This window comes from Meleagris gallopavo, chromosome 1 (assembly GCF_905368555.1).
Source record: "Meleagris gallopavo chromosome 1, MGAL_WU_HG_1.1, whole genome shotgun sequence".
Taxonomy (NCBI): domain Eukaryota; kingdom Metazoa; phylum Chordata; class Aves; order Galliformes; family Phasianidae; genus Meleagris; species Meleagris gallopavo.
Genome location: NC_139404.1, coordinates 51,963,493 through 52,540,208, shown reverse-complemented (window position 1 = coordinate 52,540,208; position 576,716 = coordinate 51,963,493). Strand labels below are relative to the sequence as shown.

Sequence of the window (576,716 nt, the reverse complement as noted above, 5' to 3'; positions counted from 1 at the left end):
ACAAGGACATCTACAGCTACTTCAGGTTGCTCAAAGCCCCTCCAGCCTGACATTGGCTGTCTTCAGGGATGGGGCATCCACCTCACCTCTGGACAGCCTGTTCCAGTGCCTCACTACCTTTATCATAGAAAACTTTTTTCTTATATCCAGTCTAAATCTCCCTCTATCAATTTGAAACCATCTCCCCTTCTCTTATCACAACTGATCCTGCTAAAGAGTCTGTCCTCTTCTTTCCTGCAGCCTCCTTTCAGATATTAGAAGGCCGCTGTCAGGTCCCCCTGGATCCTTCTCTTCTCCAGGCTGAACAGCCCCAGCTCTCTCAGCCTGTTTTTGTAGGAGAGGTGTTCCATCCCTTGGGTCATTTTTGTGGCCCTCTTCTGGATGGACTCCAACAGGTCCATGTCTCTTCTATACTGAGAACTCCACATCTAGAGACAGTACTGTAGGTGAAGTCTCACCAGTCAGTCAGTTTGCCTGAGGCTGTGAATTAGACTCTTGCATATCAGTGAACCAGAGCTTGGAGGAGACAAATAGGCACCCTAGAGCAGTGACTGCTGGACCTCACATGTTGGTGTGAGTGAGCATATTGGTGCATATAAACTCTGAGGGAAAGTGTTTGCAGATACAGTTCCCCAAGGTTCCCCTTGCTCTCACCTCAATGATATAGTCTTTTCCATCTTTGCTGTGGACAGCTTTGACAGCACAAATATCAAGACCTCCAAACATTTCCGCACAGGCATCCACCCACAGTTTGTACCTGCAGAAAGCACAGAGGCATGGCCTACGATTAGCTGCCTTGGTGATACACCAATACAGTTACCCATCCCAATGCCCGCACAAAGAGATTCTGGAGCCACTTTAATCGTAAGGCATTCCTGATATGCTCTGCCTTCATTTTTTGCACCAAAAAAAAACCCAAGAGAATTTTGTCTGAAGCTTCCTGTTAGTTCAGATTGCCTCAATTCTGCCCTCAAAGCCACCTTAAAACATTTCTTTCCCTCCTTGGTATTTACATCAGATATCCAGTCGGTTGTCATTTAGCCAAGCTATAAATATTTAGCTCATTTTATCTCCCAGAAGATTTGGCCCCTTAGAATTTGTACTGGCTTTGCCTGAAAGCCCTCCATTATGCAGAAAACTTTTCTCCTGATAAGACGTTCAGGACACTGGGGCTTCATTATGATGGGAAAGCGAGTGCAGAACTTTGCAGAGTAGCCATCTCCTCTGTGATCTGTTACCCAGCGGCTCCTCTTTTTACAATTCACCCTTTCAATGCCATCCTTCCACAGCTCCTCACCCTCCCATCCCTTGGACATTGCTTCTGGACAGGTGGTCTCATCACACAGACTAGGCCACAGCCCCTTTCTCTGGCCATCCCAGAACAGAACTATCAGCTGCTCTGAGCTGAGGCCATCTTTGTCGGGTGCCCCTTTAGCTGTCCTGGTGTCAGAGGAGGAGAGGGAATGAAAGAGGCATATTATGAGTGGACTGCATCCCATATGACTGTTCCTGCATCCCTGAGTGGAAACGAGGAGGGAACGAGGCGTCCTGGTTTTATTTCCTGTGCAGCTGCTTTGCAGTCCTGAGCATTTCAATAAAAATAATAATCTCCGAACAGCAGATCTGTAAGCAGGACTGTGACAAGATGCGGGGAGGGGAGGCCACAGCCTCTTGAAAACACTGACATTTTGCAGGCCCTGAGGGGACTGGGAAAAGAGCTGTTTTGGCCAAAGATCAAGTTTACATCCTTGAAGCCAGCCAGAGTCCCCATGGCTTGACAACATAATGATCAACTTGTGTGAACGCAATGTCTGAGGGAAAATGGCTCCTAATGAGGAGACCAAGCATGTTCATCCCAGCCCCTGTGAGGAGGGCAGAGCCTGAGAAGAACTAACCAGCATGAGGAGGAGAGCTGCGCATCCTCTGAGCTCTGAAGCACTGCTTGCAGCATTTTATGCCTACAAATCATCATCAGCACTTGTGGAGTTTCACTATCATTTTGCCCAGTATGACTTGGACATGTCAATCCTTTGGGCTACTGTTGAGTACAGTATGTACTTCAGATTGTTTCCACTTGGCAAAGCATTTTGGCATGCTTCTGCCTTGTATACACTGAATGACTTAGATTTCAATGGGATTTCTTGTATTTGTGGATAGATAAGGCTCAGTGAGTTGTGGTAGTACTATAATCTGAACCTTCAAAATTCAGCGTGGTCTGTTGGCAGGAATCTGGGCTTTAAAATCAGAATCATGCAATCACAGAATGGCTTGGGTTGGAAGTGACCTCAAATCATCTAGTTCCAACCCCATGCTGTGGGCAAGGTTGCCAACCACTAAAGCAGACAGCAGGTGCAATTAGAAATGTCTACCCATCATCTCTCTAGCTACAATTGTGTTGTGAACAACCAGGATACATATTAATATCCAGCTTCCACAGTTATAGTAGGGTCTTGAAGGATCACCTTTGGCATCAAATAAGGAGCTTGGTTTGGTTTCCCTGTTTCACAGAACTGAATCTACAGAAGGGACCTTACATGATCACCTGCACAACTCTTCTACTTCAAAGAGGAGGCATTTCTCTCATCTAACCTGAAAGAGGACAGAGATCCCCCATCCCCTCCAGGTAATTCATTTTTGTGCTGTTATCCTTACTATTAGGAAATATTTACTAAGCCCAAGTGAACCTTTTCTGTTGCAGTTTAAGTTTATTATTTCTTACAACATTACACTAGCAATATAAAGGTGGCTAATGTCTTTTATATATTTCAAGACTTTATGCTCTTTAATTTTTATCCTCTAGGATGAAGCACTGTTCAGCTTGTGGACAACTTCTTCCTGCTCTGTGAAAACTAATGAAGAAAACTGAACATTAGAACTGAAGGCATACATTCACTGTGCACGAGAGCACACCTCTCCTGAAAAAATATCAGCGGTCTGCTAGCTGGAAAAGGTAGAATACTACATAAGCAATTGTTACATCCTCTACTCTGAGCATCCCCTTTATTTTCCTTTGACATCTCTCCAGCTCACTGTTATCTCTCTTCAAATGTGGTGCCCAAACCTGGGCAGAGTCAGAATTAACCACGACCTTAAGATCATGGGGAATGGGAGAGACAAACTGAAAAAAAAAAAAATAAAAATCTTAGATTCACAAGGCCTGACTGAGTACACATATTTATGGATTCTTTAAATCTATGAATAACCTACTTTAAAAAAGCAAGATGGAGAACAAGTAATTTGACAGAAGTTCTATAGAAAAGCATATGGAAAATACATCAAAGCAAAAGTTACCATGAGTCAACAATACCATGCAGTTTCAATATTAGCAAATATCACAGTGATTTGAATATATGGAAGTACCATCTGCAAAGTTTAGAGTGCAAGGTGCATGAAGCAATTCCTTCTGCACTGTTGAGCAGCGTGACTTTCACTAAAACAGCGTCCACTTTTGAGAGACTAATGCTTTCAACACTCCAACTGGCAGATTTTTCCTTCTATTGGCCAGAAGAAAAACGCTTTTTCTATGTCTGCCTCTCATTTGTAATGTGCTTAGAATAACTTCTTGTTCTTGTTTTATGCTGTGACCTTGCTGATTTTGTACATATATGTTTGTTACTTGTGTGCTTGACCTTACTATGCTGGTCTTGCTTCCTGTCTCTAAATTCACTAAAGATCTAATGACCTGGCAACGCTGATTTCTAGCTGTCCTTCCAGTCCGTTCTCCAAAATAGGACAGTTTGCCTTTGTGCCCTTAGTATTTTTTTAAGGAAATACTTGGTCTTTTAAACTCCTTTATCCAGCCTCCCAGGAGAGCTCGCTTACCAGTTCTCTCAGTTAACTGAGGTCTAAAATACAATTCCTCCCTTCTAACCCAAGAATAGTTAGTACTCTCTTGAAACCCTCTTCCTTACCTCTCTGTCATTGCAATCTGTTCCAGCATTGCAGAACCTGTGTTTGCCTTCCAGTTTCCAGAGATAGACGTCCTCCTAGAAAAACAAACCAGAACCAGAACCAGAACATGAAAATGCATACATTCCTGTCCCATCCTCCCTCATACTGCAGTTCTCGTCCTTGACTTAGTGCTTGTACAGAAGAGGGTGAGGTGAGGTTCTTTCTTGTAGAAATTTTTCCAAATCCTGCCTCAGCAACACTCCATACAGGATATGTTGTTCAAACTCATGAAAGGCTGAATGAGGAATTAGGCAAGCAAATCTCCAAGGAATCTTGAGCACACATCAAGCCCTGTGAATACTTTCTTTCTTTACACCTCAGGCCTAGGAGAGCTGAAATGTCAGGCAAAGGTCTCTGGGATAATCACCCTTGTGTTCTGCAATGGTAGCATCCTCCATCTGTGGAAGAACAACACTCCATGCAAACATCTGACTAAGCAGTTCCACAAATGTCAGCTCTAACACTCTGGGTCTCCGTAAATTTTACTTCAGTGGTACTGGTGTCATAGAAAATACGATTATACACTCTTTTTCCACTGACTTTCCATTGACCTTTCTGTGGCTTACTATGTTTTGGTTTTGGAGAATTTATAATTGCAAAATGGTTACAGTCTCATTAGCTGCAAGTGATGGTTAATTTCCAAAAAAAGGTAGTGTTGCTGGGTTTCACCATCATCCATGACAAGGTGACAATTTTCCTTTCCTTGACCTTAGGCACAGGGCAGACCTTGGACAGCCTGCTGTGACAGCACTATGCAGATAACCCTAGCAGAATTACCTGCTAGAGCAAATCAACAAGCTTACAGGTACACCCAGGGAGAATCTCCACAGTGAAAGAGATTTAGGAGAGAAGTGTGCTGTGTGATCCAGCGCTCTCAACATGTCATTTTGGAAACCCTCTCTCCCAGTGTTCTCACCTCTGTAACATGATGTAGAAAAGACTTTGAACTCGTAAGATTATATAGAGCAATCGTAATACTGATGTCCTGCTCTATAGTAAATCTGAATCATTATAGTCGGCTACCTAGGGTTTCCCTTCACTCTGGTGAGGGACAGCCTGGTGTCCATTTCCATTTATTTTCTGAAGTGGTATGTACAGTTGCTGTGAAATTTAAACGGTCTTTTTAACCCATATTTTAAAAGAGAGGGAGAGGGGCAAAAATTACTCTTGAATAATTGTGTTTTTATACTGTTAGCTCTTGCCTTTTGTTACCTTCACCCAACAACCATCTTCCTACCCTACATTCTAAGCAAAAATATATATTCCTCCTTGAGCTTTGATCATTTTGAGTCCTTTGATGGCTTGTGTTCACCCCTCAGCCTCTCATTTTCTATTGACACGTGAGTCTTTGATTTTGTTCTTCAGTTCTGTAATGGGAAGAGCTATTCTTTACTATCATATAGGTTCAGAAAGTTTCCCTGCACTGGCAGCTGGCATCCAGAATTCCATTATTACTGAGAACTCCTGGAGTGTGATTAGTAACAAAATGACTGAATATCAATGCTCAGAAAATGTACCCAGCGTACCAAATGTAAGCGGTTGATTCACTGGAGAGAAAACCAAACCATAGCCATAGTTTTACAAGGAAATTTGAAATCTTAACTGGGGATGAACCCTCGATCCTGAGCTGAGGAAAGGGTGGAGTGTATAATCTCTCCCCCACTTTCTGCTGCCACATGAGAAGTATTCATGTTTTCTCTTCACCAGTATTACAATGTCAGTCAAATACATTTGGTGGAATTTTAGGCACGTATCACATGCTGCTTATCTGCTGTTTTGTGGTTGGCCCGAGCCACGAGCTAAGTAGGTGTTTGTTAGTAGTGTAAATCTGGAGTCACTGCACTGAAGTCAATGGGAAACTGAACTCAAGCCTTGGGTCATGGGCTGGAAGGAAGTGCATTGAACATCTGGGGCGGGAAGGAATGCATGAGTCACCCTCAGCATCCTCCCTCTGGCAGATGCTCGGTGCAAAGTAAACATAATATGCAGAAATTCTGGTACGCTGTCTGTTGTCAGAAGGAAGAAGTTTTTAAAGCTTATATGTGTGGGTGTAGGTATGGAAAGCCTGGGTAGATTCCATGGCTCACAGATCAAAGAAATTCACTTCATCTGACACATGTGTATTACTTTTGAGGCCGAGATTTGCTATCATAACTAACGATTTTGAGACACCAGTGCGAGTTCTGATATTTTGGGTGCTTTTACCTCTGCCCTCTGACATCATAAGGACTTATTTATACCATAGAAATAATCTATTCAGTCTGATGCCCTGAAGGAAGAGTCCATGATCAGACTGGTTATACCAACCTCCCAAGCTCACTTCCATAAATGGCTCTCTAAATTTAAACAAATACTCTGGCTTAGCAAGTCACTTGGTGGATTTTGCTGTTTTGTGAAGAAGCTTAATTTCTCATTAAGGTGTTTCTTGTTCATGGCTGTTTTTGTATGGAAACATACCTCATTTACCAAACAATTACTTGCACAGCTATATTCCCCAGTGAGATTAGCTTTTAGTGTGACTGCTTTCTTTCCTCAATTATCCCATATTATTTCTGATCACTGCCTGGATGAGAGTGTGGTGGGTGTGAATAATAAACAGGGACAGGGCATGGTCAGCCTAACTGGGTCCTTGTTTCACACAGGGACAGGCTGGGAGCAGACTAAGGACCCAAGGCTGAGTAGGTTGGCAGGAACAGGGAATTTTAATGGACATTTAATACCTTCTTTCCTTTGGCCAATTCGAACTGTTGTTGACCTGATCAGATTTAAAACAACATTTCTCTCACTGGGTTCATATAAGTAGCTGAGTGTCCCACAAGTCCTTCCCAAGAAGTCATTATCTAGCTAATTTAAATACCTCTGTGCTAGGAATCCAACCAGGCAGCTAGAACTGAAAAATGTGTGAGCACATGCTTTTGATTATCTTACTTAACTACATTTGCACCTGAGCTATATGCCCTGCAACTCACAGTGTTGCAGGTCTTAGTTAAGACATGAAATATATCTGGTGATCTGAAGAATGCACTGCTGGAGCTGTCTACTTGTCCTGAATTTTGCAGCTGGGTAAGGAGTGGTATTGCTGGAGAAGTCGTGCTATTTGGCTTTGCTTGTCTATGGTTTGCAGTAAAAAGAAACAGGAGTTTTGTTGAGTTATGTGGTTACATCTTCAATTGAGCTTGACTTGACAATTTGGCCGAGGTTTTAATATTTTCAGACACACCAGTGTTGAGTGTTGCTTTCGTGCCACTCCCTTATTACCCTGCAAAGCAGGGAGGAGCTGTGGGGCACCTGCAGAAATATCTGTCCTCCACTTTGCCCTCCTTTGTATGCTTCAGGGAGCAATCATGCAAAATGCCGATGCAAACCCTGCATGCTGCCCAAATTGAGACAGTCCTTACCTGGTGCTGCATGCTCCTCACGCCCTCCTGTGAGCATGGTGCCATGAGCTCTGGCGTGGGAGGAGACAGGGCATTGCTATAGGTTGGACACTGTAGGACTCCACAAGGTGCAACCAGCTCTGATAAACTTTTCAGCTCCCCAGTGCTGTTGGGACACCCCTCTTGTTTTATTGCTTCCCTTTTTTATTGTGTGTCCAGCTAGGAAGGTGGTGGGTTTGGTTCCCACGGGAAGACACAGGGAGATGGAGGGGTTTACTAAATGGCTGGATATGATGACCCCTTTCGCAAGGAAAGGTGGAAGTGGGAAGTGGTGGTAGAACATGGTTTTTATAGTGGAAATGAAGTGAAGATCAACAACAGATAGAGAAGGGCTTATTTTCTAGTGACAGTGATGGTAACAAGGATGATCAGTGGCAGAAGGATCTGGGTTCAGAGGTGGGAGGAGAACAAAGGGGCCATTTTTTCAAATAAATTAAGTCAGCCTCCTGTTCCTGCCCAGACGCTGAATGAATTGCATCCCCAGCAATGTCTCCCCGCATCTCACCTCGACATAGCCACACACTCACATGTAAGCTTTGTAATTGTTGCCAATTTTCTGGATTCGGATGTCATACTTGGAGTCGATGAATGGCTCAGAGGTGGCGTAGGTCTTTGCCATGGCTATGATGCTGGCTATGTCACGGAAGTCATACTGGTTCTCAACTTTGACCTTGATTGCCAAAATTTCAGCAAAAACATGACAGGTGCAAAAAGAACAGGAATATTTGGTAAGTGGAAGTCATCTCCATGCCTGAATCACACAATGTCAGTTAGCACAGAGTTAAGAACAGAGCAGGAATTGCGTGGTTTAAAGAAAAGGGTTCCTGAGACCAAACTAGACCTGAGCAACCCCTTTCTCCTGCCTCATGCACAAGCCCTGGTGAAGCTGGCATCATGGAGAGAGCTTGAGTTTTGCCCAGATGGCTCCTGCTAATGCTCATTGCTTTTATGATGCTTCAAAAAATTAATTCATCTCTTAAGAAGCATTACTTCATTTAGACATTGGAATGGCTATTTCCCATGTCGAGATGGAGGAAAACTGAGTATTTTGGGTGGTCAGGAAATCACAATCAGTGCCAAGAAATCAAGAGAGTTGGTTGTCTGCCACTTCTAGGCTTAATTTTTCTGGCATTTCACATTGCCCCCTCCCTGACTGTCTTTGAGGAGTGGTACAGGTCTCCTGCTGGAAGCAAGCCCTGAAGGAAAAGGGGGTTTCTGGGGGGAGCCTGTGGTGCCTGGAGAGATCTGTGAGAGCAGGATGGCATGGGTGTGCGCAGGACAGCTGGTGGGGCGTTAGGCTTGAGTCACACTTGGAGATGAGATGGCAAGAACCTATGAAGTGGAGATTTTCTGAGAAGCTCGTTTTTCATGGATTTGTGTTCACTGATGAGGAACACTCTGAAGTTTATCCAAAAAAAAAAAAAAAAAAAAAAAAAAGGGACCGAAACAGTACAAGCTCTAATGATATGTGGTTTGGGAGAGGAGCACTGAACAAGCTGGACGTGGTGGACAACTTCATCTCATTCACACCACCAGCCATAATCTTTAGTCAACTGGCAGAAATCTGCTTTGTGAATCAGAGAAACCAATGCAATTCTTCTTGCTCAGAGCAGGACAGATGCAGGAAGGGTGGATTAAGTGGCAGAACAAGAGAAGCACTGTGTGAAAAGGGTGAACAAGGAAGTGCCTTTCTTTACATATTGCCTATCCTTTGCAGTTTGGTAACATCTTGAGATCACAATTGGGGATTGCAGCCCAGCATTGCTGAGTGCTTGCTTGCAGCAAACAGATGGTCTCTGCCCCAGAAGAGCTCCCCAGTTGCGTCAATGTGTATGTTAAAGGAGGGAGATGCCAGACTGCGTGGAGCCGGCTGAGGGAAACACATGCAATGGCATTTGGTTTTTCTTTGTGAAGAACAAACAAGTTGTTTTACATATCTGCCTTCAGCCATGAGAGGGCAGGAGCCATCTTCACTAGAGAACAGAGAACAAGCTTGTGGCTAACCTGTTGCGCTGTTTGAACAGCTTTGTGCAAGCTCTGCAAGTACCAGAAGCCAAAGATGCCTCCACATCCTGGTGCAAAGAAGATCTTGAGAACTGCACAGGTTGTGGGGAAGGTGAAAAACACAACTAATCTGACCCACGACCATTTCTAGTAGCCTGAACAAAGAGAAAAAGGGCCTAGTGTCTGATTTTCCTCTTGCTGAATGCAGAATACCCCTTGTCCTCTTCCCTTTTTCTGTGGCAAGGGTTGGGCTCCTGCTATTCAGGACTGAATGAGAAATGGAGCAGAAGAAAACTACTGCCATACGGAAGAATGGGGGAAAACTAAGAAAAAAAAGGGAATAAAAAACGGAAAGGGTCAATGTAAACCTTTGTATTTTGTGTGGGAGAGTTGCCTTGCTCTGGGCTGGGCTTTTGCCTCTTATGGGGAGCACTCCAGGCCAGGGAGCCCCAAGTCTGGGCACACCTTGCAAAATCCTGGGGCGGGGGGGAGAGGGCATGCAGCTTGGGCAGTGCCAGGTGCTTTTACTATAGAGATAAGAGTGGCTGGGATGTGTGACATCAAGTGGAGAGTACCACCCTAAGGAGACAGTGGCAGGAAGGACCTGAGAGTGCACGAGGCAGGGGGTTGCTACACTCTTCTAGACCACTTTAGTAATGAGGAAAGACAAAATCCACTACAGAAACGTAGAATAGTTTGAGTCAGAAGGAACCTTTAAAGGCCATCTAACCCAGCTCGCCTGCAATGCACAGGGACACCTACAGCTAGATGAGGTTTCTCAGAAGCCCTCCAGCCTGACTTTGGATGTCTGCAGGAATGGAGCATCCGCCATCTCTCCGTGCAACCTGTGCCAGTGCTTCACTACCTTTATCATTAAAAAAAAAAGAAAAAAAAAGAAAAAAAAAAAGAAAACCTTTTTTCTTATATCCAATCTCCTCTCTTTTAGTTTGTGTATTATGTAATGACCTACTTGGAACGGGGACCTCTGTGGGATCTGACAGAAAGTGCTATGCTTGTACAACAGATGTCTCTGGGCCTTGGTTGAGGCATTTGTGGTCTCAGCCCAGGAGTGTTGGCCCATGAGGCAGAGGAAGGGATGCCATTTCCCCTCGCAGGTTGGAGCTAGACCATCTTGGTGTTGCTATAAAGAAGTTGTATGCTCTTCTCATTAATAGGGTTTCTCCTCAAAAAAGTGGTGTGCTACAGGAAGGAAGGGTGAATTCCTTCCTGCTCTCCATCAGCTCCTCCCTATGGGGAGAGAGAGGATGAACGCGAAGCACATTTTCTCCATGGGACCTGACACAAATTAAGAAATGAACACAGCAGATGATTCCCCTGGCGTTACTGCATTGCACTGTCCCCTGGAAATAGCTTTGCCTTCTTTCCCAGCCAGTGCCACAGACATTCCCATGGGCTTTTCAGAAAAAGTACCTTGCCAGGTCCCCTTCTGGGAGGCCAAAGCCCTGTTTCCCACCAGGCATCAAAATAATCACCACACCAAAGCTGAAATCTGAGCTGCCCCTTGTTAATTGTTAGAGCCAGCCAAATCTGACAAAATAACAACTGTGTCCTGGGTTAATGCTGGCTTAGGCCTGGATGCGGTTATTACTTCATAAACAGGAAGCACTCCAGTTACAGTCAAATTAGATTTATTTTCCTGCCTTATCTATCAAGTCCGCCATTTTATTAGCTTTCTGCTTTTACATTTTTTATAATTCATTTCCTCCAGACTTGTAACTGTTTTACACATTGATAAAGTATTCATTCTTCTAACGGGAGGAAAAAAATCCATGGAAGATAACCAAAGGCAGAATGTACGCAGTGTGACGTCAGAGGGCATCATTTAAGATGGGACTGTTAAAAATGATTATTGATCAAATAGTTATCGATTTACCTAGTAAGAGATAAATCTACTTTCTAAAACGGCAGGCTGGCCACAATGTGGAAGCGAGAAAAGAAGTTGGAAAGAAGTCAGCAGGAAGCTATTTTCTCTTTTTTTTTTTTTTTTTTTTTTTGCACCCTTAGGATAAACGCAATATCCCACTAGCTGCGCAGAGGAGTGCAAACAGCCAGTGCAAATACAGCCCCTGCCCTGCCAGCCTGTTTGCTTAGCTGTGCTGGCTATTTGAGCAGCAATAGGCTCATTCTGCAGCCATCAGCTGCTGTTTGCTGTAGCGTTTTAGTGACCTGTTGTGAAGAGCTTGGGGCAGTGTGTTGACAAATGCCTTTTCTGAGCAAGAAATCTCCCCGGGAGAGTCCCCACTTCCCTTCTGGCTCTCTTCTTCCATGTGGGTGCAGGCAGTGCCCCACCACACTCCTCTGGCTGCGGTAGAGCAGGACCTGGATCCCCAGGGATATCTTCACACAGGTGGGTCCTACTCTCTGCCTAGCAGTGGCCCTTCAGAAGAAGATACTGCGCCCATCCCCATCTGCAGCTTTCCCAACAGGCATTGATCTAGCTCTTCCTGAGCAGAACTGGGCAAAAACTTCATGGATTCATAGAATTGTTTGAGTTGGAAGGAACCCATAAAGGTCATCAAATTGAACTCCCCTGCAATGAACAGGGACACCTACAGCTAGAGCAGGGTACTCAGAGCCCCTCCAGCCTGACCTTGGATGTCTCCAGGGATGGAGCATTCTTGGTCAACCTGTTCAGTTTACTACCCTTATAATAAAAACTTTCTTTTTTTTGTATCCAATCTAAATCTCTCCTCTTTTAGTTTGAACCCTTTTCCTATCACAAGAAACCCTGAGAAAGTGTGTCTCCTTCCATCTTACAGCCCCCCTTTAGATATTGAAAGGCTTCTAAACTTCTACTGCCTCAGTCTTCAGGCCCCAAATCTCCTCCCTGCTTCTTGTATACCCCACATCTTTCTGCACACCATCATTCTAGGGCTGTGGCCTTCTTCTCTCATCTTCAATCTAAGCACCGCAGGTATTGCCTCACTGCGCCCTTTTGCTTTCATTAGTGATGTGGCCACATGAAAAAATAATCGTCAGTTGGCTGGAGTGTCAGAATTACAGTAGTTTGCAAGGGCTGCCCTTGCTTTGCCTCGCCTCATCAAGTGCCATCCAGAGTTTGCTCAGTCTCACTGGTTAAACCCACACCACTGGGGACATGGCTTGCATATGCAGTTTCTCTGTCCAAACTGGGTTTAGTGGCAGGTTGAGCTGCAAGGTGAATGTCCTAATCTGAGCCTTGGCTCTGTGGTGTTTAACTGAGTCCTAATAGGCTTGTGAAAATGCAAGCTCTGACTGCTTTCCTTCATAGAAGCTGCCCTGGCCACATGGAACTTGGGAGTTTTCATCCACCTTGACCTGCACGTTGCCCCTCTGCAGTGACTGTGCCTTTTTGGGACAGCTGGCTCTGCACGGAGGGCTTCCTGCCTCTCTGCTTCCCTCTTCCCCGTATCACACCCCCCTTCTCAGCAGATGCTCGAGCCAACTGACACACATTTAGGCCTAACCAAATGCGGTTTGCCCTTTGACCCACCTCAAAATAATAAAGATATACTAAAGTCTTCACTTCCTTATTATTCTCAAACTGAAGCTTTCCGAGTGTTATACTGTCTCTACTACATCCAGTCTTATAATCCCTATTAACTTTCCAATGAATAGCTGCTCTCAACCACGGGTCTTGGCAGCTCTGGACCCCAGTATCCTGGCTCAGTCACCACTTTCTGCATCCAGCGACAGGTTCCAGACTGCTGTGCAAGAAACGAGGAGGATGCTTTTGCTATTTTCAAGACGGGTGGTACCTCCTCACTCATGAGTCAGTGGGGACACAGTGATTGGGCTTCTCTGTTCTGAATGTTACATGTCATTATTTGCCCTCTGTGAAAGAAAATATTTGTTCCTTGACAAACCAAGGCAGCCCTTTCCCCTTCCTTTCCTCTTTAGTGCATTGGATTTTCAAAGCTTTCACTTTTAGAACATTCTATTTCCAGTCCCGAGAGAGACAAGGTGATGAGCTGTCCTTCCTGATAAAAAGCTTGTGGTATTTTTACATTACATAGTGGCTCTGTTTAGTTTGTGCTATATTTATATCAGAAAAAAAAAAAAAAAAAGAGAGAGAAAAAAAAAAGAAAAAAGAGAGAGAAGTCTTTCCCATCCAGTAAGAGAGAAAATAACTCTGACCACATTATTATGAACAACAAGTTTTTCTTCTGCAGTGTAATAAATTCATCTGAGCCAGGATTTGTACTGGAGGAAGCGTTTTCATAATTATGGGGCAGGGATAGAGAGGAGGTGACTCTTAAACTGGCTTAATTAGAGAGATCTAAAAATAAAACAGAAGTAGCAATATATGTATATATTTATTAAATTTATATAAATATATGTAAAGCCACACGAATAGAAACTGTTTTTCCTCTCTTTGCAGATCTGGCAGTTGTCTCTTTCTCATGATCTGATCAGGAAGAGGTGAAGAGGCTCTTTGAGTGACTTTGTAGTGCTGGGCTCTGTTCCTAGGGCACTTCGGGGTCATGTTAACATACAAATGCCAGATATTAACACACTCAGAGCTTTATTTCTTCCAGTGAGCTCTGGCATTACAAGATCTGGAGTCAGGAATAAGTACTACTTCTTTCTCACTGTAGCACTCTTCAACAGAGACCCCCCAACCACATCTAGGATAGATAGGCTCGAACTTCACAATGCTTCAAAATGCCTTGACCTCTTGTGAATTGCTGGGTGAACAACAGTTCAGTGCAACACGAGGAAGCACTGTGAACAAAAGTTCAGTGCAACACAAGGAAACACTGCTCCCAGCATCCATCTGCGATTTTCCTGGAAAAGGTATTGTTGAGGAGCTTAAATACAGCTTGAGAAAGCTGTTCACTGACTTCACTGTAAACCATCACCTAAGTATTATTTCTGATATTGCATCTGTACCAATACGGTATTGGACTAACAGTACACAGAATACTTGCTACAGTTTTCCAGTGCCCGTAAGATAAGGGGTGACTTCAAATTTTGGGAGGGGGTTAATCACAGTCATGCGAGGGGCTGAGAAGCATTTATCCAGCTTTTAGATAAATAAATTGCCTGGAGCCCTTTCTTCTCTCTTGATGAAGGCTATTCCTGGTGCCCCTGCTCAAGTCAACACAGAGGCTGTTGCTTCTGGATTTCACAATAGAAATTATAAGGAATGCTTTTTATTCTGGTTTTCTTTTCTTCATCTCCAACTCACACCTCTTGTGCACAAATCACTTGGCAAGAACAGTCCTGTCACTGCTGGTGTACTGTCACCCCTCTTGGTTCTGACTTTTTATGCTGACTACTCTTCTTTCAAGATAAAATGATCAGAGCCTATTTCTTACAAGTCCTAATGCAGCTACTTTCCTTTTTACATTTAAGGATTCCCTGCTCAGCTCTTTCACTAAAAAATGTGGTGAATTAATTTATAAAAAATGCTTCGAAAACATAGGATATTTGAAAATGAAAGTCTGACTATTACATGCTCTTTCTAGACAGTATCACAACATAATCAGCAGTCAGTACTTTTTACAGTGCCATGAGCCTTATTAGCATGAATTAGCAGTAAGCATCAGGTAATCACTATGGCACTCTGGTCTGTAACAGAGAAAATGAGGAACTATGAAATGACACAAATATATCCCCACAAGTCAAGTAGAGCTGGCTGGGGAAGAAGCCTTCTCTTTGTCTGGCTCCTGGCCTCTACCTCAGTACAAATAAAGAAAAACAGTGTATGGACTTCCCGTCTTTCCCGTCTTTTTTCATAGTCTTGGTGCCTCCCATTATATGTGATTTTATCATTAATAAAAAAAAAGTAAGCACTTCCTTGACAATTTCTCCTGGTAATGAGATTGTAATCTGAATGCTCACATCCTTTGAAGCACCCATTACAGGTACAGGTACATGGCTCTCTATCTTGGCATCGTTTGCTACAGTAAGCACTATTTTTAATGCACGAATGTGTACTTTGGCTAATAGGTTGTTTATTTTATCCTTTGTTTCTTCGGTCACTGCTTTTACATAAAACATGACCTGATGCTGATGCTATATTAACTTTTACTTTCTTACTCTCATCCAAACCAAGAGCAAACCTCTCTCTTCCTATGTATATTTCAGAGATAATGTCCTGCTGTTTCTTTCTGTCATCTTTACTTCTAAAGACCAAGAAATCTTTTATCTCTCTCTCTAATTTTTCTATTATTCTCTATAACCTCCTTATTATCACTGATTATTACTTATACGTTATGATGGTTAAAATCATCATGTCTCCAGGGAACATTTCTCTTCTGAGTTACTTAAAAGGACATTTACATTTGATTATTCTTATTTATTTCTCTATATTTTTACCTCTAGGTGCTACTTTTTCAGTAAGCCCATAGTTCTGCTTATCTGTATTTCTGTCATTTTCTGTTTTTTTTTTTCCTGTCAGTCCTGTCTTGAACTCTATGGTCTTAAAAATAAAACAAAACAAATTCTAAACCATTCTAAGCCATAGTATTCTAAACCAACTGACTGACTTGTTCTTCCCTCTCTCTTTTCTCTTTTTTTCTCAATGCAATGAAATGAAACAGGACTTCAAGAAAACTAATTTAATCAGCCTCAACTTACCTTCAGGCTGTTTGTGGCTGGAGAAGAGTCCAAACCAAAACCATAAGGTCAACAGCCCTTCCTTCCTGTACCTTCCCCATTAACTAAAGAGACAAGTGCCCAATGCCACATCCAGACTTTGCTACTAGTCCCTACATTTCATAATAGACAAAAATAAACTTGGCTTCAGACCAGTTCTTTCTTCTAGGATGCCGGGTCTCAACAAATCTGCATTTGGAATGATTTCCTATGTAACTCCCTTGTACCACTGCATATAATTGAGCCTGCACTTTGAAAAGAAACTCTTTTTCTCTATAGCTTGCGACAGCAAAAACCAAGATTATTGAAGAGTAAAATGGAAGAGAAAATGAGAGGTGGAAGAAGATCTGCGGTGGTGCAGAAGACAACAGCTTTTGAGGAGTGTTTTGTCTGCAAACACTGCTCAGGGTGGGATACTTTCCTTTGATTCTTTCCTCATCTCTGTAGCCACCCAAGAGTCTGTGTTGCAAAGAAAGACACATGAATCCCTCCCTACAGATGAAATTGTGTAGTGGTCAGAGAGACCCAGAATTGCAGCAGGACTAAGAAACTCTTACAGGGCCTCAGAGAACTTGAAGCCTTTCATCAGGGAGAGTCTTCTTCCTCCAATTCTATCCCGTTAGGAGTTTGCTAATGAAATCCTTCTTGGGGACATGTTCAGCAGCTCGCACTGCAAGCAGCTCAAAGCTGTCTGCATGCAAGTAGTCTAATTCAATGACACCTCTGCCTGTTTAAAATACGAAACACCAATATTTTGACAAACTTTTCCTGCTTATTTAAATGTTTGCTCTTTGATGCTGAAGGCCACCTCCACCACTTGCCCAGGGATCTGAGCCCACTTCCGCTCCAGCAGCTAACATCCACACATGGGAATGCTGCTGCAACCAAAGCAAGGATGATCATGAGAGCTTCTGTGCGTGATTCAGAAAGCTAGAAAGCACTTTTGTTTACAGATTGCAAGCAAACAGGCTGTACCAGGCTTAGGTATGGTGTACTTATGTATACTTTTCAGGCAAACAGTGTGAGGCAGGGAGAAGAAAGGTCTGCTCTAGGAAAGTGCTGTGACGGATATCAGTTACAAAGTTCATGTGCCACTCATTTGGATTCAGAGATGATGCATCAGAATTCCCTAACTCTGAACAGATCATGTTTTGGACAGACAGAAGATGCTTTTTTTAAAGAGGCACATGAAAGAAACAGGAGGCGAAAGTGCAGCAGAGACATACTGGACATGCCTTGCTGAAAAGGGAGACCAGGCATCCCCAGAAACAGGGGCTGGCAATTCACTGGAGGAATAAAGATCCCAGTGAGCCTGGGAAAAACAAACAGGTCCTTCTGGGGAGCGAGCTGTTTTTCAGGATTCCTTGGCAGGCAACCAGCCACTCTGCTTTGTAAGGTCTTGTTCTTCCTTGCAAGGAGGAAAAAAATAGCTGAAGGGCTCCCACTTTATTGAATAAGGTCATCGTATGCTCTCAAAAGGACCAGCGCTGCTGTACCTCATTGTGAGAGCTATGGGGTGTAGCTGCACATTGCAGGTGCTTGAATAAACAACATCACTACTTTTGGGAGAGCAGTAAATGTATAAAAGACAAGCTGAATGGCTCCTGCCTGGCCAGCCTTCCCCCCACTCTTCTGAACCCTCTCCCACACTCTGGCAGCCTCCAGACTGACACCACTGCCTGGCTTTGTGCGTGACAGCAGCAGGAGGCCTTTTCTCCCACAGGAACAGCCAGTGCCACTCAGATAGGCTGTGGGAAGGTTTAACTCCCTGCTGGCTGATTGCACGCGAGGAGGCTGTGCCACACAGATATCTCTTTCCTGAACTACATGTATTTTTTCCTTTACTTACCTTCCCCATTCCGGCATGAGCATGTCCCAGCTTGACCACTACAGGGAAATTCGGAGTTGTGAGCTGAAAGACAGAAGAAGGAACTCATTAGTCTTTATTTCCAGCCATTGTATTTGAAATAGTTTACTTTCATTTGGTTGCTTTTATCCCCCGCCTAGATGCTGATGGGAAGATAAACAGGTCCAATAAAGACTGCTCAGGTGGCAGCACAATAAGCAAGTGGCTCTTTGCTGGGACACACGTGGTCGGAAACAGAGGACAGGCAGAACTCTACAGATCTGATCCTCTTTTGCTGCGTGATAACATTAACTTCTAAAACCGTTTTTTCTCCCCCACCGTGTACATGTGGATATGCATGTGTGTGTTATGTGCATGTAAAAAACTCCACCTGCCAGTGAATACACGAGCACTTTCAGATGCTGAAAGCATTTGAATTCTAAGAAAGATGAGGATTGTTGCTCTTTTCATACAGATTGCTTTGGCCTTTAGCGTGAGTGTGAGCAGTCCCTCTGCAGCTCCTGTTCCCCTCCCTCCAGCAGTGGTGGGGGAAGGAGAGGGGAATAGGGGCCAGCTCTCGGGTATAACTCACAAAGTCCATCTATTCATAAAGCCTCTCCCTTTCTCCTCTAAATTAGGGGTGGGTGTAGGGAATAAAAGAGAACAAAGAAGGGTTGGGATCAGCAATAAAAATAGAAAAAAATTATGTCATGTCTTCACTCTGGCTCTTGTGGAGTTTACATTGGGTAGGGTCCTGCCATCTGAGCCAGGCAAGTGCATCTTAATGTACATGTGGGATTTTACTTGGACAGAGCAGAAGTATCCTCTCTGCCTCCTGTTCCCCAGTTCGTGCAGGGATTCACTTGTAGGGACTGGCTGAGAGCTGGGTGGACATAGGAAGTGCCTGTACCAGGAGAGCGACCAGGTCTATCTGATCTATCTACTATCCCTTTGATACCTAACACATTAATTTTTATTGCATATTTTTATTTGCTTTCTTGGGAGGTTCTCTAAAAGGAACTTCAGTCTACCTAAATACCTGAAGCACTGAGCTCTATTCATCAAGCAGTTAACCTGGAGATCCGGAGTTGAGTTTTGACAGATAAATGGTTCTCCTATTTATTTAACTTTGAGAACAGATAAACAAACTGTTCTTGTGCTAATTACCAATTGTCTGTATGGACAGGCAGGCACTACGCCCTAAAGATAGCATGGTGCTGCTGTCTCCATCTGCGACAGTCTGCTATAAATAACAAAATTAGTAACCAGTGCTGATGTTTTGCTGTTCAGCTGCCTATGTAAAGAAATGTCATGGGAGAGGGTAACAGTGAGTGCATCACACTCTCGGACAACCCATGTCACTTGTGGAGGCATTCTTCAGGCAGAAAGCTGAAGGCTGTACCTCAAGTGCTGTGTTCAGTGATGTGACCCTCACTACATGAAAGTCATGGAGGCTTTAGAGCTTGACCAGAGAAGGGCAGCAGAGCTGAGAGGGGTCCAGAGCACAAGTTTTAATGGGGAGTGGCTGAGGGAGCTGGAGTTGTTCAGTTGGGAGAAGAGGAGGCTCAGGGGAGACCTCAGTTCTCTCTGAAAGGAGGTTGCACTGACATGGGGGTCGGCCTCTTCTCCCAGATAACAGTGATAGGACAAGAAGGAATGGCCTCAAGTTGTACCAGGGGAGGCTCAGGTTGGATATTAGGAAAAATTTATTCTCAGAAAGAGCAGTGCTGCAGTGGCACAGGCTACCCAGGGAAGTGGTGGGGTCACTGTCCCTGGAGGTGTTCAGGAACGACGTGGATGTGGCAGTGTGGTTAGTGGGCATGGTGGGGATGGGTTGGTGGTTAGACTAAGTGATCTTGAGTGGTCTTTCCAGCCTTAATGATTCTATGGTTCTACTCCACTTCATGAATGAAAGGAACCCTCAGCAGCAATATTCCATAGTGCTGGCACAGGCCGGCAGTCCTGTGACAGGAGACCCTGACAGGAAGCCTTCCTGCAGCCCCGTAGTTAAGATAAGCATATGTCCAGGAACATGAGTTTACTCTCTATTTCTCCTTTGCCTCTCTAAATTATTGTAAGAACTTGAAACTTTATTAGCTGCTGGCACCTGTGAGTCAAAGAGGGCTGCACCTGAGGATAGGATGAACCATGCCAGACTTTTAGCTCTGGAAGATGAAAGGGAGCCCAGCAGCCAGGGCACCCGCTTGTTTGGGCTCAGGGAGACCTGGCCTGTTTCCCAGCTCTGTCATCTGTGCCCCGTGCATATTATTTGAGCCAAAGGTGATGACTGTTCCCAGCACGCAGGAAAAGCAGGCCACAAGTTTCATGCCCCTGGCAAGGGGACGAAGAAGTGCGCGAAATAGATAACGCGGTATCGTCAGCTCCAAGCAGTGAGGCAGGAAGCCATGTCTCTGATGTCCCAGCTGTGTGCCCTACCTGCAGGGTTCTGTTGAGGGAGCCTGGCCCAAGCACAGGGCCTGGGAGTGGGAAGCATCTGTTTTCCTGTGTACATGCAAAGAGAGTCTGGGATCCAATAAACAACCCAAGTTTCATGCTAGCCTGGGAAAAAACACAGGCATTAGCAAAGCTCTGCTCAAGTATCTCTCTTTCTCTTTGCTTCTTGGAAATGTGATGTCAGCTTTTTTGATGAAGCTTTGCCTCATTCTGGCTGGTGCTAGAGCAGGCTGGAGCCTCAAACCACTTGGGCTGACCATGATGTCAGGAACTGGGGCTGCAAACATGTGGCAGCTTCACCAGGAAAGCTGCAGCTCCGAGGGAATGTTAGCACAGGGCTTTCTGGAAATTCATTTCCATCACTGATATCCCACACTGGTATAATTTCTGTGTATGTGAACCTGCCTTATGGGGAAAGCAAAGAGAGAAGGGAGCGTATGCATTTCGATGGACTTCATGAAGTGTAGATCTAGTGATAATGGAGTGCCCTTAGATTGTGCTGAAGTTAAATAGGAACAAATGCTCTCAGTAATCCACAGAACTAAAGAAACCAGATTCCACAGCCACCTGATATGAGAGTTAGACGCTGCTGTTCAGGTGCTGGACCTAGCTCTGAGCGCCCTGCTCTAGCTGTAGGTATCCCTGTTCATTGCAGGGGAGTTGGACTAGATGACCTTTGAAGGTCCCTTCCAACTCAAACAATTCTTTGACTCTAAGTGGTGGAAGTGATGTGGGCTAGACCAATCAGTGGAAATATTGTGAGCTTCTACCACATCCTGGTTGGGATTTCTGTTGTAACGAGGTGGCCAGCTAGAATACTTGGCAAGCACATGGATGGGTAGGGAAGCTGAAGGAAGAGAGGATGTATTACATGTGTGAATATGGTACATACACAGACCCAGTTCTGGGGGTTCTGGGGGTGGCCACAACTACCACAAGAGCAGACCCCTGGGATGTGGGTTTACACACACTTAGTCATAGATTTCCTGGGAAAGAAGATGCTTATAATTAAAGGATAACACCAGAGTTTAATGAGAAAGGCATGCTTTTAAAAAAAAAAAAAATGATGCAAATGTCTGTGTCTTTCTGTGTGTTTGTTTATGTTTATGTTTTGTAATGGCTCTTTTTCTTGGAGAAATGGGGAAAAAAAACTTTGATGCTTTTAAAATGTGCATGAACTGTTGACAGGGCTGGGACAGAGGACGCCTGTGGGTTTTGGGGTGAGACTGCGGCACTGCGACTAGCTCAGCGATCAGACATGGAAGTGCTAGTTCGTATGCACAACTCAACCCATTGAATTACTGGATTAAAATCCTATAAATTGATTCCTAGATGCTGTCACACAAAAGCACTGAGATGGTAATGTTTACAGATGCCTATAATTCAGTGTATGGAGTCAAGCAGGAGTGCAAATCCTAAATTAGGGACTTTGGTTGAGGAGACATGGATGGAGGACTTTGATGGCCTAAAGCAAGTCACTGTAGCCCCTGATTTTATGGGCTGTGCTCTGCGTGTAGTTTCACTGCAAAGATAACTCTGCAGTTAATCAGTGTTTCAGCAGTGATGTGTGAAACTGAGTGCCGGTATGCATACATTAGCCCCTATTTGAAAACACATGGCTGTAAACTATGACACTTTCCCCTTTACTCTCTGCCTCTCTTTTCCAACAAATAATGGGACTTTCAGTACTTCTTGTAAGTGTACAGTTATCTTCTGTATTTATTTCTGGTGGAGCAGCAGAAAAGAGGTGGATATAAACTGACGTTCAGGAAGATACCATAGACAAAACCTGATCTATCATGTAAGTAATATTTTCAAGTCTTTTGCTTTACTGAGGCTCTCAAGAGATGCTGGCCATGGGTCTGTGGTTTAATATACTGTCCTGTCCATAAACAATGCTGAATCCTTCAGCCATGCTCAGTTTCGTGCATTAGTTCACATTATCCATATCATACAACATACCACTTCTAGTTTCCAGAGGTTATTCTTCTGCAGAGACTGTCCAATCAACACTAACATTAATACTCCATGGAGCAGTAGCATCATGGTTCATACTGAGAAAGGTCTGGGGCAGATGGGAAATGGGACATCAAAGCTTTAGTCTCTTGGCACCAGATCACCATAGCATCTAGTGTTTTCAAATCAGGCCTGAAGTCTCAATGAACAAGGTACTGCAAGATTTTTTGCTTCATCCTTCCCCCAGACATAATCCTGTTTTTTGTTTTTTTTTTTATTTTTTTTTTCCAAGCTTTTACACTGTGAAACTGACTTTTCTGTTTATTTAGCTGTCTTTACTTGTAAGATGACAAAGTCTGGTCTGGGCGGGTACCTAATGGGTTATGGGAATGTTTCTCATGCTCTTGAGAGCTGAATGTTGGAAGTAATGTGTGTGGCGCTTCCCTGTTGTCAATTAAGTTGGAGGAGCAGTGAATGTATACGATTTTCTGTAAAAGCACACAAGCTGATTCAAACACAGAGGAAAGTAATGATGTCATGACATGATGTCATTATGTTTATGGAACTATCTTACTGAAGGTCTAAGCTAAAGATCAACACTGATTGCATGTTGGCTTTGCCAGACGTGGCAGCGTCAGGGCTGTACAGTGAAATATGGAGGAGGAGAAGAATTACTGCTCCCTGTTATTTCTTTGCTCACTCATATAATCACCAAATCCATGCAGAATGGCTGACTCAGTGGATTAGCACTTTGGCCCCATGGAGGTTTGCGGAGACCAATGTATGACAGGCAAGTCCTGTGCTGTTTGCCAGATCAGGAACAGTGTGAGAAAAACCGAGCAACAATAGGAGAACATATTGAACAATAAGAGCTGCCAGAATTCACATCTGTGCTCTATTAAAGACACGTGACACAGATTCCTTCAAAGCACACACGTGTGTGTTCATTACTGTATAATAATTGCAGCCCAATGAAGAAAAAATCATTAGCTAGGGAAAGAGGCCCCGTGCTTCCAAACCAGCTGAATTAAACCCTGAGGAGGAATAAGTGCTGAGATACTTGTGACAGGAGGCTGTATTCATAGCTGTATCAAGAAGCACTGTGCAAGGTAGGACCCAAAGCACTACAGTCGTTGGTAGATTGGGAGGCAGTAGCGTACATAAAAGGGGAGACAGCACTGCCTCTTAGGATGAGGTAAATTTTACAGAGCTTCACTGAGCTGTGGTGATGAAATCAGTGCTGTGGGCAAGGTGGATGACTTGGCAATATTTTGGGAAGTCTGTAAGGGAAGCTCATAGGATCAAATAGGAATAAACTAAGACATGGCAAAAAGCACTGTGAGGCCAGAGGCCAGCATTTTAGCAAGCAAGTGTAAGGTTTTGCAGGTGTCACAAAGAATAGGCAAGAATGAGGTTGCTAATAACAAGGTTGTGAGGAGAAAAAACATTCACTAATTTGATGGGGACATCACTGCTATAGGCCTGAGAGGAACAGGAACAAGTGCAAATCAAAGGGTTAGATTTAAGATGCTTTAAATAGAGGGACTTCTGCTCATTTCATGTAGTGCTGGAGCCAAGACCTCTAGCTTCTAATAGAATAAACACACTGAGTAACTAGAGGAAGATATGGCAGTACTCGACATGCACTATGAAGTGAAGTCAGCAGTGCCTTGGTTTGAGAAGACCCTTTGTGGTAGTAAAAACCTATCCTTTGATCCTAGCATCACTTCTAAAAAGCACAGCACATACACAAAAAGAAAACCTAACAGCAGCATGACTTAGTCCCCACATTCTCAAGAGAACTGACCACAGACCAATGTTTTGGGGCTCATAACGCTTGCTGTGGTTAGAAGCAGGTGGAAAGGGTTAAGCACAACATGGAACTTTTTCTCATTAATGCCACCTCTAGTGTTACTGTAAATTCTCTTATAGTTGAGACAGGATGCCTTTGGGTTCCCAGTGGTCCCTCTCAGTATTTTGGAGGATGAAGAGTGTGAGCATGTTAAATTAATTTCATTCCCTTGGTGCTTCCAGTGTGAGAATTTTATGAACAAGTCCAGACAAACAGATGAGATGCTCAGCAAAAAAATAATATAGCATATTTATTTGTGTGTGCTTTTATGTACACACATATCTAGTGGTTCTTCTCGGTACATCCCCATTACCTCTGAGAGGAATACAGGCAGGTTTTTAAAGGTCATTATGAGTACATGGAAATTGTAATTGCTTAATGTTTGGGGTTTGTTTATCCTCTGTCACTGCTGCCATTAAGGAAGCCTCTTGTGCTTCCTCACTTGCTAGGAGAGTGAATACACTCTGATGTTAAAAAAAAAAAAATTGTAAATGTTTTTTTGCTAGATGCAGTGGGAACAGAAAAGGAAGGTCAGAAGGAAACTCTCCCTTGTCTCCCTTACTCCCTTGTGTCCCTTACCCTGACCTGAATTGGGCATTTTTGCCATGTTTTTCTCAAATCAGAAATTTTCTTTTCCCACATCACCATGTTACATGGGTAGAGATGGTGAGTGCCAGCTGCTGACAAGGTGGAGAACTCTCTAAGAGTTTGCTTTCGATGGGTTACCTTTGGGAAAACTGTAGTGCCTCAGGTGTGATAGAAGCTACAGGAAGGAAGTAGAGGGATGCAAATGCTTTATGAAATTATGGTGGAGTCTTCAAAGCCATCCCTCCTCCAAGAACCTCTGGGGTTTAGAAGATGCTGACCAGCAGAGCTCTTCCTTCACTCAGAAACCTTTCCCTTTTTTGGAGCAAACTTTGATTTCTCACTGATTTCACAATGACCAGCGCAGGGTTTCTTTGGTGAGAACAAAATTTCCCTGGTCTCCAAAATGGAAAATCCCTTCAGGAACAGGCCTCGCTGAGCAGGGAGGCTTTGCTGATGGCTCATGAATTAGCACGGGTCTCTAACCTCAGATTGTGTCCAGCTGCAGATGCATTTCTGCCTCCAAAAGGCAAAGCATGTGCATTCCCAGCTCTCACACCAAATGAAGCCGCATGCCCTGATGGCAGTGCTTAGGGAATCACACATCTCCAAGTGCTTGGTCGGGACTCCACAACCTTCTGCAGCACACCTGAGAGCAACAGAACTCCGCAAGGTGAGAAACAGGCTGTGGGCTTGTCAGTACATTCAGCAAAAAATACTCTTCCTGACACAGAAAAGGCTCTGATGTTTCATTGCTGCTGTAAACATGCCAATGACCACAAGTGGCCTTGGCTGACATTGCCATGTCAGTCATGAGAAGGAAGAGGCCACAAGCAATGAACCATGGATGTTGCCTGATAAAAGGAAGGGGATACTGTGATCTGCTAGAACACCTGAAATGCCCTCTGGGCTTCTGAAAGCTGGTGAGTGATGGATCATCACCTCCTTCCTTCTTGCACTCAGAGCTATAGAAGCAGTGGCACAGAGAACCAGGTAGTCCCTGTCTGGCTGCTTTGAAAAAATCCATGGTTTATTTTTATAATGTTTTAAAAGTCTCTGGGACCAGCACAGCAAGTAATCATAGAATCATAGAATCATAAAATGGCTTGGGTTGGAAGGGACCTCAAGGATCATCAAGTTCCAACCCCCCTGCCACAGGTGAGGTTGCCAACCACCAGATCGAGTGCTATATCAGACTGCCTTAACTAATGCTCCAGAGCACAAAAGACTTTGGACATAGAAAAGAATGAGGAAGATGGGAAGTGTCACCCTGCAACTGGTATCTCAGGCTACACCTGTACCAATAAATTATGCAATGCCATAGCAAGGACAGTGGCCTTGAATTGCCCATAGGGATAAATCCCCAAACAATTCCCAAGCACAACATAGAAACCAGCATGTGTCTGCAGCCTTTTTCTCAGGATATTTTGGAGTTTTAATAGTACAGCTGTGGCCACACCATGCCTGTGCTGCCCTGGCACTGTATGATTTGCTACTGTCAACACAGCCTACGTCTGTCACACATGGCTATGCAGCAGAATAGTTTTTATCTCACATTATGCATAATCTGTGTATGCTCCCACACTTATGTTATATGTTGGCTGTACAGATGAAAGGTCTATCACATGCACAGTAGATTTAAGCTGCTATACAACATACCATTCCCATAAGATAATTTTCACAGACTACCTTTTTCATATTGAATTCACAGTGGCTACATTTTTTACCTGCTACTACAAATATTTATATTGCATTTCTTTAGTCCTCATTTCTTTCGTCCACTGACCTGGAAAGTCAAGTATTATTACCTCACATGAGAAATGTTTATGCCATGAGCCCAGCTTGTCCTATTCTGCAGCCAGATCTTATTTTAAGCATTTTGAGCCCTTAGACTTATGCAGGAATCTAAATACTTTACCAAGTGGCCTGGCACTGAGATACACATGCTCTGTGTTTTGTGGTCACTTTGGCTCCCTGGGTCTTAAAAGTGGGGAATAAAGATCTTCAAAGGCATATTCCATAGACCCATCTCCTTCATAGACTGCACATGGTTCAATGAACCCTGGTAGCAGCTCTTCACAGTCCTGAGCTTATAACATATTTTGTGGACATCTACAGCAGATGGAGGCCAAGTGTGAGCTTTGTTCTTTCCATATTCTCATTCTTGTGCTTCACAGTCTCAAGATTCTTTCTTCAGATAAAAATCTTGTAGGTTTCTCCAGACTAATTTTTGCCTTATGGTATAGACACTGAGGACATGAAAGGCAGCCGCTGTATTCTATGATTGAGTTAGCTCTGTGCCAGTTGAGAATACTTAGGAACTTTCAAATGGCACGTTTTTGTAGGAGCCAAAAAATGTAGGAAGGGAATCACTTCACCATCTTTCCAAATTATCTGGAGGAAAAAAAATAAGGTTCTAAATGCAAATTTTGTAGCAGAAAATTTCATGTTTCAGTGATTCTTTGAATGAACACGACTCAATTTTTTTAGTGCAACAGGGAAATGAAATGCTTCCAGCCTGTAAAAGGAAAGTATTCCTTATATGCATTTTATTTATGCATCTTTCATTCATGAGGACTTTTGACTTTGGGCCAGGGGAGCTTTGAAACCTCTCGAGCACTGAGGAAACCTTCTCCTACTCAGGGTGTAAGGGTGTAAGCCCACAATGGCACCATGTGGGCATTTGTCTCCCTCTCATGGCTCCTTCCACAAGATAAGACAAGATCCTGCTACATCTGTTTCCTAAAAAGACATAAGAGCTTTCAATAAAGTGGAAGAAAGGCATTATGGAGGTATGCAAACTTTGGCTGCACCTCAGTGATAAGAGGAAACCCAGTTTGCCATTTTGAGTAAAAAAGGGCCAAGGAGTTGAGCAGGCTGTACAGTGGACATAGGCAGGGTTATTTTCAGCTGGGACTGGCTGCTGTTGACATCTTTCCCAGCTGTAATGAGAAAGGGGCTCCTCAAGTGAATGCATTCAGAGGAAACAGAAGAAACCACTGTGTGGGTCAGCCTTTTTCATCTCACAGCCACCACCTCAGTCAGCAGCGTTTTTTTCCCCAGCTGAGCACACACATTGATGTATGGCAGGCTGCAGCGGCCAGGAACAGTGAGCAGCAGGAAGCAGAGAAATTCCATTTGCAGTAACACACAGCCCCTCTTCTTTAGCCTGGGCAAGCCTGGAGCGGCAAAGGATGCTGTGGTCTCCATGAGCCCACTCCTTCTGTTTTGTCTGGAGAGAAAGGGTTCACCCTTTACTGGAAAAAGAGGTGGAGACCTGAGCTGATTTCATCTGTGAGGCAATATCTCCACTTCTCTGGGATAAATGAGGCAGATGTGAATGAGCTGGTCCACGCCTAGTGAAGGAAGGTATTTGTTTCTTTCCCAGGCTGTCATGGGATACAGGTAGGATTCTGGAATGTGGGCAGGAGCCAGCATGGAGGTGCATGGGCATGTGCTCAAAAGAAGGGCATTTGGCCAGCTGAAGACGGGGACAAGCATGAGAAGAAACAGGAACAGACTCACTGTTCACCTCCGCTGCTGTCCCAGTCCGCTATTGCATTGCTGCACTTAACCTGGCGCTCACTTGGAGCAAAGCCCAGGATTAGTTCTGAAAGATGGGTACTTGTTTTCCTGTTACAATTCTACCTCTTTTCTTTCCGTCAGACCTCATGCCATAAAATTATTTCTCCAAACTAGCTGCTGAAGTCTTTCATGGTGGTTCTTGTTTTGTTTCTCATGGATGTAGTGCCAGCACATCAGAAATGCAGCAGTTGAACTCTGATAGCCATGCTGAAAGAACAGTTGCTACTGAAATGTACAGACAAAACTTCAGGGGAGTGGGAGTTTCTTTCAAGGAGAGAAGAAGAAAAAAAAGCCTTTGTACTCACAAAGAAAAAATACTTGCTCGCTCAAAGAAACTAAATCATACCTCAATCTGTGTTTGTCTCTACTCAAAACCCTTGAGATAAAAACTAGTCCTGGATGGAAAAGCCAACTGGGCTTTTCTCTTTTTCTTGATTTTGTTTCTGAAACTCTGAAATCAAAGAGAGTTTTGTCTACACAGATCCTGGTGGACTTCTCAGTTTATGGCTTTTTACCCATCAGTTGAGGGTAGGACAATGGAGGTGTTAAAACTTCCCATGCTGAGGTGGCTCAATGAGAGCAGCAGGTGATCGGAGTGTGTGTGTGCACTTCTGGACTTTGATAACAACTCTCTGATACCAGACCTTGAGGACAGAGTACAATTTCATAAGAATTAGCTAAATTAGTTTGTATTGTAAATGTAAAGCAGATTAGACTGAATTTGTCTCTAATTGTGGCACTGCTGTGTTGATGAGTTACTTTCTCATTAGTACTTAGCTTCAGGTATTTGTGAGAAACCACAGCCTCCAAAAGTTCCACTTCTGTCCTCCTAATTTTGATTCACAAGGTTTTAATGGATGAAGAGAAAGCAAAGGAAGCCTTTGGTTCATGCACCATTCAGCAAACCTCCAGCTAGCAATGGCATTGTCTGGGAACCCTTATGGGGATGAAAGCAAATTCTGTATAGCTGTGGCCCCTTCTTAGGCTGCTTTTAGAGGACTGTTGATTCTCAGAATGAAAAGCACTGTGAGGAGGGTGACTGGCAGAGGATTTCCACCAAGGTCTCCAAGTGAAGTTATTTTAAACTGATCCTACAGCACAGAGGACTAGTGATGGTCCTTGGTAGGAAAGTTTCCCCAAAGCATGAATGCTGCTGTGTGTTTGTTTGTAGTCTTTCAGTATCCTCTACTGAAGCAGAGCTGGCATGCCTGCTCCACACAGTGGGGCACTGCATGGAGATCCAAACATAAGCTGATTGGCTCATGAAGCACATTGTGATGCAGACTCACCAGTATGGAGCTGGGAAACGTATGGCTGGATGAATTCAGCAAAAAGCCACATGTAGATGGCTTATGCAGGGACAGCTCAGTCGCTTCTGTTCCCAGACCTTTCTAGGGAGGGGGACAGAGGTTAGCACACATGGTCTGAGTGCCTGTCTGTTTTTTCACCTTAGTCTCCACCCATGAGAAGTTAATGGTGCAAAGCCATCTGGTTGGGTATCTCTGTGCCTGCTGTGAAGACATGCTCAAGGGTACTGATGAAAAATCCTGCCCTTTCTTCCTAAACCCTCACAGAGGGAGTTTATGAGGCATGATATGCAAACCCTGCCCTGTGAAAGGATTAACCAGTTCTCAGAAACTGGGAGTGGTAAAGGTGGTCCCTCCTGAAACAAATCCCACTGAGAGTACGATTGCTGATTAAATTGAGACTTTGCACAGTAAAACTGTAATGAGGTAGGAAATTTGATTATGTCTATCAATCCAGTCCTCTGACATCATGTGGCTTATGTTATCCTGACCTCATCACTATGGCAGCGTGGCATCTCACACGTAAAGACTGAAACCCTGGCCTCACTGAAGGCAATGGGAGTTAGCTTATTCATTTCAATAAGACTATGGTTTCTTTTGCAATGTTTGGTAAAGATTGTTTATCTCAAATTCCTCTCTCACCCTGAGATATTTTCACTGTTTTATTGCTTGATGATGAAACTTTTAAGCAACCCTGTGAGGATGGCCTTTTGTGCCAAAGTTGAGGCTGACTGAAAGTAGGAGGGCTGCTGAGATGCTGTGGTCAGCCACTTCTGATGCAAGGTCCCAGGGGGATGTGGGACACAGCTACCTCGAGGCACCCCAGCAGCAAGGAGAAGCGCTTGCTGCTTCCTCTGGGAATATGGAGCAGTGTTGAGCAATCTCAGAAAGTGGGGAAGGTATGGACCGTATAGTCCCTCTCTTCTATTATGAAGAAAAGTTGAGGGAATTGGGCTTATTTAGCTTGGAGAATGTTCTGAGGATTTAAGTTAGATGTTAGAAAGAAATTTACTCAGAAGGCAGTGAGACACTGGCACAGCTGCCCAGAGAAGCTGTGGGTGCCCCGCCTCTGGAGGCACTCAAGGCCAGGTTAGATGGGGCCCTGGGTAGCCTGAACTGAGGGATGGCAGCCCTGCCCATTGCATGGGGTTGCAATTGGATGATCTCTAAGGTCCCCTCCAACTTAAGCCATTCTATTATTCTATAATGATTCTATGATTCTTGCGTGAGATCTCAATCAAATGCACTGTTTGCCTCTTGGAGGGGAGCAACAGTGTTTACATGTGCATACAGGGATGGCCTCACAAGATTGAGCAGGCCTCTCAGCCAGTTTCCATGCTATATAGCATGCTCACTGATGAAAGAGCCTGCCTTGGTGCTCTGGGTAAAAGCTTCTGAGGGGTGAGGATCCTGCTTCTTCCACAGTTCTCAGAAATGTGCCCCGCATTCCCTTCTCTCCCAGGCATGACCCTCTCCTTCAAGTGGTGCCAGATGCACAATGAGGGCACAGGAGCTGTTCAGGAAGAGCTGTGACTGTTGCCTTTATGGTGGCATGTGCCTGTACTACACCAACACTGGCCTGCAGTCATGGGCCTAGTTTGACCCAAAGTTTTCACGTTGCCAAGGTAATGATAGGAGACACGAATCATTTCTATATGTGATTTCATTCTTTTATGCTATAAGCTAATTGCTTCCTTGTACCACAATATGTTCCAGCTGTTGCTCTTTATCTGTTTCTGGGTTTCTTCTGTTACTCTGGTGCAGGGTAATTTAGAAATGGTTCCCACATTTTCTCTTTTACTTCAAAAGGAACAAGAAAACAAAAACACACACAGGAAAAATCTGTCTGCTCTTCACTGTATTTCTCCATGTGAGAGGCTTTGAGATCAAATTTCCTAAAATATTACCTATCAAAGGACTATTTTGACTCTGCTGATGCAGAACAGAGCTTCCTTGGTGATGCTGTACATGTAAACACCCAGAATGGGAACAACATAAGCAGTAAATTGTATGACAAATCCAATCTTAACCTTTAATACAGTCTACTTGTCCAAACTTACAAAGACTGGCTTAGGTCTTTGAGGTGAGGGAAAATGAAGACCCTTTAGTTTATTTGCAAATACTGATGTGATTCTTCTGTGTCCCTGCCAATAGATGACAACAATTATACTGTTGTCAGAACCACCAGGTTGTTTTGAGAGGTGGCTAGGTGGTACATAGAGCTAGATGGATAATTGGAGATTTCATACCTACCTTCAAACAATCTGTGTGAGAGATGGGTTAAACAGATCCTGCTTCTTGAATCACAGCTTCAAAACATTTCCCAATACCCAAGAGAAAGATAACAACTAATGTGCTTTCAAGATATAAAGCAACATAACAGTTTTAATTATTTTCCACTGCAAATATGTTATAAAAGGAAGAGAAGAGGTGTAAGGAGTTGCCCAAAGAGGAGGGTAAACTTGGCAATAAGATTCAAAGCTGACCTTTTCAAGAGTTGCATTAATCACTGGCTAAGCTAACATCTGACTCGCAACTTCAACAGAAGACAGGCTGCTGAGTTTATAGAGAGAGTGAGGGAAAATTTTTCAGTGAATTGTGAGGAAAAAATGAAAAAGGAAATCATTGTAGGGGATAGGTGTGAATTGCAAATGTGTTTACTAAATGGGGTAAAGCAGAGGCTATTTGCGTTAATTCAGTGTGAATGTTATGGGAGGCAGATGGTTATGGATACCCCAATCCTTGATTCCTACCACTCCCATTTCCTGAGCACTCTCCTTTGCTTACAGCTTATTAATGGGAGTCAGAGACATTAAGAATTAAACACCCAGGTGCAAACTGAATAAGCTCTGAATTTCAGTGACCTCTATTTCAGGCTTATTAGTTTGGGGAGTGTCAGTTGGTAGCCAGAATTTTCCTCTCAAGGGATAGTCCGCAAAACAAGTCTATTGCACAATCATGTTCAAGAACAGGATAGTCTGCATCATGGAGCTTGCAATGCTGTTGGGCAAATGTATCTAGCAAGGAGCAGACGTAAACTGCATGAAATTTTTATAATGCGAGGAGTTTGTACTAACTCCAAATGACATTAAGAAAGTTGTTGTAGCATTCTTTTCTGCAGATGTGATCAGACTGGGGACATGGTACTCCAGCATTTTGGGTCATACTTGAGGCATGGGCCATATCGTGAACTTGATTATGGGCAGTGTGGAGTGTGAAGCCCAAACATGTCACAGTGAAAGGCTGGGACTCTTCCTCTTTGGCAGTGTGGCAGTCCAGGCCCAGCTGGTCATGCAAAGCATTGGCCATTCAGTGAAGCTCTTGTTTGATAGGTCTGAGTTATGCTTGGAAATTGGTGCTATGTATGTCAAGTGAAGGAGGAAGCTGATAGAAGTGTGCCTACGTTGTGCTCTAGAGCAGATGTGGGCAGTAAGAAGACAGGAAAGCCCCCAGATACCTTACCTCTTCATAATGAAGGGTTTATACTGGCTGGAGATTACGTTGAGAAGCACTCTGAATGCTGTTAGGTAGAAATAATTAGCTAAAATAACAGTGTATTCCCATAATGCTTTCTCTTCTGCTCACCCTCCTTACTGCAGATATAGTCTGATTCCCCAGATTTAGGAAAACAAGTGCTTAAATCTGGAGTTCAGTAGAGATGATCATTTTGAAAAAATGATTAATGTAAAACCAACACTGACTTGAAAATAGAATATACTGCCTCCAATAATGGATAGTCCAGTCAGCATTGGATGTCAGCACCTGGACGAGACCTTGAGCGCACTAGCATTGTACAAAACCACAAGGCAAAACACCAACAAAACATGACTGTTGAAAAAACCAGAAGATGATGGTTGGGACAAACAAGAATACATGAAATTCTGATAGAAAAACATCACTGCTGCTAGATAAGTACCAGGCTAATCAGGCTCCAATCCTGCTCACCCAATGGAGCCTACTCTGAGATTGATTATTTGACACACAGAAAGATGAGAAAGCATCATGGCCAAGCGGGTCTTTCTGCCATTCACACAAAAGAAAGTTTTCCCAGGTGCGTCGGCCAACTGTGCCCAAGCCAGAACTTCTGTCTTACCTAACCTGCAGGCCTGGACCTGATCTGTAGTAAAACTCACAGAGAGATTTCACAAACTCCTCAGCTTAGATGAAGTTTAGGAATGCAGTGAGGGAACTAAGCTCTCCTTGAAGAGGAATTCCTGACTTCCAGAATAAAATGGCAGTGTTTAGAAACCTGAACTCAGCGTATTTACCCTGGTGAAAACCTAGTTTTGAGCATGATCTGACAGAGCTCTGCCTGGCTGCCTTTCTGAGTGCGGTGGAAAATATATTTGTCTGCAAAATCTGGGCATCAGGAAGCGACTTGCAGAGGTGTTGTTTTTCCTTGAGAGAAGAAGGTCTGTTATCAGTGTATACAAATACAAATGAAACTCACGCTAAACACAGTGCAAACAAACTGTGCTTTAAGCATTTGCAGTCAATGCAGACAAGATGTAGGTGAATTATTGTCTTCATTTTGAGAATGAAGAACTGTAGCACTGGGATATTAACTACTTGCCATGAATCAAGAAGTCAGTTTCTGGCAGAGGCAAGAATAAGATCCAGATCCCACTAAAACAACCTAACCAGGAACATCCTTCCCACTGAACAGTTTAATTAACACAAATTAAGCAGCAAGTTGACACAACGTGTTTTTAATTTTTCATGGGTACTTCAGAGAACTCAATAATTGCATTTTGTAATCTAAAAATAAACAAACACATATGTCTGTCAGAAAAATAATAGGCATGAAGGAAAAATAGCTTGGTACTTTATTATATTTGGTGTGAAGTCCTTTGTTCGGACTAAAATTGTGATGTGATGTGATGCAATGCAAAGCAAGAAGGCAAAGAACTCTCTCCTTCTGTGCAAGTTTATTGGGATTAAAAATAATCCTTCTTGTAGGTCTGTACTGTTTGAATGCCAGGGCTCAGTGTGCACAGACGAGCCAAATGCTGGGAACTGTAAGCACAGATCCTGTCAAATCTGCCACATCCTCAGTCTGCTCAGTGATGTTCAGTGTGCAGGAGGCAGAGCTGAGGATTTGCTAGCTCTTATTATCTGCATTTGGAATAGTCCAAAGATGGAAGGAGTCTGGATAGCACCTGAGCCCTCCCATGCACTGAAAAGGGAGATGAGAGCCTAGGAGATAGAATAGCAAATCCCACTCAAGGGGAAGATGTCTTTTAAGCTCTACAAATCTGTCTGCTCTTTGAAGCTGGCTACACCAGGCTTCATTCCCAGACAGCAGAGTGAACATTCCTCTCTAAAATTAAGCCCCCAGCAATTGTTCCCCCCAGGAATAGGCATGTACTGAGTGCAGGAAAGCTACACATGAGTGACAATAGGATTTAAAGAGCAAGAAGAAAGAGAGGAGCCAATTTAGACCTCATGGGAACATTCATGGAGCCTTTTCTACATGCAAAACACTTGCATTGAATTAGGCTCCATCTATATAAGCCAGCTGGAAACTGATCAATGGGGATGGCATTCACAAGGAAACACGAGATTATTCAGCAAGGCTTGCATACCAGTCAAGGGCTGTGTGGCCCTGGTCAGCCCAGATCCATGGAGAGAAGGTCAAAAGGCAACAGCTCTCGTGGTGATCGCTCTTGCATTGCATGGAGCTAGCCCAGCCACGTGTGTGCATGCTGCATGCTCCCAGCTCACAGTAATACCACTGCCTGAGGCAGGACCACGCTGTGCCTGGAGCAACTGCCCCTGCTGAGAGCACATCAGCTGGAGCTCAGTGCTGTGCCATGGGGTCTGGGCATCACCCGGTCAGTCTAGATCATGTGCTGAACTGCAGACCTGCCTACTGTCTGTTGGTAGGTAGATCAGCCTTTATGGTCTTAGAGTCTCTTTAGCAGTTCTTTTCCCACAGTTCAAGCGAAACTTGACAGTTTGGCAGCATCCTGGCTTTTGTCTACTGAGCTTAAAAAGCACAGCGCTCTCTTCCTGTGACACTGATGCCGGTGCTACACAAACCCAATTTTGATTTTCCTGAGTAAAATGTATGCATTTTTTTTGTCTGTGAGGAGTGTCAGGAAAATGTCAGAGATACCTGATGTACCCAGAGTTATGTCCACAATTTTGAGGCAGAAATTTGGCAATCTGGAACCTAGTGGCTGCATCCTTCCAAGGCCTACTCCTGAGACACTATTCCTGCTCCATCCTACTTTTCTTTCAAGCTTGAAAGCCTTATAAACCAAAGGCTCAATTTCATGGTCATTATGTGTATAGGCTTCTGCAGTGGTACCCTCTTTTGGTGAGCAGGTGCCAGTCAGGAGCAGTGTCATTCAGAAAGGCCATGCCTTGCACATGGCATTCCAAGAGTGATCGTACTCTTGTGTTGTTGAAAGTCACAGACATCGATGGAGTAGACTTCTATCAGACTTCTCCAATGAGATGCTTCTCACTTAATATCAGACACATCTAGATCTCAGCTACATCTGCAGCAGCCAGTCTGGACAAACTTTACAAACAGTGGAGAGAAATTGGGGTTTTCAGAGACTTATTTCATAGCATTGTTTGAACTGGAAGGGACCCTTAAAGGCCATCTAGTGCAACTCGTCTCCAATGAACACAGATACCTACAGCTAGAGCAGGGTGCTCAGAGCTTGATCCAGCCCAACTTCGAATGTCTCCATCGATGGGTCTTCCATCACTTTTCTGGGCAACTTGTTCCAGTGTCTCGCTATTCTTACTGTAAAAAATTTCTTCCATATGTCCAACCTAAATTTCCCCTTCTTTAGTTTGAAACCATTTTCCCTTGTCCTATCACAAGAGAACCTGATAAAGAGTCTGTTCCCTTCCTTCTTACAGCCCCCCTTTATATACCAAAAGGTCACTCTCAGGTATCCCCAGAACCTCTCTTCTCCAGGCTGAACAGTCCCAGCTCTCTCAGCCTGTCCTTGTAGGAAGGTCTTCCATCCCTTGGATGCACACCTCCTCTGGACGCACTCCAGGAGGTCCATGTCTCTCGTGTATTGTGAACTCCATATCTGGATGCAATATTCCAGGTGAGATCTCACCAGTGCAGAGTAGAGTATTTGTCTGAACTATTTGACAGATGCACCTCAGGCTGAGAATAGCTCAAAACCAGCAATGCTTGGTTTTCTTCCTACTGATGACAAAGACAATACTGGTGACTAGAGCAAATATACATGCCCGCATAAAATACATCTATAGGACACATTTGCATTTGGTCAGGTGAATCCTAGATTTCAGTGTAACTGATTGTGAAAAAAAATAAAAAAAATCTAATAAAATGCTATGACTGGAAGACTGAAGGTACTGAAAGCCTCACCTATCTGGACCTGATGCTCTCTGAGTGTAAGGAGTGCAACTGGAGCAAATGTAATCTGTGCATCTGTGTTCTACTGTTTTCTACTAACTGGTACCGTGGGCCAAGGAAAAGGAGGAGCCTGGCTAACTCTGAGGTGCTGAGCAGTGGTCTACAGTGATGTGTATCCACTATTTGTATGTGGCTCTTGGTGACACTAGGAAACATTACTAAGTGACTTTTCAGTGGAATGCTTCTACAACAGTCAGAGGTAGTTTTATTTTTGACAATAGCTAGTGCTGAAATCCTGGATGCTCCCAGTAGTTCTGAATTAGGCTTGACATCTGAGGCTCACCAGGACACTGTATCACAGCAGTTTGAAGAATACTGGCTTCCACATAAAAAGACAACATGTGAACTGTATGTCATTAAATAGTACAATAAGCAGGCAAAAATACAACAGAACTTGTGGTTGTCAGGGGGTTGAAGAGCCAATCTCCTTGATTATGAGGAGCTGAGACTTTAGTAAGAGAGCAAATGTGGCTGGACCTGAGACAAAGCTGTGAAAATATACTGGAGCAGCCAGAATTATTCTTTGGCAATGCAACTTGAACTTGCCAGCCATAGGAAATTGCCTAATTCAGACTGAAACCTACAGAAGATGGACAGTGCTATCATGCTGCAGAAGATGTAGGCTTTTACCAGAAAAGAAACTGGAAACAGAATGGTACACTGGGCACGGAGCTGCTGTTCTCATAAAGCAGCACGGATCTACAACAACACAAGGACAATGGCTGGTATTTGGAAAAGCCTTCAAGAACCACAGTAATTCCTATCACTTTCCAAGAGTTTCCCCAGCATGGACAAAGAGGACAATAGCACCGTGTCCTCAGATGACTCTTCATGAGACCGGTGAGCAGTGCTGCAGAGGATTAAAGCACTATCATCTCAAAATCAAATTGAGTATCTGTGCCTTGGAAGTGGACTTTGGCATAAGCTGATATGTTGCCAGGAGGAGGGATATTAGCATGGAAAGCAAAGCCACGGACAATTGACCATAAATAGGTGAAGCTCAGGACTCAGTGTGGTGAGCTGATTCTTATTAGAGCTGTGACTAAATTCATGGGCAATTAGCAATTTGGAAGAAGCACAATTTATAATCACACCAAGGGGAAAAAATTATCCATGAATAAAAACATGCCACTCCCTTTATCTCATAATAAAGAGGTAACTCACCAAAGAAGCAGAAGATCAAAACAATTGAAAAAGAGTTTGAGGATATCTTCCAAGGGAAAAGGAACCTGTTAAGGCTTGTCACATACACTGAAAGCACAGGCCAGTCAAGTAAAAACTCCCATGGAATGGGAACAGTTGGTTGGCTGATGAAGTCTGGCATAAATTACATTATGTTGGAGAAGTAAATATTTCAGAGATAGCCTTATTAAACAGTCCTGAAGGGGACCACATCCATTTTGTCTAAATCTAGCCACCTGGAACAGTTAATGGCTAAAAATGCTCTACAGTTTAGTGGATAAGAATTTAGGCAGTCAGTGGTGAAGCACAGTATGAGACATTTTACTGCTGGTCCAAATTTACACTCAGTACAACAGGTTGGTAGAAAGCAATATCTAAATAAGTAACCACCCACTGGAAAAGAGTAAGGAGGTTAACTGTGACCTGCATTTAGCATTCTTAAATTACAGGACTGCACAGAAGATGAATGGTTTGACAGCTATTAAGATTTCCTTCAGCAAAAATCTGAAGAAGTGAGAATGCCTGGAGTGTTAGAAATTGATGACACCAAAGCCTGGCACATCTACAAAGAAGCAGATGAGGTAAAATAAACCTTTAAGGACTAAGGTCCAAGGTCATAGGAGCATCTACTCCTACATGGAAGCCAAGAAGATGTTCTATGCAAAAAAAAAGAACAGTTGCAAGTAGGAGTGAAATCTGGAGTGGCAGCCTTAAATTCATGAGGATACCATTACAAACAGATATTTGATCTCTAAAAACATTACGTGGCTGTTCTGCTTTTTAGAAGGGATAGAGAGATAAGAACACAAGATCAGTTATTTTGCTCAGGAAGGTCTGAAGCAGAGGATAACTGAAGCTAGGTGAGGCACCTGCAGCCCAGATTATAGCACAAGAAACTTAGAGGTGCTCATCAATAATTGCGGGTGGTTTTGTGCTGATGAAGGGTTAGGACAGGTCCATACAACTCCACAGGGTACCTCAGAAACAGACTGAGTGTTAGCTATTGGGCTGCTTACATGTGTCTGGCTTTCTATACTAGATTGATGTTTGTGAAGATGCATATGGAAAACTGAACTTTCAGAGGATTTCTGAAATTGAGGGGCAGCCTGGATGCCTTGAGCACAGGCTGATGTTATACATTAATGGATAGGAGAAGGTCACACCTCAGTGCAGAGAACCTCCTTCACAATAACTTTTGAACTCCAGGCAGAGGTCATTCAGAAATACTGTTCACTGTCAATTAGTGAGAAAGTACTGCATCAGCAGGCATTCAGGATAAGTATCTCTTAAAGTCAAAATAATTTTGGAATTTCTTAGAAACTGATTGTGCTTTCATCACAACACTGATTTACCAAAGGATCATGTATCAGTCTGATCTAACCTGGGAAAAACAAACCAGAAAGTACTTGAAATGCAAGGTTTCTGCATTTCACAATGGCTTAACCTTTTTTTGTGAAAATTGTCATCAAGAAAGCATTTTCAAGTAGAAATGTCAAATGAAAGCAGGAGCATTTTGAATAGCAAAAGAACATTTTATTTTCCTTAAGTGCAGATTTCTTTTCCAGTGAAAATATATTTAAATATTCTATTGACATTTCTTTTTATTCAAAGCAATACTATTGGGATATCTCAAATCATGCAAAACTTTGAATTTTGTAATTATCTACTTGCTGTCTTCCGCTAGGATTGCAATCTCTCATATTGTTGCAATACCATCAATTCAACTGCATGGATTTTTCTGAGGAAAGTATCTATGACTGTTCCAGGAACCTCAATACAGCCAGTAAAAAGCACTAATAATTGTAAAGTTAATTAGGCTTCAGAGGTACTTACATATGTAACTCCTCTTTTTGTGGTATAGGCCTTAACACCTTTTTGAGACAGAGAGGCAAAGCATTGCAATTGTACTGAAAACAGTGTAAATATTCTTTATTTTATAAAGGACAGGTTCTAATTAGACAGGTTCTAATTTCAAAACACCTTCCTCCCCAATCCTTATAAACCTCAAAACAGCAAAATATAAAGAAAAACAAAGGAAAAAGGATCTCCTTAAAATAAAACATACAAATTAAATTTCCTCCTTGGCTCCCCATAGGGTTCTCCCATCCCATCAAGGGAATGGTGACATCAGTTCAAGGTGTCATCCCCTCTCTGAGTCATTCAGCTGCATAGAGAGGGATGGGAAAGGGAACGCATTTAGAATAGGTCTCCATGGATTTAGCCTAGTGAATTCCTCCCTAGCACACAATCTCTGGAAGAAGCAGAGGAACCCCTCGAGCAGGAAGTGATTCAGAGACATAGGATGGCCTATTTGTGGTGACTCATATCACATCAATAGCAGAATTGTCCAGAGGCCTATAGAATGTCAGGACTCTTTTTTTTTTTTTGTCATTGTGCAACCACAAGTATCAAGAAACATGTGTTTCCTATCACTCAGCCCAGCTTTACACTAAGCTAACACATATTAGTTTTTGTCTAAATTGTATGTGCAAAAACAGGGCTGAGCTTGCACAAACGTGAAGTGTTTAATGTTCATGCACATTATTATTATCATCATATTCTGTTATTGTTGTTGTTATTTTAGATCACAAGTGTTTCTGTAGGGGATTGCATGGATGTACTGACAGTCCGTTCTTTGTTTCCAGCTGACAGCACAATGTAAATATATATGCTTTGATAGTACATATGTTTGACAACATATTCTATGTGCAACTTTCATGCAGGTTTGCCATTAGGTCTCTGTGACCCATTGGGCTGGCCTGTAGCATGGCAGCATCGTCAGAGTAATGTCAGTATCTAAAAGGGAGCTACAGGAAAGAAGGGGACAGACTCTTTATGTTGTCTGTCTGTTGTGATAGAAAAAGGGGAAATGATTTCAAGCTTAAAGGGGGTAGATTTAGGTTGGATATAAGGAAAAAGTCTTATGCAGTGAGAGTGCTGAGGTACTGGAACAGGATTCCTAGTGATGTGGCGGATGCCCCATCCCTAAAGACTTTCAGAACAAGGCTGGATCAAGATCTGGGCAACCTGATTTAGCTGTGGTGTCCTTGCTCACTGCAGGGGAGTTGGACTGGATGACCTTCAGAGGTCCCTTCTAACTCTAAGGATTTTATGATTCTATACTTGGGCTGCCTATACTGCCTTACAGTAGGATTTTTTGAAAGGTTTGAATTCTGGTGAATATTGGGGTGCACTGAGGTGGAATATTTCACTCCAAGTACCTCCCTTAAGATGAAAATACAGAGCATTTCAGGCACACCAGAAGGCTACATGCATTTACACGTATATACTTGTACACACAAGCAAAAGTAGAGTTGTTTTTTCCATCGTAAAAAATGTTTGTGGCTGCTTCTTTGGGAAATTGGCAATGCTAGCTGTGAAGAAAAAAAGGCAGTGAAATGTAACTGCTATTGGACTTCCTTATCCTTAAGGAAATTTGGCAAAACCTAATCAAGTTCCAGTCTCCTGGAACTTGCAGTTTGCCTCTGCTAAGTACAGTTTTGCCAAAAATCAATCCCAAAGCCATGAAAGCACCTATATGCACTCAGTTGGGTACTGAAGTGCAGATGCTCAGCAAGATTTTTCCCTACAATTTCAAGTTGTAGGTACCATACATACTGAACTGAAAAAAGTAAATCTGTGAGCACTGAAACATGAACAAACACAGGAAAAGAAGTGACTTTATGTGAACAGATCGGCAGCAATTACTCCTGTATAGTCTTCCTCTGGGGGGTAATTCTGAGTATGGTAGATCTTCACTCAGGCAAATACCTATTTATGGTCATGAAAAGCTGACAAGATGTGATATTATTTGGTGGCATTTTTGCATGCTTATCTCTTCCAGTGTGTGTGCTCCACCCTACCTGTGCTGGGCTAGAGTCAGGGCAAAGGCACTGCATGTGAAACCTGTGGTTCAAATGCATAAACAAACAAGAACCAGCTTTGGACAGGGACAGAGATAAATGAAAGCTGGATGATAACACTGGGACTGAAGGCCTGCTATGGGAGAGATAAACTAGAAGTCTTTAGGAAGTAACAGGGAAAAACCTCAGATTTTCCCAAATGAATTTGTGAGGGCTTTTCCAAGAAGATGACGCAGCCAATAGCCCAGCTGAATGGTCTCTAGACCAATGCAAACAGCATGGGAAATGAACAATGAAAACAGAAATCTATGACCTAACTACTATCACAGAAATGTGGTGGAATACTATAGATTGAAGACTACAAGCTTTTCAGAAGGGATAGACAAGGCAAGAGTTGTCCTCTATGTTAGGAAGTGCATAGATTGCAAAGAACTGCCTCTAAAGAACAACCATGACTGGGACAAGAGCTTGTGGATTAAAATTAGGGACTGAACCAATAAATGACATCTGGTGGTTGGGGTCTACTACAGTCGCCTGATTGGGGGGAGCTGTTGATGAGGCTTTCTCTGATCTGCTACAGGAGGTGTCAAATCACAGGCTCTCATCCTGATGGGAGATTTCAACCACTCAGATGTCTGCTGGGAAAGCAACACAGCAAGCTGCAAGCAATCCAGGAGACTGCTGGAGTGAATTGAGGTCAATTTCCTGGTCCAGATATTTGACAAACCAACCAGAGGTGAAGTGTAGCTAGACCTGATACTCACTAATGCAGATGAGATCATTAAAGAGGTTAAGATTGGAGGCAGTCTAGGCTGTAGTGACCACATCCTGGTTATGTTCCTGATCTTGAGGAACCTGGGCTTGGCAAAGGGCAGAGTGAGGAATCTGAACTTCAGAAGAGAGAAATTCTGAACTTAAAGCTGGATATTTAAGGAATTATTGGACGGGAAATCCTGGGATACTGTTCTTAGGATATAGGAATGGAACAGAACAGGCACCTCTTTAACAACAACTTTCTGTGAGCATAATAGCTCTTCACCATCCAACAAGAGAAATCAAGCAGAGGAGATAGGAAAATGGAATAGATGAGAAAAGACCCAGAGTCCTGAAGGGACTGGCTGATGTGGTTGTCTTCTCAATCATATTTGAAAAGGCGTGGCTGTCAGGAAAAGTCCCAAGTGAATGGAAAAAGAGAAATATCACTCTCATTTTTAAGAAGGGGAGAAAGGAGGATCCAGGGAACTACAGACTGGTGAGCGTGATGTCTGTGCCTGGGAAGATCATGGAGTGGATCATCCTGGAAGCTAGGTTAAGTCACATGCGATGTGAAGAGGTGATCTGAGACAGCCAGCATAGTTTCACCAAGGGCAGATGGTGCCTGACTGATCTGGTGGTCAATAATGGAGTGATGGCATTGGTGGACAAAGGAAGGGCAACTGATATCATCTACCTGGACTTGCGCAAGGCCCTTTGACATGATCCCACACCACATCTTATCTCTAAATTGGAGAGATATGGATTTGAAGGCTGCACTATTCAGTGGATAAAGAATTGGCTGGATGGTCACAAGTAGAGGGTTGTGCTCAATAAATCCAGGCAGAAGCTGGTCATGAGTGGTGTCACCTGGGGGTCAGTCCTGGGACCTCTGTTCTTCAACATCTTCATCGGTGACATGGACAGTGGGATTGAGTGTACCCTCAGCAAGTTTCTGAGTGGTGCAGTTGTTATGGCAGAAGGAAGGTATACCATCCAAAGGAATCTCGACAAACTTGAAAGGTGGGCCCGTGAAACCTAATATGGTTCAACTTAGGTTGGGACATTTTCAGATATGAGTACAGACTGGGAGAAGAACTCACTGAGAGCAGCACTGCTGAGAAGGACCTGAGGGTCCCGGTGGATGAAAAGCTGGATGTGTGCTAGCAGTGTGCTCTTGGAGCCCAGAAGGCCAACAGGGCCTGGGCTGCGCCAAAAGAGGGGTGGCCAGCAGGGAAAAGGAGGGGATTATCCCCCTCAACTCTGCCCTCTGAGGCCCCATCTGGAGCACTGTGTCCAGGCCTGGGGCCCCAAGAAGGATGTGGAGCTGTTGGAGTGGGCTAAGAAGAGGGCCACAAAGATGCTCAAAGAAATGAAGCACCTCTCCTATGAGGAAAGGCTGAGCGAGCTGAGCTTGCTTAGCTTGGAGAAGAGAAGGCTCTGGGGAGGCTCATTGCAGCCTTCCAGTACTTGAAAGGAGCTTACAAGGAGGAGGGAGATTGACTTTTTATAGGTCTGATAATGACAGGGTAAGGGGAAATGGTTTTAAACTAAAGGAGGGGAGATTTAGATTAGATGTTAGCAAGAAATTCTTTACTCAAAGAGTGGTGAGGCACTGGCACAGGCTGACCAGGGAAGCTGTGGTGCCCCGTTCCTAGAGGTGCTCAAGGCCAGGTTGGATGGGGCCCTGGGCAGCCTGAGCTGATAGGCGACAGCCCTGTCCATGGCAGGGGGTTGGAGCTCGATGGTCTTTAAGGTCATTTAAGCCATTCTGTGATTCTGTGCTAAGTCTGGGTGGGTTAGATGGGAGCCAAGAGCCAATCCATGGGGAACAATGGGACAAATCTGAATCAAAGTGCAGATAAATAGTGTGGCCAGTTGAAGAGAGAGTGTGCTGTGAATGGGCCCAGCACATCAGGAAGGAGTCCAGTAGAGAAAATCAGGTTGAAGGTAGAATATTTGCAAGAAGAGGAGGCAGTATGGACAACCAGACAGAGATAAACTCACCAGACAGACTCTGGTGGTAAATAGGACAACTGCATAGGCAAGATATTTATGACAAGGAAGGAAAACCAAGGGGCATATATTAAAGCCAACTGTGTAAGGAGAACGGGACATGGCTAGGGAGCCAGGGAAGAACAGACCCAGAAGGAAGATACAAATGAACTGGATGGAATAGAGGAGGAAATTCTGTCTCCACTGTGGCCTTTTCCGTTCAGAAAAAGTTTCTCTCCTAATATTTGCAAAGCAGCCTGTATGACCACAGGTAATGAATACAAACATATGCCTTCTCTTCATGCAGTGCATGTCAAAGTGCCAGTCTTGGTAAGTCATGCAAGTGCCAATTTATGCCTGCCAAAGAGAATTTTTTTTTTTTTTTTTTTTTTTAATTCAGTTTACTTTGTGGTAAACCCAAGAATTGTCATGCCCATATGTCATGTGAAAAGAACCTTACTAAGGTCGAAAAGTTAAGCACCCAAAAGTTAGGAAATGCAGCCTTAATTTTCTTTACTTGTACATAAACATTATGAATCAGTCTTTAATTATATGACTGTGGGTTATTTTTTCCACAGATCCCCTACAGAAGGGTCCATCAGGTGAACCTGTTCTGAGGCTAAATACGGACTTAAGGAGGAGGTTGTTTGCAGGACCCCTGCTTCATTTCTTCCAAAAGTCAGAAAATGCATAAATTATGAGTCAGGGAGTAGCAGGAAAAGAAAGGACACTTTGAGGATTAAGGCACCTGAAAGGCATCTTAGTGAATCAGATTCTGTCCCTAACTGTGCCTAAAGATCCATATGAAATACTGTGAAAATCACTGAAATCACACTTCTCCATAGGCAGTAATTTTTTGCCCCTCAATTCCCAGCATTCTCAGTTTGAAACACTGGAAACTGATTTGCAATTTTTATATCCTGCTACAGTTGAACCCTGAAAATGACATTTTGGTGTGTTGTAGATATATACATACATATATATACACATGTAAAAAAGAAAAGAAATACTTAAAAATTGGAGATGGAGTGGAAACTATTAAAGAGCTGAAGAACATGTCTGTCAAATAAATGCCTACAGAACTTTTGGCAAGTGACTTGGATACAGGTTACAAATACCTTCTTGAGGAGTAAATACCAGGCATATAAAGAATCTTTAATGCAGTGGAAAAAGTAAAACAAGAATCTGTGTCTGTGAGTTTAAACCAGGCAGGTTCAGATGAGGAATTCCACATTAAGCTTTAACAGTGAGGGGAATTAATTGCCCCAGAAAAATCAGCCCAAGCACACCATCAGCTCTTTATCTCATGAGGACTTTAAACTGATACTAGCTGTTTCCCTGGACTACCTGCCTTTCACTTTGGTTGATCCTGAATTACTGGACTAATTACAGGGCTAAATGAAATGTATATAGAGGTCTATAAAATCCAGAAAGTCAGACTGTGACCTAACAGCCCTTATCTTTACTAACTCAAGTGCCAGGCAGCCATGGTTGCAGCTGAAGTCAGTGGAAAACTTCTGTATGATTATATAAAACATCAAATACTGCTACACAGACAGAACAAAATAGGGTCTAAGGTATCTCACATAAGACACTCAAATGTGGTACATACTTTTGAGCTTAATCTCTTACAAGCTCAATCTTCTGTCTAGAAAATGAGGCTGAAATTCTCCCCTTATCTGGAAAAGATGTTTTGAGTAGGCATTGATTATCGTTTGTGAAACTTCAGTGATGCAAACTACTGAAATGCTCAAGGGTAAAAGAGTAATTCTTCCTACAGGATAGCACTTGAGTAGCGTGAGAATAGTGGACAAAATATTTGAGAAGATAACAACTAATTTAGTAAGGGCTAAGTATTAAATAAGGCAGAAGTCTTGTGGGGAAAAGTATGAAACAAAACTAAATGAAACAACAACAACAACAAACACAATAATACAAACCACGGTATGTGAGCCAGTAATCAAGGACTGGCAAGTAGGTGCATAAAGTTGTACAATCAACCCTGATTCTGGCATTTCCAAAACAACCTTGAGTTCTCTGTCTGTGCTCCTCAGTTTATTAGCTGATATGTCCTCCATAGAACACAGAAAACAAAATGCAGTACAGTAAAGTATATAACTGTAGCTTGACATTAATTCACGTATATCACTTTTGAGACTACAATAGGAAAAACCAGCAATTTATTCCCGATCACTGGCAAATCTAATCTGAGTGACAAAGGAAGACAGAAAAACGGTGGAAGGAAAAGCCAATGTGATTTCCACGTCTGGATTTTGAGAGGAAAAAATGTCCCAGGGCAGGTAGGGCAGAAGGCACAATAAGAAGAACGGCTAGAGCTGAAGGAGAGATGTCAGTTACCATGTGGGTAACGAGTTAATGACTGGGAGGCAGTATGTAAATACAAAACAATCCCAGACTTCATGGAGCCTCTAAATTTGTCAGGGCCCTGACAAATACAGTGCACTAATGACCCTGATGAGCCTCACCCAGGGCCCACACCCATGGGGCCCAGGAGCTCTATTTAAGCTCAGTCCTGGGCCTTCTCTCCTTACATATGCTATAGTGACGGAGTGCTGATCTCCAGTATAAGCACAGCCATGCTCTCTGCCTGGCTATGGAGCTGCTTGATCTGGACTTCAACATATAGACTGGCTTATTTTTGTCCATGCTTTGTCACTGTGGACTTGCCTGGTGATCACTGGACCTGATCCTACCCCTGACCTACAGGTTGACTTCCTGGCTTGACCTCTGATTTGCCTCATCAGTATGATACTGTCTTTTGATCTGAACTCTTGATTGGACCTGGCCACCATCTCAGAGTCTGTCCTGCTTACTTTTCTCTGGCACTCTGGGACTAAGACCTAGCTGGCAAGGCTCAATCATGGCTCCTGCCTCACCTCCCTTTAAGGAGCAGCCCAGCTCTTGGTGCTCCCTGACAGATTTATCCTGGAATTTGGACGTCAGGTACTCCAGAGGGGGAGGCTGCCTTGCCAGCAGGAGACAGAAAGCAGCTGTAATAAGGGTGAGAGGGAGAACTCTCCAGCCAACAATAACTAATTTAATTTTTTCAGCCATAACAAAAGTTTGGTGATTGGTAGCTGTGTGTATGCATGACTGTGTGTACACCCAGCACCAGTCGGGCTGCAAGATGACATCAACACAAGGAGCATGCCAGCAGGCTCTTAGTAATCTCTTTCCTGTTTCTTGACAAGAATTGTTGATGCTTCCCAAAAAGTGGTAAAAAGAAGCCTCGTGCATGTTTACATGAGAGGCAGGATGAGTGTCTACCACTACCAGACTGCTACACTGTCTGCCTCAGGGTCCAAGTGAAAACAATGCTGCTCTGACAGTCTCATTTCAGATTGCTAATCACTAGCTGGGTCAGGTTGATTCTCATCTTGGTCCTCTGCTGTACCTGGTTATCTCCTGATAATGTTCTGATACCTGAGGAATCAGATTAAAAATCAGCTGGGCTGCAGAAATGATCAGCCTAGAAAGGGAGGGAGAAAGGTCTTATGTTTGAAGCCAGTCTTGATAAGTGGTCTCCAAAAGCTGGTGCAAGCACAGAAATGTGTAAGTGCAGTGAGCAGTGGTGTACATTCTCTGCTTGTTTTCCAACAAGCAAGTGTTGTGCAGTGTAACTACTGTCTTTATTTTCTGTTGTGGAAATAAAATAAGAATAGAAGCAGTAAGTAATACTGACAATTGCCAACCTTTTAACTGTTGAAGCAGGATTTCACCAGTGAGCTGAAGTTTGAAGGGGATAGCTATCTCCAAAGGAGACAGACCTGGCAGGGGCAGTATCCTCTGCTGTCATCTTGGGAAACGACTAGAAAGTAGGCTTCACTCTGTTCAATTGGTACTAGGTTTTATCATGAGAATAGGTAAGGCTAAAAATGCCTTAAAATGGATTATATATATGCCTGTAAGCAGTCTACGTTGTTGTAGCATAGGTGTTACTGAGGAGTAGAAATAGCCTTCAAAGTCAAGGCTGGTGGCTGGCTGCAGTAACTGCAAGGATGGGAAATGGCTAGGAGTGACTGGCTGACGTGTCCTGGAACACAGGATATGGTTGTATGAAATGGCCCTTGTTACTCAGCTTTGACAGCCTCAGAGACCAGGAAACAGAAACTGCAAGCAGTTAACAGTAAAGCAGCTCTAACAGCTGTTTCATCTAAAACAGAGGGCTTGAAATGATGGCTGTGCTATTGGAAAGGGGTAATTGATTAACTGCCCCTTATTCTATTCTTTTTGGATTTGTTATCTTCCCTTTCTTTGTCAATGTGCTGTTTTGGTAAGTCACTAGATTTACCTCCATCTATGATGGAGGGGAGGCTGAGCTCTCAGGCTAGCCCATCTTTAGCCCATTTGTAATTCTTCCCCATTCCTAGGTGGGAGATTCAGATAGTGGTTGTTACAACCTTAGAAAGTGAGCTGTACCATTTTGCTGCCAGCCCGAAGTCATGCAGGACGATTATGCAACCATAATTTCTCTTCAGATGTTTTTTGCAATGAGAATGTGCTTCATTTCTGAATAGAAATAAACCATGACAAGGGGGAGATGGGTACTTTTAAGCTATATTTACCATGCTAATGACTTTGGGGGAAAAAGTCCTCATCAACTCCTAGAATGTTGAACAGCCAGCTGAGAGGACCTTGCAAATTCTGGTAAAATCTGGCAAATTGTCAAGGCTTATCTCTAGTTTTCATCAGAGTTCAGAGTGCACATCAAGTTTTAACTCATTGAGTCCATCACCTCCCATCATTTGAAAAATCCAGTGGGAGCTTGATCCTTTGTCTCTCAGGATTTGTTTTTGTAACTAGACACAAAACTACATGAAAAGCAGACCCTTAAGCTTAGTAGTAATACTGCATTCAAAGTTGAATATAAGGAAGAGCCACAATTTGCTGGGCACAATGACCAGTATTATGACAAGTGCACACCACAGCATTGTTTTCAGTGTTGCAGGCAGAGCTAATGCATATACAGCTGTTTTCCATTTGGTCATTATTCTCTTTTCTAGAGGGCAAAGCTCCATTGGGTTCTTTGGTTGTCCTTTTGTACAGTTCAAGACCTTTCTAGCTCTTTCTGTTTTCCAGAATGAGCACACTATCCCATGAACTCCAACCCACAATTTCACCCATTTTTCCCAATGAGGGGAAAAAGCTTGTTCATTTCTTAGCATGTTTGTAAGGATATGAAACTCTGCTAGTAGAAGAATTTTTTTTAGTTTTAAAAGTCTGGGATACACGTGTTTCGAGTCATGGGTCCAAAAAGTCAAGTGACTAAAATGTAACCTGGTTATACTTGATTTTATTTCTTTCAATCTAGACCTATTGGTGCCAAGGCGTTTCTTCTGAAATTAAGCAGCAAGATAGAGATAATTGTGTCCACTTTTGTATTTGTATCTTGACATTTTAATCAGCCTCTGAAAATTGCAGGCTAGAAAGTGACCTAATCAGTAGTAAGCTCAATTTTAAAACTATTTTGTGTTGAAAGTTGGAGATATCAGTCCTTGGAGACATTACTGATAGGCTTTTGAATGTTGCAATTTGAAAAAAATATTTTAATATGTCAGACATAAAATTCCTGTCTCACATTTTGTGGTCTGAAAAAATTGTATTTTTTTTTTTCCCCTGCTGTTGTTGCAAGATAATATAAATATCAATGAAAACCTGTGCCATCCCTTAATCTCGGTTGGCATGAAATGGTAGCAGAGATGGCTGTGCTGGTATTGGATTGAATGGTAGGAGCAGCAGCAGGCATTTAACAAAATTCATTATAAACAATTACTTCTGAATGTAGCCTGTTTACTAACCATTCACTTGTCCAGGCTAGTTCCTTCAAATATATTTGCTAGGTAGCTTCAGCCCATGAGCTGTTTTGAGCTATTCGCAGCTCGTAACACAATTTGTATTATATTCTCTGTATTCCCGGATGCCAGAAACTAAGAGATACTTCAGAAATAAAAGAGATCAGAGTCAAAAACTCAAAGAAAGGAAAAATTTTATAGGCAAGGAACTCAAGATGGCAGTTCAAGCAGCCTGCCAATGCTTACAAAGGAAAATCTGTGCTAGACTACGAACTGGACCCAGACATCTTGCGTGTCTGCCCAGCCTTAACCACAAGAACTGTCCCTCTTCTGTTTCACAAATATTATTACAAATTATCTGCCTGTTCACTGAATCCTTGTGACCTATTAGTCATGAACAGCGGAGTAAAACCATTGCATTCTTTGTGAAGATGTAACACTTCGGGTTTGGGTTTTTCTTTGGTACTACTCAGCTAAGAGGTCATTGACTGAAATGTGGGCTGTGATTTGGCTCTTCCCAGATTTAGAGATAGTTGGCAGTCATTGTTCTGTGTACATAGCTGGGATTCTCACAGGATACTCTATGATAAATAGACTAAGAAAAAGAGAACATCATAGCGTTTTAGATGCCAGAGTGAACACCTGAATAAGTGAACTTTGTCTTATAGGTACAGAATGTAGGCAAAGGTCTCTGGAGACATTTTAGGTGGTAAAATATTTGAAGCCAAATTGCATTTGGGATCTTTGGGAGCAGCACCTCTTCATTCTGCCTGGCTGGATACCTCTGGAAATGTCTTTATAAATTCTCAGAACCAAGGATAAAATCCAAAAGGTATCTCTGTTCATAAGGAACACAGCTTGCCCACAAGACTTGACTTGTTCAGTGTAAACTGTTAAAATCATGCCTTACTGCCCAGTGAGGCTAACTTTGACCAAGAACAGTTAGAGAAATGTTGATTGTGTGACTTATGCCAGTATTATTTCCAATAAGCCCACATTTCAACCTCAAGTTTTACCTAAACATGATCAATGGACAACCTATAGCCTGAAAAAAGAAGTGGGAATCACAGTGGTGAGCATGAGGAAACATAGCTCTAATTCTACTCATCATATTTTAGAGGGAAAATGGCTTTTAGGCATGCAAGGATAATAGACTTTGCTAGGACATGCCTCTTAACTAAGCAGTGTATTTTGATAAATCCTTGAAAAACCTACTGGCTGTAAAAAGTTTCAGAACAATAAACATCTTGGTTGAAGCAGCTGTAGAAGTCATCTAGTCCAGACACCTGTTCACTGAAGTACTATTACCATAGGATATATCAGCCGCAACTTGTGAATAGCTGTCTCGAATGCCTCCTAAATGGAATATTCCATGACCAGCGTGTTCCAGTCCTGCACTGACCTTAAAGAAAATCTTTTTCTTAATGTCTCAGCTGGCAATTTGTGGCTGTTATTCTTTGTTATCATTTGATGCTACTGTGAAGAATATGGATCTGTTTGTAATTACCCTTAAGGTAGCTGAAGGTTATTAGCCTTCCTTTTACTTGCCTAAACAAGCCAAGATCTCTACACATCCTTGCTGATGATGTGCTCTAGACCTCTGACCATTGTAGTTAGAGGTAGTCTTCAGCTGGCTGTTCTTCAGCTTCTTTACATCCCTCAGCAATGGAGGAGCTTTAGGCTGGACAGCCAAATGCAATCTCACCAGTGTCAGGCAACAGGAAAAATTATTTTCCTAAATCTACCAGCCATGCTCCTCCTAGTGTGGCATAGTACACACTTGCCTTACAATGCCCTGTCAGCTCACTCAGGCTGGCATCCACTGTAACTTCCTGATCCTTTTCAGGGCTGTTAGCCAGTTGGCTCCCAGCTTGCAGGGATGTAGTGTGTTATTCTACCCCACGTGCAGAACTTTGGTCTTCATGAAACTTCTGTTGGCGCAGAACTTAATTGCATAAATTCCTTCTCAGCTGAATTTTATACATATGTATCAGTCAGCTGTTGTAAGATTGCACCTTCTAGAGATATGCTGAGGATGCATTTTTATGTTATCTAAGTTAGTTATGAAGATTGAACTAAATGGGCCACAGAATCGATCTCTGGAGTACGCCATTTGTTTTTGGCTGTGAGCAGGTGCTAAGGTGTTGCTTGTTGTTACCCTTTCAGCTTGATGGTCTAGCTTATTTCCTACTCATCTAGAAGTTCTTTGTTCTAGCCTTGGCAGTGAAGAGTCCTGAAGGCAGTAGATCTTTACCACTGCTAAAATAGCACTGGAGGAGTTTTCCTGGATGCATTCATACCGATTCATCAGAAAAAGAATACTGCATGATAGTATGGGCTTGATAAAGGAAAGACAATGTTCAGACTAAATTATGCACTCTTGGAGGACAAGGTGGCTGTCTTGTAATGGAAGCTCCACAGCTTCTGTTTTTCCCATCTTATTCTGCCTTTGTTCTTTTCCTTACCAACGGAAACTGAAATTTAGCTTAATTATGTTACTTAAGGAGAGGGGATGAATCTTGATGTGGAAAAATGGAGAAGCTGATACTGATAACTAGTATCCCAATCAAACTGCAGCAGGGAAAAGCTGCTTTCACCTTGTGTTGTCCAAACATGTCAACTCAAAAGATACTCTATTAGGAGAAAAATATTTGACATTCCTTCAAAACATTTAATTACAACAGCCTTCTCCCCACCATCCCAGATAGACTGGAAGACTTTCAAAGGGTGAACAAATTAAATCAGTGTCTTTATTTTTGCATCAGCTGCAAATGTTCCATGAGTGGAAAAGATGAGGCCAAGTGAAATATGTTTTCTGTCTAAATGTGCATGGCTCTGGACTCAGAGTTTTCATATTCAAACTCTATGCCTGTAGCCCATACCTCTCAGCAGGAGGTCAGAAATGAAAACCACCCCATAGGTCCAGATCAGAGCTTTTAAGAAGAATTCTTCTATTCATTCACGTCTTTGCACCCTTCCTCATTAGGGTCCAATTTCTTTTTGCTTCCTGTTAGCTTAAGGGGAATTACACATCCATATGGTAAAAAGAGAATGGATGCGTTCTCCCTCTATAGTCAGTAAGGAAAACCAGAGGAAGCATCAATTTGTAATACAAGATTGCCAAGGAAATCCTTAGCAATTATTACATCACAGTTGTGTAATTATAAGTATACAGTTTCCTCTCTACACCTGAGAAACTGCAGAGTTGAGCTGCATCCCATCTTTGTGCTGTACGACTGAATGGTGCCAGACGTAAGTTCTAAGGGAGAAGTTTCTCTGGTTGCTAAGCTGGCCAGATGACCTACTTGTACAGCCGCTGGACACTGAGTATCCTTGTTTGAGCACAAAGTTGGTATTATTGCTGATGTACTGCTTTATTAATTATTTCTCTCTGCCATCGGTGATAGGATTTAATCTCAAGTAATCTGAGGTGGAAATGAAACACAATGCAAAGCAACCCAAAGGGCTTTCTGCTTCAGACAGGCTTATTTAGTTTCCCATGAATGACACAGCTTACTGAATACCAAATCAGAAATGTGCCAGTAAAGTAACGACTCTTTTCAGAGATGGAAGAGAAATCTCACTCGCTACATACCAGTGCTGTGATGTGTTAATACTGCAGGTGTTGCTGATCACATGAAAGCGTTTCCCACACCAGGTGTAGGCAATGACAATAGTGCAAGTTTGTCTTTTAGACAGACAATACTTTTTATACAGACAGTGTACTTTCAGTGCCTTCCATTAATTAATTAATTCCTCTATTTGTTTTTAAATTATTATATCAAAACCCTGATCTGGGAAGAAAAAAAAAAAAAAAGACAAAAAAAAAAAAAAGACAAACATCTGCTATTCTGGTCCTAAATCCAGTCCTGCTTTTCCTGTGGATTTCATTTTTAATCTTTAGTGCTTGATTGCACAGACCCCTGTGGAACTGCTTGGGCGATGTTGCCCTGTTGGAGGCCATCTTGTGTGGCCTACGCAGGTCTTCACAGGAGATTAGTATGCAGCTCACAGTGCTCATGCCCGCTGGTCTCTCCTGATGAAATTCCAGAGCATTAACCCGCTGTGGTACATACATCCAGCACTCTCTGAGAGGATTATCCTTGGTCTGAGTGACCTGGGCCCTTCTTTTTTCCTCCTCTTCATGATTTTCCTTCTCTGCAAATGGGGATGTCATTCCTTGGTGCGTTAGGAAGCATTACCACTATCAGGCTGGAGATACCCAAGGCTGATTCCTCAGCCCCCATCTGTTTATCCAGCTGCTCTGTTCTGGATATGTACCTCCATAGTCCCTTATAATGATTTGCTGTCAAAAAGGAAATTGCCCTGCCCTTGCTTTCCTCAGACCTCTCTGATGGCCAATTCAAAGGCACAAGACAACAGAGAGGAGAAGGAACTGGACCCCCAAGGTATCTTGCTGTGCAGTCCCTGAGTGTTGCAGACCATCCCTCCACTCCATTCTGAATATTTCGAAGGAGGTGGGTGTGAACATGGTTTTCTCATCGGCTTGCCACCACCCAGCTTTTACGTTAGGGACTTCCTCTGGCCACACGGGTACAGAGAGAGATTTCCCTTCAGCTCAATAAGCTACTGCAATGAAGTGACTTCAAGTCCTTCATCTTTGGTTACTTATTCTCTTGGTACTTTAGTGAGAGCCAAAGAATCTGTTTTCCATTTGCTGTACTTTTGCTGGAGACTGTAATTGCTCTTTGAACCTGTGGGAGCAGGAAACCCATTAAAGGCCCAAGAGGACAGGGATTCAGTGCCAACCAACATTCCTCATCTCCTTTCATCCTGCAAAAGGAGAGTGCTTCTGGTTTCTCCAGAAGGGATATTACTACATTTTCTTCAAATTTAAGGCTGATTTCAAGAGTAATTCTACCACTCACCTTATAGCAATCATTATTCCCGCTATTATCATTATTATCTTTATGGCTATTACTATCACTAACACTGAAATGTTTATGGAGAGGTCATTAGGGGATAGGTACATATCAAGCTTGCCTTTCAGTATCTTGCAGACTGTCAAGACAGATACGATAAGAAAATCCAGGTGGAGGGCAGGTCACATCAAACCTGTAAGCAGCATAGAAATCTTGGTCAAGGCTTTTAAGGAAATGAGAATGAGAAGGGTGCATATTGTATGGGAAGTAAGAGCTAGTTGTTTCAGGTAGAAGAAGTATGAACAACCTCCTGTGTGTGATACATTTTTGCTGTTGAGGCAGCCCCCAGCAGGAATCTGTCTGAGGGAAAGGACTATCAGCTGTGCCCCCCTACAATTGCGGTTGGTACTCTACAGGAAGGGGCATGGCTCAGAACAGGTAGGATTGGTTTGCTACTTGATTAGCCTGGATATGCACAATTTTTGCTAATGGTAGATAATCTTCCAGAATGTAGGCTGCTGTCACTTTGCTTCAATACATTGTGCTTCCCAATTATTTTCTTCTGTGTGAGAGCCTTCATGTAGCCAGTTGGCCACAGTCTGTCCCATGGATTCTGGAGTTGTAGATGGCAATCAGCACAGGACAAAGAAAACTGTAAGCCAGAGAGGGAGTATGTAAAAAACAAAGGTAGTACTAAAAAACAAAGGACTAGTACTAGGAGTAGGAAGATACAGATTTTCTAAGCATAAAACTAAGGTCAAGAAGCTTGGGTCTGATGCATTGAAAGAAAGGAAGCCAGAAAACATGATTTTAAGGATGTCCTAGACACAATATGAGCCTGTTATGTTAGTGTACTTTACAATAGCTAGTCTTTCTGTGCCAGGCATTGGCCCCTATGCTGCTTCAGTCATGAAGACCTGCACTAAAAGTGACACAGTGAGCAGGTGATTAAGTACTTCAATGCGTGCAGGCAAAGTGAATCTTCCAGCACTGCTGTTCCATCCTCTGCTAAAATGGTCTCGGCGAGGAAATGGGAGGAACAAAGATATCCCACATATCATACAGCTGTCAGAATGGCCTTGAGGGTTCTCTAGATTACGCCTGGGACTGAACTCTGATGAAAGGAGCTAAACAGTCCTGTGTAGGGGTCAGTAATGGCATCTCCCATGTCACCCCAGAGATAGTAATAACTAAAGAAAAACTGTTACCTCCATTATATATTTCTGCTTACAAGAGAAAAGGAATTTGCTAGGCAGCATTATGGAGCAAATCCCATCACACATGCAATGAGACAGTCATTGATTCCTGTGTTTGCAATGGTCCTGTTTACAGAGTCGAACTTTAGAGCAGACACCTCATGCCCAATACAAAATATCATTTTGCACGGGGAAGGATTTTGTTCAACTCTGCAGTTAACAACAACGACCAGCTTCTGAGAGCGGCAAGCCCTGGCTGGGAATTGTTCCAAATTCTTTTATCTCCAAATAATCTAGTATAAAGAGCAAGGAAAAAGCATTTGTTCTAATCCTTGGCATTGCCCAGATAGTTATCTCCTCTCTTACTTATTCTTTGTGTACTCTAACTTTCTTTAAATAAGGACATATTTCACACACAAAAAGCTTGCATGAAAACTATGGACTCAAGTGCTCAAAAAAGTTAGGAAATCCGGGGCTAAAGTTACCCAGGCAACGTCTGTGCAGATGGGTTATGATGCAGACTTCATTTCAAAGTCCACAGGCTGTAGTTTCCTCCAGGCACTCCTTGGCTCCACAGGCAGGAGGGAACTGCTCGAGGGCTGTGAAAGCATCGAAACAGTTTTCTGCATTAGCCCTTGCCTCAAGTGTTGTGGAAAGTAGGTGGATACTGAGTGAGGTAGGGGACTGCAGGAAGAACTAGAGTCACCACGGGACTTATGCCATGGACTGCTGCCCCACAGAGCTGGCACCCTGACACAACCATGCAGCTCTGATGTGACCTGGGGCAGGTTATCTTGTGCCAGAATTCCTGCAGGTGATTGTGACATGGCTGCCTCGTGTTTTTTTGGATACCTCACCCAGTGGTTTGAAACAGTTTTCTGAGGCCCAGAAGTGTTATTTTTATTAAGAATTGCTTTTCTGATCCTTTCTGCAGACCAGCCCCACAAAGAGCTGAGTGCAGAACAGGGGTGCAAGCTGTTGTAGCTGGTGTTGTAACGAGTGTTTGTTGTAGCTGGTGTTGCAGCTGGAACCTCTGGATAGTTGAACCACAACCAGCTTGCAATGGGACTGAGCCTTCACAACTGCATCTTGGTTTTGAGCTTTGAATACAAAGTGCAGCAGCGTGCTAGACACTGTGAAAACCCAAGTCCTTGTTTTATAAGGTATTCAAAGTCTTTTGACTCTACAGTTTTCAGTAGGCAACCTCTCATGTACAAGATCCATAAAAGCTACTGCAGTGCTGTGATGTTCCCGATGCAGCTAGATACGATATCTTGCTGAAAGCCTTGAACTCAAGAGGGCTTTCAGTCATTCTGCTCTCAGAGCACGGTTTAAATCCTGTGTGCTAGAGATGATCTATGTCTATCCACTAAGCAGAAGGATAAAGCAAAGTATGAAACACTAATTTGTTAACTGCAGAAATGAGTCAGGAATCCTGCAAAAGAAATTATCTACATTGCAGGGCTTGAACAAGGGAAATTAAAACTTCAGTGGCAGAGTAAGGGCACTTTCTGTAGCCCTTCCTGGCTTTGGACACACGGTTGTATTTTAGCACGCTGTTGTGCTCAAACTATATATTCACAGACATCTTTCGTAGCTTTCTGACCTAAAATACATTAGATATCTACAGATATCATTTTATTGTTCTAACTAGCAGTAGTTTGGCCTTGAACTCAATTAAACCAGAGCAAACCTTGTGTACAGATATCTTGTTTTGGAATAAGTTACTTATTTGATTTGGCTGCCTTTGGTTTGTTTGTGCAGGCCTGAATGACGAAATATGAGAATCTCAGACATCTCTCCTCAACTTAATATTATGCAGACTCTTCTGGATGGGCTTGCGGCACGTCCCTGGGAGACAGCAGGTATGTGTGGGAGCTGGAGTGTGTTCGAGATGGTGGCGGATGACCTATCATCAGATTTTTTTTTTTGGAAGATAAGTTCAGGTATGCTTCTGTTGTGACAGCCCCCTTGCACAGGAAATTTTAAAATATTTTTGATTGCAGAGGAAAAAGAATGTAATCAAAATAGTATTTTAAAATTTGTTTATTTATTTATGGCTTGTTTTCTTTGCCTTCTCTTAGCTTTCTCCTCCTCGTTTACAACTTCGAGGGAGAGAAACCAGGTTCTTTCACCCCCTGAAAGGTTTAACACAGGTTAAAGCAGCAGCTTAGGATTTTTCCTCGGTAATAACCGGCAAACAAAGCTAAATCCTTTTGCAGAACAACAAATTTAATCGGACAGGCAGCTTTGCACCAGCTTCCGCCAATCCACAGCCCACTGCAGAGGCACAGGCATCTACAGGGCCAAAGCCGTCCCTGGGGAGGCTGGCAGTGCTCCAGCTCCAGCCTGCCCAGGAGATAAAGCTTCCAGCCTGTTGGGAACAAACAGCAAAGCCTGTGACTGTCCCATCCGTACGCACCGTTGGGAAACTATTACAGGAATGTGCAGTTGAACGAGCCTCTACTACACACAAGCCTCTGGTTTTTTTTCTCCTTGAGATAAGATTTTGTGTTATGCATTCTCAGGGCTTCCCCTGTTTTGCTGGCCAGAGGAATCCTGGCTTAACCCAGCAAATGATGGAAAAGGCCCAAAACAGTGGACACAGGCAGGCCTTGTCATCCAAGGTTCCTGCAAGCCACCTGGCTGTGCATTGGGGAAGGGTTTTTTAAGGCAGGAAGAGTGGCCCCTGAGGCATCTATCCACAGTGAAAGCACATAGCAGCTGGATGCTGGCTTGGGGCTACCTGAGAGAGATGGCACCAGCAGTGTAGCTGGAATAGCCCAAAGCTCAGGGTGCGCAGCCTGCCCAATCCCAGGGCTGGCTAATAGCTTACCATGAGCTCCATAGCTGAGGTTATCAGCACATGCACCATGAGTTTATAGCCAGTATGAACTCATCTGCCTGACCCATGGACTGGCCTCTGGTTGCAATGTCGCTATACTTAGCTCCTGAGCCCCCTCCTGTGCTGGTTCTTTTGGCATTGAATACACATAATACATCTTTAAAAGGAAAGAATAACGCCCTCCTTCCACTCAAAGGCTAAATGGAGAAAAGCTTTGTTCAAACACAAGTGCACGAAAAGCCTCCAAAGTCATTTTCTTGAAAATGGCTGGGAATACTTTCTTTGCTTCAGAGCTTTTTCTTAATCTTTTTTTTCCCCCCCTTCTTTTTATGTAAATACTTACAACAATGGCTAATTCTCAGGAAAAAATGTAAGCTATTTCTCAGTGGGATTCTGGTCTGCCCATTTCTACATTCCAAACTTTTGTCTTTAATGCTGAGGTCTTGGCTAAATTATATAGCTCCACGTTTAGCTAGGTACTCCCTTTCCAGAATTAGCCTGTTGGGACTGAGAATTATTCCTGTTAAAAGCCTAAAATAAAATAATCTCTTCCAAATGACTTAGTCTTGGCTCTGGCAACTGATTGTGTATATATATGCCCTAAGCTGTATTAATGTGGAAGTAATAGATCACAGAGAACTTGTAGCATTGTATATGTTACTCACACATTAAGCCTATGGACATGACATCACTGCCCTTGTTCTGGGCTCCGATGATGGTGTAGCCAAAAGGAGTAACTGAGAGCACAATGCATTGTTCTTCTCAGCTGCTGGAGCCATATTGACTTTGTGAATCATGCTCAGCATGCAGGGATGATACATCCCGTCATTAGTGTTACTAATGCAATGCCCTAGTCTAAGGAGGGGATGTTGCTTGCTCTAAGAAAACAGGGAAGAGCAGAATAGTTTGGGAACGGGTCACAAACTCCTTGGCATATCTTAGCCTGTCTGAGTTCACTCATCCGTGGCACAGAAACAACAGTAAGATCTTAAATTGTTATAGGGGGATTGTCTTGAGGCTTATATAAGATAACTATTATTTTTTGGTGAATCCTATTGAGATGCTTAAGCTGACAGCAAGATGCAAAGAACTGACTTTGAATACCATCCTTTTATCTTTGTTTGGCTGCTCAGAGAGGTGGAGAGCTGGAAGAGGAGGATTGCTCTGCTGGCTTTCTCTCTGAATAAAAGGAGCTGAAAGAGCCCAGAGGAGAGACCTAACACCCATACATTTTGATTTTTACATGTCACTATATGTGAGAAGATTTGTATAAGAAAACAATAATAATTTCACCATAAAAATGTGGATAATACAATTTTCAATAAGTGTGAAAAGCTGGGATTAGCTGTGCCCATTGTAGGTGACCACCTTCAGCTTCAAGCAATTGTTTGCAGTCTCAAGAGGCAGAAATACAGCAAACTAGAGGGCCAGCAAAGTTTGTTTAAGAACTTTTCTTTGAGTGGCCAAAAGCCAGGACTCAGGGAGAATGAAGAGCTGTTAGCAGGAACTGAAAGTGATGGGGCATGCTTAGCTGGAGCAACCAAGAGGAGCAGCTAGTGGAGCCAGAACAGCTATAGAAAGCAGCAAGCTGCAAAGATCACTCAGTGGCTCCCACTACAGCTCAGCTGCAGCTCAGAAAAACTGTCTGCTGCCCAGTAGGTGAGTGGTGGGGGCCCCAAACTGTCAGCTGTGCAGAGTGTTTCCAGATCTGAGAGGAGCAATAGTCTGCTGTAGTGACACTTCAAAAGGCAATGAGAGATGGCTTTGGTAAGACCCTTGTGCTATAGGAATGGGTATCCATAATGGTTATTTTGTATATGCTCCTTTGTCCTTTTCTCATTTTTCTTTAGTGCTGTTCTTTTAAACCATTTATGATTTGTGGGCAAGGAAGCAGAGTCTGTGAATGCTGTTTAATTTTCTCAGGTGGGGAGTCGGAACACAAAATTCTGGTTATTAGTGACCCTTAGAAACTGAACTCTGCCTCTGTCAAAGTTCGGATGAAAGAGTTCACTTCTTGCTTCATTTTTTCCCTTGGTACCACAAAAATGGGGGGTTCAGTTTTTATATACAACTAAAAGAGATAGATAAAGGGCCTGAACATCTAACAGTCTAGCAGTTTTTTACAGCTTTGCTAAGCAGAGTTTGAGTTCTTCTCTACATCTGAGGCATGCTTACCATGTCTGTGTCATGCTTACCAGTATGTGAAGGTGTGTAGGAGCCAGATATCAAATCACAGGACCACAGGGCTTAAAAGGGACCTCTGGAGATCATCCAGTCCAACCTCCTGCTAAATCAGGATCCCTACAGTAGCTTACACAGGAAAGTGTCCAGATGGGTTTTGAACATCTCCAGAGAAGGAGACTTCACAGCCTCTCTGGGCAGCCTCTTCCTGTGCTCTATCACCCTCAAGGTAAAGTCCTTTCTCATGTTTGCATGGAATTTCCATTGCTCCAGTGTGAGTTTATTGCTCCTTGTCCTGTCACTGAGCATCATCAAGAAGATGGAGTTTTGCCCCATCCACTTGACATGCCTCCATTAGATATGTATAAGCATTGATAAGATTTTCCCTCAGCCTTCTCTTCTCCAGGCTGAACAGTCCCAGGGCTCTCAGCCGTTCCTCGTGAGGAAGATGCTCGAGGCCCTTCACCATCTTGGTGGCCCTCCACTGGGCTCTCTCTAGATGTTCCCTGTCTTTCTTGATCCAGGGAGCCCAGACCTGGACACAGCACTCCAGATGTGTTCTCAGCAGGGCAGAGCAGAGAGGGAAGATCACCTTCTTTGACCTGCTGGCTACTCTCTTTGTAATTCACCCCAGGATGCCATTGGCCTTCTGGGTCACAAGGGCACACCGCTGGCTCACAGCCAATCTGTTGCCCACCAGGACACCCAGGTCCTTCTCCACAGAGCTCCTTTCCAGCAGGTCAGCCGCTCACCTGTACTGAAACATGCGATCATTCCCCTCCAGGTGTAGAACTCTGCACTTTCCCTGGTTGAATGTCATCCAGTTCCTCTCTGCCCAACTCTCTGCCTGTCTAGGTCCAACTCATAACATCTTGCTTGATTTTATTCCATATATTCACTGTACTGTCGGATATTCAGGATATTTGTCGGAAATTTGGCTGTAGGCCAAACAGTGATGTCTGATTGGGAAAACAGTGTTCTGCACATGAAGGCACAGGAATGTTTTCTCCCCAGGGGATACTGACCAAACAAAACCTCTGGGGATATGGGGTACAAAGGTGGCCAGGAGATCCCGAAGAGCAAACTCAACAGCACAAGTCAAAACTCTGTAGCCTGGACTTAAGTATAGGTCAAAAGAGCTCTGATGAGATCCTGGGTAAATATCTAGCAGGAGAATCACACACCAGCACCAAGGGACTGCACTTTGTTACCTGGGCTAGCTAGAGAAATATTAGGTGAGCCATATCCCCATGACATTGTCTTGTCCTTGGAGGACAGTGTTCTGAGTGTTCTGAGTTTCACCTAGGAAGACTGAGGAAGGAAGTGGTTGCTGTTATGTTCTCCCTGCAAATGGGGCCAGAGGTATGCTGTGATGCCATAAATATTGCCCAGAGCCAGCAGGAAGGCTTTTTTCAGCCAGTCCATGGCCACCTGTGAAAAAGCTTCTGTTCTGACAGCCTCTCTCAGGACTGTGCTCCTAGACCAGTACAAACAGTATAAGCAGTGTAAAAATGTGTGTTAAGTTTACCCTCTTTAGAGTCTTAAGACTGCTTTTAACTCTTGCGAAGGTGAAAACAGCTTGAAATGGGCTCTAATGTATCAGATGCCCTTAAGCCTGAAAGACTCCTACAGTCATGATCAGGATGAGCAGAAGCCCGCTGGATCCTGGTACAGGGGATGCAGGTACAGACTGGCCTGAGCTCGCCCTACAGCGGGGGGGGGAAGGGACATCCAACCTCTTGCAATACCTGTCCACTAGCACAGGACTGAGAAGAGGCTGTGTGAAGGACTCTGTTATCTACTTTGTCATCACCCTGCTTGGTATTTGCACTTGCAGCCCAGTGCCCTCTGCTCCCACAGATGCTGACTGCTGTACACAGAATCACAGAATTACAGAATGGCCCAGGTTGGAAGGGACCTCAAGGATCATGAATCTCCAACCCCCCAAATCTCCAACCCCCCTGAGTACACTTTTGTGGGAGCTCAGCGCTGTTGATACAGAACTCCCTGTTCAGGGCAGGAGGCTTCGCTAGAATCAAAACTGCCGGCTCTGCCCCATTTGCATTGTAGGTAATGTGTAGGAAGCAAGGAAGGCACAAGCCAGAAACTCTCTGGGATTTTCAGAACCGATACAGAGATGAGTAAGAGGGACTGCAGGTTTTTGGAGCTGTAGCGGTACTGGTGCTTGTGCCAAGGCTGACCAGCTCCCACGGCAAGCAGACAGCTAACCCTAGTGCTGCCCTACCCTGCCTTGCCCTGGCTGAAGGCTGGACACACTACTGGATCCAGCCCACTCATTCGCTCGCATTTTATTTGGATGGACTTGAATCTATTCACATGCCGTTCCATTCACATGGACTTGATCTATGCTCCTCTATCTATGTGGGAAGAAAGTCTAAAGCAAACTCCCCTATGCCATTTTGTGCCCTTTTCACTGCTACTCTTGTTGGATCTCCTTAAATGAGATTATAAGGTGTCTAGCCTACCTACAGCTTTCTGAGCTCCCCCATTCAGAACAGCATGTACTGCTTATTTCCCACAAACGGGAAGGCTTCATCTGCAAGATGCTGCAGAGAGTCTTTGCCCCCACCCAAAATCTTGTTTTTCAGAATGACGCACAGCCTGCTCTGCTGTTACTTAATATACAGTGAAGTCACTGCTTTCCTCTCCTTCAAACTGCTCCACCCTCAATCAGGAGGTCTGCTTCTCCACCCTTTGGCAAAACAGCTGCTTGGGGGTGGAGGTGAGTTTAGTGGTGGTGTTGACCATCCTCTCTTTTGGGGGGGAAAAAAAATAATTAAATATAAGAAGTCTAGTCCTATCAGAGGGCTGTTCTGGAGCTGGAATCAGGCCTGACAGCCTTTCCCCCTTCAGTGTTTCAGTATTTCATGTGAGCATGTCTGTGTAAGGTCATGCGTGTGAGTCTGTGGGTCTAGTCTAGGGCACAAGGAAGTGTGAGAGTACAGCATACCACTTGACTGTTCCTCATCTGCTATTTTCTTACCCCGGGGGGGGAGGGGGGGAAGATTTCACTGAAACACCCACCCTGCTCCTTTGACAGGTGGGAAGAGGAGGCAGAGAAGTTGGTGTGTGTATGGTGTGATGTGGGGCTAGGACTCTCCTCTGCTCAGGCTTTGCTGACAAGCAGTGAGAAATAAGAGAGATCATCAGAGCCAGCTTCAGCTGCCTCATTTTGCCTTAACTCCATCAGCAGCATGAATGCAAGTAGCCCAGAAGCTGCCTATACACACACCAGCATCTAATAGTCCCCTTGGGACCATCAGCCAACAAAACATGCCTGGAACACAATGCGGTGTAGCCACTCTTCCTTCCCACCCTTGACATGCCCTTCCCTGCATGCTGGTGGCTATTCTGAAAGGGTGCTTGGTGTAGAGTTTGCTGATTTGAAGACACCACAGGCAGGGGAGGGAGGCTTGGATTGCATTCTCCTTCCTTGGAGAGAAGTGTGTTGACAAATGGGGCCAAGGCATCACGGGGAAGGCTTTTGGAGAATGCATTCCCTCCAAGAGGTGGTACGTCCCCTCAGAACCTCTGTATGTAAAGGGAGAGATCTGCAGATGTTCAGAAAAGAAAGTGTATCGAGGAAGGAAACATAAAAAATATGTGCAGGAAACCTGCCACAGAAGGGAAGTCAAACTTTTCAACTGGTTCATGCAGAGAGTGACAACTGGTGGGCACCACTCCCATATGAGGACAGAGGTAGTGGGGAACAGAGCACAAAAACTGGAGGTCTGGAAAGTGAGGCAGCAGCTGATCCTGTGGTCAGGCTGGCTGGTTTTCCTGGGTTTGAAGGATCATGCCTTCACCTGCCCTAGAACAAATGTAGTTTTCTTTTTGCTTTGCTGAAACTAACTGGGGAGCTCTCTGCATATGCAGATTCTGATTGCTTCAGCCACTCCACATCAGTTCATGGCTTCTATTTCTGCTGTCACCCCTTTTCAGCCATTTCCTTGCTGAAACAGCTGTTAGCTTTACCATGCTAACTCCGATGCTTTATAATTACATCAAAATAACTAACTCAAGAAGAAAGCAGTAAACAGAGAAGCCAGGGGTCCCACAAGCTTTGTTGTTAGTTTATGTGGAGGTAGCATCTCACTCAAAAAATAGCAACCCCTTCATGCCAGGTGCTGCACAAAAGCAGAACAATAAGTCTGTCTCCCAGAGGGAGACATATCTCAAAATCACATGAATGATTTTCATATTAGCTGAGGCAGACAGAGTGCACAGAAATAATGAGCTAATACTAGTTAATGCCAACGGTCTAGGACTTCAGCTTTACCATTGTTACAGAGCTTGCATTCCTGGGTCAGAGAAACCATATTTTTGGGAAGGTTCAGTGGAAATGGTTTTGGGATTGTACCAAGGTCCTCCCAGGATTCCAATTTTCTTAGTATTTAGCCTCAAAGGAATTTACAGCTGGCTTAGGCAGAGCTGGAAGTCCCCACAGGAAGAATTTTGTTGATATTCAGTCTTTGCGGGACAGAGGGCTTGTCTGTAAAGGGCAGCACATGTATCTGGCCACATCCACTGCACCACACCCGGGGCTGCTCCAAAGTGGATAGAGTTTCAAGGACTCACATGACTGTCCATCTGTCCAGGGATTATTAGGAAAACCTGTATATAGTTTATGGGAGGGAGCTCCCCACTATTCATACCTTTGATTTGGACAGGACATACAGAATCACAAAATCACAGGATGTTACAGCTGGAAGGAACTTCTGGAGATCATCCCTCTGCTAAATCAGGTTCCCTACAGTAGGTTACACAGGAAAGCATCCAGATGGGTTTTGAACATCTCCAGAGAAGGAGACTCCACAGCCTCTCTGGGCAGCCTGTTCCTGTGCTCCGTCACCCCCAAGGTAAAGTCCTTTTTCATATTCCAATGGAACTTCCTCTGTTCCAGTGTCTGTTGCCCCTCGTTCTGTAGCTGAGCACCGCCAAGAAGATGGAGCCTTGCCCCATCCACTTGACACGCCTCCATTAGATATGTATAAGCATTGATAAGATTTTCCCTCAACCTTCTCTTCTCCAGGCTGAACAGTCCCAGGGCTCTCAGCCATTCCTCGTGAGGAAGATGCTCGAGGCCCTTCACCATCTTGGTGGCCCTCCACTGGGCTCTCTCTAGAAGTTTCCTGTCTTTCTTGAACCAGGGAGCCCAGACCTGGACACAGCACTCCAGATGTGTTCTCAGCAGGGCAGAGCAAAGGAGAATGATCACTTCCCCCAACCTGCTGTCGATGTAATGCATTCCAGGGTATCAAGGGCACATTGCTGGTTCTCGGCCAACCTGCTGCCCACCAGGACGAACAGATTCTTCTCCACAGATCTTCCTATCCAGCAGGTCAGCCCCTAATAGCCTCTCCTTCTGAAACTGAAACAAGCTGCCAACTTTGCTCTTAAAAAATGAAGAGGATCTTCAGGCATCTGTAGATCTTCCAGGAAATCTGTGGGAAGCCAGAGTCAATCTGGGATGCCCCCTGTGCCCCCACATGTGCTCTGTTCACTGCCAGACTTCTCCAAAAAGCTTAGCTGTGCTGTGTCTCTGCTGCCAGCGGTGCTGGCTACAGCTGTCAGAGTTCTGCTACATCTCTGTATAGTGGAAAATAGCTCCCTGAGTAGCATAACCTCACCTGAGAAATACCTGTAGTGAATGGAAGAGAGACATTGGCAACTCACTAGGCTTGTTTTTTATGCAGACAGACCATGTCCAGCTAGCCAGCACAGAGAGCTACAGGCAGTCTTCTCCAAGATGTCCTAGTCAGTATTTTGTTTCTGGTCCAAATCAAAACCAGGGCAGTCTGCCCAATTAATAACAGAAATCTGCCCTCTGTCAGCTCAGGGACTACTGCTCTTCCGCTTTTGAGGGGAATAGTAACTACGTTCTCCTAGACAGCTTGTCAGAGCCAAGGTCTTTTATATGAGAGACCTTCATGTTCCTCACCTGACTCAAAGCCTTAAATCTATCAACTGACAATAAGGGTCCTGAGCTGATTTCTTAGCCCTGAACTTAATTTTCTTATAGAACCAGCTTCTCTTCCAGATTCCGTAGGGGACTATATGCCTTTTTACTGTTCTTAATACCACACATATATCACTCAGAGCATATAAAGAGTAAAGCATCCTCTACAGAATTCTATTGGTAAAGGATGGGAGATTCAGGGGAAGTAACCGACCCATCTGTTGCTCAAGTTTATGGGAAACATTGGCTGAGATGGGAGACATCATCTCAAACCTTTTAATTTGTTTCTGCATCCTGTGGTGCCTCTGGTCATCAGATTCATCACAAGCTGTAGGGCAAATTTGGTGAACCATAAAACACTGGCAGCACATCAGCACAGGAGTGTAAAACAGGTACGGCTCAGACTTCTGTTAACATCACACATGTACAGTATGAATACCACATACAGCAAGCTTGTTAATCCCTGGCACCACAGCTTTATTGTCACTGTGTTCATTTTGAACCCTCTCTAATGTGTACTCTGTGCCCTTTTGCAGGGACTTACTCTGCCTGTTGCATCTGAGTGCAGTACTTGGGACAGCGTGGTTTTGGTTTTCCTGGAGAAGAGCCTGTAAGTAATAAATGCATATCTGTCATAGTCTGCATAGGAAAAGCCATGGGATGTCCATGGGATGATAACATCTTTGGTGGTTACCATAAAAATTTCAAGAATAAGTCATTCTTCTCATACACTTCTTTAAAAAAAAAACCACAAACTTGGTATGCTAAGAACTTCTAATATGAATATGTCTCCCTTATTTGGAAAAAAACAAATTGTGCTTCCAATTTCCTGATCCCACTTCATTTTTGATATTTGACCTGCAGATTAGAGGTTTTCACGTCATCTGTCAGCCCACAGAGAGTATCCCAAGGTTCAGTGTGTGTGAGAGATAGGAAAGGGACATTAGGAACAGGCCAACCACAAATAGCTAAAATTAACTCTGAGAACTGGAGTGCTTAGGTCTCTAAGGAACACTAGTCAAAGAAAGAAAATGGTTGTTTGCTAAACTCCCACTTATTCTGCTGCCTCTCAGGACTTCTGGCTCGCATCCCTGTTATTTTAGAGGATTTCCCCCACTCTTTCCCTCTCCACTGGCCGTCGTTTTCCTCTTTTGTAACTTCAGTAGAGTGACATGGGATTCCTGCTCCAGCAGTAAGTTGCTGACTGAAAACAGGAAATGGGGGGCCTATTTGGAGCTCAGCCTCTATGATAACATGAACGTCACACCCACGTGCAGGCAGGGACACTTCTCACATATGGCAATGGTTAGCAGCTCCCCCTTTTTCTCCTCTACTCTCTTCCCTGAAAAGGCTACAAAGCCCTCGAGGGGTCTTATCTTGAGCTGGAAGCAGTCTTTAGAAAGCGTGGCTGTGTGAAGCCCCAGTTATCACAGAACATGATTTCTTGCATAATTCTTTTAGATTCTCTGAGGCCAGTAAATTGGAGACTGTAAATCTCCACATGACCAGAGCATATGGCCTTTGAATAAGACATGGAGTGAATTACAGAGTGAGCCTATCTTCTTCAGAATCTGATTAAAGGAATCCTTTGAGAACTTTTCCTTCCATGCAGCCATAGGCATGCCTTTACTGCTGCCCTCCCTCCTCCTTCCCACTAATGCCTGACGGAATAAGAGTTTTACAGCACCAGCTTCTCCCTCCTTCACTTTCTTATTCTCAGAAGACTTTTCTCAAAATAAAACTGAATGGCTATGTCTGCCTTCAGACTATAGTTTCAAGGAAGTAAAAACTATTTAATCACATTGATATTTGTGGAAGCACCTTAGGGGAGTTGGAGATATTGTCTAATTTGAGGAGCGAGGTTCTGTCTCTGCAATATGGAGAAGGAAAAGCTCTTGCATTCACTGGGAATAAGATTTTACTTCCTCCAGCCAACTCTCTGTGGTGCTATTTGCTTACAGCCGTGCTGTAAGCTAATGCTATACTAGCCCCCTTAGGCTAAGTCACAATTATATATGATTTTCAGTGTGAAGATTTATTCCGGATGGGGCAAGCAATTTCAAATGAAGTAAAAATTTCCCTTTCTAGCCTGTTCCTTCCTCCTCTGTGAGGCAGGTCTGAGCTTTTTTTTGATGCTGCAATAGATAATTTTGTCTGAATAGTGAGAGAGAATTGCAACGCCTTTGGAAGATATCCCTATAGCTATGCTGTGAGATATGGGATATCAGATTAGTGCCTTATATTCTGACTGTAGTAAGGATATATCTGCACTAGTAAGACTTCCAATCCCTCCTTCCCCTTTCCACTCACCAAGATGGTGGTTCTGCTGAACTTGAACTGGAGCAAGATTTCAGTTAAAGAATGCTTGGCTGAAATCTATGTAACATGAAGACACAGCTTAAATGAAAAAGCCTAAAATGCTTGTCAATCTAATTTTCATACTTTCTAGTGCTAGGAGAAGATTGATGGAGAGCCACTTCTCTGTTGGTAGAGCCTGTTACTGCTCAGACTGCTGTTTTCTGTGGGTTATCCCATGAGTAGATTTCTCTATAGATCCCCCTGTGCATTGCAAAACTTTACATTGAGAGCCCTTTCCTCCCAGTCCTCAGCTGGGTGTCTAGGGAGAGCTTTAAGCACTGCTTTGAACCACTGCTACAGACACTGGGAGAAGGGAAGAATGGGAGCTGCGCTGTGGGGCACTAGGGAGAATGGGAGGAAAGGAGAGGAGAGAGGAGGACAGAGGTGACACCTGCAACTACCAAAAATGTTCAGTGTCTCTCCAGCCTTGTAGCACTTCTGATGAACCACTGCACTGGAGCAGCCCAGGCTTCCACAGCCAGGACTTGATTTAACACTGCACTTCTGGTCAACACTCTGAGCAAGGTTTGGTGGAGCAGAGGTACAGAGAGGTATTTTCTTGCTCAGGGCACATTTTCAAGCTGTGGCACCTTCATAGCTTTGCTCCTGCTGTGGAGTCTATACATGAATTCAACACCTTCCTGCTTCATTCTCAGGCTGGATGTGGCTCTGGGCAGCCTGGTCTGGTGGTTGGTGACCTTGCCAGTATCAGGGGGGTTGAAACTAGATGATCACTGAGGTCCTTTTCAACCCAGGCCATTCTATGATTCTATGATTCCTGCCAGCTCTGGATGGTTGTCACTGCTTCTGATACGCATTTGAAGTCCTTCTTTCTGGGCAGTACCAGTGGGGTGAAAGAACATTCATACATACTATGTGCTTCCCATTCAAAGAGCACTCCGCACCCAGTACGCTACTTATTGCTCTTGCTACAAACTGAGTTAAAATTAGGAGTTGAACTCTGCAAGTATAGAACACTGCTTCTTTGAGCTTTTCCTAGCAAGATATTGTAATCCTACTTCCGTGGTTCCTGGTAAAGGTACTTTCATTCAGTGCGGAGGAAAAACAGAGGAAGTTTGCTCTGTTCCTCTTTCTTGGCTTCACCTCCAGTTGTGCTGCATCTGGTTACAGATTAACTCTTACTGTACAATGCCCGTTACCGGTCACAATGAAAACTAAGGTGCTTTCCTGCATGAACAGAGGAAGGCACAACCGAGGGATTGCTCAAACCCTTTGCATAAAGGGGAATGAGGATGGTAGACTTCTCTTGCTTCCTTCAGTGGAGAAAGAATACTGTTTTCACACTGCACTAAATCAAACACTGATCTTTTCAATGCCAGCATTAATACACGAGGTATGGAACTCACACTGCAGATATGAAAGGGTCCTTTGATGAGTGCATTATTCGTCACTCAGGAAGAGTAAGACAATAAACAAATGACAGAATCCTCCTCATTCCCGGCTGCAGACCTACCATCTCCTCATCTTTTGTCTCACACTGTGTGCCAAGATTTATGGAGAAAAATTCCAGAACAGTGAGGAAACAGAAGTGCTGCTTTTTGCTCTATAGAAGAAATAGGTCTGTTCTTGAAATTTCACATCAGAAATCCCCAGCTTCTTGTGCCTTGGACAGTGAGTCTGTGTGGGAGAGATGTGTTGTAAGTGAAGCTGTTGCTTACAGTTACAATGCACTGGTAATTTGGGAATATAGGAACAAAAGCACTGAAAAAGTCAATTTGGATTTTAAAAAGTCCTATCCTGAGGCAATCGTCTCCATTGGAACCTACACACAGAGGAACTTCTCACTTTTGACACGCATGTGGTGACATGCACAAACAGGAATTGCTGACTTTGATCCCTGCTGGGACACTGTCCCATCATTAGAGACCATCCTTGTAACTAACACCTTTGTTTGCAACTTCAAGTAAGAAACTAGGAACAGCTAGATTATGGGGATGAAGTGATTTGGCTTATTTTTGTGGGAAGTCTTTGCAGGTTATGCAAGAGAGCAAAAGACAGTAAACTTTTTTCTGCAGCTGCACCTGTTATGCAGGTAAAGAGGAGGCCTTTCTTTCAGACCCAATAACCTGACAGTGTTTCCTGGCTCATTAATGTAACAAAAAGAGGAATGCCAGCTCCCTGGCCCTCAACTTTCTGCTTTTCTTGCATACAGTGATTTCAGAGGATTCCAACATGCTTTAGAACCAGTGGCACATCCTAGGGACTGGCTGGCCTACTGGGTATGGAGGGACCACAGCTCTGCTAGCCTCAGCTAGCACTCAGGGTAATGTACAAGATATGGGCCATTGCCTCCTGATAGGATCTTTCTCTGTCTCCTACCTTAACACAGTGTTGTGGAGACCACTGTATCTCTGTGTCACAGTGTCTCTGATGCGTACGAAAAGGGGAGAAAGACTATGCTGGGTGAGGAGGGAGTTTAGTAGGTGTCCTCAGAAAGCTGGTAAGAGGCAGAGAGGGAAGGGGAGAAGGATCTTGATGCTCAACATGACAAAAACGTCCCATCTTCAGTCTGGTCACCTCCCATCCCAAGGGAGACTGGGCTCAGCTCCTCTATTTCTCCATGGCTGTTCATCCCTGACAGCAGCCAGGTAAATTCTTGAGAGAAGATGAGGGATGTCGTGACTTCCCCCCACATCACTTCCCAAGAGGACTGAAAAACAACAAGATTTTCCCTTATTCATCCCTGCAGGCATTCAAGGCCAGGCTGGATGTGGCTCTGGGCAGCCTGGTCTGGTGGTTGGTGACCCTGCACATAGCAGGAGGTTGAAACTCAATGATCATTGTGGTCTTTTTCAACCCAGGCCATTCTATGATTCTATGATTATCTGTCAAGCAGCACAAGAATGGTGGTTGTGAGCAGAGAGACTTGCCTGTCTGCCTTGCTCACACTGGGCAGTTATTTGTCCCTCCACAAATACATCCAGCAATTGCAGTAGCCAGTACCCTCCCTCATGGAAATGTACAGCACATTGGAGGGGGAAGATGAGTATTTGACATTACACTGACGAATAGGGTTGTGGAAGTGCTGTTCCACTCTTGAAGTTGGACAGGACATAAGGCTACAGTTAAGGAAAGCAATGGGATCTCTGACATTCACACGAACCTTCAGGCTCTCATTTCACTGAAAGGAAAGCTTGCTCCATAGGTGTTCATGCAACTGTGAAGGGACCAGATGTTACTGTTTTTCTGTGTCTGTACCTTCCTCCTCAAGCTCCCCTCCTAGGCCTCAACAGAGATACTGTCTTCTTTGAGTTACACTGATAGAAATGTCAAACCTTGATTACAGTCACAAATCTACAGCTCGTGAACTCTGCTGGCCACAACGCCACAGAGCTGCCTTAAAGCTCTCTTAAAAATGTGAGGCATTTCAGTCATTTTAATTACTGTGCATTGCATAAGCCAGAAAACTGTTCATACAAAGGAACAACTGAAAAGTGATTTTCAGTCGCTCTCGCTCTCCTCTCAGTGCCAGCCTCCAAAGCTCTGTGAACACCAGCTCTTATTACCATTTGAAGCACCTCATCTATTTGAAATCTCTTTGTTCAGTCACTTAAAGCTATTGATGCTGTTTCGAAAGGGTTTAAAAGCAAAACAAAACTTCAATTTGGGAATAGCTACAGCAGCATGAAAGCAAAGCAAGAAAAATGGAAAAACTTATTATAAACAAAAATGAGAGAAAATTAATTGCTTTGGAATGAGGCATGGGCAGGTAGAGCCAAGCAAATCACATCCCGTTCCCCGCCCCCGACTCTGTCAGACCATCTAATCACAGCCTCCTGGCTTGAACCCTGCATGGTACCGAGCCCTTTGGCCCGAATCCAGAAATGCACTTAAGCTTATATTTAACTTTGTGCATGTAAACGGTCCTGTTGACTTCAGTGGACCATCTCGTGTGCTTAAAGTCGAACACGTGCCTTAGTGTTTTTCTGGATTGGGGCCAAAGTGCGGAGTCATGTGCATGAAACATTTTCAACTCGATAAGGCTGTTAGAAGATATTTCCTGGTCACCTTTCTGCAGCTGATGCCACATCACAGCCTGATGGGAGGATCCCCACATTACTGAGAGGGTGATTTCATATTCAACAATCCCTTATAATGCAATGCTGTTGGTGGCACACAGTGCCTGTGTTCTGCTCCCAGACTGGGTGATCTCTGCAAGCACAATCTGCAAAGGATCCACGAGAATTAAACACAACATAGAACCGTTAGAGCTGATGGAAGTTTAATGGTGTATCTCTAATTAAAAGCTTGGGAATGGGATAGTGTTACCTTCATCTGGCTTGCAGACAGGAAGGTGACATAATTCCTCTGCAGCCTCAGAGAAAGAGATCAAATAAAAAAATGTCATATGTATAAATAGAATCAAAGACATTTTTGAATAAAGAGTCGTCTTGTTTTAAGTAGCAGATGAAGTCCATTGATACAACAGTTATTAACAGAGAAGGTTTTTTTTTCCCAACCTCTTTTACACACAAATTATGGTAAATATGATAATTAAAAAAAAAGAAGTCTTCTCAAAGGGAAGAGTCAGAAAAAAAAAAACAACCACAACAACAGACATTCAGAAAAAGAAAAAGATAATGAGGAAATAAGAGCATCTTTTGTTAATGCAATGTGTGACCATTTCAGTAGGGTTGCCTAGGACATATCAAGGCCTTTGACATGGTTCCCTCCCACATCTTTATCTCTGAATTGGAAAGATACAGATTTGAAGGGCGGACTATTTGGATAATGAATTGGTTGGAAAGTTGCAGCTAGAGGGTTGTGGTCAATGGCTCTATGTCCAAGTTGGTGAAAAGCAGTGTCCCCCAGGGTTTTGTCTTAGGACTGGTATTTAACATCCTCATCAATGACGCAGATGATGGGATCAAGTGCACCCTCAGCAAGTTTGCTAATGACACCAAGCTGAGTGGTACAATTGATAAGGCTGAAGGGATGCCATCCAGAAGCACCCTGACAAATTCAAAAGGTGGGCCCATGTAAACCTAATGAGGTTCAATACAGAAAGTGCAAAGTTTTGCACTTGGGTCAAAGTAACCCCAGATATGTATACAGACTGGGAGAAGAATTCCTTGAACGTAGCCCTGCCAAGAAGGACTTAGGGGTCCTGGTAGATGAAAAACAAAACGGGAGCCAGTCGTGTGCACTTGCAGGCTAGAAGGCCAACAGTATCCTGAGTCGTATCAGAAGAGATGATTGTCTTTCTCTACTCTGTCCTTGTGAGGCACTATCTGCATTACCATGTGCAGATGTGGGACCTCCAACTCAGGAAAGATGTGGAGCTGTTGGAGAGGGTCCCGAGGAGGGCCACAAAGATGATCAGGGGCTGGAGCACCTCTCCTATGAGGACAGGCTGAAGGAGCTGGACTTGTTTAGCTTGGAGAAGACAAGGCTGTGGGGAGATTTCATTGTGGTCTTCCAATATTTAAAAGGAGATTACAAACAGGAGAGAAATCAACTTTTTACACAGGTGGATAGTGGTAGGACAAGGGGGAATGTTTTTAAACTAAAGGAGGGAAGATTTAGATTAGATGTCAGGGGGAAATTTTCTACTGAGAGAGTGGTGAGGTGCTGGAATAGATTGCCCAGAGAGGTTGTAGATGCCTCATCATTGGAGGTTTTCAAGGCCAGGTTGGATGGGGTCTGGACAATCTGATCTAGTACTTGATCTAGCATTTGGCAGCCCTGCCTATGGCAGGGGTGGTGGAACCTGATCATCCTTGAGGTCCCTTCCAATCCAAGCCATTCTATGATTCTATAATTCTATGACATAGTGTGGGTGTGCTGTCAAAGAGGTCATTACATGTCTAAAAAGTCCTTTCCTACCTACTATATAGAAGCAGAAGAGCAGTGACATCTTCTACAGGGTGTGATGCTGAACTGGTGTAAAGGATATGAGGGTCATTAACTTCAAAAAAGGTTTTCAGGACGAGATGAAGCAACTTGGCAGCTAAACAATTTGGAGTGCTGATGGAAGGACTCTACAGCCATGGATCTAGTCAAGTTACTATGGACAATCTATAAAAAAATGCCCACAGTTCAGTAACATTTAAAATTAATGTACTGTTCATAGAGGTGGTAGAACTGTTTGAACTGCAGGCTGAACTCTCCTGACTTAATCTGTGCTTTGCTTGGTTTAAGCCAGCTGAGCTCTGTGAGGAGTTGGGTTGTCTTCGGGCACTACATGTGTCAGGGTTTTTTAAGTTGGTGGTAGTGAGTGTTATTTCTTTTGTTTGTTCATTTTGTTCTTTGTTCTTTTTTTTTTTTTTTTTTTTGTTGGCCCAAATTTCCTGTAGTTTGATTAAGCCCTTCTGTACTAATTACATTCAGATACTTTTTTCAGTTCAGAAACAGCTTTCTGCCAGTGTCTGGAAACTCTTACTGTTCATTGTGAAAGGTGATCAGAAGAGAAGAGAATATGCCTTTAGTTCATTTACATCAACACTTTATGCCTCTTGAAGGACCATCCCAAAGTGATTTTATCCCAGCCTCTATGCCTATCTCTGGGCTGATCCTTTCCAGCCACAAACAGGACTCGTGGAAGGAAAATGATATTAGCAGTTATGCTCTTGATGTATTCTTCAATGAGTAAGTATGGAAACGAATGTAGTTCTCTCTCCTTACACTTAACCAAGACACTCAGCTTAACATCGCTTCTTTCGTGAAGAGTGAATTCTTCAGATATTGCAAGGAACTTAACTTCATCAACATGAGACACAAACATCTCTTGCAGCGCAGTGCCCCCTAGCACTGTCTCTACACATTCGTGCACGACTGAGAGAATGCCACTTTACTCAGCCAACACCTGCAGACATGGCTTTCCCTGGGAAATTTCACACCAACTATTGACCCAGCCCAGTCATGCTTAGCTTGTGGGATCCGACAAGATCACAGCATGAAGTGGTGTGGCTGCCCAGTAAAGCAGAGAGTTCCTTAATTGTGTTCAACAGTGTGTTCTTGGTGGTGGACTGAAATAACATAGATTTCTTTATTTGGTGACATAAATCAAATGTGAACTCTAATTTTCTCATATGAAGATCAAGGTCCTTATTTTCTCTTTCTTTACTTGCTATGTTTTTAATGGCCGTATAAGGCTTAAAGTTTTGTCTAGCCAAAGGAGCCAAATGCTAGTTAATTTTGTTTTTCCCTCTGCAGTTACTCCCACACAGACAGGGCATAGGGTAGGGACTCAGAATGAGTTTTCCTTTCAGCTCCTTAATTGACTTTGTGTTACTTTGACCACATATCAAAATTTTCTCATATAAATAAACAAACAGAACTCTTTCCTGGCTATTCTAGAGTGTATTTTAATGATAGGGCTCAAAGCGGAGAGGCTAATATTGAACATCTAATAGATACAATCAGAGGATAATACATAATAGCTCTACTTATGAGGAAAATAATGTATAAGCAGGTAAAATGATTTAACAGAGGCCTCCTAGCAGGCCACAGGCAGACTGAGCTTTCCTGAATACTATTTACCTGTGATTTACAAAGATAAAGCACTCTCATTTCTGTGTATGCTAAGTGGCAAATAAATACCGTTATTGCACAATATCCAGTCCTACTGGACTGTTTTATTGCATAGTATCCTGCATCCCTACTACTAAAGGAAAGTTCAACTCTTTGAAATGGAATATCTAGGTGTCAAAAAAGCAGACAAATGAGCTAAGTCCTTCCTGTTCAGACACAGGTACACACCTCTCAAACTGCAACAGAGAAGACAGTGGTTCACCATGACACACAGACAACCTGAGCATCTAAACAGCTAAATTCTAAACAGCTGTGCCTTGCCACTACGTCAGACTGCAGCACTCCTTTTCAGCATGGTAAGTAACTGCAGATTACTTCACTGGGTTACATCTGAAAAGTTAACTAGTTCCTGTAATCAGCACAAACTTGGTTTTACTTTAACAAGCTTGGTCAGTCCCAGTGTAAACAAGCTACTGCCATGCCTGAAGGAAGGAACCTCAGTAACTTTTAGCCCTCTTCCTTCTATCTTTGCAGAAAGCAGGGTGAGTGAAGGGTTTGTTTTTCAGTCTCCTCTGGATGTGTCCCGTGTCTGCGCATTACAGGCACTCAGCATTTACGCAACACCCAGCATCTTCAAAGCTTATTATAAAGTATTCAGCTTGTTAGTCCTCGGAACACACCGGAGAGGTGTTATTACAGACATGAAGAAACCTTCTCAGAGGATCTATTTGGACAGGTGGTGCTGGAGTTGTGATTATAATCTAGTTGTGTGGGGGCCAAAGTTTCACTTATTTACACCAGTGTCACATTATGGAATAATTCTGCTTCTCTCAGGTACTGATCTGAGATGCTGATAGATCAGGTGCATCATGATGTTGGTGATATCAAACTTCTTAACAACAATAAAGAAAAAATGAAAGTGCCAGACACACCTCATTTTTCTTCTGTTTCTCTGCTGAGGTCAGTGGAATTGTTCCCTGTTTACACTCAGTGAGATCGAAGTGACAGCCCAATCTGACAGGTTCAACCCCAGTCCTAGTACATGGAACTGACAGCCCAAATACCTAATGAGCTTTTTGCATGGGTTTCTCATATTGCAATTTGAATCCAAATTATTCTGACACTAGCATGCCTACATCTAATGTCCTGTTTAATGTCCTGATTCATGTGTACCTGTATAACCTGTTATCACCTCAACACCATCGGATTTTTTTCACTGCATTCGCTAGCACACATTCCTATGAAGCTCCATCACCATTACTCCAATTACACAGACTGGGATTTGAAGCACAGTGAGGTGAAACTGTCACACAGGCTGTCTGTGTCACAGCAAGGAGAGGAACCTACATTTCTGTAGAGCCAGAAGCTGGATTTGATGTTCCTTATAGGTCCCTTCCAACTTGGGATATTCTATGATTCTATGACTTCTGCTGTTTGCTTTATTTTGATACCCACTAGCAGCACCCATCTTCAATCTTTTGTATACCTATGCCCTAAATGAGAGCCTGTGTATCCACCAGACTGGATGCTTTAATTTTATAGGGGTGGTATGATTAAAGAAAAGGTGTAGGCAGACTGTGGTTCACCCAGATGGAGCAGAATTGTAAATCTACGGACTTAGCTGACTAGAAATTTAGGACAGCTGGTCCCTGGCCTTTAATACCAGCATCATTTATAACTAGACATGCTTAAATCTTGTAAACCCCGTGGAAAGTACTCTGACATTACATACACTGGTTTGATACAGTGATTAATCACCCCTCAGTCCCCTCTGCAGGATAATAAGGCTGTCTGCATCCTGCAGCTGGCAATCTCCTTCCTTGCTGCCCCAGCTCTACTATAACATTTACATTTCTCCGGCTGATAGAAATGTACTGTTCCAAAAGGGGATAAGGGAAAACAAAACAAGCAGGACTTTTCTATAAATTCCTCTAAAGCTGCTCTGCTAAAATACACTTTGAGATTAAACACTGGGAGTGTCTGGGTAGATATAACACTGCTTTCCCCAGCTCGAGCCCTTGCTGACTGCCATCCCGAGAAGAACGAGTGGTGGGGAGGCAGGAGAAGGGGCACGTGGGCAGGATGGAGGGCCACAGGACACCATCCGAGCAAAGGGTTCAGCTAGGACCTCTCCCCATCCTCCTTTTGCTGCTTACTGAAGGAGGAAAAGCGGTGAGGTGCTGCTTTCCACTCGCTTCCTGAAAATCCTTCGCAGTGCCGTTTCCTTCCATCTCCCGCAGCCAAAAGTCAGCTTACAGCCAACTGAGATGGTTGAGAGAGAAACACTCCGAGTTCTGCGAGCAAAAAGCAACTCCACGAGCGTCTGAGGCGCCTCTTTCCTCTCGTGAGGGGAGGCAGAGCGTGACTGGGGCGGACGGGACTGCGCGGGGACAGAGCCGTGCAGGCGGTCGTGGATAACTCAGGGGTTCGAATGTTTTCATTTTTACAAGCCGCAGCCCACGCCGAACTGAGGATTTCTCCTCATGGAGACGAGGCACTTCCCCTCAGGGACACTATTCCCTTGGGGCCCCTACCTGCGCCACCGACCCAACTCCCTCCCGCTCGCGGCGCTCCCCGCTCTATTCCGTATAAGGCGCTGAAGCCGCGGCCGCCGCCCCGCCCCGTCCCGCTGGCCTCTCCCGCCGATGAGGTAATGCGGGGCTCCTATTGGTCGGCTGCGGCGGCGCCCCCGGAGCCCGAGAGGGCGCGATCGAGGCTATAACTCGGCGCACCGGGCAGCGCGGCACAGCTCGGCTCGCTTCAGCCCCGCTCAGTCGTGCAGCGCTGCGCACTCGGGTTCGCTCCGTGCCGCCGAGCGAGGGCTGCGCTACCGAGGCCGAGAGTGAGGCGGTGTGAGAAGGGAGCGAGCGAGCTGCGAGCAGGCGAGGCTCGAGTCAGGCGAACAGAACAGCGGCTGCAGCTCGAAGCGCACCCCGGGGCAGGCAGCATGACGGCGTGGCTCGGCTTCCTCGCCGTGTTCCTGTGCAGCTGGAGCCTGCGGGACCTGGTGGCGGAGGCGTGCACTTGCGTCCCCATCCACCCGCAGGACGCGTTCTGCAACTCCGACATCGGTGAGTGGCTCCGTCCCAGGGCTGCGGGGCTGCTACCTGCCCGCTGCGGGGCGGGAGGGAGCGCCTTGCCGTGGGGCGTCCCGCACGGCTCCCTTAGCGTGGGGTGAGGGGGAGGGCGGTCGGGAGCGGCAGCGGAGAGTGCTGGGGAGACAGGGACGGGTGTTTTTGGGACGCTGTGTCTTCGTGGGGTGTTCTCATAAGTGTGTGGACGCGGATGTTTTTGGAAAGATGGAGCGCTTCGCTTGGTGCCCCTTGCTGTAGGGTTGAGCATCCCTACGGTCAGCCCTGCGCGAACGTGAGGTAGGGGACACACGAGCTGTCTCGGGACTAGAGTTTCCATTACCTCTTCGTCCAAGTTCTCTATTTTGTTTGTAGCTGAGACTGCTTAGCCAAATACGGTTGCTGTTTGCTAAGTGGCAAAAAGTACGAAACCCATCAGTGGTGTCCTCTGAGCTACAGCTGGACACGTGTCCTCCTGACAGTCCGCAAGGGCTGTCACCTCGGCAGCTGTGAGCAGAGTGTGTGCATGGAGTTTTCCTGCACCTCCATCGGTTGTTGTAGTAGTGCGGTGTATGGGGGGGCTGCTGGTTCCCACTTGTCACCAACCCCAAGCGGAGTCTGCAGGGAAATCCTCCAGGTGGCTCCTTTGGAAGTCAGAGTACAGTTCTTGCTACAAACCCTGCCAGTGACTTTGCTTTTAGCCAAACTTACTGGCTCTTCTGTGCAAAAGCTGTGGCTGTGTCTGGTTGTTCAGTTCTCGTTTCTGTAGAGTGTCTGAATGCCAGAAGAAAACATTACATGTTAAAAGTGCTGGAAAGGCTCTGTTTGCCTTAGTGATGAGAGCCTGGAAAATATTTGTAGAATAGTTTTAGAGTGGGGAATCCTTCCAGGAAACTGCGGTTGAAAGTTCTGTTGAATATCCGTATTTCTGCCTCTGTTTTTCAGTTTGGGTTAACAAGCGTGCCACTCAAGTGGCAGCTGTCAGGGAGCTTGTCCTTTGTGACAGTAAGGATGGGAACCCACTGTTCCACAGCTAAAGCTGCTGATAGCATATGTCCTTCCTTTGCTGTATTTTGGGAGATCTCCTTTGGTGCTCTGCTTAGGTCATGGTATAGTAGATTAGGGGTAGTTTTTCAGTCAACTTAATTTTTAAGAAAACTGATATTAAATAAGTTTTTGTAATGAATGCACATTGATGCCAGTGTATTTTTGTCAATGTGTAATGACTAGGAGCAGAATAAACTGTATTGTTTCATACAGCAGCACTCCTCAACTTTAGGGCAGGAAGTTTTCCTGTTTGCTACTCTGGCTTCTGGTTGAGTTCAAAGTCATCTTCCTTCATCTCCCGTCTGTCTATTCTGGAGTCCTTGTGTCTCATGCCTTTGCTTTTTCACAGGTGTGTGGCATTCAGAAAGTTGATGTCAGTGGGGTCATCATGCCTTCAGACACGATGGTAATGCTGAGATGCATGTGGGAAGAGAGCAGCTCATGTTATAGGATGACTTAAATGCAAGTTTGGTTAAGACTGCAATTTGGTGTGATAGGTTGAAGCAAAATCCTTTGCTAAATTTGCCAGAACTGTTGGAAAATGCAGTGCTTCTGCAGGTTGATCTTAGTGCACGTTGTCATGTTCTTCATGGCAAAAAGCGTGTTAAAGCCTTCTGGCTGTGAAGGAGTTAACCATTTCCATGGAAACTGGTGGCAGTGTACTGGTGTAGTGTTTGGACAGACTGAACTACACGCTGGGTTATAAAACACATTGCAAGGAAGAAAGGGACTTGGCAGCAAGTTTTTATCGCTCTTGAAACTCCTGACAAAATACCGGCTCAGAAGGGAGGAGTCAATGTTGTAAGGGCTGGAGCAGAAGAGCGTTTTAAAATAGCTCCTGAAACAATACAAGGAATTAACTAGCTAGGTGGCAGCCTAGGAGAGGCTTTTCATCTTTGGAAGCCCCGAATGCTGAAGGAGATAAGAGTTTAGCACTAATACAAAGTCTTGCTGTTAGCTTTTTGAGCCTAGCCAGTGAAGTCCTACTCTCAAGTTTATTCTCTTCCCCTCTGATCTCACATCACTAGACACTTAGATTTTGATTTTCCCATGGCTCAATTCTGATACAGCCTCCCAGCTCTGCAGTCATTAGAAGGCTTTAATCTCTGCAAAAACAGATGCTCAAATAAACCCATTGGAAAGGGCAGCCCTTCAGGATGTACGTCCTATGCATGTCAAAGTGAGCTTTTTAAAGCAAGCTCACACAACAATTCTATTTTCTTCCTCTAAAAAATAAAGAAGAGAAACCACTCCCAGACTGATTAAAAAGGGTCTTTTTTTCTCAGTCTTAATGTTTCAGAATGATGAAGAGAGCAAAAGTGAAGAGGTGTCTCATCTGACCCCTTGAGGTCAATCAATAAAAAAATTGTTTAACTCCTGGCTTTCTTTCTTTAACTGGATCAATAAGTGCCAGAACAGACAGTACAATAATTAGACAAACAGCAATCCTATGACATGCCATCTGAACTTTGCTTCCTCCCCTCCCACCCCCTGCCTTCGACCCCTTCCAGATGTGAATATTTTTCTTTTGTTTGAATTAAGAGACCTTTTGAAAGAACAGACACCAGGCATGCTTTGTTCCATTGTGACAAAGCCGTGACATTTCCAGCAGGACATAGCTGACATGAAAAGGGCTTGTTTGTCCTTTTTTTGCAGGAGCAGCAGGAACTTTTCAGCTTGGCTGCTGAACGTTGCATTCGCAGGTTTGGAAAAATGCCTCCTCCCTAGTTTTCCCCCCAACATCCCCTTCAAAAAAAGGAAAAGCATGTGAAATTGCAGGCTGGATTTTTACAAACCACCCTATGAATGATAAATAGAGTACTTTTTCCATTCCACACTTATCTCAATTTCATCTTGTGCATATACTAGAAAGAGCTATGGCAGTACTAGCTGTCTCTTAAAAGTTCAAAGGAGTTTGGAGTAACATTCTTTTCTATAGGATGTGTTGGGGGAAGAAATGTCTCAGCAAGGGTAGCTGTGATTAGTGCCCCTCTGCTTTCTAAATAGCCTCACTCTTGTTTAAGCTGGAGTTGGCAAGCTCTTGGATTCCCTTGGTGTGAAGGATGCCATTCATCCCTCCATTGTGCCATACCCCTTGAAAACCAGCTCTTTTTCTTTCATAGGTTTTCTTTACAATCATTCTACCTTTTTGTTAGAAAACTAGAAGAGAGATGCAGAACAACTTGATCATATATGAGATCTTAAAGAAATTGAGGAACTTTTTAAACTTACATGGAATTCCAATGTCCATGTTCAAGACCATGGTGAAAGATGGTGTTCTTTGTGCCTGGTTTTGTCTTCTGACAGAAAGATCACCATTGTAAACTGGTGATCCTATTGGAAAATGGGAAAGATGGAAATACAAGTTTCTTATTTACTGCTTTTTATGGTTATTTGCAGTTAAAGTAAATCCTGCTCTACTTGAGCAAAGAGGTGACCTTCTGGGATGTGTAGCTAGTTCCATCTCCAAGTGCAAATATTAAGAAAAAAATTACGTGATGGAAAGCACTGTTTGGAAGATTTGGTGCAGAATATTATATAAGATTCCTTTGGTGTCTTGTTACTATTGCATGTGTTTACTCCAGATTTCATGCAGGAAGCAACTCCACCAAGACCTGAGAGTCAGATGTTCCAACCTTGAGTCTTAGAGCTCCTTGCTTTATGTAGATACCTTTTAAATTCTTATTTCTGCTGATTTCCCACCTGTTCCAGAGAACTCTACCTGACAACTGCTCCTCTAGCCTTTCTGAGAAGAAGCAGGCTGGTGTGAACACAATTACGAATGATCATCGAGTTTCAACCCCCCTGCTATGTGCAGGGTCGCCAACCACCAGACCAGGCTGTCCAGAGCCACATCCAGCCTGGCCTTGAATGCCTCCAGGGATGGGGCATCCACAGCCTCCTTGGGCAACCTGTTCCAGTGTGTCACCACTCTCTGTGTGAAGAACTTCCTCCTAATATCTAACCTAACCCCCCCCCCGTCTCAGTTTAAAACCATTCCCCCTTGTCCTATCACTATCCACTCTTGTAAACAGCTGTTCCCCTCCCTGTTCATACACTCCCTTCAAGCACTGAAAGGCCACAATAAGGTCTCCCCGGAGCCTTCTCTTCTCCAAGCTAAACAAGTTCAGTTCCCTCAGCCTTTCCTCATAGGAGAGGTGCTCCAGCCCTCTGATCATCTTAGTGGCCTCCTCTGGACCTGGTCTAAGAGCTCCACATCCTTCCTGTACTGGGAGTCCTAGGCCTGGACATAGTACTCCAGGTGGGGCCTCACAACAGTCACAGTGGGACCAAAAATCTTCAGGAGGAGCACTTGGTGAGTCACCTTGGCCATAACTGAATGTTAAAGCTAACATGAAAACCTAATTTTTCCTTGTAACAATGTTGACTGAGGACATATTTCTTTTTCCAAACAGCTCCAGCACCATCTGGTGCTCTTACATAGCTCAACCAAGCACGCTCCCCAAGAAAAGGAGTCCATGTCGTCTGTGCAGGAGGTCTTGTCATTAAATGAAACTTCCACTGTCTGCACCGGATGGAAGTTCATAAGAGCTAATAAACTTGAGAGGACAGATTGCTGTGAGTTAGTAGGCAAGGCTGAGTGTGCTATGCTTGCTAGCTCTGAGCTGAACTAAGCTGAGGGCCCTATTTCAGCCCTATTACTGCCTGGGGTGAGTTTCCTTTTAGCGATGAGTATCCTTACTCTAGACTCTAAGGGTATGTTTTCCTTTTTCACATGATGTTATTGATTGGAAATAAATGTTAGTGGTGAAAAGACAGTAGTGCAATAGATGTGAGAAGGTAATTGGGCCTTCAAGCACTAATTAGTTAAGCAAATACAGAGTTTGTTGACCTTCAAGCTCATCAAAACCTCTGAAGGACCTCTGCATGTGATATGTGGAATTTTACTGATGTAACTTTAATAGATTGATACTGCTTTTAAGCTAACTACTCCTATATAGACTTCTGAATGAGGAATTGACCAAAACAACTGACTGTATTGGGAGCTATTTAAGACCATCTCAACTTTTCCTTAACTTTGAGCCACTGAGCATTTACTGCCAGCAGCAGACCTGAAGGCCTGCCTTCATAATAACCCTCTACATCTGAGCATTCAAGGCACAGAGGAGGGCTGCTTGCTGCTGGGGCTTTGTTAAAACCTAGGATTCTTCTTTAAAATGGATGTCTGAAAGAGTGTATTGAAACTGCCTACTGGTGACTCTGCTACCAGTGTTATTTTGCCCTAGTGGGATAAGTGCTTCTTTAAATCTGGGGTTAAATTGGACTTGCTTTGGAATAACTTGAGAAAAGGCTATAAACTAGTGTACTAATTCCTTTGTTGATTAACACGACAGTGAGTAAACATGAAGCATGTGAATTTCAAATTTCTGCTGTTTGAACATATTAGGCAAGACCAAGGTGAGTTAGATGGATTTATACCCTCTTATACTAGTTCTAAATCTGGCCCGGTCGTCAATATGGAAAGGGAATGCTGGACCAACATCGTACTTTCAACTTACATAAAGCAGGTGTAATGCCACTGGTCTCAACAGCATTTCAGTGGCTTTTATCAGAGATGGATTTCAGTTGATGGTTTCAAGTTTCTAAGAGGAATGTTACAAACACTAGAGTGCATAAAACTATTACAATTAAAAAAAAATAATAATCACAACAGTTAACCTCCTACTGTAACGTGAAGTAGTTCCTTTGAGTGACCAGACTGAAGATATAGTGCATTAACTGACAATGCCTAATAACATAAAAATGCAAGTAGTTTTACACAACCCTGATTATTCTATTTATTCAGTGTTTCTGCCAGCTTGAAAAGATTCTATGAGTCTTTTGGAAACAAGATAGAAATCTCTTGAGTTTCATGCTGGTAAAATAAATGTTGACTATGAATAGTCCAAATTCCTTCTCGTGTTTATACAAGACCTTTCCAGAGGGCAATTTCAGCCCTTAGAAACAGTATACAGACAATAAAACAAGTTAAATAGAGAGACATGTATGCAAAAAATACCATCAGACCTCTTCAAATGTCAGCACTGGTTTGGCTAAGATATAGAATGGCATTTTTATCTCAGGAAGGAAGGAGTTGATCTGGGGTGTCTTTCCTGGGACTGAAATCTACCAAGAACCAGGATAGAGCAGTGCTTGGGGAGGCTGTTGTCAACTCAGGGGTAGGGTCTTGGGTTCTGCTACTGGGAAAATGGCGGTCTGTGTCCATGGACTTGGGCTCTGAAAAAGTTCATCATTGTTACTGATGAGGGAGGAGGATGTTGCAGCAATAGGCTCAACTGGGAACTTGTAATGGGAAAGGTATTTCAGAGACAAAGGAGAAGACGACCCTTCAAAGAGTACTCTTAGAGTAGAGGAAAGAAGGGTTACTGGAAAAGGGAAAAGGACTGTATGGAAGTACTGCTGAAGTGAAAAAGTAGGCAATAGAGCCCCCATAAAACAATCCAGTGGTCTACTGACTGAGCTCTAACAGCTTGTAGCACATTTGTTTCTGGCTGTCGAGCAAGGCTTAGGCTTTCAAGAAGTCCCTATGTAGGGGAAGTTCCTTCAAAAAAAACTGAAAGTATATGGTTTTTTTTTCTTTCTTTTTTTTTTTTTTCTTCCCCCAGGTGAGTTGTAGGGAAAATAGAGTATAGTTTGAAAGTGATGCAGATTACACTTTAAGAGAAGCAAATGATATCGAACCAAACATAGTATGTTGTCTAAAAATACTTTTCATATACAGGCAGTAGCAGCCCAACTCACTGCTATCATTAGGACCTGTTAGTTACGGATTCTGGACAAAAATGTACACTAATCAAAAATCCATGATCTTTCTTAGTTGCTCATCTGTTGTTAAAGTAGCTGGGTACTGTAGTCCTGCTGGTTTCAAGCTTATATGGGAAGAGCCCAAGGCTGAAAAAAATGATCCCACAGATTTTTCCCTCCTTACTTCCTTGACTTTGGCATATAAAGGCCTGGGTTTTTCCTGACCTGCATGATCACTGGTACCTCAGCAAAGCAGGTATAAGTTGTGCTGCGTTTACACAATACTTGCGCAGACAGCAGCAGCTATACCAGGTGCAGCAGTGTGAAGGTAATGCATTATTACTATTGCCCCCAGGTGATTCATTTAAAAATAAATAATCCTACAACAGCACATAGGAAAAGGGAATGCTTCTGTTTCACAGGGCCATGTTCAAAATGTCCAAAGCTCCTGCTGGCCTAGGCTGAGAGATAGGAGTTTTAATTCGTGCTGTATTGTAATTATAGTACTGGCACTCTATCATCTGTTTCCTTTTCTCAGTGTTTCCCTCTGTAATGGGTGTTACTGCAGTGCAGCCTTGCAGGGAGGCCTGCTGGCATTGTGTTAGCCTTTATTTCTGTGGAAGAGCACTGGAGCAATTGTTCAGACAGCAAGTTCAATCCCTCCTGCACAGGGGATGCAGGAGCAAGCAAAGGTCTCACTCCCCTGAGGTTTAATCAGCTCTCTCAGATTTTTTGAGTCAACTGTAAATAGGAACCTCCTTCCTCTAGTGAAATGGTTTTGGACGTGGTCTCCAAACAGTTAAAATATTTAGGGAAAACAAAAAAGTGCTTACTTGTACCAAGACAGGAAAACCACGGAATGGAAAACTTTCACTTGACTTTGAAAAACGGGAAATGGCTGGTCCTGAAAAGGCAACAGGTAGGGGAGAAGAGAGCCAGAGGATATCTGTTCCCCTGGCTCTTCTCCTTTAGCTCTGTGTCCTTCTGGGGAAGGTGTTCCAGGCCAGCCCTGCTCTTTGGATCCCTTTATATGCTTTCCAAATACCCGCCCCAGTTTCCTACTTCCTGCCTGGTCTGACACTGCTATAAATATCTTCCTGCCTTTTATCAGCCTAGGGATACACACGCTGCAGATTAAAGGGGATTGAGGAACAGAACGGCCTGCAGCCCAGCCCTTGGCACGTGTGGGGTTGCTGGGTCCTCTGCTTTGAATTTCTCTTAGCAAATGGAGGGAGACCTTTAAGACTGACACAGCCTCCTTGTTTATCTCTCTCACCTCTGGACTAGGGAATGCAGGCCTGTTTCTGAGTAAACAGTTTATTGCAGTAAGTAATAAACTGCATATGGCACAGAGCTTAAAGCTGGAACATGTCTGGTATTTGCGAGAAGGGAGAGCTTGGAGGAGAGACTTAAGAAGGAACAAGCGATACCAGCATAGAGACCACGCTTCATGGGAAAGTACCGCAGTTGCATCAGTGAGTACCATAAATGCAGTGGTGAAGAGGGCCAGTCTAGCAAGAAAGAGAGAAGTCACATGAACTCTGGGGCATGTAAGAAGCCATTGCGTGCAGTGTTTCCATAGCCAGAAAATCTAGGCCCCCCTGCCATAGCATCCTGCAGGGACAAAATCACCAACCTGGAGAAGTGTGGAAAGACAAGGGCAGTAGTTCCTGTGCAGCACCTCACTGCTGCAAGGATTGTGTTGGGGGTAAGGGCAAGATGGGTTCTTAAGATCTTTGTTTTACTTTTGTAAATATGAAGAGTAGCACCTATTCCCTCCTTCTTTTTTTTTTTTTTTTTTTCCTTTTCTTTCTTCTTGTGCCCAAGGGAGTGGAGGATTAAGGATTTAGTTGGTTATTTCCTTAGAGAATCAAGATAAAAAGGAGACTTCAATAAGTCTGCTTCTATCTTCTTACAGACAGTGTATGTGCAATAGAATTAAACAGCTGCCCTGCTTTTCTCCAGTGTATAACAGTTTGCAGCTTTGCAGAGAAGCACAGAAGTAGAGGATTCCACAGCATCAGACCGAATTCTTAGGTGGCACTTCGAGAGACTCCGGATGATCACGAGAAGGTTTGAATGGAATGTTATCCATCTGGAGAGAAACTCAACTAGACCTGGTGGCAAATAGCCAATGACCCTTGTTGGTAGGTTGCAGTTTACACCTTCCACTTGGAACAAGTGCGCTGCAACAGAACCTGATTGTGATTGTGAGTCAGAGATGTCATCCATCTAGTCTGGATTTCCAGTGCTGTTAGAATACACCTCCCAGAAGCCTGATGTGGGATAGTCTTGACCGCTTCTGTCATCCTAATTCCTTGTAGTTAGAGAGATTGATTCACACCCTGCGGTTTTAAGCTCCTTCCAAAACTCTTTCAAGGCATTTGTTATTTTAACTCTGGAGAGTCTGTTTTGTTATCTGTGTGAATGTCAAATCTACCTCCCAAGTGCACTCTAATATGCAGCTTTCTCTTGATATTCCCAGCGTATTCTGGTTTGCTCTTTTTGGCCCACAAGATGGGAGTTATGCATTTATTCATATTTTGTTCTGACACCAAATAATTATGGATCTGCAATGCTAGGAATAGTAGGTCCTTGTGCTTGCAAAGCCCTACATCTCTGTTGTGTGACTTAGCAGGATTCTGCAGGGATGGTGCTGTGATTTCAGAGTTATGTGATTCAAAGCCCTGAAGACATGGGGTTGTGTGTTTCGTGGGGTGCAGTTGCCTGTGCTCTGGCAGAAGAATGGCTCGTGGGATTGTTGTACAGTCTGCAATGCTATTTTTGTCATTTTCATTTGGTTTTACGCTTACTCCCTAGTTGTGAAGTCATGAGTACAGCTCACAGTGTTATGAAAACTGCTGAGCCTTTATAAGAGAGGTAATGTGGTAGGTTTGAGGGAATTATTTACCATTTACGCTTTCTTATCTTGAGGCATCCAACAGCAATGAAGGGCTTTATTTGAGATAAGGCTCTATTGGACCAAATGTGTTTGATGCCAAGGATATTTGTCCTTTCCAAAAGAGTGACTGCCTTTAAAAAGCAAAAAAAAAACCAAAAAACAAAAAACAAAAAAACAAAAACAAGAACAGAACAGCGAAGTGGGAAGCTGGTCCTTACTGGCCTTTCTTCCCATGCCTTTCATTTTCATTTAAATTGGTTGAAGAAATAGTTTAGATTGATAAAAGGAGACAGCACCTGTGTGCTTGACTGGATGGGAAACAAAGCTTTCACTAGTACCGGAAAGTTTTCAAGCCAATAGGTTCCTTCCTGTCCATGCTGGATCTCTATATATGGTTTGGATTGCCCTTCTCTAAGAGTGATTTCCTCTGTTGCTAACGGCTGTTAGAAGAGGTAAAGGAAAGCGCTGGATCTTTCTTTTCCTCCAGCCCCAGAAACTGTACAGAGACCTTTTCCTGTTTGTCTTTTGTGCAGTATGACAGCTTGGGCCTTTGACGTAAACTTTGTCCTTAGTGCTGTTCAAAGCTACCCTTTCTGAATTCAACAACATTGCTTACACACGTTCTGGCTAGACTGCCTTCTTGATGGAAGGGCAGGAGGGCAAACAGAACAGGTTGTTTTAACACACCTGATGCAGTCGTGTTTCTCTTCAGACTGTGTTTGTTCATCAAGCCCCATGAAGTTCATCCATAATAGAGTTCCTTCCAGCACATATTCCTCTACACATATGTGGACCAACCAGGGAAGACTGACCACAGTGCTTACTGAAACATTATTGCCATATATTTGAGGCAACCTCACCAGGTTAACACCACAGTGAAATACAGTAAGAGCAGCTTTTGTTCCTAAAAGTACTCTGAGTCTTGGAGGGAAGGGAAGGTGCTCAAAGGAGTATTCTAAGGATTGCTACGTAGACCACTTGGGTTTGCTTTGGTGATGAAATAAATCCTTCAGAGCTTCCAGCAGCTGTCCTAACTCGAGCAGTTAGAATCAAAATGCTGATGACTGTTGTTTCCCCTCTGAACTGGAATTTTGGACTCTATCCATTCTATTTTTCCCTCCTGAGAACACCTCCTGCTGAACTGCTACAAAAGCTGTATGGCCATAAGCATACTGAAATTCTATGCTTTGAGCAACTCATGTGCCTGGGAATCAACAGTTACAATGGTTAAAAAAAAAAAAAAAAAATCAGTCTAGTTTCTGTGTTCCTGGAGTAATTTCCCTTGGCAATCTGCAAGCTCAGAATGGAACTACACATTCATGAGCTACATGCATCCGATTTGTCTGCCAGTATAATAGCAACAGCAAACAGGATCTGTGTTCCTTTCACCCAGTAAAGGAGACCCATGTTTTTGTGAGGTGTAGCTGTAGTGATAGTAGTGTCAGCCCCATTTTTGTCTTGAGAGTGTAGGCAGCAAAGCTACAGCTGACAGGACCGGGTGATGTCAGCCTGCTTTCTCTACTGCTTCTGCTACTCAAGGCTTTAAGTTCCACTTCTTTTCCTCTTTCAGAAGGCAAGAGGGGAATACTTTCTTCTTTTTGTGTGTTTTCACTGAGATCCCCTACCAGAAAATGCTACTCGGAGAACTATAGCAGTGAGAAAGCAATCTGTGGCTGTTTTGCATAGTTGGATAATTTGTTAGTTTTGTTTTTAAGCCAAACCGTGACTGAGGCTAGCAGCGCTCCAAATCTTATTAAAGGTAGTCCATGTCATTTTGGAAGTTTTATCTTCTCATTATTTTCCATATATGTTCGTTTTCTGGTTTTGCTAATATGCACTGGCAGTTCCTCAGCTTCCTTGCTTGGTGGAAGGAAGCAGGGGAAGGAAATCATGTGTTTTGGTACTCTGGTTTTCTCTGCTTATCCCACAGAACATTGGAACCAGAGATGAAACTATGCTTTGGTAAGCTCAGCCTCTGATTTTTCTCAGGGGGAATAAGCCATTTACTATTCTTAGTTGGTATATTAAGTGTGAAATTAAGCAATTCCAAGGGGGATGAACAACTACCATTCAGAGGGAGTGCTTTTGTGCTTCTGGCTTCTCTTCAGAGCTACAACAGCTCACTCTTCTTATAACTTAAGAGTTTCCCTTAGAGTAGTGGAAAATCAGAGCCATGCAAGGCTGCTACGACTCCAGGCTCAGACGTGTGCCTCGTGTGCGTGTGTGTACATCTTGCAGTTCAGTGATGACCCCGATGACTTCTTGAACTTTTAATGACAATGCAACTGTCTGTTCATGGTGCTAATTAACCCAAAAGCTGATTCCTCCCTCCCCCTCATTATCCGTTCTGTGAATGAGATGTGAAAACAAGAAGACGACTTTTCCCGTGCCCTTAGGGCTGTCTGAGCCTGGCATCAGTGACCCTGCTTGAGTAGAACTGAAAGAGCTGCTGCGCAATGGCCCGTACTCCTTTTTAATGGGTTATTAAAATTCCACCTTCTCCCCCTCCCTCCAATCCTGTTACAGTTTGGAGTGAAGGCACTTAGGGGAAAACAGCTGCAGGAATAACTTTTCCCTCTTCTTTCGGAAGGGCAGACGCAGCTGTTCAGTCCCTAAGTCTGAGGATTCCACCACTACTTATTTAGGGCCTGATCCTGCTCTGCTAAAAATCAGAGGCAAGATTCCCACTGGGTCCAGTTGAAGGAAGAGGCTTCAGGAAGCAGCAATCACACAATACTGCTTCAAAATGTTGGGAACAGCTAGGAAGCAGAAAGAGAATAGGAAGACACTTGTCAGAGTTGACTTGCCTGCAGTCTCGAAGAACAGGCATTCAGCAGCTCAGTGCTCTGCTTGAGGAACAGGTTAAATCACCGTGTTTGTGGTGTCCTGAGTGTTTTTTTTTAAAGATAGCTCTAGTATGTCCGCGTTCACTTACGGTCTGTAGTGCTGACAGGCTTTTATTGGCACACTCTATTAAAGGACTGATCTTTCATGTTGGGTGCTCATTTTAGTTTAGATACCTTATGCGATCATAAGGGATAGTGAGTTTACTTCTTGAAAAGAAATACCCACAGCTCTCAGTGGTATGAATTTGTTACTTGTGGCTTCTGAAAAATGAGGAGAAGAATGGAAGGTACTCTTGCTTCTGTCATTAGAGCTTGTTGCTGTCACCTCTGATTAATAGAGAGAAGGAGGAATCCAGGCACGTGTTGGAGAGGATTGGGGTTTCTGTTCCGTAAAGAATTTTGAAGTGGTAGAAGTTTATTCAGAATGAAATGAGATTAAAAATGAAAATAAAGAAGTCTTCAGAATGGAATTTTGGCGGGAAAAAGAGAGATCCTCCAATGCATCTGAAACTAGTGTTTTGAAGGGTTAATTTAAGATGTCTGTTTTGAACAGAGGTGTCACGTTAACATTTAGATGTTGAGTGAAATTGAAGAGAAATGCTGATTCAGAATGAAAATAAGTTTCAGTCATTTTTGAGGATATTTTTTTTTTTCTTTTTCCTGAAGTTGATCCTTTTCCTTATAAATTTGTGACTTAAGTAAAACCATATTTCCTGACAGGAAAAAGCGTTTCCAGAACCATTTCTACCAGCCCTATCCCTGATGGCTTAACAGTAACAGCCTTCCCTTCTGGAAATTCTGATCAGGTTACGTGCTGCCCCTCGAGCTGGGAGAGATTCCGGGTCATTGGTCCTCTGGGCTTACAATTTGCTTTTCCTGAGTGCTGAGGATTCTCTTTAGTCCACACGTACCCACCTTTCACTTCGTTCCTTTGCAGTAGACAGCTTTCCGTGGGTTTGCTGCATTAATGAACAAAGAAGTTTGTGGCTGTGCTGCTGCCAATGGGCTGAAACGAGGCATTTCCCTTCCTGTTCTCAGTTATTTCTCTGTCAAAATGTTGAAGGTTGCTTACACCTGTGTTCCAGGTGTGAGCTTAAGCAAAGCTCTACAAGCTGGCTCCTGAGAGGTTAGTTCAGGTTCATGACTTCACTGCAATAGAGCCCTCTTACAGCTGCGTTTCAGAGCCCTGCAGAGGCAGGAAGCAGCCAGGCCTGGTGTGTACCCTGGAAATGATTACCCTTATCTGTAAACATTCAGCAGGGAAGTGTCCAGAGAACGTCTGCCTCTCAAAACAGTTAATGAGCCTTACAGCCTTCAGAAATAGCAATCACTGTGCCAGGTGTCTGTGAAAGGGCTAATCATCCATGTCTTATGGCACTTTACTTTTTCTTCCCAAGAAGTTACCTGAATGCCTAAGAAATGATAGCAGAATGCAGACTTGGCTCACCCAAATCGGAGCTTAATGAAAGATTGGGGTCAGAATATTTTATCTAGTGATTGGCAACTCTGCCCATGGCAGGGGGCTCCAACTCAGGGATCTGCAAGATCACTTCCAACTTAAGCCATTCTATAAAGCTGTATAACTCCAGTAGCACTGGCAAGCTAACTGACTGGTAGGTTAATTTCAGTTGAATTACATCAGGTTTGAATGGTCAGACTTGAGCATTTCCCTAAAAAGCATTGATCAGCAATACTGACGAGGGATAAAACACTGTGTTAGTCTTGAATTTGTGTTAAAAAAAATAAATAAATAATGACAGCAATTGGTGGTGGGGCAGGCACTACTAACTATTGAGTGTGTTCTCTGTGCCTGCAGAAGTCTAGCCAAAAGCTGTATCTCATTAGTATTTCATAGGGAATGCCAGGTTGTCAGGGTAGTAGCACAACTTCTGGAAATCTGTTCTACAAAGAGCCTTTTGGGCTGTCTGCAAACATGAATTTTTGATTAAAATTCCCTTTGATGAAGAAAGTAATAAAAGAACAAGGTGGCTATACTATGTCTCTCTGCCATGGTCTCTAAGGAGCAAATCTGGTCAGTCTGTCAGTAGGGCAGTGAGCAAGTTCCTGAGCTCTGAAGAAAAAAAGGTAACTGGCTGGTGTCTGTCTATTCTCTCTTCTGCCAATAATTTGCACCTGTGCATAGGTGAAATCCTGAGTCTTCAAAGCCAGCGGATGTACAGCATGCATTAATTGTTATTCATGTAGTCACTTGTTGCTTACGGGTGCTATTAGACTTCCAGGCCATCTCATTACCTCTTTCATGAGCTGTCTCATATCACTCTCCTATTACTTATTTACTACCTTACTCCCCAAACAAATCTATGCTGAGTCTCTTTGGACCTTGGTGTCCCTCTGATGGATCAAACCGAAGCTTGATGTTCTGGAACACGAGGTACCCTATGGGATCCTGGACAGTTCCTGGCCAGGTGGGTGAGCTGGCCAGCATGGAGTGTCCTGACCTTGACCTGTAGTCAGTCTGACTGTGGCTGAAATGGGAGTTCTGGAATGTGGGGCTGACTCAGGGTGCAGGAAGTCCACTTGTTATAATGAACATTGAATGAGGATCTGAGAGCTGCACCCTGTTTTTAAATGGTGTCAGGATTTCAGGACAAAATTCTTAATGTAGCTAAGCTCAAAGATTTAATCCCTACTGTCAGTGGCTGTGGTTAGATAATGGATTTTTAAGATGGGTGATTACTAAATTCCTTAAACGTTATGATAAACCAGAACTATGTCATGGGTATGTCCAATGTCTATGAACGGTCTATGGTAGCTGTCGGCTTCTGAACAGTTTATACTATAATGTAGTATAGGGCAAAGGTAGTAGCTTCTGATAGCAGAAACTGAATGCAGGTTTAATCCCAGCATCCAGCAGGCTCAATACTAGGTCCTGTAAGGTCCTGTGCCAATAAGAACAGCAGAGCAGCACTTATAGACCTGACCTGGTTAAATATGTATACCTCTTTGGCATGGACAGCTGCTTAGTCTATCATTTTAATGCAAGTTTTCTAATGTAGGAAGGAATCTGCAGGCCCACCCAGTACCCTTGAAATCTATACATGTTCCCGAGCACTTCTTCCTCCCTAGCTCTACGTGCAAAATAGAGTGTAAACCATGTGATCGGCAGAGTGTGGCCTCCTTGCAGAGCCTGGCACCCGTCCCAGCCAGCCGAGGTGCTGAAGGAAGAAGTCCTCTGAAGTAAGTCACTGCGGCGGGGAGTGTCCAGGCCTGTGGCTTTTGATACTCCCTGTTTTGAAAGCTTTACGTGGGCTGTCAGAGCTGCCTGCTTTCCAAAGTGCAGAAGAAAACTGCTTTCAGATGTTCTTTTATTGTATTTTGTTTTATTTTTTTTTTACAGGACTCTCCTTCCTCCTCTTCTTCCTCCAGTTGGTCCATTTGGTTGAGAATTTGTAGCGCATTCTTGGGTTGCACAGGGGATTAAGGAAGACTTAACACTGTATATGTGGTTCAGTGCTGGATGAGGGCATCTCTCTTTCTCTCTTGCCTTCTGATGTCTGTTGAGTAGTCTCTTTCCTGCTTGCCGAAGATAGTGGTTTGGTTCTGAGAACCAGATAACAAGCTGCAACACAACAGCTTGCAAAAGAAGCGACTGTATCCCAGCAGAGCAGCTTATCTGCAGCTTTGCAGGCCAAAGACTTTTCTTTCAGAGCAGAACTGAAAAGTCTTAAGAAATTTGCCATCAAAAAGAAAAAAAAAAAAAAGGGAAAAAAGGGCATATCTGCACTGCCCCCTCAGCCTCAGATCTCCCATCTACGTGTTTTGAGGTACAAGTAAAAACAACCACATTCCCCTTCAGGAACTCTGTGCCATTTGAGCACTCTGTGTTACCCTTGCTTAGGATCAGTAGTACTTTATTCTTTCAATAATGCCCATTACCTTGAGAATAAGAGTCTACTCTGTGTGACATGAAATGGGGTTTCTATGATAGTAGGTTCTTTAAAGTACCTCGCAATCGACTTCAGTCACTCTAACACTTGTTCTTTGTAGTTTGTTCTCCTGATCATGATCTGTGGAAATGCAAGATCAGTCTCACTTGCAACCATATCACTAAATCACAGCCAAAGGACACATTTCCTTCTTAGCTGCTCCCCTAACTGTACTTCTTCAGGCAATTAATCTCTCTTCATACGCTCCAATTTGCTTTCCATGTTACAGCTCACTTGATGGGTTGGGAAACGATCAATGCCAGATGCACATTCCTTTCAGGCAGTAAATGTTCCTCCAGCGTAAGCCATGCACTCCAGCTCCTTGTTTTATTAAAACCACATATGGTTTCCATTTGCCCCTAATTGGTCTCACCTCAACTCTGCCATATTCTCTGAGTGGAACACTTAGACTTATGGCTCCTTTGAATGCTTCCAAAGAGCTCTGAGAAGCCAAAGCCTTGCCTGTCTCAGCTCAGCTTCCTCTTGCCCTTCATATACTGTGTCTAGAAGTACTTGATCTAGAAATGAGGACTGAGTTACATTTTACTGCCCAGATCTTACGCAGACCAAAAGAAAATGGAAAAGGTGTTTTGAGTGGAGCATTGCCTGACCAGCTTTGAGTCACATGCATGTTATTTCTATGCTTTGTTGTAAGTTGGCTCTGGAAAGGCATTTGCATGTTGGTTTTCTTCCAACACTGCCAACCTTGGCTGAAAGCAGTTCTTTCTTTGGTAGCTGTTGGTGACAGAAAATGAGGTAGAGTGTATTCTGCTGAGAACATCCCTTACAGAGGATGGCAAGGTGCTGCTGTGCTGTGCTCTGTTCATGGGGGGCTCCTTTCATTTCCTCCACTCACTCTTTCTTCCTTCATTCTGTCACTCAGCTACTGCCTAGACTGAATTCATCTGCCAGTAACTACTTAATTGTTTAGGTGGAAGGAGGGGTGGGGGAGAAGAGGGGCAGGAGGAAGAGGAGGAAAAAGCATGCCAAAAAAAGGAGGCAGCAAAGTGGCTAGTCCACAAGAGTGTGTTTGGTTCCTCATTTTATTTTGCCAGAAGATTCTGAAACTGTAGTACACAGTCATTCTGCAGCCTGCAGCAATGCTATTTGCTTACATTTTTAGCAAACCTAGAACTTGGTGTTGACGCAAGTGAGTGAGTTTAACTTAGTGATGCATGTAACTTTTATGCCCCAACTAGCTATGCTCTGCCTGTACTAGCTAATTTCTTGGTCCTGCCTGGCTTCCCTGACTTCAGTAGGTGTAACAGCTAATAAAACCAAGAGTTTTTTTTTGTTTGTTTGTTTCCCCCCCCAGCTTTGGCTTCTCTGTGTTTATCACAAGTATTTCCTGAAGCTAGTCTCACTTGGTACGAAACATACTATCCGCATATAGATCTTAAGGATTCTACTTGGATGGAAATGCATTTTAAATCCCTTCTTTCTTTCTCCTCCTTTCAATCTTTCCTCTGTCCTCTAAACAGACTACCTGCGTATGATGGGAAAGCAAAGGAGCTAGCAGGAGCTGGATGTAGTGCTGGGTAGCTGAGAGCTTTCAACAATATCAGATATAGTAACCAGTATGAAAGGTCTAAAATTGAAGTTGCAGTTTGTTATATAAGAGAGACCTCTCTGCCTCTCCAATCCTGACGTATTTCAAAGGCAATCTGCTTAGACTTGCATAGGCTGAGTGGCACAATACAGAGAGGGCATAAAGTGCTTGTTACTGATGCCATATTAAAAATTATATCCAGTGAATAAACTACAGGATAAATGCCATCTGCAACCCAAGTCCTGCTTGTCTCATGCAACCTTGCATCTTTAATTTATGGTCTTATTGGGAGGATTAGTTTTTTCCCAAGTAGGAAAAGCCCTTCTAGAGCAGTTTATAATTTTTTGAAGTGATGGGAGGTCTGATGCAATCAGTCTTGCATGAAAGTGCATCACTCCTGTTTTGCAGTGTTAGAAATGAGAAAATTCGATTTGTTTTGCCAACAAGCTCTCAGAGGCTAAGAATTCTGCAGAGTATAAAAGAATATGAAACCTGGTTAGTGTTTAGCAATTGCAATTAAGATCAGTTGGCTCAGCCATAGCTTGGGCTTGGGTGAAGCCATTTAATTGTCCTCTGCTTTTTGGGGTGGCCTTCAAACAGCAATTAAAATCTTTCAACAGGGAAAAGGTTTTTTTTTTTTTTTTTATCTGTAGAACAAAGGCCAAAAGTAAATGTCATAGTTCTAGCTTAAAAAAAAAAAAAAAAAATTGGAGAGAAAGATATCTGGCTGTTTTCCTTCCTGTTTTTGTTTAGATTTTTGTCAGTCAAAATATTCCAACAAACTCGGCAGCTAATTTGCCAAAATAAGCATGAGTTTCTTTCCGCTGTGGTATTATCATCGCAATGGTCTGATAATTGGTGGTGATTGAGGTCAAGGGGGTGTTCCTTCTCTGTCAGTGTTCCTTAGGGCAACACAAAAAGACAGAAGATTGAGATTTGGCCTGTCAGTTGAGAAGGCTAATTGGGAACTAGTTTAATGGTGAGGGGTATAAGAGGAAGGCAGCCAGCAGAGAACTGCTTACTTTGCTATTTTCTGTTTTATTTTTTTGCTTTCTTGATGAGCTTCTCTGGCAATGCTTTCTGGGAGCTCTGCTGGCCTTGGCTTGTTCCAAGGCAAAGCAAGGAAGGTTTTCTTTGCTCATGTGGCTTTGGCTGGAGGTCACGGTGAAACAAGGCAAGAGAAAGCTCCTCTACTGTATCTTCTTCTCAGCCTTGGTCTTTGCAAGAAGCCTTCAAATTCAATATGTTTATAATTGTCTTTTGGTTATGTAGAGGATGAGACTTTAATTACAGGCAGACAAGGGATTTCTATCTGTTTTTGTCTTTTCATGAACCCCCTGCTGCGATCAGTCTTCCCCATGGTTCTGCTGTGCTGTGAAAGTGGAGAAGTGGGTGAGATGGTGTTTTCTTGTTCCAGATGCATCCCCACCCACTTGCTTCTCACACAAGCTTACAGCCACCAGACAACTTAACAGGTTTCCAAGAGGTTGTATACAGCTGGACCAGACTTCCAGTCCAAAGGACACAGTCCTCTTGTAGTTATGGCCCTCTGTTATTAGGGAAGCCAGGAGTCTTGATGATAATTGCTAACAGATCAGATTGGGGGGTGGAAAAAGGAACACAACATGTCCCACGTTTAGTGTCAAGGCAGCATTTCCAAGCACACCTTTCTGCTGAGGGGTTGTTTTGCAGCCCAGCTGCTGGGCTAGCTAGTGGGCTCAGAACAGACAGAGCCTTTCTTAGCCTCCTGGTCACATTGATGCTCTGCATAGATGTTATTTTGCTGCTATTTGGATGTCTAAGAATGGGCTGAGAGAATTATTTCTCCCCTATGTCTTCATTAGTAAACAACGTGAATCCTCCACATCCTTCATTTGCTTAAATGTAACGAGTGTACAGCTCAGCCAAACTTCTCACTTAAAAATACCCTTATTGCACACCAGTGAAAGAAATCCTGGAAACAATAATAGAATTGTAGCATGTGTTATTCTCCTGAGACTTTCATAATCATTAGTCACAAGGGAGATGGGTTTGGAGCAAATCCTGGTCTCCGAAGGCAGTGTGCCTCCACTGAAAGCTGCTGTTTATGGATGACAAGCATCCAGCTCGCGTGGAAGCATCTGGTTCTCATGGTGTGGTTGGACATACAACTGGGAATCGTGGTGTTAGCTCCCACACGTACCGCTGCCCTCTCGTTACTGAGATTTGTGATAGTGTCACCATCTAGTGGCTGACCTCCATAGAGGACAGGCTTGAATTAACTAAATATGCCTTTGCTTTTCAGCTGGGGGAAGAAGAGCTCCTACTACATGTGTAGTAGTGCTTTATGCTAGGATGAAATGGCTTCATAATTGCATGTCTTTTCACCACGTTGTTTTCTCAGCTTGGGAAATGCTTCTCTTAGTCTCATGTGTGCCCACTTCTCTCACTCATTGTCTAGTCTTCACACTGTGACCATGTCCTCTGCTACCCATCATTTTTTTTAAATTGTACCAACATTGGATAAGCAGCCCTTTCTCCTCTTTGAATCACTATATGGCAGCCACTCTTATCAAGATTTATACCCCCATTTAATTTAACTTTTCATAATAATTACAAATCACTCGTGAGACCTTGCCAACTGCTCCAGTCCCACAAAGTGACCTGACCCGAAACCCTGAAGTACTGAGAAACATTCATCTCGGCGTATTTTTATAGGCAGTACATCAAAGGAATTGTGGTTTAAAAATATGCAGCTATTTTAGTGACCACTTGTGTGGGATAAAATTTCCCATCAGTAACAGCAGGACTTTAACAGAGCTTCGGGGAGAAAGGAGTTCAGGGAAGCGCTCACAGCACCTTATGCCTTTTTCTGATGAAAAAATAGAAGTCCTCATAGCAAATAGTGGATTTCTCCAATGTAACGGGGACTGAATTTGCAGCATCCACGTGGCTGCAGGAGCCCTGTTCTGTGCAGATCTGTGGACTGCTTTCACACAGCTGATGAAGCTGCATGTAAGAGCAGCCTCTGAGAAGTCCCATCCATCCAACATTGTTTTCCTCTTACTCAGAGATGTCTGATCCTCAAAGGGCGGAAACTGGGGCATCGTTTGCTCCTTGGCTGACAACTTGGTTTCTCCTTTAATATGGGAGAAATGAGGTAGGGTGAGTTCCTTGTTGTTTCCAAGCTTTCTGGTAGAGGAAGGAACTTATCCAAAAGGTTACCATTTGGATAATAAAGACAACTTCTCTGAGATACAGACAGCCTGACCCACTTGCTAGAGGCTTGGAGTGACAGCCCATGCTAAGGTTCTTCACGGCTTTCACTAGATGAATGTGCTGGTATGATTGCTCCTTTCTATTTACTGGAGAGTAATAATCTGAAGAGACGGGGCCTTTTTAACCTAGTCACACATCCTTCCACCTGCAGGGGTAGCAGTGTTGGAACTGGGATGCTGTTATGTGCTAGTGAAGATGCATGTTTGAATCTTTGGTCTTGTGGTGAAGCTGTTGATTAGTCCGTAAATCAAAGCTGCTTTCTTTCTGAAGCGGCTGTGCTACTTTAACCAGAAAGTTAAAGGGCTGCCAAACTAGCAGTTGAGTACATGAAGAAAACAGATTTTTAGGTATTTTGTCAGCAACTGGGAATGTGCCTGTCATCTTTAATGCTAACCATGTTCTGGTTTGGCAACCTTAGGGTTTTGCAAAATTGCATTTTAATATATTTCTTACCATTGTGAGTTAGCTGAATTTAATAATCCTATGTTAGGCAAACACTCGTTGTTTTTCAATTTCAATGTGCTAGATAAGCAACAGATGAAGATAAGACCTTTCATACCCTTTGCTATGGGCTGTATTACTAATGTAGTACCCAGGAATTCACAGAGCGTTAACGAAGTTGTGTTCTTTTTAACTGAGTCTTAGGCAGTCTGCTTTCTGCAGTTTCACTTGCAGTGGTGGTTGAGGAAAACAAAGGGAAGTACCTTATTTTTGAAAGCTGTTTGCACTCCTCAAGGACATTCTTCAGTGTAGCTATGAAGTTTTGAAGGAAGGAGTAAATTGAACTCTGAGCAGCTTGTTAAATAGTGGAAACAACAAAATTGTACAAATTTGTATGCTTTTACTGCCATTGGATAATAGAAGTTTGAAAAAAAAGAATCAAGTTTGACACTCAATAAACAGAAGTTTTGTTGGACCTTTGAATCAAAGCCAACAGCACTGTCTTACTGAATTTAAAGTTTATTTGAGAAGTCTGGCTAAGGCACAGAATGTAAATTGGAGCAGAGTGAGCTTATCTTCATTTTACACCATCCTCATGAACAAGTTCCAGGGGCTGGTGCATGTAGCTAGATCTGTCTCTTTAAATCTGTTTTTCACATTATTTAGAAAGTATCATTTTAGGTGAGTGAGGACAACCACTTTCCTTCATTAATTTGATGGAGGTAGCAAACAAAACTCAGTGCTCCTCTTCTTACCAATTCTCCAGGTGCTTCTATTGCCATCTGAACCCTGAAATGAGTTAAGAACCAACAAGGTGCTTGTTTTATATCTGATAAGCCTAGCAAATGGGTCCGTGAACTTTGTTACTGCTTTTATATACGGCTGTAATGCATATAATAGCTCATTGGGTTTTTTCCTATTTGCAAAGGAGCAACTCCACCTCTTGATTTCCCTTTCATGCCTTCCTACTTCTTAATGAATTGTTTTCTGTGATGCATTAGTACAATCTCTGTGAAAGGAATACCTCTGTCCTGCACAGGGACCTATGATCAGGACCTTTGTAGGCTCAGAATATGGGATGTATGTAGTCCATTTTAATTGCAGGATTTCAGTATTCTGGAAACATTGGGCTGTATTTTCAGCAGGGATATTTTGTTTGCAATCATGTTGTACCAATATAACCTTCATGCAGAAGTGTCTGGTACCTCCTTCCAGGAAAAAATGAGCTTCTATTAGTGTTGAGTGTGTTGCACTATTTGGATTACTGTACTGGAATAATTTTGATGGCCCTCATAGTGAGAAGCACAATGAATGCATAACTTCGGAGGCAGGATTTACATGGGTGTGTTGTAGTTTTGATGTTTCTCTTCATGGAATTTTGAGTTCCTCATTTGCTTGATTTTGTTGGTTTGAGTGGCTTCTGGGGTACAGCTTTTCTAACTGATTTTTGTCAGGACTGGTCTTCTCAAATCTCATTTTTTGCAGCTCCTGTAAAAGTTAAGCCACTTCTGGTGGTTTTATAACAGAATGTGATTGTTCTATGGTAGTGGGTTTTAGCTGAATAATTCCTGCCCTGTTACTAAGCTTTGCTTCCCTCCTGATGATCAGGTGATTTCAAAGCAGAGGATATATGAAACAGTAGTTTGTGTGGTATGTCCAAAAAATACAGAAGCAGGAGAGAGCTTCATTAACCTGACTGTAAGCTACCTGCTAGATTTGTTTGACAGACCTCAAAATCCTTAACTGTTTGTTTGAGAGAGCTGTTTGTTGGGAGTCTTGTGGTACCTCGGGACAAGCTGCTGTAGGAAGTCCCTAGATATGAGACATTGCAGTGTGCTGTACTGGGTTGTTGGGTTATTAGGAAACAGAAGATGCATGGGGCATCCATTGTGCAATTCTGTATGTTGAGATTCAAGGCATTCAATATTAATTTCAGCCCACTGGCTTGGTGCAAGCATTTTACCTTGTCTTGGTCTCAGCTATAATCTGTTTTTCAAATTGGAGAGGGATTTCAACACAAATAATGCTTGTTCTTTGTCTTCACACTTAATTGGATTTCCTCTAAATAAATACTTTCTTTGGCATCCCATTTTACATGCCTCCGTTGCATGTGAAATTTTAGAATAAATTAAAAGGAATGTTGGTCTGGAGTTTTGTTTCACAAAGTAATTTATCTTAGTGGCTTTTTTTGAAGTGGAGGGTCCAGCCTAAATCTTGTGAGGGTTTCTGTATCTAAATTCAATTTCAGTTGTATTGAGTTGTATTTTTCCTTTCTCATGACAGTGATCCGTGCTAAAGTTGTGGGGAAGAAGCTCATGAAAGATGGTCCATTTGGAACAATGAGATACACAGTCAAGCAGATGAAGGTATGTTTACAAACTTTTCACATGGGTGTTTACATAAAATAATGATTCTAATTAACAAGTAATAATGAATAAGATCAAGTATTTAAAGTAGCAGCCCCTCAATTGATAGAAATTTGCCTGAGGCATGGGAAAATAGCAGGGAGAGGTCATTTCTGACATGCAGTGCTGAATACTTGCATTTCTCCTTTATTGTTAACATATCTGGCAGTAGAGGATGATAGATACTGGAGTCATGTTTGTGTTCAACACAAACAGTGTTAAGACTGTGGAAATGGAAGCTTTTTAGTGCAGTGTTTTTTATTAAGCTCAAGATATGGTGCTGGGGGGTCTGCCAGCCTTGGGAATGTGCTCTTTTTGGCTTGCATTCTTTGTAACCACCAGTTGCCATGATGGCATTTTTTTCCACTTAAAGAACCAAGGAATCTCATAGCAAAATCTCTTATATAAAGCAAAAGCAAATATTTTAGCTCTCAGGTATCATCAGCTTGCAAGTGCTGTTGACTCTGTAGATGGAAAGAGGTAGGTCTCCTTCACCAGTTGTTTGGTTTCTCTATTTCCTGACTTCAGAGCCCTGATCTCTTTGGTGTAGAAACTGCATTCAACCTGTTGCTTTGAATTTTTTCTTAAACTGACCCCCATGTTATGTAATGCTAAAAATCAGCTCTGTGTTATTTTTCTTGGCTGCACTATTCCAGTCATAAGACTGGTTTATGTCTTTAGGGGGAGGAAAAAAAAAGGGAAAGGAAAAGCTTGGCAGACACTGAAGAAATCTGAAACATATTAGACAAAGTAAAGGTTCAGAAAAAACAGTTGCTTGCCTCATAACAGTAACTCTCTTTATAAGGCAGTTTATAGCTAAGCAACAAAACTGGGAGGAGGAGGCTCAAAGCCTGTTGCATAAACTATCGCAAAACTGCACACGTGGCCAAATCTGGTTCTGGCACGGCCTTTCCACTAGAGTGGAATGCCTCTACTTTGCTTAAGAGGACACAAGGTACTGGACTTACTATTTTCTTTATCTTTAAAATTTTTTGTTAAGATTCAAAAGTGAATATATAAATTTGATTAATTTTGTTTTTATTTATTAGTATCATAAAAACAACAGGTTATGTTGACAGCGGCAAGACAGTGCTGCCACTCTGGTTTTTTGGCAGCTGTCCCTGGCCTTACCAGGCTTGCAGCACTCTCTGCTGTTCTTTCCCAGCTTTTACTGTCCAGCTTAGCTGGTGTACTTCACTTCACAAAACTATGTTGCACTGAGTTCATCAATTGTTCTTTTCCTGATTTCATCCTCATCTGTCCAGGGCCCTTAACCTCCTTCTTTCTCAGTTCAGTGCTTTGTTTCTAACACATGTCTATGGAGGAGCTGCAGTGGTGATCTAGACTAACAGTAGTCTCAAAGTGAGTTATTACTCTCTTTTTAGAATTAGTATTAAAATTTTAATTATTTAATTATTACTACTGCTCTTCTCCCTGAGCACAGAGATTTCAGATGTAAAGTGCTTGCTTTGGAAGTGTGTGAACAAAATAACATTTCTTCTAGACCCAGAAAAAGCCCCTAGTTTTCCTTCCAGCTTCACCTAAGGAACAAGGTCAGCACAGTACTTTCCTGTCATCTGAAGATCAGATGACATTCATGAAGATATCTTGACAGCCAAGCATGCAAATGAGATAAGAGAAATGAATATGGCTCAGGAAATGTATGACAGCCTTCAAGTGCTACACATTTTTCTGGGAAATCTGTTGTAAGATGGTGGCGTAGCACTAACAACTCCACCAGAATTCAGTCCCAGTGGTTGGTGTTCCACTGTCAGAACAAAGAAGGTGATCCATCTTTGTGTAATGGAGTTGACTGTGTGAGAGGCACGCTGATGTTCCTGTGAACCTTGAAAATTGTCAGGATGAAAACAGAGCATCCTCCATCTGGTAACAATACAGCTTGCTCTACTGTCAGCCATAAGATGCAGTGTCATAAATCTCTGGAACAGCATTAAATAAGTGTACTTCATGTACCTAGGAGCTTGCAAAGGTGTCAGTGCTGTGAGTAAAAAAAGCTTCTCTGTCTCCGTTGACAAGGGTTAGAGCACAATCCCAGGCAAGGTGACCATGCTGAGCAAAGCAGCAGCCACTCTACTGTCAGTAGACACTGTTGTGTCACTATTTAAAACATGGGAGCCTGTTCTGGCTGTTTCTCTTGAATTAAGCCTGCAGCACAGGGCCATGGCGTTTATAGCAGATACTGCAGTAATCTGTAACTTCCTCATGCCAAGACCAATTGTCAGTTTGCAGTAGCAGTCCCACAGCATTTTGTTGGGAAGCTGTATGCCCAGCAAGGACAAGAGTGATTTTAAAGAGAAGACTGAGTGTTGGTCAAGCTGCCTCTATTGCTATATTATGCCCTGCTACACTAATGATGGGCTGGTGAGATGTTGCATTGCACATACCTTTGGCAGGAAGGAACCCGAAGCAGTCAGAGTGTTCAGTAAAACTGGAATGTCCCAAGGACACACTTCTTGATAAACAAACAAAGCAAGTGACTTTTCCCAAACCCTGCTGTCTTTCTGCTGAGTTTAGAAGAATTTAGCTCCATGTGATGGGAACATGAGAATGATGCAGCAAATATCTCTTGCTCACCCCAATGAAAACTGTCCTTCTGAAAAGAAAATGAAGGCAGCCTATGGCTCTGTACAGCTGCATGGGAACAATTCTGAAGATAAAACTAACATGTCAGTGTTTTGTTTTTTTTGGCCACCTATAAACCTGCCTGCACCTGCAGATGAAAATAAACAAGCCTTTTAAGCCTAGTTGTGTGCACTGAATTGCCTGTGAAAAGCACTGAATGCCTTAAAAGGCATTCCTATATTTCTTTCGTGGGTTTCTAGAGTTTGCTGTGACTGGTTCTTGTTCTCGCTAACACTGCTAAACTCATTGCTGAATTTCATAATTAAATCAGATTGGGGCCTAGACAGGAGCACAAGGTCAGCCCTCAGGCACAAAACAGTGCCAGACTTCCTAGTGTTCAGACTTGTTGTCTGAAAAGGCCTTGTGCTTTTTCTAGCACTCCCTACTTCTCATTGCTTTCTCAAATAATGTAAGAATATTTCAAGATCACATATCAGAAGTCTGTACAGGACTGATCTAACCCCTGCATGCTCTGTGCTGCTGCAGTACATTCTGAGCATGGCCCCAGAGCTATTTCAGGAAACAGCAAAGGAAACAAGGAGACAGGATACTTCTTCTCCATAAGCACACACAGTGCTGGTTGACCATGGCAGCACTCAGTACAAGCTGCCAAAAGCAAGAAGGCCTTCTTTGATTTGTTGCTTATCTGTAAAGTGAGCTGAAGGGGATGAAGTTTGATAGTCACAAGAGGGAAGAAGTGGGGTGGGATTAATTTAGTTTAATTTTAGATGGACTGAAATGAAATGTTGAGTCTTCCTGCTGTCGTGGTTGTCAATGGAGAGAGATAGGAACCACTAAAGTGTAATTTAGCCCATCAGTTGTAGACAGCTATTTTAGGATTGGCTGGGTTGTTTTGGAGTTGCCTTTCATAGAATCATTAAGGTTGGAAAAGACCTCTAAGGTTGCCTAGTCCAACCATCAGCCCATCCCCCACCATGCCCAATAACCATGTTCCTCAGTGTCACATCCACATGGTTCTGGAACACATCTAGGGATGGTGATTCCACCACTTCCCTGGGCACACCATAAAGAGAGTGTTTAATTCCTATGAAGCACCTAAATTTTAGGCAGCTGAATTTTGGCAAGATGACTCCAAGCTGTGGCATCTAGCACAACCTCACATGGGAGGAATGGAGGAGAACCATCACATCACAGGCAGAAGTTAGTCACTCAGCAGGAGCCACCACAGTACTTGCACGTGTGTTGGGCAGTATGGGGGCTGTGAAGGGGAATGCTGACACAGCTGGAAATAGAGCAGCACTAGCAGGCATCACCATGTGACACTTGCTAATACTTTATTCCCTGTCATTTTGTTTCCGAAAATACACATTTGTGGTGACAGGAGGACTCCGAGGGTAGCAGTTAGGAGAGAGGCTAGTTTAGTGGTTGGTTTTCTTCTGACTGGTCTAATAGCACTTCCAGGATATTCTGCGTGTCCAAAAAAGAAAATGCTTTATTTGTTTTGAAAGGGGACATCTGTAAAAGATTGCGGAATTTTCTGTTTCCTCCCGAGCACCAAGGTCAGAGCAAATTTTCTTCAGTTGTCAGACAGTGAGGCAGGCCCTGTCTGGCCCAGCCCAGGCCTGTTAGCATAGCAGTTGTTGCTGAGGGGTGAGCTGAAGGGCTTTGTGAGAGGCCGAGCATGATGCCTTCAGTAACCCTGGCAGTGCTGTCCCCAATGCTAATGTGAACAGGAAATTAAGCACAGGAGTCAAAAACTAGATGCCAGTTTGGCATTACCTCAGAGGCTATCGTTTTGAGCTTGATGGTGCAGAAGATGCAAGGAGTTGGACTGCAGGGGTCCTGTAGGAAGGGGCTGAGCAGCTCTTCTGAAGAATGATTGATCTAGGTTGTAGGCCCTTCTACAAGGAGAGCTTGTGAAGGTGTAGATTTGTAGTTCAGATCCTTAATTAGCCTTACGCTCCTTGAAGTTTAGCACTCAGAGCGACTGGTTGCTTGTATTGCGTGGGCCCGGCCTCCAGCTTTCTGTGGTGGAAAGACTGGGCAGCCCCAGCTGCTATCTTAGCTAGTCTTATCTGCTTAGATGCTGCAATCGTAGCTTCTTGCTGTGATTATCACTAGCTTGGGGTTTGAACATACGATCTTCAGTCAGCATGCATTTCCTCACAGTAGTACGCCTGTGAAGCAAGAGAGAGCTGTTTTGCAGATGAGGAATGAAAATGCACTAAGGACTAAATAACTCATCCAAGGACACATAGGATGCCTGTGCCAGAACTTAGATCTTCAGCTATCTCGATGGTGATTGGAAAATCTGAGTAGATCATCCTGTACCAATAAAAATGCAGGAATAAAGTAGAGATGAGGCAAGGTTCAGTTCTTCCATATTCAGTGTAAGGCTTTGCTGACCTAAGAATACAGTGCTTTATTCCAAACATGATCTGTGAGCTTCTGTTCTTACAGTATGATTAATTTTTAAAAAATGCTTTCTTTGCATATTTGTTGGGCGTAGAAGGAAGGCTGGAAAATAGAAACCCTCTGGAATGTCTTTTACTGTACACAGAAGTACTGTTACTGACCTGTGATAACTGCATAAAATGCTGATTGGAGTATTGTCAGTAAGGATACTCCCTGGATACCCAGAAGGTGATTTGACCTCTGCACATAGAAAAATAGTAGCCTTTTGTTTGCTTGTTTGTATACGCGGTACCTGGATCTAGCATAATATCCCTTACATCTAACTGAGAGCTGTTCACTGACTTCATGGAGGTTTGTATCAGGCACCTGGCACCAGAAAAAATAGCACAGTTGAATTCTGTGGAAGAAAAAGGGTTGTTTTTTAAATAAAGCAGAAAGGAGTAGTGAAAGATAGGCAAATGGGAATGAATGCATACACACTAGGTACTAAGAGACTGCAAGGAATAAAGTAAAGCATGGAGGAGAATACTACCACTTCGGCGGGGATCAACAGCAGGGATCTATAGCTCTGGGGCTGCTTGGGATTTCTTCCTCTTATGCCTCGTTACAATGTTAACAGTTAAAATGAATTTGAATGTGTTCTCTATCAACAAAGCTAGTAGAGAAAAGAATAGAAGAAAGACTGTGAAACAGTGATTCTCTCTGCCCTCCATTGTTTAACTTCTAAATGTTGGCAACTTGTACAGCTTGGGGTGGGGGACCAAAAAGAGCCCCAGCAATTTGAAATATCCAAATTCTAAAGATGAGAATTTGGAGGAAAATTATCCTCAATGTCTCAAAAATAGGATATGATTTATTGGGTTCAGTGTATGCATGTAATGGTTACTTCTTTGCTATGCACAGACTCCTTATGCTACTAAACAGGTATGTATGAGTTTCCCTAAATGGAAGTGGTAAGGTCAAGTCAGATAAGGCCACGTGCTAATTCCTGATTGACTCCAACTGCCAGTATGTCTGTGGGTTCATATTTCTATTAAATTGAACTGCATCTTGGCTTCCACTTAATGATTATGAAAAAGGAGAAAAAGCATAGAGGAATTATGTATACATTATATTGTTTTCATAGCAGCCATCACTAACAGGCTAATTTTAAGTAGAATTCTATTTCTGCTTTCATTTAGTTAGAGAAACATTAAATCCCTGCTGAAGTCAGCAGGAGTTGTGTATGGTAGGCATCTGAGAAGGAGGCATCTGGCTTGATGACTTGGATCAAGCAGCAAAAGCTTGAAACTCTTACAGCATTGATACTGGAAAACAAGGTCATTGTTTAAAAGAAAAAATCCCTTTGTTCAGAAGAAATTGTTTAAGTCACACGAAGGAGAAAGAAGCCAAACTTGAACCAATTTCTCCCTGATTATAAGCTACATAAAGGAAAAAAGAAATTGTTGAGGATGTTGGCAGAGCTTGCGACGTTCATGCTTTACTCCCTTTGTGCCACTGGAACTAATGAGAGCAGGGATGGGGATGTCCCTGTAAAACTGTAGTGGTTCTTGTGGGTGGTGTTCTGTCCTACGAGAAGATTGCTAGGGAGACCTCCCTCAGAATCCAGCTAGTGCTGTCAGTCCTTCACCCTAAACACTAAAAGTTCACTGCTTGCTGTCACAGTCCAGAATCACAGATTGTAAAGAATCTGAGTGAAAAGTTGTCATCTTAAGATGACTTAATGCCTTTTTATTCTTTCTCTAGATGTACAGGGGCTTCCAGATAATGCCACACGTTCAGTACATCTACACAGAAGCCTCAGAGAGTCTTTGTGGTGTGAAACTGGAGGTCAACAAGTACCAGTATCTGATTACAGGTAAAGGACAACGTACTTTGTAATCAAAATCTTCTATTTTATACATATGGCTGCTAAAGACATGGGCAGCTGTGTACACAGCTCTATTAACAGCCTTCCAATGTTCACCAGTGTTTGGGAGTGAAAAGACAAGGGGCAGTGGGCACAATCTGGAACACGAGAAGTTCCATCAGAATATGAGAAAAAAACAACTTTACTTTGAGGATGACAGAGCACTGGAACAGGCTGCTCGGAGAGGTTATGGTATCTCCAGAGGCTTTAGCAAGGGATTGAACTAGATGGTCTCCAGAGGTCCTTTCCAACCCATTCTATTCTGAGTATAGACAGCTGAGATAAGAGATGCAAGGAGATAGGGATGTGGCAGTTGCCAAGTCCTTTTGAAGGTGTCACTTGGTTTTGCTCAATTGTTGAGACAAACTTGTCAGTATTATTCACCTGTATGTTGTTGCTGGTGGTTACAGCTGGCATAGCACTCCTAACTTACAGAAGTGCTGTACTCTCTCTGGTCAGAAATTCCTGAGCCAGTTAATAAAAAGAAAGCAGTTGTTGAGCAGGGACTGAAGCCAAACATGTTGAGAGCATTAGCGGTCTCAGGAAATGAGCAAAGTGCTTGAGCTGAGAAGTGCTAACTTGTGACTTTGTGTCTGTTTTCAAGGCCGCGTGTACGAAGGGAAGGTTTACACTGGCCTGTGCAATTGGTATGAGAAATGGGACCGACTGACTCTGTCCCAGCGTAAAGGACTGAATCATCGTTATCATCTGGGCTGTGGATGCAAGGTAAGTGGTGTTTCTAATTAGGTAGTGTTAAGATGTTAGAACCCTAGAATTTTGTTTCTTCTAGCTGGTAATACCAATGATGGTGAACAGCCAGTGAAAGAAACAAAGGACAACAGTTTTTGCAGGGAAAACGGAACAGCTCAGGTTTAGTTTTGAGACTAGAGAAGAGATACATAAAAATGCCGTGTCTATGCCTTTGTAATTCCATGTTGGAGCTAACTGGGGCTAGGGAAACCTTTTAGAATCCACACAGAATTGTTTGCAGATGGATGAAATCAAGTACCAAAGACTTGGCAAGATATGGCCAGTTTTTTTTTCCCCCCCCTCTTGTGCAAACAGTTTGAATAGTTAAAATCTGTCAGCCTGGCGGTGGCACCAAGATTTTTCTCATGGCCTCAGACCTGCAAAAACATAGATAAAAGCTCAACTTTTCTGTACCTGAAAAGCTTCTTCGACTCTGGAGTTACCTGTGTATGTGAAGTTAAGCACATGTTCACATGCTTACTAAACTGAATTTTGAGTTAGTAAGCAAGGTTCTAAGGAGAGGAATTTTTAATCCCTTGCTTCTGGTAGAAAGGCATTTTATATAAAGTTCTGTGTTGCCTCACCGGTTTGCTTTTTACAATTGCAGATTCGGCCCTGCTACTATTTGCCCTGCTTTGCCACCTCCAAGAATGAGTGCATTTGGACAGACATGCTCTCCAACTTCGGCCACTCAGGACACCAAGCGAAGCACTATGCCTGCATCCAGAGGGTGGAAGGTTACTGCAGCTGGTATAGAGGATGGGCGCCTCCAGATAAAACGATCATCAATGCCACAGACCCCTGAGCACACTGTACCTTCCTTATCTTCCCTCTCCCTTACTTGTGGCTGATCTTCCTTTGGACACTAACTCTTACCCGATCATGATGATGACAATGAAATTAGTGCCTGTTTTCTTGCAAATTCTAGCACTTCGAACACTTAAAAAAAAAAAAGAAAAAAGAAAAAAAAAAAAGAGAGGAAAAAAAAGAAGGAAAGAAAAAAGTCTGTGCTACCTTACTGAATTTGTAGTAGTTACCTTTTCCATTTTTGATACCACTCGTTTTGATCAGATGACGTTTGGGAGCTTACTTTTGCACACCAGAGGGAAAAATGGAGGAAAAAAACCATGGAGCTCTTGCTCTCTTACATGTATCATTAGCTGTAGCAATATAATCTCTATTTTTTTAGGAAAACAAAAATCTAAAAACTATGCCAATTAGGCACTATATTCTTCTGTGCGCTGGCTTCCCCTCACCCCTCCTCATGCACTAAATGCTGAAAATGCGTAGACAAATCTGTTTAAAGAAAAACAGGTTTCATTAATCAGATTGGCAGATGAAGCAAATTGAAAAGAAACCCAGCTTAAACTCTGGATAAAAATGACATCCAAAAGAAATCCTCCTCTATGGAAGAGATTGGCAATGTGATTGACTCCAGCAGTGGGAGAAATTCACCTGGTGTGTCTGACCACATCATCTGGTAAAAGCATTGTTGGCTGATTGTCCTAGCTAATTGCAGTCACAGTGTGAATGCAAGAATATATTTAAAGTTCTGGCTTTCTCCCGAACAAAGGAGAGAGTATTTTGTATTTTTGTTGTTGAAAAAACAAAAGCCCTATCCCCTGTGTAAGGGGGGTAAGTCCACCTGCAGCAGAGCAGATAAAATGCTGCGGCATCCTGTTTTGAACAGTGTTGGGCCTGAACTCTTTGCAGCTCAGCTTCAACAGCACAAACAGCTTGTAAACACCTTAAACCAAACATGCAAAAATACCAACTGTAAATCAATCACATGGGAGAGGGAAAGGGGAGACTTGCTAGAGCTCTTACTATAAAAAAATCTATTGCCAAAATAGTGTTTTGCTGAACTAAGATGTATATACATACACATAATGACATAAGCTATTTTTGACAGGACGTGGAAATTTTTTGGTGTTAGAAACAAAAGAATGGTTTGATTGTGTTTTAAAGACAGAAATATTGACATTCCGAGTCAGTGAGTTGTTCTTAAGATACTGAAACTCCAGTGTATCTGCAGTAGTGGCTACAGTCATTGTTTCCTCTGTACCCCAGCACCACAGTTCCTCCCTGCAGCTACACTAGCTGTGTTTGTTTATACGGCGAGAGGAAGTGGGGGGGGGGAGGGGAGGGGAGAGGTTGGCAAGGAAGAGTGGTCTCCTAATAAGTGTTGGCTGGGATCATAAAATTTCAGCTGCCCAGAGGATTCCTTCTGTGTCAAGTGCTGTTTTCCCCCTCTAGGCACTGTAAAGCATAGATCTGTGCATGTGCTCATACTGTGTCCTGCAATGATGTGGGAGGAGGAGCCTTACTGTCTTGTGCTTTGCTGTTGACTGGAGAAGTTTTTTCGTTCTATTTTGTTTTTTATTAAGAAAACTATAATATAATTTTTCTTATCAAATAAAAGTATTTTAAGTTTTAATGATGGTGAAGAAGGGGTTCTGACAAAGTGGGTGACTGAGTTTTGAATGGGGAGGGCTTGGGCAGGGAGAAGATTATGCTTAACTTCATTTTTGTATTATTATGATTATTTATCTTAAGTTTCCATATATCTTCAATTCATTCCACTTAGAAAGCAGAGCTGCCACCAGCAGGAGAAAGTGTTGCAGCAATCCCAGCCCAGGGCAATACAGCATTTTATAGTCGGTGACCTTCTCAACTATTGGAGAGTTGTTTGGGGCCTCTTTGCTAAATGGAAAGAAATGGATGTCTGAGATGGGTCCTGATGCATTTTTATGGCTCTTCTATGCTACCAGTGCTCTGGCAGATACACGTGCCTTGAAATGCCCCACTCTCTAGATGAATTGTTACAGCAAAAAGTGTTACAGCTTCATTTTCAGCATGAGCTTTCAAGGGCATTTTCAAGGAGCTGGTATAGGAGGCACCTAGGTTTGCTGTGTATTTTTTTTTTTCAGCTGCTCTGAGTGGCAATACAGAATTCAACACACTGAAAATCCATTGGATTTTCCTGTGATTTAGGCTTGGAACACTTTTCAAAAAGTCCTCTTCCCTGTGACTACTCCTAAATTATAGGTTGGAGATGAGAGGGAGAGTAGGGTGCTTCATAGGTCCCATCATAGGTTCAGGTCAAGAGCGTTGCCCCTTTTGGCAGAGTATGGGATTGGGCTTTTGGTCACAGTGGGGCAACCTCTGTTTGAGCTGTGTACTGCCAACAAAATCTCCAAGGACTCAATCTCAGTTGAGTGCAGAGTGGAACCAACCTGGCCAGCAGGGATGTTTCCACCCTCACTATCCACATAGTGTGGAGTCAACAGTTCTGGAGATGCTCCTCAAGCTCAAAGCGACCTCGCAAAACTGATGTTTCTTTGAGCTGCAGCCACTTATCACGGCTTCAGACGCTGAATGAGAACGCCCCTCGAAGCAGTGAAGTGTTGATTTTTCATTTAATTGCAGCTCTGCATATTTTACCTGTCACTGGTTCATGTAGCTATAGCTGAGACATCACGGTATTGCACTCAAATTATTGTGAAAATATTTTCATTCTAATGCTATGAGGGCTTGCGTCCCCAGGTAGGATATAATGTATCTATGTGCTTTGTAAACAACAAAACAGCAACCATACATTACCAGAAAATAAATTGAATTCACATTTTATATTGCAGACGGTAAAATATTTCTGAGATGCATACAGCTAGACCAACAAGGGTTGGGGTTTGGTAGCAAATCGTTTCCCTTGTTGTGTAAGGAAACAGTTGTTAAGACTTTTAATAATGTGGAGCCAAAAGGAGGGGGAAGAATCCAGTAAAAATACATTTCTTTTGGGAAGCTACTTAATTTTGTTTCTGTGCATGCTATCAGGGACATCTGCTTCTTGGGCTAAGCTTTAGCTTGTGCTTGCATTAAGGATCTGCCTGAAGGTTCCCTTGAAGTAGAAGGGAGTTGTTAATGTGGCTTGTATGGGCTCTAACTCAGACTCTAACACTTATTCCTTTCTCTCTGTGCTCTCTTTTCTCCTATCCTGCTAAGCTGAAAGTGATCAAGAAACATTTAGATGTTGTACTAAGGGACATGATTTTCTGGGAGAGTATTGGTGGTAGATGGATGGTTGGACTAGATGATTATGGAGGTCTTTTCCAACCTTGGTGATTCTATGATTGTTCTCAATTGTTAGAACACACCATGAAGGATGTGGACACTGAGAGAAAGGATATGAGGAGGCAGGTATGAAGTTCTCCCCCAAGTACTGGGTACTGGAGCATGCAATGGCTCACACGAGTCACCTCTCCCATGCTCCTCACTTCTCCTTGCAATCAAAGCAATCAAAGGTTAGATGGAAACTATCAACTGCCGACCTCATGTGAGCATGATCTTCAGGCACACGTAGGATGAGGGCAATTTTCCTCTTTATATGCCAACATTATTAGAAATTCTCTTGCTTTTTAAATTATAATTATTTTCCCTTTTTTTGCTTGAGAGTGTTTTCCCTTAGAAATTATAAAAAGTATGAAAAATATATTGAAGGATAGGGAATAATTGATCTCAATTTTCCTTTCCAAAAAGGGAAGAGATGGAGAACAGGAAGAGATCTGTGACTGGAGTACCTTGACTAAAGTCCTCTTGGGATCACCGAGATACTGTGGTCCCTCCCTGTGGTAGGCTTCCCTTGGACTATTTGGAAACCTAAACGTATTACCATATTCCATTCATGCAGGTTAGAGTACTGTCTCAGGGTGATTAATACCGAACACACTGCAGTGTTTTTCACAGTAAGGACTCAAAGTAAAAGCCTCCAGGGGAACAAACCATTCTCCATTTTTCAGATATCTTTGAAAAAAATATTTAAAATGTCTGTTCTAGCTTAGAAAGGCAGGGCAAAACTTTTGCAGAACCTTTTTTAATTGGAATAAGTTGCTTTTGGTGTTACCAGTGTTGACAACAAGCTTACCACTCCGCTAAGCACTGCTGCTTTGCCTGTACTGGTTTCCCATTCTCTCTGACACTACCCTTCCTTCACAGAGCCATTCTGCTGTTCCTGATAGTCATGGAAATTTGGGGAGGGAACCAAACCTGCGTGAAAAATCTTGTCCAGAAGGAATGTATTTGTTGCTAAATTTTCTAGCACTGTTTACAGTTTTCCTCCATGTTATTTATAAATTTTATATTCAGTGAATGTATATTGTCTTTTAAGGTAATGTTGCATAATGTTCACTTTTTATAGTGTCCTTTTATTCTAAACAGTAAAGTGGTTTTATTTCTATCACAGACATTCTGTCTCTGCTTCACTTACGTTAGTTTCTGCCCACTTTAAATGTACACAGATGGATTTGCAAGTGGATTTATTCATTTCCTTCCCTTTCTTGATACCGTTTATTGGGATCAAAGCAGACATTCCCCCTCTGGCAATTCTTGCTCTTTGGCAAAGACACCATCCTGTAATCCCACCATCTCTCTGAGAGGTTGATCTTTTGATGACTTGTCATAAGCCCAGGAGAGGCAAAAAATCGTTTTTGAAGTTAATGTATACTACTTGTTAATTGGCCATAGGGGGTCACTGCAGAACAGGGCTGTCATAATGTAGTCATGGAGCACCAGTAGGGCTTTAGAAGAACAGTTGCCAGATTACTTATATTTCTAGTGAGCCAGGGGGACTGTTGAAAGGTACACACCCATAGCAAAGGAACTGGAGATTCCTTGCTCAGATCTTTTCTGCTGTGAAATATCAGAGCCTTGTGTCCTTTCTTTAGTTTCATTGCTTAAGCTTGGGTAAAAATGCCCTCTTGACATAGAAGCAAGCTTGAGAGAAAGCATTTTCAACTAAATTAAAATACAAATACAGTCCTGTAACTGCTAGAATCGCTATTTCCTCCACAAAGGGGTAAGAATAAAGCAGACTTTTACATCCGCTCTGTGTTTCATCCAAAGGCTTAGAGACTAAGCTTAGAAAGTTTTCGACATACATGGATGAGGGTCTCTTATGTGAGAAGTTCACTGCTTAAAGTATGCCGCACTCAATGAAGTAATACCGTAACACTAACTAGAAACACTTCCAGGGTCAGCAACCAAAGCACCCACGTTAACTCGTATCGCTTGAAAACACCTCCAGGAAAGGAAAGGAAAGACCACGGAAAGGATATTATTATCATTCCTGATACCTTGAGAAGCTGATGAACAGTGTGCAAGTTTCACATACATTTGCTGGAGTGCTGACTACAGCTTGCTTGCCTTAACTGCTTACTCTCTCAGCCCCGGACACTGTGAAAACACAACTAGGAAGATCTTGGGAAATTACGTAGACTCATTCCATTTCTCCCTCAGGCAGAAGAGAGAAGCAGGCCCCCAATCTGGGAAAGTCAGGTTGTAATTTGCCCAAGTATATTGTTGCTTGTGTAAATGTTTGGAAGGAGACTGATTTAAATCAGATTACTTCAACTTGCATGTCAACAACAGTGCATGCTCAGATATTATCTACAGCTTTAAAAGGTTCCTGTATTTTTGGGAAGTAAGCAATAGCATCTGCAAGCTGGTGATAAGTTACAGAGATGACAAATAAGTGAAATTAAGATCAGCGCTTCACTAAACCAAGCTACGATACTGGTTATAAATGTGTTTACATGCAGAGGAATCATATTTTGAGACAAAAAAATGTAGTTATAAATTGCCAGGTAACACAAATTGCAATGAGAAGCTTAATCAAGTCTTCCAAAAATACCATTTCTGAAGTGATGGCCAAAGTCACAACTGTCCCCAAAACACTATGCATACCACAAATCCCTCTTCATAAATAATGAGAATTAAACGCAACAAGATTTACCGATTACTTTGTCTTAAAGATTGGCAACCAACTCTTGCTTGGTATGTAAGGACCATCCATTTCTTTGTCTTAAATGCTCATGCAATTCTCATCACTGCAATACTTGATTGTTTCACAGTATGACTGTACTTACCTTCACCATGTACATGTGAAATATGAAAGAGCTGTTGGCCCAACAGCACAGTTAGAGTGCACAGAGTATTGGAGCAGAGAAATGAAAGACTGGCATTCTAAGGCTTTCAGGTACCTAATGAGCATTGGTGGGATCTTCTACAAGAAGAAAAGTGAAGCTTCTTCTGGAATTCTGAAGCTCCCACTGGGTGCTTGTTTCTGCTGCCAGGTCCATAACACCCTATCATGCAGGCTACCAACATTTGCAATCAAGCACAGGACACAAACCTGGATGGCTCACACATGGGGCCATGGTTCTCACACAGAGGGTCACGTGGACTCGTCAGCCAGGTAGGGAGAGTCACTAAGTCACATATATAAGTTGGGAGGAAAACTCACCAAGGACTAGTTATCCTTGTAACCAAAAGGAAACAAGATACCAGCAGCTTTAAATGAAGCCACTCAGATGTTCTCCAGGACTAACGTCCAGTTTGCAGTGGGCATTTGTGCATGTCCCTTTGGAAGGTGCCCTAAGAGGTTGGTATGGTGCCCAGCAGCCATGCAGCACACAGGGTGCTTCTGTGTTGGCAGGAAGACCAGAGCCACTGAGCAAAGGAAACGCTACAAGCTGAAACAACCTCTGTTTTTGGAACTCCAGTTTTCTTTGAGTACCCAGTCAAGCTGATAAGTATTTAATGGATGGCAACCTCATGACAGACCAAGCAAACTAATGTGAGACAAACAGTTATTTCTGTCCATATCCCAGACTTCTTATGTATCGTAAACAACTCCAATGTGACAGGAGGGGAAACAATTAATCTGAACAAAGTGATTCCATACTCTATGGGATGAGCTTTTTTACATATTTCTTTTGAGCTAGTAGTTCTCTGTAAGCAAAATTGAGGCTCTCCCCGGCATACCACCACTCTCTTATGCCCAAATCACATTTACTGCTTCTCCCCCATCCATGCTGGAATCAGAAGAAAGCACAGGTACTCACCATCTGCTTATGGCTCGGGAAGAAAGTTTGCTCTACGAGAGGGAACTTCTCGGGACCCAGCGAGTTGAAGATTTTAATGAGCTGAGAGAACTTGGGAGGGACAGAAGGGGACAAAAAAAAAAAAAAAAGAGAGAGTAGATGTTAGTGGCCTATTGTGCAACAGGTAAAAGCTTGCAAAGTGTTCTGTTACTGGTGAAGGAGGTGAGTGAAAATATGTTATTATGCCTTTCCCACATTGCTTTCTTGAACAGAGAGAAGAAAAACAATTAAGAACTTGCATTAGTTACCCAGGGCCAAACTGAACAATATACACAACCTTGGACCAAAAGGAGGAGTTCAGGAGACAGAAGGGGGTCAGTTTGGGTTTAGTTACGGATTTACTATGAACAAGCATTAACTTCCCAGAGGTGGCTGGGGAGAGGTTGGTGCCCTTCTTGTTAGAGGAAAGGGCTTAGAGGCACGACCATGTGGGAAATCAGTGCCCCACTCCCGAGCAGAGAGAAACAAAACTGAAGCTTTTCCTTGCATCTCTGTCCCATAGCCAAAGTAAAGCAAGACACATTTACCCATGGTGCTGAAGGGAAAGAGAATAGCTAAGGGATGAAATTGACGAGAAGACCACCAGTCTGAGCACCAGACCAAGGAAGCATGATTGACACTGCTGTCAGTCATAACTTGCACTTGTTATGAACTGAGGGACTCCCAACATCCACCCAAACAGAGCAGGAGAAAGGAGACATCATCTCCTAGCCATGCCCCACATACAAGTCCCAGGTAGCCATCATCCCAGACTGTCAGCCAGAGCTTCTCCATTATCACCATTATTATCATAGTTGTAAACTGTTTGTTATTCAGGATTGTGCCCAGCCAGATTGAAAGTTTCCCATGAGAGGAGTATTCTGATTTCTAGTTATGTTCCGGAGACCCAACAGAAGTTTAGCATGAGTTCCTGCCCCAAAATGGCGATTTCTGAGTAACCAGACTAATACATACATTGTCTGCAGTCTCCCTACATAATCTGTCATTGATCAGATGGAAAAAGAAACCAAATCTGCCTAAGAGAAATCTGAGACCTTGAGATAGTATGATAGAAAAATTTTCCAAAACAGCTTTAGTACAGAAATGGGAATAAGAAGTGACATACGTATTAGAAACGTTCCAAATATTAGAAGCAAATGCATGGATTCTGCACAATCACGCATCTAGCCACACCACCCCCCCTCTGAAAAGATACAGCTCTGTTCCCATGGACAATGCTGAACTGGCAGTGCTGTCAGTGATGTGGTAAGACCAGTTTTGCAGGAAAGGAACGAGGCTGAATACAGTAGCTTGATTATTTTCATGAATGTTGAGAGAATAAAGTGATTGGGGATTGCTTGACAAGAATTGAGAATCTTGGCTCCTGCTGAGCTGGTAGACATGGATGAACTCACTCCTCATTGGTGTCCTATTTGCAAAGTGATTTAGAAACAGCATCAAGTTTCCAAGTCCTCTGAAATGTGGTAAGATTGAGTTAAACTAACAAAAGGCCCCCAGTCTGGGCCAAGTCTCACTGTAAGTTCTTTATGTAAGTTCCTTCAAGTTTCTCATTAAAGCTAGGGATGCATTCATCTTGAAGGCGATCTTTGTGTCACCTTTATCAGTGGAGGGAGTTGACACATACTTTAGGGGAAGGGAACAGACATCTGGGGAACGGGGAAGAGAAGAGAAAGCCTCCTTTCTTCCAATAGTATGGGCTGCCTGATCTTACATGTTCTAGGCACTTCAGGGGAATGGCTAAAGGCAGCAAATGTACCAAGCTTCAACTTCAAGGTTAGATTGCAGATAAAGAGAGAGCTACTGTGATAGAGCTCTTGTCCCACTTCCTGGGCTGGTCTAAGCAAAAGCAATTATCTACAAGAAATTGGAACTTGTCTTGGTGGGTGAGAAGAAATACCCCTTTGAGAGTTAAAGAGCAATCTATGTGAGGAAAAAAAAAGTGCAACCAGCATGTAAAAAAGAAAAAAACTTCGGCTGCAGGGTGTGTGCCAGATTCAGGCTACATGTTCAAGGGGCAGCTGCCAGCAGACTTGCAAACAAATTGGAAGAATCCTTTTGCTAATCGCATATGTCAAAATGTGGCATTGAAGAAAGCTCAGGAAACATCAAGAGCTGGCATATCCCATCACTAACACCACCACCCCCTCTTATGCATCAGTAGATAAGAGAAAAACTCCCTGCATGGAATAATTATTGTTGGCAAGAGAGGTATTGATGTTGGGGGAAGGAAGACAGTTTACTTCTCTTAACTACTTGTACTAAACCTGCACATCCTAGAGAAGAAAAAACAAAGCCCTGTTTTGACTAGCAAAGTGAGCAAACAGGACTTATAATGAGGCAGAGACAGGGAGAGGAAGAAAAACACCCAGACTGAGAGTAGCACATGTCCTTCACTGTGTGCGAATGCAGACCTGCTGAACCACGGACACTGTGATGTTGAGGGGATATCTGTGTTATACCAGGAAAACAGCACAAACATAATAACCACAACAGCTGGGTGGCTGATGGGTGGCATCCCAACTTCTTCCTTGGGCTTAGTTTTGATGCATGCAAGTGAGAGTCTCAATGATCTGCAAAATTTCTGCCTTTGGTATTGACCTTCGTGAGTCACTTCCTTCCTTTTATCCTTCTTGACATTTATTGCACAAGGTGTTGGCAGGGACACACATGTTACATGGTACAGGATCCTCTCAGATACCCGATGGTAGAGCTTACGTCACCACTCCCAGTGCGTTTTAGATGGTAGGAATGTTCTCGTCAGCAATCCAACTAGAAATAAATGCTCCTTACACATTTTTGTGTCACTTCTTACTGTCTGTTGCTCCACTGATTTTAATGAGATTGCATCCGGACTGCAGAGCAAAACATGGGGCAAGGCAATATGGCAAAGTCAGGGTTTGAGGCACTTGGAACAGATAAACAAGTGAAATGCCTTGCTTGGCTGCTTGGTTTCAAGGTACTTGCAGGGAATCTTTCCAGACAAATAAGAAGATCCATTCAGAACATCTCAAGTCTATTTGCATATTTTTTAAATGTTTAGGCCACCAGGGAGCCTATGTCCCTCTGCAGTCCATAATAGCTTGGCTAGGAGTCTACTTGGATTCTGTAGATGACTGTCATCAAGACTTCTAATTACCTGCAGCTTACAGATGCAAAAGCTGTCTTAGAGTTACCGACATTTTTGCATGCATAGAGAACTACTTTGAGCTTTGTTCCCACTGGATTTTGAATCGTGACTTTTACAACAATATATATATATATATTTATGAATGGTTAAAGCATTTTATTTCACATGGTTAGACCATTATTTCTCAATAGTTCTGTGATCATCTTAAAACTTAGATTGCTTAGATCTTTCTCTCTGTGTGAGGTTCCCTCACAGTGTTTGATTTTTGTTGTGTTTTTCTTTTCTTTTTCCTTCAGAAATGTGCATGTCAAACTGTGCCTGTGCTTAATGCAAAATTTTAACCTTTGAAGAAATGTGCAGTACTGGAAACTGTCATCAAAAAGCAGGGCTGCATGTTTGAGTAAACTAAGGCCAAACTCAGCTGATTGTAATTACAGTTGTTGAGAAAACACTGTTGCAAATTGCCAAGAAAAAGCAGTCTCCCTTCCATCCCCCTCCACAAAATCATAAACATTTCTATGAAATGGAACTGTTTTTGGAAAAATGAAAGGGAGAGTGAAAAGCACATTTTCCCATGGGGTTTAATTTCATTTCTTCATGCGCCTCAACTGTTAGGTCCAAAAATTTTCCAGTAATCTCTGTTAAGCGGATGCCTTATTTCAAGATGCCTATTTTGCAATCAAAGTAGAACGTGCACCGAAGTGCTCTGTCCCTATCTCACTCTCCCCAGCTATCATGAAAATCTGACTCTCCAGCCAGTGAGGCTTTCTGCCCTCAAAATCTCTACCTGAGCTAACCTTAATCTGATAAAATTTCAGTTGTGCCAAATGCCAGCCCAGATCCATTTGAGGTGTTAGATTACTTTAGTGCATTACAATCATTTGTCTTTGAGGGTGATGTGTGCAAAGGGCAGTGAAGAAAGGAGGCATTCTATAGACCTAAGTGTTTGGAAGTGATTTCTCTGACTTATCTGGGAGGTTGTCTGAGCCAGCTGTATTCCCTGTGAGGAAAGCATGGCACAGCACAACCAGACCCAGCATATTTAGACATGAGTTACTGGCAGAGCCAATTTATCCCACGCTGCCTTGCCAGCCCTACATTTTTTATTTTTAGTTTTTAGTTTTCTACAGTGTGCTGAGTTTGTTTTCTTTTACTTCAGACTCTTAAAAATAGGCCTGCCACATCTTGAGGCCCCTGTACACCATAGGAAACATAATTACAAGGAATGAGTTGACTGATACCTGACAGACTCCAACCACAAATGAGATGGAATAGGCCACATGGTGGTCTTCTCAGCAAAAGCCAGCGTAAGTGTGCAGGCTTTTTGTCTGGTCACTGGGGTCAGCACGCTCACAGTCAGACTAACTGTAGAAAACACCTTGTATTGAACCTACTGCTAATCTCTCTCTTCCCCTCCTTTCAATTCCCAGCAACCCTCATGATTCAAATGGGGACTGAGGGCAAACATGCATCATCTACTTGGATGGAAAAGTGAGACATAAAAGGGAGGTGGTGTAGTCACTGCCCCTAGAGGTGTTCCAGAACTGTGTGGATGTGGCACTGAGGGACATGATTAGTAGGCATGGTGGGGATGGACTGATGATTGGACTAAATAATCTCAGAGGCCTTCTCCAACCTTAATGATCTATGATTCTATTTTTTTTCTGGACGTGAGGACCTGGGCTTCCCAGTGCGTTTCTGCACTGCAACATTTTTGGGAAAGGCAAGGACCCTGCCTTTGTCTCAGTGAAAACTCCAAAGATTGCAAAAAGGTTGAAAATTAAGAAGACTTTCAATAAAACCAGTACCTTTTTGATAGGAATTGAGTTAAACCCAAAACTACACAGTCATGGAAAGAAACATCTGAGTTACTACAGACCTCACCTGAATTTAAACCACGCGTCTGAAGACTAACAGACTTTTTATTCCAAGAAAACAACAACCAAAAAGTCTTAAGTAAACAGGGAAGACAGTTAACTCTTGCTGTAAACATTAAGTCCCATCCCAAACTATATTTGTTCAATGAGTAGCGGGAATTCCTACAAACATATCTGAGTTTTCTATGGGGCAGTACATTGGAAAGAACCATCTCCTTGCCAAATCCACATAGCCTGTAGTTGCCTGTTTCAGACCTAGACCAATGCAGGGGAAATTCCCATTCTGGGAGCAGCAGTGATCAGGGAGGGCAATGAAACTGCTTGGAAGACCCAGATTTGCACTGAAGAAAGGCAGCAGATCTGACTCTTTCCTGCAGGTGATATGATGGCCAGTCTTACTCCTCAAGCTCTCCAGCTGCTTCTGCTCTTGATGACTTTGAGTTTGTTATAAAACAAATCTGGTTTTAAGGTTTCCTGAGATTTCCAGGTGAACTTGACAAAATTTAAAGGACAGGTGAAGGAGGCTCACAGCGTACAATATCATCATAGAATGGTTTGAGCTGAAAGGGACCTTGCTCCAACCCCTCTGCTATAGGCAGGGATGCCTCCATCTGGACCAGGTTGCTCGAAGTTCCATCCAGCCTGGTCTTGAATATTAAAACAGTATTGTGCTTCCCAGGAATTTATTCAGATCAAGGTGTTTCCAGGGCACAGTCTTTCACGCAGAATGAAAAAAACACTATTACAGACTTCTATTTCCTCCTGAAACCACTGGGAGAACCTGCACTCTTCCCCCTTTCTGCATCTTCCCAAGGCCTTTATCATTTTAAATGGCTAGACTTACTTGTTGAAGATAACATCTCTACCTCTCCTGCCTTTCAAGAAAGCATCATTCAGGAAAAGGAGGAAGAAAGCATAAAATACATTTTGCTGATATTTACAGTGCTATTATTTATTTATTACTATTCAACTATTCTGTCCTACAAGAAATCTAGATGCTACTGTACAACTGTCTGTGACACAAAGAGTATGGGAAGAGGTAAAACATGCCTTGCTCAGGGTGAGGAAATAAGCCCCAAGTAATATCAAGATTTCATAAATGAGTAGTGCTGATTTTATTTTTTTTTTAACACTGAATTCTTTAGTGGCTGGGATAGTGGTTTTAGCACTAAAGAATCCAGCTCCTATGAAAGAATCCCAAAAGCTGAGATTAGTGCTTGTAATGCTATAGTGCTATAATATGAAGGAAAGTACAGCAATAGTCGCAGGGTGGCGCAGTCCTAGTCTGCTGCAAAAGAAAACAAGCCCAAAAGCAGAACCCACAGAAACAAAAGAAGAAAAAGTATTTACGTTTGGAAGACCGCCAGTAGGTAGGAATCTCCAGCAAGATACCCTTGCCTCCATTGCCAACCCTTACACAAGGGGCAGATCCTGGCTGCACCCCTCCTGGTCACTCAGGTACACTGCATGCAGCTGCGCTCCTCTGGGTTGTCCCTGCCTTCCCACCAGGTGCTCAATCACTGGTTCATGTCATGACTTAGCATTTCCACTACAGTGCTCTATCGGTACCAGATACCTACTTTGCAGTGCTGACATTTAGCATAGCTGGATCATCACTTACCACCCATGGTTTGCTGCAGAAGTTGTAGATAGAGTAGAGGGAGTTGACCGTGTGGATGCCACCATACTGGAGACCGATGATGAGGCTGCGGAAGTCCTCTCCTAGTGCCATGCTGTAGGCATGCTGTCGGATCAGGACAAAGTCAGGTCTGAAGGACCTGGAAGAGAGCAGAGGAATAATACTACTTTCCACACTCAGCAACACTTCCAGCCTCTCCCTGATTCTTCTCCGTTTTTCCCCTTTAATTTTCATTAATGTATGTTGTCATCATTGGGCCTTTCCTCATGTGTTGCTTGTGTTAGAAAGTAACAAAACAAATTAAAAAAAAAACACCTAGTCTTACTGAAAAAAAGCAAAAATCCAACATAGCTGCAAATATGAGAGTGTAGGAAGAGGTCAAACAGATCTGCTGCAGTTTCCATGTCGCTAAGGCATGCACAGGAACAAGGCACATGTGGGAGCCAAGGGTCATAAATTCACGGGTGGGGGGATTCTCTTTTCTTTCAAAAAGCTCGGCCATATTTGGCAAGCTCATTGCAATGTGCTACGCAGATGAGGGAGCAAACTTGTTTCCTGACGATTGAACTTGATATTGAAGCAATGCCCAGTGGGTGGGAAGATCATGAGGGATTTCAAAAAGCTATTGTACACATCCATGCATTAACATACATTCCCCCTTTAATCAGTTCACTACACACGCAGCACATCTCAGGCTCTTATGGCTGTGAGTCAATAAATAAAGGGCAGGCATGGTAATGTAATTAATCAAATGAGCAGAGTCCAGAGCAGAATCCAGCACTGTGATTCACGGTGAGGACTTCCAGAATATTATTTAGCAAGTCTGGAACTGGGACTCCTATAGCTCAACAGCAGCAGCTCTCAGCAAATCAACAGAAAAGTGAGGCCCTTTCTAGGTAAGCCAAGAGGACACAGATTTGCTTGCGAACAGTCAGATCTCATTCCTTGTTGATGCTGTGCTTTTGTAGCCATTCAGAAATCTCTGGAAACAGCAACTGGAAAGAAACAGTTTCCAAAATGGAGCTCAACAGTTCATTCCTGAAGGCATATAAGGGTCTTTTCCTCTGAAATGGGGAATTATTTTATAATTTAACAAAGGTTGCATCAAGGACATTGGAAAAAATTCCATTCTGTATTAAAGTTTTTCAGAGAAATGAGCTCTTTAACCAGGTCCCATTACCTCACTACCCTCGAACATTTTCCTTGCTAAGAGACTATAATTTCAATCCTTTGGATATATGAGCTGGAAATACTTTGGGTTTATGGTCCCTATTTATATTTCCATCATTTTGGCAGGAAAATTGGAGATGGTAAGTCTGGGCCAGACTGTGGCAACAAACTCTGTATACAGAACCCAGAGCAGCTTTGTTGTTTTAGCGCTGTTCTTTTTGTTTGTTGGCCTGGCGCTTTTGTTCTTGCTCTAGGCATGGCAAGGAGCATGCTCTGCTTTTGTGATGCAAGAGGCCAACTTTTGGAAACGTTGTGATTCCCTCCTGCGGAGTATTTTAAACTCCGGCGTGTTCTCTAATGTACTTGGCACCAAAGGTGGTACTTTCCTCCAGCAGCAAGATGCATAATGAGCATCAGGAGAACTGTGCTATCACTGTGCAGCTGATTTATGGACCTCCCTGGTGTCAATGTTGTTGAGGCAAGCACTGACGCCCTGCTGAGAAACAGCAAGCAAATCCAAATCTTGGAAAGCTTTGGCTGCTCCATTCTTCTGGACTTGCCATGTAGAAAGCAGACTGGAGGCAGGCACAGGTCCTCAGGAGGGATTCATCAGCTTCCTATGAACTAGACTCAGTGTCTCCATTGAGCTGCTAAAAGAGTTGCAGTGCCTATGTCGGGAGCTTCAGGCACATCCCTCCTTCATTTGGCTCACAGAGCAGATGAAGAAGGAACCAGTCCTGGTTGGGGCTCAGGTCTTTTCCCCAGACTTGACTCAGGGAATAACTATCATTAGCCGCACATGTAGTGGTTAAGACTGCTGCTCTGCTCTCTCCAGAAGGATCGTGAAATTGTTAAGGTTGGAAAAGACCTCTAAGATCTTCTAGTCCAACCATCAGCCCATCCCCACCATGCTCACTATATCCGTCAGTGCCACATTCACAGGGATCTTGAACACCTCCAGGCACAGTGACTCCATCACCTCCCTAGGCAGCCTGTTTCAATGCACCACTCTTGGAAGAGCTCTTCCTAATATCCAACCTGGTTTTGCCTTTGAACATCTACTCAGCATCCCAGACTGTGCACATGATGCCATGATGGGAAGGAAGCCTGTAAGGAAGCGTCACCCACTGAAGGGAGAACACAGTGGCTGGGAAGCTGCCTATAGCAGCTTTAGTTCTGCCGGCCAAAAGCTTAGAAAAAAGCTCTTGTCTTTTCAGATCCTGTTAAAGGAAGAGCTTTTCAGCTTAGAAGATGGACATAAGAATACAGAATAGAAGTAGAAAAGCCCATTCTCAAGCTCTGCATCATGTAGGAAGGCAGAGCAGTCTTTCACATGGCAGATGAGGAGTGAATCTCTAGAGTGAAGGTGGATGCTGAATCTCTCTTTTGCACTATGGGACAATGACGATGTTCCCATGGATACTGAGAACAAGGCAGAGGAGTGCAGGGCCTGGGACTAGCTGCGAATAAACATCAGCCAGAAAGCCCGGAGTCTGTAGATGTCTGTAAAGTGGAAGGCAAAACCAGTGGCAAAATGTGAGATGAAGGGCTAGAAAGGATACCAGGCAGTAAAAGGAAATTAATAATCATGGTAGGAATGGCAGTGTGAAAACTGAATAATGGGAGTACAAGTGAGATGCAGAGAATAGGGCTTAATTGCTTCACACAAGAGGATTCATGCTTTTCTGTAGGTTACTTTCGCAAGCTACTCCTCATTCTCGGAGTGTAAATCTTTAACATAGCAAATCTTGGATTTGAAACAACCAACAGCATAACAGTTTTATTTGCTAGTTCAAACCAACCCCATAGCATCTCACACGACAGAAAGTTCAGAACCTTGGCAGAAAGAGAGGTTAGGCAGAAGTCCCACATTTGAAACACTGCTGCCAAAACCATTGGGAGAGCCAAACTCAGTACCACCTCCTGTGCTGAGGTCCTAAGCACCCCAGCCCATCAGGTCTAGAAGAGCAATGGCAGGAACACAAGCCCTTTGTCTTCACTAGATCTTATTGCTCTGTACAACAACCTGGAGGGAAGTTGGCCTTTTCTCCTGTGTAAGCAGCAATAGGACTAGAGGGAAAGGCCTCAAGTTGTACCAGGGGAGATTCATGATGAATGCTGGGAAATACTTCTCTGAGAGAGTCAGGTGCTGGATCAGGCTGGCCAGGGACGTGGTGCAGTCAGAAGGTGTTCAAGAAATGTTTAGATGTTGTACTAAGGAACATGGTTTATTGGGAAATATTGGTGATAGGTGGAAAGTTGGACTCGATGATTTTAGAGGCCTTTTCCAACCTTGGTGCTTTTATGAAATAACTACTGAGATTTCATTTTCCTCTGGAACGGAAAGGAGAAATCCTTTCAATTCATGTGGCTGCAGGCTCTGATGGATGGCACAGCCACAGCTGGCACAAGCCTGTCAGCAGTGCACAACAGAATTAGCCATCCCTTGGGAGAAGCAATTCTTAGAGGTGTCCATGACTCTTTCTCCCTTTACAATGATTGTCTCCTTGTTCCAGAAGGTAGCCGCGGACCATGGTGGCCACTCAATTTGCCTTTCCTCCTGGTAACTGAAACCAGACAACAATTGTCAAAGTTAGTCACTTTGGATACTGATGAGTGTCTGGAAGGGATGTTGCTGGTGCTGTCAATCCTGAGCCTGGACTCTGATGCAGCTGTGTGAGATGCTAGTTTCATTTAACAAACTCTCTATTAAACTCATTCCAATGCACTTTGAAGTTTTCTTTCTTTCTTAGTGGTAAAACTATATTTCAGAGACCAGTCCAAGTATAAAGCCTGGATCCAAAATACCTAATACTTTAAAGGAAGGAAGAGATCTGACCACAGAATATAATTTCTTAGGTTGGACTCACGTACTCTAAAATCTGTGACAGCATTATCTGTCTTGGTAATGGTGTCATCATAAGTGAAGGAACATAATTTAAGAGATCAGTAATGGTGACTACGGATGTTAAACATCTCAGGAGCAGCAGTTGATATTCTGGGTCTAACATCTTGAACAATAAGAGAAGAATGAGCTCTGAACACTAACATATCTATGCAGAAAACAAGTCTCCAATCACTGAATAGAGAAGAGATGATAACAGCAAATCCTGCTGGGAGACTCTGTGCCTAAAGGAGATTTCCTATTTCTTATTTCTGATTATAGACAGGAATCCAGCTTGTTTCCTGGCCCTTCAGCTATTCTCTCTGAAGCACAAAGAGCTTGATGGGCATGAAGAAAGAACATACAAGAATAGATGATGTTGTCAAAATACCCTTGAAGAATCCATCTCTGACTGTGAACAATCATCTGCAGCCAACTCAGATACCTCAGTACCATGAAGAATTCAGAGTAATTTTTGCCTATGCTCTGGAAGGAAGATGGGCTCTCCTGCTCTCTTTCTTGAAGAGTGCCTGTCTTAAAAGGCACTTCATATCAAAAGGAAAAGATCTTCCTTGGACACTGATGAGGGACATCCTTATTTCAGGGTCTGCCACTTCTCCGTTATTCAAAGAGACTTTACTCAATTTGCTGACACTTCCTATTAATGAACACATTTTTTACTAAGTTCTCTTCTACAGCTTTCCTATCAGCTTGGCATGACATGGAGAGGAAGAAAAGTGTGTAATTATGCAATATGATACAACAAGTTTTACATTATTGGGAATTAATGGAGCCTTCAGGCAAACTTTGGTGGCACGAGTCCAAACACTAAGTGACTGCAACTACCTGAGAAGAGCAGTAATCCCTCCAAATATGCAGTGCCTCAGGTATCTGAGAACTAATCGAAATGGCATGTATAAATAGGAACAAGTGTTTCATTTATTTATTTATTTTTGCCTTACCTGTGTGTTAATGATATTAAGTTACTGAAAAGTAGTAAGAAATTTTACATGTTCATGTTATATTGGATATTATGGTGCAATGGATAATTTGCTAATAAAAAAAATATCTTTCAGTCTTTACCTCATGATGTCATTTTCTACAGAAAGAAGTAAACATTGCTGTGATTGTTCAAAGAAAGAATGAATGTAAGAATAGGCAGAGTTGGTTCTTGAGAAACAAGAAAGTACCACAGAATAGAGAAAGGCCCAACTTTACAGGGCTGAAGGAGAGGAACATGAAGTCTTTTGGGACAGTGTGATCAAGAAATGTCTTGCAGAAAGCCATGGGATGTGGGAGAGATCAGTGTAGAAGCAGCAGCAGGAAACAGGAATCACGGTTGCAGTAAGACCTGTAACTCTTTTTACACACAAGGACACCTTGGAAGAGGCTCTGATTTGCTACTCAGCAACAGACCAATAGTTAATGAGCTACAAAATCACATCATGCATTCTCCAATATTTACTGTTGCAATCTCTGAGGTCTGTTATATGTTTTACTAGAATACTGATTGACTTTGACAAAGAAAAGCATGTAGATCCTGTTGATGTCTCAGGGAAATAACAGTCACTCTTCCAACAGCAGCTTGCCTTTAAAACACTTGCGATCAAAGCTTTCACAGAAAGGGATCCAGATACTTTCCCACAGCACAGATTCAAGCTATAGCATTATTTAGGTCAGAGAGAATCTGTGGAGATCATCTAGTCTAATGCACTGCTCGCTTAAGGACAACATTTAAAGTTACATGAGGTTGATCAAGGTCTTGTCCGGGCAAATTTTGAATATTCACAAGGATGAAGATCCCCAAGTATTTGACCAATCATCTTTATGACCTTCCAGTCAACATCACTCTAGTCTGTCACTGTCTTTTTTAGACTGGAGGGTGCTCACAGCTGGACACAGTACCCCAGATGTGAATAGTGTCTCATTAGCTACACCCTTACTAATGCCCAGTGAGACATTAGGATACTTCATCACTAGTGCATAGTGGATCACTAGCCCATGAGGGCTTCCCACCCTCCAACTTGCTGCCATCCAAGAGCTTTCGGAGGCTGCACTCTGTCCAAGCAACAGATTGTTAATGAGGCTCCAACTTGACGAGTATTGTACAGTGCAGCATGACTTTGCCCTTAACATCTCCATTTGTCCTTCTCTGGACAAAGCCATAGTAAAAAACCATGCAGAAAGGAGACAAACTAAGGCAGAATTGGAAAAAATAGCTGATCAAGACTGAAAAAATCTACAACAGTTCTTAATCATTCCTGTGTTCAGTCCAGGATTAACTAATTAATGAGTGCTCTAGACCCTGGCAACATACTTTTTATTGGAAAGAATTACTGTAAATGTGAAAGGAGCCAGGGAACAGTTTAGTCTCGGAGATGCTCCCCACCCCTGTCTGCTCAGAGTGACTTGCTTTCTGGCAGCTGTCTGCAGGCCAAATGTTTTCCCAATAACTGTCAGCATCCTGCCTGCATGTCAGATGGGTGCCAGCTGCTGGGGAGGTGAAGGGGGACATTATTCATCTGGGAGATAAGTAAGCCCCAGTGGGAGAAGCAGGCCTCCAAGCAGCTGGTCAGCAGCAGGAGCTGAGATGGAGGCAACCAAGAATAAATAAATAAGCATACTATAACTTCTTGGATCTTTGTTATTTCCAGCTTAATATAGAGGAGGGTAACAGGCAGGTAAGGAGCAAGAAGATTTTATCCTCACCCACATAGGAATCATTTCTCCATTTGTAAACATTTATTGGAGGTGATGATTTGATTGACTGCAGCTTGCCAAGGTCTAGACTACTTATTTTTTTGTGCCAGTCCATTTTCTCTGCAGAATATGTTGGTGAGGAAAACAGCCATTTGGGACTTCGGTGTTTTGTCTTAAGTACACTTCTAAAAGCTCACATGTGATTACACACCTGTCTCCAATTAGAACACAAATTGCCATGCCAGTGATACAAAATTATCTCCCAAATGTTGCTCAGTGTTATATATGAAATATATATATAGTACATATTGTCCAATACCTTGCAGAACATGCTGTGAATCTTGGGAGAACTATATGCTCAATATATTTTTCTTTTTTTTTTTTCTTTCTAGGAACCTAAACCTTCCCAATCAATTTTTACCATGTTTCCCTTCCTCGTGCATTTCTGCAGAAATTTGAAGAACTTTAAAGCTACAAATAAATAACAAAAAAGACATTTTCTGAGAGTCCCCCAGTTAAATCAAGAGTTAAATTTTAAAAGGCAGGAGCTACACGGAGCCTAAGGTTCTTTCTTGACACAAAATTCCTGGAAGGCAAGAAGCTGGGTGGCAACCTACAACCTACTGATATGTCCCACATCTGCAACCAGGATCAGCAGCTACTGTCATGACCTTCCTGGATATCTGCTGGTAGAAGAACTGTGAGGAATCACCAGCTCCTGTAAGTGAATGGTCTTTGAGAGACAAGAAAATATCCACTTCCTAGCAACGTGCAGCTGCTGTGGTTTTATGATTTCAGTTATTGGTATTCCACATCATAAAATCATGTAGTGTACTGGGAGTTAAAGAGTTAATGTTCCAGTTCCACGTCGACAGTTCTGGGTACCTATCTCAGAAGAGAAGAGGTGACTTACAGCTCCCAGAAGACTTCATTATTCCATTTCTGTTTTCTGTTCAGAGGGAAAGATAAAACTGACTGGGAGCCCATCTCCCTATCTTCCCCTGGTATGGGTCCCTCCTCATTAGTCATGGAACTAGGCTGAACTGGGCCAGAACCTTGAAAAGCTACTGTGTAGTGAGAAAGCATGGTCTCTGTAGAGCAGAAAACTCAAATGTCTCTTTCAGAGAGCAGTTTATCAATGGCCTGGTGGAGTAGGTGAACCCACTGCAATGGGAGATGTTGCATTAGGAAGGTGACCTTATCGAGCCTTGCATCCTGAAGCTGCAGATCTTTTTTAGCCAGAGTATATGTCTTCTGGGATCTACAAGCATTGAATAGCAGGCAAGTGCCTGATGCTGGGATGGCCAATTTTATCTCCAATTCCCCAGTGAAAAAGGATTTGTTTCCTCATGCTGTGGTTGAACTCATCTTTTTATCAAAGTTCCCTTTGGGAAAAAAGAGAACTTTTGCATCTTTGTCTGTGTGGGATGGTGATTCAACAGGCAGATGATCCGTTATCAGTGCACAGAGCTTAGTATAATCACTGAGTAGCTGAAAACAGTGCTAGTTAAAGTTAAAGTGCTAGTTAAAGTTAAAGTGCTAGTTAAATGGAAGAAACAGCATTCATGACCCCACTACAGCTGTGAGTGATGAAGGCACAGCACCCAGGATGAGCTGGATAAGACACACAGGTTTTTAGAACCGTAGAAACCTTAGAGTTGGAAGGGACCATTATGGGTCATCTAGTCCAACTTCCCTGCAATGAACAGGGACACCACAGCTTGATCAGGTTGCCCAGGGTCTTTACCAACCTCACCTTGAAAGTCATCAGGGACAAGGCAACAAAACAACTCCAAGCAACCTGTTCCAGGGCCTCAGTACCCTTACTGTAGAAAACCTTTTTCTCATATCTAACCTAAATCTCCCCTCTCTAAGCTTGAAGCCATTTCCCCTTGTTCTATCACCACAGACCCTGCTAAAGAGTCTGTCCTCTACTTTCCTGTGGCTCCCTTTTAGATACTGAAAGGCCACTCTCAGGTCACCTCACAGTCTTCTCTTCTCCAGGCTGAACAGCCCCAGCTCTCTCAGCCTGTCCTCATCGTAGAGGTATTCCATTCCATGGATAATTTTTGTGTCCCTTCTCTGGATGCACTCCAACAGGTCTGTCCTGTACTGAGGACTCCAAATCCGGACTGAGTACTCCAGGTGAGGCCTCATCAGTGCAGAATAGAGGGGCAAGGATCACCTCCCTCAACCTGCTGACCGCTGTTCTTTTGATGCGGCCCAGGTTATGGTTGGCTTTCTGGGCTGTGAGGGCACACTGGTGGCTCATGTCCACCTTCCCATCCACCAGCACCTCCAGGTCTTTCTCAGCATGGCTGCGCTCAATCCTTTCATCCCGCAGCTTGTATTGGCAGTGGATATTGCCTCGACCCAGATACAAGATTTTGCACTTGGATTTGTTGAACCTCACGAGGTTCACCTGGGTCTACTGCTAAAGCCTGTGTAGGTCTCTCTGAATGGCATCCCATCCCTCAGGTGTGTCAACCGCACCCCAAAGCTTGGAGTCATCAGCAAGCTTGTTGAGAGTGCACTCAACCCCACCGTCAATGTCATTGATGAAGATATTAAAGAGCATTGGTCCCAGCATGGACCCCTGGAAGACATCACTCATCACTGATCTCCATCCAGACTTAGACCCATTGACAACTACTGTCTGGAATCAATCTGGTGGCAAGTTCTTCACCCTTTGAACAGTCCACTCATCAAATCCATACCTTTCTGATTTGGAAAGAATGTTGTGGAGTACTGTGTCACAGACCATACTGAAGTCCAGATAATGACAACAGTGGCTCTTCCTTTGTCCATTAATGCAGTATACTATCATAAAAGGCCACTATGTTGGTCAAGCAGGATTTGCCTTTGATGAAGCCATGCTGGTTCTTCCATACCACCTTCCTCTTTTCCATGTGCCTTAGCATAGCTTTCAGGAGGATCTGCTCCTCAATTTTTTCCAGCACAGAGGTGAGACTGACAGGTCAGTAGTTCCTGAGGTCATCCTTTTTACCATTCTTAAAAATGGGTGTGACATTGTCTTTTTTCCAGTCACCAGGAGTTTCATCTGATTGCCATGACTTTTCAAATATCGAGTGTTTGGTGACTACATCAGCTAATTCCTCAGGATTCTGGGATTCATCTCATTGGGACCCATTTTACACTAAGCAGCTACATTCAGGCAAGGCCTGAAAGATTAAACACCACTCCATTGCTGAGGCTTTCCCATAGAAAGGGTTCTTCCCATAGAAATGCTTGGCTCCTCTCTGCTTCTCTGTCTGTTTTGTCACTCCTTTCCACTTGCCAGGGCTGTTGCGTCACACATGGCCTCTTCATCCAGATGATGGACACCTCTTAGTCCATCAGCCGTTGTACTATGGTGCTACAATGAGGTCTGCAACAGGACCTCACAGTGGTAAGTCCCATGTAGACATACCAAAATGGAGCCTTGATGATGATACCAATTTTTGCCCTTGATGATCAGCCCCAATGGCAAAAGAACCAGCTCCACAGGGAGACAGGAGATGAGAGCAGTCTGGCCCATGATTAATTTATATCCTTAAAAGTCAGTAATGTTCACAGAGACATTAGTATTCCCTATATAAGAAAACTGTCCAGATTTCTTATATAAGGCATATCCCTGCCTAAGTCCCACATCTACTGGAATTAATAGCTGAAGCCTTGTAAAGCCCAAAAGGCAAACAGAAAACTGTGTTTAATCTAATGCAGAGGCTGAGATCATAGTTTAGTAGTCTAAGTGTTGTCAGAAGCAGAGACAGCTCAAACTCTCATTTATACTGAGACACTTTTATAATATCCTGAAAGTATAAATGCACCTCAGAATGGGTGCAGTGCCAGCACTGACAGCCTCTTTGCACTATGGAAATGTTGGTAAAAAAGGCCCTTCAGGGAAATGAAGAACAAATGGAAACAAAAATCCCACTCTTTACATCTAAACTCTGTAGAGATGACACAACCTAAGAGTTTTCTAAGGTACATTAGACTCCAGACAGTTTAGTATGAGTGTGTGTGTGTGTGTGTGTGTGTGTGCATATATGTCTGTAGATCTGTAAAACAGGAAGTTGTGGATGCTTGGGAAGGAAGATAAAGGATCTACCCAAATGATTTAAAAGCAGGCATCACCCATGCTTAGTTTTTTTTCACGCTGCTTAATTACTCCACAATGGTCCTTTCATTGCACCCAGAAAGGCTGCCATTTCTCGCTTGAAGGGGTCACTCTAAGTCAGTGAGAGATTTTCTGGGATGAACAAGTGCCATCTCCTGTTTCCCATATTTGAGATTTCACTGGGGAATCTGATGCCAACTGTACCCAAAGAAGTGCTGGGATAACAAGGACCAAGGCATAGAAGTTTCCTCTGACTGAGCCCCAAGTGCCCTGCTCATGCCTCTGCTCTGTTCCCAGTCAAGACATGAGGCAGGAGGTCACACACTGAAATAGGGAAATGGTGGAAAATTAGTGAGATGTTCTACCACAAGCTCTTCGTTTTCTAACTATGAATAAAGCTTGCTGAATGGAGTGCTGATGGAGGCATTGCGTACCGTAGTGGAAATGGCACAGGGAAACACATTTTGCAAATTTGTTAGATAATATTTTCTATTTCCAGCACCACATTCCAATGAGACTGCCTCAATCATTCTATGTGATGTGCAGAACTTAGTAGATAGATAAAGGAGTTCTGCTGCTGCAAAATTAGACACTGGGAGATATATTTTTACTAAATTTAAGCAAGAAAAATAATGCATGCTTCAGTTATGTTGTTTGCAAACTTACTAGTAGTTTCTTGTTTAAAGATACATGGGCTAATAGTTGTGAAGGTCTATATACTTCCAGTTCCTTGTTGTTAATTGACAACAATGATTGTATCTTCTCAACAAAAGAAGATTTATCTTTCTGGTAAAAGAGCCACAGTCCTTTCCTTGTGCAGCTCAAGTCAGTTTGCACAGGGTGTAAGAGAATGACTTAATCTAAGGTGGCAGAAAGGATCAAGAGATCAGCAAGGAAAGAGTTTTCCCTTTACCATATGACAGGAAGTTCCCAGTCTATAGAAGGAGTTAGGAGATCTGCTGCAATATGACATAATTTAATAGGCTAAGAGTTCAATTAACATTATACAAGACTGGAGAGAAAATCCCAGGAGTTGTTTTATTATTATTATTACTTTTATTATAAATAATAATAACAAAAGTGCTTATTGTTTCATTGATTTAAAATCCACTGGCTTGTAATGTACTTACTATTTTTAGACCAATCTGCCACCTCTTGTGCTCCCAGAGGTTACAGCATCGACAGTAGTTTGATGTGTTGAAATGCTATACACATCTCTACACAGGCAGAGGCAAATCCTCCTCTTCCATAGGCACTCAACAGATATAAACACAAGAAGCTGAACTGCTGTCACTCACAAAAAAAATTTACATTTACATATATATAAATATATACTTCATATATAAATAGCGACATGAGGTTAGTTTTTATATATGTGTATTAACCAGGAGCAGAAACATGAACACTGTGCTTCAGACACTCCTGTGAAATAAATTTTGTCTTCAGTTTCAGTTTAATAGCTGATGAACTTTCTACTAGACATATGAATGGCTTTGGGAGGAAAAGCATGGGAAGGAAAATGAAGATGTGATCAACCTAGGAAATGGTTCTTGGGAAGCCTTCCAGCGTTGTAAGCAAGTGAACAGAAGAGTGCATTAGTGCTGTGTACTGTCTGATGGATGCTCCAGTGGTAGGTTCATAGGATGTATGCTGTCTTTAACTGAGAAACAGACATTCATGGACTCAGAGAAAGCAAATGGATATAACAGACCTGACATTTACAGTTTTTAGCAGACGCTCTTGTAACTGTGCCAAAGAAAGAATGGAGACTTGTGGACATTCTAAGAGATGTCAAGGCCTGAAATGAATTCACGGACCACAGTCACAGCTAACTAACAATGACAAGCACTGTTTTGGAAATGTTGTCCTGAGAAATGAAACTGAGCTCAGCACTGTCAGAATCACCATTTTTCATAAGCTCTAATAATTCTTTTCAAAAATCTCCCTGCATTATATCTTATATATTTGTGACTCTATTTCTGAACAAAAAGCAAATAAACAAAAGTGTTGATTAAATGTGTGAACATTATTAAATTTCAAGATGTCATATACACCAAAAAGTGTATGTAGAAATGTAGAAAATGTAAATGTAGAAAAAGAAGTAGGGAGGCTAGGAAAATGGATTGGGTCTGGCAATGAGATTTCAATCAAATAAGGAAAAGCTTTTGTGTCAAAAATGAAATATAGAGTTGGAAGATTTAATGACAGAAACTAATACAGATGTAGGCTTGTGAATAATAAAGTGGAAGGTAGTATCAAGGCTCTGTAAACAGCATTTTTCCATCATACGAATATGACTTCCTACGCTGCTCTTTGTATAGTACCAGTAACGAGTCAAAACTGCAAGTACTCTGGTGTCCAAAAGAAAAAAAATAATGCTTTAGGAAAGTGAATTGGACGTATAATTGGGAAAGCATTGGTCAGGAAGAATCTTTGTTTGCAATGACTGCAAATTATGAAGTAATGGTAGCACGGAAAACCATCACCAAATGATAAGGTATTACCTGTGAGATATATATCAGGGTAAGGCTAAAGCATGGGGAATCTAATGCAAAAGAGGTGAGATTTAAGGGGGAAATTGGGAAGAGAAGACATATTCATAGAACGGCTTTGTGTTTATTGCAAAAACAGTCTACCAGCATCAGGATCTAACACAGGTAGACTAATGAGTGCAAGGCACTGTTTACAGTGAAAGACGGTTGGTAGAACAGGAGACATAAATCAACAGAAATGAAGATTAATCATCTCTCCCTTTATTAGGAGATGTAAGGCTAAAAAGAACCTAAAGATGAGGGATGAAGGATCTGGACTGGAAGCAATGACTAGATGGCATAATGTGCAATTGAGACCTGGTACAAAATCACCAGTATCAAGTCAGACTTTCCATCTCTTTTGGGAAACCTCCAAATCATCATAACCGTTTGTTCTCCTTCAGATACCAGCCAGAGCCTGAGATCATCCTGCTTGCTCTCAGATCTCTCCAGAAAACCCAGTTTTCAAGAAAAGTTTGTACTACTCACCTTACCACCTTGGTTCCATTCCTCACGACCTGCATGTCCACCATGCAGCCACCGGTGACATAAGCAGCCAGGTTCAGCTCAGAGAACTCAGCCTGGAGTAGAGCAAAAGGACAGAGCGTTATTCAAGGGCAGCAGAGACATAAACTTATCAACACCCAATTGTCTTTTTTTTTATTTACTTTTTTTCCCATGAGGCAATGGGAGATCCAATTCCATCTGATTTACCCCAGAGAAGCTGCAGAAATATTTATGAGTCCCACACTTCAGGTATGCAAGTTTACAGGATTAGGCTTATTGTAGTAATAAATACTGAAGGAATTAAGAATAAGCAAGATGAAAAACGCATACGGGAAAGAATAAAAATAATAATAAAAAGAGGTAAGGTCATTTGAATTCAAATTCCAAGTTTCCACTTGGAAGCATTCATTTAGAATTATGTCTGAGTTGGCTGCTGTGCTGCTGGCCAACCATAAACATGATAATAATACAAATGGTTTAAACCTCCTTTAATAGCTAAAAATCCTCATTACGCTGTAGGGATGTGATAAGCAGATGCACCCACATGATGCAATTCACTTATTAAGATTTTACCTCTTAAAATATTGGAAAAGGCAGGTAGGCTGTTAACAGTACTCTCAGTTATTGAAACAGTTTATCTTCTAAAAGAGGTGCAACTTACAAGTCTGGGAAGGTTGGCAAGGAATATTTAAGCTTTGGGGGAGCAAAAGGCAAATGTGCACCAGGTGATTCTGACTGCAGAGGGTGTCAGTGAAAGTTAAGACTCAAATCACGGTGATTAACGGGGTGAGAGGTGTGATGACTTGTGGTGTGGCAGCTGGCTGTGCTCCCACCAGGCAGGAGTGTAGCAAGGCTTGGGGGTTCAAGCCATTTGGAGCAGGAGGAGAATGTTGGGTTTAGCTGCTCTGCACAAGACTTGGGCTCCAAACCCTAAAATTGTCCTTTATGAGCAATTGAATAGATCTCAGACCTGCATAACCTGTTCATTTATTGTCCTCACTGGTGGACCATACAGTATCTTGCTTTCCATCATGATGCAAACACATCCTTATGGATTCAGAATCCTATATCAAACTATTGGGTTTGCCTGCTCAAGCTGATGTCTGCCTGTATGTATAAATAATCAGATTTCAGTTTTCCAGACAGAAATTTGTATTTGTTTGTATTTGTTTTCTTTTCTTTCAACAGATAATTTTCCCCTTCTCAATAATGACTTTCTTTCAGAATTAGCTTTGTGGGGACTGGGCAGCAATTAATCATCTTCTAACCTGTGGCTACTTAATAACAGAGCACTAACGTGGTGTTGCTAATCCTTGTGATTTTATTGAGATCCTTGCAGTATTTAATATTCTTCTGAAATTTCTACTAGTTGGAACTGGGAGATAGTGCCAGGAACAACTTTCACACAGAAGAAAACCCACCAAAAATAATAAAAAAGAAAAAAAAAGCACCATGTTTTGTCCTCATGGAAAAAGCTTGTAGATGGAGAACTGGTGCACCTGCAAAGATTTGTAGGCCAGACGATAAATGAAAAAATCACTTCCAACTTTCATTTTTTATAATCCGTGTAATTTTAAAGCAGTGACTGTAGATTGGTGACCCGATGATGTAATGAAATTTCATGTCTGCGGCCCTGTGTAAACTTTTCAAAGCAACACCCTTGCATGATCTTACATCACTGTAACTCCCAGTTATAACGGAAGGAGGGGGAAAATTCCCGTTGTCAAGAATAAAGTCCTATTTCATGCACACAGACAAACAGAGGTAGTGGGTTCATGTGACTTGCTGGCCTTCTCTTATGAGGTTGCATGGCCTTTGTTTTAGCTGCAGCTGCATACTACTTAGGTTAGTTGATCTTCAGGGATTATAATGGATCAGAGAGAAGAAAATATGTATTTCCAAAAGTCATCTGCATTTAAAATGTTTGAAAATCTCAATAGATATTGGGATTAGTTCACCTTGAACAAATTCAGGGAGAGGAGATGCCTTCAGTACTATCCGTAATGTCCTCAGGGTGTCTTATGAGAGTGCAATATAGCACATCTGCTTGCTAGCTTACACGTGGGCTTAGTAAACTGGGGAAAGGAATGGATGTGTTTCCCACCTTTGTGGCTGTGTATGCCTCAGAGTTGTCCCACTTGGGGTGTTACTTTGCACCTTCAGCTTATGCAGCTGAGGGACATCTCATCCAACATGAAAGCCAGCTCTAGAAAGGAAAATTTTGGGCCTGTGTTTTCATGGTTTTTATGCTCTTCTTCCAAAGTGGTTTTGTTCTAAAGAACTTAACATTTGGATTTGCCAGGAGTGAAAATGGGCATCCCTCATTTGATGGCTGGCATATACAGCCAAACTAAGTCAGCCTGACAGGCATTGCTCCGCGGCAGTCAGAACAAACAAAGCCATGCTCAGACACCTGACATCCAAACAGGCTTGAGAACCCTCTGTGCTGGTAAGTACTTCATACCAAACTGCCAGGTCCAATTTCAGGCCTGTTTATGTTAAGAGCCAGAAGAAAAGGAGAAATCCCCTTTGGCAACCATTGTACTGGGCACCCTGGCAAGGATTAAGGAGCAGAGAAAGGGTCTGCAGGGCTCTGAACAACCCCAGCCCCAAAACACTCCAATATGCAACCACAGCTGAGTCCTAACCTTTCCCTGGCATCCACTTCTGTTTTAAACAGACTAAGTTAAGGACCACTGCTGATCTTATGCTTTGTCCCATCTGACATTCTGCTGCTAGACGGCATTTGGAAGAAGGCTGAAAATTTCAGTCAGCAGAAATTGTTTCCTGTTGATTTTCCAATGCTCCCTGTATTTTTAACTTTGTGGGTTTTGTAGTCTGATGACTTCCCCTGGCTGGGATTTTAAGTCTGAGATCATCCCCAGCGTGCTCTTACCTTGCAGACAAAGAAAGCAGCCCATGCAGACAGTGACAGGTAGCTGTGTGCAGAACAGGAGAGTGCAGCTCTCCATTGCCTTGAAGAGTCATTCATGTTAGGACTCATCAAGTATAAGGCAGCAACACATTAGCCAGATGGTGTTTTATACTTGCTTTGCAAATGGTGCCAGTGGCTGCAAAAACATTCAGAGCAAGAGAAAACTACGTGTGACAAACGTGACACAACCTATTTTCTATGATAATGTAATACAGACTGTGGGCCTGGGAGTATATTTGTACCTTTGTGAGGCCCAGATTTGAAAGGACTATTCTATTAAAAATGCCTACTATTTCAAGTATTTGGAATCACAAATCTCTCCACTTCATTTGGACTCAGTCTCAAGCTACTCTCAGTTTCTCTCATTAGTGTTCTCTAGATACTGGAGATCTTTCTGTTGAGATATTTTAGGGTTTCTGTTTGCTGAGAATAAAACAAAGAGGCCATAGATTTTAAAGATTCCTCGATACAAATGTTCAGGCTAGATTTAAAATAGTTTTCACAGAATGGCAGTACATTGGGTTGGAAGGACTTCAAGATATCATACAAACCGTTTCTCCTCCTAATTCTACCTCTGCCATTGTGTGCAGATGCTACAGAAAAGTTCTTCCATGGGCAATGATCCTCTTTAGACAATCTATGCTATAACAATCTTGGAAAGTTTTCCTGAAGTTTAACCTGAATTTCTCTTGATTTCTTAAGCTCACTGCAGAAGTTGAAGACTTACTGCTTGAAGAGTTACCCTTTTATTTATTTATCTATCTATTTATTTATTTTTCATAGACAGAACCTCATTCCTGTAAGATTTTCTTGTAGGTGATGTTTAGCAACACAGTGGTAAATGTTGCTGTCACTGGATTCGTCTCTGTTGGGACCACAATGTTTTTGGATTGTGACATCTCAAGTTTGCCATGGTGTTTTAACTGAGACCTGATCATTGCCTTACAGAAGTGGCTCGTGTTCTTATGTTCCAGCATGGTGTTAGACCCCAGCTTTCTGCAAGGGAGCAGTGGTCTTCTGGGAGGCCGCTCTGCTCCATGACTGATCCCTGGTTTCCCAGTCTCCTTAGGCTCTTGACCACCCACTGATGGTGGTCCACCTCTGAATAGGCCTGGGAAGGATGGTTTCCTTGGTCCTATCCCTGTGTCAGTGAAACAAGATGCTCAGCATGCACACTCAAGCTGTGTGCCCGAGCTCCTTTTCTCCTACGCTATTCCTGCTGTGTGCACATACACGCTTCAGATCTGAGTCTTGATCTTGCTGTATCCTTTCCAATGGACTTCCTGTTCCCAGCCTGTTGTCACTGGATGTCTGCAGCTCTGGGAATGAACTGACAAGGAGAGTCGATTAATGTGGTATTAATTAAATACTAGGCAGGATCACAAGGGAGACAGTCTGAGCATGATGACTGCTGTTGTTCCATACTTTTTGTTCCCTCTACAGCCAGCTCTCCACCTGGAAATCACCATCCATCTCCCCAGATATTCCTGACCAGTCTATTTGAGACTGTCTGTCTCATACCTCAAACAACTGTGCTACAAAGCCTCTGACCAAAGCTCTCTGCTTTCCTAGGCTTGCTCCTGAACCTCCTCAGCAGTTATCATTATGGATGTATTTTTGTTCCCCTGCCCTGTGACATGAAATGCAGTCAGAGTAACAGGCTAGTTTGTGTCATGACTTGGGCACTTGGGATGAGGAATTACTAATGTCTAATCGAATCACATACATTCCTTAGTGGATTTTATGCTTCATTTTTTTGGTGGACCTTCCAGTATGTATAAGGAAAGACAGATTTTGGCAGACGCCAGACTGCATTCCAGTAACAGCACATTTCACTACAACCATTACAAGCATTTCACGGGGGAGGTAAGCAGTCCCTAATCCCTACACAGGCAGAAAAGCGAACAGATCATCTGGATGTGAGTGAGGGGAGGAGGAGGGGCTAGGGCAGTACATACTTGGTGCATGCATGCATGCAGAATTGGAGATTAGTCACCACTTCATTCTCTTTGCTGAGACACTATCCCTTGGGGTGGACCCTGCCCCCAGTATTGGGACTGTTACCTGGGAGAAAAGGATGGAGAGGTTCAACAGAGAGGGGACACACATTCCTTTGGAGCTCTAAGGGGAACTGCTCCTGGCAAGGTGCAAATTCAGGATGTGTGCTCCTAACCTACAGATAGTGGTGAAGATCCTCATGCCTTGATCTGCATGAGTGCTGTTTGGAGCATTCACCCTGATGGCATTTGGAACCGCCTCTTAAATTTTCTTTTCAGAAATCATGTGACTGCTTGAAAATTGGAGTTCTAGTTAGTAAAAACACATTTCTAAACCTTCTGATCCCAGGATATAGATCAAATGCATGAACTCCGTAAGCCTCCAAAAACAATTGGAAAATGAAAAAAAAAACAACCCTTGAAGATTCTACTTAATGATTTCAAGTCATCTTCCTATTTTTCCAATTCCCTTTATTCGCAGTTTATGAATGCTTGTATGTGGCAAAGTTATGAGAACTGCTATTACTGTTCTTGAACAGCTTTCTGGCTTTCAGTTGGAAAAAATAAACCAAACCAAAACAACCCAACCCACAACTTTAAATATGTAATGAATAAAAATTATACAGTTGTTTGATGAGAGACTAATTCACACTGTCACACGTGGTCCTATCAAACTCTATCTTTTGAAAGGACCACTTCAAGCCACACATGAAAACATTGTTTTAGGATGAGAGGTACAATGGAAATAGAAGACATGATCTGTATTGCAATTATCTTCTGTATGAGCCAAGTACAACTTTTTCCTGACAATGTTGCCAATGAAGTCATAATCTATACCACAATACTTTTCCAGAAGCATGTACATAGGAGTTCACTGAATAATCATTCCCTGAAAATAAACCAGGCAGTGGGAACAAGTGAATGAGCTGTGCAAGAAGAATGCATGTCAGACAGAGAGACGGACCCACCTCGTCACAGCAGGAAATGGTGGGAAGAAGACGGGTGGACAGACAACAGAAATCAAAATTTAGATAAGACTTTTGGCCTCATCAGAGACAATCTGTTAGCTAATTCCAGGAAAGACTTTTTCTGAATGCATTGAAATGCCTTTAGCAAATATCTAAAGGAAAGCTACTCAGACTGGGAGAAGTGCTGCTTGCTGTTGCCAGTTAGGTCTGTGCTCTCCTCTTTTCCTCACGTACTTTCTTCAGTCAGTGCAGGACACAGGGTCAAAGACGACCACCAGACCCACAGGGTTCAAGCCCTTTCTTTTGTCAGTACTGTATCACAAAACCCTTTCTTAAACTGGTGCATTTATTAAAACGAGTCATGTCTCCTTTAGCATCTGTCCATTTTGTCAGGATAAACAAGCTCAACTCTTTCTGTTTGCTGTCGTGAGTCAGGTCTCCACAATCATCCCTGTGCACATCTCCTACTCTGCACATATCCTGTTCGTGGGCACCTGTATCCTAGATGTGGGATGTGACCACTGCCCTGCCTACAGTATCATGGTTTGGCCGATGGAGCTGTAGTTGTCCAGGCCTCAGCTCGAACTCTCCTCCCATCTTCTGCTGGTGACACACAGCCATACAGTATCCTCTTTGCAAATGGAGCAAGGATAACCCACAAGGAGATCACCAACCCAGGACATTTTATGATCCATATGGGAAATCCAAGGGTCATATGAATGCACAGTTTGGTTTTCACTGGGACAAGGCAGAGAAGGTGGTGGAAGAGGTGCTAAATTAGTACCAGTTGTCTTCAGTGATGGAAAATGAAAGAGTGTAAGGCCTACAGCACAATTCCTTCTCCTCCTGAGTAGACTGTATTTCCTAATGCCTCATGTCCCCTGGCTAGTGAAGGAGAAAGATGGCCTGAGAAGATAAACGCAAAATTAATTTCAAGAGAGACTAAAAGCAGCGTTGTCAACTCCTGTGGCATTTATATTTCTTCTTAATGCTGAGCTTAACCATATATCTATTTTATATAATCAAACCTTTCATTTCTAAAAAAAATTCACTAGCTGTTCTATTTCGAGAGGGAAAGAGCTGCAGATGTATACCCTGCAGTTCCCAAAGCCAGAAATCATAAGGCAAGTAAAAGCAACAGCATGGATCAAAATTTAATGATCTTATTTTAAGAATAAACTAGGAATAGTATTTTTAGACTCAGCTATACTGAGTAAGCTTAAACTCATACTGAGTAAGACTTAAGCCATCAGGATTTAAATGGGAGTAGGTCAAAGAGATTTTCACTTATCGATCAGTGTTATGTTCAGTTTCAGGAATGACTACTGGTGCTACAAAAGGATGTGTAGTGAAAAAAATACCCAAATAATGGCAACTTAATGGAAACTGCCTCCAAAGTAAATGGGGCCCGAATTCAAGACAGCATTTACACAGAAGTTTTACCTTGTGCAAACTAATGTTTTGTGCAGAAATCAAATTAAGTGTTTCTCTGAGTGGAAATATTTTGTTTATAAATACATCATACTTGCCTTGCTGAATGGTCTCCTAAATGGACTTACACCAAATTAACTTCTCTGTTTGGGGAAAAAATCTTGCAGGAATATACTGGAGATTTATTGATAGGCTAAAGAGAGAAAGCTGCAGAGCTACTATACTTCTATCTGTGGATTAGCATCAAAGACATGACTTAGCAATGTCAATCAGTCTTCTTTGTGCCAGCACTAGTTTTACTTGAAAATACTTAACTGTTACCACCCTCAGACTCCATCTGATAGTTTATAATAAAAGTCATGCATGCACACTGCTTCTCTGAGGCCCAAGACTAAAACCCCCTGTACAACCAATGGCATTTGATTCCTCTTTCACTTAATGGATTGGCTTCCTATGCTTCATTTTCTCCTGCATCCTTCCAGGACTGTGGTTGCTTCCCAGCACCCCAGCACTCAGCTTGACATATCTGAAAATGAAGTTGTGTCCCTGAGTTACAGTTAGGGATGGGTGACAACAAATTCTGCAGCCTCTAAGGCAAATTAATAAATACATTTTGGACATCATGATGAAGATTAGAAGAGAAGAAGAAAAGATGGGAAAAAAGTCAGCCCTCACATTCATTTCAATTGAACAAAAGAAGAAAGTAGAAGCTACACGTATACATTGGTTGCAGTGTCCCTGACAGCTCCTTCTCCGAGCAGCAACCAGGTGTGCCCATAGAGTCTACTGTCTCTTTTTAATGGTAATGATTAGTGGTTAGCTGAAGACCAAGGGCCCGGAGGTGGCACTGAGGTCATTCAGTTCATTTCTTCAGTAAACAAAGAGAAAATCCTCTTCAAGAGTCCATAAAACCTATTTTCATACAAGCCGAGTCTTACAGAAGTAGCTCCCTAAGCAGCTGGATGGTATTTAACAGTTTCTTCCCTGTGGGTTATCCAGTATTTTATAGGAACTGAACCTCTGCTGAAGAAACTTGTTGAAACTTAATATTTTAAAACTTCTGCCTGTTTCTCAAATTCAGCTGAAATCAGCCAATGTCTTCCACAGTTTTGGGTGTGGGGGACAGACAGCGAGACAGCATGATCACATATGTCTTGCATTCCTCGAACAACAGCCAAGGAGGAGAGGCAGTTCAGAGAGCTGGTAGGGGAGCTTAATCAGATTAGATAACTGACTTCCCACTGCTGAGAGGGAGGCTGTGCAGTTTTCAGTACTCCTACTCCATTATAAATAAGTGATGTTTTTACTTAAAAAATATTCCTATTTTCCTTCTCTGCTTCCCCTGCGCCCCAACCTTCCGAAATGGCTCACTAAGAAAGAAGATGGAATAGAGATGGAGGTGGAAAAGGAAAGCAGCAAGACAGATTCTTCCTTCAGTTTAAACCAAATACTGAGCATTCTAGAAGAACAGCAAAATATTAGTTCTGTCAGAAAAAAATAGGGTAGTTCTTTTTTCCCAATATGATCTTTTTTCAAGACTACTGAACATGTGAATATTTCCTTTCATGTTTTTCTGTTATTCAAACTGTTCTGTTACTTAGCTTTTCAAATCAAAAGAATTTCTTCCTATAAAGTACAAAAAATTCTCCTAAGACAAACTATATTTCTGGTTGAAGCAAGAACAAATGAAAAGAGGAAAATTAAGCATTCGTATATCACAGCTGCAAAAGATGACCTGCTAACCTTTCTGTCCTAGGCACAGATTTTGATCAGACTGTGCGTCCACATGCACAGCCTTAGGCAACTGGACAATATCTCTTTGAAAAGAGAAGGAACAACTTGTCAGGGATACTGGATCTTGAGAAAGTCTTCAAAACCACTTCATGAGTATTTTTATGTAAACACATGCACATCCACATATATGACACAGAATCACCAGATTTATAAAGACAGAAAATACCAGATCATTCTAACATTCACCAGCTTTCTTTACCCATCCAAGTAGTTTTACAGCCCTAAAGTCAAAAAAAGCAAACACACGCTTTCTTCACAATCACATACTCAGTTCTACATCTCTCTTATTATGCCTGCCTTCAAATTAGGCACCTGCAGATGGTTATTAACAATCATTTCTGCTGTGACAATCACACTCAGCACATCGGTCAATGCTGAGAAGATTTTTCTGTGTGCAGTTATTTTGCATATGGAAACCAAAACTTTTAGACTTAAATCAGAATAAGTTGGAAGACTTCAATAACACACATGTGGAATATAACATCACTAAGATGCACTTCTGTGTAGTGGCTTTTCACTTTTACAGACACACATATGGAACTGTGAGGTCGTCTTCCGATGGAAGAAATGATAATTCTACCACCAAAATGGAAAACTTAATTTTAAGTTGAATTAGTGACTGATTCTGCAAAGACAGAGAGAGAAGATAGGATATTTTCAGTTAGGCCATACATCATCGACTAAAATGGACAAGTGTTAAAACTTGTCCCCACATCCTTTCTTCTCTTGGAGAAAATCCACAGACTATCTGTTGTTGACACCTCAGCTCTGCCCATGCACATTTCTTACAGGTAAGTTGTCACTGACCTGCTCCACACGGATATCAAATTCTCCATTCACCTTCTTCCCCTGGAAATACTTGGCCCTGCAGAAGAAATGAGAGATATGGGCATGGTTAAAGAGACTTTATGTCTCACTGCATACTATTTTGCTTCAGCAGTTCCATTTTTGCTGAAGAATTTTTATGTGGGTCATGGCACGTTTTCCTAATTCCCATCTTCTTCAGCCTTCTGTTCTCCAGGAGAAACCTGGAGATGAAAGCCAGATGAAAACCACATTGGAAAGTTCCTTCAAGGCTTGTGACTTTTTCATTTTATTTTCAAACTGAAAACCACATGTTCTCCTAATGTTTTCCAGAGCAACAGTGCTAATCAATGATTCCTCACTAACCTCATTTAATACCTGATCTCTATTCTGTAAAAGAAGGAGAACAAAGCAAGGCATGGCATCAAACTATTTTGTAAAGCTTTCTCTCTTGCTCACTCAGTGAAGAGCTGCTTTCCCACTGCCTATCTTTCTACTACTAATTTAGAGAAATTGTATACTCATCTATAGTGTCTTGAATGTAGGATCTCCTGACCTGAGAAATGGTGTTTTCCAGCTGAACAGTGCAAGAAGGAACATTTCTTCGTGCCTTCCATCACTTCTCCTAGCTGCCTATGCAAGATAGACCACAGAACACTTTCAGAGAGGAAAAAGCTGACATTTGCACTGGCATAGGAAAAAGGCAGATAATTTTAGTCTTTTTATTGTATACAACGCTTGTTATGTTAATCAGTCAGCAGGGAGATTGCCAATAGAATTTCCTCTGTGGATATTTGCTGGGCACTGGTATAGGTTGTCCAGAGAAGTGGTGGATGCCCCTTCCTTGGACACACCCAAGGTCAGGCTGGAGGGGCTCTGAGCACCTTGATCTACCTGTAGATGTTTCTGTTCATTGCAGAGGATTTAGACTAGATGACCTTTAAGAGTCCATTTCAACCCAAACGATTCTATGATTCTATTTCTCCCCAGTTCTTCTCCTCATAAAACAAGCTTCACATAAGAAAGCATGAACATAGATCATTTTCTCAGACCCCCCAAAATTTCAGGAAGATCATGTAGGTTCCAAAAAGCTCTTCTGTTTGAAAAGTGCTGAAAACACAGTTAAGCCCTGCAAGATTTGTTTCCAGAGACAAAGTAACTCTCTGAGTTCTGTTTCCAATTGGCAAAGACAGGGCAGAATAAAAAAGTAAAGGAAAATGAAGGGAAGCCGGCTTTACTCCCTATTTTATAGTATTAGCAAAATAAGAAGCTGGCTCACATTTTTACTATGTGTCTATTTGTTCCAATAAAAAAGGAGAGAGAGTAGGGAGGTAATTTTCCTCATGGCTGAAATGCACCAGTTCTGAACTGAATTCTCCCCTCCTCCGTCAATGAGAAATGTAAAGATGCTTTGTTCTGTGGTTCTGGCTCAAAACCAAATCAACTTTTTGTTTTATTAGGAAAAGATATATAAAAAAAGAAGTTTTCCATGTGGTTATAACGAGGGCATCTGAGGGCTGTACCATGCTTCCCTTCGCAGACAGTCTATCCATCAGCATGGTCCTAATAAGACCTCTGTGTGGACAAGTACAGGGACGGTGTAACAGCCAGGTGGCTCAGTGTGGTTCAAACAATCCCTGTCTAGTATAACTAGCAGAGTTCTGGCCACTTCTTACCTTCTTTTGAGTCTATGCATTGCATGAAAAACAGCAACTCACCAGACAAGTTGAGACATCACACCTCTAACAATAAACAGGAATGCTAACTGCACTCAATAATTCCATCGTATTTCTAGAGGTATGGCAGGGTCTGGCAACATTCCTAGCTCCTAAGTACAGGGGATATTGCTAGAACCAGCGACTTCTGAAAAACTGGAATAAGATTTAAGTGGGCCCACAGGAACTGGTCTGAAATTTGAGGCATGCTATTCACTGGTACAAGCCTGTCTTATTCCCAGAACGCTCATAACATATGCTCCTTACCCACATTTATGAGACACACTTCCTCCCTCTATAGCCTCTCCACTATGCTGACCAGCTGGTTGCAGACTTCTTGGTGCTGCTTTGCTTCAACTTGTAATGAAGTGTGATTAGCTGTGGTCTTTAGCTCGACACAGATGGAGCAAAGAGACTTCCACTCCCAGAAATTACCCTTCTCGCAGTGAAAAGCCTTTTCTCTTGTGGTGAGGTATTGGAACAGGCTTCCCAGGGAGGTGGTGGAGTCACCATCCCCGGAGGCATTCCAGAACCATGCGGATGTAGCCTGAGTGCCATGGTTAGTGGGCATGGTGGGGATGTGCTGGCGGTTGGAGTAGATGATCTTAGTGGTCTTTTCCAACCTTAATTCTGTTATTCTGTTAACAGTGGCTCAGCTCATGGATACAGAGAGGGCACAGACAGCACCAGGATTTCTTGGAGTAGGACAAAGCACACAGTTAGACACCATGTGACCTCTTTCTTATCCCTCCTTCGATGCAGTTTGTGTCATTCTGTGTCTCAGGCAAGTATCTGTTACCAGAACAATATATCACTTTCTTTCAAAGACAGCTTTCAAGAGGGCTAACTTGTTCCGAGTGTCTCTGTAGACTACAGGTGCAGATCAATTTGCAGCCAAATAGTTAGGTCAGGCCACCATTTTGACACAGTCCAGGGTAAGAATGAAACTTTTCTTTCTGAAAACATTTCTGAAATGGATGGAGTGATGTTTTCAATTTCCTTCTGGTGTTTCAGAGCCCTGGGCTGTAGAGGCTATCATGCTGAAATAAAAAATGGCTTTAGCCTTGCCGTGGAGTCCTTGAAATTTTAGGTAAACCCGAATTGTTGCTGATGCTGTGGAAACATCATGATTCCCCCATGGCAAGAGGGAGCAATTTTTGGTCAGTACTGCACAGCACATGAAAGGGCCTCTGGTCAGAATATCATAGAATAACAGAATCATAAAATTATAGAATCACAGCTGTGGACAGTGTTGCCACCCACCATATCAGGTTGCCTTGGGCCCCATTCAACCAGGCCTTGAACTCCTCCAAGGATGAGGAATCCACAACTTTGGGCAACCTGTTCCTTACAAGAGTACAGCAGGCAATGTATGGAGGAAAGAAAGAGCATGCTGACTGATGAGGATGCAGCAGAAACATGGGTACTTCTTGCAGGTTGGACAGTGTGCAAAACATCTGTGAATCTCCCCTAAATCAACATGAGCTGCTAGGTGCTGGGCTCCTCCAGGCCTCTGCCCAGGAAGTGACTTGCTATGGGGTTACCTAGACAGCTTGTAATGCCGCTGTGAGCCTCACCCAGAAGACCAGCCAAAAGCTTTTTTAGGGAGCCTGGAGGTGTCTCCCATCATCTCCATCACAGCCAGCCACCAGCAATCAGATTGGCTCATTGCCTGAGGTGGAGGCTGCCTCATAGCACCACCAGCTTGGGACAAGCACTGGCCTCATGAGCCCACCTCAGGCAACCTTCAGTGTTGACCAATGATCAGCTGTCCAGCTCTTAGTTTTAAAACATATCAGATGTTTACTCTTCTAGAACACAGCATTATAGTTTGGCAATGCAGGTTATAGATGGGGTGGTACGGTTGTGGTGATTTCAGCAAATTAGCATGTAAACATGTTTTGATTGATGCAAACTGCTGGGCCACACTCAAGAGCAGTTCTTGGGTGGGATTCACAGTGCTAGGAAATGCATTTAGAGGTGGCCACATCAGCTGGGAGGAAGGGAGCACTGTAATAAACAGCCAAAGGCCTGCCCTGTCTCTCTGGGGGAGAACTTTCCTTGAAACTCTCAGCAAGGAAGCTGCACACCCTAGAAAAGGATAGGTTTTCTGGTTGCAAGGGCATCAGGCATTACTTCTGCTTTCTGCCTGAAATGGTGGCAGGGTCACAGGAAACCTGATGCCTCTCCTTATGAAGTAATTTGGAAAGAATAAAAACTTGTTTTCCAGAGCTGCCATGAAACAGTTCCACTTTTCCTCAGTGACTGTGGCTGTGGGAAGCATATATGCATTTTTTCTACTATATACAGAGCATATCCTGAATAGCAGCAGGGAAAAAACAAACCAACTGATAGTTTGATCAATTTATCTTGAATTACATACATCAGAGAGAAAATTCTCAGAAAACCCATAACTTTATTGTTTAGATGCCTGAGAAGCATCCTTCTGAACAAGAGATGCAAGCACTGATGCAAGGCTGCTAATAGACTTGTGAGGCACTCAAATACCAGCAGCGGAGTTAATACCTCTGGTGTTACCCACCTGTGAGCAGGCTGACTTGCACTGCAGCTATGAGAGGGTGCCAAATCTTTGTGCTCCCCTGCATCCATGCCATTTATACACACACAGCAAAGTAATTGTGGATGTATTGCTTGTACAGAGCTCATGCCATCTCCCTGGAGTTATTTCTCCTCTGTCCCTCTGCTTTTTTTTCTTTTGATGCAAAGAAGCACAACAAAGCTGATTCAGAGGGCTGCTTCGGCACTTTCCTGTGAATCTTTGTGAAATGGAGACAGAGATGCAGCAGGGGAGTGCATAACTTCAGCCAGGCTGGAAAATGCTTTGCACAGGTGAGGAACAGGAGATGTACAGCTATCAAGTATCAGCTGGAGAAGATGCCTGAGGACCTCTTCTCCAGATACAGTGCCTCTAGACAGCATTCTGTGTTAGAAAAAGGCCTAACACTGGCCTCAGCATCAGAATCAGTCAGGAAGGATGAGAGTTGAATCAATGGACTGGAGAAGCACAGTGGTTCAAAAGCTGTTCCCACAGTTTATAATATAATAAATATTTTATAATAAATCATAGTTTTATGGCTGTTTTGTACTGTGGTGCCCAAAGCTGCACACAGTGCTGTAGGTGAGGCAGTACCAGCACAGAGTAGAGTGGGACAACCCCTTCTCTCCGGGTCCCCCTGGGTTTGTGCCTCTGGGATAAGACTCAACAAAGAAAAGAAGGAAAGCCACTCTTTGGGTGGAGACCACTTCTCACCTGGAGCTTGACGGAGTGGGAGGAAGAAAGAGGGAGAGAAGTGCTGAGAAAGAGACATAAATAAGCCAAAAGGGATCAGTGGATACATTTTAGAATTATCTGAATTATTTCCCTTGAAATTGCATCACAAATATTTCTCTCAAGCCCTTGGGAAAACGAGGCATGACATTTCTTTCTGGAGCAGCTTAGAAAAGGCTGAGCTGGTGTCCCTGGGATTGGGTGTGGGGGGACCTCATGGAGAGAGGCTGGGGGTTAGCCACTGTACGAAATCCCTGTGTCAAAGGGCCTGGGGGCCCAAGTGATGCACAAGGCACTCACTGTATGTCTGCATTGTCTCCTTCATAAAAGGGGCCGGGACTGGGAAAAAGGAGGTAGTTTCTAGGATACTGGCCAGCAGCTGCTGGAATGCCCAGACCCCCCCAGCCCCCAACAGGCTGTAAAAGCAGTGGGGAGGGAGGAGGGAGAAGAGGTGCATTTATGCCCTTTTTTTCTTCAGGGGTAAAAACAAGGGATGTTTTCGTTTCAGGGACCAGCCCTCAATGCCTTCCCCACTTCTCCCCAGTTCAGCAATTCCCAGCTGCAAACAAGAAGGACTTTTGAGACAGTCAAGTCCTGACTGCCCAGAACACAGGGAAGAGAAAAATCACTGGGGTAAGTGCTGGAGTTTGCAATCTACTCAAGCTCTTGTCTACATCTGCTACAGCCCAGAGACTTTTACACATTGATCAGCTGTGGGATGTGCTGGTTAGTAGTTAATATTTGTTAGGTAGGGTACCTAATAAATCCTAGCGAGTTGTTCAGGATGCTGAAGATGATGGAAAAGCACGATAGATGTATGTTTTCACATCTTGAACAACAGAGTTTTAATGACAAGTTAAACAGACCAGAGCCAAGAGCAAATAGAAGGGGATCCCCATTTTACAGGTAGGGAGGAAGCGACTAAGATGTACACTGAAGATTTAGGATGCTACAAAAAGTAGCCCTAAATACACTGATACCTTGCCAGGAGCTCCACAGCAGTTTCAGCTCCAGCTTGGGATGCAGTACTGCCATAGCCAGACCCAGGGCTCCATGGGGTGAAATTAGCTTGCTGGAACCACCCAATCCAGAGCCAACCCAGCTGCACTACAGGTACGCCCTCAGAGCCCGAGGTCTGATGGCAAGTTGATGGGAACAGAGCTCCTCTGTTACCTTCTCAGAACAACCACAAGCCAAGCCTGCTCTGGTTACTGTAAAACAGCCCCCAGGACATTACTAGCTATGGAATCACACGGGAAGAAATACCTCCATGCCTACTCCTGAAGAGGTTTGTGTCAGACTCTGATGGTGCTATGGAGTTCTTTTTTTGGATAAAGGAACTCCTCATGGTGAGGTCCATTGGGGTTGGACTGGATGATCCCCAGATGATCCCCAGAAGTGTTCCTTCCAAACCCTATGATTCTGTGATTCTTTGTGAGGCCCCAGACCCCACCCTATAGGGCCAGATGTATGTTCTTGGCACACACAGAAAGGGAAATTCGGGGTAGGAAGGGAGAAGGGCTTTTTACATCTCTTTCTGTGGGTCCCTCCTTTCTCTCAAGACTAGGAGTTGACAATGGAACCAAAGGCCTGGTTTCAGAGGAGTTCTGGGCCAGCAAACAAACAGCACTTTTAACAATCAGAGACACTACTATTCAGGCACTCTTTCTATTCCTTCAACTGCAGAGTCCCACACAATGCTGGCCCCCCAGCATCTTCCTGTGCCACCTCATGCTCATGGCATGGGGATAATCAAAGAAATTGGCCAAGTGAAGCAGCACTGGTGAGTGCAACACGATTACTTATGGGCAGGGCTTTTTGTATTCAAGCCACCAGGATAGGAAGGACACTTCGATGTTGGTCTTCCCCCCTAGGCTACACTCCAAAGGGTTCACGCCCTCATGGTCACATTTCTGTTGGCAACAAACAGGTCTGGGGAGGTGTGCTTTAAGCACAATGTGAGGCAGTTATTTTATTTTGCATACTATTCAAAATAGGACATTGCTGGCACATTTCTGCCTTGCTAAATCTAGATAGTATGGCTTGGAGCTGTTTGGTGGTATCATTTTGTTGGGGATTGTGCAATGCTTTTTCCTGGTTCCTCCTTGGAATAGAAAACCTTTTTTTGCCCTCTTTGAATGTTAGGAGCCTGGGGAAGTAGGCTAACTCACACAACTCTCTGAGAAAGGGCTCCTGACTTCCAGCAGAAGAAATCTGTCTCACGAACCTTGAGAAACACATCTGAAGGATGTTGTTTTATTTTTTTAATATGCACAGGACTAGACAGGACATTCTGAAGTTAAATTCTATGCATTTATAGGACCTCTGGTAAAGAAATTAAGGTCTCAGAATTGACTTGTATTAGCATATTTATAACCTGGTGGGGAATGTTTTCCATATTCCTTATGTCTATTTTTATAATGATACTAATCCTTTACATTTCTGTATCACCTTTCACGCAAGAAGACTAGATCCCAAGTTGCTTTGCATATGCAGAACAAAAATACAGGCAGACATGCTGGTGATATACCTAAAACAGACTGAAAAGCAGTGTGATAAATGTGATTTATTAAATACCTCCAACAGTCTTACCTCTTTTTCACCCCTATCCCTGCCTGCTAGGAACTATTTCTAATTCTGAAAATCTTCATGCTGCTTTCAAACATGCATACATACACACATACACACACATGGTTTAACACAAACATGCCTCCTCTGTTCCTAAAATGGAACTTTGCCCTCAAGTCACACTTGGTGTGGATTATAGAAACAGAAATATTCAGTCCTGGTTAGACATCATTAAATAATGCAAATGTAAGGCTTTTAGCTAGATTTTTGAAAACATACATTTCTGTAGTTAGTTGTTACAGTTATAGCTGAATAATTGCACGCAACTTGTGAAATATTATAAGGCTACCTCTCTGCAATAAATGCAAATTCATAATTGTAGGCAGTTGCCACCATATTAGATGATCGTGGGTTACTTACCAGGAAATTTTAACAAGTTTTGAAATTTAACCTGCAAATTCGTGAGGTCAAGCTTGAAGTATCAATTCTGAGTTATAAAGAGATAAATGAGTTACAGAAATGATAAATTACAATGAAGTCCAAATTTAAAAGCTAGTCCTGAACTTTCCGTTGTATTTCAGTCAGTTAAGTACAGAAATATTCCTCTCGGTGAGAGCTTTCACATATCATCTTCAGCCTACTGAAAGCATGGAATGACTCATGGCATTCAAGATACTCATGCAATATCTTTAAAAAGCAGTTCTTTGCAAAAAATAAGGTCTTAGAAATTCCCAAATTACTAAAATTTACTATGAGACTGTTATATCTGACCAGCTGCATTTTTGGACAAATAACATATTTAAGGTTTGATCAGAAGGAAAAATAGCTTTATTTCAAAGAAAAAATGTTGATAATTTCCTTCATACAGTGAAAAACAGTAATCCTGTCAGGTCAGCCCATAATTAGATCTGAGTCGAGACATTATTATTTTACAAAGAGTCATTTCAGATGTATTAAGAGGATTTCATTCAGTATTAATCATAGTTTTTCCCTTCTTTCATTTTTAAATTTTTGGAGACAATATGCTTAGGCAGATTTGGCTGTAAAATAAATAGGAAAAATCAATTCAACTTTGCATCTCTTAAAATATCCTCAGCAGCTTGTTTTCAGTGAAACATGGCACAATCCTAGCACACAAAATCACATCACATAGGGCACACACCTTTAGTGCAGGACAGCATAACCATTGTTTGCACTTGAAACAGCCTGAAATTTGGATAACACATGCCAATGGCTTTGAAAATCGTCATGAGGTATTTCACAAATACAACTGAGATATATAACAAATGCAGCAAGAACAACTTTGTTATGCTGCCTGGTCCAAAAAGCAATGTTTTTAGCATATGTTGTTAATGGAAGCCTTAGCTGTGCTTGATCGCTTCCCAAATAATCTGTTTAAACACCAAGCATTAGGCTCAAAAGCTGAGCACTTTCGCAGAGGAGGTGGGTTAACAATTCACAATACTAAATACTGCTTGATCTGCTGAGACATTCAATCTGGAAAGAGCATGATTTTACTTAAGGGTGCTTTGAGCAAGGAAGTTGCCAGAGGTGGGATGTTTTCCTCCTGGCTAAGGTCAGGCTGCCAGAGTTGGCCCTTCTGCTGTTACATGGAGTCCTGCCATCCCCTTCCTTCGTGGTCTTACTGCTTTTAGCTGTGTGTTTGCATGCATGCGTGTGTATTCATGTCTGAGCTCCCCTTTCCTGGCAGCTGCTCTGGGTGGGTTGTGGATACATTTTCAGGAGCCTCCCAAAGCACAGTTACTGCTTTCCTGGTCTACAAGGAGCAGCTTCATTTTCTAGAGAGATGCGCCCAGTTGAGATGTGCACCATTACTGGCTGAGGAGAAACAGAGCTTTCCTCTAATATGTCAGTGCATGGATACTGTCACTTCTGTGGTCCCTCTGGAGCCTGCCTGTCAAAGACAAGAACATGAGGGAGCTGCACTGATAGTGCTTTCCTCTTACACACATCCTGCATGAGGCAGATTAGCTGTGTGCTTCCTTGTGATGTGCTCGAGCAAAGTCTTGGAGAAGGATGGAAAATTTGACCAAACATTGTCACTTCAACAGAAAGCTGGGTGAGTTCCCCTGCTTTTAGTAGCATGTATCTTTCTTTTACTGCTGTTAATGCAGAAAGCAGCTGATGATATTCTGTGGAGCTCATATTATTTTTATAGTGATTTGTCTTTGGAATAAACCAGAACATGCTACCTGTCAAGAGTGGCAAGGATTTTAGAGAGGAAGACAGGCCATGAATTCTCTTGGGTGCTTTTCACTTCCTCCAGATCTCCAAGATATGCAGAGTGCTATAGTGTGCCATCAGAAACAGAGTAGCTCCTTAAAAATAGAAAGGATTGCCATTTGTCATTTTAAAGTGCCTTCAGCATGCACACGCCTATTTAGGTTGTTAGATCATTTCGTCATGCACTTGTGCAACACCTCGTCTCAATCCATTAATTGCAGCTCTTTCCCTCTGCTGTAATACAAACAGTGATGATAAATTAATGTCTGGCTTGGCAATATTGCTACAGTCTCCAATTATAAGAAAGTGTTTTCATTTAGAAAAGATAAATCAAATGGCAGATTCCATTGTCTCTCACTCTTCCTGTCTCTGAGCAAACTAGTCCTTGTTGTCAACTGTGTGACTTGCTGCAAGGGAGGAAGACTCCTGCCCTTAAGATAACGGTAGCACATCAGTAGTTTTTTTTTTTTTTTTTTTCTGGGGGAGGATCTTTTCTAGATTTGTTAACTAGTTCAAAATAGAAAAGGAAAGGGCCCTCTCTTGAAGACAAAGTAGCAAGAACTAGAGCAGGCAGAAATGAAATGCATTGCAAACATGATGTTCCTTCCAAAACCCAAGTCACCAGAACTAGAATGACAATAGGTTGTTTTTTGTTGTTTTTGTTGTTCACACTTGAAATTCTTGGAGTGTTTCTGTAATTGATGCAGAGTGGACAAACCAGAATCTCCAGATAACCAACTTCTTTCGACGTGCCCTCACAAGGTACGCCACTGCTGTTGCCATTGGCCTTGGGCTGGTCAGATTGAGCTCACCTGACACAATGGTTGAGAACAAGATGACTGACATTACTCGGACATACTTTACCAAGCATAAACATCCACAGAACCACTGCGCTTCACTGCTGTCAAGGGCTCCCTGAATTTCCTGGAGAGGTGAGAATCAGCTGCTAGCAGCACCCCTGTGGTCTGCTGGGGTGGTTGCACTGGCACTCTGTTTCAGAAAGGACCATATTACCTTTAGGCTAGGACAGTCTATAGGCTAAGCATGTGTTATTGCCCATATTACAGAGAGCCATGGTACACAAGGGTTGGTAGTATTTTCATAGTTTTCATGCCATGCACATGCCACAAGACTGTGATGAATACACAAGCCTATTTCGGTCAGTGTCCTCACAACATGAGAGACAGAGTGAAAGCAGGGAGCCTTTTCAAGCAGCACTATTTGAAATCTCTAAGTCTGTGGATAGAGGCAGAGGGCTGGGAAGACTGAATGGGGTTCTCCACCACAAAAACCTCACAGAATGGCTTAGGTTGGAGGGGACTTTAAAGATCATCTAGTTCCAACTCCTTGCCATGGGCAGGGCTGCTAGCAACTAGATCAGCCTGCCCAGGTTCCCATCCAACGTGGCCTCGAACACCTCCAGGGACAGGCACCTACAGTCATTTTGGGCAATCTGTTCCAGCACCTCAGCACTCTCTGAGTAATATATTTCTTCCTAACATCTGACTTAAATGTACCCTCTTTTAGCTTAAAGCCATTCCCCCTTGTCCTGTCACTATCAGATTGTGTGAAGCCAGTCTCCCTCCTGCTTGTAAGCTCCTTTCAAATATTGGAAGGCCGCAACAAAGTCTTCCCAGAGCCTTCCCTTCTCCGAGATAAACAAGATAAACTCCCTCAGAGCGTCTTCAGGAAAGGTGCTCCAGCCCTCTGATCATCTTTGTGGCCTTCCTCTTTACCTGCTCGAGCAGCTCTGTACTGAGGGCCTCAAGCCTGGATGCAGTACTCCAGATGGAGCCTCACAAGAACAGAGCAGATGAGGTCAATTGCCTCCTTCACCCTGCTGGCCACCCCTCTTTTGATGCAGCCCAGGACGCTGTTGGCCTTCCAGGCTGCAAGAGCTCACATGCTGATTTCTGTCCCTCAGAACTCCAAGTCCTTCTCCACAGGGCTGCTCTCAAGGTGTTCTTCTCCCAGTCTATACTCATATCTAAGATGTCTGGCCTCATTAAACTTCATTAAATTCTCATATGGTTGCTTTTTGAGCTTTTCCAGGTCCCTCTGAGTGGCATTGCTCCCTTCTGTTGTGTCAGCTGCACTACTCAACTTAGTGTCAATAGCAAAACTTGCTGAGGGTCCAATCCTGCTGTTTATGTCATTGAAAAGGTGTAGAAATCATGTGTAGAAACCGCTGAGTTACAGACAGCTGAGGGATAGCCAAGACAGGAGGATGCAGGGAGTGCTTACATACAAGTGGAGGAGTGAAGACAGCACGGGTAGCCATACCTCCTCTTTATAACTCCCAGCTGCTGCTCCTTGGACAAGCTCAGTTTGCAGAGCACAAAGTCTGCATGACAGTCCAGCAGCTGGGAGATATAAAATTAGGGAACTGAATGCAATGTGTGTTAAACCATGAAAACACTGCCATGAAAACACGGAGTTCAGCCCCTCCCCATCATCTTTCCTGCCCAGACTACCTTCAGCACCATTAATCTCAAGGAAAAACTGGATTGGCCTTTGAGCTAGGGCTTTCCTCTCTGATTACACTGTTTGGACTAAGCAGTGCCGGCTACACTCCAGCTGCTTGAGCAGTGCATTACAGTCACTCCCATCCCCAGCTGGAGGATGCTATGTTAGGGGACTGCCACCTGGCAGCATCTTAAAGGAACTGCAAAAGTCTGAGCAGAGACGGAGGTCAGTGAACCTGCTGGAAAACTTACAGGGGCACACAGGAAAGAGTGATCGGGGTTGAACAAGAATGATGTTGCAGATTGCACTATCCTGAATTAATGTGCTGCTGCACGATAAAAGACAGTATGTGATGAAACTTTTGATATAATTACCATCTTGTCAGGGATTTTCCCACTCACTCAAAAAGTTGCTTTTCCTTACAGAAAAACCCCACTGTTTTCCCTGTTCTAATGCAAACTGGCTGAAGCATTCTGACCTAGCTGTGCTCAGTCTCTGCCCCTTTTATCTAAGGGAAGGGGCAAAGCAGAGTGTAGGACTTTCACTTTGTCCAGATACCTCCTGGGAGGCAGGTCCCACCTTGTTCTCTTGCTCCTGGGAAAGTAAAGAAGACCAAAGGTGACTGCTTTCCTGGAGAGCAGAGTGGGGTGAAAAGAACAATAAAATAATATCTCCTGGCTAAGACCTGATAACCCAACTTCTTTCACTACCAGGTTTTCAGCTTGGTCTCCTTGCCTGTGTTAGCTTATATTGAGACAAGCTGGCTGACAAAACAATGAGCATCTATCTCCTTAACACATGGTCTGGGTTTTCCCTAAAACATCTCTCCACCAGCTTTTGAAAACAGCTGACATTGAAAGGGAGCACACTGCAACCAGTGAGACATTCCTCTAACATTTCAGAAGACTTCAGCTCTCCTTCCCTTTGAAAAGAGTTCTCTGTTACCAAATATCATAAAAAAACATACTTCCAAACTTCTGTTTGTAAACAAAGATCTGCAGGAGCAAGACAAACTTAATGCTTACGTGAACCCAAGAATCTCTTGCCCATAATCACTGTGTTAAACAGGTGAAGTACTCTTGACCAACCAATGAGCTCTAGTCATTACTATTGGTAGTAGTTGGATAATTTTTTGTTAATTTATGAATAAATTTGCACCCATGGAAGAACTTGAGAAAGAGAGAGAAAGAGCAAGAGAGAGGAGTCCCTTTTCAATTCTAGAGCTGGCACAGGTAGTAAACCAGACTTCCTTACCATGTCATTAAAACACCTTCAGCTACAATCTATTAGGATCAATGCTTGATGTGCCAGCTCAGCTAAGCCAACTGAGCCAAAAATGCTCTGTGTGTGCCCATATATTGAGGCTGTCGAGGAGTTTGCCAATTAATGGCATTTTTTAAACAAGATTCGAGGAAAGCCTAGTCTGCTGGTCATGGAGGTCATCCAACCTAGGTCATCCAACCTAGATGATGATCTAGATGTGAAAGGTTCTACGTATTCCTAGTAGATGCCCTGTGCCTCCTAGATCCATCTCATCCCCCAAACATGGTGGAGCTGAAGGCAGAGGGACAGCTATGATGACTTACCACTCTGTGTGTGCATCATCAATAACCAGGAGGATCTTGGGTTTCTGAGCCACAGGTGGTGTAGAACTTGTCGAGTGATCAATCAGTCCTGCAGCTGCTTGTGTGGTTTGCTTCATGGCACTGGAGATGGAGCTGAAAATGCTGGTACCAGTAGAGGAAGACTGCGAGGGCTGCGGTGGCTGCGGGTGCTTTCTCTCCATAGCAGGAGAAACTGGGGAGCTTGTGGAGTTGTCGGGACGCTGCAAGTCCATCATGTAGCCATTGGGCAGATTTGCCACAAAACTACTGTCTGACAGACGTCTCCGGAGGAAATTCATTGTTGTAGTGTTGTGTGGAAACCTCAGCAAGAACAAGACTCTGACGGGGTCACCAGTCCTGCAGATGCAGGTGTGTGTAGGGAACTTTGTTGTTGTCCCTGTAGATTTTCTTTCTTGAAATGCTGTTGGAGAAATATGCCTTTGTTTTTCAGTTACGTTTCCTTTCTTTTCCTGTGGAAAGAGAGTCAAACACATACATGTGGGATACATACTGTGAATTTTGCATAACGAAGACTATTCTGGCCTTTTAAATGAGCACATTAATCAACAGTGCAAGGATAAAGGAGTGCTTGTTTCTCTGTGGCATGCTACATTAGTACAAACAAGCAGATGTGGCAAAATAGATTTCAGGGCCTCTTGCCCATCACAAAACAATTTTCAGTCAGGCTTGACCAATTTACACCAGCTTAGGCACTAACAATCCAGAAGAAATGGAAATAAAGCTCCCAGCATACTTACAAGTTTTTCCCTCATGAATGATGACTATAAATGATGCTTGTTAAAAGAGAGACAGTTTATTTCTGATATTGTCCTAATACATCTAATAAGCATACTTTGTTTATTACAAAATAACCAGAAGATGGTCCAGCAGGATAGAGAATTGTATCATCTTTGGCAGGCTTGTTAGTGAGGCTCCACAATTAAGAAGCAAACATCTTAAATTGAAATAGCATGAAGAAAACAAGCAGTGGAAAAATCCTCCTACACATCTTGATCAAGTTCAGTGGAATCTTCAAAATACGCTTTTCTGTCCCTGCTGCTCCCTGCATTTAAAATTATTAGACTTAGAACCAGTTGCATACTGGTGCCTGCTAGGCAGATACAGCAAACAACCTGCCTTTCAAGTTTTACTAGTGGGATCTTTGCAGGAACTCAAACCTGGAAAGTTTTTTTGTTTGCTTGTTTGTTTTGTTTTACAAGAGGAAGGGTCTGTTCCTCTACTCATCTTTCCCAGAGAGAAAATGAACACTGTGGAATGTAACTATCTGGCTCTTTTCCCTTGACCATAGTATGATGACATTGTTTTTACCAAGAACATTAAGTTGTTCAGCAATTAAATAATTTCACAGAATTAGTACAGATAATTTTTTTTTTTTTTTAAATTGCACCTGTGGGCACAGTCCAGAAATGAGATTTCCAGAGTAATTCCTCAAGACCTTTTCTCTGCTGACACAGCATTTGAGTCTTGTTGACCAGAGGCTGGTTGGTGAGGTTTGGAAAAAAAAAAAAACAAAGTATAGAAGGATGTTTCTGGTAAAATATGAATGTTTTTCAAGACAGTCATATTTGCGACAACAGAAGTGAAATGTACCCCATACATCAAGTGAGATGAGTCAAGTGAATCTCTGGTATTGCTATTAAAACACATCCTTTTGAATGAGCCTCTACAAAGGCAAGGACTCCTTGCCTTGACCTCCCCGCAGTGGCCTTCCTCACTTCTTGCACTCTTGTCCCAGTCTCCAACTACCTCCAGATGGCGGAAATTGTTTCCTCCCAGTTGCTCCAAAAGAGCTCAACATTTGTGATTCTTCCTCCTGGAGCTATGTCTGAAAATTCATGAAGAACCAAACCAGTTTTAAAATGTCATTTAATTTCAACTACGTGGATTTACAAAGGTTGAAAGACATAGGCTTCAGACCTCTACATCCATAGTTCTCTAAGCTCCCCAGAACCTTAGTGAAGCTCACTTAGAGGAGCCTGCCTGGAATAAGAGAGCTACAGATAGCTCCTTAGCACTATCCTCTGAATCTATAGCCATCCATCACCCTCCTGAATTCATGGGCATAGGAATCATCTGGAGCAGAGGGCTCTCTGCTGAAGCTGCTGACACATCACCTTATTAGAGTGATTTTTCTTTTAGGTTCTCAGCCCTGGCAGTACAACTCCTCTGTGCTTGCTGGAGCCTGGGGGTAGTCTTTTCCCAGGGGACGGCTGAGGAAATCTTTAATGACTTCCTGCCACATTTACAGCTGATAACGTATCTCAAAGTATTGTGCTGACTTCCCACTCAATCCTGGTGTGCCCGTCAACTGCATAAAATCAGCAGGCACTACCAGCAAGCGCCTCAGTAGCCCTCTCTGCTTATGCAGCAATTGTTCCAAAAAGAAGGTAATGTATCCATGAATTATGATCCAGATACTTACCTCATACATATTTCCATACACATTTGGCATGCTCTTGTAAATGAGTGTTAGCACAGAGCCATACACAGTTACCTGTCCAGGATGACAACAGTGGTAGATCCTACAAAGACTTTGGGTCATTTACATACTACAGGCTGGGTAAAAACGTGCTCTGCTGTTCTCTCTTCAGGAACTCATGTATTCTAGCTCATGTAAAACATGTAAGAACAATCCCTTCACTTTAATAGCAGCCCACTTAAGTGTTGCTCCAGTCCTGGCTAAGAGAAGCATCCAAGATATCAGTACGCCATCAGAATGGCTCCAAATGATTGTCTGGTGAGAACCTTGGCATAAGCTGGCAAGAGGTAGGACACAAATGTGATTTCAATACCAGCTTCAGGACAAGAAGTTTAGCACCAGACTGCCCAGCTGCTGGATCCTGCTGTGACAGCTCTCAGGCACAAGAGGGAATCTGGCCCCAGCCATACACGCTGTACAAGGCTGATTTCACTAGCTCGTCTCCATGAGATGGGGTCCAGTAGGACTTGCATGCTCTTGAACTGTTTCTTCCCACTGCCAGGTTCTTGCCTGGCTGTTTCTTCCTCTGCAAGTTTTCAGTCTCCTAAAGAAAATGGGCTGCTTGCAAGCAGCATCAGCAAGTGAAGCAATGGGAAAACACCTCTGGTACGATAAGGGTATGAAAGTGTGTGGTATAGGGCATCATAGGGCTGGGAGGGGCCAGAGTATCTCATGACCACTTGGACTGTTTCAAATAGCAATATTTAGAGTGCCTCATCATTTTTCCACCAGGAGTTGGTAGTGGAAGATGTTGCCCAGGAGACACTGCAGGATGATAAAACTGTCTTGTCCAGAGAGATTGGGATGCTGTGTTGGGCTGGCACTGTCTCTGCTTGCTGCAAAGACTGGGCTGTATGCCCTTGGCTTGGGAGGGAAGGAGAGGAAACCCAAGACACTGATGTCATGGGGAAATCTCCCTCCAGCAAAACATGAGGCAGATACATTCTGGAAGATGCTGCTGCTGCAGCAGAGCGGCACCTGGATTTGCTCTAGAATGGGGATAGCAAACTTTGACTTTAATAGGAACTTTGACAGATTTGCTGAAGAGATGGCACAGACTGTCCTTATCACACAACTTTTCCTAAGGAGATGAGTAATGTAGTAAAAATGTCCCTCTTCTTTTTTTTAATGAAGTTAGTGCTGGCTTCACTGTATCAATGTATTGATTGCCACTAGCACAGTCACTGAGGAGATCATTGCAATGGGAGCAGTGCAATCAGCCAGCAGATCCTTTTGCTTACTGGAAAATCTCATGATCTGCTTCTGCATCGTGCACATTTGCTAGTTATTAACTTTCAGCAACAGAACTTTTCCTACAGGCACAGTCTGAATAGGTTAGGACTTCATTCACCCGCTGCTTGAAACTCCTGTGGAAATCCTAAGGGCTCAGCATGTCATACCAAATCTGGCTCTGCATAGCTCTCACAGCATGCAGCTCGGCATCCACCCAGTGTACATACAGTTCCTACCCTAATAGACAAGCTGGGCTGTAACTTCAACAAAGCCAGGAGCCAACACGTCTCTTAGAAACAAGACAGAGCTGCTAGGTTGTATTTTGTCACTCCGTAGCCACAGGTAGGAGAGCTGCTGGCTCTACACCATCAAGTTGTATCTTGCTTCTGTGTACTCCAGTGTTCCTATGGCTTACTTAAGTCAGCAACTTACTGCCATGCCAGGGACAAAATCTGCCCATAGAAAGTCCCGACAAACAGTCCACAGCTGAAATACAGCCCATGGGCTGCTTCCAGGCAAGGCAGCAGCCCCTGCCAAGGTTTCTGAGCTGCCTCCCACCATGCAGGAATAACCTGCTGCTGGGAAAACAGTGGGCATTTGGGCCATGGAGCTGCAGGTTGGGGCTGTGGGTTGCACTTGGGGATTGGGAAATAATAAATAAGGTGTAGGAAAATGAGCAAGTCCTGAAAAAAAGAAAGAAAGCAGGAGAGGGGGAGGACGAGAAGGCATAAGCAGAAGGGGAGAAAGTGGACAAGAATCATTTTAACCAAAACAAAACACAGGAGCATGTGGAAATCCTAACAATGCAGGCACAGTCAGAGAATCAAAAGAAAATGATGTGAGCAACTAAATGAAGCAAGAGCAAGGTCAATTAGAGCTGATCTTGGAAACAACAGCAAAGAAGCTGGCACCATCAGCTCCTTACTAACACGCAGTTAAACTTCCTGGCTGATGTTTTTGGAAGGGCAAGGAAGGGAAAGCAATCTGTTCCCTTAGTATGCTGATAGCCCAAGGCACCTAGCTGCTTTCTCTCAAGGACATACTCCAGAGAGACGTAAGTTATCTCAAAAAATTGTTGACATGTTTGAAAACAAGAGCAAAACGTTCACTTAAGCCTCTTGCCATCCCCCTGGATTACTTTCTAATGTGCAGTTGCTTCCAGAGGGAACCAAACTCAATTGCACACTGTGAAGTGTGCTTAGATTTCCCCTGAGTTTGTTATTTATGCCATCAGGTAATGAACTAAGACAACCATATCTGCTGGTAACTGCTTCTGCTCCTCACAGCCTCAGCTGAGCACTACTGGGGGCAGCAAGATGGAACACCCAACATAGATATCAGTAGTGGAGATCACACTCCCCCTTTCCATAGTATGTCCTCAAGGGGGATGTAGAGATGAGGGAATGCTCCTCATCTAGAAATGGCCACTGACTTACTCCCCTTACATCTGCTTTGCAGATAGCCTGTAGCATACATGCTCAGTGTGAGATATTCCCAGGCATTTCTTTCTGCCTTTGTGTGCATTGCACAGCATGGGAGGAGACTTCTGTGGAGGTACAGCCATACCAAGGAGCTCTAAGTCCAGCTGCATAGCTTTCTGCACATAATTTAAAAAAAAAAAAAAAGCAAGAGATTAGTTATTCTTGTCAAATTCTCTTGAACGGCATCAACATTCCCAAACTTGTTGCAGTGTAGGAATTGAAGGCAGAATAAAACAGGTAGTTCTGAAATTAATTAAAAAGTTCGCTAAGTTTTTATGTCACCTGACACAGTTATAGGACTCAAGAGGTTCATGTGTTCAAACTTTTCTTGAGATTTGTCTATAAAAGTCAAAATTCTGTAAATCAGTAAATTAAAACAACATGTGTTAGAGGGAAAAAAGAAAAGCATGAAAATGGAAAAAAAAAAGATAAAAAGATAAAAAGATTAAAAGATTAAAAGGAAAAAGAAAAGAAAAAAGGAAAAGGAAAAAGAGAAAAGTGAAAAAGAAAAGAGAAAAAAGGGAAAAAAGAGAAGAAAAGAGAAGAAACCAAAAAAGAAAAAGGGAAAAAAAAAAAAAGGAAAAAAAGAAAAAGGTAAAAGAAAAGAAAAAGGAAAGGGAAAAAGGGGGGGAAAGAGAAAAGAAAAAGGGAAAAAAAAGGGAAAAAGAAAAAAGGAAAATAAAAGAAAAAAGAGAAAAACAGAAAAGAAAAGGAAAAAGGAAAACAAAGAATAAAGGGGAAAAAAAAGAAAAAGGGAAGGGAAAGAGAAAGGAAAGAATACCCCACCAAAATGCATGATGCATACAAAAAAATTAGAGCTTTCCCAAATACCATCAATGATGTACAAGTCTAATGTAGACATTGGTAGAAATTTTCCAAAGCATGCAACATTACAGCACAGGTTTCACCCAAGGCCAGTAGGCTTTGTACATCCTGGTGCCAGGGGCCCTTCTCAACATGGTGTATATGCTGTGAATGACACCATCAGAGCTGTGCAGCCTCTCTGGGGAGGCTGTGAGAAGCTGCAGCTGGCAGAGGTGGCAGAGCAAGGGACTGGACATGGCATGTCGTCAGGACAAGGATGCTACTCAGGGTGTTAGAACCCTGTTGTGTGTGTTAGGCTGTTGCTCATCAGAGTTTCACTTACTTCACAAACTCTTTATCATCTCGCAACAGTAGCAGTGATTTCCTTTGGAAATGATTCCTCTAAGGACTTTCACAGGAAAGCAGTGTCTTATCCATCCTGTTTATCTGCTCAGAGAGATCCTCAGAGATGCCAGGCAATTTCTTTGTCAGAAATGGATCACTTTAAACTGTCCAACACGCTTCATTAAACCACCAGTGTATACAAATACACATCTACTCTGCTGTCCTGTTGCTGCATTCTTGCAGACCTTGCCACCTTCTTGGATGGCTGTTGAACTGGAAAAGTCTAGGCTTCACAAATCTTACTTATTTTTTCACTCTGCAGCTGTCAGTGCTTTCTGTATAGCAGTTTCACCATAGAGGATGTGCTTTGTCTGGGCCTGAAGATAATACGTATACTATGTAGACATCAGAGTACAAATGAAACCATTTCCCAAGGTCTACACCCAGCTCAGAAAAGAATTCGCCTTTTCTCCTCTTTTCCCTGTTATGTCGTAATGTTAGGCGAGAAAAGAAACGCTAAAAGGATTTTAAAATAGCAAAATGTCATTGTAAGATTGTCAGACATTTAAGTAGATTGCTAAGGAAGATGGTTAAAGCCATGAATAACAAAGTAGAAAATTTTCTAGTGAAAAATAAACCTGAATATTAAGATAATACACTATGGTTTTAATGCTTACAAGAACTAAAATGCTGATTTGCAACTTATTGGAAACAATACATTACTTCCTCATTTCATTCTTAGCATGGAAATCCGGTTGGCAGCTAACAGCCCCTGGTCTTGTTGCAGTGGTAATATCCCCTTGTCAATGTGCTTCAGAAGGCTGTTGCACCCTGATTCCATTCAATATCAAGACTTGCTTATCAGCAAAGCCAGATCCAGCTGGGGGGTATAGGCAGGATGGGGTGAAGAAATCTGTTGCTAATTCTTGAATGTGACCAAGCCATCTACGTCTGAAAGCCAGTTGAACTGGCATATTGCCTCAATTTCTCATTTCCCTGGGGTATTACGGCCATTCCCAACCTGAGCAACAGTGACACTCCATCAACCTAGTGCTTGCATGCGTGCCAAAGGGGCTTCTCATGATTGTATTAAAGAAAAACAGGAGGCAGCAGTACAAACTGAAGAATTTATAGGTCTGTATATTAAGTGGACAGAACTGTGAGGAGGAAGCGAGCATGGCTGTGTTGCCCATCTTTTTCCTTTCCAGTCATGATGTGACCACAGCTCATGTTGCGTGTGTCCAAGTCTCCCGCAGTAGCCATACAAGTCCTGATTTCATGGTGAGAAGAGTGAAAGCGGCATCAGACGTGCCATTAGTAGAGCAGGGATTTCCTTCAGCTGAGAGACGCGCTGCTTTGAAGAGTGCTGATCTGAATAAAATCAAGAAGCTGGATGTATTTAATATGTAGGGCCTGCCAATATGCATTAGAGTTAGTCTAGATAGAAGGTGCCTAAGGGACTGACAGCTCACAGATTCTCAGAGGAAACTGAAGCAATCTTCCCAGAGCTAATGGGGCTCCAGTCTTGGTAATGATCACCCACGCTTCCTCATTCCTACATCATTTTCTTTCCAGAGCGTTTCAGTTCTGCCTCATTCTATTGTTTATTCAAAATGCAGGTAAACAAAGTATTTAGCTACTATAGAGCTAACTTGGTATCTTGGAAAAAAAAAGCTTCAGGATGTGAAAGGGAAGAAACAGTTCACTGCAAGATAATAATATGCAAAGCATATTTTTAATAAATAAAAAAGCATGATTTTTAATATCTGAAGCAATTTTAAAATTAATAGCATATTTTCAAGTAACTTATCTTCAAACTCAACTCTACAATTCTGGCATCAATACTTCTAACTTATTTTAGAATGCCAAGAAAATCCATTATTTTTTATTCTGTTCTAAAAAATACATGTTTTTTTCCCCCAGAATATTTTATGCCTTGGAAGGTCAAAGTCTCTTCTCTTCAAACATCTGAAGTTTTCTAAATCATCACTACTACAAGTATAGTCCTTCTAAGCTTTGTTGCCATTTGCATTCACCCTTTTTCTACCCCGATCATTACAGACATCACCACACCACAGTTTTCCATATTCCTCCCACATGAATGGGAACCCTTTTTGATACTTGAGATGCACTTGACCTGATGATACGAGTAATGTCCTAGAGATAAAAAACTTACAAACTGCCTTTGTGTGGCAAGATCCTCATTTCCTTTCCAAGTATATTTGCCCATCTCAAGCAGCAGCACTTAATACAAAAAAAAAAAAAATTAGCTGATTTAAGGATGGGAGAGAAAGGCAGTGTTTTACTGCCCTCTGGGGAAGATTTCTGGCACAACTGTAAGCTAGCTTCTTGCCAAATCCACCCATGAGATGCAGAAATGGCAGGAAATTGGCTGCCTAGACTATCCCCCCAAAGAGGCAGAGAAAGTAGGGATTGGTAGAGCTTCTGGATTACTGTGGGAGACCAGTTGGCTGCATCTGACTCAGGCTCTGTAATAACCAACTCAAATCGTGCTGAGTGCTTCCAGGAGATGTTTTCTTCACTTTTTCATGTGATTACTACCGATCACATGGGGACACTTGAAAAGCTGTGTGGGTTTGTGTAAGTACATCCTTTTTAGTGCATACCCACAAACTTCACACCCCTGCAAGGGTGACAACCTCCTTACTCAGACCTGGATTAATAACTCCAGTCTGCTCCCCAGCCAGCAGCTGCTTTCCAGCTCACAAACATCCATGAGATCCTGCTCTGTCCTGATGGAGGGTGGAGTTGCAAGGCAGATATATTCATGGTGCCAGCAAGGATCCTGTCTGGGACAGTCAGGGACAGGTGCTCCAAGTTCGTGGTAAAGCATCTAGTCAGCTTTGGAGTGCCATTTATGAAGTTAGGCATGTTGTATTCAGAAAGAGGTTTACTACAATAGAAAGAGGTTTACTACAATAATTAGAAAATGGTTTTTAAAACATAATGCTAAATCATTTCACCCAGCTTCCTTGGTATCAAGATGTCTTCTCTCCTGGTTCCTGTTTGATTATCCATCCAGATTTTGAATTCATGCTGAACAGTATAGGAGCCCTTCGTAATTGGCTCCGAACTCTGAGAACCATGTTTAAACAAAAAGCAATATGATGCATTAGTGTGGGAACTGGAACAGATTCTGCACCCACAAAACGTCCTGAGACAGTAGGTGAGTGGGCTGGGCACAGAAGTGGAAATAAAGCACAGCATGATTTTAATAGCATCCTCTGCCATCAGGCTGGGGAAAGGTCACTTGACATCACTGCCTTGATTTCCTCATTTAGGAATTTTTTAAATGCAGAGATACTGTATGGCTCAGTTTGAATGTCCACCTGCTGCACCAACAAATCAAGCATGAGGAGCTTCCACCAGCCAAGAGCTCTGATTCCCCTGCTGATCAGTTAGCTGAATTACAAAGATTTTAGGTTAACAAAACTGGCCAGCACTATTTAAGAATCTGACCACCAGAGCTTTTAAAGGCAGGGAGCACTGAAGTGAAAACATCTGCTATTATCTGACATAAGTTATCTGAGGGCCATTCTGCAAATTCACCTTCTGTATTAGTGTCCTGACTTGGTTGATGGTCCAGTAACATAGCTATTTACTTATGATTATAGGATGAGGAGGCACTGGAACCAGAGGCGGTGGGTGTCCTGTTGCTTGGATGTTGGAGACATCCAAGGTTAGGCTGGAGGGGCTCTGAGCACTCTGATCTAGCTGTGGGTGTCCCTGTTCATCACAGGGGAGTTGGGCTAGCTGGCCTTTAAGGTTCCCTTCCAGCTCAAGTGATTCTATGATTCTACGTACTTAATAAGAGATGAGTAATGCAGTTGCATGTGACTATACCGTACTGATTAAAGCTGTTTTAACTGTGGATATATATTTGCAGAAAAAAAGATGTGTCCAAAAGTATACTATAAGATCCAAAACAAATTCCGTAACGCCCTGAGAGAGAGCTGGAGAGCTGTTCTGCTCTGATGGTTCATTCTCGGCTCTCCCCAGGAGGAGTACCTGAGCCTAGATTCACAAAGATTGCTGTTTCAAAAGCTTGCCTTTTGCAAATGACCACCCTGCAACAGCTGCATTGCTTTGTCACCCCTACACCATCACAGGGCAGGCTAAAAAGACAAACAACCAAACAAAACCTGGGGCACAACTTCTTAGCATCAAGCATTGGGTGGCTGGCACAAATGGCAGGGTGCTGACTGCAGCAGGCTGGGGAAGTACGCTTCATCCCCGCAGCTTTGCACAGAGCTTCACACTCCTGGAGCCCAGCTTCCCCCGACTAGGACAATCAGCCAAAATCTGCTCATGCTTACACAGGCATATACAGCCTTTTCCATAGGTTTAGTGCAGACCTTATCTTCCAACCCGCAACAGTATAGCATGTTAAAGCATACAAAACATCCTTCTCTGTTTCAGGAATGCAGGATGAAAGGAAAACCAATATTACAGCTTTTGCAGAAAAAAAAAAGCACTGTTTCATTTTCTGTTTCTTTTCTTTTTTTTTTTTTTTTTTTGCTATGGACTTACTTTCTGGCTTTCAGCAGATCACTAATAAGCTTTGTGTATTTGTATGCCTGACTGTGTAACGGCATTCCTTGTTAAAAAGAAAATAAAGCATGCAAATGTTAAAATGGCTTAGGTATGAGAGAACCTGAGTTGCACAATGATATAAATACAGATTACAGAGGTGTTCTATAATACACAAAGCAAGTATGGCAGCTGTTTTAAATGCACTCTACTTGAAAACTGAAAACTCTAATACTTTTTACCATGGAAGAATATTATAGAGTTCTTAGCTCAACAGAGAGCTAAGGTAACTGGAGCTCAGTTTCAGAGCCAATCAATGCAAAAACTTTGTATACTCAGATGAGGTTAATTGTGTAAGAAAGTGGTGTATGAGTAACCTTTTATAAATAAACCAGGTTAGACACAAGTTTCTCTGTCTCCTTTCCTCTCTTAGGTCCAACACAAACGCAGTATCCAAACATGATGCCGTGAGCACTGGGATTATGTAAACCTGGTACCATCACTAAACTCCATGAAAATGAAAACCATCCTCACAAGTTGGTGATAGATCCTGTACAACCACATACTTTTCCTTAGGAGCTGCAGGAAGAACTCTGGTTAAACCAATTGATAATGGCTTCAACTTGTGCCAGAGGAGGTTCAGGTTGGATATTAGGAATCATTTCTATTCTGAAAGAGTGGTGCTGCAGTGGCAAAGGCTGCCCAGGGAAGTGGTAGAGTCCATGTCCCCTCAGGTGTTCAAAAACCATGTGAATGTGGCACTGAAGGACATGGTTAGTGGGCATGGTGGGGATGGGATGATATTTGGACTGGAAGATTTTAGAGGTCTTTTCCAATGTTAGTGATTCTATGACTGATTCTATGATTCATTTTACATGAGAATCCCCATGTGAAGCCAAAGAGAGGGCTATGTGAGCATTAATAATTATGCACATTGCATGATACCAAATACATAAAACCCCTTCACTATTATGAGCTTAATAGCATACTTCCTTTTTTTTTACTTCAGCTCCCCATCATTAGTAACTCACTCCTGAAAGAGGATAATTGCTCTGGATCTCTTCAATTACACTGTAGAGTACTTGTAAAAAATCATTCAGATTTGAAGACAAAGATCATTCAGCTTGGCCTCCCACTTAGCACAGTGTGTGTAGTTTCTCCCATCAATCCCTGCCATGAGTTTATAACTTCTTATTCATAAACCAACTCCATGTCTGGTTTGTAACCATTCATCACTTTGGTCTAAACCAGTCCTGAGCCTAAACCACCTCAACTGCAGCAAAAGCAAAGTAACAACATCTCTCTAAAAGCTCAAGTGAAGAAGACAGCATTTTGTCTGACTGTAACGCTCCCCAAATTTCAGCAGGCAATATGTAATCTGATTGTAAAATAATGCAAAAACATTGCTTGAGTCACTCAGAAGAGCTCAGTTCTTCATACTGCAAGGCAGCAGCTGTGTCCTGGTCAGATAGACTTTGGGTAGCAGCTGCTGTCTGTGCATCATCTGCAAGGCCAGTCAGTGCCTGGCAGCGATCCCTTCCTGAGTTGTTTCCTCAGCTTAGCTACTCTGAAGGTTGAACAAGGAACACTGCCAAGCATTGCAGGAGATGGCAGAGGGCTTTTCAGCCATGGCCCTGCCTTCCCTCTGCCATTTCATAGAACCATAGAATCTTTAAGGTTGTAAAAGAGGACTAAAATCATCTAGTCTGACCATCAACTCATCCCCACCATGCCCCTAATGCCATATCCACATATTTCTTGAATACCTCTAGTGGTGGTGACTCAATCACTTTTCTGGAATTTTCATCACTGAACCTCATGCACAGTCCAACCCCTGGTGTTGTTGCTGTCCGTGGCCCACCAAGCTTTTTTTGTTAGCAAGAGGCAATAAGACTGCAGACTTCAATCAAACTATTGCCTTTGTTCACACTGCAGTGCAACCACAGCACCTGCCTGATGCTCTTTACTACTAATGAAGCAGTAACAGAAACTTTCTGGCTAGGAAAAATTGATGGGAAACCTATTTAGTAACTCAGTATTCCCACTTAGTAAGTATAATAACTGCTTATTGCCAAGAGGAAGTGCAGAACTTGCTATTAGCTAATATGGACACCTGACTGTATTTTGTACTTCCCATGTGCTCTTTATAGACTCACAGATCTTCCTGCTGACAGCTCTTCCACCTTCCCCCCAACTGTTAGCAATGCCCATTCCATGAAATGGTCATGTGCTGTAGTCTCCTTCAAAAAAAGCAAAGATTTTATTACCTACCCACTGCCGTCAATGCTCTATCACTAAGCACAAAAATGTACCCTTAGAAGGTTAGACAACTATGGTGAACTCGTAGAGTCTTTTCGCTTTTCAACACCCACTGTACTCTGAGAAAGTATACTAGTCTTACAGTGTTGCAACCAAGTATTACTTCTATTAGTCCAAGGTGTAGGCAGTTCTGAAGAAGGTTCCAGTTATAGATGTCTCTACAGATTAAACCCTAGTTTAAACTATCTAGGGGTTCTCAGATCACAGCAATCACAGGAAGAGAAAGAGGCAGAGCTGAAGGTATTTGTTCTTCCAAATGGAAGCACAGAGGACTTTTCAGCCAATGTTGTATGGGAAGAATATGAAGCTGGACTAAGAATGGCATGGTTGAAAATTCCTGTATTATCCATAGTAGGCTGAAAACCAGATGGCTTGTTTTAAGGAAATATTCAAAAGAATTTTTTCTCCAAAACAGCACAAGAAATATTTCAAATTTTCTTACAATATGTAAGTAGAGCATCAAATGTTCCATTCATTCCTGAGCTTTGTTTTCTAAACAAATTTTCAAATATGGCATTACTACAGCCTGCCTCCACAGCTGATGGGTTGTGGTTTTTCAGTGGAGAGATGTTGCACTGAAAACGTATTGGATCCTTACAGTGGCGCTGAGAGGGAACTCTGAGGTTTGGATATCACAAGTTACAGTATTTTATCATAATTATTCATCTCAGACTACCAAATCTGACTGCAAACATTTTCTATCTGACAGATGAAATGCCACAGCAATGCAGAAGCTTGTGTCTTATATATTTGTCTGATTACATCTTTGCTTTTCTTGGAATACTTACTAAATTCAAACATTTTGTGTAAATTAGCAGAACAGAGAGTAGATGAAAACTTGCAGTGCTACTTACTTAACCAAAAAATATCTCAGCAAGCATTTGGTCCATTCTTTCCCTTCCAGCTGAGGCAAATTTCCCATCAGCTTGAACAGGATTCTCAATGAAGTCACTAAATGTTTTAGGCTCAGATCTGATCCCTCTCCCCTTCTGACCACAGTGAAGGGCAGATGCTCTTGCATGGCTGGCATCACTTTTTCGGGTGGTGCCGTCTGGTGACTTCAGAAGATGTGTCAACACTGAGGATAATCAAAAGCACCATCCTGCTCATTCTATGGGCTGCTCCAAGGGAGGGGACGATAGCGATGCCATCTGACTGCAGGGCTCAGCACAAGAACTGACGCTTTCTTTCAAGGCAGAGGTACGACATGAAAAGACCGAGGTCTATGACCTGTGACCAACAGTTTGAGACATCGAAGGATCTTCCTGGAAAAATCTCCCTGTGCATTAATAGGGGCTGTCAGCTTGAGGTCTTGATAGGCACCCTTCCCTGCTATGCCTCATGTTTCTGTGGAGCTGGAGCAGTGAATGCTTTCAAGAAAAGAAACTCTCATACATGAAACTATCACTCCCATAGTGACTAGAAGAGGAAACCATGGCTGAAAGGCTCTGTTGTATTGTTAAAGTTGCCAAGAATAAGACAGGGTAACCACCATGCTAATTCCTAACAGTCTCTTTTGGTTTTATTATAAAACAGCACACTATGCCTCGCTTACTCCTCTCTCTGCTGTTAAAAGGAGCTTCATGAGGCTGTTGAAGCAAGAAAGCCTGCCTTCAAGATTAGCTAAATACACAGCGGCCTATTTTAGATAGATGCATTGAGCAAAATATGGCAGCCTTCAGCTGCTGGAGGGAGTGCAGTATTTCATCCAACACGTCTCTCCAAAGTGCTCTAATGCTTTAGCAAACAGACAGGAAATACAGACACTGAGTCTCATCTTTAAGCAGCAAAACCAAATATTTCAGGGCTAAGAAAGAATAAATGCTTCCTAACCCATCAGTCTTTCGGTCTTTGGTTTTGTGAGACCCACTTCAGAAAGCAGCCTGGTGTTGGGTGCATTTCCCTACCCATGTGCATTGTGCACTCAGTCCCTAGGTGCTGCAGTGGCACAGGCTGCCCAGGGAGGTGGTGGAGTCACCGTCCCTGGAGGTGTTCCAGAACCGTGTGGATGTGGCACTGAGGGACGTGGTCAGTGGGCATGGTGGGGATGGGCTGGTGGTGGGACTAGGTGATCTTAGAGGTCTTTACAACCTTAATGGTTCTGTGATTCTATGATTCTATGGTAGGCAGAGTGCATCAGTATTGTGTTCAGTCTGTCACCTACAAGCCCACATGATCACTCTTTTTCCCAGATTCCCATATTTTTTCCCTACTTTTCTATAGCTGTGGCTAAACCCTACTGTGCTGTGCTGCTAAGCTGAATGAGAAAACACCTGCTTTTCTCAACTTCTTTCTCCAAGGAGTCTCTGTTTTTCAGCACCTTCCCCTGGTGTTTACCAGTTTGCTCTGCAATGTCAAGCAAAAGTGTTTCTGAGCCAAGAAAGTCTTTGACATTTTCCTATAGGTGCTACATGGCTGCTCAACCTTCTTGTAAGCCCAGCAAGAAGCAAATGAAAGTTGAGGAGGACGACAGCGGTGTAGTGGATGGGTTTACTTGGTGTACAACCACACAGGGCAAAGATATCCTATATTAAAAATAATACATTTTGGAAAAAAAAAAAAAAAAAGAGTGCCACTAAATTTAAAATGGCAAATTTTTAAGGTTTGATTCAACCTGGAGCTGAATGCTCTGCAGTGTTTGGTTTTGCTTTTCTAATAGTAAATATTTTTGCATTTACTTACCAAGTTCATATAGGGCTGGTGAGAACCTTCCAGTCCTTCCTTATTAAAAGTATCTTGTATTGGCTACCAGGAAGCATGATGCAAGCAGCTCTGGTTGTTTCCTTGTGCAAGGTTTGGGTGTCCTGGATCCCAGTAAAGTGTGACTTTCTTTACTCACTTGGATGGGAATGAAGTGTCAGTGGAATCCTTATTCTGCTCTGAATAATGTTGATTTCAGCTGTCACCTGTACAAAAAAGTGCTTTCCTAGAACCTTTTCTTATGCAGCCTAGTGACTTTAAAGGACTAGAATTAGCAAATTAAAACATATTTCCTTCTACATTTGTGCTATTGCCAATTAAAATAAAATTGGAAATAAAAATGTAAGGCCTGAGCTAACCCTCTTTTTACACTTGAGGGAGTTGAACAAATAACTATTTCAAATGATGAAGACCTTGTGGAAGACATTGGTTTAATACTTTGAAAGGAATTATTATGTGCTCTCACTTGAGTGTGAGATGAAATAAGTAAATCAGTGCTTCTCTAAGCTTCCCAGCTAGGGTACAGAGTGAAGAAATGCTGGCAGTGGTTCTTGCTGAGAGCAAGAAATAAATCAGCCCAAAGCTGAAATGTTTCATAAAAATCAGGTTTTTTTCTTTGAAAAAAAGACAACTCCCCCTTCTCCCCCGCTTTCTACAGCTCTTCCCCCATCTCTCCAGCCCTTCATTACTTCTCCTCCCTTTTACAAGAACTCAGACTTCTGCATCTGGCCCATAGGAAAGCAACACCACTGTCACGGTTCCTCATGATGAATTATCGAACAGTACAACAGCTGTCTGTCTTGTTCATATTTCAGCCTGACAGTTTATAGCAAATTGAATTTCCCTTTAAGAATGACTGCCGCTCTTGCAGAAGTGATTTGAGCACAATACTCCCAGCTTCAGTAAGCCTGAAAAAGGGGTCTTTCCCACCTCATGCTTTGTTTCCTCCCATGATAGCCCACCACAAGTGCACAAACCGCTATGTGGAAGTGATCCTTCCTTCCCCTTTGGCTTGTTGTAGTGGCAATGCAGAATTCAATCCTTTGCAACAGAATGCTGTCACCCAAACAAAAGATCATTTCCACCCGGAAGTCCGCATCACAGACTCTTTTATTACTTCGCTAAAACTAAGACCATCTCATTATTTAAAAGCAGGGTCTCAATTGTAGGTGCATGCCCTGAGCCACCTGTCCTGTGGCCACTGTATCCTGCTAATGCCAGCAAGTCACGCTGCACCCTTGCTCTGGTGTTTGATCTGTGCAGCCACCGTAGGCTTACTTCTCATTAAACAGACAACAGATGAGTCTGGAGCCTGACAGCCACTAATACAGATATTGTCAGATCTGCATAATCACTTAATTTTCCTTGATAACCCTATTATAAATATATACAAGTGCCAAACTGGCAACAATTGCTAATCAGAATTCTACTGTTTGTCAGTGCTTCAGAAAAATTCCTTGACATTTTCTAGTATTTCAGTGAGATAGGAGAATACCACAACAAACCATGAAAGATGGGAAGAAGTGAAAAATTATCCAGAATGGAGAGACAGCATGGCTTACCCACTGCTTCAAGAGAAAGGAAACCATTTTATCCCATAGATAACAAGCTTATCCAGAAACTGTAAGGTTTCCATTTGATCTTATCGAGTCTGTTTGAAAACTTAGGATGAAGGGCTTTGTATACCTCTGGGGTCCAAAGCCAGCTGAAAACACAGAGGAAGGAGGGGGGAACAGAAACACTGGAGTGAATGAGGGGGAGAGATGTAGGAGGCAGAGATGTGATGTTGATTGAAAATAGCTCTGAAAATACAGTGGCTTACAGTGGCTCTGAAAATACACGGAGTGTTTTCTTAGACATTTGGAGTTGACAATTTCACCTAATGATAGATTATCAGATCAAGTTGCTGCACCATTATCAGCTAATAGCTGTATCTGGATCAAGGTAGCAATCCGTGTTGTCCTTCTGGGAATTCTGTGCTTATTTACTTAGCTGTTAATGTGGAGGAGTGATATTTAGCCTAAAACTTTAGAAAACAATAAAATATTCTAGAGAGTTTAGCACAAAACCCAATGTTCTGGAGATTTTTCAAGCTGAATAGAAAGCAATAGCACACCCCTATAGACAGACCATTATCCTTCAAGGGAAGAAAGCCACAGCACAGAATAAGAACCACTGTGCAGTGAGATCCAAACCTGTTGGATCATACATGTACATATATATATGTGTGTATATGTATACATGTATGCCAGATTGTGCAATATAAATGACATAAATACAAGGAGTTCTTGGATAATGGAATGAGATTTGCAAGGTGGAAAAAGCCCTAAATAAGAGCTGAAATTAAAGCAACAAACATTCTTAAGAAGGAACTCTGAAAGCTAAGAGCACAGTATATTAGATAGAATTTGCAGTACTGCTTATCTCATAAAAGCAATTCCTCATACGTCTCACCAAAACTAAACGAAAAATAAATGACGAAGAGAAAGAAGGGGGAGCAAAGAAAAACGATGCTCTTTGCAGGGGAAGAAGGATGAGGATATTGTGGCTAGCTTCTTGTAATTAGCATTAACCTCAACGCAGAGCAAAGTTTGGCATCCCATCACGCCTCTCATTACTAGAGTACAAAACCTTGTAACCTCCACTCAGGAAAATGATATCATTGAATGAATTAATCATCTGGACAATTAATGGCCAAAGCAACCTCAGGTTTCCAGCACTGTGTCTGGCACTGGAGAGCTGGCAATGACGTCAGCTTCCCTGGGAATACGCTGGCGTTCTGCCCATTTCTGAGCCTCACTGTTGACTCTGAGGGCAGCGGCAAACAATGCACTCACCCAACCGGCACTGAATGCTACATCCTGGCTGCCTCCTCTGCAGTGTCAGAGGGATGCTGCTTTGCTGAACCCTGAGTGCATCTCCTGAGGAAGGTGCTGTTACCCGGAAACATGCAGTTGCAAATGGCAGGTGCACAGCTTCAAAGAATCATGGAATCATAGAGGCTGGAACGGACCTCTGGAGATCATCAAGTCTGACCCCCTGCTAAAGCACGTTTCCTATAGTAGGTTGCACATCTCTCAAGTGTGCTTTCCAGGCACAGTGAGCACATCTCCCCTTTTGTAGGAGAGCCCTCTGCTCTGCACCTGCAGGCCCCACAGCCTTTTGGAGCAGAAGAATAAGCATGCTATTATTGTTCTCTTTCTGGGGCAGAGGAAAGGGAGGAGAAGAAGATTTTGCCAAAGCATTTATTTCCAAGTTTTTCCAAGATTTGTTTTTCTTTCTTTTCCAGCTCACACTGTTGCTACCTGTGCTTTGCAAGTTGGAGGCAAACTCAAAAATGGTCATGTTTTTGCTGACTTGAGGGAGCCGAAGGATGGGAAAGAGGCATGAGAAATCAAGAGACAAAAAAATGCTAGCTTTCAGTACGTATCCTATCCTGGACCTGTTTTTCTCAAAGCTGTTTCTAGTGAGAGGGAGAGCATGGCTCCATCCTACCAGAAGCTGCAGCACATTCCCTCTCAGTTTTCCATCAGCAAATACAAACATCATCTGTGAGGTGGTGCCTTTTTGTACCAGTGCAGAGTGACAGTACACATTTTCTATCCCCTTTGGTCTCACTTGGGGCATGCACACAAGCTGAAGGATGATGGCGTTGGGCTGAGCCCACCACTCCAGAAACATAGCCCAGGGGCTTGTGAATAAGGGCAAGATGAGCAGGGAGATTCTCCTCAGTGGGAATAGCCACTGTGTCTGCATTTTCCCATCTTTGGGTCACATGGGAAAACCCCAGAAGACAGTGGAGATTTGCCAGACAAAGCTAACCCCCGATATAAGAGATTTGGTGTCATGGCAGAACGAGAACTTATCCAAGGTTATGTCTTCCTTGGAGTGAATAGGTTGGGTTAATTCAGCATGAATCATTTTGTGTGCTGCTCCTATGGGGCTCTCTGCCTTACTACTGTATTTGGAGCAACCCTCTGGCTATTGCTTTCTGAGGAAGCTGAGAAGCCTACTTCCCTCAGCATTCACCCGAATAGTTTATTTCCACAGGTTCACAACACTGAGTACTCTTTGGCTTAACACCTCCCTTTGGAACCTGGTTTTAAAAGGAAGAGGTGATTAAGACATACACAAAGCAGCTAAACCTGTGACCATCTTACAACAGATTCTGTCTCACTGATGGCTGGGCTAAGATTCACCATCACCTGCTGTTAAAGATGTAAGTTGCAGGAGTGGGACTGTTCTGAGCAACCTGATCTAGCTATAGATGTCTGTTCATTGTGAGGGAGTTGGACTAGATGACGTTTGGGGTTCTTTCAATTCATGTTATTATGATTGTATGATTCTATGGCTGTAACATCATCAGTGGCACTTGTCACACTAATCCAACCTCCCCCACCAGCCCTTCCTGTTATGCAGACAGTTGTTATCAGAGCAATGGCAGTAAAACAAAAGAAAGAGCAGAGGATAATTTGCTTGATGTGCTCCTGTTCTTCCAGATCATGTTAATTCATAGTCTCCAACCTGATCCTTGGAGTTGCTCACCCTCTCTTTGTGTGATGAAAAGGGAGATGGCAAATCAGTGGAAGCAATGCAATCAGTTACCTCTTGAGCAGCCAGCAGGCAGGACGTTTTGATCATCAGTTCTCCTAGCCAGGCAGATAGCCTGCTCTGAGCCTCTCAGCCTCACTTTCCAGGTGTAGCTAGCTCTGCTGCAGATAGGATTAATCCACTTCCCCATTCACTTGCACTCTCTCTCCATGTTTGAGAATCTGATTACACAGATTGCTTGCCATTTTCTCCACCTGCCATGACTAATACTCCAGTCTGATCTCCTCTTTCCCATTTTCAAATCTCGCTGCAGATTCGATATATGCACAGACAGATGCACATGCACTTGCTCTTTTTCTGATTGCAAACAGATCACTAAGAGCTTCTTCGTTTCCATTTTCAATCAAACCAGAAAGCACTACTGTTTTTTTTTCCAGGCTGCCCATGAGGTAATTTCTCTTTTTTCACTCTCTCCTTGCATTTATAATGCACAGGCTTCATAGGTTGCTGCAGCATCTGTGCAAAACACAGGCATCTCTGTACAGACACGCATAACAAACACGCAATATTATAAAGCCCTGCAGCACATATAAAGACAAAGACACTTCACATGCTGAGCAAGTGCTACCACACACATTCCGATTCCCTCCAAACCCTGCAGGAAAGCACCGCATGCAGAGTGCTTTGCTCTAAACAAAAACAGCTCCGTGGTGCAGGGTCAGATTCTAGCAAGCCTTGTTCCCACTCGCCCCTTACCTTTCCCTGGGATGCTAATCCGGGGGCCTTGGACCTGTTTGCTTTCCCTTCTGCACACAAACTGCCGGTCTCTCCTGCTTCACATTCACAGCACACTGGCAGGATTCACCGTCATCCCGTTCTGCTGGATCCTTATCACCCTATTGGCCAAAGCCAGACAGTAAATTCAATTAGGCTCCTCCTTATAACTATATTATCACAGGAACAGGATGAATAATTTAGTCAAACAACAAGGGTGTGCAGGCTCTGGTGTCACAAGTTTCACCCCCACTGGCAGGCTTTTTTCTTATCAAAGAGGAGGGTAAAGAAACCAGAATCTGTCACTGCTGAAAAAGAGACCTCACATTACCTACTTGTGTTCCCCAGTCTGTCTCTCTTGTTCTCTTCTTCCTAAAGCCACAGAATTCCCTTTTTTGTTGTTGTTCAACCATCCCATAACACTGTATTTTCCCTGTGAATGGTCATCACGAGCAGAGATCTCTGCCGAGGCAAAGTGGTACAGCACACAGCATCAGTCACTTCACATCTTTCCTGAATGCAAGACATAAGAAAAAAAATAACTGTTCTGCAGAAGGGAGTTACAAGACAAGCAGATTACAAGGAAATAGGAGAGACTGTGTCGTTCCATGATATCCTCCATTCAGCAACTGCACTGTCATCCCATCAGCTCAGACACCCAAGGGATGCAAGTACGTGGTTCCTGAAAGGTGCATGTACGCATCGCTCAGGGACTGTGATTTCACACTCCAGTGGTGGGAGTCTGCATCCTCACATCATAAAAAAACAATACACCAAACCGGTAGTTTTCCCTCAGAATAAATGACTAAGCTGTTCTGTTTCTTTTTCTTTTTTTTTTTCTCTTCTGAACAGAAATTTGTAGCATAGCAGAAACTAATAATATGTCTCTTTCCTGAGAAGCAGTTTTCCCCCAGATGAACACTGTCCTCTACAAATGAAGCTTTATTTGAAGAGTTACAAAGCACTGCAGCTTTCCCTGCAGCGACAGGGATACTAAATTCTATGTTGACAGAGCCCCTTACGTGTCTGAAGGTTTTGTCATGGGACCAACACTGGCAGCTGAGGAGCAAAGTGGGACTACCCCATTCAGACCAAGCAGACAGCAGGTGTTTTTAATCACCATTCACAGCAATGTTTAAAGCTACTGCTAATACTTGCCTACAAGTGCGGTGCTTGCAAATTATACTGTTGCATTGAGACTTGGAAGAGCTAGACCTGATGATCGTTATGCGTCTCTTCCAACACAGGATACTCTCTGACTCTGTGATTCTATAATTTAAACAGGCAGGATGAATCATAGAATCACAGAATCATAAAATGGCTTGCCTTAGAAGGGACATCAGAGATTATCAGGTTCCAACCTCACTGCTACAGGCAGGGTTGCCAACTGGTAGATCAAGCAGTAGATCAGATTGCTCAGGGCCCCGTGCAACTTGGCCTTTAATACCTCCAGGAATGGAACATCCACATGAAGAGACCATTTTTCTTCTTGTTACAGGAGCTTGCCTCCCTTGGGGTCCAAGAACATCCTTTTTACTCAGCTTCCCCTGTGAGTGTCAATATTGACCCAGAAGAGTCAATCTACCCAGTACACTATTCCAGGAGGTGTACCAGAACCGTGTGGATGTGGCACTGAGGGACATGGTCAGTGGTATGGTGGGGATGGGCTGATGGTTGGACCAGGTGATCTTAGAGGTCTCTTCTAAACTTAATGATTCTGTGATCCTGTGATTCTGTCACAACAGCATGAGGTTCAGATTTGCACCAAAACCCAAACTCCTTCATTCAGCTGTTATTCTTGGCTCATCTGCTAGACTGGCTGACTGAACAGTCCTCAGCTCTATCTCTAGAGGCAGCACAGACACAAGGTTGAATTCCTTGAAGCTACACCCAAGTACCAGCCTGGCTACAAACACAGATCACTAGTGATAGACCAGTGGTTTTCCCAAAAAACTGCCTTCCTGCTCCTGAAGATTCTATACTTTCGAAGAATGGCAGCTGCTGTTTTCTCCCCTTTTCCCTTGCAGCCTTCCAAACTTTTAAGAGCTTCTGCGCTAAATGAAGTCTTGAATTATGTACTTGCTGATAGCTTCAGAGTGATTAAATTAAGTCACGTGGCAAGATGCCCAATACCAAAACTCAGGATGTTTTAGCATCATTTATCGGAGAGTTTTTACATGATGCTTACTTAAATCACAAAAAGAGAGCAAATTAGGCAGTTGCCATGGCTACCAGAAAATCTGCTCAAAATTCAGGAGGTGCTCAGGAGGGGGAAAGCTCTTCAGTGGAAAGCTCTGCATTAGGAGTATGGACCTTGGTTATCAAATCTCTTTCAAGTTAATTCCTAGCATCAAATCCTCCTTGACAAAGGGTTTAATATTCTGGAGACAAGCTTTGGCTAAAGAAGGCATAAGCCACCTCTGCCAGCTCTACTGTAAACGTAGTTGTGGTGAAGGGTGCTCAGCTGAGAGCTTCTCAGAGCCACAACAGTGGCAGCAATAGTGCACAAAGAGGCGGGGTGGGAGAAATGGAATGAGGCTTCCTTGTGGACAAGCACTGAATACAGAAAGTGGATCACAGAATTCATAGAGAAAGTAGGGAGGAAGACTCCTTGCTGCAGTCTGTGGAACCTATCTGAAAGCTGGGGCAGGCTAAGCAAAGTCTTCCACCTCTTCCAAGAAGTGAATTAAAGCAAATTTGAGAAGAAAATGGCAAGTTGAAGAAAAAAGCAGAATGAATGGTGTCAGAAGAAGCTGACAGGTTGAGCAAATGGAAGATGGAGTACTAGAGATTTTAGCAGGAATTAAAAACTTAATAGAACATTTTCCATCAATGCTAGCTCTCTATATAATTTGTTTTCAGTTGAATATTTTTTCCTATAGCTCATCTTCTAAGAAAATCAAGGAGAAATTTTGAGGTGAAGTCCACTGAGTCTTTGATATCCTGTTTAGCCTCTGATTTCCAAGTCTGATTGACAGTCTGCTTTATGCTGAATGTTGATCTTTTGATGGAGTTGTCTTCCCCATGTCTGAGTATCACCGTTACAGGTTGCTAATATAACCTCTGATAGGTTGGATCAGAATATAAAAAAGGACTTGACTTGCAAAGATTTTTTTTTTTCCTTTTTATGTGTGTGTCTGTCTTTTATTTATCTTTTTTTTCCCCTTGGTATTTTACCAAAGCCCTTAACTTGCAAATTACCATTATTAGCTACTGACATTGTAACAGCAAGACTAGATCAGACTGCACACAAGTCATAAAGGCTTGTTTTGGACTCACAACGTGTAGTAGAGATCAAAGGTTGGAGTGAGCATTTTTTCATGTTGAATATATTTTGACACCCTCATTAACAGCTGTCAGCTTGGCAAACATGCTCTTGGGATGGTGTAAGAGCAGCAAAGGCATTCAAGTGGTAGGTTCCACAGAAATAAATATGGTGAATATTAGGGCAAGAATAGACTCCTTGCTAGTGTCTGGGACTTTTTCTGAAGTGAGATGCCTTTGGGATGAGCTGCATTTTACCTAGTCAGATTGAGATGTTATGCTGAGGATTCAGTGCTACTGCATATATGTGTGGTGATCTCCATAAGAAGGATGTTACTACATCATTTAAAGATGCTTCAGTGTCTCACACATAATCTTAACTAGAAGAATTGTTCATTCTTTAGTAAGAGCAACTTACAACTTTTGTAAACTTTTCGAGACCTTTCAACTATCATTTCTTAATCTAGAAAGGAATCAATAATAACTACTTATACCATACTTGACTTTAGCAACTCTCTATAATGCTATTGGTTGCAGATAATTCTTGCCATGTCAAATATAATAGCAGTATGATGTCAAAGAAAGATGTATTTTGTCTAACTATGCTTTTGTGATACAATAAAATGCAATAATTATGTTTGTTGTTTGTTTGTTTATTTTTTCCATGAGTAACAAGTATACTGCCTCTTCCTTATCACCCTGCCAAATTTTGCCAAAAACTGTTCTTTAGACTGTGGAAGTCTCCAAAGTGAGGAGAATATTCTTGTTTATTCTTGGGTAGTTTTCCACCTCCTGAAATTCAGAAGAAAGAGAGACATACCCTCATCCTATGTTATTATCAGCAATATCCTAAATAGTACAGTACCACAGAGAATTTGTTTCTTCAGGTGCCTTCATGTTCTCACATCCCCCTCCTCCTCCTCTTGCTGCCTTTACTGGTTGCCAAGCAACTACAAAAAGGACTTGAGAGCATCCTGGAGGAAACCACCCCGTAGGGCACTGTGTGGGCTTTCTTTCCTAGAAAATCCTCAAAGACAATGTGGCCTTGGCCACAGAGGCAATGTCTCACCATGAAGTGATGCTACTGGCTATAGTGAAAGGGTATGTGCACCCATAATGACAAAAAATGACTGTCCACTGATTCCAAGCTTGCTTCTGTGGTTTCTTGGGGTTCAGTTGTTCTCCATCAGTTCAGTAGATCAATAATTTAAAGAGCTGAAGCCTAAATGTCAACAGCCTGTACAGCAGGAGATCTTTCAATACCAGATACCCCAAATACATTTCATGATGTTTTTGAGGATCACGTCTGTGGTTGGCCACATCTATATGTTTACAGCACTGATTTAATGTGTCCCATAGGACAAACACCAAAGACACATAAAAACTTCACCAGTAATCTGCTAATGAAAGCTTGGGCACCTTTGGATAAGGAGTAAGAACAGCCACTAGAAAATGAAATGGAAAGCCCCATATTGCCTCCATGAAGTACTTTGGCTAACTTGGTGTGGAAGATGCTGTCTCATCTCCCAGGTCTACCCAAATTCCCATCCTCAGAGTTTGTATTGGTGGATAAACCTCAGGATTATGAACGAAAGAAACTGAGATCTGATCTTTGAAGCTGCAGAGTACTATACACTGAAATGACATCGTTAGTATTTCAAAATGCATTTTGGATTTAAAAATGGTGGCATCAGCTAAGCACAGGTACAGAGTCAGGAAAGTTAAACACACCTGTGATTTTGCTTTCAAGGAAAGGCTGATTTTCAGAATCTCACCATGTGCAGGATTTAACCTAACAAGAACAAAAAGAAACAAAGACACTGAGCAACTTCAATATTACTTTTAGTTTCCTGTGGTCACACTGAATTATTGATGTTTTTCAGTAGCTTGGGAGTATTTTTGGGACTTATTGCCACACAACAAAATCTTATTTTCACCCTACCTCCATACATCATACCAAAAAAAGCCATTGGTTTCTAAGAGATTTTTTCAATTTTTATTATTTAGTGTTGTGCCTAAAGCGGTAATGGCTGTACCCTGAGGGCATCCAACCTGATAGCATTCACTGCAGACACTGAATCTGTATAGTTATGTATCATATCTTCTTAACAAATGTCTTGGGAATCTGGGAGCAGATTAGAATCTGCCTTTCTAAGTAGCCACTTGCTATTAATACATGGGCCACACAAATTACTGAATTACTGATCTAAATGACCCAGTCAGAACTGGACCCAGATGTTATCCTTAGTTGAAAAGGGAAATGCTTTTTCTTCCTCCTATACAGCTACCTGACTGAGTGAGGTTTTATTTGATAGCAAGAAGATATTTCATGAATAAAAATCTTCTACTGTTGAATCCTACTGTTCTTGCTGAGCTTTGCTTCAACAACTGTATCCTGCCTTCAAGTTTACAGCTTACATTAGCTGTAAGAAAGTGATTTCTTCTTGGGTTCTCCAGCAGCACAATACAGACAGTTGATTTTTGTTCCCAGTATTTATTTTCTGGCACATCCAAGCTTATTCTGTCCTCTAAGGTCACAGTTTGGCTTGCTGCCTTTTCCACTGAGGCTTGAAGACCAAAGCAATGCTCCATTATGAAAATCTAAATGGTATGTTTCCAGTTATTTGAGAAGAAAATCAAAGTTTAAAGTGATTAAGAAAAGAAACTAGGATTTAGGAATAAAGGTTTTTTTGCTAATTTGTCTAATTTCTCCTTTTCATAGAACGGCCTGGATTGAAAAGGACCATAATGATCATTTAGTTTCAACCCTCTTCCATGGGCAGGGTCACCAACCACCAGACCAGGCTGCCCAGAGCCACATCCATCCTGGCCTTGAATGCATCCAGGGATGGGGCATCCACAACCTCCTTGGGCAACATGTTCCAGTGTGTTTTGAACACCTCTTCAGTGTAGTATCTAAGAGTTTTTAAAAAATATAAAATAGATGCTCTGATTAACTTATTTCAGTTTTTTTTTTTTACATCAAGGTGTTCTTGTTATTATGGGAAGGGAATTATGGAATTATGAATCTTGGGAACCTCACTACTTTTCTTAATGATCTTCCCCTTTATTAGGTCTAGAATTTAGAATAAATAAACAACATGTGCAAGGCTTTCTGTGAAAGAATTAGATAAGTTGGATGGAAAGAAACATTTTTCTACATAAAGCAAAGACCTCAGCTGTATACTCTTACACAGCATTAGCCACAGCAGCTCAGCTGGGCTCTGCAGAGAAGTGTGCCTAATATCACAAAATGAAGGCTGAGGTGAGAGGAAAGAAGAGGGGGGTGAAGGGGCCCCTATGTGTGGGAAGGGAGGCAGAGAGAAGTCTGGGGGCAATCAGGAGGACCTTGATGCAGCTATGCAGGCTCCTTTAATAAGAGGAAGAAGAAAGGTGAGGGAATAAATTCTTTCTAGAGCGTATACATCCTAGGGGAGCTTTTCAAATAGCAATCTTCAGTGGGCAAGTAACCACTGTATTTCAATATAGTTCACTTCCCAGGGGCGTAGGAATCAAATGAGAAGCTACTTGTAAGGTTGTAAAATGAAACCACAGAACACGTTCACAGAAAAATAATGTTTTAATTAAAGACTACTCGTTGATTTGACAAGAGAGGCAAAGTACGAATGTGTTCCCTATTGCTATTGGCTAACCACCTTTCTAAAAGTATGTTAAAGGGAAGGGAGGCAGCAGTGGCAGACCTGAATGTAACTGAGAGAAAACAGGGCATTTGCTGCAGCACTAGGCAAAATTATAAGGATGAAAGCCACACAAGAACAGCATACAAACTGACCACTCTTGGTAACCCTCATGTATCCTCTGGTTCATCCTAAGTAACGTGACTTCAGGTTAACTTTGGAAATAGCTTGTTCTTCTCTGCAGATAATTTTCTGGAATCTAACAGAGTAACCCTAACACTTTTCAGGACATGTCTACATGGAGCAGTACAGCAGAACAGAAGGGTACCTACAGCAGATCAGATCTATATCCAGTCCCAGCTGCATTGTGTGAGGTGCAGTTTCAGATCATTAGGGATGAAGAGTCCACCAATGTGGACTCTCAAATCTCAACTCTTCCTGATCCCTGTTCTACTGCAGCAGCCCCAACTTCAAGGTCCTGCAGCACACTGTTCTGTGCCATGTAAGTACATTTTTACAATCTCCTAAAGCAACAGCTCTGGCTTTAGAGGCTGCGATACAGATTAAGACTGTTTATAGCCTTAGCAATAACAAATGTGATGCATTTTACGTCTGTAAAGCACATGAGTGATAGACAATGACAGTCCATCAATTTTCACTTTTTTTCACTGGTACTGTCCTGCAAATATGCTTAAGCAAGAACACATGATAATCCTGTCTCCTGAACAGCCAGGACAATATTTTCGTATCTATGATTCTATGACATCTACAGTTCAAACATTGCACTGATCTCTACAATTGGGGTCTTCTCTATTTCCTAATTGTTTCCCTTGCTGCTGCTGCTGCCTAAATGACTGCCTGACTGGATTATACAGTCTTTCACCAAAAGACAAATGTCTTTCTTATTTTCATGGGTTTTAAGTTTATATACATACAATACAGTATAGAGTATATATAGTACCGTTCTCTGCCTTGTTCTTTATGCTTTTGAATTGACAATGCCTGGACGACATCAGGCTTTCTATAACTTCCAGACACACTACACTTCCCTATAGGCTCTTACACATCTCAGTCATAAAATCATAGAATCATTAAAGTTGGAAAAGACCTCAAAACCACCTGGTCCAACCATCAGCCCCTCCCCACCGTGCATACTGACCATGTCCCTGAGTCCCACATCCACACAATTCTGGAACACTTCCAGGGTGTTCCACCTCCCTGGGCAGCCTGTTCCAACTCCGTATCACTCTCTGAGAATAAATGGGTCCTAGTATCCAACCTGAACCTCCTCTGGTGCAACTTGAGGCCATTACCTCTTGTCATATTGCTGTTACATGTAAGAAGAGGCTGACACCCACTTTGCTACAACCACCTTCCAGATCACTGTAGAGAGCAATAAGGTCTCCCCTGTACCTCCTCTCTACCAGAAATGCTCTTTTCCACATAAACTCCTCATTCATTAAGTACTCCTTCAGCTCAGCTCCTGAGCAGGCACTGAAAGATCCCACAGAGGAGGAAACACAAGAGAACCAAAGTGCCGTAGTGCCTGCTTTCTGTGAGATCAGTCATGCAACCTCTGTTAGTTCCATTATTCAAAGCAGAAGTACGACATATCCTGAGTGCAATTACATGTTAAGCACTGCCAGGAAACCATTTAGAGAGGTTTGTATTTTTCTGAAAAGAGCTGCAACAATTTACTGTACTGGGGTTTCTTCTCCATACATATTTATGGGTTTTGTTTACTCAAATAAAGCAATGTGTGAAATTCAACAGACACAGAACCTCATAGAGAAGTCTTCTGTCTGCTTTAATTAAAGAGAGAAGGAAAAACACCCAAAGAGTCTTTACTGTAGCGAAAGTTAAAAAGATCAAAAGGAACAACAGTGGGTAGATGAAGCTTCTACATTTTAATGACTTGTGACATGTCTTTACATCCTCCAGGCTTTCAAGCCATTATGATACAAGCAAGTTCACCATGGTCACTAGACAGGAAGATACTGCCCCAAATTATGTACTGTCAAATGTTGAAAAGCAAAAAGCAAAACAAAACCAAACACCTTCTGCTTCAAAGGATGGCAAAAAAATAACAAACTATTTTAGAGTCTATAGAAGTGTACAGTACCCTGGATGCAAAGCTTGAGTACACGGCAGCCTTTACTTCAAATTAAAGTTTTCTGGTTTCAAACAGAAATTAAAAAAAAAAAAAACAAAACACAGATCTTGGGTCTATCAATTGGAAGAAAAAAAGCCTATCTGTGCAAAAGAGAGAGTTGAATATGCAAGTAGAACCATGATGCTTTCCTGTGTCCCCTACTGTTTTGTTTGGATTGAGTGCTGATTTACTTACAGCACTGAAAGCTACTTTTTAATGAGTTGTGTGATATCTGGCAGGCACATCACCTCTTTGAACAACAAAGAGTTTTTCCTGCATTAATGAAGCAGAAAAGAAGCTCAAGAATTAATTTATTGCAACACATTAATTACTGCATGAAATAAAAGTTTAAATAATCAATCAGGAACCACAGGGGTGAGGTAAAAGTGAGAGGATATAAAATGTGCTTTCAGCTTTGGTGATGTGCAAATAAAAAGGCTCTATTGCTACTAAAAAACAATATAGAAATGCAGCTGGAGTTTGTTATTGCAGAAGAAAGGGATTATATAGAGGGAACTTATGGAAGTCATTCCTTCTGATAAACAACTGCTCCGACTTTATGCAGAAAGAGCAAGATAAAGAATAAAAAACAACGATAGCTAACAAGAGTCAGTGTACAGGTATAAGGGATTGCACAGCTTGTTTTGAAACACATGTTACACATTTAAAAGGCAGCTAGAGACCAGGAGGAAAGTTTTGGCACAGGAGGTCTTAAACACGCATGCAGAAAGCTATGAAAACTTATTTTTTCCCCTGAAATGTGGCTTTGAAACTGTATGTTGTAAAAATACGTGCTCATGGGGTAAGGAGGTATTAAAAGCTTATGGAAATGACATGACTGAGTGAAGAAGTATGTTTATATTTATTGATAGAATAGGCAAAAATGTTGTTACTGAAGGATGAAATGTGAGTACAGCCACTTGTATGCATGTGCATGCAAGAATAATGTTGGAATACTTCTTAGAGGCAAAGCAGCCGGAACACCATCCTGCACACTCTTGCCCCAGTGCTCTTCCCGCTGATCAGATGGTTATGTCTGATCAAATCAAAACATCTCCACTCGAACAAGGGATACAAAAATCTTATCCAGAGCCTAGCATTTTCAGTCTTGCATCTACCGCTTTTTGCCACATCTCTGATTGGAACACAGTAATGCACAGTACACACTATCCAAATGATATACTACATACAATGTGACTGATCAGAGTTGGTAGCTCTGCTGATGCCCTGACTTTGCTGCTGGTCAGGAAGAAGTGCCTCTTAGAAGTGCCTTCCATCTCTTGATTTAAAGTTTGTCTGGAAAACAGACACAGTGCTGAATACAGGGTAAGAAATGAAAGACCATAAGCTTGCTGGATTAGCTACCCTGAAGAATTTCAAGGAACCAAATGCTGGGACACGAACTTCCTACTCTAGTTACTTATAAAAAGCTTTATAAATTTTTCATGGGAAGTTTCAGACGAATAGCTGTGTCTAACTTGTAGTTCTAGATTTCCTCAGAAGACACGTGGCTTTACAATCAATAAGAGATGTAGGTGGCAGAGATTCTTCACTTAGCTGTGAACATACAAACTGTAAACCAGAGCTACAGGTGGAGACTCAGATTTCCTGCAATGCTGCCAACTCTGTGAATAGTCGATGTTAGACAGAGTCATGCTGTGGCAGGTAAGTGTTTCAGGATGTCCCACAAGCCCACACGGAGGGCAAATCAACTGCTCCAGGAAATAAAGGATGGTACAAGGCTGCTAACTGCAAAAGGAAACTGATCAACTGAATGCACGACCAAGATACTCAGAGGATGGAAACAAGGCTCTCTTAGAGTTTGTTTTGAAGGGGACAGCCAATGCAGAACACCTCAAGGATCACATACAAGTCATGAGCTGTGGTAAGTGCTTAAAGGAATCCAGGCTGCTTGGCAGGGCTTGTTTGCCAGGACAGTGTTTGCTGGAACCCAATGCTGTTCTCTCCCCTCCCAGCTCTCCCACTCCCAAGCACTGCTGGGTGCTTTGTGAGCAACTCACTACGTGCTGCACTTGCCTAAGGCTAGAAATCCATCTCCCTGAATCTCTCTCCTCCTAGCCTGCCACCAGTTTCCATGGGATATTTTCTCCCAGCAATAGCTTGGCTCCCAGCATCTCTCTTTTACTGCTCTGGGTCTATTTCCTCCTCCTAATTATTCATGCAGGAGAGCAGATGGCAGGGGGAGTGGATTTATCACTTGCTGGGAGTGTGCTAGCTTATACAGACACTAGGTTTTGTCACAAAAAGGGGAATAATGCCAACGACAGAAGAAAGCAAGATTTTCCAGAGCATGGTTCCTAGCTTCCCCTATTCTCTGCTCTTCTTTTCAGGCACAATGTAGTTTGGGCAAGACTGTTCACTCCTCAATGTGTATGTATGCCTGTTATATCACATCACATATTGTCCTCTCATTTTAAATTTTTAATTAGGCTGAGAAAACAATTCATAGCATATAATTTATCAAAATGAATGTAACTTTTTCATCTCAAGAAGCAGCTGCAGTTCAACACAGTCCCAAATATTTGGGAACAATATTTTCAGATCAGTAGTCCTCTGCAAATCTTTCATATTCAGACAGCGTGGGTTAGTTGTGATGAAAGATGTGGAAAATGAACAGGATCTTTCTGACCAAGTGGAGGACATTTGTAAGCACACTTTACTTGCACGTGCACTGGGATGTTCACCAACCATCCCTATGCCTGGGTCTGTGATGAGAGCACTGCTAGGACCATTCCCAATAGGCAGTCTTTACAGGCCATGCTGTTCTAAAGTCCAAGAGGATTTACTATCAAAGAACTAGGTCACTCCATGCCCACTGGCCTCAGTGCCCAAGGACACTCATGGGCATGTATAATTTATTGGACTGGATGTAACTGTGCTACAAGCACCCACACATCGGCATTTCATTTCTGCTAGTGTAAATGACCTTCTCATTTAGTGCGCTGAAATATTGGCACTCATATGTGGCTGCAACAATTTATTGGTAAGGCTTCTGTCACAGTTATTACCATCACTTAAATAACAGCACTAAAATACAAATGAGAATACAAACACACTTATTAGCTCTTTCAGTCTGACCAGCTTTAGTTGATAAGCAAAGCTATTGTTGCAGGTAGCATTGTTAACAAAGGACAGAAATGGTTTAGATGGTGTATTTGAATCCAAACTTTGCCCAGTTGGTTCTCTAGCAATAACAACATGCTGTCACTTTTTGATTTATGGTCACACTCAATGACTACCCCAAGAACAGTATAGAGAAAGAAGTCATTGGTAAGGGCCACTGGGGTCTGTCCTATTTTAATTGAAGCAACAATGCTGTCTTTGATTGCTACATGAGCACTGCCAGACTTCCAGAGTTTTTGCTGTTTTTTAAAAAGCCTGAACTGAAATGACCTTGCAGAAAACTACATGCAACTGAAAACAACTATTCAGAATGAATGGGCAAGTCAACCATGTTCAGATTTTAATCTGTGGCTTCAAAAGCTTCTCTCTCAAGCTATAAATTAAGGTAACTGTGTCATAAATCACTGGAGTTGCAGTAGGGGAAAGCTGGTGAGAGAAGAGGAATCAGATCTGTCTGATGTTTAGCAGAGTAAAGCAGAAGCTCTATTTCAATTTTATGTGAGGAGAATGAGCAGCAAAAGCCAATGGTCTTCTAAGCAGCAATCTACCAGTTTATCAAAACAAGTCTTGCAGAGAAAAGCAAAGAGAAATGAGAAAAAAAAAAAAAAGAAAAAGAAAAATACAAAAATAACCCACATGACAAAATAATTTAAGGTGCTGTCTTCAGACATCAGAATCCATGTAATTAAACCTTTTACAAATGCAAATGCAACTTTGCTTCTACTTTTCATCAGAGATGCTAGACTATCAAGGTAACACCAAGAAAAATTACATGTCTCTCAGAGGAAAGCAACAGAGGTCTGAAAAAAAAAAAGGAGAAATTACAATATCCCTTGCTTTCATCATATGCAATGTGCACATTCAATCATATGTAACATGCAGTGCACATATCTCCCCTCTGGAATTGTTTAATCACCACAAAAATTAGACTGTTGTGACCATTATGCACCTACTAATCGACTTTTCTTTAAATGGGTCCCTAAATGTGCAATCGAGGCTCGGCGTTTTGCCACAAAGCCAGTAAGCAACTCTCCTTTTTGCACTACAAAGAAGCAGTGCATTCAAAGAGGGAAGTTGTAAGAAAGGCAAACCAAGTAATCTTTCAAGAATCAACAGGAAAACCTGAACTCAGATCAGTCAGGTTTGGGTTTATAAAGCTTTCAATGATTAATCAATTAATCAGGAGGTCAGTACCCTGAAGCCAGCGTTTCACGATGGGACTCGTGACCACTACGGGACTCTGTCTTTATTGCCCAGTTGAGTTTGAGACTTGCCCAAACACCTTGGAGTACAGCAGTGTTTTGTTGGGTTGGGAATTTAGCCATGGGTTCACGAAAAGTTTTTTTTTACACAAAACCTGAAGACACTGATTGCAATAGAAACATATTAGAGTATCAACAGCCTTCAGAGTCAACCAGGAGACTCTTCTGAGCAGTCTTAGTTACATTTGCAGAACAGGGCCTTGGGAAACCAAGTATTCACAACCAGTCACATTAGTACCCTCGAGCACTGCTCTATGATCCATTAGCATTTGCAGCTTGTAATAATAGTATGCTTTTCTTAGCATCACTGTGAGAAGCAGTTCATAGCTGTGTTTTCTTACAGTGCTCTCTAGGACAGCATATTTGAATCCAACCCAGTTACTCACCATGGACACAAGATGAACTGCTGGTGAATTCTTGTTTGACTACAGTTTTCCCTGTATGGGGATAACAGATTCTTTCTCTTTGCATAAATGATGTTATGAAAGTTCAATTATTTTGTCCGTGGCAGGGAAAAAACTTTTCAGGAAGCTGCACTCAGGTTAGCTGCCAGCTCTGTAAGTGGCATAGTTTACTCGCCAGAGTTGGTAGGAACCCCATTTCACCCCTTTGCTATACTTTATAACCGGAGTCTCCTCCTCCCCCAGTCTAAACTGCTACTGACTCACTGGCAGGGTTTCTTTTTTTCTTTTTTTCTTTTCTGCTTTTTTCTTTTCTTCTCCCAATTTGTTGCAATTGATTTAAGCTAAGGCTCTATTGATCTGTTGAGGATGTGTATACGGGGGAATTTCTTGACAGCTCTGAAGTCACAGGCCTTTGTCTGCTGGTGTGTGAGTCTGGGGAAGTTAGATGGGCAGAGGTGCTGGACCAGATCTCTATTTATTTATTGAGTACAATTCTCTTCTGTGCCAGTCCTGCCATCACTCTTATGGGGCTAGCAGAAGCATTTCAAATGGCCGCATGAAGTCATAGTAGTTCCTGTCTCTCCCAGCTCCTCAGACAGACAGAAAACAAACAACAAATAAACAAACAAACAAAAACAAACAAGAGCAACACAGAAGCAAATAGAACAACAGGCAGAGCAAACTTGTTACCTGTTTCAACTAATGAATTAAACTAGTTCTTGCAGTTCTAGCTTCTGGTTAATCTCCATTTTTATATGCTTCTCCAAGTACTGTAGCTCTTTCCTTGGGCATTAAACTGCTGTTCTACACACTGTTCACAACAAGCAGAACATTTTCCTTTCTTTAGGCATTATGTTCCCCTCCAGGCAGCGAAACCTACTGGAAGCCCCACAACCCAGAGTACAGCCACATCAGTTCTCAGCCTCAAATGTTAATGTTTCAAAGTCACCAAATGTTCATTTCAGGTCACACGCAATGCCCAGTGATGCTTTATAACATCTCATTATTGGTTAATGAAACAGATAGTTGTTTGCCATGAAACAACTCACATCATCCTTCTAGCCAGCCTTCTTTCTGAGATTTCCCCAGATAGACTTCCAGGCATTATTCATAAGCGTGACAGCACTTCAAACTCTCTATATTCCTCAGATATTTGGATCGGCTTTGAAGCATGGAGGCAGCCAAAGTGGGACTGAGCTGAATGCTTGAAATGTTTGCTTCTCTTTGTGTCACACAAAGCTCTCCCATTAATAGTTTCTGCAATGCAATGTCTTTTTGACATCCAACATGAGAATTGTTTGTGAAAACAGATAAATCCTTTCGTGTGGAGGGCGCCCAGCATGCAAGAAGAGGGATTTGATAAAGCAGGAGGTCTGCTGTAGTTCAGAAAGCAGCTCTGACAAATACCTAAACATCTGCAAGATACTCATTCTCTGGGCACAGAAGCTACAGTGCAACCAATGTTAGAAAAAAAGGAAAAAATGGGTGGATGCAGTAAGGCAGTTTTAATTGAGGAATGCAAACATAGCAGACAAACTTATGTGCTCGTTTGGGAAACTGTTGTATGTAGAAATAAAGAGGCCCATAAGAGCTGATATAAAACAAACATACAAAACCTGTTAGACTAGTTTCCAGAGATGGTGCCATTAGAGATTAATGTTGACACTGATCAGTATATATTGCTGTGCATTTTCACCCCCCTGCCTCTGAGATTTGTACTGTCGCCCAATAAATTTGATTTTCATTATTATGACTTAGGAGCCAAAGGCTTTGTATTGATCTGGCAGTGCAGGGTCTCAGGAAATGTCTAGACTTGTCCCAGCATGAGCAGGTTTGGATTGTTCTAGCTGTAATGGAATTGTTGCTTAAAGTTGTTTTTTTTTTCACTTCAGAGTAGTATCAAGTAGTTATTTTCTGTGGACTGCAATGCCTCTGACAGCAGAACAGCGTTGTTGGGGATGAGCACAGACACAGGATGATGTCAGAGCAGTTTTGCTGATAACAATTGGGAATCAATAAAAGGAGAGCGTGCAAGAAGATGGATTAAGTAGGAAAAAGAGAAACAAATCAAATAATAAAAAAAAATCCAAGAGAATCCTAAGACTAAGGAAGAAATAGTTATCAGCACTGAACCAGCAAAAAAAGAGGAATAAATCTCCACTAAAAACAGCACAGCCCTCCTGGGAAGACCTCAGGACACTGGCAGATCATCAAAATCTTCTCCTCACAAACACATCACTTTTTTGTATAATATTTTTAGATGTATTGCTGAGGCTTTACTGTATTTGCTTGGATTATGGGTATATAGCATTTTAGCAGGACAAACAGATAGGACTGTTTGGCTATTAAAACAATAAATCATTGCTGCTCTCACCTGCACCTCGTTATACACCTTTTCTTGTATGGCTGTCTAGCAGAAAGCATTCGTAGATGGTTCTAAGGCTTCTTACTCTGATACTGGAGCTGCAGCACACTGATTGGCTTGGACTCTCTAAGATGCCAGGAACAGATGTCTAACTTTATATATTTTTTCTTTCCTAGGATCTTTTACAGCTGGCTTTGACATACACCACAGGATCTGGAAGCAGTCTACTTTTTTCCAAGAAAGGAGCTCTCTCTCTTCTTATTTGTAAATAATGCAAACATTTTCATGAACATCATCTTCATTACTGATAATTCTGACTCCGGGGCTCCTAGGAGATTTTAGGCTACACTTTGTAGCAAAAATAACGATGTTAATCCTTTCACTGGGAATTACCTAACAGCCTTTCTTGACCTGACATTATCAAGTATGTCAGATGAGTGGCGATTCTGGAAAAATACTGGTAGAAACAATATTGTGAATATAAACACTTAACATTGAACATAATCAGCAGTGAATCTGTGGTTGGACAACTATAATCTTTTTTTAAAGAGAAAGAGTAGGATGAAAAATTATAGCACATACTAAAAAAATCCCCCATCCCATCCACAAGATCAGAAGCCAGCAAAAAAGCACCAGCAACAGCAAAACCTTTCTTCTTCCTAGCAATAGTCTAAACTCTAATCTTTACTTGTTCCTGAATTTTTACATGGTTTATGATGAAATATTAGGAACTTGGAGTTTATTTTTGAAGTACAGAAATTTAAGGGGTAGTCTGTATAGAAATAACAGTGCTTCATTAAAACAAAACCAAACTCTCAGAATAGATTTGAATGATGAAGTTTTTCACTCTTGTGATTAGGAAAATTTTTCATTTTCCTTTGTCAGAATGAAATACATCATTTCTGATAAAAGGAATTCAGCACCTCTGACTTGAAGACTTTCAGGAAGTGTTTTTCCTTTGCTATATTTCTGTCTCTGTTGACCAGAGAAGCCAAATTTAAACTTTCCAGAGATGAAAGCTCTATTTCTGGATCAAGTCTGTTGTATACATTGTGTGCCACTTGGTCTTTATGGCAGGGAAGAGTTCTGAAACTGTCTCTCAGACAAACAGACTGTAATGAGCACTGGAATAGGTTCCCCAGGGAGATGGCTGAGTCACCATCCCTGGATGTGTTTAAAAACCACTTGGATGCGGTGCTCAGGGACATGATTTTAGCAGAGGGTTGTTAGGGTAGCATGATTAGGTTGCAGTTGGACTCGATGATCTTTAAGGTCTTTTCCAACCTGAGCGATTCTATGATTCTGTGAGCCCCATTCTGCACTTCAGCCATAGGATTTAACACTACATGGGGCTGACACTAAACTGAGAGAATGTACAACAGAAATGACAGATGGCAAGATGGTTGCCACCACTACCAACTCCGTCCAGCCACCAACTGTCAAGTCTGAACCAGCCTGGCGCCAGGAGAGCTCCAGTTTATAGTGGTTAGAACAGAAAGGATGTATTTTTCTTGTCAGCAGAGTGGAACAGTTGGTAATTTTTCCAGGGTAGAGATTACAGCATGCTGTCTTCAGTTTTGTCATGCTGTTCAGAGAGTCCCTGTTGCTGGTTACCAAACATCTAATCCATGACTCAGGAAAGAAGTGGAAAGTGATCTACCAACTGATGTGCAGATGGTATGTTGAAATTTCTGCACTATGTTTATTTTTCTGACAGTAATACGCCTAACGGTTTGTTCACTGAAAAGGCTGAGATTTAGCTGATTACTCACACATACGCACTGTGATAGGAGGTAACCATTCAGGTACAAAAACTGAATAGCAAATTCTACACACACTTCAGTTAAACTAAAAATTTTAGCATGTTTAGGATACAGCTAGAAATAGATACAGACAATATTATAAGAATGGAGAACAGTCATCTTCTTTCCTTTTTCTTCTTCATAGATAAGGAAACCTCAAAGAATGCTTCTTATTACAGGACAGCCCTGGGCATGAGACTTGCAGAAGTCCATAGGGTTGGTAGTGGACTACTGAATGATAAATCAAAGCCATGGTGCTGTATATGAAGTAAAGACATATTTCAGACTTGTCAGTGAAATTTTCTGGTAGACTACCAACAGTGTCCTTTAGTTAGCTAGACATAGCTAGGAGGGAACACAACTGGCCTAAAAAATAACCACCCCCTCCCTGAGCATCTTGTTCTCTCTAGTGGAGGCAGCATTGCCCTTAGTAGGTCACTGAATCTAGTCTCCTGTAGAGAGAAAACATCCCTCAGGAAACAGTGTCTTGGCTGCTGGTTGTTCAGGCATGTGTACAGACAACTTTCCTCATCTTAGCCTGAGAAAATCTCCATAAGGCTGACTCCTACTGTTCTGGACCATCTGGATGCATTAATTCTAAAGTACTGTAATAGAAAAGCAGTCACATGAGTCCATAATGTACTAGAAGAAAATATGCAGTGTTATCTGTGCACCAGATATGGAGTAGACTAAGTATTCTCACTAGTTGTCATGTAAAATTTGTACTGTGCATGTAGGATGGGTGGGTATGTAACAAATGTTGCTCTCTTGTGAAACAAGACCTCATTGACCAGATGGTCCCAGTTCTTTTACTGTTAAGTTTCATCAGATTTATATAAATCCTGCTTAACTAACCTATGGAACTCACTACTGTGATAAAATATATTAGGGTGAATAGGTCACTTTCTACATTCTAAAGGTTCTTTAGTGACAAATCTACATTCTGCAGGGCTCCAGTGGTGGTGGATCAAGCCTCAACAGTTTCTAATACCAGAAAGCAGCAATTATTTTTTTCATTCTTAAGAACATTACCCACATCTAGAAGTAGGCTAAAACATCTTCTTTTGAAGTACAGTATATGGTGATCACAAGCCTTTCTATGAAGTATTCAGCTCTTGTAACAAAGGCCACGCAGTTATCACAGTAAGATAGCTTTCACACTATCATGTGTCTGATGCAATTCACTCTCTCTTTTAGAAGGAAACAATGAACATACTCCAGGCTAAAATTCTGTGGAATGTAATTCCGGCCAAAAATGGATAATTATGAGATTATTCTCGTGCAAATACATCAGGAGGAAAAAGCATCATCTGCTTCCATTTTCTTCACAACATTTCTGTCACCCTGGTTTGTTGCTCTTTTGCCTACAGAAGCAAAGAGTAATCCTGTTGTGAAACTACCTCCCAGTTCTGGTAATTAATTTGTTGCTTGAAGGAACACAACTAAATTACTTATTTTCATTTTGAAATAAACGGTGCTTTGTAACTCCTTCTGCAGAAATAAAATGGAGCTGTCTTTCTTCTGGATCATGATGTTCTTTCTTATCATTGCATGCTTGGTAAATTATATTAGCACAGCATGAAGTTGGCAAAAGATGCGTGATGAAGTCTCACCTGTAAAATCAAAACTGTTTGTTTGGAAGAATAAAGGATATCAACCCCCTTATCCATGAAATTTAGGGAACTGGAAAACCAGAGTTTATCTGTATTCCCTATTTTTACATTAAAAACTTGTAGATAAATTTCACAGCATCATACTTTTGATTGACACTAAATGCCTGACTAATTATGTAGTCTAAGAGATGATGAAATATGCACATTTTCTAAATTTGTCATGTCAGTTTTAATAGGACATATGTTGTGCTTTCTTCTCTTTGACCAGAATCAATCCAGATACGTTACTTTGAAGAGTTTTGCTTAGCCTCTGCGAAGAGTCCTGGCCAACTGTGAATGTTGCATGGCCAATAAAAAAAATAATAATAACAATAAGATAAATGGTTCAGTATATTCCATTTCAAGATAAACAATCTCAATTATTCCTTAAAGTAGGATTTCTTAGCATGCTTCATGGGATAAGTTGGCTAAGACAGTCCATTGAGGAAATGTGCATCGTGAAAACATTCTTTTGTCACTCCCAGAAAACATCCCTGGAGATCAGGTAAAACCAGGTTCCACAAAACAAAACATTTCCAATAATATAACCAAAAATTTATTTTGGATCAATTTGGTACTGATTAACTGTTTTTCCTGTTAAAGCTTCCAGTGTTCAAAGCTTCTGGGTATGATGAAGTGCCAACACAAACACACACACAAATATTAAAGAAGCTAATCATTTTCTTGAAATCCTGTGAAATCCTCTGCCCCATTTTCCAAAGCTGGCTTAAAAACTTGTATAGCAGTTATTTCACAGGGAAGGGCTTTGTCCATGCTGAGGAATAAAAAAAAAAAGTAGTTGTCTTAAATGGACTCTCAACTTTATCTTGTTCAAACTCCACAGGGATAGATTTAGAAACTCATCAGCTGCAGTTACCTGCAGATAGCAGAACCGAATCTCAAATTCAGCTATTTTAGCCCTGAGAAAAGCTTGTGCTACAGAAATGGTAGAGAGACATTTTAGAAATGAAGGTTTTCTTTTTATTCGTTAATGTAACTTTAAGAGAAGCTATCAACTACACTTGAAGCCACATTTGAAAATCAAGGATCACTGCTTGAGGGTAACGGGATGGAAATAGGACATCAGACTTCGTGTTTTCTGTTGGATGCAGATGATTTTTTTTTTCTTTTAATGAATAGTAGGCATAGTACTTCTCTTTTATTTCCTCCATTGACATCAGCTATTAAAATAACAAACCAAAACACCAAACTGTTTTGCCTTGTGAACAAAACATTTAGGTAAAGCATCAGAATTTAATGGTATTAACTGTAGTTCTGAATGCTTTTAACCAACTGGACTAAGTATTAAAGCTTACCAATCAATATACAGCTTTGTGCTGCTGCTTTGGGCAATACTTGCTGTATACGAGATAGACACTGCAGGTTTTCAAGGCCTTCGATATAATTTTCTCAATGCGTTAAATATCCACACATCATGTTAAGGCAAGGTAGGACAGAAAAGTACCCAAACTGTAAGAACTAGAACCAGGATTTGCCTTCATGTAACAACCCATAAAGCAGCTTCTGCCTTAGCACCTTGGACAGGGTAATAAAAGTAAGTGGAAATGCCTTGCACTGTCCTTGGAAAGCGGTCACCTTTCTAAGTATGAGCACACAAATGAACAAGTGGTGCTTCTTCCCAGGTGAGAGCAACCCATGATACTTTCTTGGTCAGGAAGAATTCAAAAGTCATGGGTGGTTGCCACTAGAAATGACAACATTGTGCCATAAATACAGAGAGGAGATAAAAAGGCGAATGAGAGGAACACAAGCTCCAAACTACCTGCATTACTAACAGGCTTATGATTTACTAGCACAACTAGTCCAGGCATTATTGAAAAGGATTTCATCACACCTGGGAGAAGAGCTACACCTAGCAGAAGAACTATATCTACTGCATAGAATAACAACCATGAAGACATTTACATTGTTCAGGAAATCACAATGAAAATAAGAGGTAATACTGAAAATATCGATGATTTTAAGAGGGCTCAGATAGTATATCTTAGAAAAAAAAAAAAAAGAAAAAGTATTAGAGCACAACTGGCTATCAGTGTGATGCACAACAGTTATGTGGAGAATGAAAAAAGGTTTCCATATGTTATTTTTAGGACTTTTACAGAGGATAAGCAGGAATTGCAGACAAAAACACTTGAGTAAATTTATATTTGAAGATGCAATAAAATACATGCTGCATTTTGCATTCAGGCAAGTATTTTTACCTTCTCTGAGAAATAAAATTGCTATCACAGTAGAATATTAGTGTTCATTTAATATGAAGAAATATTGATATTATCATTCCGGAAACTTCAATGGTAAGCTGCCCAGAAGAAAGAAAAATAGAGATCATGCTAGTGCCCACATATGTGCATGTGTATGTGTCTATACATTAAAATTTAAATTGCAAAGAGCCTGAAGGGAGTTGGCTGTTTCAGTTTTAAGTAGAAGAATTAATTCCATAAAGTAGACAATATTCCCCGCAGCATAAAAGTTGACTTTAAATTTCTTTTATTATTCTGAAAGATTATACAAGGTAAAAATACTTCAGCTTATATTTGATACTGTTATTGAGGAAGAGACAGAAGAAAATATCACGTTAGTGCTTTCTGAGTGACCCTGTGTACATGAATAGGGCACCTAGCTGAAAGGTTGAATCATGCCTGATTCAATTAAAGAATTTTAGATTATTTCTATTATTAGCATAAGTTGTGCAAAATTGTCCAGCAGAGAGAGATCTGCATACTGAGCTCCCACAGACAAGGAACTGTCACCAGAAATGCACTCTCTCTGAAATGTTATGCTAGTTGAAACTTTAGAAAGCAAGGACTAATAAATACTGTAACAAAGGGATTGTCTAATGAGTGACTGGAGATCTAGATCAGTCAGATCGTCTAGATCATTCAGGTCAGCTTAACTTGGTTTAAGGCTCAACAGTTGGATGCGAACTCTAACCAAGCTATTTAACAGGAGTGCAACATTTTCCATAATGAAACAGAGAGGAAAAACTTGAATGCAGTGAATCTTGAGACCGTGGTTAATTTTTCCTTACTGCTATTTTTATAACTGAGAATGACATCCTACACATCTTTCTGAAACTGAATCTTTTCCAGAAGATGTTGTTTGGTAACTTCCTTATCAGAGACAGTACAGACCTTGTCGACGCCAAGAACCGTCTCTGCTTTGAGCTTTACTTATTTTAAAATTACTAATCAAGTTTCATGAAAGACAGCTATGAACAGCAGACCAAGAGGCAAAAAAGAAAGTATTTCACATCCAAAGTTTCAAAAATTATTGACTAGACTTTATCATTCTCAAAGTGCCAGGCATTAGGTTACATTTCCATGGATCTCAAACTGCAGTTTGATTTTAGACTCATTGTCTACTAATTCTCCTAAGTCGCTATATGCTTCTGTGGCTTACAAATGAAGACCAATGTTCAGTGTTCTCCCATTGCTCCCTGCCTCAGTTCTGACATTGACTTTTTGCAGTAGAAATCAAACACACTCAACTGAAATATGTCATCTTCAAGCAATGAGAGAGCCCTTGCTCACAGAACAATGAGACTGCATGCCTGAGGAGTGACTTTTTGTTTGCCATAGCACATGACAGAGCAAAAAAACCCTAGTATGCAACTTTAGTATTGGCTTATGAAGCCATCCAAGCTTCACCCCTGAATGCCAGAGAAGCATCAACTCCTCTCCTTAGCTTACACTCCTCTTACACACTGATTGCACGTTTAAAATTCTGAGTGGTATTTTAGCACAACGGTAGTACAAATCTTAACAATTCAAGGGAATAAACACTGCATGTCATTCAGTACCATGCTTACAGACACTACTTGCAAGATTAATGTGTTCTGCTTACTGCTTGTGGGATGGAGCACCAAATAATTCCACCTTCTCATATGCTAGAGCCATGCTAGCCAGGGAGAAATTAGTTATGCAGTTATTGGGACTTGCAAGGAGGGAGAACAAAAGAGTATGTCTACATCCAGGGATGCTACAAGACCACAGGGATTGGAAGAGATTAGTATTCTACGGAGGCACTCAGAAAAAGCAGCAACAAATGGACAATCTGCATTAACCAAGGCAACCATTTAAGCATCTCCATAACAAGGAATTCTCATCTTTCCTACCTGTCCGTTCAGAAGAATGACAAGAAGGAAATTGGTGACTTCTTTCCTCCATCCTGGACAAGATACTTTGGCACCACTGAGTAGTGTTAGGAAGAAGGGTGAAAGACAGATTCTAGCCTCTCTCATTGAGTTTGCAGTGGAGATCACAATTATTGATAAATGTATTGTCAAACTGGCAGCGTAATGTTTGCTCATTTGGGTTCATTTGTCTCCATAGAACCCATCAGGAAAAATTAATGTCCTGGCTGGCAATAAGGTTTTTTCAGAGCCAAGTCTTCCAGCTTGTCTGCAGGGAATTCATTGCCTTTCAGTATGATTGAAGGCCTGTACATCACTGCAGATCTGCACCTCATTAAATTGGTACTGAAAGACTTCAGAGCGGCTTCCTTCCTAGTGACACTGTGACAGTCAGAACTTGGTGTTACCATGAAGAAAGAGCTACTGCATGTCAAAATTAGACATCTGCTGCAGCAGAGGTAGCTCTCATTAAGATCCATGCAGGCAGGTAAATAAGCATTTAAGTACCAACTTTCGATACCATCTCCCACTACTTAGCCACTATTCCCCTCTATCCCTTAATAATAGGAAACTGATAACATACTACTTTTTTTTTTTTTTTCAGCCTAGTTTGCTTTTTTCTTTTTCCAGATGATTTCAAGAAAAATTGGGCACATAGTAAATTATCTGAAGCTTCAGTCAGCATGGAAATCTTTATCAACAAAGCCTCCGTCTTAGCAGAGGCTGGTCACGCCCTTTGCACTAAGGCAAATACCTGAATACATCTGAAGACCTTATCTACCAATTTACAGATGAGGATGGGATGGAAAGAAGACCGAATTTGGAACATGACCACGAGAAAGATTATGTTTGCAGGTCAACACTTACTGATGAAAGGAAAAAAGTCTCATGGAGCATGTACTGAGAGCAATTCCCTGGCTATCCTGTACATAGGTCCAAGTATAAAATATTATTTGTGAAGCTGAGATAACTATGTCTATTCTCACAGAACAACAGAAACTTGCGCATCCTTATGGCTTATCAAATGTCTGCTTTCCATCTTCACTCTCCTCTGACTTTACCCTCCAGAAAACAGGTTGAAGCCTCAAGCCACATCTCTTCTTAAATAACTGGCAACTCATGATTTACTAATTGTTAGACGGTGTTGTTGTTTGTACAGTCATAAATCACTGCTAAGGCTCTACAAGAATAAACCAGCAAAGATTTAGGGGCAAGAGGCCTGGCTCTGTTCTTGTTTCCTTACTGTTCCTATTGCTTTCTAAAATACTGGAATAACAGATAAATACAAGTTTCATACTTAGGAAGGTTCTATACATAGGAGGTTCTAGAAGGACGAGGTTAAGAAGTTCCCTTTAAAAGTGGAACTTCTTCAGTGTATTTACAACTCTACACAATGCAAAGTACTAGACCAAAATAGCTTTTCTCTAGCTTATTTAAAAAAAAAATAAAATAATCTTGCTGTCATCTTAATAACTAATTTTTCATTTGGAAGTTTGAAGCCCATCATTATGAGAAATATGCGATCATTTGTTTTTATTTTCCTCCAATAGAGGAGAAAATTCAAGAGATATGGAAACAACCACACTCAGGGGGATGCCAGGAACTGAAGACTTGGTGAAAACTGTTGTATTTCTGCCTCAAAGAAAGAAGGGGGTGAGGATGAAGACAGTGGCAACAAGATCACCTACACAGTCAGCCTGTTTCCCCAGCACAAGTACACATCCTCCAGCTTCCTGGAGCCTGGCTACACAGTACAGCTGTAGAATATATAGCTGGTTTTTGGACAGATAGAAATTACTTTCCTTGAAGTATCTGATAAAAATTGGTTTGAGTAGTTACCACATTCACTCAATGGCAAGTCGGAGCTTAGAGTGGGTGGATCCCTTTCAGAAACAAGATTTCCAACTAAGTAACACGAGTATTTTTCCTAGCCTTAGGGATTTAAGAATCTGAGGTCTCATCTAGCCTTTCCTATGCAACAGTCTCTGTCCATGCAGCATCAGGATGGAGGGGTTGGACTCATGTTATTATCCACTCTTGAAACTGAGCATGCCAGGGGGTAGAGGTGTCAGATCAGCAGGTGGGAGACCCATATCTCATACCAAGCAGTTCACTGCTGCTCTCAGAGCAGCAGGTCTGGAGCCACAGCTATTCACTTCATGTCCCCATCCAAGTGTATTTGCGAGAGCTTTAAAAGGCAGCTCTGGAGACAGAAATCCTATTCATGACATATCCCACATTAGTGCACAGTTTGCTTTCCACTCTACCTCACAGTTCACCCCCATACATTTGAGAGAACAAAGAATGTATTCTTTCGTAGTTATCACATTCAGAAGTCTTGATAGTTTTTTTTTTTTTCCTCCAGGAGTAAACTCAGCTGTTTTCTTATATATATGAATCATACAATGGTAATTATAAAATCATTAAGGTTGAAAAGGATATCTAAGATCATTCAGTCCAACCATCAGCTCATGCCTGTGACCACTCTAGACCACATCCCTCAGTAAAGTAAAACAATCTGCTGAGTTTATCTGTTTTACCATTACAGGAGTAAAACAGCTGTTAATCTGTTTTACTTGGCTAATAAGCATTGCATAACATATTTCATTGTACACCTCCTTACTAGTGGATAACTCAGGGCAGAAGAATGCAAAGAAAAAGAACAGACTTACTCTAAAGAAAACTGAAGTTTTTATGCTGGGAAACATAGATGTCATGGAGGACTTGAACACTTTTAAAATACCACTGAAGATATATCCCTCCAAATTGAGACAACTCCTTCTGGCAACTCTAGCTGCTCCACATCACCTCTGATCACACTTTCATTTATGCTGTATGACCAAGGTCAGGCACAAGCCACATTCTGCTTGCTCAAAATGAACTTGCCATTTTTAATATTATTTTGTCTGAAAGATCATGTTCAAAGATCAATCATTTCTCTTGCCGAAGAATGTGACTGACCAACCATTACCTCTGATCCTTCTTATTAGATCAGACCTACTGGGATTTTACCAGCTACTGAAAGAGAATACTGAACTGTGAAGAGTATCAATTGTCAGACAACCTGTGGCAGCAGCAGCACCTTTCAGATGGCTTCCCCTGAGCTGAGCAAGATTTAATCTGTGAAATAGATATTAGAGCTGAAAACTAAAAAGGGGGGGAAATGACATGTCAAAAAAGCGTAACCTCAAATTAAAAGAAAACAAAGAAGCAACCATGAGAACAACTTTCCTCATAGCAACTAATACACCTTGTGCTCTATTTCTGTTTATAATGCGTGCCAGCAGTTTGCCCTGTCAGCCAAGAGGTCAAACAGCATTTTGGGGTACATTAATACAGCATAGCAAGACAGTCAAAAGAAGCCATTCTCCCACTGTATTTCGTGTTGGTGCAGCCTCACCTTGAATACTGTGTGCAGTTCTGGACTCCATAGCATAGAAAGGGTGCTAAGGTTTTTGAGAGTGTACAGAGGAGGGCAACAAAGCTGGTAGAAAGGCTGGAAGGCATGTCCTATGAAAGACGTTGAAGAAGATTGGCCTGTCCAGTCTGGAGAAGAGTAGGCCAGTATCACAATCTTCCAACATGCTTTTTGTTCTGCTAGTTTCCCATTTTCGTAAATCGGGATAGGGCTGTCTAGACACAAAAGGATTTAGGCAGTTGTCTTTTTAACTGAAAGTTTTATACCACTATGTTTAACTACTGGTTCAATCAGATTTTGAGATATTTTTGATGCTTCCTTATTGAGGGGAAAAAAAAAAAAAGCTTTCTGTTGCAACAGGGCTGGGAAAGTGATGTTTTTCCAAATTCCTCTGGAATCAGGAGCCATAGTCCTTTGGAGCCTGCTAGGAAGGAGGCTGCGAGGCTGGGACTTCCCACCAGAGCCCTGTTGGCACCCAGACTCAGTAAAGACCAAGACAGAGGTCATCAAATATGGAAAATTCAAAGATATTTTACTGCAGTAACAGTAGTTCCAGGGATTCCACATAATTTCATAATGGGATATAAAATAAGAAATGTATTTTCAGAAGTATTGGAAGGATGAAGACCACCATATCCAGCTTCCTTTGATGTCTTCAAGAAATTTTTTTTAATAATATAATGTGTGTCTTGCTGGACAAAGCCTTTAGGCTTGGAGGTACAACGCACTGTTGCTGGCTTTTAAAACAGTAAAAGGAAAGCTGTGCTTGCATGATTCAGAGACAGAATAAAGAGAGGGATTTACTAACGCAGAAGAAACAAGATTTCTAACAAGAAAGCCAGGGAACACACACATCTCATTATAAAATATGCTCATTATTAAGTGTAGTATGCTCCCAAGATTATGGAGACTTGTAATACAAAGCATTTGAAAGCATTCATCTGTGACAACCTTATAAAAATGAATATAACTGGCGAATTATGAGTGAAAGAATTTTGAAGAAATGACATGTAGCTAGAATTCTATGATAAATTTATTCTCTCTTCAGAGTGAAGATTTCACAAGTTTTTTTTCATGATTTCAAAATACCCCCATACCAGACTTCAGGAAAAAAATAAAAATCCTCCTCTTCTCAACTTTTCCCCATCACTGAACTCACATCTAATTGGAATATCAACTACACATACTTTCCTGAAAAAAAAAAAAAAAAAAAAAGAGCAAGAATAGTTATAAACACCAAATTCTTTAATTAACAGCAAGTTCAGTTTTGCAAGCCAGCTCCTGTAATTTCAAAGTGACACTTTCCATTTTCAAAAGATATATGGGAAATAAAAGCCATAGGCTTCCTTCCCCATCTAATGGGACTAGAAGAGCACAAGCTTCATGGGAGAATCATTCATAGCTTTGAAGGCTGAACTGGCAGACCATTAATTCCATAGTTTTTACACCAACTGCTTAAATATTTAAACTCTTGACACCTCTTAGCTATATTCTTCCCTACTGAAGGTTTACCTTTGTGAAGGCATTTACTGGCTGTCCAGCATCCCAGTAGAGTCCAGTAGCAAGCTGGCAACAAAAGAGTTAAGGCTGGAGATAAGTGGCGTATACACTGTAACCAGCCTTCATTTAGGCCTGGATTATAAGCCTAGCACATTAATTGTGACACTACCCCAAATGTGTTTGATGCATTCCTACATGGCATGGCTAAGCACAGGGGGTTTAGCAAGTTTAAGGAGAAATGTGAGAAGGCAAAAGGGGTTAAAACAGCTCATATAGCAGCTGTTCTTGTCCCTGAAAAGAAAATGTGTTCAATTATTCATGCTAAGCTTAAACTGACAATGAAGCCAGCTTCAACACAGCTATTCCTCTGCATTATTCATACCATGGAGCTAGCAGAGTCTCTGCGAAGATATGTTGTTGCAGATGGATGGAGCTACAAATGGTTTGGAAGATGAGCTTTCATGAAGAAAATATGTGTTGGGGGGAGACTTAAATATGAAAACCTACTGAGTGTTCCTTGGAACGTGCTGATAAGGCCTACTTTATCTGGGAGATACTGGGTCTTAGAAGCCTTGTTGACGTACTAAAGGAAGTAGTGAAATTTTTATCTCAGGTGCACGGTCAGTGTTGACATTCTCCTCTAGGAGATAAAAATATTAATAAAATCCATTGAACATAATGGTTACTGTATCACAATAGGCCTTTTGTACTTGCTTCTACTTAGCTGGAGGGCCAGGAAATTCAGCTCCTCCAAAGACTCCAGGCAGTTTTCAGACCAACTTTGGCCAACAACTGCATCCCTACTAACAGCTGTGTTCCTGTGGCCATTAGACTGCTGTCTGAAAAATCACAGAGAGCAGTCAAGGTATTACACCTGATCATGAAATCTCAGCAGATGCCATTTTGTGGGTATGGCTTTTAGGGAACACAGGGCATTGTGTCTCTTCTTTATGACCCTGGAGCTCATCTGCAAGAATTACAGGGCCCTGTCCAGTGAAAGCATCACACAGCCAAGTTAAATGAAGCTTACTGCATATTTTAGAGTCATCCCTTCCATCCTTCTCAGAACCTGGTCTTCTTCAGAGTAGCAGCCTAAGCCAATACACTCAGAGGCCCCAGGTTTTCCTGCAAAAGTTGTCAGTTTCAACTACTGAGAGTAATAGAGCATGGTTTGGAGAGATACAGTAAGTCTTTTTGAGCAAGTTAGACAGAGACCTGTTCTGAAGCACTACCAGCACAGCTGAGAAGTTCTTCAGGAACCCTCAAAACCAGGAAGGTGTATCTCAGAGCAACATATGCTGATATGGTTTCCTTTTGGTTCATCTTATCATTCATCTGTAATTTTATTCCACAGATTGAAGTCCATTCAACACAGAGAAGACCTAGAAAATTCGGCTTTAAGTCCGTAACCTATCTGAGATGTAATACATCATGAGAAGGAGACTCGGGTTTTTAATCAAGATTTAAGTCACAATGTCCTTGTGTCCTTCCTGCTATTAGTCATTTCATTAACTAATTAGCCTCACTGTTGAGTTCAATTTTTACTCAGACTTTGTCTCACTTCAGCTGCCAACCACTGTGCATCAATTTTCTCTTATGTTAGAGAGCCACCTAGCAGAACATTCAGCACTTTTCAGATTCCTACAGGACACAAGTCATAATCATCTTTCACATAAACAAAGTTTATGATTTTTGCTGTGTACATTTTCCTGAGTTAACCTCAAAAACGTTTTCTAAATACATTGAGACTTCTGTCACCAATATCCCTTTTGATGCGTAAGTACAGATTGAAAGGATAGTGTTCAGGGTCTTAATAATTGTCAATAGTGCTGTTATGTTACAAGTTACTGCCTTACGGACTTGTTAATTGTGGGGTTAACTACCAATGGCTAGATTTTTTTTTTTTAAATCTTACATTATATGTTTCCAGCATGCTACAGAGTATCTTCATTTTTTCACTCTGCTTTTTATTGGAATCGGAGCATTCTGGAAAGGATTTAAAAAATCCACCTGGAGTTTATAGAAGTTGTTTTATTCCTAAGAAGAGCCAAAACTAAACATAGCAAGTTCCTGTCTTTGCATTTGTACTACAGGAAAGCACACACCCTTCCCCTGAGGTCCTGTTTCTAGACCTGGCTTCTCCTCCCTACCAGCCTTGGCATAAATCACTGCACTGAAACACAGTGGCAGAGAATAACAAGTCTGGGAACCAAGGCCTTCGTTCCCCAGCAGCAAGCACACATCTTTGCAGTGTGATTACATTAACAGAAGAGCGCACAATGGATTAAAAGGAAAAAGGGAATAGAAAGCAATAAGGCAAGATCAAGAACTCAGCTGAAATCTACTACAGTGAGAACGAAGTTAAATCTTGATCCAAAAATATTGTTCTTTCTTATAAGAGAAAGGGTTACTCCTATTTTTAAATTTGTTAAAAAAGTAGCTAGTGAAGCTACATCAACTGTATTTGAACCCTAGACAACTGCATCTTTACTCCACACTTGGCTTATTAATAGGATAACATAAACCCTTCAGATCACTAATAGACCTGTGCTTCGTCTAATTGCATGCATTTACTGCAAAATTTCTATCTAATTTCTTTTTATGATGAAAAAAATATCAGTTTATGCAAGACTATAAGTTATTCCCTTTTCTCTAAGCATCTTTCCTTATTGGGGGGTGCTCATGCAACAGAGGTTAATGCTTTCAAAGCTTTAGGAAGAAACATACAAGCTTTCATTCGCAGAACTGGTGCTTTTGCAGAGGCTTTCTGTCAAGGATTTTGGAAAGTCGGCTCTGCCTGCAATGGACACAGCTACATTACCTACCTACATTTTCCCCAAGTGGATGGCTGAGCCTTTCCATTCCTCATCTCCCCTTGCCTTTCCTGCCACTTGTTTTCCCGGTGGTTTTTTTTTTCTCATTAAAAGTGATCAGGAGGCACCACCTAGCGGCACCTAACAAATTCACTCATTTTAGCGACTGTTCCCAAGATTTACAGAAGTTTGTGCTGTATCTACATATAATTCTACATATTATTAATCACTAGAGTCTTGAACAGGCTCTGAATTTAATTCAGCTGCATAGAAGAGCTGCACTGGGTGTTACAACAATACCTAAGAGGAGAGCACAGCACTTGGGTTTTACCTTTGGAGATGGCCCATGAGTGGTGTTCCCACACTTGAGCTCTCCTGGTCAAAAAGGAGGGTTTCAAAACAAGAGGTTCTTATACCAAAAAGCCAGGTAACTTTGTCAAATGGAAAAACTCCACCTCGACACTGTTGCTTTCTTATGCAAAATGCAATATGAAGTCAGTAAGACTCCAGGAATTTTTTGAGACCCATGCTTCCCCATGTTTTCTCCTTTCACAGATGTTTGGTTTCTGCTTCCCATCCTTATTCAGAAAAGCCAAGAAAGCAGACACTGATGCAAATTAAGAAGCTTAAACATTTGCAGTTTGTCTTTGGTCATATGCACTTAGAGAAGTTATTGGGAGATAAAGCATGCTGAACTTAATGAACTTACATTATTCTGTGATCACACAAACAGGTCCCTGTCCCATAGTGAATATAAGGATATTTTTGATGCTCAGAAGATTTTGCTAACAGCCCATGTGTAGCATTTGTTATAGTCATGTGGTATAGACGTATGTTCAGTATTACAGTATTTTCAGTCTTTCTTACCTCCATGGTAAGAAATATCCATGTTTGCTTCAGCTCTCTCATCTCTAAGGGGAACTCTCACCAAGGCAGTTTCCCTGGAAACTTTCTTTAGATCAAAACTCCTCAGTAGCTACATGCTCATCTCTCCAAATACCAAGCCAGTTCTTGCCTGAGCCTCATAACTTCTCACAACACTAGGGGCTCCTTCAAAACTTCTGCTAAAGCAAGATCATCGCCACCCAAATAGGGTTAATGTGTCCCTGCTGGACTTTTAGAGACATTGATTCCACCTCATCCCACCAGCGTTAGTCAGCTGGTTGACTGCCCAAGCAATAAGGCACAGGCAAGTGTGAGCCCCATGTCAATCAGGGATGCTAGGTATCAATTGGTTTTTAAGTAAGGAAGACATAAGCTTGTTCCCGTTATGGAAACAACTTAAAGGGCTGATTCTCTTGAGGCACATTTCAAAAGCAAGGAAACCAATACCCCAGAACTCGAACCAGGATGAGCCTAACTTCACTGATAGGCTGGTTATCACTCATCCCATGGCCTTAGAACACTACAGATCCCAAACAGTTTTACAACCTTCAAGCACTTTGCAATTAAAATTACTTCTCGCAGCCTAAACAAAATGATCAATAAAGTGAGAATCTGTGACATAGTACTTGCCCAAGGACTCAGTAGGTTTTTCAAAGGAATAGGAAATACTCAACTTTAGAAATAAAACGTTTCAGGATGTATTACCGAACTCTAAGTGCTTGGTTGCAGCTGTCAACACATTATCCAAGAGAAGCAAGAAGTTGGGGGTAGTCTCTGAAAATGGGATACCTCTTTTCACCTTAGCTTCTCTCTCATGTATTGCACTGATTCCTTATCCAAGCATGATAAGAGCTATCAATGAAAACGAGCTATGAAAGAGCTATGAGACCAGTACAAGTAGCGTTATTAACAGACATTTTCTCTGTTTATGACAGAGATGGAATATCCCTTGGAATTAATAAAAGACAAAAACCCCAAAGGACCTCAGTGAAAAGTGATGGAACAAAGTTTCATCAAAAAATAAAGCTAGCAGGTTGCTCTGGATATGCATTGAAGTAAAATTTTTAGAAGTACATAGCTCTTTGCATTCCCCAAAAATAACTTGTTCCCTAGATGAATAAAGTATTTTGTTATTTCCTGATACCCTTTTGTTTCACTTTCTATGTACCAAAGCTTATCATACAATGGCTGCTGGCAGAGTTATGAAGGAAATGTTACAAATGTACTCTTAGCACACCCGCATTAATTTCAATAGAAGTTTGCCAAAGCTGCATTTGGCCTACTACCCATACATAGCAATTACAGCAAGATTTTTGATGTAGTCACTATTAGATAAACCATGTTATTATCCCTAAAAGGCAGGGAAAACAGTGGAGAGAAACAAAGATGTTTTGGGACAATCTGCTTGGCTGCAATGAGGCAAGAGGAAGTTGGCAATAAGTTTGGCTAGGAAAAGTGGTGGGCCCTGGGAAAGGCAGGATGAGAGCAGTCCATTTGATAAGAAGCACTGATTAGTAAAAGCCATTGAGACAGCTCTGTGGCTGCAGGATTCTTATAAAGAACAGTGTGGAGGAGCCATGGCAGCCGTAGAGAGGTTATTGGAAGGGCTTGCCCCTGCATTCTTAGACAGCTGAAGAAAGAACCCCACCACGAGGCTCCCCTCATATCACATCTCTGGCCAGTGGGCTGGGGCTCTCAGAGCTTTCTGAGATCACTACTCATATGGGTAATCTGGAGCAGAATCCCACTGCTTGAAACCAGAAGGGGAGGAGCATCCTGAGAATAGAAAACTACAGCAGACCTAATTGGGGATCTCCAAGATGAACCACTACTGGTGAAAGATTTTCTCTGCACCCAGCACTAAAGGGTTGGTCATACCTCCAAGAAGATTTATTTCACATCCACAGCATTTCTGGCTCATCACCTATAGACACGAATGCTTGGGGACATGCTGCAGGCAGTCCTTTTTGTCTTTCTCGCCACTTTATTTTCCATTTTGCTTTTTTGCAGAGGCCTAATGACAGCCCCCAGCTTCTGTTTCATCCCTTCTCTTCTTCCTCAGCTGACTGGATTTTCATAGAATCATACAATGATAATTATAAAATCATTAAGCTTGGAAAAGACATCTAAGATCATTCAGTCCAACCATCAGCTCATGCCTGTGACCACTCTAGACCACGTCATCAGTGCCACATCCACATGGCTCTGGAACACCTCCAGGGACTGTGACTCCACCACCTCCCTGGGCAGCCTGTGCCACTGCAGCACCGCTCTTTTTGAGAAGAAATTTTTCCTAATATCCAACCTGAACATCCCCTGGCACAAATTAAGTCCATTATTTCTTGTTTTACTGCTAGCTTTTTGCAGCAAAGGACAGTGAGGGCTCTCTCCCAACAAGTCCTCCTGTGGGAGAGGCAAGTATGTTCTCAACACTTCTGGACTAGACATTGATTGCCCAGTGCTCAAATTATCTTGCTCTACTAAGAATTTAATACCAGCAGAAATACAATGACCAGAATACCAGAATAATCTTACACGTCCACATAAAATCATGTAATCATGACTTAAAACAGGAGAAATTAAATTCATCCTGGATCACTTTTTATGCTACATTTTGCTATGCGAACTCCTCAACTGTAATGTCATGTATCACCTAGAAAAGTCGTAACTCATTTCTGAAGCCACCTGGCTATTTAGAAAAAATCAAACAAATTGTGTAGAGGTTGCTACTTGCCTCAGATGAGCCTCTGTTTTTGCAAGACTGAATAGAGGAAAAGAGGCACAGACTTAGTAATAGAGCTGGTTGGATGCTTGATTTATACTCCATTTTCTAGTATGTTATTATTATTATTATTATTTTACAGAATTTATAATCCAAAATTGTTTCAAGTATATATTAAGATAATTCAGCACTGGTCAGAAAAACTGGCCTTTCCAGGAATCAAAGGCATAGATGGATTACTAAATCCTCTTGGACTAGAAAGATACCCAGGAGAAATTTTATCCTGACAGAAGTCTGCATTTGCAATGGAACTGAGCAAAAATGCCCTCCCTGTTTTCTACATGTGCCAGACAGCGATAGCTATGCTTTGAAATACCGCAATGCAGCTTTAAGTTTTATTGTTTGGGAAAAGAAAAAATTACCTAATCACCTTGAAACCCGAAGAATACATAATGGAGATGAAAATGCAACATCCAAACAAATGAATCATTTTGGTCAGAAGTTTCCTGTGTTTCAGTTCCCCACAACGAGCCAGGATGGTACAACATTTTCATCTCACGGGACATGGTAGGAACCAGGCAGTGCTGGCTGAGCTCTGAGGCACTTTGGTCAGAGCTGTCCATCAGTTTTGCACAAGTAAAAGTCTGCCCAGATGCTGGCCAGTCAGGGTTGAGTAGCTGCTCGGGGGCAATCCATTTGTGCTTGAGGACAGAGGAAAATTGACTTGATTATTTCTTTGTGTGTTCTTAGGTTGCTTCCATTGGGCAAATTGATCTAAACCCTGGCCAGTACTGAAAGGTGTCTGCTGATTTATTTTTTCCCCCATGTTACTTTAGAGCCCTGCACAGGGGACGAGGGCTGGGAAATGTCTGGAAGTAAGACGTGGCTCAGGAACACTTTGAGTGGCTCTAGTTATCACAAGCAAAAAAGGTGTTCCATCAGGCTGTTGTCCATATGCAACGAAGAGAATCCCACCTTAAATTATTCTGGGAAACAAACAAACACACCACTACCACCAACAAAGCACTTGAAAATTCTGTTAGTTCCCCCTCCTCCTTCTCTAACATTTTTCTGCAGTCCCAGAGCACTCAGCACAACAGTACCATTTGTTCCTTCTGCATATGCCTCTGCAGCTGTACATATTTTACATATAAGGTCTCTTAAGCAGAAAAAAACATGTTCTTCCACAATATGTAACCTTGAAAATAGTGACAATGACAATAAAGCCTTGTTTACTTTTGCTGTTTTCATAACATTCAAGGACAGTAATGGCTAACCTTCAGCAATGCTCGAGCCCAAAGAATTGTCAAGTGTTTCCTTATAAGTGTTTGACTCTCAGCTCAGGGTTAAGCTGTTTTTCCTTGTCTCTGAGAGCCCTTGGTCACTCTTCACTTGTCAGAGGTTTACCCTTTTGTGGCACTGATATTTTGTGTACTTTGCCACCTTCTGAATTACTCTGGCCCTCTCCACAAAAAGAAGCAAGCAGCTCCCTGAAGTTTATCCTCTTTCCAAAGGCCCTTTTCATTCCATAGACATGTTTGTTTAAAGAATATAAAAATGGTTGAAATTCTTTCACTGTAAATATGAATAAATCTCCCTCCCCCCTAACAAATACTGCACCAGAAACACTTTTTCAGGTTGTTTGGATACAAAGAAATGCAATGTCAAGAAGCCCTCCAAGATCAATGCCATGAGTGAGAGAGGCCCTCGTGGCAGAGGCTGTATGGAGCACTGCAAAGAAAACCATTTGATCAGTGGGTGCAGGATCAGAGACAGAATGGGAAGGAATTGAGGGTCCCAGGTAGTGCCAATGTGAGAGTTGAGCCCAGCAGCTGGGCCCAAACTTAAGACTGGAGAAATCTGGGCTGTGGGATGGGAGCCTATAGCATGACCCTGGTTTGCTGACAGAGAGCTCTCTTGCAATATTGAGCTGTGGCCAAAAGCATGGCTGGTTCAATAGCTGTATGTGTGTCATAAAGAATGTAAGGCTTTACAGCGGGCGAACTTATCATTTAAATTAAAAAAAGAAAAAAGAACAAAAAAAGAGCAAATGTTTATCTGGGATGGGTGAAGTAAAGTTCCATGGTTCTATCCCCTACCTTTTTTTTTTTTTTTTTTTTTTTTTTTTTTTTTTTTTTTCCCAAAACATTCAAAGTAGTTGGGCTAAGTGTGTCTGGAACATGCTCAACCAGGGTCTGATATCCACAGTGGAAAACAGCAGTTTAAACAATGTGTGAGGGTTGAAAGCAATGGAGGACATTTGGAGAAGAATGTTATGAAACCTTAACTATAGCTGCTACTTCCTGCACAGCCTATAATTAGATACTAGGCTAATACCTTATAAATGCTTAAGATATAAGGCCAATTTTTTTTTGCCAATTTTTCCATCTCTTTGTTCTCATCTGTGTTCTTTGTTGTTGTTGTTTGCCAGCTTTCTGCTAAAGCAATATATGCGTGGCTGATATTTGCTAGGAATCATTGTGACAAATGTTTTTTTTTACAAAACAAAATGCTATTATTTTTTTCTCCAAGCAAGCGCTGAGAACAGTAAGGTTTAATTTCCTGCCTCTCCACTTTCCTGATGTCTCTTGTTAACCTCAATTTATTTTTTCACCTCAGACTGTAAGAGAGCTTTACAAACCACTGTCATTTTAACACTTGCTTTTCATGCTGAGACCCTGTTTATGAAAACATCAAGTTAAATATTCTACTTTTTTCTTGTTTTTCTTTTTTTTTTTTTTTTTTTAAATAGAGGAGACTTCAGATGCTCAAAAACCTCATGAAAAGCTTGACTTCAGGCAGGCATTTTTGGATACTATGGTCTAGCAAAGCAGTCCTCAGACTCTTCCATCTTAGTGATGATCATGGCTTTCTTAAGAAGTCAAGAAACACTGTTAGTATTTAAGGGCTAAGATTTTTGATCCCACTGTTAAAGCACTCCATAGGGAACATCCTTGAGCAATCAAATGGATCTAGTGGATGCTCCATCCCTGGAGGCACTCAAGGCCAGGCTGGATATGGCTCTGGGCAGCCTGGTCTGGTGATTGGTGACCCAGCACGTAGCAGGGGGATTCTTTTCAACCCAGGCCATTCTATGATCCAGAAGTTGCATGTTAAAATAGGTGGCTTCTGCGCGCACACAGCTTTGCTCTTGGCATTGCATTCACAGATGAGGACAAAGAGAAAGCCTGGCTGAAACATATTTGTATCTGTCTATCCTTAGCTGTGATGCTGGCCCGAAAGCGTGTTGGGTAGTTGATACAAGAAGCAATGTATTACCGGGTTAATGAGACTTAAACTGGCATTCAAAGCCAGGTTGGAGGGGCAGTCTGGTCTAGTGGGTAGCAATCCTCCCCATGGCAGGTGGTTGTAACTACATGATCTTTAGCGTCCCTTCCAACGAAAGCCATTTTATGGCTCTATGAAAATGGCATTGAGACCACAGAGCTGTGTTAACCAGGAGTGCTTTGGCATATATCAGTTCTTGTTCTATGTCCATGTCAGCTTTGTCAAGTTCACTCCTGAAATGACTTAATTCAGTCTGAGGCACAGGGTCACATCTCCATGCCCAAATAAAAACATTTCAAGCGCTAGCATGGATTTTGTTACCATGACCAGGACATCTGAATTATAGTGCACACATATGCCTCTTGCTATGCCTGGCAATGGGGCACTGAGCCACACTCCTTTACTTTGCTTTGACAAAAACACTGCATCTGCTCTATCAAACACAGCAGAAATTGATTTAATCATCTGAGAGCCTGATGAAAGGTGATTTCGTTAGCTCAACATTTAATAGAAAAAGAGGCAAAATCTTGAGCTATCTTTTCATCTCACTGTTAGCCTCCCCAGCAAAACCTATATATTTTTTTCTTTAATGACTTAATTTGCTAGAGATACTAAAACAAAACCTTCTGTTAACTACTAGAAGTTTCTTACCAGCCATATACATCTAACGAGTTACTGCATGTGACCATATACATAACTGTAATTGATCTAAATATCAACCAAAACTAAAACTAGTGTGGAAATTTAATGCAGATAATCATGAAGTATAGAAACCAAAAAAGGTTGGGAGGCACAATCATTTAAAAGAAAAAAAAAAAAACAAACCCACAAAACTTACTTTAGTGCCTACTACAATCTTTGTTTGAGTGGGAAATGTCAGAAAGGCCCAAAACATTGGCCTGTTATTTTCTGCTGTCTCATTTTAATGAACTTTTTCAAGTGTTAATAGAAGTTTCTTAATTCTACTTACATAAAGCTCTTAATGTACTTGAAGTTCTGCTTTCTCTAATCATTTCTTTATTGTGTCAGTTTCTCTTTGTCAAAATTAGGTTGGTTGAAGGATATGAAACACTGTTAAATATCAGCTGTTAGTGCCAAGACAGTAGTCAGCTCCTTCTTGGGAATATTTCCAACTCAGCACCAACATCTGCATGCATTAATGCTGAAGATAGGTTACAGGCACATAAATCTCTGCATTGTCCTCTTCAGTCATTAGTGACAACTGTTCTTGTGCAATACCTACAGCAGGGATAACCTTGGCTCTCTACTCCCCCCACCCCTGCAGTGGAGCTTGTTCTGTACCTCACTATTTTACCAAATTCACAGCCTCAGTTACTATCCTACTGTCTTGCTTTAGGAAACCTAGCCACATTTGCAATGCACACAGCTCTGATTGCTTTAGTATGCTGCCCCAGGGAAATCTTCACCAGGGAAGAAGGTAAGGCTCATAATTATGAAAAGAGACCATGACTAGCTTTAACTATTAGGAACGTTACTTCACTGGATACCCTGGTGATGTGCGAACTTTTACCACTTTAAGAGCTGTACTGTAAACTCCATGCAGTTCAAGAGGGTTTTCTGTTCTTGCCACGTGACATTGACACCAAGGGTGCCTACTGTCATTGCTGTGCTGCCTTTCCTACACTGTCAGTCACAAGATCTTCTCCAGGCAATTTTGCCTTCTTATTTCCACCTCCTATTCTCTGCAGATAGTGAGCTCACCTGTATTGCTGCAGCTTAGCTATGCTGAACAGCCCATACTGGAGGTCATTATCCTTCATTTGAAAGGAAACTTTTTTTTTTTTTTTTTTTTTTTTTTTTTTTTTTTAGAATGGGTATTTCATCACCTTCAACAACAGGAGAGAAGATCAGAGCTGGCAACCTTCCTCTGTGCAATCACGGTCACTCAGATAACTCACTATCAAATACAGTTCCAGGGGCCCGTGCATGCCCTTAGATGCATGTTGATGGGAAGATTTCAGCATACAGATCTGTGCCAGAAGAAACAGTATCCCTTGCAAGTTCCTACCACAGATGTGCATACGCATTGTCTGGACATTCCTGCTTCGCTTCTAATTATCATGCTGCAGATATTTTGTACGATCATAAGGAACAAATCAGGAGGTAGCGAGGGGATTGCGATTGTGTCCAATGCTCAGAGAGTAAAGCACAGGATGGATAGGTGAACATCTTAAACATGAAGATGTGTCCAGAGAATGACTTCCCATCAGGTTCCTTTGCTCATGGCAATCCAGACCCAGTCCCACTACCTTGCTTTGCGTACTAACCGTATCCCTGCCCTGGAAGGTAACTTAAGATTACCTATGCACTCTCTTTCTCTGTGTTCTCTTTTCACTGGATCAAAAGATTGATTCAAACTGAATAGAAGTGTGGCCACTCAAAGAAGTGGCATGGATAGATGCTACTTGGTAAACCACTATTTCTGCTCAGAGCGTATTACCCAGGCAAGTATCCCATCAGATGCAAGTTCCCATCCTCATACTCAGTGTGCAGAAGAAAAATGAGACAGCTGGTATGCCAGCCTGGCTATCGGAAGAGGTGCAGGAACTGCATTTGCTGAGGTGGGAAAGCCACGTGCTGAAGTGCCATGGACTCCCCTCAGTTGCTGACAGTAGAGAAAATCACTAAGGTCTCCTTAGTTGGAATTGATATCCCTGTAGACTCTGGAGACAGCATGCACCACCAGGCTCTCTTGCCTCTTCTTCCAACTCCTTGGGGATACAGGAACCAGCAGGGCTGATCCTTAGATGGGCTATGGGCAGTGACAAGACTAAGGGAAGAGACCTCATTGACACTATAGGTTGGAAAAAAGGAAAGGTCGTAGGTTGGAAAAAATCATTAAGGTTGGAAATAACCTTTAAGGTCATTTAGTCCAACCATCCAGCTATTACCAATATAACCTACAAAACCATGTCCCTCAATGCCACATCCACATGGTTCTGGAACACCTCCAGGGATGGTGACTCCACCACCTCCCTGACCAGCCTGTGCCACTGCAGCACCACTCTTTCAGAGTAGAGGGTTTTCCTAATATTCAATCTAAATCTCCCCTGAAGCAGACATTTAGAGGAAAGGAGTTCTCAATGCAACAGACATTAATCCATTTCTTCTGAAATGCTTTGGTCAACGTAACAACTAACTTTGGGTAGTGTAGGCTTGGCAAAGAACATTGAATCAACTAATCAAGTGGTATTACTGATTAGCTGAAAGCTATCAGATGAGATAATACAGTCCTATAATACACTCCTTTTTCAGTGCCTGATTCATTAAGCCATTTCACCTCTGCATTAGATCTCTCAGAGAGATGGTGCAAGGGGAAAATGCTAAAAGGCATCTGAAAAAGTCACTGCACCTAATAAAAACTGTAGTGCTGTTTCAGGGTAATAGCTCAGAGAACTGCAGCAACCAGCTTAATATTCAGTTCACAACCTGCTAAAGTCAGTGAACATGTAAAAGACCTGACTGAGCATTTTGCATCTTTATGTGAATTAGTGTCAGGTACAAAGCTCAGAGAAGTGCACAGTGCCACTGAAGGCAGGAATTTCCCCACCAGCCATAACAGTAGAGAAAAAAAATCATGAGTAACCTTACTGAAAGCACATGCAAAAATAAGTTTTCAACTAAAACCAAACCCTAAGACGTACCTAAAGCAAGTAAAGTCTGTGCAAAGCCTGAGGGACAACTCTGCCGCCTTATGAAAATGAAAGCAGTTTTAATAGAAAGATTACTTCACCATTAACACTTGGTGGAAAAAATCAACCAAGCCCTAGTCCTGTTCCACTCCATGAGCTTTGCAGGACCCACAGAGTCACGGAGCAGCTGAGGTTAAAAGGCATCTTTGGAGGTGCTCACGTCCAGCCCTCTGGCTCAGCATGGGTTTGCTTAGAGCATAAACATTGCTCAGTTAGGTTTCAAGCATCTTGAAGAGTGAAGACTCTAGATGCTCTCTAGGCATTCAATTCCAGTGTTCAACTGCCATTACAGTGAAAAAGTTGTTCCCCCTGGCTTCCTGTTTAAATGGATTGTCCTTTGTTTCAGTTTGTGCCCATTTCTTCATGCCTTGCCCCTGGGCATTACTGCGAAGAGTCTGGCTCTGTAGCCTTTATGCCTTCTCATCAAGTATTTTGCACATTGTTAATATCCCTCATATTCTTCTCCAGGCTGAACAATTCCAACAATGACAATTGCCACATGTCAGAAGCTCCAGAGTCCAAATCATTTTCATAGAATATCCCGAGTTGGAAGAGATTCATAAGGACCATTGAGTCCAACTCCTGGACATAACTACAATATGCCCATGTCCTTCTACAGAGGAGCCAAAGATCTGGATGAAACTCCCAAGAGGTCTCTTGCTACTGCTGAAAAAGAATCACCATTCCTGGCAATGCTCTTCCAATGCAGCTAAGGAAGCTGTTGGCCTTTTTAGCTGCACAGACACATCATTGGTTCATGGTCAACTTGCTGTCCACCAAGTCCCACGTGTCCTTTTCTGCCAAGCTGCTTTCCAGTCTGCCCACTCCCAGCATGATGTTATCCCTACTCAACTTGACAACTTTGCATCTGCTTTTGTCAAACATCATTAGGTCCATACTGGTCCATTTGTTCTGCTTGTCTGAATTCTTCTGAATGGCAACGCAATGATCTAGTTTACCAGAGTTTGTATGAGCTTGTATGTGTCCATTTTGCTTAAGTGTTCTTTTTCCTGATTTTCCTGCACTTAGGGCAAGTTTTCCTTGCTCTAAGTCTACTCATGAGCCACAAAGATTTGGGATTCCAGAAGACAAATATTATCAGTAAAAGACTGAAGTGACCATTTGGTCAAGTGGACCCTTTCTCTTTCTAGTCCTTAATCCTCAAAAAGTATCTCCTGTGTAAGTATATTAGTTTGGCAGTATTTGTTTTCCCACCACAAAATAGGGGTGAAAGTTTCTCTTCTTCCCTACACCTACAAGAGAAGTGGAGTGGTATGAAGCACTTGGGCACAGGAGTAATGGCAGGGTATGGGCTGTGGGTATAACACAATAAATGCTGTTGAATCTGCTAAGATGAAGTCATAGTGCAGTCCAGTAGGAGCCACTGGGTACATGCAGAAAAAGTTCTGATGCCACTTGGCATGTTGTATCCGTAACACATCTTTTGTTGGAGCACCATCACCAAGATCTGGGCATAATTATTTTGATGAAATACATTCATATATCACCTCCCCGCTGGAGTTTAATTGACATACAGGAACAGAACAGAACATGCAAGAAATCTGTGCTGCAGTGAGTCAAAGATGTATGTGGCCTACTTACAAGCTCAGGTGAAAAATGGAAGAATAACGACACCTATTTTGCGAGGTATTTGACTTATAGGCCCATAACTCAAACTCTTGGCAAACGTGCTCCAAAATGAGTTGGAAATATGAGAAATTTACTGCACACTAAGCATTCTCCCCCTGATGAAAGCAGGGGGGCTTCCTACTCTCTCTTTCTCCCCCTTCCTTCCATTCATCACCAAATGGAGAACAGTCAGAAGCTTCAAAGTACACCAGTAGAAATATGATCCTGACACCAGATTTTACTCCTTAATCTACCCCTTATTTCAGCAAAGGCTGATTTCCATCATCAGCTTATCCATCAGTCCAATTCACATGATAGAGGAGGCAAAGAGCGGGGAAGAAACAGGATGTCAGGAAAAGTCTCATTCAGGAGAGGTGACAGGGAGGAGCATTTTTCACGAAGCTGTTTGTAACAGTGGAGCAGGGCCACTGCTGTCTGGGGGCTGAGGTGACACATACTCCTATGATTCATGCTAAACCAGAGGATGTGCAGTCCAGCAGCTTTTGCTGCTGCTGCTACTACCAAGCCAAGTGGATTCCAGTATTGCTCAGTGCTCCAGGAATGGTACCCAACCACACTGCCTGGGTCTGCAGAAGAGAAAGGTTATGGCAGAGGCAAAAGGAAAAGTTTCTGTTCCTTGATATAGCCAAGGAAGTTGATCAGAGAAGTTCTGTGAAGGTATTTAGAGATGGAAGTACCATAAATAACACTTAGGAAACAAAAATCAATAAAATTAAGGCATGAGGCCACAAGTCATCAGAGTGAAAAGGCAAGTGTGTACAGGCAGAGCAAAGACTTTGTTCTCAATTAGTTACATATTTTGTCTGTATAGAACTGAAGGATTATACAGCTACAGTCTGGACTAGTTTCTAATGCTTATTATCTCTCGCTTTGGAAGAAGAGGCCTTTGTAGCTTGACAGAAGGAAAAGCAGTTCACTAGAAAACAAGTGAGGTGTGACCCGTGATAACGACAAGGGAAGATCTGTTTACAGGGCAGGATGAAAACACAGGTAATTAGTTTACCAACAGACAGGGACTGCTCTGTCAAAAGGGAACATGATGCACAAAGGCCTTTATTGATGGACAAACGTGAAACTATATTAAGGAGATCAAATTTAAAGTCAGCTAACAAGAACTTAGTGACAATCTATTATTATTATTACTTCAAATAGCTCCAACATAAGACCTCATCTGCATTATCCAGATTTTTCCAGTCCATATTATTATTCATCAAGTATTCATGTGGCCCTTAGCAATGAACCTCAGGTTGACTGGGGTATGACTGGGTTAGTGAGCATTCTGTTTGAACTCACTGCAGATGAGATGTGGCCTTACATTTCCAAATGGCATACGATGCTATTTCAAGTCGATTCTATAGGAAAGTCACAAATGCAGTCCTGTGATCTTAAAAAGAGCTTTTATCTAAAAAAGAAGTGTGAATGAAGGTCAAATGGTAGGTCAGGATGTAGAAGATAGGGACTGTCACTTCCAATTCACTGACATCCTGTGTGACTAAGTAAAGCATGATCTCTGCATGCGTTCATTTCAAAAGCTGAAATAATGGCAAAAGTTACTTACTTCAAAAGGCTGCTGTCAAGCCTAATAAAAAAAAATTGTTTAGAGAACAGTATCAAGTTTTGGGGCAGAATACATCAGAGAAATGCAAAGTGTTATTTATAATTTCAGGGGAAAGGTAAAACATCAAGGATGAAAATTCAAGCATTTGAAAGCTGGGAAATGCCAAAATTAAGGTCAACAGTGAAGTCTTAGGTTGTCTTTCTATGTATGCATTACAAGGTACATTGTAATTATGACATGCCACTTCAGGAGAATATATGGCAGCTGCAGAGCAAATGCTCTCCTTCCACCAGCATATACTAAAAGATTTACAATGGAGGCAGACTCCCTTATGAGTTAAGTGAGTGGAGTTGGCCAAAAGCCTGGATAGCCCTCTACCCCAAAGTTTCTTGTTGACAAGAAAATAAGTATTTAAGGGTGTACAATAGAAAACACTGAAAGTATGTATCCTGATGTATCTGACACCAATGGAAAGCAAGACAAAATATGGTAGTTATTCACTAACAAATCCCATCAGTTGTCCTTTTTTTTTTTTTTAATTTTTTATTTTAAAGAATTTAACTAAATCATTCTGGTGTTTCTTTTCTCTTTTTCTTTCCTCTTCTTCCCTCTCCTGATCTGTGGAGTGTCGTATTGCTGCTTCTCCATTTCTCTCTCCTTTTGTTCCCCTCCTTCCATCCTTTCTGATTGTCCTTTCTCTGTTTTCGCACATTTCAGTTCTTCCTCTTAAAACCCCTTAATCTTACTGTCATCTTACTGCCAGCTTTGATAGAGCACCAGTTATGCCCTTGTCTTCCCCACCCCTATACTTTTAGATAAAAAAAAGCAACTTTCCTGCCAAGAATGGCACAAACATATGAGAAACAGATTGACTACAAACTTGTTGGAATTTTTGTTGGAATTGAGAAGCCATCCAGTACAAGAGAGAAAACACAACAGGTATAGAGGGAGGTTTTGCAGCCCAGGTGGCTGGACAGCAGCCTGTGCTAACTGAAAAGGGGCTGCCCCACAGATCTGCTTCTTTCTCCTCTGTGGAATTTCCATATGGACTCACCAAGGAGAAAGTTGGGTTCTTAGAGAAGAGATACAATTCCAAGTTGAGTGTGTAGGGAGTAAAGTAGATAAGAAATATTGAAAGGAAACGAAATTTCAGACAGAGATAAGAGTTAATGATAAGTTCCACACAGCAAGGCAAATTTTCTTTGTGTCAGTTAAGGTTGGAATAGATATATTGGGTTTCAGTGGAGTTACAACACTGTACACGACACTAGAACTGTCCTATGGTGCTTTAAATATTATTTCCACCCACTCCCCACACAGCATGAAAGTGCCTAAAGGACAGAAGTCACAATTGCACAACCCAAATAACAGAATTCAAAGTGTACTAATGATTCAAGCTGTTGCATTTGGCATTTTGAAAGGGCAATGCTAGGATCTGAAATTATGAGTACAAAGACAGATTTAAACAAATCAAATTCTCAGAAATATTCCCATATAACTCACTAACTTGAATTACAGTATTTCTAGAAGTGACATTTAGCTAACTGTAGCATTTGGAGCAAAAGGACGTGGCTTCCAAAGACAACTTTTTCTTTGGCTTCCTAAAATGATGTGCTTTCCAAGAATTGAGAGACAGAGCCCAATATGATAAATAAAGTGTAAATCTCAATTAAAAACACCAGGTTTCCACATAGAGAATTAGTCGTTTCTTCTTTGGTGCATTGAAGAGTATTGACAATTTGCAGGCTGAGAAATCAGACAGTGTCTCAGACAAAACATTAACTATCTTGGGCCGCCCACATAATTATCCAGAATAACAACTGTTGTTTAGATTCATAGCCTGTCTTACCTGAACTTACTCAAAGCATAAAAGTCACTAGAGAGCACTACAAAGCATATTTACACTTCCAGACTCATATGCCCTTCAGCCTCACCCACTGCAAAACTCTTCTCTTTTACTCAAAGCATTAGTAAAATTTCTGTCAATTGTACCATATTACCTGGCTGCTCTATAATAGAATTATCTTTGAGATGCCAGCACAAAGAGGAATTAGTACATTTAACTCATTCAGAATCTTGACTGACTCAGATTCCCCTGGAGCATTACTGCAATAACTTGTGTAAGATATCCTTCAATCGTTGCTTAAAAGTATCTGCACTTTTATGACTATAGACAATCCAATCACCCTACAAGTAAATGATGTAAATAGCTTGAGACATCCTGATCTGAAAAGATGTGATGTCTCTGTGCCTCAATACATGGAGAGACTTGAGCCCAAGCCTCCTTTCCCACAGGGAGGAAACCGAGATAGAGCTCAACAAAGACTTTCCTGGATCTCAGCAGTTCCATAAACAACAATCTTGCTTCTTGAAATGTTCCTTTCTCAGTATTCCTACCTCCCCACAAAGAAGTTTGAGTTTGACTAGCCCAAAGCCTATCAGACTGAGAAAACTTGATCTTTCTTTGACTCAACCATGCAAGTGGTAGCAGTACAAACTCACTGGTAACTTGTCTGAGCAATGCCCTCCTCATTTCGGTGCAGAACTCTCCTTGGGGGGCAGATACAGGACTGCCATCCAATCATGGGTACAACTCTCTTAAAGGGCTTAATATTCTGAGTATCTTCTGACCTGAGTGTAAGGGAAGTGGATGTAATATCATGCCCCATGCACTGTGGGTCATAATATTTTAGAAGGTCTGAGGTTCATTTGGCTATCTCCATGCTCCAGACTAGGCTTCCCAAATCATCAGTCAATTGAGTGTAAGTAGATGCATGTTTCCAGGGATGCATATTTTCAGTTCTTAGGTACTTTGCTAAGAATATCTCCTGGTTAACCTTATCCCTAACTGCAGTGAGTCAGTGACATATTACTTAACCTTCTTTGAGTGTTTCAAAGGCAGCCTCAGAGATTTCTCTCTACCTGATACACATTTTCACCTTGCTTAGATTGTTAATCCTGTTGTAGCCGCTGTGAGAGATTCAGGAATGTGACTGATATTTTCCAGGAATCTCTAATGGCAGAACAGTGGCTATAATTAATCATAATTTGTTTTTCTTCCTTCTCTCCCTCACTTAGCATGCAAGCAACAAATCTGATTATAAGCGGGTGGCCCTCCAGACAGCTGTCTTTGCAGAAGTTAAAAAGGAAAACCAACTTCAAATACAGCAGGAGATGGGCAGATAAAGTTCCAGGTGAAAATAAATAAATAAAATCATTGTGCTCATGATTTCACCAACAGAATTACTTTCTGCTCCACAAGGAATAGCTGTTTACAGACTAGATTAGCATCACTCTATTGGTGACCCTTCAGAGCAAAATTTCTAGCTGCTGGGCAGCAGCCTCTCCAATTCTGTGCAATCTAACAGCCTATGCTTTTGTTTTTGGAGCTGATCATCTTGAATGCAAAGTAACACAGAGAAAACCACTGAATCCTGTTTGATGTTAGTCATGAGAGGGATAATCCATCTGATTTTCCAAGCATTTATGTCACACAGAGCCATTAAAAAGAGGCGTTGGACTGAAAGCAGTACAGCTTAGTTTGGGGAATCTGAGACTACAGACTGTTCTTTGTTACTGTCATGTTTCTAAGGAGCAGCAGCTTATGTCCAGTGGAGGATATTGTTCCAAGTATTCAAGGGAAAAGATGAAGAGAGAATAAGTTACTGATACATTAGCTCAGCTGTCAGGAGCAGGATGTAAGTGACCAAGCAGCAGTATGATCACATGAAATAGTGCCATGTGGTAGGCTCTACTTCATGACATAACTTTTCAAGTTTGCTCCATCATTGGAGCATAATTAGACAGAATCAGTTGTCACAAAAATATATAGTTGTATCAGATAACTTGTCTTCAGATTTTAAAGTGATTGCAAGTGCATCATTATTCTGCCTCTCTTTGTAGGATTTCCTTTATGACTGACAGATACAGGAAGCACAGTCTCCCTGCTCATTAAGATGATTGAGTTGTGCTCTACTTTAGTGATTCATGATACTCCCCTAATTTTGTATCCATCTCTGTCCAACTCCACTACCCTGAACTGTGCTGATGCAGCTTATCTGACTATAGGGTACATAGGGATTAGATCTAGGTTCTCAGCCCCAGGTAGCATCATCTGCAGAACTTCCTTCCCTACTGAGCATCCTTCACAGTGCTTAGCCAGTAGTGTCTTCCACATGTTTTAGCTTTTCTTTGTGCCTTGCTCTTCCCCTAGGTTTTTGCTTCTTTGTCCAGATTTCGTAGGCTGCCACTATCAGTGCATTAATTTTGGTGTCACTGATATGCCTGTTGCCACAAGACTCACCAGGAGCTGAGCACTGTTAAATACCCACATGTATTGGTTGCATCTGACAAGAAAATGATGGCCACTCTATTTTCATGGTTACTCTTACTTTCATCCAATGCTTGGTTACTTTTGCAGTTAGAAGTGTCCACAAAGTTTCATTGGGGAGATTTTGAAAGTCATATGATAGAATGGCTTGGTTGGAAAGGACCTCGAGGATCATCAAGCTCAAACCCTCCTGCTGCAGGCATATCATATCATACAGGGAAGATCATAGCCAGTAGAGCTTAGCTCTATATGCAAGTTGCTGTTATGGCAGGAGATAACTTCCCAAGAGCCTTTCCTCTGTGCTCTTTCTTAGTTTGATTTGCTCTAAAAAAAAAAACTTGTGCATTGCATGAGGCAGTAGTATGAATCCATTTGATGGAAAACGTGGAGCCAGTTAAAAGTGGGAAAAACATTCAGTCCCTGATGACAATTTGGCTGTTTCTGCCCTGAGCAACTCACAAAAAAGTTTCTCAGTTCTCATCCTGCACCCCTGAAATTTGGCTTTAACTTCCCTTTACTCCTTTCTTGTTTGAGAGATTCACATTCTCCTGGAAAGATACCATCTCTCCAAGTGCAAAATTGCCAAATACGATGTGTGCAATGTAATACTGGAAGAGCAGTCAAGTCTCTTAGGGCTACAAACTTGGTTCTTCTTTTTAATGCAACACCACTAAAAGCCGTGGGCCTGTCCCCAGCAAAGAATACTGTCCTAGAAACTTAGACAAGAGCAGCAGAAGGAACATCATTAACCAGCAAACTGAATGCCAGCAAAAAAGAGAAAAGGCTGTTTCAGCTTCTGACTCCCTCCAAAAGGATCTTTGACTGCTTATTGGGTATTTTACACTGCAATAGTTAACATTCACTAGCTAACTCATTAAAACCACAGTAACTAACATTTCCACACAGTTGCTAGCACAGTGGACAATGACATCCCAAATACAGAGGCAATAACATTTGTATTGAGCTAGAGGAGAGTCAAAACTACATGCATAGGATAAATGAAAAAAATCAGCAGAACAAAGTGTGAAACAGAAGAGTCATCCCGAGTGGAGCAAGAAAGCAGGACCACCACTGCTCTCAGCCATGCAGAGGGAAGGAGAAGTGGTGACGATCATAGGAACAATCATGGCAAAGTCTTGAAATACTCTGACACCCAGTGGCACCCAGCTGGAGTGGCAGCCAGCAGATGGCAATGCCAGCCCACGTACACATCCCTTTGATTGCAAACCCGATCAAGGTGGCCCAATTTGCCAGCCTGCACCCCCACATTGCCTGAAAACAGTGAATTGTGCCTGCCCAACCAGTTCTGTGTAGGCACTTTTCAAAAATGTATTTACTTGTCAATCTTGCAGCCTGTGCAATTGACTTTCCTGAATCACTTGCTATACACAATAGCCTGAGCTATTTTCCCCTGGCTCTTAGCTCTAAGGCAGGTAAACGATAAGCAGATTTGTGCTGCATGATTTCTCGGTATTTTTAGTGCATGCCTGGTTAAGCCTTTGGCAATGGACTCTGCAACCTGACATCACTAATGCCTTCAGAGATGCCAAGCAAAACTGCAGCCTAGAGCACAATGGAGCCCAGGGAACAGGTGGGCACTGGTAGACCCACCTTGTAGCTGCAGTCTTGCATCATTCTGGTGGGCTGTTACTTCTCCCATCATTTGTTTCCAACAGCAAAGCAGTCAAGTTTGGAACTGTTGCAAGAGATTTCATGCATTAAATGGCACTAAAAAGCTTTCTGCCTGTGACCATAAACTTCATTTCACAGCAGTACATGGTTTATGTAGTGGCAAAAGCAGAGCACAGTTAAGAGATGAGAGCAGACTGGCTGGCGTGCTGGAGAGCACCTGAGCATGCAGAGCTCCCAGAATAAGCTGGGATTGAGCTGCTGCTGGGGAAGCAGAGCAGGGCTGTGATGGGTGGGTGGTTGCAGGACTTTCTCTATAGGTTGGATGAGTTCACATATGCTGAGTCTGATGGCAGCTCTAGTGAGAGGGAGCCAGAGGTACCCCCAGTAGGCTGGGTTCAGCAAGCAGCAGTGTGACAGGTAGTACTGGTGTGACTGCTCTCAGGAAGTGTCTCTGGAGAAAGATCGGCAGAAAATTCCTGCTCTTGCCTGCATTTGTTTGCTCGTGTTCTTGGGCATCCTCCTTATCCAGGAGATGGATAAGCCACATAGGAACCTCTGCCCAGTATTTGCAGCTGCCTTCAGTGGCTCACAGCAGCTTCTCCTTCATGCTTTCCCTTTGATCTTTCACTGCTCTTCCTCATCTTCCTGTCCTAGCTTAATAATCTCTTATGTTGGTTGTCTTCCTCTCCTAAGCCTATTTTCTATCTCCACCACCCAATCCATTTGTCTCTGGCTCACTTTCAAGACTGTCTACACACCATCCTTGCCTTTCTGAGCAGTCTCCTCTCACATCATTCCTTCCTCGCTGCTTCTTTGGTGTATTTTCTTACATACCTTCCAGAGGGTTATTAGAAATTTTGTGAAGACCTCTCTGCAGCAGCAAAGCAGAGGTGTAGGGGCCAAGAAAGGCTTAAGGTACCTGTCCCAGCTATCTCTACAGCCACTGAAAAGAGGAACTAACCAAATGTAACGCTACTTCATTGGATCCATTGAACAGAAAGTTCAACGATCAAAAGATCTCTGATACAATCTTCTACTCAAAGCAGGGTCAGCTCTCAAGTCAGACTGGGTTTCTTAGGGCTCAATTCAGTTGTGTCTTCAAAACCTCAAGGGATAGAACCTACATAGCTTCCCTGAGCAACCTATGCCTTTGCTTGACAGTCGTCAGGCAGAAAAGTCTTTCCTTCCAGCCAATTTGAACATCTATGTCAAATATGGATTTAATATAACTGAGGCTTAAAAAAAAAAAAAAAGTGTATATTATATATATATTTCTTTTCTACTTCTTTAGGAGTAACTGCCACATTGACAAGCTGATTAACCTCAACCTACTTCAAATAACTCAGTACTAAAACGCATTGCAAATCACCTTTTCTACAGCATACATATCATGGAGGCTGGACATCTGTGGGACATTACATATTGCAGCCTGCAGTGCAGGGCATGCAGCCACAATTTTCTCATCTTGATGCTGAACTGCCCGGCTGGGAGAGGAACAGAAACAAAGGGACCTACAGAGGCCTCTCATTGCCCTATGAAAACCAGCCCCACAGAACTACCAGCAGAACACTACTCCCTCAGAACCAGCAAACTTCATGGCAGCTGTGCACCTGAAGAAAGGATTCATTCACACATTTTCTCACCTGGTGTCACTACAAGCACACATACAGCCCTACACTATTGTCTTCTAGTCAAAGTCAAGTAGAGATGCAACAGAGATGGCAATATTTCCATTTTCAATAACAAAGTGCTCTGGCTCCCATACATATAGCTTTGTAACAGCTTGTAAAGCAAACCACATTTAGCACTGGAATCAGCAGTAAAATCCCATCTGATCTTTTTTCTTTCCCCCCTCCCCTCCCCGTTTTCTCCCCCTAGGAACAGCTGGGTTAAAAATCTTTGACTAACAAGTTTTCACTACCATACTAATCACTTTTCTTAATCAAATCAATGAACCATCCAATTTAAATCTGTGTCTCATGAAACAAACATTTCACAAAGATTCAGGTGCAATAAATAACCACCAAACTCAAGATACTGAGCTTAAAGGCACCCCCTGGCTCATGACTCCTATTCTTCCTGACAGCCAGTGAAGGGAGGGAGCATTTGCCCAAATCATTGGCCAGCTCCATGCTGCACCTGGGAGGGAAAATCAGCTGTGACTCTGCCACGTTCTGCTTTAGTTTGTAGGACTATGTGCAGTACTGAGGCAGAAGAACTTTTACAGGCTCCAGCTGAAAATTAAACATCCTGTTGTTATTTTGAGGGGCACTTAAAGTTAACATTCTGTGCCTCGTGCTTAACTGGAATGAGCAGAACCAGCAGATTGTTTCCATTGCTCAGAATAAATCTATCCTCTCTGCAGGGGGAAGACAACAAAATTAAGTCTGGCCATGCGTAGGCAGACATCCCCATAGCAAGGCAATTCCCTTCAGAGAGGAAAGCTCTCATCCAAGAACAGCTTTGACGTACAGTACCAAACACCCCCGCTATATTAGAAAGCAAAAGCACAAATGACATCATGGTAACTGGTACTGACTAGCACACTCTTTACTGGGAAGGCAAGTAGGGACAAGGGTTTGTGTTCCTGCTCCTAAAGTAACCTGTGGGAAACCACTGGGCTTCACTGAAATAACCTGAGATTTCACATGGTCTTGGCGAGTTTGCAGCACTTCTATGATTTTTTGCACAGTGTTGTTCAGAATAATTAAGGATGGAAAAGACCTCTAAGATCATCTAGTTCAACCATCCACCTACTACCAGTATTGCCCAGTGCAACATGATGGAAAACGCAGCAATGACACCAGAGTAACAAGATCCTAGCCTGCAGCAAGTAAGGACTTGCTCAAATACAACATCTGTAGACACAGAAATAAAGGAAAGATGCTACTTACCTTCATAAAACCTCAGGTACACAGGGAACCCCAGTAAGCTACCCTTGCCTCCAGTGCTAACCCTTACATGAGGTTTAGGAAGGAATGAATCCTGACTCCACCCCTTGCAGTGACTGAGGTGCACTGTGTGCATATGAGCTCCCCTGGGTTGGCCCTGCCTTCCTGCCTTCCTACCAGGTGCTCAATCACTGCTTCGGGCTGTGACTCAGCATTTCTGGTTCTCTTAGCACCAACTAACCATGTCCCTGTGTGCCAGTATCTACCCTTTCTTTAAACACAGTGACTCCACCACTCCAACCTCTGTGAGGGTAGTGGCATAGCCAGAACAAGCAAGAAGTTTCCACAGCAATCTTTCCAGTGGTAGGAATGACCTGTGCTCTGCAGGCTTCCAGCCTACCAGCTGTATGAGAGCACACAGCCTCATGACCTGAAGAGCCACTGCACAGGGGAAGAATGCAAAGAGATGGAATAGTGAAGACAGAGCTTCTGTGGGAGCAGCAGTGAGGGTGACAGGGTGGCAGCTCCCAGAAAGCAGTATGAAAGGGCTGCCCTCAGCAAGAGACACCCAGGAGTGCTCAAGGGAAAGAAGAATCCAAGGGCACAGTAAAGGGAAGGTAACCATATATGAATGCCTCACACTTTTCTGTGCAGTTCAGGAAAGGGGAACATTTGCTTCTAAAGAACGTTGTTATGCCCTGAAGCAGAGGATGAATTGAACTCGTTATAGTTGTTCATCTTTCTCCCTGGTGGCCACTTCAAAATATTGGCTTTTGTTTCAAAAATATGTACAGTACTTATATTTGCAAAATTAACCTTCAAAAATCAGAACCCAGCATAAATGAAGACGCTGTATCAGCAAAGAGCCTGGAAGAGAAGCTCAGAAACACTGCTGCCATTCACCACCTGAGGTAGCTGCCAGCTCTGGAGCCAAACTGGGGTTTTGTGTCAGAAAAAAACCTGTTTCTCTCCTGATGCACAGAGGGTATTTAGTGACCAGCTGATGCTATGGATTTAAGGCAGTCAGTAATGGGAGGAAGAATAACTGTCACCCTACTATGGCTTTTCTCTGAAGAGATGTATGTTTCTCTTTTATTTATGTTCTCTTTTATTTATTCAAATACAAAATTACCCAGGCTAGAGTTTTATAAATCTTCCAGGGCCTAAACTATGAAATCCAACTTTTGGCCTTGTGAATTCAATTTTGACTTTCTCTTTACCCCCACAGCCACCTTGCCATCATGCAAGTTGTTCTTGAGATATGATTTGGGTGGGGGGAAAAAAGGGAAATGGTAGACTACACTCTTTTAGCACGTAGGGAGGTGAAGACATAGTAACCAGATTCAATCTGTGGAAATAAGAGGCAGAAACTGAAGTGGCTAACTAGGGAGAGAGATGATCTTTGAATGGCTAAATCTATAGCAGAACTCCAACTGACACCCAATTAACATCTCTTGGATCTTGAGCTGGATAACATACCATGAGTAGCAAACGCACATACATCCCGTGTCTGCCCATACCACCTGGTCACTGGCAGCTCAAAAGTAACTGTGGTTATACATGGGTGACTGGGAGTCATGCAAAGAGCCGGGACGATGTGGGATTGCGTAATGTCTCATCAGTATTTAGTCTCAGGATCTCAGCTTGCCTTCTTTTGCTGAAACCTAGCTTCTGACTCCAAAGTAATCATATAGCAATCTGTATGTCCTACAGCATTAATATTTGACATAAATCTTAAAGGGAGCTCTCTTTCTTATTACTGATTTGTCAGAGGTGGATGGGTAAGAATGGTTGTGGGTGATGTATGTAGAAACGGCAAAGGCAGAGGATCCCTTCTGGGAACCTGATTATTGAAAATCAGCTGCTATTTACACAGTTAATGCCATTCACATCTTACACCTGCTCAGTCATTCATTTCCTAATGCAAGCCAGCTTTGCCCTGCTGCAAAGTCAGGGAATTTAAGGGAGTTCCACCTGCAGCTTTTCTCCTTCTCTCCAGTGACTGCAGAGTTCAGCTTATAAAAACCCCATCTGTATATTTCCAGCCTTTTATCTTCCTTTCTTTTTTTTCCCACCTATTTATATATACTTTTCCCAGTATTTATGCCTCCAGTAATGAATCCACAGTGCTCTAAGTCTTCTTGGTATCCCAGTCTGTTCCAGCGCCACACAAAAACTATTTGATTCTGTAATCATCGAGGAGAAAAAAAAAAAAAAAAAAAAAAAAAGAGCAATTCAGCCAGCTTTCCAACTTATGCCAGTCTTTGCCCACATTCTGTTGAATCATTCAGGGAGGCTCCATACTCTACATCTAGGGACAGGCTATTCTTTATGATGTCCCTACAGATGCAAATTCTGTGCTGACAAGTGCACTCTTTAGTAGATGCTACTTTAAAAGTTTGGCTTGCAAAAAGAGCAAGCACACACAAAGAATTATGCAACTGACCTGTCTTCCCACTCCTGCCCTCGTCTGCTTTCTTTATAATGAAACTCTTCTGCAGAGAAGCCTCAGGGCATGAAGTGGCAAGGAGGGAATGAGGGAACTGTTTTCTTATGGTTTCACTTGGAAGTGCAGAAAGATGTATCAGTGTAAGTGCTGAAGTGAGATTACGGGAGGTCAGCTGCAGCTCTGAGCACCTGAAAAACTTATTAGCCATCTATCAGCAAGGGTTAATTAAAAGAAAAATGGAGGCTTCTGTTTTACACCTAGTGTTTTCTACTGCCGAGAGAAGAACTTGCATATCATGGAAAATCCACCCTTTCTCCCAGAAGATAAAGCATTTGCAATACTAACCTGTGGGCTGGGTTGGCTTCCATGGTGTTGGCGAGACGTTGTTCATTGAAGGGGATCCATCTGCCTCTTGTCATAATTAAATATGAACCGAACAACTTCTCCCATATGCCAAAGTCTTTGATTACTTTGATTACCAAAGTCTTATCTTTGATTCCTGCCAACAGCCAGCAGGTCAAGCTCAAGAAAAGCAGATAACCCTGGGATTAATGCAGAGCAGATAAGACTCACCTGTCTTCAGCAGAGACAGCCTTGAGCTAATGCGTCTGATTGAACCACAGTTGGAGGCATAAACCAGATTAAAGGCAACGATAAAGTGAATTAAAAGTAATAAAAGGCTCAAAGAGGAAAACTGAACAATCCACAACCTTTCTGCTTTCTGTTTCCATCAGAAGAAAAAATAGGTCTTGAAAGCAGCACATGTCAAGTCAGACACTGGGAAGGAATGGAGAGGATTATTTCACAATTTTATTGCACAACTGAAAATTAACTTTTTTTTTTTTTTTTTTGTCTTTTCAATATATTTACAAGCCATTGATTTTTGCACACACAATCTAAACAGCACTTTCCTCGATAAAATTGCCACCTAGAAAACTTACACATGGACTGAAGCAAACGTCAACTAAGATGTCCGCGTTAAATGTGAGTTGCCTCAGTGTAACCCTGGGGGGAGGCGCGTGGTAGATGGGGCAGCAGAAGGAAAAAATATGCATTTTTTCTTATTTTTTCTTTTTTCTTTCCTGAAATGTTATTCAAGGATCTTTGCCCAACCTGGGAGGGAAACAAAAGGTTTTGCTATTAGCTCGAGCAGAAGGCCAGGCAGTCAGATAATGCACTGACAGGGTGGTGATGTGAAGATACAAACCCCTTCAGCTCAAGCCTTGCTAGCAAGTGACAAGCTTTGTTTTGTGCATGTTTCACCTTAAAGGTCACAACAGCCCGATTTTCTCCTGGAGGATGTAAAATCACCTTGGTCGTGACAGACCAGGAGTGAGGTTTGAGCCTTAGGAAGGAACACAGAGGGAAGGGTGAATTTTCTTTTCTTCTCTCCCATGGATTCCCTACTTGTACTTCAGGAAAAGTACAGGCTGACACCAGCCAGCAGCAGTTACACAGCAGTAATACGGTGCAACAGACACTGCACAACCAGACCATGGCTGATATTTTAATCATCATTATGAAGCTTGCAGCTTTGTGCTGAAAATGTGTACTTTTCTGGCTGTTAGCATGAGGTGCCTGTCACAATGTGTATCACAGTCTCTGGAGTCCACACATCACCCCCCTCCCAAGACTGATCCGCCCACAGGTTTTCCATCACATAGATTGCTGTTTTCAAGATTGTCAGTTAATACTGAGTTTACAGCCTTGTAGCACTTACTGCTCAGTTTCCAGGAGATTCTGACACCTGCAATCTTAGATAAGGAGGTGGCAGCTCTAAAACTGGAGCTCGCTGGCTCAGAATTGTCCCACGTTACTTCAGGCAGGTGCATGCCTGAGTGACCTGCGTGGGGAACCTTCAGCACTGCAACCTTTTCTGCTCATCACAGAATAACAGAATCATTAAGGTTGGAAAAGACCTCTAAGATCACCTGGTCCAACCATCAGCCCATCCCCACCATACCCACTAGTCATGTCCCTCAGTGCCACATCCACACGGTTCTGGAACACCTCCAGGGACAGTGAGTCAGTGAGCAGAAGAGTGATTTAATGCTTAGGTGAACATAAAAGTTCTCTGGAGAAGTCCTGTTCATTCCATCAATTACCAAAGGAAGCAAACGAGACAGCTCCAACATCACAGCTCTCAGACAGCTGCCAAGTTGTTGTGTGGGATGAATCTGGGCCTGAAGGCTGGGCACCTAAAATCATGGGGTTCTGGACTTAGAAGGTATAAGATATTTAGAGCACTTCAGTGCTTTCTTCAAGTTATGGGACTTTTTCTGGTGCAGGGTGGAGAAACAGAGCAAATTATGCCAGTGTGATCTATAGGAAATTGGAAAGAAAAGGAGTGTTTGTAGAATTATTATGTGATTTAGTGCTTGTCCATTGCAAAATAAGCTGCTGGGAGATGGCTTTGTGAAAGGCAATTCATTTGTGTAGGAAAAGCAAAATCAAATGACAGCTGACAAATATTCTGAAGTCTTTGTTTCTTCCAGAGCCGCACAGCCACCATCACCATCTTACCCACTGCTAGCAATTTGTAGTTAGGTGCCTTAATGAACCTGGTCTCCTTTTGGCCTTAACTCTATAAAAAATCTAAGTCTCTCTGTTCCCTACTCACAGCAGCCCAAGTATTTGTTTTATTTAAGTGAATTCATGCTGGTTTAAGGGAGCCAATAGTGGACAGATGCTTTTACCCTATCTAACAGATATAACCAGATCTCAACTTCATTAGACGTATCTATGCTGACTTCAAAGTACCTGCCAACACATACCTAAGGTTGCGTAAGCATGGATTTGGAGGTATGGGATATTGAGAATGCAGGACAAGAACAGAAAACTCTACAACAGGCTGTCTGAAGGCTTCTGAAATTGATTTCAACAGAATTTGTAGCAAATTTGCACATTGTGCAAACTTTTTGTACATACAGATGATTTCAACCCAATTGGATAATTCACAGTGATACTCTCAAAACAACACTCTTCTGGATGGTATATAGTTTAGGGTATAGAAAAGTTTGAAAAATGTCAATATATCAAAAATAATGCAAGACACAGTGATTCCATCCTTATAGCTTCACATTGCTGGTTTTCCTCTTAGGCTTAGACCTGAAAATTAAAATGGGAAAAAGCTGCAGAACAAATTTATTTGGAGGCCCAAGTGCCACACCATGGTGTACTGGTAACTCATGCAGGGGGACAGCACAAGCCAGTGGTCTTTCATACTTAGAAGATGATAGAAATGAAAGCTTTGATAGCACAAAGCAAAGAAAATCCCTGAGGCTACAGAAAGGGCACCTCTATACTAAAGAGGTGATTAAGTACTTCTCAACAGTTCCTATTCTGTGCCCTAGAACACACAGTAATATTTACAGGTCCGATGCAGGAGGAAGACGTATTGGCTTGAGAAAATAAAGTTTGGCAAACTGTTTGTCTCATGTATGAAAATGGAAATGAAAGCAACAAAAATTGTAAAATATTTGGATCTTAGGCGAACCCATTTAGGGAGTTACTTTCATTACATACCCATGTGTAAACAGAAAGGAGAAGACTGTGCCTCTATTTTCCACTTTGATTACAAAACCTGGTGCATATTTTGCACTTATCATGCATCTCCATGAATATTAATCCTCATGAGACCATACAGAAAGCATTGCTTTTTTTGGATTGCCTTTGCTGTACTTTGAATAAACCCTAACAGAAAGCAAAAGACGTAAACTATCCATGAGTCATAGATATTAATTATCCATGGCTGATTTGGACACATGAATAATTATAGCAAAATTCATTAATGTTATGGACAGAAAGCATCATTTCATTCATGATATGTCTATTCTCTTATCAATACAGTAGAAGCTTACCGCTCAGCTTGAATGATGAGTCTCAAGCCAGCTGGATTAATTGCTGCTAATATAATTAGTAAGCACTGGGCAAGATGTTGAGGGAAAGTAAGTACACTTCCTGTTTCATTCTACCCACCTCTACCTAAACCCAAGGGACCTATGTCACTCCCTGTGAGCACACATCTAATATGCAGAAAAGCTCCACAAATTCTACTGGAATAATAAATTTAATTTGGATCTCACTATCACCCTCTCACAAAAACTCAAAGCAGGCAGCAGTGCTGTCCTCCCTGCTGCTGGTGTTTAGTTCCGACTGGATAAAGAGTTCACAGATCAATCAGCACCGGATGGTTTTTCCTTTCCTTACAGCATTGCTGGAGAGCACTGCTGGAACAACAGATCCACAGGCAGATCAAAAGACAGAACTCTATGAACCTCGCTAAAGCCAGCTTTGCCCAAACCATTGACCCCAGTGCTGACTTAAGGTGCAGACAATTTTACAAAGGCTGAATAATCAGATTCCTACTGTTACCCAGCTGCTATTACTTTTTTTTTTTTTAACTTTTCCTTTCCACTAGGAGCAATCCAAAGAATTGAAACAAATTAAATATCTTTGAGCTGAGAACGGTTAAATCTCAGTGCAGAGTTCCATGAATTTCACAGCCCACAGAATGTACTACAGTTAGACCACAACGACCAGCATTTGGTAAGAAATGCCCATGAGTTCAACCCACAAACAATTTTACAAAAAGCCCTTCTGGGAGAGCCCAGAATACTTTTGCCTTTCTCATTCCTCTGGAAATTTGGCTACATAAAGTTATTTACTCCATCTCTTTTTCTCTGCTTTCCTGACAAACTATGCCAATAGCCTTCAGTGCTCCCTGAGTGGGGGCAGACACACGGGGGCTCAGGCAGAGCTGGGATTCATCACTGTCGCATGCTCAGCTGCTAGCATTCATAGGCTCAGGGCTGAGTGCTGCATGGCTTCTGAGTGTGTAATTTCCATCAGCTCCGTGGGATCCCTCTACGCTAGAAAAGCCCATAGAACAGAACTGCAGGCATTCTGCTCAGAAAGCCTGAGGGCATGGGGGATAATTGATTTTCCTAAATCACAGTTTAAACCTATCTCTCAGAAAAAAAAGAAAAAAAAAAGTTAAAAAAATGTCTGGCTTTGCTCAGAATCAAGGCAGCTCTCGTATTATAAAAAGCTCAGTGAGAGCAAAAGTAAAAGGAAGTATCACCCAGATGCTTCAATCCCTGATTGCCATCCACTCTGTGCACAGAATGATAGATGAGTCCTCTAAAACACCCAGCAAATGATCGTGTAGGGACTATGTCCTAATCTATACATACCAGGGGACAGAAATAATTCGTATGAGCCAAGCACCAGTTCCAGCAGCAACACGTATCTTTCACATGGTTGATCTTTCAGCCTTAGCAGGAGTCTTGTGATAAAATGGTTAGTTTAGATAATGTATGTGTCACTGTCTGAGAAATATATTGCCATAATACTGTGGAATAGACTTAGCTTGGCTTGAGTTACTTGGCCTAGTGTTTGGAGACCTCTTCTTGAATATATGTTGTGAGGGTAGTGTCTATATGTCTGACTGGAGATCTAGCCCCAGGTCAGAACTATTTACTTTGGATTGAAATCTTGTGTCTTGTGGCAACACACCATGGAGCTCAAATGAAGCCTCTGTCACCTGCACAATGCTTCTCATGAAAGCATTTTGCAGAAGTTTAGGACATTCTGATATCTTACATCCAGATACTATCGATAAGCTAATCTTCCATTACGGTAACTATTAATATGTCTGGATATCTAAATCCGTATGATACTTTACATGAACAAATATTTAGCTGTTTTCCTAATTCCCAGAGTCTTTTTTTTTTTTCAACTGAGTGCAATAACTCCACTCTGTAGAGCAAGCAAACCCCAAATTCCCAGTATTCATAAGAGGAACACATTCTAGCCAGCTGACTGTAGAAAAGCTTCTTTTGAAATTCTTGAGGACTTTGTGTCTTCTCTTGGGAATGTAGAACTACTGATGAAAACAAGTTCCTATAAAAGCAACGTATTTCTAAATCCAGATTTGTAAGCCTTTCCTGATCCCTGATTTGCTGTGCACAGCCAGCAGCTTTTTCAAACTTAAATTTATATAGTGAACCAGAATAACACTCTTTAAACGTTTAGCAGTTCATTGGAGTGTTTAGCTGTAAACATACAGTCTAAATGTGCATTCTGAATTACAACCATAAAAATTACTTCATTTACCTGTCAATGCTTCTGCATTTTCAATGCTGAAATGGAAACAGCAAGTTATTGGCTGTCATTGTCTAAAAGTGACTTTGTTTCAGTCTCATTCATTGGAGTTTCAGAAACTTTGCTCCTTTCTTTTTCTAAAATCAAATTGGTTTTGAGCTAACAAAGATCCTTTTTTTGTGCACTCCTACCTTCTAATGTATTAGACTTGCCGAAATTCATAAATAATGATGCTCATCCCACTTGCTGAGCTTGCTGTGTTCTCCTGTTGCTGCACTCAAACCTGAGGAACACCCATACAATGTCTGGCAGAGCAGCACGGAATGCCTTGTGCAATGCCTAAGAGTAATATCTCTGCTGATTTGCCAGGGCTCCCTGCGCTATTGGTCATTAATCTTTCTGAGCCAAAAACAGATGGGGCTATTAGGCAGCCTGAAGTAATGGGGGAAACTGGCAAGATACAGAAGGAAATGCATTATCTTCTGGATAGAATTGCATGTAAAAATGAGAACATAAAAAATGTATTTTTCATATTTAATTGGACGATGTACGATTACACCTACCAGAAAATAATGTGCGATGTGTTTTGTGCAGGGCATTTATAAAACTGCTCAGCTGTGCCAGGGCCTTATTTTCCCCTGCAGAGAGAAAGAGTAGCTACAGTCCTGACAAGGTTTTTTTGTCTTTTTTTTTTTTTTCCTAACATGGGGCTTACTCTGCTGCAGTAAGTGCTGCAAATAGCACTACAAAGTGCCTCCACTTGTCAGAGTATAAGGAAAATGCAGTTTATGATTCACACACAAACCACATGAAGCCTACCCAGTAAAAATTCAGCACTTAAGAACAAACATGTGAATATCTGATTTTCAGTCTAACGAGAGTGGTGGAACTGCAGGTACATCGCTAATTCCTTTGTGTCACTGTGTCCAAGATGATGATTACAAATACAGTAAAAATCACACATATGAAGTGGAACCAGATTGCTCATACAGGAAAACAGCAAGGCTGGAAGGAATTACTGAAAGCAGGACTTGGAAAAAAAAAAATCTGATTGATACTAAGGACTATTCAGGAAAAACAAAAACATTTTTAAAAAGTATACGGTAAAGGGCAGATGATCCTTAGCCAGTGATCATAAGTGATAGGAGGGAAATTACAGCCAAATATTTGAAGGTGTATGCTGTGACAACAGTGAGAAATCATGGAGACATATTAGTGAATTACAATAAGGCATTAAATATAGGTAAGAGCATTGGCCAAAATTTTAATTGGAAAGCCTGTTATATCAAAGGGAGAAGCATGAAAACAAAACAAAACAAAACAAAAAGGACTGAGCACCAGCTAACAGATTATTACTTGAATAATGTCCAAAATAGAATAGGAGGTCAGAAGGTGCTGGGAAATACACAGTTCAGGTTCTGGTGCTGGAAAGGGCTTACAGGGCTGAAAACGACATCAAGAACTTGAGTTTTGGAGTGGAGAGGAAAGGGAAACACAGGAGAAGATGTGTCAAAATAAGACCCTCAGCAAAAAAGAACACAAGAATTCTTTTGGCTTTTATTTCTGATCCCTTCACTAGGAGAAGGTTAGCATTAGGCAGCTTGAAGAGGGAATTCTTAAAAACAAATTAAAATTTGTTAAAACCCCCTTAAAATCTAATAGGGTGATATTTCACATTAGATAAAAAAAAAAAAAAAAAAAAAAGGAAGAAACCACCTTTTTTTCTTTTAAAGAAACAATCAGCAGCCCTAAATAAACAGAAAAAAATACCAACAACTCTGAAACCCTCAGATTAAAAGTGGAAGTGGTTTGTAAATTTGGTATCCCCTTACATAAATGAAAGAGAAGGATGAAATGCTAGTAATTCTGAATTAGAGATTTTTGAAGTTATTCAGACCAAACTGGAAATCTTCATAGAGAATGGAAATGAAAACTTTATAAAGCTGAAAGGAAGGAATGTAACAGTTAAGATGGAGTTTGAGCAAGGTTAGAGGGAATTTGAAGAGCAAATAGTAGAAAGTTAATGCTGAAAGCTCAGTACACTGAAAGCAGAAAACTGGAGAGAACCAGTAGGCCACCCCAAACAGTAAGTGGAGGGAACAATTAAAGACAGTAAGGATATTGACAAGAATCTAAATGATTCATTTGCATCAGTCTTCACCAGAAATGGTGTCTAAATGAGAGACTCACACTTTTTAAATAACAAAGATAAGGAGAGGTCATGGACTGAAGACTCAAGAGAGAAGAGCGTGGAACAAATCAATAAATCAAAGGCATTAAGTTATCAAGTTTATCTGACATTTCTTGAAGAATTTGGGAGAAATCTGAGAATTAAGTAGCAAAGATGTTAGCAAACATCTATTGCAGAAGAGGACTGGTGGTCAGTCAGTATTATAGCTGAGTTGGGGATTTTTGCTGGTCGTGTTTTTTTCATTCTGTCTGAGGATCCTTGGCAGTTAAAAGACAGGTAAGTAAGCCTAATTTGCTATCAAGTAATTGGCTAAAATGTGTTAGAATTACACAAGCCCCACATCTCACAACCTGGGAAATACACAGACAAACACAACATGACAGAAACAAGTCAGAATCAGGTCTCTAAGGAAAAACAAGAAGACTCTGAACCTACTGCCAATCTCAGAGCTGGTAACACCAGCCCACACACCTAAGCCTATCCAGGATGTCTCACGATTGCACAGATAGGCAGTGAGTAAACTACCACCCTGCCCCTCGTTTGCTTCTCACGATAAATGAGAAAATAATTTTCACACTGACAGTGCTACACCCAAAATAAGTACAGGTCCATGCTACAGGTTATGGTGTCACAGGGCAATCTAGTCCATCCTTGGGCAACACTGTTAAGTCAAGGAGAAATGTACATCCAGAAATGAAAATTTTTAGATATATATGAAACACAACAGTGGCCACACTGAAAATCTGACAGTAGATTTGTGTAGGAACAAAGGTTCAGCCTCTCCTAGGATCAGCTTTTCATATCTTTCTGTACATTAGATAATCAACAGGACTGTTCTTCTAATTTTCAATACACAATAACCTGGACTGTCAATGGTGAGTAATATAGGACTTGGGGAAGTTTTTGTTTTTTTTTTAATAGAAATATATTTTAGCCAGGACTGTCTAAGCACTCGTTTCATTTCTTCCCAGCTCTTCACAGATTTATATGTAAATTTTTATATAAAGCCATTAAGAACCAAAGGAAAGCACTTTGGAAAATTGTGTAGCAATGTACTCTTATACAGTCAACACTCCCAGGGGAAAAAGTAGTAATTACACATAGCTTCCCACCCCTTTTTATTCCTTGTCAAAAATGTTGCCTTTTTTGACTTTTCTTATATATACACAACATGATGAACTGATATTTGCAGTTTAAATGTCTGGTTTAACTGCATGGTTTCCACCGTAACAGAAAGCTCTCACAAAATGTCAGGTTGGAAATAAAACCAAGCTCTAGAGGGATGAAGCAGGGAGGAAAGTAAAAGATGCAGTGGCTGAAAAACAAAATGGAACAAAGTGAGCATAATGCACTGTGGATCCATTTTCCCAGCTCAGGCAATGGTATTGGTACATGTGGTTGCACAGGGATCTGGGGAAGGGAGAGAGACACATTTCTCACTGAGTTGTTTCTGCTTTCTCTATTAACATTGCAAAAGAAATTACAAATAGCCCTGCAAAGGGTAGTGCATTAAACCTCATCTCCTTATCCAATGTAAACACAACATTAATACTGAAGAATAAAGAAAACGGTAAAAAGTCCAGTGTCTTGTTTTCTGTGTTCTGCTTGTTAGGTTTCCTTTCCACCCTCCAGAATATTCTTGTGTGTATCGAAGTTGTGAACTTGACCAGTCCACATTTAAGCAAACACTCACACTCAGATTCCCAACACATTCTTTTCTCCCTCGAATGGGGAATTTATTCCTAACAGTTCTGTTCCTTTTATTTATATACTCCTTTAACGAAGTAGTTCTCAGACCTTGTAGCAGGCAGGAGAGCACTCAGGCTGTAAGTTGCCATGCTTGTATTGCCTGTTCAGCAAAGTAGTCCACTTAAAGCCCAATGCCCGATGCCTTCACAGATGGGCGTGCACTGAATGAGTCTACGAATCAATATCCCCCACACAAAATGCCTTGTAGGCAAAATCCAATTCTTGCCTAAAAAAGATAAAGAGTTACAACCAGGCCCTTTATTTTATGAGACACACATGAACAAGTTGCTCAGGTGAAAGCAGATCTTACACTGATAGGTTTTGTTCACTTTCTAGCCGAGCTACTGATCTCCTTTACTGGACCATTAGAACCGAATATGGCAAAGAAATACAAGGGGAACATTTCCTCGGCAAGGAAAGGAACAGCTTTTAGGATGGGGGAATGGCAGGGCAGGGCATAGGGGATTTTCCTGATAAAATGTAACTAATTTGAGAATAAAAGACCAACCAATACCATTTACACACCTAAACCAGTAACACCTTCTCTGGAGTGCAGTATTATATAAGTGTCCCCTACATTTTCAAGGCTAATTCAGACTTTTGGCTCATCCTGCATTAACAAGGTCATCCATGTTGAGGGCCACTATGAATGTTCACAGGTGAAAGTTCCCTTTCAGAGTAGTGCAGATTTGAAATTCACAGGACAGCGACCCGAAGATCTTCCTTTAGAGTTAAAAACTATGTCTCATAATTAAATAGCAACATGAAATCTTATATTCTGAAGGTCTGTCTTTGCTCTGCAGTTAAGAGAACAGAGTACATTCCCAGCTCATGCCTCATTCTCACCTCCTGTGGTATGGCTGGTGAGTGGCCGGCCCCTCTCATTGACACCTCACAAATGCTAAAGCTGAAAGGCCTGGGATCATTGAGGAAGGGGCTAATGACCTCAGTCTGAAGACATGTCACTTCAAATCCCTACTATTAGAACTGCCAGGTATGGTATAAAAACAGAAAGTATTTCTCAGTCTGAAGTTTGAAGACTGGGCCCGAAACGTTGAGTGGCTCCTCCCTCCGGCATCTCTGTTTCCTGTAAATGGGCTCTGCTGTGCTAGCTGTTGTTCTCTGCCGTGAGATATTTGAGAGCTGCGAAGCCGTAGTGACGTGACATGTCCTGCTGGAATTCCTCCTTCAGGGTCTTGAGACAGATGCGGTATTGCTTGTTGGAGCGGAACTTGGTGATGTCGAAGCTGGGGGCATGCGGCATGTGGATCATGTAGGCATTGGGCAGCACCGTGAACTCGTACTCCTGGGGGAGAAAGACACCGGCTGTGAGGGGTGATCCCAAGCCCTCCTGCAGCGCACCTCTCTCATGCCTCCACAGACAAGCACGTTCCATCACGCGACAGCGCAGTGTAGGCCTCAAAAACAACTAACTCACACAACTATGCCAAATAAACCTTTTTTCAAGTTATACTTTTTTCTGTGTATGAAACACTACTTTGTCTTTGAAAATATTTTTCTCAATATAAGCCAAATAATAGCAAAATCGTGCTGCGGTCATGCCTGAAGCCATGTCTGCAGCACAGATTTTGAAGTAGTGCGCTTGCAACCAACTGTGAATGCACACAGTGTGGGCCTCAAATATCCATGTAAAAGCCTGCTCTTGCCCCTGTAATTTGTCTCACTTGTGATGCTAGAATAAGCAACATTTAAAAAGGCATATCCTGTGTTGCTTTGCCTTTATGCTAAGATAACCAGAGCAGCAAAACTGTCCCAGACTATTTATAAACCTGAAGTAGTGGGAGAATATGGTATCTTTTATAGGTTGTGTGTGAAGATGGACCTACTAATTCCATATACTTTGAGAAAGTTTTATGTAAATCAACTTATCCTTCACAGTCTAATGTATTGCGCCAATTCCTCTATTATTTCACTAACTCGTTTTATTTATATCTGGCCAAGTTTCTGACATTTCTTGTCGCTGTTAAAAATGATACCTCATCTAAGTTGCAGTTACTCTTGTTAGATTTGCTCAATTTTTATAATTGATATTATTTTTATATATGGTCGATGGGGCAAAACTGGACAAAGAGTGCTTCCTAGAAAAGTTGAACAGTAGCTACCATAGGATGTACAAGAACCAAGTATCTGCCCCACAAGGGACTGGGCAGGAAACGAATGTGAATCTCAGCACTCTGTAGCCAAGCAAAGTACTCAGACCACTAGGGTTATGCTAGCTACCTTCTTCATATGAGATCTAAGAAAATCTGAGTTCACATGAGATGCAAATGACAAGACACTTCAAAATCTTCACAAGCACATCTGCTGTTGTCTTCACCCAGTTTTCATTTACAACTGTTGTTACATTGCATTATTAACCATCTTTGCCTAAGACAGTGGAATAGCCATTGAGCTTCTCTGGAGCATGCTGGCTTTAAAAGAAATTGTGCTGAACTTCCCCTGGTTTGCACATTCCAGTCATTCATAGCTTGAGGAGTCTGTGAAGGGACACAGACTATTTGTCAGGGAAAGACATTTATGGGAGAGAACACAACTGAGCTAATAAGCACTAGAATTTTCACCTACAGATCTTTCTTCATCAAACAAAATACAATTGACCAAGAAGATATTGAAAACTACTGGGTTAAGATGCTACCAAAAACCAGGTGTTTGAGGAACACAGCCCAAAATGAAGGTGCTAAGGCTGCAGTGCTGTCCCAGAAACACTTAGGAAACAGCAGCGCCATATATGGGAATGGGCCTCACTGAGCTTGTTAGGGATGACAAGCACAGAGGAAGAGCAAAATAATCTGGTGTTCACAGGCAGAACTCTTTTAGTTGGAAAAAAATTAGAACTAATGGGAAATCAAATACAGAAACAAAGGCCATGATGGAATGAGGAGAGACGATAAACAACAAATTGTGTAATAACTCTGCAGGACCTTAACATCAAGGCCTGAATCTGCAGAGGAAGATAAATCCCCCTCATATAATCTTTTCTGTTGTGCATCTCATTCTGTTTCCATCTCAAGTCTATAATCCTGAAAGTCGGTGACTGTTTATGCTCTGCAGTGTAAACTGTTAGCACAGCAATGCTCCATCCCTGAAAGGCCTTTAGGCACATAAAAGATTCCAAAAAAAAAATACTAGCCTGCTGCTAATGAGCCCCTTTGAAAGATGCTGGGCTGGGCTAGAAAAAGATGCTTGCAGTCTAATTCCACAATCACTGGAAGAGCAGGGAAAGGTTTCATAATTGCCCATCCCTACCACAAGAAAATGTCTGTCGAGAAAGGAAAGCGCTTGTGGGAACCTTTGTCCCTACCTCACATGTTATAAATACTTCAGACGGTGACTGTCATTATCTATGTATTTTTATAGCATCCAGCTCAGTGGACATCTGTGTATGCCCCTAGAATAATAATGAAGATAATCTCCACGTTGTGCTGCTTTGAAGGATGGTTAGTGGCACAGGCTCTTGGTAAGGAGTCTCCCACAGTCCTTCTGACAGACACTGCAGTTGCAAGGAGCTGGGAAATAATTCAATTGAGGAGCTGTTTTGCCTGCTGATAACAGAGCCAGCCAAATAGCTGGCAGCAACCTGATCCAATGCTGAAGCTGAAGGAATGCCTTATGAATGCCTGGTGCAGTGTTTCCTCGTTTTTAAGGAAGGGATGTCACCCCATTTATCCCAATTCCTTCCTCCTACATTAAGGAGCAGCCAGTGGAAGGAGACAGAATTCAGGAGATGGATCAAAATATACAGCAGAAGGAGTGGTTGGGAGATCAAAGCTCCCTGAAGAAAAAGCCCAAATAAGCCCCAGCTAGGGAAATATCTGAATTTATTGAAAACAGAACAACAGGATAGTGCAGCATATTTTGGGCTAGCCCAGGGAATCTGGTATTTCTAGCTGCCATAGGGGAAAGTAGTATGTCTCCTCCAGGGTGATTTTGTGGAAAAACAGGCCAATACCCGTGTCATTACAGATGAAAGCAGAACTTCTTTTCAATGTGTTTTTAAGGCTGAAAGAGTGAGAAAAACAATTCCCCAACTTAGCTCTGTCCCAATGGCCATTTAAAATACCTGAGCTATGATCAACTTTGAAAAATGTTCCAATTTCTTACATTTGAGTCTGCATGTTAAGCAAATGTCTCTGAACAAAAGAGTTAAATCGTTAAGTGCCAAATCAGAGCTGCCAGTGGGGATGCAAGCCTTGATACTCAGATTAACAAATAATAAATCATCACACTGGCATTCTCCACAACTGATAGTTAATTGATTAGTGTTTGGAAAGTGCACAAGAAAATTAAACTGCTATGGCAGAGCAATTATTATTAATGATAACATAATGGACAATATCTTTTATGTAGTCTGTAATCATTTTTTTTCTCAACATAAGAAGGCAAGGATTTGTTGTGAATGCCCTTTTGCAAACAAGGGGCAAATGGCATGCAGCCCAAAGTGATTATGTGGTTTTGCAACAGAAGTGGAAAATATTCTACCCACATGCTTGCTTGCATGAAAAACACTGTATCCTGCACCCCAAAGACACAATCTCCCAATAACTTGCTGTAGGTCCATGTTGTGATAACAGAAGTTAGCAAAGCGGCGTACAGCTGGCCAAAAAGTATGGTTTTTCAGTTAACGTGAAGTGCTACTAGCTCAAAACCTGGAACTGCAGGCAAACATAAAACAAACAAACAAAACCCACCAAAATAAATGGAAATGCCATGATCCAGACCCTGTTGTTTAACATACTGGTTATTTTCGCATCCAAGAACAGCAGGGAAGCACGAACTGCCATTTCATGGAGAGCTCCCATGGAGCCATAACCACTTCCAGCTTAAAAATCTGGGACTGTGGCAGGGACTTTGGCAGCTCTGAGAACTCTGGCGACAGTCTGGGGCTTTCGAGGTTTCTCTGCAACCTTATTCTTATATATTCTGCCCAGAAGCACCAGCCCAAGCCAGATCCAAGAGGAAGTAGCCCAAGGATCAAACACCTTGATCCTCTGGAGTGTGTCACGTAGCCAGAATCTCAGAAATGTGAAGTCCTTGGCTTTGCAGAGATGCGCTCTAAATCCAGGCTAGAAATTGAAGGTGCTTGCCTTGGATTCAATTTAGGATTGCCTTCTAAATTCTAAATTAGCAGCTGGGACTTATCAACCTCTAACTGAGAAGCTTGCAGTCACGTGTATAGATTCCACAGTAGGTGATGGGGCTGGTAGCAAGTACTGGGCAGGCAGCATCACGCTACTCCCAGACAGCAGCTTATGCAGCACTGTCAAATGAACTAAGGAATCACAGAATGGCTTAGGTTGGAAGGGACCTTAAAGAACATCCAGTTCCAATCCCCCTGCCATGGACACAGTTGCCACCTACTAGATATGGAAATTCTCTTTAATGCTTTACAAGGACTAAACTGCACATTCCCCGCTCAAAAAGCCCTCACTAAGCAGTTAATGAGGCCAGATGAGCACTTCAGCAGTGCAGAAGGTGGATGTCATTTAACAACCCTGCTGCCCGCCCCCTGGCACCCTGGGTGAGTTATGCAGGCATCATCTCCTCACCTGTGCATCCAGCTCCATGATGTGAGCTACTTTGTTCCAGCCAAATCCAACAAACCGTCTGTCATACTCTGGGCAGTCCTTCCTCACAACAACGTATGGCTCGAAGTCTGCTTCCCACTCCACGCGGTACGGGGTGGTGGCTGTTCGCCATTTGGCAAAGTTGGTTGGCGCATGCCCTTTTGTCCACACGTGATACCTTAAGCAGACATAAATGGCATGGACAGGGGGAAGCAATTAAATAGGATGCATCTTGGCGAGGCTACAAAACGTTACTTGTTTGCAAAAAAGGCTCAAAAATAAGGACGGTAGCTTACAGTTCACATCGTCATCTTCAGGACGTATCAGTGGCAATTTCTAGGACTATTTCCAGCACACTTCCCACAGCCTCGATGTGCTCAATGCTTAAACACATCTAGCTGGTGAAGGGTAGTGTGAAAACACTACCTAACGCTCATGTGAGAAACAATTACAAAATATACAGGCAGTTCATCTCCACTGCAAAGTGCTGCTTCTTGTTCCTAGCAACCAAGTGGTGGTATCGGCGCTCTAAAATCAGCGTGAAATCCTGCAGCTCTCTTAAGGCCCTGAAAATTAGCTATTTCTACACCACACTGACATTCACGATCTGCTTTATATGTAATTTTATAATTTGTATGAGAGACACCTGCAGCTCCAGATAGATGTTCTGTTTTATTAATTACTGTTATTTCTATGGTAGAAGCCAAAGTGCATAATTAAATTAATAAGTAAAATACCACATAAGGGCTTTCTGCTGCACTTTCTATATTGCAGGGAGTGCCCATGTGATCTTGAGTAAGGTAATCAATTTGATTTACAAAAAAAGATCCTTTTATACTTTGTTAATTTTGTTTAGGCTGCAGCGGGTTCCTTCCAAGCACAGCTTGAATCCACCCCATTAGTGCCAGGGTCAATGATTCTCTCGCCCACTTACTTTTCTTACACCTTTCCAAAAATCAATGAGACAGGCTCTTTCTGCAGGCTCATAGATTAAATAATGAAACAAAGGCATAGCAGGCCATCTGTATTACAGTGTTCTGAGATGTGTAACAGAAGGGGCAAAACAAACATCCTGCCAGTTTGTAATGCAGGGTACATGAAATTCACAAGGATGACTCATGTTCTCAAAGTGTAGAGATTTAAGCTTTAACTATTTGCAGAACTGGGACCTGAGGCAATGGCTCAAGCCAGAAATTCTCACGATGCTGCAAGCCATTGCTGAAAGCAGAAATATAGAATCATAATCTAAGAGTTGCCACTTCGGCTGTGTGTTCGTATGGCTTACCACTGGACAAACAGAAGTGCCCAGCTTCACTGACTTATTGTTCAGGGGCGGAACAGGAGGATGGAATTACTAGGACAGTAATGGTGTCCCAAGGAACTTCTGGTCCTTTGGAGGCTGCATTTCTAACTTATACACAGACTGAATCACTTTCAGCTATCTACCTTGAGGACCAGGAAAGAAAGCCCTTCTGTATTAAAAAAAAAACAACAACTGATAGTGAATTAGTTAATCAGAAGTTATTAGAAATCAGTGCCAGATTTTAAAAGAAGGTTATAGTCTGTAATGGCCTTTGGAACCATCTCCGAGAAACCCATTCCTTTTCTTGGCTCTTTCAGGAAAGGACATTTTAACCCATGCAGCCACTAATGGGCAGCTATCTATGCTAGAAAAAATGCAATCATAATACAGAGCTTAAAATGATATGCAATTGTGGAAGATGCTGTATCTTCTAACATCTTACCTCTGGCATTTTGAAATTAATGATGATGATAATAATAATGACTACTAAACACTCACAAAGTGATTTGGATCTTCAAAGCCTCATGCAAACTTTGGTTAATTGAGAGATTCCTGAAGAGAGTCAAGCAAATGCTGCTGTTCTTCTAGCAAAGCTCTCTCACTGATTAACACAGTGGGGGGAACAGGGCACTAACCATAAAAACATCACTTACTTTTGCCCCTTTCTGGGGATATTAATATAAGCATACACATTAGCTAAGGTATAAACTCTGTAAGAGGAGAGAATGGACCAGCAGGAAAACTAAAATTGCAGGGAACAGACAATGAAGAGAAAATAGGGAAGTGAGATTGGAGAGACAAGAGAAAACAGAAAGAAAGGAACAGACCAAATAATAACAGAGAAAATAATACCAGAGATCTTCTACTTGCCTCTTCAGGGCAACTGATGTGCGTGGAAGGAAAGAAGCAGACACAGAAGTGGCTGAGGTCAGGACAAAAAGGAAAATGTGTACAGGATGGTCTAATAAGGTGTACATACTGTCTATAGTGAAATAATAAGACTAGAAGCTGGAATTGTGAGAGTTTAAGATTACATACATGTGTTTACAAAGAGTATGTACCAGGTATCATGCCCACATATATATATGTGCACACATACAATCTGCTGGAGCTAGGTCTTAGCCAGTGACTAATCATCACGTGAAATGTACTGCAAAATGAGCATATGCAGACATCATCGCATGATGTTCTTATAGGGGAAGCTGCCATAAAAGAGTGTGCCATTTCCAAGAGATTTTGATTTAGGTAATATAAATGTAGAAAATGGTTCACTGTCTGTATTGGTCTTCCATCAGCAGGACAAATGAGTAAATCTAGTTTTCCTGCTCAGATCCTTCTCATCCAAGATTTAAACACACACTGAATTTTAAGGCCACTTTCAATCTCACAGACTCCTGGAAATAGTCTGTCTTAGTGAAAATAGTGACCATAGCATTTTCAAGCACAGTAGAAATTTTGAAAAATTCCAACAAAGTCACCTTCTCTGGAGAAGAGAAGGTTCTGGGGAGACCTCATTATGGCCTTCCAGTACTTGAAGGGAGTTTATATGCAAGAGGGAGACTGACTTCTTAAGACAGGACAAGGGGATAAGGATCTAAAATAAAAGAAGGGAGATCTAAGTTAGATGTTAGGAAGAAACTCTTTACACAGAGGGTGGTGAGGCACTGGCACAGGCTGCCCAGAGATGGTGGACTGTGCATTGTGGATGCAATCAGTTAATTAGTTAATCAGTCATTGTTGGTTATGTTTTCTCAATGTGATGCATCTCCTACCAGCTGTGGCTTTCCTTGAGCCTGAAAGATGTGTAGGTAGTACATTTGTGGTTCATCAGCTACCACCCAACCACAAGGCAGGCACGTCCTTGTGAGGCATAGTCACTGCCAGCACCTGCACACAAAGCCAGCAATCTGTGACAAAGCATCCCACCACTGCAGAGGGTTTCCACCCTCTGCACATCCAGTAATCCATAGATGCTCACGTCTTCCTTTTTCTTTTGGTGCTGACTGGGGGCTGTAATTGAGAGCTGTTTTGTATTTCTTAGCTGCCCAGAGGTAGAAAAGGTCACAATTTGGAAAAGAGGTGACAAAAGCAATTTCAGCCAAGGAAAGATCGTAATCTATAGTGTGGTGTGAGGGACTGGGATGCTGCAGGCACTCTCAGCAATCACTGTCACAGCAGTCCTCCCCAGCTCCCTCCCAACTGCTCAGCCTTGAATTGCAGCATTATTAAAGCACCTTGGTGGACGTAGAAATTCTCAGTCCAGATCACAGCTGCTTTGTGGCTGTTGATAGATTTCAGCAATGAAATGAGCGAAAGGAAACTAGGGAAGCATCTGTAAACTGTTTCCTACATTAATATGTAAACCAGCAATAGAACTCACATCCTTCACTTCTTATTTAACCTTGTCCTGGCAAAACTCCCACTAAAGACATTTCTGTGTGAGACTTGAGAAAGGACCTGCAAATCTGGCTGTGTACCTAACATGCCAACATGCTGTACAGCTTGACAATGAAATCTGTAGTGGAAGACCACTGCTGCACAGGCTGAAAATTTGGCTGCTGGTGGAATGTAACAACTGTAAATCCTGAGAATGTTACTTTCCACTGGAAGGATTTTTTCTTTCAATTATGGGAGAAACAAATATTTTCTGTCAACAAATATATTGTCATTTTGCATATCTTAAAAAAAAAAAAAAAAAAAGAGCCATAGGAGAGAGAAAAATGCTTGGTCTGTCATTACCCTCATGTAATTTTCAAGAGAAAGGCATGACTTCCTAATATCTCAGTCATTTTGTGCTTCTATTTCAGAGTAATCACTTGTAGATGGAGGGTCAGAATTGTGTGTTCCAGGCTCACACAGGCTGTTTGCTCTGACATCTGCATAAAGCAACATGAAAGAAGGGTGGCTGCTGCGATGAGAGATGTGCATAATGCAATGAATGGAAGAATTGCAAGGAAAGCTCTAAGGCAAGGAAAGGATGGATGAGATGATAAAGAGCTCTGCTGGCCACGGGTAATACTTAGCGTTTTCATAGTTCTTATCTCTAGATCTTGAAATACTGAATAAAGGAGAGGTGAACATTGTTACCCGCATTTCAGAGATGGAGAACAAAGATGTAAGAAAGGGAACTGATTTATGTATCACCTCTCAGCGGGGCAGTAGCGGAGCTGGGACAAGAACACAGGCTCCTAAGACCCCTGTCTGTGCAGTATCTGAAGGCCATATTGTACTCTTGCCATCACTATGATCTTTTACAATTGTCTGCTAATCAGACCTTACCACACACCCATGAGACAGTTAACCCCTGGTAGCTGTATTTTAAAACTGAAGAGTCTGGCAGATAATATAAGTGAGTTGTTCACAGCCACAAAAGGAGTCCGTTTCAGAGAGGAGCTCCAAATTTAGGTGTTCTTCACTTCTCAGCTCTAGTCAGAAGTTGACTTTTACCTCTGCATTGTGAAAATACAGCTATTTAAGCAGCTATTTCATACTTCATAAGAGCACGTGGCAAGCCTGTATTTGTTTTTCCAATCAGTCAGTGAGGAAGCGAACCGATAAGCAGAGAGAAATTATTTTTGGTCACATGAGGGACACAGCTATCCAGATAGTATTTGGCAGCCAAGAAGCAAATTACATGCACATGAGTGTAATGGTTGCGCCTGATTTCATAGAGCAATAAAAAATGATGAAAATAAAACAGATTCAATTTAACATCTGAAGTCTTTCAGTAGAGGAGTATAATACTAGATAAAAAGCTGAGCTTACAGATGGAATATGTCCACATGTGACTGTTCACCCCTTCTCTATGAAAAGGGAAAAAAATCCAATATGTTTCTTAATGGAGCTAGATAGCTGACAGAAAAAAAGAAAAATCAAATATTCACAGAAAGTCAAAAAAATCTTTAGAGGTAATGAACAAAAGTTCAACGACAGTACTTTCCATTACCTGAACGTGAAGAGGGTTCCCATGTCCAACATAGATAGCAGCTCTGCTTTTGACTTGGGGAAGGAGAGGCGGTAGCGTAGGGTTTCAAAAGCCGGTATGATCAGAGCTTTCTTGGTGTTAGCCAGGTCTAGCTGGGTGACTGACTTCCTGGCAAAGAAAACAATAAATACAAGCATGAAAATGTTAAGCTGAGAAAATTCTTTGGCATTTCAACATAAAGAGAATGGGCAGTTTGATACTGCAAATGTGATTGTGGCCCATATTCTTTACTGTAAGTACACTGTTCTTTTCTCTCCTATGGAAGACACCCACCCTCAAGAATACTGGCTGCCATGAAGGTCAGCCTTTGTTCTAGGCAAGTCAAAAGGACATGGTAAATGAGCAGAAGTGTTTCCTCATCATGCTCTCCTATGAAAAACAGTTGAGGGAGTTGGGTTTGTTTAGCTTGGAGAGGAAGAGGCCCTGGGAAGACTTCACTGAGATCTTCCAATACTTGAAGGGAGCTTGTAATAAGGAGGGGGATTGACTTTATACACAGTCTGATAGTGATAGGATTAGCTTTAGACTAAAAAAGTAACCTAAAAGAATTTAGGTTAGATGTTAGGAGTTCATTACTCAGAGAGAAGTCAGGCACTGGCACAGGCTGCCCAGAAAAGCTGCAGGTACCCCACCCCTGGACGCATTCAAGGTCATGTTGGATGGGGCTTTGGGCAGCTTGATCTAGTGGCTCCATGGGCAACTCCATGGCAGGGGGATTGAAACTGGTTGTGCTTAGATTGATCCCCTCCAATTTAAGCCATTCTATCATGATGCCCGTGATAGCGTTCAGCTCAAAGCTCATTTGTGTTACTGAGAAGAGCTGTGCATTGGGTGCTCTGAAATACATCGCTTTCTGCCTTCTTTTGCTTCAAGTTAGGCATGTGAAGACTGTTTCAGTGGGTGTGTGCATGCAGGCACACATGCATACTGCATTTTGCATAAAAGAGGCCTTAGGACAATTGCAGCAGGAGAACAACAGCCTGGCAGTTGTATGCATGTTCTGCCAGAGGTATTCCATCAATTCTTCCCTAACAAACTAAAGCCTAGAGAAAAAGAAAGAGAAGTTACTTTTCCATTCCCCAACTGAACCTTAGCATGCTTGTCATTAGAAATAACTCTGTCTCAATTTTTCTTTCATTACCTTTAAATTTCATAAGTGAAATATGCTTCTCTTTCCCTGTCATAGTCAGTTCCTCTTAACAGGATTCACTGTCCTGACTTTTATGTTACTGCAACAAGCAATCAAGGACAATGTTGACAAGCAAGAAATTCTCTACAGCCTTATAAGATGAAAGAATTTGGATCACTGTCATAATACCAGGAAAACCAAACAAAACAATTTCCTAGGCCCAGAATACCTAGAATTTATTTCTACTGTCATCAGATAAAAAGGAAAAGAGATAGGCTATTTAATAAAATCTGAATTTTAGAGAATTCATATTGCTTTATGGGCTGTTCTAGAAAAAGAAATCTTTCTGAGAGCCATACTGTATAGTTTGCATTGTTTAAAGAACCTCTGCCACATTCCACTGAACTTTTCACAATTGAAGGATTTTAACAATGTCTTATCATAACTTTACTTTCCTCACTGCTTTCTCCCTCACCATCACTAATGGCTAAGATATCTGCATGTAAATAAATGACTCCTTCACAATCAGCCTCCATGACCTTCCAGAATCACTGAGCAGTGCCAGTGATTCTGGAAGGTCTTTATGATGCTTTTAATGTTTCTTCCCCTTCACACCTTCTCTGCAAGCAGGGCACGCTAACACAGTTACTCTGACAACATCTCAGGCTTTCTGGACTCTGTGCAATCTGTCAGCCTTGAGCGGTGCAGCTTTGAGGATTCAGTTTGAGGAAGAAGCAGATAATGTTTGCAGTGATGCTCATCCTTTGGGCTCTGCAAGGAAAGAGCAGCTTCCATTTATGGCTGCTGCTGTCTCTTTGATGGAGAGCTCTGAAGTCCCATGCAAAAATCATGGTCCCAGCTGTGCTTGGCATTGCTCAAGGATTAGGAGACAATCCTGCCCAACAAAGTTCACAGTCAAAGTTGAACAAGGCTAAAGCAGATGTAGCTATCACGCAGGGGTAAAAGCAGAGGCTGTCAGGCAGAGCAAACTGTGCTGCAACCGGTGTTGAGCGTGACTCATTTTCTAAGATATGGGATACAAGCACTAAAATGATGTGGATATCAATAATTCGTTCTGTATGCTCCCTATTCTTGTCATCTGCAGATTTAGTACTGGTGTCAGTGGCTGAACTGGGCCTTAGATCTCTTGTTGGAAACAGCAGATGACAGTAGTGTTACAAATAAAACCAAGGGCAGAGTGAACAAACAGATACACAAGGCTGAAATCACTGGCACAGTCCAAGGTGAGTACAAAAAGAAAGGTAAGCGGAGAGAAGCAGAAGTCTGAAAACAAGGTGCTTGTAGTAGATGCAATTAAACACAGAGAAAGCAGAGGTGAAAGAGTGAAATGCCATAACGTGATAATCTTTGCAGAAACATATTTAAAAGATATGTGAGAACCTGAGGTACATAGTGCTAAGGCCAAAGGGGACAGCTTCACCAAAAGTGAGCTGGGACCTGAGACAGCAGCACTGATTTCTGAGAGCAACAGACTGCTTTGGATGCAGACTACATGATGCAAAGGACTGACATAAGGTGAGGAAAGAATCAGTGCTGATAACCAACCAGGTGTGGAATCTGAGTGACAAAGGACAAGAGAGACCATGTTAATTATGGTAAAGATAGGAACATATTAGTAGAGAAGAAACCATCTTCCATTTTCTTCTGACATCCATAACTGGTAGTCTGCTCCTTGAACTGACAGCTGAAAATCTAACCTCTTCCTATTGGAAGCAAATCCATTTTTCATTTTTTATGTGGTGGCATTTTTCCTGTCTCAAGCAGAGGTGCCATTTGCTGGTTGACTGGTTTCGTGGTACTTGGAATATAAGATTTCCACTGTTAACTGTTGCAAATTACGTAGAATATAATGGAATATGTTTGATTATTTTACAAACCAGCAATGGGGAAACTGTTTAATTCCTGCACTATACTTGTGAGGGCTGTTAGTTTCAGTAACATCAATCCTGCAGCCATTTTTCTCCATCTGTACTTTTCCCCAGACCCTAAAACAAGGAGATAAGATTTCATGAAGTGGTTTTCTCTTTGCTAATGTTGTCCAGGAAACCGTTTCCCAGGCACCTTTGTGTTCAGACCCGATGTATGTCATTCTGACACACTGAGGGTTGGGTTAAATTTTTAATTTAACGATCAACCCTATTTTTTGTAAAGCGTGGAAGAAATGAACTTTAAATCACAAGGGCTCCTCAGAGGCTGAATGAAGAGCGTTGAGTTCAATCTTTGCATCTCCACAGTCCTTTCCAAACACTAACAAACAGCTCTCATCCTCAAGTGGGGAGATAGATAGAATCATTCTCATTTCTGGAGTATAGGGAAGTTCAGACACAAAAATGTTTGCACTGAATTCAGAAAAAAAAAAAAGAAAAAGAAAAAAGAAAAAAAAAATTAATTCAAATTATCTTCCACCATTAGGACTCTAAGTGATTAGCTCAAGATCAATGGACAAGGCAGTCTTGGGGTTTGTTTCAAGAGCTGAAGAGCTGTCAATCCAGTGTTAAGTTAATCAGGATTTTCATCCTCTCTACAAAAGCAACCAACAAAGGCATCCAACAAATAAAAATCAACAGGCAAAAGACAAAGTGTGATTCCTCCTGAGATACTAAAGATCAACCAGAAATACTTCTCTATTTGTGTTGCAAGGGACAGGTTTGTAACCTGTGGACAGAGTTTGGATGTGAGCTCTCATTTAATGCTAATGTGCCCCTGGAAGAAAAGGGCATATTTTATTAAAATGCGTTAGGAAAGAACTTTAGTGCTAGCTATGACAACTATGGATACCATAAAGAAGCAGCCTGTCTAGTTATTTTATGTCAGATGAGCCTTTAGGATGACCCAGACACCTTACTTGTTGCAACTAGAAAAAGCCTTTAGCTCCAGAGTAATGACAAGATGACCTCAGTAACTAATGTCTGAGAGTGACAAAAACTTCTACTCAGCACAGACCACAAAAATGTCTGAGTTCTGTAAACAGGAAATCTTTAAATGATACATTTCTTCCCTTTTCTGTTTTATAGTAGAGTAAGACAAGACAAAAAGGGGTTTTGATGGAGATTAAAAGCATTGAAATGACCTTACTTAGTAGATGTGAAAAAGCTCAATTAGCACTAATCTAAGTGCTATCAACAGACACCTAGAGGGACTGGTAACCAGCTTCTTCAAAACTGTCTGTAATCGTTCACATACAACCTTCAAAGTAGGTTAAAATGTTTTTCAAAATTCCTTTTTCTCTGAGAATACATACTCTACAGAGACACAATAGATGGGACTCCACAAATTTACAAGTGAGAGGGACTTGTCTGGCATGTCCTGCACAAAGCAGTGACTGAAACACCACTATCTCCATTTGCTTATGGTTGCCCTCTCTGAGGAAGCAAAGATGGAAATGTGTGACAGCTCTCTAACAAACAGCTGCTGCCATTCAAACTGATGGCACTGATCAACTACCTGCAGAGGTAGCAGGAACAATCAATGTGGAAAGATACAACACAGCCGTATTTAAAATAATCTCATTGCATCTCCCTGCTATTTTACTGAGAAAAATCGTTACCGAAAAAGCAACAAAAGATTCTAGTCCACACACACACAAATCCAGTTCCCTTTTAAATAGCTGGTAGTAGCAGACTGGCAATTTTGATATTCCCAAGCAACAGAGATGCACGGTTAAGATGATGTAGGTTTCACAAAAGACTTGTAGAGTAATGTAAGATCTCAGCTCTAACAGTGGTCGGTGCCAATCCATCTTCTTCTGAACAACACCAGAGTGTGATATCCCTGTGCATTTAGTCCTGTGATACACTGTCACCATAAGAGAACTATTTCTATGGCTGTAATGTATTAAGTACATTGTGGCATACCATTTTGTCCCCTCCCCCTTTCAGTGCTGGCTTCCATTGGTGCACTGGGGAGCATCAAGAAGGGACAAGTTGTATTTTTGGTACTGCATGCCAAAAAGCTGCTATACTGAAACAAAGGGATTGCTCTGTAAGTTTACCACACAGAAAGACAGATTTTCCTTAATGCCCCAGCACCCAGGCCTATGTACTGGAGGGGCTCACTTACATACAGACCCTCAATGTAGCACTGTGGTCAAGTTTAACCAAACTCAGAGAGAGATGAAAAGCAAAACTGGTTAAGGACTAAGGAACTGAAATCCTCCTGTCTGGCCACAGGGTGTCCTCCTTGCTCTATGCTTTGGTCTCAGATGACCAGCCTCAATAGGGGAAAAAGGTCTTTATTAAAAATAGCTCTGTTCATGGATCAGAGGTCTGCAGTTTGCTTAGCCCAACTTGCTCACATTTATTATCATACAGTACATACTGAGGTTACTTTTCCCAGTTTCTTTATGCTAATTATTTTGCCTTGACAGGTGCTGGCATTACAGTCATATTCCTGAGATACTTAGACCTTCACTGTGTGTTCAAGCTAAGGAACTGGATAAAGAGCATGTCACAGGGGCAACAACTTCATTCATGTTTTGCATGTTTTTTCTGTCACTGACATTAAGAACTTGGGATGCTTTAGGAAACTGCCCAGTTCACATCTCTGCTAACAATGGATGCTATTGTACATTTAATGATCCTTAGTCCAGTTCAATTTTCAAATTGATTCTTCTGCTGCACTAAGGGAGTGATTCTGGTGGCTAACGAGGCTCGCATAAGACCTTTGCTTTTCTTTTGTAACTATATTGTGTCACTTCCACTTACAACCTCTTCCTCTACCCTAAAAATTATTTTGCTTTGCTGGGCATTGTCCCACTTTAAATATCTACAAGCTGCTTTTTTCAAATCTGCTCAAATAGCATAATTTTGGGAATGTGTGAAAGAGTGGAGTGACAAGGACAGAAAAAGCGTGTGGCAGTGGAAGGCTATCCTCCACTTTCCATTTACCTGAGGTACTCGTAGAGTCCATACATGGGCAAGAAGTCAATGTCGGACAGAAACATGTATGGTGTGCTGATGTGCTTCATGGCCACATTCCTCAGAAGATTCACTGGATAGAACTGGCCCTCCTTGTACACAATGTGGTAGCCGACATTGTGGCGGCTCATGAGTACTTCTGAGCCCTGGGCATAACGCAGAAATTGCTGGGCTTCTGCATCAGAAAGATAGAGTGCCAGGCTGATTGGACCTTCCCAGTGTTTGCAGATGGCTTCAAGCATCTGGAGCCTGAAAGAGGAAGGGTGAGAATAAGAAAAGGCTGTCTCCCTGTCTGGGACTCTTTTTCATCTCATCAAATACAGCTGTCTCTATCTAAGTGAGACAGATTGGGGTCACTTTATATCCTGTGGAAAGCAATAAATATTTCTGCAGCACAATTCATCTTATCTAACTATGTCTCCTTCTGGACAGATGGACTGTGCCCTAGATACGCTTATATCTCCACTGTGTACAATGGTGAGACAAAGATGGCCTTAGCTCTGATAGAAACACCTGCAAGGCAAATACGTAAAACAGTGCCCAGTGCCCAATTCACATCTTGCGTCAAGATTTTGTCATACCCTAATATACTACTCTTCAAAAATCTCGAGGAGGACAAACACCTACAGACTCAGAAATCATTTCACCTCCTGTTTATGGAAACCTCTCCAAATTATTTTTAAGACAGTAAGATCTTAAAAGCTCTTAAGAATGGTAAGTCAAGGGAATACTGACTTCCATGAACATTTGTATTGACTGAAAAAAAAATCACTGACAGGGAAAGGTCAAATAGATGAAATGTCAATAGCAATGTTTTATTGTTTCATGGTTTACTATGAGTAGGAAGCAAGGAGAGAAGGCAGGAGAGAAACAGCACTGTCATGGAATATCAATAGAGCACTTTAGACAAAAATATCGTTTAAAGTATTAATTTGCATATATTTTTAGCAATACCTCCTCGAATTCCATGAAATGATTTTTAAGACAGTTTGTATTGGTGTATATTTTTAAAAACTCCCAATAACTACAATATTATTGAAGAAAATGTCAACAAAGGAATTAATATATAAAGCGAATCATATCCATTCTGGTCAAAATAGATTAATCACTTTGTGCAGTTTAAACAAAATTGCCTTGAGATACAGGTTTGCCACCCAAACATACATCAATAACAGATTACAAAGTCTCTTGAGTTAATATGAAGGGAAATGAACCTACGCAGTCTAGCCAATATTCTATTAAAAATTAAGAAGAGTAGACTACGCAACATGATAAGCTTTCCTACGTTTCAAATCCACATTACTAGATTTTTCCTATTAATATTTATACAGTATATAAGAAAAGTTTTCTGCATCATTGTAATCAGAGAAAATAATTTCCCCCTGCTACTAGCGCACTAAGCACTGCAGCAGAAAGGAATGATAGACCAGCAAACACAAATTCTGATTTAACATTAATAGCTTTTTCCTGTGTTTCTGATGACATCCACAACAATATAATCATTCTGTCTTAGATATGAGATATTACCTTTACTAGTCTACATATGGTACATTATTTTCTTTTTATCTGTTATTGAAACAAAGGTTATTATCACTCTGAAACATACAGCTGAATTAGAAACACAGATCAATAAAAAGGATCTAGAAGTTATATGAAGACTTTAGGTTTTAGACTGTACTAGTAACAAATACATAAAAAAATACATTTTTTGCCTTTCTCCAGCATCACGGAACTCTGTTAGTCAGAAGGATCCATTTCATCAGCATTCAGATTTTGGAAACCTTTTATAAATTAAATAATAGCTAGAGAGAAATGCAGCGAAACACCTTTCAAGGACTCTAAGCAGTGGACAAATGGCATACATAACTTATTTAAATGGCACACCTGATGATGCCTGCAAAGCTTTCCACAATAGTTAAATGGAAACTGGGTTTTGCTGGTATAAATTTCAAGCTGGACAGCTTAGTGCCCTTCAGAACACTCCATTTTGCTATGTCGTTCTCAATGACAGGTTCCACTTCTACGAGCTTGGTTAAGGGACTGCTGAGTGATGCTCCACAACCTGCACTCTGTAAGTTATTAGAATTGTCTCTTTTTGATCATAAAACTAACAAATACAAATTTCTAAGCTCACCAAGTTATTTCTTTGTTGTTATGTTTCTTGAGGAATGTGTTCTCTAGAGAAAATAAACTCTTAGATTGTATAATAAATGAGGTCATCATTTAGTTGGTAAATTTTTTAAGGTCTGCTTCAGCCAAGGGTATTTCACTGGAGATCATGTTTTGTGAGATTCTTTGTTTTCATTCTTCCTCTTAAGCATATTCAATCAATTTACAAGTTATTTGGACCCCAACCTCAAGCTGCCTAATGCTAGTTTTGTCTTTATTGCCCACATCCTCATCTCAGATTTTTTAACTCCCACTCTGACTACTGATTTCTAGATACATTCCATGCCTTATAGCAAGGCTGCCTAGCCAAGTACTTGAAAGCTGCATATGAAGCCAGTGATGGGAACAAGCCAGTATAAGACCAAACTTGTCACATCAGTACAAAAGTGGCAATTAACCAACAGTGACAGCACCGAATGAATTCTCTCTCAAAGCCTCCATCTACAGACATTAATGTTAGCTCCTAAGCTGCTCCACTGCCTTGTATTCCTCAAGCCTATAGCACGAAGAGAAGAGCCTGTCACAACAGTCCTATCAGCCTCAGCTCCAGCAGGATGAGAACTGGAGACATGGGGAGTTGCTTTTCTGCCTTTCCTTATGTCGGCTGATCATCTGAAAGAACTAAGCAAGAGTGTGGCATATAGCACATTGTTTATGTACATGCCATCTTACATCTGAGACACTATTCTTAAATGTCTACAGCTGCGCCGGAGGAGTTTAATAAAAGTGGTCTAAAGAAGGTACGAAAAATAAAGCAGTAACTGAAAGATGTGAAAGAAAACAAAGGAGCTAAACAGCTCTTTGGTATGATATTATTTATTGATTTTAGCTGAAAGAGAGTATTTCCAGCTCAAATCAATAATTTATAGCAACACACCAAAGAAGTAGGGAAGATTTTTCCTGCACAGTATCAAGAGGGCTGTTCTTCCTGAATAAAAATGTGTGGTTCTGTCTATCAATAAAAACATGTGCCCCAGTGAGGATCCAGAAAGAGAAACAGATGCTCATACTTTGCATCAGTGCCAGTGAATCAGCACCAAACCCCAGCTCATTCTTTTGAATTAAATTCTGGGGGGAAAATATACCATGTGCACAGACCAGCTTCTACTAATTTATTGTGGCACTCGCTCAGGGTCTGGTTTAATTTATTTCTTTAGTTTTGTACTCAAAGGTTTCTGAACACTTAAGAAATGTTTCCTCAATTAAAAATCAATAGAACAGACACTGATGCACATCACAGTACAATGTGCTGAGGCACTGCTGAAACAGAACAGCCCTCATCCGTTCATGTTTATTTTTAAAACAGGCTGCAAATATTTTGTTGATATGATTTTCTCTGACCCTCCTGGAATAGTGTTGATCTTCCTCCAGTGTACCAGTGTTGGTATTCATGGGTCTTACGGCATTCTGCATGTGCTCCTCCAAGTGAAACAGGCATTTTTCCATGATTTTATAACTCTGATAGCAGCAACTACGAAGTTTAGAACAGATTTGAACGAAAAGCAGTAAGAAATAGGAGACTGACAATTGGAAGTACTACTGAGCTGGCTGATCTAGACCGAACTGTCAGAGCTTCTGAAATGTGACAACAGTGGGAATCATAAAGGTGCAAATGGAGCTTGCCATGAAATGGACTTCTTTTCCTCCCAAATTAAATACCAGTTAAATTCCACTTTAATTGGAACTGAAAGTTGGAAAGAGTTAAACTACAGATATTATTTTGCAAATCTGTACAGAACTGCAGCGACTCTTATCAAAAGGCAATTTTCCATTTCAGAGTAAACCTATAAAGTAAAAATATTTTACTTTAAACTGCCCAATTTGATGGGCAAATGTTTAGTTGTCATTCTCATAAGGAAATCAAGTCACTAATTGAAATCTTCTGCAAGGAAAATAGTAATGAAAACAAACTAAGATTGTCTGATGAGGAAATGTTGTGTGTACAACATTAGATCAGCTACTACTGCTTGCTTAAGTCTGTCACAAACATGTCCTGTTATTCCTAAGTTACTGTGAAACTCCATGAGCTAACAATGGCAACTCTGACAAGTAACAACTCCTGCAGCTCCAGTATTCAACCTCTCATGAGCTCTATTCGTACTCCCATGTGAACTGTACAACTCCAGTCTGGGTGCACATGTGATGTCTAGATGTGCTTCTCCTACTGAAGAAAGATCTTTACAGTATAACTGTTTCTATTTTTTTTTTCTCTCTAAAGCTACACATAGTGTTGTCAGAAAAGATCGTCTCATGCTTTCAAATGAGATTTTCCTTACCTGTCCATCGAGAGCTGAGCCACCAGCGTTACATCAGTATTGTCCGAAGCAGGCTCGTATTCATAATGTAAAAAATACAAATGAGTGCGATGGACAGTAAAACGTTCTCGACGAAATTCATAGCACAAATCATCCTCATCCAGCTCAGACAACTGTTTCTGGAGCTGTAAGGTAAGAGCAGACATAAAGGTAAGTTCTTTACAATTCCTCTTGAAAGTCAGAGAGAATAAAGAGGTTGGAAACCTGTAGCATAAGGCAATAAGGAGTGGAATTTGAATTTCACATACATATCATCATTTTTCCAAGCCTCACTCCTTCTGGTCAATGGACAGGAGATAAGAAGAAAGGTCTTTCAAGTAAATAGATGAGGTAGACAGTCCATCATATTATGGTCTACGTATTGTATACATCATACACATTATGGACTTCCAACATCCAGGCTAGCAATGAAACAGTGAACAATCACAACATTTAATACCACCAAGTTTCAGAGCAAATGTTCCAATATGATGCATAAGGCCATTCCTTCTGTGAAGCAGTATTTTAAACTACTTGTAGACATACAGTTCCAGTAGAGAAGACTCAGCAGCAGATTAAGTTTGTACCCTGAACTGAGCAATTCCCATTCTGCTGCCTCTGCTGGAGAACGCTAAGTGTTGCTAGGGGCATGGACAGACAGCTGGAAAAGTAACATCTTAAACTGAACATTAGTCAGTTTTCTGAGACGTACAAATCTGCATCAGTCTAATTTTGCAATGAAAATAATCTTTCAACTGGCAGAAGAGCCAGAATTAAGCGCAGGATTTGTGCTTCTGGATACCTGCTTTGAGAAACTGAAAGGATGTCAGATTACTAGACAGCACATATTTCTTGGTCTTCTTGAAAATCAAGACCCTTCAAAGTCAAAATAGGCAAAAGAAAGCAATTCAATCCTAAGTCATGCAGTCATGTAGCTTTAAAAGAATAAAAGTTTAGCTATGGGAAAAGGAGGAAGAGAAAAACTGACCAAATGTCTCAGCAGCTGACCAATTCCATCACTGAACTACATTATTTAAAGCCAAACATCTGGGTAGATTACTTAAAATGCATTCATTTAAAAGGAAAAATCAGTCATGCCTGCTCTAAAATGTCCTACAAAATGCAGCGCAGATGAAAATTATATATATGGTGTTGACACATCAAATAGAGTTCTGTTTGCATTGCTCTGAAATGTAGGTTATTAGTAAAGGTATCATTTTTTCTACTGTATTTCTTAAAAGCATTCCATAAGAAGAATACGATTACCTATTTGTCAGTAAAGAGTAAATTAAGACAAAAATTCAGATTTTCACAAGTTTTGATAAAACCACAGCGGATTTCAAAGCTGTTTCACGCAACAAACAGATTATGAATTACAGACATTTATTTAGATTTAAAGATCTGTTCAGAAGGTTTAAAACAATAATTTACAACAGTATCATTAAGAAAAAACATTGGAAAATGTAGGTGTTTCTTGTTCTAATGCTGTGCTAAGAACAAGAGCTGTTGTTCTTGGAAAGGTAAGCATGATGGTTGCCATCAACAATAATGTGAGAACTGAATGTTTTCCTGTGAAGGTTGATGGAATAATTCCCAGTATTTTTCTGTATATCACTCTTTAATCTTCTTTTGAATAATGGGAACATCTCCTTTGATTTCAATGAGTTTTGGATCAGGATCTCACTCTCTCTTGCTATTGTTCTGCACAGATCTTAAAATGCCTCTCAGGAGAGACTGCTTTTAGAAAGATGAGAGTCTGAATCTTGACAAAAGATTCAAAACTACTGAAATCAAGATCTCTTGGTGGAACAGAAATCAGGAATTAACATATTGCTGGAGTTCCATTCATAGCGCTTTACAGATCAGAATTCAGCTGAGCTTTATTTAGTTATTTTCTTTATTTTCAAAAGAACATTCAAACAATATATGAATTAAGCCCAATTTTCACAACAATGCCTATAAAGAATACATATATATACATATATATATATTACCAGAACTATCAAGGAGCTTAAAATTTAAATGGTTAAGACAATATCAAAGCACTGAGGAGGTTAGCCATGCCCTAAAATGTTCATTTTTTAAATCCCCATTTTTCCCTTTTATTCAATCTGGTTGAAGGATGATTTTGTTGTGGGTTTTGTTATTTTCAAGAGAAGTATTTACAGCTATAATGGAATAGTGCTGCCAGTTTCTGAGGTTGAAGAAATAGCCAAATATCAACCCCTTTCTTTTCTCCAGTGACCTTAACATCAGATCCTTAGAAATGGACAGCTCGTTACTTGAATATGCCTCTTGTCTGATGATTGACAATGGTACAAAGTGGAAAAAATTCCATTAAGTGAAATACGCGCACTTCACATGTGCACTTCATACTTATTAGTGTAACAAATGATTGCACAGCATAAAACAAGTCACAGCCAAAAAAATCCCAAACCTTTCCTTTGGAGTCATAGCAAAATAAACCAAAAACCTTTCTTTTGGGCATCTCTTTCTTTTATACTTATGCCACTTGTGCAGGTGCAAAGGTATCAGTTTCATCATTCTTTTAGGCAGTATTGCTCTTTTATTGCTCTCTGGCATGACTTTCTTGGAGGTAAGAGCAGGAAAGAAAAATTTCCCACCCATTCTTGCCTTGTTGTCTCTGCAAGACTGAATTTACTTAATGGCAACTCTTTTAAGTTTTTTTCCTTAACTCTTTTCTCTTTTAAGCCAAGCCAAAACTCTTGTTATTGCTGTGCAGGCACTTCATATATTAAGGTGTGAGACTTAAAGAAAATACAGGGTAAAATGTCAAGATCTTCAACAAACCCCATATTGGAATACTCTTGTACTTCAAGTTCATATTCTGAAGTGGGAATACAAGCATTTCCTTTCTTATGGAAAGACTTTCAGTGTATCTAGCTTATCTGTTTTACCAATGCTTTGTCAGTCTTCACTTACTCTGCCTATACAATCACAAACTCCCAGTGTCATGCACACAGATAAAGGCTACAACATCTCTACTGTGAAGAGAGACAGTCTATAAATACCTACTACACACAGCTGCGTGCCATTTTTACAGACACATTTTAAATAGAAAATGTTAAGGATGAACAACATTCAAAATACAAGGAATTGTCTAAGATAGCCACATACATAACTTTAAAGTTACCTCTTTACAAGCTACCTCATATTGTTTTTCAGTTACGTGATCACATAATATTTCTCAACTGATACAATCTTACCTATGTATATGTATGTATATGGTGTGGATCCATTCTTTATGGACAAAAACCTTATAGCTTGCTTTAAGATTTCCTCCCACATTATACATTCATGAAAAAATGGGCTTATAATGGGGATCTGACAGATCTATGCAAACAGACACTTACTTAAACACAGTGTGCCATCGAAATAAGGATCTTAATGTCAGCTGGATTTGATAAAAAGATGGCATACCCATTATGAGTCTCTCCATTATACTTACAAGAAAATGCCTAATATAATGAAGACTTCTCATTCTTAGAGTAACAGCATGCATTTTTTCAAAAGCAAGTTCCTGCTTAGCATGAGTTTCATTCCTTCTACAAGATTTTCAGTGTGAAGGCTACTTGCCACTGCATATGTGGGAAATTTCACCTCAAGGAAACATTCTTGCAGTAGAAAGGCGATGTTCTTTTCAGGCTATATGCAGTAGATGTTCTCTAAGGAAATATCGTAGAGGAAAACAGCAAGTGCTTTCATTAGCACATGATGGTACTTGTTTCTGACATAAAAACGGCAGCACGCAGAGAGCACCATGGCATACACGAGGCCAAAGCAAAGAGGCAACCAGCTGTGGCAGGGGATCAGATCTCAGCTAGATCTCAGGCCAGAAGGTTTTCAACTCCACCACGAATCCTCACCATTTACCAAGTCCAACTGCCTAATGCACTTGTTTGAGAGGTGTTGAGGGGTGCTTTCTCTGCATGTGGCAGACGACAGACCCATATGATACATGGCACATAGCACGTATCTTTCACTTACAAATTAGTTACTCCTAGTGAAAATGCATCAATGATCAGCTTCGTTTTTTCATCTCTCACAGAAATAATTCACTTTCCACCAAAACTTAAAGGATTTCAACCCAAATTAGACTGATTCAACATCCAGGATCAGAAGTATTTTCTTTGGGATTACTGATATTCAAGAAAAACCTGAACAAAAAATGTTTTGTGTGTGGAAGGCTATTTAGACTTTGGGAGGAGGATGAATCCTCTCATGCAGACATCTCTCTTTCATAAGAGAGGGTAAGGTGAGGTGAAAATACATGAGCTTAAGCAACTCAGTAAATATCGTGCTAACACAACAGGAAACTGAGCTGCTTAGATGAAAACTTTTAACTTTCAGATCATCTTTCCTTCTCCCAGGTGTGTGCAGTTAAAATTCACAGCAGAAAATCAGCTCAGCTTAGCCAGTGAGAGATGAAAAACAACACCAGCTAAGGATGAAACTACAATCTTGCTATAAAATGCAGCAGTTTCATTTCCTCCTGTGTAGCTGCCCCAGTTCCCACCAGTAGGAAATTTGTGTTGCAACGTTTAGCACTTTTAAAGTGCGTGAATTAGCTGTTGCCTTTAGCATGGCATAAACAACAACAACAACAAAAAAAACAGACGATGATGTAAGGAGGAAAAAGCACTTACTGAGCGTTGTTTGGGATGACCTACATAAAGTACTTCTGGCTTCTCTGGTAATTAGTAATAAAAACCTGACTAATCCCATGTCAAATGAAACCTTTATTCTTCCCATGTCATAAAACTTTGTACATTTGATATGGGGCAAATTCAGCCTTCTATTAAACACAGCTGTGCTTAGGACAAAGAGAAGTATAGTGTCTGAGCAAGCCTACCTAACAAGAATTTTGCTGTCAAATAAATAAAATAGATAATCTTATTGCTAAACAGAAGTAATGGCTTACCTTTACTATGAATGATCAGCATAGTTGAGAACCCAAAAAATTCCTGGCATGCCTAACATGACAATTAGGCATATACGAAGTACAGTTTCTCAGCTTCTCAGTTTCTTGTATTCTCAGCTGCAGCTGTGAGATCTAGGTAGTTTTCTGAATTTCCCTTCTCCAGGTCCCCAACACCCATTCTTGTCAGAGCTGTTTATAGCCCTCCCTTGCACCACAGTGCCTTGACAGGCTAGTCTCATGTTTCCTCAGACTGCCCTTCTTGTATGGCAAGTTCCATAGTGTATTCTATGTCAGCCCTGTTTCTAGCCCTACAGTCCTTGTTCAAGTAATTTGACAGCAAACTGCACCTGGAGGCACCCATCACTCCTTTTCTCTTCCTATCCCTGGTACTCCCTCTCAGAACTTCTGTCTACAGTAAATCTTCTCTTTAAGCCTTTCATGGAATCCTAGAATCCCAAAGTGGCTCAGGTTGGAACGGCCCTTAAAGCCCACCCAGTCCCAGTCCACTCAGACTGCCCAGGGCCCCATCCAACCTAGCCTTGAACACCTCCAGGTATGGGGCACGCACAGCTTCTCTGGGCAGCCTGTGTCAGTATCTCACAACAGGATCCTTTGACCTGAATTTTAACCCTTTACAAGTGAAAGTTAATTTTTTTCTTCCTCCATATTGCCTGGTCAGCAATGAGGTTAACGGATCTCTCTCAGAACAGAGATCACACTGAGTTCTGCTCTTAGCTCTACTGTTTGGTAAAACCTGACACTGAGCTTTCTGAAAGAAACACAGAAAATGCCCATCTTTATCCTGGTCCCTCACTTGCAGTGTACTGCACTGTGGCACTGGCAAATTTAAAATCTGATCAGACATATCCATGCATGTTCCAAAGGAGTCTCCTGAGATCTTAGCCTCCTTCTTAGCATACAAAGCACAACTGAGAGTGCGTATATTATAGGGGGATTTTTCAGCCCTATAATTTGAATAAATTTTCAGCAGCCTGGCAAAAGGCACATTCTTGGCCCCAAGTTCACTCTTGCTAAATGTCAGTTCTTTCTCTGAACTATGGAGTAGTTCCATGAAGAAGTCATCTGAACTTGCACTGTGTGCAACCCCCAATGCTTTTCCCCATGCTTCACTTTAAAAATTGAGAGAAGGAAAAGAGAGACATACAAGCACGTCAAAAAGAAACATAGTTCACAATTCCCCCCATCTAGCAATACTGTAAGCAGCTGAAAGCAGTGTAACAGGAAGTCTCTGGCAGCTAGAAGGATGTGCTACCAGCTCAGCATTTAATAATAATAACAGTTTTAATAATAGAAACAACACAGCTGGGCAAGTTAGGATTTTCTGTCAAAACTGCCATAAGCCACCTGTTATTACTAGAGAAAGGCTATGACATGACAAAACAGTACCTTTATATGCCAGTCCTACAAATGATGCAGTAGGTAGAAATACTGCAGGAACAAAGTCAGTCTTTGGAACAGCAGGAGTCTGATTTTAAGTTCAGCACCCAATTACTGGCCTGGAAGCTCCCTTTATGTGCCCTTTTTAGACCTTCAAAAATCACTGAATTTATTAGTTGAGTGTAAATTACGTGGTACATAGTAGAGTTTAAACTACATAGCACATCAATCTCCTGCTCTTCTGATGGATATTACTGGATTGCATGCAGAGCCATTTGCTAATATTAAAAATCAGTGGTTTCATACAAAAAAGTAAATAAGTTAGAAGACATTTAGGACCTAAGCAAGTGTTTTCAGAGAGAATAAGAATTTTTATGCTGTCCCTTTGTGCTTCTGAATGGGAAAATGAAAAAGTGGACGAAATCTGGAGCAAATCTTCATTTTTTTTAAAGCCTTCTCTAACGGTAATCTACTCTTTTTCTTCAAAATTGAGTGAAATCAGTGATAAGGCTCCCACTGATCTTGCTCTAGGTTTTGGATCAGGACACAGGCTTCAGTAATGGGGGACACCTCATTCAACCTTCAGATTTAATGCTGTGGCAGAAGCACCTGGTGAGAAGCTGTCTGCAGGAAATGAGTTTTATGAGAATGCTAAAAGGTTGAGTGTGTGTGCCTGTGCTAAAATCAGGATTACAGGATGTATCTCATAGCACAACTACGGAGATAGTAGGCAGAAGATCACATTGAAGTATTTTAGATGCTGTGGTAGGTTCTTTAGAATGAAGTGCTGTGCTTTACTTTAAAAGCCGATAGAAAACATTTAATTTAGAGGATTTCCCTAAAATCTTCTCCCTTGCATCAAAGGAAAAAGGGCTAAGAAGGGGAAATAGCACAGAAGATGTAGAACAGAATGGCTGAGGACCCACTTCAAAGGCCATTGCAGTCATTGGCAGTGTTTACAGGAGGATTTGGTTCATAATCTGAATTTCGCACTTGAATTTCCCATCCAGAATCTGCATACAAGGCAAATAGGTGAATGTAATACCAGTCTGCAGAGAAGAGCCAGCTCTGTGTAATCCCATGTTAGCACATACTGAATGAAGGGGATTCGGAGTGATGCTCTGCAGCGAGGAGCACATGCCAGATCCCTGTCCTCAGTATGTTCCTGAAACACACAGCACCTTTCAGCTTCAATATTCCAGTGAAAGGATAAAGTATGTATATACTTTATCCTGTATCTTTATACATTTTATATAAACAGAAAAATGACTCGAGTCTCTCCATTTTTGAATTTGTATTTCTTTGCCTCCAATATTTCATTTTCAAAGCTCTATCTGTTCTGTTTGTTCCTATTTGCAATTTTTTGGAACCTACTAACAGCGCAGCTTGGTGCAGCTGAAGATCAGTGCCCAATGAGATCAGTGCTGTGCAGTATGGGATCCAAAGACTGACTTTAGACATCTAAAAATTCAGTTGTGTGATACTATACTTCCTTACAAAACATTAAAAAAAAAAAAAAAAGAAAAAAGAGTACTAATCTCTATTAATACATACAGACATGTATATACAAGCATACATGCATGCACACAGCCAGGGAAAGAGTGACAGATTAATGTAACGTCTGATTACCTTTTAAACTAATACCTCTTTACATCTCCCTGACATTGTAAAGAGTCTTTAAAAAGGGAAGATACATAATTTACATTCATTTTAAGTCTGTCTCAATACTGATGAGAAGTGTAAAGGGGCCTTAGAGTTATGTGTAAAGGGCCTTAGAGCAACAGAATCAGCCCAGTGGTGCCCACTGTTGCATTTCTTTTTACATTTTCCAGATATCTGCATTACAAATGAGATTCCTTAATTACAGGTTGCACTCTAAATAAAACATCATTACAAATATTAAACTGCAGAGCTGCAATGGCTGGCATATTGGAACAAGACCTTAAGGGCACATTCTGCCACAGCCAGATTCTGAGTGACAGCGTCCTAACAAGCCACTGCTTCTTCCACAGCAAGGCTCAGCGGATTTAGTGCTTAAGTAATTCTCTCTGATTATAAAACTGGCAGAGGTATTTCAGCATTCTGACCACTGGTCCACAGTGCAGAGAAGCACAGTCAAATGAAGGAGCAACTTTTCATAGTACTGTAGTTTGTCTTAGGTTGGAAGGGACCTTAAGGATCACTGAGTTCCAGCCCCAAATGTTTACACTTATATTATGTTTAACACAATAAAGCCCAGTTGTCTTTTGAAGTTGCTACCTTCAATTTGGAGAAGAAAGAAAAAAAATAACAGCTGTAACATAAATAACAATTCCTACCTTATGCATATTTGGTTTTGCAAGAATTACAGCCTTTTTTTTAATTAAATAAATACTTAGGAATCCTAACCCTACATCTGCCATCTTGTCAGGCTAAAGGGAGCCCACACCTAGCCCATAATCCTGTCTCCTGCTGTGCTGCCTGGAGAGGAGTATAAAAACAGTGTGTGTGCATGGTGATGCTTTCTCAGAACACTCCTCCAGTCCTGCACTTGGGCGTAAGGATTTCCTGCACCAAAGCCTAACAGCTCCTGACTGATTTTGTTTCCACAAAGAGTCACTTTTTGAATATAGGTGTATTTTTAGCAACATTACTTCCTGTTCAAAGCTTCATTGCATCTTGGGTGAAATAGCTTGCTTTGTTTTGAACCTGCTACTTGCTATTTCTACTTCATGTCCCCTAGTCCTTGTTCCATGAGGAATGACAAACAGTGGCTCCCTGCTCACCTTACATGATGCTCTGCGTCTGAACACTGTCCTGCTATACATCATGGGAATGCACTGTATTTTAATAGGACATCTGTGGCACTGTGTGTGCTACAGCAGAGTGAGAGAGGGAGAGAGAAGTTTTCATGATAATCCTGTTCTTATGGTCTCATAACATCAAAGCCAAAACTTGCCTTTTGTATTCTAAAAAAAAAAAGGAAATTGACAAGTTTTGAGCTGGGCTTACAACAAGGGCAACTGATTAAAAACAACGTGTTCTCCTAAGTGACTATTCTTAAGCTATCCAAAGTTAGGTATTTTCTATGTCTCATTGTTGTGATAGAAGGCTGTTAACTTTTTGGTGTCTTTTGGCAAGTTAGGACTCGTATATTTTTGTACGTCTAGCTCAATCTTTTCCAGTATCCTCTTTTTTTTTTTTTTTAATTTATAAGAGGAAGAATGAATTACATTTCCTATTCAGACAGAAGCCATACCATACACCATATTGCATTCTACTTGTCTTGAATAAGAAACAGGATTGAAGTTAGTCATTTCCAGTGTCTGTCAACCAGATACAAGTTCAGTAAAATGAGCCATTTTAAACTTTTGCAACAGCCATTTCCAGCAATAAGAACTTACATTCAGTGTGCATTGCTCCCCAACAACTCGTCATCTGGAATGAAGTGGAAGCAGGGGTGGGCGTCCTGGAAAGAATATAGCGATACTGTCTGGACATGCAGAGATGGGATCAGGAAAGACAAGGTGCAGACAGAAATAAGCTTGGTGAGGGATGTGTAAAATAACAAGAAGGGACTCTATAGATATACTGGTCAGAAGAGACAGACCAAAGACTGTGTAATCCCCTGATAAATGAGAAGAGAGAACTGGCTACAATTCACATCGAGAAGGCTAAGGTACACAACGACCTCTTTGCCTCAGTCTTCAGTGGCAGTGAGGCTTCTCGTATCTCTCCTGTACCTGAACCTCTAGGCAGGAGTCGTGAGAGCAAAATACCTTCTACTGTAAGAATGAAGGAAGTCTGAGACCAGCTCATCAAACTGTACAAGTCTATGGGGCTTGATAACACGCATCCCAGTGTCCTGAGGGAGCTGGCTGATGTGGTTGCCAAACTGCTCTCCCCCATACCAGTCCTGGCTGTCAGGTGAAGTCTCTGGCCTCTGGAAAAAGGGAAATGTCATTCCCATTTTCAAGAAAGGGAGAAAGGAAAATCCAGAGAACTACAGACCGGTGAGCCTCATGTTTGTGCCTGGGAAGGTCATGAAGCAGATCCTCCTGGAAGAGATGTTAAGGCCCATGGGAAATGAGGAGGTGATCCAAGAAAGCCAGCACAGTTTCACCAAGGGCAGACAGTGCCTGACCAATCTGGTGGCCTTTTGCAATGGAGTGACAGCATCGGTGGACAAAGGAAGGGCAACTGATGTCATCTACCTGGACTTCTGCAAGGTCTTTGACAAGATCCTGCACCACATCCTTATCTGTAAATTGGAGAAATACGGGTTTGAAGGGTGGACTGTTCAGTGGATAAAGATTGGTTGTATGGTTGCAGCCAGAGGGCTGAGCTCAAAGGCTCTACGTCCAGGTGGAGGTCGGTCATGAGTGGTGTCCTCCAGGGATCCATGCCTGTGGCACTTACTCATCTTTATCAAAGACACTGGGATTGAGTGCACCCTCAGCAAATTTGCAGATGACAATAAACTGAACGGCGCAGTTGACACAATAGAAGGAAAAGATGCCATCCAGAGAGATCTGGAAAACTTGAGATATGGGTCCATGTGAACCCAATGATTTTCAACAAATTCAAGTGCAAGCTCATTGAGAGCAGCCCTGTGGAGAAGGACTTGGGGGTCCTGGTGGGTAAAAAGCTGGACATGTCCCAGCAGTGTGTACTTGCAACCTAAAAGGCCAGCAATATCCTGGGCTGCATCAAAGGAGGGGTAGCAGTAGGGAGAGGGGGGTGGTTGTCCCCCTCTACTTTGTCCTCATAAAGACCCAGCTACAGTACTGAAAGACGTGGAGTTGTTGGAAAGTGTCCAGCGTAGGACCATGAAGATGATCAGAAGTGCTGGAGCACCTCTCCTATGATGAAGGTCTGAAGGAGCTGGGCTTGTTCAGTCTGGAGAAGAGAAGGTTCTGGGAAAACTTCAGTGTGGCCTTCCAGTACTTGATGGAAGCTTATAAGCAGGAGGGGAATTGACATTTTGAACAGAAAGCAATAAGGCAATGGGGAAGGCTTTGAAGTACAAGAGGGGAAATTTAGGTTAGATGTTAGGAAGAAACTCTTTACTCAGAGGGTGGTGAGGTACTGACACAGGCTGCCCAGAGGACCTGTAGATGCCCCATCCCTGGAGGTGTTCAAGGTTCAGTTGGATGGGGCCTTGGGCAGCCTGATCTGGTGGGTGGCAGCCCTACCCATGACAGACAGGTTGGTACTGGGTGACTTTTAGGGCCCTTCCAACCCAAGCCATTCTATGATTCTATGTTTAAGGACTTACAGAGCTCTGGAAAATACAGCAACAAATCTGTGACTGAATTCCTGCTCTTCTAACACACATAGCTGCAAATTCAGAATAATTTTAACCTGCATACTAAAACATGATGAAGATGCGTTTTGTTTCATTGTCTTTATTTTCAATATCTCCAACCCTCTACTCCATCTATTGTATCCTGATGTCTCTGGCCATCAGCCTCTTAGTGATCTTTTATTACATTCAGTTCACTTGATTCTCTAAAAGCCTCTCACTCTTCCAGAGGATTTTCTTTCTCCGTGTGTTTTCACTCTTGCTGTGCACTTTCTCTCTTTTGTCTGTTTCAGTCTCCTTGAGTTAATGTTTATCTCCAGTTTTTCATCATTTTCCCACCTCTTTCAGAAGACTGAGGGAAGGCTGAATGAGTATCTGGGAAGCCTTGCCTTGGGCTAAAATAGATCCATCCAATCTCTGAGTGCTACAGACAGAAAACTAGGGCTGGCAGCTCCTGTGGTCACAGACAAAATGGAGCTTCAACGATGCTACATCACTAATTACCTCTGAACTGCTAATGCGTACAAGATAGTGATTTTTATATAGAGAATTTTTAACTTTTTAGATAATTATGTATTTTTTTTCCTTTAAGATAATATAAAATGATGCAGGGTTTTTTTGTATTTCCTTTCAGGCTACACAGTCAAAATTGATACTTGGTCTAGAATCTCCACAGACCACATTATACACAAGGAGTTCATATGCATCTGTGTGTGTTTCAAATAACAGTTTCTTATACTGGAACTATATGTACTAAGGCACACACATACTTAAGAACATCTGTATGTAAACATCCTTGATTTCAACCATTTTCAAAGGATTTGTTTCATCTGAAAGGTTCTGATTGCAAATTTTATGCAGATACACTTAAATGCTGCTGTGCTTTGTTAGAGTTGGGGCAGAAAGAACTCACTCAGTCTCACTGCCTATGTGTACCCTGAATTATTAACTCATTCTACAATTTACAGTACGGCAAAAACTCACAGACCTAACCCAGCAGTCTTGGTATTTTCATTTTCTCTTCATTATTTGTGCATTAGTATCTACTAACCAAAGTCAACATTGTCTTATGCTGAACAAACACAGCAAGAAACAATGCTTTCTCTTGGAAAGTTTTAGGTCTAAGGATGAGATCTGCAGAACTGCCTAATGGAATTAAGAGCCCAAATCCTCATTTTCAATTTGTGAACTTAGCTTTATGGGGATTTTTTTTTAATAAAAAGGCAGCCAAAAATACCACCAAAACAAAAACAACAGAGGAAAGGCAAGATTAATATGACAGTTTTACAGGGAAGGGACTGAGGCACAGAGAGATTAAATGATTTGCACAGCATCACTCTTGGAATATGAGCACTGACCTCAATTCTCCCGAGTCCCTACTTCCACAGCCAATTCTCCAGATTTTCATGTAGCTCGTGCTATGTATGAAACTCTCTTTACAACTGTCAAGCCCTCAACGTGCCACTTACGTTTTCACTGTTAACATCTGCCTCGCTGGGACAGCCAAAGAGTTCCCGTCTCAGCAAGTTCCCGTCATATTCTAGGAATGTCAGGTAGAGGTTGCGGAAAAACTCCACGTGTTTGTTTTTCACTCGCAGCTTCTTCGGCGAGTTCCAGTGAATCACCTCAGAAGGAAAAAGAGAAAACGCAGCCTGCTGTTAGAATACAAATTGGCAGTGCCCATGGTTTTTTGCGTTTAGTTTAGAGCCCACTTAAAATCAAAGAAAAACCACAAAACTGCATCACAGAATCACTGAATGATACAATCATTAAGGTTGGAAAGACCACTAAGATCATCTAGTCCAGACATCTAGTCATGCCTGATATTAGTCTAGACCATGTCTCTCAGTGCCACATCCACATGTTTCTTGAATACCTCCAGGGACAGTGACTCCACCACCTCCCCAGGCAGCCTGTGCCTATGCTGCACCACTCCTGAGAAGAAACTGTTCCTACTATCCAAATTAAACCTCCCTTGGCACAACTTTAGGCCATTCTTTCTCATCCTATCACTGTTCCCTGGGAGAAGAGGCCAACCCACATCTTGCTACAAGCTCCTTTCACGTCACTGTAGAGAGCAAAAAGATCTCCCCTCAGCCTCCTCTTCACCAGACTGAAAAATCCCATTTCCCTCAACCACAATGTCTTTTCAGCATGTAGGCTTTACCACATATTGATGATTCTCTTTTGAACTCTCCATATGACAACCCGTACAAATGAGTTGGGGTACAGCTGTAGGTTATGATGCAGCATGGCATGAACTCTGCCACAGGTCTACCACAAACCTGACAGGGAAGAGACTCTTTGAGCATGGACACGTGGATTTTGGTATTAAATATTAATCTCAGATTTCCATATGACTGATTGATTCACTGTTTCAGGTTAGGTAAGCTCTTCTGTCATTAGGTACTGAGGAGAAAAAGCCTCAGATGAGTTCCTGCATGCATGTATACCCTTCAAAGAGGACTGAATTTAATCTGGTTTCCTTCATGCCACTGCTTCATTTAAACAAGGCTGATCTCAGCTGCATCATATAATATAGTGGTGCAGTACAATGCTTCACCCTTGGAATTCCTATTTCCAGCATGTATTTAAGCTCTTTTAATGGGAGATGACTCTCACACTGGCCTAGTTTTAACTCTAATGCTGACATAAAGGGTCCAATTCCCATTTACAACTAGGCGACTTTGCAGCGCGCTCTGACAGTGTGAACAAGAATGGGACCCTAAGGAAAAACTACGAAGGAGCCAAAACTACCTTGAAGGAATGTTTTCGTTTTATAGAGGCTGTATTTTAGGCATAAGGAAAAAAAAAAAAAAAAAAAAACATAAGGAAAAACAAAACAAAACCCACAAAAAAAACCAAGCAAGTGCTTTGTATTCAGTTTTATTCCTATGACTTCTAAAGAGATTAAAAAAATCCATCTCCCTCGGGAACATTTCCAAGTGAGGAGTTCTGGAGGTTCTCTGAACGCATTAAGTTAATTGCATGGAGGCACCGCATCACTCACACAGCCACAGAGCCGCGGGGTGGTCAGCTCTGCTCTGTGCATCGCAGCTGGGGGAGGCAGTGGGCACAGAAGCACAGAGCAGCCCCGAGCAGGTGAGCATGCTCCCCTCAGTGTCAGCAAAACAGCTCGGCAGGAGCAGGGAGCCCTCTTAAAACACACTCTCTGCTTCTGAATGAGTGATCTGCAGGTGGAAAGAACAGGACGTCGCCTGAGTTCTGCCTGCACTAACTTCAGCAAATAAGACAGCCTCTTTATTGAATATTTGGAACACAAAGAAAACCAACTCACAGTGCTCTCCTCTATACAGCCAACACAAATGAAATTTTTTCCCAGTGTGGAACGCTTTATCCCTTCCTAGGATTTTACTACTGAAGCTGCTAGGATGCAATACATACAGTAACAGAAAATTATAGGGAAACAACACTGTTTCAGCAACAGTCACATCAATTTATTCTATTATAGGAACATGTTCAATCAAGATAATGATCATTGAATCATAGAATAATTAAGGTTGGAATAGATCTCTAAGATCATCTAGTCCAACCATCCACCTACCACCAATGCATCAACACCGTAAATTTGGACAAAATATACTTGGTATAGATATTTTCCTCAGGTAATGCTATGTTCTTTGCTACTTTTACATTTGTATGCACATTCAAAATTTTGCCTTAATTGTCAACTATTCTGATGCAGTGTTTGTGAACAATACAGAACAATACAGAAACAAAAAGAGCTTTAACTGGCATGGCTGGGATAAGGCATAAAGTCATGGTGACAGATGTTCAAAACCTCTCTTCTTTGAGAAGAACTTTAAATATTCAATATTTAAATGCAGAAAAACACACAGAACATATGCAAAGAATCTCAGTGACTGAATCCTACCTCAGGGCAGGCAAATGTAAGCATAGGACTGAATGAACCTAAAGGGCTGCTAGACAGTTTTGCACAGTACTAGGATTCACTTTTTCAAACAAACCTTGAAGGGAAATTGTCAGTCTGCTGGTAACTTGCTCTTCTTCAGGAGTGGATCAAATAACACTGAAAAGCTAGAAAATTGAACTAAAATGCTTGCTAAGATAATCTTTGGTCTATTCTCCCTTTTAAACTTACAGTTTATAAGAATTTTCTTTGGGATGTCTTCATGAGCACCCTATGGCCCTGTTGAGCTCTCCGACCACTCCCACCAGGGATTGAGAGCACAGAAACAGCTAATGATGATAAACTCAATAACTAAATAGGTCGCTCTGATAAGTAACACCTCCTATTTATTTCCATGGAAACTACAACGGGTACAAAGAGCACAATAACACTATTTGATAGAACAAATTCTCAGTTACAAAATGCTAGTTTTCAACAGCCACCACATTAGCTATGCATTTTCACTGGCGATGAACAAGAGCCTGCATGCCTTGCTTGTAACAATCTGCACAAGTGGAGGTGACCACTGTCACTGCTGCCACTGCTGAAACGCACCACTCACCGCTTGCTGTGCTCTCATCCACTGTTTGATCTCCATAAACATTCAGCAAGCATCGATGAACATCATTTTTTCCCCATGGAGGGATTCAGTGACACACCTTTGCTCCATATGGGTTTCTCTGTCAGACACCATTCTGTCAGACTGCCCCTCAGCTGCCATCTGTCACATGGCAACAAAATGTAACGGAATATTGTTGGAAAGGTTCAGCCTCTACTGCCATCCCACCAACATCCGCCTATGGAATCGTGGGCCAACATCACAACATAGGAGGGATTACTTTCGGAGCAGCCCTCATGTTCTGGGACAGGCTCCCCAGTGCTGCACAGATTTCCCATCACTACATACCATGTCAAATCATAGCCAAATTCCAGTGTTGATGCCTCTACCAAGTTGCGTGGGGGATGATGTCAAAGCCAGACAATCACAGTTGTCAGTGCAGAGTCTGTTTGCTGCTCTGCTTCCAAGTCTGTTGCGTGTGCAAAATCTGCTAAGTGTCAGGGGCCTAGCTGGTGGTTCAGATCTGATCAGATTTGAAAAGTGTCAGGATGCCACATGTGTACAGATGTCAGGGGAGCTTGGAGTGAACTGAAGGAAGCTGAATGGAGCTGATGACTGCCTAGAAAAGCAGATTTTTTAATCAAGAAAGACAGAATATGTCAATGCAGCTAAAGAACATGAAGGAACTATGCAACCATCTGGATGACCTGAGGTAGAAAAACCAGAAAACAAGTTTAGTAAAAGAGCAGGATACTACTCAAATGTAATCTGATTAGAGAAACATTATGTCTTATATGAAAGCACGAAAAGAACAGCAGGTTTCAGAAGGTAATAAGATTCTTAACTATTGATATATAATAATACATTTGAAGGCCATGTTCTTTTTTTTTTTCTTTCTTTTTTTTTTTTTTCTGTTAGCTCACAAAATAACCTTGAGCTCTGTCTGTAGCTGTCAGGTTTGGTCCACCATACAATCAGCCACACCACAAGTTGTACAGGCCAAGACATCCTTGGTTGGGCTGCCAAAGGCATCAGTGACATGATGAGAACAACAGCCTGCTCAAGTAAAACTAAGGTTGTTACGTTAGAAACTTTACAGCAGGAAACAGTGAATTGATTGAAGAAAAAAAAATCAGTTTGAAAGAGACTACAGGGAAATCAGAAGAAAAAGAATCGAACTAGGAATCCACTTTATTTGCAGACTGAGTAAGTGTTATCCCAACATTAAAAAGAGAAAGTGAATCTAGAAACTAAAAATCTCATTACTACAACATCCCCTTTCTGAGACCAAATAACACAGTAATGCTGCATTTATTTCTTCTTCTGTTTTCCCTCTTAGTTTCCATGCTATTCCAAACCTCTGCTGGCTTACAGAGAAAACTGCACCTGGAACATGTGAAATGCCCCTGCCATTATCTGGGTGGACAACTCAAGCACTGCGCTAGCCCTCAGGCTGTCCCATGCATCCTTCCTACCCTGATCAAGGCTTCTAGGAACTAAGAAAAATACACTCTTTAATCTTCATTTAGTTATTTAAGTACTGAGAGATCAGAGCTTAAAGTTCCACATCTATTTAACACTTGGTTAGTTGTCATTAAGCAACTTGACACTATCTACATTTCCATTCATATAATACTAGTTAATCAACAACTGTTACCATTCACTGATTTCACTTAGCCAGACTCTGGAATACTTCCATCCATTTATTACCTAGTGAAAAACACAAAGCTGAACTGGTAGTTCCCATTTATTTACCAGGTTCTGACTCAAAGCATTCAAATGATGATGCAATTGCTGTCTCATAGACTGCCAGTGGGATCTGAGATGAAAAATAACTGGGGGTGGTACGCACTGACAGAGTACAGAAGAAGGCTCCAAGGTCAGTTATCTGCACTGAAATATACTGAAAAAAGACATTCCAGAAAAATTCCTTACTCTCCAGACACATTATTCTCTTTGGAGACATTAAACTTTTCCAATCTGACATTCAAAGCACTAGGCTATAAGCTTCAATGTAACATTATTTCTATAATGTTCTTTATCCATTTTTCCCTCATAGCATCTTCTATCTACAAAAGAAATATTTGGCCAAATGTTTCCTTAACCACAATCCCTTCCATTTTTTTACCTAAAGACAGATCTTGATACTCTACTTCAGCTCTTAGGACACCAGAGAATACAAGATACCTTCTCTGCCCTTCCCCGGCTTTGTACCTACCTTCCATGCTGAAGGGGGAAAAGAAAGAATTAATTAAGCCTAAATTTAAGCCTGAAGAGGTTTATTTTTGCAAAGTGCTGAACAGATATTAATTAAGCCCATAAGCACATTGCTATTTAGGTAAATAAGTAAAAGAGATTTCTGTAGACGGATGGCTTTCCTGCTCAAAAACTAGATTCTTTTTTTAGGCAGCCAGACAGTTCCCACTGAAATCAACAGAAGTGATAAGCAATTCTGCATAGTACAGCCACTTATATATGTCATTGTAATGTTGTCTCACTAGGTTTTTGTTTCAGGTACATACTGTTGAGAAGTTTTGTTTGAATGTGCCCCAAGCCACACTGCAAACAAGCAATACCTATTAAACCAATGCCTGGGGTAGAGATGCCTGGAAATGTTAAACTGTGTTTTTATCAGAAATTAACATTTTATTTAAAAACAAAAACAAAAACAAAACAAAACAAACAAACAAAAAGAAAACAAACAAAAAAAAAAGACACAAAAAATTCCAACATGATATTTCCACAAAGTGTCAAATGCTTCACAGAAATATCATCAGGGAGGTTTCAGAGGTTTCCAAGGTGAGATATACGAAGTACAAAAGTAGAAGAGACTCATTTTTGAGCAGCAACCCAGAGATGTAGGCACTGCTTTCAGATGCGGGATTCAAATCCCTGTCCTGCCTGATTTGCTTTCCATGGTCCCAGGGATTACTTTTTGCCTCCTGGCTTGCTGCCTAAGCTGCCTGAGAAGCACTGTCCTTGCATTATAGTTTTCAGAATTCTCAGTTTGTCCTCAAAGAGTTTGCAGCTCTCCCTCCAATGCCTATAATGATGCTTAATAAGAGGCCTCCTGACTGCAGCAACACCTTAAATGTACTTCCACAATATGTCAGTGCTCCTTGTTTAGCAGAGCAGAATCACCCTACTGACTACAGTGTTCATACAAGGGATGGCTGTTTACCCCTCTTGGCCCTTTGCTCTTCTCAGTGTAGCTCTTTCTTGGCTGGCATTAAAAGGTGCAAGACAGCAGAATGCCAGAGCTGCTGCAGATCAGTGCTGAGGTGCTTGGACAGCATGGGGGGTGGCTCAGGGACTGGAACATAGGGAGGTGCAATAGGTCATGTTTGAGGCAGATCAAAAGTGATGTATTTGGGTTATGGACAAGAAACTGTGTAAAGTTTTGTAGGCAATGTCATAAAGTTGCTCTAGTACAGCATATGTACCTGGGAAAGGCACAGTAAATCATATGAAATACTTTCAGAGAGGGGCATTTTATGAGGTTAATTTTATATCTACCTCCTAATTCGATATCAGTTGTGTTTAAAGCTGTCTTCAAAAGCAATCAACAGGATTTAAAGCACTTACCTATCTTGTGGGGAGTAAATTCTAATAATTTGATATACTCCCAGCCTCCAATTTTTGTGATTGCGAATTACCCCATTATGTGTGTGTATCTGCATCTGTATCCTTGACAACCAGACTTGATGACTGACTCATTCAATGAGGTCATGATTCATTGTCAGAAGCATCACAATTCATTACCGTCTTTCATAGGATTTTTCTTGCTATTTGGTTTGTGCCAAATCACAGTAATTGAGATTTCCTTACAGACAGGAAAAAACTATTAATCAAAAAGGAAAGCAAAGATGAGCCAATCCAGAAAAAGATGCATAAATGAAACTCAGTTCCGGACAGATCGCTGCTGTCCAGCAGTGCACATGTTTTGTCCATTGGCACTGTGGGCTACTGCAGACCAAGTGAGGAGCTGATAAATGAGGCAAGATTGACAGAGGATGCCTACACGTATCTTTTGGCCAGTGTTCAATAGCAACTCCGAAGTGTTTCTCCCAAGGTGCAACAAACGCCATGCAAAACCAGACATCTCTGATCTTCAGAGACTGAAGCTGGCTTGGATGGAGAGAAGAATTAAAGGGCATCTGCTTCTTCTTAACCTCCTCTTGTTTTCTAATCATACATAGAATGACTTGGGTTAGAAGGGCCCTAAAAGATCATCTAGTTCTGTGGGAAGGGTTGCCACACACTGAAGCAAAGCAACTTCAAACAGGTGCCTGTCCTCAGAGTGAAGAAAGGAATGTTTTTAAATGCATAATTCCTTTTTTTTCATGTAAGCTGTGGTTCTTTATGCGACAGAAGAACAAAGCCCACAGATTTCAGCCTGTTTGTATACAGCACTCTGTCTAGCACTATACAGTGTGACAAAGGAGGTAAGTAAGCATTTAGACAAACAAAAATACTGAAGTGGTCTTATTTTAATGTTGTTTTAGATGGATTTAAAATTAGTCATTGCTAACAATGCAAAACTTGATTAGCAATTTCTGTTCCTCTTATGCCTTCTCTGAAAGACTACCATATGCAAGTTCTCCCAGATTTGTATATGCTGCCAAACTGCAGCAAGAAAGTAGAGTTCAGCAGCAGTCAAACATCTGACCTTCTCGAACATAAGAGAAGTTTAAAAAAATGTTAAAATTGATACTGATCCATTTTAATGAAGACTATCTTAAAAGGAAGAAAAAAAGTGACTGGAATTCTCTTTATATACTGTGAAATATTCAAGTACTTCATAGACCTCTAAAAAGCATGCTGGCCAGCCTGGTTTGTGTAGCAGCAAAGAAGTATGTGTACACTTGAAGAGCCAGCCCTGGGGGTCTAAGTTAATTTAAAACAATGTTGTGTGCAGAAGAAGACAAATCCTTGAATCCCATGGGCTTTGAGACCAGATGGAATTAAATCAGTACCTTTTCAGTCTGACGTGAGCAATAGGGTCTGATCAGATTGAAGCATACTTGACTGGGCCAGTTTTGCCTTAGAATATAAACCTCTCTCTGCATTTCCGTCTTTCCTATGCTATCCTTCTTAATTCTCAAGTACAAACTTTACAATCTGTCTTTCTCCCCCTCTCCCTCTGGAGGCTTTTCCTACCTTGTTTTCAACTCCAGTCTTACCGTGAAATACAAGATGTGCCAAATACATTGTGTCATGCTACTTAGATTCAATACTGTGGAAACTGATTAAATTTTCTGATATTAAGAGCACATTTTCTAACGTGGACTAAAGACATTTGTTGTTTATTTGAGAAGACTGCATACCAAAACAGCCCAATTTGTTTTAGAACTAGAAATCTATTAAATTTCATAATGCAAATTCACAACCTTAAAGTTCTTCATACCATAAAAAAATGCATATCACAGTTGAACATGACTTGATGGCCACTTCTGTAACAGCTGAGTATGGGGAGAGCTTCACTGAAATCAGTGGGGTTTGCATGTGTTACAAAAGGCTCTGCCTCTCTCCTAAAGCAAAGAATTTCAGCCTCAATTCAGCACAGCACTTACGGGATATGACTAATTTTAGTGGTGTGAATAAGTTCAATTCAGCTGAAGAAATTGCTTGTGTGTCTGCACCCCTTGCTGAGTTAAGTAACTTAGGCTAGTGGAGAATATTTTGCACCACAGACTTCACTGCCTATGCTGCAATGGAACTGATAGTGTTATATAATAAATAAATACAGTAAATAAACAACCAAGCCTAAATTGTATTGGTAAACAATTTTCTTAATAATGAAGAAAGGATTCAATTTATTTTTAAGAAACTTTTGTTAAAAGATTACATGTAAGTGTTACACATGAGCTGGATGTCCCATAGCTGATGGGAATTAGTCAATACAATCACTGAAGTCTAAAGAGTGATTTGCCTCATTAATCATCAGATGGCTACTCTGAGGTGAGCTGAAGCACTCTCCAACAACCTTGATGGATAGCACAGTTCAATTGCCTCCATACAGATGTCTAGTAACACAGAAGCACCTTATGATTATCCTGCCTAACAGCTGCTTTGCCAGAAGAACTTCTGTCTCTTTTACGCCTGTGCTGTATCTGCCAGTCCCACAGTGTTGGAAGAACATCTATGGTGACTCAAACTGTATTAAGCAATTGAACCATGCCTTAGTAATTAGTGTCAATATCTTTTTCTAATGTAAATGTATACATCTCAACCCGGTGCTGAATCCCACTCTGGCTGTCACAGGTAATTATATTATTTAATATAAGATCCTAATTCACAGAAAAATACTGTACATCTCCCATAAAGGAATTATATTTTTCTAAAACAGATCTTTCTGAAAATGTTTTCGCTGCCAACACATCTCTCTTCTTTCGTTTCAAGCAATTGATGTTATACACCTGGCAGTTGCTCCCATACATGATTCTGAACATGAGCACAGGATTAGGATTTTGACCAGCATCTTGTTACAAGGCATTAGATCACAAAGCTTTAAGTCTCTATGTCAATCCTGACCTACAAAGACCTATCATAAAACATTTACTGATTAGTATACCAATCTAATTTTAAAAGCTGTCTTCTGTGGGCCATATAATAATAGATGATTGACTTTATCTATGAAACTCAAAGAGTAACAACCATCTTTGATAGGCCAATTACACCAGAGGGTATATCTTTTGTCTCTTGGAAAGTCCAGCTTTTGGAATAAGTGTGTCCAGGGAGATTGCTTCTCTACATTCATCCAGTATCTGGAGTTCATATCGTACACTTCTGTTATCACTCCACAGGATGTGGAGTGATCACTCTACAACTTGCAAAACCCTGAAGTAGCATCCAACCTTACTTTTTTAGCAGTCAAAACTCACAAAGCTAAGGTGACAATTACTGTCCTTGTCTGGGTGCCCTCATAAGCTGTATATTCTTGTTTCCCTTCTGTGAAAAGAGCTTTGTCTTTCCATCAAGTGGTGTTCTTTATTCTGTATTTTGAACGATCCCACCCATCCAAACTCTTGTAAAACATACCTTCAGATCAGACACATCTCTGTAGCACTGCTCGGAACGGGTGTGATCAGACAGCTGCACATTCCAGAAACATGGAAGCTGGTAGACAAGGAAGGGGTTTTGTTTGATGACTGCATTGAAGATATCCTAGTAGAAAGAAACCAAGAGACAGTTGTGTATGTTCTTTCTACAGTAAGGTGGTTGCTCCCCCTGAACTGACTTTCTTCCCCACACAGACAGAAATGCAAGTGGTCGTGAGCTGAGCTCTGTAAAACCTGCTTCATGATTCTTTTTTCTTGAAACATGTTATCAACCTAAGGGGTGACAGGTAGATCTGAACTGGAGGAACAAGTTCTCTCTGGACTCCAGCAAAGTTTTCAGAATGTGTACTGTGTGCTGCAAGCAAGAGACATGGCTCCTCTTCTAGTCGCTAGGGAGCATAATACACAGTAAATGTCAAACTGCCTGCTGTTAGTGAGTACTGTATCATATAAAGGGAATGAAAGTGATCCTGGAGGTGTCACTGATTCAATAAGAATTATTATGTGGGATTTTAGCTAATCCTTTATTGTTGCAACAACTATCCCAGGTATTTGACTGAAAAGGCATGTAGGAAAGACCTGCAGAATAGCATGTGCCAAAAGGACCACTTTATGCAGCTATCCAGCTGGAGAAGAAAAGACACAATTGCAATCTTGTAGTTAAGCATTAGGTTGGGATGTAAACAACCATGGTACATTCTGTGAAATTCAGTCCCACCACATATTAGCTATACATGTATTAGTGATTCAGGACCTTACTGGAAAGACAACGAAATCACAGGAATCATTTGCATGAACTTCACTAGCTTTTTCTGATCAACCTGTAGGGATACTGTAAACATACATACATCTCTGTGTGTACAATAAGCACCATGCCTACTTAGCAGTGACTGATCATGAGCCAGATGTAGCTCAGAAGCAGTAGAAATATCTAAATATGACGCTGTATTGAGTTAATATATTCAAGCTGCTGAGCGGGACTTATTGGTACAGGTCCAGTACTACATTAATAGGGCTTCTGGATTTAATATGTGGAGTTGGCAGGAATCACAAAGAGAGTAAATATGCATTTCTGTGTGTAGGTGCACTATTTCTTTTCTCAGCCTCAGCTTCTCATTTATGGCAGGGTGACAGCAGCACTTTTTTCTTCACAGGGGTGTTATGGCCAGGAGTATACTAAAGACCTATGGGACTCCTCCGCCAGAAACAGTAAAGAAATATCTAGAGACTATCAAAACTACAATCTGCTTAGACAAAACCAGTAGGAAAAGACATAGTGTGTCTGGACTTCTAATGTCTGGAGGGTTTTACGTCAAAGAAAGAAGAAAGGAAAATTAAAGCTTGAAAACTCCAATTGTCTATCTTATGAATCATCGGTGCACAGGAGGTAAAAATGTCACTATGGTATGAGAAACCTTATGAGTAAATCTCTATTCTTCTCCTCCACATTTTCCTCGGAACAATCATTCAACAAATGGTGACTGCAGGCACAATATTTTTCTCTCGTTTTCCCATACCTCATCTCCTGTCCCCTTTATACCTTCAACAACAACCCATGGAGTAGCCATAGTCACACCACCACTTTGCAATGCCCCACTCACCTGGTCAGCCAGTGAAGTGGACAGCATGCTCATTAACTCCCTCTCAGCTGTGAGTCTCCACATCTGCTCCCATTTCATCTTCCGTAACTTATCCAGAAGGAGCAAGATAACCCCTGAAGGAAAACAGTGCAGAGAACAAGAGAGGACAGGATACCATATTCTAGTCAAAGCTATTCCCATCTATGTATGTGCTTCTCATGGCAGTTGAAACAAGGACAAGAGCAGGGTTCTATCTGTGCAGACTACAGACTTCACTCTATACCAACACAGAATTAAAAAAAAATCTTCATGTTTCAATACATAATTAAGGAAAAGTTATCCTGAATCCTTGAGGCAGCAGAGAAAAGGTGTACAAGGAAATGCTAGGTTACACAGACTTTTAGAAGACAAAGTAGCCAGAGTAATGAAATGTGCGAGGAATGAGAGAAGGATGTCATATTTCTATCGGTCTTCTTAACTGCTAAAGCCTGATTTCATTATGATGTAATTAGCACTGGGGTTACTCCTGACAAAATGAACCTGTATAGGTGATTCACTGATGGACGTTAACTTCATGCTAGCTCTGTCATTCCAAAGGGAATTAGACAGTACTGTACAAGAAAAAAAGAAATGAACGTCCCTTCAGTGAGAAGTGATACTCCCCACTTGACTGAGAAGCTACAGGCTCTAAGAGGGTATTCTGTGAAATCACCACCTGCCGGGGAGGTAGAGAAAATTCTGATTTATCTAGTATGAGCTCATTTCTGCCATCTTCACACTGACCAGAGATCTGTATATTGCAAAATCCCTTTGCTTAAATGAGTTCCTACCTGGCCTGAAACCAAGATTATGCTGAGGCAAAGAGAAAATTGTCACCCGTATGCAACATTTTACTCAATGTGTGTGGGGTGAAATCTGGCCTTTATTGTGGTAAACAATGTACACTGCAAGCTAACCTTTGAGAATGTTTGTTGTTAAGGCAGCAAGGAGCTACAGATTGCAAAGTTACACCTGGAGGGGGAAAACGGATAGCTCAAAATGCATTTGAGCTAGTTCAGTTGTTTTTTCCTTGGACAGAATCCCCTGTGTGAAAAATAGGAAAACAGCAGAAGCCATGAGACTGGACTGAAGCATCAGCAAAACATTTCCTACACAGCCTCATAAAATCTTACTTGAAAAATTAATTCAGAAAGACTTAGATAAGAGCACTGTCATGGTGAATGAGCTGAAGGGCCATGGACAAAGAGTTCAGTGGCCTACCAGGTTGACAGGAAGTACCTAGTAGGAGCAATGATAGGCCCTGTGCTGTTCCACATCTTCATTAATGGAAAGAAGGAGTGAACAGAACAGCAACGACATCTGCAAGTGATGTAACCAGAGGTCTTCAAATAAATAAATAAATAAATAAATAAATAAATAAATAAATAAATAAAATAAAAATCGGAAGAATAAGAAATGCCAAAAAGCAGGCACTAGGAAAAGCTGCCCGAGGGAATCTAAGATGATAAAACTAAAAGTGATGAGAATGAGACTGGAAACGTAGTCTGAATATTTAGGAAAAAAATCTCATAAATCCTTTGTGGTGGAATAACCTAAAAATGGCACATAAAATGCATTACTTCACTTCCAGACCTTAAAAACTAGACTAAACAAAGATTAGCAAATACACATGGAATGATTCTGCACCAGAACAAAGGAGGTTCTGGTTCATTTCTGTCTTCAGTTACTATGGCATGGCAAATTCTTTCATAGTAAAAGTGATACTATTACGAACAAAAAGAAAACCTCTTCTAGCAGTGAAATTTGTGGTCTATTTTAGTTCTTTTTCCTATTGAGTCCACCTGGTTCCCAAAGGTGCTGGAACAACTGGAGGGATCCCCTTTCAGCTTCATTCAACCTTCCTACTTCCAGCGGTTGGATTGGAAAGGGACATATTGTCAGAACATGCTGTAATGCATTCCTGCCAGTGTGTTTGTCATCTCACCAGCATACTGAAGCCTATTTGGAACGTGCAGTGTGCATGAGTTAGTTTCTAGGAGAGCCACTGTGCACTGTCTGCAATTCCAGATCAGTGTGAAGCAGACTCCTTGCACTGCAGCAATAAACTAAGTGGGATAAGCTGCTCTCTGGCAGTGTATTTTTTCCAGTTAGCAAAAACTGCCAACTTTGTTTCAACAGTGAAATATAACAAAGGAAAATAAAGAATAATTGTAAGATTCAGTTAACTCTAGTGTAATAGTTTTTGTATTTTATGAACAATAAAACACTCTCTTGTTAACAGTTTTTTTCTCAACTTCTTTCAGTCACCAATCTGGGGAGCAAAAGGGGAAGTGTTTTAATACGTGCAGTATTCTCCATTTTTTTTTTTTTTTTATTAATCTTCCACTCTTATTCCAGCAGCAGATAATGGTGCTGCAGCTAAAGAGATTATGCTGTCCTGAGCGGCTATCACAGGAGCAGCTGAGAAAAAAAGAGGCAGATGGGGTGGAAAACCGGCATATATCTAAGAGATGATATATTAAATCACAATGCAATTGGGGCTATTGAAAATATACGCAAGCTTTAAATGGTCCATTGTCCAGACTAATTTAGATGTCATTTCTGTTTTAATTCATCTGAAAGTCTGTCTGTAACACCTTTGTGCACTCTCTGTTCTGGGCTTCTTGCACTGTAGAATTCTAATTTACTGCTGCTGTAAAAGTAACTACAGGTGAATATTTGTAGCACGTTTAGATATTTACTCATTAGCATTAGTGAGAATAAGATCATTATTTTCCGAAGAGGAAATTTCATACTGTTCACACAAATTAATAAGTGCAATAGAAAGGAAAAAACAGGTGTGCTGGAAACTTTTAAATTGTTCATGCAAAGGGAAAAGTACCTTTTCTTCAGAACAGAACACACCAGTTTTACTTCTATATTGTTCTGTTACCAAAAGCAATGTAGCAAATGAACTATCTCCAATCTGTGCAATTACTGTGCAGGCAAAGTGCATGAAACATGGAAAGGGAAATATTTGCCTCAGGAGCCCCTACTCTGAGAGTCAAATTGACTGAAATCTCAGACTAAATTCAAGTTGACGTGCTGCTGAACATAAGGGAAAAAGGGACTTACTCTCAGCTGCTGGACTAGGGGGAAGAGACAGGAGGAAAAAAAATATCAAAGGAATATTTTATGAACATCTGGCCCCAGGCAGAGGGACTTCACATCTTTTGATGAGTGCAGCATTCTCCTGCCCTAACCTACCTAAGAAAAACAAAGGGAAAGCTTTGCAGCAAGCACACAGAAAGAGAAAACCAAATGTCTCATGAGTATGAAACAAACTGATTGGTCACAGAACACCCCATATTCCTGATCAAGAGGAAATACTTCAGGCATATAAAAAGGTGCAAATGACTCAAAGAGCTCTTGAAAAAAAATGCACTAACACTAAACATGTGGAAAGACATCTACATGCTCAGTTTTTACTTGAATGACATTTTCTTCCCCATCTTGATGAGATTTTGTTTGAACTACCAAAACATGACAGATTCTGAATTGCTAAAGCAAACAAAAAATGGAGTTACTTCGAAAAGGTATTTTCAGGACACACAACAGAAAAAAAAACACCAAACAACCTTAAACTGAAAAAGGGGATCTGGTGAATGATGTGGACACAACAGGGCAAGACATCTGCATGAATATCTTTAGATTGAAACATGCCATTTTGGAAATACTACAATTTTTTATTTTGTACACATGCGAAACAACTCATTTTAAAATATTCTTCCCTTCAATAGCAATACAATTTAAAAAACTTGTTGGAAATGAATGGAAAATTGAATGTTTTACTTTGCGCTTACCCAAAGTTTTGGTATCATCTGATTTTTCTGTCCTTTCCTAATTTACTTGGAATCAATTTTTTTGTTTCTCCAATGCTATGACCATGCAACCGTTTCCCTGTGTGCTTCCATGCTTCTTTTGTGTGCGTGTGTGTATGTGTGTGTGTATGTGTGTGTGTGTCTTAATCTGCTCCAGGACAAAATGTTTCATTTTATTTTTCCAAACAGTAAATTGAAAGTTTTCAGAAACATCAGCAATTTCCCTTGGAGTGCTCTCAAGCAGCCTCACCTCTCGCTTCAGGAACACAGACTATGTTTTTTTCCTGAAATTCACAAAGGAATTTACAGTAGAGTAAGAAGTAATAAACAATGTTTTAAGATAGAGCGGAATCACTCATAGAGGTTACAGTGAAACTTCACAAGCTTTCAAATGCAACCAATTTATTAAAATGGCCATTTTAAAGTGGCTGAGAAAATACTGTTGTGGGGAGAAAAGGATTATAGCTACTAAGAAATCTGTGAGCACTGCCTTGCCCATTTCTTTTAGGTGGAACAGGATACTTCTGTGAGCTGCTTAGGCAATGCCATATTGAGTGAGTAGCATCACAGTTTGTGCCTGTAATGCTTTTAACATTCATCTCACAACTGTGACTAAATAGTGAACCATCTAGATAGCAAGTAGACAACAGTACATTGTTGCTTCTAAAATATAAAGCATCAGTGAGTTTTAGAATGATTACTAGGATTTTACAACTTCTAACTAGCATACCAAAGACAGTACACCAAGCTACTAAGACTTAGACTATTCAAGAAATAATGTTAGATAGGGCTGACATTATGAAAATTTACTACAACATGAACTATTCCAGAGATTTAAGGCAGTACAAACAACAGCAAGATGCCACGTAATATGAAATACATTTGGTACCACATAGTTCAACTTTAGGTGGTAAGGAAGAAGCTCGCATTTCTGCCATTCCATATGAAGTGCTGTAACTGCCAATTCCTTAGTAAACTAACAAGTAGAATCACAGAATCCTATAATCATTCAGGTTAGAAAAAAGAGCACTATGATCACCCAGTCCAACTCTTAGCCCACCCCCACCATGCCCACTGACCATGTCCTCAGTGCCACATCCACACGGTTCTGGAACACCTCCAGGGACGGTGAATCCACTACCTCTCTGAGCAGCCTGTGCCACTGCAACCATTCTTTCTGAGAAGAAATTTCTTCTAATATCCAGCCTGAATCTCCTCTGGTGCAGCTTAAATCCATTACCTCTTGTTCTTTTAATTACAGTTTACTGTACCTGAAATTGTTGGAACTGGCCACAGGGTGCAATGCTACCAATATGACTAAGTCTTTGCTGGATTAAGCTCCAAACTGTTGGTTTTGCTAAGAACTATATTTGCAATACACTGGGTCAATCCTCTACACCACAGATTGGTAGCCTCTGCTTTCCATTCACAGTATCAAGAATAAATACAAAAACACAAGTTTATACCTGCTAGGGATTAAAAATGAAATTGAAGCTGTAATTCCACATATTTCAGCATAAATAGACACCATAATGGTAACTACACATGCTTCTAAACCTTCATTTTAAGTCTCTGTGTGGATGAAAATCACTACTTAACTACTTAAGGTAGAAATAACAGATTATGTTACTTTCTATACAATTTATCTAACTGCTGCTCATAATTTGAGTAGCCATAATAAAACCACAGTTTATGTCTGTATCTTTTAACACAGAATGACCAAAGGGCTCTCATTCTTATCACAATTTTATGGTACCCTACCACGTAACCTAATAAGCACTTACGTGCACCAACCTTTTTCTCAAAGAAAGCCTTTCACATCTAATAAAAACTTGCAGTGATACACAACGTGTTAATTGAGAATAAACAATGACTCTAATTTGGACTTTTCTCTCAGAAAACAGAACAGGGTTGAGAAGCAGTTTTGAAATGGAAAGTGGGTGTCCCTCTGGGCTTGGTGACAGAATGCAATAGCCCTTGTTTTCTCAGCACAAGTATTGAAAGTGAAACTTTCAAAACAACAACCCATAATAATAATACACACATTAAATTCAATTTAAAAAATGACTGAGGCAGATTTTGTTCAGAAAAAATCCAGAAGCTGTAAATCTCAGTTAATACATTTTAATATCAGATGAGCAAAAGGAGAAGGGAGGGAGGTTTCAGCTTCTGTATGCTGCACACAAGGGCAGCAATCAATTTAAATGGAACACTGGACAGTTGTCCAAGGATGTAAGAATCTCACATCACTGCCATGCAGAAGAATCACCTAACAGCGACTCAGTGTGTATCTCTTTGCGTATCAGGGGGTTGTGATGGAGGTCCCAAAAGCTAACACTAACAGAATGATGGTCAGGTATGCATATTACGTAAAGCACTTTGATTTTTGAGACCTAAAAAAAAAATTACATGGGAGAAATGTGGAAAATTTTTACAAAGTTATGAAGAACTTTTCCTCTCTCCAATATTAAAATTGCAGTAGGCTCTTACACTGCAGATTACCTGTGATTTCATTTGCTTAGGTGTTTAGGTGACTTCAATCAAGAGGAAAAAAAATCCTTTTTAAATACATATTTCAGTGATGAAGTTGGAAAGGATAATTCTTAGCTATTACACAACAGAGACCATAGGATTTTTCATAATCAATTTGTACTTTAATTAGAACATAACTTCTAGAAAAGCATTCAGTCTTGATTTAAAATTTCCAATAATGGATAATCCGTCACAAGCTATGACAACTTATTCCAGTGCATAATTATCCTGATGAAAGATACATCCTTGATTTCTAATTTGAACATGTCTTCAATCTTGCAGCCATTTGATCTTGCTGAACCTGTGCTGAATTAGCAAGCCCTGTATTAACAAATGTCGTTTTTTCCTGCAGGCACTAGTAAGTTACGATACAGCTATCCGTTGACTCTCTCCCAAATGAGCTCCTGGAGCCATAAGTTTTCCAAAATTTACTTTGAACTTTGTTAATTTGTAAGTGCCCCTCTTTGACTTGTGGGGATTAGGCTGGGACAAGTGGCTGAATCTACATTTTAAAATATATTGACTTCAAGAAGTGGTTCCTAGCACCCAGGTCAAGAACTATGGAGTGTATGCACACACAATGTCAAGGAGTCAAGGTCTTTTCAGAGCAAGCTGGCTACACTCATATAACCTTGTCTTTAAAGATCTAGTTCCCGTCCCTTCAGCTCTTAGACACAACTGTTACTTTGTGTCTGCATTTTCCAGTGTCCTACATAATGTGAGAACCGTGTTACAGTTTTCTAAATTGGAGTTTTTAGCATGGAACCGAGGGTCTCTGTTATATGGATCGGTGAATGTGGCACCAGGGCATGTGGGAGTATTAGCGTGAAGTCTTCTGATGCAGTGTTGATGGACTAGAAACAAGAGTCAAACACAGTGTATCCATTCAACCTATCCATTCAATCTGCCAAAAATATTCACTGGAGTGAACTAGAACCAAATTATACTCAGTATTTATTTTTTTCCTGAAGGAAGCCAGGTTGGTACCTAAGAGACACAGTCTGCCAACTAACTTCTGTACCCTGCAGATGATCAGAAAGACAAGACTGAAGAGTCAACTAAGGAGCTAAATTACCTGGCAGTGCAGACATTCAGTATGTAAGAAGAAAAAGCCTGTGCTAAATTAAAAAAAAAATAAAAATCTTGTACTTGCACTTGAAATGTCCCTGTTCAGAGTTCACAACAAGTATTTTGACAACTCTATTACACCTGAAGCTAATGTTCAGCTGATTATCCATCCTGGATTGATTTTCATGTATCTTCCATTTTTTTCTAAGTGTGACTCTACGTGCCATTACATCAAAACAAAAAAGTGAGAGTGAGCATTACAATTATGTGTAGATATATTTGGAAAATGGAATCACACAGAAAGTTTATTTCCATGACTAAAAACTGAAGATATTTGCAAATGTTTTTTTCTGATGAAAGCAAGAACATCTTCCAAAGCAAATCTAGGACTGCCCACCAATAAATCATCTACCTTTAAAGGGTATATGAGGTACCTCTCCAAAGCATCATATTTAACACTGGTTGAAATGTCAAAAATTTTACAGTGTTTCTGCTTTGGGCTATGCAAAGAGGAAAAATGTACCCTGCACAAGTGATAATTATCTTGGTTGGCTTCTAATACTAACAACAGTCCACAAGCCTAATTATAGGGATGGGTACAATGACTAAGAACCACTTTCAACCTTTCATGGTCAACAGTTCACTCTATCCTTGGTCAGGTGTTCTGAGCAGGGGGTAGAAATGTGGCTCTTGGCCTGAACAGCCTCTTAGTTATTCATTCAGTTAGATGACAACGAATTTGGGATTTTGCATTCAAAAGCAATCATATTTTTTCTCTTAATGGACATTTTATTGACTGGATTAGATTCGGGATAAATAAAATGCCCTAAGAACTGGATTAGGGGAAGGAAGGCAGCAGCACAGAATGAACATGCTGCTAAGATTAACCAGAGGAAAAAGAGGAAACACAATGTACTTTAATGCAATGATTTCACCTAAAGGTCAGCTGCAGTTCATTTTTCTTGTCCTATCACTTCAATTCCAACAGAAGAGAGACAGGATTAGGTTCACAACAGAAGTACAGCAATGCATTAGTTTCAAAAGAAAATGAATGCAGAGCTTTTTAACATACCCGAAGTGGTGAAGTATGGTTCAGATAGCCAGACTATGAGCTGAGTAAAAATTAACTGGAACTCCAAGCCTAAAGGCTTGTGTTCAGCAATAAAACATTCAGGTGATGACCAGTTGCAAGTAGTATTTCACAAGAGTTGATACTGTACCTGATAATTGTTTAACACATTAATTAATGAGCTGGAGATGAGACCAAATGCATCTTAAGCAAATTCACACATGATACCAAATTGGAGGCAGTGGTTAATACCCTGGAAACAGGGCTGGTATTCAGAGGGACCTTGACAGGCAGTGCATAAAGCCTAAGCTAAATTTCATATAGTTTAACAAAAAACATCCTGTACAGGATTCTTCCTGAATGGATAGCACGGGCTATGGGCTAAGAGGATAGAAACTCCAGGAGTCCCAGGAGTCCTGCTGGATAACAAGTAGAACAAGAGCCAGTAGTGAGACCTTGCGGCAAAGGATCCAATTGCCTGTGATTCTACGATCCTATTTGGGAAAGCTTCTCTTTTCATCACCTCTGCTAAAGCCTTGAGAACAATCTGTTTGCACAGTGTATTGCAGTGCTCCCATCCTCCCCCAAGCCTGCCTTAACAAAGACAGGTGGAAGAGAGACGGTTGAGGACCTAAAGCAAGAAAAATTAAAGCCAAAATGTGGCTGAACATGGAGACAGAAGAAGGACAAGGATGGAAAGAAACAAATGATCTGATGCTTCTAAAATCTTACTGTTAACTCAGTTTTGCACTCTTTTTTTCCTTGGAACATCTGCAAATAAAGTCGCTTGATTTCCTCACATACTGAAGATTTTTTTTTAAAGTATGGATTTGTCCTGGAGCTAGCTTGCTTAATCGCTAAAATGGTTAAAGCATAGCAATTTCTGTAGCCTGTGGCCACTAATAGAGTGATCTGACTCCAACCACATTCTACTGTTTTTTTGTTGGCACTCTCTATACACGAGCATAGAAAGACATCTTAGTTACCCTGCTACTTTCTGTGACAAGCACCACACTACCCATTAAGAATCCAAAGATGGAGTCCAACTGTAATGCCTCTAGCTAAAACCTCTGTTTCTGTATCTAGAGAAAAGAACAGTCTTTACACAACTTTATGAGAAAGTGAACTTGCACTTCAGAAGAAAAGTACTGGTTTTACTAATACTATGCATCTGTATGGGGTTCTCCCACTACGTAATAGAAGACTTTGTTCTTAGTTTATGCTCCTCTACTAAGCTTTTATGTGCAGATCCTACATTTAAATTTCATCAGCTAATGATGGTCTCTCTACAATAAAGACAGGGCATTTCAGAATCCTGGACAACATACTTGCTCATCAGTCTATTTGCGTTCACATAAAGAATTGTCCCTATCAAGCTAGAAGTACCATGTTTCAAAAATATTCCTTAAATGAATTAGTTTGTGATAGTACATATATATATTTACGTACCTTACACAGAAATATACATTATGAATTTGAGTGAGATCAGTAAAAAGGTCCAACCTTAGATCATTTAATCAACTAAAAGTATATACGTTTTATTTACTTCAGCATAATGGAAACTAGAATCTGGTATAGATTGAATGCTGTCGTTTCTTTAGCATAGGTTTCTTAGGAGATTAAACTTGTCACTGTTTCAAACAAAAGTGTTTTTAAAAAAGGCCTGATAGATTCAATTGCCAAGAAGCAGAGAATGTATCTCAGGGAATGTAATGAACAGAAGACTAATTCAATCACAGCAACGCCATTATTACGTGGATAGGCCTTTCAAACAAGAGACACCATTTTCAAAATCAAATACATATTGACCCATGTTTCAGAAATGTCAAGCATGCTGTAAACAAGTTCTCAGTATATCACATGCTTTGGAAACTGTTAGACTGAAAAACAAGCTATTCTTTGAAGGTAGTCAGCTTTTAGATAGCTTATTTTTAAATCTAAGCTACAGACTATATAGACAACAGCAATCAGGATGTTGTCTTCAAAATCTGAATTATCATTTTAGATTCCCATCATTGACAGAAACAGACGAGATTTCCTCTCGCACCTAGCAGCAACAGTATGTTGTCACTTCCTAAACTACTACGTGTATAATAATGTGTTTGATACTGTACATCAAATACATTTTTGTGCATTATGAAGCATATGCATACAAGTATGCTTTGTACTGATAACAGCGCTTACTGAATGAACTCACAATATCTTAAAGAAGAAATAATCTAATAAAAAAACTGATACAGTTTGAATCTGACTAGGTGATGAGAGTGCTACCTTTTTTGCCTTGACTCTGTTGTTGGAATTATTTTTTCCTTTTTTTCTTTTTTCTTTTTAACATAAAAATGTATTTTGCATCTGTTTTTAAAGGTTTCTGTATTTAGAATCAAATCTAATTAAATCAGTTCCTGAATTACTGGTACAAGGCATGGTAATGGGAAGTAGGAATAATGTAATGGCTTTAGAGAGAGCATGGCTCATCTAAGTCAGGTCCTGATGGCAATAACTTAAAATTTCAACAACCCGTGAGTTCTCTTGACTTGTTCACTAAGACAATTTGGAAAAATCTCATCCCTTAAACAACCACTACATTTCTGTCTGTACCACATGGAGAAAAGAACTAATTTTAGTCAGAATTTATGGAACATAATTAGCAAATCAATGCCATATCCATGTGGTTCTCACAGAATTCTGACATCCTGGTATAGAACTATAAAATTCTGGCTAGCCAGAATTAGACAAAAATAACTACTTAAGCATTAACAGTGAGGGTTTTTGGAAAAAATAAAAAAGAAATGCTTAATTAATTGAAAGCGCTCAGCAATTTCTAGGATCAGATCCATTATTATACTGCCATGAGTAGAAGGGTACTCAGATGAAAGCAGTTACTGCATTTCCGGCCCAGGTTCACAGACTGCCATGACTCTCCTCACGCCTGCTTTGCATTGCTTTATTACTCGTTTGCTTTCTGCACTGAAGATGCACAGTATCATCAAAAAGCAGTGTTAGATGTGATCTCATCTAGTCTTATATAAACAATTTGCCCTACACTTGCCTTTATTCTCTATAGTTGTTAAGTATTATGCAAAAATGATATAACATATGCTTCCACTTGCAATTCATCCTTCATACGTCCTTTCTTCAGGCTAACACTTAAGGAAAGATTCATTCTAGCTTTCTTCCAGTCATTACAAACATGGAAGCAATAATGCACGATGCACATGTAGGCAAGGTAATTGTTAGGTGCTAGCCATTGCCTTCTGTTCTCAATCCACAAATCTGGTAATGTGACATCCCTCAGCGTGGGAGCTATCTTCAGCTCAAGCTGTAAGACTCCTCCTTACAGCACCTCACAGTTCCACCGAGGCAACGTACTTAGACAAGCCTCAAATCTTTAGGATGGGCTTCTGTGGTTCAGGAGTCTGAAATCCCTTGGGCTAAAGATTCTGCAAAAACTTCCTGGCACCCTGATTTCAGAATTGGGCTGTCTCAGGATAAAGTCGCTCACATTCCTAGGAAGTGATGTCCCTAATCAGTTAATGATTCGTACAAGATGAGATTTTCCGGCTCTGAGACAGAAAGCAAGAAGAAACTTCAGATTTGAAATCTGCAGCAAAAGCAGCAGCGCTACATTTCCAGTGATAACTGAAACAATAACACAGAAAAGAGATTGAGCCTGAGGCTCTTTAGCTTTTCTGACAACCTCTCCCCACAGCCCTATCCCAGCCTTTTAGGTGCTCGTCCTTTCCTCAGTTTACTGCTGTTCATCCTGTTCTGTTTTGGCACTAATTTTCATTGTGTCTATTTCAATAAGAACTCAACAAACCCAGAGATGAAAGGGTCACTCTGAGAAATGGTTCTCATGCTGTGGCATGATAAAGAATGAATTCTGAGCTATCTCAATAACAGTGGACGTTTTTTGTCAAGAGACTAAATTCTCACAGGTCTTGAAAACTGCCCTGAATACACTGCCTCATGCAATTTAGTCTGATCCACTCTTTCCATCTGAGAGGCTCAGGGTGCGATTCTCAGCTGCTGTAAATTGGCCCTGCTGCAGAGAGGCAGGGAAGCCAAGGGGTGATGTATGCCAGCTGGGGAAGCGGCCTGAAATCATGACAACGGAGTTCCAAGAAACTGCTATTAAAAGCTATGCTCCCCTCATGATGGAAAGTATAATGCAGACAAAGCACTAAAAGCTTTTATGTTGAGAATTTCTTTGACAAGGTATTTTTCTGAGGACTAAGATGACTGCTACTCCAGAAACGAACATCAAGCCATACAGAGTAATTCTGGAGCTGTCAGCTTAACATCTGTAAAGAGAAAAATCCTCCTGCAGCTTAGGCAATACTACTAGAAGCACACTATAGTCAATGAACGACAACACAGATTATGTGAAGAGTTCGATTTAACTAATGTATGAATAATCTTACTGCAACAGTTAATTTCAGTGTAGTCAACAAAATAGAGTGGACAACATATAAAACATATTTGATTAAGTAGATAACTGAGTTTCGATCAATGAAGTATAGGAAAAAGTCTGCATTTTGTGGTACAGAAGGAAGAGTATTTAAAAGATCTGGAGCACAAGTCTTATGGGGAGTGGCTGGGAAGAACTTGGATTGTTCAGTCTGGCGCAGGGGAGACCTTATTGCTTCTACAGTGACCTGAAAGGAGATTGTAGTGAGGTGGGGGTTGGCCTCTTCTGCCAGGTAACAGCAATAGGATGAGAGGTAATGGCCTCAAGTTGCACCAAGGGAGGTTCAGGCTGGGTATTAGGAAAAAATTCTTCTCAGAAAGGGCAGTGCTGCAGTGGCACAGACCGCCCAGGGAGGTGGTGTAGTCAGCGTCCCTGGAGGTGTTCCAGATCCGTGTGGATGTGGCACTGAGGACGTGGTCAGTGGGCATGGTGGGGATGGGCTGCCGGTTGGATCAGGTGATCTTAGAGGTCTTTTTCTAACCTTAATGATACTATGAGTCTGTGATTTCAAAATGGCCCAAGGAAGTGAATGCTATCTCAGATAAAGGATGAGTCTAAATAAAAACATTTTAAACACAAATTTGGTTGTGTCTGAATCGACTTTTGAGATTGGTCTGTTTTTTTCTAAGACAGCATTATCATGGACTGAAGTAAATGTGCAAATGTGAAACAATAATAAAAACCAACCAATCAAAAATCTTTCCTTGAAAATCTGTATTGGGTGTCTGGAGATCCGGCTTGGGAACAGAGGAACAGGAGAATGCAAACGTTTACCGGGTTTAAAGAGGTGGTAGAGAAGGAACAAAAACACCTTTAGCTTTAATGTACCTGCCTTCTGGGACTCCTAGTCTGTATATTGGCCAGAGTGGCTTCAGCGTAGAAAAGTAGAAGTAAGTGATAAACTATTTGCTTTAGGAATAGGGAGGAAGCAGTGGAAGAATTCTGACTATGAGAGATGATCCTGCAACAAATGTGTCTTTTCCTTCAAACTGTAACAAATATTCTCACAAGAACAAAGTCCATCGGATGGCTTCCCTCTCATCCACCTCCACTTAGCTCATTAAATGTTCCATGTTTTGGAGGCCTTTTCACTGTTCACAAGCATGACTCTGCACACCTGTGTATCTAAGTCATCTCCATCAAACCCACTGTCTTTTTCGAGTATTTTGCTTAGAGTTATTGACTCTCTTTACACACCTCCCTTTAGCTTTCTGAATACTCCTGGCCACAGTGCTGTCTTCAGTGTCAATTATTTTCATTTGCTGAACACATCAAACAAGCTCTAGTTTCTTTTTCTTCTACCCTGAGAGATTTATACCTCTAATATCTGCTAGATTACTGAGGCAAAAAATGAATTCAATTAAAAAAAAATTATAGTAAATGATGCTGATTCTGTCAGTAACACCACTTGCTATCTCTCATACATCGCACTGTTTCCCTCAGTGACCTCTTGTTCCATGTACTTGAAAAAATGTCATTCCACTTATTACAGTCACCTGTCAATTATACAACTACATGTGAATTGTCTGGAGAACAAAACTGCAAGCAGTCTAAAATCATTTACCTTTGGCCTGGTAACTCTGTATTTACAAACACTGCAAATTAACACACACAGTGTGTGTGAAAGGCTACCAACATTCAGCTATTTTTGCTTCTAGAGGGAGTACTGTGTGATACACTGACATTTGGTAAAGCATTTAGATTAGTAACTTAAACCTAAAGCTTTTCAGCATTTATATTTGAATAACTGCATTTCAGATACTACATAGCATACATCTCTTGGCTCAGTCTAACGTTATATGGATGTGCCACATTTCTCTTGGACAGCATTAAAATGGCAGAAAGGAGAAAGTGAAAATGCAGCAGAAAGAGAGGAGCTATATAAGGTGGTCATCTCTTGGTAGAGCAAAACATATTGCTTTGTGGTGTAACACTGAACATTTGACATTGACTAGTTTGGTTCTGTACAACAGAAGCTTTCAGACTCCAGGACGAATTCATGAAATTTAGTTCTGTCTCGTGTTTGGAGGGTGGGAGCAGACCAAACCTTCACGTATGCAGTCTGCTCTGGCAAGCAAAGAACCAGGAAACAAACAACTTCTGCCAAAATCTTATATCCCTATCAGCCCATGTTCTGTCAGGCTACGCTTGAACATTTTCACTGAAGAGAGATGCCTTGCAGAGGCTGAAATACCAATTCACAAAAACAGGCATGATTCCCTCAAATATACAAACGATTACAAAAATACAGATGACCCAGCTACAACTGCATGCAATCCTTTTTCTAGTAAGTCTGTTTAATTCAATCCAATATATTTCTGCAAAGCAAAACCACTATTATGGTAAATCATTTTCTGATAGTGCATGGATATTTAAATGGACTCATCTTTTCTAAACAGAGGCTTCACCATCTGTTCTGCCCTTTTATTACAAATAGAGGGGGGACCTAACTCTCTGCAACAGCACGTAAAGCCTAGCATCAAAATGATTTAGATGTAAGTGTGTGTTCTTTATGCACCTGGTATGTTTTCTCACATACCAAACACAAATCAGTGAGAAGACCTGTCTCTTGTAACCTAATACATTCTCTGATCTAGTGCCTTTATTCCTTTCTCACGGCACCAGAAATTGATGGCCAGTAGTTTGCATTTTATTAGGACAATTATGACCCTGTTGCCATCCTGCAGGAGTTATATCTTTATTGGGTTGACATTTTGTGATACCATTTACCTCTCTACAGAACACGAGGCCTCATTCCTGTTCTTTCTGTCTTGCTGCAACTATATATGTTTCATCACAGACAGAAATGTTGCAGAAGTGCTGAGGATGTGTCAGACAGCTGAAAGGCTGTCCTTTCCCCAAGTATGCCATACAATATCCCTCAAGATCATTTAGAGAGGGAACATATTCCCCTCAGAGTAGCACACGAGCAGAAACTCCAAAATGCACCACACTGCATCATTTTTACTGCTTTAAATGGCAAATCTTGTAGTAGGTTATGAAAGGAGATGTGAGTTACTGCACCTCATACTCTGCACCAGGGGTCTGATTCCACGTGCAATGCAAATGTTAACTCAAAGAAAACCCTCAGGGAGTACCTGTGTTGTAGCCCCTCCCAAGCGCTGGCCAGGGTCGATGGTTCTTCCAAAGGTTGCCCAAATACCAGTCACTCTGGTTCTCCACTAAGCCAAGAACCTGCTGCCCTGGAAATGAGCACATTGCAAGGGGATCATTAGACAAAAGTCACTCAGCCAATGGAAAGCACACACAAAATCTGAAGAGGAACAGGCAGTGGCAACAGCAGACAGCAGTTCTGAAGCTGCCTTCCTTTCATGCATTAGGAAGATGCCTGCTTATATAACAGAAAGCAATCCTGGCACAGCAAACTCAGCACGGCTCATTTCTTTCCTTCTCCCCTGGCTAGTCTGAGTAATTAAACACTGTGGGAACCTTTGTCATGCTGACAAAAATATATCACCCAGACAAATATGAATGCTGCTTGATTCTGGAACACAATGATGGAGAATCCTCCTAGTGAGAAGTAAGTGTTGGTAAAACGATCATCTAAAATGAAGATCTGTTTATACTCCGATGGAGATAACATAATAGAAGAACAAGGCTCACTATAACAAATTACTCTCTTCCCAGGCTCTCCCTGCCTCATTCCAGGGTGGTTTTTTTTTCAGTCACAAAAGAGATTCCTTTAGCTCAGGAAAAAACTGGATTCTAAGGGTTTACCTACGTAAGTTGCACTGCTTTAATTTAAGAGATTAATTTAAAAGTCATTTAGGTAAGCCTATGTGGAATACTGCATAAGAATTATGATTTCGGTTTTAAATGGACTTATTTTGGTTCAGCTTACATTGATTAGCAGCTGGCTTCAGCTAGGGTAAAACGTGCTTTAAATCAAATGTGTCTAGAAGGTTTGCACTGCTTAAAAATCAACTGAAAAGTGAATGTTTGTATAGATAAGGACTTAATTATCTATTCTGAAATGTGCTGCATAAAATGTAAATAAGACAAGTGATTGAAATGATGCTCTGGTGATGGAGGACAGAGGGAAGGGGGAGACTGCATTTGGATCTAGTTAAAGGAAGGAAGGAAGGGGAATGGTATATTGGTGAGGGGACCATGACTAAGACTGAAGATGGTTTTGCAACCTTTTTAGAGAGCAATTAAACATCGTCTGAAAGCACATTTTCAAATCCCAGCTATGCTCACATAACTGAGTGCATGGTCACAGCAGCACGTTGAAAGCAGCAACTTACCAACCAACCTATGCTGGCTATGTGGGACCATAGCTGCACCATAAAAAAATCAGTATGGTCCAAGACACGACTGGGTTGAGAAGAAAGGCATACAGATAGACTCAATTTTATAATCAGCTAGGAAGACATTGGTGTAGGCCAGATGACTGAGATAGTCTCCTGTGGTACCTAACGCAGTAGAACGTCAGTAAGCCTCAAGTCTCAAATTCTGTTTCAGAGGGTGAGCAGCAGTGAGTGGCCAGTGCATATAACAAATAAATGAAAACTGCACATTACAAAAGCCTTCAAGGAGTGAACGGAAATCAATCTAGAAATAACCTTGAGAGATTACCAGGCTCACTCTATACCACTGTTCAGGATCAACCTCCTCTATCCTACTCATAACATACCAGCCCTCATTTTCTGATGCTGTCTCTCGTTTTGCAGTGCATATTTCATATTTTGTTTTTCACATTAAGCTCCTTCATGAGTTTTTTAAGGAAGTAGAAAGTCTAGGGGAGAAGATAAAGAATACCATACATTCTCACCCCACTGGTGCTACTTAAAACTGGTAATACTAACAGAGTGCAATGTGTAAGAGAATGAGCTGAATTACAAATTAGAGATAGATACATCCAAAGCAACTTATGCATAGAAGATATATTCTTTCTCTATACAAATAAACTGCTGCATCTCAACTGTAGGACACACAGAACACACTGAACACAAGTAAGGCCCCATGAGCCATATACTGAAAAGAAACAGGGAAGGGGTCTCGACTGATTCATACAAATCTTAGCTAAAAAAGGCTTAAGGGCACAGTTTAAACTAACATTTGTTGATACCACATTGGAAGGTTGCATGATCTTTATAACCACTCCCTTACATTTGAGGTAGAATAAAGCAAAATAAGGAGCTATAATGGCTAGCAAAGGACGAGAAAAACAAAAAATGCAGGTGCATCTGGGCTGCAATGGATTGTAACAGCTAGTAGGAAGAGAGTGACCCTGCTTATATTCTAACAGCACATTTCACAACTCAGCAGTCCACAGATCCTTTGCAGGATAGCACTATTAACATCAAAAGAAATGCTAGAATTCCATTTGCAAGTGGCAGATACTGAACTTCCTTACCAGGGAGCAACAATCTGCTTTCATTATTTTAGCCCCATGCATTTCCCAACAGTCAGACAGCTCAGCCTTCAAACTGATGAATAATAGGAAATGAACAAACCTTGCTGCTTGTTAATGGTTTTGCTTTCCCACCTACCAGTTCAAAATCTCAGTTCTGACAATGTACCCCTGAAATACTTACTTCTTGGTTATTATTTCTCATGATAAGATAAAGAGAAAAGACTTAGGAGATTACATTCACACATATTTATAGTAGCTTTATAGTTTCCTTCCCTATTCCCCTTTATTTTTGAAGGCGCCACAACAAATCCTGCTCTCAATATTCTTGTAGGTTTGATATGGCACATGGATGAGGGCAGCAATTGACATCATGTGAGCTCTGGGGCTTAGATCCACAGATCAGATAACGTCACTTAACGCTGCATCAACTGAGCTGAAATAACTGCCTGCACATGCCCTTTTAGCTTTCTATAAATACAAAATAAGATGTGATAGCTAACACTTTTAAATTTGATTTTGCATTGGTCTGGGAATCCACACATGTTCAGGTACTGTCCTAGGGCAGATGTTATATTGCTTGTCTGGCTCTTGTTAACCTTGCTGGTGTCTAAAGATCTACCAGGCAGATGAAACAGATGAGCTTGTAGAAAGTTATAAAAAAATACTTAGTATTTTGTCTTGTTATATCCCTATTTTCTCTAGCCTAGAACAGTGTTGCTGTCTCTGCCAAAGAAGAATATATGTGTTTTTCCCTTTACATCTCTATGACTGACTTATGGCAGAAGTGATCAGAAATATAGAACTTTAGTTGCATGGTTTGGTTGATGGCTCCAAACCCTTTCTTTGTTCTCGATCAGTAAAACAAAGTGAAATTCAGAAATATATTCTTGGAAAGAGATGCCAAACCATTTTGATCTAAGGATATCAAAATAACCACTTCTAAGTGTACAGCCCCACTCATTTCAATATTACCATTGCGATACATAATACAGATGTATAATATATATCCCATCTATCACATTCTATAAGCTTAAAACATCCAAAACCTCCACGAAATCATAAAGTTGTGCCCTTTCAAATTTTGAACAAATAGAAAGATTTCATTCAAAATTATCACCTGATTTTTTTTTTTGTATCTGTATTTTTTATAGCACTCTGACTAGCAAGTCTGAGCATCAGCAGTCATTTTGTTTTGTTAAATCCATCATACGGTTATCAAAATGAGGCACAGGCCAAAGTGATGCATAACATCAAACAGAAACTTTCCCCATTCTCATCTTGCCTCCAATCATACTACTACACTCTGAATTCAGACTTTCTGAGGGGAAAGACCAATGCTCCTTGCCACCGTGGCCTTTTGTAAAAAAGAAGCATGAAGGAGTTACTTGAACTATTCCTCCAGCAAATGAGAACACAGTGGCTACCATAATAAATCTGAATTGTTCAGCTGTCTGTTTCTTCTTCCTAAGAGTTATTATAATAAAATACCGTGACTAACAGCAAAAGCTCTGTCATTGTTTTCTGCTCTGGCCCTGCAGTTATGATTAAGTGCACTTCTCTCCCTCTCTGTTACTCCAGGCACATGTTAACTTATGAAAATGAAGCTGTCTTTCTTACTTATTCATACATCACCAACAGCCAGACAACAGAAAACAAGGCTATAAGGAAGAAGGGGACAGACTCTTCAGCAGGGTTTGTTGGGATAGAACAGGGGGAAATGGTTTCAAACGACAAGAGGGGAGATTTAGACTGTATATAAGGCAGAAGGTTTTTACAATAAGGGTGGTGAGGCACTGGCACAGGTTGCCAGAGAGGTGCTGGATGGCCTGTCCCTGGATACACCCAAAATCAGGATGGAGGGACTCTGAGAACCTTTAACTACCTGTAGATGTCCTCATTCATTGCAGGGGAGTTGGATCAGATGATCTTTAAAGGTTTTTTTCAACTCAAATGGTTCTATGATTCTGGTGTGGCCCTGGTGTCAAGGCACTGAGCAGGCAGAATTACAGCCAGGTTGACCCTTTTGAGGCAGCACAGCCTGGCTTTGGGACTGGGCTTCTGTAGAAGGCAGCTGCTTGCATGTGGTGTTTTGCACAGTACGGCTCCCAGATAGCTCACCTGATGGGAAGCGCATCTCTCCTTGCTAAAGCTTAACTGTGGCTGGAAAGAACTTTCCATGGAAAAAAAAACAGATACTTCTGAGCCTGACAACTCAATGCCTTTGATTCAGTTTACACTTCATAGATTTTTGGTGGCTAACTGAGGGGAAAGCATGTTACTGCAATTCAGGAGTTGAAGGGGACTCAAGATCTCATTTCAGTTCCCAGTTCTGATACTGATTTCTTGGGTGACACTGCACGAGTCACATAACAGCCTCCTGCTCAATTCTCCATTAATAACAACGGTGGTAACAGTAATCCCTCTCTCACTTTGCCTGTCTCACATATCGCAGGTATAAGCACTCTGAGGTAATAACTGTTATTTTATACTGAAAGCACAACAGCAACTGCATGCAACCAGGCTTAAGCTCCACCGAGCACAGTACTGTGCCTTCAGCAGCAGTGAGGAGCACAGCACAGGGCACCTGGATGTTGGCACTGCTCAGCAGTGCACCTTCACTTCCCATGGCATGACTCATGTGAAGCAGCAGGTTCTGATTATACTGAATGTGGTTTCTGCTTGTTTCATCTGGTGACCAATAGTTTCCGCAGTGGAAAAGAGCACAGACAAACTTTTCCTTCTCTTCCCTTTATGACTTCCCTGATTTTAGAGAATTTCACCTTCTGTAGAATCTTCTGTACAACTGACCTTAAGCTCAGTTTTGGCCTTCAGTTATTTTGCTATTACAAACAGCAGTAATAATACTAAAAATTATAATAAATATTACAACTGCTTTCTACTACTTCTTTAGTTAAAAACATTTTTTCTTGTCTTAGTGATTACTATGTCTTTCACATGACTCCTCTGCAAGCATAGTAAGAGTGATGGCTCCACTGCAGATATTCTGATTGAGCTGCACCTTCAATGCTCAGGACATTAGGCTGTTTCCAGAAAGGCATCTTAATGGGATGGGCAGGGTGGAATGCCACCTTTGATCACCCACGACTAAAAGATGAGGTGATAAGAAAGGTCCATTTCAGCACAGCTGTTCTATTACCACGGTTTAGTGGTATTTGGTAGCGGCCTTAAAAGGGAAAAGCAAGTGTAAAGTATTTTTAGTGCTTACAAATACAAAAAACACTGTGGAGGTTTTTAAAGCAGAAAAGAGCAGAACTCTGTCTTGCTACTTTTAAATACTTCAACAGTCATGGTTTAGGTCGTTAGGAATTTAATACAGGCATGAATGCTGGAGCTGCAGCCAAGTACTATGACTGCAGCAATGCAGCGTAAGCTGAGAAAAAAAACAGAAGAAGGATTCAGTGAGACTTTAAGATTCAAGTCTGGCAGAAATCAGGAGAACTGCAATTAGTTCTCCCAAAACGGGACACAGACATAGAGAATAAAAAGGTATAAGGAGGAAAGAGGGGAAAAGGTACATATTCCAAATGCTAGCACATTTCCAAATTGCCCAGTACTAAGTCTGATGAGCACTGTCAGGACTATTAGAATATATAATAGTACAATGAAGCTGGGTTATTTTGAATCAGATTTAAAATCTTTCATTAATATCCTTTCCCTCTACTTTCCTTCTCCATCCTCCTCCTGATTTATTTTATCCTTTAAATATCTCCGTAAGACACACTACTTTTCTGAAATGATCCTAAGATCTGTGAGGACACACGCTTAGCTGGTATAAATCTGCATGCCTTCAGTGAAATTAGTGTAGTTATGCTTATTTATACCAGCTGAATGAGTTGCAATTGATGTTAGTCTTGCCTGAGTGATGGACTCTTCCTCTATGGCCTTCCAGTCCCTGATCCTGCACTAGTTGATACAAAGTACGTGGCTTCTAAAATCTTCCAGTTCTTCTGCCACATATCTTATCTGCCTCTACAGATCACTGCCAGTCTCAAGCTTCCCATCCTCACTATTGATGACCTGCGCAATTCTTGCTCTGTCTATATCAATTCATGTTTCTCCCTGTTTCCATACTCACTGTTCTATTCTATTTGCATGCCCTCTTCCATCCCTAAAAAAAAGACTCTTGTTTTCTCATACAAAATCCCTGAGTTACTTCTGGAAACGTATTTCTAGCACAATAACTCTTTGAATTTACCTCTAAAAAGTCTTCAGAAATTTTATCACAAATCCACATTAAAATATGCACATTAAATTTTCTTTGTGCACTATAGCCAAGTCTGCCTGTCCCCAGAAAAAAACATTTGAAATTTCCTCATATGCCTTTACAGTGTGGGATATGCTGTGCTTTTTGTTCCACAGAACTGGTTACTTCTACCTCTACTGTTCATTATTTCATACGCATGCCTACATACAACACACAAATGCACTGTACGTGCATACATACATATATGTGCATCTTTCTATTTACACACATATACATACATACATATCATAGAATCAAAGAAAATCCTGAATTGAAAGGGACCCATAAGGATCAGTGAGTGCAACTCCTGGCTCCACACAGGACTACCCAAAAATCAGACCCTGTGTCTGAGAGTGGTGTCCAAAGCTCCTTGAACTCTGACATCTCAGGGCCGTGCCCACAGCCCTGGGCATTCTGTTCCATGCCCACCGCCCTCTGGTGCAGACCCTGTCCCTGACATCCAGCCACCCCTTCCCTGACACAGCTCCATGCCGTTCCCTCGGGCCCTGTCGCTGTCACACAGAGCAGAGCTCAGCGCTGCCCTCCGCTCCCTGTGAGGAGCTGCAGCCGCCACCAGGCCTCCCCTCAGCTCCTCTGCTCTGGGCTGAGCAAACCCAGGGACCTCAGCTGCTCCTCATACACCTCGTCCTCTATACCTTTCGCTATCTTCACAGTCCTCCTTTGGGCACTCCCAAACACTTTTATGTCCTTTTTGTACTGTGGTGCCCAAAACTGCACACAGTACGCAAGGTGAGGCCACACCAGTGTCTGTATATATACACACAGGGATGTTCAGGAAGAGACACTTTTTACAGCTAAGAGCTTGTCTTTTACATGGCAAAACGTCAAATTTCAGGGAAACACACCTCTCATGCAAGTTTACCTTTTTTATTTGGCATCCTGCTTTCACTGAGTACATTGCTGTTTCCCAAAAGCCATTTGTCTTTCTTAGTGGACTGGTTTCTCATTGAGAGAACTGCGTGGGCAATTAGTAAGGAACAATTCGCTTGAGAAATTCAAAGAAGGTACTGCAGGTCTGACTCAGGGGAGGAGAGCATGGTTTGAAGGGAATAGCACACTGGATAGCACACCAGGAGAGGAAGAGACAGGCATTGAATAGACTGAAAAAAAGGAGGTAGGTGAAGCAGAGGTAGATGCAGTACATGGAGAGCTGGGAAACACATGATGGGCAGGGTTGTATGAGTGAAGGAGAAAGGAATTAGAGAAAGGAATAATGGCACTGTCAGTGCTGGAACAAAAATCTAAGGCAATGGCATCAGCTGCCTTCTGAATGTATTCAGAGGTGGTGGTACGGTCAGGGATACAGAAGTTACAGCAACTTAGGCCAGAGAAAAATAACTCTGCAAGAGTCTCTTACAAAAGAAACATTTCAAGTGCTCTGTAGGTGGTAGGAGGGAGGATTCAAAAAGCAAAATCATATACAAATGGTGATCAAATATGCAGAATTGTATTGAGAAAGACTGGAGTAAAGAGCTAAATCTGTGATTCATCTTCATAAGGAAAGATTAAAGACTGAAATCAATTGAAATATGAGAATGTATTAGGTTTCTGCTCACCTCCTCTACTCCAAGGAAATTGTCAGACAACAAAAAGGACAGTGAAGAGTTCAGCAAACTACAGCAAAGTTAGGAAATCTATCATTAATGTTTGCAATGCTAACAACTGCAGAATTTCTGGGAAGTGGATTCTCAGCAGCTGCGCACAAGAGAGTGTGGAGAAAACCATTCACTTTGGAACAAAGATACTTGAGGTTCTCTGTGGCAATTACAAGGCTTTGTATGCACATGACATCAGGGCTCTTGACAAAAGCCGACACAAAAAAGTATTTCAAAGATGTTATGATTTGGACACATACAGAAATTTTTGTTTTTATTTTCTACCTGGCCTAACTAAAGGATACCTACCTACCTACTAAGGGTATGCGCAAAACATTGCCAGGAACAGTGCTCTAGCATGGAGTTTGAGTTTGTGGTTGTGCCAATCACAGAAATAGTTGTGAAATTAGGCTTGACCATAACATGCCCAAACCAACTTCATGTGCTGCTAATCTTATCCTTCTCCACCTCGATGACCTTCTGTGTCACTGGTAATGGAATAGAATGTCCCAGCAGCAGCAATGCCATCTAATTAACAGCAATAGGAGACTTGACATGAACCCGTTTCCAGCTGATGAGTATCCTAACCAGGCTGTAGGAGGTCAGGGTCTGTACCGACTGCTCTGACTACACGCCTTGCCTTTCATTCATACCAATGGCAGCTTAAAGACTGTCCGTTTACTGCTTTTCCCCTGTCATAGTCTCCCTTTTAATTTTGAATTCATTCAATATGAAACTCTACATTTTTTATAAAATTGAAAATTTCTTCTTTTGAAAGCAGCACAATGTCCTTATGAACAATATCAATTCCAACCCAATAGTTCTAATATTAAGGCAGAGGTCTGAGAGAAAAGACATTCTAAAATTACTGTGCCTGGTGTTTCAGGAGTACACAAGCTATTAAAACAATGGCATGGAATTGTGTTATGCAGGAATATGTGATTCCTTAACCAATGATACATCTTTTTTTTTTCTTCTTTTTTTTCCCTGCCTAAAATAATGCAGCAAAAATGCTTTGAAGAAGAGTGTGAAAAGCATGAAAGTAACTGTTCACGCACCGTGACTGTCTGTCATAACTGTATCAATTTTACAAAGGGGGAAGTTCCTGAGATGCATATATTGATTGGCACAAACTCCTTCTGTGAAATGCATCTCAGTAATGGGGATATGAGCAGCAGATTGTAATATGTAATCAATAACATAATTCTTATGCGTTCCTTTTATTAGTAACTCTTGTAGAGAAAAAAAGAACAAAACAAGGCACATGGTAATGGAGCAACATTTCTTTCTCTCTATAAAACTGGAGTAACATCACTGCTTCACTACACCTATCAGGTTTCGGTAATTGATATCTGAGGTTGCTGGAATACTAATCTGTTGTTTATTAACAATTACTTAGAGATAGAGGGTAAGAGCTTTCTAATATTGAGAATCTCATCTTCCAACTTCATATCCTCTTTGGCAGTTCACAATATTAACCTCTCTTCTTTTTATTTTAAAAGAATAAATCTTCTAAATCAATGGACACACCAGGAATGTTTCTAAGCAAGACACTGGGAGGTATCATAAGGTTATCACTTTGAGTGTCAGAGAGCTTCCAGAATGTAGAAGCAGAGACAGAAAAAATTTCAATACGAACAAAATTAAAAGGATTGGTTTCTGTTGACAAAACAAACAAACAAACAAACACACACACACAAAAACCAAAACACACAAAACATAGCGCCATACATAACAGAAAAGTGCTATAGTCACACACTTGATGTGAAAAAGAGTGTCAAGTTAGTGGAAGTGGTGTTAAAATCCAACTGTGTTGACATTATTTTTCCTCTTTGTTGGGTTTAGTTCTGGTAAAAAATAAACAACTCTGCACTTTCCCTTTGGCTATGTGGCTTTACCAGTCTATGCAAATTTCTCCAGATCAAAACTCAGGAGCCTTCAGCAGACACAAACTGCAGGAAGATGCTGCTACCTCCCTAGCTTTTCCTACCACTGCTTTTAATGGTACTGACTACATTGAAATTGGTTTGTTTATGTAAGGAGCTCACCTTATCCTGTTAATTAGACTTCAAGATAGGCTGTAGCTAAGAATGATTTATGCATCAGGAGTATCAGATGGTAGGATGACACAGTAAACATTTGCTCATATCTAATGACTGCACACAATTAGTCCTATATCAAGGAAGTGCTGATAGAGAGCTCTGATACCAAACAACCACCTCCTGTTTTGCATCTTCAGCATACAGAACAAGGGCTGTTTCTGCTTGATAAACAAAGCTGCACAAGAAGCCTCATGCTTTAGTGATGACCTCAAGATACTTGGGATCTGCTTGTTCTCATGTTGACTGGCTGTGCAATCTCTGCTGGGTCACCGCTGTGATGATCTTCAACCTCTCTAGGTAGGTACGATTCTACAGTCAGGATAAACAGCAGATGGGCATATAAGAACATCTTAGAGAACAGAGTGGAAGACTTTATCCCACCAGTGTTCAAAGTTATTTTTGATGTAAGAGATGGAGCACTGCAAGTGCCTAATAAATGCGCAGAGAGCTGTTCTTAAATTCGTTCTCTATGTTCTTTTCTGTCTTTTAACCCACACCCAGGAGACAAAGAGATTTACAGGGCAAAGTGTTTGAGATGTTCTCTTACTGAAAATGTGTCTACTTGTACACTCAACCTGAAATCATATATAGTACTGACTTGGTTTTGCTGGTATGTAATAACTCTGTTGAATACAACAGAGTCAAGACTGACAGAAACAAAATTGTGAATCTCACACAACACCTTGAGCTCCAAGGGTGAATAGTAGCATACGTCTCACGGACTGCTAGTAACCATTAGTTACTTTTTCTCAGTTTTCAGTAATTTACTGCATCTATGACATGTTTTGCTACAATGACAATGAAGTGGTTAATATTCCTGATGGAGAGTCCAGTAAGGCTTGGACAAAACAATACAGAAAAACAACAACATTCTTCAGACTTCTGCAAACCAAACTCTGTGGACAGTTCCAGACATGTTAGGGTTTTTAAATTTAGTCCACCTCAGCGCTGACATTTCCCTTTTTTTTCCTGTTTCTTGGGGTAGCACTGATTCCTGTGATTCTGAAGAACCTCAGAGCAAAGAGAAGGAAAGCTGTGTCAACCATGAGAAGGGATAAAGGTAAGTGTTATGAAAATTAACTTAAGCTCTCTACTCTTTCTGTTGTTTAATTATCTAGTTAGTGCAGGTCTGGTTTTAATGGAGACATAACAAACGTTAGCCCAATAGTTCACAGAAATGCAGAATTTTGTTCCAAAGCTCTCAGTGAGACTTTAAAGTAACACAAAGGAGTTAAAACCTTATAACAAATAGGTGAGAGATTAGCAGAAGGTGTCAGATTCATTAAGTGGATATGTTGATGATAACAGGAAGAAAGGGCAAGCCTTGCTGTCCACTGAAACATAACAACTCCCATAATGTATTCTGCACATCATATCATTCAAGCCTCTAATATTTCACTCATTGATTTTATTGTCAAATGAAAAGGCGCTTGTTCCAAGTGGCATTTAGTGAGACAGATGGGGAGAGACCCAGACTTCATTACTGGGAGTTTGCTCTCTGGATAATGTTGATCTTATATGGGAAGAAAGCAACAAGAGTGCAAAAGTCTACTAGTCTGAATGTTTAGAAAAGTCTCTTTGGTTCTCTTCCGGGAAGCTGAAGGACTTTTCATTTGGTCGAACTGCAGTCTGCCTCACGTGTCATCTGCAGAGATCCATGAAAAAGTGTCACTCAGGCTTCTTACGGGCACTTTGAGATAAGCTCTGTTCCCTAGGATCAACTTTTGTGTTGACTACTGTTTTCAGCTACGGGAGGAGAGAATAAGATCAGAAGAGAAGGCTATGAACTACTGCACTTTCTGGCACGTAGTTTTTAAGGAAATACTCTACATTGTACTTACAAAACAGGGAGAACACGCACATATGTATTCAACTGAGCGTGTTCTCTTTAGTCCTGTAGCAAATATCCTTAGAGAAACCTCAGAAGTGTGTTTACTGACACTCAGCAGTTACAAGTGGTTCCATCAATTGAAAGGCAGAAAAGAGCACTGAGTTCCTAGCAGCCACATAAATAAATGTACAGAAAAGCTGAACGCCAGAAAGAAGTAAAATTGCATTTGTATGGGAGTTCAAAAAGCTCCCAAACCCAACCTGCCCGTCCTCAAATTGACACAGCAGAGGTTAAGAAAGTACTGAAACAGTGATGGTTAGCAAAAGCACTCCAACCTTTGCTCTTCTAGGAAATAAAGAGAAAAATACAAAAAGTAAAAGCAGTTTCTGAAATAAAATCCAGAACTTTCCACGTTAGAGAAGTATCCTCTTCAGTGGATTGACAGGGTTATGATCCTTCCTGCTTATTCTCCCTCTCTTTCTAGCCTTGTTAATTTTGCATTCCTGGTGCACTTCAGCATGGCCTCACTGAGAAGCTGCCTGCAGCCAGACACTTCAGATAGTTCTTTAAGAAACAGGAGAAGTTGGTTTAAAACTTTACAGGCTAAATAAGAGCCCTCCTTCTCCTGGCGGTGTGCTTTCTCTCCTATTTTGTATGTATGAGGACTGCTCTGAATGTAATACCTTCTTTTTTCATGTTGTCCAGTGATGTTCGAGGCGGCTGTTGGTGGTATGGCAGTAGAGGTTGAACCTTCCCACCAATATCCCATTACACGTTGCTGCCATGTAGCAGATGGCAGCAGAGGGGCAGTCAGACAAAATGACATCTGACACAGAAGACTGACATGAGTATGAAGCAAAGGTGTGTCACTGATCTCTTCTATGTGGAAAAATGGCACCCACTGATAATTCACTGACACCTGCTGAATGTTTTTGGAGACCAAACAGTGGATGTAAGCACAGTGAGGTGGTGGGTGGTGCATTTCAGCAGTGGTGACAGTGACAGAGGATCATCTCTGCTGGTACAGGTTTTTGCGAGTGCAGCATGCAGGCTCTTTGTTCACTGCTGTCAAAAATGTATAGCTAATGGTGGTGATTATGTTGAAAAATACTGTTTTGCAGCTGAGAATTTGCTCTATCAAATAGTGTTACTGTGCTCTTTGTATCTGTTGTAGTTTCCATGGAAAAAAAAAAAAGGAGACATTACTTTCTGAGCAACCTATATAACATGTAAGCACTAGCACCCGACAACCACTTCTTTATACTCTTCTCCTATTATAAGGTCAACTTATTTGGTCCTTTCAAAAGGTTTGGTATAGAAGAGTCAAGATGCAAAATGGATTTAGGCCAAAAATAGCCAGCAGTTGTCTGGCTTAACCAAAATGACAGCATCTGTAAGCACACACAAGAAGTGAATTTAAATTGGTAGTTTGTAGTGGCTGAAAGCAAGGTTCATATAGCAGGTGGGAAAAATTTTGCAAATTGCCTTGTAAATTAAATATCTAAACTCCACTTAGAATTAAATTTTAACAAGTGTCATTTAGTGAATCTGAGCCTAATATTTCTGCTTTTTTAAAGTATTTTTTTTTAGAGGAGAATTTAAAGTAGAGGCTTTCCTTTAAAAATACGAAAGAGAAGAATCAAAATGAGCAGCTAAAGTACTGAAAGTATTTAGATAAGGTATATCACACTTACACAATTTAAAAAAAAAAAAAAAAAAAAAAAATCGAGGTCCACAAGAGCATTAAGAACTCATAGGACATCAAAATGCTGCAAACCAGCTGTGCAACTACTGCAGGAAAGCATGCAGGAAGTTATGGTGTCAGTTAATCCCCTTAATCTCTACTAATACATGAAGTGTAAGTGACATTTCTTTTACAAAGCAATAAAATGCTGTTATGAGTTTTGACTCAGTGTTCAGTCTCACTGAATTCTGTAATCAAAAGAATAAGAATAGCAAGTCAACTAAATTTTCCTTTACTTACTCTCCTCTCCACCTACTATGGGACAAAATGGGAACAATGTGAAACCTGAAAGTTGTAAAATGAACTTGGCCAACTCCTTCCTAACCACAGATGTTAGATAACACACTATACTTGTTCTTCAAGAGGGAAAAATGTATGAGATAGATTTGATAGGATCAAAGAAAGATGAAGGAAATTATCTGCAATCTGATAAGCCTTTTCTGCTCAAAAGAAGATACTGCAAAACAAAAGGCTTCATTCTCTGTCTTCCTTGGAGGGAAGATAAATGCCTCACCACCAAATGATCACAAGACACATCCTTTATTGGCATACAGTTCCACGTAGCAGCAGACTGGTGTCACCTTTTTGTCAGTCATGCTGCAGATCTGTTAAGCACCGTAATAAATACAAATTACAATGGAAACACATTTAATACTTTGGAAATTAAAAATGGATTGCCTTTCAAGTACTGAAAAATAGAAACAAATTAATATGTATGTGCAGATCAGAAAAGCAGTAAGTCAAAAAAAGGACAAGGTAGATGACAATTTTGGCTGTATATAGTGAAGATCACTAAGATCTGGCTAAACTTAGAGCCACTCTTGGCTTCCATAGGATTTAACACTGTGAGGATTCATTGAGATCACAGTCACATAAATGATGTAGAAGCAAACACATTAGTCTGAGGAATTATCACCCCATGGCTGGTGTTACCACCCACCTTGCTCACCTCAGGGCGCAACCAGCTGGATTAGCTGCAACCCTCTTCACTGGTCCTCAATAATGGTGATATGGAGACTGAGAAGGACTTTAAGTCCCCATAAAATCTTTTAATGCAGCTCATGGAGAAGTAATAAAGAGATGATGACAAAAATTTCTTAAACCACTCTGGGCAAAATTGTCAGGACATCAGTTTATGCCTCCAAAAGCATCAAGTAAATGGGACTTCTGCAGTTAATCTGTTCTGAACTCTCAAAAACGTAAATCCCCTGTTAGCACTGAGGACAGATTGTATAACCTGGTAGATTTCTGACAGTCTGCCCTTCACTATTTCACTCTAGCTTCCACCTCTGCCCTTTTAAAAGTCACAACTGATCTTTCTCCAAGATTCTCTCCTCGAAGTGCACCAACATCATACCCACTCATAAAATCCAAGTGTATAATCCCAAACAAACAGACAAACCTCTCCAAGACTTACTTTGCACAAAGAAATGATAACGTGAATAGCTCCAGTAATTCTTGTAAAATCATCCACGTACAGATCTTTTTTTAAATGCATCACAATTAACTTTTATTTTAATCTATCCATTTCCATCTTCCTTCTGCTAGAATGACTTAAGTCTCACCCTGAGGCATTTCTTAACTCCCCACTTCATTAGTGCTACATTTAGCTCGGACCTACACTTGTTTCCTATCATGTCCTCAGGGATTTGAGAAATTAACTTCTTTTTCACAAGATTATTTTATTTTTGATTTGTATGATTTTCTGTGTTAAATGCCATAAGAAATTGATTGTCAATAGTGCTTTATAACTTGGCCTAAGAGATGTAGGGATGATTCTCAATGATAGGTACACATTCAAAACAAAGAATAAACAAACACAACACCCACTCTGCAATGCATGAAATGCTAGTTTCTTCTAGAGTAAGATGTGACCTTGTGACTATAAAGCTCCTACTCTGCCACTTAGGCTTGGCACAGTAATTGCACAAGAAAACAAACCGCGTGGCACAGATCAGATTTTGAGGCAATCTTCCATTTGTTATCACCATGTGAAGACAAACTTAGCTCCTGCCTTCCCACGAAAGAAAAATAAACAATTTCCTATTTAAGCTTATAAAATCAACGCTGCAAGAAGAGAAATGTGTGAGTAAGCATGCACTGAAGGAAGATTTATGTAACATGCAACTAAAGACACCAGGGCATTAAAAAGAGATCACTGTCTGTTTTGAAAAGATCGTCACTATACCATTGTGAGATTTTGATCTGCTCTAGAAACTGGGAAGTATTAATGTTATTTCACAACAGATGGAAAAACTCACTCCTCAGAAAGACTGAATGAGGGCTGACTCAACAACAGTCATAAAATATTAACTAATTTGAAGGATTCCCCCCTCCTCTTTCTCTTCGAGTCCTCTAAGCTAATTTTATAGCTCATGCAAGGACAGATCTGAGGGAGTAATTATCAAACAGGTATGACGGGATTAAGTAAATGCTCTATGACAAGGCAATGCCAGGCTTCTCTCTCTCAACCACTACATAAATTATTTGTGGTCTGGATTAAAGTATTTAATTAAATCATCTTTGTATGGATGACACAAGAAAATAATTTTTAAAATCGTGCAAGAGAAGAAAAAAAGAAACCCTTCCTTTCCATTTGCTTCTTACAATCCATTATTGAGATCGTAGTTGAAAACAGAATGATCAAAACATCAGTGACTCACTGGCAAGAGCATTAGGATAAATCAACGTACCTTGAAATTTATCTCCTGGCATACATTCTCTTCTCTCCCACCCAACAAGATAACAACATTATGCAAATGTGTTTCTGGAACAAGGACAGCTTCCAGGCCAGAAATGCAGTGTCCCTCAGAGGTCTGAGTGGTTTACCCACAAAAACTCTCCTTAAAGTAAAGCTGTCAGGCACCTCACTGCACATTAGCAGTCTGCTGAGAAAAGATGTGTGTAGAACAAATTCTGCAATTTTTACAAAGGGAGAAAAGTGAATTAAAGACATAGCTTTTCCTTCTGAGAGTTATGTTCTGCAGTGTCAGAAGGGAGAAGCAACATTACCGAAAGAGGTGTTCTGTTAAGGTCGGTAGGTGCAGAATGAACTGACCTCTCTCACTGCCCACGTGAGCAACAGTGAGACAAGACTAGCCTAGGACAGACGAACCAAGAGTCTGATGAACTGGAGGAAGAATATCTGAACTCACAGCCGAGCAGTGTTACTTCTTTGGGAGACACTGCTTTACCAAAACATCTTTTGAAGTTGTGTCTAGCTAACTGTTCTTAGAAATGAATACGTGAGCTTGATTTGCCTCCATCTGGCTGCAGAACTGAATGAAATAATCTACTTGGTGGATAAAATGCAAGGATTTGGACTTAATTTTCAAGGCACCATAAATTAGCATGGAAGGACTTCAAGCTATTTCTTGGTGTTTGGACTAGTATTCTGGCTGAAAGAAAACCCAGTGGGGAGTAACTGAAGTGGTTATTAATGCAAATCCTTAGTATCTCCCTTCAGAAGATAAGGGTGTTGCTATTTTTCATGCTGGATGTCTACTTCTTATTGCAGAAAGCAAATCAATCCTTCTGGGTTTTCCTTTTAATTTCATTTATTTCAATAAAACAGAAAAAATATTTCGACTAAAATTATTACAGATTTATCAAATAACAAACTACCGTGAATTGACTTTTAGGACTAACAAATCTTGACACAGTCCCTTTGAATTACAGCTAGGAGGGAAAATCTGCCTTCAGACAAACTTTATTATTCCCTCTGATGTAAGGAAGGTGAAATAAATAACTTTTAGAAGATGAAAACAAAAAAAAGCCAAATCAAACAAATATGTTTCTATTATGATGATCTCTTCCTAATTCTACAGTTTGGGAAAAGGCATTTGTGCTATCTGTCCTCAAGAACAGCAGAAACCGGAAATAAATGTTCTATCTGAACAGTTATTAAATAGAAAGCCTATGTGAATATATGTGCAATAAAGACCATGACCTAATATTCAGCAAATTCAGTGAGCTTTGTTTGGATCATAGAGCTATACACATGCACACGTGCACACTGTAGCAGAAACTAGATGAACACTGATTAAAATTTAACAAGGAAAGAAGCTTCTTTTGATAATTCTAATAATTTCTGGATATGCTCTGCCAGTAACTTGCTGTGAATGAGAAGGAAGCTAACAGAATAAATGTCTCCTACTGTATCAGTGTACCAATGGGGAAATAACAGAAATAAGCTTATGGAACTACTAATGGAACTGAATTTAATTCTACATAAGGATTATAGAGTGGAGGTCTGAAACAAACTGTAAGATATACGACACTGAACATGTTCACAGTATAATCCAAAAATGATTTAAATACCTCTGGCAGCTTTCAAAAGAAGTCTGATGCATTTCTTTTGGACCACTTAACAATCATGAGCTGCTGCTTAATTTTCTTTCCCATCATTACTTACTGTCAATACATGTGTGTGTGAAATTTAATTTCTCTCCTTTGCAATTAGTCTGGGTCTACCTGCCTGACATATTAACCGATTCTGCAGTCTCACATTTGTGACATCAAATGATTTCCATGGTGACAGATTGAGATACATTCCTGAATGAGACTAGTAAGCGAATCATATTTGATGGAAAATTGGAAAAAAATCCAATCCTCTTTTTTATAGACTTGCTTTGGTTAAGATAATCAGAAATTAATGGAAGAGAAAATCCTAAGGAAAAAACAAAACAAAACAAAACAAAAAACAACCAAAAAACCATAATGGTATGATTACATTTGTTTGGGAGCTGGTGTAGAAGCACGTGAAAAGGTTTTTAAAGGTACTGAGGTTTTCAGGATATGTTAGTAAATTCTTTGATGACTCAGACTAAGTTCAATACATAACTTAGTTCAATGATTTTTTTTAATTTGGTTTGTATTAGACTGTTCTGTAGAATATGCCACTTTATAGTCACGTCACAGCAGCTTTGATCATGAAACTATGTCTGGGTTTCTTTACCGTACAAAATCTCTGATCCTTGTCCATTCGCACAAGGAGTTTTTTCTCTTCTCTGCTTTATTCACATTCATCAACTTCAGTTTCTACTGTTGACCAAACCTGAGCAATGGAAATACCACAGGTATATAGGCCTGGATTAAAATTGGATGCGTTCTGCTGCACTTGTGTACTCAGATGTTACCTGTCAAGGGTGCTTCAGTGAGCATCAGCACTATCAAGTACCCAAAGCACAGTACTGCTAGCTCTGAAGGACAGATGAATAAAATACCCTTAACATGGTGCTACTGGATGTCAGTAATGGAAGCTGCTGTGGTTCCTGATAAAATGGATTCAGTGATGTGGACACTGTGTCGGGGAACGAAGGCCCTACAGTCACACATGCTGACTTGAAGGAGTCAATGTAGAGATAGGGCGAGTATGTATAGGTACTTTTATATCAACTGGAGACATTCCAAACTCTGGAAGGTCAGAATTTGGCTCATTACATTAATGCTGCAGAAGAAATAAGTGTTTCACGTATTTTCTCATAAAAATACTGGCTCTTGGCTTTGCTGCTGATTAACAATCTCTCACTTCCCCATTCCAGACAAGTTGGTGAGAAAAGCTGTCAGATCAAAAAGCGGCCTCTGGCAAGCAATCCTCCAGCCAAGTCATGCTCCAAAAAGCATGTGGTTGTGTAGGAGGTGCTTTGCCACTGGGGAAACTGGCCGTTACAAATGCTAATCCGTAACAGCCCAAATTCAGTTCTTTAGAAAAGCAATCTAAATTAAAACTAACAACTTCCCAGATACAAAGGGATCCAGCCATCACTTCTGAGGAAATACCAGGATGGCATAGCAGGATGTGTAAATTGCCACCTGTTTGCTACAAGAGTACTTCTCATTTCATGTTTTCATGGAACAGTACTTTGTGAGAACTGTAGAATGGCTTAGGTTAAAGGGGACGTTAAAGATCATCTAGTCCCACCCCCAGCCATGGACAGGGCTGCTACCCATCAGCTCAGGCTGCCCAGAGCCCCATCCAACCTGGCCTTGAACAGCTCCAGGGATAGGGCACCGCAGCTTCTCTCAGCAGCTGTGCCAGTGCCTCCCTGACCTCTGGGAAGAAAGAAAAGAAAAACCAGAATCCTTTGTGATACTGAATGTTAAAATTTATAGAATACAATATTTGCCCTCTAAGGTGTCTGACAGATATCATTCAGGAAAACAAACACTACCATCTGAGCAACCACAATGAAACCAGACAGCTATTACTTCACGTATTCACGGTAAATCTTGTACAATTAGTCCACTGAGACTAAATGCAAGATAAATCAGAGGGAACTGTGCATTCCCAGTGTAAAAAGGGCTCAGTGTGGGAAATATTTATTCTTCTTTATTCTTTATTTGCACAGGGGCAGCTTAGCCAGCGCTCTGTAGAGCTAGGTTTTACACAAACACATGACTTGTAATGACTAGCCAAGATGGACAATGGGAAGGAGAAAGGAAATGGTAGATTTGCTTGCCACAAGTAAGGCCAAGGACTGCAAGGGCATTGAGGTGCTTGTGTCTGACTGCAGCGAAGCCTGGAAGCAGAGCCCAGATCTCTGTTGTTCCACACCAGTGGATCTGCTCTTCTCCACTCTGCCGTGGATTTCTAACAACTTCATAAGCAACAACGTTTGTCAAAATGCCAAGAAGATGAATATGCATAAATCACTAACCTTTTTTTCTTGTTTCAACAGGACAATCCAAATAGCTGTTAAGATTGCAAATTATTTCAGGTCTGCCTAAACTGTTAATTTTTAGGTCTTTTACAAATCAGAGAATTGCAAGGAAAAAAAAAAAGAAGACAGTCATATAATATTTTCCCAGGAGGTCTGACATAACTCCTTCAGCAATAGTGCTCTCAACTCCAAGTTCTGTTAAACAAGTGGCAAAGGAAAAGCTCTCTATACCAACTTATTAATGTCAGACATGACCTTGGGAAATGTTTTGTAACACACCAGGACACAAAAAATATTTAAATCAGTAATTAGTGAGCATGCTAAAAGATAATATTCATGTTTTATATAAATGGGTGGGTAGAAAAACAAAGGAGGGACAGCAAACAGGAATACTGAAACCGTAGCAGGCTGGACAGTCTGTTTGATGAGTGCAGTTAAGAAGATTAATGTATATTCTAAACTGAACTCCCCTAGTTGTCCAGTGCTCAATAATTTAAAAGACAATGCCAAAGCCTTCATTTCAAGGTGACAGAAAATTGTGATGATGAAAGAGGTAGCTGAAAACTTACTTTTAATTAAAAAGCAAACAGGCTGAAACTCCCATGTGCCTAAGAGGAAGTAATACCATTTAGGGAACAGTGGGGAGGGATTCTTATTTAGATAGTTCATTTTATTAAATAAAAGAACTCAAAGAGAACCAGTAACAACTCTTCCGCCCTAGTATCCTTCATAATACAAGATGATTACTCATCGACTTAATGAGAAAAAGTTTTAGGCTAAAGAGAAAGCAATTAAATTGACAGATTTATTGCTACCAGGAACAGATACCCACAAAATGCAGGGCTAAGATGCATTAAATGATCAGAATAATTCATGAACTGCTGCACTCCCAGGAAGATAAATAAATGGATGACAAAGCTCACATTTTTTATGTGAAGCAAATAGGTAGAGAGGTGACAAGCAAATTGATAGGTGCATGTTCAGATGGACACAGAGGTGACATATTCCTAAAGTTCAAAAAATAAGTTGATCAGAATAAGCAAAGAGTACACTAATGATTGGTGACACACGAGAGATCAGAATCTGGGCTAGGGAGGGCAAATAAAAACTCAGTGTTTTGGAATCTGGAGGTTCCCAGTTATTTTCACTCTCTGGCTACAAATGTTTTTAACCTGCTCAAGTTTAGTTACAAAACAATATGAGTGTGAAGAATTTATGAGTTGTGACCAAGAACTTTTTTTTCTAGGAATCACTGAACTTTGTTGCCTCAGGCAAGTATCATCTGCCACAGCACATGCCAGAGGGGAGCAGCAGTTCATCATGGTCACCTGTGACATTTTGCTGACTGTTCCATCTTTCTCCCAATGCTGAACTCAAGGATCTTTAACTTTGCCTTAAATTTAAGCATCAAAGGGCTAATGGGTAGTTAATAAGTACATCACCTCTCTACACTGAGAAAGACCACACTTGGCAGACACTGCTCAGTGAAGAGGATGAAAGAGACCAACACTTGTCCCTAAATCTATTAGCCAGGACAGGCTCAGACATTATCAGCCCTATCTCAGTGCTGCATCTCAGTGTATCATCATTTCAACCTTGCTGGAGTCAATAAGACTACTCATGAGCTTTTACACTTCAGCCTATGATTAAGCACTTCACTAAATAAGGTCATTAAATTTAAATTGTAGATGCTTGCTAGGTACTGCTGAAGGTTGTTCTCTCACCTGCAACATATTCCCTTCAGGCTCACGACTGGCAAAACAAATGGCAAAATAACATTCCAATCTGCATGTCAGCAGTCCTCCCACTAAACTTAAGGCTTAAGAAATCAATTGACTCAAGAGGGAGCTGTGTTTACCCTACTGTTGGTGCAGAGAAGAATGGTTGAGTGTTATGGTCGTCCAAATAGGATGAGATATGCAGAGAAAGTGTATGAATCTGGAAGTCTGCAGAGAGACGTCTCAGTTTGTTTGATTAAAAAAAGCCACGCAACTGTGTTAATGTAGCATTTCTGCCACCTCTCAGCAAGATTAGACAGGCCAAACAAAGTATTTTGCTAGTGTGGTTTACAAGTACAAGTGCTTGTGTTGGCCCCCACACATGTATCCTGAGGGATTCACACAGTACTTCCAGAAGCTATTGAGCTATTTTCACTTCTCCCTTGGTTCACTTCATACACCTCAAAGCAGCCCTTTACCCTGTTTCCTAGTCCTGAGCAAGCTATCAATCATGTTGAAGTGTATGCTAAAGCCATAATGCGGATAACAGACCATTAAAAGCTCAAATGAGACTGCTAAACACGTTTCATTAATCATCAAACAATCTAGTCTTCAACCAAGAGCTACAACTTCGGCAGGCTGGTAATGGAGTCCTTTCTAACTCATTTCCAGTGCCTGGAAAAGGGAGAAGGAGTCCACTGGCATTTCTCCTCCTCTTACTTACGTGTATATAGCCTGTGAGGGGAAAGTGTGTGTGTAGAAGATAGAGAATAAAAATAAGAGAACTCCTAAGGAGAACAAATGTGAACACTGACCACTGGCCAGAGTAGCCCCTTCTTTCTGGAAGGGGGTCTTTATTTAGGAATTTAAAAGGAAATTGGGCAAAGGACCTTTTTTCCAGGGCCCCAGACCCTGTGCTGATTCTATCAGTATTACATTTGCACCTCTTATTGCTAGACTTCTGGCTTTCCTCAGTAGCTTCCCATGGCCCTTGCCAGGGAAAGTCAGCAGGTTACTCATTTCCTGCTAGGTAGCTGGCAGGTTAACAAGACTTACCTACCAGGCACATCAAGTTGTTTAATCTGACCTGATACCACGTGCCAATGCATACAAGCTTAAAGGGGAACATACTTTTTTCTTGGGAAGCAGGTTGGAGAAGGCAGTTTCAGTTGAGCTAAGTGGCTTCCTTGAGTAGCAGACACAGAGGACACTATCAACAGAAAATCCTTGTTAATAATTAACTGGAATAATTAACTGCTAGACCTGCAAGGACGTATCAGCACTGAGTCAACTCCAATCCTACTGGAGGGTTTGAATCAATCCGAAAAGATCAAAGCAAAACTAAGCTTTGTTTCTTAGCTTCACATAATTGTGGTCATGCTGAACTCCCAGTTCAGACTTAAAGACTCTTCCGAATGAGTGAAGAAATCTGCTGTTGACATCTTTGGTGGAGTTTACAATGCAGTGTTAAACACAGATGAAAGAAGCGTTGAATGAGGAATAAGATATTTTCAATAACAGTGGTGGAGGCTAAATTATACCAAACAACAGTTATGCTGGTTTTGAGATGATATTGTTCACAAAGATATGTGTTTGATACATTATCTTGCAATTTCCATATGCCAAAATCATATGTACTAAAACTCCTACCCTGATGAAATGTGTCCAGATAGGATTTTGTAATAGAGACCTTTGATACACTAGCAATTAAAAGACAAGAAATCATTTCCTGTTTTATTAATTTCTGGATCCCTGTGATTCACTGGGGAAAATGTGGCATTATATCCATAATATTGCTATTGCTGTTCATTGCTGTCTCTTAGCCATTTTAAGATCTGCAGTACCTACTGCTCTTAGTAGCACCCTGCTAAATGCAGAAGGGTTTAGAGGATCAAAATGTCCCTGCAATATCTGCCAAAGAACTCTGACCCTACTGTAAAATTTCTTGAACACACTGTGCTTTATGGCAGGAGCTGGAAACAATCCTAGGAATCTGAAAAATGAAGTTCCTGAGAATTAACTCTTTTTCTACAGTCCAATGTCCTCTTTCCTTTGTGAGGCCAGGAAATGGCAATCCCACTATACCTTGGGGTTCTTTATTAGTATTGCATATTCCACAACTATCTTTTTTTTCCCCAAAAGCAGCTTTTCGCTCCTGTGACAGATACGAAAAGTGAGGCAATGTAACAATGAGCCAGACCACAAACAAGAACTATATGCTTTCTTTTTTTCCCTATCATTATCATTTTTATGTCAATTTCCTTCATGGTGAACTATCCCCAACAAAGCAGGTCTCAGGAGCTAACCTCTCAAGTTCAGTATTTCAGTTCCATATATTATTTTCCATTAGGGATTTTAGGTTCGGATGTGCAGAAGCTGCAGCTGCTTTCTCTGACTCAGCTGAAAATATCTTTCTGTATTTCTTGGGTAGCAATCAAATGCTCATGTAGCCAGCCAGGATATAATAAAGATATAGAGATACTGGTCACATACTGATAGCGAGCTGGCAGAGCTTTTTATACCTGACATGTAAAAAAACCCACAAAGACAAAACAAAACCCCACATACACCAAAACCGCTCAACTAAAGAGAACAAAACAAAGAGTATTTTCTAACCTCTTTGCTACTAGAATGCTACTTCTGTCAACTGGTTAAATTAATTACTACTGCTTGCCTTCTGTCTAGAGGTAAATACCATTTCTGTTTTCCACATTAGAAGTACCTGCATTCTGTAAGGATATCCCCAAATTCTAACCAGCAATGTAGCTGTACCAATGCAAAGCACTAGGCAAACCCAGACAGGCATTTGAAACAGCTCTTTAGTTACAAGCAAAAACAAATCACACTACTAACTAGAGTACACATAGGTAAAATCAAGTACTAATAACCAGACTCAAAGTAAATTCCCCACGTGAGCAAAGTATAACACTTGCATACAGAGATCAGATTAAATGAGGTTGGAACGCAAAGCATTTAAGTCACACAGCAGTTTGGATAGAAGTATCCAAAAGGAAAAGAGATAAGAGCAACAGAGCTACCTTCTTCTGGATATTGCTTTTATTTGGGTTTCACTGCAGAATGGCTTTTTCAGGAGACCAGGTAGAACATTTCCCCATCAGCAGCTGCCCATTTTTGGAGCTATGCCGCCTTTTTCCTTCTGTAGGCCCTACAACTGAGTAGGAGAGATTCCTGCCCCTCTCAGCCACCGCAGCCTACTGCACTGGCATTTCCTCTACTACATTTTCTGCCAGACGTTTCAAAGACTGTCATGTAAATGTGATCCAGGCTGTCAGCAAGGAGTTAAGTGAGGTGTAGAAATGCAGGAAAAATCTCACCACTACAATTCTGCGTGAGTCAGGTAAGGCGTATCAGTAATTAAACATTAAAAAGAAACAAGCAGAACGAGCATGGCTTAGAGGTGCATCCCAAATATGGGCTGGAACTAATGAGGCTTTTCTTTTTACCATCAGAGGAAGTTTATTACAGGTACTTCAAAGGCAGTTGACTTAGCAAGCAGTGGAGGTGGGTCAGAGAGATGTTCTTTTCAGTGATGCTCAGCATAAAAGCAGAAGCATTCATAATGGAACGGCTGGACTGGCTATGAAAATAATAACCCATGACTCAGGAAAATTTTGAGGAGAGGACCAAACCTTAAAATAAAAAGAGAGAGGATGGAGGAAAGGCATTTAAAATAAAAATAGAACCCTTCAGTTATTTCACAGCTACAGAAAGAGTGTGCAGATGCTGTATATGCTTCTTATTTGGAGTTCTGGCCAGGTCCATAAATCCTGACCTGTGGTACACCAGGCTGTTAAAATTCCTCTATTCCCCTCAGCAGAAGCTGTCTGAATGAACACAGTCCATTACCAGCAGTGAAAGAGGGGTAAAAAGCACCCTGAATTTCCAGTGTAGGTGTCATTAAGCTGAGAGCTATTGCACGCACCACCGAGGACCAGAAATGCTACAGAGACACTGAGAGGGCTAATAGCAAGAGTGGGGAAATAACATAAAACATAATTCCGGAAAAAGCTTGAAGAACAGAAATCAAAACAGAGAGAAATACTGAATGGGGTGGAAATGAGTGGAAAGCACTATATTAAAAAATAAGGAGGAAAAGCTACGATTTTTTATGCCTTTCACTGACCTGAGAGACAGGACTCTGATTCTCGTCGCACCTGTGAGGGTCCCTGGCACTGAGTCCCCAGCTTGAGTTAACCCTCCTTGCTCTAATGTTGAGTCTTGCTGGGACTGTGGAGAGAAAAAGCTCTGGTCTCCTCACAAGGAAGCTATGTGCTGACAGCAGACAGGCACAGCAGAGTATCTGCACCATACTGAATCTCTGAAACTCACTTCTGACAGCTGTGCACAGCCAGACAAATCCAGATCTTTGTCTTGCCACCCTGTAGGCGAAGCTCCTTGTGATTCACAAGGCATCTCATCAGTCTGTCAAGTGAAGAATCGTCAATAGCCATTGATACAGAAAAACCCATTTGCAAGAACTGTGCCGTGCCTTTAAAACATGGGTTATGGTGTATGAAATAAAGAAAGGAAACCCTGAAACTGGAGCTCAGGAGTAGACAGACAAATCCTTTGCTATGCTGAGCTAAATCAAATCTATCCCATTTTCCCTTTATCACCAGATCTAACTGAGTTTGACATTTTCCGAAAGTTTGCCTCATTATTTTTTCTCAAATGTTAACAGATTTTCATGGGGTTTCATTTTTCAGGAAAAAAACCCGTATCTGGATCAACTGTTTCCTGGTCTTATGTAGAGCACTGACGGTAAGATTACTTCTGGAAGATTTCTGCTGCTCACTACATCCTACTGTTTTAGAGAGAAAAAAAAATATATATGTGACACATACGTACTGTTTTCTAATTAAAAGCTGGGTTCTCATCTCATTTTCACCAATATAAATCCAACGATAACTCATATGAAAATAATGGAGTTACTCTCAATTCAGCCTGTGGTAAACGAGACAAGGATCTTGGCCTAATCTCACAAATGTCTCCCTTGAGACCTCTGTTGATAACGCTGGGTTTTTAGTGAAAAATGCACCATATTTTTGCAAGATCCTGTAGTGGGAAAAATGGTATTTTTGAACACACTACATCTACACAACTACTTTAAACCTCAGGGGGAATGGTTACAGCGTTCTGCCATCTCAGTGTACTTCCTCGCAAACAGCATGAAAACACACGAAGAAAACTCTCCAACAACCCCAACACATAATTAAACAACTGTTTTCAGTTTGCATATATTCTGTGTCTAAAAGGGAAAGGTGCAATTCAACCACACCTGCTTTCTCTCATAAGTATCATTAGTACTAATTACTTACAACTTCACTCATGGCAATTGCTGGATGATATTCAATTGCTTTCAATATATTGCTAAGAGATCCTAATCCCACTTGCAAGGCAGGAAAGGAGTATTGGTAATTGATAAAGGTGCTTCAGGCTAATAATGCAATAGGGACAGTTGTTTATGCTGATTCGTCTGGAAGAGTGTGCCTCTTCTTTGTCCTTTTGCAGCGGACTCACTATGAACAACACATCAGAGCTACAACACTGCAGGAGCAAGGTCGTGTTTTGCCTGACAGCTAGGCGAGACAGAGGTAGTCTTTGGAGAGAAGAACAAAAAGTACTAGCTATTTTGGATGTCTTAAGAAGTATATCCTCAGTGCATTTTTGCAGAGGTGGACATGTAAGCACGGCTCTGGTTTTTTAAAATTTTATTTTCCAAAGCCCTCAGCCTTAAATTACAGCTCTCCTGTCTCTGCTTTGAACTTTAGTTGCAACTTCCTTCAGACTTTATCATTGCTTTTTCAAGCACTGGTCACAAGAGGACCAAAATAATGAAAGGTGATCTCCAGGTCTCCACACACTTTCCAGAGATTTTCTAACCCAATCTTTAGTTCTTAATTTTGACAACCTGGAGACCTTACATATTGTTAGAGAAATGATTAAACATCTTACTCTTCTACCAAGGGATAAATTAAGACTAATCAGAGCTTGGGATCACTAAAATCAAATTTCTTCCACTTTAGACTCTGCCTTTCAAGCTTCAGCCTGAGAAATTAGCAGTCTCATCAGACTTCAATGTGAAAGTCGGTTAAACAGGAAGGTACCCTAGAGCAACCAAGTTAGTCCAAGCCTTGCTCCAGAGATGGCTCTATGTTCATTAGTATACAGGATCTGTTCGTGACTGAGTCACCCAGCAGAGCAAATCTGATACATAATCAAATGTGGGCACAGAATGACATTTCTATTGCATTAACCAGAGCACATGACTTGCAGTTTATGCTGACTTTAAGCTTACTATGGAAAGACAGATGGCATCTGATCCAGAGTAAGGTTTCTCAGAATAGAGTTCATCCATTAACATTTTTGAACAAAAATGAATCAGTGAATTTGTACCAGCTTAGCACTTAGTACTATGTGGCTATGACATTTTGATCCTGTGCCGAGGTCTCTAATTCCATATTTACTCTATTTCTGAACCAACAAGACTCTGCACCTCTTAATTTTGGTGCCTCTTGGGGCAAGGTTAAGGACAGACCTGCTATCTGTGTGGTGAAGTGTGCCTCCCCAGTTCAGATCATGTGTTCCAGCAAGGAACTGCAGGTGTACCTCAGGTGCATGCTGTTAATGTTTCCAATTCCCTACAGAAAGCACATGGCAATGGAAGATAGGAAAAGGGCTGCAGACTGTAAAAAAGGTGAAAAATGAGGCAGCTCAAATATTGCTGTCACATATGTAATGACAGTGCAGCTCTGAAGCACATGAATACTGAAGTATGCTGATATACAAGTGCAGCGTTTGTTGCCCACACTTAAATGGTACTGAGTGTACTGGCTAGGTCAAGCTAATGCTGGTTACGTGTTCTGAAACTCCCAGATGAATACACTGGGTTACAATCACCTCTCTTTTGTTACAGGGCTAGAAGAGAGCTTTTTGCAACCTGCAGCTCCTGCTCATCTTTGCTTCACTTTAGAAGGAGAACTCCATGAACTCTCCATCTGCACAGATACATATTCCAGATCTAGATCTAATCCTGAGATGATTCTAGGACGGCAATCTTGCTTCTTTACTTGTGCTGGCCTCATACATCAATCTCTGCCAAGTGATATGGGAAAAAAAAAGTCAGTCATGAGACTGGTAAAGATTATTTTTCAATCTAGGGCTCCATTAAAAATGAAGCTTATATAAGAGGCAACAGCTGCCTTAATATTAGTACTGTAGAATGTAACTAGCCAGCAGTTTTGAAAAGTTCAGGGTATATCATTCAGTTTTCGCATTATTGTTCTTCAAGAAACCACTCATGCATGTACCTTGCTCAACAGTGAGTTTCCTCAATATTAAACAAGTGGAAAAGATGTCAGCTTTGAGCACCTGTGCACAGTTCAGCTCTTAAGAAAATAAATATCTTCTAATTCAGCCATAAAACTCCACTACGAACTACAGAATTTACAGGAAGACTGACATAAAGAAGCAGCTGTGGCAGCCCGTTTTGAATTAGAAGTGGAAGGACCATTCTGAGAATGGATTTGTATTGAATATAGCTAGTTAGTAAGATTAATGAGTAGAAATCACACTGCATAGTGGTCAGTCTTAAGTAATTATACTGCAACAGGAACTAATTTCAAGGTGATATAAAAGTCTCTCTGAAGTTTGGCTACAACTTTTTCATGGAGTAAAATGAGTGAAAATGTCATCAGAATGTAAAGGAAAAGAAGTAAGTGCTTACAATACTTAACAATAACCTCTGACTTTTTTATTACAAACTTCTTGACTCGAGGAAGGAGTTCAGGAAGAAGAGGACAGTTATGTCCAACAAATCTTTCTTATATTACACAGAAATTTTCTCATGTGGAAACTTCAAGATCATAGAGGGGATTTCCAATATCATAAATTGAAGGATAAGAAGTATCTTAGCATGTCATGCCTCTGAAAAGGTTAGAGGGAGATATTCAGAAAGCAGGAAAAAAAATTTGTTTCCCACTAATCAGCAGTCTCCAGCAGGGCTGAGAAATCCAGAATTGAACCTGGAGAATTGAAGGCCACATAAAAGCAATAGCAGACTTGTCTAGGATTGTAGAGGGGTCAGTAACTATAAAACGTCTGGACTTCGTGGTACTCTCTGCTGCCTGCTTGCTCTTGACAAGGGGGACTCTTGCAAGATACCATCACAAAACTTCTATGGTATTTAAAATGTAACTATAGGGAAGGAAAGGTTCTCTCATAATAGACGCAACAGATTAGAGAGAACTGATAAGAGTCATGCCTTCCCATAACAACATTGATCAGTAATAATCTCCACCGCTGTCTGGCTATGCTTCTGCCCCGTCTTCCCAAACAAGTTGTGTGGCTCGTAATAAAATGATGAACCTATACCAGTGTCTTTTCAGCAACACTTTGCTGGGACAGAGTATACAGTCTGCAACTGGTCCATGACTTCAGTTTGAAGTCAGATAATAAACATGCACAGTAATCTATCAATTAAGAGTGCTGATGTATTCCAGTGGTCTACTGCTCTAGCAAAGCCAAGTAAGGGAGTAGATGGGGATGCAGATTTTTGGAAGCTCTATTACCAATTTTTATTAACCGAGGAGATTTTGCAGAGCACAGCTATTAAAAGGTCTCACACAGGGAAAGGGAAAGTCCTTGACATAGAGAGATCCCAAACAATTTAGGGCTTGACAGGTCAGGACAACATCCGAAGCCAGCAGGCTATCGGTATGCAGCTAGAACCGACTCTCAGCATGAAGCAGTGCTTTATAAGAGGGCTGCCTCATTCAGCAGTTCTCACTTCAGCCTCTGAAGAGTCTCAAGGAGCAGCCCCATGCAGAGCACATTAAAGTAGCCCAGTCTTTTGATAACTACAACTGTCATGACAAGCTGTTTTTATACTAAGTCCCTGGTGCATATTCTTACTTCCCCTATCGCTATGTTTTTGCCTCAGTATTTACTCATGTAGAGTGATTATCCAGCCCTGAAATAAGCTCAATTTTTTTTACTTCCAAGTTAAGAATAAGGAATTTACCGTTACTTTTTCCTTTATTCCCAGACAACCAGATTTTCCTCTTGGATTTAAGTATTTGCTTCATTTTTTTGTTGTTTATTACATAATTCCGACACTTATGGAACCCCTGTAGTGTACTGTGATATATCAGCAAAAAGGCCAATGTTAAAGACACTGTGTGAAGAGGAGAGAGAGGAAAAAAGAAAGACTCTCATAAAAACTGCCACCCACAACAGCATGTTTCTATGGTAATACAGGACTGCTTTGGGTTGTTATGGCAACTAAACCTTTAAAAGCAATAGCATAAAGCCAAAGCAAAAAAAAATAAATCGTAAGAATGGGACTTCATTACTGCTGTTCTCAATTTTACAAATCACTCTCAGCCCTCCTGCCCCACACAAACACTAGATTGGGTATTACAAAGCATTTTTGGAAAAAGAAAACCACTTGGCTCCATGGTAGTGGGTTTGCAGAAACTTTTAACCACTTTCTTCTATAAACCAGAAGTGGAAGTGTTAATCCACAATAAGACCTCCTGCACCATAAAGCAAAACAAATAAAAGTATAATAAAAAGGACAGTAGGACCAGTTGATGAACCCAGCCAAGATGGGGTGGTACTTGTAGCACTCACCTCACAGGGGGGTCAGACCCAAATTGCATTGACTTAAATACTGGGTTAGCTCCTTAATGCTAATGTATACTCCATTATCTCCTTGGCAGGATTCTTCATATAGTCAGATGCTGCTGCCAAGGAAATGCATGAAACTTCTAGATACATACACTTATTTCTCTATAGTTTCACAGATATGTACTGTGATATACGACATTTTAAGGTAATCTAAGACAAGTTTTAAGATAATCTATCTTGACTAACTTGGGATGTGTTTTCACTTCTCTCTCTCTTCCGATGTTTTCTTCCTGCTCAGTATCCTATATATTCGCTCCTACTTTTCATCTCCATGCTATTTTCTTGTTTACTTACCACTTTCATTTTTACATTTCAAAGAATCATGTGATCGTGATAATTTTACCAACAGTAATGCAACATCATCTCCTATTCCTTCTAAGGTGCCTCAAAACTCATACTCAGTAGCATGTCCTTTAACTTCCCTTCTTTTGCACTTCAGCCTTCATACACATCAGACCTGGCTGAGATCATCCAGCTCTTTTTACTCGTGACCCATACAAGGGGTCGAGAATTGAAAGAAGTGATTGAGAAGAAGAATTTAAAGACTGCTCCCCTGACTATTTCAGCTTTTTTTAGTTAGCCTATAAAAGCAGCTGTAAAGTTTATGTAAATCAGAAGATACAGGAGCTAGAATGCTTTACTGATGTAAGTCAGCATCATCCAGTTCACTCCAATGTTTTATAAAGCCAGTTTATACCTGCCGAGATGTGCACTCACAGGATTTTAGGATACCAGTCATTGTTTCTTAGTGGTATGGGAAAGTACCTGAATCTCCAAATACTATAAGAATTGGTACCGATCTGTCTCTGAAGTAGGTTGGCAAACAGCCTGTCAACAGTCGTATGGTGCCACTTGGCAGCTACAATAACCATATCCTGAAGCATGCAGGAAGAAAATATTATTATTGCCTATTAAATACAACCATTTAAGATATGGTAATATCATGAATTAATGAAGTTGAGGAGACCCTCAGCCAGTTTCAGGGGAGGGTGTACATTTCAGTAGGTTGGTGTGAGCACAAACTGGCTTGCAGTTTCTGTTGTTAGAAGAATGGAAGCACAGAGTAGGCCAAAGACAAGCATGTAAGAGAAAATTATTACAATTACCCATATTGCTATAGAACTCCAATCCTGCTCAAACTTACCAGTGTCTCAGCAGGGCAGAAGCAGTAAGCATGTGCTGTTCCTCAAACTTTGCACGGTTCACAGTCCGGCCTATTTGTCAATAGCATGTTACAAAATGTTCCTAGCTACACTTCCACCCATATACCCATCCAGAAATTCTCTTGGTACATCAGAACAGCATAAATTTGACAGCTTCCCCAGTTACTAAGTAAAAAAGAAAAAAAAATTACCACATTTCCCAACACGGACATAAGAGTTTTACAGATGTACCATACATGAAACTTAAGCCCAAAATATGAATTTTGTTGCAACTAAATTTGGGAAACATAATAAAATAAAAATACAGAGAAGCTATGGACACAGTTGGTCTCTGAGTTTTACTCTCAGCTTATCAATCACCTTTTAGTATGTTTCTGCAAGGGCAAGGACAAAAATCTTTGTTTTTAGCATTATCCCAAAGCACAGAAATGATTTACTTTGAGGAAAGTGTCAGAGGAACAAAAACTCATTCGTTTAATTGAACAGCTTGGCCTATGCTGAATGCAAACTAGAGATTACTGCAAAGAGTGTGAAGTAGAGCAAGCTTGAGATTTAAATAAAAGGACATCAAGTGATGTGGAGTGAAGTGGGCCTTAGAACACATACCTACTTCTTTTGTTTGGAGGTTAAAATAAGGGGTTCAGATTACTCTGATTCTCTAAACTGCCTAAAAAAGGGGGAACTTCTGAGGTGTCTACTAATTCCCCAATATTGCGCTTATTGTTGATTTTCCTTGGAACTGTCTATGTTTCTGTACATGGTGCATTTGTAGGCTGCCTTAGTTCAACTACGCAATAAACAGATTTAGTTCTGTAAGCTCTTTTCCCTCTTCCCTGGTTGTGCAAACAGCAATACCATGCACTCACTTTGTTGATGGGACAATCATACCACTGATAGACAATACATTCTAGCTTGAGCCTGAGACAGAAATTCCCTACAAAACTTTATGCAAATCCTTGTGCTGCCTGTATTACAGTCATGATTTGCAGCATGAAACTAAGAAAGTAAAACCTCAGATGAGAGCTTTGTAATTGGAAATGGGGCCATAGGTCCTTCAAAAAAAACAGACTGCTAATGCAGAACAAGGTAGGCTCAGAGAATACGCCTGGTTCAGGAAGGAGAAAACAGAATATCATGTAATTACAATGCATGTCACAGAACAGTGAAAAGCATATGTGCTTGATAGATTGCATGTAATTAGAATGAGGGCCTCAGGCATGCAAACCTATCCATTTTTCATTTTATTTTTCCTAGTATTTCTAATACAACTAACAAACCTTAAAGTAAACTTCATTTCTTAGGCGAAGGAATCACGCGTCTCATTGGCTTGGCTTTTCTTCATACATGCAGAGGTGAATCGTCACTGCAAATTCTTCACGGGGATAACAGATACGTTGTCACTCCTCCATATTCACTACCTGCTCATACACTTGCTCTGCCTTACTGTCAGCAATGTCAAGCAGCAGTGACTTGCCAGGGAGAGCAAGCAGTACATGGACTTGATTTGTGTGCTCCAGCCAAGAGGGAGTAGCATCCAAAGGGCAGGGCAGAGAGTGCACTTTTCTGAGTAGCCTTCAACAATGACAAAAAGCAAAGTTGTGAGCTGTTGAGCCAGAAGTACCAAATATATGAGTCTGTTATTGCAAGAGAGGGTAGAGTGGGACATGCACTCTACTCCCATGATGGCTTGCTCTGCCCAGCCTTCCCTTAACAAAGATTTGCAAGGCAATTTGGAAAGCTCTAGGTCTATTCTCCACAACTAGAGTACTTGAGATTCATAGAATTAATGTCTCTCTAAGTCCGGAAGAAAGAGTTCAGAGGAGACAGAAACTGATTGTTTTTTTATTTCTTTTTCTTTAACACTGAGTGAGTCATACAATGTTTAGTTTGGGTGTTTGATACATCATAGCATCTAAGCTGAAAAAGACAGCTGTAGAATGAGTGGCAGCTTAACAAAAAACGGAGAAAAATAATGCAGAAAAAGCACTAGATTGATGTCGAGAAGGTAGGAAAGAGCCCTCAGATTTCAGTGCTGCCAACAAGATTTTATTACAAATCTTGTAACACGGGGTGGTTTATTTTCTGAAACCTCCAGTTGAGGAATCAAAGGATGACAAAAAAGTATCAGCTTTCCTTTTTAATTAAAACATCCCTTGCCCTCACAGGAAACAACTTGAAAACATGACCAAAGGATATCCCTTAGAAATGAAAATGGAAAAATAAAGAATCCACACCTTTTTTCCTCTTTTTTCTTCATTTTAGAATTTCCCCTTCCACGAGTTACATGCAATTTTGATACACTGTTGACACTTAACCTCTGAATATTTCTGCCTGGTGGCAGAAAACAAAGAACCATTCAGCTGAAAAAGAACTACAGATGTTTCAGAAACTGCAGCTATTCTATTTTGGCAGCAATTCATAATCAGAACTTTCTGATTATGTCCCTTGCCACATTAAAACCCATAAACTAGAATGTGCACATGCTGATCCTTATAATAAACTCTCCCCACTGGAGCTCTTTTATGGAGGTCAACTTTCTTACATACTCCCTCCTCAATAATGGAATATCATGGCAAAGCAAACTGCAGTCAGGAAAAAAAGGAATAAAAAAGATCTTCCAACCTGACAACTTATCTGACAAGTGTGGAAAGAAGTGTTTTCTTCCTAGATCCTCAGAATCAACACATCATAGAATCATTTGATTTGGGAGAGATCCCTAAAGGTCATCTAGTCCAGCTTCCCTGCAATGGACAGGGACACCTACAGCTAGATCAAGTGCCACCTCTTTGCTTGATCCCCTCATTATCAGCAAAATTAATCTCCAATTACAGTTAAAAACTTGCTTTTTTTCCCTAATATCCTACATGTTTCCTTTCTTTGGCTCTTCACCAAGATAAACTGTAATTCAGTGTTCAGTGCTGTAGCTTCACATACAGGTGATACAATTGCATCACGAGAGAGAGGACAACACACCCCAGCACTTCTATCAGCTATAGATAACAAGCGGGATTCTTTCTCAATGAAACTTCAAAGCTTCTGCAGCAGAAAAGAAGGAAACACCACGAATCAGAAACAGAAAATCTTAAGCAGACAGAGTCTCCACAGGGACCTTTTCAAAGAGAAAATGTATTGCATTTGTGGAATAACCCTAGGATGAGCTAAGTACTGTAGACTAACCATTAAATACTTATACAAGTCTTTCAGAAACTAACAGATGTTCCTTTTATGAGCGAAGACAAGTGCCATTCGGCCTTTTCAGACACCTATAAAATTTCAGATGATTTTAAGCTATTTTAATAGCTGCCTGACAATTTTATTAATGCACTCTGCTACAATATGATCCTGTTTCTCTCACAAAAAGACTGACTCATACTGTGTTATTTCTTCACACACTATCGTGTACGTTGCTAATGCCTTCCTCTTGAACTGTGAGAAAAGAAAGGCTATTGTACTGACCAGAGGATGCAGAAAGATCACTGCAGGATTTAACACAAACAGCATGTCAGCCTGCAGAGATCCTGTCTCAGAATGATCTGTGGAAGCTTTAGTGATTTACTGATTGTCAACTGAGAGACAGAACTACGGAACCTGCTTGAAAACAACTTTGGGGTTCAAATCCCAGCTTCAGCCAAAGGTGACAATGAAATTTAAATTTTAATCTTGGCAACAATATTTTACATCATCGCAAGACCAGAATACCTAAAAAAGCGCAATCCTTGCAGAAGAACATAGTCCTGTAGCAGGCATAGTTTATTAGCACAAGCCTTCACTGGTAGAGCCAAATTCAGGCACATTTGTACAGCACCTGCTGTCTCTGCCTGACTCTCACTGGTGCCATCAGCATTTCACTTTCTGGCACACCAAATTCAAACACAAATTAAAAGTCATGCATGTATGTCATATTAGAACCTTACATATAACAGTTCTTGTAGGAATGTCACTACTAAACCACCTACACAAGAGATGGTGCATTTTGGGATGGTTGTGATTTTTTCATTTGCTCTTTTTCCCAAAGTACCTCAGAACTAACCTGAATGTATATTGTTACCTCAGGCATTCTGCAGAGCAATACGACAAAGCACTCACATGCTGAGCATTTACGAATTCTAGGTTTGGGATTGACAACATGCCAATCCTTCCTCAGCTGTGGGCACTTGATCCTGTACCAAAATCACTGTTGACCTTCTCTGGTATTTGTGATATCTGTATGGATTTTTATCACTGTTTGAGCTCCTGACACAAAGCAAACACCTATGGCATGTTTTTCCTCATGCAAAGTAGGAATATAGGAATCAGTCTTTCTCCTAAGCTTGCCAGTTCTCCTTCTTGGATGCCCTGGTAATGAAGATAGGCGATTCTGCCATAATATCTTATTCAGCTTTCCACAGAAGACTAATTTTTAGAGATCAACACTGATTGTAGTTTATATTCTCTGGATGATTTTATCTACAGGTAGAGTTATTTGGAACACACTGGTTAATTTCTATCCTGCTGTACTGTTTAATTAATTAATTAATTACGTAATTAAAACATTCACTACATTAGCTGGCTGGATTGTGAGACTAACATATTGTGGTAGCTCAATAAAGCCTCTGAGATACTGCACATACTTAGACATGGAATTTCATTTAATAAAGGGGCCCTCAACATTTAACTCTACGGAGATTGTTCAGGTCTCACTTGTGGGCCTCACCTGTGTCTCATATACAGTGATGGCCTAAGGGAACTGGGCAGACAGGAGAATGGCCACATAAGACTAAGTAAAGCACAGAGATTGTTTCTTGCAATTCATATATGCCCAGATGACCAAGAAGGCCAATGGCCTCCTTGTTTGTATTAGAAATATCAGCAATAGTGCAGACAGCAGGAGCAGGAAGGTGACTGTCCCTTTGTACTCAGCTCTGGTGAGGCTGCACTTCGACTGCTGTGTTCAGTTCTGGGCCCCTCACTACCAGAAAGGCATGGAGGCCTTGGAGTGTGTGCAGAGAAGGGCAGTGGAGCTGTGAGGGGTCTGGAGCACAAGTCTGATGGGAAGCAGCTGAGGGAACTGGGGTTATTCAGTCTGAGAAGAAGAAGCTCAGGAGAAATCTTACCACTCTCTACAATGACCTGAAAGGAGGTTGTGGCGAGTTGAGGGGTCAGCCTTTTCTTCCCAGGTAACAGTGATAAGAGGGAATGGTCTTAAGTTGCACCAGAGAAGGTTCGGGTTGAATACCAGGAAAAATTTCTTCTCAAAAGAGTGGTGCTGAATCGGCACAGGCTGCCCAGGGAGGTGGTAGAGTCACCATCATGGGAGATGTTCAAGAAAAGGGTAAATGTTGCATAGAATGAGTGGTCACTGATGGTAGGACTACATGATCTTAGTGGTCCTTCCAACCTTAATCAATCAACCTTCAATGATTCTGTAAAGCACGCATGATATATAGAGGTATATAGAGGCTGAGATCCTGACTGGAACAACAACCTGTAACAAATAATCATCATAACTGTAATAGTCAGATCCCAAATAAATTCACATAGACATTTAAAGTGAATGCTCATGAGAACCATGTTTAACAAACAGTTAAAGGCAAAATGAGAAGCTTAGAATAGAAAACCACGTTTCAATGCCAAGAATCTGGGTAAGCAAAAATATCAAAACAATTATCTGATGTGGCCTTTAAAATAAGTTTAAGATTGATGGCAGAGAGCATGGCTTTAGACTGACTCTTTTCTCAGAAGAATTCACACAATTTCTGCAATAAAAGTATATTGGTTACACTAATCCTTGCTGTCTGAAATACTTTGCAGCACTTCATCTAAGAATGCATATGATCTACAGTCCCATTCTTCTGCCCTTAGGCTAGATGCTTTCTTAAGTTTAGAACTGTCAAAATCCTGTGAAAGATGAATAGAAAACCTAATCAGTGTCAACTAAGTCACAGAAAACATGCATGACAGGTTATCTTCACTAGACGGACTGCAGACTCACACCTTTGAAGTCAATATTTGGCAGTATATATATATATCTGTTCTAGAGAAACAGACTGCTTATCTTTGGGAGAACAGGAAAGAATGAGACTAAAGAAGAAATGTTCAAATCCCAGCTGAAAACCTGTATCTGACTCTTGAAGTAAGTTACTGGTTTCCAAAGACATATTTACACATAAAGACTGAAACTTGCATTTGAAAGTAATAATTATACGATCTTTAGTAATTGCTAAAAGAAATTTTTAAATGGCACATTGCTGACAGACAGTCTCTTCTGAAAAGAGGTGTGAATTTCTCCCTAAGCCTAAGGTTGGTACTTTAAAGAGGAGGTTTTCAAATAAATTCACATATGTAGAGCCTTAATTTGTGCACAGGATAGTTGCACCATTTATTATAAGGGCATACGCAAAGAGCTTATCAGAAAAGGGCAGAAGAACAGTAATTTAAAAAGGAATTCTACTCATTTTTTTTCCTTCTGCAGAGTGGAAATAATAGTAGTTTTAACAACTAATATATTAAGCTACTATGTAAGGGTTTGATCTTTTCTGCAGCCCTTGAAATGACTGAAAGAACCTTTGCAGAACAAGGATACTGGGTATTTTAGGTACTATTTAAAAATACACTGCGGGGCCTTTCTACACAGAAAATCGTACCTGGCTAAACTGCAAGACAGTCCTTAGTGTGAAATTGACTGACATTGGCAAAGACCTCTGGATCATCTGATTCAAGATCTTCTCAAGCAGGGACACTCAGAGCAGGGTGCCCAGGCCATTGTTTAGAGGTTTTGAAGATCTCCAAAGTGGAGACTCTACAGTGTCTCTGCCATTGCTTTGTTATTTGCACAGTTCCTGGTGTCTAGATGGAACTTAGTTTCTTCCAAGAGGATGACAATCTGAGTTACTGTTCTCTTTTAGTCACTATTTTGGTTTGAGAAGAAGAGTCTTCCCGGGCACAGAAAATGTCACAGAGTCTTCCCATCTCTACCAGACTGCAGATTGGAAGAGGCTGTGCTGGACAATCCCAAGTGCTATCCTGCAGCAACCCACAGATGGGGGTTTCACTGATGTGAAAAATTCTTGTATGTGCTCAAACAGTATCCTGGTGCAAGCAATTTATAATGGCCGATTCAGGCCAACTGTTGGGTATTTGAGCATTCCTAAAAGGGAACCTGTGGCTGTAATGTTGCCTTTTAAACTGGGGTCAAGGACAATGTCAGGTTCCTTTGGAGATTAGAACTTGGCTTCCCAAGAGTTCTGCATCTCTTTGAAGTGATATTTCAACAAATACACTGAATTGTCCCAAAGGAATCTTCATAAACTTACTTGGTACTTCTGAAGGGAGAAACGAGGAGATGACTACATTTGTTTAAAAACAGCCTCTTTATTTGAATATTTGGGGCTAATGACATGAGACACTGACAGCAAAAATAAAAAGACACTGATGACAAATTCAGAATCACTGTGTGAGTTAAATCAATCTTTTACTAAGCAGTAAAAGGGCAGCAACCCTCCAGACTATTTACCCTTGTCTTCCACAATCCATTTTCACTGAATCTTTGCTTAATGGAATTGCACTCTATAAAGTAAGCTGCACCACAAGGTTGGACTGACAGACTTTCATTTGTCTCTACCCTCCAAGATTTTGGATCACTTTTTTGGGCACACATACTTTTCCTGAGTCCTCTCCCACCCTGCTGAGCTCTCTGCTCTACAGGATCGTGCTATTAAGCCTTTATTTGTATGTGACCATCTGGGAGATGAGCAGATGTAGACACTGAGCAATTTGTCGCTATGTGTAAAACACTGTGGAGAAGCAGGTGGTCAGCAGGAATTAAGAAAAACCACACAACTTACAAAATCATACACGTGTGACACGGGAGTGATAGGTATGTTATGAGGGCTGGCAGGTGCACAGGAATTCTGGCTCTGTGTGTGACTTAGAGCTTTCCACAGCTCCAATTAGCTGAATGACTGCCTCGGTTTACATCTGCTTTTCTGGCTTTCTGTAAACATCCTTGTCCGTATTTCCATCTCTTCTGTCTGTATTTTTTTCAGTTTTAGGCCTTCCTTTGCTCCCTATTCCTTTCTTTACAAGTTTGGCTTTATGCTTAGTTTCTTACCCCCATTAAAAAGAGAAGTTTCATTGAAACTAGGCCAGAAAACATAAGCAAGGAGAGGATCTCTCTAATTTTAATTCAGATTTTAGTGTCCTTGACCATGTAGTGATCTGTGCCCAAGTTCAGTTCATACACTTCTCTTTACCTGCTAGAGCATGTGCATACACCATATTGAATAAAATATTACTATTAATGGAGCAGTAGTATACAGCGAGACAGTGCAATAGCATAGCATTATTCTGTCTGCATATATTTACTGAAGTTATGGTTGCTAAGGTACGTGTTTATATGAAACTCCAGGTTTGTCGTAGGGAAACGCTTTGTGAAGAGGTCTGAGCAGGAGGTCCTGAGTAGATCTCCTCAAGAGGAGGAAAATCTTTATATTCCTTAATGAAGAAATCTCGTGTACGGCTCAGTGAAATAAGTAAATGAGTCCTTCAGGTTTGGATATTGATATTTCCAGAAAATGGAAAGGAAAAAAATGCACTGAGAAGTAAGCACTAGAACTGAGCACTTGATGGTTGAGCAGAAGATAAGTGCTACTGCCTGTTAGCTGGGTACAGGGAAAGGCAAAAAGGCATTCTGGATTTCAACATGGGCTAAGCAGATTGAATGTGCTCTCTTTTCTGTCACCTTTGTAACAGAGTGGTTTATTTTGGCTTCTGTAAATAAATTCTTCTATTCGCTTAGGCTGACTTTTGCCCGAGGTGATTTAAAGAGAACTGATTAACATCAAGGCTGACCTTCTACGGGGCTGTGAGCCGTCAAGGCAGGACGATGGAATGCCTCTGCGTGTACCAGCTCTCCAGTACTCATTCTGAGGCCAAGAGAACAGCAGGACGTGCCTCTGACTCTGAAGAGCTGGCAACACACAAGTCTGAGAGAATTAATTAGGTAGTTTTAGCCATGTGCTAGCCAGGAAAGTACTCTGGTTTGTGACAAGGAAGTGGGGAGCTTTTCTGTCACCATCTCATTACACAGTTACTCTAACAATGTCTCTTCTTTGTCAAACTATGAAGGATGTTTTCAAGGAGCTGTGGGATACGGGGAAGGAAACTACATTAGGTGAACACATCCAGATGCCTCTATCAACTCTTTCAACAGGAGCAAACAGTAACTCATGTCTACTCAGATGTACAAATTTGCCTCCTTCATCCTCCTCCTCAGTCTGAATATGATCCAAGCTTCATTTAGGGTCAGTGGCACCACAGAAAAGTTATATTAAAAGTATTAATCAGTTTTTATTAATAAGAAGTAATATAAAACCAGTTCTTCCAAGTATTGGATACCTACGGGGACTGAACGGTACTTCAGTAAAGCATGCTCATAATTCTTTATCATCTACTGTATTGTCAAAATCTTGTCTGTCCCAAATGATTGGATCAATAAAACAAAGTACACAGATAATCAGTGTTGTTCATCATTCTATATGGGACATTGTTGACAAAAGTGTTCACAAATGGAACAACTACACTGAAAGAATGAAACCATCCAGTGTAACTTCGACTGCTCTTTTACCTCCATTCTGCTGTCTGCTTTACCACAGTCCCTCCTCCACGAATAAAGAGGAAAAAAAAATCATTAGAATACCTTTGAACTTGTGAAAGACAGCCCACAGCTCAGCAATGTCAGTGGCAAACGTTATGTCTGTGTCGAGGACAATCACTCGCTCAAGATTGGAAGGTAGAGTCTTAGTCAGAACCAACTTCATCAGCCCGTAAATCCCAGAGTAGTGTTTGTTGGGGATCCAAGAGACTTCCGACTAACAGGAAAAGGGAAATGAGAAAGAAAAAATAATCTCAATTAGATACATAATCTCTTTCTGACTCTAGTTTCTTGTAACAGTGGAAAGTCTGTGAATACGAGCAATACAGAACCATCTAAAAAATTTGTTTTCAAATAAACATTAGAAGTTCTGAAATATGCTGAAGTTTCTGAATACTAGAACAAAGAAGGTTTATTGAGGCAACTTTTAATACAATACAATTAAAATCAGACAAGTATTTTCAACCTAGAACAATTTGTTCTGAGACATCCACATACCCTGATAAAAGTGAAATATATATTTAATCCGAAACTCCAGGTGTATTATACATTATTTTCTCTTTTAAACAGAAAAAAAAATTTGCATTAGCTATTCCCAGAATTTTCTGAATATGAAGTAGAACTAATTTTTTTTTTTTTCCTTTATTACAGATTTATGGGTCAGAATTTTAAAATGCCAATCATTTGGAACAACAGGCCAGAAAATTGCAAAATGTTTTTTTTTATTGAAAGCTCCAATTTTCCTTAGACCTTACACTCTTAGCTTATAACTACTGACATCATACAGACATACTCAAAGGCAGAGAAAGCAGAAGATTTGTAGCTTCTTTTTTTTTTTTTTTAAATTAAGGGAGCAAACCTAAACATTTATACTTCTTCCACAAAAGCTAAACAAAGCATTTTTACAGCTTCCAAAGTTAGTTAGAAGGCTTTCCATGTCTCACTGTGCTACTGGCACTAGATTGTTCTGTGAGCTACACTTCATTTTCCTCTTGTGAGCTCAAGTTCTTTAATACCAGAAGTCATCACTGAAAAGCGAGGTGTCAAAGTTTTTGAATTGTTCTTATTACTCTATCTGAAATTCCTTGTTTAATGTTCTAAAGGGCATGCACTGAAATTCTCAGATTTTTACTAAGTTTTCTGTTGAGCGGTGCTCCCATTAACTTCCATCAGTGTTTTGAATTTCAGCGGCCTGAGTGAGAAAGGTTTCAGGATTTGGCATGGAATTTACACTTCAGAGAAGGTAGGTAGAAGCCCAGTGCATTCATAAAGCTCTGAAATTTGATTCCATTGCTTAACTGTCTCATATCTGTTTACTGGCACAGTAAAATTTATTATATGAAATAGCTTTTGCACATAAGAACTTACTTCCTCCAGAATCCTTCAAGAAAACCTTCCTGTAACAGAACCAATTCCTAAGCTTTACTGGGAAGTTGGAAGTGTGGTTAAAGAAAAACTAATAATAGCTACATAGAGTGCATTTCCTTTTGAATATAAAGTAACAAGCTTCTACCAGCCTAAGCTGACCTTCTCTTTTCCCTCTAACAAGATACACAACTTTCTTCTGTATACTCACAACCCCTGTATCAGGGCAGACCTTCCCCCCACTAAGTTAATTAAAAAGACTGAGGATACCAGAGCAAACCTTTTCTCCTTACAGTCAAACTTAAAGGGGAAAAGCAGGAAAATCAGATTATCTTAAAACAACTTCCAAGGTGTGAAGCTGGTTGGGTTTTTTTGTTAGTTTATGTTTATTATTTTTTTGTTTTGGTTTTGTTTGTTGTTGGGTTTTGTGTTTTATTTTTTCAAAACATCTCATCCTGACAGTAGTGATTTCATTGCCTGCACATATAACTTGCATATCTGCTCACACTACCTTGCTGGCGTTCCACCTAAACAAGTGAATGTGTTACATACTTGTGCTCTCCTTTATAAGATTTGCATTGCTGAATGCCAGAATTAGCAGAAGCCAGTGAATGAGCAAAAATGCAAGGACTCTGGTAGAAACCATTATGAAATACATTGAGGAGTAAAGTAACACACAGCATGGTTTCATTTATGAAGCCATCATTCTTATTTTATTCTTGCGTGCTTGTTCTCTCTGTAATTCGTATGGTGCTTAGAACAGAAATCTAATTTCTGTGTTCCTGAAATATGCTACTATTAAGTCTCTGGGTATACATACATAAATCTCCATACTCCCCAGAACTGTTTTCTATGTGTGTGACAAAGAGAACTTCAAATCCACACCCTCAAAACTCTAAGTTTTTGTGATCCCAGTTCTCCCACACGATGGCCCAAGGAATGGACCATCACAGCTAAGTGCTTGAGTATTTATCTCGATTCCCCAACCCCTGCACATCGTCTTGAATCTGTTACTTGACGTAGCTGTGCTGTACCAGCCATGGGGATCAGCTCTCCAGCCATACTGACATAATGCAGGAGTTAATGTAATTTTAGAGACTTGAGTTTGTTTTTATTGTTATCCATTCCTGTGTTATTAATTTTGGATGGCATGTCCCTCATTTAATTAGTCCAAATGCAATACTGCTCCAGAATGACTTCTAATATGTTTATGCAAATGAGCCAAATATGGCAGGGGCTCAGATGTCTCCAGGATAGCCTGAAATAAGCAGAGAAGGGAAAAGGCAGCTGGAAAAGAGTCACCTTCAAGGAGCCATTACTTCCTTTTCCCTCAAGATTCCCAGAACCTCAACAGCACTGGTTGCCATCCTGAAGCCTGATACTTCAAACGACTGCTTTTGAAAATGAAGAGGAGCAGTCTCTGTTCCAAGTGGTCCATAGTGTTTGATTTGAACCTGAGCAGAAGCTTAAACTGTCAGTTGGCTCAACATATCTGAAATTTTCTCTCCTCCTGATGTTGCGTTGACTAAAACATAAACAGGGATCTAATTTGACCCCTGAAAAATTTCTTGCTGGCATTGCTAATCATGAAAAATGTAGCCATGTCAAATGCATGCCAAGAAAAACTCCTTATACTACACAACAGCACCGTGAAGGCTCATTCTCTATGGGTATCACATATAGCCTTGTTTAAAAATAAAATAAAATAGAAGAACACTATGATTGAATAGGTGCTCGGTAATGCCAGTTTGAAATAGTTAAGGTGGTGTAGGCACAAATGCGTGTGAAACTGTGCAATCTCTAAGCTGCCCTCTTTAGCCACTTCCTTTATGTAGAAGTTATCTCAGTATTTTCTGTAAGTCTTAATATATTTTTTCTTTAGCCTAGTTAAAATGGCCCATACAGGAATGTTTGTGAATCATTTGCTTTACAAATTGCCTCAGAGTAGCTTTCTGAGAACAAATATTCCTAGAAGGAATGGCAGGAACAGAAAAAAATAGAGTTAGTAAAAGAGTAAACTGACACAAAATTGCATGATATACTTTCCCATTTGTATAATTCTCACTTCAGTAAAAATAACATAGTCTGTATTTTTATCTCAGATCTCTAGCTCTCAAAATCTGCATTTTAGTTCATGAAAGGAAAGAGAAGCATTTAGCTGGTGTTGACAGTGATTCTTATTTTCTTTTAGTAAGGTAAGTTAAAAAGTATCTTACTAAAGACCTTTCATCAGAATGGATGATCTTGGAGATCTTTTCCAACCTTGGTGATTCTATGATTCTATTATTTCCATTTTTACTGCCTCATCCCTTGGCACTAAAGGCCAAGTTGGATGAGATCCTGATCTGGTGGGTGACAGCCCTGTCCACGGCAAGGGAGTTGGAATTAGGTGGGCTTTAAAGTCCATTCCAACCTTCCAACCCAAGCCCTTCTGCGATTCTATGATTATTGAAGAGTGAAAACAAACTATCTATATTATTCAGTTCTTCTGATAATGAATACAGGAAGTACATGCTCAAGTGCATGCTATACAGAACTGGTTACCTCAGTAAATAGGAGAAGTGGCAACAACAGCCTCCACGTGCAGGGATACTTTGCCAACATGGTCTTCCCTAACTGCATAGACCATCTCTAGGAAAAGCTGAACGAAACTCTGTGGTTGTGCAGAGCCCAACTCAGCTTTCTCACTGTTGCTCCAGCTGCAGAGGTATCATTTTAAGGAAAAAAGTCTAATGCATACAGCTTGAAAATAAAATCAAGCTCCCTGTTTCTGTGACTGAGAGAGGGAAAATGAGTGACTTTTCTGAATAAAATGTATAGCAACCACATGCCAAGGCTTTATGAATCTACGAAGGGGATGATGGAAACTTGTAGACTGAGCAGAGAGCAGCATGGAAAATACTACCTGTATGAAAATAGTGAGGGTGGGAGCTGTGACCAACAGGAGAGGAAAAAGACTTTAAGGATGCCTGTATGGTTCCTGATCGAGAGTCTACAGAGCTCCGCAGCCAGCCTCTAATAACAGAGAGCCTATCAAACAGCATAAAAGCATGGAACTTCTACAGTGGTACCACTCCCATAAATACTCCCATCCTCTGGCAAGGTGTGTCAATTTCAAAATATAGCAGAGTAGTGTAGATTAGCATAGAGTAGAGTAGAGTAGTAGAGTATTGTAGAGTAGAGCAGAATAGACTAGACTAGACTAGACTAGATCAGTTGAAAGATTTTCAAAGATGATCTAGTCCATCTGCCTCATCACTTCAGGGCTAACCATTTTCTCAGCTAAAGGTAGTATTCCTGTGGTTAGCAGCTTTTCAGGGAATTCTCATCTGTAAATTTGACAATTTTTTAGGTGCTGTAAACCAGCTGCAACATCCCACTGCAAAGAGTTCCACAGCTTATTTGCGACTCCTCTTTGTATGGATCCAGCTATCTACCAATTTAATTTGGCTGTCATTCTTTTTCACAGAACTACTGTCGATAGCAAACCCGTTTCCCTGAGTGGTTATGGCCAGTTCAGAGCCCATCCCTGTACGCACATAGTTACAATTCTTTTCTCTAATTTACTAAGAGCTCACATGATCATAGGATCAGGATAGGAAGATAGCTTGGAAAGTTCAGTGTCAAAGTGTGGTGGAGGGATTAGTGCCAGTCATGAGCATGAGAATGAAAAAGGAGAAAAATACACCTTGAAGTTGTGTGCCAGCATGGGACACAGTTTTATATTTGCTAAAAGCCCGATTAATTAAATTCAAACACCATTACGTTCCTCTTTATACCCCATGCTTCTAAACGTCCTCAGACTTACAGGCTGAGGTATTTTGTTTTGAAGTATCATTTTTTCTGCATTCATCTTTCTCCTTGCTACCGTAATAAAATTAGGATAAGAACTATAAAGTGAAGTACAAGGAAAGAGAAAACTTATTAGAAGCTTTGCCCTAGTGCTGGGTTGTAAACATATATACAGATCACAACACAAAACAGTAGCTAACACAGAAGATATTCTGAACTTAACAATTTGGCTTGCTATGTTCTGCTAGGATTGGGAGGAGGTACATAATAAAACACTCAGAGAATTAGCTAACCAATCACACAAACCTGACCCTGCATTTCCTTTGCACATACTGCCTTTCCCCAGCTAACTGAACCTCCCTACCTGACTTTTCTGGTTGAATGGGATGCAGTTCTCACACTTTCCTCATCTGTTCAGTAACATTTTTCCCCATTTTCTTATTAAAATTCCTCCCTATCTCACAGAATATAGCACTGTGGCACCCCCTGAGCTACAGAAAATCCTTCCTATTCAGTGTGATAAGATGGGAGAAGTTTGGTTGATGAAGTGTGTTTCCTGGCAGCATGTCCTTAAACTCTTTACACTGTAAAAATGCAACCTTCAATATTACACTGATTTTCTCATGAAATTTACTGCATCTTCCTTGAAATGCCTGGGGAAAAAAAAAAATCAAAATAATCCTCTGCTATGAAATAATATCCTCATGTCCACTCCAAATAAAATATACTTTTTCTTGTTCAGATGAATTGACAAAAGCACCACTAAGGCAAATATCTTGCAAGAATCCAAGGGTTGTATTGGTGCGGCTCATGCCCACAGGCAGAGGCTGCCACTTTTATGTACCCCTCTCAGAGATGGACTAAGAAATGAGATCATTAAGGTTGGAAAAGATCTCTAGGATCACCTAGTACAACTATCCCCACCACGCCCACATTCCAAAAGATTCCTGAAGGTGACAAACTAACTTCAGGATCTGAAAAATGGCCAACAAAGCAAAAGAGACAGAAACTTCCATGTCACGGTATAACCAAAAAGAGTGTTTTAGATTTGCACAAATAATCTGAATTCTGTCTGAAAGTGACCTGAAAGCTTGTACCAAAATGGGCAAGAACTTAAAACTGGAGAGTTCTCTGTGAAATAAGACAACCAAATTCTTCAGTCATTACTTCACACAGCCTTTATAAATAGCCCAAGTATGGGAAACACCCATGGAAATTCTGATCATGGAATCAGATAATAGTAACAAGTTATATTCCTCAGATGGGATGAATAACTTACTAGACACAGTTGATAACTTATTTGCATAACTTTTTCATTACTCGTTTAGTGCTTTGCTGCTCCTATGAATGCTAGAGGTAGTGAGATAAAAATGCTGTTTTCAGATCAGGTGACTTCTATTTAAGACAAAGCCAGAAGACCTGTGGCTTTCAGGTAGTTTCTCAGCTGGAGGAAAATACTGTCATCATTTAATGACCATCATTTTACTATGTTTATTTTGCAACACAAAGCATAACAAAACAGGGAGTATAAACAAAATTATATTGCTGGCAGGAACTTCTTTCAACATGCAGTATTTTTTACCACTGTTTTTCAGTTTCACACAGGTAGAACTTCATCCAGCTGTGAAGTTTTCCCATGACTCTTCTCACATTCATGAAAACAGTCACAATTCCAGCAGCACGAGCATAGATCAGGGTTAGTTTCAGGATATTCTTTCCCACTTCATGGTGGTCATGCCTGATACCTAAACCCACATGGCTGATCTCCATTCTCCCTCTCTTGATTTGTCAGAATAAAATGAAACATATTGTTGCTGAGACTGGACTAATTTAATCTTAGAAAGAAAAGTATCAGCAGATTAAAAATAAGTGCCTAACATTCATGTCTTCATTATCACACTGTTTTTTACATGCAATTAAAAAAAAAAAAAAAAGAATCAAAAGAGAGGGGTTTGTTCTGAGTGAGTGGAGCCCAGGAGGATGAAAGTGATTCACCGCCTGAAAGTTGCCACCAGAGAAACACCAAAAGGAACCTATTTGCATGTCACCTTGAGGGTGGAGAGGGGAATAAAAAAAAAAAAAAAAAACACACAACAAAAATCCAAACCTTTGCTTCTTTCCTGTCACATATTCAACCAACATTAACAGAAGAGCCTGATTCCTGAATTAAACAAAAACACACCATTCTCCTAATGTTTTCTGGGGAACGTACAACTTTAACCTTGAGTTTAATTTTTTCCTAGGTGATTCACAAGTTTCTATTATGCTGATAGTCTCTACCCCTCTAACAGGTCCTTACTATTTATATGAATGGTTGTCAAGGATACCAGGAACCCAGCAAAGCTGTGTAACTTTTCTAGATTTAGAATTTCTTGTGCCTGGGTACTTAACAAAAATAATATTAATTCACACTGAGAAACAACTGTAAGGGATGGGAATTTAAACGTTTTTGTCAAAATTATTTTTGTATTGCTGCAGGCCTTGACTGCTGTTGTTCTTACTCATCACAGAAGCACTGGTGACTTTAATAGAATTCTGCCTCATCTTTTCCTTTATGAACAGATGATATCTTGCACACATACGTGCAACAAGTCTAGATACAAATAGCAGTGAGCGAAAAGGTTGCGATTGAAATAGATGATTATCTGAACCTCTGGGTCCTGGATAACGTAGAGCAAATGCAGAAATCATGGAGCAAGTCACAACTGGAAAATAAGATTAGATATTAAAAAGGTAGAACAAATAATACCTCCCAAATCAGCATTAGCATACAGCAAAGCAAAATAACTGCAAATTAATTCTCATCTCTGTAGCAAAGTGTGTAACGCAGTGTGATGCTGGTGCTTGATTTCTTCCTTTTTTTTTTAACCTTTCTTTCCAAATCTATCACCAATATATACATACATGCAAAGGGCAGATAAGTGGGAAAAACCTGATTTAAAAATGCTAATTCAAAGCATCTTAATAAGAAAATTAACTGTGGATCCAAGAGTTAAGCCATGTTCTGTTTGGAATCTAGCCTACTTTATATGGATGAAATTGTGGATTGTTATATAAAGTAAAATGGACACTTTTTTTTTTGTCTCTGCTGTTAGGGGACAAGACATCATCTATATAGCTTCTTCAGAAAAGAAATGACCAAAGAGTCATTGATCTTTGTGGAATATCTCCCTCCTCTTAGGGCTTTGGATGGCTTTCCTTCAGCAGGTTTCTATCTCTCTCTCCCTGCTTAACCCAACCAAATTCAAAAGAACAATTTCCATTTGACTATAATCAATCCTTTTCTTTACTCTCATTGTGAGACATTTTTAATTCTCTCCATTGTTTCTTGCTATCACCAGATTGCTAAAAGTTCTCTTTGTTTTTCTCTACTCTTCCAAGATGAAACTGGAGAACAGAAAAGACAAGACAGGACAGTCTTAGTTCATGTGCTTCCGGTTGCTTTGAGGACTTTGGCCTCAACTCAGTTGTTTTCTCACTGTGGTAGTCAAGGTTGAAGGACAAACAAGAGTCAGAGAGCATCCTAAGAAAAGTGAGTGAGAATAAACCCAACACCTTCTTTTAAGTCCTACTTCTCCAGTATTGATAACAGTGCAAGTCTTCCCTACAAAATAAGGCCTTTTTTTTTTCCTCCTCCTTTTTTTTTCCTTCCTGTCAGTGAATGAGTGAAAAGAAAGAGATGTAGATTGGGTTAGACAAAATGGCAAGAAGCCAGAACTTTCTTCTAAAAGTTGACCGATACGTAGACACAGCTAGAATTTGGCCAACAGCCAAAAGCAAATTATGGCTGCCCTTCTCAGTTCACCAGTACAGAAAGATAAGAAAGATCAGTAGGACCCTTTAGTTGCTACTGAACTCAATCAACAAGCTCTTTGTACAAATTCATCAGGGAAGATATAAATTCATGAAGATATTGTTGATGCCAGCTTTTTAATTTTAGTAACTATGCAAGTACATGCACATTAGTGGCAGACATTATGTGTTATGTGTTTTGGCAAATTTCCATGCAGCTCTTGGGGTTAAAGTCCAGAGGCATCCAATCTGTACTGCTCATGATGGTGTGGTATTAAACAGGTGTCATTAAGATGCACTGGCCAGAATCAAAAGCAACACCATCTCCTGCATAAACATGTTATGTTTGTTAGACAATAGCCTCTCTTCTCTGACAGAAATATGGGAAGTGGAGTTTTTTTCCATATAAGGTTTTGGACAAGAGTATGTTTCCAGGGTGATGAAAGGAGATAGCAAAATAGGTACAATGATTGTTATTACCCAGTGATATCTTTTAGGAAACTGTAGGTCTAAAATATTATCACATGCAGAAAACTCAAATGTTTTGGAAAGAATCTTTCACCCTGCTAAAACTGAGAAATCTAGTCTTGTTTGTATCCAATAAAAAACAGAAGGTACCTCAGTGCAGGAGTGAGAATTGCAGAAGATAATGATTTGTGGAAGGAATGTGAGACTGCAGCTCGAAGATCCTAATATGATGTCGAAATGTGACATGTAAACGAAAAAAAAAAAGATTCACTCCTCTACTCAGAACGAAGCCACAAGCTATTAAACAGAATCTCTTCAGGAAAATCATCTCCCTACAGAGATAAACCTTTACATTTTCTACCTCCAGATCAACAAAGAAGGAAACTTAAATAAGGTTAAATAATAGAAGCTGAGAATGCTTCAACAAAAAAGAGGCCCATTAGTGGTGGAATACACATTTTGCTGGTTAGATAAACAACACATCCCACTAAGAATTATTAGCTCCCTTACTTTCAGCAAAAGCAAAGAATTAGCAGGAAAACAAATAATCTTCCATTTTGCAGGTCTGGAGGCCAGGCAAGTGTGAACTTCTTGTATAGCAATTATTGTTGGAAGAGAACAAAAATTACATGAAATGATGCTTTTTTCTCCAATGGTAAATATTACAATAGATGAAAACTATTGAAAATCCTGGAAATTAAGAAGTTCTTCTAGTGCATCTGGGATAAGAAGGATAATAAAAAACAAAACATATTACCAGTATGAACCAGCAATACAGCAATACTAACAGTAACCTTATATAAGAAGCACTACAACAACAAGGAAAAAAATAGTGTTCTTTTCTTTGTTAACAGAAAGACATATCTCTTATACAATACAGAATTAACTAGAGATACACTATAAAGAAAATAAAGATACAGTTGGGAAAGCTGGGCTCTTTCAAAGCAAGAAATACTAAGCTTGGTGATTACAACGCCAACCTAGCTTCTTGCCTAAGTTCTGGTTAAATACTGGTCAAGATAACAGTGAATTTGTATGAGTGACATTTTAAGGGTGTGTCCATGTAGCAGACATATCTCTTTCTTTTCTTGAAACTTTTGGTGTGTAGACTAAGCCACTGGTGTCACCCAAACTCCATGTAATCTCGTAGTTTCACCCTAAGGACCATCAGATGCAGTCAGAGAGACAGGTGAATAGACAGATCCTGAATGACTGATTAAAACCATACAGCTGGAAGCATTTCATGAAGGCTTTCATCTGCATTAGATAAAAAGCTGTGGAATCCATTCAACCATGAAAAGGCTCAAACCTGATGAAATGGAACGGTATATGAGAAAATTATCAGGAGATCAAAACAATGCTGAGTTTTCATCCTTGTTGCTGAAAGGGTAAGACAGTCATCCTCAACAAAACTTGCAAGGTGAAGTCAGTTTGATCTGAAAAATGATCTCTTCACTAACAGAAATTATATTTCACAATTTAAGAATTCAGATGTTTTCATATCAAGTTGACTGAAAAAGAGGCATCATCAGTGGCACATAATTACTAACCTTACTATAAATTTCCCCCTTTGAAGCAGATACTCAAACATCAAATTATTCTGAATGCCTTTACCCAGGCTGAGACAGACACAGAAGACCTATGAGAAGAGAGACTTCATCATGTGCTAGTGCTATATCAGACTCAGGATGGCTTGTAATTAGTAGAGTTGGGAAAAGGTGTCATGTATATAGGTATTCCAGGTAAAGTGAACACCATTTATGACTACAAGAACAAACAATTCAGTCCTTCAGAATACTTTTGGCCTATGCTATCTGTCCAGCAGGAATGAGCTTGCCTCAGTCAATGCTGTGCTCTAATCAGTAATCCCTAGATGAGGAGGTAACACTATGAGCAGGTGAAAAGCCATTAAGATGTAAGACAATACTCATTATACATGTCTTCCCAAGTCTTCATCTGCTAGCGTCAAGAAAAGAAATTGTCCAGGATGACCATTAACTAGCAAGTACAGTGAATATGCAACCCATACCTATATGCAAATGAAAACGTTAAACAATTTCCCAGTGTAGGAAAAAATGTGAGGTTAGAATAGCAAAATGCCTTCATTCCTCAGAGAAGGATGATACAGTTCTGCAAAAGCAGTTGATGTAATGGAGATATATAGAAAAAACAATAGTTGCAGCAGTCAGCTTGAGGCACAGTGTGGTTTTAAACTTCTTTCTTTACCAGGACACATTGGATAATTTTTGTAAAACTGGATCATCTTTGGAAAATCTCATGTGCAGTTATTTTTCTTTTCTCATGCCCTGCTAAAACAGCTTTCCCTGAGGGTTTAGCACACACTGTTGCAATAAGAATGACATTACAGAAGCTGAATGCCACACAGGAATCCTTGCTATCAAAATGTCGCTGAGTCCAACACTATGATACAAATGTGGGTGATGGCAGCGGAAGAGTGTTGGCTCCTTATTCCTTATGTCACTTACGTTGTGCAGAACAGAGTGGCTTCCTTGTGGGTGTAGCACATAGTGACACAGGGAAAAGTCTTGCTTTTCCCTAGCATCAAGAAAAGGTGGAGCTTCAAAGAAGCCCACAGCTGTTAGAGATAAGTTATAAAATTAACCAAGAACTCTACTGTTTTCAAAACACTAGCACCAGCATGAAGGTTATGCTTTGCTTTGGAATAGCCTGTTTAAATTCATAATTCATCCCAATATGAGCAAAGCACTAACACAACACAGTAGGTAGGGTTCTTTGAGTAAGGCCCATGACATACTGCACCTGCTTGTATCATACTGGGCTTCATTCCAGTACACCAGTTGCTTACAGTTCCAAGTCCTACAAGAACTGTCAAGATGGGTAAATCCTAGGACAAATTACACAGAAATCTTCTGCATAAAACTCTTTGACCTTTGCTGTGTTGCCTCCCTCTAGAGGCAAAGTCAGGGATGAGACTGATCTGACCACTTTATAAGGGTTCCACTGTGCTAGGGATGTTCTATTAGCTCTACCCATTTCTTCCCACTCTTGCCTGGATGCAAGAAAATAGCTCAGCTTACCAAAACCTGTTCTGTTAAGATCCAGTTGTTGGTAGTGAAAATGGTGGATGAACAAAGAGTAACACCACCTAATTCTTTGCATGTCACAACCGCAAGCATATTTTGTCACTGAGATTTCAGGTCTTTTGTGTTCATTATGTTCATTAGTAAATGCAAAAAGTTTAAGTTTTTATGTGGAAATTCAGGTCTAAAACTAACTCACGCGAGTTATGAAACTCTGTACAGCATTCTGGCTGTAGGCTTTTGTTTTGAAAAACTTGAATTTGTATTTTTCCTTTATTTTTAAACTCTATTGTGATTTAACTTGGCAGGCAGCTCAGGACCACATACACAGTTGTTTGCTCACCACCTCCCCCAGTGGGATGTGGGAGAGAATTGAAAAGGTAAACGTGTGAGAACTCATGAATCAAGATAAGGACAGTTTAATAAAATGAAAACAAAACAAAACAAACAAAAAAACAACAAAGGAAATAAAAATAATTAAAACAATCACGACAAAAAGCAATTGATGCACAACATAATTGCTCACCACCAGTGGACCAGTGCTTAGCCAGTCCCGGAACAACAGCAGCTTCCCACAGCCAGCTCCCCACAGTTTTGTCACTCAGAATGATGTCATGTGGTCTAGGATATTCCCTTAGCCAGCTTGGCTCAGCTGTCTTGGTTCTGTCCCCTCCCAGCTACTTGTGCATCCCCAGGCTCCCCACTGGCAGGGCAGAAGAAGCAGCTGAAAAGTTCCTGGCTCTGTGCATGCACTCTTCCCTCGAGCATCTCCCCCAGCACAGCTCAGCAATAACTGAAATATCGTTGTGTTAACAACACTATTCTCATCCTAACAAAGCACCATACTAGCCACTGTGAAAAAAAACTATACCCCACCTGAAATCAGGATAAATACTCTTGAAAGAGAAAAGCTGGGAAAAATCAGCAATCCATGGCTATGATTTCACTAACATGTACAGCAGACCCGCTTATAGAAAGACCTAATATTAGTGAAATGCAAGCTTACCATAGCATAACAATATTTGAACAAAAACAGATGTGTAGAAACTCCTTCATTGAATACCTACGTCTACTACATGAATGAATACAAACAAATAGGTGCTGTGTTTCAGGTCCTATATTGTATTAATAACAATTAGATCTCACATGTGAAAAGAAAAGAAGAAAATTAATGTACGTTTGTTTTATAACTTTGTGTGTCTGCCTCTGGGGCATTCAATGAACTACTTAACAGAAAAAAATTATTCAGTGCCCTTAAACCCTATGCAAATAAGGTTTAACTCTTCTAGTTAGTGCTAGCTAGCAGCCAGTCACTAGTCTTGTGAAAATAAACTGTTATGGCTGATTGCTTCTGCAACTGTATTTGCTTGAATGTGTTTTCAAAATTGATATATGGCAGTGTATGATACAGCTCCACCAATACTATTTTTCATTGGAAAAGCTTTCACTGGTAACAAAAAATGCCATGCCATTTGATTTGCTTTTTACGTCACTTATTGCACAGATACTAAGAAAAGAGAACATGTAAAAAAAAAGTTAACTACTTACTGGGATCTTGGTAACTTTTCCATGGATAATCCAGTTTATTAAAAGGACACTTGGTTGCAGTTTGGATGGTGAAGGGAGTTTCCATTGTAAGGGTCCCTGCAGGTGCATCTTAGTTGGACTGGGTAAGACTCCCTGAAAAACTTGGTTCTGTCAATTATTATGACTCAGCTCGTCTGTGGTCCCAGATGAGCACTCTAGCACATGCATGATCGATCACTACATATCTCCTTAAACTACATGCAAAACATTTCCTATGTACAAAAGACTGTTCTACTTGATCATTTCTACATATGTAGGAACTGTTTCGATTGAATAATTACAAGTGTTTTACTCTCGTACAATTGATTAATTTTATAGCAAGAACTTCCTGGGAATTTCTGGGTCCAACAGATTTTCTGTTCAGGACGTTAATCAACACATTTAAGCATACAAATTGGTGTAGGCACAGCATGGACTGCCTGGGGAATCTCAAGAACTGTCTGAAATTCCCACTGGGAGAGCTCCTGTAACAATCTGTCAAATGTTCGTGCAGATGGCCAGCAGCTAAATCAATCATCTAGTTTCAATCTGGTTTGCTGTCTTAAATCAGCAGCACTTTATTTCATCTGCGCAGGAATTAGTAACCTAGCACACAGGCACAGCCCTGAGACCCAGTTACACTATGTTCATAATTAAACAATAAAATTTATTTTCATTCTTAAATCTCATAGCGCTTGCCTGTCTGACCAAACACTGATACATCTGACCAAAGGAACTGCCTTCACAGTTTAGATGGAAGGAAAGTGGAACTTCTGAGGAATGACTCCTTTCATGCTTAAGTTAGATGCTGCTTATTCCACACGTGAGACCAGCTTGGATCTCCTCCCTGGACCACACCACCAACTTTAACTGAATGTATAGACTACTCCAACACTTCTGGTGTGAAACTACCAAAAGCAACATCAATAGTGAGACTTGTAGTCTGGTGTTTCTGAGAATGATAGAAGCTGGGATGTTGTCCATATATGCAGAAAACTGTGGAGTGTTTTACATTTCACCTTCAGATCAAATGCACATCTGTTGCAAAAAACCTAATCAACATCCCTACCTTGTAGTTCACAGATTGACTGCAGTACAATTATGGGCTGAACTATTTAAAGGATTTTTTTGCTTTTCTAGTGACGAGGAGACTGCATTTATCTGGACCATCAACATTCACACACAGCAGAGCAGACAACTGCTCCTTCACCTTCTGCTTCCCTCAGTTCACCTGATGTTGTCAGCAGTCTGTCAGGCAACATCTGGGAAAACAAACCCACCTCATCTATATTCCACACATCACACATTCTGTATTGCTTTATCAGCTGCTCCTTCTGCTCTGGGCCAGCACTGATCACAATGGGTTTAATGCCTGCACTTCCATGTGAATGAACTGGCATGAGATTCCACGTCAAAAAATTAAGCACAGAAGCTAAGTGCTAGAGTGGGCACATCCTTAATGTATTTTCTTCATGTCAGACTAAATTGGAAAAAAAAAACCACAATAACCTGCAGCATGATATTTGCAAGCCACATCTGTAATAGGTCTTTTAGATCAATGTTCCACAGGTATGTTTTTTTCTTTTACTTAATGTTCAAGATGATAATTTCCCATTTCTAGTTATTTGCTGCGAGGCTGTGTTGTAATGGCTACATCTAATGCATCAGGACCAAAATGGAATGACAAGAGCTACTGTGAGCATATGAAATAAATCTACATTGCCAAGTAACTTCCAGTTCGTAGGCACAGCCATATGTGGCCTTGGAGATGTGGAAGTGTTACGTGTGGGCCATACCAAACAGAAGCAGCACAAACTCTGCTGCTATGGAGTGGCTCAATTACTGCTGCCATTACCAGCTCTCCACACTTCAAGGATGCTTACTGTTCACTGCTAGCTGCATTTAGCATGTTTAGCTACTGGAAGAGAGCTGCACTGCCAGTACAGTCCACAATACGAACAGCTTCTAAGGTGAGGGAGAGCTTTTAGACACCGGTCTCCCTTGTGGTTATGGGCAAGACAAAGAGGAGACACTCCAAACTATTTTGGAAGTTATAAAGTGTCTTATTAGAACTGGCTGTTACAATGATCAAAACGGCTGTTTGAAAGAAATATAAACAGCAAGCTCACATTCCCCTATGTCTGATCTTTCTGGAAATGCTGCTGCTTTTGCTCAGCTCTAGAGTCAGGCTCCTCTTCTGCCACATCCTCTTACAAGGGCATCAAACAAAGATGGACACTGCCATGCCTATGCTCTCCTCCGCTTCATAACACTTCCAAGCAAGCTGGTTGGTAGCTACTTCCAGGGAGAGAATGAATGAAGGTTCTACGTGCTGCAGGACAAATATGAACAGCAGTGTCATCTTGCAAAAGGAAAAACACATCTTCTCTAAAATTCACAAGGAGTATCTGACATGGCTCTTTCACAGAAGCAAACAAAGTGTAGCTGTGCTTGTTTGCCAGCGCTAGAAGATCAAGGATAATCAGCAGTACTTTCTTTTCCGTTTCTTAAATGGAAAGCATCCAGTTCTCTATAACCTGAGAGAAAACATCATTTACTACGGAGACTTATTTCCTCTACCATCCTTCAGGACACTGGTTGCTCTAACTCCAAGCTAAGCAGTGTGTGTTTAAGAACTGCAGGAGGTATTAAGAAACATTGCTAAATATTTGTCTCCAAATTTTGGCTCTGAAAAAAAATTATACTCTAGTGGATAATGTTGCCTGAACTGAAAACAGATATTTTGAAGCAATCAAGAATTCATAGTATTTATGGGGAATAGAACATTTTGTGCTCCCTTCCACTGTCTGTGCAGGAGCAGGACTTTTCCCAGGACTTAAGCTTACACGCCACCTCCTGCTGTGTTAGGAAGTAAGGGGCTGGAAGGTCATACATATCTAAAGAGAAATAAAACAAAACAAACATGAAATTAACTGTTTTCTGTTCCAGTTAAAATGTACTCCCCTCAAAAATGAGATGGTTGTGACTGAAGGCTAAGCAGGAACTTCCCAAGCTATTGTTCAGTCTAAACCCTTTTAGACATCAGCAGTTAGCAATGACTCTAGGTTTAAAAAAAAATATGTAAGGTTATTAAAAATTGAGATTTGGTATATACACTTGGTAACACTGTATTCAAGTATCAGAAAAAGGGCAGACTTTAAGAGAATGGTAGAAAAGTAAAGCATTCCATGGTAAGCTCAATGTTTTCCTAACACTGGACCGAATAATGTATCCCCTAGGAGTGCACGTGAAAAATGTGAACTCACAATAATCATTAAATCCTCTTGTTTAATCAATGGATATACAGATGGTATAGATATATATCCAGGAGGTTGGCTAATATAATTTACATTGGAGAAATAAGAGAAAGTCACTCACCCTGTCCTAGGCTCACAAGATGAACTCCTGATGGAGCAGATCTCCAGAGAGATCCTTCCCCACTGGCAGTCAGCTCTTAAATGGGTCTAGGAGAGGTGGAGCCAGGCTCCACCCCTTCCTGCAGCACAGGTGATTTGCCTTCACCTGTGCTCCCGTGGCTGACTCATTGCTTGCCTCAGGTGACCAATCAAAGGTTCAGGCCGTGATTCAGTAGCCCCATACACCTCTCCAGAGATTACGTAGGAAAAAAAAAGAGATGAGCTCCTACAGCTGTCTTTAAACAGTTCCTCTGCGTTCTTTACTAAAAGTTGCAGTCTGATCTGGATATGAGCCAGTATAATGGCAGATCTGGAACGATGTATTTACGCATCAATACCTGCACCACTAAGAAAGTGATCCCCAGCCTAAAGCGTATGGATTATAAGCAAGATTGTCCAGTGTTGCATTAGGTCACTGGCCACATAAAAATTAAAGCGAAGAAGGGAGGGACAAGACAAGACTTTACTCTGTAGCTTCTTATCTGCACAGTGTTGTTGCCTAAAAAGCAGTAAGTTAGGGATCACTGAAATAAGCTCTCCTGTTTATTTGTTTAGCTAGATTGGACCATACCCAAATGACCAGAAGGAAAATGCTAAGAGGTTTGTCATGTTCAGCTGAGAGGCTAATTAAGAACTGTAAAATCCTACAATTAACAGAAAAGTAGAAGTAACATAGACATGTGCAAGACTCAGAAGAACAAACTTCTTCCTCACTATGAAGCTAGAAAGAACAGAAGGGAGATCTCTGGGAGATTTCTAGCTAATTAGGTCAATACTTAATATGGCTTCATATAGAAACCAATAAAAATAGCTGGAAAAAATATTTTTCCTAAGGATCAAGTTTTCCCTTTTCCATCTCTTTCTGTAACATTTTGTATTCAAGATTCTACAACATGGTGCACTTCGAACTTACTCCTTCACTGGCATAGCCATTTTTCTAAATTCTGTTTTTTCCTTCTTTAGGGGTATGTTCAGAATAGTCTGATTCAGTCATACAAATTATTGCCACCAACTCCAAACACTAAAATCTGAGCTCTTCAATCTACTTCCACACTAACAAACGTGCAGCTCAAATTCAAAGCTGTGCATCCATGACCTAATTTAAACTTTCTAAATCTATGAGAAGATAATGACTTCATGTTTCAGTAAGTCATTTTTTCCCCCATTGGAGCACTCCTTTTTTCAGTCACTCCTTTTGAATGGGCACCTAGATAAAAAAAAAGATAGCTATTTCAAAATATAATATTGATAACTTGTCAGGTTGCGTGCACTTACACTGTTTTACACCTTTGCTTAAGGAATTCAAGGAGGTTGACTGTTTCCAGTAAAAGACTTAAGATTATTGAACAAGATACTCATGATTCTTCCATTGGTACTATAAAGAAGCATCCTTAGCAAAACATCATTTCATCCGATGCAATTTAACCCAGAAAACCAGAATCCTCTTGGTAGAAGGTAAAATTCTAAACAATATGTAACGTGAGCAGAGAAACCACACTGATTTTAGCAAATCACTATCTTCTACTTACGTGTAACTGAGATTAACAGACATGTGGTTAGGATTATTTTTAGCCAGGGACAATGCAATTCTCCTTCAACTCCCCAGTCCAGACGAATGAAAAGAAATGAAACCAGAAGTGCATGAGTAACAGCTGTGTTTGTCTTTACCTTGAGTTCATCTGCATCATAGAAGTCTATGCGCACAGCAGGGACCATCCAAGTCTGGAACAGAGTCGCAAGGATCTGCTTGGCAATTGCATCTGCGATGAGGTGGAAGTGGAGTGGGTTTCGCCTGACAGAGAAAGGGAGAAAAATCCATTGGTCCAAAGGATTCTAATTCTTATTGCAATAGAACAAGAAAGCTTACAAAGTTTTATGCATGTCAGAGGCTGCAAGACAAAGTGTACATCACATTTGATGGAGTACTGCCCTGCAGAGAAAATGTTGAGATACAGTTTGAATAAATGTAACAATAACAGAAATACTAGAACACTTGTAAATATGTAAATATAGTTCCTCTGACTTCAGTGGAATGTGTTGATTTAAAACAGCTGAGGATCTGGTCCATCCTACTGGACTCTTAAAAGAAATCCAAGTTAATTCCTCCTTTGGGCCTTAAGATGTGAAAGTGATTGCTTTCAGTTTTCTCAGTGAACCTGGTAATTTATCGCTATGGTAAGAATAGTCTGTGGAGTAATGGGAGTACAGGTGAGGTGAAAAATAATCACCTGAATGAGATATCATTCCAGGACTATTGAGATTACATGCATCATTTCTACAAAGCAAACCCTGGGTATTAACAGTTATCCTGTGGGAACCAGAACTAGATGTTTCAGGTGAGTGCCTTCTTGCTACTGAAATAATGAATACACTTGAGAATGTAAATTTCCCCACATCCTCATTCCTACGAGGACAAGTTCATCCTTGTTCCTATAAGGCAGGCTGAAGAAAAGCAGGAACAAATAAAATATATTACTTTAAAACACCAGACTTGGGATCATCTCTGTACTTAGAGTTACTTGAACTATGCCAAAAGAAGAGCCAGGAGATGATCAGAGGGCTGGAGCATCTCTTCTCCAAAAAAAGGCAGAGAGAGCTGGGATTGTTCAGCCTGGAGACGGGGAGGCTCTGGGGAGACCTCATTGCAGCCTTTCAATCCTTGAAGAGGGTTTATAAGAAAGACAGATTTTTTACAAGGGCATGTAGTGATAGGAATAGTGCTAATGGTTTTAAACTGACAGCGAGCAGATTTAGATTAGATATTAGGAAGTTATTTTTTACTGTGACGGTGATGAGGCACTCAAACAGGTTGCCCAGAGAAGCTGTGGGTTTTCCATCCCTGGAAGTTTTCATGGTTAGGCTGGATGGAGCTTTAGCCAATCTGGTCTACTGATAGATGTCCCTGCCATGATAGAGGAGTTAGATCAGATAATCATTAAAGGTCCCTTCAAATGAAAACCATTTATGATTCTATGAGAAACTTCAAAATCGGGATAAGTAAAGCCAGTATCAACAAGACCAGCAAAGTCTGACAAAGTGTTTGAACTTTTCCACAGTAATGTGAACGTTCGTATTACAAACACCACATTTAAATCCCTTAGCCTTGCTTCTCTCTTTGAGGAACAGTAAGCAAAGTGACCTTTACTCAGTTTAAATGGTTCAAGTATGAAAATCAGCCAGCGAAAACTAGTCACGATTTGTAAGTCTTCTGTGTTTATCCCTAACTTTGCAGCTTTCACTGTCAGCAGAGAAGGACAGAATTTGCAAAAGCCACCAAGATGACAGATATCCATTTAGACTTTTGCACTGGCTCAACCTTTCTTCCCTAGGGTGGAGTATTGGAATTTCATTACTGTGAAATTTATGAAGGTAAATGGCTGTACTGTCAACAAATACTTTTTTTCATCTAAAGAAGGAGAAGTTAGTTTCAGATGTTAAGGTAGAATATGACTGACACTACTTCGTGCTGCTGTGTGAAAGAGAAGTGAAGAAATCTATGTTAGTTCAGGACAATGCACTTCCATTATACTTTTGGGCTTATTCCAAAAGATGAAGGTTATTTCTTTCTCCATTTCCTCCCTTAATGAAGAATAAGTGCCTTTCTCTTTAATGCTACTCTTCTCTGCTTTGATGAGTAATACTGTTTCTTGCTCAACGAAGTTCACAAGAAAATCTAAAAATACATATAACGGTTCATAGTATCATAACACACCTCTCAGCAGAAACAGGAGATTGCTGTAATAAGCAATGTATAGCTCGCTTTTGTGATGATAGAAATACTGCACATAAAATCCAACCCAATATCCAGTAATATCAGTGAAGCTGTTCTTTTGTTTTGAAGGGGACTGTGGATCAAATTATACGCTTATAGAAAAGGCAGGAAAAGGGCTAGTTAGAAGGCTTACATAAGAGTTAATCATGACGGCAGAAAAAACTCACAGCTGATCTGAGTTTAACAATAGCAAAACACTAAGCCATAATATGCCTTCCAAAAAGACAAAGGTCTTTTCATCTCCCGTGTGTCCTGGAATGAGCAGAGGAAAAGTAAAGCTGTAGTTTGCTGAGGTTTGCAGTACCAACTTAAAAGGATCATAGCAATTATAACTGCTTCACTAGCCCAGCAGGAGAGAAGAAGACGTCCTGGCTCATGCAGATTCCACAGTAACCAGGCTCATTGCCAAGGAAGAATCGGGAAATGGAAGTGATCAGGAAATGTATTTCATCAGCAGAGAAAAGGCCAAGGGAAACAAAGGTCCAGAGTCAGTGGAATTGGTGAAGCAGTATTTCAAGGTAAACAGGTGTACATTGTCAACACACAATCTATACAGGTTCTTCTGCTTAGCAGGGTCTGGTATCTGGTCAGGCTATTTCCCAGCTGGTGATCTTTAGCAATTTCTTCTTTTTTTTTCAGGGTCATTTATCTATACATTGCAAAGTAGAATAAGGAGAGTAAAATCAGTTGAAAACAAGAAAGCTACATCTTCTTTCAAATCACCACTTAGTTAAATGGAATTGATAAAAAACATCTGAAGATAAAACACACTACTTGAAAAGAAAAAAATCTGATACAAAGACGCTCAGATGTTCAGTAGCAGTTTATACTTATCTGAGTGACCCATACTGTATGAAACTTAAATGGGAACAAGTGGGTGACATTTTCTTTAGTTCAGCTCCTACTGGGAAAAAGAAGAAAGGAGTAGTTGTACTCCGACACAGAAATCTCTTTCAAGTTGTTAGCCTCGTGGTAAAGATTCAGCTGGAAGGAAAGTATGTGTCAGAGGCAAAGCAGAGGATTATCACTTACAAAAATATATCCCTTGAACAGAAGAGTGACCCGCTGACATCTACAACTAAATGTGCATCAGCCACACAAAATTTTACTCTGGATGAGATTTTAGTTATGCGAAAGGATAGGCTTGACTACTAGTGCTAAAAGGCAACAGTGCACAGCGAGAAACCTGGAAGATGTTCTGAAGGTAACGATATTAGCATACACACAGACGATGTTTTTGGATGTTCTAGTGTTAGCAATGTGCAAAGCCCAAAAGATAAGGATTGCTTCGAAGTGCTTATGAAACAAGTGCAGAAGCTTAAAGATCAATCATCATCCACAGCAAAAGATACAGAAGAGAGCCTGCAAGATGAGAAATTCTTCTCAAGTGATACTAAAAAGGCATGTTATTTTTTCTATTAATTATTTGCCAACATCATTGAATCACTAGCTGTCAGAATTAGGAGTGACAACCAAGGACTTCACTGCGAGCTACATTTCACTAGACTCAGATGTTTTGCAATAGCACTGGTGCCAGAGAAGGATAGAGACATTTTAGTATACAAGACTTATAAAGCTGAAATGAAGCTAAAGGATAGCCATACAGAGGGCAATCCTTGGCATGCATTTAGCAGCTACAGTTTAAGAAGTTTGGGAAAAGAATGAAAAGATATGCAAATCTTCCAGGAGACATAAGAATCCCTTACTGGGTACAAGGAAGAGTGGCATGGCTGGCGAATAAGTTTAATGAGCAGCTAAAGACAATGAGGTTTGCTAGAAGAAGCTGAGTTTCATAAAATCAGTAAAATATGATGCTCTCATTAAATAAACTGTTGTCAAGGTAGATCAAATTATGAAAAGGATTTCTATGCTGTGGTTTCTTGCAATAGAAGGAGAGATATCGTGATGACCCAACCATTTTCTTCCATTTCCTGAGCCATAGGACTTCAGTGCAGAATTTCAATCTTGCACTGAAAGAAACCTGGAATGAAGTCTCAAAGAAAAAGTGATGACCAACACAAACTTCCTATTCTCTTACTCAAACTGTGAGCTGAACTTCCTCTCAATTCCCCGTTACTAATGAATTTCAAAATACAGCTGTGTGTTGTATTTATTTTTAATGTATACGGCATCAGAGAATATCCCAAGTTGGAAGGGACTCACAATGATCATTGATTCCAACTCCTGGCTTCTCACAGGACTACACAAAAACTAAACCATATTTCTCAAAGTATTGTTCAAATGCCTCTTGAACTCCACCTGTTCCATGCTCACTGCCCCCTGGTGAAGAACCTGTTCCTAACATCCAACCTGACCCTCCCCTGATGCAGCTCCATGCCTTTTCCTCCCATACAACTCATCTTCCACTGGGCACATCAAGAGAATAAAAAAACTGGTTACATTTTGTACTTCTGTAAAGCACTATACTGTAAATAGTGACAGAATATGCAACTATGCAGTGATACAGATTCAAAGAATCATAGAATGGCTTGGATTGGAAGGGACCCCAAGCATCATTAAGTTCCAACCCCCCTGACACAAGGAGGGCCACCAACTTCCAGATCTGTTACCAGACCAGGTTGCCCAGAGCCCCACCCAACCCGGGCTTGAACACCTCCAGGTAGAGCATCCACAGACTCTCTGGCAGCCTGTTCCAGCACCTCACCACTCTCTCTGTAAAGAACTTCCCCTGACATCCAATCAAAAACTTCCCTCCTTGAGCTTAAAACCATTCCCCCTTGTCCTATCACTATCTACTTGAGTAAAAAGTTCATTCCCTTTTTATAATCTCCTTCTAAATACTGGAAGGCTGCAATGAGATCTCCCCACAGTCTTCTCTTCTCTAAGCCAATATACAACAGTTTTGGTAAACTTCAGGTGCAAAAATAATAGGCTCCAAATTTCCACATGATGTTTGGAAGTCAAGGTTTCCAGTGCTCCAGGTTACAGAGCAGATGGCCCTTGAACTCTTATCCTCCAGCTTCCTCAATACTGAAATAAGTATTGAAGCGGTCAGGGAATTTTCCCCCATATCCAGAAATCGCTTAGTCTTTTTGGGGTCAAGGATTTTGAATATCTTAATTTTTACAAAGTACATTTTTTCACAGTTTCTGTGAAACATGGAAAATGCTGATATTAATGTCATAATGAGGAAAAAGGCCATTTCAAAATATGGGCATTTCTCATCAAGTGGAAACTCAAGGTTTAAACCATTCTACTTAGAAAACTGTAAGTCATCATATATTATTTCCACTTATCTTAAGACCAGAATACTATCTGACACTGTAAACTACACATAAAGAGAACACATTTCTGTATCTAAATTGCATCCCCCAAAAGCGAATGGAAAGAGATTCTGCCCAATATTTTCAAGCATGGATGCTTAAATATAGGTTCTTAAGCCTAAATATAGGAGCTTAAAAGAATGCCTTCATTTTCAGAATTGCCATGGTTCTATAAAGTTTAGTACAGCAAAAAAAAGTTAGTAATTTTAAAAGTCAGGCTAAAAATTAGGAGTTTATTCTGAGATACTCATTTCTTTGTTGCTGTTGTTTTTTTTTTTAATCACAATATCTTATTTTTACATTTCAAAACTTCTTATTCATCACAGTTTCGATCTGCTTGCTCAAGCATTTGTGGACCATTCTTTTGGAATAGCCACTGTCACAGAGTTAAATATAAAAACCTACAATTGAAAAAGGGAGTAGTGAATCAAGACTCACTCTTGCCTTCTATATTATTCCATTGCTCAATTGTTAGCAATTCAAAAAGCAGCTGCTTGGTTGTATAGTCTCACTCTGCGACAGAGGAATTTTATTTTCTAAGAATATAAAAATGTCAGTAGCCCAGGGGTTTATCTCCAAACCCTATACTTTATTAAGGGAAGCACAACAAGGTAATACCTTTTATGCCCGTAACAAATGGTAACAAGTACTTCAAACAGAAATTATAAAAGGCAACTTGAGATTTTTTTTTTCTAGTGCCCATGTGACAATTCATCTCTTATGTGGGGAGAATTTCAATGTGAAAGATTTTTCATACCCATTCACACGCAGTATTGATTAAAATGCTCCCTAAACTATTGGAGAGATCTTAACATGCAGGAGCTGCTTTATGTATGGCTTGTCTTGTTTTGTGCTAACTTATAGGAATCACTTCAGAAATTAATAACAGATTTCTTTTTAAAAGTATTTTCTCCACTATTCCTCCACTGTTAGCACAGCAATAAAATACAAAATAAAGTATTCACATGCATCAGAGAAACCAATTCACATATTATTTTTTGTCAGAAGAATCTCCTATAAAATAGACTGATATGTTAGAAAAGTTGGAAACAATGACAGAAGTTTTAAATTATCAAATGAACTCCATTAAGGCAAAAAGGTCTTCAGGGAATAAAGTCATGAGATTACGTAAGCTTTAATTATCTGCCAGTGTTGACTTCTGATTTTTCCTTGGAAAGTGTATGTCATTCCTTTTATTTAATTTAGATTTTCTTTTTGTTCGTCTTACTCTACTTATTGTAAGAAAAACAGATTATTTTTGCTAAAGCAATCTATAACACAGTTTAAAGTCCTAATCATAAAAATACTCAGACATTTACTTACCTTGAAATAAAGTTGTCTTTTTAAAGGCTATTTTGTATTACAAAGAGTTTTGTTCATCTCACTGCTTTTGTTTACATTATGAACTCACATCACCATTGAGGGATGAGTTTCCAGAAAAACAACTAAAAAAACCCCAAACCACTCTTTGCTAGCATACAAATCACTACATACAAGGGAGTACTTTGGCAAGGCAGCAATAGCTGGCACTACAGAGTAGTTAATTTCTCACAGATTCTCAGGCTGACCTCACATGTCAGCAACATGTCATAATTGCGTAATTTTGGCCTTTCGTTATTCCCAAATGAAACATGGTGTTTTAGCACATCTTCGGAAAAGAGGAGAGCACATTAAAAATGATTTCAGTTCCTGATGAAGTGAAGAACTACCTAAGTAGAGATAAGAGTGGTCTTCGCAATCTGAAACTGTAAACATTGTCCTTTTCTAAGTTTTACAATTTTCAGAAATGGAGTAAAACACTGAAAAGAGACAATGGAACTTGTACCAGAGGTTTCAAGGATAGTAATTAGCCAGAGACAGCTGCATCACATCTGAAAATGAAATGCAGATGCTTTTTTGGACACTACGCACTGTTTCCAAAAGCATCTGCATTTCATTTTGCTCAGTTGGCCCAATATCTTTAGTCGTGTTTTAGTCTTTGGTTCAGAAAAAGTAAATCTAAGTTGCACTTAGGTCATACTGATAAGAGCTTAGCCGCGTTAAACTGTCTGAGAGATTCTTCAGTCCTGCAGCACATTTATAAAATCTATCATAATTAGGAACTAGATGCCCAGGAGAGGTAAGCAGGAAAGTTGCAGACGAGGACTAAGAGCTCATTCTCCATGCCTCCCTCTGTGCAGCAGTGCCAATGCATATTTATCAGAGTCTGCAAACTCTGCACTACCGCAGCTCTGCGGAGTGTCCCCCTGAGAACAGACTGTCAGTTATGTCAAACTGGGTGTTAAAAGCTGCTGGGATTTTGTGGCTTGAACATACGTTTTCTAAAGACAGAACGGGAATCAAGCTTCTCTTCTGTTGGGAGTGAAATGCATTTTTGAATGACGGTGTTCTTATAAGAAATTTACCACACCAGCTCTTTCCACTCCTTTTCTCCCTCTCTGGAATCCAAAGACAGACATAGCTTCTCGAGTGGCTTGGATGAGTAGCCTGCCTATGTCTCATGATATATATGGTATGACTAGAATCAGAAACTTGATTTTTTTGAGCTGGCGGAGGAAGACCTGGGGAGAGCTAAAATGTTCAATATGCAGGATTTGCTGCACTTTCATGCAAGAGAGTAGAGACAGCACACTCCATCTATAGAAACTCCTGTAGTTTTCATTCTTAATGACCCAGCACCCCTGCTGTCTTGCATCTTTCTGCCTAGGAGTCTAGCTCAAAGCTGGGGCTATAACAAATACGTTAGTACGCCAGGGGAAGATGATTAAACTGACGTGGCTTCCTTTTCTCAAAATTTTTACACTTCAGAAGTAGGGATTCCCTTGTTAGGCCCCTCTTCTTCTTTCAGAATAGAGATACTCAGCTGAAACATGCTTTAATTAGTAAAACGGAAGAATATTCCAATAAGAGCAGGTGGGGCATCTCGGAATTCCAGACATTCACTGAAAACAGTGCTCTTACAGCAAACACCAGTAGGAAAAGGTAAGGATATGAAACGTGGCTACTTTTAGAGGACAGCTGCTCCACTACTAGTGTGTGTTCAGGATGCTGCACTGCAGGACCAATGGGCAATAGTACAGCTGCCCAAGCAGAACCATGTAACAATAGCTGTGCTTTCTATGCAAACATCTTTCAATTACACATGCCAGATAGGATGAACTCCTCAGTGCACATTTAAGGGTTAGAAAAAGAGACATTTCCATGCCTGTTCTCACTGATGACCCTCAAGTGAATTGATGAACCTGCTACTGATGTCATGAAGTATCTACCATCTGAACCAACCACCTCCAACTCCTAATTCATTTCTCCTAATGCAGTACAGTGACCTACCTCCATCCTTCTTCCCTACAATTAAAAAGATCCTAGCAACTAAAATAAGCCTTCTTTCAAATCAGGGTAATTTTCAAGCCTCCAGTCTCCAAGATAGCATTTTTTGAACATGGCAACCAATGCAAGCAATATTGGTTTACAATTAAATATTTTTCAACTCTGTTGTTTGTTTGCAATTTATTCTTCAGTCCTCTTCATCATCGCCACTTCAAAGAAAGACATTCAAGAAAGGAGAGTTTTTGAGGCGTGGTTTTCCACTACGTAGCCATAGTCACAATAGATGCTTAAGAAGCAAAAATCAATCTTCTTGACAGTGGGATCAAGTGCACTTGCAGCAAGTTTGCAGATGACACCAAGCTGAGTGGTGCAGTTGACAGGCCAGTAGGAAGGGATGCCAGTTAGAGGGACCTGGACAGGTTTGAGAGGTGGACACATGCCAATCTCATGAAATTCAACGAGGACAAGTGCAACGTCCTGCACCTGGATTGGGGCAATCCCAAGCACAAATACAGATTGGACAGAGAAGGACTTGAGAGCAGCCCTGTCGAGAAGAATGTGGGGGAGTCAGATGATAAAAGACTCAACATGAGCAAGCAGTGTGTGCTTGCAACCCAGAAGGCCAATGGTATCCTGGGTTGAATCAAGAGATGGCAGGTTGAGGGAGGTGATCCTCCCCTCTACTCTGCTTTTGTGAGAACCCATGTGAAGTACTGTGTCCAGTGCTGGGGCCCATAACACAAGAAGGACATTGGGCTGTTGGAGCAGGTCCAGAGGAGGGCCACAAAGATGATCTCACCTCCCTTATGAGAACAGGCTGCAAGAGCTGGGTTTTTCAGACAGGAGAAGAGAAGGCTCTGGAGGGACCTTATAGTGGTCTTCCAGCACCTGAAGAGGGGCTACAGTGAAGATGGGGACAGACTTTTTATAAGGGCATGTAGCGACAGGATGGGGGGAAACGGCTTTAAACTGGAAGAAGATAGATTTAGACTAGATATCATGAAGAAATTCTATACTGTGAGGGTGGTGCGATACTGGAACAGGTTGCCCAGCGAGGTTGTGGATGCCCCCTACCTGGAAGCATTCAAGGCCAGGCTGGATGGTGCTCTGAGCAACCTGGTCTAGAGGGAGGTGTCCCTGCCTATAGCAGGGGTTGGAACTAGATGATCTTGACCCAAACCATTCTATGATTTTGTGGATAAGGAAGAAATGTCTTCAAGAAGCCCTGTCTGTTCTTTGAACACATCTCTTCTTTCTAGTTCACAACTTAATGCCTAGTGAGAAGAGCTTGTTCAAGACAGGAAAGCACTTACAGTTTGTCTTTAAGTATGTTTTAAGCAAACAAGCCAGACAGGTTATTCTGAAAGTTACAACTGTTCTGAAGTTTCATTAGCTATACTGGATTTCATCTTGATCACTTCTGCTGAGCTAGATGAATCCCTTGAGATGAGCAGTACTGCCATCCAAACAGCAGCTGTGTTCTTGTCAAGGTCAGACTCCACGAGACTAAAAAACACAAATATTACTTCTCTTTGTTTTGTTTTCATTATTTTAAACATATTTTCCATATCTCTTATAACAGATTGTAAATTTCTTAATTTTTCAGGGACGTTTCTTTTAAATAACACAAAAGGAAACTGTTTAAACTTTTGAACTATGATGTTCCTATTATTTATGGTGTATCTGGAGACATACAGGAATTGAGCCTTCTTGAAATGGTGGCAAGTAACAGAAGAGAAAAAATCCAAAAAGCCAGAAAAAAACACATCTCTGTAAAAAAAAAAAAGAGTATTTGCAAGAAAACTCTTAGAGATAACTATCAAAATAGACAAAACACCTCACATTCTTGCCACATGAAGCCAGTTTACACTGAATAATTCAGGATTCTAATTGGAAATAGATTGAGTTTTAAAATTTAACAGGATTTTAACATTCAGAAATATTCTGCCTTGAGCATGATACAGGTTTTTACTGCTGTTTTGGTATTAGTATGTTTATTTTAGCATTGTTTTTCTTTCTCCTGGCCCTTTCTAATATTCATCTAACAGGAACATACTATTTTTGGGAAGATCTGCAAAGGCTGCATTTTGATAGTGAAAGTATCATATTTTGGAGAGTAGAATAGAACAGTTTATTTTCAAAGATCATCGAGTCCAAATGCCCATAAACCAAAAGTTAAAGCATTATTAAGGCATTAACCAAATGCCTCTCAAGCACTGACAGGCATGGTGCATCAGTGTTTGACTACTCTCACTGTAAAGAAATTTTTCCTAACACCTACAGAAGAGAATTTTCCCTCTTCACTTAAATTCCAGCCACTCTTAAAAACACCATTTAATGAGTTTTTCCCCACAGTAGAAGGTAGTTAGGCATTTACATTCTCTTAAAAAGCTGACAAAAAATGAGTAAAGTTAAAATGGTGCATTAAACACACCGCAAGGGCATCAGTACTCAGAGTGTCCTAGCAGGGTTCAAAGCAAACGTAAGGAGCAAGGTTGGGGACTGGAATGACCTACTCATGGTTTAAGAAGATATTAGAATGACATGAATAAGATTCGTCCTCCCTGCTATAAAATATCAATCTGTTTGAAGCAGTGCTTGAAATTGTCTCCTTAGTAAAGGACAATTTTACTATTATGGACATTTTACTGGTCTATTTGTCCTGTTTGCGTTAAAGAGTTTGATGAGTCTCTCAACGCCCCATTTCACAGAATCACAGAACCACAGAATCACCAAGGGTGGAAAAGACCTCCCAGATCATCTAGTCCGACTGTCTACCTACCACCGATATTTCCCACTAAACCACGTCCTTCAGTACCACATCTAAACAATTCTTGAGTACCTCCACAGATGGTGACTCCACCACCTCCCTGGACAGCCTCTGCCAGTGCAGCACCACTTTCCTCGAAGAATATTTTTTTTCTAATATCCAGCCTGAACCTTCCATAGTGCAACTTGACGCCACACCCTCTTGTCCCATCAGTGTTGTTATACTGGGAGAAGAAGCTGACCTCCTGCTCACTACAACCTCCTTTCGGGTTGTTGTAGAGAGCAATAAGGTTTCCTCCGAGACTCCTCCAGACTGAACAACCCCAGTTCCCTCATCCACTTCCTATCAGTCTTGTGCTGCCCTTCACAGCCCCACAGCCCTTCTCTGGACATGCTCCAGGGCCTTAACGTCTCTTCCAGCTCATGCTGGAAACACTATTTCTGATACAAATATGCCATTGGCCTTCTTGGCTACCTGGGAAAGCACCTTCTGCAACGCCAACTAAACCAAACAAGGGATACACGCATGTGTATACACAGTTTAACACCATTTCAGTTTTTCTAAAGCTGCTATTTATTAAGGGAATTGGCTATTTTATCTTCATTGGACATTTATGCCCCTAAAATTTGGCATGCAATTGTGCTCTATGTGTTAAAATGAGGTTACAAAGCCTCCTGAGGGGTTACCAGTAGATCCTCCAAAGCCACAATAAATAATCTGAAATAATACAGGCTATAGTAACAGGTTTATACTGAAAAATAAACGTCTAAATAGGAAGCTAGAATAGCCAACCAACCACCAGTGTGTCTTTATCGGTATGGCTTTCAAATTACTACCTACACCTGTGCCATAAACTGGAACCAAATATAAGCTAAATGAAAACAATGTTGTTATTGCTACTATCATTATTTTACAGCAGTCGGGAGTGTGCAGATGCCTTACGGTACAGATAAATATGGTGCCTATTCCCACAGTGCAACAAGGAGAGGTAGCAACTGGAGTTTTGAATCCTACAATTCACTGTACAGATCTTTATACAAATGAATCTATTTTTGGTGGTCGCATATTTCATGCTTCATTCCTTGCAAAGAAGAAGAAACAAAGGAAGGGAATCTGACTTTGAATAAGAGTAACATGACAAGAGCTTATTTGTGTATCTGTACATATACAATATATAAGAAGAAAAGGGTACCTTTACCTGTGAAATAAGACGGACTTGACGAGTGTGACAACATCTCGACTGGCATTATACCCTGCACAAACAATGGCAACATGGATGGTCTGCAGGAAAAGAGGAACAAAAAGAAGAAAAATTAAAGCCTGCTCCTGTGTTCTATCAGTTATTAGAGAGAGCACATACATGACAGTGCTTTTATTTAGTGCAGCAATTGTTAAAGATTTGAGTGGGTGTTCTGCAGCTGTTTGCAGCCCACTTGAGGCAGTTTGTTAAAAACATCTTAATTGAGTTATAACACCATCATCATTCCAAAGTCATTACTGTCCCCAGATCACATCAGATGTCTGAACAGAATTGCATTTATTAGCTAAGAACATATGTGTGTGCACGTGTATATAGACACACATCCATTAGGCAGAACACAAAATTCTGAGTATGCAAACAGGCAGCCACTGTTTAACCTTCTGAACTCAAAAATACACCTGATAGAAGAAGATACGCTCTTAGAAATTCAGCATTCCATCATAAGAATGCCTATTAAGGAGAGAATGAGCAAGCTCTGATGGACAACAGGGACAATTATTTTGCCCAGGGATGGGTGCGTCCCAGCAATAAGGGGCCTTTCAGTACTGAAAGGGAGTTTATAAACAGGAGGGAAATCAACTTTTTACATGGATAGACAGTGACGGTACAAGGAGGAGTAGTTTTAAACTGAAGGATGGGAGATTTAGGTTAGATATTAAGAAGAAATTGATTACTCAGAGAACATGAGACACTGGCACAGCTGCCCAGAAAAGCTGTGGTGCCCCATCCCTGGAGGTGCTCAAGGCCAGTTTGGATGGGGCCCTGAGCAGCCTGAGCTGGTGAGGGGCAGCCCTGCCCACAGCACGGGGTCGGGGTGGCTGGGCTTTGAGGCTCCATTCAACCCAAGCCATTCTGTGATTCTAAGATTCTACAGTAATGCAAGACACGAGCTGGGAAGGCACAGGTCACTTCTCTGCCTATGACTGGTAGCGTGGGCTGCACTAGGCAGCATTAAAACAAAATCAAGAGTCCCTACCCCAGCACTTTGGTAAATATTCCCTTATTCTCTTCCTTCTCCCTCCCTTCCTTTTAATCTGAGGCAGAAGTTTACTCATCTGTTGAAGAGGAAAGGGAAAATTGTGCTACTAGTCGTGATTATTAAGGCAGCAAGTAATAATTTAAAAAATGCTGTCAAGTTATTCTTCTCTGGTTTTAAAATTAGCCAGCTTCTGTATTTTTCTGTTTCTTAGTGGTCACAGAAATGAAGGAGAGTTTACCATGTTGGCAGCACAAAGCTGCGATCAGAGACACAGCTGTGAAACTGCAGGGAAGCCTCATTTGGCTTCCATTTGAAGGTTGGTTAGCTGGTCTGTCACACACACACAGCTCTCATTTTCCACAGGCAGCCCACTACATTGAGAACAAATAAGGAATTCTGCCTTCTCACATAGTCATACATTCCCAAAGCTTGGCCTGTAACAGAGGCATATTTACACAGGAGGTGGCATGTGTTGGGCACGTCTAAAGAGTCCCTAGTGCCATCCATTAACACCAGCTGGTGTGGGGAGCAATTTGGATCGAGTAATGGCCGAGTGGCTGTGCTATTGTGCAGTCCCACATGAACACTGCAGCTGCCTCCTGCCCCAGCATGCATCACTAGCTGGGAAGATGAGAAGATTTTAGAGGATTTGAATTAATAAGGTAACCATCCAGAGAAGTAGGAGAAAGAAAATACGGCACAGCACATTTTGACAACAGTGCTGTGAGATATTCCACAATTCAAACTCACTTTCATGTCAAAGGGAGTTGAGCATTCTCAGCACTTTGCAAAAATTGATTGTGTTTCTTTCTTGTGATGATAACAGGGAAGAACACAGGCTGCTTTTATTTAATGACTTACCACAGCAGTGGTTTGTATGATGCTTCTGGGTATAGGTTCCCATGAGGTGCAGATTCCTGACAGTGCACTCCCTGCCTCCTCTCTCAATCACAGAACCACAGAACCATTAAGGTTCGAAAAGACCACTAAGATCATGAAGTCCAACTGCCAGTCCATCCCCACCATGCCATTGACCATGTCCCTCAGTGCCACATCCACACAGCTCTGGAACACGTCCAGGGACGGTGACTGCACCACCTCCCTGGGCAGCCTGTGCCACTGCAGCACCGCTCCTTCTGAGAAGAAACTGTTCTATACCTAGCCTGAACCTCCCCTGGTGCAACTTGAAGCCATTACTTCTTGTCCTTTTGCTGTTACCTGGAAGAAGAGGTTGACTTCCACCTCACTACAACCTAGCCTTTCTCATGTTCTTGTAAGACCTAAGATCCTTCCTTTAAATCCCAATAAAAACAGCATTAACTGAGAATGGTTTTAGGTCTGATTTAAACACTAAACACCTGAAGACACTGGACCAGACACCAACACTTGATGAGTTTCAAGGAACAGCACTGTCATGTCACTGTCAACTTCATTTTACATCTTCTGGCCAAATAAACTCTCCTCACAGCCTCCCCTTTCACCTTACCGTCTCCTTTTCTTAAATCAGTTCATTTCAAAGCTAAACTTAGGCATTCCTTGGTATCTTTTAGTAGATGCTGCTGTCCTGTATTTTGATTTAGCCAAAGTGCAGTGAGGAGACAGCTGCTCTTCTGAATGTCTTTCTAAAATTCAGAGACACAGGAATCCATATATCTCTTGCTCAGTCTCTCTGCAGTGTTTGATACTACTTATCTGCCTGCCATCAGCTATAGGGAAGAAAATTATTTCTAAAAGAATAGAAGTCCAGTCCTTTTTTTCTCCCACAGTTTTTCCCTAGAGCATGCTACAAAACTGTTTCTCCTCTTTTCTTGATTCACTTTCCTTCCCCTTGTTGTTTAACTGTTCAACAGAATCAGTTGGAAAATTTGTAAGTCAATGTGAGGTCAACAACATGAACTGCTTTCTAATGAAAAAACCCTGATCTCAAGTTTTCTTCATGCTTTTCCGAAACCCTGTATGGAGACCAGCTGGCTGTAACCATACCCTGGCAAGATAGGGCAATAACAGCTGGAAGAAGGAAACACTTCAAAGACCTTGCAATCCTCCTGAGTATACTACTGTAAGCATCTGCTCCCAGATTATGAAATTGATCAGCAGCCTCCCAGATCTCTGAAACTCCTCATTTTCCTTCTGCTGTTGGCTACAAGACTGTACCCCATCCCATCAGAATGGGCCACTGTGATTCACACAGCTTCTTAGGCTGCAACGAACACTTAGGAGTGAAGGCACGTAAGCCATGGACGTCCCAGCTTCCCCAAAATGCAGCATCCAGCTTGGTTCAACATGTCCCTCCAGACATCTCACATCAAAGCTCTGCATTTGATGTGCAGCTCTGTGCATTTTATGTGCAAAGCTTTACGCTTGCTCCTCACTGTCTGGAATCAGTGATGATCATACAGTTGAAGTCTGGATATCCAGAAACCACTGCAAGATGAAACTGAGCTCCTTGAAAGCACCCATCCCCGCATTCACTTACACACACAGATATTAATATGCAATTAAAACACTACAGAAGTTAACCACACTGTTCTTTCTATACAATGGGGATCAGAGACACAAAGATAGCTACTTTTGATTTAAAATAGTTTAGGTAGTGCTCAAGCCCATATGCTTAAAGGCATTTAAGGAAGTTAAGCTTCTTTAGGAAAGGGAGTTTAAATAACACCAAGGTGCACACTGACATGGTTTAGCTGCTACAGTCATGAAAAAAACATTTTTTGGAAAGTGGTATTTCACATAAAACCATTCTGGAGTGATATTAATAGGAGGAAAATTGTTAAAATCACACAAAGAACTGGGCCTTAGATCCCATGCTGAGGAGTACGAGGTGCCTAGATAAACAGATGTTATTCTTTTTCTTCCTCAGGCAACATTTTGGAATGGTGAAATACTGCTCTTAATAAACTCTAATTAGTTTAGAGTCTTTGGTAAAGCATTTCATACTTCAGTAATTTCACAGTACTAGCCAGGCATTCCATTGCAGTTGTTTAACCCTTCATAAATAACTTATGACTGTGATTAAGAGGTATTAAAAGCATGTTACAAGTATGTAAATATGATACAAACGCCTCCCTAAGGTAGGTTAACATCTGCCTTTCCTGTGTTTTTACAGCGCTTAAAGTGCTGGGGCCTTTTCTTTGTGGCTCTGGAGCCCTGCATGTTCAACACCACTGAGCAACAATGTTGAGAATAGTAACAATAGAAATATGCCTGAAAAAATGCTGCAAATGTTTCTTAGTATTCTGCTGGACGATGAGATGCTACAGTGCTAATTAAGTATCTTCCGGTAGATTCTCCCTTTTAACAATGTTTATTAATGCACACTTAATTCAAGCTACATGCCCAGCTTATGGATGCAAAAGCTGGAAAGATACTGGGATACTATCAGAAGAAAACCGTATCATTCTGTTGGCTTCCATAAGTGTCATGATCTTCTCAAGGCTGCTATTTGTATCTATGTCTGTATAAAGATGATGCTTGTGTTAAAACTGTCTGGGGAAAAGGATCTGCCCTCTCCAGGGAGAAGATCTTTACTTGGAACCTTAACCTCTTCTTGCAATATAATGCTGGTTCATTTTGTAATATCAGAATAGTATAACATCTTCTGCAAAGGAGGAGAGTAGGAAGTGGTAGTGGTGGCTGGCATACAACAAATCCACAATTGTTCAATATGGATCACAAGTATTATCGCACAGATCATGCTTAATTGGAGATTTAATGTTCACTCATTGCAACTGCATTTTCTGATGTTTTATCATCACCAGAGACCATTCTAAATTAGATTCTGAAATGTTAGCTTCAATAAATCTCGAGGAACTGCCTCAATGAAATAAACAATCTACCCTCAGCTCTCCTTGTCTTCCCCAGAGTCTTCTCCGGATCCTTGTCTCTTTCCACCGATGTCATTGACTCTTGCTGTAATATATTCCAGAGTCAGAGGCTTAAACATCTTTAGTTTATGCCTCTGAAACAGTAAAAGAGAGGGTGAATGGAGTCAAGATACCACTCTCGCACAAAAATGGAACCAGAATCTACAGTAATAGGATAAACGATGAGACCCCTGGCAAATCTGATAATAACGAAGTTTAATTTTAACTTCCATTGCTGTTACTGAATTACTGAGCAAATTCCTTAAGAAAAGCAAGAAAAAGCTATTTTGTTATCAAAATAGTGTGCAGTGAGATAGGGGGATGGCAAATAAAGTGAGGTTTTGTATTTTATATAACCATTGCCTCCAGCACAATGCAAAACCCCACTGAGCAAGAAAATTTATTGGCAAAACACATTATAATCTGAAAGACCACTTAAACTGTTCCTCTGTTAAGCTGCTATTTTTGTGCCCCAAATTGGTTGGTACACTGAACAACCCAGAGCTGAGACTCAGCTCATCACTGCTTGGCATGATAATAAGGGGGAAGTGAGGTTTGTTTACCGATGGCCTGAATCTTCCCTTAATTAAAATAAATGCCAAAATGCTGGTAGGGAGGAAAATCAGACCCTCATTATCAGGAGGAGGGAAAATGAAAAATAGACTCCTCCTTTTCCCTCTCTTGAAAAGAATGTTAGCTCCTTCTTTTCTTTTTTTTTTTTAAAGCAGGGCCAGACAAAGATGTACAGAACTGGGAAGCAGTAATTCCCTTTTAAGCAATATTTGCCCATTAAATAGACTTTATCTGAAGAGATAATTAGGACTTCTTTTTCCTTCACACTTATTTTGTTTCAATTTTTATCTTCCCAGTGGCAGAAAGCAAGATAAAAGGTGGTATTTTATTACCCTCTTTGTAAAATAAATGGAGAAAATTATTTTTGATGTCTTCACCATTTGGGATTGGCAGAAGGCCTTTAAGGAAGACTTTCTGGTTTGGAACGGTTATCATTCAGATATATGACAACCAAGTAGCCAGGCGACATTCACAGAATTACTGACATAAAATACGGAAAACTAAACCCAAACAACCCCCTAAAACCTTAAAAACAGATCTCCAGTCTTCTGCCACTAACCGCACCTCTTCTGCACAGCTAACACACAGCAGGTGCTTCCACTGAGGCATCTGGATATGCTACTGAAAAGCAACTCAAAGGCATAAATTGGTTCCATAAACCACAATTTAATTAACAGTAAACCCTGAGCCATTCCAGAAGAGGTGAATAAACATAGGAATAAGACTTAACAACAACAACAACACTTTCATTGCATGCCACTTTCATTTCATTTAGAAATACTCAGGTTTTTTAACAGCAACGCTGTACTGGAATCAGCTTGAAAAAAAGACTGGATTTTTACACCAGATTCAACACCACAACTCAACAGACATTCAAATGATCAAATGTTTAAAAGTTTTTTAAAATATATATTAAAAATTATCTGCAAGGAAATGCCTACTGGTCCTTAAGAGGCTGATATGGGACTAAGAATTTTGAGGAGAGAAGGAGACACTGATCTCCAACATACATAAAGGACCTGGTGTTCAAGGCCATGTTAAACGGAGCCCTGGGCAGCCCCATCTAATGAGTGGCAACCCTGGCCCTGACAGAGCGGTTGGAGCTGAATGGGCTTTGTGGCCCTTCCAATCCAGGTGGTTCTCTGATTCTTTTGCTCACGTACCTCACATTTTTCCACCGCTGGCTGCTGCCCGCACTCAGAGCTGTTCCCAGCCACAATGCCAGCCCGCAGGCTCTCACTATCGCCCGTCCCCTCTTCCATGGAGTAGGTTTTGGAGTGGTTGCCACGGTGGTGTGAGGGGCCGCGGCCCTGCGCCAGGCTGAGCTGCTTACGGAGCACACGGTTCTCCTCCTCCACCTCCCGCATGCGGATCTCCAGGCTCTCGCGGTCCCGCTGGCTGGAGGCCGTGTAACGAGGGCTGTGGGGCTGGGATTCAAGTGGAGACAGCGACACTGGCTTCCCATCTGCAAGAGAAGGAAACAAAACACTCCTGTCAGTACATACCGAAAATTGCATCTTTCTTTCATGTGACCATCACTAGGCAGGGATTTCTTTCAAATTTTAAATGGGCTTGGAACTTGAAGAAGAAGGTTAAGCTCATGGTAAACCTGGACAGATGCTGAAGCTCTGTGAGCTACAGGTCCTACTTGTTTAAAAACCACCCTAAAAGATAAGCATGTGTTTCTTTTGTTTTGAACAGGGCTGCCTGCCAGCATCTAGTCTGGGAAGACAATCAAGAATAGAAGGATTCAATTCCAAGACAATTAATATATAGTTAAATGCATTTTAAAAGCGTATGCAAGATAAAATAATTTTCCTATTCCCCATTTCCTCCACAGTTGAGCTGCAGCAGTTTGGATTCCTCTTCACGCCAAACAGTGGCCCCAGCTGATGTGAGGAGCAGATGGGTTTTGTTCAGCAACACAGCTTGCTGAGAAAGGAGAGGTTCAGAACAATAAAAACACTCATTATGCACGTGGGTCAGTTTCTGGAAAGTAGTTTGGCTGAAGAAGACAAGGGAATTTGAAAAAATGCAAACCTGTCTAATTTGGCACCTTTCAATGAGGACTCGCATTCCAGAAACATGAAAGACTTCATTTTCTAACTTTCAAAAGGTATCTTCTTTGTTCAAAACAGCATTACTAATGAGGTAGATGTAAAGCATAAAACAGTCAAATTAACCTGAAACTGAGGTCCTCAGCAGAAGACAAACACTGCAAGGCACTGTACCACTGCATTACAGTACACTATTGCTACCAAATTTTAAGAGAGCAACGAGACATATTTTCATACAATGTTTAACAGAGCTGTATACATTCAGTTCAAATGTTGGTGGTAAAAATCCCTCAAACTACAGATAAAAAATGATCAATTAAAATCAAATTGAAATAAAGCAAGACGGTGAGTTATCCACACCGTCATAATTAGCAATATATTTCCTTACAGTGTAGTTATGTAAACATTTTATCCCAAAGTACTTCACAGAAATAACTTTCCACCTGCCTGCATTAAGTTTGCTATTTAATAGTATTTCCACTGCGAAGAGTCCTTTTCGCTTTATCAAACAAACAGCAGCTTGAGTGGTTTAGAAAACAAAAATCATGTAGTTTAGCAGTTCTCCTTTACAAGAACATTTTTCATTCTCTGACTCAAAGCTATAAAGACCTGCTCATTGCTTGTTCTATTCCATTGTTTCATACTTACATGAATGGTGAATAGTTTACTGGATGAGTTTATTGGAAAAACAAAACAAAACAAAACAAAAAAAACAACAAAAAAACAAAAACAGCTACAGAAAACCTCATTTCAAATTCTATTGTTATGCAGGCGTAAACACATCCTTTCATCCATATAAAATTGGCATTTTGTCTTAAATAAAACGCTCGAATGGAATATCTCGTACTTGCTTGTAGACCTTCTCCCACAAACAGTCTCTAATTTATCATTTTCACCATTAGTAAAGCTGATTAATAAATCTCAGCTTCAAAAATCTCTCAAGACAGATTCTGAAGTTTGGCCATTGATATTTCAGAACTTGAATTATCAAGCAAGTAGGTAGCAATAAGTAACAGATTAGAAATGGCTGAAAAATCACAGGTGTAATGGGAGAGGAGTAACACAAAGGCCATGCTACAGTCAGAAGTGCAATGAAATACTGAGTCAACTCTCCCCATCCTGGAAGGCACAGAAGCGCAATTGTGGCTGCAGGGACTCCAGCATGGGCTGTGCAAGTGCACTCAGGAAAGACCGAGTATTCAGCTGTGCAGCTGGTCTGTGCTAGGGGCTGTGGTGCCTTTGTTTCTCAGATGCTGACACCTGTGCTAGGAAGTCATCTGGATGCACCTACATTTTATTCTTGTTACTGGACAGCAAGAGTACATGGCATAGGATGTCTCACATAAAACCAGCACCCCTATGCTGTGACACAAAAATCAACCTGTGTTACCATTAGACATATTTACAATTGGATATAGAATTGGATATATGTAGGGTGCTCTGAAAGTAATACCTCCTATTTATTTCCATGGAAACTACAACAGATACAATGAGCACAATAACAAATTCTGAGCTATGAAGCACCATTTTTTCAACATAGTCACTACTGTTAGCTACGCATGTTCACCAGTAATGAACTGCATGCTGTGTTTGTAACAATCTGCACCAGTGAAGGTGACCCACTGTCGCTGTTACCACTGCTGAAATGCACTGCCCACTGCCTCATGGTGCTCATATCCACTGTTTGGCCTCCATAAACGTTCATTACACACCGATGAATATCAACACCTGCCATTTTTCCACATGGAGCAATACAATGACACACTTTTGCTTCATGTGCACTTCTGTGCCTAATGTCATTTTGTCAGACTGCCTCTCTGCTGCCACCTGTCACACGGCAACAACGTGTAATGGGATACTGGTGGGAAGGTTCAGTCCCTACTGCCATACCACAACAACGCAAATCTAGCCAAAGTCTTCACTGGCAATCCCAGCTCGTTATTAAGCAGAGACCAGCATGACGCAGATCTTACTTCTCTCTTCCTATTCCTGCCCTTCAGATTTTGCCACCTTCTCAAATAGTTGCCAGAAAAAGCAATTTATAAAAGTAGCAATAAACCGAAGTAAAATTTCTGGATAACAGTCATCAAAATTTAAAAGTGTAGGTAAAGTTCGGTACCTCTTTAGCTGCTCAAAGAGCATAAATCTACACATCATAAATGCTGCTTTACCACAATTAAAAAAATAACAGGTTTCATTTTGTGCATCAGATCAGTAGGTGGTATGGAAATCAGGTCTGGAATTATACAACCTACTATCTAAAATAGGTAAATAGTTGAAAATGTTTTGCTATAGAAGCTATCTAGGTTTTGTTAGAAAGTGGTAAGTCCATGCTATTTCCTGGGATGATCTCATCAGGGTTTGTAATGCTGGACACGCACTGATGCTAACACAGCTGAATATTTTCAGGTACCTTGATATATTTGGTGTTTTCATAACATCTTAACTCCCTGCTGCAAAATGATACTGTGACCATCGAAAGGCTTGTTTGAAATGGAAGCATAAAAACAAAAGTGAACTGAGCTCGGTCTTAAAACTCAGAAATGAAGTACTTTTTATCATAGCTATTATATAGATTTGGGGAAGGTCTAGCTCATAATTTTTGTACACTTGAGGTTGACACTGTACTATTCCATTTAAGTCCTGTTACTACACTGGACACATGAAGGTACTCTGACTTGGTAGCTACTGCATAGCAGATTAATGCCACCACCTGCTACCCTAATCCATCCCACTGTTTTTCAAGGCAATAGAAGGCCTTATTTTTGAAGAAGTGAATACATATAAGGTGCTGCAAGTACTTGACTGACAGTACGTGGCAAGGTAGAAAAGTTAAACTGATTGCACTGCACTTGAGTTTTATAGTTTTAAGTAACTGGCAGAGTGCTCTGAGCGGATGTCTAGGCACTTTTTACCTAATCTAAATCAAAATAAAGTAACATAACACATAACGAGGTCTGTGTGACTTTGGGATGAGTTGCCCAGGGAACACTGCAAGGAACATTGCTGTGCTATGAAGGAAGTAGCACACTTTTCAGTGCTGCAATAAATAATAATAAAGCTATAATTTTTTATTCTTCATTTGGGGTTATTGCTCTATTTTTGGGCCTTGGCAGTCTCAGACAACGTATTTTTTTCTATCTGTGTCAAGTCTTTTACCTCAGACTTTCCGTGCTGATAAAGCCGTACCAAAGAAATAAAAATAACCTACAAAATTCCACTGTCCACAAAACATGAACCTGAATATTATTTCACGGTTGACAGCGGCCAATGACTTATCATCACAGTAGGCAAAACAGTTCAGAAAGCTTGACAAGTTATAACTGTGTGTGGATTATTGAATGCTTCTGCGTATGTGAAGTTGCCTGCATTTAAGGCAAGAGATGTCATTAAACCTTACCGTCCTCCAATAAGCACAGCACCTTAAGATGCTGGGAGAAATAAAGCCTATAGAAAGACACCCAGCACAGTTTATTTGAAAGGAGAGGGACTGAAGCAGAGCAATTTTCTTACAGACAAAGCCTAAAGGATGAGCATAGGCACAGAGATCCTAGCTTTGTATTCTGGTGACTGCTAGAGATGAGAGTCCTGAAAAGGGCCCAGAGGCACAGAAAGCTTGCTGGGGGAAGGGCACAGTTTAGCCAGAGGTTAACTGCAGGGCTGGATAAGGGAGAAAGCAGCAGAGTGCACGAAAATCACCCTGATTGAGAAGACAAACGCAGAAGCAGGGATGCCACGTTTCTCTGATGGCTCTGCCCTGAGCTCAAATGCTAAAAGCTAGGAACTAACCAAAACAAGGAAATTTCTGTAGCACATTGTGGGGTGGGTTTATTTTCACCTTATTTCTTTTTACATTTCTTTTGCTGTCTTAAGTGCAGACGCTTTGTCTTTTGGAATCTTTACAAGGTCTATAGGCTTCTATGTGTTTTAGCTATTATTTGTCCCCTGCCTAATGGCATGGAATGCCTTTACAATGAATTAACTGACAGCAGTGAGCTCTAGGCTGCTTCTGAGATAAGAGGAAGTCGTGCTGCTCACAGATAATGTTTCAGTCTGACTACATATGCAAGAAAACACCACTCCTCCCTTTCACATTTGTTCACAGTAGAAAATCTGCATTATCAGTGCACCCTTTGAGGGCTAGCAACATAATAATTTTAATCAAAAGCCAACATTCTGCAGAAAAAAAAAATCAGAATAATAAATAAACAAAATTAGAATCATAGAATCATAGAATCATAGAATGGCCTGTGTTGAAAAGGACCACAATGATCATCGAGTTTCAACCCCCCTGCTATGTGCAGGGTCGCCAACCACCAGACCAGGCTGCCCAGAGCCACATCCAGCCTGGCCTCGAATGCCTCCAGGGATGGGGCATCCACAGCCTCCTTGGGCAACCTGTTCCAGTGTGTCACCACCCTCTGAGTTAAAAACTTGCTCCTAATATCTGACCTAAACCTCCCCTGCCTCAGTTAAAAACCATTCCCCCTTGTCCTATTAGTATCCACCCTTGTAAACAATTGTTCCCCCACCTGTTTATATGCTCCCTTCATGTACTGAAAGGCCACAATGAAGTCTCCCCGTAGCCTTCTCTTTTCCAAGCTAAACAAGCCCAGTTCCCTCAACCTTTCCTCATAGGAGAGGTGCTCCAGCCCTCTGTATAGAGAGCCCTATAGACCTAAGGAAGGAAGGATGGAGAGAAAGACAACCGCAGTCCTCTAAGACATACTCTAAGACACAGAAGCTCTGTGTAAACAGATAAACTATCCATTTTCTTTTGGAACTTTGGTCTGTTTTAATCATCTGTCACCCCAGTACTCTATGTACCGTACTCTGAATGCTCTGGTACATACTGTTTATATGGGTGGCTATAGATGAAGTTTATTACTTTAAGTTACATACCTACAAAAGTAGGTGCTAAGGTATCCCAAAATACCTACTCTCCTATTCGCCAAGACAGTTTTTTCCCCTACATCTTTTTGTAAATCACTGGAAATAGAAAACCTTGCCCAAATAACCTTCCAAATAGTGGAATATAGCCTAAGCAATTTATTTCAGATCTATGTACCTAGAATTTCTTCATTCTATGGTGACACAAGGCAATTCAGAGCTCACATGATGAAGTTTCACTAGTAGAATATTGTGTCATTGAGAAATGTCCCAATATGGACTGTCTCTCTCAAACGAAACAGGTATCTACCATCAGTGTATTTGGAAATTATACACGTCATGCACAAACACTATATCCACATCATGTCATACACTCAGAAGTCTGGAAATGCTAGAAAGATGACCTCTTGTCCAGTCTTTCCTTTGTACATGATGACAAGGTCACTAACTTTGTGATCACCGCTTTCTTCCAAAGAACCTTGGCATCAGTGAGTGGACAGAATGGATTGTGCTCACAGCTGTTTCAGCTCATCATTAAATTTGCAACCACTCACACCTCATATGAAAAAAAGACTTATTTCCTCACTGGCCTATGATGCTCTTCGCTATAACACTTGCATGTGGCACAGATAATCAGACATTTTTCTAACTTACTGGAGAAAAACATGATACTATCAGTTCCTCTTTACAGGCAAGGCAGTTTGGAGTCCTTAACACTAAAAGAAAATAACAGTTCTGGGTGCACAGTTGAGAATGAGAAAACAAATGAACATTTTTTCTTTTGCAGTTCATTTGTTCACAGAACAGGGCTCATCACCAGTATATGCAATTGTATATGCTTAGCATTTCTGTAAATCACATCCTGAGTCTGCAAGCTGTAACCACAGAAAATAGAAAAAAAAAATACAGTTAGCACTCACTTGTAATAGCTTTGTTTTAAGAAGATCATGTAATGAACTCAGTCATAGAAACTATTTTCCAGGGTAGATTCAACTTCATAAACTACAGAGTGGTCCCATTTCTTTCTTTACACTCCCCTGCCTTGCTCATGATACACCTTCCAGTCTCTTTAATTAACTGAAACACAAGCACAGAACCACTTACCGCATTGCTGCATTTGCTATGCACACAAAAATGAAGGCACGGGTTTGTGTCTCAGAAAGTTAGTAATTGTATTGTCAATGATGGCATCACGTTGCATTGCTGCAGAGAGCAATGTTTATGTGTTGGCTGAATGAATTTAATTCTGGTACTTCTAACAGGGATAATAGGGATGGTAAACAGTAAAAGACTGTGGAAGTAAAAAGTATGTAGCAACATAATGCAGGAGCAGAGAAGGAGGGAAGCTCTAAACATCTTAAGCATCTTTTCTGAGAATGGATATGGCTCTCTTTAATAGTTCGCTTTTTCAAATGAAACATTAAGAATGTTAACTTCTTACAAAACTTAAAAGAAAAGCCCATAAGTCTTAATGTGACTTACTCATTTCCTTGTCTAGAATACAATGACTTTTTTCCCCTTTTTTTCTATCTTCTTTTCATTCTTCCTTTCCCTGCTTTGCAATGTCTTGGCAAAATATATGCTTCTCCAAGAAAAGGACTAAAAATAACATTTCTCCACTTTCCACTGGGAGTGGAGATGTAAGAAAATAATGTCTTATCAGAGTAAGCACTGAGTGAAAATAAGATTTTATCAGGGACTTGGCTTGACAAAGATAACGTGTTATCAAGAGGGGAACTTGGCAAAGATAACACGTTATCAATATCAGGAGTAAAGCTTAGGGAAAATAATGTTTTAATACCTATTAGATTCTAAATAAGCCATCTGTGCTCTTGATGAATTGTTATTTTCTCCAAACCCCATTCCTGTAAAGATGTTGATTTTTTGGCAAACTACTTCTCCAACAGTTGGGAAAGGGCAGAATACAGGAGAAAAGGAAGCTTTTTTCGCCACAAAGACAGAGGGATATTCCTTCTCTTTTCAAAAGCTTGCCAGTGTGACAACTCAGAAGACTTGAATGTTCAGACACCAAACAGGTACAGGAGGTAAAATTCCTAGAACAAAGCTCTGCAATTACACCTTAGAGAATCCATGACAAGAGGGTCAGCATTTCTTCTGTTCTTGACCACCATAACCAGGCTCAACAGATGCTCCTGTAGCATTTTTGGAAGAAGCACTTGTCTACGGAGCCAATGACCAGCCATGAGCTAGCAATGACTTCTGGCCACAGTGGAGCAAGTCACAGTTACAAATGGTCTGTTAGGGGCACAAACAAATGATCCCTTTTAGATCTGTTGAACACAGCATTGCCCTCAGATAACCCCCAGCTAGAGCTGACCCGAAGGGTCATGTCATGCTTCTTATCTCCTGCAGTGCAAAGCATCCAACCCAGTTTAAACGGTCAGAGGAGCTGGCTGCCTTTGCCCTGTAGCAATCCTCCTATTACGGTGGCAAAGATGAACCACTACCTAGTGGGCGAATGTGCCCAGCAGCTGAAATCTCCTGCAAGTCATTAATAAATCTTCAGAGTTACATTTTGGATGAATTTAAATAAATTGTGACACCTCCTGGAAAATGAGCAATCCAGTTCGTAGTAGGATGGACTACTAACTGCCTTAAATGGCAGAATGGGGGTGAATGCCACAGATTATTCATGGGAATGGGCAAGAAGGGAATAATTAAATGAGAATCTGTGAGGGACTGTAGGAGTGTGATGTGAATAACAAAGCACACTTAGGAAAAGACATATGAATGATATCTGTAGGCTAAGTATTTGTAGCCAGCTGAATCTCCCTGGAGTATAGTAGGAGTGGGAGGGACGACAACGGGATCTGTTAATGTGAAGATTTTCTATGAGGAAGCCGCATTGCTTTTTTCATTAACTATTTGGTTATGCCTAGAGATTGGTCTGTGCTCAGCACAAGCTTGGTGTATGTAACCTCTGAGGCCCTCATTTAGTAGAATATCCAATCTATAGTTGGCATCCATTACAGCTCTCTAATGTAAAGCATACACTCAAATGCATCCCCACAGCTGTATGCAGTACTGTGACAATCATTCACAGTAGCGGGATGTACAAACTATTCTGTGCTGGCTTCTGCTCATTAAAACATTGTGGAACAAAAAGGAAGGGAAAAAGTTTAAAATTCTGCATTTTCAACTGTTTTTTAGGAATACAAGAAATCAATATCCGTAAGCTCAGAAAAGATTAAAAAATATGTATAGTTTTCTACAACTGTCACAGTAACCACGAGCATGAGACAAGTATGCTCAATCAAAGCTTGGTAGTAGTTAATTCAGAGTCTGACGCTGATGATTTGCCTCAGCTGTTCAGCAATAGACTCCAGCTGATAATTATTAAGTTAAACTTTCGAGCAGTATTTGCATATGTAAAGCACGCTTTCCCTGCTGAAGCAACAATGGATGCTATAATGCATTTCCTGATTGTACAGCACTTGGATTTGGGGAACCTGGGCACGAGGGTCTGCTTTGCATATCCTTCCTTACCCTCATCAGGCAGACCATTCAGAAGAAATGCACTTATGCATACTGATGTCTACAAGCCGGAAGAAAAAATAGTGCTAACCCTGCATAACAGTTAAAATGCAGCCACCCATTTCACCAGGAAAATCTCTAATAAGAACAATAATGTGAGGTAGAGTTTTGCATAAATGTCAAAACAATTACCTATGTTTCCTTGCATCCTCAAAAGAAGTTTTAACAACTGCTCTACAACAACAGAGATGGTTACGTTAAAAGGTGGTTTAGAGCAGTCACAGGCACGGGCTGATGGTTGGACTAGATGATCCTAGTGGTCCTTTCCAAACTTAATTATTCTACGACGTGCAAAAGTCCAGTAGACAGACCCAGCCCATTACTTCCTAGACAGTCAATATCCTCTAGAAGTGGCCCCCTCGTTGAAAAGAATGCTAAGTATCTTTGTAAGATTTTCTCTTTAGTTTTCTTTCATCTCACTTTCTCTAGAACATCATTTTCTGAATGAGACTCTTGAAAATCTGCCATTGCTATGTTCTTCTGTAAACTGTATTAAGAATCTCGATACATATATAACGTGTAAATTACATTTATGTGTGCAATTCTCCACGTTTTCATAATTATCTGACAGATAAGGCAAGTCCAGACCTGCTTAATACTGGACGTTATAAGCATGCTTCCTTTGGGGATATGAAAACATGAAAAAGAACTGGAAAGATCCTTTTGTAATTTGTAATAACTACCTTGGATATAAGGTCTTTTACAGAGAGGGTGCTGAGACACTGGCACAATGCTGAGAGGTGATGGATGCCCATCCCTGGAGACACCCAACATCAAGCTGGAGGGGTTGTGAGCACCTTGACCAAGCTGTGGGTATCCCTGTTCATTGCAGGGGAGTTGGACCAGATGACCTTTAGGAGCTCCTTCCAGCTTTAAGGATCCTGTCCATGTGTAGCTCCTTTACCACTTGGGTTTAAGAGCCCACCACAGGCTTACCACTGACAGGCCTGAATGCTTTATGGACATCACATGCATATAATATGGATCATATGGATCACATCATACGGATATCACAGAACTGGAAAGTAAAACATGTCTGAGTTTGCCTTTGATTAAAATGGAGGTAGACTGCAAAAAGGAGATGTAAGGAAGAGCACGTGGTTATACCCTCTGAAATCCAACATTCAGCCTCTTAACTGGTAGTTTCAGATTTAGCTGTAGCAGAGTTTATGCACATGGCTGGAAGTCACCAGGTAGCCCTATTACATGGAATCTCAAAAGTTGATTTTCATTTCATCTACAGAAATGCTACCGCATTAGTTCAGGCTGGGTGGCATCACTGAAACCTAGTGGAAATATGTTATATCCTTTAATCTCCCTTGGCACCAAGGTGCCATCAGAGCACCATGCACTGCTATTCTGACTGAGGCTGCTGCAAAAGGAGACTGTCTGAATATTGGCTATCAAGGATTGCTTTAGAATCAAGAAAAAAAATATGCAAATCCACATCACAAATTTCTTCCTTCACAGGATCCAGATTCTTACAAACCTCCAAATCTGACAGAGCTCTGGCCAACATCAACTGATACAAGCACATATATATAGTCCAATAGAAAGGACAACTATTCAACACAGCAATCTCTCTTCTTTCTAGATGGATCTGAAGATTACACATGCAGACAGAAATATTGCAAGTCTGCATTTCCAGTTTAATATGTTATGAAATAACATCAGTATTATTTCAGTGATGACATAGCAGTGCATAAGTTATTAGTATCTTTCATTACTGAGAATCTTCTATTTTCCCCACACATTCTCAGCACTTTTCATGTGCTGCACCTGTCGTTTAAGCCACTTCAGTCCTAAAGAACAGTGAGGGAAAATGCAAATAACTGCACGTTCAGAACACAGGAAGGCTGATCAGTGTTATGACATTTATCTTTATTTATGACAAGAGATGAAATAACTCATGAGTTAGTTACCCATCCTCTTCATGAAGAAAAATGTCATAACAGATTGTCATGTACTATAGACTGTCTTGTACTATAAGTAGCAAAATTTCTAACACACTTTGAAAAGAAACAACCACCGCAGTGGTGATGCGGCAGTAGGAGATGTCTAATGGCTATGACATCAGAAATGAAACATACAGCATTTTAAAATAATAGCTATTAAATTAAGTTATAAAAATAATAAAGAATTAGAACAAGAGATCGCTGACATATACCATGGAACCTCTTTCTTGCATGGATTTATTTTTTATCTTAAAAAGAAAAAGATTTACTGTATTAGAGATATTCCTTCTGTAAAGATGGAGTTAGTATGTACAGAACTGATTTCATATCACTTATATCGTATCAGGTAGATACAGATTTCATTTCAGAGACCAAGGCTTGCAGTCAAAAAACACGAGGAAGTCACTCTTCTTTATGATATTCTTGTTTTGTTCCAAAAGTGAAGAGAGCAGATCAAGAGTATAACCTCAAGTGAGTAAAAGGCAAAACCCAGTGACTTCAGTGAAAACAAGCATAGGTCTAATATGCCAGCAGCATGGTGGTTTATTTATACTGTACCATAAATGAACACAGTGCTGTACTGCAGTAGGTCAGAATGTGGGCCGTATCCCCTGTGCCCCATCACAATCCAGCAGAGCTTCCTATGCAGCAAGCAAATAAAAATGTTCATTTTTGAGCAGCCACATGTACCAACTTGTTAAATATCATCAGCCAACAGCAAGATTCAGATATTTTGCCTACTAAGACTTTGTCTTGTAAAAGATGAAGTTTATCCTTTGAGACTAGTTCAAATTTCTGCTCCAGTGCACAGTAACATCTTAATATATTTTTAGGATTCTATGTAAGGACCTTAAAGAATACGTCTGTTCTTGTGTAGGATGACATGAAAGTAAAATCACTGTGACACGCTTGCTTACTGTGCTAAAATGCTGCTGCTTTACACAACCAGGACAGCAGAGCTCAATATTCCTGGGATCTGCACACATTCAGGTAAACTCTCTCTAGGTTTTATTTTCTTTGGAATACATCTCTCCTTTTCTAAATTTCATTATCTCCACAAATTTCTCTCAGAAGGATAATATATTATGGGAGACCTCCTTAGTGAGTGAAATATAAATGAATTGAATGGATACAAATGAAACATTACGTGTCATTTTTAATGATGCTTTTGTTAGGAGCCTGTGAAGGTGGATAGCCATGGGCTTTCCACAGTTACATACTCTGTGAACTAACTGATGTCTATGACAACTCTTCTGTGTTGAGCTAAAGGGAACATGGAGGTATTGCATTTAGACATGAAAGGCATATGTGTAGTTCTGTCAATATACATGCACAAAAAAAGTAGCTTCCCTACCCACCTATCCCCATCTTGTTTTAGGATCTTAATTATCATTAATATTATCTGTAGTCACATATTCTATATTAACTTGCATAAATCCAGACAGGAATCGACAGCTAAGAGCTGGCATGGGAAAGATGGAGGAGAGAATGCTAAAAGGACATGGCTCACTTCACTCTTCTTTCTCTCTGAGAACAGGCTGCCACAATAGATACCCTTCGGTCACATGAGGAAACGTGGTCTTCTTCTTTCTAACTTATGACCATCTGCCCAAGAAAAACTGAGCTAGACAATGGAATAAAAATACTTTGTGGTATTGGAAAATCAGCCCTATGAGGAGAGGCCGAGGGAGCTGGGGCTGTTTAGTCTGGGTAAGAGGCAGCTGAGGGGAGACCTTATTACTCTCTTCCAGTACCTGAAAGGTGCCTACAGTGAGAGCGGGGTAGGTCTCTTCTCACTGATGACAGGTGACAAGACAAGGGGAAATGGCCTCAAATTGCACCAAGGTAAGTTTAGGTTGGACGTTAGGAAACACTTCTTTAAAGAAAGGGTGGCTCCCCAGGGAGGTGGTTGAGTCACTGTCCCTGGATGTGTTTAAGAGCCGTCTGGATGTGGTGCTCGGAGATATGATTTAGCAGAAGATTGTTAGAGTTAGGGTACTATGGTTAGGCTGCAACTGGACCTGATGATCCTTGAGGACCCTTCCAACCTGAGTAATTCTATGATTCTATGATTCTGTGATTACTATCTGATTTACTTTTTAAACTATGCCTTTCTTCTGGTCTTAACTATCATTAAAATACTACAGAAATACAGCTGTGACTGTATACATTCCTTTGAGAAAGAGCCCACATTTCAATCAGTATATAATATATGCTCTGTCCCTTGGAGGGACATTTGAATGTAGTACTTGTTTTGAGAGACAGCCTTTCCTTTTTCGAGAAATCATAACTGTACCAGGCACATATTGAAAATTCCTCCTAGAAACTCATGCTATTTCCTTCTGATGAAAACATTCAGTTTCCTATTTGGGGAGCACAAATCTTTAGAGTAGATTCCTCTAGACAATGCTCTTCTTTCTCTTCCTGAATAATCTGACTGAATCCAACCAATGGGAAAACTAAAATTCGAGGTTTGCCTGAAGGCCTATACACTATTGTGTGACGGTCATTAAATCTTTTTCCAACTTCAAAGATTAAGAAGTATGAAACATTTAAGAAGAGTGAGCAAAGAAATTACTGTCCATGTTCAGTATTTCCAGTTCTTAAAATTGTATTTAAAGCTTTGCAAACATTAATATTTATTGGGAGGTAGAATCCTATAGTTAGATGAGAAAATATCAGTGCTTGCTGCTTGTTTGTTTCCTTTGCAGTCAGATCTCATTTTCATCTCTGCAGGACAAACAAAAAGCGTGATCCATGTCAGGATGCAAAAATAAGGGGACAAAGCTCTTAAAAACTTCTAATTCCAGACACTACAAATTATGATATCTTTACACTTTGAACTAGCAATACTTTTAAAATTATCATTAAGACTGTTAAAATGACTTGTGCTTATTATGAAGAGTATATTCTGTAGCAGCTGACAAATCACCTGAGGTCGGTAAACAGAAGGGGCAGCACCTGTGACACACTTGTGATGGGATGGTGCAATCACCAATTCAGCCTGAAGAACATTTTCAAAAACAATTTTAATTGTTGTTGTAACATTTAGACATTTTAAGTAGTATGAGGTAACCTGTGGCAGTCCACAGCAGAATTTTCACACCTTCAAGACAAAAGTATTAGGCAGGATAAATAAACACACACAAAACAGATGTATTTAGCATCAATCATGTGAATCGCTACCTTTTTTTTATTATTATTTTTTATTGGCATTATCCTTCTCAGAGCTAAACAGGCAAAGTGCTGACTGAAAAACACGTTGTTATCTCACCATTACACATAACAGGGCATCCTCATTCTCCATTTTGGGCACTCAAAAGGTGTCCAGCTCCCAGGAAAAAAAAACAACAAAACACTCAAAGTGAAGTGGTTTTAATTTAATTCTATCACACTATAGCACTCAGAAAGCAGAAGTTTAACTCTGCCAAGAATATAAAACTCCAAATCTGTCAGATATCAATTATATTTTATTTCACTGCTGTCCCTTTTCCCTTTGGGATTTGTTTTTCCTTTCTGTGATTCTATTGTTCAGGTATTTTGCATCTGGTTCTTAATCAGGTCCTGATGAACCTCAATGCCTTAATTCCAGAGCCCACCGTTCCCCAATTCCCTTCTTCATTCTGAAATTTCTGCAAAGTTCTATATTCATTCTCTGGCTGTGCAGACTGTAATCCCTCATAATAGGCTGATGCTGATCCTGCTCTATGGATCAGCCAGTGTAAAATGCTTATGTAATGAATTTTCATCAATTCTCGCCTTCTCAGTGCCAGGCAGCCCAGGTATATCTAATCTAACTGACTGACTTTTATCAGCTGCACACAAGAGATGTGAAAATAAGCCTCATTTCAAGCCTCAATCGCATAGCTACAACCATGTTATTATTTATTTTACTTAACAGAATGAGTATATGGGAGGAATTCTAGGGTACACTCTGTACTTGTATATCATTAGATTTTGTACGGTGCACATTTCTTTGAAAACTGTGGAATGACAATACTTTAATGCTTGGTTTTGATTATTTCTGTTTAAAAGAGAGGAAAAAAATATAGCTGAACTTCAAGTGTAATTCTGCTGCTTTCTTCTTGTGAAATCTATATCCCTATGCCAGATGGTGTCTCAGTTATCAAAGTTATTACCCTAAAGTCAATTAGGGAAAAATGAAAGTAATTAAATAGGGGATGAAGTGACAGAATTATTCAAGACATAAAGCATCTAATATAGGTGAGCATTCTCTAACTTCAATAGAAATTCACACATAAATTTAGCCTAAAACATAACAGCTGAGCCTTCACTTTCAAATGTTCTAAGAGTGTATAAAATTCAGTACTTGCTTAAGCGGGCACATCTCCCAGTGAAATAGTATTCTAGAGAAGGTGGGAGTCATTTCTGTATACTAGAGGGGCTATTACTCGCAATCAGCAAACGCAGTCTTAGACAGTTATTGTCCAAATGTTCCTCTATCTGCTGTGGGATGGGTTTTCAGGCTGCTGTGTGACCTCAGGAATGCTTGTTTCCTTTCTTAATCTTGGCTGTTTCATACCTACCACAGCAAAAAACAATTACTGTAAATACTTTTTACCATAAAACCTGAAAACTATGGAACACAGAGGTGCTATTAACTCTGAGTTTATTTAACATTTCTTTTTTTCCTTCTCTATTTGGTGTTCCTTCGGTGAAGTAAATCTGAACAAGTTGGCACTGAGCTATGGGCACAGCTGAGAGACAGAGCTACAGGTTTTAAAATCAATGGCAAAACAGCTGAAGCTGTTCTTTCATCTACTAATGACACTAACTGAAAGAGAAATATCTAAGAAAACTGGGTGAAAATAAATAATTTTTTTTATCAAAACTATTATCTGCACAGCCTCTATTACAACAATCATGCAGTCATGGATAAAACAGATCAGGGTGATTTATCAGTACTCTGTATGCTGTTCATTCACTGTCTAACAGAGAAATGTATTTCCAAAATCCTAAATTATGTGTGGGTGTGGCAGGATGGTAAGGAAAATATGGTTACGTTAACTCTATGTAGAATGAATATGAGGTTTTCAAGTACTGAAAATTCGGGAAATACCAGAATTACTTCTGTCTTTGTTTGCCTTTGTTTACAGGATAGAACAAGACAACAATTACTCCTAGATGTATACAATAACAGCAGTTCCAGCTTGCAGAGACAATGGCCTGTCAGACTGTACTACCATGATATCTGTGCCTCGGGAGCTCTCAAGCCTTTTTCCATACCACTATAAAGAATAGGCTAATTTTTAATGCAAGTCATTTAATATTTGTTTTTAGCGAAGGCCCACAAAGTTTAAAATCCTATGCAAGAGCGGAAGAGTGGGAATGAGCAGTTGGTTAGGAGCAACAGGCAGGATAAGAACAGGAATATGGGCAATGATAAAAACTTCGTAAATCAGCTGGGCAAAGGATTCAGGAAATCTATCTTTGAGTAAAAAATTGAGCAACTGTGTGTCCTGGTTTTTGGCTGAGATCATTTTCTTCTTAGTAGCTGGTACAGTGCTGTGTTTTGAATTTAGGAATAAATTCAATACAATCAGTTGTTGCAGAGCAGTGCTACACAGAGCCAAGGACATTTCAGCTTTGCATGCTGCCCTGCCATAGCGGCTAGGAGTACACAATGAGATGGGAGGGGACAGCCAGGACAGCTGACACACAAAGGCCAAAGGAATATCCTACATGGTGTCAGGAATATGATCCAAGAGGAGAGGTAATGCTAATTGATGTCAACTGGAACCAAAACCTGCTCACAGCAGGAAGTTTCAATTTGTATTCTGAAGTGCAAGGTGCTTGACTTCTTACTGAGAAACTTCTAGAAAAGATCAGAAAAATCTACAGAGTGAGATGATCTGGTGAGAAAATAAGAACTAGAAAGAACTCACATTGATCCTTGTGCACAGGAGAGTACAACAAAAACATGGTGGCAAGGGTGATAGTTGTGCTTGCCCAGGTAATCATAGAATCACAGAATGGCCTGGGTTGAAAAGGACCTCAAAGATAACCTAGTTTTCAACTGCTGTGAGCAGAGTTGCCAACCACTAGATCAGGCTATCCAGAGTCACATCCAGCCTGGCCTTGAATGCCCTCCCTACATTACTCGTACTGAGCACTTCTCAGGGGAGTAAGCCTTACAGAGCCTTTGAAGGTTTATAAAGTCAGTGAACAAGAAAGAACAGAGAAAAACTGACAAATACAATTCTGTATGTCTGGGAGAACTGATCCACCCTGCTCACAGACATGATGCACATGGGTACATACGGAACTGGTATATGAACATTATATGCACACCTATAAAATGTTACTAGAGAACAAAATCCCATCTGGAACTTTGATCAGATCAGTTGCAATATTACTGCACATACAGGAAGGTCCTATGATAGTCCCATGGCTGATGACGCAGTAGAACTTTGCAAGCGGTGTATGAATATTTGCAACTTATGCCACTGAGCAAAAAGGGCAGATTGTACCTTGTTCCCTCCTGGACCATTCCTACTGTATCAATTAAAGCTGCCAACACAGCACAATGACTGTATCTTGCTGACTGAATTTCAGTGCATGGAAGATCTGATCACAGAGCAGTGCACAATGATGATCTTATGTGTGCGTTCTGGAAGAAGAGCTTAAACTATTAGGGCAATGGAGTATGCAGAGTGCAGTGAAGCACTGCTCCAAGAAACACGAAAATCGGTAACGTGAGGTCACATTTGATCTATTCCTCCATAAAAAAGAAAACAGCAAAAGAGAGAGAAAAAGGAACAATTTAGAACTGAAAACACATGAAGCAGGGGAAAAAAAAAAAAAAAGTAAGAAAGTATAATGAAACAGCCATGGGGCTGCTGGGATGAGGAAGTAAAAAGTACATGATGAGTTTAAGACAAGCATAGCACATGCTGACCTTACATTTTAAAATGGAAAAGCCTGTCTGGTAGACTTTTGATTCATTTACTGAAGAAAAAAGGAGCTCACATACTTTAAGACTACTAAATTTTAGAGGAATCTAAAAATTACTTGTTTTATCCTTGTTAAATTCTCCTATTCTGATTACAGGGCACAATAAAATCCTAGAGAAATAGTAAACTAGTACTTACAATTTCTGTAACATTTGATTTACCCAGAAGTACAAGAAACAAAGGTAAAACAATGGAAATAACTATATAACAGCAATTCTCCTTAAGCAATGACATATCAACATGCACTTCCTTTATAAGAAAAAGAAAATAACTAACCCCAGTAAAAGCAACAGCAGTGAATCCTCTTATCTGTAATTCAGATGAGAGGGAATTCTACCACACAGATGACAGGTCAGAATTTCTAAGACAGTTGACTGAAGACTCTCCCGCAACAGATTGTTGTGAAGAGCTGTTCTAACAAAAATATTCTTTTATCTTTATTTGAGAAGTTTTTACTCCCCGTTGTCAAAAACAAGTCCGGCAATCAAAAACTTCATTTTAAATTTTCTTTGCTCCTTATTCCTATTTCCCACATAGACCAGGGAATAGCAGAACAATGAGACAGAAAAGCATCCGTAATTATTCTTTTAATCTAGGTAAGGAACAATGAGACTATTTAATTAAACATCAAGAACAACAACCATGGCCTATATTGATACCTTTGAATAAAATTCTATCCTCTTTATTTTGCCTTTCCTCCTAAAGTTTTGACTAGAATGCTATCTTAAAGCTCACTGAGATGATCTAGAAATGCATTCCATTCAAAGGAATAGATGCTGAAGAACCTAAGAAGCTTGGAAAGACCAGATTTCTAAGAAAAATTAGGTGTCTACAATGCAAGTAGGTACACCTTCCGGGCATCTATCATTTGTAAAATAGCTTAAATGACTTCAAAAAGAAGTTCCTAACCAGCTAACTTTGCTCTTGAAAACAGGACTTGATATTCTTTCGAAAATGCTATCCCAAGACTAATTACAAATCCATTCTGACAACCTGGTACCACCTAATGCTCAGCAGGCAGACATGCCTGAGGAAATGCAACAGAAGTTTAAAGGAAGAGAAAACCCACAAACCTAGAACATGCTCAGCACCTCTACAGCTGCTATCACATCTACTGCTAATATCTACGTACAGAACCATAACAATTTGGCTTTGAAGATGCTGTTAATTCCTGCTCTACATTAATAAACTGAAAACCACAAGCTTGCCTAAAATTACATTTGAACCCTTTTTTTCCCTGTTTTTAATAAATGAGAGAAGGTACTGTCTTCTCCTACATTGTGCTGGTTGGCTTTGTGCCGGTAACAGAACACAGTATCTCAGCAGCTAAGTATGAATTTTGATAACTGGAGCCTACTTTCAGGCTGCTCAGTTCATCTCAGTGACTCTGCAGATGCCCATGCTCACAAATTTCAGAATCAGAACTGCATTTCTTGCGCTGCTGATTCAAAGATAGCAAGCAGCAGTAAAGCTAAATTTGAGAGAAGATTATCAGATGTCCTTACAAAACTGTATGCATCACACACCTTTATGTGGATTGGGGATAAAGAATGCGATATGTAATAGTAACAAAAAGCTTTTTGGAAGAACAGCTCATTAACTTCTTCAAGATCATGTTAATTAAATTGAAAATGTTTCTCCTTTGCTTCATGAACTCCAAATACAATAGGAAGTCCTAGGAGTACTTTTTTCACAGCAGAGATGAGGAAAACAAACAAACAAGCAAACAACAACAACCAAACACTAATGATTTTATATGATGGTTTTAAAAGCCTTGCTCCCTTGGTAACAAACTAGCATCCAAATTTCTGTTCAGGGGATTTTTCAGGCTTTCTAGGCAGTACACCTAAGCTCCTGAGGAGACTTCTTGAGCCATGAAATGGAGTATGAAAATGTTTAATCCCTGATTGAACTATTATCCTTGTGGAAGCACTGAGTACATACAATTACACCGGAAAAAAACTCATGTTCACTAGCAGTACATTTCACTGTTGGGAAGCAGTTTATGATATCAGTACAGAGGGCTATTTTTTTTTTTTTTTTACTGGTACAATTGCTTCCGTACTATAAATGCTTTACCAATGTAACATACAAATGATTGCATACCACTGAAGTGCTCTTAGAAAAAACACTGGTTCTGCAACTGAGGTATGTAAGATTCCTTCCTCATGTTCCTTTTTTTTACAACTTTGCAAACCAGATTTTTGAACCACCAGAAATTCAGTGCATATCTATTTGGGAGTTGGAGTGAGATTTTCAGAATGGTTCCCATTAGTTGTAAGATTAAATTGACTGCCACTAAATCTCTCAGATAGTTCTGAGCCTGCCATGTAGTCCATTTCCCTACCTCCTCTCTCACTAAGGTGCAACTGAAATATGTTATTCCTAGTCAAAACAAGTTGACTGCAAGACTCTCAAAACAGGATGGCCATTAATATGCATTCATGTCAATATTTAAATTCTGACACGAAATGAAAAAATACTCAACATGCTCTGGCTGTTTCAGCTTTCTCAACATTTAACATTACATTTACATCTAGTATCAGTATTTACATTAAGTATTTAATCTAAGCACTTCGAAAATTATTAGGTAGCCAAAAATAATGGGTTTGCTTTTTCTTCAAGTTACAAATTTCACTTAGTATTTTTTTGAGCTTTTAGAATACCCTTTTAAAGCCTTTCATTTGGAAGTGTGAAGGCTGCCATTTTTTTAAGTCAGTTAAAGAATGAGATCAGACAATCATATTAATGTGCGAAGGCATTTAAAGCAAAAGCAACTATCAGAAAAAATAGGTATACACCGATAGTCTGTCAGACTTCAGGCATGCACATGAATGGTAGGCAGGAAGATTAGTCTTGCTAGAGAAATACCATGGTTTTCAGGCATTTTTTATTATTACGTAAACAAATCTATTTTATAAACAAAAGCATGAACTGTATAGAGATACTAAATTCCTTAAAGGCTAAGGTTAGCATCAAAGCAGTACAAACTGGATGTCTTCTATATTATTCTTTTATTGATTTTCTCATGAAGTTCCTTGAAAACTAGCAGTGTGCTAGAATTTTGGTTACTGAACAGACAAAAGAGCTTGAAGAGGGACTACATCAGGTACACACTACTTTGTAGTAAAAATTATATATTAAAAAAAGTTATCACAGTTGTCATGTAATTTTATTCAGATACTGCAATGCAATATTGTTGTGATTATGGAGTCAGATGCCAAAATAAATATTTGGAAGTCTCTGCAATCAGAGAAGAAAACACATCAGGAAGTGTAGGTCCAAAATGTTCTTAGTTACAATCTGATTTTAAAAGTTGTCTAAGCAGCTGTAGTAAATATAGATAACATTCCTTTGATAACACTGAAAAAAAACTGCCAAACTTTTCTCACTTTTTCATGTTCATAGTGGTGGGCCATGTAGGGAGGGAGGGAGGATACAAAATGTTTGGAATCTCAGCTGTAATTGCAAATTCACTACTTATAAAATCAGAATACAAGGAGTCTCATTTTCTTGTAATGAATCAGCTACAAGTACAATACTCCATCTTTTTAGCTTAAATGAATTTCATGGCACTATTGGACAAAGCCATCTGCTGCCAATTGTCTTGGCAACTAATTGCATTGCTGCTGGCGGCTGCCAAAGAAAAGCACGTTGCCATACAGCTGTTGCAGCTGCTATAAAGCAGACAGATAGCTTCACCACTTCTTCACCTTACATTTTCTACTCCAGGCTTTGAAGGCCAGCTACACCATGGTCAAAGTGCCATTTGGCATGCCAGTGAAGGAAGGAACAGTAGGAGACCTCTCCAATGTTCTGGATATACTGAAGGACATGTAACATCTCACTCCCAGCTTTATCCATCCCTCTTGGTTGCTGTGAAGGAGGGGAAGAAGCGTGCTACGAGGCCGGTGGGCAAATTTTCCCTTATGGTATTCAGCACTTGTTGGAGTGCTATAGAGGCCTATGACTACCAGTAGCTATTTCAGACCGCTCACCTATGGACTATGAAATTTAGGCATCACACCTTCCTCTTTCTAGCAATGCTACAGGAAGCTGCCCAGACAGCGGATGGTCTGAACAGTTCATCCCTCTCTTGAGCTTCAGTGTTGAACCTAGGCAGGTGGGTAGCATGAACACAGTTTTTTTTTCGTTTCGTTTTTTTTTTTTTTTTTTAATCTAGGATTTTGATTAGTACCTTTTGAAGCATGCAGAGAATATCCTTGGAAGCTTCCTTAGGAACAATGCATGAAATTTCAATTTGTGGTGCAGTGAAAAGTGGGAAGAAACGCATCCAGTCCATGTGTCAACCACTGTCAATTACTCAGGAGTGCCAGATTATAATAAACTGTCATAACAGGAAACAATAGCAAAGCAAGTAAAATTTATAATCACATGAGTTTCGAAACGCATGGTGATGTTCTCAACTGTCGTAATGGAGTTATGCATGATCTCAGCTTTTTAATGAGAGTAAAAATATACTTAACCTTCCTAAAGGTAAAGAAAGACTGAAATCTAGCTTTCTAAAGTTTTAAAAATAACAGTAAATAAACCTTCCTCGTCACCATCAAGGTATTGGAAGAAATCCTAACCCACTGACTCTCATGGTATAGCTTCAGATTTTGTGCTGCTGTCTCTTGCTCTTTGCAAAATCACAAAAATAGATATGGGAAAAAAAAAAAAAAAAAAACACCACCACCACCACCAAACAACCCAACAACATGCAGTCACAGCTGCTTCTTTAATCATCACATTTACTAAATATAGGCAAAGAGGCCAGACTAAGCGCTCTACATCTTCCTACTCTGGTGTGTTCTTAGAAGTTTCACAACAAAACAAGTAGCAGAAGGAAGGTCACAAAAGGCATAAGGGAATGCCCGTTTGTTGTCAGGCAGTGCATGTTTTAAAAAGCATAAATAATTTCTACAGTTTAGGCTGATTTGAAGGATTAGAATAAAATGGAAGTCAATTCTGTGTTTATAAACTGGCACAGTAACATGTCAGAAATGAAAGCAAGAATATGTAGACCTGATGCTTAACAGAAAATAAATCAATCAAGTGGACACAGATTATTTTACAATGCATATTCTCTGAGCAACAAAGGGATAAATGGCAGGTTAAAGAGTGGAAAGCACAAAATCTATTACCTTTTATTGCAAACTACTGTGAGTAGAGCAAACAACTGCCTTGCATGTGTAACAGGATGGACATAAACATTAGACAATCAACAGGCCACAAAGAATCTTAGGCAGCATTAAAGGGATTAACTGGATGCTCAGCCAGCATTACCTATTAGTAAGAAACAAAAAGATCCAGCTTGGGAGAATCCTCTATCTCCCACTCACACCTTATGTTTTGCTGCAAACTCTTGCCCCTTCCCTCACCAAGCCATGGACCAGAGATACTCGTGGTCTTTGTCTCACAGCTTCACATCTAAGAGAGACTATCAGAGCTCCTTCAGTTAGTTACCCTTGGAATGCACAGTTTTTCAAGACACATTTATCCATTTCTGGACTCTGCACCAGTACTGCAACTTATGCACAGACCAAAATTTCTACAGGGCTCTGTTCATTTTGCATGATGTGTTCGTTTTCATTTCTTGGCTTATATTTTTTCTAGGAAGCCAGTCACTAAGCCTGGAACACTGTGCACGCAACCCATGAGGAAGAAGTGAAAGCAGGCAGCATGGTTACCAAGATGCTTGAATTTATGCAAGAAGTTAGGCTTAAGCAGAACCAGGAGCTTGTATTTCAGAACAGAATGTATTTCACTCTGTACCCTACATATTCAGAGGGACAACAGCTTGAGTTCTGAATAAGTCCAGAAATTCAAAGTCATACCATGGTTCCCACAGTACCCATTACTTTTGCCTCTGGTACATATGCAGTGTTTTGCAATACTGTTTAAGCTAGGAAATTTATGCCCTTGAAGTGTATGTAAAGCATTACTGACTTATGTTTCCCACAGCTGCTATAACGCTGAAGTTCTCGGCTTTTGTGCATTTAAATTAACAATTATAACAATACACCAAAGTCTTTTCTTGTACCGAAATTCAATTCTAGATCCCTTTTTACTGTATACAAACAAAACACTTAGATTGATCTCCTGTAGAAATAAGCTCCCCTTCTCAGTGCACTCTGAAAATACAGAACATTTTGAAAAGCTGCTGCTCCCGCACAGTATTAGATTTACATACCTAACACCCCCTCAAACATGAGTCTTTTCCCCAGCACATCACGGTCACTTCCCCTGGTGAAAGATAGTATTCTTTGTGTGTGTGAAGTTTTCCAATTACGCCATTTTGAAATTGCCAACTCCCAGAAAATAACATCTAAGAAGGCAGTGAATGTGTGGAACACACTGTTTTACCCCTATCCTGTTACAACCTCCACAGCATTTCAGTTATTTCTTTCTACCTAACTCATCCTCCTTGCCATGAAAAACACTTCCAAACAAATAAGTAGTAGAAGCTTCAATTCAATGGGTGACTTGCTCAGAAAAGACAGAATTTACAAAAATGTGAATATGGAATGAATATACTTCCTGTTATGTTTAAATAGTGCTTGAATATTATTTGCAAGGTGCAGTGGAAATGGTAAATCACAGCTTAAAGCAGTGACTGAGCAAGTGGTAGGAAGGAGGGCCAACCCAGGGGAGCTCAGGTGGATGCAATGTGCCTGAGGGACCAGAAGGGGTGGAGCCAGGATCAATTTTAATTCTTGACACTTCAATACTTGTACAAATACATAAATACATTCTATTTATAAAATATACATCCATGAACATGGAACAGTGTTCTTTTCTTGTGATCATATGAGAAGAGTTGCAGAGTAGCCCAAATGCTAAAGAATGTATTTCAGAGTGAACTGCTGAAGGGCAGAAATTTATTCAGATAAACAAGAGTTAATAGGCATTTTCCCCATATCTTTAAGAACTTAAGAAAAAAATTAAAACTCCTTCCAAGAAGATTCTTCCAACTGTAGGAGAATGTGAGAACCAGCAGCTAAAAACTGAATTTCAAAAATGCATGACAGATACAAGGCACAAATTTTGAGCAGAGAAAGTAATTACGCATTGGAACAATTAGTTAAGATCAATATCAAATGTTGGCCTGTAAATAATAAAATAAAATGAAGAACAACTTCTGCAGAAGGCACTAAAAATATTCTGTGGCCTTGGTCATGAAGAAGACCGTAACTATGTCATTCTGCACGCTATATTAGAAATTCCCTTTATTAGTCATTTTGGTGATTGGGCTTAAGAAGCGACATAGAGTTCAGTGATTGACACTGCTCCATAGCCCCTGCCAAGATGACCACGCTTTTGGAATTCTGAAGAGGAATCCAAAAGCATAAGAATGTCAAGGTTTAGGGTGTGCGAATTAATGTGTTAATCTGCCACTGTTCCTCATGGCCCCAAGCTGGTCAGGATGAATTTCAAAAATCTACTGTGCATAAACTTTATGGTCTAATATTATTTGTTGCAACAAGGAAAAAAGGAAAGAAACAATATAAATGGTAATGAGAAGATGTCCTTTTCATATTATTTAAAAGTTAGACTAATACTATAATCCTAACAAAGATATTGGGCTCTTCACAACTACAACATAATGATGTCCAGATGGTGTCTGTCTGTAGGGAACAAAAAGAACAAAGGGATTTACAAGCTAAAATTCAGTTAAAAGACCCCAGTCTTGAGAAGACTGACCTATTAGGTGTTGAAAGAGTGACTTGACTACAACAAATAGCACCTATTTCTTACAAAGATATTCTGTTTCACTTTTGAAGAGGAATCCTCACAACACAGTGAGCAGAGGAGTCAGGAGTATGCATTCCAGAGCTATAGAAGGAAGAAAGAACAGTTCATGTAACACAGCCTGAAGATTTTCCAGTCATCTTCTCTACATTTGTGTGGTTTATTTATTTTAAGAGCTATAAAAATTATATATTAGCCACTGAGTTATCAATGATAGCTGCAAGTTTTAAAGCTGTGTATTAACAAAACAGACATATGGAGAGTTGGAAAGACAAGATTAGAAAGAGTTTATAATTTTTCCCTCTGAAGCCTCATTATGTTGCATAGTTGGAAGTGCCACTTTAGTCATCCTAGTGAGCAAAGACATATACATTCCATTTTTTGTAATGCAATACCCTTCTTTGCAAATTCCACCCACGACGTTCCAATGCAGGCTTACAACGGGGGTTCAGTCAAAGTGGCCTTCAAGAATGATGATTCAAGCTAAAATGGTATACCCTTAAGTAAAGCTTCTGAAATATAACTGAAAGAGTGGAGATAGTTAATACACGGACTGGGGAAGAAGACATAGTGGAGAAATATGGATTGGAAAGCACTGCATGCTTGGAAAATTAAATCACTTGGAGTTTAACTGAATTTGACCTCTTTCATTATTTAGAAATTTAGAAGTTTTGTCAATTTTGAACACAGTAAGAACCATGATTGTCCATAACAGATAGATGCACTGAAGACAAATTTCAGAACTTGATTTTTATTTGGAAGAGTGTAAAACAGAATATATTCTAACCAGCGGCCACATTAAACATTCAGGGAATGACTGTGCTCAAACATAAAGGATGGAATTTGTCCACAAACAGCCAAGAACACTACTTAATTCCTATCAGGAAGGGTATGCTGTCTTACTGACATGAGTATTTATTTTGTGCCAGTACACAAAAGAGAGAAAGAAAATGATCATGATGACTCTTGGGCCTGGTACACTGATGCCAAACGTACTAAGTGCACTTAAAGTAATGAAAAAGTTAACAGAAACATTAGTAGATAGAAAATTAATTGATGGGAATATAATTAAAGACATGCAGCCTTTTTTGTTCTTTTTGAATATCGATCCGCTCTGATCAGACTGATTTTCATTTTTATCAGGTTTTGAGTTGGCAAATAAAGACTACTGTGCAAATACATTACATAATACAGATAGATTAAGGCATCTGCAAGGTGTCTGTCCTCATAACAAAACTTCCTTTTGGAAATTTACAATTTCAAGACATCTTATTCTAAAAACTACTACCTAAACAGATTGCAAGAGACAAGTATCAATTACTGGATCAGGATTAACTTCTGAGATCTCAAAAATATCAGTAAATTGCTGGTTCCTTCTTAGTATTTAACTGATACTTTGGAAATAATAATAATGAAGAGCTGTACTCATGACAAAATTTAAGAGTGTAAATCATGTTAAAGACAGGGCAACCCTGTCCCACACAGACCAAAGGCAGTCCATTCACAAAACTCTACCTTTGAAACCATATGTGTAGACTAAAACTTTATATTTTGGAAAACAACAATCATGGAAGGGACTTAAGAACCCAGATGAGCAAATAATTGAGAAAGACTGTTAAGAGCTGAAGCTCTAACAGTGTGGAAGTAATGAGATTTTGGAAGTATACATGGGTGAGGAAAGAGTAGGAGGAGAGAAATACGTGTAGCTCTGTATGTAGAACTGACAAGAATGATATTTCATACCATTACAACTTCTATTACAAGCATTTCTAAAAGCATGTTGAAAATCTGGAGAGGGTTCAGAAAAGAGACAGAAAATGATTTGAAGACCAGAGATATTGCCCCACAATTTAAAGGGATCAATCTGTCTACCTCATAAAAAAGAAGAGTGAGATACGAGTTGACTGAATTGTATAAGCTCCATCAAGTTTTATAACAGGTCCTGAGAAGCGCACACCTTCAAACTTCATTAAAGCTCCTGTCAGAACCAGGCTGTATGCTATCCACTGTGTGATGCTTGTGAACAACTGCACGTATTCACTGTACAGCCTGACCCAGCCAAGCTTGAGCCACCTCTCAGGACAATTTCATCACAAAATTATGCTTTATTGAGCTAGATCATTTTCCAACTTGACATTTCATTAGGTATTTTGCTTATGCCATTATGAAACAGTAGAGTGCCATGGAAGACCTCCACTAGAGCCATCATCACACTATCTTGGTTTTGTTTGTATTATAATAATGGCCACTGATCTGTGGGATAACTGGAAAAGTGCAAGTGGATGAAAAAAAAAGAAACATGCATGTACAGGCAAGAAAGGTCTTATCAAAAAATTTGACACTGAAGGCTTAAATCTAGTGAAAGCATAAGTTGTATGTCCCTAGTCTAGATCAAGACTGGAATGAGGCATGTCAACTGATGAACATGGTGTAGGCTTAAAATCCAGACTGTGATGTGAAAGGTGAGATACCTGAGGCATGAATGGAGAGGTCCAAAGCCATGTGAATGGCAGCTTCCTGCAACTCTTGCACCTCTGGGTGCTGGATGAGGTCATGTTGTGATGCTGTCACATATGAACAAGTCAGATGGTTGGATGGTTGATATAATGATGGTTGGTTTAATCTAAGGTGTTGGAGAATAGGTTATACTATGCAATATGCTGCCTTCTCTAGTGCAGACAGAGACACAGCTTTGCTCTAATGGGGAGAAGATTAGATTTTATCTGACTTCCTGTGTGTTAAAGGCTAGGTAAGTTCATCCAAGTGCTTGCAAAGCTGTATACAACGATTTGAACTAGGTTGTAGCTTTTTAGTCAAGAGACAAAAGTCAAAGGCAGAGGACAGAAGCAAAGGACTGTCATCACCTGTGGTCCACGGACTTGCAGAAAGCTGAAGAGCTAAGAATGGAGGCCTGAGAGATTTCAGCAAGTGACTCACAGCTTTAAGAAAAGATGGAAGAACCCTAAATCCTGGCCAAAGTGACCTGGGAAAAGTACTTACTCAGTCCTGAATCACATATGCAGCTTAATCCTTTGCATGTAAACAAAATAAATAAGCCTGTGATCAGAGACCTGTAAGGAATTGTAGCTGGGAGCACAGGTGGCTGCTGCCCCGCGGCCAAGGCACTGTCTCCAACCAAATGCCTGATACTAATCCTGTTGATTTAAGCATGTCTCTGACTGAATGACTTTAGGGACACAGGCCTTATGATTTGGCTGAGGCTTCACCTACACTGAGTTTTTTCAGGATAAAACTTGTGCATTAGCATACAGGAGCTGGACTTGATGATCTTTATGGGTCCCTTCAACTGTGGATATTCTACTGCACCACTCTACTTGAGATCTAACCTAACATGTTTATTGCTGTCCACTCCGAAGTGTCTAGCTTGCCACATTTTTACTTGGAAAGCCACCTATAAGAAGAGGAAGCAGGTATTTCATAATCTTTTTGGAAATAAACAAGACACAAATACCCATGGCCAATTTCCATGGAGTATACTGAGCTGCCAGATTCCCTCACGACACCCACTGGTATCTAGACATTGGAGTGCAGATGATAAACTTGTGCGGGTTATCACATAATTTCCTAACTGCTGCTCCCTAGATCTACATCTGAAACTAATGCTTTCTCTGCTCATTTGGGAGTTAGAGAGATGCAGCACTCTGGACTCTCATGCTGTAGGTATGAAGGACAGTGAAATGACAAAGAAGATGCATGTCCCAACTAATACTTTTGTCAACAAATCTCATCATTCTTAGGACTGTATGATAGAGCAAAGAACAAAATTCAGCAAAATTGAGATGACAAGCTCGTGTTCTGCTTAGATTAGACAATCACCATTAATGTGAATGCACATTCGCACTGGCAATGAAAAAAGAGTCTTTAGTTTTCTTTTTTAAAGTAAGTAGATTTCTTGTTCCATACAATGCAAAAGCGAAGCCTGAAGTTGTTATCTAGTTATAAATTCCGATCTAATAATTCATAACCCAAATGGCAACTAATGAGGATTTTTATTTTTAGGAGAACAGATGCAGAGTTGCTTTAGAAATAAAATTAAAAATTCAATGTCATGAATTTTGTGATCCAGAACTCAGGATATTAGGACATTTGGGATTGACAATACTGTAAATGATATTTTTTCTAGCCAAAGAGACTCCATCAGTCAAATTAAATTCTATGAAGTCTTTGAAGACCGAAAGTGATTAAAACATTTAGAAGTCTGAGGAATTATAGGAATTATATCCATTCTTTCTCCTTCTGCCAATTTTTGCCATTTCACTACTAGATTTTCTTATTTTACAGGCTAAGCAAACAGAGGGGTTTTCTGTTCATACAGACATAGTCAGATATAATCTTTATTTATTTTTCTGATAGTGAAAATGGGGACATAAGGAAGCTTTCTTACGGGTGAATTTAATCTATTCATGACAGTTATGCATCACCTTGTCTTGCTAATTTTTAAACACATGTCCATTCTTTTAAAAACTCAATTAAAAGAAAAAAACCTTTAAATTGTCAGAGGAAACATTTGTCAGCTTCAGGCCGAGCCTCACCAAGAAGCCTGAAGCTCAGTTAAGTATCCATCTTTTCAAAATGGAAAGAACGGATAAGTCTTAGAGAATAATTGCTCTTGAAAGTTAAAGATTTTCAAATACTCATTAAAGAAATGAACTGTTTTAAAATAAAGTACTAAATTTTCTTTCCTGATAAATTTCAAGAAAATTGAGAAGTCCACTTTGAGTTATGCAGCAAAATCTGTCTCCCTTCATTGCCTCCAGTGAGCTGATAACTCATTCCCTTTCAAAAGCTCTACTCTTATTTGATGACACAGACTTGGAAATAATAATAATAATTAAAAAAAAAAAAAAAACACCAAAAAGTTTTCACAGATAACAACTGTGAACACCTCAGCTGGCAATACATACACATCAGTCATCTCCCTCTGTAACCCCAGTCCATGCCAGTTTTTAGCAGTAGCATCATGGAAGAAGACCCAGAAGAGTGCTTTTATGGTTCTGGGGAAAAGACAGGGATCCACACTGGCTCTGCAGTAAAGCAGCAGGGAGAATTCCCACTCTAACCAAATCAGTTCTCAGGCTGACAGTGGGCTGTGTCTTTCTGCCACTTCATATGCAGTACATCTAGGGTGGGTTTCTGTGTGTACATTGCATCTCCCTGTTTGCAGCTGTGGCATGACACCCACACAGTAGTCTCACTTGACATTCATCGAGCCCAAATTGCTCACTTCTCCCCAGGTAACATGCACTTTGCCTTATCTGCAATCCAAAAAACAACCCAAGACCCAAACAAAAGTGTTAGGGACAAAGAATAACACCTCTCCTCCTTCTCAACCCTTGCTTCCACAGTAAAAAGTGTTTCAAATACTTTTCTTTTTAAGAGTGCTTGAAACACACTCAAAACCTCCATCATTTCAAAAGATTTTTTTCTGACACTAAAGGCAGAATAAATGGACATATCTGCAGGTATGTTACCCTATCCCTTTTCCCTTTTCCTTCCCATTTTTGGGGGCTCGGGGGCCCACAGGCCTACTGCCCCCCGTCACGGCATAGATTGATCTAGTTAACTCTGTGACACCCACTGATAACATTTAGTTCCTTTAGTATCTTCTAAATCAAATCGCTGTTCAGATTTCCCAACACAAGCATCAAAGTAAGCATCAAAATAACACCAAGTAATTACTAGCAGTAACCACTCCAGTAATTTCTAATAAATAATTTGGGAGTTCCACTAAATCTTCTCCCTGGGGCTTTGCAGATGTCTGACAGCAGGAGCTAAGAGACAGGAGGGAAACTGACCTCACTGTGCTCACTGGCAGCAAATCCAAACTTCCCTAACTGGAAGAAAGCTCACGCTAGCTGAGTGATGGGACATGACTGGATGGACCAGTGGTTTGATGGGCCTCCATTCTCCTCCTCTGATCTCCAGCTCCCTTCCAGCCTCAACAGCTCACCGTTATCTCTTAACTGCTGTGATGGGTTATAGCAGCTGTGAGGTGCAAACACACCAGAAATGATTTCATTAACTAGTTCAGACACTGAACACAGTGAGGCTGTATCAGCTCTGGCTGCACAAGGAATCCCAACAGATTCACACTGCTACTGAACTAGAAGAAGTGAAGTTATTGGATATGCAACAGTAGTGCCCCAACTGTGCTTTTAAATTAGATGTAGGCATACTTTTAATTTGTTACTTTAACAAAATGAGTGGATTGCTTTCCTTACTCATTATTATACATCATCTCAACCTCCCCCTACCAGTGTCTCATTTCCTCTACCTCCCAAGTCCAATGTTCTAATGTGAATGACTGAACAAAACACAGAGATGCTTCTCTTTGGAAAAGAAAGTCATATCTTGCCTGTTATTTCTTCGTAGCATCAGTTACAGTAAAATAATGCTAGATTTGTCTAGCAACTAGCTAAACTGTAAGTACAAACATCCCTCGACATCAACACTATTTCTGAGAGGCATTAGTCCAATGTGCTAAATTATGGATGTAAGTAAAAAGAAGCAGGGCATGGATTTCTGAAGAAATTTTATACTGAAAATGTTATACTTACCTAGTTAATCTTGGGTGATAAGATGTAAAATCACATTTTACTCAGTGGAAGCCCTAAATATTAATGCTCCTAGTCAGTATATAAGTCTGAGCCTATAAACCCAATGTAACAAAACGGTACAGCAGAATTGAAAATTATAAAGAAAAGGTCAGAAAGCTAAGCTGCTCAGGAGAAATTTATTCATGAAGAGGATAAATAATTATCATTTAAGATAGACTCCCAATACAATAACAGAAACTACAGTCAGTGAGGTTTTTATGCTAACCATAGCTAAGCAGATGTTCTAACAGTAGAATATATAGCATAAGAAATAAGTAAGCCATGCACAGCTGTTTGCATGACTTCTCCATTCTAAAATATCGCTATTGTACAGAAAAGAATGATTGAGCCATGCTGGATATAGCCTGCCATTGGAAAGGAGGATACAAAATTCTTTTCTTTTAGCTCCATCTCCAGAATCTTTTGCAGTTTAGCACAGGACACATTGTAAACTCACTGTACAATGTTCCTTTGCTTTGTATTTCCATGATAAAATTGTTTTTCTACTGAAAATCAATTTTAAAAAGTAGAACCAAATTGGATTTTGTATATATATACAAACATATATATATATATATATATACATACATATATATATATATATTTGTTTAAAGAGAGAAAGAAAATTAACGATGTACATGTGGAAGGAAACCCACTAGCAGCGGGTAAAATTTTTTGATTACATCATCACTGGTGCTGATTGAGAAACATAAAAGTTATTAGAGGTATACTAGAATAGCAGTCCTTATTCCCATTAGGCAGCACTGCAAATATACCCCCAAGAATTCAGTGATAAAATAGAGAAAATTGAACAAGTATGGTAGAGAGCCAGAGTGAAATGAAGCACAAAAAGAAGCGCAACCCAAGAAGCTTAAAAGGGTGAGAGGGGTGAAAACACGGAGGAAAGAGTAAGTGTGTGAGAAGTGTGAGCCATTGCAACTGCAAGAAGAAAATAGAAACAGGATTTTGCATGAGTGAGGCTGAAAGGAATAGAGGGTAATCAAGCATAAACATGAAAGAAAAGCTAGGAGTATGAATGAGAGCACAAGTGAGCAACAGAGCATGGCAGAGTGATAGGCTGGGATGTGGTAAAATACAGCAAAAGTAGGAAAACCAGATAAAGAAGATTTTTTATGTTGAATTTCTTTATATTTGCTTTTTTCCTTCATCATTTATCAGAAAAGAGCCTTTTACATGACAACATGAAAACAGACCAGCATGCAACGCAAGAAAGATAAAAGAGCCCCAGTGATCACAAAAACAAATCTAAGTAAATGAGACATCGGTAAATTTCTTTCAGTTTTGTCCATCAGTTAGAGGTGGTGCGAATAACCACTGGAAAACAGGGAACAGCAAGAACAGTGAACCAGTAACTTCAGAAGTACAGCCAAGAGTTAAAATGCTTTCTCTGTTACTTACGGAACTATTCTTATGCTGTAGTCCACAGCAAAATCAAACAGATGTGTAATATCCTCATAAAAAGTCTTCAGTGAGGAATTAGGAACAGAGACACCAGGAACAGTGATTAGGGGAAAATATATGTAAGAAAAGTTCTGCTGCACGGCTGTTGCTACATTAAAAATATTAATTATGAAACCAGGAAATATTTCTCAATTCACATAAAACAAACCTGAAAGAAAAACAAATATTCAAATCCTTCTTTGGGTAACAAAAGTGACAGTACTCGCATTATTCTGCCTATCCTAGTAATAGCCTTAATGGATCTCTTACACTCCTTTCATATCTACATTACAGGACCCAGTGTTGTTTCCAAGAGTTCTAAGACATCTCTCTACCTATATAAAATGTCAAGCAGAAGAATGAGCTATTTCACTTCGTGTGGTTAATGACAGAGAAGCTGCTTGTTTTGTTTTTTGAAGACTGTCCAGAGTTTATTAGTGTGAGAATTTTAAAGTCAAAAGGTTGGACGGCTTCCCTGTGAACAGTGAAACTCTCAAAAATACCGATTTCATTTAACCTTTCTACAGTCTTATTTATTTTATAAAAGATTCCATTTGTCATGTTCATGTCATACTCCTGACAAACTAGAATAAAAGATTCATATAGATTGATTCGTATCTTGAAGGTTGCTGAAGGTCTACGTGGTGAATAAAAACCTTATTTGTGCTTATCCGGTCTCAAATTTGGATCTTATGGACTATAGAAAACAACAGTTTTCTAAAAAACTTCATACAGAAAATATTATAAATAATAATGAAATAGACAAAGAAAATAAGTTTCTCAAAACTCGACCTGCATCACAAAAGCAAAAGAATCTTTATTTTTCCAGCAACAATAAAAAGAGTTGCTCATCAAAATGCTGTTAGTAATTCTACTGATGTACAATTCAGGACAGTTTCCAACTCAGTCTCCTATACTTAGAATAGTTTTGCAGTGCTAAAGAATCATTTGATGAAGAACATAAGAAACTTATGAAAAAAGAGGTGAATCCAAAAAAAAAGTCGATTCCATCTATCTGCTTTCATACATAATGTAAAGTTATATTTGAAAGAGACTAACTTATCATTCTGTTGAAAATCTACAGACTTAGGCAACATAAATTTAGCACAATGACTGCAAAAAAGCATACAAGAAAAGATAGGTCAGGGTCAAAGCTTCTGAACTACTTAACTTTAAAAAGCATCAAAATATAGGGATGCGACATCAGCGCGCAAATGATCCCTATGTTATACATGCAAATCTGGACAAAGAGGGCACTTCATGCAATTCCACCTGAGAAATGCACTATGTAACAGAGAGTTATCTTCACCAACTGTGGCTGAATGTGGTTTGGGGATGTTCAGTGTTCATGATGCTATGGAAAGAGAGGATGGCCGCTTATTAATAATCTTGCGACTTTTTTTTTTTTTTGAAGGACTGAGGGCTGCTGCCCCCTGTGTTTCAGTCAAACATGAATACAGTTATGTTTTACAGTATAAACACAGTACAAAAACTATACTTGTTTTTAATATTCCTCCTCATGTGTCAGCGTGTTACAACGTTTTTCCTCATTGTCCAGACTTTCCTCTTGCGCAGTGTTTCTGAGGGGCCTTTTTTATTTGCTAATGATGGACACTAACTCCTCATAAATAAAATCTAAGTCACTGGAAGCTACAGGTTCTCAGCATCTCTCAGAGTCAAGTCTGTATTCTGCAGAACACTTTCAAGTATCTATCAAGATAGGAAGTATAGCAGGAGAAAAATCAATGTGTCAGATAAAGAAATAAAAGGTGGATCAGAGCTTTTTCAATACGTGCCGTATGTCTCTTTACAAACTGCATTCTGTGAACCACCCACTATGAAAGACATCCACTTTCCCACACAAGTGCTTTGAGTAGTTCAGGTTACACAGAGACTGTCACTCAAAAGAAAATTTACAAGCAGCATTCCCAAAGCTTAACAGCTTTCCTTTTCCTCCATCAACACTTCTTTTCCCCTGCCTAAAAAGGCTGATGTGACACTTCATTATAATAACAATAATATTACCTAGCCTATAGTGTTTTTCATCAGTAGATCAAAAGTACTCAGTAAAGAAGGCAGTTGTCATTAACTTATCAAGTAATACCAAAGAAATCATCAGCTCTGCTGATTTAATCCTTAAAAACGCTGTTCTGAAGTCATAAAGAAGCCAAAACATAAGCTCCAAATAATATACCTTCTCTAGCAAAGTAGATTATGGCTTGCTCAGTGGAACCTGGGAGGAGAGCTCCATGAAGAAAAAAGGGAATATATTTTTGAAGGTACAACATAGTATTAAAAGGGACCTTCTCGGTTACGGAGCTAAGGTCTAGTTGTCCGATGCTGATACACCATTTAAGTCCTTTCTTTAACAGGTCAAATTTTGCCTTAGAACCAGTGGAACTTTTTCCTTTTCATTAATTCCACTGAGAGGCTGTAGTAGAAGTACAATGATTTGATGAACAGATACCATCCTCCAATTTCCATCCTAAGTGTGTTGTTGATCTGATAAAATCCATTTGTTGCAGTATCAATGTTTATCTAAAAAACTCTGTCATGCCTTGTGTATTTAGAAAGTTCTCAATCTGGTAAAGGAAAAATACAATTAAGTCTCCCATTCTCATAAGTAGCAAGGACTACCAGATTTTGCCGTTGGCTTTTGACGTACATACATTATCCACTGCCTTTCAGTGTCAAAGTCAGCTTTCCTCAGTAATATTTATTAAAAGACCATGATCTAGTTCCAGTGCAATAACAATGACCAAGACTTCACTACCGTATATTAAGATTCTTCTTTCCCAAGGTGCCTTATTTCATACTTTCTAACACTGAGCTTAACGTGCCACTCTATCCCCTGCTTTAAAAACACCATCTGATGGAGATTCTACAATTCTGTTATCTATCAGGACTCTTCACACTTCTTACATTTAGAACCACTTTTCATCCTGTAAACCTTTACCTAAATCTCCCACCGCTGCAATTTAAGGCTGTATCTTGTTCTGTACAGTTCAAGACCTCTTGTGTATACAATGAAAAGTGTAGCTGGCTTGCAGTACTAAGAACAAATGTAAAGTCCTCATCTTCCTAAGAATTTCACTATTTATCAGTTCTCTCTTTTAAGCAGCCACGAAAGAGGTTTGACTTTCCACCATATGCTTCAGCACAGTACTAAAATTCACTTCTTTCTCAACAAACATGTTCAGACAAAATATTTTAATGTCTAGTATTAGCACATATGTGAAGTTCTGAACCTTTTTTACTCCTTTTTTTGCTATCAGAACAGGTAGCAAAAGCCTTTTCATATGCTTTTTTTCTCATCTCCCTGGCTGATATTGCCATCAGCTTGGTAAAAACATTATGCTGTTTTCTTTGCAAATAAATAATCAATAGGGATCATTACGAGAGTGTTCCTGTATGGATTCTCACAGCCATCATCTCATGCTCATGTTCAACCAGCCATCTTGAAATAATGACAAGGCTGATTCTTTCAGTTCATCTCTAATTTGTCTTCCTTTTATCCAGTATCAGCATCTAGAAGTATATCAGAGAATCACAGAATATCCTGAGTTTGAAGGGACTCATAAAGAGTCAGACAGAACTTCTGTTTCCACACAGGCCCACTCTTATGTAATATATCATGAATGTTTTTCTTTCATTTCTTATATATATGGAAAAAAATTATTCAAAACTTCAGTGTTCTAAGTATTTCTTAATTATTTTGCAATATACTGGAACACTTGTTAAAGTACAGAGAAAGAATACAACTTCCTTAACAAGTTCCAGTCTTTTCACATTATTTTTAAGCACAGAATCTCTGGTTATCTTACTGGGTAGCTGATTATGAAAAGAGCTGTCAGGAAGTCTAGAGAGACTTAAATTGGCCATAAATAATCTTTGCACCATCCATCATCACTAAAAATGCCTCACTTGCAGCTCACTGTCCTCTTTTTCTTCCATATATACATTTCAGAGTTGGATTCCCTCTTGAAAATACCAAGTAGATGGATTTTCTATGTTCATAGAATTAATAATAGAATCAGAGAATGGCCTAGGTTGGAAGGGACCTCAAAGATCATCTAGTTCCAAGCCCTCTGCCATGGACAGTGCTGCTAATCACTACATCAGGCATTAGATCAGACTGCCCAGGGTCCTATCCAACCCAGCCTTGAACACCTCCAGGGATGGGGCATCCAAACCTCTCTGGGCAGCCTGTGCCAGTGCTTCACCACTCCCTAAGTGAAAATTTTCCCCCTAACATCTAACCGAAATTTCCCCTCTTTTAGTTTAAAATAATTTTCCCTTGTCCTATCACTATCTGCCCTTGTAAAAAGTTGGCTTCTCTCCTGATTACAAGCTCTTGCCTGGCTTACTTCAAAAATTCCAGTTCCCAGCATTCTCTTCAGATCCCTACAAAGGAATTATTTATGACAGGTAACAGTAACACTTGAGTGGGGCGTTTTCCTTCCTCCTATTCGTTACCTCCCATATCCTTACCTAAAGCTTTTTAAGTCTTCAGCTTTCACTAAACAATTAGAACACCTCTCTTGGGAGACTCGCTAAAAACACAGCTCCTAAACTTCACCTCTTCTTTTACTGATTCCTCCTCTTTCTCGCTGACTGAAGATCCAGCCTGTCATTGACACAGGTACGCTTTCTACCAGTAGGAGCTTTTCCATTCCCTGTCTGCCCCTAAGCAAAACTGTATTTATTTTCAAAAGCAGTATCCTTCTCTTAGAAAAATAAAGGTAAAGGTATGTCCTCCACTGTATTTCATGTTCAGAGACTGCAGTCCAGTATGCTTTAAAATACCATTACGCTTTGCCTCAGGTTGACAATATTATTCTACATCTGGTTCATCCAAGTGAATCTGCAAAATAAGCTATTATGTCAATTAAGAGAAAAACATTATTAATTGTTGTAGATTTCTCGTGGGGGAAGGTTCTGATCTCTTTTTTAATTCAGTAATAGAACCCCCCAGAACAGCTGAGTGTCAGACTAAGGACCTGTCTTTTTTTCATGCACAGATACTCAGAACTAATAACTGATTTGGGTAAAAGTTTTTGGGTACCCAACCTGAGCCTCTCATATGTTATGAATTTTGGATGGTCCCAGGTGGAGCAAGGAGTCGGATTCAATGACATTTATGGGCCCCTTCCAATTTGGAACTATCATTACATGATCCTGAAAAATGTGAAGGAGCCTGCTTTTTAAGCAACAGAAAAATTGGCTCAAAAACCAGGTAACGCAAGCATGGTAACGTTCAACTACGAGCTGCCTAAAATTTTAAGTGCTTTTACACCTTAGGCTGTAGAAATTTACCAGCTTCACTATTGTTCAACCCATGAATCCATGATCTAGAAAGCAAGGTCCATCTGGCACATACAGACAACTAATCATTTTGCTGTTGAGATCCTCGCATTGTTTTGTCTTTGTCCAATCTGTTCTTCTCTGACTTACAGAACTGTAATGTGCTGCTCCCAATGGAGAGCTTCTAGTTAGAAGCTGATAAAACAACACTTCAAATAGGCAGGAGATGCAAATTAGCATCAATACAGACAGAACTTTGGTATTTTACTGTAGCTAGCAGGTGACAGACAGTAGGAGCATCATTTCAGAAAATTATTTTGCTAGTTTTAGGGCTTCTCTATAAGGTAAACTTGTACCAGCCTAAGACGACATGCCATTTTAAATAGCTATTTCTATATCAACTAGCATAATATCCCACATAACTGCTTTCATTAGTACACATGTCATTTTGGATGTTGTTTCAACTGAGCTGAAAAAAAACATTTTAACACTGTGATAATGCTATCCTGCCAATGACACATATCAGTCCTGGTGTAAGTTATGAAGTTTTTTTACGTCGATTCTTTCTCTCCACTTGACTCATTTTGAACATCCTTACTGCACCACAAATCTAACAACACTTCTGAGGCAAAATGAAAATGAAAAAGGTGGAAAACAAGGAGCTAAGGACAGAGAGAAAATAGCATTTTATAAGGGAAGAAGTAGTGAAATATGTAGCAAAAGAACAATTCCCTTAGTTTTCAACATTTGCATTTAATTCATCTGCCTCCTGAACACAATAAAAGCCATGAGTTTCTGAACCAGCTTTGTTCAAGAAAGAATCTTCCTTCCATCTCCTGGCAGTGGTCTTCAATTAAAGCCTGAAATGATGAAACTTGCTGAGATTGACAGAGGAAATAAAAGGAGAGAAGCCACTGAAATGCATCTTCAGAAGATTATTAAATGTCCCACAGACATCGGTGCGAGTGACAGCCACCAGAGCTTAGTGAAAAAAGAGAACCAGAAAATTAAACTTCTCATTGGGTCTGATGATGATTAATATCTCTTCTCTGATGAGCTGAAACTGCTTAATCGTTGCTATTAATATCAAATCACTGAGGTGCAAGTATGGTAGCTGAAGAGAAAGGGGACATATGAGAATGTTTAAAACTGGGGAAAGGAAGAAAAGATAAATAATTTAGGTATGTTTTCCTCCTGAATATTTAACCTGCTAAAGCAAGAAACACAGAATGAAGCTGAGAGTCGCTACCAGCAGCTCTGAAGTCAGGTTACTGCGAAGCAAAGCAGAAATCTTGGGCAAACAAAGTCACATGACTTAAAGGAGATAAGTAGTAGATTTCAACTGTTTGGTTAAAGGCATTTGAATTTCTACAGGAAGATGTCTTAATTCATCACAGATCCATTCAAGTGCATGTGAACAGGCAACTAATACCTTCACCCAACTCAAACGTGTTAGATAATTGCTGTTTTCAGATTTACTTTTCTCTGTGTATATTGGCAAAGCTCTAAAGAGAGCTCGTTGGAGTTCCTTGGAAACCAATAATTACGTGTAGTTGTGCAGACAGATTTTTATACTGGTTCCTTATAAGAATATCCTGCAAAACGCAACCTCTCTGCAGAGATTTTCCCCTTAAACCCCTGGGTTTGTAATGCACTGAAACAAGAGGTGAAATAGCTAAATCCATTACAGTTAATACCCCTAGAAAACATTCCGTGTGTATTACATTTTCAGACCAAAAGAAACCTCTGTTAAAGTCAGTGTAGATCACTGGAGATACGCATTATAATAGTCTGATTAGTAGGGAATAAAAAGCAGACTTTTATAGCACTCGGTCATCTGAAAATATTATTCCTGCTAAAGTTAACAAGCAAAATCACTGAGTTAGGTTAAATTAAATCCAGTGAATGGCAGGAAATTTACTGATTATGAAGTATTAAAGCTGTGGTATTAGTTCAGTATGATTTTAGAATACTGAATGACTGAACGCTCTGAAAAATGAAAAGTCTTCCAGTTCTTAATGCTACAAAGTAATTTGTAAACACTGTACACTGGTGTTATGTTTTATTTGGAGAATCTACAAGTTTGCTAAAACATGACTTTATGAGCCTTGATCTCATGAATAATTTGTTTGCCAAGTTAATGCTCAAATAAATCTTGTTTCTTAAAGTTAATGCACACTTTTTAATTTGCAGCTGAAACGGATTTGACCTTCTCTCAAGGATTTTTTTTTCCACATCTGAAAAGGTACTGCAATCTGAACCCAGAACAAAGAATACACTGGGGAAATAGTTTTTCTGAACAGGGATGGCAATGGATCACTCCGGTAACTAGTTTCTATTAGCTATGGTAAGGTTAGTAATTATCCTATAAATTTATTTCTTTTTATAAATAGCTATATGTTTTACTAACCATAGTGTTCTCATCTCTTGCTCTCAAGATGATATTTCTTAAGAGTTCAATTTATGTACTGAATTATCTCATAGTCATGACCACTTATTATACATGGAATTGTTAAAATGATCCTTTAAAAATTTCTTTTCCTCATCTATTTCTCATTTTTTACTTCCTCCAGTGAGCTAGAAAAATCTGGACATGGATTAAAGCACGTATCCTTGAACAAGGTGGAATAATATGTCAGAGAGATGCTAGAATCCTCCACCAGCTTTAACATTAAGTTCAGAAACCTGGCTGGAGGTGAAGTTCTGTTAAATTTGGAAGGCATGGGTCAGAGGCAGGGATTACTGGCTAGCTTTATTCTATCAACTCTACAATGTAATATTGTATATTGCAATTATACAATATATTGCAAGATATTAGAGACAGCAATTGTTAATAGTCTCTCTGATGCTAAAAATCCACAAGTCTTCAAAAGCTAAGAAAATATCAGTAACTGTTCTGTCCAATTTTTTGAGGAGAACCTAAAAATTTGCCTGCCAATTCCATTTTGAAAAACAAATAAAACAAAAGACTGCTGCAACTACTCTAGGAGGGATGTACTCAAGTAAGGAAGGAAAAATCAGTGATAAAACTCAGGCAACTGGACCTAATGATCTTTTTAGGTCCTTTCCAACTGCACTATTCAAAAAAAAAACAAACCATGAAAAATGGAAGAGGAAGAAAATGGTGAGAAGAAAGGAACACAACTTCCTCTGAATTACTATATTTACTCTACTTAATCACATCATAAACAGATAGCTCCTCCATGTCTTTTACACCAGCAATTTCTTCCACTTCGTTCCAGGATGTAAGAGTAGTTCTATCTTCTTGGCTATGGCTTTATTACAGCTCCAGATACAATCCTCTCCATATTTACAAGAATACCATCCAACATCCTTTGAAATAACACTACACCACCACAAGCTCAGTCTCCAGTATGGAGAGCAAAATAATGATGCTCTGGTAGCACCAGCAGCTGTAGATGCACTGGTTTCAACCTATTACATAAGGACAACAGTCCATAACTAGAAATCAGTGCATAAGATGAACGGGCTGCTTCTCCTTCTCAGACTGGCCAGTCTCTCGTCTAACAGCCACCACAAGCACCACAGTCACACCTTCAGTTTATTTTGTATTTTGAGTTTCCCAATTCAAGACTTCATGCCTTATATCCAATCTTGTAAGCTACTCCAGGTGTCAGAAAGTGTACATTGGTGTAAAGTTACAAGGTAATTTCACTGAGCATCTACAGGAATTATTACAAGCTCAGTGGCAGACCACCTCATTATGAAACACTACGAAGACAGCGAAATATTTTAACTAGGCTTATATAAGTTGTTAAAAAAAAACAACAACTCAAACACCCTTAAATTTACCAGAATAGAACCAAGTTCTGTTACAAACTACGCATTTAACTTAGGAAAATGTGGTGAATCCAGTATTCTTGTAATTTCAACTGTAGTTACTCCCTCCTGCCCCAGTTACGGATTTCTGCAAACTCTGACATTTAACAATTTAAAAACTGAGCAGAATTATAAAGGGGTGGGTGGGTGAAATGTTTAAAATTTTGATGGTTACATCCTGCACTTTGAGTCCTATTTCACAGAACTATGCAAAAGGATAGGCATGCTAAAGGTTGGAAAAAATGACTATAGCAGGATAGTTCAAATGGCTTGATTGTTGTTAAATACAAAGCAAACCTCAGGCTAAAAATGTATCATTCTCCAGGTCACCAACTCTTCCTCCTATTGTTGGTGTCTAAAGGTTGAGTGAACCACGTTGATTGCTGTCAGCCCATGTTATTTTATTTTTTGTTATGTTAGTTGTGCATTCCACTCAATTCTCCGAGGAGACCAAAGTATTTTAGAAACCCTAAGATTCAAGTCTCAAGAAAAAGCACTGCAGAAGGCAAAGCAACATGAGAGGTAATACTTCAAGGGATAGAAACAACTGCTCAACGGAACGATTCAATGACAGAAAAAAGTTTGAAAAGGGTAAAGAGGGAATAAAGTGATGTATGGAAGATGCTGTTTTTTTTAAGCTAACCAATAACTACAATGCATCCATCCGATATCAGGACGTTATCTTTCATTCTCTGCTGCTTTTCCTAAAACACCCCACAGTATTATCAGCAGAAAACTGGAAGATCGGGCACAATGCGTGAAGTATTTCTTGGAATTCATTTTTAACTTGGTAAAAAATCATTCATTTTGACTTGTTCTCCTTCTTGCATTATGCACAGTTAAATAAATATTCAAATTAGAAGTTTCAAAATTACTGAAAGACACTACAAATACAATATGCTGTCCAATAAGATTCTTACCTCAATTCACCAGAATCAAAATGCTAATTTTTTATTTCAATCTTTTAAAGTACTTCTATTTCATGTATTTGGCTGTACACATTTGTTCACCTGCTTGCCTGTTCAACCCCAAAACACAATGGCAAATTTCAAATGACTTTGTTATAGGGAAAGAAGTTGGAGGTAATGAAGCTTCTACAATTGTCAGGAATGTGTAAGATAGATGAGAGAGGCTATACATTTTACCATTGAGAAATACACTGCAGCATGAGCTCAAGATTTATTTAGACACCGGGAGACCCATATGGGAGCTAGATTTTATAAATACCCTAATTGTGGGAAAAGCAGCTTCAACATCAATCAGCTGCATGACATTGATCACAGGCTACATTAGTTCCAGCACTCAAAGAAGGTCTGGTGTACTTACAGAACTACATATTTCGTTTCAAAAAGCCAAGCTCTACTTGTTAGGGGGCTGGGGGTTCTATAAAACATGATGGTTGAGTTCATCTTACTTTACAATTTTTTTCTGCAGAAAAGCATTTTTTACTACAGTGTCAGGAAGTGTCCATCTCTGAAACAGAACAGGAACAACCAGGAAATAGCTCTCTTATTACTAGTTTTCCGTGCAGCCCTGACAAAATCTAGAGAATGTTCATTCATCTTGGAAAGAATTAGCTTATCTTTCCATAGTGTAACTTCTATAGCTCACATTTTCCCCAAAAGTTTGCTCAGAGAACGGGGAAGAAAGAGATGAAACAAAGATCTTGAAGAACTCCACAGATTATATTCAGAATACACTGCTGTTCCTAAGAAGCTGGCAGTTTGTTCCCTCTCAAATAATTTCTTTCCACTCTGATCTTTATGTTTCTGACAAAAATGACAGACTAAGAGCCAACAAGATAAAGCAAGCCAAGACAAAACTGGTAGATATGTTTAGAAACAGAAGACCAAAAAAATAAAAAAATTAAAAAAAAAAATAAAAAAAATCCATCCAACCAAGTGGTGCATGGAGAGGAAAGTAACCCTACAGCTTAGTTTACTCTTATGAAAAAATAAGCATATCCTTAAAAAAAAAATAAAAAAAAAAAAGAGAGAGAGAAAAGGTATCAAAAGAGAACAAATGTCTATGTAATGTTATTCAAATGAACAACTTGGGCTTGCTTTATTTGATACAACATCATGACAAAACAAGTGATCAATGCAAGTTACATGGCATTTCCTGAGACTAAAATGTATTGGTTTAAAAATGGGAATTTCTAGCAAGCAAAGGAGGAAACAGCACTGACACCAATATTTGGATGTTGAGCCTTCAGTGGACCTTATTTGTTAAAGTGTATTGCAGGAACACAAGCATTTAGTTTACTTGAAAGAGGGATAGAGAAAAAAACCAGATAGGCATCACAACTCCTTCTGACTCCCAAAGGTTTCTCATGTCCATGCTACATTTTGGCTCACTTTCTCTGTGTAAGGCCATTCTTGCTTTGCCATAGAAACAGCTTCATCTTTCCAGTCATTGCTCAAAAGCAGATTGTTTCTTTATACAACAGGGAGAAAAGCTCACTATTTTTTCGTATTTGCTTCTTCATTTTATTTTCTTGCAAGATGTGCAGGCAAGAGATCTTGTATCTGTAAAGCAGAACCTATTTCTGGTGATACTGAATTTGTATGCTAAAAATGATGAGCAAAGAACCAGATTCACTGATTTCACAGCAGAGACCTTCTGGTCAGAAGCACACTTCAACCAATTGTTGTTAGTACTCCATGCATCCAAATCACAAGAGTTTCATTGAAAGAGAAGTTTTCCAGGATAACGCAACACAACTCAGTGCAAGCATGAGGTCTTTACTATGGTGACTGATTTTACACTGTAGGGATCTGCTAGTAAAAACCACTGACATACTGAAGAAGATACCTCGATTGCAACTGAGATAAAGAGGTGCTGAAGTGACAACTGTCAGCATATCTCCTAAAAAAATAACAGGAGTAAACCACTCCAGGATGGAAATACGCACAGAAGCAGCATTCAAGAAGGGGTAGACAGTAAGCCAATCTTAACTAAAATACATCTCCTGCTGTCCTGTTCTGGCTCTTACCACAGCAATATCCTTATTATAAGCAGAGGCATTCTTTCAGGACCTCCTTTCTCAGAAATTTATTAAAAAGACGGGATCAATACAGAGGTTGAAACTTGTACTTTAAATGGACATTGGATTAAATTTTCTTGTTAAATCCTGTTGAGATACACAAGGGATAAAATTCAAGCAAACTGTGCAAATCGTAATGAAAAAATGCAATTTCAGATTTTGCCTCTTTCTGATTACATTGTCTGTGAAAGGATTATTTTCTAATATTTGTTCATAGTTTGCAAGTATCTGATAAACATTTTAGCAATTAATTACTTATTTGCCTCTTGCTATGAGCAATTTATTGCAAGCATTAAAAATTCAAGCAGTTTTCATCGCGCACACAGATCATGTGATAAACTTTTGGCGCTTAACTGTAGAAAGCTGAACTCCCAGAATCAGTTGTCTGATTCAAGTATTCACAAATATGACTTCAAAATCTGCCTCCCATGAATATTAAAACTGGATATTCATTGTTCCTGTTAGACAGTCTTCCCAATTAACATATTCACTAGAATATTTATGGAAAGTATACACAAAAAGAGTATGAACAGCATCAAAGTCAACCCATTTAAATACTAAGATGAGTATTTGCAGCCTTCCTTCATTTCACTTTATTGTATTTTATGAGGTGTTTGCCCAACTCTGGTTTCAATCATCCATACAGACTGCTTGGACTGAAGTACACTCTCTGTCAGAGAATAACAGCTGCCCAAAACTGGAGTGAAAAGAGGACAATACAGGAAAGCAGGAAAGAAGGAAGACTCTTGATCTTAAAAGCTAGTCCAGAAGCTAACAAAAAACACACTCAACTTCATCTCTCTCAAAGACACCCTACACGATCTCAAACAACCTCTTCTTCAGTTTTCATCTAAAAGTTACATTATTGATTCTTCCTTTCCTGTGATACATTTTCTAAACAGAAGCCCTGAACAGAGATTTCAGGGCTTCCAAATTCAAGCGGATCCGCCACACAGAGACTGGTAACTCCAGTGTATTTTCATCCTGTCAGATGGATGTGATGGTAAATGTGCTGAGGGCGCAAAGCCACAGTGGACACTCCTCTGAGGAATCAGTGATGTCAACTTACAGTTCCAAGTATCCATTTTACATGACTTCCACAATAAAGAGGATAGTAAACTGCTACATATATGGGAAAATGATGCCATTTCTGAAGCGACTGTTGGTTAGTGAAATTACTGTTTTCTTCCTAATGAAAATTCATTACATATTATTTCAGTTTCCTCTTCTCTGTTCTAAATGCACTCTACCCTACCCACTCTATTTCCTTGCCTTTTGAATGTAATTTAAGAATATTGGAACAATTAACTTTTTCATTCAAAGTAACTGATAACTGAAATTATTCTGCCCTTGTGCATCGTTAAAAACAACAACAGTAACCAGGTACATTCTAAGGCTTTATAATATTCAAAATCCTCTTTAATATTCTAGTTCACAACCTTAATAGACATTTATACTTGATTAATGAGGCTTTTAGTAGCTATTGCTGTCACAGCTTGGATAATGAAACCTCCAATAAATATTTCAAGGCAGCGTCTGAGTGACAGCTGCGATGCAGCAGGCTGCTTTGCACATAGGCAGTTCTGAAAGTAATGCCTCCTGTTTATTTCCATGGAAACTACAACAGACAACTACAAAAAAGCATTTTTCAACATAGTCGCCACCACTGGCTATGCATTTTTACCTTTGATAAACAAGCCTGCATGCTGCACTCATAAAAATCCACGGGGCTGTACAGAACTTGGATTGTCTTTCAAATTGCTGTAACCATGGCAGAAGCACACTACCCATCGCCTTAGTGTGCTCATATCCACTACATGGTCTTCCATAAAAGTTCAGCAAGCATCAGTGAATGTCAGTGGGTTCCATTTCTTCCACATGGAGGAATTTAATGACACACCTTCGTTTCATACGCATTTCAATGTCAAACACCGTTTTGTCAGACTGCCCCTCTGCTGCCATCTGTCACATGACAACAAAAAGTGATGAGATATTGGTGGGAAGATTCAACCTTTACTACATACCACCAACATCTGCCTCTGATGTTGTGGGCAAACATAATAAAATAAGAATTACTTTCACAGCAGAGATAATCATTTCTGATAACAGAAACAAAAAACAAAATGAAAACAAAATTTCTTTCTACAGACTTGCAGGCTATTTAAAAAGCACACCAACAGAACTGATAACATTGGGGTATATTTTATTTTATAGATCTACTAATAAAGCACTTATAAAAGGTTTTTAAATGTGGACTCATCGCTATGCTATGGCAAACTAATAACTGAAGTCCTTACATATATGAAAACAAAGCAGTAATGTAATTGTTAATTGCATCAAGAAAAAATAACTTTAGGATGCAGCGTTGCAGATATAAGTACTGAAGAGACATTTGATTCTGATGCTCTGAAACAAATAAACAAACAAACAACTGCAGAAAGAAGACGACTACAAAATTCTTTGCCATGACAACTCAGCTAGCTCAACTAGTTTAGCTTAGTGGGAAAAAAACAACTGAGAAGTGATTCAACTGCTCTATGTAAGTACCTGTAAAAGGAAACACACTGAGCCTTGACAGTGAAATTAGTATGGATTTACCAAGGGTAAATCACATATGTCCAATCTGACTGCTTTCTGTGATGTAGTGATTATAGCTGTGAATATGAGAGACCAGTAGATGCAATTTTTTTTTTAACGTCTCCCACAGAATTCCTCTATCCAAGTTGGGGAACAGTCCTTCTGGGAGGACTTGGGGTCTTGCTGGATACTACGTTATGTATGACCCAGGAGTATGCCTGGACAGCAATGCAAGCTGGGAACAATCAACAGGAACATAGCAAAGAGGCTGAGGGAAATGACTATTTCCCTTGACTTGATACTCACTGGGCCATATCCGGCATATTGTGTCCAGCTTGGGGCCCTCCATTTAAGAAAGACATTAATGAAGTAGGCCTACAAAGCTGTTTGGTTGCTGAATTGCTTGCGCCAAGAGAGCCAATCTTGTTCAGTCTGGAGGTGATCCAGAGGACTTACTGCATGGCCCCAGTACCTACAGCAGATGCAAGAAGGTGGAACCAGGCTCTTCACAGAAATGCACTGTGTAGGATGAGTGACATCAACCACCAGCCATAAACAAAGGAAGTTCAAAATAGATGCAGCAAGAAACTCTCCCACTTGATGGCAGTCCAGCAGACAGTCAGCAGTGGCACAAGTTGCTCAGAGCAGCCATGTTGTGTTTCCATCCTTGGAGGTTTTCAAGATATGACTGGATAAAGTGATCTGGCCTCATCCTGTTGAAACAAGTTCAACCAGAGAGCTCCTGGAGTCCCTTCCAACCTTAAGAATTCAGTGAGGCTGTTCCTTCAATCCAGTGGAGAAAAGCATAACAAGAACCATTTACTTGAATCTGAAACCAGAGGAACTGAAAACTCCTAGCAGCACCTGTATTTAATCAGAGACACCTAGTGCCAGAAGCTGCAGAGGACTCTGCTCCTGCTAGTTTCAAATCAAAGTACCATGCTGTTGGGGCATTTTTTACTCAAGTATGTATTAACACGTAAAGACATTAATACATAAACTAATCATGCAGACCAAAGTGGTGCAAAAAAACAAGAAGTCAGATGAACTGAAGAACAGCTTCAACTGTCTGGCCATCATATGTACAAGCTTAGGAAAATGCTACCTATTATTTGGTTAAATAAATATTTTAACTTACCCCAGTGTTCAACCAGTAAATTAAAATTTGATCACCCCTCAGCCAAATATTAAAATAGGATAAAATAAAATAAACAGCCACACAGAGATAACAGAAAGAGTTAATAACTTTGCATTGCTTGCAGCCCTTTTCCAGTGCAAGGCTTCTTAATCAGTAATGGGCTTTGCTCCCTGGTTTCATTTAAGATTAATTCACACTGAGAGCTTTAAGTCACCTCAAATAGCATGTAGAAGCAAATTTCAAGATCTGTATTGAACCCTCTGTAAAAACGAAGGATTCTACACGCAGGAATTTAAAGCAGTACTCCATTTACAACTGTGGACACAATTAAAATAGTCATTACAATAAGGCAGCATAATATTCTTCTAAAAAAACAAAAAGGTGAGGGCTGCATTTGCTCAGCTTTTAAAAATCAAACAAAATCAGTACTGTTCTGACTGCTAGATCATTACCGTTCAAGTATGCAGCCAGCACCCCATATATTTTCAGTTTTATGTGAATCCCATAAGTGTTTCATTCTAGAATGAGCTCACAGAGTTACTGCCCATTAAGGCAGAATTTTAAGTAACCAAATAAATTTGCATAAGCAAATATTTGTACCTGACATACAACTAATTCAGAGAGGTATGCAATATACACTGAAAATCTTTAGATGCCCTTACTTGTAATTTAACTTGGAATCCAATTTTGTTTTGAAACCAAGCACAAATTGCTCAGCCAGGATTACATAAAAGAAGCTTGCTTGACATTTAGAACAATGAATTTTAAAATTTATCAGACTGTAAGCTGAACAGTTTTTGTGTTTGAACAATTTTTAAAAGGATGAAACACCTTTCCTCATGTTAAGATAACTAAGAAATGTTTTTTAAGCTTGCCAAAATAACACGGCTACTGAGAGAAATGAAATGCTCTATCTTTAAAAAATAAAATAAAAGCAACAAAAAGCTGCTTAGTGACAAGTAATAAGGGACACAACATTTTCTAACCTCACCTAACTGCACTGAACTCCTTTAAGAACAGAAAAAAGTTCATCAGATACACAGCTGAAAAGGCAAAGTACTGCTTGTTTCAGGTCTGATTATAAAAACTACCTGTTAGATGGCTGCAAGTCGATGTACATACACAAATTTGAAGATCTCTGCTTGAAAAATGCAGAAGAAGGAGAGCTGTCCCAGGTGTAACATCCAATGGCCACCCACAGGGACCTGGATTCAAACTGATTTTATAAAGAAATATGCCTCAGGTATTCATTGATTTTTTGTGTTCATCCTTCTGGCAAAATAAGCACAGAGGCAGTGGCCAGAACTAATAGTCTTCACACAAGGCGAATGGCAAGAAAATAGCCTCATGTGCTTGCAGGTTTCAGCCATGTATGTATTTATATAACCAAACTAGAAACCCGTAAAACATTTCATAGAATTCAGCTTTTAAAGCAGGGCATAGCACTAGTAGCAAATGGGCAGAATCTAGTACCTGGACATAGCTCCTATGCAGGAAGAAGACTCAGAAGTAATACAACTATTTTCTTGTCTTCTCTTGCAGAAGAACATCCCAAATTAAAACAGAACATCTCGGGGGTATTCACAGTGACATACCGGCTGCTCTGTACATTGAAAGCAGACTAGTTGCACAGCAAGTCCCAGACCGAACACTTCCCAGGCACTCTGCTCGTTGCTCAGCCAGATGTTGTTCAGGCTGTGCATATTTAAGCTCTGTTTAGGAAATGTGATACAGTTATACGTAGGTTGCTCTGAAAGTAATGCATCCTATTTGTTTCCATGGAAACTACAACTGATACAATGATCATAACAACACTGTTTGAGAGAGCAAATTCTCAGCTACAAAACACTATTTTTCAACACAGCAACCACCATTAGCAATGCATCTTCACCAGCAATGAAGAAGAGCCTGCATGCCACACTCACTGAAATTTGCATGGCAGGGCTACACCTATTTCCATTTTGACCTCCAAGCCCACACACTCATTACCCAAACAATAACAATCGCGGATCACTACATAGGTCATGGTTACAGACACAGAGGGCAATGCAGCATTGCCACTGTAAGGGTGGAGAATTGTTAGAAAATGGCAAATTGTGCTGTGCAAACCTAGCACTCTGAAAGTTCTGTTAACCCTCAATGTGTGCTATCGGATGCGCTGAGTGTAAGTCCTTGTCTCATGATTTCTTTACTGCAATGTTTACTTCACAGACCAGAGTTCCACCACACCACATCCTATTCCATAAACTAAAAACCACCTGTTTCTCGTTTCAGTGAGCAGAGGCACACTGAGGCCATGAGGCCACTGGACAAGAGACAGCCTGCAGATGAGTGACCCAGACCTAGCAGAGAGTCCACAACATACAGAACCATGCTAGGTACATGTTTTCCTGGTCTTTACTGCAGATAGATACACCTCCTGCTTCATACCACAAAATTAACCTCCATGACCCATACCATCCATACATATGAAGACTCACACACACATCCATAAAAACAAGAGTTGTGTAAGAAGTGTCCAGAATACATATGGGTACCTTTTTAAACATTTCTAAACAGTATTAAGAGCAGAACTGAAAATAAGACAATCATTTTAGTTGAAATGAAATCTTACAGTGTACAAGATAAATCTACCTTTAGGAATCAGAAAATACAGAGGTCAAATAAATTAGGGGAAATCAGAGTTTTAGTTGCATTTAAGTTCAAGGATTAGAGGAAAACTGAACAGCAATTACCTGCTCCTCAGCAGTGAGAACACGGTAAGGAAAGCCCTTTGTTGAAATCTGTGTGTTGGGAGCCATTTCCTACACAAATCAAACCGGCTTTATTTAAATAAAACCAGCGATGACTGATGTACGTCTGTCTGCTCCAACACAAATCATTCAACACACGCTTTTACCCAGCCATTACTCCCCTCCTACCTTCAAAACTCCCAGCAAACAGATAAATCCACGTTATGGCTGGCACGAAGAGGACGGTCAGAGAGGCAGCCAGGAATTTCCGCCTCCCTCTGCAGATTCCCAGCATTCTCTCAGGAGTTTCAGATTCCCAACCCAGTGCTGTTCCTATGTCGGAAGCAAATAGTCCACAGCCTCCCACATATTACTCCCTGAAAAGGAAAGGAAAAATTGTTTCAACAGCTTATCTCTCTACAGAAATGAAGACTATGCCAGTATTCCTAAAGAGTCAGAAGATGAAAGCTAAAAACCGTGTTATTGCAATTGCAAAGCAGCACTCATTTCATTGTTACCATTAACTACTTAATAATAAAGCAAGTTTTAGAAGTCCCCTACAGGACCATCAACAGAACACATCATAACATCTAAACACACACTGAGCTGATCTCACAAAGAGTTTTCACCTCTATTTGTCATGTATTTGCTTCTCATTTACTCTAAAGACATTCTTGATTCTTTGATGCCTATGTGTGGTGGTGCCCCTGGACAGATTAGAGAAATCCACCCACATTCCTGCACCTGCTTCCAAAGAGCGAAAGTCACACCACTGAATCAATGAGCTGGCTGCAGGTGGTCATGAACTCAAGACAGTGGTTGAAGAACGAATGAAAGGTAAAGTCTAGGGGGCGAGGGTTGCTATTAAAATGACCAGTTTGCTAAATGCATTGAAAGAGCTCGATGCTGATGAACTGTATGAAAGAGAAGGGAAAGAAAAATAGGCAAGGATGATTCCTTAGTCACAAACAGGTCGTATGAGGACCTTCACGCTGTATGCTATAATAAAAGGAGATTCTGAAGAGCATCATAATTTTTACGGACAAAAATAGGATCTTAATTTATTTAAAATAATTGTTATGCAATTCACATGCTTAGATGGCAGAATAATCTAGTGATATTTACTCACAGGAAAATGAATATTCCCATACCAGTGCAGACATGCAGAGCACATGTTTTACATACCTAATATATATATATATATATATATATATATATATTTAAAGGGAGGCAAGTACAGAAAGGCTGGTGTTAAACTTGAGGAGTTGGAAAAGGAAAGGGAGACATTAAGTTGAAAAAGTTTAGTTCAGACTTAGTGTGAAAGGGCTTCTGCTCCCTATTTTAAAAATTGATGCGCAAACATGATAGGGAAAGAAGCATAGACAGAAGCAGAACAAGGAATTTCCTATCAGCACCCTTTGGTTCATCCTTAAACTAGCACTATAACTGAAATCAGTAATTAAAGCATTTCTACAAAGTTCAACAGTATTTTAACAATATTAACAATAATTACTGTGTGCCTCTAAATTATTTCTGTGCTCAACAACTCTGCATATATTGCCCTGAAAGTCAATTCTGAAATCCAATTACAGCAAAACAGAGAATTATAGACAAGAGAAGAAAAGTTGAGACAAAGAACTTGGCTGCTGGGCATACCAGGCTGCAGTAATCAGAGAAACTTACAGCTCTTCCTCAAATGTTCAACAGAGCCCACATTACTACATTACAGTTTAAGAGACATGGTAGCACTCCTGACCTTGGAACTGATAAAATGGAATATAATTTGTCCAGAGCCAGCACAAAAAGCATTCCATTGTGTCAGCTTTTCACCTGAGTGAATGCTTCACCACAGAGATTCTGCAGAAAATATGTGGACAGACTTAATACGAACAGCTATGGTATTAAAGACACTCTGCTAGACAGAGACACACATTTAGTAGATAAACTGTGGAGGATTCTTAACTTTTTTCATTTAATTTGGATAGCGATTACATTTCATTTCTTTTCCTTACATCACACAGCTGGTACAACTACTCTGAAGAGATTCCTTTACATGCCTACTTGAAAGCACAGATAATTCTCCTGGGTTTTGTGTTCCACACTTGCTGTAAGTATATATGTTGTAAACTACTACACAGAATCATTTACTTGAAGTAGAAATTACATTTTTTTCAATCTCTATAACACCATGGAATGCACCATTAGCATCAATCAATGCATACGAAAATAATCTTTGAAGTAATTAACTCACAAGCAAGGTTATTCTCCAGTAGCGATATTTTGCAATGCAGTGTGCTTTAGTCACATGCTGCTCCTACCAGTGACACCTGTAGCCCATAGAATCAACACTAAATGTTCCTGAAACGATGCTGTTACAAATAAGGTGGTACAGATTTTCAGGATAATGGCATTCAGACTACACAGTCTGAGTTACAGCAGTGCTAGTGTACTAATTCATCCTCAGGCTGCATATTAAAAAAAATAAATCAGTTTTTCTTATATATTCTTTTAAATACCCAAGAAAATGAACTTCCTGAATAGAATCATAGAATGGTTTGGGTTGGAAGGGACCTCAAGGATCATGAAGCTCCAACCCCCCCCCCCACCTCAAGCAGGGCCACCAACCTCCGTATCTAATACTAGACCAGGCTGCCCAGGGCCCCATCCAACCTGGCCTTGAACACCTCCAGGGATGGGGCATTCATAACCTCTCTGGGCAGCCTGTTCTGGCATCTCACCACTCTCATGCTAAAGAATTTCTCCCTTATATCCAACCTAAATCTTCCCTTCTTCACCTTAAAACCATTTCCTCTTGTCCTGCTATTATCTAACCTTTCAAAGAGTTGAGGTCAATAGGTCAATGAGAAGGATGAAATCTATATTTTCTGTCCCACGAACATAAAACACTCTAATAAGTTAAGGAAGTGTAAGGAGCAACACTGAATTCTCAATTCAGTTGCAACAGAAAGGCAGGAATGTGGGATATTCAGTCTTCTGCAAATTGTGATTTATCAGAAAAAAAGCAACCCACAGCAATATCATTCTGTATATTCATGCACATCTTTCAGCTCACTAGGAAGATATTTGGGAAAATTCCTGGAATGACAAGTAAGAGTGTGATGGATCACCATAGTAAATGCTGAAGTACTTCATTTTGTAGTGCTTTAAAGGAGAAAAGATCCACAAGCTATTTTAAAGGAAGTTTCCACCTACCTTCCCAATTTCCAGAAGCAGTGAAATGCTTCTTGAGTCTTAGATATTAGTTTCCAGAGAATATAATCACCACACCTACTGAATATTTTTTTGCATCTAGACAATGTATCATGTGCAAAATCTACATAAGCAATTCTATGAAAGGTCCATGAATGGTAAAAAAAAAAATGCTCAGCTTAAAAGGGAAGCTTTTAACTCAATCATTTTTTTAATACATTTTACTTTTTTTTTTTAACCTAACATGCCATCTTCATATAAATCGAAAGAAGATAATGCAGTTCTTAACTGAGTTTTTCTTTCAGTTCATCAGGTGTCAGCTTGATGTTTGTCATGAAAGGAAAGTGAGAATGCTGGCTGAGCAATGGCTGAGCACGGAACAGGACAGCACTGTGCTCCTTTCTGTCACATCAGCTCACTGTTGTGTTTAAGACCTCTCCAGAGCATCCACTGGTCCTCCACACTCTAACTTGTCGAGGGGTCTTAAAAGCAGTTTATTGCAGCTGAGACAGTCCAACTACCAAATAGACAATGGATCCTCCAGGGAGGTGGTGGAGTCACTCACTGTCCCTGGAGGTGTTCCATAAACATGTGGATGTGGCACTGAGGGACACAGTGAGCATCACGGGGATGGGCTGGTGGTTGGAACCAGGTGATCTTAGAAGCTTTTTCCAACTTTAATGATTCTATAATTGTCTTAATTTATTATCTAATGTTTGTAGCTCAAGATAAAACAGTTTGAAACATGGTCTTCACTCTTCCAGGTAAAGTCAGATTTTCTGCCTGTACCACAGATACACAGAAGTCACATACATTCATCTTCAATTTTTAATGTACTGAATATGCTCCACGGGTATGATGTCATTATTTTTTAGAAATCTGATGAAATAAATAATACCCACAGCAATCAGCATGCATGCCATCATATATGTCGTGTTGTCAGCCAGATGTTCTACACTTCTGAAATTTAAGATTCATAAAACCTACTGCACATGTACAGATCAAAAGTCAGTAACACAGCAACTTCAGGCCAGCTTGATTGTTATTAACCATGATATAAAAGGCTAAGAGCCTGGACAATGCCTGTGTGAGAGGTCGCAGTGGGAATTAAAATAAATTGGGTTTCTCATTGCAAAAAGCTTACTCATGACCTCCTTACTACTCGGCAACAGTGAGCTGAAAGCCCTTCATTATCTTTGCATATGGTTAAACGCTTCCATTAACCACATTACCTTGTCAGAGTGGTTGCTTTGTTTTAAATCAAGGATTATCTCCTCAGCTAAGCATGAGGCAGCTCTCAACCAATATGAGCAGCACATTTATTAAAGCATGTAACACAACACTAATCACATTGGTATTCAGTTTCAATTCTTTTTTTTTTTTTTTCTTCTTCCAATTATGGCATGACAGCTCGACTATGTCGGACATCCAGCAGGAGTTTGGTGGAACAATGGAAGTAATTATGAAAACAAAAAGCAAACACAATTAACTAGATTTAACTGCTCTACTATAAAAAGCTTTTCCAACCGCTTCATACAGTTTCTTGCATTTGTTACAGTTAATCTTATCCCAGTAATCTTCTGTTTGTTTTCAGAGCAACTGAGATGAATACATACAGTTAAAGCTGTTTATACACCAATCCTGTGCCTTGGCTTTGCTGTCTTTCTTCAATTAATGTTATCTAATTCTTTGTGCTTTTCCACACTTGCAGTCACAGAGTCAATGAACAATTTCTGCTGTAAGGCTTCCCCTTTGGCTCTGTGTCAGTGTAGCATCCATCCTTTAAGAAAGATTTTTCACAGTTTTTCACCAAATTCAAAATATAAATAACCTAAAGACAAAAGCTGTATATCTTAGCCAGTATTTTTCTAATGTTAATTTAAAATACTGTTAAAGTGGGGTTATAAGGAGTTTACTCCATGATAGTCGGCTTTTTATCTTGTAAGAGGATTGCAGCTTTACAATTCCGGTTCTGGAAGCTCATGGCCATTTGACAGATTTTTTACCATGTTAGAGAGAAGTTTGATGCCATAAAGACAGCACAGTGAAATAAAAGATAATTAAATTGTAAATCTTTATTTAGATAAACATTCCATTGCTAATATGCTCCACTTCTAAAGTTATTAAAGCAGAAATAGCATTTTGAAGGAAAACGTCATATTCTCCCTCACCAAACTCTTCCCTCTCTTACATGGAACATACCATGGAAACAAAACTAAGGCTCCCTTCGTTTCCATACTGTCTGAATTTGCTTGAATTGCAGATCTTCCCCATGTATCAGACTTCACAGTTCATTCCTGGAGGCATTCAAAGCCAGCTTGGATGGGGCACTGTGCAGCCTGAGCTGGGAGATGGCAGCTCTGCTCATGGCAGGGGTTGGCAATGGATGGGATTTGAGGTCCCTACCAATCCAACCCATTCCATGATGCTATGATTCTATGGTACCATGGCTTGAGGGAAGGGTTCTGAATAAATTCAGACTCAGCCTCCTCCTCAGAAATCACCTTAAAGGAACAATTACAGCAGTTTCCAAATGCTACCAAATTTACTGTTTCTCAATGAGTTACAAAAAAATAGTCCTATCTATAAGAGAGAAAGTAGATAGTAAGTTGACAGCACAAATGAGTTCTGCTTTGCAACTGTGCTAATTGCTCTCAGGACCCGGAGGATTGACACCTTCTTTTATATCTTCACTCAATATGTGCTGTGGCTCAAGGAAAATTCTGTTAGTGGTCTGATAATGAAAGCTTTTTAGAAGTTTCCAGGCAGCAGGGCTGTAAGCAACACTACTGCAGGAATGGAAATCTATCTGGACAGTAGTATGGTTGCAGACAGAGAGAAATAAGTAAATAAGATGCTTTTGCTTTTTTTCCTTTCAAGCTCAAAAGAAGAAAATTCTGAAACTTTAATACTTAATATCAAGCAAGAACATAGTTTAATATAATATGGTAGTAAACTTTTTCTAAGCCTCCACTCTGTCACCATTAACATGAGGAGAAAAAAAAATCTACCATTTAAGAAGAGCAACCAAACACTGTCATGATAGAAAGACAACCCTTGGCCACTGTATGACTTCAACTGCAAACCAAGAATGATACTTGTTTTCAGACCTGTTTTCACAATGAATTCTCCAAACTCAACTTTACTCCAGCTCCTCAACTACAGGAATGCATAGTACTAGAATTTCCTGACTCTCTAGTTTAACTCAGGACTCTGCACAGTCAAAGAGCAAAACAGTCTGACTTAGTCTGCACAGAGCAGAAAGCTAAAAAGATACTGTCCATCCATACTAAAAATGTCTTTGCAACTGAGACCTCAAAATCACTGAACTATGAACATTCTGGAGCCAACCAGCAGTACAGAATCATTCAGTAATAATGCAATTCTGCTCCAGAATCATGGTTTACACTCAGATCACAACTTTATTACATATCTGATTTCAGGTTCAAAAGCAAAGAATTTATTACAGAATATCATTCTTGGCTGGAAGGAGCATCAATATGTTGCTGCATCACTGATCTCCCTGCGAGGATGCCAGGGCTTCTTTCATCTTCAGAAACCATGCATTTGTCCTCTCACTATTTCCCTTTCTTCCATACTGCGTCTTCTTGTAGAAGACAAAGTGGTCATTAAATCAGAAGCAGGACACCATATACAACATATCTAACACTTCGCTCGCAAATTTTGATGCTGCAATTTTGCTTTCCATCTAAAGTACTTAGATGCTTACTCATAAGCAATGATTAACTTTATTACAATCTTCAGTGTAAAGAGTTATTCTAATGTGGAAATAAATTAAAGATTCATAAGCAGGTTTTGCCCAGGAGAAACAATTATTACATGAAGTGTTCCTCCCTTCAAAGGAACCCATGTCTCTCTATGAAGAAATGTCCTATCTTAAAAAGAAAATACATATTTTTCAAAAACTTTATAATTTAACATGCAGCTTCTCAAATTAAAGGTCTGTTTTACTTGGAGATTAGTAGCACACTCAAAGCAGCTACTTACTTATCAGATGGAAAATAGAAGCTGTTTCACTTTTGAATTGCTTTTTATAAAGTACTGCCGTATTTTGCCTGTGTTTCCAGCAGGCTGGTCAAACTAGTCATGAGAGCTTTACATAAGGAGATTAAAGGCTACCAATAAATTAGAAAGTGGTAGATCACGCTGGCAAAGTGCACTGAGTGATATGGTGGTACCTTTCTGCAGCAATGAGGTTATGGACAGATACAAGCTTTTTAAGAAGGGGCAGTCTAGAAGGCTAGGGGGAGGAATTAACTCTGTATTTAAGAGCATCAGGAATGCACGGAGTTCTCCCTGGAATCTCTTCCCACTGTTTAGCATTACTGAGACATATCTGTAGTGTTGTGAGCATGTCTAGGTTCAGTACCACGTAAGGACACAACCACAGAGGCTGTGGAGCCTCCAACCTTGGAGATACTCAAAACACTGTTAGATGTGGTCCTGAACAACCTGCTTTAGATGACTCTGTTTAAAGCACAGTATCAGACTAGACAATCTCCAGAGGTCCCTCTCAAATGCACTGCCACGATACTGTGATTCTGCAGTTTTGTAAGCAGCCACAGGTCACTTGATTTAAATCCTCAGAACTTTCAGCTGTGATCCTACTGCATCTACTGCACATGAATAATGATGAACAGACAATTACACACTGAAACACGCAGAGAATCCCAGGTTAAACTGTTAGCTAGTGTAATTAAATATAGCAACACTAAGGTCAATTCAACTTGCATCAATTCACAACAAATATGGACTGAATCTCTCTTAATTAATGGACAAAGCTGATTTTTATTCAAGTACCATACACCTCATATCTACACATAACCTAAATATTACTAAAATCACAAATATTTGCATTGAATTTATATAAAACCAGAACAACTAAAGCAAGAAAGATTTCTTGAATTACTAGGAAATTCATACTGGAATAATCAAGGCACTGGCAAATAGGAAAAAAACCTCACAAATATATATGTATGGCTGTGACTGAAAGTAGAGAACAAAGTCTTCACCAAAATTCCAGTGCTGATTTACTGAGTGCATTACATTACCCAACCTCTCAACAGTTCCTTGCATGCAAAATGCATTAGGCTGCACAGTGAGTTGAGAGCTTTTTTTTTTCCTTCCTTCCTTCCTTCTGTCTTTCCTTCTTTCTTTTCTTCTTTCTTTCTTTCTTTCTTTCTTTCTTTCTTTCTTTCTTTCTTTCTTTCTTTCTTTCTTTCTTTCTTTCTTTCTTTCTTTCTTTCTTTCTTTCTCTCTTTCTTTCTTTCTCTCTTTCTTTCTCTCTTTTTTTTTCTTTTTGAAATTTTCCTGCTGGAATCCTTGTGTGTCAAGGCTCAGTATTTCCTTTTTAAGTGCTACAGTATTTAGACATGCTGCAAGGACTATCTGTTTCCCTTGGCTTTCATAAGGCTGAGTGAGCACTATATAAATTGAAGGGAAAGGTGCTTCCCCCAAATTCCTTCTCTTTACCTGACATAGAAGAAAAGTTCTTGTAGAATAATGTGGTGTCAGGCGCTTTTTAGTAGGGAAGACAGCTGTGGGTTTAGGTTATTTCACATAGGAGTATTCGTGAACACTGGAAAATGGCTATAGAGATTAATGTGGGTATTAGACAAGAATGGCATGAGAGTTTAACACTATTACAAATGGAGTAAGAAAAATATCATCAAAGCTGAGCAAAACTGTAGAAATTAGCCTCAAGAGGAGACCTTGACAAAGCACCTACTATAGAATCCAAATTTTTAACATGTGGAGTTAGCATTTCAATTGAACTGTAGAATAATTTAAGTTGGAAGGGAACTGCGGAGTTCATCTAGTCCAGTCCTCTGCTCAAAGTAAGTTGAATGCCTTCAAACCAACCTGCAAGTTGGGTAGTCCTTTACTCTTCATTTAGAAACTATCCCCTAAGGTGTGGTCTTTCTACAGAAAAAGAGCAATGGGCATAGGGTTTCTAAGTCCTCCCTCCTCATTTCCTCAAACTGTGGAGAACTTCACTGAATGTTTCCTTGTTTCTCTGTATGATAACTTTAGTCTTCGTAATCTCTTTTTGCTCTCATCATTATCATCACCTTTAATTTAGCAACTGGACAGAGATGCAGAAATAATAAGTATAAAATATTTTGAAGGTCCTCTGTAAAGAAAATAAATATGCTGGAAAGACTGACCTTATTCAAATGCGCGTAATTAACACTTCCATTTTAAATTTGATTATAGTTCATCATTTTCAGGGTAGCGGGGAGGATGTCAGATCTTGTATAAAAAATAGGAAAAGAGCATAACGATGCTGAGTGTCTTCTCTCCACAAAGGATAAGGAGGGCTGTGCAGTTATGGACACATCTGTATGTAAGAACATGCCAAATGCTGACTGGTGTTAGAGATGAGAGGAAGGAAAGAAAGGAAGAACAAGAATCTCCTAGCTCTGCGTTGACATTCTAGTGTCTCTTAAGACAATTAAGACAATCTGATTCTCTGTGCATCATTAATATAAATCCAGAGCAGAAGTAAAGCTAACCTCTAGTAACTTGGACAGTAGGTCTTCTGAGAGTAAGACAAATGTTGGGTAAGAGCCTGAGAGAACAATTAAGGTGAAGGAGTCTTTTGCTCTTTAGACCAAAACTGTTGCTGACCAAACAGAATTGCTTCACCAGTGAGACAGTTTATGAGTGACTGAAAGTCATTTTATGAATATTCAGGCCTTTAAAAGCAATTATGAAACACATCTGAGTTTCCTACACGGAAGACTAATTTCTGCAACAATTTTATATATTAGATCTCAATAATAGTTTAAAATGAAAAGATCCTTCATAGAATCACAGAACCCTTTAGGTAGGAAAAGGCCTCTGAGATTGTCATAAAGTCTGACCATTAAACTAGCACTGTGAAGTCTACCACTAAAACATGTCCCTAAGCACCTCATCTACATGTTTCTTAAATACTTCCAGGGATGGTACTGAACTACTTCCCTGTGCAGCCTGGTCCAAACCTTCATGACCTTCTCTGTGAAGACATTTTTCCTAATATCCAACCTAAATCTCTCTTGGTACTACTTGAGGCCATTTCCTTTTGCCTTGTCACTTGGGAGAAGACATCGATCCCACATCTCGACAACCTCCTTTGAGGTAGTTGTAGAGAGTGATAAGATCTTCCCTGAGCCTCCTTTTCTCTAGGCTAAATAACCCCTGTTCCTCCAGCTGTTCCTCCTAAGACTTGATGATCTCCAAACCCTTCACAGATTCATTGCTGCTCTTTTGGCATGATCCAGCACCTCAGTGTATTTATTGTAGCAGGGGTCCAAAACTGAACACAGTGCTCCAGGCGCAGCCTCACCAGAGCTGAGCACAGAGGAACAATTACTCAACAGAACCTCAGAACCACATCATCTTCAAACAGCTTGGGCTGAAAGAAACTTCAAGCCTATCCAGTTCCAACTCCCTGCTGTCAGCAGGGCTGCTAAGCACCATACCAGGTTGCCCAACCAACCAGGTCTTAAGTGCCTCCAGGGATGGGGCATCCACAGTTTCTCTGGGCAGCTGTGCCACTGCCTCACCACATTCTGAGTAAAGAATTACTTTCTAACATCTAACCTCAGTATTCCCTCTTTTAGTTTAAAGCTATTCCTTCTTGTTCTATCACTATCAAAGCATGTAAAAAGTTGGCCTCCTTGCTGTTTATGAACTCCCCTCGAGTACCAGAACGCTGCACTGAAGTCTTCCTGCAGCCTTCTCTTTTCCAGGATGAACAAGCCCAGCTCCCTCAGCTTGTCTCTGATCATCTGCATGGCCCTCCTCTGGACCCACTCCAACTACACATCTTTTTTGTGTTGCAGGCCCCAGACCTGGATGCAGTACTCCAGATGGAGCCTCACAAGGGCAGATAACAGGGGGACAATAATTCAACTCACCCTGCTGGCCACCCCTCTTTTGATGCAGCCCACAATTTAGTTGGCCTTCTGAGTGGTAAGCTCCCACTGCTGGCTCACTCACAGTTTTTCATCCACCACAAACTTCAAAGTTCTTCTGCACAGAGCTGCTCTCAGTGAACTGTTCTCCCAGTCTGTACACGTATCTGGGACTGCCCAATCCAAGTGCAACACTCCGCACTTGGCCTTGTTAAAACCTCATTAGGTTCTCATGGGCCCACTTTTCAAGTCTGTCCATATCCCTCTGGATGAAATCCCTCTGTTTTATTGTGTCAAGTGCACCACACAGCTTGATATCATCAGAAATCTTGCTGAGGGCGCGTTCAATCCCACTGCCTATATCATTGATGAAGATGTTGAAGAGCAGTGGCTCCAAGACAGACACCATCACCAGCTTCCACCTGGGCATAGATACATTGACCACAGTCCACTTCCATAGTCCTTCTGGTCACACCATTTCTGATACAAATCAGGATGATGTTGGCCCTCTGGACCATCCGAGCATACTACGGCTCATATTCAGTTGTCTGACAACAAATACCTCTGGGTCCTTTTCTATCAGACAGACTTCCAGCTACACTTCCCCTAGCCCACAGGCAATAAACTTTAGCTTGAACTTATTGTGACCCAAGTATAAGACACACCACTTAGCCTTGTTGAAGCTCATACAATTGGCCTCAGCCAATCAGTCCAGCCTAACAAGATTCCTCTGCAGTTTCCTTACGCTTAGGCAGATCAAACTTGGTGTTGTCTGCCAACTTAGTAAGGCTGCACTTGATCCCCTCATCCTGATCACCAATACAGATACTAAAGGGAAAAACATCTTAAGTATATTTTTACATAAACATATGTATACAAGCACACCTATATAAATTTAACCTCATGTATTATCAAAACAAAAAGAATATTTTTGAAATATACATTTAGAAAAGCTAGTTCAATCAGTGGAGCTGCAGTTAGAATAACAACCTGTGTAACAGCACTGTTTAATAACTTTGCTCCCTTGCATGTTCCAGATCTGTGATCTATTATAGCTGTCCACACATCCTGAAGCTCCCGGGCTTCCTTTTAGAATGAGCCAGCTAGGCCTTTCTGATCCAGAATTAGGTGAAGCTTTGAAGCCGATTCACTACAGGGACCATTCCCCGCAGACAGCATGGATGAGACTGCTTCTGGCTTCTTGAGCTCTTTTAGAAACTCCCAGCACTATCTCAGCAGGTTTGCTGCCTTCAGGCACTGCCATCATACAATACTTCAGGAAACACACCATACACTTGGCTGAACCGTAGCAGTTTTTCCAAACCATATAAAGAAAGAAAACTAGTAAGGTCTTGGAACTCAAAAGAGATCTAAGCAAAGAATACACTGCAATATGGATGCAGCCAATCTGCTCTACAGGGGCAAAGTGATGTGAATGACAGTCATTCTCCGCCTCTTGCTTTGCAGATCAGGATGCACTCTCTGAAGGCAATGCTTTGGGCAGTATACATTTTGTTACTACAGTACCTATTTTGTAAAGCATTATATTTTAACACGCCCATACGAGGCACAATATTTAGAATATATATTTAATATAGTGGCCACATAAGCTGCAGGTTCATAGCAGATACAGTACCAGTAGAGACTGGGATCGTGATACTGCAAACCTAATCAGGTTCAGCATAGCAAACTGCAAGGTTTTGCACTTGCCTTGAGGTAATTTCAGATACGTATACAAAGTGGGAGAAGAACTCGTTGAGTGTAGCCCAGCCAAGAAGGAATTAGAGGTCCTGGTTGATGAAGAATTTTAAATGAGCCAGCAGTGTGCACTTGCAGCCTGGAAGGCCAATGGTATCTTGGGTTCCATCAAAAAAGGGGTGGTTAGCAGAGTGAGAGATGACCGTTCTCTTCTATTCTGAGGCCCCAGCTGGAGTACTGTGTCGATGTCTGAGGCTCCCAACACAGGAAAGATGTGGAGCTTTTGGAGAAGATCCAGAGGAGGGCCACAAAGATAATCAAAGGGCTGGAACACCTCTCCTATGAAGACAGACTGAAGGAATTGAGCTTGTTTAGCTTGAAGAAGAGAAGGCTGCAGTGAAACCTTATTGCAGCTTTCCAGTATTTAAAGGGAGCTTAGAAACATGATGGAAATCAACTTCTTAGACAGGTAGATAGTGATAGGACAAAGGCAGAATGATTTTAAACTAAAGGACGGGAGATTTAGATTAGACGTCAGGGTGGAAGTGTTTTACAGAGACAGTGGTAAGGTGTTGGTACAGGCTGCCCAGAGAGGTTGTGGGTGCTCCACCCCTGGAGGTTTTCAAGGACAGGTTGGATGATGCCATGGATAGCCTGATCTAGTATTCGATCTAGCTGTTTGCAACCCTGCCTGTGGCAGGTAGGTTGGAACCTAATGATCCTTGAGGTCCCTTCCAACCCATTCTATGGTTCTATGGTTCTATGATTCTATGACTGCATTAACCCCGTGGTTAACATTTCATCATTCTTCATGCAGAAGAGTTTTCTCAGTTGCTCACAAGAACCTGTCAGCAAGACAGCATAGAAATATAATGATTGTGAAAACAATTCCAGCACCCTTCTAAAAATAAAACTTTTTAAAACTTTGTTCTTGTTGCTAGGAGATGCAAAAATATAGGACATAACAATGCAGTTATCTGAAGGGCAACAGAAAGAGCCAGTATTATAGAAAATGTATCACATTATTATTAGCTATACTGATTCACACAGATTGGCTGATTTTGACAACAAATTCCATAACACTGTTTTTGAACATTCATCCATAGTTATGAGGATAGATTTTCATACAAAGAGTTTTGTTTGCAGCCAAGATTATATATATTAGCTACTTTTTCAATTGATAGGATTTTAAAAAATGGCTGAAAAGAGTTTGGATATCTTCATGTTTTGGTTTTGTGGGTTTTTGTTGTTTTGTTGCTTTTTTTTTTTTTTTTTTTTTGCTGCTGCTGATTAGAACTATAGATTATAGATATAGGAAATGCTTGCAGTGATTACACACTGTTGCACAGCCAAAAGGGAAGGTAAATCCTTTATTTTCAAGACAACAATGAATCTACATCGAAAGCATTTGAAAACATAGAGAACATGCTGAAATCAACTGGCTTGAATTTGATCCAACATTTGTTTCACACTAATTGCTGAGCTCATATTGCATAAAATATTTTTCAGGGAGCCTATAACTTGGTCTTGAACGTTCCAAAGTCAAGTTTTCAAGTATTTGTCCTTACTTGCCCCAAAGTTTCAAAGTTAAAAATTATTGTGTTTGCACTGTGTTATGGAAATGCCAAGCCACACTGAACAGCAAAATGGTATTTTTTACACAATGCTATTGAAAGGAACTTAAAATATATTCCAGTTATTAGAAGTTGCTCTGGTACATCAGGTGAAGACAGCTCAAGTGCAATTTTTGTGTGTGTTACAAATGACAAAGCTGGAGATAAAGGGCAGACCCACTCAGTACCGGAAGACTATTTATATCTCTTCTATAATATGCTAAAAATGTCTAGTACAGTTTTAAGAATAACACGATCTTACATTAGCTATAATTTTGACATAATGTTATAATTACAAGGTAAATGATGACCTAAGTGGCTGATTCTTTGGCCAGAACTGTAATTCTTACCTCTTATCTACCCTAATAGTGAGTTTCTTTTGCACTCTATGCATTAGTTCTGCAGCGCATACGACTGACTTTGTATTTTGTTGGCACCAAGCAAAATCATTTTTAATTTGATTTCTCTAAAAAGAACCAGCCTTTAAAGAAAATACATTTATTCTTGAAGGGTTGGAACTTGATAAAATGCTAAATATGGACGTAAATTGTTTGTATTTCATACAGTTTATACATTTTGTCATTGCGTGGAAAAATGAACTTATATTCCATATATTAAAACTTGTGAAATTTATTTTCTAATTTACATACATTGGTTAAAAGAATATTTTACTTTTCGAACAGACTTAAATAGATTAAATAAATTTGTTAATATTATTTCTGTTACAGCTGACCTTAAACTTATATTTTATCTCCATAGGTAAAGATTTCTACAAATGGATTTTGAAACAAAGATATGGTTGAAATATACTGAAGTTGACAATAAACATGAAAATTGTTTTAATAAGAAACTGAAGCTTTAGTTAATATAGTTGTAAGGAAAAAAAAAACATGGAAAACTGTGTTCCTATAAAATGCCTGTTAAGCAATGGCAATCAGTATTATTTCTGCCTACGTAGTAACTGAACAACAAGAACTAATAGTCTAACAACCTCAGTGTTCTAGAACTAAAAGAAGGGGCTCACCAGCTGGGAAGGGGAATAAAGTGCTGCTTGTCTGTTTTACCTCAGTAACACCTTCAGACTTCAAAGCATTAAAATTTCATCTCTCAAACTGTATTTGAAACTATGAAAACCAGGAACTTCCTCGCTTTTAAATGAAAGCCAAAGCTGTATGAGAACTTTGTGAACTGAAGTTGACATAAAATACCACCTTCTTATCGCTCACAAGAAAATTGTAGAGTTTTGCAGTAACATTGGAGGCATTAATGAAAATGAACATGCCTATTTAAAGACAGCTCAAACCTCCACTGGACGTAAATCACACGTTCAGGCAATTACCAAGCAGCCCTTGAATTCTGGCAGACACAGATCACGTAGGTCAGCTATGCTGAAGTGCCTTTCAAGCACCCTGTGGTGACAAAAAGCTTAAAAACTTTAGTAAGCAGATGCCAGGTGGAGTTTATATCCAATCAAATAAAATATCCTGTAATACTTTAATTGTTGAGACCTTATCACATATTCACATGGAAATAAGAATTCACCTTTTCAGGTTAATACTATAAAGCAGTAGTGTGAAACAAAGCAGAACTTTATAGACTGAACTGTGTCTTTTTTTGTGTCTAAATACTTCAGAAGAGGTAATGCTGAATGTGCAATATATCTTGAGGTATTTTTGTCATCTTCAAAGCTATATTCAATAATATGATCAAACGCTACGTGTCATTCTTCTAATACTTAAAGTGACGGGCAAATAATAACACAAAAGAGTTCAGGAGGAAAACTGCATTTGCACAGCAACGATAGAGTTTTATCAGGCTTGAAAAACTGAAATATAAACAGTTCTATAGGAGAATATTATTTTACTACTTCTGATACTAAAATACTTTATCAGTAAAAATATTTTTTTCTATTTTCAGAGTTCATTTGAAGGTCTCAACATTTTCTTAGTGCTTCTATTGCTCTTGTAACATCCCAATTATATTATCATTATCCCTAAATTAGATGTCTTAATATTTACATGTTTTTGGGAGATACCAGGCACCTAAAGTACAAATCTGTAGAATTTAAAGAGAAGTTGAGTTTATCGTTGATTTGCTGTGTAACAGTAAAGTCAGAAGCAGCATTCAAAAAGCTTAATCCAAGTGAAAATATCTCCTTCTAAGCAATACCTCAGTTCTCATTAATATTTTACCACAGTAGCTCAATAATCTTGTCTAAATGCCACTAACAAAGATTAATGAATCAGATCTATGCATTTTGGATTTTTTTTTCTTCATAATGACATGCTATATTTCCTGTTTAGTTTTTAGTGCCATCTTTAAGATTAAGAGATTTTGGATAAGTGTCTAAAATTATTTCCCTTTATGAATAATATGAAGGACCTGGAGGTATATAAAATCAAAAGTTTATGGGTAAAAAGTTCAATCAGTATGCTAATAGCAGTAACATTATCAATTGAAACCCTAGAGCTACCATGACATATGTCCCAGAAATTCAATCTCCATTGCTTTTGGTGAATCAATATGGAAGAAAGCAGGGAAACAGGCAGTTTCAGCTCCAGCTGAGAAGTCAATGAATGAGTTTACATCAGCATTTTAATTGAGAGAACCACTTTCATCCTTTTGACACGAACTCCCTGAGCATTCTTGCTTACTGCAGGTTGAGCTACACGACAAAGCAATCAGAAAGGGCACAAACCCAACTCCCTTACAGTGAAACAAAAGCAGAAGATGCAGCCCAGAAGGACATGCTAAAGGATGCTAAGGGTGTTCTGTTGCTGGCATGAGACTGGAAGTAGCCTAGTATAAAATCCTTAAACTAATACAGCTTGAGTACCACGTCCTCAGCGTCAACTACTTCACTCCACAAATCCACTCCTGCTGGGTCACAGTATTTGCTAACATGGACAAAGCTATACCACATTAAGCAGCAGAAAAAGCTGAAAACCACACAAAACGTGAAATGAAAACACCTGGTTTCAGATAGCTGTATTAATGAGGAACAGTTCACAAGCTGTGGTGCTGTCAAGAAAAATCAATGGCTGTGATCAAATGTGAATTTTTTCTTCATCTAAAAATTAGGCTATAAAAGCATTCCTTTTTCATCATCCCATTCATAATCTGTCTTACGTTGAAGCACAGGAGCTCAGCTAATTAGGTACCTGATAAAGGTAGCTTATTTGGGAGCATTTTCCTGCTTTTGCACTTACAGTAAGCAAAGGAGGTAGAGATAAATTACTTATTTAATCACAACATTTTTTTCCCTCCGATCTACAATTCTAAGCACTTATTTCCTCAAAGGTGGAAATGAAAGGAATTAGACATATTGAATCTTTCAGTGCTTCAGAGAAAAATTTCAACTCAGAGTGAAATTATACGTCCTGATGTTGTAGTTTTAAATGCTTTTAAGAAAACAAATGTGTTTCCAAGAAGAGGGTGCTCCATTTGAAAGTCAGCTGTGTAATTCCACTAAGTGCTCACATTTTTCAGCAGCCCACGCTGAAATGCTGCAATGCCACAGACAGACAGCAGATGTCGCGTTGTTTAGCAAGATGACTACAAGAACACAATCGTCCCTGATGCCTCCAGGAAAGCCAGTGAATTCTCTGACAGCAGTGGGCAATAAAAAGTAATGAGACATTTGCCAGCTGCAGAACAGCATACAGTAGCCAGGTACAAAGAAATCTGGTACAAAGGTACAAAGAAAGATACAAAGAAAGCCAGCTACAAAAGGATCTGGTACTTAAGACCAGATCCACTACCCTAACTAATAGTTACTCTTTTGCAAAAGAACCATTACCATGGCACAATCAGACACTCTCCCTGCGTTCAGTGCCTGAGAAGAACTACAGACTCAGTTCCCCTTTCGTTTTGGTTTGTTTGGTTCTTTTTTGCATCCAACTTTTAGAAGAGATGACTATCCAGGGTGAAATTTCATAGTACATTCTGAGTGTCACACTTAAAGAGTCATGATGTTTTTATCCTCTCAAACATTTTAAAAAGTAGAAACGATGTCCCTTCAGCCAGCAGGGCTATAACCTGTCATTTGTCCAACATTCACTGCTGAATTACAGCTCTGGAAAATGAAAGATTATTTTTGAAAGAAATGATAATTTTCCCAACGGTTCACAGAGCTACTGAGGAAAAAACTCCTACTTTAACTAACCTGTCAATGTCCAGCCCATACAGGAAACTCCATCACTACCCTATACTTGTAGTCCAAAAGCAAACAAAACCAAATGGAAAATTCTTCTAGGACAGAAAATGCATGCAAAACAGCACTCCATGGAATTCATCAAAAAGCAAATGAAATATGTTCTTTCTGTGTTGGGAGACAGTTAGGGCTATAGTCTCCACCCAAGAGATCTGACCTCTTCTTGATAATATTAAACAAGAAAATTTTTTCTAGATTCTTCCTCCTGCTCATATTCTTTCCACTGACAAAGCACATCCTTACAATATTTAAAAACTGATACTACAATAATAATCTTGTTCTTCCCTTCCAATTTAATACGGGTTGATTTAAGTTCGCACTGATCACACTACACACACAAACACGAATACAAGCAAGCATGTCATGTTCATGTGCACGAAGAACTAATACAATGTAAAGCTTTTATCATAGTATCACGGAATTGCTCTGAGTTAGAAGGAACTCTTAAAGGTGATCTAGTCCAACTCCTCTGCAATGAAGAGGGTCACCCACAGGTAGATGAGGGTGCTCAGAGTCCCTCCAACCTGACCGTGGATGTCTCCAGGGACGGGGTATCCACCACCTCTCTGGGCAACCTGTGCCAGTCTCTCACCACTCTTACTGTAAAAAACTTCTTCCTTATATCCAATCCAAATCTCCTCTCTTTCAGTTTGAAACCATCTCCCCTTCTCTTATCCAGATAGAACTCCACTAAAAAGCTTGTCCCCTTCTTTCTTACAGCCCCCCTTTAGATACTGACAGGCTGCTCTCAGGTCTCCCTGGACCCTTATTTTTTCAAGGCTGAAAAGCCCCAGCTCTCTCAGCTTCTCCTTGCAGAGGAGATGTTCTACCCCGTGGACCATTTTTGTGGCCCTCCTCTGGATGCACTCCAACAGGTCCATGTCTCTACTGTACTGAGAATTCCACATTTGGATGCAGTATAGTTTCATTTTTACTTTATAAACAGAGAAGTAGATGGTCATTTTTCTGAATTATGGAGTTGACTTTTACAACATAGTTCTCATAGAAACTCACATACATAGTCTTATTTGGTCAAAAGTCTCACATTTTTATGTCAAAACAGCAGCGCTGTGACGTGGGATTATGGCCCCAGGAAAGAGAACTGAAGTCTCAAACAGAAGACGCGTACAGTTCTTAGACTACAGATTTAAGCAAGTTACATCACGCTTCCTATGATGGTACCTGATTTTGCTCTGTGGAGAGTTACAGAAAGGGGGATTTCATCCTGAAGAGATGTTTCGCAAATAATACAGTACAGTAGGTTACTACTTCCTTTCTTTTTCATTACCCAAACAGGACTGTGGAAAAAAGAGCAAAGACACTAATGAAGCTGATAAGAATGACCTTACACAGTGCTGCCAGGTCAAAAAAGATAATCTCTGTAATGCCCATACATCATTAAGAATCACTGCTTTTCTCAGTAAATGGCAACCGCAAATCAGAGACATCCATATGCACTCAGTTCATACTTTTCTCCCACTCACATTTAAGTCTGGTACTACGATTATTAGCTTAGATTCCCATAATTCTCATGTTTAGTCAGCATAAAAAATGTGATCTGATCCAGCGGGGGCATTATCTGCCTTCATATCCTTTATGGGCAGAAGGCAATGATAGTGAGATATACCTACTGCTTTTTAGGAAGGCAGCAGGAAAATCAAAACACAAAATAAAGAAATAGGAGATGAAAACCTAGATTCAAATTATATAAAACAAACCATTAGTTCTTTTTTGAAGATACTTTTCTTATTATCCTTTATGAAATCCCAGAAAATAATGTCTTAAAAAAGCCTATTCATCTTGTCATTCTTTAGCTTTGCAGAAACAGGAGATAATAATAACATAGCTGCAAAACGAACAAGTTTTTTTTCAAAGGTTGTAATCTAGAGGCACATGCTTTCTGAAGTCCAAAATCTGAGGGCATTTTTGTTTATTTGTTTGATTGCTTTTCTATCTGTTCTGCCATTGTGGAACGTCTGCCTTTTCATAGAGCCACTTTTATGAACACTCAGCAAAACCACAAGATTTCGTTAAGTTCCTAATACTTCTGTAAAACAGGGTCTCATAATGTCTCAAATTAAGAATTAAAATTAATATGGCTAGAATTAGCAACTAGCTTCAGATACGTAGGTTCTAAAAAGTTATGACCCAAATTATAAAGCAAAAATAGGCCTCAGAAGGGAAAGGCCATATCCAGTGAGGCTCCCCTTCTCACAGTACACAGAATAAAAAGTTCACAGAAGCATTAAAAGCATCATTTACTTTTAAATTTTAATATTTTTCCACACACTTCGAATAATCTCTGTATTGTTTAGCAAAAAAATAAAATAAAATCTTCAACACATTCTTCTTGTAACCTCATCTCTAGAAAATTAAAGGCTAATCAGAATACACAAGATTCTGTAAACAGAAAAGGAACATAATCTACTATCAGCCACACATATTACAAGAAACAAAAATCCGCTACAGAGGAACGTTACTTTAAATAACTCCCCTCCCCCCTCCTTTGTTTTGTTGTGAGTTTTTTTCAAGCAGCAATTCAGCCTATTTCATTTCATTATGACAAATTTCTTCAGGAAAACAAACAACCAGCTAACTCTAACCAATCAAAGAAACAGAACGCTCACAGCCCCAACAAACAGCCCAAGCCAAAAAAATAAAAATAAAAATCACAGCACTGTAGATGACTGAGTGAGCAACTCTCAGAAGATCAGCTGTTATTTCAAGCCAGGTATTACAACACTCATTTCTGACACTGATATGCCTCTTAAAAAAATAGATACCCTCCAACCTCCTAAAAAAAGAAAAGGATCTTTTTTCTAAATAATATGTTATCTACGCTGTATATAATACACATGCATTCTTCCTCCGTCTCTCGGATGATTTGGTTACAAAATAAGCAAACAAAGTCAGTACTTTTTTTCTAGTTTTTCCTTATTTTGTGATGCTTTTATAGGAAGTAGAAAGGTTTTATTTTTCATGCAGAGATTCCAATTAATGAGGGGCCATAAAAGACAAACACACAAGACATGACACAGGAATTTCAAGTGCTGTGCTTATCATAAGGGAACACAGACACTTCTGCTCATTAGAAGCTTTGCTCGATTAAATTGGTATTTTCTTAACAGGAGGCAGGGCACAGAATATGCCTGTAAGTTTTATGATACATCTCATATTTTCAAGGACTAGAGAATTGAAAGGAATTATGGAACTTGCTTGTACATTGGCAAAAGGTGTTGTTTTGTCCCATCCATCGCTTAAATGTGTTCATATCTGTAAGAGGACTACAAAAAACAGTTTGAATGAATTTTAAATGGAAATGCACATGTGTTGTGAAAGCACCAAAATAAACATTCAGAGAAAGAATAAGAGAAGTCACATGTTGATGGCATTCCCAAATAAAACAATTCCCAAGGTAACAGCCCTTCCGTATGCGTTTTCTCAAGAGGTCCAGTTTTTGTAAACAATAAGCAAAAATCACGAAGAGAAGATGACAGGAAGATAAAGAACAGGATTAGAGCCAAAAAATATCCAGACAAGGAGGCAGAAGGAAACTAGGGAAATCAGAAATGTTGCCTACTGTCTTACTGAGAAGGAATGGGATGAAGAGGCCAAGATTGCAATCACCATCAACTCCTAAAGAGTACTAAAAGTGCAGTCAAAAACTATGTGATCACCAATCAAGAAAAAAAAATAGTAGATACGATGAGAACTTAATAGTCCGCATCTCTTATCCTGCATGTCTCTATAAGTAATCATAGCCCAATCATTTGGGCACGTCTTGGTTCTCCTAGACACATGTGTAAGAGCATAATCTGCGGAAAGAATGAATGAGGAAGAAAAACCTTTTGTGAAGTCTTTCCCTTCTACAGGGCTTCCATGTCATATTTTCTTACAGTAGTTGAACCAAATGTGAGTGTTTGTGGCCTTAGGACAGAGTACTGGAGAAAGTCATAGGATTCTTGACTCACAGCAATAACTTAGTACTCTCCTTACCGGCATCGGCCAGTGTGCTGGTCAATGCTTTATCATATCATCCCATTCACAAATGCATGCTCGCTGCATGGTCTCATGTGAAAACATATGCCACACGATCAGATAACTATCCCTAAGCATCTTACATGCGAGGATTCCAGTAAACAGAGAAATCTGTTCATGAACTGGAAAGAAGATATGTCATTAAAGTATAAGAACTGTTGTCATGCACGTCTTTTCATGCTGTCTTCTGTGAAATGAACCACTGGGAAAGGATAAAGCAATTTAATGTCCTAAAGCCAATAAAACCCACCAGCTCTACTGTTAGTACTGGTACTAATACAGTAATTAATTGCCTTTTCCTACATATTACTCTGAGCTAGTACAGCCCCATGCATCAATACTAAACCCAGGCAGAGCCCTTCCTTGAGCGGCAACAAGCCAAGATTGCGATGCACACAGATCCAACTCCTACCCCTGCTGTTGCTGTGAAATTCCATACAGTCATGGTAAACGGAAGAGTGACAACCATGAAGCAATCATGGATTTGTTACAGTTCAGCTCGTGGTTTACAGCAATCTGAAAATACTTTTGCTCACCCTTCCAGTTTCATACTTTCCATAGAAGGAATCGTGCTTATAAATGTAACATTACACATGTACTTATACCTGTTATTTAACTTACTGCTGCTGTAAAAACCTACAGCCAATAGAAGAATTCTGTGCTGTGCTATGTGGAATAGTAACAATGTGAAGCAAACAACAGCCTCAAAGAGCTTGAAAATGAAAAGGCAAAACAGAGGGAGTTGATGTTCCACATCTGAAAAAGCAGTAGTATGCAAAATTGTGGAAGCACCAATAAACAAAGCATGTTATTATATAAGTAGCCTCATACACTGTAAATACTTGATGCACGGTTAGTACTTTAACAGCATGCACATTAAGTATTACTGTTTGAAGTTTTAACTCTGTAAATTACAGCTCCAATACCCTGCCTCTTTAAAGAGCTTTTTTCCTTTCAAAATATTACAGTTTAGGAGAAGGCAACACTTATTAACATGCAAGTACTGAAAACAGTAATAATGAGCCAACATAGACACGTTTTAAAATCAAGTAAAAATGTCTGTCTGCATTGCATTTTTTCTAAAAGTTGGACAGTGAAAAAGAGCCTTGAGAAAAAAGAAGCAGACTATGTTTGCTGTAATGGGAGGTAAAGAAAGAACAAAGGAACTTCTGACCCCAGGCACAGCCAAAAATAAAAGGAATAATGCGGCTTCTTTCTTCACACAATTGCTGACTCTGTGCTCACTTATTCCCATTACATATCATTCAGATATGCAAAGGAGCTGGTAATTTCTTTAGGGGAGATTTCTGCCACGTTATTTATTAGCTAAGAAATATTTCCTGACACATGCTGAATTTCTGACAGACTTGCTCAGTTTTGACTCAGCCTTCTGATAATTACACAGCAACAGTGCCTATGAATACAAGTAATTTCTGTTTGCTTCTTATACTACGACTATATTCCAGTTCTCCCAATAGCACTTACTGACTCATTTCAAACACTATTTTGTTAAATTTTTACCAATTCATACTACTTGTGCTTTTTCAGCCTGTTTGTTTTGTCTTAATCTCACATAATAGTTAGATTTTTAACATACATGAAAACAGCTGTACAGTGATTAAGAAAGTATTCCAAAAATCCTCTGTAAATGGAAACAATGCTCCCTCACACATTACAGCTCTACTAGTATACTCCTCTTTAGCCTTCAATATTCTCTGCTACTTTATTCCAAAAGAGAGAAAAATACAGCTCATACCACGCCAAGGCTTCTTGAATGATTGTGAGCATCTAATTTGAGACATCCTAGTGAAAAACTCAGCTTTTGAAAAGTAGAATTCAGGATTCCATGACCAATTTAAAGCTTTTTAGTAGTAGTGACTTTGGATGGAGAAGAAGGAAGCACATATGGAAGGAGAAACATTCAATGAGCCATTCAAGTATATTATGGTACTGTCCTAACTCTTTTAAGGGTTGAGGGCAGCTGTTTACAAATTAACTAGTTTAAGTCAACTTGGAAATGAGATCTTTACATCTTCTATGTCTCTTACAGATCTGCGTATCAATCTAGTACTTAAGACTAAGTAGCTTTACTTAATTCTCCAAAGTTCTGCTCATACATTTTCGTGGCACAGCAGCTTGGCTTTTTCCACTTGTGCCAGATGTTGCCAACTGGTGGGTCCTTTAATCTGCTGGATACAGCAAAGGGACATTCGCTGTACATGGAGTGGGTCTCCTGCCTCTCAGAGGAGCAATGCCGTAAGACATACTGCTTAGCTGCCACCCGGGACAGACAACTTTTGCCAAATCTAGTAAACTGATTCAAACTTCTTTTCCACCGGACATAAATCAGACAGGCTGCTAACTGTACAACTTGATACAGTGGCCTGACATGGTGAAACCAAAGATGTCTGAGGTGCTTGGATACAGCATATGGTCCGCAGTCCAAATCTGAAGTTGCATGATCACGAGGCTTCCTAAGATCACAACGTGCCTCATAGGTGGCCATTTATAAACTCTTTCAATTATGGCTTCTTTTGTATATACATGAACTCTATCTTTAATGTTTCCATTGATCTTATATATCCATTACTTAACACACTACTCAATGAATCTCTAGGAAAATGCTGGGGTGTGTAGGTTAACTGATGAAGTTCCAGTTTAGGTTCAGTTAAAATACCATTTTATCTCAGAAGATAAAACAAATGCAAGAAAATTAGAGCTCTGTGAAAAGCATTCAGTGTGATAACAGAGGATGCCTGGCACTAAATTGAAACTATGGTCACAAACTGTTAAGCTTAGGCTCTATCCTTAATCGTTATGTGTGTGTACATTGCTTATCTTCTGTGTTCTTTCTTTTGGAAGCCCTGCACCAAAAATTTATTTATGGGACAGTATCATACATGTGGGCAGTAAAACAGTACAGAAGAACTCAACTTTCTTTTCAAATTATCACAGAGAAATCAGCAATGAAAGTTGGGAAAAAAAATAAAGCAAGCAGTCAGGCAATTTAAAGATTAGCTTTTTTTGTCATTCCCTATGATCACCTGATCATTTTGTCAGGAACATCCTAAAAAAAATTTTCTTTTAAACATACTCTAACATTTTTAGAGTCTTATAACTCCTGTGGTGCAGCGGAAGAGAACAAGTGAGCCAGAGCAATAAGGGAAAATGGAGAAGGAACTGGAGAGGAGTAGGATACCCAAACAGCTTTGATGAGGGCTGTACCCTTCTCCCAGCACACCCATTTAGGTACAAACGCTGAGGAGCCAGAACACCCTGGCATAACACACAAGCACTGTCACTAGCTACAGCATTGATAGGATGACTTTCCACACAGTCAGTCTTCTATGATGTTTCAGCATATAAAAGTTTGTTATCAAAGGCAGTTCAACTCTGTGGGAATGGAGAAGCAGTGACAGACCAAAGACATAATGATCCCATTCCAGCTGCACTCCTTGCAATTGGCATAGTTGAGCACTACACAGTGGAAGAATATACTGGAAGAAACTGGTGTATTTGCTGCTCTTACACAGTCACTGAATTAAAGGGTTAACCATACTTCACATCACCATAGACATCCCTGGCAAGTAGCACATGGCTGACTTCTTCACTGTTACAGAAATTACACATCTCTCTCATTTTTTAATGTTGGTAAGCTTTGATGAATTTAAGTTTATTGTGTCTGCAATATGCAAGCTATCCACACATAGTTCTTCTGCTTCTTAATCAATCTTCAGTTTTGTGCAGCCTAAGAAAAGGAAGCTATTGCATACTGTCCCACAGCGTTCCTGGTGACATTCAGCATTTGCATGATGCTGATGCAAGATATCTGGTCACATGGCAACAACCTCAAAGGGTGGCCTTGAAATTGTGTTGCAGTCATGGCACAAGCCTTATCATTAGACTTTGGAAATATGGGAAATAATGTTTTTCATACTTGTTCTTATCTGCTTTACATTATGGAGTTAATTTGCAAAATCCATACTTTCAGAAATCTGGCTCCATCATGTTTAACGTAAACATTAAAATAACAGCAGCACATAGCACAGAATTCTAGACAGTTGTTCTTTATCTATTCAAGTTCTCTGCTAAATTGTAGGAAAAGAAAGGTTAAGTACCACCCTCTTCTCAGCAGGAGCTCTCTGTGCTGAGAAGAAGATGCATTCCGCTGCTGGTAGTTTCTGGGAGAAGTTTATCTGCTATTTTGTGTGGAAGAGCAGACAGTACTCACCACCACAGATATCCCAAAACATAGGTACTGTTTCTGTGGCAATTGAAGATAGATCACTGTGATAAGAGGGGCTGGTAACTGCATCCAAATCTTTTTAGCTCAATCTTTTGGCTCATTTCCAGCTCAATCGACTAACTTCTGGAAGGCCACAATTAGAAGAGCTTTTAAGATGATCTTTTGTTTTTTTCCTCCTTTTTTCTTGTTAGTGAAGCTTTCAAATAGCATAACCATCTCACGTAAGTATTTTGACTACGCTATGTCTATATTTAAGGTAGCCCCTTCCACTAATAAAAATCAATGACTGCATTGTAGCACAAGAACTTCTTGTGCATCTTTACTGCCTATCTTCTGTGCTTTATCCATTCTATCTTACAAGTAACAGCAATAAATGTTGTAGCCATAACTCTCCTTGACAGCATCAAGGGTTGCACCCTTCCAAAATGCATCTTGGAGAGATGATATATTAAACAGAGCGCTTGTGGCATGGATAAAGCTGTCTGTTCTTAGTGAAGGGAGTAGGAGAGCATTTGAAATGAGTACAGCAAAACCCTATGTATGTATTATACACTGCAGTAAGCTGCATGAACCATGTAGTGCAAGCTATGAGGTGTGTTGTTGCATCATGGATGCATGCCAAATGGAGACAGTATCATAACAGAAAACAACAAAAGCAGTGTTATGAGCAGTGGGAGACATTCATATTTCTGATGTCTTTGATGTGGAAAAATAGCACAATATTTTAAATAAAAGATGCATCTTGCATATGGAGTCCATAATCTTGCATTTTCACATTGATTCAGTGCCTCTCCCACCATAATTTTAATCAACTATTGCTCAAACTTTCAATGGAAGAAGTTACTACCTCACAAATAATGTCAACACAGCTCAGGGAGTTGGCCTTAACACTGCAAATAAAAACGTGCACGTGTCATCTCCACCTCCTAACTAAAATAAAAGGCTCTGCATTACCTATTGTCAAAGCATCCCTTTCATCAGCTCTGACAGAAGATGAGAGCAGAACTCCCCACGGATCATCAAAACAAGCCAGCAAATACACTAGATCAGGCTCTACACCACTACAGTTTCCAACAATGAAACTACAGTTTCAGACCAGTCTTAGAGAAACAGTTTTCTCTCTTTTGTTTTTTTCTCTCTTTTAAAATCACTGAAGCAATTGCCAGCGCTGTAGTAAAGCCAAGTTGAATTAGAAAAAAGAAAGGTGAACCACACGGGACTGTTCTGGGGGGAAGATGATGCTGGAAAGTCTGAATCACGTTTATCATTTACGCAAAAAAAATGAAGCATTCTCATTTTGTAGTTACGTATTGAAAACTGCATTTTATAAGCTCCATAAAAACTACACTGTTTTTCTCTCTGTTGTTAACAAATTTGTCAATTCTTGAATAGGAGTTAGGAGCAGGTACACCCACCCAAATATCTCCAATGTTAGAATACAGCAAGCTGAGTCTGTTTTTCAGAATCCTGGAATAGCAGCATATGCCAGAATTTGATTTCAATTTCTACCCTGTCTCATCAATTCTAATACTGAAAAGCAACTTCCTGAGCAGTGTGTATTACCCGCCTAGAGTTCAGATGTGTTTGTATCAGTCTTCAAGAGTACAGAAAGAAGTATCATGCACTGTTCAAGAACAAATTGATTAAATGTAAATCATGGGTCATAACTGTTGATGAGCTGCCACAAGAATCAACCTACATAGGTGTGCTCCGAAAGTAATGCCTCCTACTTATTTCCATGGAAACTAAAGGAAAGTGCACAACAACACTTTTTGATAGCACAAATTCTCAGCTACAGAACTTTATTTTACAACAGTCACCACCATTAGCTATGCGTTTGTATCAGTGCTGAACAAAAGCTGCACCCATAAAAAAATCTGTACTGGTGAAGGTTACTCACTGACACTGTGAGCACTCCTGAAACGCACCACCATCACCTCACTGTGCTCACATCCACTGGTTAGCCTCCATAAATATTCAGCAAGCATCAATGAACGCCAATAGGTGCTATTTTTTCTACATGGAGGAATTCAATACCACTCCCTATGCTTCATATGCACTTCCGTGACAAAATGATCATTTTGTCACACTGCAACAAAGTGTAATGGGATACTGGTGGGAAGGTTCAAGCTCTACTGTCATACCACCAATATCCACCTTTGATGTCATGGGCCAACATAATAAATTAGGAGGCATTCCTTTCAGATCAGCCCTCCTGTAAGAGTAAAAGCTGCAGTTCGCTGTGAAAAGAGCAGATCAAACAAAATGCATAGTATCAATGTTTTTTAAGAAAAGCAAGAAGATTTAATCTTAATCTGCACTCAGACATGGGACAGGATCATACACAGCCAGCACTGACACAAAATGGCTTCAGATCAAGCAGAGGGTACTTGGTGCTGCAGCTCAGAATGAGGCTCCCTGAAATCCCAGAGTGTCTTCTGTATCAGCCACAGCAACAGCTGAAAGAGCAGCAGCTGTCCAGGAGTTATTTTGGGGCTACCAGAGAAGGTTTACCATATGTGGAGACCAGGCAGATGATCATCCCAGCTGCCTTTCAGTACCAGGATTTCTAACCTATCAGCATTATGATGCTTCCTACAAATAGCTCATTACAGTTGTATAGAATAGTAGCTTGGGTTTTACTAAGTCAAAAATCGCTACTACAGTTTGGCAAAGTTAACACACACATACCAACAAACAGAGTCCTTTGATACGCTGTTGAAGGTTGAAGTATTGAAGGGCATAGATGAATGTCTGTGTAGTAGAGTTAGAGTAGTACAGTTAGATTGTAGTTGGAGTTGATGATCTTTAAGGTCTTTTCCAAGCTGAGCAATTTTATGATTCTATTATTCCCTCCAAATCCATGCCCAGCCCTCTGTACTTAAGACAAACATTAAGGCTTAAGAGGAGACCAAGAGGGTTGTGTACTTAAATCCCAATCTTTCTTTCCATGTTTTTCTAGCAATAGCATTTTAAATGGGTAAAACCCACTACAGTCAATAGCATAGTTCCCAGTGTAGGAGTCAGGAGGCTGCAATCCATATTCCTATCACTTTTTTTTTTTTTTTTTTTTTTAAGGAAGAAAGGAAATCCAATGGGCTATTTGTGTTTGTTTGATCATTACTGAATTATAATCATGTGCCTATGCAATCCAAAATTGCTGGGAAATACAATAATATTATTTACATTTAATCAAAGTGGAACAATCAATGCCTACTTAAAATATCGTATTTCACAACAGAAGTACTTAACATTCTAAAAAACAGAACAGATGTACAAAAATCTAAAAAATTCCACTGCTTCGCAAGAAAATTGATATGCGTGGCCTAGTGAGAGAACAGCTCTTTGTTGACAATTTCAGAGGCAAAGTAATTTCATAACCACTGGATTTTCTCATTATGCTTCTAGCCTATCAGTAGATAAGAATTCTAACCAGTTTAAGAGCACAAAGGAAGAAGCATCAATATTAACAAGAAGCAAAATACTTCGTATATACAATTACATACATATAATTTTTGCATTAATCACCTCTCACATTAAAATGCGAGCATGAGCTTGCCTCTGGCATCAGACCATATATGGTGCTTATTTTTAAATATTCATTCCAAATGAGTGTCATGATTAAAAAGAAAAAGTCTGGATGCATAAACCATTAGGTCTCTTTGTAATCCAAAGGGTTTACAAGCTCAAAACACATTCCAGTCCACACAGACAATAAAAGATGAACTTTTTGGCACAGATGAAGCCAATTTTAGCTACTTATAAATATAAGAATTTAAGTGAATTTTTGGAGAAAAAAGAATAAAAATAAGAATTGTTGTGGAATAAGGTTCAACAATTAAACAGACAAAATAATTCCAGAACATAACACAGAAAACAGAACTGGAATAACATTCCTAGGAAACCATTACAATGTTCTCATCCATTTTACAGAAAAACATGCCACAAGCAAAATATACACTGCAACCTTGTTAAAACTGAACTTCACCTGCATTTTAATTAGTTTTCCTAAATAAGCAAAGCTTGTGCAATCATTCTTTGTTCTCCCTTAATAACTTCTGCATCTGTTGGACAACTTTCAACAAAGTTTACTAAACCTACATCTCATTCATTCTTGCATCGCTCAAAATCAAGAGCCACCAAGAGTGAGGAATACCTTATGCGTGTCCCTAGAGGGGCAGCTTATCTGCTTCTGTTGAAAGTGCAGTCAGTCCAAAAAATAATATCCTATGATTGTAACAAGACCATATTGGCAATGGTTTTACACTGTACCTCTGTAGTCTACACATGCTTCTCCAGGCATACAGATTAAATATTTTATAACATTTCCAGAGACACAAGCCCCTTGGGTCCAAGAGGCTTCAGTCGCAGGGTTCTCACGGCTTTAGCACCGAGAAGCAGGTAGTGAAAACCACTGGAAATAAATGTGTGTATCACCAATACTCATTTTGTACGAATTCTTTCATACAGCTCACAAAAACTACTGTAACTTTTCCCACCTGAGAAGTCTGCTTTACTGCAAACAACTCATCTGAGGCTTTGTAAACCCATTCATAGGAGAATTACTATCCAAAACAAGGTCAGCGACACTGGATGTAAGAACCTGGCAGCAATACACTGGCAAAGTTAAGGCCATCCAAGTAACCTTTACTGTATTTGGCCAGCTTCCCAAAACATCAAGAGAGAGTTTGTTTTGTCATTATGTGAAAACCTTCCATTTTCACTCTAATATTTCTTAAGAAAACATAACATTCTGGATAGTGAGCTATCCAGAAATGCCCAGTTCCAGCCTAGCTTTCCTCTGGTTGAAACAAATTATACATTTGCTATTGATTTCAAGGAAAAAGGAGTAATAATCATCATTCATGAAAACTGCAGTTCTGAAAACAGCATTTTACTCTCAATTTTGCTCCAAAACTTCTATTTGGTTTTCAAGCTTTTTTTTTTTTTTTTTTTAATTTACTATACCTCTTCGGGACTCACCTATCAGACAATTGCTCATCCATCACAGTTTTTGTTTTTGTTTAGCATAATGCTGGATATTTTGACCAGAAAGATGCTGTGAGAAACAGTACTGAAAGCTTTACTGACATTCTAAAAGGTAACATCAACTGGCTTCCCTTGGTCAACTAGATGGGTGAACTTATCATAAAAAGAAATCAATTAAGTTAAACAGAACCTTCCCCTCATGAACTTGCATTGTTTGTGACCAATGACTATACTGTCTATCCTTCAGGTGTTTTTCAATAAACCCCAGCATAATTTTTCCTATAATTTTACCAGGCACTGAAGTGAGACTGACAGGCCCGCAATCACCAAGGCCTTCATTCTTGCCCTTGAAAACTGGAACAATGTTTGCCAGCTTCCAGTCAACTGGGAGACCTCTTCAGATTCCCAAGATTGTTAAAAAATAATTGAGAGAGGTCTTGCAATGACAACAGCCAACTCTCTTGAATGAATCCCATCAGTCCCCCACAGAATTATACATAGCCAGGTGGAGCAGCAAATCCCACACAAGTTTGGGGTTGGCTGGAGTTGAATGTTACTGTACTCACAATCCTTCAACTCGGGACATCTGGGATCCCAGAACCCTTTGTCAGTGTTGAAGACAGAAGCAAAGAAAGCATTAAAAGTCTCTATCTGTCCCTGTTTCCAAGGTGACCATTCTCATCAAGTAACAAACCAATGTTCTCTCTGGTCCCTCTTTTAATCACAGAGATGATACAAAAAACATGTATGCATCATGTTCTGTATATGTACAGGTTGCATTCATGTTAAATAAAACATACACAATCTGTTTAACTCCACTATATTCACCTTTATGTCAGTAAATGATCTGACATTATAAATACACTATACTCAGTGTATTTTTAGGAACAGGAGATAACATTACACATTTCATGTATCATAAGTACGTTTAGGAGAACATCAACAGCTTATACATTCTGGGGGGAGAGGGGAAGAGAAAGCAAGCCTTTTGAGCCCAATTATCTCTAAATTTGTCCTCTTCCACTCAATTTTGTCATTCAATTAGCTGAGAGAATGGTATATCAGCTAGTTGAGATTCAGTAGACTGGAATCTTAATATATTACCTGATTCTTATCATACTTTTCTCCAAACACAAAGTAGATCCAGTGGAATCAGTCAAACTAGTTTTATAGATTAACAATATAAGTAACAAAACATTCAGAATCTGACTATTTAAATCAGACTGAAGAAAAATCAAGTGCTTTATAAATTTCCACAGTTTTGCTTTTCTCTCTTTTTTTTTTCCAGTTGTCTAGGAATATCAACAAATCGGTCTGTCCTTTACTTCTATCATCTCCGATAAGATTCAAATAAGCTGGATACCTGACTGTCTCCAAAGAAATCATTTTTTTTGTCTGCAAATATCTAGCACAGACAAAAGGAAAGCTCCAATTTTAAGCAGATCAAGATGGAAAGACATAATCAGAACTCATCTCTCCTGGAACACACAGCATTCTACATCACCTTTTTTCCCCTCATGAGATTTTTCAGAGCTGTATTTTATAAATTATTTGTGATGAAGAAACATAGAGGATTTCACCATTTCTGTTAGGTACAATCGAGAACTGAAGAAACCACAGATCTCTTTCCTCTAAAGGTCTGAGCTTTATTTCTCATGAAAAGGAATGTTTGTCTCTCTAGGTTTTTATCATTTGTAACTTCTGGCTAATTTCATCTAAATTTGACAGAGCATCAGCAGTTTCCATAGATGAAATTCTTGCTTGTTTAGAGGAAATTAACAACCAAGTAGAGGAAAAGGAACTAAGGCAGTGCTCCCAGTGAAGTATGGTAATTACACCTCAATCTTTATCCAAGAGTTTAGCATGTGAATAAGCTTCTAGCAGCCACCCAGTCCGCTAATTCTCCAGACAAGTAAGTTGGTGATAGGAGAAACATCTAAGAAGTTATGTAGTTAGGTAAATTAAGAGAACAGGATGCATTTCAATAGAAAATCAGTCCTCATTAGTTCAGCCGTTTATGACACAACCTGTTTTACATTTAAATTTCATGCTCAGCGTGTTTTTGAGTGCTTTGCTTTAGCAAAAGAAATAGTGTTTTGACATCCAAAGAGATTGAAAACTGAACCATTTGAAAAAGAGGGAGAAATTTTGTTAGAATTATGACAATTCTAAACTGAATATAAAACTGATATAAAGCTGAAGAACTATGAAGAAGTATTAGACAGCAGTCTGAAAAGCAACTACTTGAGGAATATCATTACAAAAGTGGAGTCTGGTGTTCTCACTTCCCTGAATGAATGCCAAATTAAAACATCAGGAAGCAGGAATTCAAGAACTTTTCCGGTTCTGCTTACAGCTTAGGTTTTGAGACAGACTCCCTCATACTTTCTCAGACAATGACATTTCCCTGACAAAAATGGGCCTAATCACATCAAATTTAATAACCCAGCTTTCCACATAAAGCTCTTAATATCTTCTTTACAAAGATACAACGCTAGTCAGATAGAGATGTAAAGGTATTTCTTCAATAGGAGGATGAGAAACTTCCTATTGTCTAAGAGCAGCAATCGTTGCCCATTCTACGAAAACGCACCAATTCACCAAAGGAGCAACACAAAGCAACAGTCTTCATAACAGAAAAAAATTATCTTGAGTCTTCCAAAAATAATGTGTTCATTTGAAGGTAAGGATCCAGTATTTCTACCTCATAGAGGTCCAATAAAGTATTTGAGGCAATATGTTGCAGATCTCAAAAGGTGGTGATGTGTTTCCTTTAATGTGTGTAAGCTCTTCTCTCTGTGCTGTGCCAATCATCTCCACAAAACATGCACGGAGAGAAGCATGTCATTCTTCTGCCTCTACTGCAGTAAGCAGGCAAGCCAAAATAACATCTCTTTTCCAAATCATATTTCCCTTTTCTAAAAAAGATTATTTACAGTTCTGGATGAATAGAATTATATAGAAATATATAGAAATATATATAGAAATATAGAAATATTTACACTACAGACATATATTTTTTTTAATTTTATGTTTGGTGCCAACTAATCATTAAAAATATTTTCAAATCTGATAGTTGAGGTACTCCATCAGTGTTCTCCTTCCTATCCATCATTATCTTCGGACTTCCTTACTGACCCAGTGCAGCTGATTTCTTGCCCAGATTGCATTCCTTATTTTAAATTCTATTTTGTTTTATCTTGCCCAGCAATACCCCATGTAACAGTACATTAGATGTTTTACTGAAATCGAGACAAATCAGACCTTTCTCTTTAATACAAAATTAATTGCAGATGTTAGATAGTAGGCTTGTGTAGTACAACCTCCCTTTGAAAAGCATTATGAGTTTACCATCTCATTTGCTGTCTACCTCCATGCCGCTAAGAATACCTTCCTTTAAATTTTGTTCTAAAGAAATCAGACCAACAGGTTTTCAGTTGAGTCGATGTTTCTGCCTCATTTTTACAGGGACACATACAACCATATAAAACAATCTCAAATTTAGTATATTCAAAAAACGTTCTAACAGGTGGATCTATATTCGGAAGTAGGGATTATCAGGTCTGTTCAGTTTCAAAGCATTAAGCTCTTGGAGGTTTGTTTCCACTTCAGAAATGGTAATTTCCATTTCTATATAAACCCCTTCCCAAGAGCTATCCTGCCTTCCTTACACACACTACATTATCATCTTTACTGAAAACAACAGCAGAGCATTTATTTAGTTTCAGGCCAGACGCAGATTAACTTTACTCACCACCCAATCACTTCTGTATGGTGTTTTTGTTTTTCCTTTCTCATCCTCTCATTATGAGTTACATAAATGTGCACTATGTGCTTTGACTTTCTTTAAAAAGAGATCTGCTCCTCAGTATTGGTGACAAACTTGAGCACTGACTGTGTTGAAGGATATTCTATAAATAGGAACAAGCTCAATTACCACTGGGAATCACTGAACTAATCCTAAAAAAGAAAAGTTTAAGAACTTGTAAAACCAGCACACTCTTCAACCTGAAAACTGGACTGTAGAATCTTTGTAAAAAATGCGTAAAGAGGCAACTGGGGTCAGTTAAGTAGCTGTGTAGCTTTTAAAATCACTGCATATTTTCCTAATGAAACTGTATCTTTACATCACTGGCTTTTAACAGATATTGTTCATTTTTGTCACAACAATGAAGATATGAGGAAAACAGTAACACAAACTTCAGTGATTCAGAAAGCAGCTATTGCTTTTGCAAGTTGCAAACTGAACAGGTTAATTCTGTACGGTAACATATGACCAAGCTAGCACAATGCAGGTATTTACTTTGTTCCAGCTACTGAGAAAGTCAAAATACACATTATTTTCCTATGCAAAAAATGTAGTCAATATGAGGTATTTCACCCACAATTGAAAAAGGAAAAAGCTACTACACAAATACTGTTAGAGAATCTGGGTACATAGACAGTCAACAAGGTAGTTGTCATAAGCAGTCTTAATATGCATATTTACCTGTTTATATAAAAAAATTCCTCTAAATTAACATGAAAGTTATTCTTCTCCCTCCTAGCCTCTTGCTGGCCTTCTACTGTGTAAGTACAGCTTTCTTGTGCTAGAGAGCCCAAAACTCGGTACAGTACTGTACATGTGGACTCACAGGCACCAAATAGAGGGGAATAGTCATTTACCTCAACCTGCTGACTGCAGTCGTGCTAATACACCCCAATGCACTACTGGCCAACTTTGCTTCAAGAACAAACAGTTGGCTGATCTTTTCAAATTGCACCCTGCAAGTCTTCTGCAAAGCAACTTCCTACCCCATCTACCACTAGCCTGTACTACTGCTTGGCTCAATTCCAACCCTGGTACGGGACTCCTATTTGCCTTTTATTCTTCCCCTCTCAGTTTCTTTCTTGTACTGGATTCTTTCTTATTTCTCTCCTTGTCTCCAGATTGTGAGCCATGGTTAAGCACAGTAAGAATTCAGAATTTCCATGACAAAGTGTAAGATACGACTCTCACGCATTCTCAGCCTTATAACCAAGGAATTCTTACTCACAACATGAGTATTCTATACAAACAAAAACAAAAAAAAACCACCCACCAACACAGAATAACTTTCAAACTCACCTGCTATCAGCTACTCTGCCCTCTAGACTTCTTTCAATCTTATTTTTCCTCTTTCAGAAACTCTCAGATTATATTGCAAGACCTTGAAACTTTTTCAGAAAAGAAGAAAAAAGCCCTCTCCCACCTACTATCAGTCTTCTTGGCATTGCGCCTTAGCCATCCTTATTTCTTTATTTTCCCTTTACCTCCTAGATGAAGGCTAGTAATTTGGCCTACCATCCAAGGAAGGGGATATAAATTTGATTGCTTATCTCAGAATGCAATTCCAAATTGCTCTGAGGGTTGACATATGCTCTTGCTTTTTGTTTTAAAATCCAATAGCTACGTTACCTTGATTTCATAGCTAATGGGGGTGGGAGGTGTCCTATTTCTGAATACGTGCTATTTTCAGAACCGTCTCATGTCAGTGCTAAAAACACAGAAGGAATGAGTCATTTGTATCCTGTACATGAAAAACTAAAACGATTACTTAAGTATTTACAAACCTGCTTGACCAGCTCGCCTATTCTAGCAACGCAACAAGAGCAATGCATTACTTGACTAAGGAGTGAACATGCATCCTCACCGCACCAGGCATGCCATAAGTAGAGCATTAACATTAACTGGGGCAAAGAAGATTTACATAATAGCTTTATACACTAATCGTATAGTCTTCAGACCTCTACAGTTGGCAAATAAAAAAAATGGTGCCCTATTTATCAAGATAATTACTCAGAGGATCCCACAACATGGGAGAAATTCTATATAAAAATCAATATAACAACTTTCTTCTGTGCTCCCAAAATATCTTTCACAGTTTAGAAAGTACCAGTATGGAAAATTCTTATTTCTTTCACGCTCTCATCCAAATACCCTGTAGCAGACACCCCAGCAACATGTGAACTAATTTGAAGCAGTTCAAAGAAGGTAACAAGGAAGACAGGATATACTGTGTACAGGCTTAAGTTTCCTATTCACATTATCTGTCCAGGGAGGAGTACTGTCAATGAGGAATACAACACTGCTAACATATGCCATATTTAGTGATCCGGATTGAAAACAATGCAAAATATCCTATGAGCTTTCATCAAAATTGTTCTAATAACAATGACACAGAAGACAAGACAGCAACTTCCTTTATTTTAAATAGATTTGAGAATTATTCAAAATGAGGAAACTGCAGTATTGCTTGAGAAAAAGGCCTGCAGCACGCTAAGCGCGCACAGCTTTGCCAAGCCACCTCTTCCCAATCTGCAGTAACTATTTCAGCACCTTCTTATACAGTGCTGCTGTGGCAGCACATCTGTCTCCTAGTGGCGCCCACATATGAAGAGAGATGTTTGGCTTTCAAGTGCTGAAGAGCTGCTATCCATCATCCCTGAAGAAGAGGTGGAAGGATGAAGGGAAGCATCATACAGTCCAAGTCTGGCCCATGAGCTGCAAGTTGGATCAAAATGCTCTAAGCCACATAAAACAGATCCAGCAACGAGGCAGAAACTTCTCTTTTGAGTATATCATATGTATTCCCTTGCCTGCCCACTGGTGTTGAAAACAAAATCTTAGAAACTAAGATCCTGCTTATTGTGCAGAGTATTTAACAATATAACAGGTTAAGATACACTGGATGTTCACCCTAAGGGTGTTTTCTTTCTCATCCTTTGGATTTTTCATTCCTTTACCCAGATTTCACTATCCAATATATGCTGAAAAGCTCACTTTTGTACTTAATTTCCTGGTGTACAAGCCACAGATCAGATAATTTAGCTAGTTCATGCAGCAACTGTACTCTTAAAGAAGGTGAAGTTCTATACTAGGCTACTGACTGCATTTGGACTGGCCTGTACTTACACTTCATGGAACGAGAGAAAACTACTCTTAATCCCAATTACTATTTACCTATTTTTAACTTAGAAATTCATGTCATCTCATGCAAACTATTCAGACAATGAAATGCTACTCTGTAACAGATATGAAATATGAAGACCTTAATTATACAGAAACAAGCTAAAGATTAGTGAAAGCTTACAGACTATGAGAAAAACATATTTTCCATTTTTCCATGATTTTATTTTAGTCCTTTATTTTTTTAATATAAATAGACCTCAACAAGCATTAACTTAATGCCAACATCTGCCATCTCTTGGTTACCCATAGAAAAAATAAAAATAAAAATAAAATTACACAGAGCTTTCTACTCTTCTTTTTGACTGTGGAAAACAAGTATGTTTTTATTAAGACTCACATAACAAACATTTTAAAAACTGTCAACCAAGAACAAACAATGAAGAACAAATCTTGTTTTCCTGAAAAAATGTATGGATAAGCAAAAACAGGGAGCAATGCTCTCCTTCCCTCATTAGCTCATCCATTACTGCTAATGCTATAAGAGATTCAGTAGCATTTACAAACGATTAGGGACTTCATAAACTAGTACAGCATAAACTTAAATATCACAACATATTACCAGATAAACTGACAGTAACAAGAAATCCCTGACTAGCTTTTTTTGTTAAAAATCAATCTCCATTATAAAAGAATTTGGATAATGTGCTAGATGTGGATAAAATGAGCTATATTGACTGTCCTCATTAAAAGCACAAACAGCAGATCTAATAAACAGCAATAGTAGTAATTGACTGCATGATTTCAAACAAATTAAGAGCATATCAGAAAATCCCCCTGAAAGGAAAGTAGAACTCCTAGATCTGGTATCTGGCAGGGAAACTCAATCCATAAGAGAAAGTCAAATTGCTCTCTCCTGCTAAATGCAGTATGACAGAATTGGTGATAAGTAAGCTCCGTTTTGCAAATTATCAAATGCAAAGTGAAGTGCTATGGGCACATCCTGCAGTGGTTTACATCTCACTTCACTGAATATGTTGATTACCATTTTATGAGCACAGACAAGTCCTTTTCTTGTCCGCAATTTTTTTTTCCCAACATAATTCTGCTTCTCCCTGGAAGATATAGCTAAGCTATGTCACTGTTCAGCATAAGTCTCCTTTACTAGCTCTGTACCATTTAGTTTTGCAGCTACTCAAACAGCACAAGTTCCTAGAGATTGCTACTTCTCCCAAGGTTAAAATAAAAATCATACGTAATAGGGAAATGAAAGGTTACCCCAGAAATCCATGATAGAATGAATGTGCCAAGCAAATCTTGCCATATTATTATAACCAAAGACCAAGTTAAGAAGACCTTACATAGCTCAACCAATTATTTTTGCACCTTGTTATCCAGAACCATGTAGTTTTGTGCAATCAGTTTCCATTCTGAAGTACACTTTTCCAAATATAAAATCATCCAGGCACGAGATAAAATTTAGATTTTGCCCATTTCTCCAACTTTTTAAGAAAGCCCTAGCTGCACACATATTCATTTACCTATTCATCCTTATCCCTCCTCACACTGTGTTTTTCTTTTGGTTGTTAACAATGAACAAGCTAAAGAATTTTCCTCTTTCCCATCCTACCCAAAAACAAAAATAATGAAGAGTTATGATGGGAGAATCAGACTGCAACTGTCTTACCAAGGGACCTCCTGAGCATATTGCAGCATTCTGGTAACAGCGAAATAATGTGCATTCTCCAGGACACGTTCTCAGGAGACGGGAATGGTGCTACTTAACTTCTTCAAAGGGGAGGATACTAAAAAACATGGATGAAGCTGCCATACTAGCATACGCTCACAGGCATAATTACTCAACCACAAACTTTCCCTTGGGAATGATGGACAAGGGAAGAGTATAGTTACTGCATAAAATAGGAGAGAATAGGACAAGTCAATAAAGTTGGGAAATAAGCATCCTAACATGCAAGGCATTTTCTTCTCCCACAAAGTAAAAAAGCGTAAGAAATAAACGTGCAAGAACCAATACATAATGATGCATCTGTCCTCTACCACAAACAGAAGTTGCTTTAGGCTGGGATACAGGAATGGGTTTAGGTGATTAAAGAAAATGGGAAGAAAAAAAACCCGCCCACAAAGAACTGAGTTTCATAGAAAAAGAGCTGTAGAAAGGGCTCTTTGAACCTCAGAATAAGTTCCTTCTTCAGGTCTTGAATCATCAAAGGTTAAAATACAAAAACTGAAACACTGCCATTAAATGGTAAGTGGTGCCTGGCTACTACATAAGCTGGTCTAATTAGTCACAACTCCCAGTGCACCAAGTTTTTGAGCAACTCCGGTTACAGTCAGGCTCCTACATAACAGAAAAACACTAACAAGATGACATTCAATAATTAGTTACTCTATGTTCAAAACTAAACAGCTTCAAGCAGAAATATTCAGTCTTCTGAAGTTAACCCAAGTGTCTCAGAAGTCTCAGGAGGCCTAGCATGTCTGTCAGTGGCAACAGGCGCAACAAGGAGGCTACAGCAACATAAGGCCCTAAGGAAACACAGAATGGTTGTGGATCCAAGCAAGACAGGAAATACCAGAGTGGACTTCCAGGTACAGGTATGTTAAGAACCACTGAATTCAGCACTGTCTCTTACAGTGCCAGCTTTTCAAGGTTTATCAGCTAGGAAGAGCAGAACATCAGGTCTACAGTTTAAGACTGGGACAAACACCTTTCACCACTGGAAAGATACATGCTTTCATACCTAATGCTGAGGAAACAAAACCAACCCCTTTAACATTTTTTAAAGTCTTGCTGACCACTTGAGCTCTTTTCATCTATCCTACGGAAAGTTATCCTCCTACTGCCTCAGACAGCATTCCTCCGCAAAACAAAATGCACTCCTTCTGGGATTGTTGCTAATTCACCCAACCTCCTACACAGGACAGCTGACAACTGGCCTGTCATGTGGCGTGGCCTTTGTACCTAGAAATTAAGATTGTCCGCAAAGGCAATCTTGGTTCTCCCAGATGGGAGTTAACACGATTAAACCTCGATGGGATGTATTCAGTTTTTGCTTTATGTGTACATTATCAATTTTTCTTCCTCATCCTTCTCTACCATCACTCTGTAGACCAATCAGATTTATAAATCAGATACACAGAAATGAAATGCAACATATATAGAGCGGGGAGCCTGAAGCATGGTTGGAGAGACACATGACTGATGGGTAAGCAGAGGAAGATGCTTAAGACAAATTAATGAAATGACAATTTTACTGAAATTCTCAAAATATTTGTTATTCTCATATAGATATAAAACTCAACCAATTAACTAATGCACAATCTTAGTTTTTAGATGTATGTCTAAACATATCTCTGAACATATCATCACAAATGACTCGTGTCCCATAAGGGTTCTGAAATTGAAAAAAATAAAATGCAACCTACTTTAATAAACAATTAAAAGGAAATTATGATACTGTAAGATATGACTCATGATTTGTGCTCTCGGTACTTAATTTTTTAAAAATATATATACATATTTAAGTAACTTACTTTGGCAGGTCAAGTTGCATAAATATTGATACTTAGTTTTGCACCTGAGCTTCAGAGGAAAATTTACTTCAGACCAAAGAAAAAACTGTGTGGCAAAAGGCCACACAATTGATGGAGCTTTTTCATCATTCTGTGTATGAAAAGATCCAAAAAAAAAAAGCAGCCCTCTCATCCAGCAACTCCAGGATGTCCAGTATGCTGAAGACACTCTCAGCTCCCTCCTTCAGTTGAAACAATCTGACCATTCAGCTCCGGTTGCACACATCTACTTAACAGACAAAAGTATGCCACATTGATGCTGTCTCAATATATATGGCTCAGCTTCAACTCAAATAGGAAATATAAATCTGGGCATACCACCTCAGAAAAGAGCAACACAGACCGTGAAGAAATGCAAAGGTTCATGTCCTTCCCCCTTTATGGTACAACACAGAAACAACCTGCTCTGCAGTGTTACCACTCTAACATTGGCCACAATATTAAAACCAGCTTAAGCCTGAAACTGAATATTGCCTTCCTTCTTGCTTCAAGTTCCTTATATCTGCAAAGCTTCTGCAAATGGAAAGTAAAGGTTGCATTTTAAGAGTTTGGTACATTATAGTTCACAAGAAAGTGATTAGCCCAATTTGATTGACAAAGTTGCATCCAAAATTGCTGCCAATTTTAGTCAGCAAGGAAGCTGAGCTTCAGTCAATTGCATTTGAAGGCAAATAGGTCAGAGCTCCTTGCCATACTTACCTATTATCTACAGGGATGCTACAAAGAAACTTTAAGAATAAGAACAAACAAGACTTTCAGAAACACTATTCATAAATCAGCTTTAAAACGTAAAAAACAAGTGGTTATTTCTCTCACCAATCTTTTTCTTTTCCTTTTGAAGTTTTTTTTCTCCCTGGCACATACAGTAAAAATTGAAATTAACTCACTTCGCTTTTATGTATTTTTTCATTCATACCTCAGCAAAACAATTATTTCAAACACAGAACAGTAAATGTACACCTGTTTCTATGAGTGATAATGCTCTCGAATTTGTAGTTGTTAAATATGCCAGCAGAGGCAGCATAAATTCTGTGTGGATGTTACAGCAAGTTTTATTTTCTGTGCTTCAGTAACAATATTTTTCAACAACTGAGCTGCACTGAAGAAACATATACATATTCCAAACTACTGTATGAAAATACACATACCACAGGGCAATTTGCTTGGCACCTGGCATGACGGCTGCAGATGGAATTCACCTGCAAAGGGTAAAAGGATCCCAGCCCAGGAACTGGCGGGACTCATTGAAAGGTGTTTAAACTACCTAAGAAGGGGGGAGGGGACAAAATGAGGGCTACTGGGGTTGAGCAGGTAGTTCGAGGCTCAAAACAGAGCTTGATGGGTGATCAGGGTGGAGTTCAAAGAGATGGAGAGGGGCAGGGGGATGCTGCTTCCCTGAAGTGTCTGTACACAAATGCGCGCAGTATGGGATATAAACAGGAAGAGTTGGAGATCTTTGTGCGGTCATACAGCCACGATCTCATTGCAATCACGGAGAAGTGGTGGGACAGCTTGCATAACTAGTTGTAGAGGGCTATGTGCGTTTAAGGAAAGATTGGCTGGTGATGCAGGGTAGTGGAGTTGCTCTTTATGTGAAAGAGCAGCTAGAATATATTGAACTCCACCTGGGGGAGACTCGTGTAGCACTGGAGAGCTTGTGGGTGAGAATCAAGGGGCAGGCTGGTATGGGTGACACTGTTGTGGGTGTGTACTACAGGTCCCCTGATCAGGAGGAGGAGATTGATGAGGCCTTCCATAAGCAACTGGAAGTAGCGTCACAATTCCAGATGCTGGTGCTTATGGGGGACTTCAATTATCCAAATATTTGCTGGATAAGCAACACGACCAGGCACACACAGTCCAGACAGTTCCTGCAATGTGTTGAAGACAACTTTCTGATGCAGGTGGCGGAGGAACTGATGAGGGGAGGGCTGTTGCTGGACCTTATTCTCACTGATAAGGAAGGGCTTGTCAAAGAAGTAAACATCAGGGGCATCTTGGGTTGTAGTGACCACGAGAGGGTGGAGTTCAACATGTTGAGTGGAAGAAGCAAAGCAAAAAGTAGGATTGCTACTCTGGACTTTAGGAGAGCCAACTTTGATCTCTTCTGGGACCTACTTGGAGCTATCCCGTGGATGAGGGGGTAAGGTAAGGGGGCCTGTGAGAGCCGATCTGCATTCAAACAGCTCTTCTTCCAAGCTCAGGATCAACATGTCCCTGTGAGCAAGAAATCAGGAAAGGCTGGCAGGAGAGCTGTGTGGATGAGCAAGGAGCTCGTGCACAAACTCAAAGGGAAGAAGAAGGTCCATGAAATGTAGAAAAAGGGTCTGACCACTTGGGAAGAATACAGAAATGTTGTCAGGGCCTGCAGGGATGCGACGAGGAAGGCTAAAGCCTGGCTGGAATTGAATCTAGCAAAGGTGATAAAGGATAATAAAAAAGGTTTTTTTAACTATGTTAACAGTAAAAGGAAGACTAGGGAGAATGTGGCCCCCCTACTAAGTGAGGGGGGTGCTCTGGTAACGGGGGATGCTGAGAAAGCGGAGATTCTGAATGCCTTCTTTGCTTCTGTCTTCAGTGAAAATGCTCTCCCTCAGGAATCCTAGACCCTGGAGATTAGTGAGAGGCTCTGGGAAACGGAAGACTTCCCTTTAGTCAGGGAAGAGGCGGTCCGGGAGCACCTAGGCAACACTAATGTTCATAAATCCATGGGACCCAATGGGATGCATCCATGGATGCTGAGGGAGCTGGCAGATGCGACTGCTGAACTGCTCTCTATCATCTTTGAGAGGTCTTGGAGAATGGGGGAGGTTCCTGAAGACTGGAGGATAGCCAATGTCACTCCAGTCTTCAAAAAGGGCAAGAAGGAAGATCCAGGTAATTTCAGGCCAGTCAGCCTCACCTCTGTCCCTGGAAAGGTGGTGGAACAGCTCGTGCTGGATGCCATCTCCAGACAACTGGAAGAGAAGGAGGTTATCAGGAGTAGTCAGCATGGGTTCACCAGGGGGAGGTCATGCTTGACCAACGTGGTAGCCTTCTACGATGTTGTCACATGCTGGGTGGATGAGGGGAGAGCAGTGTATGTAGTCTACCTTGATTTCAGCAAGGCATTTGATACTGTCTCCCACAACATCCTTATAACAAAGCTGAGGAAGTGTGGGATAGATGAGTGGACAGTGAGGTGGGTTGAGAACTGGCTGACTGGCAGAACACAGAGGGTCGTCATTGGCGGTGCAGAGTCCGGTTGGAACCTGTAACCAGTGGTGTCCCCCAGGGGTCTGTGCTGGGCCCGGTCTTGTTCAACATCTTCATCAATGACCTTGATGAGGGGATAGTGGTCACCCTCAGCAAGTTTGCTGATGGTATGAAATTGGGAGGATTGGCTGACACGCCTGAAGGCTGTGCTGCCATTCAGCGAGACCTGGACAGGCTGGAGAGCTGGGCAGTAAGACATCAGATGAGGTTTAACAAAAGCAAGTGTAGAGTCTTGCATCTAGGGAGGAATAACTGCATGCACTGGTACAGGCTGGGGGATGAGCTGCTGGAGAGGAGTTCTGCAGAGAGGGACCTGGGTATCCTGATGGACGACAGGTTGGCCATGAGCCAGCAGTGTGCCCTCGTGGCCAAAAAGGCCAATGGCATTCTGCAGTGCACTTGAAAGAGCGTGTCCAGCAGGTCGAGGGAGGTGATTCTCCCCCTCTACTCTGCCCTGGTAAGGCCTCATCTGGAGTACTGTGTCCAGTTCTGGGCTCCCCAGTACAAAAAATACAAGGATCTCTTGGAAGGATTCCAGCAGAGGGCCACAAAGATGGTGAAGGGCCTGGAGCATCTCCCCTATGAAGAAAGGCTGAGTGAACTGGGTCTGTTTAGCCTTGAGAAAAGATGACTGAGAGGGGACCTGATCCAGGTCTATAAATATCTAAGGTATGGGGGGCAGAGTGGTGAGGCCAGACTCTTTTCTGCAGTGTGTGGAGACAGGACAAGGGGAAAACGGCCAGAAACTGCAGCATAGGAAGTTCTGCACAAATATGCACAAGAACTTCTTTACGGTGAGGGTGACGGAGTGCTGAAACGGGCTGCTCAGGGGGGTTGTGGAGTCTCCTTCTCTGGAGATACTCAAGACCCTCCTGGACACCTACTTGTGCGACCTGGTGTAGGGAGCCTGCTTTGGCAGGGGGGTTGGACTCTATGATCTTTGGAGGTCCCTTCCAACCCCTACAATTCTGTGATACACTTTTTCTAAAATCCAAATAATATTCCTCTTCAATTTATAACTGGATAATATAGCTGCCAAAACTATTAAACCATCTTTAAACAAAAAATTGTTTTTGCTTTCAAAACAGGTGACATGACAATCTACATCACACATTTTATTCGATCAGAATTAAGCTTATTCTGAATTTACCCATTTTTTTAGGATCCAGAAGGTTATTTTATTTGATACTTATGCAGATTAATTTTTATGCAACACTTTGTTGTTATTACCATTTATACACTATACAGTACTCAAGACTGGGTACATCTCTTGTTCAGGAAAAGGACATTCACAAAACATGGAAGCCCATTTCATTATCATGTTCTATTTACTTCTTTAAGAAAACACAATTTTTCAGCAACTCACAGTAGTTGAGATACTCCCTTAAAACAATTTTAATACATCACCTTTCAATTCACCAGTTCTTTATCAACTCTACCTCTACAATCTACTGATGTAGGCGATCACAATCAGTTAATACGTAATTCACAGACCCCCTGTTGTGTTACCTCTATAGTAGCTGATTGTAAGAAAACTGCATGAGAGCTTTCTCATTCAGGCCAAAAGCAAGAAAGAACAAAAAAAGTCTGCAGATTACCTATTTTCCTTAAACACAGTTTACAGATGCCAGGATATCACTGTCCATTTTTTCTTGGAAGTACCTTCTTCCATTCGCCCTTCCCTAAAACCTAAACTCCTCCTCCATTCCCATACATGATTTTAATTTGCTGCCTCATCTAGAAACTTCTTTACCTTTTTCATTCCTCCTCCCATTACAACTACATTTTTCCTTATGAAATCTCTCCCAGAAGTTCCAAAATCATTTTCTGGCATAAGCTCTTTTTCTGACAACAGCTGGTAGCTGCTTCTTCTCGTGGTTAGAAGTAAGCATTACTGATCTCATCCCAAACTTTTTGTTTTGCTTCAGGGAATGTTTTTGTTTTCTCTTGGAAATGATGAGACTAAAAGGCAGGGATGCGATGGAAAAAAAGAATTTTATTACCTTTTTTGGACCATACATGGACTACTTTGGACCACTGGAAAGTAAACCACTGATGCACGACTACGTTTCATTATCTATAGGATAGGACAGACAAACAGATATGAGGATAAGTAAAAGAACACATTAAAAACTAAGGGGAATATAAGGAACAGCTACAACTGAAACAAAGTACCTACACTTCAAGGATCACACTGGTATTTGAAATCCCTCATCTTGTACTTAGGAAAGCATTTATATCTTATTCTTAAATCTCCTAGATGAGGACTTTTGCCCTTGACCCCCAGGGTTGAATCACAGAAACACTGCACAAAATCAAGGACTGAAGATCTATACTTCCATTGAAAAGTCATTTCTAGCATCTTCCCTGGCAAAAAAAAAAAAAAAAAAAAAAAACAAAAAAAAAAAAAAAAACACCTTAAGAATTTTATTCTTAAAAGATTAAGAAGAGAAAGAACACAAAAGGGCCAGTATTTATTTTCATGGTTTTGAATTCTATCATCTGAAGTTCTGTCAAAGTAGGAATGAGTTTGACCTGCAATTCTGGAACTGACAGTAACATTTTAAAAAAATCCTTCTGCTCATCCAGTCTACTGTTGCCTTGTATTAAGAATTACAACTGCAGACTCAGGTGGTGGGAATAATTATTTTGTGGCAGAACGGATTCTTGTTCAAGGCAGAGAAAAACTGATAAATACGACTTCATTCCTGCAGCCTGGAATTACCCAGATAGACTTTATATTAGGATGGAAGTTGTGGTTCCAATTGACAAACTTAGGAAATGGAAAGAATATCTAGTTATACACAAACCAGCAAGGACATAGCTTGAGCTTTCACATTCTACCATGGAAGTTTTCCTTTATTTTACAATGAGTAACTTCCAAGTTGAACAAATTTGTTCTAGAATTAGTAAAAGAAAAACTCATTTCTACCACTTTTGCAGACATTTTCTGAATCTGTCTATACTTCGAAGTATTTATTATTCATCTTAGAGTTGCAAACTCTTAAATTCTTACTGTTTAACATTTGAGTACTTCTTAGAAATAAACTGAGGTTCAGATTTCCCGTATTTCCTATATTCCATAGGTCTTCCATCAGTTCAGAGTACACTACATTGGTGTTATCTCAATGAAATATCTACAAGTACTTGAAATCAAAGGCTAGATAACTGACGCTTTGAACCTGGCAAAGTTTTCAAATGCTTAACTTCATGACCAGTGCTAGCCTATTGTTTACAATATTACTTGCTTTACTGAAGAGAATGCACGGTTTAAGTGTTAGCAGAACTACAGTCCAAGTGAAGAGGAACTGCATTCTGAATATTTTGTTATCTCAGTGTTGCAGCTCTTGCAATTACTATAAGTTGCTTGATATTTGTTTTTCTTTTTCCAAGTCACAAGAGCTTTAAGAGCTTGAAGAATTGAACCATAACAGCTCCAAACCCCAGATGCAAATAAGAAGAATCTATTTAAATATTCTTTGGCTTTTTTAGCCACCTTCTGATTTTATAACTGACACAAGAGTTTGCTGGAAGGAATCTCATTTCTCAGTTTGCACATGGTTTCTGATAGCAACTAAGGAAGTTCCATGAAGTGTAATATTTAATACATTCTCCCAGCCCCCATTAACCTTTTAAGTAAACAGTAATTTTTTCCCCTCTAATAATTAGCTGAGTTTCCACTTTCAATTAAAAAGAGGCAAAAAAAAAATACACTGCTGGAACAGGAGCAAGATTGGTTTAAGGTAGAATCTGTTGAAGTTTTACCTCTTCCCGTAAAGAACATACAGTATCCTATTTACAGTATTTCACATTTCTTTAATCAACTGGTACAGACAAAATACTAGCCTTTATTTGCTATTTCCCCATAAATCCAATATTGTCCACCCTTCATTACACTCCTACAGTTCACTGGGTATGCAGAAACAACAGCTGCTGTAAGACCACGTGAAATTCAAACAGGTCTTTAAGACTTCAGGAATCCCCCGCAAGAAGAAATAGGAAGACTTCAATATTCCTACATTTGCCAAATTAACCATTCATAACAAATTATGGAATGTCACCCACAGTTAAGCAAGACATTTTTTTGCCCAATGCTCTATGACCAGCCAGCTCTAGACACATTCAGCAAATGAGTAGAAGTACACTTGAAACAAAGTTTTTTAAGACTTTCTACTAAGTCTTGACGGTGGGGAAAGAATTCAGATTAAGCTTGATTCAAGCTACTCAAAATTCAGCCTTATGTGAGGTTTCAGTTGTTCTCTATGGCTTAAATTTCCAACACTCTAACAAGTTTCAATACTCAGTATTTCAATTTCAATACTGACTGAGAGCACTGAAGAGAAATTTATGAGGGCAGCTTATGTTAGTAATGAATGTCATTTCAGAGCTGGGTTTAGTTTCTGCCCTTCTGCTTTCACAGTCCCAAGAAGTGTGGCACCACTTAGAGTTCATAAGGATCAAAGGAAGAACTAGAAATACTCATGATATTTTAGGTGGGAATGAACAAAGGAAGCTGACTTCTTCTGCAGATACTTCTCCATATCAGTTTCAGCTTTGAGACGAAGCTCCCCTAAAACACACAAGATGCAACCACAAGCTTTAAGCTTCCCCATCATTGCAGCTCCTTCAGCATTCCAGAAAAGGATTTAAACGTTGGACAGTTTTTCCTTTTCTTTCTTCCCACAATCTCTGATGCACACAGTCCTACTGAATCCTCTGTATTTGAAATAGATTTTGAATCTCCCTTGCAAATTCCCCTATGGCAGGAAGAAAATAAAAAGCCATCCTATGAATCTTTAACTGAGTATTGCTATGGTAACAAACATAATTCAGAACTTTTAAAGCATTTTCTAATGGGTAGTATTTATACAGACAGTTAGTACATGGCTTTAAAACACTCAAATGTGTAATCAATCAGGATGGATTACTGATGAATAAAGGTGAAATGAATTTCAAACGTAACATTAGCAGGTTTAAATCACTACTGTTTGATCTAGTAGTTAGGACAATGACAATTACAGAACAGCCTGCTTGACCAGGTGAGTGAATAAGCACGACTTTGGGCACTGATGCATAGAAATTTCTACGATGATCAAGCAATGAAAAGAGCTCTAAAATGGCACTTCATTCTCTACTTTGATCTTCCACGGTGTTTGCCACTATAGTGCAACTTTCAGCAGCACAGAAACTCCTCTTTAGTGTTCTTAACTGAAAAATTAAGATTAGAAACAATGACGGGAAAAGCAAAGGGCTGTGACTCTAGAGATCTGAGTTCTATCTATAACTCTGGGTCAAGACCTACACAACTCAGCCAAATCACAATTGTTTTCAGTTTCCCATCTATGTGAGACCATACTACCTTTCTCCTGATTCTTGGTCTCACTTTTTGTTTTAGTAGGCCATGAACTTCACTGGGCAAGAAACAAAAATGTTTTTGTCACCTGGTTGTAGAGAGACAGCGCACAGATTTCAATCAGGACATTTGACTGCTATGATTAGCAGGTTTCAAACCGTGTATCACAGTTAAAAGACTAGTAGTGAACTGAGTGCTCCAGAAGAGCCTGTGGCTGCAACAATACACTAACTAAACACTATTTGGAAGTTGAATTGAGAAGAGCAAGAACACAATCACAGCAGGTTTTGATTAATGTTTCATTTGCATCTCAGAGCACAGTGACCATCTGTCCACAGACTCATCATAGTAAGAGAAGCTGAGAAGCAACCTTTGTCCTGTCACTGTTTTTTTCTATTCTCCCCCTCCTCCCTTTCTATTTTCAGAAAAGCTGAGTCTAAAAATAAGGTAATTGGCACACAGCACAGCACTGCTTAAAATGGGATTTTGTTTTACACAGGAGTCTCTACCTCAACAGAAAGGTTCAGAGAAACTCCTTATTACAGTTTACCTAAGATGACTTCTTAGTATAAAAGCAGGGGATCTCAAGGCTATTTTTGATTCAACTATGAAACTATTTTAAAAGACACAGAAATCCTCTCTTCTATCATTCTTCCAACACTAATTCTAGACTTCTAGAGGACATTTCAAATATTTCACTAAAGCTAGATAAGAACATCTACACATGTCTGAATGAAATCCAGCCTCTTTTGTGACTTAGCAAGGCTAATTCCAATATTGTTACACATGTAAGCAAGAAGAAACAGGAACGAGGAACGCAGTCATTTGAAGAATGCAAATACAGAGATGGTAAATTCCACCAGGAGTGCACGGAGGGTAGACCTTATCCATGCACTCAGTTATCTTGCAGCAGCACCCTTAGCTAACCTAGTCTGGAGCTCACACCAAGAAACAGCTCAAAGAACAGTATCTGCTACAGCAAATCAGTGTACAGTCAGTATGTGATTAATTCAGTAGTTCGAGAAAACACATTTCCATCATTAATCTAATGAAGAGCAAAACTAAAACATGTCCAGTGCTTTGAGTACAACAAGGTACTAACATATTCTACACCTAATTTGCAGTAGAGGGTATATGCTCCAAGATTACAAACCCCAATGTCACATCTCAGACCATTGCTTGTCTATGGCAATCACTGCTGAAGTCTTCCTTTTAATAACAGAACTACAGGTGCAGGTTAAAGCAGCACCTCCTTTTAAGCTTAAGGACAGTGCCAATTACACTTTACTGCCACTATTTGTGGTTTCTTGTCAGTTCCACAGAACCAGCACTCATCACTGCAGGCTTTCAACATCTTGTCAATTGTATTTCAGAAAACTTAGCATAAATGGGTTTATAACTTTATGTGAATCTGATTATACATTTCTATTTAGATCTCAGTAGCATGAAGAGAAAGAATATATTTTAGTGTAAAACCAACTTCCAGTTTAACACAAAACTACACAGAAGCATTGATGAACCAATGTTTTCACCTCTTAAAAAGATTAAAATAAACAGAAATTTTAAATAAAGCCTCTAACTTGTGTCCCCCCTTCAAAAACATGGCCTTCCATGGGTTAATCTGGCAAAAACTTATGAGATGCAAATGCTGAATTAGCTGCAATTTTTTTCTTTTCCCCCTCTCTCTAAAAACTGGACTTTTCAGATGTTTACCAATAAAACCATTTATTTAAATCCTCTTCTCTCCTCTTTCCTGCTCACACACACACACTGCTCTTGACATCATCATAAAATTCTAGTTTAGAAAACTACAGAAGTCCATCCTGAAAGACAGATATAATTTAAAAAAGAAAAGCAGCATTTACAAAAAGAAGACTGTGCTGTTTCCCCCTCTACCATACGGGATGCCTTTGGACCCAAAGAAATGAGGCAATGTGGGATGCAAATCAAACTTCTGTAAAGTATATTAACCATGATTTTGTTTCCTTCTGTTCTTCAAAGACTCCCTCATTCTCATGCTCATTTTCAAAGCTTGTGCCTGCACGTGTACAAAGTATATTAGGAAGATGGTTAAGGTACACCTACTTAGGAGGATTTTTTTTTTTTTTTTTTTTAAACTTTTCATCTTTCATCCAGCCTTTCACCACTCATTTTTATCCCAAGTAAGCATATGAAGAGAAGTCAGGGGCACAGGAGTAAATTTAGTATTTTCAGCTGAGCACCACTTTAAAGACAGAATTGACATCTGCAAGATGGTAAAGGTTAACTCACTTTCAAGTGGTTAACTTCCACAGACAGGAACTGGTACAGAGTACAGAAGAAACACTACCTTCCCTCAGTGCATGTCATTCAGCCATTCAAGAATCAGTGCTAGCAGTAAATAGACCTGAGTCAGTAAGGCTAATTTGTCCAGATAAATTAATCCAAGTTAACTATGCATGTGGAATTCAAGTAGATTAGCTACAATACATTTAAAAGTTATATGAACAACCTTGCCCAGAAACAAGAAAATTCTTTTGGTTTTATGTAATTCCATGGGGAAGAAAAAGCATCCACATAAAAGATTTAATCTGGTTAAATGAACTCCTTTAAAATTGACACGTTTAATAATATAGCTCAGTTCTCCAGTGTCTGCACACATGCAGTCCTTGACTTTACATACAAAACACTACAGAAGACTCAACTCAAGAAAACACTTTTTTGATAAATTCAGGTGCTAAGAGTTCCAATTTACAGCCCCTGGAATCAACCCCAAGAAGTAATCAGACATTCGACCCAGGCCATTCTATGATTCTCAATCATCGCTTGGACATGAAAACAAACATTCAGTCCACTATGTGAAGCGTTTCAGGTGATTATCTAATTGTGAAGAGAAATTTGATGCTGATAAGCACTGATCTAGGACATGAAACTGGAACTCACGGAACAGGAGTACACTTCACATCCAGCCACTGTGTTTAGCTGAAGAACAGCAGTAAGGTCTGCAACCTCTAGAACGAGACCACCACCATTCTACAATAAGGAAAAAACTACACGTGGGTTGCAATCCTTCACTACCCTGGAAACAGATGCAACATGTTCGCAGCAAAGCAAGTAATGTGTCTGCAGTCTAGATGCACGGACACTCACATCTTGGTGGCCAAGTGCTCAAAATCCAGGACCAGTCAGTGTCATCACTGCTGAAAGCTACAGACTATATTGCTGGTTCCTACACTAGCTAGGTTAAATCTTGCTTTTAGTTATTTGCAGAAGCTGCGATCACACCTCCTAACTGTAGCTTATATCTGCCATGGCTTTGCATAACTTTATTCATGCAATTACTTACATAAAATCAAGGATGTGTTTCAGATTCTGAGCTCTGCCCAGCAATTTCCATATACAAACCGAAGAGGCAAAATTACAGTCTCACAAGTTGGTTTGGATGTGAAAGACTAGAAAATGCACACATTCTTAGTTTTTCTCATCTAAATACGTATGTATGCTTGTAAGTATATGCATATATTTGCCAGTAGCATCACAGTGGCACCTTCAGTTTTAACCATCTTCAATTCAAAACGGTTTCAAGCCTCATCATACGGAGTATAGATGACAAAAGATTCCTGTATTATTCGCAAATATAACTATGGCTTCAATGCTTATACATGACACCTATTATTGGAGGGGAGGGCAAAGAAACAAAATCACGTTTGACTCCCATCAACTACTTTTTCCTTTCAATTGAATATGAAAGACAAGAAAATTCTTCCAACTATGTTTTACTTCTAAGTACCAGAATGACAGTTGTCTATTTGATTGCTAATTATCCTTTTCATTATTTTACAAGAACTTCTATTTCAGTGATTTATCTTGTTTCTTAATTAGATCCAGTAATTAAAAAAAAAAAACCTCATCCATAAACACTGCACTTTTCTTTTAAGCTTGAACGCGAAATTTTCAAAGGCATTACAAACACAAATTGGGAATTTAATTCCTACTAGAAGTTGCTAAGAATTAGACTCCTGTCTGGAGCTTCTATCTCTACATAATTTCAGTGAAGACTGTCAAGAAAGAACCTCAAACAGCATTAGTCTGAGCACTAATCTAGTTAGGAGAGCATTAGTTCAGGCACTAAGAGTCACATTTGGATTACCATCTGCACTGGGTGATTTAGTTGTCATTACTGCTATAACATCTCTCTTGAAGAGAGGTGGGATTCAGATCTTCATTGTCCAATGCTGTCAGGTAATGGCTTAAGCAATCAGTAAGACAAGCAAAGGCATCTTCAGAGTTTAAACAGATGTTTTACTTTCCCATGTAGCTGAGAACTACAGGATTCTAGAACCAACAGAAAAATCTCATTTGCACAAAGAGACATACCTGAATTTGATTTAAAGCATATCATTTTTCTGAAAGAATACCTCCCATTCAAACCTGCACGTGGCATTTCTTTTAAGAGATAACCAATAACTTTTGAGCACTACATAAAACAACACTCAAAACCTCCTCAAAACCTTAACAGTCCTAGTAACATTCTCCTACCAAAATCTTACTACAAGAGCTCACTTTATTAAGGGACTACCACTCAGTCCTTATGCACAACAGCTATAATTCAAAATCACCTGTGAAAGAGGAAACGCAATTAACATTCTCTGTTCTCTCTTCTCTGCTACATTGAGTGCAGACCGTCAAAACCATGATGTGAACAAATTTCTCTCCCTCTGCAGCCACTACAACTTCTTCCACATCAAAGGTATTTTTAGCATGGGCTGGGAGAAGGCCATATGGCAACTTAGTCTCATTAATTTCAAATTAACAGCAGTATTTGTAACAAACAAATAGGCTGTCCACTGGACTCCTTAGAGTTATGTGCCATCTGTAATAATGGATGAAGTTATGGTGAAGAGCTTCTTCAGCACACACTGTAACTATGTACGTATGCACAGGATGAAGCACAGGCAAGGTTGCCAACTTCAAAGAAGAGAATGCAGAAATGGAAGCTTACTCAGAAGTCATACATACCGGAGGTGTGAGGTAGGAGGGAAGAATAACAGCTCATTCTGAAAACAAGGAGCACCATATATTCCCAAAATTGACATTGAATATAAAAATAATAAATATATATATATTTAAAATAAAGACACAACTTTCTGGATTTTTTATTATTAACATCAAAGACAACATACAGTTAAGAAAGGTAAGACAAAAGGGCAGATCAAAGTTTTCCACATAAATCGATCAGGAGAAATAAGTTTCAGTAACTGAAAGAACTGTGTATTATACCTTCAGTATATCTAATAACAGCTATAACTGCCAACTCACAGCCTTGGAAAGTGAGCTTGGCAAAATCTTCAATCTAAAGTAAGTGCATTTGTTTTAAAACTTATTACTGGGAAACATTTTAGAAAGTTAGATTATAACAACACTTTCTTTAAAACAATTGTGTATTATGGATCTGACAGGTTCTGCCAGTAACAAATACACTCTCCCACTCACCAACTGTGGGTAAGAAATTTTGCAAGGCAAATGGACACAAGATTTATTGCCTTCTGCAAATCTTAAAGTTTCATTTACATATGTATCTACATACATCGGAAGATTGCAAAGATGCTCTAAACCCTGCTGTAAGACAGTCAACTCAGTGAAGCTAAAAAGGCAGACTGAGAAAACAAAGAGGTGTGAGGGCAATTTTTGAGCAATTAATCAGCCTATCTGCACCTTTCCAAATCAGATATAGGTCTACAACTCTCACAAAGCTTTAGGTCCCCTCTCTACCTACCTCTGATTTAGAGTAGGTACCTGAATTGCCATGGTTCTTGATGATGTTTCCTCTTCCTAGGGGAACTCAACCTGGCTGACTCATGAAAGAAACTGCTCCACGGGTACCCTGTCAAGTATGTTGCGCAGGAAAGTGGTGAAGCTATCATCCCTGGGGGTGTTCAAGAACCACGTGGATGTGGCACTGAGGGCGTGGTGAGGATGGGCTGGCAGTTGGACCAGTTGGAAGTCTTTCCCAACTTCAACAATTAGCTATTATTGGTCACCGTTTGCTTTATTATGAGGCTTCACAGAATGTAATGCATATAGATAATTTTCACTTTAGCTTAGCTAGCCATATGCTGAATCTGTTAAAACTAATTTACTGACAAACATCACTTCAATGGCACAGATGATAAAGAGAGTTCTATTTAGGCTTCTGTGGAAGCAGTTTCTTTACAATCAGTACTTGCAACTTTGCTTTGTCTAGTAATTGAAATACTAAAAACATTAAACATCTTGCTTGATTTCTTCTAAAGCACAAACAAGTTTTAGTGCTCATAAAGGATTTTTTTTCCACTATCTACTTGGAAACAGATGTGCTAAAAGATGTCAGGCCAGCTTCCTCACATAGAAGTTAAAAAATGGTAGGTAACTTTCACTTAAAGTAAATCTACCTTCATACTGGGCTGCCAGATGTCCTGTGGCAGGCAGCACTTAACTTCAGCAACTAGAGAAGGGCATCTTCTTCAACCTGTAGTACTGCCAGTGTATCTTACAGGCATTTACACACACTGCAGCATACACTACCAAATGCAATTCTCCCAAATACACTTTCAAAAGGTACCTAAAGCCCAGCAAAGAAAAGAGAGAAACTAACATTTTTCACTTCACAGTGGATCTCCCATTACCTTCCCTGCATTTCAACACTGGTAGGAAAAGACAGCCATAGTTCCAGCTGCCTGCAATTTAATAAAAACCATTAGACAAAAGCATGTCTTTCCAGTCCTGCAGACAAAATAATCCATCACAGAAATAGATCACTCAAGAATGGGTAAAGGACTGCTTGAAAAGGAAGAAAAAGAAGGAAAGAGAAAGTAGTCCACATAACAAAGGAGGAGTAGAAAAATTTTTAATAAATCTTTTCAAAGTTTATGGAGATTGTGCTTTATAAAACATTCATCAAGTCTAGTGCATTCTTCCCTTAAGTTAATTACCAAGAAGGATGGCTTGCTGACTGGCCCAATATAAGTCGTACAATGAGTAAGAAGTGGGAATAGCTGACTTTATGAGGTTCCTTCCAACTTGAATTATTGATGATCTATGACTTGATGGTAAGCATTAAGAGATTCATAAGATTTGCTGCTGGACATCTAGAGACCTGTGAGTATAAGACAGTATTTCTATAGCAATATCAAAGTGACTTTGCAGGAGGAAGAAAAGACAAAGCAGTTTCAGGGAAGCTCTTAAGAGGTAGGTTGACAAAGATACATACAGCGTATGAGACAAAACCAGACATTACACTTCAGAAGAAAAAGCTTGCAGACCGCAGACTTTAAAAATACCTTCAGCCATCTACTTTTTTCCCCCTATACTTAAATCTGTTTATTTTAAGATGACATTACATACACGACTGGTCACAGACTTCTTAAGAAAAGAATCAAAGTTCAAGAACTTACCCCAACCCAATGGCTAAGAGGGAATTATACAAGAGGCACTGTAGCCTAGAGCTAAGACTCAAGGGAGTCTGAAATTCATTCTGCCTAAGGAGAGGTAAGGACACTGGATCTACTTTTGAGATAAAAAGAGAACAGAGGTGCACGTGCTCCTCTAGCCATGCAGACCAGCAATAGGGAAAGACAGTGAAAGTATGGGTCACTGTTAGTATACTCAAGTATGAAATAAAACATGTATAGTTTCCTCCGCCCTCTTTTTAAAATTAATAACATTATTATTATATTCAGAAAACAACGAAGAAATGACAGAATCAGCATTACATCATTGTCTAAACTAAACGAAAATGATGCTAATTTACTCATTCACTGCAAACATATGTATTAATTTAAGGCTCATTCGTAAGAGACACTTAAAGCATCTTGAAAGCACATTTCTTCCTCCTTGCTCTTCTCTGAAGATAGGTAACTAAATTCAGTCAAGTCAGATTAAGTTTCACGTTGTCACTGTGGCAATGTTTGGGTTTCAGGCAATAACAATTTTGTTGTCCTTTAAAATAACTTTATCACTATTACTTTTTTTTCCCTGTACAATTCTATGAGCTTTTGTATTTCTTATCTTAAGGAAAACAACTTATTTTACAGCACTTATATACAGGCTCATTTTAAAGCTTACATATTCTTACTTCAAGGACAGATGAAGCTGGCAGTTGTCCACCGAGAGAGTTAGGGGCAGTAAAAGAAAAACTCACAACATAAAGTGTTTACTATTCACTAAACACGATTATGACCCAGAAGAAAATGGGCAAACTGGAAGGAGTGATGACAATAATTCTTTAATAGTCTACTAGAAATTTCTACAGCATTCCTGTCTACCCCAGGAAATAATATTTTTCTGCATTTTCTCATTGCAAGAAACACTGTGAAGATCTGCAAAACATTTCTGTTAACAACACTTGGGAAAAAGACTGCATGTTGCCTTATGATTCTTGGGAATGGGAAAAGCACAAGCATCAGTAATAGAGCATACTCTTTGGTATTATGTACTTAGCTGCTGACACGAGCAGTAGAAACCCCTACTATACACACCCTAAAACTTTGAGAAGCTCTACATGTATTGAACCCATTTTTTCCCCACCTGCACACTGAATTTTTAGTTTTAGTTTCTGAGTAAAATCTTTCAGAACACCTCTATGTATCACAAGCACAGATCCCACTTGCAATGACATTTATCCTCATGAGTCATTTCCAGAGACATTTAGTATAGCATCTGACAGATGTGTTACTGTAGCATGGCATAAAGTTTCTGAAAAAGAATTGTGTAGAAGTAATAAAGGTTTTTACCCTGCAATACACAGGAAAGACCTGCATACCTGTTTAGGTATGCAATGATGTATTTTTATGTATATATACACATATATATAGAGAGAGAGAGAGAGAGAGAGAGAGAGAGAGCGAGAGCATTACATCATTGTCTAAACGAAAATGATGCTAATTTACTCATTCACTGCAAACAAATGTATTAATTTAAGGCTCATTCGTAAGAGACTCTTAAAGCATCTTGAAAGCACATTTCTTCCTCCTTGCTCTTCTCTGAAGATAGGTAACTAAATTCAGTCAAGTCAGATTAAGTTTCACATTGTCACTGTGGCACAGAGAGAGAGAGAGAGGAATGGTATCACCCTATGATTTCTGGAAAAAAAAAAAATCAAATTAAAGCAGAGAACTGAATTTTCAAGGTAGTAAAGTATTCACTTTAAAGCTGCATCAATATTGTGTGCAATTGGACTTATTTCTAAACAAATTCCTACTGTCATCCAGGCACATTCCTGTACAACTCAATATTTTGTAATTTTTTTGTGTGTATTTAATACCACAAAACAGCCCAGCTCTCAAGCAGAGGCTTGTAGTCCAAAATGATTGCAAACTTTACTCCCCCACCAAAACAGCCACCTTAACTTGGTTTGCTACATCCACTCCTCCTCCCATGTACCCTATCACCAAAACAAAAAAAAATTTCCCAGTTCAACTAACTGAACCAACTTTCATACAACTCCAATCAGAGAAAGAGCTTTTGATGCAAGAATCACCAAGTTGATTATCTAGCTCCTTCCTACTGCTAGTAATACACTGCACACTGTTATTCTAGACAGCTTGGTACAATTAGCAGACACAGAAACTCTCCTACTATGCCAGACCAATGAAGATGGTCAACTCTTTGAAAAGGTAGATAACAGCAGGACAAGGGGAAGTGGTTTTAAGTTGAGGGAGGGAAGATTTAGGTTGGATGTGAGGGGGAAGTTCTTTACAGAGACAGTGGTGCGGTGCTGGAACAGGTTGCCCAGAGAGGCTGTGGATGCCCTGTCCCTAGAGGTGTTCAAGACCATTTGGATGGGGCCCTGGGCAGCCTGGTCTAGTATTAAATGTGGAGGTTGGTGGCCCTGCATGTGGCAGGGGGGTTGGAGATTCATGATCCTTGAGGTCCCTTCCAACCCTGGCCATTCTGTGGTTCTGCGATGCTCAGCTCTGGAGTGATTGGTCAGTAACAGCTAGCACTCCAGCTAAGCAGTGTTTAAAACAACAAGGAAGAAACAAATAGAAGAGCATTCCCTTCTCCCACTAAAGAGATAAAAGCCACCTTGTATAATTATACAGGACAGATGGAGACTTTTAGATTGAAAAATTATCATGCAGCCTTTAATACAAGGTCCTGTTTTTACTCATTTACAACTCTGCCAACTTCAACAGTTAGAGATTAGGAGGTTTGTCTGCTGTCTGCCTCCCTGCACATTGATTTTGTTCAGGTTGTTACACCGTGCTTTGTACTTTGAAATGTAGGACAAGGATATCACTTGTATAATTTCATTGCTAGTGGCTGAGCTTTGTAACACCTCCCATCATTAATCACTGAGTGGCAAGATTTTGTTTCACCACCTCACATCAGAGGACAAGAAATCTAATAAAGGAGGTCAGCCATCATGCTAATCTCATAGGTGTAGCAGGATGTTTAACGGAAAGAAATAAGTTACAGCCACAGCCATCCAGATGCCCAAGATGCCTGCAAAACAGAAAACTACATATCTAATTGAGAAACGCCTAAGAAGTTGATACCAAATGAAGCTTTGAACTGTCAGGTCAAGTCATATGGTAGGGTAGAACATTTGCTTGCTATCTGCTATACGAAATGCCTGCAGAACAGGGATAACTAACAGCCACATAGGAAGCTTGATTTAATGGTCTCACACGTTTTGTGTGATCTTTGAGTAACTTAACAATTAGACTCAGTACCTTTATTACTACTAAATTTCTAAATACCTATTTTTATTGTTTCATTAATTTTCTTTTTTTTGAAGCAAAGTGCTCCAATGAGGATGAGAATTTCATTGCGCTAAACCCAGCAAGCACTTCAAGAGCAAAGTGATCTGTCATTTTTATTATTTTCTAAATACTTCAGTACATATTTAGAACAAAATTACAAAACAGAAATATATCCAAGACATTCCAACACCAATTTCCCCCTTTTAACTACTGATTATTCCTCTCTCATAGCTTGAGATCAACAGGGCTTTTGAACAGCACTTGGTATCAGCAGACCCCAACTCTGGCTCAAACTGTCAGCCACAAAGCTGGGATCTCAGCATCTGCAACATGCATCTCCATTATCTCTCAGAATCATTTGTGGAAACTTTGAAAGAATCAATGTTCCTACACTAAACTAAGAAGCACAATTTTTCTCCTGCAGCATACAGGTGCATCACTGTCACGTAACATGATGTGTGAAGGAACAGAAAACCTGGAACTGCGTTTAGCCCTGTGGCTCAACTTGTACCCTCTCTCACTATGCCTGAAGGACAGAACAATTGTTATAGATTTATTCTTCCACCATCTGTGTCTGCGTTTCTCAAGAAATAAATCAAAGTCCAAAAAAGAAAATGCTGGAACTACTAGAAAATATGAAGAGATTTAGCAAAAAACTCAAAACTTATGAGCTAGAACAGTGGGTCTCATACAATGAAAAGATAGAAGTTTCTAAAAAAAAAAAAAGTTATATCAGTCTCAAACTGGCAGAAACCTTTTATACCGTCTCCAGCATACAAGGAAACATGAGCCTTTTCTCCTAGATGAGAGCATGGCCACATCACACTGATCCCTGCATCAATCATTCCAAGTAAAATTATCATAATTAACTGTAATTTAGACACAAAATGGAAGCAGTTTTTCCAAAAAATCTCTATTCCAGCTTGGCAGAACACAGCAACCTTCCTGCCCGCAAAAGACTTGCTGAGTGTGAGTTTCCAGCCCAGGTGCAAAGGAGTCTCTCATCAAGTCCTCCAAACATGCCCCTGCTGTTGCCCCAAGGTCCTAAGCAGTCAGTGAGGCAAAGAGTTCCATCAGTAATGGGTCATCATCTTTGAGCTGGCATGGTCCACCAAAAAAGTGGCTTTCTTCAGCCAGTGTACATTTCAAGACTGGAGATAACAGCCAGGAATAAAACTTACCTTCAGCTGATACAGGAATCAGCTACGTACTAAGCATCAAAGGAGGCTGTGCTGATTTTGCCTTTACTCCACATCATTGGGATTCATATCGTTCATAACACTTCCCAAGATGCCTGAAAATGGGCCATGCACATAAAACCATGAAGATGCACCAAGCCTTCCCACTGCTCAAAAATAAAAAATAAAAATCCATAACTTTCCTCAACTACAGAAGAGCCCTGACACAAAAATTCCAGAAAGCCTCTTACAGACTTCATTACACAAATATATCATCCTTAAGAATGTTTACATATGACAGTGACTGGCAGTACTAGAAGTCAAGAGACAAGATAGAAGTGGCACACAAAATTCACAAAAGGAAGTCTTTGAAAGAAAGCCCTTGCCTGTAAGGTTTACCAGCTTGCATGCCTTGAATGGTCAAGAATTCACAAACAGTTGGATTGATCGCAACAGTCATGACTGAGAAAACAAACAGTAGCTTAAGTTTCTCCAGAAGGAAAGTAAATTATTATTTTCTTTGATCTAATGAAATTAGCAGAAGTTCCTGAAGTGACTTTCAAGACAATAGTATCCACACAAGTAGGTTGCTTCTGTCTGAGAAGTATCAATTCAGTCTTATGAAATGCAGAACTCATTTTAGCAATATCAAATTCCCCACACTTTTCATTTGGCTGCCCTCTTCCCAGATATACATTGTTTGTATGGCCTGCACAAAAAAGACAAGGCATGATAATTGTCAAGCTCTTACCACGTTGCTGGGGTTCTTCCTCACTTAGGAGCAAGGAGTTTTAATACAAACTCTCATACCTCCTTAGGAATCATTAGCTTTTGAGGCAGCTTTCTATCTCAGAGACTTGCTAAATTCAATCACCAAAAATCTTAGGACAGTTCTTACCCACTGTCCGCTTCTCAGTTTTACTGCTGGGAACACTGTTCTGGAAATGGCATCCTTTGTTATCAACATAGGCCATGCCTTCAATTGTTTTGCTTTGTTCAGCTGTTTCTTCTCATGCTTACACACATTTCCATCCACACCACAGTCATGAAAAATTTATGACTTCTCTTACAAATTTCCACTTCTACATCAGCAGAGGTCAAGTGTGTCTAAGGGTGCTGTTATTTATCATTTTCTAGACATGTACTGATGTTTACTAGTCTTGACAGATAGATCTGAGGTTTCAGAGTCCTGAACTCATCATAAATGAAGGCCGACCATGATGGTAAAATAATTTCTTCTAAAATTCTAAGACGACAGTAACCATTTTTTTTTGTCTTCAGATTTCCACAGGGCATAAACACATATGCCAAGTGTTATTCTTCCCCTGCAGCAGTACCAGTGGTTCCAGTAAATGAATATTGATAGCTTATCCAAGAGGACAGCGTTTCAGTCATTCAGGCAGGATCATTTAATGCATTCAGTCTACATTTTGACAGCACCAAGGTATCAACTTCACAAAATTGATACTATTAAAAATTGAAAAAAATGCACGTTTAACTAAATATATCTTTTATTTTTTTGTTTTACAAGAATCCCTTAGAAGTTCCCAGTCGGGCACACAAGAAACATCTACATTTGGAGCCTAGGCCAGCAGTCACCCCAGCAGACCACCCTCTTTAAGATATTGTACTTATTGACTTGGGTCTGATATCCCCTTGCAAATGAATTTATAGTAATGAATCATCTACCCCCGTAATATCAATTTGAATTGGAAATAGAGTTCATAAGACAAAGGCAGTACTTTAGGCATGAACCTTTACCAATACACCAGGGAGCAGAACTTTGAACTTGTGGCTAATTACTGATTGGTATGCTGGTTCTGCATGTAAAAAAAAAAAAAAAAAAATCACTATTACTCCAACATGCACAGTGACAGTTCCAATTAATAGACAGAAAAACAATTCTTGGCAGAGAAAGCAAAACATGGCCAAACATACTAATGCAGCAGTCTACTCTAGAATTCACAAGTCTGCATTAGGTAAATATTTTTTAAGCCTACATCAAGTTAAAAGAGAATTGAAAGAAAAAAGCATCAATTTCCATCTGATTATAGGATCTAAACTTCTTTTAAGATGAAACAACTAATCTTTTCTTCTACTTGTGTTTGCAAATTTAATAGAAAAGGTGCAAAGAAATCCTTGTCTTACAAATTAGTAGGCCATCTCTCATGCTACAGGTGATATCTGAAATGGCTCTAGCACAAATGAAGATAAAAGGCAAGTGAGAGTGCACTTCTGGCTTGGTCTAGAGTTATACGTTTTTTTCTAAAGGAAGCAAACTCATTCCTTTGGTAGCCCATTAAAGTAGTACAATCTTGTCCATTCATATGCAGAAAATTAAACAGATTTTTATAATATGAGCAGTTCAACTTTTTAGATCAAAATGAGATCTTTATAAAATGAAAAATAAATATCTCCATTGAAGTGGAAGGGTACTTTCAATCCTAAGAAAATACTCACATAGCTTGCTTACAGAAGCACTTCAAATACAACAGAAAATCACGCGTTGGTAAAATAGGCTAAGAAAAATCTTGCATAACAAAACACCACGAGAAGGTCAAGAAAACTTTTTTTTTTAAAATCCTTGTTAACAGTGATAGAAAGTAGTTAAAAGCATCAGTAGATCTAAAGACAACTCCATAAAAGTGTGCTTCAGTACTGTTTCACCTACTAAAGAGATCCCTTGAGGATAACAGATGACTACTCATCTTTGAGATTGATGCTGACTGAGATCCGTTCTTCAGTGAGAGTTTCACAGAGAGCAGAAAGCTGATCACACACTCCACAGATGTCAGCTGGGGGTGGCTCTAGTCAGATGCCTACCCCAAAAACAGAACACTTAAGGCTGAGATGCTTTGGGATCAGGCCAGTCTTATAGTGTTCCTTCTTCCTCCTCTCTCCCCATTTCCTTCACACTCCTATAAAAATCATCCAGGCAACCATAGTGATGCAGTGACCAATTATAAATCACTCTGAAAACTAGATTTGAAATCGTAAAGGATATCCATTACTACCAAAAAAGCATTTGTATTCTAGTTTTATGCTGCCAGTGCAGGAAGGTAACAGTAGACTCTACAGTTATCTAGGGAGCAGACTGTCAGAGTGCAGTTATAGATTTTTTTTACTTTGTTCAGAAAAATACCAGATTATTGCTGTGGTTATAGGGAAAAAAAAATAGGTTAATCTTACAAGGAAAAAGAACCTGTATATTTCCAAATATACAACAGGTTAGTTTAAATCGCAAAGATATTTTAGGAACTCACTTAAGTATCATAGTTGAAGGAAGAGCACAGATAAGTCATCTTGTAGGAGAAGAATGTTCTTCCACTAGTAACACTTTCTGGCAGTTCAAAAAGCAAAGAACTTTATAAATGCACAAACAAGAATTCCAAATAGTATGCAGATTTTAATCGTGCTAAAGAAGTTCATCTGGAACTTCTCACCAGATTCCATTCTTCAAGCACCTGTTGGATTTACCTCTTTTGACTTCTGAGAAATCTATTCTTCCACCTGACCTACTGCATTCATAAAGGTATTGTAAAAATTCACTGCCATATTCCTAAGTCTCGTAAATTGCAACTGTTTGTTCCATTCAAGACTTGCTATTACTAATCTCGATACAGGTATTGTTATCCAGCCTTTTGAGCTCCTGTAACTTTTATGTTCTTTAAAACATTTCTCAAGGTTTAATGGGCACTGGTGCACTGTATTGTCTGAATGGCCTGGGCTTTTAGTTCACACTGATCAACTGGCTTCCTACAGAAATACTTAAGGAAGGAATTCAAAAACACCATTGCCAGTGTAAGATAAAACAACTGCTGGGTCAAACAATGAAATGCGGTACCTTCCTTGTAAATTCAAATCTTGAAGATTCAAAAATCTGTGTTAGGTACAGTTTATTTACAAGATTTGATTCCTGGAGCCAGGAATAACTGCTGGAATTCCATCAGGCTCGATGATTAGAATAATTCCCCTAGCATTAGCAAACATCTCATTGTAGAAAAAAATAAAAATGAAAAGACTAAGAAATTAAGATCAACCTTTCTGCATCTTCCTGCCTTGGAAGAGAAAAAAAAAATACCAAGCACATTCCCCACTGCATCTCAACAGGATATCTATCTGGGATGTATTACTTTCCAGATGCATCCCCCTAGTATTGCAAGGGAACAATGCACAGTTTACTATCAGGCTAGCCTTTTGAGGAATGAATAATACTAAAGGAAATATACCATGTACCACAGTCAATTTCAATATGACAACTGTAAAGAGACGAAAAACAGAACCAGATGAATTTGGATAACAGTAAAGACATATTACAGAAAATAGAGATCACATGTCAAAGAGGTAGCCTACCAATATTTTCCACTCAAACAATCAAAGTTTAATTTCATTAATGGGTCAAATCTTTTGACAACTGTCTTTTATATTAAAAAGAAACATGACATCAATTAAACGAAACAAGTCCACAAAATGTTCTCCTTAGGCTTCAGTAGGATTATCAGGTTTCTTCTTACAAGAGATTTATCCACAAGTCAAAGGACTTTGCCAGCCTGTCAGTGAAGCAAAACAGTCTTTCTGCTAACCATTGACTTTTGGATAGTTTTCTAATTGCAGTGCTTCCACACAGGAAAACACCTCCTAGTCAGTTGCATGAAATGCTGATGCCTTTGAGTAGTTTAGTCATCTCCTTAGACCCGTTTTGGCTCCACCAGAGCTGTGAGGGCTCTCTCCCACCTGTTGCTACTGAAATAGAGTGGGTGGTTCTGATGCACGGAGAACATTTACATGCTTACTGATTACCTACCAATGGATGATGTTTATTGCTATCAACTTCTGTAGATTTTTCTTTTTTTGAAGGTATGACTGAATTTATGTAACATCTCCTCCCAACATCAGCTACATTATAGTATTTAAAAATTAACACCTATACGCAATACATGAATTCAGAAGGACATTAAGAAAAAAAACCCAACTGTTTTTCACAAGGCTTCCATTCTCTTTTCTTGTTTTACTATTTTCCATGCTTACATCAGCATGCGACTTGCAGAATTTAATAATTCCCCATACAAATATTTCTACCCATCTTCATTCCACTTCAGCTTCACAAACTTTTTTGCTTAAGAGATGCTGAAATTATGAAAATCTGGACAGATACGGGCAAGCCAAGCGGATACAGAAGAATTTATACTGTTTTACTCTATTAGGCCAGGAATATATTGTACATAAACACATGCAGAAATCCAAGAGCAAAATTATTTGTGTCTTTGATTTTCTTCCAGAATTCCTGAGAACTGCTCAGCTCTCCTTTTTTGCCACTTCTTTACCAGACACAAACAACTATTAAATCCAATTCAAATGTCTGCAGTTCTTCAAACGCTTGATGTTAGCACAATTACTTAAGGCTTCACATGAGCTATAAACAGTAGCATTACTTATTAAAGATTTGAGGGTGTTTTCAGAGCATGCTACACGACTCCTTCCAGTCTTAAATACTACCTAAAAAAAAAAAAATCTGCTTACACTAGACTACATAAGAAGTAAAATCATTGCAGAAAATCCACATTCAGGAAAATACAGGGGTCTCAAACCTCTTATATCCTCCCATACGTTGCAACAACTGAAGCAATAAAATGTCATTTCTGTATGCTCATGACATGGGGAAGATTTAAGTCCTTATTCCTATCTGCAAGTACACAAAGCTCAAAATCTTAGTAAGTGCTTTCAACGAAAAAGCATACTTCCTCACTTACAGTATTCAAATAATTCAAAAGACAGAAGATATATTCATGAAATTTTACAAAAAGAAAAGCGTCTAACTTCTGTGAAGAATATAAGCAATAACCACCTGCACTTTTTTTGAAGTTATAAATAATCGTTATAAATTTAGAGATGCTGTATTTCAGCAGAGCTAGAAACGACAGGCTCTTTTGCTGTGATAACATTTACTACAGAAGTATTTTCATTTGCCACAGCATCACCCTCTATTGCATAACTAGCTATCTATCTAGTAAGACGAAATTACTTTCATTTCTCACCGCTGTTATTTTCTCTCACAGGTTTTCCAAAGATCCCTGCTCATTAAACGTTTGTCAAAATGCACTCACACAGCATGCCAGGCAAAGAGGAGATGAGAGGCAGATGCTTCTGCATGTTGGTGGGCGGGACGGGAAAGAAGCTGGGGAAGGAGCTTTTGCATCCAATCTATTATAGCTGTTTTCCTTCTAACCATCTAATAGCAACTCACAGATTCACCTGAAATGCATTAAATTCTCTGAACATAGGAAATGATGCATTACTGAAGTCACAGCAGGGAAGCCAACTGAGTTTAGCTAACATGAAAGATTTGCACTGGAACAACTTTTTTATTACAAGCTTATGGATAATAAACAAAGGTAACATTTTAATGCAGAGAAGAAGTACAGTCACAGAAGCACCAAGTATTTCCTTTCAGAAGAAAAAAATCCCCTCAGATTTTTTCCCCCCCCACATCAAAACCAGCAAAACAGATCAACAAGGCCTCTATCTCTTAGACCCCCTGCTCCAGCATGCTATCTTCCTTGCACTTCCACTTTCTGCAGCTACTCAAGCACATGGCTCTTGGAATAAGTCAGACGTCTATGACCTGAAACTCACTTTCACCCCCTAGAGATTCTCAGTAACACTTAGTACTGAGAAACTGAGGCTGCAGTAGAGATCAAAGGAATACACCATTTTTTTTTGTCTTTTTTTTTAATTTTATTTTTATTTTCTTTCTCTTCTTTAGATTGCTTGTCTCAATATGTTTTTTTTTTTTTATAGTTTTAACAGCGTACTTCCAGCAAGTAAACTACAAATTCTGACAATCTATACTCACATATGCAGACTATATGTATACAAACTAGAGGTACAGTACATACACATCAGTCTTTCAACATATTAAAACAAAATTCTATGTAGCATAACAGGATAGGACAATGCGAGCATAAGTCCTTGTCCATCTAAACTACTGAAGGTGACATCAGAAGTGAAATGCACGTAGCAAAGAATGACTAAATCCATAAGTGGCCTCCAATTATTTTTTCCATTAATACAAGTGACTACAATCGTATCAAACAGGTTATTATCAAATCTCTTCAGTGACACAGCTTTCTGTCAAAGAGAACAAATAAAAACAAGTGCACAAATCACAAGGACGCATGGCTTAAGGCCATTATCACAGAGGATTGCTGAATGGTTTTTGCATCCTCCCTTCTTTACTTTTAATACTTCCACTTTGTTTTAATAATATAGCTATTCTTACCTGTGTTTTCTAAAGACTAGAATCCTCCACAGTTATGAGTGGCAAACATGAAAATCCTCTCACTTGTTAAGAGAGAGAATCTGGGCTACAGTTTAAAGGTACATTCAGTAACATCAGGATAAGAGGTGTGATTTTAATTAGACCTACCAGTTTTGTCTAACTGCATAATGCTGTATTTACTGAGCACCATACTAAGCATTACGGAGTGTGGTAACCAGGCATTACCAAAGACCTATGTTTTTTCTGTGCTAACCACAGTATAAATACTTCATTAAATTATACCTGTTCTACAGCGCACACAAAATCCAAATGTAAGTAAAGCATAAAAAAAAATTGAGCAAGTACTACTATCAGTGGTCACTGTGCATTTGGGGATACCACAAGGGAGTCACTCCTCTCAGATGACACCACCTCTTTCAATGGCAATATTCACAGCATTCACTACACACTACAGTGTGTGTAAGCATCCTACGTCTATCTCAAAAATGAAGACTAGAGCTAAGTAAAATTGCTCACTTTCCACAAAGTGAAAATTTGGATTTTAATCTGGGCTTCAGACAGAATGAGAAATTGATACTCTGTACAGTCCTAAGCAGACAACTGGGTAATTTTACAAAGCAGTCCACAAATCTCATGCAAGCTGTCATGCCACCTCCACCCCACAGAATCTACAGATTTCACTGCAGTCAAGCTTCTCAATCCCTAAGAACAATTTTCAGGATACTTTCATATCTACCAATAAGGAAAAAGAACAAACAACACACCAACTTTTGATCTCAAGGCAACCCTTTCCCAGAGACGCATAAACCACCTAACCTGATGTTTGTTTCAGAACCAGACTATTAAAAAAATACAAAGTAAACAGTCAAGTCTAAAAACTAGATGCAAACCCAACAGTTAGACTGCAAGTGCAAAGGTGGAAGAGAAACAAGAACATGCTGCTCTAATCTAAAAACCATAAGCCTGTAATACAAGAATTTGAACACTGTTTATTGAAACTAGAACATTCTTCCTCCAGAACGCTAAGCCACTATTCTCTTAATGATGGGGAAGAATGAAATGTTTAAAATCTTCAGTCCTAAATTTCTGCTTCATAATTATGGTACTTTTCAGCAGTTGCTGACTCAAGCAAATAGCTTAGCAAAGCTGAGCAGTAATTAAGAGATTTCATTTACAACACAATTTCACATTTGTACAGGAAGAAATGTGCTTCTTATGACATGAAAATTGTTAATACTGAAAAGACACATGCAGATATAATGCCACGAAAGTCTTTCATTTGCTCTGTGAAGTAAGCCATCCCTTCTTCTAGTAAGTAAATTCACGTTTTAACAAAGAAAATTATTCAAGGCAAAACTTCAGAGGTAATGAATACCACTGAGAGCCAAAGAAAACTTGAACCTTTTTAGGATCATGAATTCAAGTCAAGAGGAATCGTGACATTACATTCCTAAATGAATGGAATTAGCCTCAATGGTTCTGCAACATGCTAATACAATTTCCTAAATTGTACTTACAGAAATGAGACCTATGTCAATTTAAACTTTATTTCAGGTTAGCAGTATCGGTCAGCAAAGCCCTGAATGTTTTTATGGATGCAGATCTACAAGCAGATGGAAAAGTAACATACACAAATTATTTCCTGGTCAATTAAAGAAAATTAGAAACTCTTTTAAAATCACCATTCCTTGTAAATAATTACACAAGAGCTAGTGACCATCATAGACTAAAGACAGTATTTCTGACTAACTAACATTCCATGTTTATCTTCACCTCAAAGGGATTTCATCCTAATAGATCCAGAGCATCCACAAGTTCTAGATGTATTAAACATGGGACAGTCAAGAGATGTCAGTGTTTTAATGATGTCCTTATGTAACTTCTTCCCGTTTGTTATTTAATATTGGCAAAAAATTCTGCACAAACTGTGCCACGATGGCTAGAACATCTTTCCCTTACTGGAATATTTAGTATTTTTATAGAAATAAATACAGTACTTCAGTCTACGCATCAGCTGCAGATTTAGGAAAGGTAAAAAAAAAAAAATGGTGCAGATATGACAGCATCTTGGCCATGCAGCAATGCTTAGAGGGATTAATTAAACATACCATCCACATCCCAGTTCACATACATAAAAGGTTATCTCAGATATGTTTCTATGCTTAATGAAGCCCTCAATGAAGCCATCTCTAGAGTACAGATTCTTGTCTGCACCACAAATCTAGTCCTGGAATTACAGCAAAACCTCACATATCTATAACTTGTGCCTTTTCAGTAAAAAGAAAATTAAAAATAAATTTAAAAAAAAAAAAATCAAAGGTTCTTAAAATCAGAGCATTAACTCCAGTATTGACACTAACTGTAGGCCATGACAAGAATATCTTGAATGAAACTTAATTCTAAATGAACTCTAAATTCTAAGTGAAAGCAAAGTATTTACCAAAATATTTAAAATATTTCATTTGGCAAATGTTAACGTGAGAGATATAAACAACCATTGTTCCATGGAAAGGAAGCAGGAAAAGAGGATACAAAGTAAATGGGCAGACAGCTGATACTTCAGTTTTGCATACTGTGGTTTCATTCCCATCTTAGTGACACATCAGAACACATTCTGCAGTACTAACATAAAGGAATACTACAATATTATATACCAAGAGACACTGATAGACTTGGGCTGCTTTCAACACTAGCACTTTCACAGCTGAAATTCCTGTTGTTTTTCTTAAATCAGCACTGCAAATCTTTTTTATTCTATATCACCATGGAAAAGGTTTGCTACGTCCAGTATGACAGTATCTAAAGGCACATAGGTCCAGCAGAATCAAGGTGCTGGATACCAAGCCATAATTTGTGTAAATTTGCTCATTACGTGCTCTGCTGAATTCCATTTTCTTTGTTTAGAGTGCTTCATGGCTCTTTAGCCACAGCTAACGGGAAAGACTTCTGCAAAAAGATTCATCAGAAAGACTTACATGCTACGTTCACACTTATCTGCAGTGTCCAATGCTACTGATGTAGATCAAAACTGGGTCTCTACTGAGATTTCCATGCCATCCAGAAGCATCACAGTCTTCCTACTAATGTTCCACCACAGTGAAAGCCAAGTTCCATCCATAGCAGAAACGGATGGAGAGGCAATCAGAAAGTCCAACACTGACAGATCTTCATCTACATCGGTTAGTACCGCACTAGCTTCATTACGAGCAGTACTGATTTCAGGGAGATGGCTCTTATTAAAAGTGAGAATGGCAATGTTTTTCACTTCAGCTCATTAATGGTCTGGCTTGAATCCTCATGAACTTAACAGGAATAGCCTCGCTGCAGTTTTGAGTAGGGCCTTAAAAAAAACAAGTATATGAATTTGATAAAGAAGGGAATAGAGACCAGCTAGAAGCAATGACCACAGGTTCCATATCCTCCTATTGTTCAGCCTAGATTAGCATGGCTGGTTACTAGCTGGAATTTGCACTGGGTTCCAGGCAGCAACAAAAGCACTGAAGTTGGTTGCTGGGTTGATATTTTACAGGAATATCTAACTTAGGAATTATCACCTCAATTATTTGTCTAGCAATAGTGAGCATTCCAAAATAAATCCGAGATAACCTGAACAATTTGAGAACGATGCCTCACTGCAAAGATTGAAGTCAACATCACAAATAGCTCCTGAAAAACACTACTCACTCCTAATAATCTTATCTCTGCCTTGATAAAATATCAGTGCTCAATCTACTAAAATTTAACCAAAAATTCCATTTTGTTCCGCTTAGTCAAAGATATTAAGTCCTAAAATCATAGTTGCACCTGACTTAAAACAGACCAAACAGAACAAGTTCTTAAAGATCAAAAAAGCTGCAAGAGCAATGCAGATATGCATAGCAAATAAAGGTAAAGACAAGAAAACACCAGGGAAGCTGGATTTCTTGATATGTGTGATGAGCAACTCAGTTCCTGCCATGTTAGATTCACTTCACCTCCACAGATTACAATCACAAGGCAGGGGAAGTAGTATCTGTCTCCATTCTCCTAGAGGTTCCTGTTTGGTTAGGCCAAAAAATTGGTGTTACATACTGCTGTAAGATTTTATTTTAGCACTTTCAAGTCAATTATAAAAAATACTCAGAATAACACTTCAATTAAAGATCAAGATAACCTGGCAGAGAAAAACAGTTATGTTGCAGAGAATTGTTTCAGCTGGTCCATGTTGCTGCAACCAATGGATCACAATACAAGAAAACAGCTACAAGAATAGAAACTATTAAAGAATAAGCCAGCATTAGTCAAATGACAAATTACCAAGATGAAAAGTATAACTTCAAAAAAAAAAAAAAGCGCAAACTATCAGCTTTCAAACACATTAGCACACTCTTCAGTATTTTGTAAGCTCTTCTGGGCAGGAAACAGTTTCACGCTTTGGAATTTTTAACATCTCAGCTCAGTTGACTGGCAGTGCAAAGACTGACTGCTGATTGATGTAACTTGGCTAGCAGAAGCTGCCACTGTAGTCACACCTATACTGGCAGAAACAGTGCTGTTATCTGAACTGCTCCCATCATTTGTGCACTTTTGTTTTTAATATATGTATTTTTAAGTATGAATAAATACAAGGAATTAAAGACCTGGGTGCAGTTGCACTGTGATTTTGTGTGGATCATGGAGACATGGTTAAGATGGCTTGCTTGATTGGACTGCTGCAATGGAAAGGCACAGGTTCTTTAGGAAGGACAAGCAACAAAGGCAAGGAGATGGGAGTCATCACCCTGTATGTTAGAGAGCAGCTGAAATACGTGCAGCTCTGCCTGAGGATTGATGATGAGTCAACCAAGAGTTCATGGATAAGGAACAAAGAGCAGACCAGTACAGGTGACATTGTAGTGGGTACCTGATATGGGCCATCTGACCAGAAAGCACAAGCAGACCTTCAGAGATCCCTTCCAACCCTCAGTCTCTCAGCATTCTCTAAAAACACTGCTGTGTCAGAAGAGTTCCAGCCATGCACCAGTGCTTAGGCTAGTAGAAAGGAGCAGTATATTTTACTAAGTACCCTTAACGTACACAGAGTTGGTGTATTTGCGCTTCACCCAGAACAAAGGGAGACCAAGCCTCTAGGTGTGTTCATAATATTAATAAATAACTGCTTTCTACCCTACATTCGTAATTCCACTACTTCAACCAAAAAAGTCAAGATGCTTTCCCAAATCATATTACCCCCATACAGGGCCATAAAAAGATATGAAAACCTGTATGGAAAAGAAATGGGAAAAAAAAATGAAAACATCACCCTTCAACATATTAACCTCCAATGCAGAACAAAGCTGAGGAAGAAAATGCAACAAAACAAAATACGCTGCACAATTATTTCAGAGAACTCCTGATACTAACTACAGGTCTAGAAATCTTTAATACAGACATAGAACACGTTTTTCAATCCGACAGTGGGATACATACCATACAAGCACGGAAGTAGCCTTCTGCTGAGAAAGATGCTGTGCCTGCCCTTGCTTATCAGTGCTCAAAAGCAACCTAAAACCAATATAAAACTTCACCAGAAGCAGTGCAGCATTTTTTACCCACTTAGCATCTATCAATAAATCAGCACAGATTTTGGCCTCCTTAATGTTCATTTATGATGACTTCTGCTACATTTGCTGGCTCAATGGTCTGTGGCAGTTTCACTCTCCAAGTTTCTTAGCACCATCCATCCATAGATAAAACTCTATATACTTAAAGAACATTAATCTACAAGCTTTGAAGACCAAGATATATCTGTTTACTCCTACAAGCATTCTCCCATTTCCTTCTCCTTTAAGCATACTATTTTCTGCTTTGGAGAAGAAAAACATTCCTGTCTTTCCTTGGTCACAGCACTGCCTCTAAATCAACAGAGAGCATCTGTAACCTCTACTAAACGAGCTTCATTTATCCAGTTAACTAACTTATAATTATTAGTCATTTGTTTGAAGATATACATATGCACATTTACATTTAAAAATATTATATGCTGACTATCAGAGACCAATTTATCATCTAAGGCACAACTATATTAAGCAATAATTTTTTGCTAAAGACACAGGTGTTTTCACCTCAAAGCACAGGGCAGTGACTCAGGAAACCAGTGATCTGCTCTTTGCTTTTTGACTGACCACCTGGAGAACTCTGCTCAAATCACTTTACCTGCTGAGCATCAATTTAAGTTTCTACATTATCCTCTGCCTCGTCCTAAACTGCTTGTAAAGCATTCAAGAACCCATGAATTTATTTCCACATCATGCCTAAGACTGGAAAATTAGCAAAGTTATATTGCAACGGAAAACTTCTGTCATCACCTTCAGTTTCTCACATACTAGTGGCACAATGTTACTACTTTGTTCATCCTAATGAGGGGAAAAAAAAAAAGTTAGGAATCTCCTTCTCCTAAGCCCATTCACCAACTGCACACAGTTCCATCGTTATTGTAACATAAACTAGACTTAAGCTTACTGAACAGTACTTCAGGTCTTCCTCCTATACGATGCAGGTTCATGTACCTGTGCATGACACATGTGAGCACTGGTATGATAGCAGAGGACAATGGCAGTATAAAGAAGTTGAGATTCTACAACCAACTGACCCAGCAAGGCAAAACCTGCAAGGCTCTGGATACCAGCAGCAAAGATGTAAATTCCCAGATCGATAACTGCACTGCAAAGAAGTAACAATACATGGTTCCCCACCATATAAACCAGGTGAAAAATGACCTGGCCACACATTAGTCATTCCTAATGGAAAACTTTCATATGAGAAGGAGACGTTAGCAGTGCAGGTCCTTTGTCACCATACTTTAAACAATGGGTCTGAATGACCCAAAGCTACTATTTTAACCTACCAGTCCAAAGATGCACTAAGCTCATAGTAAGAACAAGAGAAAGTGCAAAAAGACCACAGTATTCATAATGAAATGCAGCAAGTTAACTTACCTGCTTTTCCACGTTGAAGCTCTGAAAGCAACCATGGAAACATGTGGACCTATCCTAGACCAAGCACATATGCTGCTTCTTTCTTCAAGTTTTAACCAAAAGATAATTGCTGGATGCCCAGTTTAAGACAGCTGTATCTGAAACGTCCTCCATTTGCACATTTGATTTTTGCATGCCAAGGTAATGGTTCATATTGCACTACGGTGGTCTCAAATTTGTCATAGGATAAAAGCCATCAAGCACAAAGGTCTCCCTTTCTTGCCTGTCACCAACTGATTTGTTTTAGCCCCTCCTGGGTCCCAAATCGTGATGGACTCAGTATCAGTACCAATTTTTTTTTTTTTTTTTTTTTAATCCCTCCTTTCTCCATTTACAGCATCCTGTGTTTTGTCAAGATACATCTTAATGAAGACAGTTTCTACCACTTTACTGCTTTCTGAAAGCTAATGTCAGTCAGTATGGGAGAACACTGCAACTTTCCAGGCAACTACAATTGCTTATGGCATCATCACCTCCTGATTTCTACTACTTGGAAATCATGGAAGATAAACAGATTTCTCATGAATGCAGTTTATGTTAAAAAGCTCACGAAGACAAGGATAAGGATATAAACTGTAAAATATTCCAATAATAACAACAGGAAAAGTCCACCTTCAGAGGAGTCTGCATCCAGTTTTCTACTTTAATAGAGCAGCATCTTGTTGCATCACACTCAAAGAATCCAAAACACAATTTTATCCTTTTAAAAAAGATGTAGTAACCAACTTTATCTTAAGAATTCTCAAGCTTGGTAGCCAATATTTTATCTTAGAAGTCTTGGCTAAAATGAATGATAACCTCCTTGCGCTTAAATCTGAGTCATATTCTAGAACCAGTCTTGGGACTGAAAAAATAAGACTACAGAAACAATTTAACTTCTGCTTGGAGGGATAACGTCAGTTCATTTTCTACAAGAAATGGAAAGCCTAAGACTCTCTTCTGTTTGAAAGCAAATGAAAGCTAAGATTCTTAAGAGCAACACAATCTAAAGAACATATTTGAGATTTTTAGTAATACTAGATGACTGGTTTTAATTTCCTATTTCTATCCAGTGGCGTACATCCTTCCAGTACCTTTGGTCTGAAAAAAAAAACACTGAATAAAAAAATCATAAACTGAAGTACAGTAATTTCTGAACATAGAATTCCATTTGCAGTATTGACCAGCAGCAGCAGCATTAGCTGAAGTCAGAATGGAAAATTGTCTCCAAAGAAATTCATTACTGAGGTTTAGGGGCATACCAGTGAGTCAGAAAGAAGAGAAAACTAAAAACTAACCTGGAGGAGCAGAGTTGAAAAGTCTGAATATGAGTTGAAAACTCTACCTCATCCAAACAGTTCACAATTCTTCTAATTCCACCCATTCATCACCCAGTAATACTTTTTATTTTAGAGTGAGAAGTATTTATTTCTGCAAATAAACATTAATTTTTAAGTCCCTAAACAGGTATAAAAGTCTATCTACAAATTTTAAATAAACTAAGAGTTTACTTTTTTAATTCCACAATTGTTGTTCCTCACTCCTCTGCCCCTTCTGTTCTCTTCCTCGCTCGTCTTTGTAAAAACAAAAGCCTTCATTCTACTCATTTGTATTTAAATTTAAATAAAGATTCCACAGTAACATAATCCTATGGTTTTCTCCAATTTATTAAGCCTTAGTTGTCAAATACCTTTCAGCATGCATCAGGCCTGGGTTACTACCTGCAACACCTATCTTCCATTCCCTGAAATTGATACAGTAATAAAAACAATTCTAGGAACAACAGTCCAAAACATCTGGGAGAACAGTAGAGTTGTGGCACCTATTTCCTTACAGCACTGGTCAAGAGATGGGAAGTAAAATGACAGAGAACTCCTTAACAGTTATCTATTTCTTTTCTTATTATTATTTTCCAAGCATATCTACCTTACACGGAAGTTGGCAAGATAGACTGCATTCTTCCTGTACTACCTCAGATTTTCAGCTTCCGCCAGTCTACATGATTAGGTCTGGATTTTTCCTACTGCACCAAACAGACGTTGCTGGAACTCCTCTTGTCAATTCAAAGTGCAGGTTCTATCCAGTTAACTCAATTGCTGTGGAAATAGCACCTACATTCTAGAAAGAAAAGTTATTTAGAAATTACTTCAAAGTAGTGTTAAATCAGATACAGTCAGGTCTGCAAATTAAAACAGGTAAAGGAACTATTTTACACTGTTTGCTTCAAATTCTAACACAGATGGCACTTACACAAGGATTCCAGACTTGGCAGTTTTGCTTCAAAGTCATTGCCAAAGCCAGGATAATCCCTTCCATCAAATTTCTCTTTGATTTCTGAGCCACCAAGTTCCCTGTAAAATATAGTTTGCTAACTGTTACTCTCCTTTCACAACCATGCATTGAACAAGCTTTGACAAGAGACATGATAGACTTCCAAACGCTAAGCCAAGTCATGCCAAAAGGTGTAATGAATCCCTATGAAGTACAATGCTTGTTTCTTAGCCGTTATCTGCAGGTAGAAGTGGGGAGGGGCACAAGAAGTACGAGAAGGAAGATAAAAAATAGGAACCAAATGGAAAAAAACAAAAAAGAAAGAATAAAACTCCTTTCCCTAGTAGTTCTGACTCTCCAGCTCATAAATTACACAAAGTGTGGAATAAGGAAAGAAGTGACTGATTTTTAAAGCTAGCATTCACTACGAAAAGAAAGATGGGTCAAAACCTGACAATTAACGGAGCAAAAGTACTGCATGTGTTTCTGAATGTATGCATAAAACGAGTGTTCAGAAAGTTCTTAAGCCACAGAATTGGGCAAATAAACAACATAACTCTGTGTAGATGAACTCATACATGACCAAATGTAAATCTGCATTGACCATTATGTCCTCATCTCAAGTACTCTATGCTAATGTTGTCAGCACACATAGGTCAAAGGAAAAAGCAGACACGACAAATCTCGTATCCCTACAATGGCTACTTTTTAATTAATTCTAACGCAGTTGATGAAAGGTCTTTAATCAAAACCAGCAATGGCTCATTAACAAAGGCCTTCACACAAACCCGGGTGCCTGGGCACAATAAAATAAAAAGGAGAATGTATTATGCTATACTGGATCCAGACAAGCCACTCTCATCAGAGTTCACGTGTGGATTGAGATCAGCATAGACAACCAAGACTTCGCAGTCAGGTGTAATGTAATGGAAAACACAGCAATGACAGCAAGGTCCCAGACTGCAGCAAGTGAAGATTTGCTCAAGTGCAACAACTATGGGCACAGAAATAAAGGAAAGAAGCTGCTTACTCTTGGAAGGCCTCAAGTAAGCAGGGATCTCCAATAAGATACCCTCACCTCCACTGCCAACCCTTCAATGAGGTCTGGGAAGGGGTGCATCCTGGCCTCGCAAATTCCAGTCACTCAGGTGCACTGCATGCAGCTGAGCTCCCCTGGGTTGGCCCTGCCTTCCCACCAGGTGCTCAATCACTGTTTCGAGCCATGACTTAGCATTTCTGCTACATCACTTTATAGGTTTTACCCGCTATTAGCCTTCACTTTAAAATCATCTGGCAAAATAGCTTGGATTTTTTGTGCGTGTTTAGGATTACTCCTTGCAAGGCAGACACATACACAAAAACCAGAGAATGAGTGCAGTATATTCCATTAAAGGTCTACTGACCACTAATCATTTAGTCCAGCTAAAACTAAGGAAATAAACATTTCAGCAAGAAATAGTCCAACAAAAAAAATACTTTGGAGTTTTGTTCCTTGAAAATCATATTAAAGAACACTTCCATTTAGCAACAGAGGTATACATGAGAAATGCTAAGTCTAGCAAGTTCCTAACGTAATTCATTGAGGAGAAATAACGCTTTTGCTAATATTAAGTCCTACACTCTGAAATTTTAGCAGATCAAGACTGTGACAGATGTCAATGTTGTCACACGACAAACAATCATTCACAACTGCTGTGCAGTTTGGCTTTTTGAGGGACTGTGCTTTGGAATTACAGCAGACTGAATAGCTGGCATAGAGAATCCAACACATCTGTGAGTAGTAGTATTTTGAGTGCTCCTTTAAAGAAAAACTCAGTGCAATTTTCTCCAGACCTGAAAGAAAACCCTTATATTTTCACAACATTTGAATGCTGAAGAAAAAGTTTAAATTAATATATCTAATACTAAAAAAATAAGTGCATCTTGCTACATACTGCCATGCAAATACATCCAAGCTTCCTCACCAGCAACTGAGAAGAGAGTATGCACTTTGAACAAGAAAGAAGCAATATAGAATATAAGTCAAAAATTGCAGGAATTAAACATCAACGGGATGAAGAAAAGGAATCTGGTACTACAGTGAGCAATGAAAGGAGGAAAAAAAAAAAAAAAAAAGAAGAAGAAACACAAAGAACCTACCAGTCCAGTTATCCATCAGAGACTCTGCTGATCCTGCAGCTTCTACATGACTTGCAGCCTTGCTGATCACGGGCTGTTACAGGACACCTAAGCAATAGGAATTTCACATTTCAAACTTGTAATACTTATCAGAAACTTGCAGTTTTCAAGAAGTCCAAGGAGACCTGTTCCACCACGGTCATCTCTCCATTTAAAACAACAAAACAAAAACCACAACAGAAGGAGGAAGTTTGTGCGGGTATTTTTTCTTGTTTTGTTCTGATAAGTAAACCTGTCTCTGATAACTTATCTTCGCTTGCAGCAGGGAATGCAGAACAAAGCGAAATGATTTTGTTAAAGTATTCTCCCTCGCTCTGAACTCATCCTTCGCATTTGTACATATGATTTTTCCTTTAAGCTTATAGTCTAATAATGAAGCAATAGAAAGCAAGAAGTCTTCACTTCATAGGTGTTATTACATTGGTGTATTTTCACCAATGAATGGGAACAAAACCCACACTAACTAGTCCCCCTAGCGTACCTTTGCAGTAGGAGTCTAAAGAATATGAAGCAAATCACTTCCCTGCCTTTTCATGTGAAGTAAAAAGCTCGCTTTTTTTTTTATTATTTGCTAGAAAGATAGTCACTTACAGAACTGCAGGGAAACTAGGCAACCTTTCAATTCATTTTTCCCCTTTCTCTGCTGCTTCTGCAGAGCAAGTAAAATAATGTTATACAAAGAAAATTACTCTGCATCCAGAAGATTTCATTAAATAAAACGTGCTGACCTGTTGGCAATTGCCAAGTCTGGTTTTAACACAGCAGTCTGTTTAGCCCGCTGCTTTCTCTTCCTTCTATCAGTAAAACCGCATTTAAAAAAAGCTCCAGGACTTCGGATTCATCAGTTTTTCTATCCTGGCGCTTGTACCTCCCAGAATACATCAATGACGACCAGTGCCGTGGAAACGTTCCCGTGATAATTTAAGAGTGCAACAAAAGTGCTGTGCAGGTAGGCTACACGTACACTAAAAGGTTTAGATCCGGTAACCACTGCCCAGATGCCTCCCCAGGCTAATTTTTTGTTAACGCACATTGGGAAAAACTCGGCTCTATCTCCAGCAATACCCCCGTGTTCCAAGTTGAACAAAGCAGAGGACGCTGCGCTCAGGTGAGAACGCGAATCAAGACCGCTCTACAAAGAAACCGCTCGCTTTCTGAAAACAAAACGTTGCACAGCCTCTCCAAAAAGTGTTATATAAGGCGCTGCCAAACTTCAAGTCACCTCCAGCCCCGGCGAGCGAGGCTTAACGATCCGAACGAGGTGACGCTCGGATACGAGGTGACAGAGCAGCCCGCCCGGCCGATAGCAGACGGGGCTGGGGAACCCTCAGCGTCCCGGAGAAACTCCGGAGCGGCTCGCAGCCGGGACTCCTTCCCGGCACAGCTCCCGGTTCGTCCTCAGAGGGGGCACTGACCGATCGCACCTCGCCCTCCTCCGGCCCCATCACCGACACGGCCTCGCACTCACCTCTCCCGGACGGCGGCGGGACGCTCGGCGCACCTTCCCCGTGCTCCTTCCTTCCCCGCTCCCGGCGCGCAGCTCCAGCTCCGGTCCCGCAGCCGGGAGATGCCGGCCGGCGGCCCCCGCTCTCCGCGGGATACGCGGGGAGGAGGAGGGCAGCGGAGAGCTCCTCGCTCCTCCCGGGATGCGCCGCCTCGGGCTGCTCCTCCTCCCCTTCCTCTCTTCACGGCCTCCCCACTGTCCGGAGGTGCCGCCCGGCCGTCCCGCTCGCCGTCCCCCGCCCCTTCTCCCCGCACAGGCCCCGCTGGCGGCCGGCAAGACCCGGGGGCAGCGGGGGATTCCGGCCCGGCCTCCTCTCCTCTTTTCTCCCCGGGGCCTGCCGCACGATCTCCGCGGGGAGACGAGGCCCTGCCCGGCCTGAGCAGCCCCGGGAAGGTCACCGGCAGCGTGCAGCCGGGCGCGGAGCGGCTCCCCCCGGCCCCGCTCTTACAGCCGCCGGCCCAGCCTCAGCGGCCGCTGGGTGCCGCGCTCCGCCCGGGCTCGCTCCGTGCCGCTGCCCGGTGCCGCCTCCGGCTCGGAGTGCCAGGCTGCCCCCTTCCCTTTCTTCCTTCCTTCCTTCCTTCCTTCCTTGCCTCCCGCCCCTTCCCCGCTGCCAGCTTTCCCCCGCCCGGTGCCAGGCTGCCCCCTGCGGGTCTCGCCGCCCACCGCCGGCAGTGCTCCAGTGCCGGCAGAGGGGTGCTCGCCTCCGCCGCCGCTCTGCCCCGGGCTCAGAGGCAGCTGCAGTGACTGTGTGTCTGTGTCATGTCTGTGCATGGGCGGGAGGAGGCGCGGCGCCGAGGCGGAGCCAGCCCGCTGACACGCCGCCCAGCGACAGGCAACGAGCGCCCAACCAGTGGCAGCCGCGAACCGCCCGCCTTCACCGAGCGGCGCCCCCGAGCCGCTACACCTGGGCCGGGAGGGGCTGAGAGGGGAAAGCCGGCCCCGCACCTCAGCGGTAAGTGGGGGGAGCGCGGCCGCGGGAGGTGCCCTGGCCGGGGGCACCGAGCTGCCTTTAACGCTATTCGGTATTTTGCTTATTTATTTATTTGTTTTAATTCTCCCCGTGCAATATAAACCGTGTGTGCGTTACTGAGGGAGGTGTCTGAAGCGCTATGGGAAGCACAAGCAGGACAGAAATTCCAGCAGCGGAGCCAGTGTGAACGCAGTTTTGAAGTCATTGATCCCTTCCTAGGATGGGAGAGGAAGGAAAGTAGGCACGTGCTTTGGGTACCAATGTAAGTAATCAGAAGCAGGAATAACAGGGATGCTGTTCAGTGTTTATTGCTTTCTTTTTCCAGAATTCCAGGAAGAATTCTTTTAGAACAGAACGTTGTTCTGTTACGGATACCACAGATGCTAATTTCTCCTGTTCCATCAACTGTTTAAATGCTGTAATCGATCCTGAACTTACATTTTGCAGTAAGTACACTCTATCAAAATACTGTGAACTCAGAAGCAGATTATTCATGGGAAGATAGCGTTTGCCAGACTCGATTAAGGCTTTGGTCCATCAACCGCAGTGCTCTGCCGCCAGCCGTGCCCACTGTCCAATGCTTCAGTCTGGAGTGGTATCAGATAGTAAATCATGAAGTTGAACGTGTCAGTGATATCACATAAGCATTGCTGACTACAAATTGATAGAGGATGACAACTGGGAAAGCATTTAGGAAAAAAAAAATAAAAAGAATTCGTAGTATGGTTTGAGTTGAGAAGGATCTTGAAATGCCATCTGGTACCCCTCCCCTGTGATTAGCAGGGGCATCTACAGCTAGATCAGGCTGCCCAAAGCCCCTCCAGCCTGACTTAGAATGTCCCCAGGGACACAGCATCTGCTCTGGGTAACCTCTTCCAGAACCTCACTATCCTTACTGAAAAAAACTTTAATCTAAATCTCCCCTCTTTTAGTTTGAAACCATTTCCCCTTGCTTTTCAATTCAGAGCTGAATGATTTTCCAGAGAAGATATGGTAACATACACGTGTTGGTCTCCACAGTTTTCTTGAGCAAATCGAAGTCAGAAATGAGCTATACTGCAGTGAGTTATTCTGTCCATTCACTTAAGTGAAGCAAAAGGATCACCTATCATGTAATAACATGTCTTTATCTTTTCTTGACTCGTGAAGGTCTACAACTGCTTTAGTGACAATCATGGTGAAAGAATTGCTGGGGATGTATGGGGGAGGGACCAAGACTGTATGTATGGTTTCATTATTAAAAAAAACACGTTGTCTGCTGCCTATCACTGGGAGTTTGAGCAGATTCATATTTTTTAGTCTCATGCTGTGTCCTAGAGTTTTGTGAATTGTCAGAGTCTGATCCTACTGAACAATTTCTACAGGTTCTTAAAGTCCTTGTCTTCTATTAGAACAAGGAAATCTCAGCACCCACCAAAATTCTTAGGTTTTAAGAGCAGCATGGATTAATAGGATTAGCCAGTGTGTCACCATACGTAACAAATGATGGAACTTCATACTGCAGCAAACTGTCTTACTTGAAATTGCTCAGCACCTGTCAGGTTGCTGTCCCACACCAAGTGGTTGTTTGAACCCATGGTAGCATTAGTCAAATTCTGGCTGAGAGTGATTACTATCAGGTTACAAAAACTAATGGGTGGAAGGAGCAACTACCTATAAAGAGGTTTTTTTTTAAATTGTGTTTATAAGTGAGTAATTCATCATAAAAACACTTCATTTGACTTTGTCCTTGAAGAACTGAAGGAGCAATTGCTTTGGACATCGAGTAAAGAGCTGATGTGGAAGGGTCTTTAGCCCAGGATAGCTAAATAAAACAAACCAAAAAAAAAAAGCTGCAAACATTTACATTTCAAATTTCATTTAGCCAGAAGGAGGCTTTCTCCAGAAGCTACACAGGTTCTGGAACAGGACGTCTCCTTACATTTTTTTAAAAAGTAAAACGTGCAGTAATGTCAAGTAAATGTTTTGTAAGTATGAACATATATAAGGTTCAAAGCTTTAGCAGTCATATTAATGAAAAATATACAAACCAGACTTTTTTTTTTTTTTTAATAGGAACATGTCTATTTTAAAAAAAATTGTAGGGATTATCTCTAGTGTGCATTACATTAAATTCTACAGCTATAGAATTATCACACAAGAGTTTGAGCTTGTTCTTTCTTTTTCCCTTAGCAGAACAAGAGATAAAAGCATAAGAGTGCACATATTCAGACAGGTTACAGTACTTTCACAGTAGCAAAACATCACTGAGTACAGTAGGATTGTGCCTGTTCATAAGACCTTGAAAATTTACACATTAGCTGAGTTTTGATGAGAACAAAATTATTTCCAGTATGATCATTTGATGTGAAAAGAAGAACGGGTTTTAAGGTCCGTAAATATTCAAGCGAAGAGCGTACATGGAGTTCATCTCCTGTTGAGACCAATGAAGTCTTTTTTACATTCTTACAGTTGCTTCATTGTTCCAGATGAAGTCAACAAGTATGAGCTCTTTTGAGAAAAAAGACAGTGCTTTGTTCATCAAGCGACATACAAATGCTTTACTGCTTTATTAGTGCATTACTTGCTAGCTTCAATAGTAACTAAAATATTCTTGAAAACTACAAAGGTGTCTCTGCCCAAATTCCTCCACAGGCACTCCTTTGATTAATGGACATTTTAAATACATGGTAAGATTGGTGCTGCTGTGTCACACTCAAGATTTTGGACATGCATGGACAAAAGAAAAGTTATCCATGAGCTGCTTTTGTGTGGAGTTAGTGGAATAGCTACTTTTGCATAGAAGTTAGGATATTGTCACAGGGAAACAGAGGCTGGCTGGATTGTGTTAACTGATGCACTTCAACACAGAAGGTTGGGACTCTTTGTTCATAAATCTTCACTCTTGACTTCTAGATGTGAAACTGCATGACTGTTAATGATATCAGTACAAAGAGCAAGACTAGAAGTTTGAAGCAAGTCCTAGTCTGTGAGATTCTTCTTATCATCTGCCATTACAATGAACACAGGGCTACTGAAGGACTGAGTGCCTGACATCTGTTTTATAGTAGGTAAGGTGTTTTAGACAGGAAATGACTGAGATAAAATCTTCTCTGGAAAAGTAAGTGTCTAGTTCTTGAGTGTAAAATGGAAACTCCATTACATAAACTCTCCCTTATGGACACTAAATTAAATTTTAATTGAGAATTTCCTGTGCATGTAACAAAAAACAAAACAAAAAAAAACAAACAAAAACCACAACAAAACAAACAAAAAAACCCAGCACACAAAAAAAATCCAAAGCAACCCAGCCTGAACAAAAGCCAGAGCCCTTGTGGCTATAGCAACTGGGGAAAAAAAAAATGACCCTCTTAAAATTCATGCCTTTAAGTGAATGGAAAACATCATGAAAACCTAAAACATTTAGAATTCAAAGGAAAATAAATTATTAAACAGAAATGTTTGTCTTTTATGCCAAAGTCAATTTCTGACAATAAACTGAATATTCTGTGATAAATCATGTTGAATTTCATACACATTTCTCTTGGAATTCAGTTGTGCTTCTGACCCAAAAAAGAAAAGGTGAACATCTCTATTGGCGTCTTAGGTAAGTGTACAATGCTACAATCTAAGAAAAGATGAAGGAGAGGGGTATTTTTCTCTACTTGCTTACTTTGTACTGCAGAAAAGTCTTTATAGATTTTCTGCTTTATTGTTGCTGCGAGTTACTAATTTCCCTTTGTTATGACTTAGTTAAGTGGAGAATAGTTGGTTTTTTGTTAGTTTGTTTTTAATCTGTTTTGTTTTTAAAGGAAGGAATAGTGCTTTTAAAACCATAACAAATAGTGGTAAGAAGTAGAAGAGTAAGTATGTACAACTTTAATTTTGTGAAGTTAATCTAATTTGGCATTGTTTTTTTTAAGTTGAGATCTACCAAGGTGGTCAAGTCAGTTCTACATTGCTACTTATTGATGACTGTTTTGCTAATCAGTCACGTACAACTCAGAAAAGATTTTGTTTTTTACTCCATAAAATTTACACCAGTGTTTCCAGAGGTCTCACTAATGCGTAAATATATCCTATTACTCATTTTATAAGTGCTGTGTTCGAAGTGATGTGCTTTTGGTTTGTGTTTTTTTTTGTTTTGTTTTGTTTTGTTTCTGATGTGGTCTTCACTATATGCTACTTGCAGTGAAGTTCTGGATAATGTACAATAGCATAATTTGTCTGTGTTAACATGTATCCTTCCATTTACAGAAACTTCTAGTTAAAAAAAAGTGACACTGGACAAACTTTAAGTATCTTTAAATTTGCTTAGCTAGGAAGATGAAATTGACCCTAATACTCTTACAGCCTAAATCAAGGTATGTTGAAGTAAGTAAAGCAACTGCAGTGATTCCTATGGTATTCAATGTAGACTATCTTTTGTGTCCCAATCTGTGTTATGGAAAAATGTGTATACACGTATATTATACATACACTTTTGTGAAGCTTCTTTTTTGTGATTATTTCTATTTGCTTCACCTCAGTCCCAAACAAATAATGGATATATTGTTTATCTCTTGTTATACAGTCTGTTTTCTTTTGTTACGTTTCCATTTATTCCCCTGCTCTATGAATGCTAAATGAGATTATGACAAGCCTCAACTAAGTTGTAAACTTATATAATTAATATCTGCTATCCTTTCTAGAAGAATTAAAGTGCACAATGTATTGTTCCTTTACTCTTTGCCTTATGCATTTAGATTTTAATTGATCTAAGGAAACTTCTGAGGTAAAAATGAGGATCAAAACAAGACCTTTTGTTTCCATTAGAAGCACTTAATGGTCTTGTTTTCAGAAGGTCTAATTGTTTTCAGAATAGCTTCATTAACTTCTGAAAGTGTTACCAAGACAGGCATCCCCAGAGCCAGGATGCTAATTAGAAGGAAAACTGGCCTTAGAGTAGTTGAAGAATGGTGTCTTCTTTAAAAGAGCAAGAAGGCTCATTCAATCATTGACAGAATGTTTCTGCCAAGAAGTAGGAATAACTGCCAGTTATACAAACTCAGAGAATACCTGTGACAAATGGCTTATTCCCACAGTCAAATTACTTCTTCGGACAACCAACAACAGGAAGCTCTCTGATGATTAAGTAAATCGTGCTGAGATGTCCGTCAACTTCAGTGCAGTCCAAGTAGTGTCGTTTATGGCCAACTTTATCTGTCAGCTCCAATATTTCTAATTCAGTAGGTTAGGCATGTTTGGAGGGTGCTTTGATTGCTTTCTTAGGTGCCAGAATAGCAGTAACAACACATTTGGTCTTCATCACATTCACACTGACTTTATATTGAAGCTCTTTTATGTCCAGCCAAAAAAAAAAGCACCAATAAACTTATGAAGAACTGAAGAATAAGCAGATATAAAATGCAAACATGATGATTGATAACAGCATGCATCCTAAATCTATGTAAAAATTCCTGAATTAAAAATAAGTGGTGTAGGGAAAGAAATTTCTCCAAATTTATGTAAAAATTACTGTCAAATGATTCAAACAGAAATACTTTTTAACAAAAATAAGCAACTACAATTATTATCAGTCAGATCCTGGAAGTTCTATGTTAGTATGTATCTCAGATGTGTGCTGTTAATAAACTAAAACATTCTTTGGCCAGGACTGAGGCGTGACAGTGAGCTGCACTGAGCTCTCCGTGGCCAAGACTGTCAATTCTAAAGGAAGTTTCTGTGTTCTTGATGTCATTTGGTAAGTTGTGAACTATGATCTGGGCTTGCTGCACTGGCAAGAGAATAGGGAAAATCACCTCATCTCAATAGTAAAACTGTCAGTAGTAAAAGGGTAATTCTCAGTCTCTCCAGTAGTTACAGGGAAGCTGATACTAAGGTCAAACTGCAAAACAAAAGACCAATACTAGTGCCAATGAACATGTCAACATTAAGCACCGTTTTTTCAGAGAAGTACTTTAACACTTCGATATTCTGTGATTCAGATGGTATCTGGACACAGTAGAGGTTTTTTCATTGATTCTTAGATGAAACTAAAGCTGTTAGACATTTTAGAGGCCACCCTGGCAAGGCTGGACCCAGAAAAAGGATAGTCCTTCAAAGTCTGAAGGTGACATTGAAGGAACTCAGCAACAGATACAAAAAATCCCAACCTATTCAATAGGCATTATACACCCTCTGTGTGTACTTGCTCCTAAGCTTGGCAACCGCACAAGTGTTGGCATTGCTGCTTACTCTAAGATTGCAGTCTGTATCAGATTGGGTGCTGAGGAAAAGAATAAGCTTTTACCATCATAATGGCATCAGAATTCACAACTCCTGCAGTACCTGAAAAATAAAGACCAGATAATGCAAAGTTTCCAGTGAAATCAACATGCATTTAAATCAGTTAAATTAATTTAATCTACAGAGAGGAAAAATAATTATAAATATCACTTTTCCAACACACAAAATCACAGCACTGCAAATGGAAATGTTACTGGCATGGTGCCCTTTCCCTGTGTTGACGGTATTTCCAAGTATGCTGCCTTATTGCTTCTGTGCTAGATTGATATTACAACTACGATGTGTGGGAATGACTGGAAATCTTTCCAGTGCTAGGCTTGATGCCCATGGCATTTTGAAACTTTCTACCCACCTTCTTCCACTCAGCATAACCAAAGGCAAAATAGGTGCAGCCAAAACAAGTGTTCATTAGTAGGAGGTTCTGTACTTTCCTACCTTCTCCCAAATCAAGGTGAAAAACGTGTAGGCTTTATGACGAACGAACTGTTAGCTCTACTATGGCAATCAGTAAGTTGTATTATAGGAGAATGACACATTTTTATCAGCTAGCACACTGAAAGGAAGGACTGGTTGCAAGTGATATTTGTGCAGGGCAATCTCTTGAGAGGTAGGTGGCTGAGAGGCAAGGTTGTCAGCAGCTGGACCCTCAAAAGTAGTTTTATATTAAGAAAACATCTGAGAATCCTGTGAGGAATCAGTGTCACCAGTGTGTGGGCATAAATAGATGGATTTTACTTACATAAGCCCTTAAAAATCCCTGTGTGATTAATCGAAGCTTGATAAAGGGGACAGCTGCATTTGAAAAGAATCTATACCCATTAGGTGAACTCATACCTCTTGTTCTTCCTAAGCTAAGAAAGCTCATTCTCTCTTGAATTGTTACCAGGTTTTTACAAAACAGTTTTTCTGAACTGGTTACCCCTCTGTATTTGAGCCTAGTTGGGAATGGTTACTGGAACTAACAATGGACAATTTATTTCTTCCATGGAGAACAAAAGACCCTTTTTGGGAAACACCGATTTTCAATTTCCTTTACTGCACCAAGCCTAGTAAGGGTATATTTTCTATGCTAAAATGTTAACATGTTGGGCTGATTAACGTCCCTTGAACAACATGATTACGCAACAAGATCAGTAGCCCCACAGTCCCATACTTTCCAGGTAGTTCTGAGGTAACATATAGGTATGTTCTGCCTTTCCTTTTGATAACCTTCCCTTTTGTAAATAAAAGTTTTAAACTCAGAAGAGAATATTTTCTGCCACTAGTACATCTGTATCAACTTCATCCCCCTCAGCAAACTGCTAACTCTACAACTGTACACAGACTTCTGTTAAGTGCATGCTGTTTTATCAGGGACAGAAAGATGGACTTCTTTTATAAAACAAGTTGAAGTGGAAAGAGTAGATTCAGTAGGACAAGTAGTTAATATAAATTACTAAGAAATACAATGCCAAAAATATCCTGTCTCCATCAGTTTAAATTCGCACCTACTCCTATCTGAGCAGGAGAGAGAAAACAGAAATCTCCTTCAGCTTTCAAAACTTCATCCGTCTCCTGAGAATCAAATTTTCAGCTGGCAGATGTCAGCAGGCAGCACCAGAACTGTACTGTATTCCTGAAGGATCCACTCGTCAACACCAGACTGCCACAGCTTGAGTGTCAGAGTCACAGATAACTCCCAGCATTACTTGAGGGCAGTTAAATTCCCTGGGAACCTTGTCTGATGTTGTCAGCCTGACTGGGTAGTAAAGCAGACCACCACTTCTGCAGGTGGGTAGAGGGTGCACTTAATGCTTTAGTCTCTTCCTGTTGCTATGCCTGTTACCAGCTATTCCTAAAAACCAATTGCTTTCCTGAGACAGACATTGGGTCCCAATGAACAGCATCAGCAGTGCATTGTCTGGGGGGGAGGACAGCATTAAGCAAATCAAACACAAATGATGGTACTGAGTGGACTTGGAGTGGACAGTGAACAAAGGGAAAGGAACCCAAGACAGTTGTATCACGTTAACAGTTAACAGTTAATACTGTTTAGGTGAAACCATCACAGTAGTACACCAGACAGGAATGTAAATGATGGAAGTGTGGATGTAAATGTTTTTTAGGCTGTTTAAGGGTGTTCCTGTGGAAAGTTGCATAGCTTCTAATTAGAATGCTTGTTGAAAACCCTGCATCAGAAAAATGGAAAACAGAATCTGAACATGCTGCGTATCATGAATCCGACTGAACAGGACTTGGAGAGGAAATTACAAGTGTGTTTTAGCAGTCACTGAAAATTATCTCATGGGTTCTTTATGTATACGTGTTTTTGTCATATCAAGCTGCAGGAGCTTAGGAGTTTTGTAGAGCTTCTTGAAAGTGCTGTGGTTCACTAGATGTCTGAGACTCTCAGCAACACTGAAGATTCCATCCTTAGCCACAGTGAGTTACCATAGACCATACCATAGACGAGCAGCATACGGGTGCTGAGACCACAACTCTGACAAAGATGTGCAGACGTGCTCAACACTGCGTGCTGCAAGTTGGCCCAGAGAAAACTAGAAGGCTTTTATAGGAAATATGAAGACTTTTGCAAGAGACCAGCCCCAGGTGTGGACAAAGTAGCATTCTAGACGCAGTCTAGAACAGCAGAATGACTGTGGTCCAACAGACTACTTTGTGCCTGATCTGTAGTTAAGCAGATTGGCTCCTGCTACTGCTGTTGTCACCAGAGTACAGACAGGATGTCTGGTGTGATGTCTGTCCACTGCTGGTATTGAGGGTTCTCTCCAGCAGTGTTGTATCTGGCAACATGCTACCCACCCTCACAGAAGTACTGGAGTTGACCACTACTTCACTGAATTGTCTCCAGCCCGTCTCCTTTTCATTCCTTTCCCTTGGCAACAGCATCCCCAAATCCCTCAGCTTTGAAGCAGAAACACTGCATTTAGCATGTGCTGAGATTGTTGAGCTGGCTGTTCTTTGTAGCATAGGTCTTCCATATGTACCGGAAATTCACACTGATTAAATACAACTGTCATATTCAGTTCCTTAGTAAGTTTTGTCAAGCAAACAAAGGTAGCTTTTAAAGAGAATTGGTATGATGGAAGGCAACCAAATGTAGTAGCAAACTATGGGTAGAAATCAGATGTGCACGCACCATTTATCATAATTAGAGATTATTTGATGGTATCACTACACTTCTACACTTAGATGCCTTTAAAAAAAAAAAAATCTAAGAAAAATTGTTCTAAGTTCTTTTACCCACAAATAGAACCTAAAGGTGTTACTCTTAGGTAGCTACGAACAAGAGAGAAGTGATGTCGTACAGTGCTATTCATATACCACACAACTAAACTCACCAGCTTTCTAAGAGCAACAATCAAAACAACATTCTCTCTCCCACCCACATCAGACAGATCCATAAATTCTATAAACCTCACATTTACACAAAATACGGGTCTCATTGTGTTCAAAATCGTTAGGCTTGGTGAATGAGTGATGCAGAACCTCCTTACAGAATTGCAGTATTACACCAAAAGTGTAGTTGTGGTACATCTCATCAGGCTCTGAATCTCTCCATTGATTTTTGGCAGGAATCTGCTCTATTCCCTTATACTTACTAGATCCTTTCTTTGAAACGAGAACTAAACAGTCGGAATTGATTATCACATTATTGTTTCAAAGGAAACCAAAAGATGCTGTAGTTAAGAAGAAGTAATTAGGCAAAATTTACTACTTTTTGAAAACATTGCTCTGAGGAATAAGTAGTAATTCATGTGAAATACATAGTAGTGTTCTGCTCAGAGGGGGAGAAAAGAAAAGCAACCTGAGTTCTGCACTTCTATAGCTATAAGAGACTCTTCTAAATTTGTGATCTTTTTGCATGTTTCTGGATTCCCTTGTTTTGTTAAAGCAGAAATTCACAGATGCAAGTGGAAATATCTGGACAGTAGGAGGGAGTAAAAGGTAACCAGCATGAAAAACAGCTGTGGAACACAGGCAAGACACTGGTTTCACTGTTTTTGATTTTTTTTGCTTCCCTCCTCCCTCCCCCCCCCCCCCCCATGATTTGTGTTGGTGAGGTTTGCATTCTGAAAGCTTTAGCTCCCTGTTAATGCAGATTCTCATCTAGGATTATATACATTTAAATCCTCATACAGTTGTAAGCAATGAACATTAGCAACCTTTATTTACACTGCTGTTCTATAAAAAGCAGAGGAAATGCCGAAAAGAGGATATTTTCCTTTGGCAAAAGGACACAACCTGATTAGAATATTATATAATATTAATACTCATTTGGCATCTTTTCTGAGGCAGATCTAGAAATTCAACACCTAAGATGGTGGTGGCAACTGAAGGCTGGAAAAAGTGAAATTGTCTGTCTGAGAACTTTTTAATGAGTTGTTCAGAACTGACTGGTAGAGGTAGATGAGAAGGAGCACATGGGAGAAAAAGAAGAGTGGCTGCCAACACTGCAAGAGTCTCTATTCCTTCCCTTACAGTTATGACAGAAAGGGAATGTTGCAGCCATAAGCAGGGATAGGCTGGAGCAGGACCAGGAATACTGACACATACTCCCACCTCTGCCGGAAGCCAGGTACCTGAGCTTCATGCAAGCACTCAGAAAAGGAATTAGGCACTACTGAAGAAGCAGCCAACTTGAAACAATTCTGTAATGGAACTTAAGCCATGAACCAAGGCCAGCCTCCATGTCGGCAGGGCGGTGAATCCACTGACCCAAGTGCAGCCTCCCGTAACTTGGCAACATGAGTGAAAACAGATTCAGTGGCAATCCTAAATAAGGCATGGTGAAGGACCATCTCCACAGTCCAGCCAGTCTAGTCAGGAGCAGAGAGTGCTGCAGCTTGGGGCTGCATTACAAACCTGTTTGAGCCAAAGACTGAAACAAGCACAGATAACAACATTCACATAATTCAGAGCAAAAAGTAGGTTCTCAGACCTGAGATTGAATAGCTCTGGAGCATGGGAGAGAGTGGACGGGGTCCCAGATAAGGCAGGTTTGGGCAATTAAGACCTGTTAATGTGCCCTGGACTCTAAGGAGAAAAAAGAAAATGGCTCATAGCTTCTGTTGTGTTGTATGTCTTTCCGCTTGCTGAGAAGCAGTAATATGAAGTACGTGTTTATGGTTCATCAGAACAATAACTGCTGCCTCAGCAGCAGTTGTTTCAAAGAGAATACAAGTCTGTAGATTAAAAAAAGAGGGAAAAAAAGGGAAAAAAAAAAAAAAAGGAAGAAAAACAACAACAACAACAACAACACTACCAAGTCAATAGGCATTACAAAATTAAGAGCAGAGGAATGAATTAGACTTACAGAGAATGAATGAGTCTTACAGATGGGGTAAAGGAGTGGTGAATTCAGAGGGAAAGAAGGATTGCAGAGGAAGCGTTAATAGTACGTGAGGGGCAAAAAGTGGGGGAGAGGAGTGTGGCAAGGAGAAAAGATTGAAGGATGGTGAAGAAAAAGTCTGAAGTTGAAAATGGGTGGAAGAGACCTATGCAAAAACAAAATGAAACACACAAAAAAACCCACAAAGGATGGAGGAGAAAGAGACTTTGCTGTTTTGGAGAACTGAAGGAAGTCATTAAACTGAAATTGGGAAAAGATCATAGAGATGAAGGAGGGAAGACTGAAACTGTCTCCTGAATTACAGCCTGTAGACCATCTAGTGCTCTGAATGAGTCAACAAATCTCTTCCCATCTGTGGAACCCTCAAAATATCTCTAGTTACATTTATAACCTGTCCTATGGAAATGCATTTCACTTTCTGTACCACTCAAGAACCTCACAAACAGAAACGATAATTACTGAGCTCAATTGTCCCATCAATAACCAACTTGAATAGAATGACCAGTGAATGTGATAGCAGGCAGTGGAACGTTAGTGAGTAAAATAATTATAATCCTATAGATATTAAATGGGAATGACATAACAGCCATGTTGGCTTTTGCTCACTCTAAGCTTGTGCATCAAAGAGGTATAGTGAGTTTCCAAATATTACATAATAAAGCAAAAGCTGAGATAAAAGGGCTGAGTCTGTCTCTGATCTGATCTTTACTGTGAAAAGGGGAGGATATTTTATAAAATATCACTCTGAGTACAAATAGATGTAGAATTTAAGAAAGAACTGATGAATTTGATTTCTAAATAAAGTGTAGAGAATAATCCGTGATGTATAAGAATTCTTTACAACCCTTAAGGACTCCGGTCCACTTTTACAACCCAATACAGATCATGTTGCAAAATAAATTATTACGTTAGCTTCTGTAACCGATCCATTAACATCAAAACAGATTGTAAAGAGATTATAAAATGGTTAGTATACTTGTTGCATAGCAGAGCTCTATAGAAGTGACTGTTTATCCTGGTTTCCTGTTAATTTGGCAAGGACTGAAGTTCTAGTCTTCATCACAGGCCAAGACCTGTCAAACATGTTGATCTGATGAACACTGACCAATGGGACTAATGATATCTGATCATGGGAAGTGTTCCTGCCACATTGGCACTCCCAGTTCTTCTCACAGTAGACACTGAGAATGTTCTCAGCTGCTTTTGGCCCTCCCTGTAAACTGTTGAAGACTCCACCAGAATTCAAATGAAAATGTCTTTATCACAACATCAGGGTCTCATCTTTTTTTGGTCACAGCTTTATTAACAGAAATATTGTTCCAAACAAAACAACAAAATACAACAAGTAACTCGGGTAAGATTTTAGTCTCAGCAGTTGCTGGCTTGCTTTCTCAGGATTTTCCCCCAAATATTCAGTCTTAACAACCCATACCTGTCTCCAACAGGCAGGAGATTCTGGCAGATTCCAACCTCTACTGTGAGTCTGGGACAGTCCAACTTGAAGTTCAGATAAAGATTTTTATGTTACGAAGGTTTCACAGCTCTTTCTGTAGAATGGGATGCAGAGGAAACATCTAAATTAGATAAATGATTTCGCAGAGGTTGTAATGCAAAATCAGATTAGCTAAAACTGCAGAGGGAGCATTTTTCAGCGAAAGACAGACATGCCTCCCTGAGTTTAGAGTCCTCAGTGAGAGAAAGGTAGCACTGGAACTCTGTGACTTCAAGGGCCTATGGGAAAAGAAAACTTATTTCTTGGAGAATGCAAACCAAACCAGCTGGTAGGGAGGGGTGATGACACATGCTGCAACTTCTGCTTTGAGGTAGGAGGGAGAACAGATGAAATAAGAGGAATGTGTTCCAACATAATAGCCAGCTAAAGGAATGAAGGTTCAGGAAATAAAAGCAAAGGAAAATAACGCAGTGTCTCAGCATATTGGAAGCTGGAGCTTAATGTAGAGCTACATTGTCTTTTCATAGACAGAGACAATTTTCTCCTAATGAGAATTTTATTATTTTTCCCATCTCTGTGGTACAGAAGGAACAAGGCTCTGGTGTCTCACAGAGGTAAAGTTACAGCCAGACAACCCCACAGAGTGTCAGAGAAGAAAGGTTTGTAATGATGGCGGCAAGGTTTCCATAGAGGATGTCAACTGGAAAGAAAAATACTGGTCTGAAAATGCTATATGCTGTAATTTAAGTTTCAAGCTGAGATGGATGGAAAGCTCACACTGAGAAGGAAGGATGATGGGGTTGCTACAGGACTAGCAGCCAGTAATGGATTACCACATGAAGACAGTTTTTCACTTGAGCATTAACTCCACTGTGTTTCAGTCCTGTTGATCTCACCTCTGAGTTTGCATCTGTATGCCCTTAGCATCTGCCTATGCATAGCATATATTATGTCAGGAGAAAAAAGAATTGGAGAATGCTTTCTCACGAGACCAAGCTAAGCAAGATGCATGTCTGGTAGCAGCCAACATCTTACTAATAGAATATTCAGACCATTGCATCTGTTTCATTCTAGGACCGGTCAATCTCTGCTTTACAGAAGAGCTGACAGATATCCTATTCTAGACTACATCTTTCTCAAAAGAAGCAAGACTGAGCTTAAAGAACAAAACTTTGTAGTCACAGAAGCAACACTAACTGACTCCCCTTTCTGGCAACCATGACCAGAGGACAGTTGAGAACACACTTTACTGGGGTAGAAGCAGTAATACAGAAATTATTCATTCCCATAGCAACTAGGACAACCTCTTCTTTAATTAGCACATCTTAGTTTGAACTTTGCTAATAAAGCCTGCCTACACTACACGCTCACCATGGTTTAGGTAACCTAGCAGTTGCCAACATACAGCAGCGTACCACGCTTCTGCCTCCTGATGTTCTCTGCACTAGCACTCCATTCACAGATCCCACATCTGCAGGCATGCTGTGGGTGGTGGTATTGAATGATACATCCATGCAGGTTTCTCACCTTGGACTCATGATCCCACATCCCACCACGAATTTCCATGAGCTGGCAGGCACAGGGTGTTGTGGAATGACTTCTGTGTGTTCTTTTGGTATTTAGAAGGTTGTTGCCTTTACCGAAGGAATGCAGTCACTGGTGTTAGTTTAGCAGGATGTGGTAGAGGCATAAAAAGGCTTCCTCACTGCCCAAGCAGCCCCTGATAGCACATCCTCCCATCTTGGCACTCTGAGCCACTCACTTCTGGAGCCTCTTCCCCAACAGCATCACTGGTGACTAATGAACTTGTGTAGGAAATGACCCAGATTCAGTGACACTGGGAATTGCAGAATTCACACTTCTAGAAAGTGTGTCAGATGAGTTTGTAGTACCATTGTGTGTTGTTTCTAGAAAAACAATCCTTACAGGGGGGAAAGAAAAAAAAAGATATAGGAAAATGTAAGAATAGTTAAACAGAAACTTGATCAAGGAAATTAAATATCTGGAGGAGAACACATTTTTGGACAAAACTGAGGGTTTACTAACTGTTTACTAACTGTTATAGTTCTAACTGTAGCACACAGAGACCTATTGAAGCTTTGTCAGCGTAACAACTGTAGCAATAATCTTAGAGCAGACAGTAAAACTCGTCTGAAATACAACATGATCAACAATTTATTCTGGGCTAAATGCTGTTCTGCCATGGGTATTGGAGAGGTAGAATTCAAAGCTAGCATGAGCATGCCTGTATGAAATGCTGCCACTCCAGTGGAATAAGTCAAGGTCTTAGAGATTAAGACTCACTACATAGTGAAGCATGAAAAAAACAGTGCATTCAAAAAGGAGTTAATGGGTTATTTAATAACAAGATGAATTATGGAAACAAACTCTTCATCTTTTTGTTTTAATTAATTAACCCTGGGGATTAAGTAAAGAACTTAAGATCACATGTTCAGAAAGCCTGCTCAGCAGAAAAAATGGATTAAGCTGTGATTTCTTGCGGGACATATTCAGTATACTTTTACCTGCAGTTTATGTAAAAGGATATGTCAAAAGGTGTCTTAATTACAAGATGTACAAGTTAGAAATGTCAAAGGGGAGTGTTTCACAATAAAAAAAAAGGTAATTTGTGCAGTCTTTTTTTTTTTTTTTCCTAGTGTTAGAGAATAAAGAACTGAAAGAGTGAGCTGTTGCATCCTCAAAGGTGAAAGCTATCTTTTCAAGATACTAGCAAGTCCTTGCAAAAGTAGTTTATGGAGGAGGAAAAAAAAAAAGCATGCCAGGATCAGTAAATACACAATACACTGTACAATGTCACGCACACATGATAATGAGCCTGTGTTTTCAAAGGAGGATAATACTGGAGCAACCTGTTCTGTATGTCTGGGATTGGCCAAGAGGACCTCCAGTGCTCCCTGCCAACATCAGCTGTTCTGTGATTCTACGATTCTCGAACAGTAGCAACTAGATGCTTGTTTTCTGTGTTTGAAAATTTCAGGCTTTTAACAGATCATTGCCCCCTATCAGAATCAGAGATACAGAGAAGTGAAGTGCCATGATCAAAGACGCGCATCAGGTGTCTGAAATGCAATTCAGGAAATGCAACTTCAACTGGTGCAAAAGACTGTCACCTCTTTGCTCTGGTTATGTGCATCTCTAAATTAGCAGTTAAATAATTTTGCCACTTCGCTGAACTTTTGCACATTCTGCATTGAAGGTATTTATTCTTCCTTGTCCAGGGTGAAAGGCTTTAGTAGTAGTTAAGAAGATAAAAGAGAGAATAAAGCTCCCATGCTAATCTTATGTTTTGTGTATTTTCTTATTATACTACAAAAGTGATGTTCCCAAAGGTGTGGAGTCAGGGATATTTTAAAACTGCTGATGAGCGTCATTCCATTGCGAACTTAAGTAGATTTACCCAATACAAAAGGCAGTTTGTTCCATTACAAAATCAATTCCTACTGCATAGAGGCATAACAGGAAGGTGTAACATCAACTGCATCAACTACTGTAATAGTGAAGTTGGTTTCCCGGTTTTCTCTTGTAAAGTTTTTGGAGATCTACTTATGAAAAATGCAGCAGAGGCAGGTAATGTACTGTTTTTCCAAAGTCCAATTGCTTCTGTCTGCGTTGGCAGATACTCCTCTCAGCCCATTAAAATATGAGATTGAAAGGATGCTATCAATTCAGAATGCTTCTCCTTTAGCTGTGATTGTAATAACACCTCAGAACACACACAATAAAATGGCTTTCCAGATGAAATCTGACATTCTTGAGCACTGCCGTTTGTTTTCATGCACCAGTCCCCCTGCCTGACAGTTTCTGATGAACTCCTGCCCCAGGAGTCAAAAACAAGTAAGTGTTTTGGATTAAAAATACTTTTAAAACAGTAAACGTGGGCGTGAGGTCTCCTGTCAGCAACTTGCTTTTGCACATAAACAGTGAATGGGATAAAATACTTAACTTCCATTTTTTTTTTCTTTGTATTATCATTACTTTTTCCTGGAGAGTGGGCAGAACTAACGCTGATTTTTTGTGTGTTGGTTCTCTCTTGCTCGCATTTCATATAGGTTTTCCATTACTTTAAGTGGGTGGAGTCTGTCTTGCTGGAGAAAGAACACTGAGTTCTGATTTGCCATTATCATAAAACACATCGTAGTGATAATGTATAGCACATGGAAAATTTTAGTGAAGTAACGTTAAAAAATATGTCAATGCTTGAATTTTTTAGATGTGTTTAGCACCCATTCCTGAAATGCATTCTTAAAAGAATGCAGGCTAACTGAACAGTGACAACTCGGTAGCCCAAGTGGAAGCAGAAATCCCTCTGATCTTGTTTTACCCACAGCATGGTGTCATGTGAGCCCCTCTGTTTCAAACAGTCAAGACACATTTGGCCAGTCAAGGGGACTGGCAGGTTCACCATTCTTAATCACTTTATAATTGGATTTTTTTTTTTTTTTGTCACTTTATGTGCATTTATCAGCAAAATCTAGATCAAAAGAGGTCAAGCAGAGCCTCCCCAAGCTCACCACTGCCCTTTCCACAATTCCGGTCACTCCTTTAAACATTGTAAGACTGTCATTTTTCTCTATGGCTTCTGTGGATTAGGGTAACATTTACTTCAGATGAAATGTATTTCCATAAGACTGATGGAGGGCCCCTAAAGTCTTTCTTGCCTGTGGGAGCAAGGCAAGAGGAAATGCCAAGGGCAGGCCTCTTTCAGATTCACAGTCTTGTTTCTTTTTGATCCTGTGTGTGTTTCTATTTTATTCTTCCTTTAAGCAATGAATTGAGCTCCTGCAGCAGAGGAAGTATTGTTGACTTATAGAGTACATGCATAGTGGAAAGGTTACTTCAACCAGAAAAAAATAAAAATAAAAAAGGAGAAAAAAAAAAAAAACTAGAAAAAAAGAAAGGGAAAATGTCCCCCAAATTATGTGTGTTGATCTGTGTCAAATGAGGGCTCCTCTACGGCACTCTGGCAGTCATTTTGGATGAGTTCTACTATTGTTTTTAACATTAAAATGAGCACCATGGTCATATTCAAGAACCATACTCCTAGGTCAATTTTAACAATTGTACAAATAGTCCCAATTTGTCACCAAGTAGGGGATCTTACAGCTCTTAAAAAGAGAGTACAGAGCAATTTTCAGGCCAAAAGATGCTTTTTTTTGCAAAGAAGGTCACACAGTAAGTTTATTCTTTGACTGGACACAGTAAGAATCTACTTACTACTCACTAAGGGCTTTTTTTTTTCTTTTTTTTTCTTTCCAAATTTCTGAAGTAAGTTCCTCCCTATCATCTGCAAAAATGCTTGTGATGCAAGGATGAAGGCTTTATCTTAATTCCTTGACATGAATATGTCCTGTACTTCTGTCTTTAGGGAGAGCTCAAGTGGGAAGAGTCACAGAGACAGTACATGTCTCTCCTAATTACTTCTGTCAATGAGAAGGAATGTAATAAAAGAAGGCCATTAATGGGCTTCAGTTCTGCTCACAGTCAAAGTACATGAGCCTTGTGTCAGGCAGAGGTTGGAGGGTTAAAGCAATTTCACTACTTATTTGAACTTTCTGTTCACTGGAGCAAGGGGTCTACAAGCCGGAGCTCAGCTATGAGAATGCAGCCTGTTTTGTAACTTGCTCATGTATTCAAGTATACACAAAAGTTTGTTGTCCCTCCAAGAGCAAGGACAGTGAGAGCCATTAGTATGAACACTTGGATTAAAGCACACATGCTTTAGCACAAGGTAAAGGAACAACCACATCTCGGATGAAATCAGTTCCCTTCAACTATTCAGAGGAGATTTGGGGTTTAGCTGAAAGCAGAAATGATAAGAGAAAGCTTTTTACATTTTTTAGGGTTTCTTTTGTTTGTTTGTTTTTTAACTAATGTTAACATACTGCATACCAACCTTGACAACTTACATCAGACTTGCCATCCTTTGAGGCAGCCAACTACAGCATGAGTTTTTAAAATTCTAGCTGAAAGTTCAAAGCTATCCAAAGGGTCTTGAAGCCTTAATGAGGTACTCATGGTCTGGATATAAGTATTCAAGCCTGTGTTCATTACTAGTGCATGTACAGTCATCTGCACTTAATGATATCTGAGTTTTGCAAGACAAATTCAATCTCTTGGTCATGTAATTCCTACTTTTCAGAGACTGCATACCCATAGCTTTTCACATAATGGAGGTCATTTATTTCTGTACTGCATCACTTTGGAAATGTAAATGTTTCTGGAATGCCAGTCATCTACATTGTTTAGATATCTGAGAATAAGTTGAGAATAAGTGACAGAATCCTAGAATCATTAAGGCTGGAAAAGATCTCTAAGATCATCTACTCAACTTTTAACTTACCACCAATGTTGCCCACTAAACAGTGTTCCATAGTACCACACCTACACATTTCTCGATAAGCTCCAGGGATGGTGACTCCACCACCTCCCTGGGCAGCGTGTTCCAGTGAGTGACCACTCTCTCTGTGAAGTTGGAGCCAATGAGAATTCAGTTCAGTGCTTGTTCCCTGAATAACTATATTGTGCAAGTTTTCCTCATGGTTCCTCTATCTTCTCTGCTCATCATGAACCTTAAGTGTATACTAGAAAGACTCATCCTACGAGAGAAGTATTTTAACTGTGGGGCTTCTTGTACTTTTCCAAATCAATATTGCAATCCTATCATAATGCCAATATAACAGCATATAGGACTGCTGTCATAAAGCCATCAGGAGCATGACTTTCATCTAATCAATATAGTGATGCTAGCAAACTCCAAAGACAAGCTTGTTTTGAAAATAGAGGCATGAAAAGAGAAGAACTGGAGACAGCAGTGGTTTGGACACTTGTTACTTGTTGGAGAACCTTACTAAGGGTGCTCTAACTTGAGGAAATTAGAGCAGCCCCCAGAAACTCTGCCATTTCAACAGGAGTCCAGAATAGCATAGACACTAAGAGCATGATTCACTCCTCCAGATTCATCTTGTCTTAGTGTAGGTGTCTAAAATAGGTCAAATGAATCACAGTCTAAAATACCTGCTTAAGAGTCCTACTTGCCTTTCTTGAACATGCATGTCTCTATTATAAATGACTCTCATCAGACATCTGTAACAGTAGATATGCTGTGGGAATAGTACATGTATGTTGCTATTATTAAGATAATATAATGAAACAAGACTTTTCAATCAGTTAAATATAATTGTCAGTTTTTCTTTGAATTTCTCATCTGGGAATTTTATTGTGTTCAGGGTCCAGGGCGAAAGCAAACATCAGGATCCCTTACCAAATGGTGTGTGTTTCTTTAAAGAGATACAGACGTCAGTCAGTTAAGGCTGACCAAGACCTTCTCTGTCATCCAGATCCCAAGGGCTGCCTTTTACCTTTAGAATTACCACATGACATGGGCTACAATTTTATATTCAAGAAAAGACAGCTATAAATATGAAAGGAAGAACTATCTGGCATTCTTCTAAATCTAGTAAATTCTCTCAATAATGTAGTAACACTTTCTCTTATCTGAAAAAGGATTCATTTACTTTCCTCAAGAGAAATAACAGATAGGTTTGCACAGTGTTCAAAGGTCCCATGGTTCATATTCATTTTGTTCGTAGATCTTGCCAAATAAATTGAATCACACTGCATTTAACCTCATCATTCTAGTTTATTTCACAAAGAGCTGGTCTTTGCCAGCGTTTCTTTAAAGCCAGGGGATAACAGCCAATACACACACAATCCATCTCCCTTGAAAGCAAATAACCTTATCATTTACAAGCAAGGTTTTACTTCTTGCATGGACAATCAGTAGTTTGAAAAAATCTGGTCTATGGCTTTGATCACAACATACCACTATGTTTGCCCGTTGCAACACAAAGATTTTATGGAATTGTCTCAGTACTCTGGAACACATCTATATGGGAACTAGAAAAATTTGGAAATCATGTCAAGCAGACTCCATTCAAACAGAATTCCTCACCTGAAGTGCCATTCTGGATGTACAGTGGTACTCAACTTTGAAGAAATTCAGATGAAGGTATATTAAAAACTCTTCCCACACATGTGCATCTGTGCTTATACACGTGTAATGATTACAAGAAGATTCAGATAGGAGAAAATAATGCCATAAAACAGGTATACAAACTTTTATCTTCATATATTAATAATTTCTATACTATGAGATGAAGACTGAGACAGTGTTCATCAGTATTTCAGCATTTTGAAGCACACATCACAAAGTCTCCTAAGTTTTGAATAATTCACTCTCTGACAAAATCCCTCTAAGGTATTTCAAACTAAAGCAACCTAAACATAACGTAACTGTACTGCTGTTCGTTTGTTTCTTTGTTTTTGCCACAAGCTCATAATTTTCACTATTAAACACCTAGATAAGTACCAAGAAATCACTGCTCACTGGCCAAATGTGTCCCCATTAAGTAGAGTTTATGCTAATACTATCTCAGTTAAGTAACAGTTATTCATTATCCTCAGGCTAAACTGTTTCACTGGCAGATGTCTCATTAAAACAGCTGTTTTGAACAACCACAACCACACAAAATGGGATTCTCTATTGTCATTATTGTTGCTGTTATTATTAACAGTACATATTTACATAAACACTTCAGATGTGTGTAACTCACAATTAATCTCTACATATTCCTTATCCTGGAAGTATGGTGATTCAGAGACAAATTGCCACAGTGGAAGCAATTGCTAATTGGTGATAACCCAACACAGCATATGTTTTTTGATACCAATGTTACATGGAGCAAGTGTTTGACCTTACCTTATGCTATTTTGAACATTTTCCTCCATGATCCAAAGAAAAGCACACAACAGCAGTGTTCTTGGTAACTGGAAGAGGACCAGGGAGTTTTCTCTCACAATAAGAAAAGCACTTTCTAATGCCTTCCCTTATTTTATTCCCTCTTTCCTCTCCCTTTGGCTTTCAGACCCCTCTGCTTGAGATTTATTCATCCTAGAGCCCCCATAAACTCCTCTCCCACTGTCTGCTAATTCAGACTGCCTTGTCCTTCTCCTTGCTGGAGCAACATCAGGCTTTCAGCCCTCCATGGTCCTGCCTGTTTCCTGGAGCACTGCTCAGCCTCTCCCACCCCAGAAGCAGCATGCTCACTTCTTCCTCCAGGACAATGCCTAGGGAACCATCCTGACCCGGGTGAATCTCATGGAGCAGCCAAGTTCTAACAAGGCTGTATGGTACACACAAGAATAAGATGTTTCAATTGCTCAGCTTTGTCATGAAAAAGCAGTTTTTTTGTGGGAGGAAAACCATCTTTACTAAATGTATCCATCCTCCAAATGTTGGGGGCAGTACTGATTCTAAAATAAAGTTTTATCCACCAGTTAACATGGCAAAATAGTGCTGTCTTTGCCCTAGTCTTATTCAAAATTATTTTCCAATTACTTCTGTTAAAACAAAACAAAACCAAACTAAACCAACAAACCACACGTATTCTGAGATAAAAATACCACATGGGAAATATCTGTGCTGTTGAAGCTTGAGTAGAAGCCTGGCACTGTTGAATCGTATCATAGAATCACAGAATGGCCTGGGTTTAAAAGGACCTCAAAGATCATCTAGTTTCAACCCCCCTGCTATGTGCAGGGTTGCCAACCACCAGACCAGGCTGCCCAGAGCCACATCCAGCCTGGCCTTGAATGCCTTCATGGATGGGGCATCCACAACCTCCTTGGGCAACCTGTTCCAGTGTGTCACCACTCTCTGAGTGAAAAATAAACACTTGTAAAGGGAGGTGTTAGGAAAGTCTGGTAAGTGGCATTTCTAACTGTTAAATGTTGTGTTTCAGACCTGAGCCATAAGGGAAAGAGAAGGGCAGGTCAATCCAGCGTGTCCAGGTGGGATGACAAGAAGACACAACCTGCACACTAACAGCTTTACTGAAACAATCATACACCCTGAAATGGAGCAGAGCTGCCCTGGTTTACATTAATGGGTGCTCAGCCTCAAATGTCAGCATGTCTGCTTCATCAGCGAAGAGGCAGATGAATGTGTGATTGCTTGGTATCTGTGGAGGCTGTGGAGAGTGATTCAGCTGCACGCATCACAAGTGTTGTCACCTCACCTCTAATGAGCTAACACTTTAATGAACGCAGTTCCCTTTTGCAGAACACTTGTTTTATCTGCTGCATTAGGCTTGTTAGGCAAGTCTTGGAGAGGCTCTTCTTTTCCTTTTTCTTTCTCATAACCTGTTAATGTTAAAAGCATGTTGTTAGCTCACACAGCCACAGGTTTGTCTTTTTACTGTTTCACAAAGGGATACTTTTCTGCCTGTAATGTCATACCACTGGCATGGTCAATATGAATGCAAGGAACTCTCAGAGGACAATTAATCAAGACCAGTAGCAAGGTTCCTCATAGGTTGAAAAAAAACCAGTTAGGGCAAACTTAAAGGTGTGATAATAAATACAAGAGGTAAAGTCACCATGTTAGTGTTCTGATCAGTGCGGGCAGAGGTGTCTCAGGTTGATGTTGCTCAGATTAAATACCAGTGAAGTGGTTCTCAAAGGTTGCCTTTAATGATGTGAACAGGAGACACTTCAAATCTTGTAACAGTTTTTGAAATTTCAGATTTTTTTCCTAACCTAAGCAAAAATTGTGAAAGAGGGGTGTTGCAGTGGCAGAGGGAGGTGTTCCGGAACCATGTGGATGTGACACTGAGGGACCTGGTCAGTGGGCATGGTGGGGATGGGAGGGCAGCTGGATCAAGTGATCTTAGAGGTCTTTTCCAACCATGATTCTATGATAGTCTTTCACTGAACATTTCTAATTTTTAGTTAAGATACTTAATGGAAAAAAAATCCTGATCACAATGGGCAGCCTTGGGATCAAATCTCCTTTGTCAGAAACAGCGAATCTTATCTACCTACATGGTGAGTTAGATATAGCTGAAAACATCTGGATAAGCTTTTAAACTAATTTATCAGGCAACTTTAAATCTGGATGAGATCTCAAGTGTGGCATACAATCCAATGCATTCTGAAAACAATATAGTGACTTTTTGAAGCTTTGATGAGCCTTGCGTAGACATCTTCATTTTTTCACTTTTCCTGGAAAGTTAGTATCCATAGCACAACTATGGATGTGGGAATTGTGTCCAACACCACACATTTCCCTTTTCACTGAATTACTTCACTTTTGTCCTGAGGATTTTCTTGTTATTTTGCAAAAGTACAATTTCACCTGTAGATAAAGACTGCACAAAAAGAATATGTACTGGAGAAGCATGATACGAGGGATGTCTGGCAATGGCTCTGAGGCATGGGTACTATGCTGAGAGATTTTAAAGGAAGAGACTCCCATAAATGCACATCTGCCAATTGTTTCTTTCCAGACTGGTCCAACACAGAATGGCAATGCACAATGATTATGTGGGTTCCAGCTGGATGTACCGCTACTTCAGAGCCAGAAATGCCATGGCTGGACAGTGGATGAAGGGCTGTTTTTTTCAGAGGAGTTGGCCATCAAGGGGAGATTAATCCCACCCAACTTCAGAGAAACATGAGTGTCTCCAGGTATTGGAGAGACACGGGTGGTTCTTCTCACCTCTCATTTGATGGAGTCAATTTTTCTCTGGATATTTCTCTGGTGACAGAATGAATAGAAGGATATGCTTAAATTAAATTGGTGTTTAATATTATGTGTCTCTGATACAGAACTTATTCCTAAACAGGTCAACAACTTTTTTTTTTTTAAATCCCGTTAGGCATTTTCCTGAATCTTCTGATGCTTAAAAATATTTGCAAATCCAGTCCCAGCTATTCTCCTAAAAAAAAAGATGAGTTTAACCTTCATGTTTAGGGTACTCCAAAATTAAGACATCATGACTCATGATGAATCATGAGTATTCTAGGAGATCTCAAAAGTTTTTTCATCGCTCCCACTGTACGAGAAGGAGAAAATTTTCTAAGAAGAGGAGGCTTCAGAAGCTGTCTTGTGGTAAGCTAAAAAACAGTGCAGACAAGGCAGAGTCATTATCTTATGGTTTTGAAGTTTTTGTCCTTGCAAATCAAGAGTGTCACATAGAGGTTAAATTCCTGGATAAACATTTATTTTATTTTCTTCTGTGCTGATGAGTTAAAATAGACAAAATGAGAATTTCTGTCACTGCCAGATTGAGTCAGACATTTCTGCCACAGTCCAGCACAAAAATATATACACGCTTATTTATTACTTCAGATCAGACCAGTGAATATGCTGATTTGTGGCTAATTTTTGCAGTTATTTTCAGGAAGAAAAGTCTTCCACATCCTCACAGTAAATAATTCATGAGAGTATTTATCTAAAACTCTCCCCTTCCTGACCCCATAATTACTTGTTCTTTCAACAGTTCCTGTGGTTTGTATACATGCAACTGACTGAGCCTCAGTCACCTATGACAATATAATATAGGTTATTTTCTTGGGCAGCATTACTCTATCACTACTTTGGTTGTCTTCTTAATATGTCATAGTAATGACTGCATAACAATGTGTGGTAGCTTTTCTTCTGCTCTGCTACTGGTTATTTAAAGTGAAGGAAGAGGGAGAGAAATAAAAGTTTAATTAATAATACATTCACTCCAGTTTTGTAATGAGAATGAGAGAGGAAATGTATGAAGTTTATTTCTTAAGCTGAGATAGCTTCAATCCATGATTATGTTAAGCACCATGACTCTATGCGGCTATTCCTTTGCGAGTTCATAAAAAAAAGCAAAGAAAATGACGTGTAAAAAAACAACCAGACAGCAGGAGGAAAACATTTCATCTTGTACACATCTAAACAGGGAAAGAAACAGGTAGGCAATGGATGATAGATGAATGGGCCTATGATGGACTGCATTTTTGTGTCAAAGCAGAGCTACCTGTCCAACAGTCATTCAAATGATAGCAGAGGCTCCACACAGTATGATTTCCAGTTCAGTTGGCACTTAGGGGTTTAATTATGCACATGGGAAAATTTTCTGCAAGGACAATATCCTAGCTTCAGACATGGGCATCCAAAGCCAAGGCATCTTTCTAGTCCTTCCTTTCCTACTGTTCTTAATTTTCACTTTGAACTGACACAAAACTGCACTGTGAATTTCCAGGTATTGGGGAAGCTGTGACAAATCCCAAATCACCATTTCCCACTCCCTGATACACAGAGAATGCTAATTCTCCCGTCTGTTCATCACAAGGGTCCTGCACTCTGACATGAACCCTACTATCTGACATTAAGTGGTTTGAAAAGACAAATAATGCTGGCTCAGTCTTAGTTTTACAGTGGCAGGTGAATATAACCTATACATTTCACTTGTTTCCGGCTCTTCTTTCTGACCAAGTTGTAGTCTGAACAAGGCAGTTCAGAACAGCTGCTTTTCTGCAATAGAATTGAATCATAGAATCATTGAATCATTTGATTTAAAAGGGACATTTAAAGGTAAGATAGGATAGGGTAGGTAGGGTAGGGTAGGGTAGGGTAGGGTAGGGTAGGGTAGGGTAGGGTAGGGTAGGGTAAGGTAGGGTGGAATGGAATGGAGTGGAATGGAATGAAGAAAGAATAGAAAAAGAAAAAGAAAAAGAAAAAGAAAAAGAAAAAGAAAAAGAAAAAGAAAAAGAAAAAGAAAAAGAAAAAGAAAAAGAAAAAGAAAAAGAAAAAGAAAAAGAAAAAGAAAAAGAGTGGAGTAGAATAGAATAGAATAGAATAGAATAGAATAGAATAGAATAGAATAGAATAGAATAGAATAGAATAGGTTTTAAAGGGATCTACAAAATCATGTCCAACTAACCAGTTCAGTGCTAACCAGAAGTTAAAGCATTATTAAGAGCATTATCCAAATGTCTTTGGAACACTGACAGGCCTGGGGTATCAACCACTCTTCTAGGAAGCCTGTTCTGTGATGGTGGACCACCCTCACAATAAAGAAATGTTTCCTAATGCCCAGTATGAACCTACGTTGGCTCAGCTTTGTGCCATTCCTGTGTGTTCTATCACTGATTCTCATGGAGTGGAGACCAGCACCACCCTGCTTTCCCTCCTCATGGAACTGCAGAGAGCAATGAGGTCACTTCTCAGCCTTCTTTTCAGATAGACAACACAAGTGTCCTCAGCCTCTCCTCCCAGGCCATGCCTTCCACCTCTGTCACCAGTTCAGTTGCCATCCTCTGAATGTTTTAAAGTATCATAACATCCTCTTCTTCATATTGTGAAGACCAGAAATGCACACAGTATTTAAGGTCTAAATACAGTGCTAAATACAGTGGAAGAATCACCTCTTTTCTCTAATTTACGATGCTACATTTAATGCACTCCAAAATGCAGTTTGCCCTCTTGGCTGCCAGGACACACTACTGGCTTTTGTTAAGCCTGCTGTTAACCAGCCTCCCCAGACCGCTTTCTGCAGGACAGCTCTTCAGCCAGTCATGGCTCAGTCTGTACCTGCATTCAGTATAACTTCATCCCAGGTGTGGAACTCTGCATTTACCTTTGTTGAACTTCATGCTGTTGATGGTTGCCCAGTGCCCCAATCTATATAGGCCCCTCTGCAAAGCTGCTTATCACTCCAGAGAGTCAACAGCACCTCTCAGTTTAATGCTGTCAGTGAATTTGCTAAGGATGTATTCAACTCCTGCATCCAGATTATTGGTAGAAATGGTGAACAGAATCAATTCTATAACTGAGCACTGGGAAACACTGCTAGATACCAGCTACCAGCTAGATGTAGCACCATTCACTACGACCCTTTGAGCTCTCCCACTCAGCCAGTTCAACACATGGGATAGTATGAACCTGCTTATCTCACAGTTGGACAATTTGTCCAAAAGGATGCTGTGCATAATAGCTTTGTTCTTTGAATGCCTTTCAGTAGCATCCAGGACAATGTCGCCTGCAACATTTCCAGGGATTGGATTTAGATTAACAGATCCAGAGTTTCCTGGGTCTTGTGGCCTTCTTGTAGAGGGGTATAACTTTGGCTAGCTTCCATTCAGCAGTGACCTTCCCAGACTCCCAAGGCCTTTGGTAAATTTCTGGAAGGAGTTCAGCTAAACATCTGCTAACTCTTCCTCTGGGATGAATCTTGTCAGGATCCATGGACTTTCAAATATTTAACTGATACAGATGGTCTCCTACAGTTTTAGTGATCACAAGTGAAAAGCTGCTGTTCCCTCAGTCATAATCCTCCAATGCAGAGAGGACTGGGAAGGCCAAGATTATTTTAAAAAATGGAGGAAAAAAGGCATTAAATGCCTGTGCCTTTTCCTTCTTCCTGTTAGGTGACCATCTTTAACACGTATCCATCCAATGTTTTCCTTAGGCCTTCTCTTGCTTTTATCATACTCAAATAGCTTTTTGTTTGTTTGTTTTGTTTTGTTTTGTTTTCTGACATTTCACTAGCCAATGCAAAATCAAGTAAAGCTTTGGATTTCCTGGACTGCTGCTCTGTACTCTCTCTGTGAAACCTGACTTTGCTTTCAAAGATCATGCATTTTCTTTCTCTGCTAACTGGATCCCTCAGAAGCCTAAAGTTTGCTATTTTAAACTATGGGGTGGCTACTCTGCTGACCTTTTTTTCTCATTACACCAAAAATTTCAAAATCAACTATTTCATGGTCTGTGGCCCAGATAGCTGCCTACCATCACCTCCCCCACAAGGACTTCCTTATTCTTAAAGAATTGTTGGCTCACCAAGTACCTGTGGCAGGAAACTATCTTCAACAAGGTTTAGGAAATCCCCATGCTTGCTTATCACAGTAACATGATATTCCCAGTTTATGTCTGGAGATATCAGCTCTGGGATGCAAGGACAAGGGCAAATGATCCAGAAATTTATCCTAATTGTCTGTAGAACAGTTTCTTTATGCCATCATTCTCAGTCAATGGTTGATAGTAGACAGTCATATGACATCTGCCTTGCTAACTTTTCCGTTGATTCACACCCAGATGCTCTCTATTGTATCATCCCTAACTAATGTCTCCATTACATGCACCCTTCACCTTATTTGCTCTGCCTACCCCTTCAGTACAACTAGTAGACCTCCATCCCAGATATCCAGTCATGGTATTCATTCCACCAGCCTCACTAACACTGATGACATCATAGCACTGGCAAAGGATCAAAGCTTCATTTAATCTTGTCTTTTTCTTCATACTGTATGCGTACAAGCATTTCAGATGTGCTCCTAAATTCTCTATGCTCCTTGGAGTGGTGTAGATGATCCCATTAGCCTCACCACCATCAGACTGCTCTGTACTATCCCCTGGCTCTAACTTCAGTGTTCCTAATGGCATTCCCTTCTCCCATCAATCTTAGTCTAAAGTGCAGGATCAGCAGGGGAAAGGAATGTTACCGAGAGTTCTGGATGGAGCATACCAGTGAAAGATTAGGATTTCTGATCCTGGAAGCAAAATCAGGAAGCTTTTTGTAATGCACAGCAGGAAATGATTGTTTATTTATAGATACCTGACTAATACAGTGGCTTTCTATGATGGCATAACTGCATCAATGGACAAGGGAAGAGCCACTGATGTCATCTATCCGGACTTCAGTAAGGACATGTCCCTGTCCCTGACAACATCCTTCTTTCCAAATTGGAAAGATTTGGATTTGATGAGTGGACTGTTCAATGGATGAGGAATTGGTTATGAGGTCATATCCTGAGAGTGGTGATAAATGGCTCAATGTCCAAATGGAGATCTGTAACAAGTATCCTGGGCTGCATCCAAAGAAGAGTGGTCAGAAGAGAGAGGGAGGTGATCCTGCCCCTCTACTCTGCACTAATGAGACCTCACCTGGAGTACTGCATCCAGCTGTGGAGTCCTCAGTGCAGGAAACACACGGACTTGCTGAAGTGCATCCAGAGAAGGGCCAAAAAGTGATCCAAGGGGTGGAACAGGTCCTCTATGAAGATAGGGTGAGAGGGCTTGGGCTGTTCAGCCTGGAGACCTGAGCGTGGCCTTTAGGTGTCTAAAGGGGAGTTGTAGGAAAGAAGGGGACAGACTCTTTAGCAGGGCCTATTGTGACAGGACAAGGGAAAATGGTTTCAAACTAAAAGAGGGGATTTAACTGGATAGAAGGAAGAAGTTTTTTTTCAATAATGGTAGTGATGCACAGGGAACATGTTGCCCTGTGAGGTGGTGGATGCCCCATCCCTGGAGACATCAAAAGTCAGGCTGGACCAGGCTCTGAGCCCCCTGCTCTAGCTTTATCTGTCTCTGTTCACTGAAGGGGAGTTGGACTAGATGATCTTTAATGGTGCTTTCCAACTCCATGGATTCTCTCATTCCGTGATTACAGTACAGCTAGTACAGTAAAATTAGTAGTACCAGTAGTAAATGGCTTTGTTAGCTAAATTAGAGTGTATCTGTGTGCAAAACTGTCATTGACTGCTAGATGCCCACTGAATTCCAGACTGAGCAATCATTTCCTATTACTGCTGCTCTCCTTCATGCTGCCTCCAACTCTTTTACTGCTTAAGAACCAGCAGTAACTTCACTAAGTTCAACAGAGCTAAATAAGTCTAATGTGCCAAAATTCCTTCAGCTGATCCAGCCTTACAAAGTTGGGAGAATCATGTCTGTCACTCAGAAGGGTTCATCTGGGAACTATACCCGTATGTTGCTTTCTACAGCTATTCAGACCAACTGTGGACTGGGCGCAATGTTTAAGAAACGCTCTGTTATGGCTAGGAACAAGAATGCTCTCTTGGGGCTTCACATATATTTTCCTCTATGCAAACTGTCTTTCAGCCATGCACTGGACTGAGGTCTCACTGATATACTTCATTTAGGGCCTCTTATCAAGAATGGTTGATCATTTTCCTACACCAATTCATCGAGACAATGTTTCTTCTGTCTCCTGGCTGATCCTGACAAGAATGTACAGGGATTATCCTTCAGAAGTTTTTTCCTTTGCTAATAAGCACTAAGGACAGTTATGATCAGCTGATTACTTGTATCAGTGTCTTTCTAACCATTCAGATTCATCTCTCTTATTCTCTATATTTGTGATCAGAGGAAACTAAATGCAGCTGTGGTGATGCAGATGTGCTGGCTGTAAAAGTACATACAATTTCTTTCCATGGACAGGCCTTTCCAGATTTTCTGATTTTCTTAGGCAATTACATCAACAACAACAAAAAATCCTCCTCTTCCCCTTGAAGATATCTTCCTTTCAACTGTAGTAATCAGAATGATGGGATTATCTCCACAGCTCACTATTTCTTTCCTTAATGATCATTCAGTTTTCTGGTAGTTTGATTAGTATATGGAATCTAAAACTTGAGGAAAAACACTTTCTGTCCATACTCTTTGTTTTCATCAAAATAAAAATCCAAACAATCAATTTTCTGATTAAAAAAAAAAAAAAGTGGAAATATTTCATCTGTGACTTCAGAGCTGGCGCCAGGTGTCTGCAAACTTGTCCTGCAGCAGGTGGGGAACAGTAATAGAGAAAAGGATGGATGCATCCAACATGTCCTGGTACCTGTTTTCTTATGCATCCCACCAAATTGGCCCTATGTTTGTAAGAGGTATTTGACCTTTTCTGCTTTTGTGACTGTCCTGCCAAACTATATCTGTATAGAATAGGACATTATTGGACAGAATGGAAGACCCTTTCTGCACTTATGCAATCTTTTCATAGTTTCTAGGAACAAATCAAAGAGTTGACTCTGATTTACAAAGCCCTTCCAGCTGTGTGCTCTGGTCTGCCTTCTAAAGACTATCTTTTGTTCATTGCAGCAATTGAGAAGTTTGTTTTTTGATGTATCTAGTTCCCAGAATGGAGATCTAGCAATTCTGACAACAAGTTATTCTTCCTTGGTGCTCTTAAACCCCAGAAATTTTTTCTCTGCTTGCCTGGTGGAAGCAAAATATATCAGCCCTCAGCATGTGCCAGTCCCTCAAGATCACACATAAATGCATTTTCAATACTGCTTCTATTTGTGTGTGTGGTTGGAGATTCAGGGACAGGAAAATACACGAAGTACTTGCCAAATAGGTGGTTAATTATTTAGCAGCAGCAGAGATGAGCTGAACCAGGAGAAAATAATCTTGCAAGACCTACTTGGAGCTGATTTTTCTGAGGAGAGCAGCTGTTTGTGAGCCCAGGTATGGAGGTCTCACTAGGGTAAGGTAGATATCTGTACAAGTCACCCAGTGTTTGAGGTAGGAGGAAGGCAAGGAGCTCCAGATCTGCCGTTGTTTACCCTGGACTTCTTCCTAGGCCTCTTGCCATGCTCTGTATCGGCATTTTGGTCTGTACAAATCCATCGTTGTCAACATCCCAGAAATGGTGCTACAAATTTTCCCCTACAGCCAGACAGCTGAGCAGGATGTGTTTCCTCAGTTACAGATCCCTCCTTCTATATACAGCATACAGAGGGAGAATGCAAGAGGCCTATATACATTTTATGGACTCTGCTTTATTACTGAATTGCATTATGCAAGGTTCCCAGCTGGAATAGGCAATTTCAGTGAGTTTACAACCAATGATTTCTCTTTATTTGTCAGTTGTTCTCCTGACATGTGATACTAAGAAGGGATGAGGACTGTCGAGATGTTAGCTGCCAAGGAAATAAAATGTACCGATAAAATGACTTATTAGCTTACAGTAACAGAAACTGTCTAAATTCCTTGCTAACAAAATCTAGTCATGATAAATTATATTCCTGCATTTGAAAACATCCCCAGACCACTAATAGCCTCTCCAGATGAATCTGTGCAACATCAGCTATGTTTCAATTTATGGGAGATTCATGCCATGTCCATTTGAAAAATTGATGATCCTCTGCAGCCATTTCAAATGCAGTTTGTCCCAAACACTGTGAGATAAAGATTTTCACTTGTGTTGAGAGTTAACCCAGAGAGTGCCGACCTTATGCAGCCCTCTCATAAAATGAGTGCTGGGAAGGAAATGAGTGTAAGCCTTGGTCAGACAGGAGTAATGTGGATGTAGAAATGTTATGAATGCTGTAGAAGCATTGAGTACTGCTTTGTAGCTACCAATGAAAGAGATACTGATTCTTTTACAGCAGAGTTAAGGGGCTTTGTAGAGTGGGTGTTCTGAGCTGTAGTTGTAGAGCCAGAAAGAGAATCAAGCAGAGAAACAACATGGAAGTGGATCTCAGGAAAGGGCACTTGGATCGACTCAGTAGAGTTTTTCTTTGAAACAACCAATGCTTTGCATTAAAGAAACGCTGTGGTTCTTAATTATCATTTCCATTGCCCTGGAGAAATGAGACTTACAGGAACTCATCTGGCAGCCAGAAGCTAGTAGGAGAGCAATCCCTCAACAGAAAGTGAAGATGGAGGAGTATATCCTTTGTAGTTGTACATTTCATACTCCATGTCTGACCTAATTTTTTTTTTTTTAAATTTAAGTTGAAGAAAATTTTACAGATTGAATATTTCAGAGACTTTTTGTTTGCTTTCTAAATTTCTCTTCACTGTCTAGTTATTAGTCTACTATGACATCAATGTAAATTTATAAAATATGTTTTACTTGGACAGAAATGAGTCAGTGGCTATAGTAACCAATCATCATCTTGAATACGCAGTGTACTAAATACATACCTAGGCAACAGGTCCCATGTTATGACCTGTAGGTCACTGGTGGTTCAGGAGGGTAAAGGAAAATTATTTACAATAGTCCGCATTTTTATACTGTCGTTATTAATTCAATATCAAAATGAAATTATGTGTACCTAATATCAGATAAGAAAGGGTAGTGGTTTTGAAGAAATTGAAGAAATCCTAAGCCAAAACACATTATCAGGCCAATAAAGAACATTACATGTGCAAGGGAGCTTCCAACACAGCTTGACAAAGGATAAAGGGAATTTTCCAGTACAAGAAACTTTGAAATGGTGACTAGTGATTTTTGAGTATCACAGAATGACTGAGATTGGAAGGGACCTCTGGAGGTCATTTGGCTGAAATCTGTGCTCCAGCTAGGCTACCTAGACTAGTTGCCCAGATCAATGTCCTGATGTCTTTAGAGTATTTCCAAGGATGGAGACTCTGTACCCTCTCTGAACAATCTGTTCCAGTGCTTAGCTACTCTCATAGTACTGAAGTGCTCCTGGCGTACAGAGGAAACCTCCCGTGTTCTTGTTCATGCCCACTGTCTCTTGTCCTGGTTCTGGGCATCACTCAGAATAGCCTGACTACATCTTCTTTGCATCTTGCAATCAGGTACTTATATGCATTTATGAGGTCCCACCCAAGTCTCTGCTTCTCCAGGATGAACAATCACCATTCTTGGCCTCTCCTAATTGGAGGCATGCTACTCTCTCTTTGATGTCTTGGTGGCGCTTTGTTGGGACTCTTTCCAGTACACTCATGTCTGTTATTCTGAGGACCACAGGACTGAATCCAGCACTCCAGGTGTGAACTCACTGGGCTGATCAGAGGGGCAGGATGACCTCCCATGACCAGATGGAAACACTCATTCTAATACAGCTCAGGAAGCTGTTGACTTTCTTTGTCCTGAGGGCGCAGAGCTGAGTCATGTTCATCTTGGTATCCACAGATTCCTCCAGGTCCTTTTCTACTAAGCTCTTTCCTAGCTGGGCAGTCTACAGTATGTGCTGATGCATGGGATTGTTCCTCCCACATGCAAGACTTTACTATTCCCCTTGTTAAAATTCAGGAGGTTCCATTCAGAACATTTATCCAGCCTGTCCATGTCCCTCTGGATGGCAGCACAATCCTCTGTTGTACCAGCCTTTCCTCCCTAATTATCCCTAATATCTAAACTGAACCTCCCCTGGAACAAGTTGAAGTCATTCCTTCTCATCCCATCACCTGGGGCTGACCCCCACCTCAGAACAACTTCCTTTTAGGTCACTGCAGACAATGATAAGGTCTCCCCTGAGACTCCTCTTCACTGCTGTCCTCTCACCTATCAAGCTAGTCATTTCCTCATAGAAGTTTATTGAGTTGGGCAAGCACCAAGTTGGGTACCTTCTGGATGCTGAATTAGAAATGACTTAAGTAAGTAGAACAGATTTGCAGAGAGCATATGCTTAACATTTCCTGCAAGTCAGTCTTTTATAGGTATCTAAGATTGTGCACTTAAACTGTTTATTTCATCTTAAATGAAACTGGAAGCAAATGGCAATTCAGGAAGCATGTCTGACTACATCAGATAATATCTTTACTCTTATGTTTAGTGATCAGGGGATGAAAACAGCTGTTTAAGATAAAAATATTTATGGTTTTAGTTTAGTTTTTAGTTTAGCACAGATCTATAATACCTACCTATATAGACTGAGAATTTTGCCTTTCTGTGTACTATTAAGCACTGATCTTTAAGCATTAGAGATTTATTTCAGCTCTACATGAGATCTGGTTTAATTATTTAGTGTTTCTTAAAGGTCTAGTAAGTCATTGGAAATGTTCTCTTGATCTCAGTGTGTAGGTCCCTACAGGTGCTGCTCAGACTCAACATTCAGACTCAGGATAGAAGAATTGCTGCCTGCTGCACATTGCTTAAACCTTCCCAGCCACCTCCTGGTGAGTTGCTGCTGCCTCTTTGAAAGGTGTAATTGATCCAGTGAAGAAAACAGGGAAGAGAGACCTACAGGAACCTCTCCCTACATTATGGCAATATTTTCAGTAGCTTTTTAATCGAGTAACACTGTAGGCTGCATGAACCTGGAGATTTGGTAACATCTATTATTCAGCTGCATCAGTTGCTCTGGTCTCCCACATTTATCAGATCCTTTAACCACCTGCCAGAAACATTCAGGAAAGTCTGTGAGTAACACCAAACTTCTGTTTATACTTCTATGTAACTTTCCCTAGGTAGAACACTTTTCCATGTTGGAAGTGCCCAAAACACTCAAATCTACCTATACCAGGCTAACATGCCAACTCTCAGGCAAGATCTGATTGGTACTGCATTTCCCTTGTGTTCAGAGCCCTGCTGTTGACCCTGGATGTCTGTCAGGATTGAGAGATATCTCATCTAAAAAGAAAGGAGGATTAGAAGTGATGGGCTTCAAAGTTTAAAGGGACACTTAAATCTTCAAAGAGAGCTTCAATACCTGGCTGCCAGCTTACCTGGAACTGCCAGATCAACTAGTAGGATTCAAATACAAGGGAGGAAACTGTAGTAGATGGCAAAGCTTGTTTGATTCACACCAAAGAAAGTCCAAAGATGAAGGCAGTTACTATTTTAGATTGGTCTGATTATGCATATTGGTTGTATTTGTTAATGAATTGCAGAGCAATAGCCACAAATTCATGGGATTTGAGAACAAAAGTGAAAGACTTTCAGATCTAATATCACATTGTTATACAGAGTTTCTGTAAAATCAGTGGATAATATATGAGATACAGTAAATTCTACTGTTGATTTTTTTGTTTGCTTGTTTTTGTTGATTTTGTGTGTGTTTGTGTGTGTGTGCATGTGTTTGAGAGAGAAAGAGAGAGAGAGAGAGACTTGATTAGTGAAACATTGGTCCAGAACCAAAAAGCACTTCAGTGCATCTTAAAATTTAAGTAGTTACTTAATATATCTATTTTGAAAATCACTTAATCGTGCACTTACAGTTATGTACATTTAAGTATTATTGATTTAAAAATGGAATTTAAGTACATGCCTAATGCTTCACTGATTTGTAATATGGAGGAACAGAAGAGTTGCACAGTGGAACAGATTAAAGGACCAAATAATAAGGCATCCAGTACCCATTGATGCCCAATAATGCATTTTTCTTTTTAGTACTATACCATGAAGAAATTTCTTCCTGATCTCAGCAGGTAACCATGGCCTGAAGCATGAGGATTGATAGCCCTTGTAATTGTATTAAGCTAGTGTCCTTGCAGATGTTCTTTTTATTTATATAAATGCTGAATCACTTCTTGAACCTGGAGAGCCATCCCTCTCAATCTCTGGAGCAGTGAACATCATGGTTTAATTATACCTTCTGTAAATAACATTACCTTTCACACACTTGCAATGTGTTGCTTTGTAATTTTCTTCAGTGACCACCAATTTATTTTTTATTGCCTGAAAGGCCAACTAACAATGCTTTTTTGGCCTTCCTTTTTCCATTCGTAATTTTCTGTATCTTTATCATAGCTGCCTTTAGTTATCAAATAATTATTTTCCTTCTTCTGAAGTGTCCTAACGTGAACTACTTCACTCACAGAGAAAATAAATCTCTTAGAGCTCTCCTAAGTGCCAAGTTTCACAGCTCAGCCAGAGCTTTGATATTAACTGAGCTCTGGAGCGATGCACACAGAGCACCCTAGGAGTTTGGAAACAAAACAGGATATATGTATGCTATCGCTTAAGTTGTTATGTCTGCCCTTTTCCAGATCAGCTTTGCTGGCTGTCCACACTGTTAGTTATCAGACATGAATTTGCAGGGAAGACGTGCTCACAAGATTGGTGTGTACACAGACTCTTTCATGGGGGACTTAAGTGTGTGAGGTACAATCCAGGCCCATCAGCAGCTCTTCTGCTCTTAAACTCTCTCCCTGTGTACTTGGCACTTGTGAGGCATATCTCAAGTGCCATGTTCAGTTCTGGGCCCCTCACTACAAGAAAGACATGGAGGCCCTCGAGTGTGTCCAGAGAAGGCTGGCAGAGCTGTGAGGGGTCTGGAGCACAAGTCTAAAGGGGAGCAGCTGAGGGAACTGGGGTTGTTCAGTCTGGAAAAGAGGAGCTCAGGGTATACCTTATCACTCTCTACAATGACAGGAAAGGAGGTTGTAGTGAGATGGGAGTCAGCCTCTTCTCCAGGTAACAGCGATAGGATGAGAGCTGATGGCCTGAAGTTGTGCAAGGGGAGATTCAGATTGGATATTAGGGAATATTCTCTGAAAGAGCAGCACTGCACTGGCTGCACAGACTGCCCAGGGAGGTGGTGGAGTCACTGTCTCTGGAGGTGCTCAAGAATTGTGTGGATGTTGCACTAAGGGACATGGTCAATGGGCATGGTGGGGATGGGCTGATGATCTTAGAGATCTTTTCCAACCTTAATGATTCTATGACTCTATAAATACAGCGCTGATCAGTTTGAGCTGATATTAAGCCTTAACTAATAGCTCTTGTCATAGGCTTAAAGGGATTGGTGTGTTTACCTGCTCCTTTGTCATGTTATACAGACACAACTTCAGGAAGTCACAAGCTGGTGGTTACTTCTAGCAAGGGAGTTACTGGAAGCATGCGTTTTCTTGCAGTAGTGCCTTCCAGACTCAGAAAACTTGGATATTGTGTAGTAGGAAGCAATAAAATCTCAGTTTGTATTTCCATTTTCCTTTCAAGAAAAGGGAAATAGCAGCCCTTTGTTGGCAAAGATGCCTTACTATGTTGCTGTGAGCAGATGGCACATAGTAATAAAAGGACACCATTTCTTTCCCATCTCATTTCTTCAGAAGCACAAAGCATGACCACGTGTCTTTGCCTGAGGTAGATTTCAGACATTCTCTCATACCTGTTATTACACATGTAGGTTCACTGAAGTCACTGGAGACTTTGCTTTGTGAAGACATCTAAACTCCCAGTGAGAGGTTACCTGAATCTGGCCACGCTTGAGATCACTGTGCAATGCAGATGCAAAATGACAAGATGGGAAAGGAAAAAGAGAACACCAGATCAGAATCCACAGCAACTTAGCAATGGTAAAGGGGCAGCATAACACACTTGTGATTCTTTACTCATTTCCTTTGGATCTTGAAAAAGTGGAAAATCTGTTAAACAAAACTCTCCTGGTTGATACTATTAACACAATTCCTATGGGGTTTAATGGAAAAGTCTAGACACAGAAAAAACTGACAGCCTGGGGAACCTGGTTCCGAGAGGCTCCCATGATGCCAGCTGGGGAGTAACAGGGTGAGAGCAGGGATGACTAATGAAACGTGTCCAAGGACACTGGAATCAAACATGGCTTCTTCACATAACAGCAGATGATACAGTGAAAATGAAACAGACTGCCACAAATAAGAATGGTGTGACACAGTGGGAAACACTTTTGAAGGAAAACAGAGAGATCCAGGTATAAACTAGATGGGAAAGGCAAAAACAAGTGAAGATACCACTGAGAATACCAGGTTACAGGTCAAACTGACATGGGAGAAATTGACTCAGAAAGGAGAAAGGAAGAGCTTTTAAAAGGGAAAGTATCTTCTTTCTGCTATGTCCAGTATGACTAAGTTAAATAAACTCAAGCATTTCTAATCTTTCTTTCAATGGAAACTCTCCAAGGCTTCCCTGGCCTCTGCAGGCAATCACTTTAGGCTCTGAAGCATGAGATATGATTACCATTATAATTATCTTAGCTTGTATTGATACAAATGTTACTAGTGGTCATAAAATTATCCAGCGTGGACTCCTCTTTCCCCTTCCTTTTAGCCAGCCTCCATGTTAGTATCCTTAACTTCAGGGCTGTGAATTTCTGAAGAGGAGTACATGCTGCAAAAGTCACTTCACTCCTCGGATTTGTTCTAAATATACAGCTCTTTACAATCCCCAGCCCACAGCTTCCCTTGGGTTTCTAAAGGATTTCAAATAATGAAAAGTGAATTGGGAAATGAACTATTGTTACGAGTGAATTTTATCAGATAGTTTTATGGAAATTGGTGGATTATTTATATATACTGTAATTGTAACACGAATCACTAAATACATTTGAACACTAAATGTACTGCTTATTAATTTACATTTTAAGAGTCCCCTTGTTCTTGCATTATGTGACAATATAAAAAGCACAGACTGATTAGTTTTCACTATTTCTCATATAATTATGAATACCTTAATCAAGTCCCTTCTAGTTCCTTTTTAAAATAAAATAATAAAAAAAAAATATTTCAGACTACAATAGAGCCTTTAAATTTTTCAGGTTTTACTTTTGACAAGTAGATAAGATTACCTCATTATCTGAAATATTGCCCTATACTTTCCTAAATTGTTACTGGAACTGTCAACATGCTATTTAACTGCACAGGCTTGCTTCACTATCCAGAGCATCCAAATAGGCTTAATGGCCACTTATGCCTGTGCAAGAAAATTACCACAATACCACATCACTCCTCACTTCACTCTGCAATTCTTTGATTCAGGAAGATATGCAACCCCATGCCTGATTTGGAAAACAGCCCAGATGAAGCCAATGGATTTCTTCAAATGACTTTGACCAGTGCTAAGCTTTAAGTGCATTGAAAGAAGGCCTAAATGACTCCACAAAAACGGCAAGCAAGCTTTGCGTGGGCAGCTCTTTAGGGCAGGAAATGCATTTTAGCCCGGTTCTCCTATGGTGGTTCTGAGCAAATTGGAGGGCTGGATTCAGCTGGAGCTCCTATCGCTGCCACAAACATTGTGTTCTGTGAGCCACAGGATTAGTAAAGCCTTGCTTTACCTGGATTTATGCTCCTACACATCCCTACCTAATTCCTTGTTCTCCCAAGTCTTATACAATGGCATTGCTTGCAGGGCTTTCTATAGCATGCTCAACATTTTGGCTGTGTCCTGGGACTTGTGTCCTTGTGAAACCTCCCTAAAGGTTGATTGAAATTAGGCAGTAACTTAAGGTTTTGCAGAGAAAGAGACAAGGAAACAACAGGCAAGACAATTTCATAAGGTTTGTTTCCTTAGGAAATAATGATAATAAATAAATAATTGAAAGTCAGGCAGCAGGTCCCTGAGATTACACCAGAAAGATTAATTTCCTTTTTCTTCCCATAGGAGCCCTCACTGTAAGAATCTTGCTTTGAGCTTCCTAGACAGCTGGAAGTATTTCATAAACTTATCTACTGTAAGAATGCAAAAGTTAGCAAACCTGTCAGCTATCTCTTTGCATTCCGTGCTATTTCTCTCCAAACTTCTGTAGAAAGAAAGTTCAGTTGGGGTGGGAAATGTGCTGGGTATGTGCTGTCTGGTGGAGAATAAAGATCAATGGCCTTTCATATGCCTGTGATTCATTCTTCAGTTCATGAACGCCCCACACTTGGCCAATACTTTCTCCTCCTTTTTCAGTAGAGACTATTCCCTTCGGTCTGTGGAGACTCTCCAGGATGAAAATGAGAAACCATATTTCCTGGCATGACAGAACAGATCGCTGCTGAGGAAACTCCACCATCAGGTGAAAAGAAATGTTCCAGGTGAGAATGGGCCCAGCTGGGGAACTGGCTGTGATGTCCTGCAGGGCAGATGGTGACTCTATAGCTCCTTATGCTTTTGGCTTTGTCCTGACTTCCACCATGCTCCCAGCTGAAGCTGAAACTCCATCTGTAGCCCTTGGCAGTCCAGCTGCTAAAGCTATAGGACTGGCCACCTGTGCCTGTTAAGTATGTCTTTGCTACTTTCCTCTCTTTCTTCCCCTTCCATTAAAACTTCCAGAAGACAGACGGTGTGTGTGTGTGTGTATGCACAAGAGACATGGACGCCTTAAGCCGGACTCTTCCCTGCTGCTGACACCACACTTCCACCTCAGCAAGATGCTGCCCTGGCAGGAGCTGCCAGCCTTCCAGCAAAGCATCATCTGTCAGGTGGAGCACTAAGCTATGCGCCAAGGAAGCCAAGCTATTAAAATACAATCCATCTCAGGGACACAGGGAGAGATGCATTGACCAGTCTGAATGCTGAGAGCTGCATCAGACTTCCTGCACTCAGCATTTCCACCTGAAAACAAGCTTGCTAAATGACTCCTTCACATGCTCCTTAGCTTGCATGCACAGGCCTCCCAGGCTGGTGTGTTTACTCTGTCTCCTGGCTGCGTCTCTAGTCAATTTTTCCTCCTGTCATAAAAGAAATAAAAGTTTACCAAACAGATGAATAATTCTGATTAACTACAAATGGCTGGATCCCAGAGGTGTCCCTGTGGTGCAATTATACACTCCCCTCTTCCTGTAACAGAAGCACATCTCTTTGTATTTCTGTCAGTTGATGATGCTGAAGTAATTTAGGGCTTGGCAGGGAGACACTGTGGCTCTGCCTTGCCCATCTATATCCAACCTCCCCCAGTGGCATGTGAGACAGCTCACACCGTAAGGAAAGGCAATGAGAAAGTTCCTCACATTACCTGGGGGGCAACAAACCAGAAACTCCTACTGAAAGTAACCCAGAGAACCCATCCTGGAAGGTGCATAATTCCTTACCGGGAAAATATGTGCTTAGAAATATAGTAACTGTGTTTCAGCTCCTGCATTTTAAGCAGTGCTGGTCTGCTGGTGTGGTTTTGCTCACAGCTCTTGCTGTGCTCCTGGTCATCTGCACTCTAGCAAGCCAAAGGCTTTATGAGCACTAGAAGTACTGCAGCCTGGCTTACAGTCTCCATTCTCCCATCAGAGTTTGATTGCCTTTTTAACCACACAAAGGCAGAAGCACTGGCTCCTCCATCTACTCTTATTAGCTGCTAACAAATCTACTGCAGAAACCTGTTACTAATGTTTCTGCTGTAATGCAAGGTTCATCTGAGGATCAGAGTATCTTCCTTTGTCCTCGTATCCTTCTTTTTCTCTACTTGATTTTCATAGGAGGTGCATACATGAATAAACAGAGCAAGCACTTTTTAAGCCCATATCAGGTACATCTGAGAAAGCACTTTTCAAGCCCTTATAAGACTTGGAAGCAGTAGGAGAGATCTGAGGAGCTGGCCACTAGAAATGATACTGGGCACATCTGTCTATCTCCATGTGAGAATGAAGCCATCCGAGTAGTTGCAAGAACACAGATATGGCATTAAAGGGCTATATGCCAAGCAGGATGAGTTTTTGGTTTATGTAATATGTGGCTCAGCAAGCATGTTCCTACAGAAGGTACATGAACACTGCTCTTACTGGTATGCTAGTGGTATTAGATAGAGATATCAGAGTGAGCAGTACCAGAGAAACTAGCTTGGGTGGCAGAAAGGTCTAACCACAGAAAACACAATTTCTTGTTGTAGAGACTTCAGAACCCTGCCTTGTAGATGCCAGGGCTCTGTGTGGATTTAGAATCTATCTCTTTCTATAGTATGGCTGTATCTTGAAGGAATTGAATTCAGCTGTATACTAGCCAAGCACCTTACACATCCCACCTGTGGCTCCAAGTTTTACTTTCAAGCAGCTATGCAAGCTTATGATTTTACAGCTGTCAGGTCAGACTATTATTTCTTTCCAGAGTGGCTAAATATGCACTTTGCATCTCCATTTGTTGACACTGCTTCTTACAAAATGGAGTAGATTTAACAGGATTCATGGTGAAAGATTCACCTTCACGCTTTGGTGAAAAAGATATTTCTAAAAGAAATTCATTTCAAGGACACAAGGACATTCTCCATCCCCTCCACAGATCAGGATATTCAAATCAGTCTCTAGGCTACAGCATATTCAGGAACTATGTTCCCTCACAGCTTCTTCTTCCTGTATAACAAATTATATCAAAATATTTTCTGGGCATAAATAACTTCCCATCCTGGAAGCAAGGAAAAATTGGAGGTTCAGTCTCTGCTTCAACGATTTTTTATATAGAGCTCAAAAGAGAAGGAGAGATAAAACACAGCATAAGGTTGAAAAGCATAACAGCCTGTGTACAAGAATAATAAACAAAAATCTCTCTAGCAGTCCTTACATCAGTTCAAGGCACAACAGTATAAGCCCACATGTCA

The 576,716-nt window shown here is 40.6% G+C and overlaps 4 protein-coding genes and 2 long non-coding RNA genes across 7 annotated transcripts in view; 4 read left to right on the top strand and 2 right to left on the bottom strand.

The window, feature by feature from the left end:
• The window catches only part of SYN3 (synapsin III), a 202,139-nt gene extending 16,014 nt beyond the window's left edge, over positions 1-186,125 (bottom strand). The window contains exons 1-10 of the mRNA XM_019611443.3: positions 185,992-186,125; positions 164,734-165,221; positions 150,869-150,926; positions 140,919-141,010; positions 127,007-127,163; positions 120,343-120,432; positions 17,845-17,907; positions 7,916-8,058; positions 3,912-3,986; positions 655-757 (exon numbers count right to left, since the gene is read on the bottom strand). Coding sequence (XP_019466988.2) covers positions 655-757; positions 3,912-3,986; positions 7,916-8,058; positions 17,845-17,907; positions 120,343-120,432; positions 127,007-127,163; positions 140,919-141,010; positions 150,869-150,926; positions 164,734-165,050 — 1,098 coding nt within the window. The 5' untranslated portion in view covers positions 165,051-165,221; positions 185,992-186,125. The remainder of the gene's footprint in view (positions 1-654; positions 758-3,911; positions 3,987-7,915; positions 8,059-17,844; positions 17,908-120,342; positions 120,433-127,006; positions 127,164-140,918; positions 141,011-150,868; positions 150,927-164,733; positions 165,222-185,991) is intronic.
• On the top strand, positions 47,338-78,454 carry LOC146545323 (uncharacterized). The gene is made up of 4 exons (XR_014884243.1): positions 47,338-47,511; positions 58,441-58,541; positions 68,219-68,292; positions 77,749-78,454. It is a non-coding gene; the product is annotated as an uncharacterized LOC146545323 (long non-coding RNA).
• TIMP3 (TIMP metallopeptidase inhibitor 3) lies at positions 80,211-117,686 on the top strand. Its single transcript, XM_003202351.5, has 5 exons — positions 80,211-80,605; positions 104,645-104,727; positions 111,532-111,643; positions 112,299-112,420; positions 113,052-117,686. Exons 1-5 carry the CDS (start codon positions 80,482-80,484, stop codon positions 113,247-113,249), a joined length of 639 nt encoding a protein of 212 aa, XP_003202399.1. The 5' UTR covers positions 80,211-80,481; the 3' UTR covers positions 113,250-117,686.
• Positions 80,612-90,501, top strand: LOC146545322 (uncharacterized). The gene is made up of 2 exons (XR_014884244.1): positions 80,612-88,893; positions 89,384-90,501. It is a non-coding gene; the product is annotated as an uncharacterized LOC146545322 (long non-coding RNA).
• Positions 186,126-252,084: 65,959 nt separating the features above from the next.
• Positions 252,085-532,676, bottom strand: LARGE1 (LARGE xylosyl- and glucuronyltransferase 1). 2 transcript variants are annotated; one of them, XM_085227448.1, is made up of 16 exons: positions 532,047-532,676; positions 530,540-530,626; positions 449,105-449,292; positions 396,178-396,479; positions 389,531-389,613; positions 376,848-376,971; positions 357,764-357,935; positions 314,995-315,099; positions 298,918-299,030; positions 297,297-297,422; positions 287,235-287,390; positions 274,124-274,287; positions 269,649-269,927; positions 263,574-263,720; positions 258,307-258,502; positions 252,085-254,045 (listed from the first exon to the last, which is right to left on the bottom strand). In XM_085227448.1, the coding sequence occupies exons 3-16, from the start codon at positions 449,208-449,210 to the stop codon at positions 253,848-253,850; spliced, it is 2,271 nt and encodes a 756-aa protein (XP_085083574.1). In that variant the 5' UTR covers positions 449,211-449,292; positions 530,540-530,626; positions 532,047-532,676; the 3' UTR covers positions 252,085-253,847. The 2 variants fall into 2 exon arrangements, with proteins under 2 accessions (XP_085083574.1, XP_085083582.1); XM_085227456.1 differs by lacking the exon at positions 449,105-449,292.
• On the top strand, positions 531,577-549,428 carry LOC104911456 (uncharacterized). Its single transcript, XM_085240458.1, has 3 exons — positions 531,577-531,686; positions 531,865-533,498; positions 535,948-549,428. Exons 1-2 carry the CDS (start codon positions 531,577-531,579, stop codon positions 533,003-533,005), a joined length of 1,251 nt encoding a protein of 416 aa, XP_085096584.1. The 3' UTR covers positions 533,006-533,498; positions 535,948-549,428.
• The last annotated feature ends 27,288 nt before the right edge of the window (positions 549,429-576,716 follow it).

Excerpts from the sequence above, each read along its gene's own strand:
- LOC104911456 (XM_085240458.1), top strand. The coding sequence starts at position 531,577 with ATGCCTCCCCAGGCTAATTTTTTGTTAACGCACATTGGGAAAAACTCG. Across the intron at positions 531,687-531,864 it reads GCAGAGGACGCTGCGCTCAG|AGCAGCCCGCCCGGCCGATA; the intron begins GTGAGAACGCGA and ends ACGAGGTGACAG.
- LARGE1 (XM_085227448.1), bottom strand. The coding sequence starts at position 449,210 with ATGCTGGGAATCTGCAGAGGGAGGCGGAAATTCCTGGCTGCCTCTCTG. Across the intron at positions 297,423-298,917 it reads CCACTTCACTGGCTGACCAG|GATATCTTCAATGCAGTCAT; the intron begins GTGAGTGGGGCA and ends TCTTTCTACTAG. Across the intron at positions 287,391-297,296 it reads GAGATGTGTCTGATCTGAAG|GTGATTCACTGGAACTCGCC; the intron begins GTATGTTTTACA and ends TTTCCTTCTGAG.
- TIMP3 (XM_003202351.5), top strand. The coding sequence starts at position 80,482 with ATGACGGCGTGGCTCGGCTTCCTCGCCGTGTTCCTGTGCAGCTGGAGC. Across the intron at positions 80,606-104,644 it reads GTTCTGCAACTCCGACATCG|TGATCCGTGCTAAAGTTGTG; the intron begins GTGAGTGGCTCC and ends TTCTCATGACAG. Across the intron at positions 112,421-113,051 it reads ATCTGGGCTGTGGATGCAAG|ATTCGGCCCTGCTACTATTT; the intron begins GTAAGTGGTGTT and ends TTACAATTGCAG.